Source organism: Pararge aegeria, chromosome 21 (genome assembly GCF_905163445.1).
Source record: "Pararge aegeria chromosome 21, ilParAegt1.1, whole genome shotgun sequence".
Taxonomy (NCBI): domain Eukaryota; kingdom Metazoa; phylum Arthropoda; class Insecta; order Lepidoptera; family Nymphalidae; genus Pararge; species Pararge aegeria.
The window spans coordinates 13694498-14216459 of NC_053200.1; the positions used below are offsets into that span (position 1 = coordinate 13694498).

Sequence of the window (521962 nt, forward strand, 5' to 3'; positions counted from 1 at the left end):
TACCACAACCGTTTCTGACAATAACAAAATATGATAAATGGGATAATTGCATGAGGAAAACCAGGCGCTTACGAAATGGGGTCAAGTTATACATGTATCACTATGCAATAATTTTGTGTATAATGCAGTTTTAATAAGAAATCTAGTGTGATGGTAATAAGGTTATAATTTGATTGCAAATGGAATTTGATATCGAATGCTAATAGTAGGTATTAACTAATAATTTTACTCTAACATATTTTTTAATAAAACTTATTAACACCACTCTCCTACTAGGAAGAGTGATTAAGAGTACGATTGTCAAGCTCCATTAGAGTGAATGAGAACATTGGGTTCGGTTCCCACAACTGGAAAATGTTTGTGTGATGAACATGAATGTTTTTCAGTGTCTGGGTGTTTATATGTATATTATAATTATTTATGTATGTTATTCATAAAAATATTCATCAGTCACCTTAGTTCCCCTTAACACAAGCTACGCTTACATTGGGGCTAGATGGTGATGTGTGTATTGCGTTATATATTTATTTATTATTTATTATTATTATTTATTAGGTATAAGTCTATGTTAATGAAGTCCATTATAAGTTGATGATACCAAGATGATGATAATAGATCGAGCAAACCAAAACAGGCTGGAAATCAAGTAACGACTTGCAGTTACGCATATTCAAGTTATTTGGCCACATCTCAAGGAATGAGGGGTCGATTGAACGATTGGTGGTGCAAGGACAGGTTGAAGGAAAAAGGGCAAGAGGGCGGTCACCTACTCGTTGGATAGATACGGTGAAATCGCTGACCCAGACAACTGTAGTAGAATGTTTTCGACACGCTACCAACCGCCAACAGTGGAGAAGACTCGCGCAAGAAGCCGTGCAATCCAATGATGCCATGAAATTCATCTCAGTAGCCACGACCACTCTGCTAAGAGTGCACGACTAAGAAGAAGATTATAAGTTAGTTAAGTCGAAGTCCCGGGTTCTAAGTATACCAACAAAGACTTGCAGCTACCAACTCATTAGTGGTATAAGTTTAATATAACTGCTACCATCTTAGACTTCAAATTCAAATTTAAAATTCAAATTCATTTATTTCATGTAGGCCTACTTTATAAGCACTTTTGAAACGTCAAGTATGCATGTTTGTGTGACTCTACCACTTCACTTACCACCAGGCATGAGGCAACCATAGCCGTCAAGGCTTCTATTGAAAAAAAAACCTGTAAACCGTCACGGGACGCCTGGCAGATGTGAAACATCGAAATTGTTTTTAAGTTATTGCAGAATATCTACAAAAAACAATTTCGATAATGAAAAGATAATACAAATTTGTTCCACAAAATTTAAAAAAATACGTAAGGCGGGTAATAATGTCATTTTTATTACAAAATTAAAATTCATTTTTATTGTTACATACGAAATACAAAAATTCAATCATATAGCGTGGCGATGCGTCGCCACGGCCTGCGTCGTCATGCCAAATATCAGATTTACCGTCCGCCTATAGATGTTTGAAATCAAAAAAATTAATTACTTTAATTAAGATGAATTTCTTAATGACAAGGTTCCCTGGAAGCAAGCCGCTCCGCTTTCATCTCACACAAGATATAACAATGATTGTTAAATTGTAAAACGATGTTGGAAAAGAGCAACTGCCGAGTTTCTTGCTGGCTTCTTCTCGGTAGAATCTGCATTCCGAACCGGTGGTAGAGAACAGACAGACTTGACGTTTCAAAAGTGCTTATATTATTTGGCCACCTTGAAATAAATAAATTCTGAATTTTGAATTTTTAAATAGTAATCGGATTTGAAATGATAATAATGTATTTCCGGAATTTGAATGGTTTGAGAATTTCGTGCCAAAAAAAGTGTATAAGTAACGGCAAATTTTAGCATGACCTAGGAATCGAACCTCGACCTCGTGATTTTTAGTGGATCATATATATTACAAGACGAACTCCGTAGTCTCATACAATAACAAAATTCCAAACCCCAAAATCAAAATCAACACTTCCCAGCTTAATTTTTAAAGTTATTGATACCAAGCAACGCTTCGATATAACGTAAAACATTGTGTCATTTTCTTCGAAACCAAGATCCCGATTTCTTGACTCATTCGACATCCCATGTTCGCCAAACTTTAAACTACAAACATAACTTTGCACCTTATGCCACCATTTTGAACTTTATTCCTTAGCGGTTACATTAGTTCTCGATGCCACGAACCGCAACGTTGAAAGTAAAGGATTTTACCCCTCTATGTGTGTCAAGGCGAGATTGGCTGGTCATACCATCACACCATGTTAATTATTACCGAGTATTCATAAGTTATGAATAGCGTGCATCATTTAAAAGAAATGCCCTTGCAGTTTTAAGAGGAAAGAAATTGAGATAACCGCAACTTTGTACTAAAACGTCTTAGGGTTTTAAAATTTTTTATAAATTCAAATTCATTTATTTCAAGTAGGCCTACTGTATAAGCACTTTTGAAACATCAAGTATGTATGTTTGTTGTGACTATACCACCGGTTCGGAAAGCAGATTCTACCGAGAAGAGCCGGCAAGAAACTCAGTAGTTGCTCTTTGCCAACATCAACATTTACAATCATTTTTCTATCATGCGGGAGATGAGAGCGAGGCTGGCTGCTTCCAATCTACCTTGTCATTGATCAATCAAATATATAGTAACCTCGCTGTACTAGATGCGATATGCAGATATCAATAATTTATGTCCGTTTCTGATAAGTCGATTGTTAATTTCAGCTTTTTGTTTAAAAAGAGTAATATTTTGTCTCACAAAGACTTTATTATTATAGATATATTGCGAAGCTACTGTAAGAATACCTATTTGTTTAAATTTTTCACGAAGCGATTCGCGTGATCCAAGTTTATGTATTGATCGTACGGCTCTTTTCTGTAGTATAAATATATTTTCAATATCTGCAGCTTTTCCCCACAGCAAGATTCCATAGGACATAATACTGTGAAAGTATGCGAAATAAATTAAAAATACATATGAAAAATTTCGGAACCGACAGGATATGAATCTGCGACTCTCTGGCAACCGTGGTCTGGGCGCTTTGACCACTAAGCTACGGCTCTCCAACTGCCAATGCCAAAATTAGTATGTATGTATTATATCAGATTGATAGGTTCGAAAAATTTCGGTTCCGAATATTTTTTTAAATGAGGGTTCGAAAATTTTGCTGAACATAAATCGAATCGAATCTAAACGAAACATAAGAGTACGGTTATTCATTTTTACGTAACCTTGTGAAAAAGATAGAATTTCTCCAAGATATTTCACATTCAAAATTTGTTTATTCATGTAGGCCAATCACAGGCACTTATTAAGCGTTCATACATATAATATGTTACATAATTGTAAGGGGAAGATGATAACTTCGTTCGCCAACTTAAACCTAAAGCTACGAGGGTTCAAATCACGCCCTGGAAGAAGAGCCCACAAAAACCGGCCGGCTTAGCCGGGTATTTTATTTTTGTTATTACCATCTCACAGTAAATTTATATTAAGCTATGAAGTTAGAGCAATTCACACAATGCTTTTTTATCGTTTAAGTAATCCTTAACAATATAATAGGATTTTTCTGTAAGCTTACGTTTTATATAAATCCAAGGTATCCTCTTTTATAATAATTGACGGACCAATCCCGTGGCAAACCTATTGATAAGCGGAAAAACATTGCCAATGAGCAGAGCAACACTCCGCAGGGCATGTAAGGAATCCGCCCTACAAAACTGCCCTGTGTATAAACCTTATTCGGATTCATGTGCCTGTAATTACACCGGCAACCACGCCGTTCAGACCGGAACACAGCAATGAACAATTTCAACTCTCAACCTACTACGATTCATGAGATACAGCCCGCTGACAAATGGATGGATGTACGGAAAAACGTACAGCAACGTCATAGTAATAGGAAATTTGGAACTCCCTATAAAAGACGTCCTGTTGATATGATGATGACAGTGGCGTGCACTTGGTTTCTTACCAGGGTATGCATACAGCAGTTAATTGCATAAAACGGCAAAAATTCTCCTCCTATACGAGTTATATATAAATTTTAGGGTATTCAGTGATTTCGTGCATGTATGAAGTGCACGCCACTGGATGATGATGATGCTCTTCTCTTAGAAGTTTATATAATGCCAGTTGAAGAGATCTAATAACAAAATAATTATCTTTTATTAAGAGAAAGAAATTGTTTGTCTGTGCTCCGTGACTCGTGCTCACGAGTGTTTATATCCTCTTTGATTGGGTCATCAAATGTTAAAAATATTCCGTCCTATAAACTTGATTGGGGAAAATTTTTACTGAGGGTTTCGTTTTCCCCACTATGATTTATAAAATACGCAACCCAAAAAATAAATACAAAATATATTCTGTAAGTACTCAAGACATAAACATGGATGTAAATCTTTAAGTATTTACCTAATATCGTAATGACATGCTAACCGGCCATAAGTAGGGTAATATCTTTTACGGGCGTGGTAGTTTGTACCCAAACGGAATATGTTATGTTCAATACCCTTTTGGTACTGTCGTGATAAAAAGCGTTTCAAAGGCATTTACTTGTACGCACTATCTGCTACTACTACTGCGATTTCATCCGCAAACTATTTCCGATTAGGAAAGGGTTACCATGGAGTGGATTAAGGAAAAAGCTTTCTTAGCCAGAGCTTATTAGAGATCCGATCTAAATCCTGAACGATTTTTTATAGAAACTGACTTTTCTAGATGTCTCTTAAAATCATAAGACTCTCATACATTTGACGCCCCTTTGTTGTGGATATCGGAATACGAGGTTGCGAAAGCTCTACCTGCGAAAGTTTTATCCAAATCGTCTAGGCATTTCCAAAGATTATCTGGTACAAGTAGATAGACATGAAAAAAATATGTGAGTATATTTTTCGGCACTTCCAATCATGAGGCCACTAACCAGGACTAAGCAGGTCCACGAACATAATATTATCGAGATAAGTGACAGATACGAAGGCCCAATTTCTAAAAAGAGGTGACATCTTGTCGTCCAAAATGTCTGAAGTGAGTTGCCAGTGAGGAATTTTTTTTTTTCCTTTTTTTTAATAAATGCAGGGAGGAAAATTCTTATGGATACAATTAACTGGCATGCCCGACTTCACCACTACATTAATTATGAAGTGGCCTGCGGATTAAGAACCTCATCCAAATGCGTGTTGCCAGAGATTACCTACGGATCTGAAACGTGGTCGCTAACTGAGGGCCTCCGAGTCACTCAGCGGGCGGTGGAGAGAGCTATGTTAGGAGTATCTTTACGTGATCAAATCAGAAATGAGGAAATCTGCAGAAGAAATAGAGTTACCGACATAGCTCAACGAGTCGCGAAGCTGAAGTGGCAATGGACGGGGCTCATAGCTCAGAGAACCGATAGATGTCGGGTCCCAAGGTGTTGGAATAGCGACCCCGCACCGGTAAACGCAGCGTGGTCTATCCCAACGAGGTGCATCAAACGAGTCGCTGGGAGTCGCTGAAAACGGGCGGCAGAGGATCTTGGATTTTGGAACGCCCTAGAAAAGACCTATATCCAGCAGTGGACGTCAATCGCTTGAAGTGACAGATATTTGGAAGTCACAGAGAGACATCTTGTATTTGTATCTATGAATGACTTAATTTTTAAATATTATTTAATAGTTGATAAATATCTTTGGTAGAGCTTAATCGCTCTATCAAAGATATGGTCATATACTGATGCCCTAGATTTATACCGTAAAATTTTGTTTGATTGAAATTATGATGGCAATAAATTTCAATTAAGTCGTATATCCTTTACTTAATGCTTATAGAATAGACCTGTCGAACGATACCACTTAATCTGTAAGTGGGATCGTTCCTAGCGAGGACGTTATGTCTTTACAAATGTGTGTGCCGGATTCCCACATAACCATATCGAGACGTTACCGCGGAGTTAGCTTAGTCGGCAAAACACAAATTTACAGAAGTTTTATTTAATTATTTTAAAAGTGAAATATAATTTCATTTAATATCATGACATTTCACTTCAGCAGCAGCTAATATTGTATCAGCAAAAATATAAAAAAAAATAATAATCCTAGAATTTTTTTAATGTCGGTTACGTTGGGTTTTTTCCGGCGCCTCCTAATTTATTTTATTCGAATTTGACTACTAGCGTAAGCATTTTAAAAATGTTTGCTTTTCACTTCTCCACCGGGGAGTTGGCAGTAACTTGCAGTGGAATGGACAACTTTTTTCTTGTCTCCTAATTCCTAAACCGCGAAAAGAAAGAGCGCCAAGCGAAAAGGAAGCGATATTATAAGAAGATAAATTAGGTTTTGTTTGTAAGTGTACTAAATAACATTCATTGTTTTGTTTTCAACCTAATACATTATATTTTATTTAGACGGCATTCGTTTTACTTTTTTATTACACATTTCTTTTTAACTAGAAGCTTTCTTTAATCTCAAACTGCTTCCTTCGAAGTGAAGTACTTTTCAAACTTTAAAATGCATGTCAATATGATATTTTTATTGCTTTTGTTTTCCTGTAACAAGTTCATAAGATGTGCTAATTTGAATCTCAAGGATTTGGTAACATCGTTTGTTATTTCGGAAAACACTCCGCTGTCACTTTTGACACCAAAATTGTGTTGGCCTGGATGTATGTAAATTATTTACCTATAGTTTAGTATATACCTATATACAGTATAGTATAGAATGTATGTAAGTTACCTATTGTTCTGAAGGTTTTAGCTGACAGGCAGGATAGTATAGTATAGTATATTTAAAGCGCACTGGATGTCAGCTATACTATATGTAACATTAATTATATTAAATAACATAGATATTATGCAGTGGCGTGCACTGGGTTTCTTACCAGGGTATGCATACAGCAGGAAAATTGCATAAAATGGCAAAAATCCTCCTCTTATACGGGCTATTTCAATTTTAGGGTATGCAGTGCTTTTGTGCATGTACAAGTGTCCATATGTGTGACCCATGGACACTTGTAGTCTGAAAGAAATGCAATAATTGTATTGTATTGCATTTATTTCAGACTACTTTAATTAAAAATTAAAAACTTAATATTTATGTTAGTTAATAATTGAATTGAAAATACAAAATACAATAGACTTATTCTATGTTAGTACTATATTTTAGTACTTGAAGGGTGTCATTCCTATTCGTCTGTCCTTCCGTAAATCTGTCTGTCTATCTGTCAGCGGGCTTTATCTCATAAACCGTAACAGCAGACCAGTAGAGATTATGGAATTGAGGTCGTCCAGTACTGCTATCGCCATATCATTGCTGTGTTTAGATTTGAAGGGCGTGGTTTCCAGTGTAATTACGGGCATATGGGGCTTAACACTTACGCCTCAGATTGATTGTCACAGGCACAGTTTGTAGGACGTGTTCTGTAGGGCCATCTGAACGGTCCGTTTATCTCTACATAGTACAAAACAAACTTCCCGCCGTCTGTTTCTATAATATGCTTAGATCTTAAAAACTACGGAACGGATTTTGATGAGTTTTTTTTTAAATAGATAAAGTGATTCAAGCTTTAAGTAAATATGTATCATACATGCATAATGAAGAAGAGAAATAATGATAATTCTAGAGGTTTCGAATGCCGTAAACAAACACATTTTTTTGCTCTTGCAATGAAGAGCAACGCTGCCAGATCCCTACGAGATCGACAAAAATTATGTACGACAGTATTGCACACCTTAAAAAGGTCTACAAAATAGTCCGCGATAATATATGCTTTACTCCAAAGGATAATGCACAGTAACCATTTTCTTTTACATTTCTTTCACATTTACTATTACATTTGTATAACTTTTACATTTTACATAAAAATATGGGTTATTTACAAAACTATTATAAACAATACAGTGTTATTCCTTATCCAATTACATACATACGTTGTGTATAATAAGATAAGAAGCAGATCTAAGTAGGCTACAGCTTAGGTAAAACATCTCAGGTAATAGCTATAAGAAAACTTAAAGCGTTATTATAATTATTTTTCCACAGATGAAAAGAATTCTTTGGCCCGGAATCTATTTGAACAGAATGTATTTTTGGCGCCATCGCTACAGCGGAATAGGTCAGAGTATTTCCTGAACCAGATTGTCATTTTAGCTGATTTGTCATGCCCGGGAGTGGACTCATTTTTGATACAGGTATTATTACTATGCTAAAAAATAAGATATTACACCACTAAATTACTTAATTTAATGGTGTAATATCTTATTTGATGGTGGACTTCCACCGCTGGGCCAGCGGGGTGGATTACGGCCTAAACTCTTCTCACTGTGGGAGGAGACCCGTGCTCTGTAGTGGGCCGGTAATGGGTTGGTATGATGATGATGATAAAAAATGCGATCTCCCACAATGAGGAGGGGTTAAGGCCGTAGTCCACCACACTGACACTGCGCGGTTTGGTGGACTATACTCACCTTTGAGAGCTTTAGGAAGAACTCTCAAGCATGCAGGTTTCCTCACGGTGCTATCCTTCACCGTTGAAGCAAGTGATATTTTAAGTGCCTCAAACGCGCATAACAAAAAAAAAAAGTGTGTGTACTTATGTACACGCAATAGGAGTTATACTACTTTGGCGATAAAAATCCTTTCATTAATTTTATCTTTCGCCTTATGTAAAGTAAAAACTCTAAAAACTTTTGTCTAAAAAGGTATTTAATCCACTGATTGTTTTAGTATAACGCATTATCTAGTTAGGTTAGTAAAGTTTATTTAAATATAACAAAATAAAATCAAAATTTCTACATAATTAATGAAATGGACATAACAAACATAATTCACTTTGGAAAACTTATTTTCACTGAACATTAAAATTTGAGATTTTTGCACAATTGAATTGATTAAATCGTCGGAATAAGCCCACAGAATTTGACAATTAAACTGTCAAACCTTAGCGCTAACTTCAGGGTGTCGGTTTTTCGTGACGCGCGCTTCGTTAAAATTTTACTCTCATCATTTTTCCCTAACGCGCCAAAAGAAGAACAACTCCAAAAGATTGAGGTGCGTGCTGAGATTCGAATTCGGCCTCCCGAAAGTTCATTTATCAGTATGTAAAGATTATCAGATGACGTAACCAATTATGACTGATACCTAGGTACTTATCTACCTTGAGTGTAACTTGGACCATAAGCTATACTTACCTAAGCAAATAGCATAATTAAGTTATGACATTTAAACAAACCGCCTACCTATTATACTATTCATCCTGCATTCATCACGGACCTAGACAATGGATTCGGAACTATATACACCTACTCACTTAATATTTATTGTGATAGGTAACTCGTATGTAATAAAATGGCGAGTGTGTGTCAAAACACGGCAAAGATAGGGTTCCGTAGCAATTCAAATAAATAAAAACAAAGTCATTACACGCTTTATATTAGCTTCACTTGTATGTTTGTTTGTAACCGACTTCTTTGGGCGCGATTTTGACCCACTTTAAACGGTCAGATTTCTTTCAAACTTTGTAGACATATCGAGGACCGATGACAATACACTACTCTGAAAAGATTATTCCAATTTTCACTATAAAAAATAGGATTTTTTACTAATTACTACAGCGCCATCTAGACCCAAATGTAAAAAACCTATGGCGTTCGCGTACCTAACAAATTCCACAGAAAACATTAAGCTACTAGATGGTAGAGGGCGTTAGCTATTACTTTTTAATGGCCTGTTTTAAATAATAATTAGAACTTGCATTTCGAGAGACGGGCACACTATCTCTTTAATGGTGGATGGGTTACCGATTAATTTTGCTCTAATAAAAATAATAGATCAAGAAAAACTAAAAAAAAATCGCTATTATGAATTAACTAAAAGAAAGAAATTAGTTTAGTTTTTTATACCAAGCGTGTTTTTTTAGTTTGTTTGAACTATTTAATTTATTTTTTAGATAATGCTAAAAAGGGTTTTTTTTTCAAAGATTTGCAAGACCGTATAACAATAGATATGAATATATTTCCTTACATGGGGAAAGTAGATAAGATACTATCTCTTTGAGGGTAGGTAGAAGGTTCAAGTAAGAAGAATGGATATATGCCTCTCTCTCTATCTATCATCATCATCATCACATCAACCCATTACCGACCCACTACAGAGCACGGGTAGTCCACCATGCTGGCCTAATGCAGATTGATGGACTCACGCCTTTGAGAACATTATGTAGAACTCTCAGGAATGCAGGTTTGCTCACGATATTTCCTTCACCGTCGAAGCAAGTGATGTTTTAATTACTTGAAACGCGCGTAACTTAGAAAAGTTAGGTGCTGGGATTTGAACTCGGCCCCCCGAAAGTGCATTCGAGCTTCAACCTAAACGCTATCACAACTTCATTAGATCTCCATCATAAATTTCTTTAAATTGATTTTTGATACCTACACGTTAATTCAGTGACTAATATATGGCTCGTTTTGATAGATTGTGTCATTAATAGCCTAAATGAAAAAAAAATTAGATACAAATGTTGTTTTATTGTTAGGGGACAGTTTAAATGTGAAAAAGCATCAGATTATAAGATGCATTGTTTTTAAATAACAAACTAAATGTAAGTTTGTAATGTGTGCCTTTCCTTATTCTGGCACACTAAACTCAAAACAAAATGAACATATTTATAATTGAAATTTATAATCTGACATACCGTCATATCGACGCAATTTTTTATTTTGCCATTAATAAATTCACGTCATCATTTGTATTGACAAGAGACAAATTGTATCTACCTAAAAAGTGTAAGCAGCAGATGGCGTTTTTACTGGCTTATAATTTAAATGATACTGTTACAACTGTTGTAACAAAGTCTATTGACACTTTTACAAATTGTACTTCAAGTACTTCTTTTTCTATTACTGACCCAAGTACTTGCGCCAGTACTATTAAGAATTCTTGTAATGATTTAAACTAGATAGTAAGATGACGGAGGAGCTCTGCCATATGAACATTGTACACCGAAATATACAGAGCTTCACCGGCAAAGAATTAGAAATAGAGCTGTTTGTTGAGAAACTCAATGTACATATTCTGTGTATAACAGAGCACTGGCTCACTGGTACACAAGTAGCAGTAAACATCAATAACTTTATGTTGTCAAGTGCGTTTATCAGAAGGACTGGTTTATTTTTTTACTAGGGGACCCTAAAATATTTCCTAAGGCGTTAATATAGACTCAAAATGGATATATGAAATTTGTTTCCATATGTTAAAAGGCGATAATGAGGAATATATATTCTAAACCGTATAGTATATTATATTAGGCTATTGTATTCAAAATTAATATATTACATTTCGGCGGCGCCGGTAGCCTCAAGCGGCGTCTTTCAGTGAAGTTTTATTATCGAAACACTTACAAAATAATAAATTACTGTTTTATTTTGATAACTCATTTGGCTTTAAAGTCACTTTAAGATACTTTTACAGAGCTGCTTTACTTTTTAGGCTATTAAAGCTCACATTTTGATTTATCTAAGGTACAGATAAAAATTGGATAGATAAAACTGATCCACAATAACTGAAATTTACAAAGCCAGTAATAAAACTTTAAGCATTAATTTCATATAAAAGATGATAATTAGACATTTGGAATATAGTAACTGAATGTCTGTTTGTAACACCAGACAGAAAGGGTGTACCGCTCAGAATTCGCCATACATTATAGGTACATGCATGTCGGTGATTTTCCAGATCCGAGTGAAGTTATAGTACCTATTTGTATATTCCTCTGCTGGATGAAACGAATGTGATTGAATTAATACTGTTGCCGCACCGCACCACTGACATTCGATTTAGGATGTTTCTTATACTCCAAAATCTACTCGTATATATATATATAAGAGAAAGTGTGTGGGTATGTTCCGTATAGGCTACGAAACGGCTGGACCGATTTCAATGAAACTTTCAGGGAATCTCCGGATTGACCTGGCGAGTAATCCTGTAAAGTTTGGTGACGATTTGAGCACTCCTATTTTTGAACTGTCAAATACAGCTTTTATTTACTATGATGATAGTCTATTTTTGGGTGTACATGGGTGTAAATAATGATCTTCACCCGCTCGAGAAGAGAATAGAAGAGAATGAATACGGAGAGAAATAAATGATTTAATATATTATGAGAATTAAATTAAAAATTTAATGATGTAAGTTTATTGTTTAAATGAAATAAAGCAAAATCTAGCCCGGCGAAGCGGGCTGGGTACGCTAGTATTCAATAAATTTTGGTGGTTTCAAGTTGTACGATGTTTCAATCCCAGGTAGGGGCAGTTTGGGAATTAATGGTTTCTACATTTTTTCTCGTCTGGTCTGGGGGCAGGCTTCGGCCGTGGCTTGTTACCTTACCGACAAAGACGTATGATGCCGCTTAGAAACTGATTAGGGTATAAGCTCTAAGAACCGATAGACATTGGTCGGCACCCAACGAGGTCCGACGACATCAATTTTGACGGCAGACTGGCGCAGAGGGCAGCGACCCTGCTTTCTGAGTCCAAAGCCGTGGGTTCCATTCCTACTGCTACACTACAGACTACTACACACTACTGGCAAATAGTTGTGTGATGAACATGAATGTTTTTCAGTCTCTGGGTGTTTATCTGTATATTGTAAATATTTATGTAAGTATTCATAAAAATAATCATCAGTCATCTTAGTACCCATAACGCAAGCTACGCTTACTTGGCTAGAGAGGCTAGATGGCGACATCGGATACATCGCCATCGTCGTAGTATATTTATTTATATTTATATGTATATTTATTAATCAAGTCGCTGGAAGCCTCTCGATACAAGCGGCCCAAGACCGTGGATTTTAGATCTCCCTACAACAAACCTATGTCCTTACAGTATAATAAAAAAAAACATAAATGGTATAATTTTCCCAGGCAAGTGAGCAAGGATACTTCAAGTCTCCATATCGCTGGTTGATCCTGGACGTTGATATAGGCGCATACAAGTTCAACCTGTTCAACAAGCTGGATATGCCGCTCAATAGTAATGTCGTCTTTGCGAAGAGGATTGGGCCCGACCACTTCCATTTTATAGAAGGTATTTATTAATTAAAGAATAAGTAAGCTGAAATGGCAGTGGGGGGGTGAAGTCTGTCGTAGAACCGGTGGAGACCGAAGACCGGTATCTGGACAGGACTCGTTTTTATTTCAAAGTGATAATTGACGGACCAATCAGGTAGTCCACCTGATGGCAAGTGGAAAACGCCTATTAACAGAGCAATACTTCACAGGGCATGCAAGGAGTACGTCCTGCAACATGCCGCCCAGTGTTCATTTCATTTCATTTCATTTTATCAATCTGAGGCGTAGATGTTAAGGCAAGGCGATAGGGTAAGGCGATATATAAACTTGGATCACGCGAATCCCTTCGTACCAAATTTAAAGAAATAGGTATACTTACAGTAGCCTTGCAATATATTTATAATAATATAATCTTTATTTAACAAAACATAAGTAATTATAAACAAAAAGTAGATATAAACAGTCGACTAACTAGAAACGGACATAAATTAGTGATACTCGTATCTGCATATCGTCTGAGAAAAGTACAGAAATCCTTTGTGGGGATGGGTATATGCTTTTATAACATGATACCGAAGGTAATATTAGATCTACCTTTACCTAAGTTCAAACAATATATTAAAACACATATATTAAAACAAATCATGGTTACTACACGATTGATGAATTCCTTAACGACAAGGCTGCTTGGAAGCAGGCCACTCCGCTCTCATCTCTCACAAAACAGAAAAACCCTAAAGATTGTTGTTGATTGTTGTTAAACTTTAAAATTATATTGGAAAAGAGCAATCTGCTGAGTTTCTTGCCGGCTCTTCTCAGTGATATCTGCCTTCCGAACCGGTGGTAGAGTCACTACAAACAGACTGACTTGACGTTTCAAAAGTGCTTATAATTAGGCCTACTTGAAATAAATGAATTTTGAATTTGAATTTAAGCCACATGTGCTTGTAATTACACCGGCAACCACAAAGCATGGCGACAGTACTTCCCCGGACGAGCTCTGTCACAATAAGCTTTACTGTTACTAACTACAATGAGTTATTACGTTTGGCGAAAAAAGAAAAACGTCAGATATCAAACTATAGTTCGAAGAAGCGAAACGTTCTAGGTGCCAAGTGTAAGATTTTCGACATACGTGAAAGTATACTGCTTATTATATAGAATTGAAAGAACGTTATCCAGAGACAATACTGTTTCCCAATATTGGAACCTTGGCGATGTTTTTACCATCAGTTGAGCTAGCGGCTAATTAAACAAAACGTGTGTGTTCTTATGTACACGCGTAAGAAGTTATACTTTAGCGTAACAAGATAAAAATCTTTTCAAAAATTTTACTCATCGCCGTATACTACGTTTGTAGAAAAAACGACACAAACAATAGAAAAAAGATATTTCATACCTTGAAAGTTTATTATTACGCACTGTCTAGTTAAACAAAGTTTGTTTAAATAACACAAAAAAAAAATCTACATAATTAAAGAAATGGACATAATAAACATAATTAAATTCGGAACACTAATGGACTCGTTATCGGACAACCAAGTTTCACTCAACATTAAAATCTTGATATTTTTGTGCAATTGATGTAATTAAATCACCTGAATGAGCCCGCAGACTTTGACAATTCAAAGTGTACACTGTCAAACCTTATAGCTAGCTTCAGTAAAAAATTACCCTTATAATTTTCCCTAACGCGCCAAAAGAAGTATAACTTCAAAAATAATCGAGTTGTGTGGCTATGGCTATGGATTCAATTTGGCCTTCACAAAGACAACTTGACAGATACACAAATCGTGTTCGAATTTAGAAATCAGTATCACTTCGTAATACATTAAAATAGCTGGCCCAGATATAAACCTCAATGCGCATGTTTAGCCGGATGAATGCAATTACTAAAATTGCATATATTCCGTACACGTCTTATTCGACATGTGGTGAAGTGGTCAAACCTGTTCTGATTTACGTAAAATGATTATGATCGAGCGGCACTGCCGTTCGTCAGGCCAAGTTCAGGTACTCCACGCTGGCCCTGTGCGGATTGGTGACCCGCCTTTGAGAACAATAAGGACCTCTCAGGCATGCAGGTTTCCTCACGATGTTTTCCAGCACCGTTTAAGCGAGTGATATTTATTTATTAAAACGCACATAACTTTAAGTAAGAGGTTCGTGCTGGGACTCGAACTCGACCTTTCCATTTCTTTACCTTTGCCTAGTTTATGAAGTTAAAACCCCGTATGCACGCCTCATAAGCGAAGCTTTGAGGTGGGTATTACTGTCAGTTTACGCACACCGAGTGATTCTCAAACTTAAAATGTCACTATTTTTTATTCTTTATTGCTTTTATAAGTGAATATAAATAGACAAATGTTGAGAAAAAACACTATTTTTAACACTCATGATATTTTTAAATCTCTTTTTATTATTTAAACTAATTAAAAAATTGTTCAAAAAAGTTCTGTCTTGGACGTCCGTGTGTCTGTATGTGCGGATCCCGTATCTTGTGGTCACGACTCCACGAGTTCCCTTATCCAGTTTGTTTTTTTTTATAGGCTTCAGTATTTTGAGGAATAGAAGCCTATTACTTTTCACGGTATAATTAGATGTAGTTTAATTATTATATACAAATAATCTCAATTTTATTGTAATGAATGAGATTATGAGGCGTGCACTTTTGGATTTTCCAATATTTGACACTACTGTCAAATTCATAATTGGAACATTGCTTAAAAGTATTTCTGTTTCAGCTTATAAAATAGCTGAAGGCTCAGAAGTTATTTACTCAACAAGAGGCGCTTGGCGGGCAGCCAACGTGGAAACTAAAAAGTTATCTAATTCTAATGGCACTCTCGGAGAAAGAAACGCGAATAATAATCCGAGTGGCACTGAGGATGGCGAAAATAGACGCGTCAAGGTAAACAGTAGAGTGCAATGACCTCAGGGTTTTATTTCTTTTTTCTTTCATTGGTCTAAAGGTAAGCTCTCGACGGTTATCTCATCTAGTAGTAAGTGATGATGTTATCTAAGATGGTAGCGAACTTGTTAAGTATATGGTAAATATGATAAATCTTTACCCCTACTTAATCGTTTGGCAGCCTTACTAACCAAGTATACAGTACTAGGAAAGCAGTGCTAGCCAAGAGTTCGCACCACCTACGCAAACTCCTCTAAGTTTTTTGAGTGTGATATAAAAAAAATAAACAATGAAAATGTCCTAAGTAAAAGTAACCTTAAAAAAAATTGATTGCCTGTAAAGTCGGTATACGGGCGAAAGTTTTACGTGACAACGACTTTGAGTGGTAAAATAATTTTAATGTGAATATTCATTCGTATAGTAGGAAGAAGGATGAAATAATAGTAACAATTTAAAACATTTATTTATACAAAGAATTATATTTAAAACATTAATTTATACAAAGAATCTCGCACTGAATTTCATATTAACAAAATTTTATTTTTACCTTTACACATACATACGTATTTATATACAAATATACATACAATAACTTGCAATACATTTGCGTACAATGAAACAGCGTTTACTACAAAGGGAAGCGTAACGCAGTTTCTTGAAGTGTCACCCGGCAAACCAATTTATAAGACGTTGTCACGTCAAAAATACAATCCTTACGATTTGTGGAGACTTGTGATTTAAAATCAAGTTGAAATCGCATTCGCACGTGTTTTTCGATGGGTGTATGAATAAGAATAATCCATGGGCCGTAATGTACACGTGATGTTTTGTTAGGTTTATAATTTTTTTTGGTTACTTTTATTTTGACGTGACAACGTCTTATAAATTGGTTTGCCGGGTGACACTTCAAGAAACTGCGTTACGCTCCGCTCACGTTATGCGCTCACAATGAGAGCGAGTGAGAGGCACGCGTCCCTTCCACTCGGGCATGGTTAGCCCGCCTAAGAGCGAGAGAGACAGACATAAAAAGTGAAAGGCACGCGTCCCTTTGTAGTAAACGCTGTTTCATTGTACGCAAATGTATTGCAAGTTATTGTATGTATATTTGTATATAAATACGTATGTATGTGTAAAGGTAAAAATAAAATTTTGTTAATATGAAATTCAGTGCGAGATTCTTTGTATAAATTAATGTTTTAAATATAATTCTTTGTATAAATAAATGTTTTAAATTGTTACTATTATTTCATCCTTCTTCCTACTATACGATTCACATTAAAATTATTTTACCACTCAAAGTCGTTGTCACGTAAAACTTTCGCCCGTATACCGACTTTACAGGCAACCAATTTTTTTTACCACTCAAAGTCGTTGTCACGTAAAACTTTCGCCCGTATACCGACTTTACAGGCAACCAATTTTTTTTGATGTAGTTTACTTAAAATTTGTTTAATGCGTGTATAATATTTTTTTTAATGACGGCCGATAGGTGCAGTGGTCAACGACCCTGCTTTCTGAGTCCAAGGCCGTGGGAACAATTCCCACGGAAATGTTTTTGTGATGTACATGAATGTTTTCAGTGACTGGGTGTTTATATATATATATATACCAAATATTTATGTATATTATTTATAAAAATATTTATCAGTCATCTTAGTACCTATCACAAAAGCTACGCTAGATGGCGATGCGTGTAATGTCGTAGTATATGTAGTATATTTATTAATTAGACGGCCGATCGATAAATTATAATTATTTATGTTTTTATACAGTAGCTGATCATTGAAATGTATCTAATTTTAAATTATTTTATAAATGATAATTTAAGTAACCATGCTCTACTTTAATCAGATCTAATCCATAGACTGGTTTGTCAGACGCAGGTTAATTAAATGTACCGTTAATTGTATGCAATCTATTTGAATCACTGCTATTAATGTTTATTCGAATTAAGGTGGCGAGTTTAATCCGTGAAAGCTGTACTGTATATGTAATGTAACTGGTTTAGTGGTAATTATCATTGATTGAAAAAAAAAAATATTATCATCATAAACCTAATCGTCATAATCATCGCATCAACCCCTTACCGGCCCATTACAGAGCACGGGTCTCCTCCCACAATGAGAAGGGGTTAAGGCCGTAGTCCACCACGCTGGCCCAGTGCGGATTGGTGGACATAAACCTAATAATTTGACGGCCGACGGCAGCGACCCTGCTTTCTGAGTCCAACGCCGTGGGTTCGTTTCCCAAAACTGGAAAATGTTTGTGTGATGAACATGAATGTCTTTCAGTGTTGGATGTTTATATGTATATTTTAAGTATTCAAAAAAATATTCATCAGTCATCTTAGTACCCATAACACAAGCTACGCTTACTTTGGGGCTAGATGGCGATGTGTGTATTGTCGTAGTATATTTATTCATTTTATTTATTTTATTACTTTTAATTTTTCTCAAGAAGAACACCTAGTTCTTTGTTAAAAACATATTACATTAACTTACTTTCATAATACTTATTGGGATGACCTACGGATATTTTTTTTTTTTTTTTTGCCGTAAAGCTGCTGGAAAGGAAACTATACCTATTTATTCAATGAGATTTCCAATTCAACTGATACTTTCGATCATAGTTAGTACAGTAGTGTATAGATACAGACATCCTTCGTGGGTTTAATAATTTTGGTCTTTAACCAATGGATAACTTAAAACATTATTATCATCTCTCCTCGTAGCTTTAGTTTTAGATTTACGTCTAAAGTTATCATCAATTAACTAACATCTTCAAATTTTATTGACCAACGCACCAAGAATGCCTTCTATTTGAAAGAAAATAAATTAATAAATTTTAATTATAATTTATGATTCACTTTGACATGTAGCATTTTTCGGTGGTTAAAATTAAATACACAATTTTTTTTTTCAGTCAACTAAATATGGCACTGTCGAGGACTACAGGGCAGTTAAAATAATGTCTCTAAGGAGGATGGACTTGCGGCAACACCCTCTTACTATGGTGATGGTGATAACCGATAGCAACGAGACTAGGTTGCATTTGGATGACAGGCTGTGAGTAAATCGCTTTATATTTTTGAGATCAGAGATCGCTAGTAAGCGATAAGGCCGCCTTTTTTATTCTACTCCAATCATTGTGTTTTTATTCTCCCTTTATTTCCTAACTCTATCGTGGTATAAAAAGAAAGAATATTTTATGGGCCCGTTAAACTGGGTCTTCATCATTAAATCATCGATCAACTGCAGGACACGGGTCTCCGCTCAGACTTTGCAGGGTTTAGGCCGTAGTCCACCACGCTGGCCGACTGCAGATTGGAAGACTTCACACGCCATTACTTTGCAAAATTAAAAACATACAGAACCCTCATTCAGCCGTGCATTGTGTCCAAAATAAAATTGCAATTGTAAATTGAGATATAAACTATCCTACCTCTGAAGTAGTAACAAAACACAAATAAAAAAAAAAAGTATAAATCGGCACAAACATCGTGACACTGAAACTATACAACGTCTAACAGAATTACGCAATACTGTTGAAAGGTTTTTGAAGGAATCAACTTGTCAAAATATAAAATCAAAAGAAGCATATTTATTTTGCTTTACAAAAGAATTCAGAACTTTCGAAGTGTTAACTTATAGCAACCCTATTGAAGATAAAAGACCGACACGTGCATAGTACTTAAGCTAGACGACGCATACCTAATAAAGTGGCAGGCGTGACTAGATTTTAATTAAGCACGTGATGTTAGGGCTGTATCTGATTTCCTTCAGTAAATACTATGGCAGTGATTTACTCAAAAAGTTTTAGCGTTTCGGTTTCACGGATAAATCTCAGAGACAGGAAATAACGTATCTACTAGAAGTATTATTACTGTTTTTATTTTCACGTTGTATATCTTATCTTATCTATATATATAAAAGGAACTTGTGTTAGTTACACCATTTATAATAGCTGGACCAATTTTTATGATATTTAGATTTTTTGGATTATTCTTAGTCCGGAATAGGATATTAATAGTATTCATAAAAAAAATTGTTTGGCGGTACGAAGTTCGCCGGGACAGCTAGTTATATATAAATGAAAATTGTTTATTGATTATTATTTCAATTAATTCATTCCTTTTTGACTTAGAAATCTCAACCAAGACTCCATTTCCAAGATGTCATACATGGTGGTGAAGGTATGTTTCGACATGCTTAATGCCAGCGAGAGACGACTGTTCACCCACACCTGGGGCTACAAAGACAAGAACGGCAATTGGCAGGGCATGATTGACCACCTGATAAAGAAGGAAGGAGATCTTGGTAATTTACATATTTACTTAGTATCTTCAAACAGTACGTGTTGCCAGTTACTTACGGCTCTGAAACGTGGTCATTGTGGGCCTCAAAAGTAGGTTCACTCAGCGGACGCTGGAGAGAGCTATGCTCATGTATCTCTACATGATCAAAGCAGAAATGAGGATATCCGGAAAGAACCAAAGATATCGACATAACTCAGAAGTCGCGAAGTTTAAGTAATAATGGGCACATAGCTCGGATCGCTCGGCAGCATCCCTCGAATCGATAGACTATTGGGTCCCAAGGGGCTGGAATAGAGACCATGCAAAGTAAAACGCAGCTTTGGTCGGCCTCCAACGAGTTGGTCGGACGACATAAGGCAAGTCACCGGGAGCCGATGGAGACAAGAGGCCCAGGTCCGCGGATTTTGGAACTTTCTGCTTTAGTAAACCTATGTTCATTACTGGAAGTGATGATGATGATCTACTATGGTCTATGGGCGAATTTTTTTTTAAACCATCTTTTGCACGCATTCTTTGAACGCGTTTCTTACGGGTTTTTTTACATATGCCGTGGGAACCGTAAGTTTTTCTGGGAAAAGTAGCCTATGTTACTCTACTTAAGTAAGGGCGAGTAGGAAAGACAAACTAACAAACATACTTTTCTATTTCCACTAAACTTCGTCAACAAAGTTCTAAAAAGTTGTTCTAAAAATTATTTTTATTTCACTACAGTTAGCCCTTGTCTGTAATCACATCTAATGTTAAGTGATGATGCAGTCTAAAATGTACCCATAACACAAGCTAACGCTTACTTTGGGGCTAGATGGCGATGTGTAATATTATAATTTATTTATTTATCACCCGTAGGTACCATAGCGATCTTCACCGAGGACCGTATGAAGGCGGTGGACTACATATCCATGATAGGCTCGACTTCCGTGAGGTTCGCGTTCCGGGAACCGCCTCTGGCGTTGATGGAGAACATCTTCGCACTGCCCTTCACCGAAGCAGTGTGGCTCGCCATATTTATCTGCGTGCTGGGCTGTGCTGTGTTCCTCTTCATCACCTCCAAGTGGGAGTCAAGCGTCAGCATGGTGACTTATAAAATATACTGATGTAACATTACAACAAAACGTAATATTGACCCGCTAACACTAGATGGCGTTAGTTGTAGTTGCGTGAAATTTAAGTCGCGCTAAAGAGATTTTTTCCCACTAGTACAACACGGTGCCGCGGCCAACCATTGTCAATCACTGGCGGTAGCTGTTTGCAGTGCTTCAGCAAGTGCTTTCCACTCGGAGACACTTGCCGGACGCTGTAGTTAGGAACCTAACTAGTGAAACCTACATGACGTGCTTCCAGCTATTGCTTCCACTGCGTGGGACGTTAGCCAGGGACACTGTTCTTGACTGTCACGTAATTCTAAGTGAACTCTGATTATTACGTGTTCTTCACACGTGTCCTATAATTCCGTCGCCCCGTCCCTTTTGCTCCGTCACGTAGAATTGATTACACTGAAACATTTAACAGTAGTAAAGCTTTTTGTGACAGAGCATCTGGGGAAGTACTATAGCCATGCTTATTTCTGCCGCTAAGCTGCAATGTTGCCGGTCTGAAGGCTGTGGTTGCCGGTTTAATTACAGGCGCATGAGGCTTAACACCTACTCCTCAAGTTAATGGACACAGTGCGGCATATTGCAGGACTTGCTCCTTGAATGCTGTGTATAACCATTTCACCTCTACTTTTGCACCATTTCATCATCATGATCAGCAACCCATTACCGACCAAACAGAGCACGGGTTCTCCTCAGAATGAAAAGGATTTAGACCGTAGTCCACGACTCTGGCCAAATGCAGATTTGTAGACTTTTCACGCCTAAGAGAACACTAGAGAACTCTCAGGCATGCAGATTTTCTCACTGTGTTTTCCTCCAGCGCTATGAAAGTAATATGTCATTTCTTATAACGCATTGTTATTATAATAAAATCTTTTATAACCTCAAAATGCGTTACCACAATGCATAATTTATAAAGATCATCCATATGAGCAATAAGTAGATATTTTTCCTTTTAAGAAATCACATAGATAAAAATAAAAGAGAGATACTCCTGGATAACGCACATAACTTATGTTTATGTGGTGTACAATAAAAGTGTATTCATTCATTCATTCATTCATAACCCGGAAATGTTAGAGGTGCGAGCCTGAGAACCGAACTCAGGAGATCGGAATGTTAACTAGGCTATCGTCGCTGTATTTACTTTAACCATCCTCAGCCTCAGTTTTAATGCTATAACTTAGTCACGGAACTTTTTCTAATTATATTTTAACAAGTGCCGATGATTTCAGCATCCAATGCAGCTGAACGGCACGTGGGCGGATGTGCTCATCCTGATCATTGGAGCGGTGCTGCAACAAGGATGCACGCTGGAGCCAAGATACGCTGCAGGTGTGCTGCCTTGCTATATGATAGCAAGCATTTGTGATAAACAACAATAGAATATTGTACAACGAGTGCATAAAACCTACTATTACATCCGAGATATTTTCTGATGGACAGCTAGTTAGCTTAGCTCTTGATACAGTTTTTAACATATCTCGTGGAAACCGTTGGTTTTCTGGGGATTAAAAGGGAACTATGTTACTCTACTTCGTTTCTACGAACGCAATGCCAAAAATCAAGTCGTTGGGTTAAGTTAGGGCGTAAAGTAAGGACAAATAAGCATTGCAATGCACAATTTTGCATTTATAATATTAGTATGGATTAGTATGGATAAATCTCGTGAACCACATTATTGTCCACTCGAGCAGTAGTGTTATTGCAGGCAGATGCGTCACATTGTTGCTGTTCGTGGCCCTCACCATCCTGTACGCAGCCTACTCCGCCAACATCGTGGTATTACTGCGAGCGCCCAGCTCCTCTGTGAAGACTCTGCCCGACCTCCTTAACTCGCCCGTCAAGCTTGGCGCGAGTGACTTCGAATACAATCGATATTTCTTCAGCGTGAGTTCTAAAATTAAAACAAGTTACTTCAATGAATTATGGCAGTCTGGCAGTCTTTAAACCTTGAACGCGGTCGTTTTAGCATGCGCTACTTTACCAAAAAGAAGCTATCGAGGCAAATGAGAAGGTTCCGTCCGCTGTACATGGCCTAGCCAGCGCCGGTTTCTTTGCTTTATTAGATCATTGAGACTGGGCATCTCTGCTTTCTTAAGGACTTCTTCACTCATCACTCTGTTCTGCCACGTTATACCTATAATATTTACCAAGCAACACATATCGAAGGTACTTTGCTAATACTCCTGAATTAAGAAATTTATTTTAATTAAGTAGTTAATATGTTTTCAGAAAGTTAACGATCCCATCAGAACTGCGATTTACAACAAGAAAATCGCACCGAAAGGAAAGAAGCCAAACTTTTACAGCATGAAAGAGGGCATCGAGAAAATAAGAAAGGTAAATCACCGATTATATTGCATTTTCTGGAATTCAATGAATTCCAGAAAATTTTCCCATAGTATGTTATTTAAATGTTCCATTATTTCATCAGTCTAGCCATCGCTTATCTTGCCCTTACCGAGAAATCCCCCTCCCTACAGCCACAAGCCTTACACCTACACCGCAATGAACCAATGAGTAAATTACCACGCTGTCAAATCATATTGTTCGTACACGATGACTATGGCTGGTGGATGGTGGTGGCTAATCTTGATAGAAAGATTAATAAGCAAGACATCCTACAAAATCTTATCAAATATGTATACCGTTCCAAAGGGTCTCTTCGCTTTTCACATGGAGCTGAATCCTGGCTACAGGTTGATCCAGGAGACGTTCCTCGAAGAAGAGAAATGTGACCTGGTCGAGATGGATTACTTGAACGAAATAGACCCCTGGCTTCCGGGACAGAAACGCTCTCCGTACAAGGATTTGTTCAAAATTAGGTAACTCAACATTCTTCTGGAATTCCCAGTTTTTTCTTCATAATTTTCACTTGAAAACTGTTAATCGTTATAATGCTAAAATATATCCTTGGTTAGTGATGGACCAATCAAACTTTGTGAACACATTCGGCCATTATTCACTTTGGATATCAGTTTTAAGTTTCAGGTTATCAGGAAACACGTATCACGTACACGCAAAGCTTTCATCCGTCCACCTAGTTGGGGTTCTACCACCGCTACGTTTAGCTGTGGGTTGGTAGGTCGCCATTTCCATTCTTGAGATTCCAACGTCCCCAAAGTCCATCGGTTCTCCAAGCTATGTATGTACCCCACCCATTGCCATTTCATCTTCGCAACTTATTGAGGCCATTCAGAAAGTACCTAAATCTTGTTTTTCTATTGACCGCCTTTCTCAACTCCCCTCTGAGCCTTCTTATTAGACCTATTGAGAAAGCAGACAACCACATTTTGGAGCCATAAGTCAACACTGACATCACGCACTGTTCTGTTAAATTTATTAGTATCCAATAACACAATCAATTTTGTTACAGTTTCACCAAAATCCGCGAGACCGGAGTCCAGGCAAACATCTTCCATCGTCTCCAGGTCAGCAAACCACACTGCTCGGGCAGCATCTCAACCTTCAGCAGCGTTGGCATCACTGATATGTACTCGGCCCTCATGGCGACTCTCTACGGGGTGTTCATCTCCATCGGCGTTCTTATACTTGAGATCATGTATAAGAGACTGTGAGTGGTTTTCCTTCTTTTCTATGCTAACGGCGGACCGGGTCAGTTCCGGACCAGCCCATAAGCAAATTAAGCAATCACATCTTGACTCGCGGTTCAATCAATTCGGTTATTAAAAATAACCGAATTTATATTTCTTTCATCGGCCAAGTTTACGAGTCCCCTAAACTTTAAGATTCGCCGAATAGGTGTTATAATTTAAATGGCGCCTTACGTCGTTAGTTATCACATTAGAGTTCGTGAAACACTTTTCCCCTAGATATCACTTAGATAACGAGGCACCCGATTATGGCGATTCCTAGGTTTAGTGGAAACGGCCATAAGTATTATTAATCCGGTAAAAATACACTATGCACACTACCACGTATGGACTACGTGTACTACATAATATAGCGAGGCGATGCGTCGCCACGACATGTATCGCCACGCCAGAAATCAGGTATACGTCGGTTTCACGTCAAAAAGAAGACGCAAATCGCTTCGAACGAGTTTGTGGAAATTGAGAACATAGAGATAAAGCCCCCCGTTTTTTGGCGGTGCGATGGTTAAATGTTGAAGAGGGAACGAGATCGTATAGTTCCTGAGCACTGAAGCATAAAATCTTATAAAACACTGACAAACTGCCTTACAACAATTCTCAAGACTTCTTAACAGATCGTAAAGAAGCCTTATTTTTTCAGGATGATGCTGAGAGAAAAAAGAAAAACCATGAAAATATATACCTATTAGACAATTTGTTAAAGCTTATTAAACATTAGAATACTTAACGCAGCTAGTAGATGTGTATTTATTTAATAATTCATCAGAATAGTACAAATTGTAGCGTAGGTTTTTGGCAAATAAATGTAGCAGCAACGAAAACTATAATTGTGTTTAATTTGATGGCTAATGTTGACAAAGCTTACCAGGTTAGTAATTATATTAGTCAGTTCGATTCCGAATCTGTAATTACCTAAACACGAATTTCATTCGACTGCTTTATCATTAACTAGCGGTCCCTCGCGACTTCGTCCGCGTATTAGTCAACCTTGTAATCAATCGCACGCGGAATCTCATCTCGGGCACCTATTTTTTGCATGCCACTTTAGATTTTTGTTTTGTTATTTATTACCTACATTAATTATTACTAATTCGAAAATTTTTTGAGATATAATCTAGATTAGTAAAGTGTTTACTAAATTTAAGCATTCGATTCTATCAGGCGTTACTTTGCGGAATCCGCGAAAACAAGTCATAATGCACAATTTCTTCATTCTTTATACAGTACACCAAACAGATCTTCCAAAATGCACTCTCTATTGGGTACGGTTCACTCCGAAACAAGAGCATCCTCAGGAGATTTCATTTTTATATTTAACAGCATCGTATAGTCAACGTCAACAACAAAACCATTCCTAACAACAAAATACTCCTATTAATGACTAAAAACATCGAAGTAATCGTACTAAACGCCGGCTTATTCCAGCCAGACAAACAGACTTGACGTAATAACATTGAAATTAAGTAGGCATATTTAATTATTCAACAGAAAATGAAGAGGTGTTTGCTTAACCAAATTATTTTATGGTTTCAGTTACAGTAAGCATTGTAAGTATCCAGAAATCCGAGGTCTTTATAACGACCAATACATTATTTGATATAAACTATTTCATATAAAAAAAAAAACTAGAAAATGACACCAAAGGTGTTTTGGTTTTTTATTTTGATAAATTTTGATTTTATGGTGTACGCTAAAGACACGGTAACAATTCATTTTATAACAAGTTTCATTGAAAACGAGCAAAAACCTACAAATGTAATACTCAGAAATTTATGCTGGAAGAAAAGTGAGTTAACAAATTTCTTTAGATTGAAAACAAACAGACAGACGTCCCGTTTAAAAAGTGCTTGAGTTAGGTCTATTAGGTCTACTTAAAATAAATGAATTACGAATTTTGTGATTAATAAATAATTTCGGTACGATTTCAGGCGAAACGTTAAAACTGACAAAAGAAATGAGTAATGTATTAAATACAAGAACATCAATAGATGTTGAAGAAAAACATCATTACCAACATCACACAATGTTATTTCTGGTAGATTTAGATTGTACAGAATCAGAGGCTTATTTTCAAGTATGTAATCTCTATCTGCTAATCTTTTACTTTTTAAACGTAATTTTTGAAGTGCCTAGTATAAAACACCTAATTTTAAATTAATTCTTTTAACATTCTCAGGATTCAAAACTTCTACGGTCTCCGTATCGTTGGTTAGTTCTTTGCGATGATCAAAATAAAAATCTTAGCCAGTCTCAAATTCTGCAAATATTAGAACTTCCGTTATTAGCAGACAGTGATTTTGTATTAGCAAAACGGAACGAAGACAGTTTTACTCTAACTGAACGTAAGGCCACAATCTTTATGTACAAACAAACTTTTTCAAGACTTTTTAAATCTAAAAGCTAACATCTATCATCGTTAGCATATTGAATACGAGCAGGAGTTATTTTGCGGAATTCCATGATATATTATGGAAGTTAAACTTAATTTGCTATACTCCGCGAAAAGCAGGAGAATCTGTATGGTTTTTATAATTTCTTCAATCTTAATATTCCATACCAAACATATCTTCGGCAATGTAATCTATGGAGCATCCTCAGGAGATATTGCCACATCTCCTATGATAAAGATTGAAGAACAGATTCACCAGCTTTTTGCTGAATAGATAGCAAATTAAGCTTAATTTTCATATTGTCATCATAAGCCTTTTACAAGGCACGGGATCTCAGAATGATAAGGGTTTAAGCTGTAACAACAACGGTCTAACACACTGGCAAGGTGCGGATTGGTAGACTTCACGCCTGTGGAGAACTCTCAGGTATACAAGTTTCGTCACGATGTTTTCCTCCACAGTTTAAGCAAGTGACATTTTAATTAAAAACGCAATAACTCTGCAAAGTTTTGACGGCCGATTGGCGCATTCATCAGTCATCTTAGCACCCATAACACAAGCTACGCTTACTTTGGGGCTAGATGGTGGTGTGTGGAGAATATATGTAAAAAAAAAGTTAGAGATGTGCCTCCTATGCACGGTTCGCTCCGAAACCGGGGCATCCTAATAAAGATTGCAGAAATTATAAATTGCACTACACAGATTCTCCTGCTTTTCGTGGATTATAGCATAATTTGTAGACTTCACACGCCTGTGGAGATCTCTCAGGTATACAAGTTTCGTCACGATGTTTTCCTTCACAGTTTAAGCGAGTGACATTTTAATTGCTTCAGTTAAAAACGCAATAATCTGCAATGATAGAGGCGTTCCGGGTACCGAACTCGCTTCCCCCGAGAGGTTAGGCCAAAGCTCTAACCAATAGGCTATCTAACATAAAATATTTAAAATGATTGTCTTTTGCAGTACATAAACCATCTACATTTGGGCCTACATATTCCAACTCAAGAGGTTATTATAATGGCAAAGATTCTAAGCTAGTAGATACAAGACCTAATAGAGAGCTGTTCAGGAGACGCAAAGATGTTATGGGGCATCCCCTTACAATGTCCAATGTTATACAGGATAGCAACACCACTCAGTTTCATTTACCTCGAGAGGATAGACTGTAAGTTTTACTTATATTTACATAATTATATACATATGTTGTTCTCTAATTCATCCCAACAGAAAGTATTAGGGCGTCCATAAATTAAGAGAGGTTTTTTATCAATTTCCTGTACCTCCCTAAATCCGTGGTGAGATGTCGTAACCTTTTAATTCAACCCCCTCCCCCAACACCTAATCTCACGTGTGATTTTTCAAAAGAAAAAAAAAATGCTTCGAGCTTTTATTTACGACTAGTTTCAATATTGCTGAGAGTTGAATTATTAGTGTAATAAAAATTTAACAATACAAAATATAACCAAAAATAAAACTATTTAAAACTAAATAAAATCTAAAACGTCCTCGAAACCACCGCAGCGAAGCGCAGTTCCTAAGATGCTGGCAGCATTGCCCCTTTGGATGGAAAAAAGAAAACAGGTAATAATAATATAGAAAATTGCGTAATTATTGCCGAGACCGCCCCTATCTCCAACTTAAGATAAGATGAGATTTGACTCGACCCCCTGCCCCCCTTAAACATCTCACGTATTTTATGAACGCCCTCTCACTCATATTTAAGTATTTATGGTATGCTGAAGTATCATCATCATCATCACCACCCATTACCGGGCCACTCCCACAGGCCCACAGGGCACGGTTCTCCTCTCAGAATGATAAAAAATAAAACATTTATTGAAACAAAAATGTTATACAGAATATCAATACAACAGTAGAAAGAAAAAGAAATACAACACAAAAAGTATTATATAAATATTTATTATATTATTTTTATGTATTTTGTATATATAGTATATTCAAATGTTATTGTATTAGCATGTAGAATTTTGTTATTATTTAGATATATTAAATATACTTAGTAGTTATGAAGGTAAAATATATTTACCTTTATTTGACCTATACCACAATTAAATCATCTTACTCACATCCTGGGGTAGCTGGAAGAGATCATTTATTTTGTACACTTCATGTATCTTATGTTCACAATCACAATTTATGGTACTTAAATAAATAATAATAATAAAACAATTTCCTATAAGTTGGTAAACATATTTGGATATTTGCCTCTTATTATTGATAACCTGTGGACCCCACACTAGGCGACCTGTATCGGGGGGCCCAGTTAATAGATTGCTAAAATTGATTGCCAAAAAAGAGAAGTTGATGAAGGTGACAGTTTTAAATAAAGGTATTAATGAGGTAAAAAACGAATAAATTAAACAAATTAGCCTGTGTATATGAATGAGGAGGGTTTAGGCCGTAGTCCACCACGCTGGCCACGTGCGGTTTAGCTGTCTTCACACGCAGTTGAGAACATTATGGAGAACTCTCAGGCATGCTGGTTTCCTCACGATGTTTTCCTTCACCGTTTAAAGTTTAAAACAAGTGATATTCAAATTGCTTACGCATTAAAACGCACATAACTCCGAAAATTCAGTGGTGCGTGCCGGGGCTCGAACTCGGTATCCACGAAAGAAAAGCCAAGCCTTACCCACTAGGCCGTTACCGCTTGTGCAAAAATATAATATTAGTATATTTATTTTTTATATTCATGGATAGTATTTGTGTAGTCTGGTTTATGTATTAGTATGTAGTTATTCGTATGTATGATTCAAACAGTGTACCCCACCTTCGTTCGTTTTTCTTTTTAGTTTTCCTAATTCTAAGGTTGCCTGGCAGAGATCGCTGCTTAGCGATAAGGCCGCCTTTTGTAGCCTACTACATTCTTTTTTTGTTTTACTGAACTTTATGTTGTGTACAAATAAATTTTACTTTGAGACTTGTGTAATGGCAAGTTATAGGTACATATATAATTATTGAATCTTTATACCAGAGAACTTCAATACGATTACATAGCGAAGATCTCCTGGATGCACGTAAACATCGCGTTTCAAATGCTCAACGCTACGCCACGATACGTTTTCAGCCACAGATGGGGCTACAAAAAAAATGGACAGTGGTCCGGAATGATAAACGATCTTAACACAGGGAGAGCTGATCTAGGTAACATGTCAAATGTATAGCAATTGCAATAAGCTAAGCAATAGCCATTGGTTACGGTAGATGATATTAAAGATATTAACGAGCTCGGTGAATGCTTTGAATTTAAGTAGGAGGTCCCGGGTTCTATTCCTGGCAGGGGCAATTCATCATCATTTGAACCCATTACCGGCCCACTACAGGGCACGGGTCTAACCCCACAGTGAGGTTAAGACCGTAGCCCAGCACGCTGGCCCAGTTCGGATTGGTGGACTCCAAACACCTTTGAGAACATTATGTAGGACTCTCAGGCATGCAGGTTTCCCATGATGTTTTCCTTCACCGTTGAAGCAAGTGATATTTTATTTACTTAAAATGCACATAACTTAGAAAAGTAAGAGGTGCGTGCTGGATTCGAACTCGGATCGCTCAGAGGCGGGATTAGACCCGATTAGTGGGATAAGATGTTGACTTTACAATGAAAAATTGAAAACAATTATGTAAACAATTATACATTGTAAAGTCAAGATCTCCTGAGGATGCTCCGGTTTCGGAGCGTAACGTGCGAAGAGGGTACATTAAATAAATATACTACGACAATACACACATCGCGATCTAGCCTCAAAGTAAGCTTAGCTTGTGTTATGGGTACTAAGATAGCTGATGATTATTTGTTTATATTTTATATGAATATAATACACATAAATACTTATAATATACAGATAAACACCCAGACACTGAAAAACATTCATGTTCATCACACAATCATTTTCCAGTTGTGGGAATCGAACCCACGACCTTGGACTCAGAAAGCAGGGTCGCTGCCCACTGCGCCACTCGGCCGTCACATTGCCTTAGATCTGTTTGGTGTGGATTATAAGGTTTGAAGAAATTATAAATTACAGCAAACAGATTCTACTGCTATTTACATGGATTTCCGCAAAGCACCGCCTGCTTCCATTCAATACTTTCTATTTTTATTTGTGTTATCAATAATGATGTTACTAATAAGGCATCTTTCAGGTACAAATTGCGTTGCCGTATCTGAACGCTTGAGTGTTGCTGTCTTCACAGACTCCATCGCAAAGTTCAAAGTAAAGTTCATCTTCCGGCAACCGCCTCTTGCGTACATCTCAAATATTTTCACTCTTCCTTTCTCCATCGACGTGTGGATTGCGATCATCTGCTCCATTATCATTTCCAGTATTACTATCTGTATTGCTACTAAGTGGGAGACATCTCGTTTGGGCACGGTATGCATTTTCATAAATACATATTTTAAAACCTATTTAGACATCTGTCACCCTTTTACCGCAAAACTTTCGATATTGAAATAACTCATTTTACTCAGTAAAGGAATTTTTAGTGCACAAAAATACTTTACTTTATCAATAAGTTTGCTTCATTTATTTCAAACTTTGGACATTGGTGTAAAAGAGGATATAGACGTACAATTGAAAATGTTAGCAGCTATCCTACTAATACTTATTATAAATGTGAAAGTGTTTGTTACTTAATCACGCACAAACGGCTGAACGGATTTAGATGAAATTAGGCACGCGTGTAGCCTTTGACATGGAAAAGATCATAGGCTACCTTTTATCCCGATTCCTTGAACAGTTCCTGAGGGAACATTTAAAATGGTTTGCGAACTAAGCCGCCGGCAGACAGCTTTGATATTTGGTATGCATGTCACCTATCGTACCGTATCATACCGATCATACTGATCTCTTAAATAGTTCTCTTGGTAAGATTAAAAATTGTTAACGATCGAAGCTTTAGATCCAATGCTGAAGTCCAAGCAGACGAAGTCGCGGGCAGAAGCTACAGTACCTATATATATATTTTTTAAAAAGAATTTGATTGTAATAAAAAATAACTTTGTATTACGTATACCGATAACAGTTTTTCTAACTGAAATATTTATTCTCATCCCTCTGCTACAAATGTGTGTTTCTTGCTATCTGTTAAACCCTTTAGGATCGAACTCAACTTGATGGCAGCATTGGAGACGCGATGCTTTTGTCAATAAGCGCTCTAAGCCAACAAGGCTGTTCCAAAGAACCTAAAAAACTTTCAGGTAAGTTACGATAAAGTCTTATATTCATAGGTTCTGAATTAAGAAAGATTTATTTAATGATTTCAATGTTTTTTTTTTATTTACTTAAATACTAGTCTGTCACCAGTGCCTCTAATGATGCCCCTTGCAAGATCATCCACGCATCCACAGCATTAAACTGATCCATCCCATAAATGGTTGCAGTACTACATTCACGATCGTACAGAGTTAGAAGCTGTTCCATCATAAATTACTGCGTGAACTTGCTTTTGCCAGCAGTTTAAAACTTTTTTTATTCCACTACAAGTTAGCCCTTGACTGCAATCTCACCCGTTAGGATGGTAGCGGGCTAACTTGTTAGTATGGTAGTAATACCCCTAATCGGTTTCTACGCTACATCGCACCGGAACACTAAATCGCTTAGCGGCACGTCTTTGTCAGTATGGTGGTAACTAGCCACGGCTAAAGCCACTGAAAATTCAGAAATTATAAATTCGCTCATTACTATAAATACTCGCGTTAATCCCAGATTAAAATATTTTAAACCATTTTCCCTAAGTGTCTACAAGAACAATACTTCCTTTTACAATCCCATCGTTCGCATGTGCCGCCTTTATAATGATTTAGTATCAAGTAATCATAATATTGACATTTTTAACAAAAGTATAAATATTTTTAAAAATCAAATTATTAAGCACTATTCCACATAATCTTTAGGGAAATAATATATATATTATTATTTAAGTGTTTCTTTTTTGTTTCAACTTTAATTTTATCTTTACTTTCTGTTTAATTTAATTCCAAGTTGTGTACACATACTTTGGGTTGTAGCTTAGAACAAAACTTGTTATTACTTATATTTAGATCTACTTTTAGTTATTACCTGTTTTGTGTACCTAATAACAATAAACAACAACAATAAACAATTCCAAAATTGTCCCTGCCGGGATCGAACCTGGGGCCTTCTTCTTTAAATTCACAGCGCTCACCGATGAACCAGGGAGGTCGTCATAAACTTGGATTCGATCGTACAAAACGTTGTTCCAGACCGGTGCAGATATACATTTCGTAGTCTGAGGGAATAGACTTTGTTTAGTTTTAAGCAAACACGCTTGCTTCTTGGAAGTGTTTAATTACCACGGAACGTTTCGTGTCAGAGTCTGACACGTCAGACGCATCTAACCAGTTTTTTTTAACACCAGGACGTATTATGCTAATAGTAGTGTTTACTGCTCTGATGGCGCTTTACGCAGCATATTCCGCGAACATTGTTGTACTACTGCAGGCTCCTTCTAAGGCTATCAAGAATTTGGAACAGTTGGCTCACTCTAAAATGACTATTGCGGCTCTGGAAGTTGACTACAATCATTTCGTTCTGAAGGTATATATCATTTTAATTTTTTTTTGAAGTGATACTTCTTTAGAATCGTTGTGATTTCAAAGCGGATGCAACGGAAAAAACGACAGGTAAGAGACACAAATACAAAAATGTGTAGGATGAAACCGGCAAAGAATGAGGCAGAAATATACTATTTTATCTGTTTTTTTCCTATTTAAGTTACCAAGGATACCGAGTAATATCCAGATAAAGAAACAAACACATAGAAAACATTATACATTTTTTTACCTATTCTAGTTACCATGGAAACTAAATAATAAACCTTACATTTATCCTAATAGTTCTGATACTCTACATCCACCTCAATCTCTCGTAGGCTACTTTTCAGAAGTTACACTTCCGCCGTGTGTGAATAAATTGCACAGGATTTTTTTTCTTAGAGTAGTTAGGTTAGGTTAGATACATAGGTGAGTTGATGTCCTGAAACTCCACCAAGTTTGTTTGGACATTGCACAATCCTGTATTGTTAAACAAAATTTTAAAACTTAAGCGGGTAGGTGAATAAATACGCCGCCAGCAGGTCGAGATACCGCATCATATAATGCAACTTCCCACGTACCAGCTGACAAGCGGCGCACATACAGATTGTTCCCAGAATAATATACTATATATTTAATACAATATTCTTTAAACTTCTAAAATACATTTTTTTCGATGATCCAATCCCTAAGTTTGTTATATAGGTACAGGGTGAATTTTTTATTACGCATGACCAATTTAGAAACGTTGTTGTTATTTGAAGAAAAAAAATTGAATACGAAAATTTAAAAAAGCTCCTTTAAATGAAAAACGCTCAGAACGCCTAGAAATTTCATTTCATTTTAACAATAAATTTCATTTCATTTCATTTCATGTGTGGAGTCCACCAATCCGCACGGGGGCAACGTGGTGGACTACGGCCCTCACCCCTTCTGATTGTAGGAGGAGACCCGTGCTCTGTAGTGGGCCAGTAATAGGATGATGTGCTGATGATTATGTATCGTTTAAAATCGATGTGTTAATCTTATTTAAAGGGAATTTTTTTGAAACTATAGATGGCCCTTTATTGGGCTGGAATTCGTATACATACATAGAAATCCTAAGATTATGACTAGTGTCTATATTCTCTTTGTAACACAATTTTAACAATACAATATTATTTAATCGTTTTTAATGTATTTATTTAAACAGGGTCAAAAAGATCCTGTCAGACGCCTTATTCACAAAAAAGTGGAACCATCAAAAGGTAAAGCACAGTTTTATACACTGAACGACGGTGTTGCGCTTCTACGACAGGTAACTTGCTCCTACTGCAGTTATTACCACAGATTATATTACGTGCCCCTGTCTTAATGATACCAACATTAATATTTTTACGAACTGTGAGCTTACTACCAACCAACAAGACCAAATGTACCTACCTATTTACGTAATTAATTTATTATGAATATGCGCTGTTATGTTTATCATCATATTATAAATATAAATGTATAATTTAATTTTTAATGAAATAGGTAATATTATTATGTACCCTATTTGGAAATTCCCAAGGGTCACTTTGCGTTTCATGCTGCCCTAGAGTCGGTCTACCATCGCATCGAAAAAACTTTCCTGGAGACGGAGAAATGCGATTTAATGGAGGTGGATTTTATGAATGCGCCAGATCCCTTTGTGCCAGTTTATAAGAACTCACCTTATTTGGAGTTGCTGAGGGTTGCGTGAGTTAAAATTCGGTAATAGCTTCCCACTAGCAGTTAGATATAGTATACCTTCCTACTTCTATAATATGTTAATGCCATCTTTTTGATATAGTTATATCTGACGGGCCATGCCGATTGTAAGGTGAACAGTGCCTATAAATAGAGCAACACTTCGCAGGGCATACAAGGAACATATCCAACAAACAAAGAATTAAGAACATACGGAAACCGTGTACAATACTCATATTGATGCATCAACACTTTAGTAGTGTTTCTCGAACAGGTGGTTAGTTACTTCACTCTATTTAGTAGTTGACAGTAATAGTTTACCTCTAATGTTCCAAAAGTTTAAATCGGGACATTGGGAAAAGTTTGAATGAATGAATGAAAATGAATGAAATACACTTTATTGTACCTACACCAAGTTAAAAAAAAAGCTTTAGGGAAAAAAAAGGAGAAAAGGCCTATTGTAATAGGCGGCCTTATCGCTTAAAAGCGATCTCTACCAGGTAACCTACCAAATCAAATTGAGTACATGAAGTTAAGAAGAAGGGTTAGGGTGTACACAAAGTAATACTTAAATAATAAACATAATTACAAAAATATAAATGCTTCATAAAAAAAAATTATATACAATAATAAAGTTTGTGAAGAGCAACATTAAGGGGGTGTGAAGTGAGGCGTGGGCGGGGCTTTCACTGTTTTTGGACACAATGTAATAATGGCGTAATGAGGCTTCTGTACGTTCTTCATACTGTGAGCCACAGAATACAGATGTCGATGACACAATTTTTTTTTTTGCCGTAGTTTCAAGCGGATCCACGAATCCGGCATCCAAGCAGCACAGCACAGACGCATACAAGTCCCAAAACCTCGCTGCACCCACAAGATATCTGCTTTCAGCAGCGTCGGACTTTTAAACCTTCGACCAGTGCTACTTTTCATGATATACGGAATCGGAGTGTCTGTTATGATACTTTTAGCTGAGATTATAACTCACAAAATGTAAGAGTAGTAAGTAGGTACTTATTAGTTCGATACGGTGAGTGGTGGGCGCCGGCTTTTCTTTTGGACGGACCGAGTTTCTCCGATTTTTTTAAACTATTTACAAAAAAGATGGAGGTTCTCCAATAGGTTTTTTTTTTTTTAATTAATTATCACTTGCTTAGCGGTGAAGGTAAAGATCGTGAGGAAACCATCTGGCCTAAGACTGATCCATACTGAAAAAAATATATATTTGCCACATCACATCTTTATAATTTTTATTACTGTTTTTACATTCACTTGGAGGAATTATCAATGTTATAAATTTAAAATGCAAATAGTTTTTTTTTCCAACATCGTATCTAATCCGAATCGAAAATTTTTCTAATCCTGTCGGTTCCAAAAAATTGTTAGGTATATGCATTTTAAATTCATAAAATTGACATCACATCTCTTTGACTATCTTTTATTTAAAGATTTTAACCTAAGATTTTCGCGGTTAATCAACATTTCGTAAATATAGTTCAACGGGTACCTACATACAACGATAATATTTTTGGATTTGTCAATACTTCGACCCAGTTGCATGGATCGTGGTCACGACGGGACCACGGTTTATGCAACTATATTTAAGAAATATTTTTTTTTTCTACGCATATTTACTACATATAAACTATCCTCTTGATACTCTATCTATTGCTGAAAACTGCACTAAAATCCGTTGCGTAGTTTAAAAGATGTAAGCATACAAACAGAAAGCAATACTATGTTGTATACGATGTAAAGATGTATTTAGATGCATGAGATTGTTAATTTGCAAGTAATTCCAGTATTATTTTATTTTTCAGATGTAATCGCCACGCTACTCAACTCGATTTTATACCGAATGTACGTTCTCTGGAGCGATCCTCGCAGATGCTCTCGCTTGTAACGCGTAAGCGGACTCTCAAGTCTTAAGCCAATAAAAACCCACCGTTTATTTAATCAGAGAACATAGAGAGAAGAGAACCGAGTGCTTAGTGTGGTATTTTGTACATACCTATTCGATTGCGTGATAGTTAACTACAATTTGTATGGAGAGATAAGAGCGCCATCTAGGGGCAATTTTGATTCTATACAAATCGTAGTTAACTATTACGCGTTCGAATAGATAGAAAATCTTTGACTATGACGAGTGCGTCATCCACACTCTCGCTAAGTAATCATCGTCTCGTCGAGAGTGTGAACTACCATATAAACGTCAACGCAAAGTTATATTTTGATTTGTTCTAGGTCTCAACACTTTAATTACTGAAATTATTGATATTAATTCATTTGTATTCGTTCACTTGTCGTGTACTTAAAAACAAAATCTCGTGTATAATGCAATTCATGATTATAAATTATTAAACCTAATGAAATGGTGTATCATTTAAGTTATCCATTATTCGCAGCCGGGTAATGTGCCACTGTTGCGCAGAAGCCTCTTCCCGCATAGGAATGACAGTTTGACGGCCGATTGGCGCAGTTTGCAGCGACCCTGCTTTCTGAGTGAAAATGTTTGTGTGATGAGCATGAATGTTTTTCAGTGTCTGGGTGTTTATATGTATATTATAAGTATTTATGTATTATATTCATAAAAATGTTCAACAGCTATCTTAGTACCCATAACAAGCTATGCTTACTTTGAGGCTAGATGGCAATGTGTGTATTGTCGTAGTATATTTAGTATTTAGTTATAGAACCAACACACGGCTCCAATGCAGGCTGACGAGTTTTTTTACTATCGCTATCGCATTTTTACTTTTTAAACTATACAACCGGGACCGAGTCCTTAGCAGACTTAGCCTCTGAGGCAAGGAACGGTAAGGAAGTGGAGAATATCTATAACAGCAAAACCCATCGATTGCAATCATAGAAGTCGTTGGAAAAACCCAATAGGTAAGTATGTACCTTTTTTTTAGATACAGAGAAAATGCCTGACGCATACCACTCCGTTGGGGGAAACGGAGTAGTTATGTGGGACTTGCACCCACTAAAAACTCTGTGTGTCCCACGATAGACCTATAAGTGAGACGGGGTTCACTTGCGTATTCACCGCACTCTCGCCAAGATTTTGACCCCCCAACATGGCGGGTCCTATCATCAATGGCCTGATCGCTGCCAAATCCTCCAGAGAGGCGTGCTTTATGAACATTTTAAATACGGAAATAAATAAAAAACTATCGGCAATATATTTTCATAATTATTGTAATATTAATTGTGATTCATATATAGAACTCTTAAATTGACTAGGATACTCATAATTTTGTGGTGGGCTCTTAGACTTGTTCGGCGATATTTTCTTGGGTCTTAAAGTAGTCGCCTTACGAGGCGCCTCAGCTTTTCTCTGTCTCATTACACGTTTAGCTGCTGAGCCCATTTTCTTTATATTAAACAGTGATGGTTCCTTTATCGGTTGAAGTCCATACTTCTGACCTTGACAGCTTTTTGTTACCACTTTAGCAGCTGGAATGGACCTTACAGCAGCTTTCCCTTTCGTCTTATGGCGTGCCTCAATGAGGCTATCTATAGTCGTAGTTTTATTCACGACTTTAACATTATCGACTTTTGCTTCGTATCCTATAGTGCCTGAAAGGTTTGCGATCATTGCGCTAAGACCAGTTAAGGTTTGGCCGTGGAAACTCACGTCATATTGGAGTTTATCAAGCTTCTTCTCGAACTGTCTGAACGATGATAGGATGTGGTGTAGAGCGTCTATTGAAGTTTTTTTCTGCATTGTGGCTTGGAACCACAATTAAAAGTATTTTTAAAGGTACTTACTGTTTTTTTAATTTTTCTTACTTGCACATTTCAATTTAGATTCAAATAACAATGATAATGTAGGTGTCTAAAGACATTTTAATTTTCTTTTTATCTATAGTGTATTTGCTCTTAAAAAAATTCCGGCTGTCTTCAAAAAAGGTTCGATGGTTCGAGGTGAAAATGAACGATCTAAACTGATTCGAATTCAATTCAAAATTTTTAATGAATTATGAATGCATTTCATTATAAGCACTTTTGTATCTCTATTTTATTATAATAAATAGAGGTCAGTGATATTATCTAAGTGATAGTAACATATTAAACAAATAAGATAAAGGACCGTATATATTATAGAAAATACGCGTTTATTCATATGTATATGTTATACTATGTACATACCCACCAATCTAACTCGACAAATTGGTGTTATAAAACACCAATTTGTCGCGTTCGTGCGGATAAAAACACCATTTCATACTTAGGTAATTTTATATGCAGATGGTTCCAGCACTAAATCATATTATGTTTACCTGTGGTTTTCTGTCACCTGTGGACTGCAATGACATTAGAATGACAACGTCATTCCAACTGTCAAACGTTAAACCGACAACATGGGTGACACGGCTGTGGAAAAAGTTCAGAATTTAAATCTAAATGAAAAGGCAGGATTTTGTGCACTATATTAAACTTTCATTCATAGTTAGCTGTATCAGTGATGTTTAAATTGTTAAAATTACATAGAATCTGCGTGGTCCGCATCAAAGTGGACTATGCCGCATATGCCACATGGGTTTGTAGGCTTTCCAAGAAATGCGAACTGAATACATGAAAAACTTAATAACTATTCATAATTTTACAAGTATACTATTATAAGTTAAGATCAGCAGGCGTTTACCTCTTTTATTTAATGATTTAAACTCATTTGCAATATTTCGTCATCCAGTCCATTATATCTCCCTACCATGCAAACATTTGAATGCACGCATCAAAAATGTCTCTTATAGGCTTCATGCTTGAAGGCTTAATTACGTTGGCCATTGATTTAGTATGTCAAGCTTACACACACTGACATTGACTATACATAGTATTTCACTATCCTAAACATGAATATATTGTAAAATATGTTTGCAAAGTATATTTTTACCCGCCACTTTGGAACAGAGACAGGGTCTAAAACAGATCTATCGAGCATTTTTATAACTTAATTGTATAAACATCACAGATTTATGTTGGACACATAACTTTGTTTAATTTTAACTGTTCCATAATAATAAAATTAAGTACACTCTAGAGTGTTCAGCCCAAATCTCTATGAAGGAGTCCTGTACTGTAGGAAATACATCAAAAGTCTGTAATAGTATTTACAAAGGTGGTGTAGACTCCTGTTCTGGACTTGTCTGTTTGGTTGGCTGGTACTGTTCGTTGGACATGGTGGTGTAGCCTATTTGGTCATAGTTCAGCAGAAAGGACTGCCAATTTAAGTTATTGACAAGTCATTTAATCTACCTATTACAAAGAAAATACATTCCTAACTCTTAACCAAAACGGTTACCAGTCATAAGAAAGTATGACTTCTTTGTTTATTCTTGGATGTTTTTTATGTAGATTGTTTTTCATACCAGTTGATAGCTCTAAATCAGCTGTAAAATAGTAACTATCCAGAACACATCAGTTTTATTTCGATGACAGTTTTGTGTTCAGTCAACTAAAAATAACTAAGGATTAAATTATTATTATTGTGTTTTTCTATCTAAAAAAAATTAACATCTGAATTCTTTACAGTCCCAAAAGAAAGCGATGAAAGAAAAGAAGAAAAAAGATGAGTCATCAGGTGGTGGGGTGACTGAAATGAATCCTTGGCCAGAATACATTCAGAAACGGCTAGACCTTTGGGACAAGTACAAGGCTCAATATGAAGAACAGTTAGCGTCTAAACCTGATTTAAGTATTGTGGTTACATTACCTGATGGGAAGACTGTGGAGGCCAAAGCCTGGAAGACCACACCTTATGACGTTGCCAAGGGTATTAGGTATGTGTTCTTATTTGTTATGCTTTTATTTAAAGTGCTAAATCTTATATTTATCTCATATCACTTTGCTTATGTGAATCATATGTTAAGCAGCTTAAGCTGTATGTATCAGCTTTCTTTGGTTTTTGATTTGACAGTATTAAGGTGTCAACATAATATACACAATATATAAGTAAATAAAATAGCCTTTTTTGCAGAAAACAGATCATAGAATCACTGGTTTCTGTGTGCATTTTGGCAAATGTCTCCCCTGGTCTGTCAACATAAGACACTATTTGTTGCGACTCTTGTCCATAAAGCTCCCAATGTTTGTTGGATATCATCATCCCATCTTCAGGGCTGCCTTCCTCCCATTTGCTTGGCATCTGTAGGATACCTACAGGATAAAAACATTGTTGTATATACAATACTAACAGGAATTTATAACAACAATATACAAACAAGGATTAAATTTTACAGCCAAAATACAGTTATTATAGGATTTTTATTTCTATAGTTAGCCCTTTTTGCTAGTTTGGTGGGGCTATGTATACTAACAATAATTTTATAAGAAGTCAGTTTTATTTTATTTACTTATAAGTTACGTATAGCGGATCCAATTATTCTTTTTGTAAACTGTAATTTGACATACAACACATGTAGACGCCAAACATTGTATAACCATACAATTGCTATATTATAATGTATCTCCATTTGTTTAGATTAAGATCTGTTTTTGGCAAAAATATCTAATATACAAAATAGCTACAACCTATATTTGACGTGTTTGCTAATTGTTTTTTATATCTTAGTAAATATTTTCATTTAATGAGTTATTATAAATACAAATTCAAATTTTAAATTTCTTGATTCATTTTTGATACACAGACACTTGCAGCATTCTTACATATAAATTTTCATTATTATATTATACACTCAATTTCTTAAAAGCTTTGCTCGGAGAAAAAATATCATAAGCTACATATTGTGCTATTTATAATACATACATAATCTATATAATATATAATCACTGGTTTCTGTGTGCCTTTTGGCAAATGTCTCCCCTGATTTGTCAACATAAGACACTATTTATGTATGTGTTTTATTTAAAAAAGATTTTTTTTATGGTATGACAATTTTTCAATAAATTAGCTGTGTAGTTTCCGAGCCTCATCCTAAATAACTACAATTGCAAGATTGATGTGCTCCGTGTATAGTTAGCACATAAATCTTGTAATTGGATTAATAGCAGACTTGTGATTAGTGCATTCCATCATACAAACAGTCTTTAGCTTTATGAAAATCCTATAAATTCCTATGTACAGCATGCAAAGTGTAGAGTTTAGTTTTATTCAATAAGCCTTTTTTCTATATAATCATACTCTCGATACCATAAAGCGAGTTAACTTAAAGCTACTTGTACACATTTTGCTATGCTTTTATATGTAAAGCTTATAATAGCTCATATTTTACATATATTTTATTTATTAATTGGCAATTTGAATAAATTTCTCACCTTATTTATTTGCTCTCAAGCGAGTTTTGGAGTGAATAGTAAGTTTATTTTTTTTACATAATATTAACGTAGTTTGGAGTAAATTTTAATAAAATGATATTAATAAAATAAATTTTAATAATACTATAAATATGAATTCTAACATAATATAAAAACTGTTTAGCTTTTTAAAATACTTTAAAGGATGCAGGCCCATTTTAATGCATTTTTTTGTATATTAATATTCTGTGTAATAAATTTTCTTGGAAAAAATAGACATACACACTACTTGTTTTTATGGGTGTTGGGATAACCCAAATAATTCTTTGGTGTCCTATGTTGGTAAGTGGGATGGCTTTGGATGTTGAGAGTTAATCCCGGTTGTGTCACAAACTTAACAAGCAAGATTAGAATGAGCGAACAAATGAATTTCTAGAAAAAGTTGCTGCTTGCACCATTACGAATCGCACTGGCCCTTGACAGTCAGCCATCAATAACGAAATTGATTATATCATTATCAAACTGCAAAGAAAATAGTAAATTGGACAAAGAATCCACGGAACCTAACTATTAAATGTTTTATTACTCTTATTTCATCAATATCAACCCATTACCGGCTTACTACAAAGTAAGTTCGGAGTGCCAAGTGTGAGATTTCTGCCTACAGGGCAGGGCATGGCTTCCCAACTGGGGTGTTGTAGAAAGTACAGTGGATTACCTGGAGGCGCTCCTTCAGGTACTTCAAAAAAAATCAAGAAAAGTAATTTTTTGATAGCCTTATGCAGCGGTGTCACAGCTTGTCCCACACTATTGTTGGGATAGTCTTATTTTTCCAATTTTTTATTATAAATTATTTATTACGGTTTTATTGATTTCAAATTCAAATTCAAAAATGTTTTATTCATGTAGATCTTATTACAGGCACTTATGAAGCGTTCATACATTTAACGTTAAATGTTACACTAATCTTAGGGATTAGTGTAACATGTAAAATGTATTAACTGCATTTGTTAATTTAAAACTAAAGCTAGGAGGGTTCCAAACGGTTTGACGGCCGATTGGCGCAGTCGGCAGAGACCCTGCTTTCTGTGTCCAAAACCGTGGGTTCGATTCCCACAACTGGAAAATGTTTGTGTGATAAACAGGAATGTTTCTCAGTGTCTGGGTGTTTATATTTATATTTATGTATGTTATTTATAAAAATATTTGTCAGTCATCTTAGCACTCCTAACACAAGCTTCGCTTACTTTGGGGCTAGATGGCGATGTGTGTATTGTCTAAGTATATTTATTTATTTATTTATAAACGCGCCCTGGTCTTAGAAGAGCCCACAACTAACTCACAGTCTAGTTAATGTTGAGCTATGAACTATTAGCCTATAATTCATACCCAAGCTTTTTTTTCATACATGTTATCCTCAATATTATAATAGGATTTTTTTATAAGCTTACGTTTTCTATAAACTTTGAACTTATTGACAGACATCTCGAGGATTTCATCTGGTAATTTGTTATAAAAAGATATACAATTACCCTTAATTTTATGCAGCCTAGTAAACTGCAGTACAAGTTTAGTTTTAATTCTAATATTAATATTGTTACAGTCCACTTTCTTTTTAAATTTTGTTATATTTTTATGTACAAAATTAAATTTTTAAATACGTTTTTATTATGCACCGTCATAATTTAGCTCCCCTAAATTTATCTCTTAAAGACTCTCTTCATATTGCTTCGCCTCTTTGCCTAAATTACTTGTTGTACCTATTAATTTAAACTATCTACAATGCCGCAACAAATTTCCGCAACTTATTAGTGCGCCGCGGGTATAATAAAGTTGGGAATTCCTAGGTACTATGGTATTTTGAACCGCGGTTTCCTAGTACTGTGACTAGATGGCGCTACTGCGATACCATATAAATCATAATGAACCTTCACGCGATCGAATACTTAAACGTAGCCTATAAATTTCACATTTTCTATTTTCACATTTTTCTCTAAGAACGTTATGGAGAACTGAGAAACATGCAGGTTTCCTCACGATGTTTTTCCTTCAAAGGAACTGATATGAAATTGCTTTTAATACGTACATAAATCCAAGAAGGTCCGTGCCGAGATTGAAGTAAGTAATATTATTGTTTTTGCAAAATTGTTTGCAGCCAAGGCTTAGCGGACTCTACGATCATAGCTCGAGTGAACAGCGTCCTGTGGGACTTGGATCGGCCTCTGGAAGGGGATTGCAAACTGGAACTCCTGCGATGGGACAACACAGACGCGCAGGCCGTGTTCTGGCACTCCTCAGCGCATATGCTCGGGGAGGCGATGGAACGGGTGAGTTTTCTTTGGCTTAGTTAAAATAAATAATTTAAATTTTATTGCATAAAAACGGGTAAAAAGTACAGGTCAAAATAAACATAATTAAAAAGGCAAAAAGCGACCTCATCTCTACCTTTTCGGACGGAGTCAGTGATACACTTAAGAGGCGGGAGATAGCAATAATACAGACATATCATCCCATCAACCCATCAACCCTTTACCGGCCCACTCGAGAGCACAAGTCTCCTCGACCCACACTGAGAAGGGGTTAAGTCCATCAAGCAAGCCCAGTGCGGATTGGTGGACTCCACAAACCTTTGAAATGCTAATGTAGAACTCTCGGGCACGCAGGTTTCCTCACGATGTTTTACGTTGAAATAAGTGATATTTTAATTACTTAAAACGCACATAAATTAGAAAAGTTAGAGCCTTGAGGTGCGTGCTGGGATTTGAACTCAGCTCCCCAAAAGTGAAGTCGAGCAACCCAATGCGCTATCGCCGCTCACAGATATATTATACACATAAATACATACATGATACTACAGTTAATATATAAAATAATTTAATTGGGATTAGTCACATTAAAAAGAACCAATGTTATTTTAAATCAAGTTTGAAAATTTTATTTTTTTTTGTTTGTTTATTTTTTACCGGTAAATGTACTACAGACAATGTCGTAGGTACTACAGCGATGGATACCGCCCACTTATAAAAAAATTTAAAAGTTAAGTGCAACATATAACAAAATTATTGAAAAAAATAAAATCATACATAACATGGTCGAATTAAAATTACGCATTAGTGAAAAATGTCGTTGAGGCTAATATTAATAAGCCATAAATTAATAAAAATTTGTGCATAATATCTCAGCTACAACAGAAATGAACCAATGGACAGTTGTATATTTAGTTTTTGTTATAACAGGTATATGGTGGGTGCTTATGCTACGGTCCACCCATAGAAGAAGGATTCTACTATGACATGTTCCACCCAGAGAAAGGGGTAAGGAATCTCAACTCAGTTCTTTAAAAAAGCGCCACTAAAGGTGAAAAACTCGTGAACGAAGTAAAAATTGGTACAACATTTTTGTCTCCTCAGATTGAAAATTCCGTGTGCAAATTATATTGAATTTTGAAAAAGCACATAACAGAAAATTTTGAGGTGCATTCACAGAATTAAGAATGTACAGAAACCACCGTGTAAACGACGGTAGAGTCAGGGCAAGTGAAAACACAGGTTTTCTATGACTTGGCTGACGGAACGTTTTTAGCGATTGGCGAATTTTAAAACGATGCGGCTGCGGTCTATTGCGGACAACGTCACAAATTTGAACCGCCGCGGAGTTGTCTCAATGACTTTGCCACCCCCTCAACCTACGTTCCGTTTTTGCACATTCTTTATTTTAACAAACCATAGACAACATTTATTTGAGCATAATTATACAATATTAATTATTTTTGTTTAATTATTTGATCATTAATTACACGTCTGATTGTGTCGCTAACAACGTTTAATATTGCAGCATCAAAAACCCCTCCACTTTAGTAATTTGTAAACCGGCGGTTAGAAACTTCATTCCATTTAGCAGTTGACAGTAATTACTTTACCTGTAATGTTCAAAACGTTTACCATAAAATGTGGAAAATGGGAAAAGTTTGTGAGGTAACATCATTTCGCTGGTGTGAAGTCAGATGTGCGTGGGGCGTTTTCACTGTTTTTAGACGCAATGCACTGCATGCAATAATAGCTTAATAAGGGTTCTGTATGTTCTCAATTCTGTGGGTGCATGCTGGGAATCAAATGATTTGGAAACCGAAGCCTTAACTACTAGGATATCCCCGCTATTGATTCAAATATGCTAATTCCTACTAGACTATTTCTAAATTAAAGTTGTATTCTTTTGTAATATGTTATAAAACTATCTGAATTTCCCAGGTATCATCCACAGACTTCCATGTGATAGAAGGCCTTGTAAAGAAAATAGCGAAGGAAAAGCAGAATTTCGAACGCTTAGAACTGACCAAGGAACAATTATTAGAAATGTTCGACTACAACCCGTTCAAAGTGAGGATATTAAAGGAGAAGGTTGACACGCCGACCACCACGGCGTACAGGTGTGGATCTCTCATCGACCTGTGCAGGGGACCGCATGTACGGCATACGGGGAAAGTTAAAGCATTCAAGGTCACTAAGGTATGTCGATTTTCTTTTTTAAGCCCCCAATGTGTGTGTCTGTTTGTCTGTCGAATGAACCGATTTTAGTCGTTATGTTTGATGAAATTCGGTCAAAGATGGTCGCCGCCACAAAACGCCGGTTTTTTTTTTAATACTTTATAGACAACTACTATAAAGTATAAAAAAAAGAAACTATCATGCCTGATGTAAAGCAGGTCTAAGTTGGGGCGCGGTTGCCTAAAAAATGCCAAAATACATATTTTTTCACAAATGCCTGTTTCACAAATTTTTGGCGTTATTCCTGACCAAATAGTTAGTCGCTTTGCGTTATTCAGTAAAATTTTCTGTATATAATAGATCACTAAAGTTACTGATGAAAATTTGAAAAGTAACCTGTATGTTTTTGCTGTTTCTAGAACTCAGCATCGTACTGGGAGGGTAAGGCAGATGCAGAAAGCCTCCAGAGAGTGTACGGTGTTTCATTCCCCGATCCCAAACAGCTGAAGCAATGGGAGGTCATTCAGGAGGAGGCTGCCAAGAGGGACCACAGAAAGATTGGCAAGGTGAGTACTTCCTGTTTATTGTATTAAATAATTTTCTCCTTTGTATTTCTGCAACTCTAGTACAATTTGCACTGTCAGAGGTGGCCTGTAAGAGAATGCTTGCACCAATAAGGTCGCCTTTGCATACCTATAATTTTTGTATTCATTTATTTTGTTTACTAATTTATTTTATGTAAGTATATTATGATGTTTGTGTGCAATAAAGTATTTATTCTTAAAACTAAAGCTACGATTGTTCCAAACGCTCGCAACGCTCGTTCCAACTTAGCCAAGAAATAAACAACACAAAAGTCAAATAAACTTCATTTTATTTATTTTATTCATTTCATTTATTTTGCATTTATTTTTGAGAAGCTCCATCAGTATTTTGAAAATATTAAAATCCCTTTATGGAGCACTGGGTTGGATAACCTCATACACCAAGTGCTCAAGAGGGTACTTAACTTAATTGGGAGATATGTTGGGTAAATTTTAATTAATAAAATAGTTATATATAATAAGACAATTGTTACAAGTTATGGAATTTTATCCGAAATAAACTTTATCGTATTATCGTTTATGTATAACTAAGTTGTGGAAACTTTATTGGTTTATGTGATATAAACGGCATTACTTTTATGTGTTATAGTACTGTTTGTTTCCCTTGAAAAGCTAATAAATAAATTATTATTTTGTTCTAGGAACAAGAGCTGTTCTTCTTCCACGAGCTATCGCCCGGTTCTTGCTTCTTCCAGCCGCGCGGGGCGCATATATACAACGTCCTAGTGAACTTCATTAGAGACGAATACAGGTACGTTAACTTTACAAAACTATTAAAGTGGCTAAGGATTTCGGCCATTATTGGAATAATTTCGGTTAAGGCTAAACTGAGAAACACATTCAAATTAAACGGTTCATTGGTTGCTTAGTTGAGGTGTAAATTAAAACCAACTTTTTAAGTAGGAGGGTTCGATTTTTTTCAGAGGCAATTTTCGAATTTAAATTTCTAAATTTTCCCTGGTCTGATCTTGTTGGATGCTTCGGCCATGACTAGTTACCACCCTGCCGACAAAGACGTGCCGCTAAGAGATTTAGTGTACCAGTGCCATGTGGCGTAGAAACCGAAACCCTAATCGGGATATCCCTAACAGGTTAGCACGCTGCCATCTTAGACTTATCACTAGGTGAGATTGCAGTCAAGGGTTTACTTGTGTTAGTGGAATAAAAAAAAAACCCACTTTAACATATAATTTTAGTATGGATTTTTTTTTATCGAAGGATTATCTCCTCCCATTTCTAGGAGGCGTGGTTTCCAGGAAGTCGTAACGCCCAATATGTACAACGCGAAACTGTGGCAGACCTCGGGCCACTGGGCGCACTACGCTGAGAACATGTTCTCTTTCGAAGTGGAGAAGGAGACCTTCGCTTTGAAGCCCATGAACTGCCCCGGACATTGGTGAGAATTTGTAACTCTTTAATAAGTTTTTTCAAGCGGGGTAAGCTAGAAAGGAGCATTAATAGAGAATTATTAATAAAAAATTGTCCAACATTGGACGCCGCGTCCACCAATCCGCACTGGACCAGCGTAGTGGACAACGGCCTTAACCCCTTCTCACTGTGTGAGGAGACCCGTGCCCTGTAGTAGGCCAGTAATGATGACGATGATGGCCGATTCTGGAAGTTGTGGAAATCAGTTTGAATTAATTAAATATTTGATATAAACAGGCGTTTCTTTGCGATATTCTATGATATATTATAAAAATTAGGCTTAATGTGCTATACTCCGCGGACAGCAGGAGAATCTGTGTGGTGTAATTTATAATTTCTTCAATCCTTATACTCCACACCAGACAGATTTTCGGCAGACCCTCTACGCATGTTTCGCTCCGAAACCGGATCGTCCTCAAGAGATGATAATTGTCGGTACCGGTGGTTGGATTAGTCGTAAATATACTTACTCTTCTATTTCGAGTGCAGATCTCCCAACTATCACTGGTTGCAGCAGAACATGAGCGTTAGACATAATGTTCGTCTTGCTCATGTTCATACGTAGATCCACCTGTTGAGAGACTCTGCTGAGGTTATTGAGCATTGTTCTACGGTCTCCCAGAGTCTCTGCCATTATTACCACATCGTCGGCAAACCGAAATTGGGTAACGAACTCTAATGGTGTCCTCCAACGCAGGAAAGTACTATACTTATGTCAGTCGACGTTCCCAGCCTAATGTTCGACAACCGCACGCGGTCGTGGCGTGAGCTGCCACTGCGTATGGCGGACTTCGGCGTCCTGCATCGCAACGAGCTCAGCGGCGCACTCACCGGGCTCACCCGCGTGAGACGCTTCCAGCAAGACGACGCGCACATATTCTGCGCGCCGCAGCACATTGAACAGGAGATAGTAAGAGATTTTATAGACAAGACTCCCTTTTTTTAACCACAAACCTAAAAAACGGCGAGGTGTTATAAGTTCGACGTGTGCGTGCGTGCGTGCGTGCGTGCGTCCGAGATTGCGTGCGTGCGTGTGTACGTGTGTCTGAAGCATTGTAGCGAAAGGTTGCCGGTGAATAAGTTGCGAGTGTTCTTATCTATGCTTGATGATAATCGGTCCAAGATGGCCGCGGCCACAGAATGGCGGTTTAGATACTTTTTCACAACTCCCACCATATAGGTAAAGAATGAAAGGGCTTGCCTAGTAGAATACACTATGTAAAATTTCAAACCTAAGATGGCCGCCATCACAAAATGTCTAATTACATTTCTTTTTCACAACTGTGAATATGGGTTTCAAATGAAAGGGCTTGACTAAAAGAATAATGTACACGATATTGTAAGGCGGTTTTTAGAATTAATATATTATATTTAATTACAGGTCAGCTGTCTAGAGTTCCTACAGTTTGTTTACCAGACTTTCGGGTTCACATTCCAATTAAAGCTATCTACTCGGCCCGAAAAGTATCTGGGTGATCTCGACAGTTGGAACCAAGCTGAAAAGGTTTGCGCTTATTTTTTTTCATAGGTATCGGCGATTATTAATTTTTATTACACAAACTACTAAAATTAGTATTCTTCGCATCCTGAAACTCACATGAGTTTATTTGGACGCTGCACATTCCTCTAAAATCTAATAAGTTTAAATATATACAATATCATATTTGAACCATTAAAAAGCAATACAGTATACAGCAGGTATACTAATAAATCCAGTGAAGGTAATTCTGTACTGCGAGCCACCGAGTCGCTCAGTAGATACGAGCGACCGGTTTGGCGTGGTCCCGAATGCATACGTTATACAGGTGTTCCAATATTACTATGTTTAAAGGTTTTATGTTAGATTTATTTCATGGTAACATTTTTTTAGAATGCGTTTTACGTTACTCTCCGTTACTGAATTTCTGACCGTCAGATTTAGAATGGAAAAATATATTATAGTTCAGCGCCATCTATTGACTTATTTTGTAAGTGTCGCTAAAGAAACTTTACGATAAAAAAATCAATCGTTTTCACTTATGGTTCGCGCCTAATATTTAAGCAACTATATTACTTATTAGAACCTTCTGACATGGTAGAACTAAACTACCTATTTTTATTATTTTTTTTATTGTTATAATAAGAATAATAAGTAAAATTAAATAGAAATAAACATTATAAATAACTACGGCTTATATTTATAGTAGATATTAATTTTAGTTTGTAATTATTATTACCCTAGAAAAATATATTTTTCCTTGGTTTATTAATAAAGAAACCATTCGATCGACATTAATATAATGTAAGAAAAAAAAAACATTACAATTAAAAAAATATATTTTTGGTAATTTTTATTCTTTTAATTGTTGTGTTTGTGTGTAACTTTAAATTATGTTTTAGTGTACAATAAAATGTATTTAATAAAAATGAAAAATAAATAGACAACCAACACCCAAAGTAGAGTGACAGCGGCCTCTTATAGGAAAATGCACCCGCTTGACGGCCGATTGGCGCAGTGGGCAGCGACCCTGCTTTCTGAGTCCAAAGCTGTGGGTTCGATTCCCACAAGTGGAAATTGTTTGTGTGATGAATATGAATGTATTTCAGTGTCTGGGTGTTTTTATGTGTATTTATGTATATTGTTAATTCAAATATTCATCAGTCATCTTAGTACCCATAACACAAGCTATGCTTACTTTGGGGGCTAGATGGCAATGTGTGTTGTGTTGTAGCATATTTATTTATTTAGTTGCGAGAGTTTATTTTATGCTGACGATCTTAAAATTTTCAAGTCTGTTGATAGTGAAAATGATTCTCTTTGTCTACAAAAAGACTTAAATGCTACCGACTGGTGCACCGAGAACCTCATGAGCCTCAATATACAAAAGTGTTTTGTCGTTACTTTTACTAAAAGAATCTCAAAGAAAATAGAATTTAATTACTCTTTGAATGATCAAGCACTAACTCGAAAAACATTAGCAAATGATCTTGGGGTAATTTTTGATGATAAATTATCTTTTAGAGACCATTACCAGTATATCATTGCTAAATGCAACAAACTAGTGGGATTTATTTTAAGGTCAACGAGAGATTTTACAAAACTATCAAGCTCAATACAACTTTATCAAACTATGGTCCGTAGTATAATGGAGTATAACTCACTAATATGGTCACCGTATTATACCATTCATTGCGATCGTTTAGAAGCTGTTCAAAAAAAATTTTTACGAATATTGTCATATCGACATCACTTCGGCCATAAACGTACAACTTACCATGACAGGCTTGTACACTTTGGGATGCAAAGCTTGCAATTTCGTCGAAAATACTTTCATTTGATCTTCTTATTTAAGCTCATTAACTCCCAAATTGATTCTTCCGTCTTGCTCTCGCTCATTACTATAAATACATTAGGATAAATATTTTTAAAAATCAAATTATTAAGCACTATTCCACATAATCTTTAGGGAAATAATATATATATTATTATTTAAGTGTTTCTTTTTTGTTTCAACTTTAATTTTATCTTTACTTTCTGTTTAATTTAATTCCAAGTTGTGTACACATACTTTGGGTTGTAGCTTAGAACAAAACTTGTTATTACTTATATTTAGATCTACTTTTAGTTATTACCTGTTTTGTGTACCTAATAACAATAAACAATAAACAATAAACAGTTGCTATGTTGGAATTGATTTGATGAATTGCATAATATTGAATGTTTTAGGCTCTAGAAGAGTCCCTCAACAAATTCGGTAAGCCGTGGCAACTGAACCCTGGGGATGGAGCGTTCTACGGACCCAAAATAGACATCACCATACTGGACGCCCTGAGGAGGTCTCACCAGTGCGCCACCATACAGCTGGACTTCCAGCTGCCGGAGAGGTTCAACCTTAGCTATATCAGGTGAGTTTTCTTCGTGTAAGTCAAATCGAAACCAAATCAAGAAATGTGGTTAAGAAAAATATATCTTTTTTTTTCTGTAAAGAAATATTGTACCCGCTGTTTTCTTTCACCGTTGAAGCAAGTGATAATTTAATTTCTTTAAAGGAAAATTTTTCTTGGAAAAGTTAGAGGTGCGTTCTGGGATTCGAACCCGGCCAGAATTCGAGGTTTCTTATTATGGGAGTAGAAAAAGTATTGTATGCAATTGTTGTACATGTGACACTATTATCTATCATACTAATATTAATGTATTTTAAAACTATTAGTTTTGTCTGGTGGGAGGCTTGGGCCGTGGCTAGTTACCACCCTATCGACAAAGACGTGCCGCTAAGCCATTTAGTGTTCCGGTGCGATGTCGCGTAGAAATCGATTACGATTAACCGAGTTTTCGTAAAACGTTTTTGCTCCACGTATTAATATATAGATTATCTATTATTAGTGTATATATTAATATATACTTAGTTTAGGCATCAGTGGTCAAACCTACTTAAACGTGATAATTTTTATGGAGTAATAAAATTATTTTATCTAACATATAATAAAATTGGAGTGTCTGTTTGTAATATTGAAAGTACCGTTTTTTACACCATGTTTAGGGTACCTTCACCAAAATAACATTGTTTTCAATTTTCGTCTGTCTGTTTGTTCCGGCTAATCTCTGAAATGGCTGCACCGATTTTGACGAGACTTTTATTGGCAGGTGGCTGATGTAATAAGGAGTAACTGAGGCTACGTTCATTTCAGAATTAAAAAAAAAATATTATGGTGAAATTAAAAATAATAAGGACACCTGAACAAAACTTAATATGAAAAGTTCTATTTAAAAATAAACCCGATTTTTTTGATTTTATATACAAATTGTGCTTTAAAACAAAAACAAACGCGGACGATGTCGCGGGCAACAGCCAGTTTATTTATAAATACGTACTTGTTTTTCCTCAGCGAAACAGGCGACAAGAAGCGTCCAGTTATAATACACAGAGCGATCCTGGGCTCTGTGGAACGGATGATCGCCATTCTCAGCGAGTCGTACGCCGGGAAGTGGCCATTCTGGCTCAGCCCGAGGCAGGTGTGCGTTGTGCCGGTGGGGCCCGCGTTCGACGACTACGCCGTGCAGGTGAGGCAAATAATAAATAAATTAATATAAATGTACTACGACAATACACACATCGCCATCTAGCCCCAAAGTTAGCGTAGCTTGTGCTGACCAATGAATATGTTTATAAATTATATACATAAATACTTAGAATATACATAGAAACAGTCAGACACTGAAAAACAGTCATGCTTATGACAAACATTTTCCAGTAGTGGGAATCGAACCCACGGCCTTGGGCTCAGAAAGCAGGGTCTCTGCAAACTGCGCCAATCGGCCGTCAATCGTAATTAAAATGAAAAGGTTAAGTATAAAAATACTTGGACCTTGCTCACGAGATTACCGCCATGTGAAGTGTTGAGTCGACAGAAGTTGTTTCAGTCAATGGTCTTCTCGTGAAAGGCTTTGACCAACATCTTAAGAAGTTTCCGCTTGGTTGTTGGATCAGGGTCGTATACAGAAGGCAGTAGTTATGAAACTATGCGTATTGTAACTCCTTGTCCTTAACTTTTTTTTAATTTTAGTGTATTTTTTTTTGTAATTTACACAAAAAAAAATTATATAAATAAATGATAGAAATAATGATAGTAAAAATAATAAATTTAGGCCTGGAAGAATCTCTGTAAATAAGCTTGCGAAAAACTGCCATTTAAAATACATGTATAATAGTAAGAAAGTTCTTGTAGGTTAAAGAATGCATAGTTTTAATTTAATAACACAATATACAAACACACCACATGCTGCATTTAATTGGCTGAGGGCCTTTAATGCAGTTAAGACCAGCCCATAGCTGAGAAAAGAAAATACTATTTCAGGATTTACTCATAAACATTAAACATTGTAGACCAATTAAACAATTTACAAATTAAATCAAAATAAATAAAAAAAGTTTAAAAGATATTAATTATGTCCAAAAAATTAATAAAAAAAAAATTAAATTAAAATACCAATAATATAAAAATACTAATACAAATATCCTTCGACAATACACACATCGCCATCTAGCCCCAAAGTAAGCGTAGCTTGCGGTATGGCTACTAAGATAACTGATGTATATTTTTATGAATATAATACACATAGATACATCATGTTCATCACACAAACATTCTCCAGTTGTGGGAATCGAACCCACGGCCTTGGACTCAGAAAGCAGGGTCACTGACCACTGAGCCTGTAGGCCGTCAAAAAGGAACTAAAAAAACAATACTCTGTTGAATTGCAACGTGGCTATCGCAGCAATGCCGGAGGTAGTGACAGTCCAGTCTAGCCGCGATCTTCTTCAGAACCATGTTGGAGTTGTGGCAAAAGTTTCGCGCTTGATACGCTCGCTATTTTTAGGGTTCCGTATCCGAATATGACGGTGATTTTTGTTTTTCAAAAACCCATAATAAAAAAAACTGACCAATTTTCAAAAATTCTGACGACACATCAGCCGGGTGTCCAGTGAAGGCCAACTTTTTTTTTTCTTATATTTTGTTCATTGTCGTTTCAGGTCAACGAAATACTAAATGCAAATGGATACATGTCTGAAGCGGACACGGATGCTGGAGACACACTCAACAAGAAAGTGAGAAACGCTCAACTCGCGCAGTTCAACTATATCTTAGGTAAGAGTCAACTATAAACTGTTTTGTAACATCATACATTAAGCGATATAAAAACGATACCCTCGGGATTTGTAAAAAAAAACATTATAAACGCGGGCGCAGTAAGAGGGCAACAGCTAGTTCTTCAATCATAACAATTCCTTTTATTTTATAAATTTAATATGTATTTAAAAATTTTCGAATTTGAACCTGCGACTCTCTGGCAATCACGGCCTGAGCGCTTTTTCCAATTAAGCTACAGCTCTCCTACCATCGAAAAAAAAAATTGATAATTCCTCTAAGTGTAGGTAAAACACAAACAAAGCTTATGTTTTTGTTTAAATTTTTTTTGTTAAATATTATTGGCGTGCAAATTAAAATTACAAAGAAATAACATTAAAACCTAAAGGAAACTATATCGATATAAAACAATAGACATGGATATAGGAGAGTGTTCTGAAGAGTTGTTTGCATTGATATCTCCTTCCCGGTTTTCTGACCTTACCTTACGCCGTAGTATAAATTCCATCCTCACCATTGTATTCGTATGTATTCGTCTACTTTTCGAAATACCAGGTCATTTCTACCGCGCACTTGCACATTGTAGAAGAATCTCTCATATGATGTGATTCCTCCAAAATACAATGTAGGGATATTAAAGGGGCGGATAAACAAACTCCTTAAAAGCCGGCAACGCATCGGTGGCTCCTCTGGTGCTGCACTTAACATCACGTGACCTATTTGCTCGTTTGCCCGCTATTAAAAAAAAAAAGTGTCTTCGGTACGAATATTACACTAATTCTACGCACAAATATACTTCGGTTAACTCGTGCGACCATCTGGGGCTCTTTTTACGTTAAAAGATGTCCCGTGGGCACGATCGGCTTTAACCAGCTCTAGGATGTTATTAATTTGACTAAGTATCTTGAATTTAGTCACATTGTTATTAATGTGAGATCCTAGTGTAGAATCCTAGAGCCGATTGGCGCAGTTTGCAGTTTGCTTTCTGAGTCCAAGACCGTTGGTTCGTTTCCCACTACTGGAAAATGTTTGTGTGATGAGCATGAATGTTTTTCAGTATCTGGGTGTTTATATTTATATTGCTTTTTATTTATGTATATTATTCATAGAAATATTCATCAGTCCTCTTTTAGTACCCATTACACAAGCTACGCTTACTTTGGGGCTAGGTGGCGAAGAGTGTATCGTCGTCGTAGTATATTTATTTATTTTATTTAATTTAATGAAATGCTATATAATATATTGGTTTTCAGTGGTTGGTGAGAAGGAGAAAACCTCTCGTACGGTGAACGTCCGCACCCGCGATAACAAAGTGCACGGAGAAATGTCCATCGACGAGCTCATACAGCATCTTAAGAAACTCCAAGTGGAGCGGACCCTATCTGATGACAGTGATTTACTTAAATTTTAGTTTTAAAACGCGTCAGTCAGTTCTGAATCGATTATTTACTAAATTAAACTTTAAATATTGTTTTAGAATTTGTAACTCCATTAAAATACCAATTACGAATATTACGCTTAATTTGCTATGCTCCGTGAAAAGCAGGAGAATCTGTATGGTGTGATTTATAATTTCTTAACCTTTATACTACACATCAAACAGATCTTCGGTGTGGAGAATCTAGCATTTACGCACGTTTCGCTCCGGAGCATCCTCAGGAGATGTTGACATTACAATGAGGCGCGAAACGTTAGAGGAGGGTACATTGCCGGAGATCTGTTTGGTGCGGAGTATAAGGATTGAAGAAATTCAAAAAAATTGGTTGCCTGTAAAGTCGGTATACGGGCGAAAGTTTTACGTGACAACGACTTTGAGTGGTAAAATAATTTTAATGTGAATATTCATTCGTATAGTAGGAAGAAGGATGAAATAATAGTAACAATTTAAAACATTTATTTATACAAAGAATTATATTTAAAACATTAATTTATACAAAGAATCTCGCACTGAATTTCATATTAACAAAATTTTATTTTTACCTTTACACATACATACGTATTTATATACAAATATACATACAATAACTTGCAATACAATACATTTGCGTACAATGAAACAGCGTTTACTACAAAGGGACGCGTGCCTTTCACTTTTTATGTCTGTCTCTCTCGCTCTTAGGCGGGCTAACCATGCCCGAGTGGAAGGGACGCGTGCCTCTCACTCGCTCTCATTGTGAGCGCATAACGTGAGCGGAGCGTAACGCAGTTTCTTGAAGTGTCACCCGGCAAACCAATTTATAAGACGTTGTCACGTCAAAATTCTTCCCTAACGGAGTTACGAATTCTAATAATAATCTGTCCTTACGTTATGTACAAAAATCTAAATTATAATCTGAGTTCTTACAAGCTGGATAACGGAAAAAATAATTTAAAATTTGTTTTTTAATTTCAACCGATGGACGTGTAAATCTTCTGGGCAAACGATTTCTGTTATTAAATAAGTATATAACTTTAATTTATGATCAGAAATTAATAACAAAAACGTCCAATAATTGAGACTGGCTCAATACGAATTTAAGTTTAAAATTGTGTTCTTTTCATTTAATTTATTATCTTTATTGCTTATATTATTGTCTCTGCTAGATGCCACTATTTTCATCAACACGGGCATAGTTTTTGTTATACATTAAATTGCTGTTAATTTTGTGGTTTCTCAAGCATTTATTGACCATTAGATGGGATTCATTTTTTATTTACATAAGTATAAAAGTTACCTGTGTTATGTAATCTTCATTAATATTATAAATGCGTGGGTGTTTCTTTGTTTGTCCTTTCTTTACGCCCTTACTTAGCGACCAATCAACTTAATGTTTGGCATGGGATTATTTGAAAAGGTGGAGAGTTAAATAGACTTTTTACCCCAAGAAAAAATGGATTCGCCCGGGATTTGTAAAAAAACATTATAAACGCGGGCGAAGCAAGAGGGCAACCGAAGAACAACAATAAAAAAAAACTAAAAATCTGTGGCACAAATTTGACAGTCCTTGTTTGTCGAGGTGTCAAATTTGACACAAAATTTGTTTCGCTCGCAGTTCATATGTCAATACATAGATTATGATCGTCACATTTTAGATGTCGCTAAGTTTCGATATTCTGGATCCAGTTTTATTATTTTAAAGAGGTTGAATAAAACAACTGAAATTTGATATATTTGTTTTATTAATTATCCAAACATCTAGGCAGAGAGCTAGTGGGAAATTTTAGGAGGAATTTACCTGGAGGTGCCATACTCATGATCAGATCATGAGTAACATTCTTTACTCGACCATGTTTTGCAATACTAGTCGCAATAAATCTTTTCTTGTCATATTAGAACTTTTAAGTCGGATACTTAACACTTGACCGATGAAATCAACTAAAAAATACTACCATAGTTAGAAGATACACTACAGGTATATAATTATATAATAACAAAACTTTTGCTTTTAACAAGCACCTCCTAAGAATGTCCACTGGCTCTTGAATAAATACTAATCACAAATAGATAAACATCCAACAGGTACAAAATAGGTACACTCCATTTCTTCCAAATTGCCATATTAAGTAGCAAAAATCTTTTCATTACTTTTTAGTTTAAACATTATTTTAAAAATAGAAAAAAAAATAACTATATTAAAAAATATAATACGACAATACACATTTCGCCATCTAGCCCCAAAGCAAGCGTAACTTGTGCTATGAGTACTAAAGATGGCTGAATTTGTTTTATGAATAATATAGTATCGAATCGAACCCACAGCCTTGGAATCCCGCCAGGGTCACTGCCCACTGCGCCTATCGACCGTCTTTATATATAGACATATCCCAATAAATCACCAGCATCAATCCATTAAAGGCTTACGACAGGGCACGGGTCTATTTAGAATGAGAAGGATTTCGGTCGGTGTCTGGCTAAGTGCGGAATGGTGGACTTCACAGGCCCTTGAGAACATTATGGAGAACTCTCAGGCATGCCAGGTTCTTCACGATGTTTTCCTGCACTGTTGCAAGTGATATTTAATTGCTTAAACGCAAATAACTCCGAAAAATTAGAGGTGCGTGCCGGAGATCGAACTCTGGCCCCCGAAATGGAAGCCGAAACCTAACCCACTACGCTATCAGCGCTTGATAATATAAAAAAGAGACTTTGTTTATGTTAATAGGTTTTCACTATCTTTTGAACCTATTAAAAAGTAATGAAATGATTTCTTATATGTGAAACGACAGATAAGCAAAATTGATGATTTACAGCATTATATTAGTTTTAATGAAATGTGGAATGTTAAGAATTCTTATAAAAGTAGAAAACTATGCTAAGGTGTTTAAATCTAAAAAATAAATAGGAAACAATATATTAAATAGTACGATTTTTTACGATGACTAAAATAATGACCATAAACGTTTACATGTCCTAACAGTTATAGAAAAATATTAAGAGTGATGAGAAAAATATTATAATCACTTTGAAATAAAACTTAAGAATGTTAATAAGAAACCGTGGACCGCTTTAAATTCTAAAATTTCCCTTAGTTGTCAACCAAAATACAGAGACGTCATTTCGATGGTTATGGACAGAGAATGAGTGATAGTTATTTGATGACATCTGGCTAGCAGGGACTATCCACCGAGACACATAATATGCCTGCTGGACTGAAGAATCGCCAAGTTAGCATAAAGGTCCATTTAGACGAGGCCTTTTGTATTCAAATATATTGCCCTTGGACAGTTCTACGCAACTGTTGACAGCCATAAAGTTGAATGCGATTAGTCAAATTAAATTGTTGACAGCGAGTGTATTTCGTTTACACCAAGTAGGACATAGTTTGCTTTCAATTTTTGACTTCTTAAACATGAATTTGTACATTTTTGTCCCATTTTAAAACCAGTTTCTTTAGGAACTGTACGAAGCGTCTACGAATTTATCATACAGCTATTGAACTTTCTTATCGGCCGTGTGGTGACGGCAGATCAGAATACAATTGTCACCTCTGCGCGGGTTTCGTACGAGGCGACTTAGTGAATATAACGGAGCACGGGCAGCAGCGTCTTCGGTGCTGCGATCACCAACCCGTCTGACCAGCGTGGTGATTATGAGCAAGCCCTTTTGCTAGGAGAGGCTTTAAGCCAGCAATGGGCTGACATAGGTGATTGTCCAAAATCAAATCAAAAAGTTCAAAATTCATTTATTTCACTACCTACCCATAAGCATTTTTGAAACGTCAAGGTTTGTTTGTATTGACTACCACCGTTTTGGAAGACAGATTCTACCGAAAAGAGGCCGGCGAGAAACTCAGCAGTTGATCTTTTTCATAATCATCGTTTAAACAAAAATGGTGTTGCGGAATTTCTAAAAGTTTATCGTCAGGGTTTAAATTTTAATATTGTAATAATTGGTTGATGAACCGTTTACAAGATAACTTTTGAATGGAAACTCTATAGAGCAAGAATGGTATGTGGTGTTTATTCAACGCAAGTCATTTATTGCTTCAATTATTCTGCATGCAACAAGCAATTAACTGGCATCGTGTAAATGGGCCCTTACGCAGTAAGTTGTGCCAACTTAATTTACAGGTCTAGAAGTCATCTTTTACATTACTTCAGCTGATATAAACACAGAACGAAGCGAGGACTGCAATATTTTAAGACTAGCCCATTTATTTCAGAGTTGTATAAAACGGAATTAGCATTATAAAACTTTATTTTAACGGCTTTGAATGGTACATCCAGTTATCGACTGATCTTAATTCCGCTTGGCGCAGTCGAAAAAAGGCCACACCATCCTTAGTATTATAAGTATATCACAAAAAGACTAGGATTTATAAAAAAATACATAAATAGCCTAAACTTTTAACTACTATTATTACATAATGATTCTTCCAGTTTTTTTTCACAATATTGCCCTGCTGGGGAACGAACCCGGGACTTTCCACCTCACATCACAGCACTCACCGCTGCGCCAAAGGTTACAGTAAAAGACATAGAAAATACTTATATACAAGGTAGGCTACATTATACCGATTGCGTATTACAGAATATTTATGATTTATGATAGTAAAAAACTTATCTATCGCAAATTTTTCCTGTCCAAAAGTTTCAGAGACAACTGTACAAATATAACATTAAAATTACGCGGTGACAACCATCAAAATTCTCTAAATCCAGCATAATGGCTGTCATCCTAGTACCCCGTTTCCAAATGAAGATAATATTTAAAAAAAATACATTATATTAGAGTATAAACTTAGTTGCTTTAAATCGAACTAGTTATTTCAAGATATCACAAAACTGTAGTACTACAAATATCCATTACCGAAGTTGCATTACACTCAACTACGTAAACTTAAATTTTTAGATTTTAATACCTTCTCCTAAAACTGTAATATTATACGTCACGAATTCTGGATAATTAGGATGCATTACAAAAGCAGGGCCCAGCACTTTTTTGTGTTATGGCAAACTTAAAATAACGTCACAAATACAGTTTTGTGACGTAGATTTTAATACCTTCTCATAAAACTGTAATATATTTATACGTCAAGAATTCTGGATAATTTGGATGCATTACAAAATCAGGGTCCAGCACTTTTTTGTTTTATGGCAAACTTAAATTTACGTCACAAATACATTTTTGTGATGTAGATTTTAATACCTTCTCATAAAACTGTAATATGTTTATACGTCACGAATTCTGGATAATTAGGATGCATTACAAAAGCAGGGCCCAGCACTTTTTTGTGTTATGGCAAACTTAAAATTACGTCACAAATACAGTTTTGTGACGTAGATTTTAATACCTTCTCATAAAACTGTAATATATTTATACGTCAAGAATTCTGGATAATTTGGATGCATTACAAAATCAGGGTCCAGCACTTTTTTGTTTTATGGCAAACTTAAATTTACGTCACAAATACATTTTTGTGATGTAGATTTTAATACCTTCTCATAAAACTGTAATATATTTATACGTCACGAATTCTGGATAATTAGGATGCATTACAAAAGCAGGGCCCAGCACTTTTTTGTGTTATGGCAAACTTAAAATTACGTCACAAATACAGTTTTGTGACGTAGATTTTAATACCTTCTCATAAAACTGTAATATATTTATACGTCAAGAATTCTGGATAATTTGGATGCATTACAAAATCAGGGTCCAGCACTTTTTTGTTTTATGGCAAACTTAAATTTACGTCACAAATACATTTTTGTGATGTAGATTTTAATACCTTCTCATAAAACTGTAATATACGTCACGAATTCTGGATAATTAGGATGCATTACAAAAGCAGGAACCAGCCCTTTTTTGTGTTATGGCAAACTTAAAATAACGTCACAAATACAGTTTTGTGACGTAGATTTTAATACCTTCTCATAAAACTGTAATATATTTATACGTCAAGAATTCTGGATAATTTGGATGCATTACAAAATCAGGGTCCAGCACTTTTTTGTTTTATGGCAAACTTAAATTTACGTCACAAATACATTTTTGTGATGTAGATTTTAATACCTTCTCATAAAACTGTAATATGTTTATACGTCACGAATTCTGGATAATTAGGATGCATTACAAAAGCAGGGCCCAGCACTTTTTTGTGTTATGGCAAACTTAAAATTACGTCACAAATACAGTTTTGTGACGTAGATTTTAATACCTTCTCATAAAACTGTAATATATTTATACGTCAAGAATTCTGGATAATTTGGATGCATTACAAAATCAGGGTCCAGCACTTTTTTGTTTTATGGCAAACTTAAATTTACGTCACAAATACATTTTTGTGATGTAGATTTTAATACCTTCTCATAAAACTGTAATATATTTATACGTCACGAATTCTGGATAATTAGGATGCATTACAAAAGCAGGGCCCAGCACTTTTTTGTGTTATGGCAAACTTAAAATTACGTCACAAATACAGTTTTGTGACGTAGATTTTAATACCTTCTCATAAAACTGTAATATATTTATACGTCAAGAATTCTGGATAATTTGGATGCATTACAAAATCAGGGTCCAGCACTTTTTTGTTTTATGGCAAACTTAAATTTACGTCACAAATACATTTTTGTGATGTAGATTTTAATACCTTCTCATAAAACTGTAATATATTTATACGTCACGAATTCTGGATAATTAGGATGCATTACAAAAGCAGGAACCAGCCCTTTTTTGTGTTATGGCTGTTGCGAGAACGGCTAGCATGGGCATGAGACAACTATATCCCCGGGGAGAGGGCAAAAATGTATCTTCTCCCACAGCTTTATCAACTCAGAGCACTGGCGCACAAGTGGAAATAGTATCCATATAATATAAATGTAATATTAAACGGGGGTAAACTTCTCCTATTCCCTTTTCCCGTGATTGAGCAGGATGACACGTGAATTATATCCCTTGTCAGGGGATATAATCGGGGGATATGTCTCCTGCCTGTGCTACCCCTACAGGTACCCCTTTTCCAAATGAAGTTCATATTATTTTGAAAAGTACATTAATTCTTACTACAATATAAACCTACTTCTGTCTTTATATAAAACTAGATACCCTTACCGAATATGCAACCTTAAATTTACGTTACAAATACAAATTTGTGACGTAAATTTTAATACCTTCTCGTGGAACTGATATACATTTTTACGTCACAAATTGGGGTTTAATTAGAATGCAATAGAACACCAGGTGCCATAACGGAAGATTAACTTCGTTAACATTGCTATTGAAAAATCTACTCTAACAGTAGTAAATTTTAAAACCTCGTGGAACTGATGTACATTTTTACGTCACAAATTGGGGTTTAATTACAATGCAATGGAAAACCAGGTGCCATAACGGAAGATTAACTTCGTTAAGACTGCTATTGAAAAATCTACTCAAACAGTACGACGGTAAGTTGAAATTTGCTTGCACACAATGCGTGGCTAACGTTGCATTAAACCTACACTACGATAACTCTAGTCAAATTCAACCTAAACAAAAGTCAAAGCACACTAAAGTTAACCGATTACAGACAAACTGTAAACGTACGAATGGTTATTCGGGCTGCCTCTTGCACTTCTAAATGAACTGTGAATACTATACTCAATGTACAGTCTAAAAAACTTCGTTAGTTAATGATTGCAAGTCAATACTGAATTAAAACCTAACAAATAAATAATTGCAGAAATAGTGCTTCCCATTAATCGTATGACAATAATACCACCTGTCATACAGTCTGAAGTTATGTGCTATTTAGTTTCTATGGGGGTTCCGTTCGTATTCTCTGAGATTACTTCTCTTTGGTTGCCATTGTTGTCGCTCTTTGGTGCGGTGCATTCAAAATTTTTGCACAAGAAGACAATCTGAAAAAAACATTGTTAAGTACACTTTACATTAGATATTAAGTTACAAGGCGTTCCGAAGCGAAACTTCTTTAAGCTCTCGTATGTGGACTGAACTCGTAAAAAGCGAAACGAGCAAGAGCTAGCGCAAGTGGAAGCTTTATAGCCTATGTGGTGCGGCGCAGTTTGTTACCATGGCAACAATGGTCGGCATATCAAAAATCATCATCATCATCATCACATCAACCCATTACCTCCTCCTCCTACAGTGAGAAGGAGTTAAGGCCGTAGTCCACCACGCTGGCCCAGTGCGGATTGGTGGACTCCACACACTTTTGATGTTTTCCTTCAACGTTGAAGCATGTGATATTTTAATAACTTAAAACGCACATAACTTAGAAAAGTGTGACCTGGGATTCGAGCTCTACCCCCCGGAAGTAAAGTCGAGTTCCTACCCAATGCGCTATCACCGCTTCATATATTAAAAATATCTAAATCATATTCAATTTTATATATTTTATACAGTGTTAAATAAAAGATACCAAAAAGCTCTCGGCCTTTAGTTGTTTACATTAAAACTAACAACTTTCCACTACTTATTTTTTTTTTAACTCGATGGAAAATATTCAACATATTGCCGAGATACTCTACTTGTCACTACTCTGTATTGACAATAACTACTCTATAGTGCGTGTTCGCAAGCGGCATCAGGGACATATATTCGGTTACACAGTGTAATGTCACTACAGAAATAACACTTTTTTTTTTTATTATAAATAAATACTGAATATTAAAAAGTCTTCGAACAAAAGTAGTTAGTTCTAATGGTAGGAACATCAACGCCGAGAGCTTTCGGGGATGTTTTATTTAACCCTGTATACTGTCCACCAATCCGCACTAGGCCAGCGTGGTGGACTACGGCTTTAACCCCTTCTCATTGTGGGAGGAGACCCGTGCCCTGTAGTTGTTCGGAAATAGGTTGGTATGATGTTGATAACAATGCCCTCTGCTTTTATCAAGTACTAGCTGTTGTCCACTTTCTTTGTCTGTGTTTATAACGATTTTTTTTTACAAATCCCGTGGGAACCGTTTAAGTAAAATGTAGAAAATTACTAGGTACTGCTTCTTAGGTACCTATAAACTTAGTCATTTTACATTTTACTTGGCACCGACTAGTTGTTACTTTTAGTTGTTGAACAGAGTAGGGTTTATTGTGTTGTGTAATTTTTTTTTAAATATCAAACGAATATAAGGCGCATCTCCAGTTCTAACTTGCAGAGGAATAAAAAAAAAATTGAGACATAGCAATGTATATTATGCTTCTTAAATATTTTGAGACAACAATGACAATGTGAGATGGTGATAGCAAAACACCAGGCTAAGTTAGAACAATCCTATTATAATGTTAAGGATTACTTAAACGATAAAAAAGCTTGGGTGTGAATTGCTCTAACTTCATAGCTTAATATATATTTACTGTGAGATGGTGATAACAAAAAAAAGTACCCGACTAAGTTTGTTGTAAGCTCTTCTTAGACCAGGGCGCGTTTGGAACCCTCGTAGCTTTAGGTTTAAGTTGGCGAACGATGTTATCACCATCCCCTTACAATTATGTAAACATATCTGTATGAACGCTTTATAAGTGCCTGTGATAGGCCTACATGAATAAAGAATTTGATTTTAAAAAATTTGTTGTGGGCTTATTCTTAGACCAGGACACGTTTAGAACCCTCGTAGCTCTGTTTACGAATGTAGTTATTGCAGTCACTTCCCACTCCTACGTACACATTTTGTATGTAACCGACGCATCAAAAGTCTATCCCATCTCTCAGTCTCAGTCAGTCTCCCATCTATGTGCCTCTTTGAATAAAGAAATTTTTGACTTTGACCTTGACTTTAGTTACTCACGGTATAAACTAATATGGGTGCGGTGAGTACTGCGCCCGCCAGCACGTCCCACCAGTGGTGGCGGTGATCCATCATGCGAGAAACGGCGCAGTATATCGCGCTCGTCATACAGAGCACTTGGATCGACAGTATAGAGCGGAAGTTGATCTGACCGGCGCGCTGGTTCAAGTAGTACTGAAAGAAAACTAACTTATAACAGTTATAGTAATGCTACTGATCGATTAGTAATATAATATATATATATATATATATAATAAATAATAAATATATATAATAAATATGCTACGACAATACACACATCGCCTCCTAGCCCCAAAGTAAGCGTATCTTGTGTTTTGGGGACTAAGATGACTGATGAATATTTTTATGAATAATATACATAAATTCTTAGAATATACATATAAACACCCAGACACTGAAAAACATTCATGCTCATCACACAAACATTTTCCAGTTGTGGGAATCGAACCCACGGCCTTGGACTCAGAAAGCAGGGTCGCTGCAAACTGCGTCAATCGGCCGTCATATCAGTGCGAAGTGCAATCATTGTTGAAATAACTTTTCCGCATTACGATAATCTGGTGAAAGCTGAAAAAGAAAGAGTATCAAATTACTTGGACCTTGCTTACGAGATTACCGCCATGTTTAGTGTTGAGTCGACAGAAGTTGTTTCAGTCTACGGTCTTCTCGTGAAAAGATTCGATCAATATCTTAAGAAGCTTTCACTCGGTTGTTGGATTAAGGGTCGTATACAGGAGGCAGTAGTTCTGAAACGGCGCGTATTGTGAGGAGGTTCCTCACTCTGGAGCTCCGAACTCGAAATTCCCGCAAGCGGAGGAGTGTTTTTTTTTATAAATTTTTAAAGTGAAACTTTCATTACAAGGTCTCAGACTTTTTCGACTGTGTGTTGCATGTCGCGTGACGGTCGGCCGCGGAGTAGGAATAAAGTGACAGGCGCTCGTCAGAGCAGCCGAGACCAATATGGCGGCGTCTATAGTTGGCATCAGCTGTAGTGCATAGGCTATCACTCATTTGTGTGTTTCATTATAATATATTGTTTCCAGTTTTTTAATATGTATATGTGTATATGATATAAATAATTGTTAAGTATTATGTATGTCGTGCTCTAAAACACAGAGTTCATTAAAAATATTAGTTCCCATTTTTCAGGTATAAAATTAAGATTGATGAAGCGATTTTTATACCCTTAATGGAATATTTTTACCCGAAATCTTTTAGTTAAATGTCTATAATGTGAGAAAACTTTCACTTTTACCGTAGTTTCATAAAAACATACAATCCTGTTTTTAATAGTGTTTTTTTTATTATACATATTTTAATAACGTTGTTAATTTTTTGTTAAATGTATATAAATATATGATAGAGATAAAAAATAGATTTTATAAATTTTTAATAAATACAAAAATTTCTGCTTATTTAGAGAGCCTTAGACCGCGATTGCCAAAGTTTTAAAAATTAACAATCGCGAGCGAGCAATGAAAATATAATGAACTTTTGGTCTTCTACATTAATAATGTTTACTGAGTCCGGATATTACAAACTGTAAATATTACAGATTCATTTATATCATTACTTAAACAAATAAAATAATAAATAAATGAAATAGTAATACTTAATAACTTACAACAACGAATATGCCCATGTGGAAGGCTAATGACGTGTGGCCCGAAGGAAAGCTCCTGTCCGACTGATTCAGCCAATAAGCTTTCGTACAAGTGTAGCTCGAGATATATTCGGAACTGGAACATATTAAATAAAATTTATGATTACATATAGCATTGTTTTTTTGTTTATTCTCTTATTATGTAAGATTTTCATTACTCTTTAGTGTAAAGTATCTTATAAAAATATTTAAAAACAAAGGCATTCAAAAGGCCTGCCGGCAGAAGTGAACATTCATATTGATGAAATGGTAAAGTTAAATAAGTTGTGTAAAACATTGAAAATTTAAATAGAATACTCCCGACAGTATAGAATTTAGAATTAATATCAGTTATCAGTTTAGAATTTGCTTATATTTAACGTATTATGTTAAGCCTCTAAGATAAATTGTAAATAAATTCAATATTCATACAGATAAAAAACCCCATCAAAATCATCCCATCAACCTATTCTTTTATAAGCTCTGATACCACAGAAACAGATAATAAATAGTAAGTTATGCCTAACATTCGTACAGAAAACCCGTATCGAAATCGATCCATTCTTTTAGGTGCTACGACACCACAAAAAAGATAATAAATAGTAGTTTATGCTAATTATTCAGGTATTAGTTTAGAATTTGCTTATTTAACGCATAAGCCTGATAAGATATATTGTTTATAAATTTAACATTCAAACAGAAAAAACCGCATCAAAATCGATCAATTCCTTTAGGAACTATATATATCACAAACACAGATCCACACATAAAATTTATACTACCCGTCATTTAAAAAAATACTTACGCCTCGCAGGTCTCCGCCTCTTTAGGTCTGCAGGTGTCAAAAAAGTGCGGTCTCGGAGACCCGACAACGGACTTGATGCACTGAATGAGGGTCAAATTAAGCAGGAACCCAAACACGTACTCCTTGTACCAGCTCAGTGCGTGCTTCTTGGCTACCACCATTTTGTCTCGCTGTCTCTCTACCATGAGCATCTGAAAAAATCAAGGAACCCTCCCGTCTTCGCACGGATGCAATGTGTATTAAGTTTGGTAATTTTGGTAAACACCGTCTAGCGGTATTCAACATTTCGGAGTGCTCACGAGCTATTCGATTTCGTTTAAGCATCTCCTTTCTATTGGATAGAAGCAGGCGTTACTTTGCAGAAATCTATAATATACTAGCTCTTACCCGCGACTTCGTCTGCGTTTGATTTTGTTTTTAAAGTATTCAGTATCGCTAAGCCTTAAATGAGTATAGTAGTATATATATAAAACATGTGACTGTAAATTAATTATAGACAAATAATTTGCAATAAAATAAAATTGCGACTATAATTAAAGATCTAAGCTATCCTATCTCTTAAGTTGGACCAGACTGCTCATGGTGTGCCAATTTAATTTAAAATCGGTTAAGTAGTTTAGGAGTCCATCGCGGACAAACATCGTGACAGGAGATTTATATATATTAAGATTATGAAAATTAAGCTTAATTTGCTATATTCCGCGAACAGCAACCCGCGAATAACATTTCTGTTCGCGGAGTATAGCAAATTAAGCTTAATTATTATAATAAATCTCTTTTCTACCATCGAACTGCGAGGCACCGAAATAATCTGCACCGTTACGTTGTTGAAATACTATCAACACGTACGAATCGCTATGCTTCTTCCTTTCTGATACGCACCGCTAGAGGCCTGGAATGCCCTCCCATCTTCCGTCTTCCCCAATACCTATAACTTAACTCAACTTTCAAATTAAATCAAATCATAGACAGTACATAATTTTCCTCTCAAGCCTGTGGGGTATTCATAGGTAAAGGTTTTCATTCACACGTTGTGTTACTGCACGCAAGTCAGTCTCCGTAATGTTCACACTCCGGTCGATGTCTAAGAAAACCATGCGGATAAACTGGGGCGGAAAAACAAGGTCATTGGCGTGATCCCGAGCCTTAAAATTTCAGTCACTCAGGTACTCACCACAACAGGGGGCAAAAGCAACGTGATAGCCATCAGCCATTTCCAGCTCACTGTGTCCCCAGTGTAAGGGTAGGACAGCGCTGGGTCATTACACTGGAAGCCAACTTGTCCACCGGGCAACAGCTTTGACTCCACCAGCAGAAATATTAGGAGAACTGGAATACAATGATTACTATTTAATGAGAAGTTTCGTCGTCATTTGACTGCCGATTGGCGCAGTGGGTAGCGACCCTGCTTTCTGAGTCTAAAGCCGTGTCCTCGATTCCCACAACTAGAAAATGATTGTGTGACGAAAATGAATGTTTTTTAGTGTCTGGGTGTTTATATCTATATTATAAGTATTTATGCGCATTATTCATAAATATATTCATCGGTTATATTAATTCAATTCAAATTCAAACTTCATTTATTTCAAGTAGGCCTAATTAATAAGCACTTTTGAAACGTCAAGTCAGTCTGTTTGTAGTGACTCTACCACGGGTTCGGAAGGCAGATTCCACGAGAAGAGCCGGCAAGAAACTCAGCAGATTGCTCTTTTCCAACATCATTTTTAAGTTTAACAATCTTTAGAATTTATCAATCTTTAGTACCAATAACACAAGCTACTCTTACTTTGGGGCTAGATGGCGATGTGTGTATTGTCGTAGTAAATTTATTTATTTATCATCATCAACAGTCTACTGCCCAAAGGCCTCTCCCAATGGGAGGGTTTGCTCTTAACCGCCACGCTGGGCAGAATGATTGCTGCCCACTCTCTGTTATATTTCCTTAGTCGCCTCGTACAACACCCGTGGGAAGAAAAGGGCTGGCAACAACTATTTACGATTACGATTTAAGTGTTCGAAGTCGAATAGAAACTTATCAGGGATCTGGCTACGATAATCCCTAACAGGTTAGCCCAATACAATCTTAGATTGCATCATCACTTTACTACAATGCGAGATTGCAGTCAAGGACTAACTTGTAGTGGAACAAAAAACAAAATATAAAACTGTATTCTGATCTACGTTCACCACACAGCAAATTTTCTTAACATTCTTTTATAAATATAGCACACAGACAAAACATAGACTGATATGCACGTCAATTACAAGTGAACATAGCATTGACAAAGCGTTGTGTAAACTTAATTTGACAAAAAATTCAACTCACCGATAAGTGTTAGGTGAATTTTTTTCTAACTTTATAAACAAATTCGAGTTTAGCACTGGTAGAATTTGAAACCAGCCAGATAATTAATGATCGAGGTAGCAAGCCAATGAGCAATTTCTTAGTCAAAACAAGTGTGAGTCAAAGACAAAACTTTGTTCACTTAAAAGTACTTAGTTTCTGTCAGGAGTCATGCCATTTATTAAACATCCATAGAATCTTACATTACTCCTGCCATTCTGATATTAAGTATGAATGAATGAATATACTTTTATTGCACACCACAAAAAGTACATAAAAAAAGAAAAGTATAACAAAACAATGTATACAATTTGGCGTAGTACAAGTACGTCTGGGCAATATTTAAAAGATGTTCAGTTTACTACCACTGCACCATTTTGACCCTCAATCTTTTTTTTTATATAGATTTTATATAGCATAATTCATTTTATCAATTTTAAGTATATCACTCATTTTTTTCAAGTAGGCCTAAATATAATTCCAATTAGAAAATACATAATAATAATTACAAAGTAACAACAGAGGAGTATCTTATACAATCTAATTGAGATTGTATAAGATAAAATACAATAATTTATTTACCCTTTTTGGGAATGTGAGGTTGTTGTTTAAATTATGTACCTACCAAACAAATTAGCATTAGCACCTAATTATCAATATATTTTGTAAGTTATAAAAGCAGGATTACAAGATGAATATGAGTTGTCATTAACTTTATGTGCTTGAACTTTGCTATTATATCTATCATTATATTATATCTTATAAGGTATAGAATACATTAAGTAAGTAGGTACTTATTTTTTAAATAAAAGGTTTGTATTTCCTGATTTTGGCTAATACCAAGGTTCCATTGTTTTTTGGCAGTAGTAAGAACATTTTAATATAATGTTTAACCTATCCCTAAGTAAACACAGTGAAATTGTCAGAGAATCGATTGATGGATTCTCTGACAATTTCACTCACTCAATTTCTTTCACTCACTTCACTAAATAAATCTTTTCAAGGAAGGCATGCAATATGACAAAAAAACCAAAATTATAAAACAAGCACCACACAATATTAGTTAAAGTTGAGTTTCCTTTTAGAAGCATTATTAGTTCTAGCACTTCATACATTCACAGTCTATTATGGACATGTTATTTTACATTTTCAAATATTGGCAAGTGCCTACTTGTAAAAAGGTTTTACACCACTGCACTGTATTTGATTAAACAATTTACTTGAATACATTTTATTATTTATAGAGGGGACGCATGCCATTGCCAGATGGGTGATCAGTCCTCTGTAAGGACTATTCCACCGTTACTGGAATACATAAATGACTAAGTAAATATAGCAAATAGATAACTATGATAAGTTCCCCTGTTGGCTATTCAATATCTTACCACAACATACTATGATGACAGTCTTTTTAAAAGCACTATTATGTAATTTTTATAGTTTTTTTTTTATAACAAGTAGTTTATAGTTACAATTGGTAATTCTGGTGTATGTTTAATAATACTGATGGTCTTTTTCCTAATATTGGTTTATAATATCTAACATGCGGAATTTAAATTTTGGCATCTCTATTTATTCTGTTTCCATTGTCATTTGCGGGGAGCCTGAGACATAGGATTTATTCAAAGTCAGGGTCAAGATGGCACTTTTGATGTGTACTGTGTACATCATTACACATACATTATACTAGTGAGATGATGGTGATAACCATATTTGTAAACTAAAGCTACTAGGGTTCCAATCGGTCATGGTCTAAAAAGAAGCCCACAACAAACTTACTTACGTGTTCTTTTTTGCTATCACCATCTCACACTGTCATTTGAAATTATTAGAAGAGTAACCTGGTTAGAGCATTAATTCACACCAATTTAATTTAAATTTATCGATGGCATAGTCCTTTATACTATTGGTTTAGAAGCAGGCATTACTTTGTGGAACTCCATCGTTATACTTTATACTATTTTAAAACTTACTTCAGGATTCCCAACATTATTGTATACTGACAAATATTTTAAAAATTTCATATCTCTTGAAACCTATGTAACTGATCTTAATGATAAGACATTTATTAATTTATTTAAATACTTATTATTTGTACACAACTACAAATTTAAAAAAATTAAGTTAGAATAGAAACACAAATATTGTATGCTGCCTTATCGCTTAGTAGCGATCTCCGCCAGGCAACCTTAGTGAACTAATATCAGTTATTCTAGCTGTCTCAATTACGATAATATAATAAACTTAACTTACCTCTATGCCACCGATTCGTTTTAGACCAAACTAGTTTCACTTTATTCAACATTTTCACCAGATTTTAACACAAAGCACGTCAGAAGAGCGCACACACTGAAATATCAATTTTAAAAGCCACCTGTGACCAGTGTTGTCTATGATAGCACTAACTAGTAACTACCTAATACCTAGTCACTACTATTGATCATACCGGCGATGTTTAACACATACGTACATGTGTGATGTTGATGTAGTCAACCAGGCACCAGAAACAATGATTCAGAATGCAGACATACGTGAGAACGCAGCGTAATTATTTACGTAACAAATTACAATGAATTATGGCCGTTACGTCATATTTATTTCGATAAATTATCTTGTTAGCGTTACTTGTTTACAGATAATATTTAATTAAATAATTATCAGAAGAGGTGGTGGTTTCTCGTTTTATTTTTTAACGAAAAACGTACGAGCGTACAACTCCAGCTGATTTTGACATTTGTCGCCGCCGGCAACTCAGGCAAGTTAGTTGACAGTTTTTCACGGGCTCTGGATTCTAGCCGTTTAGGATGACCTTACCACCAACAAGAGTTTGAATAAAACTCTTTCGACACTGGTACTTCTGGCACAAATTATATAATCGTCTACGGTGTAGTAAACTTTTTTACATAGACCCTCCTTTATATATGATTTGATCCTCCCCTATGGTAAATTTAGATTCATGTGGAATTTTCTACCTCTCTTTAGCCTAAACCTCTGTGTTGACAATTTATTTTTATTACGTAGGTATGTTAACATTATTACGTTCATAATTCATTTATATTTGTTCGAATGTATATTATATTTTCAAATATGTATTGACTCACTACTGTCAATATATAACTTTTTTATAAATTTAAAATGCATTCAAATAATTTCGGAATCGACAGGATTTGAACCTGCGACTCTCTGGCATCGGCCTGAGCGCTTTCTCCAATTAACCTACGGCTCTCCTACCGTCCATGCCGAAATTAGTATATGCATTTCACACATCAGTCTTATAGCGACTGTAGCGTCATCTAGTGACGCTACAGTCGCTTCAAATCCAGTCTGTTCCGAAATTATTATTTAAATAATTTTAAATTTATAAAATTGATAATTCCTCCAAGTGTAGGTAAAAACACTTATAAAAATTATAAAAATATATAACTTCTCTTAAAAAAATCCCCACGTCTGCTCCGAAAATCTCGGCTCGCAGGTGCGGTAAATAATTTTTTTTATAATCCACAAATGACAGTATAGTTTAGGAATTGAAGAAAACAAACCTTTTAGCAATGAAAATTAACGCGGCTTTGAGGCTTTTTAGATTGGCAATGTTAGTTAAATAAGTTTAAGTATTTTTATCATATAGATAGGTAATTATGTAAATACGTTCTTCATATTGTTATATCAAAAACTACAGCAAATAAAAAAATACAGGTTAGATTGATTGACAGAAAAAAAAATATCTAAGATTATCATATGTTACTTAAGATAGTGTTAAAAAATCGGATTTGGCCAAATGTTGTTTAACGACGTTATACTCGTAGATAAAACTAATAATTATTTCCTGGTCTGCCTCCCCGCTTTTTTCTTAGCGGTAAAAATTTTATAGTTTGTATTAAACATAAGGAAATATCCGACAATAGTATAAAGGATCTTAGATAGTTTTAATATAACAAACAGAATACCCGGCTAAGTTTGTTGTGGGCTTCTTCTTAGACCAAAATCCTATTATCCGCAGTAATACACGTTAACTTAAGATCCAACGAGATAATTTCATAACCAAGTTTCACGTTTAAATAATCTATTGTTATTAATATTACCTTAAGAATCTATAGATTGTAGCTGAAGGTAGGTGCGGTTTGCGAAATATTATGTATCTATCTATTTAAATATGTGCCTACGACTTACCTAATGCAGCAATCTGGTAAATTACCACACATTTTGCCCACAACATTAAATTCAAATTCAAAATTCATTTATTTCAAGTAGGCCTAATACAAGCACTTTTGAAACGTCAAGTCTGTCCGTGTGTAGTGACTCTACCACAGGTTCGGAAGGCAGATTCTACCGAGAAGAAGCCGGCAAGAAACTGAGCAGTTGCTCTTTTCCAACAACAAAAATTTACATTTAAACATTCATTTTTCTTTCCTGTGAGAGATGAAAGCGGAGCCGGATGCTTCCAAGCAACCTTGTCATTAAGAAACTCATCAATTGTATAATAACCTCGCTGTAATAAATGTGTTTTAACACATTCTTTAAACTTATGCATTAGTAGGTCCAAGATTACCTCAGGAATCATATTATAAAAACGTATACTCAATCCCACAAATGACTTCTGCACCTTTCGCAGACGATATGCAGATGTCACTAATTTATGACCATTTCTTGTAAGTCGACTGTTTATATCCCAGATCGAAGAATTCCCATCTATATAGTCACTCACCACGAAATCTCGGGAACCATAAGACTTAGAAACGTGAAACTTGGTAGGAATATTACTTTTGCTATGTAGAGGTCAGCTATGAATAGATTTTAAGAAATTCATTCCCCAAAGGGGATTGCGGGGGCGTTAACAATGAACAATTTCACGTTTTTAAACTATAGCTCCTATAGACTTCAAATTTGGTAGGAATCTTCTGTAAGAGGTGTAGAAATAGGCTATGAACGAATTTTACGATAGCTCACCCCACGGGGTTGCGGGGGTGGGTATTAACAATTAATATTTTTAATTTTCCAGCTAAAGCTCCTACAAGCTCCAAATTTTGTAGGAATTTTCTATAAGTGATGTAAAAATTATTTATGAACAAATTTTACGATATCCCACCCCAAAGAAGATTGCGGGGGCGTTAACAATGAAAATTTTCAATTTCCAAGCGATAGCTCCTATAGACTCCAAATTTAGTGAGAGTGTTCTATATGTAATATAAAAATGATCTTCGAGCGGATTTTACAATGAATCACCTCCATAAGGTTCGCGGGGGTGGGTGTTAACAATAAAAAATTTCAATTTCGAAATATAGCTTCTAAAAATTCTAAATATGTTAGGAATCTTTTATTATTCACATAAAGAACATCTCAAAATGGATTTCAATAAAGTCTACTTCCGACAGGAATTGCGGGGGTGGGTGTTAAAATCTAAAATTTTTATTTCTAACCTGTAACTTCTACAGACTCCAAATTTGGTGGGGATCTTCGTGTATGTAGGGATATTCGTGTATTTCCTTACAACAATCGTCTTTTTGGCAGCGGAGAAAAAGTCATTGAGAGGTTTCAAAAACTTAACTTTACATGTAGCTATCCAATCAACGGACTAAGAATTTTACATTCATTTTACTTTTGCAGACTACATAACCGACGAATTCTTTTATTGCGGGATCGCGGAAATGTAACAGATTAAAATGAATGCATTTTCCAAGCACATGAGATGTGGAAAAGAAATTTAGTTACTTATTCCAATAGAATTCATAAAAAACATGCACAATTAATTTTCTATAAAAAATTGATGTCACGGAGAAAATTTTAGTTAACAGAAAATTCGTCGCACTTGAACCTAGACAGATTTCAACTTCACATATGAGACTTGCAATGACTTTAACTTAAACTTTCAATGCTCATTTCAAATTTTTTTCTTCATGTCAATTATTATTAATTTTTGGAAGAAAGGCACGGAAATGTTATAATGATTGCACATTGAAAGTTACAATGAATATTAGTGAGAAAAATCACCTGGATGAAAGATACAGGCTAAATCGATGGAATTTGGAATTTGAGTAAGTCTAAACAATATCGATGCTTACAGTTCTATCCGCGGGGCCTATTTATGTTCATACAAAAATAAAAAAAAGGAGAATAATAAAAATATGAAAAAAATAAATAAAAATTAAACATAAAATGTAATTTATTTCCTTTTTCAATTCGCCCAGCGAAGCGGGCTGGAAACGGCTAGTAATACCATAAAAATAAAATAGTCAAACAATTAATTCAACCAAAAAAAAATGCCAAATTTTCCAGCAGGTGTACTGACACTATGAAATTGAACAGACTATACCGTACAAATGTGTGATGGTCTCATTTATTTAGGACAGAGAACCTACACTTCTACCAGTCACAATAAACGCTAAAACAACATTTAATTAGTTATTTTAATATTGTTGAAACGCGTAATTGGTCACCGTGCAGAATTATAAGTACCTAGTTTACCTACATAATAAAATGCAAGAGTTCCGTGCAAATTGTAATTTGAAACAATGGACGATTGTTCTTTCCGTCTTGCCGTTCAATATATAATACATATACATAATTTGTATTAATACATTAACTATAACCTAAAATAAACTAATTAAAAACTAAATAAAATCTAAAACGTCCTCGAAACCACCGCAGCGAGGCACAGTTCCTAAGCAGTGGCAGCATTGCCCCTTTGGATGGCCAAACTAATTCGTTGGCCAAGGTAACTGCCCGCTCTAGGATCACCGGTAGACTCGATAACCCTTTTCGATAATTCTTTGAAAAGGGCTCTTGCCTCCGGTCCCACGGTATACATATATATATTATTATTTAGCGATCGATTTGCTTATGTTCAATAGCGAAATTATTATAATGTTTAGTTTTTAGGTTTATTTATCACTAGCCCGCGACTTCATCTGCGTAAACTTCAGAATTGAGTCAAAGCTCCGGTGGTTAACAATTTTTATTCTTACCACGGGAACTATTTGAGAGATTCGTATAGAAAGTACATGTTATTTTCCATAGCATAGGTGACATAAAAGCCAAATTTCAAAGCTGTCTGCCCGTGGCTTAGCTGGTAAAAACTTTTAAATTTTGCGTCGAGAACTACTTAAGATATCGGGATAACAGCCTATGTTCTTTTCCATGTCAAAGGCTACATGCATGCAAAATTGCATATAAATCCGTTCAGCCGTTTTTGCGTGATTGTGTAACAAACAACCACACTTTCACATTTGTAATATTAGTAGAAATTAGTAGGAATAGTAGGATAGTATAATTAACCTATAGACGGCCCAATGCTGGGCATATACCTTATATTTCATAGGAGAGAGTTGGGGCATAGACCGGTGTCCGGTGACCGAAGTTACTATGTATATCTTTACAGTTTTCACGACAGAAACGGCGGTGTTCCCGCCAATCGGCTCCGGGCTTGTACATGCAATTAAAAATTAAAATTAAATTTCGGAAGTTTGGGAATCAATCTCAGGACCTACTTATCCACAGTCGAACATGCCAATATATTTTCGTTAGTATAATTTATTAAAGCATACATACAACGTTCCGTCGTACCAGCCACAATACCAGTGTACCATTTATTTGTCAAAATGTCTTTTTTTCTGATAACTACGTACCAATTATGAAAAGATGAGCTAATCTAATGGATACTAAGGCCTTGTATAAAATTAATGGCTTTAAATACCTAATCCTTCTTTTTAACTACACGGCATTAAAACTTTATCTTCCTAGTAAATTATCAGACGGCAAACATGGAGGCATGATCACGCCCGTCACGTGACCACACACGATGTATGTTAAAAGTACATTTTAAAACACTTTGTGACCTGCAGGTTGTCAAAGATTAGTTCTTTTGTGTAGAACGTCTACTTGGTACATAATCTGCAAAGAAAATTAAGGTGTTTTCATAACCAAATTGATTAACAACGCTAATATGTTTAAATGATGAATACATTAGCGGTGAACAAAAACAGTGTGAAGTGAACAGTTTTTGTTACACGAAGGTTTCCGTCTAAATGTGCAATATGAAACACTACACAGTATCAATATTAATAACATCGAGCAATAATTAAGTAGTTCAAACAAACTAAAAAAACACGCTTGGTATAAAAAACTAAACTAATTTCTTTCTTTCAGCTTATTCATAATAGCTTTTTTTTTAGTTTTTCTTAGTTTTTCTAGATAAAATTTTTTTTTTTATTCAGTGTGCCCGTCTCCCGAAATGCAAGTTCTAATTATTATTAAAAACCGGCCATCAAAAAGTAACAGCTAGCGCCCTCTACCATCTAGTAGCTTAATGTTTTCTGTGGAATTTGTTAGGTACGCGAAAGCCCTAGGTTTTTTACATTTGGGTCTAGATGGCGCTGTAGTAATTAGTAAAAAATCTTATTTTTTATAGTGAAAATTGGAATAATCTTTTCAGATTAGTGTTATGTCATCGGTCCTCGATATGTCTACAAAGTTTGAAAGAAATCTGACCGTTTAAAGTGGGTCAAAATCGCGCCCAAAGAAGTCGGTTACAAACATACATACAAGTGAAGCTAATATAAAGCGTGTAAAAAACACTTAAAAACAGGTTTCTTTTCGACATCTATGGCGCAGCGGTGAGCGCTGTGAATTTAAGTAGGAGGACCCGGGTTCGATTCCCAGCAGGGGCAATTCGCGAATTTATAATTTCTGAATTTTGTCTGGGCTGGTGGGAGGCTTTGGACATGGCTGGTTACCACCCTACCGATAGAGAAGTGCCGCTAAGCGATTTAAAGTTCCGGGGCGATGTCGTTAGAAACCTATTACACTGATATAGAAGGAAATTAAAGTGCTGGAAGCATTCCAACCTGATTCCAACTGTGTTGTCATTCGAATGGAGAAAATAAGTTGAACTGAGAAAATTAATGATGACAAGAGCCGGTGAAAAGAGAAATATTATTAAAACTATTGAAATCAGAAGAGGGAAAATAATTGGTCGCCTATATTGGAACACTATGGAGGGTCCAAAGTTCAAGCGAGGAGTGCCCAGCACGGCTAGCATGGAAAGGGTAAAAATGTATCTTCTTCCACAGCTGTATCAACTCTCAGAGCACTGGCGCACAAGTGGAAATAATATCCAAATAATGTGTAATAATAAACAGGGATTAACTTCTCCTTTTCCATGTTGCGTTGATTTAGCAGGTAGGCACGTTAATTATATCTACTCAAATCCAAAATTCAAAATTCATTTATTTCAAGTAGGCCTAATTTATAAGCACTTTTGAAACATCCAGTCAGTCTGTTTGTAGTGACTCTACCACCGGTTTGGAAGGCAGATTCCACTGTGAAGAGCCGGCAAGAAACTTAGCAGATTGCTCTTTTCCAAAATCATTTTATATACTCGAACATAAATAACATACTGTCAGGGGATATTATCGGGGGATATATTTTTTGTCTCCCGCCCATGCTAGCTGTGCAGAAATGAGACGCTAAGAGGTTGCTACGTAACGCTCTTCGCACTATCCTCTCACAAATTAGTGGCATGGCTCGCATCTCACCTTTTGTTTCGCTTAACAACTTTTTTAATGTCACCGATTACTTTTAATCCGACACCACTTAACATAGATCTACAATCGCTGTGCATAGAATAAGGCGAGACTAATAAAACGTACACACAGTTTGTACTATTGGATGGATGGTGGGCTCTTCTCGTCGTAATCTGCCTTCTAAACCGTTGGTAGAGTCACTGAAAACAGACTGATTTGACGTTTCAAAAGTGCTTATAAACTACGTCCACTTAAAAAAAATTAATTATGAGTTTTGAACTTGGAATTTTTAATTCCGAATTTGAAGGTGGAATGTAAATATCATATAAAGTCAAAGTCAAAATCAAATATTTCTTTATTCAAATAGGCACATAGATGGCACTTTTGATGCGTTGATTATATACAAAATGTGTACATAGCAGTGAGTAGTGATGGCGATAACTACAATCGTAAACTTAAAACTAAAGCTTCCAAACGCGCCCTGGTCTAAGAAGCCCACAACAAACTAAGCCGGGTGTTCTTTTTGTTATCACCATCTCACTTTGTCATTAAAATATATTAAAAGTATGTCAACGATATCGCTGACCTAAATATAAATTCTCTCTTTACCTTAAGAGCTTACTAAACTCTGGTCAGTGCAGACCTTACCGTTCTCTTCTCTACCCTCTCTTTCACTACTTTTTAAGTCCCCACCCCTACCACTACAAGGTCGTCGTCTTCCCATGTCTCTCTCTATTTTTCTCTCAAATATAGAGGGGAAGAGGACAACAAAGACTGGATTTTTTTCCTTTATTGATCAACACATATTTTATGGAAGGAAAGCGAGTTCACAAATAGTACGTAAAAACATAATTCTACAAAGATAAAAAAGGGTTTAATTCAACAATTCTTATTTTTTTAAATGGCCACTAGACATAGTTACTTACGTTACGTAATACGTTATAACTACCTTACATTATATAGACCATTTTTATTTATTTTTATTCCACTACAAGTTAGCCCTTGACTGCAATCCTGCTCCTCACCTGGTGGTAAGTTGTGATGCAGTCTAAGTTGGTAGCGGGCTAACCTGTTAGGGAGTATGGTAGTCATACCCCTAATAGGTTTCTACGCGACATCGCACCGGAACACTAAATCGCTTCGCACGTCTTTGTCGGTAAAGTGGTAACTAGCCACGGCTAAAACCTTCCACTAGAACAGAGAAGATTCCAAAATTATAAATTCCCAAATCGACTCTGCCGGGAATAAAACCCGGGGCCTCCTACTTAAACTCACAGCGTTGACCGTTTTTCCAGGGAGGTCCTCGATATACTATATATATATATACTATTAGCTTCAAAAGCTATTATATCTTAATCAATTATTATAGCTTTAATAGTTATCGTAGTAATAATCTATCTATCTATCTCTATCTTCTATATATATAAAAGAGAAAGTGTGTGGGTATGTTCCGTATAGGCTCCGAAACGGCTGGACCGATTTCAATTAAACTTTCTGGGAATCTCCGGATTGACCTGGCGAGTAATCCTGTAAAGTTTGGTGACGATCGGAGCACTCCTGTTTTTGAACTGTCAAACTGTCAAATACAGCTTTTATTTACTATTAGCTGACCCGCGCAACTTCGTCTGCACCAAATTGTTTTAAAATCCTAAAAAAATCTAGAAACTAATTGCAGCGCTACCTACCAGGGTCCAGTTTTATTTCCAGACTATGTTATTCGCGGCCCGTCGTCGCCGTACGTGTTATTTCTTTACGCGTCGCATCTTCTAAGCGATAGGTTCAATTTGAATAATTTAAAAATGAATTTGCAGGTAAATAATCAAACTTAATATTTATATTATTTTATTTCTTTCGCATTTATAATTAATTAGTAGGATGATACGCATGCATTCGATCGCTGTCCCATATGCCTTGCGACTTGCTGTTAACTGTGAAGAGTTATGTTCTTTATCTCTGACAATATTTATCAGATCTTTATTAAAATCGGTTCAAATTTAACGGAGCTATAAAGTAAGATTGATAAAAATTTCCATCCCATTTTCCGGAAGATACTTATTGTTTATCGGGACAAAAAGTATCCTATATGTTGACCCGGAATAGCAACTACCACTATACCAAATTTTATTTAAATCCGTTCAGTAGTTTTCACGTGATGCCCGGACAGACAGACAGACAGCAAAAAATTAAATAAATAAAAATCTGTTTTGGGCTCAGTATCGATTATAAAGCATCCCCCGGTCAAAATTTTTAAAATATATTAAATATACAGAACTCTTCTATTTACAGTTTTATTATAAGTATAGGTGATGATATTCTATTGTTGGGTGTACATGGGTGTAGATAATGATCTTCACCCGCTCGAGAAGAGAATAGAAGAAAATGAATACGGAGAGAAATTAGATTTAATATATTATGAGACTTAAATTAAAAATGTAATGATGTAAGTTTATTGTTTAAATAAAATAAAGCAAAATCTAGCCCGGCGAAGCGGGCTGGGTACGCCAGTAAGAAAATAAAACCAAAGGTTGGAGTAAGGACTGGAAGAGAGGGCCAATTACAGGGAAGGTTGGGAAGGGCTACACCGACAAGCACTTATGAATTACACAATCATGGTTAGATATTTACATACCTAATGTTTAGTTTCTACCATGGGCGAGGGCTTCGTAAACATCAGCTAACTGGTTCAATGGATTATAACTGGTTTTGGAGTTGAATAACGAAATAAAACCCCATGTTTGTTTTTCCGGAGGCTTTATTTGGACGCCTAATTATGATCTATGTTGCAGGCATACTCCATTAATGGAAATTTATGAAATATCTAAATTTATAGGCAGTAGAAACTTAGGTGCTTGGCCTGCATAATATGATATGTACGACATGCTAGGTTCATGGTTCATTATTTCTATAAGATATATACATACATATATATATTATAGAAATAATCTGCACAGTTATGTCAACAAAATACCGTCAACACGTACGAAGCGTTTTGCTTCTTCTTTTCTTATCCGCACCGCAAAGGCCTGGAATGCCCTCCCATCTTCCGTCTTCCCCGAGACCTATAATCTGATTATCTTCAAATCAAGAGTGAATAGGCTTCTTCTACACAAGCGCGCCCCTTCTTAATGTGGAGGACGGCATGGCATTTTTTAAGAGAAGTTCTTTGCATGCCCTGCGAATTTTTGGTTGTAATGTTGGGTAATATGCGTATGTTGTCTATTATACTACCAAATATAAATACTCTCGCATTCATAGTATAGAGATCAAAATAATGATGTTCAAGAATTTCCGGATTTCACATTCTAACTGTAGCGTTTTAAAAACAATCCAAACAAAAGTGTAGATTAGCGGTGAAACTGTTTGTGTGTCCGTCCGCGTACGGCACAAGCGTAGATTGTAAACATTCGGGGCTGCGATAATGTTTGAATCACATTTGCAACACAACACGACACGCTTCCTGAAGAGGTTTGCTTGTAGTTTTAAATTATTCATAGTTGCCAGATGGAAATAAAATCAACCAATAGCCACGGCAATTGGCACGAAGCGTTCATAAGCCGTCATGTATTTTCTTAATTTTCAGATTTGTTTGGTTAGAACTAATCAGTATCTAGTATCAGTAGCCCAGATAGCACGTTAGGACGTCAGCCGTGCCGCCATAATTAAAAAAAAATGGGCTCTCACCGTTTTATAAAACATTTTCCGGTTTAATAATAATTATTGAAAATACGTTTTTGGTATATTATTGTAAATAATAGCGTGTCTAGACGTTCCTTTGGATGACCTTTTTGAATTCAGATCTAGTTGTTTGTCCGAAATAATCAGTGTTTTAATAAACTTTTCTTAGCCCCTGACTGCAATCTCATCTGGTTTAATAATATAATAATTGTTTAATTAAGGTAAAACCCATCTCAATATACACGTTATAAAAGTAACACAAAAGTTATGATGTAGTCTTTGATGGGGCTTGACTAACTATTAGCGGTAGGGCAGTTATGTTAAACCATACCGCTTATCGGTTTCTATGCGACATCGTGCCGGAACACTAAATCGCTGGAGCAGGTCTTTGTCGGTAGGGTGGTGACCAGCCCGGCCAAAGCCTTTCACCAGACCAAAAAGTACCGCATTCGGCGGCATTCTTGGGCATGTCATAGATACGAGTAGTTCAGCATTCTTCAGCACACCTTGGCATGCCTATGAAATCGGTCGAACCACAGCGTGTCGTCTTGTGATTAGGAGTAGGGTCTTAAAATTTATTAACTTGGCGTAATTACTTACAATTTTTTTATTTGCTCACAAGTTAGCGCTTGACTTCGATCTCATGTAACGGTAAGTGCTTACCTTCTGCCCTATTCTGTATCTTTTCTATCCGTTGGTAACCGGTGGCTGGCATCTACATACCTAAAAAATTAAGCGTTTTGTATGAAGACGATCAGATAGCCACATCATGGGATAGGCCAGCTGGATAGAATCTTCTAGAAGAAGTGCCTTATTTTAAAATCCAGCGCCCTCTGGCGGTAAGATTGGTAACTCCATAAATTGATGGGAGAAAGCAATAATGAAGCGGCGATAGCCCAGTGAGTTAGACTTATGTGCACATTCGGAGTTCGAATCCCAGCACGCATTTCTTAGTTTTTTTTTTTAAATACAAATAATTACTACTACATTAAGATATTTTACAAAAATTCCGTCAAACTGTAGAAATGTTTGTTGACGGGATCGGCTCTCTTATAATAACGTAGTAATATGTTTAGATGCTAAAACTTTTGCAATGAAGTGATGTGCGTATTAAGAAATTGAAATGACACAGTGGCCAGCGACCCTGCTTTCTGAGTCCAAGGCCGTGGGTTCGATTCCCACAACCGGAAAATGTCTGTGTGATGAATATGAATGTTTTTAAGTGGCTGGGTGTTTATCTGTATATTATAAGTATTTTTGTGTATTATTCATAAAAATATTCATTAGCTATCTTATTAGCTGTCTTATTCATTAGCTACCATAACACAAGCTGCGCTTACTTTGGGGCTAGATGGCGACGTGTGTATTATCGTAGTATATTTATAAAAAAAAACACTTGCTTCGACGGTGAAGAAAAATATTGCGAGGTAACCTGCACTTCCAAGGGTTCTCCATAATGTTCTCAAAGGTGTGTGGAGTCCACCAATCCGAACTGGGCCAGCGTGCCCTATAGTGGGCCGGTAGAGTTGATAAGATGATGATTAACACAATTCGTGGGCTCAGAACTGCACAGAGATAGGCAGTTATCGTACCATACAAACGCCTACGCACTCCAAGAATATGTTTAGATGCTGTGCTGTAGATAATCAATTTCAGCGATAGCGAAACAAAATTGCCTCGTTAACTTTTACTGCCCGATGTACCTCCAGAGTGCGTTGTACTTTGTAATACCAGCAACGTTTTATTACGGTTAAAGGAATGTATCTAAGGGATATACCCTTAGATACGAACTGTTAGAGCGGAAAGTTCGGTGTTTATAAAAGAAACACCGATTGTTCTTAGCACCACTTTATTATATATATATTTTATAAAATTGTAATGTCCACATTAACCACTTAGCTATTTACTTGGGTTATACGAGTCGCGGAACCTCAATGAAGGGTTTATTCGTGGCGCAGTAACCTTGTCTTTAATCTCCTTGCTGAAAGCCAGGCAGGCCGAAACCAGGACCGTAGTTGGGCAGCAATTTGACTGAAGAATAAGAACTGACTGGATTTGGCAAAATGTATCGATTTTATAGGCCCATATTGCTAATCGACAATTTAATAGTGACATAAATTAGGAAATAGCAAGTCAGCGAAATGCAGCCAGTAGCCTAGGGTTGTCACAGAACGCTTACCTAGTTCCTTGCCTAATTAATACCCACTGATGTACGAGCCGATATTCATCTTCGTAATATTAAAAAAAAAACTGAAATTCTTCTTTTTAAGTCACTTATGATCATTTTTATACGCAACATGTTCTGTAGTTAACGTACCTACGACTTAGTTCTCTGTTAGCATATATTACAAACCTGGGTGGTTTTCTGATGTAAATAAATATATAAATTACTAGCTGTTGCCCGCGACTTCGTCTGCGTTAGATTTTGTTTTTAAAGTATTCAGTATCGCTAAGCCTTAAATGAGTATAGTAGTATATATATATATATATATATAAAATGTGACTGTCAATTAATTATAGACAAATAATTTGCAATAAAATAAAATTGCGACTATAATTAAAGATCTAAGCTATCCTATCTCTTAAGTTGGACCAGACTGCTCATGGTGTGCCAATTTTGAATTTAATTTAAAATCGGTTAAGTAGTTTAGGAGTCCATCGCGGACAAACATCGTGACAGGAGATTTATATATATTAAGATAAAATTAAAAATACATTCTGTTATCCTCGTGTTTTCCTAATCCTAAGGTTTCCTGGCGGAGATCGCTACTAAACGATATACGACACCTTTTGTATTCTGCTTCTGTCTTTGTTTTTTGAAGTTACACTTCTTTAGCGGCGTTAGGAAAAAATCATGAGTGAAATTATACGATGTAAATAACTGCGCGCGCAGTTGCGAAACCGAGTGAGAGAAGAAAACATCGTCCGTCAGCTCACTTTTTAAAATGCGCGCGCACACCGTCACAAGAAACACGACACCCTGAAGTTAGCTATAAGGTTTGTCGGTGTAAACTTTCAATTGTCAAAGTCTGAGGGCTGATTCCGGTGATTTAGTTGATTCAATTTACAACTATCTCTAATTTTAATTTTCATAGAAACTTGGTCCGAAAATGAGATACCTTTTTTCTATTGTTAGTGTCGTTTTCTCTACAAACATAGAAGAAACGTAAGATAAAATTTTTTAAGAGTTTTTTTTTGTTACGCCAAAGAAGTGTAACTTCTAACACGTGTACATAAGTACACAGACGTTTTTTTATTCTTCTTTAGTTTCTTCAACTTGTTGTAGTGTGCAATTAAAGAGTAGATATAGCTAAATAAATAAATCTAAGGTGTCATCCGTTTTGCTAGATCACGTACCTACCTAGTTTAAAGGCGTTCTCGCGTTCATGCAAAACTACTTCTACCATAGATGAATTTAAAATAATTAAGAGAACTCTCGGAGCTACAGGATACAGTCAGCTCCGCTGCTTAGTACCTTCGATTCCGGACGAAAGGTTCCGGTTTCCGGATCACGGTGCAATATAAAAAATAAGTATAGGTACTTTTTTGTATTCACTAAAATGGCAGCGGGCTAACCTGTTTAGATAAGTTTTTAGCAGTTATAATAAACTACTGTATTAAAACCAGACAGATGCCTTAAATGTGCATAATATATAAGCAGTCCTAACCATTCATTTAATATGTTACAACTGATCCTAACTACTTGAAATACATGAGTACTGAATTTCACTTTAGGGAAACAACGAATCACTTTAAAATGAGCGTCAATGTGCAAGCATGCAAAACAAGCATTTTTATGTGCTGCTTGCACCATTTAAAGAACCGCGCTCTCACTTTGTACATGTACATATACCTACTCAAACTATGTAAATAGAAAAAAATGATGGACTAAATATACATTCAGGCATATCATACACATACCTAGTTGCTAATTTCGCCTTACTCCCGTGAATAAGCAATAAAGTGTACGGCAAACAGTACGCGGGAAAGCGCAATTAATACTATTACGGAATTCGCCCATTGATTGCATTCATTCGATTACGAAGTAATATAAACTTAGTGTGTTTTATTAGTTACAAGACGTGAAATGTCTGGATGAATGAATAATAATTTTTATAGGTTAACAAAAACTATGAGTTCTAAGATGACTGATGAATATTTTTATGAATAATAGACATAAATACTTATTATATACATATAAACACCCAGACACTGAAAAACATTCATGCTCATCACTCAACCATATCATCAAATCATAGGACATATGGTATTATGAACATATTGAAAAAGGCCGTGGGTTCGATTCCCTCAACCGGAAAATGTTTGTGTAATGAACATAAATTATATAGCAATATTGTATATATTTATTTATTATTGATATTAATTATATAGGTATATATTAATTATTATCACTATCTATATATTTTATTGTAAGTTTGTTATATGTACATATTATATTTGTATATATAGGTTTATGCATGTTTATTTGCAACACAGTACAGTTAAATGCACCACCTACCTCTCTTCTTGAGCTGTTTTTAACGCCTTTGGTTGCCTGGAAGAGATCGCTATGTAGCGATAAGGCCGCCAAATTGTATACCTTTTGTTAAATTTTTACTGTTAATTTGTTATGTTTATGTGGTGTACAATAAAAGTGTATTCATTCATTCATTCATAAATGTTTTTCAGCGTCTGGGTGTTTATCTGTATATTAAAAGTATTTATGTATATTATTCATAAAAATACTTTGAACTTTGGGTCTAGATGGCGATGTTTACTGTCGTAGTATATTTATTTATTTATTTATTTAATGTGATATCTCAGTGGTTAAGGCTTCGGCCTTGCTTTCGAGTTCGATCCCGGGCACGCAACTCTTTATTTTTCTTTATCACTTCAATAGTTTTCCATTCCTTTTTTTTTTGTTAGCACTAATTTTGCATTTTTTTGCTATGAGAGTATATTTAAATTTTTAATTAAAATTTAGTTACAGTTTAGATTATCTCTTATACTAAGTGTAACTTGTACATTGTATCGCCCTACTGCTCCTTAAGGCGAGGCATTCGAAATTTTGGCAGCAGGGATTTCAATTTATCTCAGTAATTACTGAACATAAGAAAGTGATATTACGTAGCATGATTCTTCATGTTATTGACTTTAATCTGGTAATAGCAATTTAAGATTGGTTAACTTTTATAACAGAGAAAAAAATATTTAAGACACCTCGTTTAAAACAGAGATTTCCATTTTATAGGCAAACGGGACCCATTTAAGCATTCAAATTTACTAAATAAATTTAATAAATACTATATGGGTACTGTTGTGGATTTAATATTAACCCACTCATTTTATTTAGATTTAAGAGCTTTTGTTTTCTGTCCCAAATAAAATAAAATAAAATTTCCCTTGAATGAATAAGCAATTTTATGTTACCTACTAAACTGCACAACTTTCGTTTTACTTGTAATTTTGATATTGACAGTTCATTTTTTTTTTAATATAAATTAAAATCAAAATGTATTTCTCTACTAATGAAGAGCCATTGCACAAAATGACATCATCACTCACTCGTAATATGAAATTGCACTGGCATTCTCACGCAATAATGCACAGCAATAAGCCTAGTACAAGATTTGCTAGCTCGCAATCGAGTAGTCGTTTTCGCGTATGGAAATAATTGAACATCGGAGTAAAATATATCCTATCTCTTTTGACTTAAAGCTCAAATTTGTCTGTAGTTCTTTACATAGGCTTTGACAGAACGTTCGTAAACCAAAACCAGTGGTACAAAATTCGCGACTCTAAAATTTTTCGATTTAGATCCATTTTTGTTTGACGATACAGAGTTTTTTCCCTTTTATAGATCAAAATATAGTTTAATACATAACCGAATACAATGCGCTCTCGCATAGTAACGAAACAGTTTATGTAAGGATAGTGAGTTCACAAATTTAGTTATTAGTAAGTACAAAAACAGTATAAATAAACAAATAAAGTCATTACTGGTTTACCGTCGTCGAGAACGCAGATTTCCCACCGTCTTCAAATAATCATTTAATGGACAGAGCTAACAATAATTGAAATGGTCACGTTCAACTGTAGAAGTGTAAAAAGATCTATAGAACAAGTAAGATCACAGTCGCTACAAGACTGATGTTAAAGTATATTAATTTATAATTCTAATTTATAATTATTACTATATACTAATTTATAATTCCTCTAAGTGTAGGTAAAAACACTAATAGAAATTATAAAAAAATATATTATATTTTGTTCGATTATATTTTTTATATTTGTATTTTTTATCTTTGCCATTGGTTGCCTGGGAGAAATCGCTATGAAGCGATAAGGCCGCCAATTGCATACGTTGTTTTGTTATGCTATTCTTTTTTATGTACTTTTTGTGGTGTGTGTCAATAATAGTATAATCATTCATTAATTCATTCATAATTAAATTTCTGTTACGTTCTTTACGAGTTTGATATGTGAAAACGACTGCTCGATTGCGAGCAAGTAAATCTTGTACTCTAGCTACAGTAATGGCGATAAACATCGAACCCTTTTATAATTCGTAGGCGGGTCCGCTCACGATCTTGGCTTTTATGCTATCCATTCGTTTTCTTTCGTAGGTACTTCGCTAGAATTTTACTTGCATATTACTGGATTGCCAACATTGCGCCTTGGGCTATGGAAATTAATGCCGCGTCTTCACTGTGCAAGTATCGTATATGACGAATGTTAGCAAAGGTGCAAAAATGATTTGAAAGAAAGTATTGATTGTATTTAATGGATTGAATACGAAATGGTGATTGTATCAACAATTATTTCGGTCATTCATGCTGCCGCACCGAACTCGCTCTAGGTGATTCTTATTAGGCGTTCGACACGAACGATATAGAAGCGAAAGTCATTCAAAAACAACCCTAAGTGTTGATTCTTTACATCACAGATTAAAGATTAGTACTTAGGTACTTATATTTTTTATATGTTTATCGTAATTCGTCTTATTTTCACCGATAATTCTATTGAAATATCGAAATTTTTAAGAAATCTATAGAGGTTTATGGGCTTAAATACGGCCAAAATTAACGGTCATTTTGCAAAACTTAGTAGCTACTGGTACCTACAGAAATTGCGGCTTTAAAACGAACTACTTATAGTAATTTAAATTATAATTTATCGTACTTACAACTTAAAGTTACAATACTCAATAACAAACTTTATGATCGCGGACCTGTAAATCTTATATTATCTTGTAACTTTACTACATACAACTTGCTTGCAAGGCATTTGCACAATGGGAACGGGGCTTAAGAATATTATGCAATTCAGCGGGGTTTTCACACTGCGAGATATAATACGGGATTATTAGTTATTTTAAATTAACGCTACGATTTCAATAGAAGATATGCCATAGACAATCTATGTTACTATCATTCGTTATTTACTGAAATGCTGTGCGTCTAAATAATACCTATATCTATGAGTAGATGCACACCAAACATTACGAGAACTTATCTACGATTTAATTTATTATCAAATTTGTATGAAACTCTGTTTTTTTTTTATAATCTTCAACAACTTAGCCCTTGACTGCAATCTCTTCTGGTGATAAGTGATGACGTAGTCTAACATGGTAAAGTAATGATGCTAACCTGTATGGTTATATTAAATGAAACCCATTCCTACATCTAGTTACTTCTTTGTGACATCGTACCGGAACGTTAAATAGCTAAACTCTTAGTCGTTAGGGCAATAACTAGCCAAGACAGAAGCCACCAGACCAGGCCAAAGAAAATTGAGAATTTAAAATTTCTAAATTGGCCCGCCGGGGATTGAACCTGCGACCTGTCACATAAAAGCGCTTCCCACAGCTTCAGTGAGATCGTTGTTTTTAAGTTTGATAACTGTATTGGTAGCATGCTTTGCCCAGCAGTGGAACGTAAATAAATAATTGAAGTTTAAATAAAACAAAAAGCTAAATTAGTTATCTACTTATTTATTGAGAATCAATGTACAGATAAACACGCAATTTTTTAAATATAATATTTACAAACTTATATAAACACACTAAATGCAAAGGAATGTCTTGTTCAGAGAATATTATGATAAAGTGTCTATGAATTTTATAGTTAGCGCATCATAGCAATTTTTTCATTTTATATATAACAATGTTGTGTAATTAGAAATATTCAAAATTTATTTAAAACTGTAAATTCATTTACGAATTACTTGCTAGTAAATATTAATATGATTTTTCGAAAAATTCAAGAAAAAGAATCGAAAGATCAGCAATTACCAAAAGGATGTTGTTTGATTCTTTAATATGTACTATAAACTTTTAATAGTTATTGAGATAATACTATTAAAATAAAATAAATTTTTCGCAAAAAAATTAATAATTATGGATATTTTTAATTTTTTTTTTCTTTCTTAAGAAAATAGCAGCTTTAAAATTGGACAATTTTTTAGGCCATCAAATCACCTAATATGAAAATCATGCTACTAAATAGCATTGTTAATTATTTTTGAAACTTTAACTTTTTATTACAGCCGCAGTAGAGACCAGTCTATGGTTAAAATGATAATACCTCAAAGTTTATAATTTAACCTTATTTTCATTTTTATGATGTGATATTAAAATATTTTATAGTGCGTGTGAGGAAAAGTATCTACATTATATTTATTAGGAAACAAAAAACGCAAACATTGAAAACTGTTTGAGCACTTCGTTCCGATATAAAAAAAACGGTTTATTTAAACGGAAAGCTTCTAAAAATTGCCCAAAATTAATGCCATTTAAGGTGGGTAGAGGTATTTATAACCTATAATTACTAACGTTGTTTTCTAGTAGCAAAATAAAGATACTACCTACTTACGGACTAGACAGGTACTTATACATTAAATACTTTCGTTGGTAAATATTTAATAAATAACCTAATAACTATGTCATAAAAAAATAAAATAGGCAAAAGAAATTAAATTTATTTTCATTACTAAAAAAATAAATAAGTTATCTTTTTTAATGACAAATGAGTAAACATCTTTTATTATTCGTATATTATGTCACACCTGTCTGTATCAATAGACGTCTACAAAAAAAAATATTTTATTTTATTTTTATTTGTTTTATTTTACACTGGACTGTTTTAAATTTAATTATAGAATACATGCTTCACTGGTTAGTATACTACGAGTACGTATTCAGTACACATAGACACATAGAAAATATTGTCAATTCTTAAGTAATATCATAAGTTAAAGTTGTCAACACACGTCATTGGACAAATCCATAAAAATGTTACCAGCTAATCCTTTACTTCAAAATTATATTTTTAAATAGGAGTTCACACATAACTGAAGTATTATTTATAATACTAAATATGTATGAGTGATCTATTTAGATATTTTTAATTACAAATGTACGAATATTAAAATATTAGCCCTACTACCTAGTCAAATACTATTTATTCATAAATAAATAGAGACATAGAAAAAGAGAGTTTATATAATACTAATAAATACGTTATGAGAAGTTGTATTAAGAAAGTATCTAAGCTATTAATACCAAATTTTAATATTATCGATATTTTTTTGAAAACTATTGGTACTTGTATTACGTCACTAGCCGCGCCATCTCCTTTGTAGATTCGTACTATATTTTTCAGTTTCTAAATCTACAAGCTAGATGGCGTTGCTAGTCATGCGGATTTACAAAGCTAGAATATTTGAATCCTACTTTTGCTCTATATAAATTTACAAAGCAAATAACATTAGTAAGAAAACTAATTTATCGCTCAGAAATTCTACATATCAGATTTGTTAAAAAAAACTTACATTACACATCACAATAATTGATACAACCACTACAAATATTAAATAAACAGATTCAGCCAATTCTTTACAATGTAGTAAACTGATAGGCTAGTAAAATAGTGCTACCCCTTTTACAGCATTCCATGCACATGTATAAAGTATAGTACTATTCTCATGTCATTTTAGTTTAGCTCTAACGTTAACAATCGACTCAGCACTATTTTGTCATACTACTTATGCAGTGTCCACAAAATAGGCATCTTCAGTTTTTTCACCATCTTTCCCTTTATTTACATCACCCAGTACCAAAACCATATTTGACAATATTTTATTGTCTTTTCATCGCATCTATAAGAAACCTCTAGTTTTTAATTAATTAATTTATCTTTTCACGAGTTTCTTTGTCATCATCATTTAATATTGTTTTAATATAAAATAATTCTAATTCTGCTTCTAATTTCATGTTTCTTTTTGACACCAAATTTTGATTGATTGATTTTATTTAAAAAAAAAGTCACAACACATCATAACTAGTTTAGAAGTTTACCCATTCTTTTTCTGTTTCATATAATTGTCACATGTTAATCTTTTGATCACCAGACACTTTTTTCAACCTTTATTAAATTAAGAATGTTTTTCACAACACTTTATGTCCACAAGGCATCAGCCTTACACAGGTTGTGGCTACGGGCCGACCACACGGGGTCCGCTGGCCAGTAAACGTCGCACCGACTGATGGTTGTTGCTGTCACTGCTGGATATGTCGCTAGTGCTGACTACGGCTGGCTGAGAGAAGTTCTTGCAGAGAACTAGCACCTAGAAGTAAAGAATGATAAATTAAAGCTGACTATATGCTTGCTTGAAGCGCTGATAGCGTAGAGGGGAGGAGCTCGACTTCTCTTTCGGAGGGTCGACTTCGAATCCCAGCACGCACCTCTAACTTTTCTAAGTTATGTGCGTTTTAAGTAATTAATATCCATTGCTCGACGGTGAAGGAAAACATCGTGACGAAACCTGCATTCCTGAGAGTTCTACATAATGTTCACAAAGGTATGCTGAATCCGCCAATTCGCACGAGGCCCGCGTGGTTGACTACGCCCTCACCCCTCCTCATTGTGGGAGGAGACCCATGCCCTTTAGTGGGCCAGTAATGAGTCGATATGATTATCATGATAATATGCTTGCATTGATTGAGTGATTCGCTAAAGAACTAAAGTAACTGACATCACTGAAGTGGCAGTGGGCTGGCCACGTTCCTCGGAAGACCGAAAAAAATCTTTATTGATAAAAAGATAAGATCTATTTTGCTTGCTTGCTTTTGGTTTTTTATACGTTAGGTGACCTATATATGACAAGGAAGAAGAGAAACAAGATGTAAGTAAAAAAGGCCTTACCGTGTATATAACACTGCAGAGTCCCATCGCAGCTCCGGACAGCACATCCCACCAATGATGGCGATGGTCAGTGATCCTGGTAAGAGGACAGGTCATCGCGTAGATGATGCACAGGACCTGAAGTAGAGGTACAACCAGGACGGAGCGGTTGTGCCAACTGAAGGCCCGTCTTTGGAGATACCACTGAAATGAATGCAAAAATTCAGTGGCTATATGTAGAATTCTGTTAACCATACGGCAATAAAGTACTGGAAGCGAATAATAGGTGATAAACGACTAAGACACCGGGAGGTATCTTTGCATCGTTCGAGTCCATGTAGGACTGGAGTATATCGATAGCGCAGTCGTATTTATATCAAAATACCCACCAACTCCATGTCATATAAATTTACTGTAACATTCGACCATCCTGACTAAAGTTTGCGACCCTGCAAACATACCTAGGCCTAATCGAGAAACTAAAGCTGTGAATCTACTACCGATTGGAAATTATACTGAGAAGAACCGGCAAGAAACTCAATACTTGCTCATTTTACATATAATAAAAAGACATATTTTAGCAGGTAAGTGGAATGGCAAATATGGTGCACCTAATATGACACGGCTCGCAGTTACGCGGTCAGTCCACAGACACGTTATCGTAGATGGTCAACGTGGACTTTCTCGTAAATAGGTCACACAGACACATTGCTGACTCTGTATGATTAATAGCACAAACACCACTCTTGCCAAAAGCTTAGTAGACAATTGTTAAAGATAACCACAGTCTGAAAAACAATAGTCACTAAGAACAATCGTCATTTCAGCTGACAGTCAAATCGAACAAGTTCACCACGTGGGCTAGACTTTCGTATCGTACCACTTCTGACTGATAAACGACTAAGATACCGGAAGGTATCTTTGCATCGTTCGAGTCGATAACGCAGTCGTATTTATATCAAAATACCCACCAATTCCATGTCATGATCATTACATAATTACTTGATCTTTATAAAATTACTGTAACATGGGTTTAGATATTTGTATAACACAAATTTACTCGTTTTATTATATTCTAGTTTTCGCCGGCGAAGAAGAGGACGTCGACTTTTGCCGCTATCCGGCTGTAGGGCGCTACCGCGTTCACTGGAGCGTTTGGACTTAATTCTAGTCCAAAAAGCCACACTTGTCAAAACGGCGACCTAAGCCGAGGTCCCATAGCTCCCCGACGCCGTCGAGCCCACAACTTCTGGCAAGCTGAAGCACTCACTCCCATCTCCCGGTGACGCTGTTACAACCCTCGAGGAGTTTATCAGCTATGATTCTCATTATTATTAAATTCTATATTTCGTCGTACTTAGTAACCTTCATTACACCGCATTCGCATATAACGCAAACACGATTGTGAAAAAAAAAACAATGTTTCGTAAATTTTGCATTTGTATTTCTTGTTTCTTACGTTAATCTAATTTCACGTATTTATGAAGCAATCGAATAGCCACGATTGCAATACATAAGCTCTAAATATTTTCTATCCGAATTATTTTATCAAAAAAATCAAAATTCATTTATTTCAAGTAGGCCATAAGCACACGTGAAACGTCAAGTATGTCCGGCAGATTCTACCGAGAAAAAGCCGGCAAGAAACTCAGCAGATGCTCTTTTCCAACATCGTTTTACAATTTAACAATCTTTGTTCTATCTTGTGTGAGATGAAAGCGGAGCGGCTTGCTTCCAGGCAACCTTGTCACTAATAATTCATCAATAGTATAGTAACCTCGATGTATTAAATGTGTTTTTATACATTCTTTAAACTTATGTAATGGTAAATCTAATATTACTTTCGGTATCATGTTATAAAAGCATATACTCAGCCCCACAAAGGTTTTCTGTACTTTCCTAAGACGATATGCTGATATCACTCGTTTTATATAATCTGTGCTCCTAGGACGTTCTTGTTCCTGTAGTACTTCAGGGTTAATTAGCCAGTCAGTCTGCCAGCGCTTCCGTGTTGGGGTATATATACGAGTATGATTGAACGGTTCAAGTGGGGTTAGCAGTGGCGTAGTGCAAAATATTGAAAATTATATCCTGGCGGAAGAGCCAAGTATTATTTTTGGCAATTTTGCTACTTTTGCCAAATAGTTTAATGAAACTATGATTATGTAGGTGCATATTGATAAACGACGAAAACCGGGAGGTATCTTTGCATCGTTCGAGTCCATGTAGCACTGAATTGTATCGAAAATGCATCCGTATTTATATCAAAATTTTCCCCCAACTCAATGTCATGAACATTGGTTTTTAATCAAATTTGTAAAAATCCTAATCAATTTAATAAAATGTTTGGCAAATATGAATTGATAGTTATCAAAAGTTTAATTAATTACCCACTTTATAAATTTACTGTAACAATATATTATAGAATGTTATCCAATAAATGCGAAAGTGTATATGTTTGTTATCAAAACAATGTTCGGCTCAACTGCTGCACCAATTTTTATGAAATTTGGCGCAAAAGATATAGATTAATATAGATTGCATCTTGGAGTTGAACATAGTAATTCTATCTCGGATAATAACCCGGAAAACAATAACGCGTGATTTAGAAATATAACCTTGGGTACCTTTGCATTTATTTAATTCCGAAGGACGGTTGAAGTCAGATAGTCGGTCGGTCGTAAAAAATGTCGTATGTCTTCCAACTTGAAGAATACATGATGATAAGAGCAAGAAGGAAATACCCTTCGTTACCTATATATAGAGAAAGCTTGTGTCCTGGAGACAGAATTTTTCTTATCCTTGGAACAAAAACAATTTCCGCAGGATTCGATCATAGGAAACTTTCGGAGGGAAAAGTTATTATGCAATCAAATAAAATGTGTGTGATATCTTACCGCTAAAAAGAGTCCACAGTAGATAGAGAGTGAGGTGTGGGCAGACGGGAAACTCCTGCTGGAGTCGATCTGTAGGTATCGCGAGAACCTCGTGGAAGTGCAGGTGTAGCTGTGGACATACTCCGACCTGAGGGATAGAAATACATATAATTTAAATAAATACTAGATTGATACTGTAAATGGAGATTGGGGGCTAACTATCATCGATGAAAACAGTCTTATTATAATACTTGTTGGCGTCCCTGTGTTTGGAATTATAATTCTTCAAGTCGCCAAGGTATGTTATATAAAACTAGAATTTTATGATAACACTGCTTTAAGCAATGGAAATGTTGACCCACACAGGAAGGTGTGTTTAGATTAGATGCATCGGCTATTTATGCAACATTAAATGTACCATAAATAGACATTAAACACAGGTGGAATAGACTGAAACTTCTCCAAGAAGCATATCTAGCAGGGGCAGGCTAAAGATTATAACAAACGATGATGGTTAAAACCTGTTAGGTTTATTGTATGTTATATAATTAATTTAACGTAAATTTATATCAGTGTACCACCTGTAAACAAAATAATACGCGTAAGCGCTGTAAGGGCTAAATATTAATGTATTAATAACCAAAGTGCCACCAAATTGTACTCTCTTGATATGTATTTATATCTCTGTAAATATTATTTTTCATTGGTGTACAATAAAAGTGTATTCATTCATTCAATCAAAGTGGAATAAATTTGACATATTTTCTAACTGTTACACCGTAAAATGAATAAGTCAGTTACAGGCCCCAAAATCACATAACTAGAAGTTATTTTAGCTCTGAAACCGAAGCTGCAGTTTAAATTCTACGCATTGCCCTCAAAGGAATAAATATCGATGAGAGTCTTTGCTATGGTGCATATTTGTACGGTAACGTCTTCCAAAACAATTAAGTGTAAAGACCTGTTAGTAATGCAACAGCGTGAGGCATGTACTGACTTTATTCTTATAACTATGCACCTCATACTATATTTGTTATTTACCCACCCTCACACCATCCACTAATTTAACGTTGATATCTGTAGTGGCTTACTGGAAGTAATCATTATAAGTGGCTATGTTAGTGTATAAGTTTTGTTAGCTGTATTTTTATTATAAATAGCATGCTTACGTTAATTAGCATTTTAAATATAGAAAAGTACTCACCCATTGCAATTTCGCGCTTTATCCGGCTCGCATAAGTCGAAGAAGGTAGGCCTTGGAGACCCAACCACACACTTGAGTATCTCAAGCACGGTTAGGTTGACCACCGCACCGTAGATGTAGTCTCTGTATATGAAACCAGCTGTCTTAGCGCTGCAGAGGAGTTTATTCTTCTTAATAGAATACTCGTCGTCTCGGTGGAGGATTGTCTCAATCGCCCAGATCTGTAACAGGATGATTGTGTAAGATGCTATTATGGTTGTTACACAATCTGATTTTATGTGGGAGGATGAGTAGCGATGGATGTGATCCATCAATAGGATCGCCTTACACAGTTTCTGAGTTTAACTTAGTACATGTGGAAACTATTTTGATGACGTTTTGAGTAAGTTTTTGGGGCAGAACTGTTTCAGGCATGAGGCAATAGAAAATCAAATGCATAATGGCTTGAGCACGTTGTGATATGGTCTGTAATATAATCGAAACATGAAACTAAAATGTGAAGCGATGAAACACGAAAAGTTTCATACCAACCGTACCGTACCGTACTCAGTACTGGCGGTGCCTCGTCCGTGACCCGGATCGGATTTGAGCAAACCAACTGGACACTACCTGAGCTCTGGTTTGTACACCAGAATTAGTACCAGGGACTCATAAATCATAATATTAACGTAATTAAGCCTTCTGAAACATAAAAGTTTCGTTTAATACTGAACGTATCGGTACACCCGCACCGCAAGACGCATCTTTACTGGAAGTGCCTCGGACATGACCAGGAGCGGATCGGAGTAAACCAACTTGATACAATCTAGACTTTGGTTTGTACAACAGAATAGTACCAGGTTCTTATAAATGAAAATACTGCATTAGCAAAATATTATCCTTATTGAGCCCTCCTAACTTTTTTAATACAAGTTAAAACAAAACCTTTATTTAAATCCATGTCCTCTATGGGAAATGATGCATATGCCAAGAGCATTCCGACAGTGATAGGCTGAGGATAGTATGTAAAGTATTATTGTTGTGTTCATATGTTTGTTTAACATTGAACTTTAAAAACCACTTAAAATATTTGCGAATTCTTTGACACCAACGACGGCCATTTCGCATACAAACGATTTATTATGCCAAGTCTTGGATATCTATACTAAGTAGCAAATTAACGTGAAGTGTCAACTTTGTTTTACCAAACAACATAATTTAACCGTGGCTTATAATGCAAATTTTCAATACCTAAACACAGTATACAAATATTTGGTTACCACCGGTTTCCTATTTAGACAAATTCATTCAATAAGTACAAAAAGGAGGAGGTTTAATTTTTTTTATTTCGTTGCTCAGAACTGTCTTCTTTTTTTTTCCTTTTTTCGCTTTTAGATGTGCCAAATCGGCACGTTGTATTTCGCCAATGTCACGTATACTTGGAAGATCCACAAAGGTGATTGTCAAAATTCAGAACTGTCATTTATAAACCGATTTGAAAAAATATTTTTCTATTTAAGACGGTATGCTTCCCATGTGGTCCAATGTTAATCAGGTTAAGATATGTCGAAGGGATGCTGGAGAAATCGGGGAACTCTTTAAATAATTCAGGGACTCCTAAAGCGATTTGAGTATATTTCAAAGTGACTTGAGCATTTTCTATCGAAAACCACCACTTAATCAAGTTGATGATGAAGACCACGGATCGCCACCGGAACTACTCGATCTAATAAAAAGTATTACACTGAAACGGTCATTTGAATATTTTGAAGTGAAATGTTTGGACTTGGGGCGTATTTGAAAATTCACATGATGTATTTTATACTAAACTTACATTTCGAACTTCAATCTTTTACCATGTAACAAGCGATTCCAATTTTGAAGTTACTAAATTACTTTCTAATTATTAATACAGTTATACAAAAGTAATGACTGATTGAAGCGGTGATAGCCCGGTGACTTCGACTTTACTTTCGGGTGGCCGATTCGAATCCCAGCACACACCTCTAGCTTTTTTAAGTTATGCGCGTTTTAAACAATTTAAATATCGCTTGTTTCAATGGTGAAGGAAAACATCGTGCGGAAATCTGCATGCCTAAGAGTTCTTCATTACGTTCTCAAAGGTGTATCGAATCTACCAATCTGCCCTGGCCCTGGGCGGATTCGACTTGGATTGCGTGATGGACTACGGCCATAACCCTTTCTCATTGTCATATGATGGTGATGACGATGATAAATAACAATTATTTATCATATACTCACAATAATATACGGCACGATTACGGTGATAGCCGCGATGAGGGAGATGGACATAGTGTCTCCTGTGTGTGGGAAGGAGAGGTCTGGGTCGTTGCATCGGAAACCGCTGCGTCTGCTGGGTATAGCGCCTACTTCTAGAAGGATGCATACTGCTGCCACTGGGGACAAAGAAAATTAACATAAGAAAGCGGAATACTACTGACTAACACGAAATCTTTGATATGCGAGTAACGCATAGAGCAATACCAATGAGTATGCAAACACTCAGCCATCTATGCCATATTGTAATCTGTGGAGTATACATTTCTTACTCTCTTTTTTTTTCTTCGCGCTCGGCTAACATCCTTTGTTACGCCTCATGAATAAAAAATGTACTTTCTATATCTAAAAGTTATCAAAGTTGTGCTTAAAGATTTGGTTTTTACAAAATTTTGTACCTTCGTGCCATATTAAAGTATATATTCTGTCAGCAAGAATATGATAAGAGATCCTTGATAGCGTATCCCTTTTCGTTTTCTTTTTAGTTTTCCAAATCCTAAGGTTGCTTGGCATCGATTGCTACTTAGAGATAAGACCGCCTTTTGTATCCTTCTTCCTACTTGAAGTTATTTCTTTTTATTTTCTGAACTTTATGTGAAGTACAAATAAAGAGTATAAATATAAAGAAAAAAATATGATCTGATGGTGTAAGTTAGGGAGCCAATTATGCCTAAAATAAAATTACAGAAAAAAAGCATCTAAAATTTATCGAAATAATATTTCAAGAGTGTAAAAAGTCTGTAAATAAATTCTATTATTGTCTATTATTTGTCTTTGAGTCCTTTGAACTTGGCGGTTAAAGGTAAATTTTTGTTAATTTTAGAGGGTCGGATTTTCTTAAATAATAAACTTTTAAAATAAAAGAAATCATACAGACATATCTGCACGAGACTGAGTATTGCTCTAGAGGCTTCATTCAGGCAGAAAATAGGGTTTCTAATACATTTGACGACCGAGTGGCGCAGTGCAGTGCCGAATCGAACCCAGTGGCGTGGGTTCGATTCCCACAACTGGAAAATGTTTGTGTGATGAACATGAATGTTTTTCAGTGTCTGGGTGTTTATCTGTTTATTATAAGTATTTATGTGTATTATATTCATAAAAAAGCTACGCTCACTTTGGGGCTAGATGGCGATGTGTGTATTGACGTAGTATATTTATTTATTTATTTGTATGGAGAATCCCACCTATACTGGCCTCAGGACCTGATAAATACAGGATGTTAAGATAACAAACAGGCAATTGGGTAAATGCAACTGCATATTAAGGTAATGTGAAAATAAGTTTTCAAAAACCAAATTAGTAAGTCCATTGACTCGGATGTCTTAATTTCGTCGTTAAAATTCAATTAGGCAAGTAAAATATTGAGACCGGCATGACGTAGAAAACAGATATTATATCATATATACTTACTTAAATTCCATATTTTAATTGTAGTATTTTCATTTACACACACTTGGAAGAAATATCAGTATAATGTGTTAACTAAAAAACTATTTAAATAACCAAAGTACTCACAGTGTTATTCAATCCCAATATTTAAACAATAACAAAAACTTACCTAGGCCAAATTTTCTTTGTATAATAAAGAAACGTGATATTCAATATTTTATCCAGAAAATTATACTGAACCGCGTGAAGCGGATAAGGTCAAGAATATAACCACGAATGACATATTTTTAACAGAGTTGCCGGCTACTGTTGGGTAGTACCTATTCTTGGCTTGGGTACAAAGATTGTACAATTACTTAAACTGGCTGGTTTGACAATAGATTAAAGAGTAAGCATTCTTTAAAAAAAAAAGTCGGTGCCATAATCACAATCCAACCAATGCGGCCCGCTATAACAAGGTTGATGTAATGTAATGATCATTGATTTGATTACAATGTGAACCTTTGTGGTCGATCTTTCGCCACATAAATGCCGTTGGAATGATCATGTAACCACCAACCTTGGAGTATCCAATACTACAGCCCGGAGTTAGGAAATTTGCAGTGTTAACGTAGAGCACGTAAAGCCGTCTGTCGTCGTATTATAGTTTCGACCCCACACACAGTTCCCACGATACGCAAGAGTAAAAACTGAAATCAACTTTCGATATTTCAAATTAATATCTACCTAATGCGTCTTTAATTGGCAACGTAACGCATTCTTTATCACACGCTGATCGGTAAATAATATCATTAATATTCGATGATGGCACACATTCCTTAAGGGCCTGGCTATAGCTATGACAAAATTCTTTGACCGAATAACTTCTAATGAAATATTTAGAATGCAATAGGTAATAGGTATGTTTATTAGAACGAAATTCCTTAACGCGTCTTGCGGTAGGACTTAGGTTATTGGTAGTAATCGTCACGTAAGGAACAAGCGTTACGTCCTCAATGCAAGTCGTTCGGGTCCGTCTGTATATTATCTTCCTGCGCTGGCTAAACCTCTTGTCGGCACGTCTTTGTCTCCCAGTCTCCCACCAAACCAGAGAAACTACAGAATTTAAAAATTCCTGTATCATATCCGCCGGGACCTCCCACTTAAAACCACAGCGCTGTACACCGCTGCGCCAGGGCGGTCGTCAAACTAAGTGTAGAGTTTAGTATTTTCCGTGAAGCATTGTTTTATAACAATACTAAAGCGTTTAGTTCCGCGCATCATACCGTATAAGCAATAACATATTACTGTGTAATGAAAATGACAACTGATTGACATTTAACTAATACTAAGTATCAGACTTGTTCTGCAAACGGAGCTGCTGAATTTTTATACCGGAAAAGGAAATGCAGTAGAATAGCGAGTGAGATACAAACGTTCCTTTTGAACACGCATAATAGTTATTGCAAAAAAAATTGCAGGTTATTTTAATTACCGATAAAAGCAATAACATACTACTGTGTAATGGAAAAGGCAACTGGTGGGCATTTAACTAAAACTTAGTATCAGACTTGTTCTGCAAACGGAGCTGCTGAATTTTAAAACTGGAAAAGGAAATGCAGTAAGTGCAGTAAAAATTGCAGGTTATTTCTATAGCCTCTAACAGTCTACTTCTGGACTAAAGGCCTCTTAAATCAGCACGCTGGGCAACGGAAAGAAATAGAATACGAGTAAGATACTAAGGTAGAGCTCCTTTTGCAGACGCTTGTAAATAATTGCACGAAAAAAATGCACATCTTTCATAAATAGCTTATTTGTAATAGGCTATTTATGAAATATCTGCATATACTACATCTGCATATAATATTGCTGGACTAAAATTCGGCCACTTCCAACGGGAGGTTTGGCCCATAATCACCACGCTGGGCAGACGGGTTGGTAACCAAAGCATGTAGTAGTAGCATAGAGGACATTGCTGCCCGTTCTTCGTTATATTCCCTTAGTCGTCACGACACCAGCAGTAAGAATAGGGTTCGTAAAAAAATATTATGATCTGTCGTAACACACACGATATGGAAGCGTTAGTAGCCCAGCGTTAGTAGCCGAGTTCTAATCCCAGCACCAACCTCTAAACTTGCTAAGTTATGTGCATTTTAAGTAATTAAATACTCACTTGCTTCAACGGTGAAGGAAAACATCGCTAGGAAACCTGCATGCCTGATAGTTATGCATAATGTTCTCAAAGGTGTGTGGAGTCCAACAATCCGCACTGGGCCAGCGTGGTGGACTACGGCCTTAACCCCTTCTCATTGTGGGAGGATACCCGTGCCCTGTAGTGGGCACGGGTCGGTAATGGGTTGATATTTTAAATAACTTAAAACGCCAATAACTTATAAAAGTTATAGGCGTGCTGGGATACGAACTCAGCCCCCCGAAAGTGAAGTCTAGCTCCCCCCCACTGCGCTATCACCGCTTCCATGTCGATCCTTAATAATTTACAAATGCGAAGAGGAAAACAAAAGGTTCCCACGGCAATTTATTCAATTTAAATTAAAACTTTTAAAATTTATATTATTTCATGTTCTTTCTGTACAATGAATTATTTCACGTGAAGGGAATATAGCTGATGACTATAATACGAGTTTATATTATTTGTTCAGGCATCAGTGGTAAAACTTACTTAAAATGTGGTCATTTTTATGGAGCAATAAAATAATTTTTACTTTATTTTATTTGTAAAAAAATGTTATAAACGCGGACAAAGAACCCGGGCGATAGCTTATTATTACTAAAAAAAAAAAAATAGTAACTATCGAAGGTGTGATTCGTTAATGTCTGAATCGAGTTTGGAACACATGGACCAAAAAATTACAATAATGAACAGTCCGCTAGAACAACAGTGAGCCAATCTACGCCATTGAGTACCTCTGTGCCCAAATTGGTAAGAGAAAGCATTCCTTGGACAAAAAATGGAGTGTAGGCGATTAGAAGAGGTCGTAACGGTGAAGCTAAACTATACTTGAATATAATTTTTGTATTTTATTTTTAATTGAAATGCTTTATCGTCGCTCATGTTTAAAATAAGGTGAGTTTCTGTCTTCAGGTTTAGTAGCTCAAATATAGACATTTGACTGCGGATCCAGTCCGGATAATTCTTCTTTTGTTTGGTAGGTCATAGTTCAGAGGTGACGAATGAATGCTTTTATTGCACACCACAAAAGTACATAAAAAAGAAAAGTATAACAAGACAACACATACAATTTGGCGACCTCATCGCTTTATAGCGATTTCTTCCAGGCAACAGGCAAACGGAACAAATACAGAAAATTTAGGTATTGCCAATATATGGGTATATGACCCATAAAAATATATTTCATTACTTAAATAAATATATATAATATATGTATTAGGTGATCTAAAATATTTTCTAAAATTAATTCAGCCCGTTTTGAAATATTCTACAAAAACATAGCATATAATGATGACGTTTTATTATTGGTATCATAGTAGAATGGATTGCATAGCAATGAAGTCGGTTATAATTTTTTCATAATCCTGCCATTACTTGAATTAACAAAGAAATGTTACTATAGCTTCGTATCTAATATAGAACATCACCGCAACTCCCTATTATACCGACAGCAGGCATAAATTATCACATTTTATTAACATTTAAGATTAACAACCGAGTGGGAGATATCAATTCACAGATAAATTCACTAATTTATGGCGGACCATTTTACGTCACGGGCCCTTTGAGACGCCGTGGGTCCCATTCATGATAGCTATTACATATTTTTGAATGAGAAATTCTTCAGATGCATCGAAGTTTCTGGATTGGAATGGTCGACCGAATAAATGATAAACCAAAGCTGTGATAGCCTAGTGGATAATGTTTTGGCCATCCTTTCGGGGTGTCATAGTTCGATCCCCAGTACTTCTAACTTTTTAGAGTTTCGGGGTGTCATAGTTCGATCCCCAGCATCTCTAGCTTTTCAGAGTTTCAGGGTGTTATAGTTTGATCCCCAGCACCTCTAGGTTTACAGTGTTTCGGGGTATCATAGTTCGATCCACTGCACCTCTAACTGTTCAGAGTTATGGGGGTTTCATAGTTTTATCCCCAGCATCTCTAACTTTTCACAGTTTTGGGATACTATAGTTTGATCCTCAGCACCTCTTACTTTTCAGAGTTTTGGGGTGTCATTTTTCGATCCCCAGCACCTCTAACTTTTCAGAGTTTCGGGGTGTCATAGTTCGATCGTCAACACTTCTAACTTTTCAGGGTTATGAAAATTTAATATATTCTACCGAAAAGAAGCCGGTATGGGAAACCCCAGTTCCACTTTTTTAAAATCAAATTGTACGTTAATTTATTACTCTATTTTAAACAAGCTTAGAAGTGGTGATATCTAAGTTTAGTCAAGTATTCGGCCTTTCATTTGGGGCCGCGAAGATCGATCCATCGTGTTTTAACTTTATAAGCAATGAAATATCCTTGCTTTAATGGTGAAGGAAAACATCATCTACCTCACAGTCCAGCGTGGTGGACTACTGCCTAAACTAGAACTAGGTAGAATAGTAATCCCTCTCAAATTTCATCAAATCGGTCGGCCCTAAAACCAATAAATATGAATGGTGTCTCGCGGTTTGTCCTGCTTTAATTTTGTTTTTACACAGCCTTCATTACCGTTCTAAATGATGGGAATTTCTATCGCGAAATAATATTTAAATCGGATTAAGGTAGCCCGTTCAGACCCAGCTTTGGCTATTTAATGTTGAATATAGATTTAAACGGGATAAATTCAATCATCAAAATCATCATTCAAATTGACCTGCATTTCTACGTTAACTACGTGTATAAATAATACCTTTGTGATGAACCGGAAAAAAACATATATCTATAATTTATTTTTAGAACCTATTGAGGTCGGTTATATGGTTATTAAAAATGCAATAATCATAGTAAATGTCTCGTTATGTCGGTATGTTAATGTATGCTTTTACTCTAAGTAACATCCTCCATAAAAGTTTATGGTTCTAATTGAACCGTATTATGTAAAATACCTTTAACTTTATTATGTTAATGCGGCTAATCAATTTTAATATTAAGGGCTAGGGCTTAGGTATGATGTAATATGCGTTGTTCATTAGTTACCGATGTTATATAACATTATTGGTTGGGTAACCGGATGTTGCAAATATTTATTTCGATTTTTCTTTTTTTTGAATGAACAACTATTTCAATCCGATCAAATGTCTATACTGTACATGTTATACTAGTGACTTCATACACTAAAGCCGCGACCTAACATCGAAAAACAGTGTCCCAAATCGATTACGAATAGTGTCTAGGTTTGCACAGCAAATACGACATATTCTATAATATGCTGTGAAGCAATTAAAGTAGCTGCAACCGGACATTCCAAATCAGTATTCCACATCGATTACGAAAAGTGTCTACAGTTGTACAGCAATGAAGGTACACTCTACAATACATATACCAATCTCAATCTTCTTGAGCTGTGTTTTACGCCATTGGTTGCCTGGAAGAGATCGCTATGTAGCGATAAGGCCGCCAAATTCTATACTTTGCGTTAAATTTTTATTTATAAATTTTCTGTATGTTTATGTGGTGTAAAATAAAAGTGTATTCATTCATTCATGCATCCAATGATGCCAATTAAGTAGTCCCAAACGGACATTGTAATTAAAAAAGTGTACAAATCGATTACGAAGAGTGTCTATATTGGCACAGCACGTAAGACACACTCCATAATATTTTCAGCTAGTATTACATACAGTAAAGCACTAAGAGTAGCCGCAAAAGGATTTTGAAATTGGAATTGGTGTCCTGCGTTAATTACGAAAAGTGTCTAGGAATTTACGATTGAACTAAGACACACTTTACAATATTCTCTACCCTACCTTTGTCATACAATGACGTCACTGCATATTTCCTGTCAGTATTTGATAACGTGTCCAAATCATCCTTCTTCAGGATCTAGGGCAGTAGTGCAATTGTTGTTCACAGTTGCACTTTGGAAACATACAGTCAAGAAATGGCAGCGTGAAACTACTTTTAATTAATTAAAAAAGAAAAACACACGCACTTCAGATAACAAACAATTTTCTTTTACTATTTGTTGCAAATACCTACTATTTTTATTTTTAAATCCTTAAGCTATTCAGTCGACTCATATGTTAAGGGTTATCAAATATTATTTACGATTTCACCACTAGCTTGATAAAATGCTGCTTATTATTAGAAAAGCCGCGTGAACGCTTGAAATTGGTAATCGTATGTTTCCTCGATAGGAAATTGATGGTTATCCAAGTTGCTCGGTCTCCATTGCACAACTGAAATGCTCCCGATTGATTAATGACTGTTCGATTACATGTCATTGTTACAAGGTACGTAATCACCAATAATACCTTATCGGTACAACAATACTCGAGTGCCTACTTGGTACTCTCGATAATTGTCGATGGTTTTCAATTATCGAAACATTGAGGTCAAGAATACCACGATCACTGTTCAGGTATGAATTTTAAAGCAAACCCCTTCTTGACGGAGGTTTCTGTTTTTTAATTTGGTAAAAACAACTTAATGTTGTCCGCGTTCTTAGTACGCACTTTTTATGGGTTTTCTGGGATAAAAAGTACGTCAAATTTAAAGTCGCGCAACGCGCTAAGGAGCGAGCTATATTGGGAGTTTCTTTTCGGGACTAAATTCGCATCGAGGAATTCCGTAAGAGAACCAAGGTCACCGACATAGTTCAAAGGATAAGCAAGTTGCAGAGGCAGTGGGCGGGGATAAGGACTGTTGGGGCAGACGCGTTCTGGAGTGGAGACAATGCCTGGTTAAGCAAGCGTGGGGCTCGTAGCAAATTCTTTATAAGAGCCCTTGATCTGCTATGGGTTCTTAAGTATAAAGTGTCAAAAATACGATAAAATACTCAATTGTGGGTATTTAATTGTGTAGTAAATTACTATAGGCCATGTCCTATTTGCGTGTCTGTCTGGCAGTCAGTCAGTCGGTCAGTCAGGAAGAGATGTGCGGTATTAAATATGCGGGGCCCCCTTTCGCGTGGGGCCCGTAGCTACTCTTGCAACGTGGTTAATCCGGCACTGAGTGGAGAACGCGAATCGGTAAGCGTAGTGTTGGTCGACATCCAGCCCGCTGGATAGATGACCTTAAAAAGGGGTCTGGAAGCGGCTGGCTGGAAAAGGCGGAAGACCGTTTGTGGTGGCGCGCTCTTGGAAAGGCCTATGTTCAGCTGTGAATGCCTAGGTCATGCTGCAAGTCGAAAGCAAGTTTAGGAGCAGTTTTCCACGCACAATGGAATGGCAATTTTTTGTTCAGGGGTTTTATTGCAAAATATGCTAGAGACATATAAACTACTTATCCAAGAATAAAGCAATAGTAAAGTATATTTATAAGATTGCAAAATTTTCTATAATGTGCCAACGTACAGTTCAATTATCTGTACTGTGCCGATAGTGTAACATTATATTGCCAAAGAGACGCTAAGCCCTTTCCCATTGCTTGCTACTTTTTGACACGTTGTTTGCTAACAAACTTGAACAAAACCGTTTATGACACCAAAAATGTATATACCTTAGAACGCTTATGTAAATTACTGTACAAGTTTCTAGTTACCACACCTCTGTAATATGTTACGGTACAACATTTACATGTATCATCTTCTTTATAAGGTATATTTATGGCTGCGACTTCATCTACATCCATAAAAATTTAATAAGTAGTTAATTAGCGAATTATAGGCGACAAATCGTTAACACAGGCGAAACTACATAGTCTCCAGCATCGACGCAATGTTGCCTGTTTATCGGCTTTTTACCGGATATACTTTGGTGAGTGTGCTCAGCAACTTCACAATCTTGTTCCTCCATCTCCGTTCTACCACAGAACAGCGAGACACCGTGAGCGGTGGCATCCTTATGTGGCTGATATTCCATCAACACGCACGGAACGTTTTTTATCCACGTTTCTGATACGTGCCGCTAAGATGTGGAACGCCCTCCCGGCAACTGTTTCCTGCCACGTATAATTTGAGTACCTTCAAGGCTAGAGTGAATAGGCTTTTTCTAGTCAAGCGTGCTCCAACCTAGACCTCATCATTGCTTTGATGGCATGGCATAACAGGCATGACTGTCGTCAAGCGCTGGCCTATCGTAAATAAATTAAAAAAAAACTAAGCTTATACCTAAGCTAAGCTAAAACTAAGCTTATTATTACCTGATGGTAAGTTGAAAGCCGTCTATAAACAGGGCAACACTAAGCAGGGCTTGCAAGGAAGACGTCCTGTAACGTCCGCCAACCTGATGCGTACGTTTTGAGCTTCATGTGCCTAAAATAACACCGTACACAAGGCACGTCTATTGGTTTTCCACCAACGAATGGCACATACTCTGATCAAACATCATGTGGAAATAGATACAGATGTTTGTTTTTTGTTTCACCACTTATTGTAGGTTTGTAGTAAAGTACATTATTATCTGACGCGAGTTAAGGAGTAGTTAACTAATATTTGTTAATGGACGGTGGAGTCCTGAGGTGTGTTGCGACCTCACACATGATAGCGCACCTCATGGACGGTCTACCAACAGGTAGACCGTCCATGAGGTGGACATACAATATAAAATGAGTCGTAGAAATTGCTGGATACAAGAGGCACAAAACAAGTTCTTCTTCTTTCTTTTTTGTCGTTACACTCTTGACAGAGTGGTCGTGGTCATCATGAAGCGTCTTTGAGGGCAGATGTCACACGCCCCACGAGCATCCAATAGTTCTCTCGGCTGGCCGAAAGACTGGTGCACTCGTGCAAAGGACCGCCCACAGCAGACTTAATCTGATCGGTCCATCGCATGGGTGACCTTCCTCCTATAGTAAACTACCTCTAGTAGTCTACGCTTTCACAACATGATTCCTAAGGAAATTCTTGACCTACCAATGCATACATTTAAAAAATGTGTAAAAACGCATCTAGTACAGCGAGGTTACTATACATTTGATGAATTCCTCAATGACAAGGTAGATTGGAAGCAGCCAGCCTCGCTCTCATCTCCCGCAAGATAGCAAAATGATTGTAAATGTTGATGTTGGAAAAGAGCAACCACTGAGTTTCTTGCCGGCTCTTCTCGGTAGAATCTGCTATCCGAACCGGTGGTAGAGTCACTACAAACATACATACTTGACGTTTCAAAAGTGCTTATAAAGTAGGCCTACTTGAAATAAATGAATTTGAATTTGAATTTGAATTAAGTGCCCTCCACCTTGCCCTGCACGACAAGACGCTCTATGGAGTCACTCTCACGCCAGGAGACGTGCCCGAAGAATTTTAAGATGCGACTCTGTACTAACGCCGAAAGACGTTTTTTAATGCCGATTTCTTGGAGTATAGAGATGTTGGTACGGAATTCGGTCCATGACACTCCCAGCATTCGTCCCAGCACCACATCTCCAGAGAATCAATTTACAAAACAAGTGAGTCAATACAAAAAACTTATGTCCAGCAGTGGAAATCCTTTGGTATTTTATTCATTTTGGTATTTATGTATATCTATCAACACTCTTGGCACTATCCCGTTCTCTTGCTGTAAGTCCTATCTACAAAGGTTGCCTGTAAGAGATTGCTTGCAGCAATAAGGCCGCCTTTGCATGTCTACATTGTGTACTGTATACTCCTTACTGTTCCTTTTCCTGTATGTTATACGTGCAATAAAGTGTTTCTTCTTCTTCTTCTTCTTGCTTTGGTAAATGATGATGATTTATAATTATATTATTTTTAACATACCTCAAACCTTTAATAATAATTTGTAGTTAACAATATTAGTAAGCCTAGAAATCTGACAATTAGGGTGTGATTATTTATTATAACATGACTATTGTTTTTTATGAAATACTTATAAGTTGAAATATTCATAAACTACTAGGTGTCAAAATCACAAAAAAAAAATACCAGGAAATTAAAAAAAAAAAGAAATTTGTACGTCAATACACTATAGCATTCTAATGATATGAGATAAGGTATGTCTAAATTGATTGATTGTTGCATGTATTTTTTCCACTTCCCATACATATTTCATGAAAAAAAAAACATTTTAATATACATACAGACATTTCCTCCCATTTGATTATGTGTAGAACATAAATCTGTACAAAAATATGTATATTGACTATTGACACCCGATTTTAACATAAACTATAAACATTTATTCTCATATCCACATACATGTGTAATATCTTATATCCCGAACAACAGGTTTTTATTAAATTAGCGTATTGCATCCACCGACCCAAATGACCCCATTCTACCCGACATTTTACATTTTCACACAAAATCTAGTTACTTGAACTTTATGTCGGAGACGCTAAAGACGTAAATATATATGGTTATCTGTTACAAATAAGTTGGTTGGTTATGCATTCCTATCTAATAATTAGCAAATAAGAAATATGGTCATTGGTTATGAATAGGGCATTGCTATGTTTATGGTTGATTTAGAACAGATGGAGTTTGGATATTATGTTATTTAACGAACCACGACTCATGATCCTAAGTTTAATGGTAAGGGGCAAAAACACTCGTGTAGTCACGTGACGTCTCTCCTTCTGCATATCACTGAAATGTCAATATGATGAAAAATTAAAAGTGTTTTTATTGTGGTAACGTCATACATTAAACAATACACAAACAAAAGCTATGATAGCGCAGTAGGTATGAGCTCGACTTCACTTTCGGGGGGCCGACTTCGAATCCCAGCACGCACCTCTAACTTTTCTTAGTTATGTGCGTTTTAAGTAATTAAAAATATCACTTGCTTCGACGGTGAAGGAAAACATCACGAGGAAACCCGCATGCCTGAGAGTTCTACATAATGTTCTCTTAGATATGTGGAGTCAACCAATCCGCACAGGGCCAGCGTGGTGGACCACTGCCTTAACCCTATCTCATTGTGAACATTATGTAGAACTCTCAGGCATGCAGGTTTCCTCACGACGTTTTCCTTCACTGTTGAAGCAAGTTTTATTTTAATTACTTAAAACGCACATAACTTAGAAAAGTTAAAGGTATAGCTGGGATTCGAACTCGGCTCCCCGAAACTGAAGTCGAGTTCCAACCACCGCTTCGGTACTATTCTAGAACTTAAGTAAAAAATCTTTACAAAAGCGAATTAAAATTCTTTACACATGTGTTTTATCCACACACCGAATGTATATAAATGCGAGTAAATAACTTCCGTTCGCCAAAAAGATTAACACTTCGGTGCTTTAGGAATCACTTCCTGTTATTGCAAATTGCAGGGGTGTAGGTCATCAACATCAGCCAGGGTTTCAGGGCATACCCATCACGCTGCTCCAATGCGGGATGGTGTGCTTTAACGATTTAGGCTTAGAGTAATCGCTGAAAACTGGGGGTTGACTGCGACAATTTCCGAACTCCGAGCTAGTCCTCAGTTGATGGACAGAAAAACCCTATATCTGACAATTCTTGGCCCAACCCACTTTTTCAGTGCCCAGACACTGAAAAAGTGGGTTGGGCCAAGAATTGTTTATCTGTATTTTATAAGTATTTTTGTATATGTATTATTAAAAAAAAATATTCATCAGTTATTTTAGTACCCAACACAAGCTACGCTTACTTTGTGGCTAGATGGCGATGTGTGTATTGTCGTTGTAGAATTATTTATTTTATTTATTATATTTTAATAAACATTTTATTATAACATCAGACATCCTCACACGCCTTGGTGAACATTATGGAGAACTCTCAGACATGCAGGGTGTTTTCCCTTCACCGTTAAGCAAGCGATAATTTAAGTAAATAACTTAGAAGAGTTATAGGTGCGAGTTGGGATTTGTTCTTGTCGAAGTCCTAACCAGTAGGCTGTTACCGCTTCTACAATAAGTGCAATAACCTTTCCATAAATAAAATTATGATGATATCGATAAGTAAGTATACAATTAACCCACAGCCTGGGATATTAAAGCCTTGTAAGAAATCTTAATCGCGCTAGATTTGTAAAAGCTGTCTCATTGTAGAACTGATTATGCTGATTTCGGATCTGTGAGGCCCGAAATCGATTATAATTATTGCACTGTTGCACGGCAGATATTTTAGGGTAAGAAATGAGAATAAACATCTCATTACTGTATAAGAATATTAACTTGAGTTTGCCCGTCCATCTGTCCGGCCTGTGTGTAAACAAACGGGTATCAGATTACTGTAACATGGTGAATTCACAATGACACTGTTTTGGACAATTGACGGTTGTTTATTCGGAAAGTGTGAAATTTCCCATAAACACGGTTTAACGGTGAGTGCAGTACATTTTAGCTTTAAGTCATTATCATCATTAAAGTACCATCTTACTTATCTTTTTAATAATCTTTTTTATATTTAACCCCTAAATGGTTTCTACGCGACATAGTACCGGAACGATAAATCGCTTGCACGTGTTTGTCGATAGGTTGGTAACTAGCCACGGTCAAAGCCCCCACAGAGATAATTCAGAAATAATAAATTCCTAAATGTCGGGAATCGAACCCGGGAATTCCCACTTAAATTCACAGCGCTCACCGTTGCGCCAGGGAGGGTTGTAGAAGTGTCTGTGGGCGGGCACAGCTACTAAGCTCGTGCGAACTAAATTAATAATTGCTCTTCTATTTAGTATGGCAGATCTATAAAAACTCTGTGTTGAAATAATCTATAACAGATTATGCTACAATCTATACTAATACTAATACTAAGATATATATAAATCTATAGAGTTTTTTACGGTTGTTCCGTTAAAACTATTAAACTATACATCCGATTGAATTGAAATTTTGCATCCATGTAGAGGATACATTGACTTAATGGATAGGCTAACTTTTTTATAAGTGTTAAATCTCCGAAGTGTATAGCGGGGGCGTTAATGATTAGAAAAAATCATAACAAACTAAATTTTGAATTTTAACTCTTCTAGACATGAAATTTGAACAGAATTTTGTTGGGCTATGAACAAGAATGTATTAAAAAAAATATATATATTATACTAAAATTCCCACAGACTTAAAATTTAATAAAAGTTTCATGTTTGTTAAATTTAGGTAACTTACTATCAGATTTCCAAAAATTTTAGCCCTGGAGGAGATTGTGGGGGCGTTAAAATTATTTATATAATTATAATTGTTGATAACATCCTAAAGGTTTTTAGTAATAAATAATGGACCAAGCTGTGGTAACCTAATGGTTACTAAAAAAACATAATTTGTTACATAAACAGAGGAACACTTTGAATGCCATGCAAGGAACACATCCTATGAAATTACACCCTTCGGACTGGAACGCAGCTTAGCAGCTTAAATAGGCATGGGGGTAGTAGGGACTTCCCTGGACAAGCTTGGCCACAAAATGCTTTAATAGGTTTATCTGTATATTATAAGTATTTATGTGTATTATATTCATAAAAATATCTTACAGCTATCTTAGTACCCATAACACAAGCTTCGCTTACTTTGGGGCTAGATTGCGATGTGTGCATTGTCGTAGTATATTTATTTATTATTATTTATTTATTTATAGGTGCTATTAAAACTTTAAGTGCGGAAGAGTCTATGTAAGATTTGCAGTCAATGATTGCAACTATCTATAATTTCCAAATAATACTGGTGACCTCTGGAAGTAGGAGGGACATCTTTAGTGCTAAAGCACATATATATAAAAAAATGTTATGTTGGTTTGTGTACGCTTCAAAAACTCAAAAATTTCTGCAATTATCGGGCTGAAATTTTAGCATGATATATAATACGCATCAAGGATTGTTTTTATCTATTTTTCTCAACCATTCAATCACAATGTGCCACAGCGAAGCGTGGCAGGCTACCACTAGTTATTTTATAATAATGTAGAGCTATTCTACCATTTCATATATTATTATAAATCGCATGCTAAACAGTAAGCTAAGTTTTGGCTTTTTATATACAAATATCGTAAACAGTAGGTACATTTATCCACAGTTGTAAAACACATATATTAAAGAGAGTTATTATTCCTATACAATTATGAATTTCTTTTGGAAGCCGGATGGTTCCGTTTTTTATTGTAATGTTGGAAAAGACCAACTGTTTAGTATCTTCTGGTTATAACCTGAATTCCAAAGCCGATGGTACTACAAATTGTCAGACATGACTTGACGCTTCGAAGTGCTCATACTGGCCTCGTGAAAAAAATAAATTATGTTGTTTTTTTGAGTCGCTTTAGTTTTAGCCGAATTTAGAAAATATTAAATTAGTAGGTACTCCGAATTTCGTTTAGTGATCATGAAAAATAAGGTAATTTTTATTTTATTTTTCGTGCCTCCTCGGTGTATCTTTTACGTCGAAAATTAAAGATATACTATACTCTTGTTAATAAGCGATGATTTTCTTCCCTCGGTTAATTTACTATTCTCACCTTATGGTGCCAGGTGTTGACTGATATAAATAACTAAATAGCTACTAATATGGTAGGTGTAAATGACGAGTGATGACAATCGATTCTAATAACAAAGAATCAGTTTTGTTTTATAAACTAAGCCTTGTGCGTCTACTATAACATTTGGGCACAAACAATGACAAAAAATGTGACCGGTTAACGCTGCAGTTTACTGATTCCGTTGCTCATATTTTTCATGTCGATGTGTTATTTTCTGTAAAATAAAAATATGTTTTTACTTAAAACTATGTAGTAACGCATAATTATTATGTGATCATCGATAGTACAAGTTATAAGTAGGTATAGTATAATTTATTTGAATAAGCTTGCCATCGGAAGCAGCACTTTTATATAAAGTAAAAAAAAAAAGAAGTTTTACGTTTATTTTTGCGTTGGTGAGGTGAGGTTAAGTTTTAGTTATTGTATTTTTATTTACTCATTGTATATTATTACAAAGGTGTGTTAGCGTGAAAAACAAATAATATTACCGTTACTACGTTAGCAATGAGCACTAATTATATATATTGTCTTACAATTGTTACATTTTATTGACTAAATAATAAAATTATTAAACAGAAAAAGACAATGATAAGCTCGCTTGGAAGCTTTGCTTTCACCTCACACTAAATATATAAACTAAAAAATTTAAAACCCCCTCGGACTTTAAATATAGGTCACATTATTCTGCTGATCAAAGCCTTTAATTTGATTCCCATATAGAGATTAAATCCGATTCAGCTCCATCAATAAAGATCAAAGTCAAAGTCAAAGTCAAAAATATCTTTATTCAAGTAGGCCCACAGGTGGCACTTTTGATGCGTACATAAGAATTACACGGTAGTGAGATGATGGCGATAACCACATTCGTAAACTTAAAACTAAAGCTACGAGGGTTCCAAACGCGTCCCGGTCTAAGAAGAAGCCCACAACAAACTTAGCCGGGTGTTTTTTTTTTTTTTTGTTATCGCCATCTCACAATGTCATTTTAAATTATTAGAAGAGCAACCTGGTTAGAGCAATAATTTGATCATATTGCAAAGAATGTTAATTGTTATGGAGTTTCGACATCGCAAATGTAAACATCGGATTCAGTGTCCCGTGAATAACAGCATATCTTATAAAGTCAAACCTGGATAAGCGAGAGTTCAAGGGAGCACAATCTCATTCTCGTTTGTAGAGGTTTCTCACTAACCCGAGTTTCTCGCTAATGCAGGTACATGGGAAGCGTTTCTCTCTTATAGATGTACGCAGCAATAACAAGACATATTCATGCACTATGTAATTTTATTTTATTTAGAACTTATTTCCATTAAAAAAAATCCGTGAATTTTGTTTGGATTTTTGTTTTTGTATTTTGAATGTCTTTCTCTAACTCATAAATTTTGTCGAATATTGCTTGTTCGACTGTCGCTTATAGAGGTATAGATAAGTAGCAGTCTCACTTACGGAGGTCCGTGAGGGAAAAACGACTCTCTCTTACAAAGGTTTCTGTTTCTCGCTAATAGAGGTTTTGGGAGCTTAAAATCACGGGTCCTGGCTATTACTCTCACTTATAGAGTTTTCTCACTTATCCAGTTCTCACTTACCCAGGTTTGACTGTATATAGTAATAAAAATATCTGCATGGCTAGTACAGGCAGGAGATAAAAATTATATTCCCAGATTATATCCCCTGACAAGGGATATAATCCCCGTTTCCAACTACCACAGCACGGGTACATGGAATAGGAGAAGCTTACCCCCGTTTATTATTACACATATAATATTTGGAGACTATTTCCACTTGTGCGCCAGTGCTCTGAGAGTCAGGAAAATTATTTACATGACATATGGTTTTTTGGTATCCATACTTAAATTACTAACTTGCTTTTGCTTACAACTTCATCCAAATTAAGTTCGTATTACAATGGTAACTTGAAGTTTTATACAAATTTCGAACCCCTTTTTGCCCGTTTTGGGGATGAATTTTCAAAATAATCTTCAACTTCAAAATAAGTTTCAACCGATTCCCTTCAGCGGATACAGATGTGTGTTGAAGAATCAGTTTATTATTTAACTGTAACATTGTTTTTTTTTTTTAACATAAATACTATTATTACTTGTAAACACCTCTTACTTGTCTTGAATCTGAATTTAAATATATTTTATGCCTATAAGTACGCTCCGGAAGTTTGTTATAGTCGTTGATTTAAATTTATCGTTAGTTTTTCCGCCAAAAGTGTCTATTTTTGGTGAAAAGGCGTTTCGTTTCAACTTTAACACGTGCCAACGCGTCGCTAATAAGGAAATCGGTGGCAGTATTGCTGACGTAAACAAAATTAATTTAGTATCATTTAATACGGTGCTTATGATATAAATGTTTGCTTGCAGGGGCATAAACAGATAATTTAAAGTCGTGAAATTGCTTTTATAGCTAGCGTTTATAGCTTTATAAGCTTGTTCGTCGTAAATATAGGAAATATGTTGTAGTTTCTAATACTAGTTAACTATAAAGTAGATTTAGGGAGATTAAACTATTACCTTGAAGCGGCGATAGCGCATTCGGTAGGAGCTCGACTTCATTTCGGGGGGCCGAGTTCGAATCCCAGCACGCACCTCTAACTTTTCTTTAATTAAAATAACATGTGCTTCATCGGTGAAAGAACATATCGTGAGGAAGCCTGCATGCCCGAGAGTTCTCTATAATGTTCTCAAAGGCGTGTACAGTCCGCCAGTCCGAACTGGGCCGGTGTGGTGGAATACGGCCAAGTTCTCGTTGTTGAAGACTTGTGCCCCGTAGTGGGCCGGTAATGGGTTAATACGATGATGCTGATGAATTGCTTTAATGTAGTTGGGCTTAAAATTGGATTTATCAGTAAAGAAATGCTCAGTACCAGCCTTGAGTTAAGATATTGGCATTTCCCACCCCCATACCTCGAAGCGACCATACCGCTACAGCCTTCACCTAAACAGCGTCTTTCGAATCCTGCGAGCCAGCAATCACAAGATTGGTGAATGCTTTTTAAGTTTAGCCCCACGTTGAACGAAATCTGAACTCACGTTCAAGGCCACGGTTTGGCATTCCAAGTAGAAACTTAGGCGAGTAGGGGCTTAGATAGTTAAGGTGGGGGTAAGAAAGATATAAAAGGCGACAAATTTGGCGAATTTTTCATTTTACAACTATAAATTGTAAAGTCAACATCTCCTGCGGATGCTCTGGTTTCGGAGCGAAACGTGTGTAGAGGGTACATTGCCGAATATCTGTTTGGTGTGGAGTATAAGGATTGTAAGATACACCATACAGAATCTCCTGTTTTTCGCGGAGTATAGCAAATTAATTTTCATAATATATCATGGATTTCCGCAAAGTAACGCCTGCTTCTATTCAATTTCCAATAAGTAATCCAGCGACCCGAGTCAGTTAATGATTTATGCCATTCCCTTTGTAACTTCAACCTCCTACTAGCTCCTACTACTACTAGCCAGAAATCAAATCCAGAACCTCCAATTGTTAGACGTATAACAAAGCACCAGCAAGGTCGACCTTCTTCAGAGGTCACGGCAGGTCACGAATACTACGGAATCGGTTCGTCGTCTTCCCCTATCACAATAAATGGCCGCTCATCAATCACCTCTGTTTACCATTCGAACTGGCTGTCTGTGAGTATAACAGCGATATCAATTTGACATTTTGACATTGATCTTGCGGAGGGATCTGTCAGCCATTACGTCTGTAGATTAGTTACAGATAAAAACGTAAAACGTTTGAACTGGTGTAACCTCGTGAACGTAAATGTTACAGATAATAGTTTATATCATTATTTTCTTGTGATTATTTACTGTTTTTAGTGCAGATTTTTTAACATTATTAGGGAACTTGGTCAATAAATTTGATAGATTTTCTATACAATAGAAAACGTCAAATTATGGAAGAATCGGCTTCTAATCAACTCTGCCAGGTAAGCCTGCTTCTTTTTGACTGCACTGGTAACTATTAGTAGAAATAACACACACACTTCTTTCTTTAACCTCTCTTGACACTTTAATTGGTCTATATAATTAAGTCACTTTTATACACAACAGTACCTCCTACAGGGTAATTTTAGAAGGTGTCAGAAATGTCAACAACACTGATAGGTAGCGTGCAAGGTTTGGAGTTCACAAGTGTTCAGCATTGGGAAACCAGCAGCTGACGGCATGAACACAGATTCAACACGAGGCGGTGTGGATTAGCTGTCAAAATAACGTCCATGAACCAACTTGACATAAAACTTGACTTATTAATTTTTTTGACATATTTGACAATCAAGTTAATACATCGGTACGTATGCCTGTTTTATACATCCATTAATCAGACGACTGGGAATTAAACTGGCTTCCTGTAGGACTGGACTTCCTCAGTAGTTACAGATCTTCCTTGGAGATTTATTTGTGGATTTCCGTAACGCATTTAACAAAGTTATACTATGTAACATGTAAATAAAAACCGAAATATTACTTCATAGGCTTTAGAGATACATTATTTACTGTCTCTGGAACCGAAACGCTTTTGAGTAAACCACTGTCATACTTTGTCACACCCTAACATCACACGCAAAATTAAAATCAAATGAATCCTGTACCTTTATTAGGTACGTGTCGCGTAGCGTAGGTACTATGCACGTGTCTGTCTTTTATCTTCAATAGGGTTGTCATAAGTAAACACAAATAATGTTTAGAATTAGTCTGCATGGAAAAATAAATATGTTTCTTTTGATTTAATATTTTTACTGGGGTATTCCTTATGATTTATACTTCTGCACCCTTCAACAGTTTTTCGTAATTCGGTTACACGTTGTAGACTTTATAGAGCTTTGTCTAGTTATAGAGCTTACCCCTGGTTTGTCTAGTGGTTAATATATTAGATTGCAGGTCCTCGGTTCGGTTCCTTGGTCGGGTCGATGCGTATTGCGTTTTTCCATCAAGAAGTTCTTAGTACCAGCCCGGTTTTGGAAATTGGGGTCGATTCATCCCAGCGCCTCCGAGCTGCGTTAAACTTTCGGTCCTACACTTGATCTCTGTACGGTTGAGTCGGAGCTGCCGTCCCATCTGACTATGAGAGTAAGGGAACAGAGAGTGCAACTGTGTTTGCGCACACGCATAATATTACCCCCGCGTAGTTAGAAAATCTCTCTGGACATTGGCCAATGGCCACCATGGCCGAAGTACGCAAGCAGGGAGCTAATTGTAACAATTTTTGTTCATTGGCTCAGAAAGATTACTTATTTGGTATTTATAAAAACTAGCAGTACTATTCCAATTAACAACTCTTCAACTATCGATTACAAATACATTTTTGTTCAAAGCTGTAACGATATTGTGTAGAAACATCTTTAGAAATCAGCTTTGGAAAAAAACTGACGCGTGTACAATTTTCCCCATGATTGGGGCAAGTTGTAACAGGCTTGGGGCAAATTGTAACTTTAGGAATTGAACACCAGTTTCAAATTGTATAAAGATTTATTTGTTACATTTAGCATAATCCATGCTTTGGCAGAGAATCCGGAACGGTTCGCTAGTATACTATAAAAACTTTGGAATAAACAACATTAATAAAAATATGAATTTGGCATAGTGTATAGTATTCTACAAGTCAAGCCCTTTTATTTGACAAATCTATCTGAAATCGTCATTTTGTAGCGCCGGCCATCTTGTACCGATTGTCATCAAACATAGCTAAGAATAATCCGGATTTATTCACCTTTCAAACAAAAAAAAACCAAATTAAAATCTAATAATCTATTCGAGAGCTACGGTGCCACAGACACACACAAACACGCACACGTCACACTCAAACTTCAAACTTATACTTACTTACTTAACACCCCGTCGTTTTTGCGTCGGGGGTTAAAAAAGAAACCTACTAAAGCTAAGAACTTGCGATAAGACATAGTAATACGATAGCTTTAATACGGTCACGGTCTATCTTCTGCTTGGGTGGCCAGATTAGCCACTATGTGCTGACACCTGACACTGCCTGACAACGTCGTGATGACATTACACCGCAAATATGTGTTGAGGGTTAGTTTAGTTTTTTGAAGATAGGGAAAATTTATAGCTTCTTTTGGCGCGTTAGGGAAAAATGGTGAGAGTAAATTTTTACGATGCGCGCGCACATTGTCACTAAAAACCGACACTATGAAATTGGCCGCTGACGGCCGCCGCTTGGCGCAGTGGGGAGCGACCCTGCTTTCTGAGTGAAAGGCCGTGAGTTCGATTCCCACAACTGGAAAATTTTCGGGTGATTAACATGAACGTTTTTCAGTGTCTTGGTGTTTATGTATATTATAAGTACTTTCAATAATTCATAGTGTCGTTTTTTCTACAAACTTAGAATAAGGCGAAAGATAATATTTTTGAAAAGATATTAATCTTGTTACGCTAAATATGTATACCTTCTAACGCGTGTACATAAATAAGTACACACACTTTTTTTTTCTATACAAGTTAGACTGCAACCTAATTAATAAAATGCATTTTATGGTATTAGGTGCAAAATTCCACCGAACTAAAATCATACGTATTGTTGGGTTACACTTTTCATTCAAAAATTGGGTATTCAAAAACAGGAACAAAATAATGGGGAGTTTGCTTATAGTCTGTGGTATGCCGTCAATATAATACTCTGTGGCTTTGCTCGGACTTGAACTAGTGTCGAATTATATTACAAAAGAAAAAAGAAAAGTAATGTGTAGCGATAGTGATTTAACTGTAATGTCTGTGTATTTTCTTTCACACCCCATGGAACCACTGGTAATGACGTCAATAAAATTCAAAATTCAAAATTCATTTATTTCAAGTATGTGACTCAGGATATCGTTATGCTTACCGCAAGTAGGTATGCGTTTATGATGGATTGGTGGCATCTAAAAAATATATAGTGAAGCTAATTCTATTGTACACAAATAACTAAAGCAAAATAAATTGACATGCTAAAAAATAGCATTAATCCAATTTGTAGGTTTATAATAATGAATGAATGAAAACACTTTTATTGTACACCACATAAACATATAGAAACATTGTAAATACAAATTTAACAATAAGTATACAATATGGCGGCCTTATCGTTACGTAGCGATCTCTTCCAGGCAACCAATGGCGTAAAACACAGCTCAAGAAGAGATGTATATATATTTGCATATATACCTATATATACATATATAATATATATATAATTATACACAACCTGTTTGTTCGCGCACTTGTTGTCCTAATCCTTAGGTTACCTGGCAGAGATTGCTTCTAAGCGATAAGGCCGCCTTTTATATTCTACTCCAGCCTTTGTGTTTTTGTGTATTCGTCCCTTATTTTCCTATCTGTGTAGTTGTACAAATAAAAAGTTTAAATAAATAAATAAATGTTTACCGATGGGATTCGAACCCAGGATATCGTGATCCGTGGTTAAACGTACTAACCATTAGACCAACGAGGTGGTGTTATCACGTAGTGGTAAATGAGCCAGCTTCATTAAACTTTCCTTGTTTGGTATTCGGTAATGTGATCTACTGTTGACACAGCATTTCGTCTATGCTCCAGTTTGTTTAAACCAACTGTGAAGTTTACGTGCTCCTAAAGCAAATAGCCTTCGACCACGAAAAAAATAATTGTTTTTGGTCCTTCCTTGTATCATGGCACCTACACCGCGTTCATTCGCGACAATCAGCGCGCTCTTTGTAACATCAATGCTCAATGGTATCCATTCCATGATGGGTGGACAGCATTGTTCCGTGAATTGTTGAGGTACTCTAAGTAGGTATATTGAATGACCTTTATTTCAATATTCGCAGAGAACCACTACATTGCAGTATAAATATCATAGCATGTATAATGTTTAATGTCGTATATCATTAATTTGCGTTAAAGTTATCCAAAAATAATGTAGTACCATCTAGTTCGTGTAAGTTGCCCTGCCGGCCGTACTAATAAGATATTAAAAATAATAGGTTGAGGAAAAAGTCTTTTCGCATTATAGCATGTTTGAACTTGTTATAAAATCTCTTTGGCTATACTATTTGTATCTGGCTGGTTTTGGTATCATTAAAAGTTTAAATTTGAAAGAAGATAATTCCAAATTCAAATTAGGAAAATGTGTGATTTATATCTGTTATAACGGCGCTTGCGTTTGAGACTCTGGGCCCATGGTCTTCGGACACGAAGAATTTTATTAACATCGTGTCCCAAAAATTGGTCTTGGCGTCTAGCAATTCTGAGGGGCAATAGCGCCAGCATTTTGGGAATCATGCCCCTAAGTGAACAGTTAGACGGCTTTTATTTTTTGAAAAAATTAATGTTAGTTTTTAATTATTAATATTTACAAAAAACATAAGCTGTCTAACTGTGGGTATGGGCATGGTGTCCAAAATGCTAGCGTTGGCTATTTTTCCCTTTGGATTTGGGCTAAGTAAGCACCACCTCTTAGGTCACCAGACGTCAAGCCCAATTTTTATTACGTGTTTGCTATTATAACAATTTCAGAACTTGAACCTTTCGAAAGTCATTATATTAATTCCGTTATCGGCGGAAGAGACGTAGTAGAACAAAAGCGCTCTGGCCACGATTGCTAGGGAGTCGCAGGTTCAAATCCTGTCGGTTCAAAAAAATAATATGTTCAATGGATATGAACTTATATACCTAAAGTTCGATGTATCCGTTACTGTATTGTACCTAATCGATGTTGAAAGCAACTCATTATATTTGGCAACTAATCATAATACAAGCAACAAATACCAATAGACACAGAAACAGTTCAGTGATAAATCGCTACAATGTATCAATCCGAACATAACCCGATGTTATTCGTATGTTGTTTACTGTTATTACAATTTACAACCATTTTATTGTGCAACTGTTGTTATGGATGCCGCGATGTGGGCTCAGCGTGTTGCAATCAAATCGGGATCGTGTAGATCTGCGCTGCAGGTCGAAATGCTTTATCAGCGTTTCGTGAAAGATTTACAGCTTCAAAGGTGAAATTCAAAATTCATTTATTTCAAGTAGGCCTAATACAAGCACTTTTGAAACGTCAAGTCTGTCCGTGTGTAGTGACTCTACCACCGGTTCGGAAGGCAGATTCTACCGAGAAGAAGCCGGCAAGAAACTCAGCAGTTGCTCTTTTCCAACATCAAAAATTTACATTTGAACATTCATTTTTCTATCTTGTGGGAGATGAAAGCGGAGCCGGATGCTTCCAAGCAACCTTGTCATTAAGAAACTCATCAATTGTATAATAACCTCGCTGTAATAAATGTGTTTTAACACATTGTTTAAACTTATGCATTGTTAGGAATTCCGATTGAATTTCGACTTCCCTACTCTACTAACCCTCTGGCGAATTTGTAATTTCTGAATTTCGCCATGTCTGGTCTGCATTGGCGTGCATAGAGGGTATGCAAGGCACAGGGTATGCAAATGGTATAAAATGAAGAAAGTCTCCAGTACGAGTTACACAAAACTTAAGGATAGGCACTGTAAGAGTTATAAAAATCACGGCGATAGTACGCAAAGTGGCCTAAACTCATACACAGTATTTCTTCTAAGAGTACTCACCCAACAGTAGGATGGGGAGGTCGATGAGCAGATGCCAAAGGAGGCCGTGGCGGGCCTGCATCTCAGCTGCTGCAGGCACTTGCTGTTCTGATGCCGTCTGGAATAAAATAAGGGCAACATTGTATTATAAAGAACGATGTCTTGCATTATTCTTGAACATACAAAGAGGATACTGGTGCAAGTTTCCATGAGAATACAAAGTATAAAATAAAATATTTCCTCATATCTCCTAAAATATTGACATTGACGGCCGACTGGCGCAGTGGGCAGCGACCCTGCTTTCTGAGTCCTAGGCCGTGGGTTCGATTCCCACAACTGGAAAATGTTTGTGCGATGAACATGATTGTTTTTCAGTGTCTGGGTGTTTATCTGTATATAAGTATTTATGTGTATTATATTCATAAAAATATTCAACAGCTATCTTAGTACCCATAACACAAGCTATGCTTACTTTGGGGCTAGATGGCGATGTGTTTATTGTCGTAGTATATTTATATATTTATTTATTTATATTAATACCTTCCTCCCTATCATGATATATATACTAAATGCATATAAAAATTTCGGAACATGAACCTGTGGAAAAGACATAATTCCGGCATCGGCGGAAGAATCGAAGCTTTGTGAAAAAGAGCTCTGGCCACGATTGCTAGAGAGTCGCAGGTTCCAATCCATTCGGTTCCAAAAATGTTATATATACCTATCCATTGAACTTATATACCCAAAGTTCGATGTATCCGTTACTGCATTGTACCTATTTCGACGTTAAAAGCAACTCATTATATTTGGAATCTAATCAAAGTCACAGTCAAAGTCAAATATTTCTTTATTCAAATAGGCACATAGATGGCACTTTTGATGCGTACATTACATGTAAAATATGAAATAAGAGTGTGTTGATGGCGATAAATAAATTCGTCAACTTAAAACTAAAGCTACGAGGGTTCCAAAGAAGCCCACAACAAACTTAGCCGTTTGTTATTTTTTTTCGTTATCACCATCTCACCATGTGATTTATAAACTATTAAAGAAGCAACCTGGTTAGAGCAATAATTTACACCCAAGTATTTTTATCGTTAACGTAGTCCTTAATACTATAATAGGACTTTTCTATAAGCTTACGTTTAATACAAACTTTGAACTTTTTCAGAGACATCTCCAAGATATCAACTGGTAATTTATTGTAAAATAGTATACAATTTCCTTTAAATGAATTACTTATTTTATGTAGTCTAGTATACTGCACTGCAAGTTTATTTTTGCTTCTTATGTTCAAACTATTGAAGTCACATTTTCTCTTAAATTTGGAAATATTTTTGTGAACATACATTAAATTTTCAAATATGTATTGGCTAAAAACTGTCATTATCTTTAAATTTATCTCTCAATGACAACATAGTACAAGCAACAAATAGCAATACCTATTAGTATTTATTTAATTATACGTAGTGTTTTGTATCTAGTCATATATCTATTTAAATAACATGTAACAGTACTCTTTTTATATTCTTGTTTTTATTATTTGCATAAGTCCTGATTTTTAATATTTATGATCTTATTCTCCATCTCTCTCCAATTCTCTTACTGTCTAGGGTCACTGGTACATATCTTTTAAAGAGAGAGATAAGTGTTTCCTTGTCCACGTCTTTTGATATTTATGACACTAGTTTTTATTATTTTAATTGACTCTTATTCTCTTTTTTTTTTTTTTATTGACATTTACTATGTTCTACTTTTGTCTTATTGCTACTATACATTTATTGTTGGAGGTGGGCGTTAATTGTTGCGACACAGTTTATACTACTGCAACAGTTATCGTGGCACCACGTTTATTGTGTCAACTCTGTACCCTTACCAATATTCTGAATAAATAAATAAATAAAATAAAAAAATAAAAATTTTTGTACTAAATAAATAAATAAAATTACTTAGAAGCGAAAATACATCGTAAAAAGGGAAGGTTTATACAAATTGACTTATTTATTTTATGTTAAAGAACTTACTGTTATAAATTCACAATGTGTGCTGTTGATTAAAAATATGACTTATTTTTAAACAGTGTTAGCGTAAATTAAAGCTCGACATTTGACTTGGCTAGTTTTTAACAACAAATATTTTTTTTAAAGTGTAATATAATATGTTCAGTTTATTTCTAGTAGGCGTTGATATAATTCCAATTAAATATATGTTCACCTTACAATAAAAAATCGTAAAAAACGGCAGTGTTTGGCCAAAAAATTTGGCCAAACGGTGATAACGCAATGGGAATGACTTCGATTTAAATTTCGGGGGCCAGAGTTCGAATCCCAGAACGCGCTTCTAGCCTTTGTAAGTTATGTAGGTTTTAAGCAAATATAATATCACTTGCTTCAACGGTGAAGGAAAACATCGTGTGGAAACCTGCATGCCTGAGAGTTCTCCATAATGTTCTCAAAGGTTTGTAGAGCGCTCCTATTCGCTCTGGGCCAGCGTGGTGGACTATGACGTTACCCGTTCGGTTGATATGATGATGATTAAAACATGAAGAAGGTAAGTTGATTAGCCAAATATATAAGATAACTTGAATGTGGCTCTATACATACAACCACTCACCGCTGCCACGCAACACAAGAAAGATTTCTTTACGCACATTTCACTCCCACACCAGATCATCCTAATATATCCACAGATGTTGTATCCACAACACACAATTGAAAAATGAGTGAATTACCTACTTTCTTTAGTCGCAAACAGAGTTTAGTGAAATGCGCAACAATGTACTGAGTGTGTCATCTATAACGTGACCATACGTCCCGCTTTTGGCGGACATTCCCGCTTTCAGGCTTTCTATCCCGCTTTCCGTTGCGAGATCATTAAAAAGGACCCGCCGGACCACACAATAAAGTTTAGATCATTGTTTTTTTTTTTTCGTTGTGGCTGCAGACAGGTGGTTTTTTTACTTATAATAATAATTAGTCCACAAAATTTAAGAGTCGCAGCATTGAAAATCACTTTGATAAGCAAGACTTTACACTAAGAACGTTAGAATCATAGAATGACCTACTTGAACAATAAGTAGCTGTAATATTTTCTAATTGATTTGTTCCGCCAATAAATTGAAAACAATTGCTTAGATCTTTGATGTCACTAAGGCTATTTATTTATTCCTTTTTTTACGAATTTGGGTCAGGATATCACACACGTTCAGCCGATCGCTGTGTCTCCTTTGCGGAGAATACTAAGACCCCCTAGACCCCAGACCCCAGGGGTAATATACAGGGGTAATACTAATCAAGAAATAACATTAACGCCATGCGATTTTTATTGCAGGTATTAAGACAATGTTTATGGTATATCAACGAACTCTGCACGAGTTTGCAAGACTTACGCGAGTTTACTTGCAGGCGGAACACGCACTAGAGTGTACGCAATCTCCGAAATCGCATTCGATTTAGGTATAATGGGCATACACGTGCAATGCGTCGATAGCCATTTAGCTCGCGACAGATTTCAAGGAGACGGATATCCTAGTGTATGGAGACCCGAATACAAACTTCTTATAGGAGTAACTAAGTAGTACAGCTTTATGTGACTGAGCTCGTCTGGGTATAAACTGCTGCCATACTTATTTCTGCCGCCAAGCAGCATTACTGTGTTCTAGTGTAAAGGGGTGGTTGTCGGTACAATTACAGGCATCTAAGGCTTAATGCGTCCACCAATTCACATTGGGACAGCATGGTGGGCTACGGCCTAAACCAATAATATCACTTGCTTCAACGGTGAAGGAAAACATCGTGTGGAAATCTGCATGCCTGAGAGTTCTCCATAATGTTCTCCAAGGTTTGTAGAGCCCACCTATTCGCTCTGGGCCAGCGTGGTGGACTATGACGTTACCCCTTCTCATTGTGGGCGGAGACCCTTGCCCTGTAGAGGGCCGGTAATAGCTAATAAAACGACAAATCAATGGAAACAGAGCGGCACTTTGTAGGACATGTTTCTTGCGTGCCCTGCGAAGAATTTCTCTATTTATAGGCGATGGTTTTGGTTGGATGGATGGTTGGACAGTGGTCCGTCAATTATCATTAAAAAAACCAGTTTTATTCGTTTTTTCATAGAAAATAGTAAAAAGGTACCAAAAACGCAAACGTCCCGTTAAATAACAAAAATAAATGGTCACGTTAGTTATATTCTACTATTAGGTTATTCAGTAGTAATGCTCACTGAACGTTGTAGGTAAGTATATATTAAAACGTGTCCTTAGCTACAATTAGAGGCAGTTGTATGGATTCGTAAGCTTTTTAATGAAGCCGTTAAACGTTAAGTGTTGCTGTTATAGGAAGGGCATAGGCACTGTCTTAATATACTTACGCCGGCTGATTTATATTTCGAGGGCCGATTGGCGCAGTGGGCAGCGAACCTGCTTTCAGAGTCCAAGGCTGTGGGTTCGATTCCCACAACTGGAAAATGTTTGTGTGATGAACATGAATGGTTTTCAGTGTGTGTGGTGTTTTTATATTATATTATAAGTATTTATGTACATTATTTATAAAAAATATTCACCAGTCATCTTAGTACCTATACCACAAGATACGCTTACTTTGGGGCTAGGCGGCAGTGTGTTTGTTGTAGTATGTTTATTTATTTATTTATATACTTGTAAACGTGAATTTGGACTAGACACGAAGATATCTTTTTTCTTTAACCAAACTCAAATTTTCTAAGAGTAGTTTATATAACGAGTAACGACAATTTTACGAGGTATGTATTATTCGAAAGCAGTTGTTCAATTTAAGTATTTCAGAAGAGTTTACTTATACATACAACTAACTAGAAGTTAATTTTGACGTTAGTGCAACAAGGAATGCTACAGTTTATTTGAGGGACGGCTGAACTGTGAATAATAAGGTTAGTAACAGCCAGTAACGACGCCGGTCGGTTCCTAGTTAACACGGTTAAAGTTAATCGTTAAACTACCGATGTACCGGCCTACCGGTTACAGTTAAGCAAGCGTACAGTTCGGCAACAAACTAGTCGAATTACGGAAAACTTAGTCCATGAGTCAAGATAAAATCGTTGGATATTGGATAGAAGTCGTTACTAGCGGAATGTCAAACTGTTTGTAAATTGTAGTAGAGTATAGGTATTGTGGAGTATATAAGAAATTATAAATTAAACCATAACTATTCTCCTGATTTTCGCGGAGTATAGCAAATAAGATTAATTTTCATAGTAAATTCTATGTTATACACAGAGTTTGTGAGTTATGTATGTATACAGCAATACATACATAACTCACAAACAAACTACAAGTTCAATTTATTGCCGGTGTATGTAATTACAGGCAATAAGGCATAGCACATAATTTGCATTATAGCTTAAATCCTAACCTGACCAAATTGGAGATAAATGAGGATTATTCGCAATCATCCTCACCCTTATACCGACCACTGTTCTACTGCTGGGAACTGGTTTTCTCTCTCATCGGAGTGAGGGATAGTTTTGCCGAGGTTCTGTGATTAGTAGTCTGATTAGTAGTCAAGAGCCAACACAAAATACAAACTGAGTATTTGTGGAAGTGCATTGGAAATGAAAACTTCCGCAGACATTGTTAAAAAAATTTAAACATACTCGTAATTCTGTGAAAGCTACCACTCTTTTAAGTTTCAGTTTAGATAAGTTTCGTGTGTCAATATCATATTAGAGAACAAGTTAACTTTTGACGGCCACCCGCCTCATGTCAAGAGACCATGCTCTTTTAGATTTGAACACAGGTTGGTAAATCATCGTAGCTTGAAGTAAAATAGACTTGAGTTAAAATAAGAAATAACGTTTACGAACCGAGAATCGATCTTTAAGTGAGAGGTGCATCTTAATTGTAAAAGCTGCGGTAAAAAAAGAAGCAGCAAATCACAATAATAGTAGAAGCACTAACTAATACATTATTGATACTTTGCGGAAATCAATAATATATTATGAAAATTAAGCTTAATTTGCTATACTCCGCGATCAGCAGAATCTGTATGGTGTAATTTATAATTTCTTCAATCCATATACTCCACACAGAACAGTTCCTCGGCAATATACTCTCTACGCAAGTTTTTACAATTAATAATTGTTACTTAACAATTAATGAATGAAGAAATTATAAATTATAATTTATAATTTCTTCATTAATTAATTGTCATACAGATTCTCCTGCTGTTCACGGAGTATAGCAAATAAAGCTTAATTTTCATAATACCGCAAATCACAGTTTCCACAGAAAGTCGCTAATTTGCCAAGGGTATGCTCGGTATTATTCGCCCAATAAAACCCCCCTGCTGTATGGTAGCTAACCTGTGGCGCCGGTGTACAGTGTTGTAATAGCTCACTGTTTTCGGACCGGAATGTTTGTGTTTAGGAAAATGCAGTTGGAATTGGGCAATTCAGTAGATAATTATAAATCTTTTAATGTACCCATTTACAGACGATCCGTGGCATCGATCGATAATATTCAAATCGCAGAAAAAACTGTTGGCGACACACAAGCAATTTTTTTATTAGCTTCACCTGTATGTTTGTATGTTTGTAACCGACTTCTTTGGGCGCGATTTTGACCCACTTTGAACGATAAGATTTGATTCAAACTTTGTAGACATATCGAGGATCGATGACAATACACTAATCTGAGAAGATTATTCCAATTTTCAATATAAAAAATAAGATTTTTTATTTTTTCCGAACTATTAATTACAATTACTACAGCGCCATCTAGACCCAAATGTAAAAAACCTATGACGTTTCCAACAGATGGCGTTCGCGTACCTAACAAATACCACAGAAAACATTAAGCTACTAGATGGTAGAGGGCGTCAGCTGTTACTTTTTAATGGGCTGTTTTAAATGAGTTATCACGGAATTGATAGTAGATTAGATCAAATAACAGTTTAAAATAAACCAAACTAAAAAGTAGAACATAACTAATAGTTTAAAAAAACTAAAAAACACGCTTTTTATAGAAAACCGAACTAAAAAATAGAAAATAAATTTTAATAAATTTAAATTAAGAATAGTGTTAAAAATTTCAATAGATATAAATTAATAATAGTGTGAATAAAAAATATATTTTATTTAAAAAAAAGCGTGGGGTGCTTGATAAGATATTATCAAAATAATAATCACTCTACTCATATCTGTCAATAAAGTATTTATAACTATTGACACCATGCACCCCACGCTTCTTTTACAATAAAATATATTTTTTATTCCCACTATTATTAATTTATATTTATTGAAATTTTTAACACTATTCTTAATTTAAATTTATTAAAATTTATTTTCTATTTTTTAGTTCGGTTTTCTATAAAAAGCGTGTTTTTTTAGTTTTTTTTAAACTATTATTTATTTTTAATTTTAAGAAATTCATCAATCGCATAGTATAATATTCGGCGTTTCAACTGTCATGGCGGCTCGCTACATTTTGCAGTTTCATTTATTGAGAGTAAAAACCTATCTCCCTTAGAATTTAAATATCAGTGGATTTTTTAAAATATATCATGTATTTAATATTTTAGCGATTCTTTGTTGCTGTCATCATGCCTATTGTTAGTCTTAAATTCACTGTTTGTGAAGCATAGAGGCAGCATTAATCAGCTATAAATTACATCGTTAAAGTGCGTTTACGGCCAACTGTATAATTCAGAATAACTTGGCAGAATAAAGGCGATAGAGATGCCAGACGCAAAGCGAGAATGGCATTCCCCCATTCATTTAAGTACATAGAAAACAGGGGCTACATTTTTAGGGTTTCGTATCTAAATCGTAAAAAGTAAACAGTGTTTACAATTTTGTAATGTAAATAAACAAACGTGAAATGTGAATAGAACCAGGGACCTCGTGATGTCTCGAACGTGCTAACCAATACCGATCTGACGGCCGAAGTTTGCAGCGATCCTGCTCTCTGAGCCCAATGCGTTCCGTGGGTTCGTTTCCCACCACTGGAAAATGTCTGTGTGATGAGCATGAATGTTTTTCAGTGTCTGGGACAGGTGTTTATCTTATCTCAGGTGTTTATATTATATGTATTTTTAAGTATTTATGTATGCTATTCATAAAAATATTCATCAGTTATCTTAGTACCCATAACACAAGCTACGCTTACTTTGGGGCTAGATGGCGATGTGTGTACTGTCGTAGTATATTTATTTATATTTAAGGCATAAGTTCAGTTCAGTTTTTTTGAAGTAGATACGGTCAAACGAGGGCCGATTGGCGCAGTGGACAGCGACCCTGCTTTCTGAGTCCAAGGCCGTGGGTTCGATTTGCACAACTGGAAAATGTTTGTGTGATGAACATTAATGTTTTTCAGTGTCTGGGTTTATCTGTATATTATGTATATTATTCTTAAAACCAGCTACGAACACTTTGGGGCTAGATGGCAATGTGTATATTGTCGTAGAATATTTAGTTATTTATGGGTAATTCACTTCTTGTTCTACAATCTGTAATAACATCCCTATCCCTACTAATATTATAAAACTTTTTTTTTGTTATTGACATATGTCAGTGTTGACATATGTCAACTAATTTTATATGTCAATGTAAGTTACGCTTTCACGCAAAAACTACTTAACCGATCCTCATGAAACTTTAAAACAAATATTCTTGGATGTATTAGAAGTAATAAAGGATACTTTTTATCCCGACATTAAGCTCGGTTCCTTTGGGAGAGGGGATGAAAGTGTTAGACGATTTCACACCATAACTCCGACAGATTATAACCGATTTAAATAATTATTTTTGTACTGTAGATGTTGTAATATGTGTTTAATTATGCCCAAACTGTGGTTGGCGATAGAGGACAGAACTCCTCAGCGGACAGCTGCAAAGCCCTCATTTAAGGCTTAGCGATACAGAATACTTTAAGTTTTTTTTAGAACTACAACCTAATTTAAAGCCAAATCAAAAAACAAAATCAAAGGCAGACGAAGTCGCGGGCAACAGTTAGTATTAAATAAAAGCTTTAAGTACTGTTCCTGTCATTATCATTATAATCATCCCATCATCGGTCATCTACAGGGCCTAGGCCCTAAATGGGTATATGCTGTATGTAGTCCACACCACGCTGGCCAAATGATGATTAGGTAGGCTTCACAATTTTTTTGAGAATAATAATTTAAAGAACTCGTTACGCACCACAAATTCTAGAAAAACTAATTCTATCATTACATCTGGATGCCTGGTTTTCTTGTGCTTCAATACCAGATCATTTGTACCAGCCCGTTTGCCCACTGTTTATATTTTAAAATAAAAGACAAAAAAACTGAGGCGTGCAAGATTCTTTTACCGTTAAAACAAGGTATAACTAATTGCATTAAACGCTCACTTCTTCGAAGAATTAGAGTATGCCTGGGAACCAGGGAGCTGGAGGACTTTTTTTTTTTTTTTTCAAGGGTAAATCCTCATGGATACCACCGCACCACGGGAAGCAGGTGTGAGTCGTTATGTCGGACTAAAACTCTATGATGTTCCACCCTGTACCAGTCGCCTGGTGGCTTTGACACGGGAACGCTTTCGCACACAACCGCCACCAAGGGAAGCTGAAGCCCTAATCTAACCATTACACTATATACTTACCTTAAATACTGCACAGGTAAACGCAGCGTTGGTGGACAGACAACTTTAAACGAGTCGCTGAAAACAGGCGACCCAGGACCGTGGGATTTGGAACTCCCTACAAAAGACCTCTTCAAAATTCAAAATTCATTTATTTCAAGTAGGCCTAATACAAGCACTTTTGAAACGTCAAGTCTGTCCGTGTGTAGTGACTCTACCACCGGTTCGGAAGGCAGATTCTAGCGAGAAGAAGCCGGCAAGAAACTCAGCAGTTGCTCTATTCCAACATCAAAAATTTACATTTTAACATTCATTTTTCTATCTTGTGAGAGATGAAAGCGGAGCCGGATGCTTCCAAGCAACCTTGTCTTCAATTCTTCAATCGGTTGAAGTAATGATAATGACCTTAAGTAAACGATGTACTAACCTAATCACGCTTCTGTCGATGTCGATGTCAATTGGGTTTAAACACCATTAGTTATATTAGATTTCAAACAATACCTCGCGAATGACAAAGGCCCATCGCGTCCGCAAACATCTAGGCCATTAGTAAGACGCCCGTGCACTAACTAGCACCTACAGTTACTTTCGATGCCGCATAGTAATAGGGAAATGCATCGGGCCCTTGATATATATTGGAGCCAATGTTTGGCTAATAACGCATGTTCTACAAGGTTTTTTGCATTCAATCCACTACAAGTTAGCCTTTGACTGCAATCTCATCCCTGCTCGGGATTGAACCCGGGTCCTACGGTTGTAAAACTACAGAGCACACTGCTCATTCTTACTTATTATTCATATTATAATTATTCTTATTATTCATTGTAAACTCAACATCTCCTGAGGATGCTCCGGTTTCGCTCCGAAAATCCTGAGAGGGCATCCTGCCGAAGATCAGTTTGATGAGGATTGAAGAAATTACAAATTACAAGAAATTATACATGAATTAGACATGATATATTATGATAATTAAGCTTAATTTGCTATACTCCGCGAACAGCAGGAGAATCGGTAGCCAACCATGGATATCCGCAAAATTCTATCCAATACTTAATTTCTCAATAAATACTTCCACTACAAGATTACTCAATACATACTAGCCACACTATTAAATAGTACAAAGCAAAAATAAATAATTAAGTTATTATCAGGTTATTTTTTGCTTTGGTAAGTGTTCTTAAAAATGTCAATTTCAATAACGTGAAAGCTTTATTTCGCTCTTCGCGTGCTTTTTCGCACTCCAGCACTTTTTTGAACTAGTGTGGAACATCGTCAACGCATTTGATATAACATATTAGATCCAATGCTGGCGCAAACGTTGGCCATTGGAACAGCTTTCGCATTCTGCCGTATCAATATAACTGGCAGCTGTCGGCTTTGTCCAGCCGACGCCAATCCAACACATAGCACATAGATTATACTAATCGTATTCGATACGGCGCTTCGTTTCTCTAATTTGCTTATCTCTTTTAATGTGATAAAGATATACAAAGAATCCTGTTAACCAAGCAGCAGAGCTGGTTGTGAAAATATTCTTATCTCGAAAAGAAACTTATGACATAAACAAAACTAGTAAGTTATCAAACTGACTTTCGGATCTTCGGAACACTTTTGTCTTCATTCCACTACAAGTTGAATAAATAATAATATACTAAATAAATAAATATACTACAACAATACACACATCGCCATCTAGCCCCAAAGTAAGCGTAGCTTGTGTTATGGGTACTAAGATGAGTGATGAATATTTTATGAATAATATACATAAATACTAATAATATACAGATAAACACCCAGACACTGAAAAACACTTATGTTCATCACACATTTTCAGTTGTGGGAATCGGCCTTGGACACAGAAAGCAGGGTCGCTGCCCAGTGTGCTAGTCGGCCGTCAATGAAATTTCACGTGCACGGTTACTACGGGTAGGGGGTTTTTTTCCGGCTAGCATGGACAGGAGACAACTATCTCCACGGGGAAAAGATACAAATTTATCTTCTACAGCTTTATCAACTCTCAGAGCACTGACGCACAAGTGTAAATAATATCCAAGTAACATATGTGTAATAATAAACGGGTGTAAACTTCTCCTATTCCGTGTTCCCGTGCTTTAGCAGGTGGACACGTTAATTAGGTATATCCCCTGTCAGGGGATATAATCGGGGGACATAATTTTTGTCTCCTGCCCGTGCTAGCCCTGGGAAAGAATAAGATGTTTATTACGAAAATTAAGCATAATTTGTTATATACCGCGAAAAGCAGGAGAATCTGTATGGTGTAATTTATAATGTCTTCAATCCTTATACTCCACACCAATTAGTTAAGAATTAACTAATTATAATTAATTCTATAATTCTAATTCATTGTTAAGTCAATATCTCCCGAGGATGCGAAACGTGCGTAGAGGGTATATTGCCGAAGATCAGTTTGGTGTGGCGTATAAGGATTGAAGAAATTATAAATACAGACCATACAGATTCTCCTGCTTTTCGCTGAATATTGCGAATTAAGCTTAATTTTCATAATATATCATCGATTTCCGTAAAGTAGCAGGCGCTACTTTACGGCTTCTATCCATTAGAATAAGATGTTTATCTTCTCCTACAGTTTTATCCACTCTCCGAGCATGGGCGCACAGAAATAATATCCAAATAATATGCATGAAATGACGGTAGATCAGAATACTGTTGTCACCAGCCCTTCTCTTCCCGCGGGTTTTGTATGTGGCGACTAAAGGGCTATAATGAAGAACGGGCAGCCACGTCCTTACTCCATATACTCTCCTAAAAGTAATGCTTTTTAAAAATTATATGTTTCCCACAATACAGCTGTACAGCTTATCTGGGCTGCTTTTAGTAAAAAAGCTGTACATTTTGTGCACAGCTCTAAAAACGCACAAAACCCTGCCATACTCAATTGAAAGTATTCGTAAACGGCGTAAAGATATTGTAGCCAAAACACATCCTGCCAGGACTAAATTTGCCCGTAATCAATTCCAACGGCAATCTAGTTATTTGTATAATTTGATTAATAAGAGGCTCAATATAAATTCCTTAAACGTAGCAAAAGCCTGCAAAAAAAATCTTGTTGAGTACCTCTCATCTCTTAGTTACGAAGATGTGGAAAACCTTTTTAAGCGTATTATATAATTACTTGATGCACATCTATTATTCGTATTATACAATCAGACTGTCACTTATAACACACACACACACATTTACCTAAATTTATTTTAAAATGCAACTTACTTCTTTTACGCATATAACGCATATTGTTATGGAAGAGCGGAGTCTTCTAATACAGGTGTAGCACTACTACAGCTAACTTTTACTGTAAAAACAGCATCAATGTGAAAACCGAAAATCTACTCACGTTAAACAAGTAGGATTCTTAAAACTGGGCAAAAGCGAGTTTCTAATACTTGGTAAAATTGAAGCTAAAGCAACATTGTATAATGGCGAGGCTTTATCTGAAGCGAAACCAGTCGGACTCACCAGTTAACACGCCGATTCATGATTATTATTCACGCGATGGTTTTCAAAGGCATCTTTTGAATGGCCGCTGTACCTATTTTGATCGGGGTTAGCTTAGGAATTCAATACTGACTAGTTAACTAGAAAACGTTTCGATACAGGTACCTACTTATCAACATGACATAAAACTTATTTACGAGTAGTAAACTGATACTGCCATACTACTGGCAAAGCCGCAATGCCAAGGATTTTTTCAAGCGAAATAAATATTGCTATTTTTTTAATTTTTTTCAAATTTTTATCTAATTTTTATTGGGTTAACTTAAGAATTTAGGACTGACTGATTACTGGTCTCGTTTTGTCATAGTCCTATTCATATATTAATGCTATCTCCCTAGAAATGTCGCGTTGCCAAGGCTGTTTTTAATGAAATAAATATAATTGGGATACCTTAGGAAAACAATACTGAGTGGTTACCAGAAAAGTCGATACAGGTAACCTACACGACTTTAAATTTATACGAGTAATACGATTCCTCTTTGGCGCAATAAATAAATGATATCTCACTGATCAAGCTCTCTCACTGATTATTTTTAATACACAAGTGAGCTTATAAAACTCACATATTAAATCAATGCATGATATTTTCAATATATAAAAATAATCTATAAACACCCCGACATAACGAATATTTTTGGAAAAAAAACTATAATTTATGATTTCCGCTTCATGGGTTTTGATGAGTGAAAAGGACATCGCCATTCGTAGAAGCGAGATAGCAATATTAGAATTCTTCTTCTGATACGGGATGTTTCACTAATTATCACATTGCAATCTATACGGGTAATGATTACAGCCTATGTATGTCTTGTGGATGTATTGACGCACAAGTTTTGTAATAAATCATTGTCACACGAGTGGTGTAAAACCCCTTTAAATTTTTTTATATGCTCACACTCTTCAAACATTACACTATTGCAAAATATAAGAGAGTAGCTGTTGCCCGCTTTTGTCCTTGTTTATTACGGGTTTTTACAAATCTCATGGGAAAAGTTTGTTTTCCGGGGAGAACAAGTATCCTAGGTTACTCTCTGTCCTTTAAAGTAACAATGCCAAGAATAAGTCAATTGGTTGCTTAGTAAGGGCGTGAAAGAAGGACAAACAAACAAAATCACTTTCGCATTTATAATATTAGTAAGAATTTTATCATGATGATTGCTGGCTGTTTTTGATGAATATCTGGTTTACATCCGCAGCTTAATAACTTACCACTTCTGGGCACATAGGAGATACGGTTTTAGAGCATAGATGCACCATGCTCCAATGCAAAAGATTAGTGGTCTTTATCGGTAATTATAACAAATTTATAATGTCACAGCATTACCTTAACTGTTGCTGACAATACTCCGTAATTCGTCATGTAGAATAACAAGAAACCAATGTGTCGTTAAACAATAGGTACTAATAACTGATATCAGATTATTATTTGCACAAGTAAAACCATAGACAACTTTTAATTATAATTTATTAATCTGCAATCCTAATGGCCGTGAGTTGAATTTCGAACAGCAGTGCTGACGCTTTAATTATTAGCGGGTGCCGGGGCGGACGCGCCATTTTAGGTTACTTGTCAAACTGTCATTGACTTGAAACGCTGGACGGAAGATAGGTACTAATTGCGCGCTAAATTCAGGATCTATTTAATTTTACTTAGGTACTATAATTTTTGTAGCTCGCCTTACTTCAATTTCTAGTGTGTTTGGCTCTGTTTCGATGTCTTTCAGTTCTTTTGTAAGCTCGGTAGTGGTGGAGCTTCTCGATGTAATATTTTATTAATGTTTATTTGTTTGTTAGTCCTTCCTTCACGCCCTAACCTAGCAACTGAATTTGAATTTTGGAATTTGGAGGAATTGCACCTTAACTAGGATTTGGGATAAGTAAATACAAACATTACCTAGTTACAAAGCTTTATTTATTTACATTTAAAACCTAAAGTAAATTATTCCTAATTAATAATTCAATCAATTGCGTAATATTTTAACACTTGTGACAAGACATTACATCTATTTATTCAAATTATACAATTAATATGCGCTAAGGCGCGTTCACATGTACCTATGGCTTTACTACTAATCATTTTAAATGACGTTAAGTAACCATGGTTGTTTTCAAAACCCATATGATGTGATTTTGTATAGTGGATTTTGGTAATTTGGGTGGGGTAGAATTTTGGTAAACAATTTTAGGTATTCGGGTTTCCTGCAAAGATATTCTTAGAATTCATCGTTAAAGTTATCGAACTGCTCGACACAGGCCTTTTTTTCACACTCGTGGTTTATACAAAGTTCTCCACACTGCATTAAAGGGTTTTGCGAGCTTAAATAGCCTATGATATTACAAATATACAAATATACCACGACAATAAACACATCGCCATCTAGCCCCAAAGTAAGCGTAGCTTGTGTTATGGGTACTAAGATAGCTGTTGAATATTTGTGTATAATATAATACACATAAATACTTATATACAGATATACACCCAGACTCTGAAAAACAATCATGTTCATCACACAAACATTTTCCAGCTGTGGGAATCGAACCCACGGCCTAGGACTCAGAAAGCAGGGTCGCTGCCCACTGCACCAGTCGGCCGGATAATAATTGTGTTTTCTCCAAGTCACGAAGTTGGTGATGGAGAGAGCTAACTATATTTACGTGATCAAATCATGAATTAGGCGATCCATAGCAGAACCAGTTACAAAGCTTAATGACTCGCGAAGCTAAAGTAGAAATGGGCGGGCACAAAGCTTTAGTTGGTGTCCCAAGTAACATGTAAGTATCAAGGCAATGGGCGGGGCACCCATCTCGGAGAACTAATGGACGTCGGGGTCCTAAGTTGCTAGAATGGTAAGCTATACCTCACGCCAGCTTTGGTAGATTTAGACTACGTTGATAGACCTCGACTACGTTATCCTCTGACATGGTGTCAGAGGATAACTGGAGACTCGTGATATGGTTATGCTACATTGCTTTTTTTTTTACTGCCTTTTAACTTTCCTTCTACTTTCTACTTATGCGTGAGTGGCGCTGTCTTCAGTAGCCATGAGTGCTTTGTCAAATGTTATATTGATATGTTTATAATGTAAAATGATTAATTAAGTTCACCTCGACTACGTTGACAGGCGACATCAAACGAGTCGCATGAAGCTGTTGGACGCAAGCGGCACAAGACTGTCGAATTAGCAATTTTTCATTTGGTTTTAATGCAATTTAGGCCTTGACAGCAATCTCATAAGGTGGAAAGTCGTAAGGGATGAGTGCAGTCTAAGACGGTAGCGGGTATGCCTGTTAGATAAACCTATATGAGTCGTTTAAGCAACCATATAGCTTGGCTATGGTTCAGAAAGCAGATTCGACCGAGAAGAGCCGGCCAGAAACTCAACAGGTACTCTTTTCCAACATAAACATTCACAATCACTTTTCGGGAGACGAGAGCGAAGCTGGATTTAAACATATAAGTTTACCCAAGTTTTGGGTACCTATAAACGGGAATCTTTTTTCACACGCCTTAAACGCGCCTTTACATTGTGTCTAATGAGTGGGCATTATCATAAACACGACACAAAGTATCAGCAGGTTATGCCACTGTGAGCGAAACAGCGTGACAGTTTCACTTTAATATGTAGAGATTAATGGAGATCTTATTTAACACGATCAGACGGCGTTTGATTTGTAGACGTGGACGAGCTTGATTTTAAAATTCCGACGCAAAAACTAAGGTTTTATAAGTTGGACGTCAGTGTGTGTTTCTGTCTGTGGCATCGTAGCTCCCGAACGGGTGAATAGATTTTGATTTTATATTTTTTGTTTAAAAAAATAAAGTATGAAAAGTGTTCTTAGCTATGTTTGATGAAAATAGTTCCAAGATGGCCGCCGCCACTCAATGTAGGAATTAAATGAAAGGGCTTGATTAGTAGAATAATGAAAATTTAATATTGAAAAGGAATGAGGAATGAGGAATATTTGAGGCAGGATTTTTTTTTCTTATTATATGGATTTTTTTCTTATTCCATACTAATGGAACTCTATTTTATTGTTTGACATTTCACAACTGCAGGATGTATTATTTCTTATAACGTTAATTGTTCCATAACATTTGCTATGGGAAAATCTGAATGTTCAACAAAATTTATTTATTTTTATTTATTTTATTTAAACTCTTTATTTGTACACCACTACACAGTTAGGAAAATAAAGGACGAATAGAGAGAATACTGGAGTAGAATACAAAAGGCGGCCTTATCGCTAAAAAGCGATCTCTGCCAGGCAACCTTAAGATTAGGAGACAACAAGAGCGAGAACAAATAGGTGGTGTAAAATTATTATAAACCTACATACCAATAACTACATACGAATACATAAACAAAATATACACAAATAAAAACATAAAATAAAATATTTATACTAATGCCACATCAAAAAACAAAATCAAACGCAGACGAAGTCGCGGGCATCAGCTAGTATAGAATAAAGGAACCGTACCTGAATGAGACCCTCAGAAATTTTGAAAGCCTTATATTCGACCTGCCCACATAATTTTCATTTCCTTCATCTAACAAAGATTTGCCCGATAATGACAACGCTGGGCAGGCGGGTAATCGCAGGGCTAGACTGATCGCACCGGCGTCGCTGCTGCACGACACCGGTCTGTGCCATTTATTCAGTCTAGCCAATTTGAAGTGGTGATAACGCCACTTGTCGGTCGCCAGAGCCTCGTCAGTTAGACGGCCGGGTGCACCACGTGCAGGTGAGGTTGGCATTTTGGGACTGACTGGTACTAGCCTCCCACTTACACCACCTCACCGGTAAGCGCAGCATCGGTCAGCCCCCAAGGAGATGGACAGATGACATCAGGCGAGTCGCTGGGAGCCGCTGGAGGCAAGCGGCCCAGGACCGTGTATTGTGGAACTCCCTACAAAAGACCTATATCCAGCTGTGGACGTCAATTGGTTGACATGATTATGATGATGACATAATTTTCCTCATAAGTTTCTACTTGTGGTAACACTTTCACTGAATGGAAATAGTAAATAAGACTTATAGAAATTGATTGATTGAGACAAGTTTAGGTACTTATCGGCTTTGCTAACCGGCATATTAGTAGTTCTAGTCAATCGGCTTTTAACCGTGATAGGTCTGTTTAACTGTGCACTTAAAGCGATCATACCTACATCTGCGGAACCCGACGTCGGTGCTAATTAGTGAAGTGTCAATTATTGTTTCTGTTAATAGTGGCGCGTGTATTAAAGTTTCGTAACAGTTTGTTTTATTATTCCTGTCTTAGATGTTTGTTATGGACTTGAACAACTAATAAATAATTGTGTTAAATGGTGAACGGCCAGCGCATTGTGTTAAATGGTGTCAGCAGCGTCTAACCGCGTCTAGCCCTAGACGTACGTGGTCAGTATTTCTGTCCTGGTGGGAGGCTTCGGCCGTGGCAGGCGTGGCGTGGCTACCGACAACAACCAATGCCAAGCTATTTAGCATTCCGGTACGATGCTGCATATAAGTCTATCAGGGTTCTAAAAACTTGCAATACCGCTGACAGTTTAGCCCGTTTTCTTTAGACAGCATCATCACTTATTACCAAATGATATTGAAGTCACTTCCCAGCTGGTGTGATTACAGCCAAACGTCAGTATATATATTTGTAGAAAAATCCTTAGTATTCAGCTAGTAATGCATTATGCAGCTTTCGCAGCAATAACTAGGTTAGATTTGTTTTGCACTATCGTTGCCTAGGTCATATTAACGTTAAGCACTCGTTGCGGCTGCAAACAAATATCAACTTAAAGACGCACGATTAGAGTAGGAATCACAATAACAGTGCTAATGAAGTGTACCTTCTGTGATGTTGAATACTGTTGCTTATTCTGTGATCGTTTCACAATAATCATTTTCTGTCCACTTTAAAGAGGCTTATACTAAACGACAAACTTATCAGCAAGAAAATCGACAATCTATAATTTAATGGTGCAACCAGAGAGTATTATTTCGAGTCAAATGCGATTAAAGGAATTACCTCAACGGTCAAGTGGTTAGCATGTTCCACTACGGATCAACATGTCCGGGGTCCAATTCCAGACTTAATGTGGTAATAATAGTAAAAGTCTGGCAACCCGCATTGAAGGAGCGTGGAGGGTCAAAGCTTTCAATACTCGCTCTCATAGAAGAGCCCATGTCCAGGCGATGCCATATAATTATAATAGATGATGATATATGATGATCATCACATCATCACCATCACATCAACCCATTACCGGCCCACTACAGAGCACGGGTCTCATCACGGATTGGTGGACTCCACACACCTTTGAGAACATTATGGTGAACTCTCAGGCATGCAGGTTTCCTCACGATTGAAGCAAGTGATGTTTTAATTACTTAAAACGCACGTAACTTTGAAAAGCTAGAGGTGCGTACTGGGATTCGAACTCGGCCCCCCGAAAGTGAAGCTCCTACACACTGGGCTACCACCGCTTCGCTTAAAATTTAGAAAAGTTGTACTTTGGCTTGAACTATGAGTACGCTTATGTTAAGCATAGTTGTTCTTTGCGGAGTTAAAACTAAATTCAAATTCAAATCGTTTGTTTGCAGATTGGTTTTAGGGGCCATCCATAAAGTACATCACACGTTAATGGGGAGGGAGGGTACCACCGAAGTGTGACATCGTGTGACAAGGGGCATGGGGGGTCAATACTTTTGTGACGTCACATGTTAAAATTTAAAATACTAAAACGCAAAGTTTGGATGTGAATTAAAAATTTTGATTTTATTAGATTATTATTTAATAAAAATAAGTAAAAAATGAAAATAGCTGTTTTCTCTCGATTATTTTTAAATACATACATAAATTTAAAAAATGTGTGACGTCACATCAGGAGGGGGGGTTATAAAAATGTGACAACCTGTGACAAGGACGGGGGGAGGGGTTCAAAAGTCCTAAAATTCGTGTGACGTACTTTATGGATGGCCCCTTACATTGTTGGTACACAAAATATAGGGACAAACAATCAACCTTAGATGGCATGCAAAATTTATATATGTTCGTACACTAATTCCTACTTACTATAATAATACTATCCTAAGTCAATCCACATTATTAAAATAAGAATAAAATTTAAGACTAATATTGATACAAAATTACAAATATCTAATCAATTATTATTCATGTCAAATTATAATCACTGTAAATGTCAAATCTTATAATACTGTGTCTGTTAAATATTCTTGGATGGTATAATAACATTTCCCAATAAGTAATTTTTTTTATCTTATCTTTAAAATCTACAAGATTTGTGTTTCTGTTGGCTAACGCTAAGCTAACGCTAAGCTAACGCTAAGCAATGACTATTTATCTGAGCCTTAGTATAAATAGCACAAAAACGGAAGTTATTTTTGTGAAAAAGATGTTTCTAAGCCTATCACGGCGTTAGGTATTCATTAGCCCTTAAATTATCTTACGCAATACCTTTCTCTTTATTAACGAAAGTAAAGATCGTATTGAGTTACGTGGGTACCTAGCGGCGAGCAAATTTCATACTTATTATTATACAACCAATAAACAACATTGTAGTCCGCAGGTACTTGGAGCAGGGATGGCAAACCTTTGGCACGCGTGCAAGAATGGTACAGGAGAAAAACGTGAAGTGCCCTACTGAAACTAACTGTCATATTTTATCATAGAAAAAAAGAATGAAAGAAAAATCGTCTTTATTTTCACACAGTATAATTGTAGCATTTGTATAAGTTTTAAATTACATTAAATTGTGTGACAAAGGAGCTGGTTTAGTGTAACTCACACTAAAATTAGCATTGCGGGTTATCAGCTTGATAGAAGGTGTTATTTTTTTTAAATTCCAAGATTTACTGGGTTCATTAATCTTAATATTTCTGAGTGAAACATCTGTATATATGAGGTGTATATTTATATATATTTTATACGCAACATCAAAAATATTCTAGAAAAATACGTTATTTACAAACGTTTTGCTCCGTTTCCGTCGTTGCTCTCAAGCATTCCTAGGAGATGTAATAAATAAATCATAAATAAACAAACTACAATAACCACTTAGCCCCAAAGTGAGCGAAACTGTTGAATATTTTTATTACATATGATGAGGAAAGACATAAATACTTATAATATACAGAGACACCCAGACACTGAAAACATAATAGTAATGCCCATCACACAAACATTTTCCAGTTCTGAGAATCGACCCCCAGGCTTGGACTTAAAAAGCAGGGTAGCTGTCAACTGCAACATCGGTTGTCAATTTATAAAGCAACTATACAGAAACTATTAAGAACATAAAACGACTTTGTTTTTTCAAATAGCTATTAGATTACAGTGACTAAACTGGCTTTAAAAAAATGGCACATACTTGGAAAAAGGTTCACCATTTCTGACCAAGACATGATCGATCATAATTTTGTTTTTATTTAGCGTATGACTGAATAATTATCCCGTTGGTCAGTGGTAAGCATGTTTGTAAACGGATCATTCAGCCCTGAGTTCGATTCCGGGGCTGGGTCGGAAAATTGTTAATTATTGGGATTTCCGTCAAGAAATTCTGCACAAACTCGGAGTAAGAAAGCCCCTTATGGGTTCCAGATATTATCAAAAATATAAGCACATCTTACAGTAATATTTAGATATTTAATACTTACATAAATAATAATTTAATTTATTATGACAGCCGATTGGCGCAGTGGGCAGCTATCCTGCTTTCTGAGTCCAAGGCTGTGGGTTCGTTTACCACAACTGGCAAATGTTTGTGTGATGGAAATGATGGTTTTTCATTTTCTTGGTGTTTATCAGTATATTATAAGTAAATAAATATATAAATAAAATTCATCACTCATATTAGTACGCATAACACAGTTTGGGGCTAGGTGGCGATGTGTGTATTAATTTAACTTAAGAGCCTTAACCGAATGTAATAAAACAATGAAATGTAGAGTAAGAGAATCTCAAAATCTATGTGCTTAAATCTAAAAATGCATTTTGAAGCTAGTGTGCACTAACATTATTCATAAGACGTGTAGATCGGTATATAAAATAATCCATACTAATATTCTTCTTCTTAGTCGTTTCAGTCTTGACAGACTGGTCGTGGTCGTCATCTGGGTTTCGTGGCTCGCTTGACAATACTTCGCCACTCTTCTCTAACGGTTGCCTTTCTTGCGCATTCATGTAGAGGAGCCTCGATTGTGGCCTTCACTTGGTCCGTCCATCTCATCGGTGATCTTCCGCGTGCTCTGGTACCTTCTACTTTACCTTGAACCACAAGTCGCTCAATGGACATGTCATTACGCCTGGACACGTGACCGAAGAAACTAAGAATTCGCACTTGAACTGCAGAAGAAAGGCGCTGTTTGATTCTCAGTTCGTCAAGAATTGATTCGTTTGTACGAAAAATGTTCCAGGTTCCATACTAATATAATAAATGCGAAAGACTCTTATCTTTCGAACCCGGGACCTCCGTAAGTACAACGCTTACCACTACGCCTCGCCGGGAGGTTATCAAGCATAGGCAACATGTATCATGTACGGCTAAAATGCGTGCTACGAGTTAATCATGGGATCAAGCATATAAGCAGTGATATGTTGGTGCGCATGCTAGATCTATTGTGGACGAATAAAATATACTTTAGTGCGTGAAAATCTACGGTTGCCGTGGGTAGTTTCTTAAACGGTGTTATTTTCCTACAATACTTGAAACTTATGCTAACTATAACACAATTCTCGGCATAGATCTCTTTTGTAATGCACCGCAATGCTTTATGTAACATAATTGGACAATAATGTGCAATAACGATCATAATATAACGCTGCAGATGGACTTCAAAGGGCGTTTATCTGGGCCCGAACGTAAATAACATTAGGGTCGGCGAGGTGAACGATTCTTCTTAAGCGTGGTGTACACTGGGATTATTAATAGTATGCAATAATACGATTACATATGAATGAATTTATTGTACATCGAAGAAAAAGAGCAACCAAATTCGTAAAGGGATAAAAACATATAAAAGAGTTAAGTGGTGCTATAAATAAGATATAAATATGATGTGTATGTTACAGTTGACAGACCAATCAGATGGCTCAACAACCACCAACATTTCGCAAGGCACGCAAGGAACCTGTCCTACAAAGTATCACCCTATGTCCATTAACCTGAGGCATGGGTGTTAACCGTTGGTGTATTTGATTAAACCGGCAACTAAGCCCTTGTGATCGGAACACAGACAGATGCTTGGCGACTGAAATAAGTATGGCGGTATTACTTCCCCGGACGACCTCGGTCCCAAAGAGTTCACTATCAAGACAAACTCAACTCAAAATTCATTTATCTCCAGTAGGTCTATTTTATAAAAACTTTTAGAATGTCGGTCTGTTTGTAGAGATCCTACCAGACTTTCCGAACCATTGCAAAAAGGTGAATTATACCGAGAAGATATAGCAGTGGCACTTATCCAGCATCAGCATTTTAAAATCAAATAATCATCATTCCGTCTTATTAGATCTAAGCAGATCTGATGCAAGCAAGCTTAGAAATGTATACTTCAAAGCATTTATTTATTAAATGTGTTTAAAGATATTTTTAAAAACTAAATATTACGCTAAGTAGTTATTGGATGGTATGTTATTGAACCAATAACTGCATGTAAATGAAAGTAAGTATTGAACTCCCCTCCATCACAAAATCTCGCTGAAACTGTTAAAAAGTTTCCATTCCCAGAGTGCAAGCTATCTTTGTGCTTAAATTCACCAACTCGTATGGAGGCAACGGGTGGGTTTAAACTCTTAAGAAACTGGTACCACTAAGTACAACAACTGAGTGGGACTTTATCAGATTGATGATGACTTGCATACAAGACGTGCTGAGTAAGGTAAGAAATATCCTCATTAATTTGCTTCACATACATCACTGTGGATAAAGTAATCTACATTTGTGTATCATCCAAAAACTAAACACCTTTCCTTCTTAAGTAATCCGTTCGATTAAGTTTTTTAATATTTCCGCCAGTGTACCCTCACCCTAAGAGAGAGCATGTGGCTGTAACTTGTTAGTTCATTATACTAACAAGCGACCTTGTAAAAAGATTTTTGCCCCTACTTGCCCCCTCTCCCCCTTTCAAACATGCCCTTGTCGATCCCTTGTCTAAAACTCTTGCTCTTCTTATACTTGTTTAAACATAATATCGTCTGGCTCGTGGTAAAATACATATTTATTGTTCGGCTCTCCGAGGTACCATCATCAATCCATTACCGGCGCTACAGAGCACGGGTCTCCTCACACAAGAAGCGTTCAGTATGTACACAACTTTGAGAACATTATGGAGAACTCTGGGAGTGCAGGTGTCCTCGTGATGTTTTCCACCGTTGAAGCAAGTGGAATTTCAATTGATTAAAACGCACATAACTTAGAAAAATTACAAGCTTGTGCTGGGATTCAAACTCGGCTCCCCGAACGGTAAGTCGAGCTCCTACGCTCTGAGCTATCACCGTTTCTAGCATGTAAGTAAACGATTAAAAATTAGATTATATTAGATATAAATTTAAGATGCATATAAAAAGCAGATTGCAGAGGCCGCGATTGCCGGAGAGTCGCAGGTTCAAATCCTGTTGGTTCCGAACATTTTTATATGCATTTTAAATAAAAAAAAGTAATAAATCATCTGTTAACCATTGGTGGAACCTATACCGTGACAGTAAATACTGTAAGACTGGAGATGTGTATATGATACACGTCACTTAGGACTTGTTAAAAAGCTTGCCGCAAATAAGCTAGGTTTGCTGTATGAGTTTCCATGACATACTTTCCCGTAATGCTTTCATTTCTCATTAGGTTTCACGAGTCCCTTGATGAAATAACCTCATAGAATGGGGCAAGTTTAATGAGATGGAGGTAAAGGGGGCAAAAGTTATGTAAGAATTTGGATACCGCAGTCCTTTATTCAGGTTACTGTTACGTTTCTTGTAGCTAAATAATTAAGACTAATTACAACTAGTTTAGGTATTCGAAGTTTTAGTCTCGAAGGCATCATCATCGTCTCTTTTCTTGTAGGGAGTTCCAAAATCCACGGGCCTGGGCCGCTTGATTCTAGCGGCATCCAGCGAATCGTTTGATCTCGTCTGTCCACCTCGTTGGCGGCCGACCAACGCTGCATTTACCTGTGCGGGGTCGCAATTCCAGCAACTTGGAACCCCAACGTCCATCGGTACTCCTAGCTATGTGCCCCGCTCATTTCCACTTCAGCTTTGCGACTCGGTGAGCTTTGTCCGTAACTCTAGTTCTTCGGATCTCCTCATTTGATCAAGAAGAAATACTCCCAACATAGCTCTCTTGACTCTTCATCGCCCGTTGATACTATAAGCTGCTTATGAGACACAGAGCATTTAATAGACAAGCGATATAAGCGTGGATACAACTCTCTATTGTTATTTTCGACTTGTTTCAAACTAAATAGCGCTCGTCCATTTGTGTCATAAACCAGCCAATAACAACCGTCAACTGCTTTCCCCGTGCCCTAAACCTGTCACAGCTTTATGCAGGGCATTTGTCAGTTCCGCGATGGGAACAGTCGGAGCGTTCCACTTCATTTCATTATTTTCAACACGACATCGCACGCGATGTCGCCTGAGAGATGTGTTTCCATTCATGAGCAAATTGCCGTGACATGCTCGACTGCGTGAAAGTGCTGCCATCATTATCCTAACGTTTTATTCTACGAGAAGGTAGTAATATTAACCCGAAGATTTGCGCGTTTTACAACGCAAGTTAAGTTAACCCTTTTTGAGCATGCGGGTACTGCCAATGTTTTAAAGGCGGACATAAACGAACCGACGCGGTTAGTTAAGTTAAACTTGTCACTGCCTGAATTTTGCAAGTGCAGTCTGTGGACAAATTCTAAGTATAACGCAGTGAGCTGACACCGTTCTGTGTGTTCAATAACACAATATTAATAATAATAATAATAATAAATAATTAATAATAATAATATTCTTTTTATAAATTTTTAATAGTGTTTTTTAATTTATTCTTAAGCATTGTTAATAATTTAGAAAAAAAAAGAAAAATAATAAATGATAGAAACGAATAATAATAATAATCATTTATTTCAGGCTTTACCCATACAATTTAAGATCAGATATTAAGAGGCTTCTGATACGGAAACCTTGGCACTGCAATGCGTTATTGCTGCAAGCAGGGTATTTGTCATCTACGATAAGATTATTTTCAACGACTTCATTCATGAGCAAATTGCCGTGACATGCTCGACTGCGTGAAAGTGCTACTATCATTATTCTAACGTTTTATTCCGCGTACGCCATTTTTATTGATCCGAAGATTTGCACGGTTTACAACGCAAGTTAAGCTAAGCTTAGGTACCTACTGTAAATGCTTTAAACGTGCTTATAAACTATGAATTATGATTATAAACTATGAAATGGATTATGAATTTTTTTAAGTAAAACTTCTTTAGGCGCGACTAGGGAGTAACTCAGATTTTTTTTTCTGGCGGAAGGAACGCTTACGTCAGACGTCTGTGTATTAAAAAATAATAATTTGGACTTTACACCAGCTAGTGGCAAATATCATAATCAATTAGGGTTATTTATTTCCAATATTTTCAAACGGAACAATTGTGAACAGCAAAGTGATATTTATTAATTTTAAATAGAATATAAAATGAAATAGTGAATAATCAATGAAATGGCAGAGTTACTTCTTCATCTTTCATCAATAAATAATAATAAAAGTTTTACTTAAATCGCGCGTAAAGATTAAACGCACACACTTTTATTTTTAATTTTGCAGTTTTTGGACGAATCAAATGTCCCCTGCCGGGAATCGAACCCTCCCACTTAACTCACCGCTGCGCCAGTGAGACCGAAAGCTATATAAAAAGTGCGTGAGTTCCACTTTTTATACAGCTTACGGTATTCAAAAAAAAAGGTCACAAAATATCGTAAACATGCTTTATCAGATAGCCCTCATACATAATATAAATTGATTTGCATAAGGCACGCGCCGTTGTGTAATAGGGATGCCCTTCATTTTGCCTTTAGCTAGGCTTGCCTATTGAGAAAATCGGTTGATATTTGTTATTAAAATAAATCGGGACAAATTATTGGAAAAATTTCTTTAGGGTTGCCGACTGAAAAATCGATTAAATGCTCTGGAAGAATATTTAAAAGCTGTATTTACAATGCAGTACGTCTTATACACTAAACATTAAACAAAAATTAGAAAGATAATTATATCATATAAACACATATTAGCCCACAGTTTTATGTAACTACCGCGGATTATAAGCAAATTAAGCTTAACTCAATGTCAGTTATGTGTTATCAATTAAAAAAAAATCGGGACAAAATTTGTTTAACTAGGTAGTTTATGTTTCACTATATCAATTGATATAAAACCTCAAAAATAGTTTCCCGAAATTCTATATCAAATAAAATATCTTTTATAAGCAATTGATGTATTTATGATAAGAACCGATTTCGTTGATTTTCTATTATTACGATTCAATATGAGTTTCGGACAAGATGGCAAGATAATAGTCAAAATGATTTAATGTTAAAATAATGGTAACAAGACAAACTTCAAGCCCGACTGCTGCAGTTTTAAATTATTACTTAGTGACACCCACGAGGTTGAGATATATTGCTGGAAGTATCATTAAAATTGGCCCACGCGTTACGTATCTAGAGCGCCATAGAGGTACGTTTTATTATTCCACTACAAGTTAGCCATTGCCTGCAATCTCACCTGGTTACTGATTATGCAGTATATGGTGGTAGTGGGCCATGGAGGTTATATTAAACCCGTAACCATACCTAACATCGCTAAAATCACTTCTCACTTCGCTTAAGAACGTCTTTGTCGGTGTTATATTATAGACATTCATATAACACACACGCATATCCTCACACACACACATGAACACACTCATACACATACACTAACACTCACCCATATACACTAAATAAGTTTCTGCATGTTTTTTTGTTTTGCATTTCTTTTTTTTTGTATCTGAAACTTAATCATTATTTTTATTTATCTTGGTTTAATTTACTTACTTCGCTCTAATTTTTTTGAAGGCATTTATTGTTGGAGATGAGCGTTTATTGTTGCGACAGAGCTTATATTACTGCAACAGTTATCGCGGCACCATGTTTATTACGTCAATTCTGTACCCTTACCAATATTCTAAATAAATAAATATATAAAGTAACTATTCTATTTGGAGCAGATATTTGGCTAAATAAAACACATTAACCTTCTTTGTGTCGCGCAGTCGAGTTGCAAAATAAAATTCTTCTAAAGTAAGCCAATTTCAATTCGATAACATTTTTTTTTTTCTCTACCATAAAGCATTAGTGAGATGCTTTAGTGCCTATTACAATCTAACCTATTTACTTAACTAAGATGTAAATTGATTTTAACTTAAATGTCTACTTATAATACAACTAAGATGTAGTCTACTAGTCACTAGTTTTGTTGACTACACTGATCGACACTACACTAATCGTCGCTGCACTTCATTAGCTCAAAGGGTTTTTTAACATGAAGCACCAAAAATTACAGTAGGTGCTTAGTGTTAATAGTCATCAAATATATTCCAAAAGGTTTATACTCTGTTATGTGATCATTACTAAGATAACCAGAGAGAGTTACGGGATGTCAATAAAATCGGGATTATCCACAAAAATCGGGACAGTAGACAACCCTACTCTTGACCAATGTCTCGGTCGCATATCTTTGCGTAGGGCGTAGCGCTTGCGACACCTAGCTAAACAAAGTAATGTAAATTTTAATTTAATATCTAGGTGAAGGAAGTACAAGTAATAATCAAACACGATGTAAAGGGCTTCGTAGGACCGATTTTTTTATCACTAGATTACACAACTAAAGTATAAAGACAGGTTGCTAATACAAATATCTACTATGTACATATTATATATGAACTTTACGCATTAAACGTGCCTAGTCTACGTACTTATTTGACTAAAGAAATATTTGGTTTTGACTTTGACAACTACCTGTTACTGGTACTGTTTAGACGTCAAATTGATGACAACTATGTACTGTTTCAATTTGATCCATAGACAAATTTGTTTTCCTAACGTCAAAGGTTGTCTGGAAGAGATCGCTTTAGTGATAAGACCGCCTTTGCACGCTCTATTTTATTTTTATTTTTTTAAGTTTCTTCTGTTTTTGTGTTTAATTTATATAAAATGTGTGAGTGCAATAAAGACTTAAAACAAACAAACATACAAATATAATTTGTAGAATGGAAAAATTAGCCCTTAGTCAGGTTATCAAGTCATAATTTTTTGTATATTTCTGGGTATTCACGTAAAACTTGAGTATTTCACGTTACTCCTAGCGAAAATATAAAATTATAATTTAAAAAAAAACCTATAGTTCAACTGAACTGAAGCTATACTATGTACTCGTATCATCAGCATGTGGACTACCTACTCCTATATATCTCTATAAAGAGGCTAACGCGTCAGTATGTAATCAGAGAAGGTTTGTTTTGTGGACATATTTTTGTATAAATATAAAATTTAAATTAGCTTTCTTCTGTACAACCCGGTAATAATATGTCTATAAAGAGTCTCGAATGAATCTCTAATATGGCATTCCTTGCCCTTTCAGGCTCCCGCATCACTAGGTAAAAACAGACAATGGACCTACTGTGTAAATATAATAACATTCGTTGTTGGCAACCCTATAAATGGTGGCAGTCATTGCATGTCTCTATATAGAGACACGATTGAATCTCTAATTTGACATTTTTTGGTCTTTGCAGCTGCAAAACAGCTTATTAATAAAATTATTAAGTTTATTAGATGGGGTTGCTTCTAGCAGAAATGCAATCTATATATATAAAAGAAAGTCGTGTTAGTTACACTACTTATAACTCAAGAACGGCTGTACCGATATGGCTGAAAATTGGTAGGTGGGTGGCTTAGAGCCAGGGGGCGGACATAGGATACTGTTTATCCCGTTCGACAGCATTCCCGTCTGAGTTGACATAAAAAGTGAGTTACACCATTTATAACTCAAGAACGGCTGGACGAATTTTTATGATATTTGATTTTTTGGATTCCTCTTAGACCGGAATAGGATAATAAGTATTAAAATAATAACATTCATCAAAAAAAATATGATGCGCGGTACGAAGTTCGCCGGGACAGCTAGTATTTTAATAAACTTCTTTGTTGACAACCGTATAATGCAACGGTTGCGAGCATCACATATATCATATAAATAGTCACAATTGAATCTCTAATATATCCTGGCGTCTCTTAATACAATTAAGTATGTTATTGCATAAGTTCTAGTAGAATTAATACAATATATTAAACAACTTTCTTCATCGACAACCCTATAATAAAACAGTGGCAGCCATCACATGTCTCTATAAAGAGTCACGATTGAATCTCTAATATGGCATTTCCTGGCCCTTGCAGGCGCCAGCAACGGTCTATTAATACAATTAGGTTTGATATTGCGCTATTTATAGCCAGTTTATTTTAGCCCATGGTAACCACAGTTCAACGATTTTAACGGACTTTGATAAGAAATTTCCGTCAACAATCATTTGTATGGTGAAATAATACTGTAGCCTGTTTTAAATTTCATCAGTGATACTTTTTATTGCTTTATTCTAAATTTTCAAGTGGTTCGCCCCGAACTGAGACCTCTCGCTGAAAGACAAATATATTTCAACTTCAAAGTCGGTATGTACATATTTAATGCTGCCTTGTAAATTCTTACAATAGGAATAATATTTACATTATACAAGAAATGCACGTAAGTATATATACTTCTATAAAACGCTTTGCCCGCGGCTTTTTCTTTAATCATTGGGACAACCAAACAGTGGGACTTTTTTTTGGATAAATGGTACCTTGTCCCTTCTAAAATATGTTCATATGAACATATTTTTTTTTTCGACTCTAAACCACCGTATTATATAACAAAGCACTTTGTGCTAATTTGCAGCTACTGCATTCCTATGGAAGTAATGTGTATAGGTCAAAACAGTTTTTTTTTTAGTTTCACACAGAAAAAAAAATAAGTATCTTTAAGATTTTGGGTCGCTAGAAATGATCGTGTAAAATATTTTAAGCAGTAGAATCATGTCGGATTTTTTTTTTTCGAAAACCTCTTGCCTCGGACAAGAACATAGAATAGGTACTAATGACCTCATAAAAACGCCCTGCGACTCTTAAATTTGAACATACACCACTGAATACGCTATAAAAGTTACCCAAGAGGAGTATCGAGCGTATTCCCGTGGGATAAAAATAATCCAAACATTTCAACATAAACGTGCTACGAGATTTTGACTACTTGTTTAAACTTAGTCTATGGCTCATGTAATCAACCTGTCAATGATTAAATTGGGTCAAAGATGGGTTAGGGACGCTGTACACGCTCCAACCTAACTAACATAAATGTAAGACATATCAAACCAACCTTAATACAACGTTCTTTTTAAATGTCAGCAGCATGTACAGTGTAATTTTACATGCCTTATAAAAAAACTGAGGAATTAATGGATGTATTTAGATGCTTTTAAGCACAAATTTCTGTTACCATATTAGGTAATCTTGTTTAATAGTCTTTTAAGATGGTGATAATAAATAAATTATACCCAACTAAGTTGACTGACGGGCTTCAGGTGAGCTTATAAGCCTTATTAACTATTGTCACCGTCACGCGCCATCTTGCGCATGCTCGGCACACAAACACAAGCGATAACTACGTGAATGGGATAGAAGATACAATTATACCAAAAATTAATAAAAAAAATTGATTTTTACCATCCGTGTCAAAATAATCTGTAAGGTGTAATTTGTGTTCTATATAAGCACAGACATTTTGTAAAATACGCTCTCTACTCTATTCACCTTTGCTTCTATACCGGAATATTTTAAGGAGATATTTTCCTATAAGTTGATATTGTTGCAATTAAGTAAAATTCATAGATACAAATGCGATCCGACCGCAGTCGGTAGAGCCTCCACTTTCATGGATTGGAACGTGTACAGGGCCCCTAAAACAAATATTAAATAAACATCTCATGGCATGTTAAAGTTCCATGTAAATTCTATGGAATAAATCTTAAGACATGACATATCCAAATATTAAAAACCCGGTTAAACCCGTTAATGTGCCTACCTAATGTTTTTACTAACTTCTTAACTTTTACTTGTAAATCCAAACACTACTCAGGTATTTCAAAATCAATTTTACAATCAAACATGTGCGAATCCTTAGAACTAGATCGAAGCTATTTGTTTATTTGCGTCAGGCAACTAAACCAACTAGTAAAAAAATTATAATTCGAGTATTTTTTCTTGATTACCAGTTAGACCTTAGCTGCAATCTCACCTGCTGGCATGTAATGATACAGTTATTATCGTAACGGGCTAATTTGTTAAGGGTATGGCATTTATATAAACTCATGTACCTCATCGGTTTTTACGCGACATCTTTTATTTTTAAACGTGTGTTTTAGCTCGGCAAGCATAGCCGTAGCCTCACACCAGATCAGATCAGAGAAAATACTGAAATTATAAATAAACAAATTGCACCTTCGGACGCGGCGAATCGGTCTCCTATTCTAAACAATCAATGCAATGTTGCCTGTTTATTGGTTTTTGACCGGTTATACTTCGGTGAGTGTGCTCAGGAACTTCACAATCTTGTACCTCCTTCCCCGTTCTACCACAGAACAGCGAGACACCGTGAGCGGTGGCATCCTTATGTGGTTGATATTCCATCAACACGTACGAAACGTTTTTTTATCCACGTTTCTGATACGTGCCGCTAAGATGTGGAACGCCCTCCCGGCAACTGTGTTTCCTGCCACGTATGATTTGAGTACCTTCAAGACTAGAGTGAATAGGCTTCTTCTAGGCAAGCGTGCTCCAACCTAGACCTCATCATTGCTTTCTAACGGGCATGATTGTCGTCAAACGCTGGCCTATTGTTGATAAAAAAAAAAACTGCGCTCATCGTTGCGCCAGTCGCGAGTCGAGTATCAAAAAATAAGAAATCATCATTCTAATAATCCGGTACCGCCGGTAACGGATGCAGGGCACGACTCTCCTTCCAACTGCCAAGAGCAGATTGGTGAAATTTCAGACGCCTTTAACAAAATTTTGGGGAACTCTCAGGCATGCAGGTTTCCTCGTGGAGTTTTCTATAATCATTGTATGTATGCTCTTTTTATCCTATATTCTTAAAACGCACATAATTTAGAAAAGTTAGGTGCGTGCCGGGGTTCCAACTCGACCCCCTTAAAGTGAAGCTGAAATTCTAATAAAAACAAAAATAATATACTTAAACTTTATATTATGTTTGAAGAATTTAAAGCCGGCAACGCATCGGTGGCTACTCTTGTGCTGCAGTTGTTTATGGGCGGCGGTGATCACTTATCATCATGTGACCCACTTGCTCGTTTGCCCACTATTAATATAAAAAAAAAAATACCTCCCTGGCACAACGGTGTGCGCTGTGGTTTTAAGCTGGAGGTCTTGGCTTCGATTCACGGCAGGGCAATTTGGTATTATAATTACTGGATTTTCTCTGGTCTGGTCTGCTAGGAGACTTCGGCAGTGGCTAGATACCACTATACCGGCAAAGACGTGCCGCTAAGCGATTCAGCGTTTTTGTACAAAGTAGCCTAAAAACCGATTAGGGTTATAACTGGCATACTCCCAAAGAGGTTAGCCCATTACCATCTTCATTTCCATCGTCATTTCCATCTCGTGAGATTGCAGCTAACTTGTACTTAGTAGAATAAAAAACAAAAAAAAATGTTTTACCAATAGGTATCATGTATTTATTGCATTTCGATCGAAACTTTATTTATAAAAATCTCTACTTATATGAAAGCCCTTAAATAATTCATGAAGTAACAGTACCTACTGTTGAATCTCATGTTTTTTTGCGTGAATTTCGAGTTATTTCTTGAACGGTTACAAAATTAAGGGTTGATTCAGACTTGTCTGGTTCAAAGCTTTACGCGATTCAGACCTACAAAATTATGATATCGTGCTGTTTAGAGTGTTTACACATAACGGGAAATCGGCATTACTTTAAAGGCATTATTAAAATTTCTCCATAGGGAAAGGACCAAATTTTATGTCATTCCACAGTTTTCTCAATTCTCCGAGCAAGTGATGATGATAAATAAATAAATATACTACGACAATACACACATCGCCATCTAGCCCCAAAGTAAGCTTAGCTTGAGTTATGGGTACTGAGATAGCTGATGAATATTTTTATGAATATAATACACATACGTACTTATAATATACCGATAAACACCCACTGAAATACTGTTGTATGTTCATCACATAACATTTTTCAGTTGTGGGTATCGAACCCACGGCCACCGAAACCACGGACTCGACAGGGTCTATAATAATGTTCCAATTAGACATCTCTCTCTCTGAAGCCAAAATCACTTTGGCATAGTTAAATACCGGAACAACTTCCACACAAAAGAAGCTTTTTAACTGCTCAAAAATTATTGCCACTTTATCTTTATTTATTTGTATACTTGAAACGTATACTCGTGAGTTATGATTGTCGAACCATTCAAAGCTATAATAAAATTTAAAACTAACATCTTAAACTTTTCGAAGTTGCCATAGATTTTGGGTGCTCCTTAAGCTGTCAACCTTTAAAGTTTGCTGCGATACATTTAAATTAAGTCTTCTTTTAAAAACATAATAAAGACAGGATATAAATACTGTTAATTTAAGAAACTGTCAAAACAGGATTCAGAAAATGTGAATGAAATTAACAACTAATGAACTATTAAAAATATTACCATTTAAGAACGGTTGTCTGTCAACTTTCAGATATATATAAGAGAACGGAGGGACTCTATTCTTTGCATTTTTCATGTCACTATTTTCAGCTTATTAATATTCTAATAAAAGCTGTGATAGCCCAGTGGTTAGAACTTCGACTTCACTTTCGGGGGGTCGAGTACGAAACCCAGCTCTACCTTTTAAGTTATGTGCAATTTAAGCAGTTAAAATGTCATTTGCTTCACAGGTGAAGAAAAACATCGTGAGGAAAACTGCATGCCTGAGAGTTCTCGATAATGTTTTCAAAGGCGTGTGGAGTCCACCAAGCCGCACTTGGCCAACGTTCTGGACTACAGCGTAAGAAAGGGCTAATCTCATTGTTGGAGGAGACCCACGCCCACGCCCACACACCCACGCTGAAGTGGCCCGTTAATGGGTTGACATTATGATGATGATGAAAAATATCTCAAAAGCGGTGATAGCTTAATGGTTAGGACTTCAGCCTCTCTTTCAGGTCGAGCGAGTTTGATCGTGGACATATACCACATATGGGGTATACATGTAAATCGGTTGGGGGAGAAGTCCGGGAAGTATACAACGGGTTACCCTGGTCTACCAAAGCTAACAACCATCCCAGGTGGTGGTTTTTAATTTAGATATGGGCCCCATCAGATGGGGGTAGTCCCACATAACCTACGTCCTGCCCAAGGGTCGGAGGTAGCCATAAAGCTATTCGACCACGTCAAAAAAAATAAATTCTAGATGGAGAATACAATATCTAACTAAAAATGTTTGCCTGGTCCGAGTCTTTCGCCACGTTGGTACTAAATGTAAAAAACCCCTGTCGTTTTTTCGAGTCAGTAATAAATATCTTCATTCCAACATAGAAATGCTGACATAAATCCGCCACCGAAACAATGCAGTTTCTTACGAAATAGAAAATAAACATTTCATCGCCCTGCCTATTAGGGGAGTCCGGGAAAATAAACAAGGGACGAAGAGGAACCGAGGGTAAAAATATCCACATCCGGTGCATTTTGTTGACACATAAAATATTATGGCGTCTTCTCCATAAAACGAATTACGTGACGAAAATTTCATTTCCTTAAACAACACTCTTACGGTGTGTTCTCACTGGGCTCTTAATCCCACTCCCAATGAGAAATGAGGTCTTTGCACAGAAGTGGGATAATAATAGGCTGGGAATCATTAAGCACTAGCTTGCCCTGCGGTGCTACCCACGCTGAATAACTCTACCTAGATCGTAATATCTTACAATCCTACCATTCTTCTTCTGTTTTTTTAACTTGTAGTGTGCAAATAAAGAGTACGAATAAACAAATAAATCTCCTGAGGTATATCGAAGTGGTTTAGTATAGCAAATTAAGCTTAATTTTCATAATATATCATGGAATTCCGCAGAGTAAAACCTGTTTATATCCAATGTTTCAAAATAGTCACTGTACCTTCGGATGATGATTCTTCATACATCAGTCTGTTCTGGCATTTAATAGTTAAAGCGGGATAAATAAAATCACATACCTTCATAAAACTATGAAACACATAGGCGACTAAACGATATGGACGCCAAATTGTATACGTTGTTTTCTTATACTTTTCTTTTTTATGTTCTTTTTGTAGTTTGCAATAAAAACACTTTCTTTCATTCATTTATTCACTCAGTGGCGTGCATAGAGGGTATGCACAGGGTATGCAGATGATATAAAATGAAGAAAATCTCCAATACGAGTAATAAAAAACTTAAGGATAGGCTTTGTAAGAGTTATAAAAAGCCTACCCATAAGTATTTATAACTTGTACTGGAGATTTTCTTAATTTTATATCATCTGCATACCCTGTGCATACCTACTCTCTATGCACGCCACTGCATTCACTCAATCATTCATTCATTCATTTATTCATTAAAAACTGGGAAAAAAGACACTCGGCAGTTGTTGAACAGTCCAGAAAAAGTATTTTCCTAACCAATACTATCAGCAAATATCAAATGGAAATCTTAGTTTATCTCTCTAAGCTCTAAGTGCGTCTGGATGCCGTATCTTTGATCCTATCGTCAAGGAAGTAACCGTAAATGAAACTAGGTTTGTCCGAGTCGGTCAAATCAGGCTTTAGAGTTAAGATAAGTTCAAAACTATGGCTGGATAATTTCAAGTAATACTGTTGCACACAAATTTCTCAACTACTACAACAACTAAATTGACCTGACTACGTGCTGTTTTTTGCATATTGTATACAATAGAAATATTATGATTTATTGCCGTTGCATACACGAAATGAGATATTACAATTTGGTATTTTTTGTATAGTTTTGATTGCAACGATAAAAATATATTCAATATAAAAGGATAACTTACAATTTATCATTAATAAGAAATACAAAACATTACAACCATAATTTTTAGACAAAAGAAAAATTTGCACTACAAGTTTGCCCTTGACTGCCATCTCACCTGATGGTAAGTGATGATGCAGTCTCAGATGGTAGCCATCTAACCTCTTAGGGTGCATAGCCATACCTCAAATCGGTTTTAACGCGACATCGCACCGGAACACTAAATCGCTTAGCGCCACTTCATTGTCTGTACGGTGGTAACTAGCCACGCCCGAAGCCAGACCAGAGAAAATTAAAAAATGAAAATGAAAAAGTTTATTTGAACGACATTACAACTTATTTGTTACGTACATTGGGTAAAGTATTGCTATTAGTCACAACAGAACCAATCGCTAGCGAGCACACTATAGCTTAGTGTGCTCGCTAGCGATTGGTTCTGCTTGAAAAAAATTCAGATATAAAAATTCCCGTATTGCCCCTGGCTGACCTCCTACTAAAATTCACAGCGTCTGCCGTTGCGCCAGCGAGGTCAGGCGCCCTATTCCCGCAGGTGTCATACGAGCTACAGGTGTCGTAGGTACCTACCACCCATATACTGCGATTGCTAACCTGTCTGGCAAACTCTCCCATTGTTAGTCCAACCGTTGACTGTCATATGCTATTGCAGAGTTAGTATTCAAATGCTATTTAAGCTTTATTATGCATAATAGCTATATATCGCGCATTGAGTACGTTCTAAAGCCATTTTATGTCGGTTTCTTATCAGTTCTGGTTGAATTCTAGAGTAGGTGTTGATACCTTTTGTTCTAAGGACGAGAATTGGAACTGTTTTAGACGTAAGTTAATGGACTTTACTATTCTGTATGCGTTTTAGCGGATAATATTTTAAGACCACAGAATTAAGAAAGCCATTTTATGTCGGTTTATTATCAGTTCTGGTTGAAGTCTAGTCATAGAGTAGGTGTTGAGCCTAGATACCTTTTATTCTAAGCCTACAATTGTTAACGTCTTAGCCTACGCTTTCAACGACCCACATTGTAGAAATAATAGCTTTATGGCTTATAGACTAGCTAGCTTTTGCCCACGACTTCGTCTGCGTTTGTATTGTTATTTTCATAACCCGCAGAAAACTTCGTTTTTACGGACTAAAAAGTATGATGAAAAGTAATGTAAAATTATAGTATTAATTATTATATTATAGTTCACCAATCTGCACGGGGGGGGGGTGGACTTCGGCCTAAAACCTTCTCATTGTAGGAGACCTGTGAGTGCGGTGAATACGCAAGTGAATCCCGTGCTCTCAGTCTCACTTATAGGTCTATCGAGGGACACACAGAGTTTTTAGTGGGTGCAAGTCCCACTTAACTACTCCGTTTCCCCCAACGGAGTGGTATGCGTCGGGCATTTTCTCTGCTTAAAAAAAAAAAGGAGGAGACCTGTGCCTTGTAGTAGGACGGTAGTGGGTTGATATGATGATAGTGATGCATTAAAATTATATTAGATTTATATAAAATTATATAAGAATTATAAAAGAACGCCAAACCATGCACCGTATAGCATAAGCGGGTGATGCAACGCGGTGAGTCGTAGTATAACGAATGAAAGTAGGTATGGCAGCCAGGAAAACCACTATATGTACTTATTATGTAAATTAGGATATACCTATTTTTTCCCACATTGTTTTTACTCTTAGGTATTTTGTGTATATTTATATCATTTCACGATTTCCTGTTTGTTGACGGGATTTACAGATTTGCTTTATAAACAGTCGAAGTTATTGCATATGTATTATGATACATTACGTAGGCACCACCAACCGATACATTAATTTCGACTAATTATCTAAATAATACCTTAAAAATAAACGTGGCATACGCTGGAAAAGTTTTTAGATAGTGCTTTAGAATGTAGCTTTTAGAATGGGATACGTGGGAATGTGTAACGGGATATAATATAAGAGCTTATTAATTTTTCGATACGAACTATTTCAAAACATTCTAAGTGTTTACTCGAGGAGAGAAAACGTTTTCATGGGAAATAATTTTTTTTGAATATAATTTGCAACTTATATCATTAAATAGATAATAGATAAATATACTACGACAATACACACATCGCCATCTAGCCCCGAAGTAAGCGTAGCTTGTGTAATGGGTACTAAGATAAGTGATGAATATTTTTCTGAATAATATAGATAAATACTTATAATATACAGATAAACACCGAGACACTGAAAAACATTCATGTTCATCACACAAACATTTTCCAGTTGTGGGAATCGAACCCACGGCCTTGGACTCAGAAAGCAGGGTCGCTGCCCACTGCGCCAGTCGGCCGTCAAATTATATTATTAAATACAAAGATGATATTATAAGTTACTTCTCGTAAATACTTTCGATGTCTTATGTAGGTCATAAGGGCTTGCAGATCAAGGAAACGCGAGTCGAAGCGTCAGTAGGTACAAGTTATTACTAAACTCCATTTGCCTAACTCGTTTAGATAGTAAGTATTTAGGTTGTTTATACAGAATTTATAATGCAAGGACAGGTGCAGATACGGAACGAGGATTGGAATTGATTTAGACGTTAGTTTACGGGTAACTGCACAAATTCTAAGCATAGACTATATTTAAGTTTGATCTGACTTTATAGAAAAATGAATGTTAAAATGTAAAATGTATATTGATGATGTTGAAAAAGAGCAACTGCTGAGTTTCTTGCCGGCTTCTTCTCGGTAGAACCTGCCTTTCGAACCGGCGGTAGAGTCACTACAAACAGAAAGACTTGACGTTCCAATATTGCTTATATTAGGCCCGTTTGATTACAAAGCGGTTTAACTATGAAACATTAATCTACTAGAATAACCTGCTCTGTTTTGATCGGTTGATATTCAAGCAAGACAGGAGATAATTATAGATCAATAAAAAGGGTTAAAAGAAAAAAAAGGTCAACGCACATGTGCAGAAGAACTAAAATGGTCGCTCATAATATTACGTCGTCGGCGACTGGTGACGCAAGCACGTAGTTAGCGTAATAATTTCTTCTTAATTATCAAATGCGGTAAGAGACTCTTAGGTCGTGGCTAGTTACTGTCAAAACAGGCTCAGTATGTTCCTACCTATACTGAGCTATAATTATTATGGAACGTCAACAAAAGGTTTTTATATTTATCACTGTCGGTCTACCCTCATTGGATAGAAGCAGGCGTTACTTTGCGGAAATCCATGTTATATTATGAAAATTAAGCTTAATTTGCTATACTCCGCGAAAGGCAGGAGAATCTGTGTGATGTAATTTATAATTTCTTCAATCCTTATACTCCACACCAAACCGATCTTCGGCAATGTACCCTCTACGCAGTTTCACTCCAAAACCGGAGCATCCTCAGGAGATGTTGTTTGGTGTGGAGTATAAGAATTAAAGAAATTATAAATTACACCACACAGATTCTCCTTCTTTTCGCAGAGTAAAGCAATTCAAAAACGCGGTGAACCGTGAAAGCATATTATCTTGCTCAATAATGAAGACTTTTAGTACCTACCTTGTTTATGTTTATTTTTATTATCTATATGTTCTTAAGTATGTATATGTGATTGAGTATATATTAGTTTATTATTTTATATTTATTTATTATATTTCTCTTATTTGTGCAATTTTGTTTATGTATTTGTATTTAGCTATTTGAATGTAGGTTTATAATAATTTTACACCACCTGTCCGCTCTCGCTCATCTTGTCCTAATCCAAAGGTTGCCTGGCAGAGATCGCATTTTCCTAACTTCATAGTGGTGTACAAATAAAGAGTTAAATAAATAAATTAAGCTTAATTTTCGTAATATAAGGCCTACTCTCATTCTAAGTATTAATGTGAATTAATTGTGAATGTTAAAACACTTATCTATAAGACTAAGCAAGAAAAAACTTGTCAAGGGCCGGGCGTACGGAAAAATTATTTTGAGTTTATGCTTTCACCTTTAAATGAAGACCTAGGTCCTAGATAGATATTATGTGTGATGAGTGAATAAATAAATAAAAATAGAATAAGGTTAGCCCGCTACCATCTCAGACTGCATCATCTATCTCTATATATATATATATAAAAGAGAAAGTGTGTGGGTATGTTCCGTATAGGCTCCGAAACGGCTGGACCGATTTCAATGCAACTTTTAGGGAATCTCCGACTAGCGAGTAATCCAGTAAAGTTTGGTGACGATCGGAGCACTCCTATTTTTGAACTGTCAAACTGTCAAATACAGTTTTTATTCACTATGATGGTAATCTATTGTTGGGTGTACATGGGTGTAGATAATGATCTTCACCCGCTCGAGAAGGGAATAGAAGAGAATGAATACGGAGAGAAATAAATGATTTAATATATTATGAGACTTAAATTAAAATTTTTATTTTATTGTTTAAATAAAATAAAGCAAAATCTAGCCCGGCGAAGCGGGCTGGGTACGCTAGTCATTTATATTAGAGATTGCAGCCAAGGGCTAATTTGCAGTTGAACAAAGAAATTACAAATTATCAATCGAAAAAATAGTACCGGGTTTCTTCAAATGATTAGAGGGATAGGTCGTAGTCCAGCCCGCTGGCCAAGTGCGTAAACTTTTATCTTCAATGGGGTTGTTATAACTCAACACTGTTTTGAATTAGTTTGTATGGAAAAATAAAAATGCTTCTTTTGATTTAATATTTTTACAGGGTGATTCCTTATGCAATATACTTATGCACCATTCAACAGTATTTCGTAATTCGGTTTCGTGTTTCATATTTGTTTTATGAATATAACGTAAAATAAACTATGAAAACTAAATAAAATCTAAAACGTCTTCGAAACTAACGCACGATAACGAACGATAACCATTTTCGATAATTCTTTAAAAAGAGCTCGTGCCGCGTGTTATAACGAAAATTCTAAACAATGTAACAAAATATCTGACAAACGTATAGATTGCTACAATGCTTTGGGGTAACTACAATGCATATCTATCTAAGTTAGGCACAAATAAAAAACGTTATCATCGGAGCGAACCAACACAAAGAACTTAATTATAGAGCTATTAAAAAGTAAAAAAAAAGGTCAGCGCACATGTGTGAAGCTGTAACAGAATATTAAAACGGTGCACAGATGCATTAGCGCGAACGAGGGCGTGGCGATTATAATAATTAAGACGCCCTGCATGCCACGGATGCGCACGCGCATTGCGCATACCTGAGACTCTAGAAATGTGACTTAATGACTCATCATTATCGTCGCTATCAACCCATTAACGGCCCGCTAGAAGGAGAGAGTTTCCTCTCAGAATGAGAAGAGTTTGCGCTATAGTCCACCACGGTAGACTTCACACGTCTTTGAGGACATTGTAGACATCTTCCAGACCGTTGAAGCAAGTGATACCTATAGATATTTTAATTACTTAAAACACACATAGCTTAGAAAAGTTAGAGGTGCTTGCTGGGATTCGAACTCGGCCCCCCGAAAGTGAGGCTAGGCCCACTAGGCTATCACCGCTTCTTTCCTTTTTTGGTATTTTATATAATAAAAGGAACATTCTCGACTTATTTATGAGAATCACGACACTTTGAATCCAAAAGTGCCGGTTTTTGTAAAGACAAAAATATTACCCAGGAAATCTGATCTGACCGGTCGATCTGAGAAGTGTGCCACCAAAACAACAAGCCTGCCATTAATCCGCAAAAAAAAAATTCTTAACAAACATTCATTGTAAAGTCAACATCTCCTGAGAATGCCTGGTTTCGGAGCGAAACGTGCGTAGAGGGTACATTGCCGAAGATCTGTTTGGTGTGGAGTAAAAGAATTGAAGAAATTATAAATTACAACATATAGATTCTCCTGCTTTTCGCGGAGTATAGAAAATTAAGCTTAATATTCATAATATGTTTACCACGCTGCCGGCTGGGGCAAATAGGAAATTTATTATTTCTAAATCTTCTCTGTCCTGCTCTCGGAGGGTCATAAAGGCACGCCATGATTAAGCGTCTAGTACGATGCAGCGTAGAAATGTGGTACGGGTTTAATATAATTGCCATATATGTCATAAAAAATAGGCTGATACCATTTGACAATGGATCACCAGCTGGCATTGCATTCGAGGGGGTAATTAAAAGAAAATTTCAATAATAATCAGTAAACATAAAGTTTCAAATTAAGTTACCGTTGATCGTATCAAACCCAAGCGTTCATTACCGCGTCACAAAGGTAGTCAAAATGTTTCTCACCTTAAAGATTAATGGTAACGTAGGTACAAGGAATATATAATGCAGTGCATTCTCCTTGAACCGTAGAACAGGTCGTAGCTAGCAGGTCTATTCAAAGCTCATTACGTGTAGCCTGTTGGTTACATTGGCATGCGAACCAAGGTGGTGATTTGTACGTTAAATGGTACTTAACGAAGCGAATGCCAAACCCGCGTTCGCAGCTGCGTTAAGCTTGGCGTTATACTTGCGACCAATCACAAGACATGCTTAAATGGGCGCATTTTGTGATTGGTCGCACACAGGACGCAAACTTCAACGCCACTGTTGTATTACACTTATGTTAAAAAATATATTTTAGTTTGGCATATGTTTTGCTTCTTTGCTATGAGCGTCTGTAGTAAAATGGTGCTGTATTTTCATCATATACCTATCATTACTTGAATTTTCTGGCTCAACTGCAATCTGCTTATTTCGCGAAACTTAAACGTAGAGTATAATGTCTATATAACTTTCATGTTACGATTGATATATATATACATAAGGGATACCTATTTGAAAGTCGTGGTTATTCAAAGCTCTTTATGGCGTAGGCAGTTCAATTGACATGCGAGCCGAGGTGATTTGTATCATTACACAAATGTATTAAAGATTATAGTTTAGTCTGTTATATATTTTGCTTCTTTCCTTTTAGAGTGGCTATGGAGAAATTGTAAATTTTTTGACTCAACTGCAATCTGTAGAATTCACTAACATAAACGCACAGTATTAGGTTAATGTTACTTTAATATTACGATTGACAAATACACAAGGGTACCCACTTAAAGGTCTTGGCTATTGAAATCTCATTATGTGTAGGCAGTTCCAATGGTATGCGCACCGAGGTGGTGACTTGTACGTCGAAGTTATACCTATTTACTGTTTACCTATCTACTAATATATTATGTACTAGCTGTTGCCCGCGATTTCTGTCCTCTATCTCCAACCACATTCAGATCTACACAAAGTTTGGTCAAAATTTAACACATATTATAACCGCTCTAGTACAAAAATAATTATTTAAATCGGTTATAATTTGTCGGAGTCATGGTGTTAAATCGTCAAACACTTTCATCCCCCTCTCCCTAAGAAACCGAGCTTAATGTCGGGATAAACAGTATCCTATATTACTTTTAACACTTCCAAGAATATGTGTACAAAGTTTTATGAGGATCGGTTAAGTAGTTTATGCGTGAAAGCGTAACAAACAAACTTACATTGACATTTATAATATTAGTAGGGATGTTATATATTTATATATATACTAGCTGACCCCAGCGCCATCTGTCGGGCTGATTTGTGAATCTAGACCCTCCAGGGTGCCACCTAAACGCATACCGAAAAATTCATTCAAATCGGTCCAGCCATCTAGGAGGAGTTCAGTGACATACACACGAACACAAGAATATATAGAAAGATTTTCTATTTATATATTACGTATATTTATTCAATTTATCTATGTATTTGTATATATATATTTTGGTATTTATCTTAATATATATAAATCTCCTGTCACGATGTTTGTCCGCGATAGACTCCTAAACTACTTAACAGATTTTGAATTAAATTGGCACACCGTGAGCAGTCTGGTCCAACTTAAGAGATAGGATAGCTTAAATCTTTAATTATAGTCGCAATTTTATTTTATTGCAAATATATTATATATATATATACTAGCTGTTGCCCGCGACTTCGTCTGCGTCTGATTTTGTTTTTATCGTATTCAGTATCGCTAAGCCTTAAATGAGTACATGTGACTGTCAATTAATTATAGACAAATAATTTGCAATAAAATAAAATTGCGACTATAATTAAAGATCTAAGCTATCCTATCTCTTAAGTTGGACCAGACTGCTCACGGTGTGCCAATTTAATTTAAAATCGGTTAAGTAGTTTAGGAGTCCATTGCGGACAAACATCGTGACAGGAGATTTATATATATTAAGATATATATATATATATATATATATATATATATATATATATATACTACTATACTCATTTAAGGCTTAGCGATACTGAATACTTTAAAAACAAAATCAAACGCAGACGAAGTCGCGGGCAACAGCTAGTGTATTATATATTACAACACTCTTGGCACTATCCCGTTCTCTTGCTGTGAGTTTTACAATGGTTGCCTGTAAGCTTTATCAACTCTCCGAGAAATAATATCCAAATAATTTACGTTTAATAATAAAATGTTTCATTGTAAACTTCTCCTAATACACACGGCAACGTACATTTTATCCCTTGTCAGAGGATATAATCGGTGGATAGAAGATAAATTATATCCCTCGATATAGCTAGCCGAGCTGGGAAGATTCCAGTCAAGGACTAACTTGTACTGAAATGTAAAAACTTATTAAATATTTCGCCAATAATCGTTTAAACCCAACGACCCGTATTAAATAAACGTGGTGGGTCTGCGCTCTAAAATCCCGCTAATGATAATGATTTCGAAACAAAACGTATCTCACATATTTTTACGTGCCAGCACTAAATCGCCAGTGGGTTAGTAATTTATAGCAACAATTAAAAAAACAAACATGCAATGGGCCCTCGACCATAAACTCTGTTGCCATAGCAACGCGTAGTAAACTTTATTGCCCGGTCGTTACAGCGGGTAATGCATGTTGGGCAATATAGTTGCTGCAATTGAGACGTGCAGCTTTATGTCTTATTTTAAATACATAAGAGTTTTATGAACTGCATAAAATAAATCTTTAAGTTATGCATGTGGTACAAATTTTAAAATGCATCTATTTTGAAGGATATTGTACTTTAAGCCATTAGTAGTAGGGAAGGTTCTTATCGAATAGATTCGTTTGTAAATGCAGTAAGACGCCGCATGGCGCCACCTAAGTTTACTGCACTGCGTTTTGAAAGTGTGTTATGTATCCGATTACTGCAAGTTAAGCGGTTTTCAGCTGATATTCAGCTATATCGAGTAATTACCGCTAACTTAGCTTAACTTTTCCATGTGGCGATAACTGCGAGGCTAACATGGGCAGGTGACTAAATTATATCCCCCGATCTTATCCCTGGGGCTGGGCTCAGGCAGGAGACAGTTTTTTTTCAATATTTTTATAATTTCAATTTTATAATTTAACATCTTTTATAATAATAATAATTATATAATAATACCTATAAATGCGAAAGTTTCGATGGCTGGATGTTTGTTTCAATTAATCATAATTTTTTTATTTATATTATTTAACTATTAATATAAATCAGAAACAAACGGGTTTTTTTTAATGCCGGCATTAAAACATTCTTATTCCGGCGAAATCAAAGAATTCCTACAGGATTTACATATCGTATTTTTTCATATGGTATTAGCAGAAATAAATGTTTGATTTGCTTATATTAGTATAGTATAGACAGCAACGTCCCCCTAGGTCATAAATAGCCGTAAAATGACATCTTCGATTCCGAAAAATAAAAGTATTTCCGTAAAAAAAATGGGATTTTTTTAAAAACCTACCATAAAATATTTTTTCTTTTTTTTCCTTATTCCTTAATCCCATGAAATCAAATGATTCGTATAGGTTCTTAAAAAACAATCAATATTATTTTTTCTTTCGGTTATAATATATTTTGTTATTACGCACTTCATTCAATGGAATTCTATAACAGCCCTTCTAAAGATCAAAGGTTTTATAAACTTCCAATAGCCTGTGGAGAGGACTTTATACCACAGACTCTTTAAAACAAATGCAAAGCAAATGGTGTTCAAAGATACGACATTTAAACTTTGAGTTCTTGATTGCACTTTTGAGGCCTCTTCAGAGAAGATTAGCTGCAATTTTTAGTGCTTGAAAAGAGCGGCTTCTTTGATGTTTCCTCCCCTACCCTCGAGATGAGGGTGAAGTCAGACTATCGACTTACCCGCGCATTTAATGGGGACATACTAAAGTAGGGTAAAAAAAATTGGTTGTCTGTAAAGTTACTGACGATAGTTGAACGTGACAACGTCGTAAGAAAATACTGATGGAATGGTTGCATTTTTCAAAAGAAAATTTTAATTTTATTTCTTTGATAGATATTATCGTTGCTATAAACAATTGACACCACATTCACTTTTCACTGCACTTCATCCTTGCCGAAAACATGTAAAAGTATTATTGTATAGAAGCTGTCCACGCGGACGCAGCGCTCACTCAAGTAGGAGAGACAGATGTCGAACGCGGAGGCCGACTGTGCCTCTTTGTCGTTCGATCCGCGCTCTCGCTTGCACTTCAAGCATTGAATGGAACGCCTCAGAGCGAGGTAACGCCGCATACGTCATGTTTTTTCGTGCGTGCAGCCGGCTCAATCGAATTATAAGACGTTGTCACGTCAAAAAAGAAAAAATCAAAGAAAACCAACCGACTTTAGTTGTGAAAAAGACTACTGACTATACAAAAGACTGGTACTGCGAAAATGATGTTAGTCTTCGAACCTAGGACCTTATGATTTGTAGTCGAACATGCTACATACATATCATACATACTATCTAGGAGGTGAACCTTTAAATGGATACCAAAAGTAGTAAGAAAATATAGTTCATACGGTCAAATAGCTGCCGCGCTTTGAAAGCGACCGCTTCAGCGACTCATGCCAAGTGTCAAGCGTCGGCTACTTCAAAGACTCGACACCCTTAATATCTCTATTTATATTAAAGCTTCCCACTTTCGCAATCTAAATCAACCACTACGGTATCATTTTTCATTTCATTTCAAACTTTACTATTAACAATTAATTGATAGATATAATAATACAATTTTAAGTCCTAGCCGTATTTAAAATATCTTGTATGCGAAAACTAGTGAAGTCAAATATGGAGCTTGAATTTATCCTAAATAATCTGCTTTTAGTAAATAATTTCTCTGTTAAAATTTAAGAATTTATATTCATAAATAGCAAAAAATTTTGTAGCAGAACAGAATAGTGTGTTTTAAACTAAAATATTTAGATGTTCTTATAAATAAATTTCAGAATTACCTACAAAACTAGCAACCATTTAGATCTCAATTGTTATTTCAGTAAAGCCGACAACCACTCTTTATATGGCTCCCTCAGCTCGCTATTATAGCTACAGCTATAATAGCGAGTATCAGGACTTGTTAGGCAATGTATTTATTTGCGAACGTAAACATTTCAGTTTGTTTATATTATAGTTCGAAGCTAATTGAGACGGGAAATTGAGTTATAAACTACTGGGAATTACTACTGAACGCTGCTTTCACTTCATTTACTTGTTTTTATGTCTTATTATAAAGTATTTATTACATGAGTGCCCAAAAATGCAATGTAATGATTTTGGTTGATGAATTTCTTTCAAACATAATTTCTAAATAACTGAACATGGTGTATTTCAAATTCAAATTCAAATTTCTTTATTCATGTAGGCCTATCACAGGCACTTATGAAGCGTACATACATATATGTTTACACAATCGTAAGGGGATAGTGATAACTTTGTTCGCCAACTTAAAGCTACGAGGGTTCCAAACGCGCCCTGGTCTAAGAAGAGCCCACAACAAACTTAGCCGGGTAATTCTTTTTTGTTAGCACAGTTAGTCAAGTGCTAACTTGTAGTGTAGTAAAATAAAAAAAGGCTCAAATTAAGTCTGTCGATATCCAACGTTTGACGGCCTGAAAATTGAATTTTGAAATTTGACGGCCGATTGGCGCAGTGGGCAGCGACCCTGCTTTCTGAGTCCAAGGCCGTGGGTTCGATTCCCACAACTGGACAATATTTGTGTGATGATCGTGAATGTTTTCAGTGTCTGGGTGTTTATATATACATTATAAGTATTTATGTATATTATTCTTAAGATTATTCATCAGTTATCTTAGTACCCATAACACAAGCTACGCTTACTTTGGGATTAGGTGGCGATGTGTGTATTGTCGTAGTATATTTATTTATTTATTTATAAAAAATTAAAAATAAATAAAACGTTAAATATTTCGAAATAAAATCTACAGAAACCAAAACTTGCACGTCCAGTACAACAATCCTAACTTATATTATAAATGCCCTAACTTTGCAACAAATCTAATTGATTTTATGGCATATAGTTAGTATTATTAGTATCTATATAGACACAATCTACTTATAATCCCAGATAAAAAAACAGTTCCCGCCGGATTTGTAAATTAACGCAGACGAAGAATGTGAACATCAGCTAGTGTTTTAATAGAAATGGTAATTCTTTACTAATGAAAGACGACTGAACAAAAGATGCGATGTCAAACTGGAACCAGTAATCGAATGCACCTTAGCCACTTGTAGGCAACAGCTGCACAAACTATCAGACCATTTACATAACTATGCGTGACGGCTCAGTAACGGAGCCAGTGCATTAAAAAAAAGTTTTTTCAAACAAATTCTACATCACCAACTTAAAAGTCTAGTTTTTCTAACCTGTTTTATAATGTCAACAATCTTATTGTAACTTTATATTGTGAAGTATTTTCAAATAAAAACACACTTTCATTTAGAAAATATCTGTTTAATTTGTATGTGTTTTAATAAATAAGTTTTATCCGTAAACAAAATAACCTAAAATAACCTGTGTACCAGAAGTAAAATCTAAAACGTATTCGAAACTGCTGGTTTACCCTTTATGGCAATTCTTTAAAATGAGCTCGAATCACCCACGGGCCCAATATATAAAACCTATATTTCAAAACTTACCAAAAATTATGTTTTTATTTATTTTATCATACTTATATTTTATATTTAAAAAAAAAAAACTTTTCTATAATAAGTAATGCAACGATTACGTTTATAATAAATACACTGCATACCCTTTATACCAAACCGATAAAACTGCTACAAAACAAAATATTTTAGGTACATGAATCGTATGCAAAGTCTTTTAAAAGTCAATAAGTTCACGTGCCATAGGATTGAGGTGCTACAAAAAGTATTCTAACTTTCTATTGAGAATTTCTTACTTGAAACTTTTGTATTGTATTGTATTTTTTCCATCGGCTTTTCACACAATTTGAAAAACTGTCGGGCTCATGGCACCCATTTTGTACTTATGGTGAAAGCGTCATAAATTCATCTTCTCATTGTGTTGTTTTATTAAAATTATTTTGAACTTAACTGTATTTTTTAAAGTTTAAAAAACCTGTAAATAGAGAATATTAGTAGAAATTATGTTAACTGTAACCACAACTACGTCATTTAGTATAAATAAATTATCCGCGTATTATTTATTATAGTTATATTTATATAATATGTAAATCAAATGAAATAAATGGTTATCCCTGTATATTTTTGTCCTTAGGTACTTTAATTACGTTAACATCGAAGTGCCTGTTTGTGAATTCCCGATATTTTTTGACTATATGATATCTCATATTTTGATTATAATTTATTTTTTATAACTAGCTACGCACGCTATGTAATGAATTTTAAAGGGCAAAGTTTTGCTCTTTTGGGTTGCATTATTGCAATTTTATTAAGGATTTCCAATATATTTGAAAATAAATTTCAGCCTATGTTAAGCTTTCTTTTGGTGAAGAAATGGTTGAAATCGGTAATTACAGTACTTTCGGAGCCTATCGAGTAAAAAGAAACGAAATAAAAATCTTTCTTCTTTATAATATTATTATAGATGTAAGTATATAATTGTATAGGCGATGGTTTCAGTCGGACAATTATTACCAAAAAAAATGGTATAGATGATATAATTGGTATGGTACCGTATTGATAGAAATGGTCTGTAATCCGGCCCTGTCATTCAAATTCCCGGTTCAATGGTGAGTGGGGGAGGCGGAATTAACACTCGGTTTTGAAGTGCGCTCGTAAACCAATTATGGCTACTTGAGGGATGCCCACATGATTTGTGTTCTTTGTAGCGACTTGTGGCGGAGAGATGTTTCTTTTGTGTTATAAAAACGTCGAAATTCATCAGGTGTTCGAGAACGGCTATAAAACAGTATTTACTAACTTAAATTATTTTTTTCTTATCATAAAGCGCTGTAGTTTATAAGTGGAAGGTCTCGGGTTTAATCCATGGTGGGCGCTGGAAAGTTTCGGCCGTGGCTAGATACCAAACACGTGACGCTAAGCGATTTTGCATTACAACACGATGCCACGTAGAAACCTATTATAGGGGTTTAATATAACTATCTTACCGCTCACAGTTTAGCCGCTACCATCTCAGACTGTCAAAGTGGCATTATACAACGTGTAACGGAATTACGAAATAATATTGAATTATGCAAAATTATATTTGATAAGGAATAACCTGTAAAAATATTAAATCAAAAGCAGCATATTCAAAAATTCAAATTCAAATTCATTTATTTCAAGTAGGCCTACTTTATAAGCACTTTTGAAACGTCAAGTATGCATGTTTGTGTGACTCTACCACCGGTTCGGAAAGCAGATTCTACCGAGAAGAGCCGGCAAGAAACTCAGTAGTTGCTCTTTTCCAACATCAACATTTACAATCATTTTGCTATCTTGCGGGAGATGAGAGCGAGGCTGGCTGCTTCCATTCTACCTTGTCATTGAGGAATTCATCAAATGTATAGTAACCTCGCTGTACTAGATGCGTTTTTACACATTTTTTAAATGTATGCATTGGTAGGTCAAGAATTTCCTTAGGAATCATGTTGTAAAAGCGTATACTCAACCCAAGAAAGGAGTTCTGCACCTTTCGCAGACGATATGCAGATATCACCAATTTATGACCGTTTCTGGTAAGTCGATTGTTAATTTCAGCTTTTGATTTATAAAGAGTAATATTTTGCCTCACAAAGACTATATTACTATAAATGTATTGCGAAGCTACTGTAAGAATACCTATTTGTTTAAATTTTTCACGAAGCGATTCGCGTGATCCAAGTTTATATATTGATCGTACGGCTCTTTTCTGTAGTATAAATATACTTTCAATATCTGCAGCTTTTCCCCACAGCAAGATCCCATAGGACATAATACTGTGAAAGTATGCGAAATAAACAAGCCTAGCTGTTTCAACATCGGTAAGCTGTCTAATTTTCCTGATTGCATATGCAGCTGAGCTGAGTTTACTCGCTAGGCTTTCTATATGGGTACCCCACTGTAGCTTACAATCTAAGGTCACTCCTAGAAAAACAGTGGAGTTTTCTATTTCAAGTGTTTCTCCATTTATTATGATGTTTTTATCAATTTTTTTTACGTTAGGCAAAACAAATTCCAAACACTTAGTTTTTTTTGCATTTAAAAGTAAGTTATTAACAGTAAACCAGTCTGACACATGTGACAAAGCACGGTTTACATCGTCAAAATTATCTTTGTTTCTATCAGTCTTAAAAATGAGAGATGTATCATCTGCGAACAGTACAATCTCACAAGTGCCCCTGACATGGTGTGGCAGATCATTTATATACACCGGAAACAATAAGGGACCCAAAATTGAGCCTTGTGGGACACCCATTAAGGCAGATGATCCCTTAGACTTTATGTCTTTTACGCATACCCTTTGAACTCTATCACTTAGATAAGAGGCAATTAAATTGAGTGCAACGTTTTTGATGCCATAGTGGCTTAGTTTTAATAACAACGTTTTGTGTTCAACGCAATCGAATGCTTTGGACAGATCACAGAAAACACCAATGGCATTCTGCGAACGTTCCCAGGCATCGTAAATATGCTTTATGAGTCTTGCGCCTGCATCCGTTGTACTACGACCTTTAGTGAAGCCGTACTGCTCCGGATGAAGTAAGTTATTTACATTAAAATGATTTAAAAGTTGATAAAGTATAATTTTTTCAAAGACCTTACTAAGAGTTGGCAAGATTGAAATAGGCCTGTAATTGTTAAGGTCATTTTTCTGACCGGATTTAAAAAGGGGTATTAATTTACTACATTTCATTAGGTTCGGAAAAATACCCATATCAACACATTCATTAAAAATTACAGCTAGATAAGGGGCAATAACGTCAATAATGTTAGAAATGACCATCACCGACATACCCCACAGATCACCGGTTTTTTGCAACTTTAATAACCTGAAATTCTTTACAATATCTATTGCAGATATATGTTTAAAATTAAATAAAACATTGCACTCTTTAACATTATCTCTCAATATACGCTGAGCTGCTATTGGTGAAGAGCTTAGAGAATCTGTTAACAAAATGGGAACATTCTGAAAGAAGTTTTCGAAAGTATTAGCAACCTCCCTGTCAGACGTCACTTTATTGTTATCAACAATAAGTTCAAAATCCACATCACGAGATTTAGTTTTTCCTGACTCGTAATTAACTATTTTCCAGGTTGTTTGTATTTTGTTATCAGATTTCATTATACTATATTTAATGTGTAGCGATTTCGCATTAGTGCAAACATTCTTAAATATTTTAGAGTATTTTTTTACGTGTTCTACGAAAGTTGGAGTATGATTAAATTGTTTTTCATCATACAGCTCATACAACTTCTCCCTACTTTTATATATACCTACAGTAGCCCAGTCACTAAATTTTAATTTATTACTGACATTGATGTGCTTAAAGTTGAATACTCTATTAAATTCGTTGTTTATAGTATTAAATAGTGCACTATAAAGACTGTCCGGATGAAAATGTTCGCACGCAATACCAGGGATTTTCGCAGTAATTTCACGTTTGAATCGCATTAATTTAGTCTTAGTTATTGGCCTACACTTTATAATTTGTCTGCTTTTATTGATAGTATTTAAAACAGTAATAAGTTGACCACAATGATCTGACCTTAAATTATTAATTATTCTTTTATCTAAAATGTCACAATTGAAAAAAAATATTATCTAAGCAGGATGCTGAAGTTGCAGTTACTCTAGTAGGTTCACTAAAAGTGTGACACAAATTAAAACATTTAAATAAGTTAAGCAATCTAGCAGTTGTTGCATTTTCTAGTAAAATGTCGACATTGAAATCGCCACATACAATTACTTTTTTAGTAGAATATTATTCCATACATACATATTTATTATTCCATACAAACAAATTCAACACATTCTAAAAGATAACTGATGACAACCCTATTGAAGACAAAAGACTGACACGTGTATAGTACCTAAGTATATAGTAGTGAGATGACAGCAATAACTTAGCCGGGTGTTTCTAGTCATATCAACAAATCTTCTTAAATATAGTTCACATCATCATCATCATTATATCAACCGATAGACGTCCTCTGCTGGACATATGTATTTTGTAGGGAGTTCCAAATTCCACGGTTTTGTGCCGCTTGAATCCAGCGGCTATCTGCGACGCGCCTAATGTCGCCCGTCCACTTCGTCAGGGGTCGACCAACGCTGCGCTTACCAGTGCGCGGCTGCCATTCCAGCACCTTGGGAACCCAACGTCCATCCCTCCTCCGAACTATGTGCCCCGCCCATTGCTTCTTGGACTTCAGCTTGTTGAGCTATGTCGGTAACTCTGGTTCTTCTACGGATCTCCACATTTCTGATTTGATCACGTAGAGATACGTTATACTCCGTGCATAACTCTCTCCATCACCCGCTGAGTCTTCTTATGAGGCCCATAGTTAGCGACCATGTTTCGGAGCCATAGGTCATCACTGGCAACACGCACTGTTCGAAAACTTTGGTCTTCAGGCACTAAGGGATTGTTCAGGAACCGAGGGATAGTTCACATACTACGATAATATTTTGGGATTTGTCGATATTTCGTCCCAGTTGCACGGGTCGTGGTCACAAACGGAATGCGGAGGTACGAGATGTCAAGTTGGACGACACGGGCAGAATCTGACTACCCCCGCTTTCGTGTTCTTTTCGTTGGTAATTTCACGAACTGTTCGACACACTACACTGACAACGTCATTTTTAAATTAAGAAGCTGTACGATGCTTTTTTGATTTGCATGATTATTAGTTTAAAATCATAACAACAGAATAAAGGTTTTTATGAAAGAGTGATAAATTTGACGACTCGAAAAAAGAGACCATCCTGTCTGCATTTAAATCATTTCTTACCTAATTTAAGATCACGATTCACGATTTCATTCCCAAAGTAGGAATAGGGTCTCTCATAAAAAGTGACTTAATAATGGTTGTGCTCGTGATGATCTTAAGAACTCAAATAAAGGTTTTTCCAGACATGTCACGATTCACGTGATTCAAGCTAAGATTAAGATTCAACTGAAAGCAAATCCTAATAGTACCACAATTACACCGGTCCGCAGAGCCCTGACCGTGGCATGTCTGAATCGACCCTAAACCTCGAATGGAAAGGAAACGGTTTTTATTGCGACAACTTTTTTATCAACTTACGCAAGCCTCGACAATTGCATCTGAGACCATTTCCCGTGAAGTACCTACACAGCACGTAGGTGGGTACGCAGGTCGTTAAGCGCTGAGAAATCTGACGGATCTCCTATAAAATTATATGGTTTTAATAGTCGAGATATAGCAGTGTTCGTTTATAGAATTGGAAGATGTTTTAAAAAAGGAGCCGATGTTAGAATCGGTGATAGCCCAGGTAGGACTTCGACTTTACTTTCGGGGGGGGGAGGTTGAATGCCAGCACGCACCTCTAGCTTTTAAAGTGAAACTTTTTTTACAACGTCTCAAACTTTTTCGGCTGTCTGTTGTATGTCGCGTGACGGTCGGCCGCGGAGTAGTGATAAAGTGACAGGCGCTCGTCAGTGCAGCCGAGACCAATATGGCGGCGCCGCATCAGCTGACCGTGTAGTGTATAGAGTATAAACTATCACTCATTTACGATGAAGATGGAATTGATAATAGAATGATTGAAAATCATTGAAAGATGGATGTCTTGAAGATTTTAAAATATTGGTTTTAAATTTTTGATATGAGTATAATCTCAAGCTAAATAATTGTTAAGTAAGTATTATGTATATCGTACTCTAAGACACAGGGTTCAATAAAAATATTAGTTGGAGAGCTAGTCTACTTTTATCATTTCCCATTATAATTACCATTGTTCAAGTATAAAATTAATTAACGAAAATTTTTAGTTAAATGTCTATAATGTAAAAAAATGTTTCACTTTTACCCTGGTTTTTTAGATGCAAGCTTTCTTAATCTGACCGAGGATCAGCTTAATAAACTTGAGCGTCTTCAAAATCTGGCTATTCGGTTCATATTTGGCCTTCGCAAATATGACCATGTTTCCGTATTTCGACAAAAACTCAAGTGGCTTCCTATTCGTCGTCGCCGGGATATGCATGTACTTTCTCTTCTGTACTGTGTGTTATTTCATCTAAATACTCCCTCGTATTTAAAAGAGAAGTTCACTTTTCTTGGTGAGCAATCTGGTGTAAGATCGTGCCGTGCGCTGACGCTGTGTATGCCTTATCATAAGACAAAATTTTATAAGCGTTCGTTTAGCGTACGAGCTGTGGAATTGTGGAATGCGCTTCCATTGAGCATACGACGATCCAAATCACTGGCGATATTTAAAAGAGCAGTTAAGGCCCATTATATTGTTAACGACTTTTAATAGTATGTATATATGTACTTACTCATTTATTGTATGTTAAAGTATTTAATTATGTTAGTGTTGTTATTATATATATTAGTTTATTTTTATATTTATTTATTATATTATTTACTTTTTATCTATTTGTGCACACTAGTTTATGTATTGGCATGTAGTTATTTGCATGTATGTATTTTAATATTTGTACCACCAGCAGTCTATTCTCCTCTTCTTTTTTTTTTTCCTAATTCTAAGGTTGCCTGGCAGAGATCGCTATTAAGCGATAAGGCCGCCTTTTGTATTACTACTTCTTTCGATGTTTCTGTTTTTGTTATATTTTAAATGTTGTGGTATACAAATAAAGAGTTTAATAATAATAATTTTTTAAACCACACAATAATTTTTTCTAAGTTATGTGCGTTGTTCCATCAATAAAAATAATTGCTTAAATGGTGAAGGAAAACATCGTGAGGGAAACTATGTGCCTGACAGTTCTACATATTAGAACAGGGTGGAGGGTCTCAACATTAAATCCCTCTTTCCTATGAGAAAGGATTAATGCTGAGAGTGGTTACGTTTTTTATCTCTGAGTCACAGATAAAACCTTGAACGCATCACTATCTCAAGACTAATTAGATTATCGCATGTCTGCATAAGATTCGTCGCCTACCGTTAAAATAGCACTCGACACTCGAGTGTGGTGTCTGACACCATAACCAGTTAATTGGCACTAATTGGGTCATTTCAGATTGGGTTACAACTTGCAGACATACTGCATGTGGGAAAAAATACATGTCTGCTTAATGTTGCTGCCAAAATACTTAGTAGGTATATATTTATCTTATAATAATATCTTATCAAAAGCTTAAATTATGGTTTTTGTTCGTTAGTTTGAAGGCTCTAATCTCTGGAAATACAAATTGAATGCCCAATTTTTGAGATTAAATAAATTAATTAATAAAATAAATAAATATACTACGACAATACACACATCGGCATCTAGCCCGTAAGCGTTGCATGTGTTATGGTTACTAAAATGACTGATGAATATTTTTTATCAATAATATACAGATAAACACTCAGACACTGAAAAACATTCCTGTTCATCACACAAACATTTTCCAGCTGTGTGTATTAAATAGAAATGAATGAAAATTTGCGTTTGAAATAACTTTAAGATTTGAGATTGTTTTTTTAACCTTTTCAATCATATCAGTTAATTATTCCTCATGTTTTAAACCTTATTACGGATTTGGGTTTTTTTAAATTTACCACGCAATACTTCTGATTTATATTACCTTCCTAACAAAGAACAATACACGTTTTTGTAACACATAATTTCCTTTGCGAGTTTTATATCCTATAAGTTTTATAGCACGGCGCGTACGAAATGTATAACTTTATTACCACTTCCGCCCACGTGATACGCTTGCAGGCTATGTGTCGTTATAGTCTTAATGTTTAGAAATTTCCAACTCTTAACATAGCTGAAAGACTTAGACATGGCTTAGCTGAACACAGTCTTCATCCGAGTTAATTTTGGGGTAATTGTTAACCTGCAGGGGTAGTTTTTGACCCAGAGCTCAACCACCGTACCATAGGGAGGCACGGTGGTTATGTCAGACTCGTACCGGCTAAAACCCCACGGTGTTCCAACCAATCGACTGGTGGCTAGCGGCGCCCGCCGTGGCAGACCCTCCTCTGCAGTGTCGTGCACAAGGTTTCAGACTAGAGTAGGCATGATTCAGAAACTTGGCAGAAAATGGAAAAGTCCTCGCACTTTACGAGTGATATCATTTAATGGGGTAGGCAGTGCTTCTACGCATGTATGAAGTGCACGCCACTGCTCCTCTGAGACCCTAAAATTACTACAAATCGCCGAAGGCGCACGGGGAACACAGGGTGCACCTTCCAACCCGAGGACCTATCTCCAACGGGTGATGGATTCCCCGCATCCATCGCCTTGGAATCCCAATCAAGGGGGCAGGTGGCGCTCATAAGGAAAACGCCTGCAAGGCTAAAATACCTAAGGTATGTCGAGGGTGCGACAAAGGTCAAGGGTCACTATAGGATGAATGTCCATTAGGCCGTGCAAAAAAGCAATATTTAAAATTGCCATGGAAAAGGTTTCGCTAATTTACCAAAATAAAAGGCATCCTTTTTTTATTGCACTATAACTTGGCATTTGACTGCAATAATGGGAAATCGCATTGTCACTAGTAAAGCGGTGATAGCGCATTGGGTAGGAACTCGACTTCAATTACGGGGGGTCGAGTTCGAATCCCAGCACCTATAAATCTTAGTTAAGTTTTTTTAACCTAAGTTATGTGCGTTTTAAATCATTAAAATATCACTTGCTTCAACGGTGAAGGAAAACGTGAGGAAACTTGTCTGATGTCTGAAAGTTCTACATAATGTTCTCAAAGTTGTGTGGTGTCCACCAAACCGCACTGGGCCAGCTTGGTGGACTACGGCCTTAACCCCTTCTCATTGTGGGCGGAGACCCGTGCTCTGTAGTGGTCCGGCAATGGGTTGATGTGATGATGATGATGCTGATTGTCACTAGATGGCGCTCTTTAGATTCCATACAAATCATAGCTAACCTGTACGGAATCTCACACTAGGCAAGCAGGTATAGTTAGAAGAAAGAAGAAGTTACACCTAATAGTACTTTTAAATATTTTTTCCTTTATTTCCCATTAATGACACTCACATTACATTTAATTTTAGATTTTAGATTTTTAGTTTTTTTTTTAGTTTTCATGTTTATTAATTTCATAATTTTTGATTTTGTTTACCTCTTTGATGAATTCGTATTTCTCGATGTAAATAAGTTTGTGTTTATGTAAAAAATATCTTTTGTTTGTTTATATATTATATTCTATGTTATTGTCCTTTTTTATGATTATTTTGTTATTGTTTAGTCGCGAGGATTCAGTGACGACAAAGATAATGGGGCTGGCTGAAAACCAGTGCTGCGCGTTTTAGTATGCAGCTATACTGAGCCAGCTCCTTTGTCACACATTTTTTTTTATTTTTATACTTTAACAATTTTATTACACAAATGTAACATTTTACACAAATGAGTGACAGTAAATATGATTTTCTTTCTTTTCTTTCTTTCTTTCAAATAGATGTTTACAGTGTTGAAGTAGCATTGCGTGTTAATGATAAGGATCCTAAGAACTGAAAATTACAATGCATACTGTATAATAATATTATTTAATTCTTTATTTGTATCTTCTACTTCTTTAGATGACTATCCAACTAGTGAAGGCCGTCAGTTTTTGGTACTTCGGCATTTCTCGATGCTAAACTGCTGGGCGACACTCGCGACAATCTCTAAGGTTTACTTTACCGTTGAAGCAAGTGATATTTTAATTAGGTACTTGAAACGCACATAACTTAAGTTAGAGATACGAACTGGGATTCGATTTATTATTTCCGAATTTTCCGCTGGTCTGGTCTCGTGGGAGGCCTTGGCCGTGGCTAGTTACCACCCTGCCGACAAATTAAGTTCCGGTGCGATGTCGTGTAGAAACCGACTAGGGGGTATGACTACCATACTCCCAAACAGGTAAGCCCGCTACCATGATGTGGGGATTTGGCTGTATTAATTTTTGTAAAGGGAACGATGGGGCTGATATCTCGAATTTATGGTGTCGAATAAAAAAGAAAAATTTAAAAAAAAAATCTTAGACTGCATCATCACTTATCACCAGGTAAGATTGTAATCAAGGACTAACCTGTAGTAGAATTAAAAAAAAACCTTTCTTGTGTTTAATAATTCGGAATGTATAAATAACATAAATTATATTAATAACCACATAAAATGTTTAGTTATCAAAAGAGCAATCTGTGCTACAGGTTATTAAGTTATCGCTAGATTGCACGCGATTCTAATATTACCAGTAGCCTTACGAGATTTGCTCGCTCGCAATCGTTTTCGCATATCAAACTATTTATCGTCAAAGTAAAATGGACTTTATAACACTCGCTTTAGAATAGCGAATCCTGTACTTCTGATTTTTGTTTTACAAACGTTCTATCAAAAGCGCGAGCTAAAGTTTTGTAGACAAATTTGAGCTTTAATACACAACGTATAAGATTCCTATCACTCTGATAATTAAGTTACTCCATAATCGAAAACGACTCCTAGATTGCCAGCCTGCAAATCTTGTACTAAGGTAGGCTACAGCAGATATGTGGTACGATAAACGTGACGATCCATCGCTTCAAAAATTCTGTTCGTTCCGAATCAAACTTTATGACTTCTCAAACATCGTGCGTTTCGATGTGCAGAATTCATATTCGGTATCAGCCAATCAGCGTGGCAGTACAGTTGATTATCTGCGCAAAGCTACTCTCTCTACGCTGGGACACTCCAGCCAGCCGAGCTCACTCCAGAAGCCTAGCAGGCCGCCCAGGTCGCCACCTTCGAGAATATTATGGAGTACTCTCATGCTGGTTTCCTCACGACGTTTTCCTTCACAGTTGAAGCAAATGATATTTTAATCGCATAAAACGAACATAACTTGATTCGAACTCGGCCCCTTCAAAAGCGAAGTCGGATTCCTACCCACTGGGTTATCACCGCTTTTTATGTATGCTGGGATATAAAGAATTTCAATGATTCACTTCAAAAAGGATGTTTCATAAAAATCAACCTTGGGGTTTATTTTTTTGGTCACATTTTTATTAGCCCTTTCAGCGGGATGTAGGTCTTTGGAAGAGAAAGTTATTGGTTAATTAATGACACATAGTGGAAATATGCACGTAAGTTGTTGATGTTTTTATGGAGGTTGCTGATTCGATTCTTGCGTATGCCATCACTCCGCTCTCATCTCTCACAAGATAAAAAATTCTAAAGATTTAGTTTCTTGCCGGCTCTTCTCGGTCGAATCTGCCTTCCGAACCGGTAGAGTCACTACAAACAAACTGACTTGACGTTTCAAAAGTATAATATATATCATAAAGTAGGCCTTCTTGATATAAATGAATTTTTAATTTTAAGTTTTATGGTATTTAACATAATTGAATCACGACACAAAATTTGTTTGGTGTATGCAACACCAAACAATGTGTTCTCAAAACTTTATATCATTCTTTTTTTTAATTTCTTTTTTTCCCTTTTTTTTTTGGAAAGCCTCCAGTTTGAACTACCGCAGGATAAAGGGCTTCACACTAATTAAATGTATACTTTTTCTGATTAAATAAAGTTATTATTATTATTATATTTCAGCAAAAATCAAGAGTTAGTAAGTAGATTGCCTTTTTTGATCGATTTTATAGTTGAAATACTTGGAAACAGTATTGTCGATAGATGGCACTCTTTCTATTCCATAAAAATCGTAGTTTACATTCACTCGATCGAATAAGTAACCGTAGATAGAAAACCTCACACTAGGCAGTATTTGACATGTTAGTCAAATATGTAAATCAGCGTCATCCAACCACTGTATAACTACTTTATACTGCGGAGGGTGCGGTAAAGCGGTGAAGCGATGACAGACAGTGGTCAGAACTTCGGGGAAACCGAGTTCAATCCCCGGCTAGTACCTCTAACTTTCCAGAGTTTTTAATTCATAAGTACAATTTGACGGCCGTTCGCCGCTTTCCGAGACCAAAGCCGTGGGTTCGATTCCCACAACTGGAAAATATTTGTATGATGAACATAAATGTCTGGGTGTTTATATGTATATTATAAGTATTTATGTATATTATTTATAGTAATATCCCCCAGTCATCTTAGCACCCATAACACGTGCTACGCTTACTTTGGGTATAGATGGCGATGTGTGTATTGTCGTAATATATTTAGGTATTTATTTTATTTATTATATTTATATTTTGAGGAAGCTGAATGAACCATCCAAGAGAAACCTTTCAATCCTATAGCCACTACCTAAGTTCATATAAATGAAAGAGATAGATAACTGGACTTGTAGTTCTTGAGATAAGGGCTTTCAAACATACATACAGGCAATCTCGTTAGATTAACCGAATACTTTTCCGGGATAAAGGAGAACATTTTAATATTTCTGTGTCACATATTTCATCAAGATGAAATTGCTTGAGCTGGAAATACCTAGGTAAACAAGAAACAAACAAACGCACTTACATTTCTAATATTGATATTTTTATATATAGATGCCTAGTTTATAAAGTTTTTAAACCACGTCCAATATGCTTATACGTTAAATAAACCTAGGCATCGCATAAATCGAATGCCTATGTGTTAAGCGATGTCGATAGAGAAAAAACGTTTCACCAACTCTTAGGTGATAACTAGGTAATTGTGAACGGTTTATGTATGTCTAAGAATCTCGAGATTAGGCGTTTATTTATTAAGGCATTGCATTGCTAGTCGTGAATGAACACGGGCATTAAGTAACATTTTAAAGCAATGCCCAAGTTATCAATACCTATACAAAGCCGGGAGTTCATATTTAAAAATAAAGTACATTCGAAAAAAAAATTATTCGGAATTTATAAAAAATAACGAAAGCTACAAACGTTCAAACGCGCCTTGGTCTAAGGTGAAAACAATAATAAACTTAGCAGTGTATTATTTTTGTAATCACTATCTTATAGTGACGCTATTTTAAAGCAACTCATACCACGCACTTACCCTTTTTCATCGCTAAGGTAGGTTTTCCTTTATTTTATAGAGGGATTTTTTGTATTGTATTTATAAAAACAACTTTTTGAAATACGTATACCTACCTATTCTCAAAATATTTTTAATTGGTACTTGGTTGGTTATTAAAAAATAGGTACATAAAGTTTAATAAGTAAATTACTTATTTTATGGAACCTAGTCTAGATTTTTCAATCAATTTTTTTTCATTATTATTATTAAAATACTTATTCTATTACATTTATAATTTATATTTATAACATTATTAAACTTTATATTTCTGGATAGATATTAATTTTAAAATATTAAATTAATTAAATAAAAATAAACACTCACCAAAACTTTAGGAGCAGTTAAGGAAGTCGTTTATTTAGAAAACATTTTCTTCGAAGACCAGCGAAATTACCAAAATTGGAACACTGCACACACTTAACCAAAGAGTCGCAAATTAAAAATAAAATGTCAAAAGAGTTTAGTCGAGCTTCGAAAGTTCGAAATAAAATTAGTAAACACTCTTTTCGGCTTTTATTCCAACAGAATTTATAAGAAAAAAACGTTCTAATTCGTCCAGAAATTAAATAGTCGCGTTCGAAATTCAAAATTTATCACACCTTTTCTTATTTAAAAATAGAACACAATTTTTAAGAAACGTTCAAAAATTAAAAGTCGTATTCGAAATTAAAAGACCGTTTATCGTGTTTTCGCGCGCTCACGTCGTCGTGTCGGCGCGTATACAGCGTGCTCCTCGCTACACCACTGATGACTGACTTGTATAATACAGTGTACCTACTGGCAATGCGTTTGGCGTTCCAATTGGTATACCGCTATGCATATGTACGGATGTCGGTCGGAATACAATAGGTTTAAGAGTTAAGTTACGTTTTAGCAATTTCTGCTGACAAAACTGCTGCGGTAAGAAAATTTAATAGTCAGGTAAATTATTGTTTTTGTGGCACCTACTTGGAATGACACCTGATACTTTTGAAAACTTTATCAGATTTTACGCATTAAAACTCACGTTTAAAGGATGTTTCCAGAGCTTCCCATTAGCTGTTTAAGGGGTTTTAGTTTGATGAAAACCCATTGAGTCTCTAAGTTGATTTCTCACTCTCGTAAGTAATATCAGTATCATTAACTCTACATAAGAAAATCAAAGTCAAAATTCTAAGTCTTTTTTAACAGTAGGCCTTGCTGAGGGAAGGTCTCTGCTTCAGTTCCCGGCTGGACAAATATTTATAAGATATCTTAAATTTGCCGCTGGCTGCCACTTAGCGTCAAATAACATTATACCAGTCAAGTCTTAATAATTGTCAGCAAATATAGATCATGTCAAAAAAATTACGGATTCGTGTCAACATCAAAATTTACGGAATCTAATAAAGATAAGTCCTACACATTCAATATGCAACTAGGCATTTTTTTAGATAAATAAATCGTTTAGCTTAAATAATAAGTTATTAGTTAACAATTTATTCATATAAAGAACTCTCAAAGTAACGCATTTAGTTAACGGTACACCTCGGCTTATTCTTAAAACCGTAGATAAAAGCCGTTAAGTGTATTTTTAGATTAGTCCAAACAGACAGACTGCTTGACACGTTTTATATTTATACAGTGATAACGAAAACAAACCAATCACTTGAGGAAAGAACTTAACGAAACATAAAAGAATACTTATACCGGTTTTCACTTTACCATGGCATAGCCTAAATCGAATGCCTAATGATTTAGGTTTTGACTGTAGGAAAAAACGTTTCACCAACCCTTCCGTGATAACTATTGGTGCACGGTTGAGGTAGGCTTAGAAATCTCCTTAGTTATTTTGGCATTGCCACACAAGGCTGAAACAAAAACACGGGTACAGGACTAGACCCTGATCCCTTAAAAGGCACAAATCTAAATTAATTTTATTGCAATTCGTGACGTCAATCTTAAGTGGTACACAGGACATTCTTAAGCAGAACATTAACCGGTACATAAAAAAGCTATAATCTGCTCTAATAGCATTATGTTAATATTAAGGAACTTTTCGGCCAGTTCCGGAATGAAGTCTCAAGATAGAAAGAAAGAAAGAAAAATCGTCTTCATTGTAAACATATTTGTGTTAAATGTTACATTTGTGTCATAAATTTGTTAAAGAATTAAAAAAAAAATGTGTGACAAAGGAGTTGGCTCAGTAGTCAGAAGCATCCGGCTCCGCTTTCTTCTCTCACAAGATAGAAAAATGAACTTTAAAATGTAAAATGTAAATTGTTAATGTTGGAAAAGAGCAACTGCTGAGTTTCTTGCCGGCTTCTTCTCGGTAGAATCTGCCTTCCGAACCGGTGGTAGAGTCACTACACACAGACAGACTTGACGTTTCAAAAGTGCTTATATTAGGCCTACTTGAAATAAATGAATTTTGAATTTTTGAATTTTTTGAATCATAAAAAAGGACAACAACGTAGAATATATTATATAAACAAACGAAAATATTTTACATTAACACAAGCTTATTAACCCCTGAAGGACATCATGAAATACAAAATCATCAAAGAGGTAAATAATAAACAAACTTGAAAAATTATGAAACGATAGAATATCGGTAGAATCTGCCTTCTTGACTTGACGTTTCAAAAGTGCTTATAAACTAGGACAACTTGAATAATTGAATTTTGTTTTTTTCTAAATTATAACAGGCAAAGAATTGACGAATAACTTTAAGATTATTAAACCACTGACTTTAACAGACTAACAAAATGGAGGGTATTCCTAATTAAATGCTTTATTTTACATCTATCTTTATATATATAATTCTACTTTGCGTGTGTATGTCACTGAACTCCTCCAAAACGACTGGACCGATTTGAATGTTTTTTTTTGTATGCGGTGGCACCCTGGATGGTTTAGATTCACAAATCAGCCCGAAAGATTGCGCTTCAGTCGGTATCTAGGTTATGTATCTATACTGCAACTAAACGGTTGATTCAGGTACGAGTCTGATTTAAAAAAAAAAACCGTGTTTAATAGTCCATGTATCGAAGAAGGCTTTAAAGTATATACCATCAGGCTAACACTAATAGGAGCATAGCATCAAAGAAGAATGTATCAAAATCGGGGTTTTTTTCTTTGAAAAAGTTTCTCCCCTTTATAAGTTCTAAAGAAAGCCTGGGACAGCATATGTCTATCTTTTAAGGTATTCATTTACGCGGACGACGTCGCGAGGGACCTCTAGTTTATATATATAGTTACTAAGCCTATTTGCGTGCTTTTTTTTTCAGTCAATAGGGTAAGACAAACACATTCGAATTGGACCCGTTTTAATTATGTTACTTTGTTGAAGTAATGGACCCTAAAACTAAAAGAAAATTCAAAATTCACAACAGAGTAAAAAACATGTATTTAAAGTTATTTTATCACTTTCGGTAAGGTCATTGCAAAATAGCGAAAGTCGTTAGAGTCTATTTAAAGGCAGTAAGTAGGTACATACCAAATCTGAGTAAATAATTAAATAAATCGAAACTTTCCTTCTAATTCCGTAAAGACATAATTAAAGATTGCATAATTCTGATTTTTCTCAAATCCCGATTCCAACAAAATCATTCGTAATAAAATCCGGATTATCTGGACTTTTACAATTTTGATAGTACATTTTCAATCTTTTAATATTTTAAAGTTTAAATACATCATACACGTAGTTACGTGGGCAACAGATAGTTTAATGAATATATTAAACAACGAACTTTATTTTTTCAAAAACTATTATTCGTAATTCTGTACAAATATCGGTGCGGTCTGGTAGGTACGTAGTTCGATCTTCTTTGTAAATACACTCAAAATAACTATGAAATTTTTTGGTGTTTAGGTGAATTGAATAGTGTTGACGACTAAGTTAAATATAAAAAATATATAGTCACCTTCTATGAATGCATATATATTTATATATATAGACTATTAATGAGACAACCCCCTCTTAATCTCTTTATAATTATACTTACGTAGAATTCTCTGAAACGTACATATCATAATATAGACAGATAGGTAAGTCAAGGTCAGTTCTGTTTACCACTCGTAACCGCGGTTACATAATTTTTCTTCAGATAAGTACCTACAGATATCTTATTCATTATTGAAAAATTATCAAATGAACTAACCAGTTCGAATTTAATGGAAATAGTAATTAATTTTTTTGTTTAGTCTCAATTAGGCGAAAATGACAAAATCAAATCGTTAGCGTATTTTTAATAAAACAATAAGAATAAACTCTTTAGAAGGCTTACTAATGCCTATATTTATATCATCATATATTTTCAAAATTGCTTATATAGATATGTATCTACCTATCTAGATAATATAGTTACCATAATTATAATAGCAATGACCACGTTTTAAGACATTTTTTAATAATTATAAAAATAGTTAAATAGTTGATAGTTAAACGCCTATGATAATTTAGTGGCACGTAAGATAATAAATTCATAAAATAAGTTCTATTTTTAGATTAACCGATTTCTCACGCTGCTACTTTTCTCAGAGCGAAGTTAATTGAATCTTATATAAGTTGGTAGATAGGAGTTACGTTTTTTAATCACTCGTATCATTGGAACTAATCTTCATTTGAAACTTTCAAAATAAATAGAGAATATTTCAATACAAATAGATAAAAATAAACATCCTGTACTTGCAAGTGGGGTTTAGATTATTATGTTGCCTACCCTAACGTTTAGAAATTAGTGGCAAAGGAAAATAGCAGCATTACGTACGTACCTAAGTATTGGTAAATTTTGTGTTAAATAAAATAGTAATTTATCGTTGTAACTTTATAACTACTCTGAAATGTTTACATACTTTGCTACTATTCGATAACAGATGGCGCGTAAAGTACTAGTAAATCTATTCAGCGCAAGATGACGCTGTTATACAACTTCGTAGTGTCACACTAACGATTTTCCTTCCAGGAAATAATGTAGTAAGAACATAACATAAACAACAATAATTAACAGATAATTAAATTATGTTCAATATATTAATTTATTGTTTTGACTCATTATTTATGTGATTGCAATCTTAAATATGTATAATTAATGTATAATAACCCTAGGTAAGTAGGCCTAAGTATAATAAATCGATGTATTTATATAAATGCGTTCAATACTCGAGGCTATTCAAAGGCCTTGTAAAGGCTTGGCTACTGTAGGCAGGTAAAGTCAAAATGGCAGGTTCGAGAAGGTGGTGTGCCGTGTTCTGACGACTGCTGGCTACGACGTGTTCTGACGACTGCTGGCTACGATGAGACCTGCCATACATTGGTGGGTCAATACCTGACGGAAATATTGTGTATATTACGAGTACATCGCGTACGCACCAAATAGTTTCATTTAAACGGGCAGACACTTATGACTTACCTACCTACTCACCTATGAACATAATTTATGTTCATAGGTGAGGCAACCAGGTATTAATAGCCTGAGATTCTCAGAAAGGATTACAGAGTAACCTTTGAAGATTGAATACAGATAAAAAACAACAATGACATAGATAAAAAAACAATATTGTCAGGAGGTTTAACATTTAGAACGATTTTCGGGTTCCCATGGTCAGCTTGGTTGATTTATGTTTTTTAATGTTTTTGACGTTGGAGTTTCCTGCTTAAGTTTAAAATAAAAGTTGAAAGACTTGTCTAATATTACTTAAATATTAAGTTGTGTTATATAATAATATTAAGATATTATTTTCACCAAAGTTTACAACTTTAATGAATTATAAAGCTTCATTAGCACGAAATACTATAAACAGTTAGCTTCATTTGCTGTGTTGGAAAGGACGACTTCTATATTTTTTTTTCGTTCGCTGTCCCTAACACAGTTTTCTTGTAACCGCTACTATATGTACTCGTATTTTACCATTGATTTAATATGTTACTGACCAGTGGCGTGCACTTCATACATGCACAAGAGCATTGCCTGCCCTAAAATTGATATATAACTCGTGTAGGATCAGGATTTTTGCCGTTTTATGCTATTTTCTTGCTGTATGCATACCCTGGTAAGAAGAACAGCGCACACCACTGTTACAAAGTCTGTATTTTTGTACTTGGTAGGTAAGAAAGGTAAGTTTACGATTGCTATTAAAATCAATAATATTCTCGAGTGCAGAGCTCAAGTCACGCGAAACATCGCGTGTCGACTTTCTATATACCTGCCTACATAAGTATAAACATTATTAGGGTTCCGTACCCGAACGGTGATGACGGGATTCCATTACTTAGCATGCTTTTTTACAAAACCCGTTGAAACCGTTTGTTTTCCTGAAATAAAAATCATAAGTCATTCTTCCTCTTTTTCAACTTACTCCTAACCAAAGTCAAGTTCATTGGTTTCTTAGTTAGGGCGTTAATGAAAGACACACAAACAAATTTTCGAATCTTTAATATAAGTAAGGATTGCAAGTGCATAGATAAAAAATAACACATAATGTTGCTATTACACACTACCTAATTGTTTAATTCCTACATTAATTAGCAGCCCGTCTGCCCGTCTTTTTTTTCTTGACTACAATCAGTCGGCCGACTAAATAAATAAATAAGCAAAGTCAATACACACATCGCCATCTAGCCCCAAAGTAAGCGTTGCTTGTGTAACTAATATGAATGATGAATATTTTTATGAATAATATACATAAATACTTATGATATACAGATAACCACCACGCCAATCGGCCGTGAAAACTATATCTCATGCACAGTAGTTCTATAGGAAGAGAGTTGAAATTATCATAAATATTGAAGTTCTATTGCCGAATGAGATATAATGAGATTCAATTCAATTCAATTCTTGTTTATGGCTTTTGTCTGTGCCAAATGGGCACATGGTACTTCACCAATGTCTTGTAGATGGAGAAGGCACGAAGGAGATTGATCGGAGAAACTAATGAAAAGTTAATTTTGAATATGTACCAAGAAATTGTTGGGATTAGCTAGTTAGTTCTTAACCTAAGGCAGCACATAGCACATATTTTTTATACATTGTACTTTAATTTTATTACTTACTATACTATTTTAGGACTGAAAACAAACATTAACAAACATTTAACACTCAAAGAACGGAGGACTTTGGGAGGAAGAACGTCATAGCGGGGATAGGTAAGTTTGGGAATATAAAATGAAAAAGTTGAAAATTATCATAAGCCTTGTTTAAGAATTCATGGGAATTGCAGCAGTAGCGGTGGATTTCCGGCGGCTAAATGATAACGATGGTACAAGAAACGATTTTTTTCTTCATCATATCGACACATTAACGGCCCGGGCACTGGTCTCCTCCCACAATGAGAAGGGGCTAAGGCCGTAGTCCACCACGCTTGCCCAGTGCGGATTGGTGGACTCAACACACCTTTGAGAACATTATGTAGAACTCTCCGGCATGCAGGTGTAATCACGATGTTTGCCTTCACCGTTGAAGCAAATGATATTTTAATTACTTAAAACGCACATAACTTAAAAAGTTAGAGTGGCGTGGTGGGATTCGAAATCGTTCCCGCGAAAGAAAAGTCGAGTTCCTACCAACTGCGCTATCACCGCTTCTCGATCTTAATAACATGTTGTGTTTAATACTGCACCATAGTACGGAACCTTTTGTGTGCAAATCCAACTCGCGCTTAGCCGGTTTTTTATTACAACTTCCACTGTTGTAAGTAAATCATTGAAACACTTGTGGGGTAAGTGGGTATTGTGGAAAGTGCAATGTTGGGAGACCCACTAAACTAAGTGAAAAGTAGGGAGTCACTGGACTAAGGAACTGACATGATCGTTTGATAACCCCTCTGGCGCAGTTGTGAGTTTTATGGTCCCATAAGTGGGAGGTCTCGGGTTCGCTTGCCGGCATTTCTGAAATTTCTCTGGTCTGGTCTGAGGCTGTGGCCACAGAATATAGAACCCTTATTAAGCCATTATTGTATGCACTTCACACTTGCGGAATTTTGCTAGCTCACAAACTTATTCCCATTTTATTGTAAACGTTTAGAACGTTCCAATCTTAAAATAATTACTGTCAACTGCCAAATGGTATAAAGTGAGGCTGTTCGACAAACACTACTAAAGTGGAGTGGTTTATGGAATGCTTGCATTTTAGTCGTGTACACGGTTTCTGAATGTTCTTAATTCTGTGGCTATGGCGAACAAAAATGTGGCGCCACCACACCACATACCACTAGAAGAAAGTATAGCCGAGGGCTAACATGTAGTGAAAAAAAAACTTACTGTACCGTTGATGAGCTTCTTCGTTACAAACTTGCTTGAAAGCACACCAACTTCCATCTCTCAAAAAACAGAATATTGATTGTAACATTTTTAAATGATGTTTAAAAAAGAACTGCTGAGTTTCTGGACATTCAGGGACGTCTATTGGTGGAAATGTTGAAGCAGATTATTTATACTAGCGGTCGCCTGTTGGTCGAAATTCCGGTTTAAGTTATAAGTTTGAACTTTATAGTTCATTGTTCTAAGTTTGAAAACTTTTAAGGTTCTTTTTTCAAAGATTATAGCTAGATATACTAGCAACACCCACGGCTTCGTACGCGGTTTTTTTGTCTTCGATGAATCCTGCGGTAACCGTACATTTTCCCGGAATAAAAAGCAGCCTACGTGGTAATCAAGAATACAATCTATCTCCATTCCAAAAATCAGACAAATTGGATCATTAGTGTTTGCGTGAAAGAGTTACAAACATCCATCTATCCATCCAACCATACAAACTCTCGCGTTGATAATATTAGTAGGTAGGATAATCACATATTTCTCAAAGGCTATTGTTAACTTGTCTTATGTCACTACACTATGTGAAATAGAGTACTTATATATACCTATGTGTGTCAAATACATGGTAGTGTGTGTAATGAAATTTTTTATTGATTTAATCACCGGATTTAATTTTGTATTTTTAATTGCATTGCATTGCAATTGCATAATTAAAAAAAATGCATCCGATATATAATTCAATTATTATAATTATATCGATATGCATAGAGGAGTGCATCCTCTGTATAAATAGTATAAATTACAAGTGTGGGAAGTATACTACTCCGTCGGACCAATTTTTGTAGAAAAAGGTACTAAATATTTGTTACACGTATTAATATATAGATTATTATTGATCATCAATTAGCATTATTTTATTTATTTTATTTATTAGGTTTACTTACAAACACTTACACTAATACAACCGTTATTAAAATTTAACTATTCTATTTAAGTGTAATGTTTTCTTAAAAGTAAACACAGCATATGAAAATATACAATAACACCATAACATGAAAACAAAAGGTATCGTGAATGAGAATATAATAACAACATATCTCTCACACTAAAAAATAAAACAAGGTACAGTAAATAAGGGTCAATTGGTCCATGATAAAAATATCTTATCTCTGAACTTATACAACGAGTCAGAGTAAATATCAACTTCAGTGCTAATGTGGTTTAGGGTCTTACATAATCTTGGAACAGGGGAATTGGCACCAAGAACAGTTCTACGCAACAATCGCAAACAATTCTGTTCTTAATTGTAATTAATAAAGTTTCATAATTACGTAAAGTCACAATCATATTTGCAGCCAACTATTGTTACTTAGTGAATACTTACGTAATTACAAAATTAATTGTGCACAATGGAAATATTCCATAAACTATTGCTGGCTTATTAGAACAATTGCGCTGATGATGATGACAATGATAAATCATCAATTATTATTTATAATATGATTCCTAAGGTAATTTTGGACCTACCAATGCATAAGTTTAAAGAACATGTTAACACACATTTATTACAGCGAGTTTACTATACAATTGATGAATTTCTAATGACAAGGTTGCTTGGAAGCATCCGGCTCCGCTTTCATCTCTCACAAGATAGAAAAATGAATGTTAAAATGTAAATTGTTGATGTTGGAAAAGAGCAACTGCTGAGTTTCTTGCCGGCTTCTTCTCGGTAGAATCTGCCTTCCGAACCGGTGGTAGAGTCACTACAAACAGACAGACTTGACGTCAAAAGTGCTTATATTAGGCCTTCTTGAAATAAATGAATTTTGTTTTTTTTTTGAATTTATTGATGTGTCGCAATAACAGCCTTATATCATCATTTTCGGCATGTTGCAGGACGTGCACCTTGAATTGTTGCTCTGTTTATAGTCGATGGTTTTCCACTTACATGTCCACCTGCTAAAGGACGGGAACATGGAATAGTGCTTTAGAAAGTGGACATTAAGGTAAGGGGATGTAACCGGGGGATATAATTTTTGTCTCCTGCCCGTGCTAGCCCTGCTGACAGGGGATATGATTAACGTGTCCACCTGCTAAAGCACGGGAACATGGAATAGAATAAGTTTAACCCTGTTTATTATTACACATATATATATTACTAGCTGTTGCCCGCGACTTCGTCTGCGTTTCGTTTTGTTTTAAGAAAGACATGTGGCATTCAATTTAGGTGTAGTTCTACTGAAATTTTTAAGTTGTGTATTCTTATATAAGAAGAGTAAGGAAGTAATTATTTAAATCGGTTATCATTTGACGGCGTTATGTCGCCCGCTCTCCCAAAAGAACTGAGCTTAATTTTCGGTATTTATAAGCATCCTATATTACTTCTAATACCTTCAGGAATCGTAGTGCTTTAGAAAGTGGACATTTTAATTATATCCCCTGTATGGGGATATAACCGGGGGATATAATTTTTGCCTCCTGCCCGTTCTAGGCCTGCTAAAAACGCTAATAGTTGTTGAGTATACCACTGCCATAGTTTTTACTGAAAGAAATCAGATGCAGCCCTAACATCACATGCAAAATTTAAATTATGGGACTCCTGTAACTTTATTAGGTACGCGTCGCGTAGCCTAGGTGATATGCACGTGTCGGTCTTTTAACTTCAATAGGGTTGTCAAAAGTAAACACTTGAATTAATTTGTATGAAAAAATAAATATACTTCTTTTGATTTAATATTTTTACAAGGTGGTTCCTTAAGAAATACACTTATGCACTCTTCAACAGTATTTCCGAAATTCCGTTACACGTTATATAAGTCAAAGTCAAAGTCAAATATTTTTTTATTCAAATAGGCACAAAGATGGCACTTTTGATGCGTACATTACATGTAAAATATGAGATAGGAGTGAGTTGATGGCGATAACTAAAACTGAAGCTACGAGGGTTCCAAACGCGCCCCGGTCTAAGAGGAAGCCCACAACAAACTTAGCCGGTAATTATTTTTTTGTTATCACCATCTCACATTGTCTTTCAAAACTATTAAAGAAGCAACCTGGTTAGAGCAATAATTTACACCCAAGCATTTTCATCGTTGACGTAGTCCTTAATACTATAATAGGAAAACAAGTTATAACGTAACTTGTCTATGGTTCTTGCCACAACGTGGTATTTTGAGTTTGTATTATCATATGTTTTATATTTCGCCTCTTGCGTCTAGAAAAGTGCCCAGTAAGCTAACACAAATAGTAACATATCAAATCTATGTTCGAGAGTCTCACCAGATTTTCCCCCTTAACCAAAAATAAAATTTATAAGTTGACAGGCATCGAAACGAATCTAGTAAACGGCAACAAAGCGCATCCTGTCATAATATTACAGTCACAATACTGCCGTCACGCTTCAGCACACATCTATAGCGACCACAGTCCGTATACAAACTCTGTGATATCATGTGTAAATTAATATTAGGGTCTGTGGTAAAGTACTTTAAACTTGAGAGCACAGAATTATGATCATACAGAAACCGTGTACGACTAATATTGAAGCATCAAAACCACTCCACTTTAGAACGGTTTCTCGAACAAACGGTTAGTGCATACCATTTAGCAGATGACAGTAATTATTTTACCTCTAATGTTCTAAGTGTTCACCATAAAATGTTCCTAATTCAATGTCAGTCAGCTTTATTAAATTGATTCGCAATTTTAGGAATTTGATAATCATTCGTTGTTAACTAGCTTCTGCCCGCGACTTTCTATGCGTGGACTTCAGAATCGGGTCTAAAGCTTCGCAAGTTAACAATTTTTAATCTTACCTCGGGAACTATTTGAGAGATCGGTAGAAAGTACATGGCCTTTTCCATAGCATAGGTGACATGCATACCAAAACAAAAGCTGACTGCCTGCGGATTAGCTCGTAAACAAATGACGGCCGAGTGGCGCAGTGGGCATCGACCCTGCTTTCTGAGTCCAAGGCCGTGGGTTCGATTCCCACAACTGGAAAATGTTTGTGTGATGAACATGAATGTTTTTCAGTGTATGGGTGTTTATCTGTATATTATAAGTATTTATGTGTATTATATTGATAAAAAAATTATTCATCAGCTAACTTGGTACCCATAACACAAGCTACGCTTAATTTGGGGCTAGATGGCGATGTGTGTATTGTCGTAGTAGTATATATTATTATTAATTTTAAATTTTCCCTCGGGAAGTACTGAAGAGTCGGGATAAAAGGTAGCCTATGTTCTTTTCTATGTCAAAAGCTGCATGCATGCCAAATTTCATCCAAATCTGTTCAGCGGTTTTTGCGTGATTGAGTAACAAACATCCACACTTTTACATTTAAAATAAGTATAAAGTAGGAAGTAGGATAGTAGGATGATAAACCATATATTTGGATATGGGTTTAATCATCATCGTCATCACATTCACCATTTATTCACCACTACAGAGCACGGGTCTCAATGAGAAGGGGTTAAGGCTGTAGTCCACCACGCTGGCCCAGAGCGGATTGGTGGACTCCACACAACTTTGAGAACATTATGTAGAACTCTCAGGCATGTAGGTTTCCTCATCATGATTCCCTTCACCGTTGAAGCAAGTGATATTTTTATAACTTAAAACGCACATAACTTAGAAAAGTTAGAGATGAGTGAAGTCGAGTTCCTATCCAAGTCGCTATAACCGCTCATGGGTTTAATATTACTCCTTAACCCCAAACAGATTGGCCCGCTATCACCTTAAACTGCATCATCATTACTTCAAAATGCTAACCTTTAGAGTAATAAAAAAGCACATGAAGGCCATTACAAGTTATAAAAAAACGTTTCACCAAGTCTTAGGTGATAACTTTTGGTGAACCGTAGTTATATGCCTAGGAATCTCCTTAGGTTGGGCGTTACTTATTAAAGCATTGTCCGGTTCTTCGTTAATGAAAACGGGTATAATAATGAAATAATTAAGGATACTAAATTATAAAAATACATAACATAAAAACGGAAGCGTGTAAAGAAACCTTAAGAACTCAATAGGTTAAGGTTTTATAACCACATTTTTCTTTTTAATTCAACCAATAGTATCTCATATAACTTTACAGTATAAGGTATATTTTACAATAACTATAAGTTCATAGTACCTCCAATGTAATAAATACAATATGATATGCATATCAAAAGTATCTTATTCTCTTGTAATAAGATCTAGTTTTCAGTAATTCGTACGCAAAGTTTGAAGGCTTTGTAGGAAATAACTTGGATGGTTATGCTGGGAATTCCTTTGTGACTAAATATAATAGAGTTACCAGCTACTCATATTGAAATGTTAAAGCTTTCAAGGAACTGAGTTATTTTAGGAATCTAGAACCAGCGTACCTCTACCTCTCTATGGAATTTTGTAAAGCGGTTGATGACCTTAATCCTTTGTTATAGAGGCTTTCTAAATAGTTCACTGACTCTTCAAGATGCTGCATTCCTAGTACCTAAAATAAGTTGTAATATATTTAAAAACCAAAAACCGTGGCAACGAAGGTATTTTTCTTACTCTATCCATCAACATTATCATTTTAGGAGAGGGAATATACAGCTTAGTCCCGACACGCTGTTTAAATACGGGTTGGCGGGTTTACGTTAGATCGATGGCTTAACATGCTGTCCAAGATATGGTGTACATAATACCAATTACTTACGGAACTCCAAAGTATTGATTATTACTTGACAGTAAAATTGTTGGCCAGAAGGCACAGGTATCGACAGCGCTCAGCCATATTGGATGACTGACCTAACTCTTAAGGACAAAAAGTTACAGCCTTTTTTTTTGCATTGCCGTTGGTCTCTCTACTAGGTAACATATATTGCTGAGACCATTGGTAAGAAACAATATCCAAAACTAGGAAGTAAAGATAATAAATGAGTGCTAGTAGGTAAAAAATAAAAAAGACTGTGCGAGTATGATTTGGATTTTTGAAGTTTTGAAAAACGAGACGTACCGTAAAATCTGGACAATTGCATGTGTCATTAGTTATTGGATGGAAATATTGCTGTGGTAGAGTGATAAATTAAAATAATTGTAAGCAAATAGATTTCCGACCTTCCTGACTCATTTGTAGTGTTATTTATTGTATATTCTGCATTTAATACTATATTAGGGCAATAAAGTATGAAATCTAGAAGAGGTATTTTAACGTCACAATATGTAAACATCTTTGATTTAATATATTTATTTATTTAAAAAAAAATCCTACGCTTGGTGAAAATATATTTACTTTAGTATATATAAAGGAATTCTGAGCTAACAAACATGAAAAAAAAAACAACAAATGAATTAAGAACCTTCTCCTTTTTTGGAAATTGGTTTTATAAAAAGTCGCTCCCGCTGTTTATATGTTAAACTGCTAGTTTAACATATAAATTCTAAAGTCATACAAAAACGGAACCTGTAGTATTTGAACCAAAATCTCAACTTTGTGGCTTAATTGGCCCTTAAAACCCTTTGGCAATTAAGCCACACAATTGACTTTGCCAGATTTTTAAGAATGAGATATGTTTAGGCTGTATTCCATCACGCTGGCCAAGTGTGGATTATTACAATTCCCAAATCTTTTAGAACATCGAAGGAAACTTTCAGGCATGCAGCTTTTCTCATAATTTTTTCTTTACCGTTAGAGCAAGTAATACTTAGTTGCGTAGGATTACATAGCTTCGAGAAGTGCGTCTCGATATCGATCTTAGTCCTGCCGTAAGAGAAGCCTGCCTAATCACTAGACTTACACCCTCTTATATACCCATGCATACCTACTGTTATAACTTATAACAGATAACGTAACATTGTACGCGTTTATATTAATAAAATACATTATTTAATGGGCAATTACTCGCACTCTTGGTGACAAAACATTAATAACTTCGTATCGTTTAAATTTAGCTTCCAGTGAACAAATGATTTTATTATTAGAAGCAACAATATATAACAAGAATTGAGTTTCTACATTACAGTAAGTCTTAGTAAAGGATTTTCTCAATCGCAACCGAGGAGTCGTTTTCGAGTATCGAAATACTTGAACATCGAGGTAAAATGGAACTAATTCACATCCAAAATTCAAAATGTATTATATCAAGTAGGCCTAATATAAGCACTTTTGAAACGTCAAGTCTGTCTGTTTCTAGTGACTCTACTATTGGTCGTTAAGGCCGATTCTAACGAGAAGAAGCCGACAAGAAACTCAGCAATTGCTCTTTTTGAACATCAACTAATGTAAAATGTATTTTACATTTTAACATTAATTTTTCTATCTTATGAGTAGAGAAAGTAGAGCCGGATTCTTCCAAGCAGTTCTGTCATTAATTGAAAGCTCAAATTTGCCTACAAATCTTCAGCTCGAGCTTTTGACAAAACGTCGTTTGTTAAATAAAAATCAGAAGTAATGAATTTGTAACACAAAAAAAGTTAAGTTTGGTCCATTTGACTTTGCGAAACAGAGTTTGATGTGCGGAATCGACTCCTCGATTGCGAGCAAGCAAATCTTGTGCTGAGGCTACAATTGAACTTGGCCGGACAGAAATAAGTTACGAGTGGCCCAATCGTTTTTAGGAATACAATGGTAACTGCGCATTTACTAAGAGTCCATTTCTTCAAGACTGCCGTCCACATTCAAGCAATCGGTGACAGCGACGTGGCATGGCATACCACGGCATATGGGGGCCTGAGCTATTGGTTACCAGTTACTCTATATCATGTAGCAGGGCTAGCACAGGTAGAAGATAAAATTACATCCCCAGATTATATCCCCTTAATTAACGTTTTTACCTGCACGGGAATATGGAATAGTTGAAGCTTACCCCATTTATTATTACACATATACCTATTATTTGCATATAATTTCCACTTGTGCGCCAGTGCTCTGAGAGTCAATAAATCGGTGGGAGAAGATCATTTTTTATTTTTTTCGCCGGGGAGATAATTGTCTCCTCCCCATGCTAGCCGCGCAGTAGGGCTTGCACAGACAGGAGATAAAAATTATGTCTCCCGATTATATCCCCTGACAGGGGATATAATCGGTCCACGGTCCAAAAATTACCGTGTCCACCTGCTAAAGCACGGGAACATGGAATAGGAGAAGTTTACCTCAGTTTATTGTTACACATATATTATTTGGATACTATTTTCACTTGTACGCCAGTGCTCTGAGAGTTGTTATTGCTGTGGGAGAAGATCAATTTGCATCCTTTCCCCGGGAAGATAATTGTCTGCTGCCCATGCAAGTGTACTTTATAATCTGCAATATAAATAGAGCTACAGTATTCTTACACAATGTTCACAAAATATGCTGATTACTAATTCGAGTGTTTTCAGTACCAGATGCATCACACATCCAGGCCATCTCGTCAATGGTGGGTGCGGCTGCTACCAGTGCCGAGCAGGCCAAGAGGCGTGAATATGAAAACTTGATAGCAGTTTAATTTTTGTGCCTTTTGAAGCAGAGACTTTGGCACCGTGGGGTCCGGTGGCACGAGCTCTTTTTAAAGAATTATCGAATAGGGTTATCGAGTCTACCGGTGATCCTAGAGCGGGCAGTTACCTTGGTCAACGATTGAGTTTGGCCATCAAAAGGGGCAATGCTGCCAGCATCTTAGGAACTGTGCCTCGCTGCGGTGGTTTCGAAGACGTTTTAGATTTTATTTAGTTTTACATATTTTTATTTTGGTTAGGTTTATTTAATCAAAGGATGAAATAAACCCCCGTTGTGATTAGATGAGATTTATGTTGAGTTTTATACGTACTCCACGGCCATATGTTGCTTCACAGTGAATGGATGTCCCCTATCTTTAGCAGAGGCCATGTTTTTTAAATGCTTATAAGATTTAGTGTGCAGGTAGCTACTTACCTAATCGTGTAAACACATTTCTTAACCTTGAATACGCACTCGTTTTCTCAAAGCCAACAAAACCACGAAAACCGTAACAACTTATAAGCTATGCCATTTTCAAATCTCTTGCCGACATCATAAAGTCCATTTTACGTCTGTAAGGTGTTTAAACCAAATAGATTTAATCGGAAATTTAAAATTACTGGGTTTAAATATAAATATAATAATTGATAAAAGTTAGGCTTTTGTGACTCGCTCTGTGGCGACCTACCTACCTACATACCGCGCACTCCATTTTAGAAACATACACACAATATGATCTCTATAGTGTGTGACCACTCTACAGTTTGATTTTTTAAACGGGAATATCGAATAGGTACAATAAGCAAAAGAGAAAATCAACCTAAAGTGTCTAGGAGAACATGTTAAAGGTGTTCTTATATTAACTTTTATTTTACATACGTCAGACATCATCCAGAGCATAGGTATTAACCCCAAGCTGCGAGCAAAATCATCCTCTCTTATAGGGAGAGAGAGGATTAGGGACTTAGACAATACTTAGACTTAGATTAGGGAGTTAATATTTTTAAAAGGACAATGTGAGATGGTGATAACAAAAAAAATAACTACAGGCTAAGTTTGTTGTACCTTCTTCTTAGACCAGGGCGCGTTTGGAACCCTCGTAGCTTTAGTTCTAATTTGACGAATTTATTTATCGCCATCAACTCACATCCTATGTCATATTTTACATGTAATGAACGCATCAAAAGTGCCATATTTCTTAAAGAAATATTTGACTTTGAGACCCCAGCATATTGATAACCTCATTCTGAGAACATCTTCTCCCATATGAACTAAGACCCGAGCGTATTGATATCCTCATTCTGAGAACAAACATCCTCTCTATAGGGAGAGAGATGGTTAAGACCTAAGATCCGACAATATTAATGGACCCATGCTGAGCACGGGCATCCGCTCTCATAGGGAGAGTAGGGTTAAGAACTTAGACACGAGGTCATGAGCATATTTATAAATCCAAGCTGAGCAAACCCACAGTCAATATTACTGACAATCCAATCCAAAGCGTAAACAGGGCGGGCAGCTTTTGCGATATAAAGATCTCATATGGACCCATCACTGTGAGTTAAACAAAAAAGTATCGGAGTTTGAAGTTAAAAGGCGCGCAGAGCAAGATGCTATTCGTAATGAGATAAAGGCCAGACCAAAGTCGTGGTCGGATACGGCCAGGAGTAAAAAAAAAATATATAAATATGAAAGGTATTTTTTCCCAGTACTTCAACTCAATATACCCAGCACAGGGTAAATATTTTTGTCAATATAACACGCAATTCCTTTGATTTTCCCATGATGAGCATTAAATAGGGTAACGAAACCCGGGTCCTTACCTAAAAGACCACAGTCGTCCCCTCTGTGTCAGAGAGACGGGCGAGCATAATGATTATGTGCTATCATTATAAAACTTCAAATATCAGGAACTCGTGCAATAGTACAGCCAAATGAAGTCCTTATTGTTTACTACGTAGTAGTTAAAATCGGTCAATATGAAAAATATATCGAGAACTAAAATATTATAACGCATAGCGTTATAGTCCACTATATCAAAATATAATAATAGTACAGTAGTGCCAATATTATAATTATAATCGCTTTCTGCCAACTGCCAAGATAACATACGAATACAGTCCTTAAATTCCAGTACTCAAGATTGAAAATCAAAACACATATGAGAAGCGAAGAGCCAGATTTTATCTAACAGGTTTAGATATTTATATGATACATCATACACTTACAGCTATATCAAGCGTAGAAGTTGAAGACATGTCGATTGTGAACACCCCCTCCCCGCTAGGGGCGGGAACCACTTTCGATCTCTTCGGCATCTTGAAACAGCTGACAACCCTATACGTACGCACCATTTCACCAAAACACTTTTTCACAAAAGTGCACTACACTTGAACGTAAATACACTTTTAACAGATTTCCAGGTTTAAAAACAACGTAAATAGACGGCAATTTTCATATAGTTTATACCTAGTTATAGTTTGACTACCTATCGTATAAAATGACTCTAATATGCATTTACTAATGTATATCTACTCAGTTCACAACACTTCTTAATTCTTCTTCTTCATTAAAACACTCGTAATTTTGGCTATCGATTGATATAATGGATTCCAGGTAAGTATAGGTACCAACACAATTAAATAGAGACTATTCCACTAAAACACTTTGGTATCGACACTTCTAATGGAATTCCACATTAAAAACCACTTATGAAAAGATTAACAAGCACTTTTCATTCAAGTTATTGCTTTAATATGTATCGCACGTTTTTATCATAACCGATAAGTGTATTCCGACAAAAAGAGTGAAACAAACTTTCATATTTACACTTCAAATGAATCTCAACATATGCAATTTAGTAAAAACATTATAAAAACACTTTTAATTGATGATATTGCGTCAAATACCGCACGTTCAAATGATTATGGTATTGTAACAAAGCAAGCGTGCGCACGCGCATACCATCGTCGCGGAATGACAGGCTGACAGGTTTGGGTCATTATGCCACGGTTAGTGCGAAACGTGGTTTCGCGGAGGGTGACTCACCTCAGGTAGACCGTACAGCCTCCTAGATAGAGATAGCTGTAGGGCGATTGTGTATGGTTGGTAATGAATCGTTTATCTATACTGTACAAGGCTTGCTCGAAAAGTACTACTACTGCTTTAATGGTTACAGCGACCATACACTTCCTATAAAGAGTACCAATTATTCTCTACATGTATGAATTATTATAATGTCAAATACATTTCAATAGATATTAATTTAAGAGTAACCTAAAATAGCGGAGCTAGCGCAGTGGGGAGGAACTCTCCTTTACTTTCGGTGGGGCCTAGTTTGAATCCCAGCACGCACTTACTTTGCTAAGTTATGTGTGTCTTAAGTTATTAAAATATCACTAGCTTCAACAGTGAAACCCCAAAGCAAACTTGTGTTATGGGTACTAAGATGGCCGGTGAATATTTTTTTGAATATTATACATAAATAATTATAGCATACAGACAATCACCCAGACACTATGCTCATAACACAAACATTTTCCAGTTGTGGGAAACAACCAATGGCTACCTAATTTTACTCACTTGACCTTTGACTTTTAGAATCGGACATGTCACTGCCATACACTAGTCACAATATTTCCCTAAGTTACTGAACTAATTCCAAACCCACCGCCTTGGACTCAGAAAGCAGGGTAACCGAACCACTGCGCCATTCAGCCGAAATGATTCATAATCATCACTTCAATCGATTAATTAAGTACTATTTCGTATGGAATTCTCAAATCCACGGTCCTGGGCCGCTTGTTTCAGGAGCAGACGTAGGTGGTGGGGCGTAAGGGCCAGTACTCAGCCTCCCCAATCGTCAACCTCCCCTCCCAGTGGTGCACCCCACCGACATACAAACGAGGGTCTAACGACCGAACCATGGCGGTATAACCATTCAAAATCAGCTATTCCAAAATCCATTGGCCGGTAACGGGCAGCAGCTTTATCGGTGCGATAGGACCAGCACTGCGATCACCGACCCGCATCCCAAGCGTGGTGATTATTGGAAAAACTTTATGGGAACAACAAATGATTTCAGAACACAGTCATTGGGTGATAAATTTAAAGATGTTAAGATAATGACAGTTTTCAGCCAATACATATTTGAAAATGTAATGTATGTTCACAAAAATATATCTAAATTTAAGAGAAAATGTGACTGCAATAATTTGAACATTAGAAGCAAAAGTAAACTTGCAGTGCAAAATACTAGACTTAATAAGTAATTCATTTAAAGGAAATTGTATACAATTTTACAATAAACTACCAGTTGATATCTTGGAGAGGTCTCTGAAAAAGTTCAGTTTGTATTAAACGTAAGCATATAGAAAAGTCATATTATATTTATTTATTTTATTTATTAAACTCTTTATTTGTATACCACAACATTTAAAATGTAACAAAAACAGAAACATCGAAAGAAGTAGTAATACAAAAGGCGGCCTTATCGCTTAATAGCGATCTCTGCCAGGCAACCTTAGAATTAGGAAAAAAAAAAGAAGAGGAGAATAGACTGCTGGTGGTACAAATATTAAAATACATACATGCAAATAACTACATGCCAATACATAAACTAGTGTGCACAAATAGATAAAAAGTAAATAATATAATAAATAAATAAATATAAAAATAAACTAATATATATAATAACAACACTTACATAATTAAATACTTTAACATACAATAAATGAGTAAGTACATATATACATACTATTAAAAGTCGTTAACAATATAATGGGCCTTAACTGCTCTTTTAAATATCGCCAGTGATTTGGATCGTCGTATGCTCAATGGAAGCGCATTCCACAATTCCACAGCTCGTACGCTAAACGAACGCTTATAAAATTTTGTCTTATGATAAGGCATACACAGCGTCAGCGCACGGCACGATCTTACACCAGATTGCTCACCAAGAAAAGTGAACTTCTCTTTTAAATACGAGGGAGTATTTAGATGAAATAACACACAGTACAGAAGAGAAAGTACATGCATATCCCGGCGACGACGAATAGGAAGCCACTTGAGTTTTTGTCGAAATACGGAAACATGGTCATATTTGCGAAGGCCAAATATGAACCGAATAGCCAGATTTTGAAGACGCTCAAGTTTATTAAGCTGATCCTCGGTCAGATTAAGAAAGCTTGCATCCGCATAATCGAGAATAGATAGAAAAAGAGAATGTGCTAGCATAACTTTGGTCGGAATTGGAAGAAATGATTGCAGCCTTCGCAACGAGCTCATCGCCACAAACACTTTCTGACTCAGCTCTTTGACATGCACTGTCCATGACAATTCCCGGTCGAGGTATACACCAAGATCTTTCACAGAGTCACAAAAAGGAATAGCGATGCCATTATAAATAACAGAAGGAATGCTCAGCCAATCAACCCTCGCGATCATTCCTGAGCTACCAATAACGATAGCTTTTGATTTTGCAGGATTGACCTTTAGCCCATATTGCCTGCTCCACTCAGAAATTGCAGCCATATCATTATTTATAGCTGCAATAGCAGAACCAAGATTTTGAAGGGTAGATGAGCGATATATTTGGATATCATCTGCATACATGTGATAGAGAGAAGAGATGTTTTGAGTAATAGAGTTAATGAAAATAGAAAAAAGTAAAGGAGATAACACGCCACCCTGAGGTACCCCAGCCGCTACATCACACCAAGACGAAAAGGACTCGTCAATCTGAATGCGCTGTCGACGGCCATTGAGGTAACTCCGAAACCAGTCTATTACTGATGGAGATATGTTAATAGAGCGTAAAAGACTAAGCAAGATGTCAAAGTCAACTGTATTAAAGGCATTGCTAAAGTCAAGCAGAATAAGAATTGTTAGCTGCTTGTTATCCATCGCCCATCGAATATCATCAGTTACTTTAGCAAGAGCAGTAGCCGTACTATGACCAGGACGAAAGCCAGATTGCAAAGAACTGAGAAGGTTATTCTTATTAAGAAAGAGACTAAGTTGTTGAGATACGAGTTTTTCAAGAACTTTTGAGAGAAATGGTAATATAGAAATGGGGCGAAAATCAGAAAACGATGAAGGGTTGTTTTTTTTAGGTAGAGGAATAATCTGAGCAAACTTCCATTCTTCAGGGAATTTGCTACAGAGAATGGAAGAGTTTAAGATATGGGTTAGAATAGGGGAAACAACGTCAAGAATTGGAATGATCATATTACGGGTAATGCTATCTACACCAACAGCATTCGATGCAATGGATATTATGCTCTTCTTAACATCACATTCAGTAAAAGACTCGAAGGTAAATGGTAAAAAGTTAGGAGTTGAGTGGGAAGAAAGAATACTAAGAGTACGTTCTTTATCGGAACTATTAATTGTATCAGAAGTAGAAAAATGTTTATTTAGGAGTTCGATATCAACGTTAATAGAAGATCTATGAGATGATTTACCAACTCCAAGAGACTCAAGAAACTTCCAGGTTTTAGCAGTGTCACCACTTTCAACAGACTTATGAATATGGCGTCGTTGAGCATCCCTACACAATGTATTACAGCGATTCCGTGCTTTATGATATTTTTCCCGGTTAGCGTCAGTATTATTTGTTTTGTATTTATATTTCGCCGCAATCTTTTTGTCCATTAAAATTTTTATCTCTTCTGATAACCAAGGCGCCGGTAGATGTTTCAGCTTGATTGGTCTTAACGGAGCATGCGTATCGTAGAGTTGCGTTATCAGGGAATTAAATATCTCAATTTTGCGGTCAACTGAGTCAACAGCAGCGATAGCCGCCCAGTCCAGATGACTAGCATCATCACACAAGCGACGGCTGTCAATTCCTCCAAAGTTACGCCGCAGAAGTACCCTCGATTTTGCTTCAAGTGGACGTATTTTATATGAAAGATAAATCAAATCATGATAAGAAAATGCATCGGCAGGACACTGGCCATGCTTAAAGACGAAATCCGGAGAAGATACCATAATAAGGTCAAGAAGAGAATAGTATTAAGGACTACGTCAACGATAAAAATGCTTGGGTGTAAATTATTGCTCTAAGCAGGTTGCTTCTTTAATAGTTTTAAAAGACAATTTGAGATGGTGATAACAAAAAAAAATAACAACTGGCTAAGTTTGTTGTGGGCTTCTTTAGGGCGCGTTTGAAACCTTCGTAGCTTTAGTTTTAAGCTGACGTATTTAGTTATCGCCATCAACTCACTCCTATGTCATATTTTATATACGCATCCAAAGTGCCATCTATGTGCCTATTTGAATAAAGAAATATTTGACTTTGACTTTGACTTTGATTATCGCACCCTTATTAACTAACACTCAAACTAATCGATGACAATGCGGGTGTTATATTGACTAACTAACCAATTAATATGTCTTAGTAGTTCAAGGAGGGCCGGAAATTCGATTGATCCCCTATTAATGAAAGGTTTATTAGAGACAAGTGGTTGATTAAAGTTGTACTTTTATTTATGCAATCTTATATACATATTATTATTATTTGCATAATTAAATAGGCTTTATTGACGTCGCATTGTCATCTGATGATATTCTATATGGGGCCAAGCATTGAATTAAAAACATACAGAATGCTCATTAAGTTATTGTATGCAGTGCATTGTGTCAAAATACATTAAACGCCGCGCACAGGTCTCACTTTACACCCATGGAATGTTGCTGGCTCCCAAACTTTTTCACATTTTATGATGAACGCTTAGAACATAAGACGTAAAATAAACCTGCTAAATGGTAAAAGTGTCTAACCGTCTGTTCGAGAAACCATTCCAAAGTGGAGTGGGTTTGGATGCTTCAATAAAAGTCGTGTACCGTTTTCGGTGTCTTAATTTTGTGGCTCTATGTAGTAATACAGTATGCGATTGAAAATTCATTAAACAAACCGATGACAATGCGGGTGTTTTTATAGATTATCTAACAAGTTGATATGCCTTATTAATTCCAGAGTGGAATTAAATCCGTTTAACTCAATTTTGATACAGTTTGAATGGCACTAATAAATGGTTGTTCGGCGCGGTGTTATGAAATTGGCAGTTGTCTAGCCCCGTGCCTCTGAGAGCATGCTATAACCACAGAGCAAAAACGGAACCGAGGCAAAGCTTCGTACAAGAGCGCTACGATAGGTACACTACCACAAGCTTGAGGCGCGTGTGTACGTGAGCACAGGCGCTACGTCGCGTACGGAGAGAAATCGGTTTATACCGGCTCGGCCTGTGCTCAAGCTCAGGGGCTGCAGTACACGTCGCGCGTCGTGTTTTCATTTAATTTAATGATAATAATTAAATAATTTAAATAGTGTTTAAATGTAATTTCATAATACCTAGTGTTTTGATATAAAAGTATAAATATGGTTTACTATACAGTGTGTATGAACAATAATAGAAATAAAAAAAACACGTCATTTTTTAGCTATCCCAAATGTAAAAATACCTTAATGTTTCAATAAATATTTCTTTTACATCTTGTATTTTCTCGTTATTGAAGTGAAAAGTTGTATGTATCACGCGATGGCAAAGTTTTTTGTTTCTTGTGGCTTGGAATGCCTCACTAGACTCAGGATTCTAATTTACCTAATTTACCTTTGCTCGAATCCTTCACTAACTCGGGATTAAAACAAACTATGCCATCTTGTTGAACAAATAACTATTGTTTATTAAATTGTATCCTCCTGTGCCAACCCTACCAAATAGGTATACATTTTTCTCGCTTCTTAGAAGCTTTGACTCCGTTCCGTTTCTCCTTTGTGCTATAACTCTCAAAAGTTCACTGTAGGTATAACTGTTTCCAAGTATAGTTGGTAAACATTATTAGAAACACATCGATGAAACAGCAGTGGTTGTAGAGACAAATCATGTTTGCGTAAGACTAGACTACTTTCACTTTCATACACGTTTGCAATAGTAATGCATCCAAAGTCCGTACTAATACATATTATTATTATAATGCGAAAGTATATTGGAATGGAAGCAGGCGTCATTTTACGGAAGATAGGCTTGATTTAGCTTGATTAATTTTTCATGTGACCACTCTATTAGGTACGCGTCGCGTAGCGTAGGTACTATGCGCGTGTCGGTCTTTTATCTTCAATAGGGATGTCATAAGTAAATATTTAATATTTTTTGAAATCGTTTGTGTGGAAAAATAAATATGCTAGGTTTGATTTAATATTTGTACAGGGTGATTTCTTATGAAATATACTTATGCATCGTTCAACCTCATTTCTTAGTTCGGTTATACGTTGCATAATTTTTTAACCTGTAAACTCCACACACACAAAAACACTGCTATTCATGAACAGCCTACAGATAATTTAGATCGAATATATTATTGTATAATCTAATATATATATAAAAAGCTTGGGTATAAATTCCTCTAACTTCATAGCTAAATATTAACTAGACTGTCAGATGGTGATAACAAAAAAAACTGGCTAAGTTTGTTGTAAGCTCTTTTTAGAACAGGGCGCGTTTGGAACCCTCCTAGCTTTAGTTTTAAGTTAACGAATGCAGTTATCACCATCACTAACATTTAGTGTAAAATGTTAAACGTATGAACGCTTCATAATGCCTCTGATAAGGTCTTCATGAAGGTCACCAAGAAATAGGAGATTGTCAGTGTGAAAAAAAATTGAAACGCTATTTTGTGGTGGCGGCCATCTTGAAATTTGTCATATTGACTACCTAGTATTCTACCAGTCAAGATCTTCTAATAGATAATGTAATTGAAGATGAAGGTTTATATGCAGTATATATAATATGACTAGCTGTTGCCCGCGACTTCGTCAGCGTTTGATTTTGTTTTTAAAGTATTCAGTATCGCTAAGCCTTAAATGTGTATAGTAGTATATATATATAACATGTGACTGTCAATTAATTTTAGACAAAAAATTTGCAACAAAATAAAATTGCGACTATAATTAAAGATCTAAACTACCCTATCTCTTAAGTTGGACCAGACTGCTCACGGAGTGCCAATTTAATTTAAAATCGGTTAAGTAGTTTAAGAGTCCATCGCGGACAAACATCGTGACAGGAGATTTATATATATTAAGATAGGAGGTAAAATCCAAGAAATTCTAAGCGTTGTAATTTTATGTGACAAATGTAAATAAAAAACCTGAACCCTAAGACACCTGAACCTGAACCTAAAAAAAAAAAAAAAACCTGAACCATATTGAGGGGATTGTGAATAAAGAAATTAAAACGCCATTTTGTGGTGGCAGCCATCTTGGATTTGAAATTGGTCTTAGTGACTAGTATCTACTAGTTAAGCTATTTCATTTGATATCCATATTGAGGAAGTTTTAAAAAATAACATAAACCGCCTTTTTGTGGTTGCGGCCATCTTGGACTTGGTCATAGTGGCAGCACCCTTATAGTGTAGATTTTCGATAATATCAAAGTTATTACCAATTAAAAATAATTTACAGGCGCATCCCAACCAAACATTCTTCCAGTAAAACCACCGTCGCTTGGTAAATAAAAATCTTGTGATGATAGCGACGTATAATTAATTTCAAGGATTCTACTAAACTAATTTAAATAAATGATTATCGGCATCCGTATATTTAGTTCTGAGAATTCGTTGAGTGATTCATTTTAAAATAACTCTAGAATTCATTTCGTATCTACCTAGCTGTATATAGTGACTTCGCACGGGTTAGTTTCTTGTTTTTTTAAATAACTCGGAATGCCATAGCCAAAGCCACTAACCAGACAAACTGGCATTTAACAAATTTTTGAGATAGACTGTATTTACGCACAATATGGTATATTTATCAATTAGTCAATACAGGTGTACAGGGTGTAGAGGGTACATTGCCCAAGATCTGTTTGGTGTGGAGTATAAGGATTGAAGAAATTATAAATTACATCATACAGATTCACCCGCTTTTCGCGGAGTATAGCAAATTAAGCTTAATTTTCATAAGGACACATGGTTCTTTTGTAGGATTTGTTCCTTGCATGCCCTGGGAGGTCTTGCTCTGTCTATGTGGTTTCCACTAACTATCAGTTGGATCCATCTGGTTGGTCCATCAATTATCACTATACAAAAAAAAACTGAAAAAACTTTTACAACAATACCTAAGCCTAAGGCTAATAGCTTAGGTAACAAAGGACTTCAATTCAGAGACCAAATGAAAACCGTGGCAGTCGCATTCCTCCTGTATCTGTTGACTGGGTTGATTGACTGCTCCTGTTCAACATTACACTAAGCAACGCAGCGGGTAGCGAGCAGGGCAGGGAGCTAATCTAACGCCATTCAGTGTGCAAGTACAATAAACGGGTTAGAGAGCCGTTTGATTCTAATTTATAATAGAATCCCAGAAAACATTTAAATGATACAACTTATTAAACTGGGAAATAAATTTTTAAAATAGTTAAATTTTTATTATTAAACGGTCTGCCTCTCTACTACCCCAATTGCTGCGCCCTAACAGGGTTTTCATAACAACGGCTCTTGATAATTGTGATTATAAACAATGTATGAGTAATTTAATGTGAAATGCAAATAGATTGAAATTGAAATCGAAATTGATAATATATCGTGTCAAAGCAATTAGCTCGGACCTGGTTGGATCAAAATTTTAAACAAAATCGTGTATTCCTTTGCCCGGTTTCCCGGTATATGGTATATACAGTGAGGGTACATCTTCGCATTGAAATCTTCACTACATAAAACTAACCAGCAAACTGTTTCAATGTCTGTCGTTCCCCAAGTGCCTCTCTTGCCTTGTTCAACACAGACACAACTGCATCCACCGCTTGATCCTCATATGACTATATTTCAGGAATGGCTTCCATAACGTTAATTATTTTTTTATGGTTTTCTATTTATTTGCTTTGTTTATTTTACGTCGGATTTGACAAAGTTACTGTCAAAGTTTGAGGACTGAGCAATTGAGTAATTACCCTATCGACTTTTGCGCAATCTGGCGTATATTGAGATTACACGCAGACGCAGGTAAGTTTGACCGTGGCTATAAAAATATATTTACTATAATAGATGCCAATTAAAATGAATTCACATAACAATACAACAACAATGATCATCATACAAATAAATTATAGTCAAAACATGTAAATCCCCTCGATTCGTCTAAAGAGTTTAATTTTCATCTGTATGACAGCGAGGATCCAGTCGGGTACCAACATCACGAAGCGCACATCGTGGTCAACGCGATGGCCTTCGATCCTGAACGTCATCTGAAAAATAAGCGTAGCATGTAGCTTTAACCGAAGTTTTGCGCGCACGCAATCGAGAGTCCTTTCCACATCTGAATCATCATAGTAAAATCCTTTGTTTGAACTGATTTAAATTTCAAAAACGTTCTGCCAAAAGCTCTTGCAGAAGAATTGTAGGTAAATTTGAGCTTTAATTCCATAAAAATAAGATCCATTTCACTTTAATGTTTAAGTAGTTTTGTTACTAGTAAACGACTTTTCGATTGCGAGCAAGCAAACCTTGTACCAAGCGTACAAGTTAATAGCCTGACTTGAGTAGATTAAATTTCAGAACTTTATAGTTTTATTATTTTTAATATTTGGATAACAACAAAATATGAATGTAACTCATTATATTATTAAGATCTTCATCTGAACTATATAAAAATATGATTTATTGATTTATGCAAACTAAAACGCGGCCTAGAATGCTATCATACCGTGAGGGCTCTACGCACGGACAGCGACAAATTTAACAATAAATTTAAAATCAATACAGTTTTCTTTTTGTGTATAACTTACCGATTAAATTTTTTTTTATTCCAATAAAGTTAGCCCTCGACTGCAATCTCACCTGGTGGTCAGTGATGATTCATTCCAAGAAGGTAGCAGACTAACCTGTTAGGAAGTATTGTAGGCATACTCGGTGCACTCGCACCACTAGCAGGCCGCCAAGGTAGCAACCTTGGCGGCCTGCTAAGCTTCTGGACTGTGCTAGTCTGACTGGAGTGATCCAGCGGGGAGCCGCATTAGCAGCTACGCGTTCAACGGACGGTTAAGGCCAACCAAGTACGGAGACAAGTCTAACTAACTAAACTAGCCACAATATTCATAGTTATGGTATCACCATGTTTATATACCATTATGTGCCACCACACAAGTGGTGGTAACATATATATTGCTCAATTATAACTGTACCTAAATTTATGTGGCTAAAATTCATTGAATCATTCACAACCTACCGTCGGCACTCCTCTGAACTCCGGTGGATCTATTTGCCTGTCTTCTACTCTGAAGAATACCGATGCCGTAGCCTGAGGTATTGGATATTCGGGCGTCGGCTGGCTGAAGACAGCCTAGAAATTAAAGAAAAAAGGGGCGGCGTGGTGGACTATGTTAGAGGAAACCCGTGCCCTGTAGTGGGTCGGTAATGGGTTGATATGATGATAAAAAAAAATCTAAACACTATGCCCATTGCTATTTTCCACGTTATTGTAGTGCATCTGAAATGTTCGCGAGGGCTCATATTTTGCCATCAGAAAAAAGCGAATACCATTCTTGATGAAAAGAACGTCGGTAAGCAGTAGCAGCATTCTGAAGGCATTAACAAATAGATACGACTCTCCAATTTACAAGCTATTACCTCCATGTAGGGCTGCGTGGAGGCAGAAATTCTAATTTGTAATTAAGTATTTTCTATATTTAATTTATATACATATATATATTTTGTATAAACGATAGGCCAGCGCTTGACGACAATCATGCCCGTTAGAAAATGATGAGGTCTAGGTTGGAACACGCTTGTCTAGAAGAAGCCTATTCACTCTAGCCTTGAAGATAACCAAATTATACTTGGCAGGAAACACAGTTGCCGGGAGGGCGTTCCACATCTTAGCGGTGCGTATCAGAAACGTGGATGAAAAACGTTTCGTGCGTGTTGATGGAATATCAACCACATAAGGATGCCACTGCTCACGGTGTCTCGCTGTAACGGGGAAGGAGGAACAAGATTGTGAAGTTACTAGCACACTAACCGAAGTATGTAGGTAAAAAACCGATAAACAGGCAACATTGCGCCAGTCTCCAGGACTATGTAGTTTCGCCTTTGTTACCGATTTGTCACCTATAATTCTCCTGGCGCGACGATCCACCGAATCTAAAGCTTCAAGCTGGTACTTGGCAGATATCTCATGTAAGTTATTTGATTTAGTTTTTGATTATTACTGGTTTTAATTATTCTGTTATATAACAGTGCAGATGGGTCAGAGTTACCAAATAAAAATTATTATTACCTCGAAATAATAGTACTGAGAGCATTCGTCTTTAGAACTGCCAATGTACTTTAGAAAGTACATTAAATCGTCCGTGAGATTCCATTTCTTCTCGATAGCGTTTCTTATCAGTTCTTCACTTGTGATCACTAAAGGGCATTTGAGGGTTGTTAGGGCCACCTTCGCTTTTGGAGAGAAGCCGTCGCGACTTGCTGAAAGGCAAATGTCATCATGTCATTTAATGAAAAGGTCGCTTAGAAGCACGCCACTTCATCACTTCATCTCTCGAAAAACAGAATAATGATTTAGTCAGGAGGATTTTACCAGGATTTACCAGGTTGCCTATCAAAATTTGGCCGCTAGTATTTTTGATTAAATAATTTTTAATTTGTTTTTTGGTAAAAATTTCGTTTACTTGTTAACGGTTGCCGTTGCGCACCTGGCCGTACCTCTTCGCAGTCAGGTGTAAACAGATTTCGATACACTTATACGTTCATAACGTTTATTTATTAATCATATACCAAAGCTGTTTTAATTCTATTTATTATCATATATAGTAGCTTATTAAATCCGCCCACAAATAAGGGTTGCTGGTTGTTAAAAATAGGAGTTACGGATATATAAGATACATTTTTAAATTTTCTATTTGCTTGAATGTTTAGTTAACATGTAACAGACGATTAAATACTTGAACAAAATGTAATAAAATTTTCAAACAGTAATTTTACATTAAATTTTATTTTTTAAGTCAAGCATCTGCTGAGTTTCTTACCGGCCTGTTCTCTTTAGAATCAGACTTCCGACCCGGTGGTAGATTCAAAACAAACAGATAGACTCGATGCTTCAAAAGGCCTAGTTAAAATAAGTGATTTTTTATATGATTTGATTTATTAATGTTCCACTGCGACCACCTTTTATCACAAGAGAGAGAAAGGGGTGCTCAGTATTACCACAATTAAATAAAAGTTTAACATGAAAGGGAGATCCCATACAATAAACGTGGTTTTTTCGTGTTTGTTCCACCTCCATAATGTTAAAACTATATCTTATATCTTTAAACGAGCAATTCTTGTATAGATATAATTGGAATCTCGGAATCTGCTCCGAAGATTTTCATGACATTTAGTATACAGGGGGTTTCGGGGGCGATAAATCGATCTAGCTAGGATTCATTTATAGAAAATGACATTTTATTTGTGTTTTCCGGTAATAACCGATTTGGTGCAACGAAATTGCACGGGTCAGCTAGTAGTTTTATACATTGCATCTTGTTGCCTAACCTTTCGTGAACACATCTAAAATCGCATTCTGCTAATTATTTACAAATTTTTAAATTTCTCAAATTCAAATTCAAATTCAAAAATGTTTTATTCATGTAGATCTTATCACAGTCAATTATATCAGAAGCGTTCATACATATAACATGTTACCACTAATGTAAGGTGATGGCTGCATTTGTTAACTTAAAACTAAAGCTAGAAGCGTTCAAAACGCACCCTGGGCTAACGAAGAGCCCACAACAAACGTCTATATCATATATGGCGGTCTTACAAAAATGGATGACCAATTTTTATTTTGTACGAACCCATGAAATCAATAAAATAACTAAGAGATATATAAATAAAAAACGTGAGGACTTTTTTTAAAGCAACAATAAAAACGGCAGGGTTGTATGTAACCCAAAACAACATTCTTTCACTCAGTCTAAGTATAAAAAAAAAAAAAGTGTAACCGGATCTTTCTATTGCTTTCTTTGTAGACGTTAACAAAAGTTTCATTTTTATTATATAAGTAAAACAATGAACCCCTACTTTTGTATCACTTTCAAACTGCTCTTAAAGTATTATTAAGTACGTATTTTTTTGCAAGAAATGGTGTAGCAAAATAAAATGTCGATGCAGTCTATAATCAATTCTAGAATACAGTTCTTATAACGTTCTTGAATAATGTCTACTGTATTCCCTCTAAACTGAAATTTGGTGTTATTCAAGAGTCCGATAAACAGATTCTATAAAAGCCGGGAAGGTAAATATTGATGTCTGCTCTGTCCATGAAAAAAAGAAGTTTGATTATCAAGCAATCATCAGCCAAAATAATGTCACTCTGCTTGGACTTACATTGCAAACATTATTACATTATTGTAGCGCCCCTTGTTGCCAATTGTCATTAAACATCTATATATATATATATATAGGCATTAAATAGGGGATAGAAATTTATATGAAAGTTTCTGATTTTTGAAGTAATTTACGTCCATATTTTTCTATTAGCAGCAAGACATTTTTTTTAAATCTTTGTAGTTAAAATTTACTAAATCAAAAATTGAACTTAACTTGAGCGAAGCAGCGGGCAAAAGCTAGTAAGAAATAAGAACATACCTACCCAGAAGTACCTAACCTTAGAAATAATGTAAATAAGAAAGCTTGAATGTAAGCCTGGACTTATCTGGTCTTACAACTTATCTGGACTGCCTTACTGGACATATATCGCTGTTAAGGTAGTCAAATATCGCTGTTTAAGGCATACTGCCATAACCTATACGCGGGAGGACTGTGGGAACTACACAAAGAAGGCAATGGACACTCTGACGCAGTACAAAAGCAGGGTAAGGATACGATTGGATTTGCCGCCGTTTTGTTCAGCGTCAGGTATGCTTGCTCATGAGCAAACTGACGATTTTTACGAAAAAGATGGGAGACGTTATCGGGAAAAAAATCCTTGACAATACCGCGTTCGGGTTCTAACAGTATCCTAAAACATGTTAGAGGGTAAAGAGAATTTATTGGTCAATGCAGATTTTAGTGTGGCGAAACGTGTAATTTAATTTTCTATTATTTTAGCTACTACCAGTAAATAAGTTGTATACCTACTAACCTTTGAAAACTAGTTGCTAAATTAAAAAAAAATAGAATGATTATGAAATAAACCCTACTTTTATTGTCGAAGTATGATTGGAAACATTGATTGATAATTGGTGGGAATATGATATTTCTGTGTTGGTTAAAGAAACTATCGTTAGGAAACTTCCATGTTTAAGAGTTCTTTATAATGTCCTCAAAGGTGTGTGAAGTCTAACAATTCGCTCTTGGCACCCTTATAATTTGGAGACAGGATACCCGTGCCTTGTACTAGGCCAGTCATGGTTTTATGATGAAAATAATATGTACTGCAAACCAGCAAACTGTTTCAGCGTCTGCCGCTCCCCGAGAGTCTCCCTTGCTCTATTGAGCACGGACACCACAGCGTCGACCGCCTGATCCTCGTACGACATAATGTATGGTATATTCATTATAAATTTCCAGTGAAAGTATTCGGTTTTTCTATTTTAACGGGTTTGTTATTTTATATTCAGTACCTACACAGATTTAATAGACACTGTCATGTCATTGTTAATGCCGAAGGAGGTTTTCCCCTTTTCCTAACAGTAAGTGCAAAAAGTTTCCATAAATTGGCCACTGGCCAACTAATGCTAGAAATGTTGGAAGTATTTGAACATACTCGTACTAAACACTACAGCTGAACACAGATTTTATAAATCAATCTATCTACCTACTACCTTTAAACGAGCAATTCTTGTATATAAATGAATAATAAATAAATATATTACGACAATACACACACCGCCATCTAGTCCCAAAGAAGGCGTAGCTTGTGTTATGGGTACTAAGATAGCTGATGAATATTTTTATAAATATAATACACATAAATACTTACAATACACATATAAACACCCAGACACTGAAAAACATTCATGTTCATCACACAAACATTTTCCAGTTGTGGGAATCGAAGACACGGCCTTGGACTCTGAAAGCAGGGTCGCTGCCCACTGCGCCAATCGGTCGTCAAATATATATGCATATATATATATATATATATATATATGTTGTATATATATATATATATATATATATGTTGTATATATATATATATATATATATACAACGTAAATGGAAATCGAAATAAAACTTGAGAGGCTTTAGAGCTGCATTATTTACTGTCTCTGAGACTTATCTGTGAAACGCATTAGCGTTTTTGAGCAAACCATCGCCGTAGTTTTACCGAAAAAAATCAGATACACCCCTAACCCCACATGCAAAAGTAAAATCAAGTGACCCTCCTGACCCTTTATTAGGTAAGTGTCGGTTTTTTATCTTCAATAGGTTTGTTATAAGTAAACACTTAAAATGTTTTAAATTAGCGTGTGTAGAAAAATAAATACGCTTTTTTTTTTTTTTTCATTTTTTAGTAAAGAGATCAATGAACTAACTATGAGACTCAAAAGTGTATAGAAAGCAATGGTCATACTTTGATTAAAAAATAGATTATATTAAAATAAAAAAAAGTCTTATGGTTCCTCTTCACAAAACGCCAATTTCGTATGTAAGGACCTAATATAAAGAGGCCATTCTTTTACAAATGAATTATCTTATCTTAGGTTGTACGTCTAGAGTTCGGAAGAGATTCTGTATCTATTGAGATAAATAATACTAGTTTTTATCAGTTTTAACAACTGATAAATTTACTTAGATTCTTAGTACCGACCTGGAGAGAGATTCTTTATCACAGTGACCTCAGCCATGAGTCATGGTGCTAAGAGTAAACAGTATCGCAACATTATAGTAACTATTTCATATGAATCACAATAAAGAATTTCCCTAAAGCGTGAATGAATGGTAAACATTTTTCATCAGTCGTTTTGTAAATGAATGGTGCCGAGTTCGAGATTTGAAGAAACATGGCTATCTCTAAAATAAATATGCTAGGAAGTGTGATTCAAATAAGGCCAATGATAACATTTGGTCCTATCACCAAATTAGCCGAGCAGGTAAGCTTGCTACAGGAAAGCTCGCTGCAGGTATGCTCGCTACAGGTAAGCCCGCTAGCTACCATCTCAGACTGGATAATCACTTGGCTTCGGTGACATCCCAGTCAAGGGCGAATTTGTAATTGATTAAAAAAAAAATTGTGTATTGTATATACACAATTTTCAATTTTTTAACCTTTCTTAAAAGTACACGGGCAACAATATTGAGTAGAAAAAAGAGTTATTATTTGCATAAATTACTTTGTTTGTGATTACCTACTTATAAATGAGATGATGATAAGACCGTGATAAGAAATTATCAGTGTTTGGTAAGTAATTGTGGCGTTTAGATCACTTAGTTTATTTTAACGATATAAATATTTTGTTTGCAAGAAAAACAAATTAATGAATTTTAATTCAATCCCGTGACAATGGTGCCTGGTTACTTTTCCGGGATACAAATTATCCTATATCCGTTTCCAAGATTAAAGTGAACATAGATTTTTTTTTAATTTAATAAATAAAAATACTACGAAAATAAACTCATCGCCATCTAGCACCAAAGTAAGCATATCTTGTGATATGTGTACAAAAATAACAGATGAATATTTTTATGAATGTAATATACATAAATACTTATAATATGCAGATAAACACCCAGACACCGAAAAACATTCATGTTAATAACACAAACATTTTCCAGTTGTGGGAATGGGCGTGTTTAAAATTTGTTCGGATTTTCATTCAATACTTAATATTTTCGAGTTTATTCGAATATAAATACAAAACGCCATATTCCAAACTGTACTATATAATTACACCATACAAATACTCGAGAGAAGCTCAGAGAAATCTTTATTACAGGCAGTGCGTTTCATACATGCACAAAATCACTGCCTACTTTTTTTATACCTATCATTCGGAGAGAAAGAGGATTTTTCATTTAATGCATCTTCGTTAAAGCCCACCAACCCAGCAGCGTTGTGGGTCTATACTCTTAAACCGTCTTGATGAGTGATAAGGCCTGAGGCCAGCAATGGGACGTTTATATAATTAAATCATCATATTAAAAATTAAATCATCGTATCAACCCATTACCGGCCCACTACAGGGTACGGGGCTCCTCCAACAATGAGAAGGGGTTAAGGCCGTAGTCCACCACGCTGGCTTAGTGCGGATCGGTGGACTCCACGCACATTTGTGAACATTACGGAGAACTCTCAAGCATGCAGGTTTCCTCACGATGTTTTCCTTCAACCTTGAAGCAAGGTACATTTTAACTGCTAAAACGCACATAACTTAGAAAAGTTACAGGTGAATGGCGGGATTCGAACTCACCGCCTCGAAAGTGAAGTCGAAGTCCTACCCACTGGGCTATCACCACGAAAAAAAAAAACAAATTCTATAAATATTAGCAGCAAATCCGCATTCATCTCTTGCTACTGTAAGATGATAATATAAAATACTCTCCTCACAAAAGGTTGTGTGACCTACAGCGTCACATACCGACACACAGAGTTGTTACGTTACCGTCACCAGGCTCACGTGCGTGACTCATAATAACGAAAGGCGAACGTCTGTGTACAAAGATTGAAATCCGCAGATATCACGCTGGCGTAATGTGTCTAACTTAAATTGAGTGAGCCCGATCTCTTGTGTAGTGAGACGAAGTATTATAAGTAGTGAGTTAGTACGCATTAGGAACGTGGTCCTATTTATTTATTTATTTTTACTCTTTATTTGTACACTACATGTTAAAAAAAACAGAAGACACAGATAGAAGCAGTATACAAAAGGTGGCCATATCGCTTAGTAGCCAGGTAAACCTAGGATGAGGAAAGCAAGAGGATAAAAGACTGTAGGTTGTGCATACTAAAAAAAAAATACGAATAACTACATACTAATTAATACTTGAACTAGATTACAGAAATAAAACATAATAAAAAGAAATATAATAATAATAATAACAATAATAAACTAATATATATTTTAACAAATCATAAATACATAAATAATAGTAAATATATAATATTACAAGTTGTCTGGTATAAACTATATAAAACTAAATAAAATCCTCGAAACCACCGCAGCGAGGCACAGTTCCTAAGATGCTGGCAGCATTGCCCCTTTGGATGGCCAAACTAATTCGTTGACCAAGGTAACTGCCCGCTCTAGGATCACCGGTAGACTCGATAACCCTTTTCCATAATTCTTTGAAAAGGGCTCGTGCCTCCGGACCCCACGGTCCAAAAGTCTCTACTCCAAAAGGCACAAAAATGAAGCTGCTATCCAGGTTTTCATATTTACGCCTCTTGACCTGCTCGGCACTGGAAGCAGGAATATTTAGTTGTCTTGTTCTGTTACATTATTATGAGAAGTATTGATTTTTGTGACACAACTCGTTCGGAGAAGTTCTACCGGAATGAGTATACTGCCGCCAAGCATTATTACTGTACTGCGGCCTGCGGTCAAAAGGGCATGCTTGCCGGTGTAACTGACTAACTCCTCAATTGCCATGGGCTCCTGGTCGGTCCGTAAATTATTAATAAATAAAAAAAGCGATTGATAATTTAGTGGTTAGGACTTCCTCCTCATTTTCGGGGTGACCGAGTTTGAGCCCCGTCTCGCAACTCTAAGTTTTGGAAGTTATGTGCGTTTTTAATTTAAGCAATGAAATACCAATCCGCACTTGCCAGCCAGCGTGGTGGACTGCGGCCTTCACCTCTCTCATTCTGAGAGGAAACCCGTCACTTTTTTTGGGCCGGTAACGGGTTTAGTGAAGATAATTGTAGTGGCAGTTCAAAAAAAAAATCTGCGCGTACTGTATGAGAGCACGAAAAGTTTGGCTCGGTAAAACCAGTTGCACCGCGATACTCAATATATGAGCTCTGAATATGCCACATCCAGTTGTTGCGTCGCACTCAGCGGCCTGCGCGCACGCATGTCTAAACTGTCAAGTCAGTCGATCTACAATATCACAAGTAGTAGCACTTAGATCTTAAATGTTACCACAATAGACCGGTTTTTGACTAAAATATCTCACAGTAATATTTGTATTCGCGTAATTCTTATGTTAATCACTTAAAAATCTTCATTGTTCGACAAAAAAATCGCAAATTTTCTCACCTAAAATCGGAAAATATTTACTTCTTAAACTAAAATTGTGTTATTTGAGTGAAAATTGATTGTTTGTGTTTGTGTTTTAAGTGCAATGGGTGCTTTGGACTGTGTTAGTAAAAGTAAAATAGCTCCGACGGTCAGTACAGAAGTTTTTACGGTTAATATGAGTTCGCAGTCGTCGTTAAATGAACCGGTATGTATGAATTAATTAATTTTATTATAAAGCGACTTCGTCCGTGCGTTATGGATTATCAAAAATCCCGAGAATTCTTTATTTTACCGGGATAAATGTATTCTATGGCTGTGTAGTCGTCTCCAGGATGCAAAATATATCTATGTAAAATTTCAAAAAGAAATGGTAGCAATATAAGGTAGTGGTGGTCATGCATAGATAACATTTATGTGTTAATACCGCGTGGAACTCTTCCCGGCATCTCTTCCGGGACAAATATTAACCTAGGTCCTTCTGCAGGATACAAGCTACATGTGTGCGAAATTTCGTCAAGATCGGTGTTACCGTTGAGCTGAATATAGCACACAAACATTCAGACACACTTTCAAATTTATATTGTTAGTATGGATTAGTTAATAGAATAGAATAGAATAAAATAGAAAAACTTTATTGCAACACAACACAATGGGAAAACACATGGGAAACCGTAGAAGTACATAGTGCAAAGCCGGCCTTATCACTAAAAGCGTTCTTTTAAAGGAAACCTGAGCGTGCGTATCCGATAAAAAGATGGAAAGTGGATGGTGCATAAACTATGTAACAAATAAGTAATAAAATAATAAAATAAACTTTCATGAACATGCATCCTATATTTACATAATAACTACAAAAAAACCGATATAAATATAAATATACTTGAATAGATTGATTAATGTATGAAACCTTTTTGTAAGGCATGCTTGGGAGACAAGGCGAGTTCTTGTCTTTAAGGAAAACCATTTAGAATGCATACAACGTAGGTTGACTTATTTTGACCGAACAATCATTGTTTTCAACAGTGAGTGATAAGAATCTACTTTTAAAGTTAGGGCGATGGAGACTGCTATGGTGGGAGTGTATCTACGCGATCTAGTCAAAAATAAATGAATGATCCCTAGAAGAATTAGAGTTATCGACATAGCCCAGCGAGTCGCGAAGCTGAAGTGGCAATAGGCGGGAGCTCGAAGCACCGATGAGCGTTGGGGGTCTTAAGGTGCTGGAATGGCGACCCCGAACCGGTAAAGGTCGCCCCCAACGAGGTGGACAGAAACATCAGGAGCTGGAAGTGGCTGGAAACAACCGGCCCGGGAGCTGGAATTTGGAACCCCTTACAAAAGTACTATGTCCAGCAATGATGTCAATCGGTGGAATTGATGATGATGATGACTGGGGCAACCTACTCTTATGGATAAGCTGTTATCCGTTCCGCTGTTCCAAAGAAAAGCCTTGCCTAACAGCCCGCAAGGCAGACGTTAGCATGAGCTTAATAACATTCTACAACTATGATTATTTCTGCATTGCTGCTTAGCGGCAGAAATAACTGAAGGCGTTTTTGGCTGTGTTATTACAAGCATATGAGGCTTAAACCCTACTCCTCAGGGTGATGGACACAGGGTGGCCCTTCGAAGTGTTACTTTTTTGTAGACGATGGTTTTCTACTCAGCATCATTGTGGCCATTTGCTTGGTTCGTCCCTTATTACCATAAAAAAAACAGAAGGGCAAGGCTTTGAACTGGTTTCGTATCTTTGACTAAAACTAATATAAGACTTCATTCTTGAACGTGTATGCAGGGTGAAAAAATAATCGGAAAGACCGCGCGCCACCCACTTTCCGCCGTGGACTGAGCATGAGCAGTCAATGAACCCAGTCAACGCTCATACAAGACTTTTTTTATTTGTAGATTTCGTCTTCTTAAATTACCCCTTACGAGTACGAGTGTAGTAAACAAATAAATAAAAAAAAGCAAGCGTAGCTTATGTTAAGGGTACTAAGATACCTGATGAATGTTAACGAATAATATGCATAAATACTTTTAATATACAGCTAAACACCCAAACACTGAAAACATCCATTTTCGTTACACAAACATTTTCCAGTTTTTTGGAATCGGTCCTTGGGCTCAGAAAGGGTGGTCACTGCCAACATGCGTTGTTCTCTAAATCGGTCTTCTAAAGTAAAGAAATAAAGTAAGGAAAGTAAAGTTAGTAGTAGTATAACTTCTTGTGACAGCTCGTCCGGAGAAATAAAATGCATATTTCTGCGCCAAGCAGCATTGTTGCAATGCTGTGTTGCTACAGACGCGACATGTACGCGTTGGTCTGGCGTTGCCTTTACAACGGTTCCTAACCTGTTTGACTTTCACAACACAAGAACACGATTCTTTTTAAAATAAACGTTATGCGTCATTACTTGTTTAAATATAACATGCGGGCTGATTAAACACAATAATCATTCACATTCCTAGGGTGCCTATCTACTACTATTAAATACTACTTTTTTTTAATATATCACTACAAGTTGGCCCTTGACTGCAATCTCACTCGATGCAGTCTAAGATGGTAGCAAGCTAATCTGGTACCGCCATACTCCCTATGGTAGTCATAACCCTAATAGGGCTCCACGCGACATCACACCGGAACGCTAAATCGCTTAGCGGCACGTCTTTGTTGGTAAGGTGGTAACTAGCCACGGCCAAAGCCTCCCACCAGGCCAGACCAGAGAAAATTCAGAAATTATAAATTCACAAATTGCCTCGCTGGGAATAGAACCCGGGGCCCCCTACTACGGGGAACTTTTTTTAAAACTCAAGACAAATTAGACCTCGGTTGATTGTAACCATACAGTTTTCCCTGACCTTTCTCAGAGAAATTTTCAGCCTACGTTTACTTACACGATTAAGTGAAAGTTAATTACGATTTATCTCGAATTGGAACAGCTCCATCATCTTCATTATCTTTGACAGCCGATTGGCGCAGTGGGCAGCGACCCTGCTTTTCGATCCAAGATTGATCCAAGATTTCCACAACTGGAAAATGGGATGTACGTAAATGTTTTTCAGAGTCTGGGTGTTTGTCTGTATATTATAAGTATTTATGTATATTATTCATAAATGTTCATAAGTCATCTTAGTACCCATATCACAAACTACGCTACTTTGGGGCTAGATGTCGTTGTGTGTATTGTTCAAGTATATTTATTTATTGATTTAATGTAGTGACATTACTGTTTCTCTCAATTGGAACTAGATGACGCTATTTCGACCATACAAATCGTGGTTAACTTTCACGTGATCGAATAAGTAAACGTAGGTAGAAAATCTCGCACTAGGCACCCAGAGAGAATTTCCAACTACGCGGGAAATGTTATAGCTCACAAGCATGTGCCCAAACAGTCACAATTGCACTCTCCATTCCCGCACACTCATAGTACGATGGGACGGAAGATCCCAAACGACCGCAAACCATAAACTGTATATCAGAAATTTGTCTCATCTGGTATTTATTTTATTTTTTCTTTAATTGGAAAACAGCAGTTGTTACTAAATACTTAGTTCATAAATTGGTTCACTAAAGCTAATAACAGGTTTACACTGATAAGTTCTATATAAAAAAGGGTACCGGGTAGAACCCAGCAAAAATGCAGCAAACTATACCTAAAGATTAAGTTTACTGTTTACCTAGTATGCAACAGTTCAAGCATCTATTTCTATGTTATAGTAAACAGCGCAAATTAAACCAAGTAATCTTTTATTACAATGGTCTCTAAAAAATCTTCTAGTAATCTTTTAATAATATTACTTTGACTTTTGAATGTATTTATTCCTTGGTTTTTAGTTGTAAAACTTTTTTTTTGATTTCTTTTTGCTTTTCTATTTTAAAGTAAATACATTTTTGTGATTATAATTCAGTGTTTCATAATACAAAAAGCATAGTTGCAAGTACAGAAACAAAATGTTAACGTTTTCCCTCAAAAATGGAAAACCCAAAAACCAGATTTATAGATAGTTGAGTGAATCACGATGAAAACAGCAATTTCAAAACCACTACTGTATTTAAATTAACCGCATGACGGTCTATCCGTCTGCGTTTAATATTTTACATATATTTACGTATTTTAATCACGTCAGGAGTTATAACTCCTTAGTTGTAACTACTACGTAGAAAAAAACCAACTGAAATCGTGACTCCAGTGTACTGGAGTCACGATTTCAGTTGGTTTTTTTCTGCTTGTCATTTTGAGTATTTTTTCCTTTTACTCAAAAATAATGGAAAAAAGAATTACCCGGCTAAATTTTTTATTGGCTCTTCTAGATCAGGGCGCATATGGAAACCTCGTAGCTTTAAATTTATGTTGGCGAACGAAGTTATCACCATCCCTTTACAATTATGTAAATATATATGTATAAACTCTTCATAAGTGCCTGTGATAGGCCTACATGAATAAAGAAATTTTGAAATGTCGTTTTTATAGCTCACTAGCGGTTGCCCGTAATTTCTTTCGCGTTTTTTTCTGTTCTTTGCACATCCCTTTAAAACATGGTCGAGACGTCCGCGAGTAAAGACGGAATCTCGGTAAGCGGAATTGCGGGCGCCTCCCACTTAGGCGAAGCGCCGTCCTCTGAAAAGTGGCATCGAAGAGAGTAAGGTCGAAAATCCATACTAACATTATAAATGCGAAAGTGTGTTTGTTTGTACATCAATAGCGCAGCAACAGAACATGGATTGATGTGAATATTTGCATATACATAGTTTATGGGCCGGATAGTGACATAGGCTACTTTAACTACTTTTTATCCAGGAAAAAAGCAAAGTTCCTTCGGGAAGATACGCTTACGCACACGCTCGTCTGCGGTAAAATAAATATCCATGCTCGCCATTTGGATGCCAATTCCACCGTGCACTTGCAAATTGTGCAACAAACTCCCATCTGATGTGTTCCGTCCAAACAACAATCTTGGGTTATTCAAGGGACGGATAAACAAGTTCCTTAAAAGCCGGCAACGCATCGGTGGATCCTCAACACGGCTAGTATAAGCAGGAGACAATTATCTCCGGGGAAAGGATACAAATTTATCTTCCCTCACAGCTCAGCTTATCAGCTCTCAGAGCACCGGCGAACAAGTGGAAATAAAATCCAAATAGTAAATGTGTATTCCTTAAATATATTTCAACGGGTACATACCACGATAATATTCTGGATTTGTCGCTATTTCGACCCAGTTGCATGGATCACCATTGCATGAGTCACGACGGGAATGCGTAGGCACGAGATGTCAAGTTGGATGTCACGGGCAGAATCTGACTACCCGCTTTCTGGTATATTTATCTGGTGTTATCGTGGCATGTACCCGTTGAACTACGAGTATATTTAAGAAATGTTGATTAACCACAAAAATCTTAGTTTAAAATCTTTAATACATGTGTAATAATAAACGGTGCAGAACTCATTTGTGGGACTGAGTATACGCTTTTATGATATGATTCCTAAGGTAATTTTGGACCTACCAATGCATAAGTTTAAAGAATGTGTTAAAACACATTTATTACAGCGAGGTTATTATACAATTGATGAATTTCTTAATGACAAGGTTGCTTGGAAGCATCCGGCTCCGCTTTCATCTCTCACAAGATAGAAAAATGAATTTTGAAATGTAAAATGTAAATTGTTAATGTTGGAAAAGAGCAACTGCTGAGTTTCTTGCCGGCTTCTTCTCGGTAGAATCTGCCTTTCGAATCGGTGGTAGAGTCACTACACACAGAAGTGCTTATTTTAGGCCTACTTGAAATAAATGAATTTTTAATTTTTAATTTTGAATTTTGAATTTTGGAGTAAACTTTTCCAATTCCATGTTCCCGTGCTTCCCGTGATCACTTAACATCAGGTTAAGTGATCAACGCCGCCCTTTGACCGCTAAGTATTAATATAAAAAAAAACTGGTAACTAGCCACGGCCAAAGCCTCCCACCAGGCAGACGAATGCGCACATCACTGTACATTAGCTATTATGGGCGCTGTGATTAGTTTCATGACATCAAATTATAGTCTTCCTCATCGTCGTATCCCTCTTTACAGAAGGCCGGAGTCGCTGTCTGTAATAATAATGACTTCATTTTAATAACATCCTCCAATCACAGAATTAAAAACCTACAGAAACCGTGTACACGACTCATATTAAAGCAACATAAACCACTCAACTTTAGAGTGTTTCTCGAGTGACTTTCTTCTTCTTCTTTTGATTTATGGCTTTTCGTAGTGCCAAAACAGCACAATGTACTTTGCCAGTGTCAAGTAGCTACGAAAAGGCACGAACTAGACTGTTCAGTAAACAAAAAAAAATGTCTATTTAATAACTTCGTCCTGCAATAGTAGTTGTTAGTGAAATGAACTAAGTACGCATGAATTTAACAAACATTTGAAGATGAAAAAAAATTAAATATTTAAATCCAAAATATAAAAATCACAGTTTTAATTTGTTAAGTTTAATAAATTTACATAGATATTTAACATACAAACTATACACCTGCCCGGGATTCCAATATAAATGTATCCCAGCTAGATCGATTTATCGCCCCCGACCCCCTGTATACTAAATTTCATGAAAATCGTTGTAGCCGATTCTGAGATTCCAATTATAATAAATAATTAATAAATAAAATATATATAATAATAAAATAAATAATTATAATAATAAAATATTTAATTTCTTATAAAAAAATATAAAATATAAGAAATAAAATATTTTAATTGCTTTAAACGCACATAACTAAGAAAAGTTATTTTTTAAACTCACATTGCCATTTAGCCCCAAAGTAAGCGTCACTTGCATTATGAGTAGGTACTAAGAGAAATGATAAATAATAGACATAAATACTTATAATATACAGATAAACACCCAGACACTGAAAAACATTCATATTCATCACACAAACAATGTTCGTATTAAACGTAAGCTTATAGAAAAGTCCTATTATAGTATAAAGGACTACGTAAACGATAAAAAAGCTTGGGTGTAAATTATTGCTCTAACCAGGTTGCTCTTCTAATAATTTAAAATGATATTGTGAGATGGTGATAACAAAAAAAAAAAACACCCGGCTAAGTTTGTTGTGGGCTTCTTCTTAGACCAGGACGCGTTAGGAACCCTCGTAGCTTTAGTTTTAAGTTTACGAATGTGGTTATCGCCATCATCTCACTACCGTGTGGTTCTTATGTACGCATCAAAAGTGCAACCTGTGGGGCCTACTTGAATAAAGATATTTTTGACTTTGATTTTGACTTTGAAACATTTTCCAGTTGTGGGAATCGAACCCACGGCCTTTGACTCAGAAAACAGGGTCACTGCCCACTGCGCCAATCAACCGTAAGAGGTGCGTGCTGGGATTCGAACTCGGCCACCCAAAAATGAAGTCTAAGTCATACCCGCTGGGCTCAGTGGCGTGTATGCAGGTGATATAAAATGAAGAAAATCTCCAGTACAAGTTTACAAGTACAAGGCATTATATGAGTTATAAAAAGCCTGCCCTTAAGTATTTATAACTCGTACTGGAGATTTTCTTCATTTTATATCATCTGCATTCTGCATACCCTGTGCCTGCCCTCTATGCACGCCACTGACTGGGCTATCACCGCTTCGATAAGTAAGTTACGCGATAGAAATCACAGTTCTGTCAGCCTTATGTCTCAAATCAAACGCAGCGTTGGTAGACCACCGAAGAGGTGGACAGATGACATCAAACCAACGGTACAAGACCGTGGTATTTGGAACTCCCTACAAAAACCTATGTCCAGCAGTGGACACCCACTGGTTGACTTGATGATGATGATGATGAAGAGTTCAAGGGAGAATAAAGAATTTTAGAATTTTTTAAATTCAGTTTTTTGACTAATTTACTTTTGCGATAGAAATCCGTTATGTACGTCACGAATCAATTCACGAACGTGTAGAACGTGTCAAGAAAGGAAACATAATATTTTCTTATCAACCTATTGTGGCAGGTTTATTGGAGGCGGGAGTTATTAATAAACACCAGTAGTATCACAGAGGTTGCGGTTAACGCGTTTGCGTCAAGGTTAACTGATCTATTTGGTATACCAGCCCTTACTGATATAGCCAATAGCCGATAAGTGTACTGCTGTACTAAAGGCACAGAGGAGAAACGGAACAGAGTCAAAGATTCTAAGAAGCGAGAAAAATTTATACCTATTTTGGTAGGGTTGGAACAGGAGGATAAAATTTTATAAACAAGTAGTTACTTGTTCAACAAGATGGCAATGTTTGTTTTTGTTTTGATTGCCTAGTTTAAAACCTAGTGAAGGATTCGAGCTAGAAGAATTAGGTTAATTAGAATCCCGAGTCTAGTGAGGCATTCCAAGGCACAAGAAACAAAAAACTTTGCTATCGCGTGATACATACAATTTTTCACTTCAATAGCGGGAAAATACAAGATGTAAAAGAAATATTTATTGAAACATTAAGTTATTTATACATACTACGTACATTTACGTACATTGTACGTACTTACTCATTTAATATTACCTATTAATTAAAATTTGGAGTTTTTTTATGCGTACATACAATACCATATTTACACTTTTACATTAAAACACTGAAGCAGATGGAAAAGGATGGAGGAGGCCTATGCTCAAAAATGGGCATTCCAATTGACGTAGAATACATAACATTAACATACAACGATTTTATAAATGACAAAGTAAAATAACAAAAATAATTATGATTAAATTTAAGATAGCAAATGATTGTAAAATTTTGACTAATATTACAATGAATAAAATTATGAAATAACTAAAAATTGTTATTGTTTTACAGTTGGAAATAAAGGCTTTTTTATTATTATTAAAACACTAGGTATTATAAAATTACATTCAAACACGGTGTGTGCGGCTGCTACCAGTGCCGAGCAGTCTAAGAGGCGTAAATATGAAAACCTGGATAGCAGCTTCATTTTTGTGCCTTTTGAAGTAGAGACTCTGGGACCGTGGGGTCCGGAGGCATAAGCTCTTTTCAAAGAATTATCGAAAAGGGTTATCGAGTCTACCGGTGATCCTAGAGCGGGCAGTTACCTTGGCCAACGATTTAGTTTCGCCATCCAAAGGGGTAATGCTGCCAGCGTCTTAGGAACTGTGCCTCGCTGCGGTGGTTTCGAAGACGTTTTAGATTTTATTTAGTTTTAAATAGTTTATTGTAGGTTATATTTATAAAACATTTATAATATTATCATTATCATTAAATTAATGAAAACACGACGCGCGACGTGTACTGAAGCCCCTGAGTTTTAGCACAGGCCGAGCCGGTATAAACCGATCTCTCTCCGTACGCGACGTAGAGCCTGTGCTCAAGCACACACGCGCCTCAAGCTTGTAGTATTAAATAAATAAATATACTACGACAATACACACATCGCCATCTAGCCCCAAAGTAAGCATACCTTGTGTTATGGGTACTTAAATAGCTGATAGATATCTTTATGAATATAATACACGTAAATACTTATAATATACTAACACCCAGACACTGAAAAACACTCATGTTCATCACACAAACATTTTCCAGTTGTGGGAATAGAACGGCCTTGGACTTAGTAAGCAGGGTCTCTGCCCACGGCCAGTAGTGTACCTATCGTAGCGCGCATGTATGAAGCTTTGCCTCTGTTGTGTTTCTCCTCTGTGCTAAACGCCTCTGCAAACGAAAGGTTTTGCCCTTAATCACCACGCTGGGACGAGTTAGTGATCGTAGTAGATGGTAATTGTAGCACAGTACCTTGTACGACAATGTGGGAAGAGGAGAGTTGGTGACAATATTCTCACCACATGGCACTAACTAATATCAATCTTTTCGATGACCTCACTGGTGCAGTGGTGAGCGCTGCTGTATTTAAAGTGTCAGAGTTTGATTCTCGGTGAGGAATGTTTGGGAATTATTAATTTCTGAATTTTCTCTTTACTAAACTTGCATAAACGTCACTTGCTTTCTGTATACTAGACGTACTGAACTGTAGTACTTCTCTTATACTTCTGTATAAGAGAAGTACTAAACTTGCATAAACGACACTTGCTTAAGTATACTAGAAGTACTAAACTTACCTAAAAGACACTTGCGACCTGTATACGAGACGTACTAAACTTGCATAAAATACACGTGCTTCCTGTATAAGAGAAGTACTAAACTTGCATAAACGACACTTGCTTACAGTATACTAGAAGTACTAAACTTGCATAAACGACACTTGCTTTCAGTATACTAGAAGTACTAAACTTGCATAAAATACACTTGCTTCCTGTTTACGAGGCGTATTAAACTTGCATAAACGACACTTGCTTCCTGTATACTAGACTTACTAAATTTGCATAAACGACACTCGCTTCCTGTATAAGAGACGTACCAAACTTGCATTAACGTCACTTCCTTCCAGTATACGGGACGTACTAAACATGCATAAAAGACACTTGCTTCCTGTATACGAGACGTACTAAACTTGCATAAACGACACTTGCTTCCTGTATACGAGACGTACTAAACTTGTAAAAAAGACACTTGCTTCCTATATACGAGACGTACTAAACTTGCATAAAATACACGTGCTTCCTGTATAAGAGAAGTACTAAACTTGCATAAACGACACTTGCTTACAGTATACTAGAAGTACTAAACTTGCATAAAATACACTTGATTCCTGTTTACGAGGTGTATTAAACTTGCATAAACGACACTTGCTTCCTGTATACTAGACTTACTAAATTTGCATAAACGACACTCGCTTCCTGTATAAGAGACGTACCAAACTTGCATTAACGTCACTTCCTTCCAGTATACGGGACGTACTAAACATGCATAAAAGACACTTGCTTCCTGTATACGAGACGTACTAAACTTGCATAAACGACACTTGCTTCCTGTATACGAGACGTACTAAACTTGTAAAAAAGACACTTGCTTCCTATATACGAGACGTACTAAACTTGCATAAAATACACGTGCTTCCTGTATAAGAGAAGTACTAAACTTGCATAAACGACACTTGCTTACAGTATACTAGAAGTACTAAACTTGCCTAAAAGACACTTGCGACCTGTATACGAGACGTACTGAACTTGTAAAAAAGACACTTGCTTCCTATATACGAGACGTACTAAACTTGCTTAAAATACACGTGCTTCCTGTATAAGAGAAGTACTAAACTTGCATAAACGACACTTGCTTACAGTATACTAGAAGTACTAAACTTGCATAAACGACACTTGCTTACAGTATACTAGAAGTACTAAACTTGCATAAAATACACTTGCTTCCTGTTTACGAGGCGTATTAAACTTGCATAAACGACACTTGCTTCCTGTATACTAGACTTACTAAATTTGCATAAACGACACTCGCTTCCTGTATAAGAGACGTACCAAACTTGCATTAACGTCACTTCCTTCCAGTATACGGGACGTACTAAACATGCATAAAAGACACTTGCTTCCTGTATACGAGACGTACTAAACTTGTAAAAAAGACACTTGCTTCCTATATACGAGACGTACTAAACTTGCATAAAATACACGTGCTTCCTGTATAAGAGAAGTACTAAACTTGCATAAACGACACTTGCTTACAGTATACTAGAAGTACTAAACTTGCCTAAAAGACACTTGCGACCTGTATACGAGACGAACTAAACTTGCATAAAATACACGTGCTTCCTGTATGAGAGAAGTACTAAACTTGCATAAACGACACTTGCTTACAGTATACTAGAAGTACTAAACTTGCCTAAAAGACACTTGCGACCTGTATACGAGAAGTACTAAACTTGCATTAACGACACTTGCTTACAATATACTAGAAGTGCTAAACTTGCCTAAAAGACACTTGCAACCTGTATACGAGACGTACTGAACTTGTAAAAAAGACACTTGCTTCCTATATACGAGATGTATTAAACTTGCATAAAATACACGTGCTTCCTGTATAAGAGAAGTACTAAACTTTCATAAACGACACTTGCTTACAGTATACTAGAAGTACTAAACTTGCCTAAAAGACACTTGCGACCTGTATACGAGACGTACTGAACTTGTAAAAAAGACACTTGCTTCCTATATACGAGACGTACTAAACTTGCATAAAATACACGTGCTTCCTGTATAAGAGAAGTACTAAACTTGCATAAACGACACTTGCTTACAGTATACTAGAAGTACTAAACTTGCATAAACGACACTTGCTTACAGTATACTAGAAGTACTAAACTTGCATAAAATACACTTGCTTCCTGTTTACGAGGCGTATTAAACTTGCATAAACGACACTTGCTTCCTGTATACTAGACTTACTAAATTTGCATAAACGACACTCGCTTCCTGTATAAGAGACGTACCAAACTTGCATTAACGTCACTTCCTTCCAGTATACGGGACGTACTAAACATGCATAAAAGACACTTGCTTCCTGTTTACGAGACGTACTAAACTTGCATAAACGACACTTGCTTCCTGTATACGAGACGTACTAAACTTGTAAAAAAGACACTTGCTTCCTATATACGAGACGTACTAAACTTGCATAAAATACACGTGCTTCCTGTATAAGAGAAGTACTAAACTTGCATAAACGACACTTGCTTACAGTATACTAGAAGTACTAAAATTGCCTAAAAGACACTTGCGACCTGTATACGAGACGTACTAAACTTGCATAAAATACACGTGCTTCCTGTATGAGAGAAGTACTAAACTTGCATAAACGACACTTGCTTACAGTATACTAGAAGTACTAAACTTGCCTAAAAGACACTTGCGACCTGTATACGAGAAGTACTAAACTTGCATTAACGACACTTGCTTACAATATACTAGAAGTACTAAACTTGCCTAAAAGACACTTGCAACCTGTATACGAGACGTACTGAACTTGTATAAAAGACACTTGCTTCCTATATACGAGACGTACTAAACTTGCATAAAATACACGTGCTTCCTGTATAAGAGAAGTACTAAACTTGCATAAACGACACTTGCTTACAGTATACTAGAAGTACTAAACTTGCCTAAAAGACACTTCCGACCTGTATACGAGACGTACTGAACTTGTAAAAAAGACACTTGCTTCCTATATACGAGACGTACTAAACTTGCATAAAATACACGTGCTTCCTGTATAAGAGAAGTACTAAACTTGCATAAACGACACTTGCTTACAGTATACTAGAAGTATTAAACTTGCATAAACGACACTTGCTTACAGTATACTAGAAGTACTAAACTTGCATAAAATACACTTGCTTCCTGTTTACGAGACGTATTAAACTTGCATAAACGACACTTGCTTCCTGTATACTAGACTTACTAAATTTGCATGAACGACACTCGCTTCTGTATAAGAGACGTACCAAACTTGCATTAACGTCACTTCCTTCCAGTATACGGGACGTACATAACCCTAACAGGTTAACATGTTAAATGTACAAACGTTTCATAGATGCCTGTGATAAGGTCTACATGAATAAAACATTTTTTTAATTTGAATCTGTAAAAAATCGTTAGGAAATATTTTATTCGCAAAGTCCGCACGCGAATATAAATGGCGATATATTTTTCGCAGTGCGAGTAACCTGTACTTGCAATTATACGCCAGTTTCGCCGTAGATATGACTCACGCGCCATGGGGTCGCCGTAGCAGATAAAACTACTACTATAAGTAAAACGTACTTGATTATTGATGCGTCATGTTAGCAAGATGACGCTGAGAATTCAAAATGAGGTTCAAAAAACATATACTTTGACTAGCTGTTGCCCGCGACTTCGTTCGCGTTTGTTTCGGTATTTTTTTAATCCATGGTGAATAACGTGTGATAACGTGTACCGTGAGTGACGGAAGATGAGAATATCTATCAAGAGGTTCTTTGTTCCTCCTCCGTGCCTCAGAGAACACTCTAAAGAGTATGTCCTGCGCCTGATCTCTTTCCTCGTGTCGGAGCTGTCGTCCCGTCCAATTATGGGAATAAGGGAATAAAGAGTGCACCTGAAGCAGTGATAGCCCAGTGGGTAAGGCTTCGGATTTTCTTTGTGGAGACCGAGTTCGAGCCCCGGCACGCACCACTGACCTTTCAGAGCTATGTGCGTTTTTAATTTATGCGATTCTTAATAAGAAACTATTTCCGACAAAACAGATACATGTCCTCTGTATCTACCCTACACGATAAACTAAAATTTTGCTTCAGAAAAAATGGGTACCTTCGTCAGTTATTAAATTTGTTAAATTCTGGGATCCCATAAAAAACCTGTGCAGGCTTCTAATGGAGCAGCCACTTAGCATTTTAGGCCGCGTTTTAGTTTCATTTAGTCATGCTAAAGACCTACGTGCTGTGTGACGTGTTGCCCGGAAATACGCTTAGTAACCACAGAAGTAAGTGACCTATTAATATTATATAACTCTTTATAAGTATACCACATCATTACTATATATAAAACAAAATACATAAATATGAAGACGTAGAACACAAAAGGCGGCCCTTTCGCTTAAAAGTGATCTCAGCGGGTCAACCTTAGAATTACGAAAAAAGGAGGAGAATATACTGCAGGTTACCTAGGAAAACAAGTAGTTAAATCACAGGACATTTGCTGTCATAAACTTTCAGATTCCACTAATCACGTTGAATCCGTCTTAGACAGATGCATAGATTAAACATAAATCATCTTCACAGATAAACAATTATGGAACAGTACCTACTAATTTTAGATCTAGTAGAATATAACCTCTATACATTCTCGCTGCACAGTATTTATATCAATGTCCACAGTCTAGATAATATCGACATTTAGCACGAGAAAAGTTCGAAGAACAAAATAAATGTTATTTTAATTTTAATGTTTTAGAGATCACTACTACTCCACTTACCTATCGAAGTAAAGAGATTGTAAATGGATAGGTACCTACCTAATTACTGTGAATTATTATAAAGACAAACAGAGATTGTTGCGGAGGTATGAATTTCTAGTCCAAACATAAATACTCGAGTTTCTAATTAATTACAACAGATACAACACTGACGGACAGTTTGATTTACAGCTTTATAATTAAATTGATATTTTAAACGCGACGATAACAATGTTACTAACACCTTTGACAGTGGCGCCGCTACTCGACGCTAGATGGTGCTTTCATAAACTTTTTACATGTGACACGAATTTAATTTTTTTTCTGTATTTATATGCCTAGTTCGTATAGCAAAAACAAATTTTAAATACTGATTGTCTATTGAAAAGTTTCTTCCATTTTTAAACATCACTACAATAAGTATCAAGTTATTGTCTTTGAATAATAATTTTAATATATAGACGCGAAGCGACGCGAGGCGAGTAGGTAGGTATCTATCATTTTCATTACTTTTGTAGTGTAAAATAATATAGTATAATATTTTAAAACACGATAAAATAATTAAAAATTTAAATATAAAGTGCGGTACAATATACAACGCGTAAAAGTAAGCCGAAATAATACTACACAGGCTATATATAGGTACATTATTTCATGTCTCTGAGACTTATCTATGAAACCGTAACGCTAATAGTTTCTGAGTAAAGCAAGGCAATAGTATCCACTGAAAGAAATCATATACAGCCCTAACATTACATACAATATGTAAAATCAAGTTATTCCTGCCACTTTATTAGGTACTTACTTGTCGCGTATCGTAGGTATTATGCGCGTGTCGTTCTTTTATCTTCAAAAAAGTTGTTATAAGAAAACACGAAGAATGTTTTGGGTTCGTTTGTATGGAAAAATAAAAATGCATTGCAGGGTGATTCCCTATGAAATAACCTTACGCTTCCTTCAACAGTATTTCGTAATTCGTTTACAGATTTATTTATTTATTTATAAAATTTTGCTTGAACATGTTACAAAAAATAAATTAGTACCTAGATTGTAAATAGAAATATGATATGTTAGGTACCTTCCATCTAAAAACTTTTTCCTGTCTATTATATAACAGTAGGTACCTAGTAGGACTGACTATCTTGTTAGTACGGCAGGGCCACTAACTAAATAGAACTACATAATTTATGGATAACTACAACTATAACTCATACTTTATATGTTAATTGCTATTTGTTGTTTTTTTTCCTAAATAAAAGATTTTATTATATTATTATTACAAGACAAATGAATGAAAGATGACATTAAACATTATACAAGACGATATTAATATAGTAGAGTGATACTCTGCGAATATTGAAGTAAAGGTCATTAAATATTCTCAGAGTATCTCAACAATTCACGGAACAACGCTGTCCACCCGTCGTGGAATAGATCGCATTGAACATTGCTGTCCAAGAACGCATTGAATGGCAACAATGAACGCGGTATAGGTGCCATGCTCCGTGCAACAGTGTTACAGGAAGGGACCATGAATAATTTGTTTTTTCGTGGACGAAGGGTCTTTCGGTTATGAAGATATGGAGCATCGACATCTCCTCGTAAGATTTACACCATTATATATACACATAATTAAATTTTACCTACCTAGCAAGAGACAACGAATAATTTGTTTTCTCGTGGACGAAGGTTATTTCTTTTGGGGCACGTATACAACACAGTCGGTTACGCAGATCTAGACCATCGAAATATCCTCGTAATATTTGCACAATTATATTTATACATAATTGAATGGTACCTAGGAAAAATTGCGTGTACGTCTCGGCCGAGTAAAGTCGTGCGATCTTTACGTAATATATTCCAGGACGTTGCCAAGTTAAATTTAAAGCGATATCTGATTATAAGATAATGAATAACTCTTCACGATTATCCAATACGTAGATCTTGAGTTATGCTTCCAAGTTGAAGATGGATAGCTTTATGCGATACGGATAGTTTGTCCGCCTATGGTTAAGTAAAAGTAAGTAGGTATTTGTGTGAAAGCTGTGTAAAAAAAAAACTACAAATTTTGGAACATCGTCGCAAGGTCGCCTGCCTTTCGGTATTCTATAAGATATATTTCGGAGATTGTGCTCAAGATTGTGTGCTCAAGATTGTGAGAAGATGTCACGAAGTTTCCCGAACGCTGCCTATCCGAATTAGATTCGGCGGTTTACCTCTTTCTCGAAATTGGACCTACCTAACTGGAAAGTGTGACCTAGGTATATGTACCTACTCGTCAACAATTTCGAGTGCAACAACAATTATTGGGTGGAGCGCAACATGAGTGTTAGACATAATTTTCGTCTTGCCCATGTTCATACGAAGTATTATAGTTTACACGTTGTATATATTTCACATGTATAAAGTCGCCACATATAGAAAGTTTCAGTCTCATTGCGTAAAAATAATTTAACAACGAGTTCATGACTAAAGGCACGTTTAAATAAACCGCAGAATTCCCGCCTAGGATTATGTAAGTGCAAAACAGGCAAAACTCCACGTTGACAAATGTATGAACCCAACAATTGCTTACAAATAAGTGTGCAACTTATGAATGTGTATGAAAATTGACTTACGTAGTATTCAGACGGCCTGCACGGCGCAGTGGTGAGTGCTGGGTAGAGGTCCTGGGTTCCATTACCAGTGGGTTATTTATAATTACAGAATGGTCTCAGAAGAGGTTTTGACCGTGGCTAGATGCAACCCTACCGACGAAGACGTGTTGTGTTCCAGTACAATATCGCATAGAAACTGATTAGGGATATGGGTTTAATTTAACTGACATACCCGCTAACAGGTTAGCCCGTTACCATCTTAGACTGCATCATCACTTAGCACCACGTGAGATTGCAGTCAAGGGCTTACTTGTAGTGGAATAAAAGAAATAAACGCGTTAAAAGTTACACTTCTTCGGCGTAACAAGAAAAAAATCTTTTCAAAAATTTTATGTTTCGCCTTATAACAAAGAAAAAAGTAATTTAATACATTGAAAGTTTTATTATAACGCATTATCTAGTTAAATAAAGTTTATTTAAACAACAAAAAAAATACATAATTAAAGAAATGGACATTTTTATTTTAGCATGCAACTTATACATATTGATATTAAGTTATTTTGAAAAACTGAAATGTTGACTATAGCTAACTTCAGTATCGTAAAAATTTACTCTCGTCATTCCTCCCCAACGCGCCAAAAGAAGTATAACTTCAAAAATCTTAATTGCTATAGACTGCAACACCAAAATACGAGTAGTTATGCTGAGTTTTGTCACTTTTAAAAGACATACATACTGCATATTCTGGAATTAGGACAGAGCGCGAAAAAATCCATTTTTCCAAGACTTTGTCGTTTATTTAGACAAAGTCCAGCTTGTCATTTATTGAGAAATGTTAATATCTCTTTATTGGATAAAGCGGTCCTGTTGTAGATTATTGATAACCTTTCGCCTTCCCGGCTGGCGAGCGACGTAAGCGATTATTTATGGCTTTCTAGTTTCTATTCCTTTTGAATTTATCTCAACAATAACTGGGAATAAGTAATTTTGTATAGGCGCCATTTGTCGTTGCGCATGTTGGGAATTATTTTAGGGTTGCTAACTAAAATAATTGTATATTTGATTTATATTTCTTTTATGTCACCACTGACATAAGAGAAATGTTCCGAAAACGTAAAGATGTACCCGAACATTTAAATAAAAGCTTAATATTTATTATAATGTAAAAGAATGCAAAGGCATGTTACAAACTTAGCCGGGTTTATTTTAACCACCAATATCTTTTGTTTAACCACCAACTACAACTAAATAAGTAAACAAACGTGGCGGATAGTTTAACAGGCACTTAATAGCTACCCATTCCATAGGTTCATTTAGTTTTCCTCTTTCTTACTCATCATATTGTGGTTAAAGACTTCAGTAGACCTCCTTATAATGTTCAGTTATTGTTTAATTTTACATCGAACAACCGTTTAGGTAGTATTGTAGTGCAACTCAAACGTTCAATATTTTTTCCATTTAATTTTAATAATTAACTACGATAATATTGTATTTAATTGATTGAGTTAACTAGTGAACTTCAAAAACTTAAATCCAAAGTGATAATATAATAGTGAGAACTGAAGTACTTTTACGTTGTTTTCCAAATATAGTTATAACTTGGAAAAATTGGATTTGAATTTTCATTTTAATTGAAGTTGGAGTTAAGTTTTACAAGTTACTACTTTCTTAATAATACAGTGTACAGTAACATACAGTGTTTGTATTATATAATGGTTACCTCAAATTCAATACGACGCAGTTTAGAGGGAATAAAGAAAATGGCCACATTAACAAGGAACAGTATTCAGGTATTTTGCATAGATCCTATTTAATTTCGATCAATAATATAGATACGCTGTAATAGCGCAGTGGGTAGGGCTAGGAGCTCGACTTCACTTTCGGGGGGCCGAGTTCGAATCCCAGCACGCACCACTAACTTAGTTATGTGCGTTTTAAGTAATTGAAAATATAACTTGCTTCGATGGTGAAGGAAAACATCGAAACCTGCATGCCAGAGAGTTCTATATAATGTTCTCAAAGGTATGTGTGTAGTGTGTAACCTACACATTTTATCACGCTCTTAAATTTGACACATGCTATCAGTATGGCATGTGGCAGTTGCGAGACTACATAACTATTCCGCCATTATGACAAGTTTATTTGTAAGGCTTTGCCGGCGCTCGGTAGATTAGCAACTTATACTAGGCGCGACCGAAGCCACCCAGTATAAGGAAGTAAGTATTCAATAAACAGTTTGATAAGATTGAAAGTGCGAGATTGTATAATAAAGTAGTAGGTAAACTTATTTATCGTTCATCGATTGGCGTGAATATAATCGGTCGCAAAGTAGTACAAGTGAATATCTTGAGAATGAGTTAGCAAATTATTGTATGATTAATCTGTTATTTACTGTAAATAATTAAATAGTTCAAACAAACTAAAAAAACACGCTTGGTATAAAAAACTAAACTAATTTCTTTCTTTTAGTTTATTCATAATAGCGATTTTTTTTAGTTTTTCTTGATCTATTATTTTATTAGAGCAAAATTAATCGGTATCCCATCCACCATTAAAGAGATAAAATATTTTTTTTATTCAGTGCGCCCGTCTCTCGAAATGCAAGTTATAATTATTATTTAAAACAAACATTAAAAAGTAATAGCTAACGCCCTCTACCATCCATACCATACCATAGCTTAATGTTTTCTGTGGAATTTGTTAAGTACGCGAACTCCATAGGTTTTTTACATTTGGGTCTAGATGGCGCTGTAGTAATTAGTAAAAAATCTTATTTTTTATAGTGAAAATTGGAATAATCTTTTCAGATTAGTGTATTGTCATCGTTCCTCGATATGTCTACAAAGTTTGAAAGAAATCTGACCGTTTAAAGTGGGTCAAAATCGCGCCGAAAGAAGTCGGTTACAAACAAACATACAAGTGAAGCTAATATAAAGCGTGTAAAAAAGGTTTACATGTCCGCGAAATTGCTTTATAGATAATAATTAAAAACCACGATTACCATTTCCTTATTATGAATGAATGTGTGGAAGATGCGTTGATAGCGCATTGGTTAGGAGCTCGACTTCACTTTCGGGGGGCCGAGCTCGAATCCCAACTCGCACCTTAAACTTTTCTAAGTTATATGCGTTTTAAATAATTAAAAATATCACTTGCTTCGATGGTGAAGAAAATATCGTGAGGAAACCTGCACGCCTGCGAGTTCTACATTATGTACTCAAAGGTGTGTGGCGTCCACCAATCCGCACTGGGCGAGCGTGGTGGACTACGCCTTTACCCCTTCTCATCATTAGAGGAGACCCGTGCTCTGTAGTAGGCCGGTAAGGGGTTGATGTGATGTCGATGATGAATTAATGTTAGCTAAGAATACCTATAAAATAGGTATTGACTCGAGTACGCCGAGTTTGGCGTAGTATTCATAACTGTATTTTACAAGATCGGAGCATAGATATAGATAGATTTGACGGCCGATTGGCGCAGTTTGCAGCGACCCTGCTTTCTGAGCCCATGGCCGTGGGTTCGATTCCCACTACTGGAATATGTTTGTGTGATGAGCATGAATGTTTTTCAGTGTCTGGGTGTTTATACGTATATTCTAAGTATTTATGTATATTATTCATAAAACTATTCATCAGTCATCTTAGTACCCATAAAACAAGCTACGCTTACTTTGGGGCTAGAAGGCGATGTGTGTATTGTCGTAGTATATTTATTATTTATTTATTTATAGATGGCTGCCCGCACACAGTAAATATTATAGATCATATATATATTGACAATAGTTTTTACCAACACTCCAGCTCGTTAATATGCCCCGCTCACGAGCAATATTACCAACTAGCGGACCCCCACGACTTCGTCCGCGTGTAAGTCAATCGTGAAGCTAGAATATATTTGATGCTAACATCATAATCATCGTGGGTAGCGATATAATAGTACCTATTATTATTTTACGTGGTATTTTAGTTGATGCAAACATATTACATACATACATACATACATCCATCCATACATCCATCCGTACATCCATCCTCACAAACTTTCACATTTATAATATTAGTAGGGTGGTATGCATGCATTCGATCGTTGTCCCATATGCCTTGCGACTAACAGTTATTTGTGAAGAGTTATGTTCTTTATCTCCGACAATATTTATCAGATCCTTATTAAAATAAGACCTGCTTGATAGTATACACATTCAAATAAAAAAAGAACTATTAAAATCGGTCAAATTTAACGGAGCCCTGTAGTCAAATTGATAAAAAAAATTATCCCATTTCCCGGAGGAAACTTATTGTTTATCGGGTTAAAAAGTAGCCTATATATAAGACCCGGAATATCAACTACCACTATACCAAAATTTTATTTGAATCCGTTCAATAGTTTTCTCGTGATGCCCGGACAGACAGACAGACGGACAGCCAAAAATTAAATAAAAATCTGTTTTGGACTCAGTATCGATTATAAAGCATCCCCCGGTCAAAGTTTTCAAAATATATTAAATGTACAGAAATCTTCCAGTTACAGTTTTATTATAAGTATAGATTGTCAATAATATTGACGTTTGTGTGGGCAGCCTTAGCGTCAAAATACCCACTCGGTGATTCCAGCACAGTACGTCAATATGATAAGATATCGATATTAATCTAATTTATTAGCCATTATCATTGAATCAGTCTGTGCAATTTGTTTATAATAAATCACTTACGAAAGTGAACGGTGATTTTGTTAATTTTCCTTATGTGTAATTTTTTATTCTAAATCCCTTTTTTTTAAAAGAAACGTGCGGAGTTTTTTTAAATATTTTCTTTATATTTTTTTTGACTATTAATCTGCTTTAAGAAAGCAAAAAGTTTAAAGTGTAATTTTTTGATACAAAAAAAGTTTTTACCTTAATATGCAGTCTTACGTGTCTTACGGATCTGTGCCGGTAAATACCCTATAACATGCATGCATTAATTTTTATTTCTTTAGAAATTATGATTAATAAATAATAACCAATTACCTGCGTAACAGTGTAACTGACCTAATTATTACGAAGTAAGAGTGATACGTAATTTGTGGTAATTACCGTAGAACTTTTTGTTGTGACGTATTTTCTATCATATTTACACCTTAAAGTGAGTCAGTTATACCTTGACCCTGATTCTCTATTACATTGTAATTTTACGCATTTTTACTACAAATTGTGACGTAAATTGTCAAGCCTTGTATAAAGATGTGTCATAATACACGTCACAAAATGCACGTGGTGCACAATTAAGATCTCAATGCAATATAGAATCAGGGACTGGTTGTCGTAAAATGTATATTAGACCAATAAAATTATTCTGAAGTGCTTTATGCCATCTTTAGGATCTCACAGCAAGTTTGACTTTTCACTACAAATCATAACGTATAGTTTGACAGAAAAGCATGGCGTGGTGTAATATTTTACGTCACAAATCGCACACAACTAGGATTTAAGTGCAATAGATGCAGTATGGCAGTTATATTAAACCAATAGGTGCCCCTAATCGGCTTAGCGGCACAAAAATGGGCTTAAATAAAATCCCAAGATAATTGTCTCTCTCTTAATGTTAGTAACATTAATAAAAAATTATCTAAAAAAAATTAACCTTGCCTCTACAAAAAGGGTCGTAATACAAAATGTCTGCCATCAAGCCCTTTAAGCGTTTAAGGTCAATGTTCCTAGGAAAGAGCGCGCAAGGACACGTGGCGAGCCAAGGTTAGCCTGACCTTACCCACGGTCGATATTTATGTAACCAACGTTTACGTTTAGGTACCTAGTACCTTTAACACCTGACGCAAAAAGGATGGGTTGTTATAAGTTTGACGTGTCTGTGTGTGTGTGTGTGTTTATTTTTTAACATCCCTTTCAATATTGATATCAAATGAATGGGCTTGATTAGTACACTATATTGAAAAGAAATGATATTGTGTCGGGGGTTTTTTTATTAATGTTATTAAGTTATACACAAGATTGATGTTATTTCTTGGATTTAAAAGTATTCCTAATCTGTATTTCCTATTTACTCTATTCCCAGTATGCAATCTATTTCGTAACTAAATTACGTTAAGATTGGTTCAGCGATTGAGCCAAATGTTATAATATTCCATGAATCCCGTAGGGACCTCTTGTTTTTACAGGATATAAAGTATCCTACGTCTATCTACAGAGTACGAGCTATCTCTATGCTAAATTTCATCAAGATCGGTACAGCAGTTAAGCGAAGCGTAGGCAACAAACATACAAACACAATTTTGCATCCTACTAATATTTAAAAGTTTGTAAGGATGTATGGATGGATGTTTATTACCCTTTCACGGAAAAATTACTGAACCAATTTGACTGTTATTTTAAATGGATAAAGATTAAACCCTGGATTAACATATAAGCTTTTTATCTCGGAAAAATGTACGCTTCCCGTGGAATTCTTGAAAAGACAAAAAAAACGCGGAAGAAGCCGCGGGCAAAAGCTCGTTTATATTAGCATGGGTGATTAGATGACACTATAATGACTCATGATAAATATGTTTGTTCTAGAGAAAAGACGTGGAGTCACAACTTATAACAGAACAGAAAGGTCAAACGACGAAAAGACTGTGGTGGTTTCTGGGAGTAGACATACCCCTTCTTGTTACTGGTAAGATTTTTATGTTTTTTCTACTACAACTCTTGAGTGTAATCTCACCTTACATTGACGGCCGAGTGGCGCAGTGGGCAGCGACCCTGCTTTCTGAGTCCAAGGCCGTGGGTTCGATTCCCACAGCTGGAAAATGTTTGTGTAATGAGCACGACTGTTTTTCAGTGTCTGGGTTTTTATATGTATTTTATAAGTATTTATGTATATTGTTCATAAATATATTCATCAGTCACCTTCTCATAACACAAGCTACGCTTACTTTGGGGCTAGAGGGCGATGTGTGCATTGTTGGAGTATATTTATTTATTTATTATTTAGTCAGTTATAACTCAACCCTGTTTCTCTATTACATTGTAATTTTACAAATTGTGACGTAAACATTGTCAAGCCTTGTATGAAGATGTGTCATAATTTACGTTACTAAATTGCCGGAGAATCAGGTCCCGCATGTAATTTATCATTTAATGAGTAGGTACTTCTGGTAAAGAAAGAGTTTTTTTATTGCTTTAAGCAATAAAAAGAAGAGTTTGTTTATTGCTTTATAAGTTTATCCTTCTCAGCAATCTCACGTGGTGTGAGTGATGATATAACGATGGCAGTTATATTAAAGCAATACCCTAATTTGTTTCTACGCAGTATCGTACCGGAACGCTGAATCGATTGGTAGTACGTGTTTGTCGTAAGGTAGTAATGACACTAGAGAAAAATCTGAAATTATAAATTCCCAAATTATCCTTCCCTTCCAAGACCATATCGTTTACTATAAGCGCCAGAAAAACGTTCATGTTCATCACAAAAACATTTCCAGTTGTGAGAAACGAACTTGGACTCAAAAAGCAGGATCACTACCCACTGCGCCAACCGGCTGTCTAAATAAAATCATTTTCAATAAATATAGCGTCCTTAAAACAAAAAAGCCAAATCTGGATCTTTTATTTTAAGTGTATAGGTACTCGTAATATCCTTCCTCCTAATATTATAAATGTGAATGTGAGTTTGTTTGTTACGCTTTCGCGCGAAAATTACTTAACCGATCATCATGAAACTTTGTACACGTATTCTTAGAAGTATCAGAAGTAATATAGGATACTTATTAATAAAATTTTATTTTAATTAAAAATTTTTTTTCGTAAGTAAAAAAATGATTGTCGAAAATCTCATGTATGAATATAGGTGTAGAGTATGTACGCTGCGTCCCGAAATTTATGCGGGCGAAGCCGGACGGCATATCTAGTTAAAATATAAAAATAGAATATTTATACCCTTCAAAGATGGTAACTATGATATTAAGAAAAAACGTTTAAAAAAGGAGTTACACGCACGTGTGCGCTCTAGGTGACATATGCTCACATGTGCAGTGCGCACATTAAAAAACTTAAACTGTAAACAAAAACTTTTACGAATATTAACATTAAAACTACTTTTGTATGCATTGACATAAGCACGTAAGAATTAAGAAGTTATACATACTTACTTCTTGGGCGTTAATAACAATATATCTCTTGTTGTAAGTATTACTTATAAAAGAAACCTCATATTCATATCTTACAACGCTTAATCGTTTTAGTATCTCTAATTACAACTTAGCACATTATAAACACAATCATCAATCTATCTGAAACAAAGAGTTAACTTCTTCAATATTCTCTTGACACTTCTGTCTCTACACCTCTGTGCCTCTATTTTTCCCGCCATTTTATATGACCCGTCTTTTTGATCTGGGTTCCTGTCATTTTGAATTCCTACTCCCACATATACCGACCACAGATTATACATAATTTCGACCAGTCTGAACAAAGATACCTTTTAATTGTTAACCAAATGTACATACAAAGGCAGATTTGCTAACACTTATGATATTTTATTTTATTCTCTTGCTATCTTACTTTAATCTCTTATTTCACTGGTATTATTATTTCTACATCATAATCAACATATACACCAGCCCATTACAGAGCACGGTCTCCTCTCAGATTGTGAAGGTTTTGTGCCGAGTGCTGATTCGTAGACTTCACATGCCTTTGAGAACATTATACGAGATAGACTGGCGCTTGACAAATGCCAGTTGTAAAGTAATGATGCGATCCAAGTTGGGGCGCGCTTGCCTAGAAAATGCCTATTCGCTCTTGCAGTGGCGTGCATAGAGGGTATGCACAGGGTATGCAGATGATATAAAATGAAGAAAATATCCAGTACGAGTTATAAAAAACTTAAGGAATGACATTGCCTACCCTTAAGTATTTAGAACTCTTACTGGATATTTTCTCCATTTTGACGGCCGATTGGCGCAGTTTGTAACGACCCTGCATTCTGAGCCCAAGGCCGTGAGTTCGATTCCCACTACTGGAAAATGTTTGTGTGATGAGCATGAATGTTTTTCAGTGTCTGTGTGTTTATATGTATATTCTAAGTATTTATGTATATCATTCATAAAAATATTCACCAGGCATCTTAGTACTCATAACACAAGCTACGCTTACTTTGGGGCTAGATGGCGATGGCTAATTGTCGTAGTATATTTATTTATTTATTATTTATTTTATATCATTTGCATACCCTGTGCATACCCTCTATGCACGCCACTGCACTCTGGCCTTGAAGGCATTCAAGTTGTATGAATCAGGAAACACCGTAGGCGGAAGAGCGTTCCAAACTTAAGCGGACGGATATAACCAGGTCCCCCTTAAAAATTAGCCTATAAATACTTTCAAAAAAATTGTATAAACTTATTAAGTTAATATAAAAAACCTAACGGTTATCATTAATTAAGTAACACCTAAATAACCGACCACAGATACCCATTCTTCATATAATTACCATTACCATTACCGATCTACGAGCATCGATTAAAATATCGATTAAACACAATTTTTCGCCTCGAGCACCGTTTAGTAAGTAAGTCTAAACATAAACCATGTCGATACGCTTGTGGAAACTATATTAAAGATCAATAACCAAGTTAATAATTAGTAGTTATAAAATATAGTGGGGCACTTTAATTAAAATATAATAATCGTTAATCATTTTGATCTACGGACTTATAATGGGTACTTAAGGCAATGTTATGGCCGGTAATGTTTTAATGATACTACTCGCGCCATCTGTTGTTGAGTAGGAAAACTAGTTACGACGACGAAATTAAATCCGTTTCTAGGTAACCAGTAATATCTAGTTGGATACTATAAGTTAGCTTTTGAATAAAATCTCATTATCCTGACTATGAATGTCCTACTGAGAAACGGTTTTTAGAGCGTACACCACGCTGCTCTAATGCGGGCTGGTGGGACTAAAATCTTTCTTGGTGGTAAATGATACAGCAGCCTGAGATTGTAGCGGTCTCAGTTAGTTGTGTGACAGTTATGTATAACTGTGATAAGACTGTCTAGGAAGGTCTTATATACATATAAGACCAGCATTCGCAGCGGTGAGCGTTGTGGTTATAAATGGGGGTAATAATGGCTGATTGAGAGTTCTGTATGTTCTTAAATCTGTGGGTACGATGGCGCATAGAAACCGATTACGGGTGTAGGTTTAACTTTAATATGTACTAGCTTTTGCCCGCGGCTTCGCTCACGTTAAGTTCAATTTTTGATTTGGTAAATTTTACCTACAACGGTTTAAAAAAAAGTTTTGCTGCTCATAGAAAAATATGAACGTAACTTACTTAATAAATCAGAAACTTTCATTTGATTACATCCGACGATTTGACGGCCGATTGGCGCAATTTGCAGCGACCCTGCTTTCTGACTCTCAGGTCGTGGGTTCGATTCCCATTACAGGAGCATGAATGTTTTTCAGTGTCTGGGTGTTTATATGTATATTCTAAGTATATTATTCATAAAAATATTCATCAGTCATCTTAGTACCCATAACACAAGATACGCTTACTTTGGGGCTAGATGGCGATGTGTTTATTGTCGTATATTTATTTATTTATCCCTTATGCCTTTGGAGTTGGAATTTTTAAAATTTGTGAAACATGTTTAATCCTTTATTTTTAATCGAAAACATAATATCAAAGTTCCATGGATGTAAATTGAAAAATAAATTGTTAAATGAAGGATTTTATACAAACTTTCACCCCCCATTTAACCCTCTTAGGGTTGGATTTTATAAAATCCTTTCTTAGCGGATCCCTACGTTGTGATAACTATCTGTATGCAAAATTTCAGCCTGATCCGTCAAGTTGTTAGAGCTATGCGTTGATAGATCAGTCAGTCAACCTTTGCCTTTTATATATATAGATTACCTACTGCCATAGACTAGCCCTAAAAGGCTCAACTACCATCTTAGACTGCATCTTCACATACCAACACCTTTATTTACTAACAGATTTTACTTTTATTTTTATTATTACCAACAGATTGCAGCTAAGGGGTAACTTATCCTATCCTACTAATGTTAGCAAATCTGCCTTTTTATGTTATTTTGTTAAAAAAAAGGTATCCTCGTTCAGACTGGTCAAAATTACGCATAATCTGTGGTCGGTATAAGTTGGATTAGGAATTCAAAATGACAGGAAGTCAGATCAAAGAGGAAGGTAATAAAAAATGGCGGGAACAATAGAGGTACAGAAGAGTAGAGACAGAAGTTTCAAGGAAAGATAGAAGAAGTTATCTCTTTGTAGTTAATTAACAGTGGGATATAAGTTCAGATAGTTTGAGTTTATAATGTGCCAAGTTGTCATTAGATACTGAAACGATTAAACATTGTAAGAAATGAATATGGGGTTTCTTTTACTAATACTTATTATAAATGTGAAAGTGTGGATGTTTGTAACTCAAACACGCAAGAACGGCTGAACGGATTTGAATGAAATTTGGCATGCATGTAGCCTTAGACATGGAAAACAACATAGACTTTTATCCCGATTCCTTAAGTAGTTCCCGAGGGAAAATTGTTTTAGAGCTAAGCCGCGGGCAGACAGCTTTGAAATTTCATATGCATGTCGCCTATGCTATGAAAAGGGCATGTACTTTCTATACCGATCTCTCAAATAGTTCCCGTGGTAAGTGGCTTTAGACGCAGACAGAAGCTAGAATTTTATAAAGGCGAAAGTATTTATGTTTGTTACTCAATCACGTCGCTACGATTGAACCGATTTAGTTGAAATTTTGTACAGAGATGTATTGTAGCCTGGAATAGCACATAGGCTACTTTTTATTCCGGGAAATAAGAGAATTCCTGTGGGAATAAATAACCTTAATACACGCGAACTTTGTCGCGTTTATCAGCTAGTAGTGGAATGAAACAAATCTTCCTTTAACAATGATAAACAGATTCTGAGTGAATAATTTAACTCGTGCACCATCTCATAACCTCAAGAAAGGATGCACCTGTGCAATCATCCAAACACGCCTATACACATTGGAAACAACGTGTAGGTACAGTGAACAATACTCCAGAACTTTATTTTATAAAAATAGCCTTTATTACGATACACATAGAAGCGATGAGTCGATCAATTTAAAAATGCGCCTAGTGTGTGCAACAGCGGACAGATGTTACCAGATATAAAGGGCCACATTCACAATCTTAGCGATCGATTGCACGCAGAACACAGCGATTTGCAGTCCAAGACGTTCGCTCACAATCGAGTAGTCGTTTCGAGTATTAAACTCTGTATCGTCAAAGTAAAATGGACCTTATAATATTCCATTTAAAGTTGTAAATTCTGCATTTCTGTTTTTTATTTCACAAACGTTCTGACAAAAGCCCGTGCTAATTTGAGCCGCCCGAATTTGAGTTTTAACAATGCAAATAATATTCATCCATACATAAAATATTTTCTACAACATTTTTAGGTCGGTGCCAAGTAAAATGACTGTTTTCAGTGTCTTAGTGTTAATCTGTATATTATAAGTATTTATGTATATTATCCGTACCAATATTCATCAGTCATCTTAGTACCTAGAAAAAAGCTAAGCTTACTTTGGGGCTAGGTGGCGATGTGTGTATTGTCGTTGTATATTTTTTTAGTATATGGTTCCTTTTTATTTATTTAGCAACTAAACCTAACCTAGCAATTTTCTACATTTTAGTCGGTTTTTTTTGTAAAAATAAAAAATTTCACGCTTTTGTTGGTGGGTTTACAATTATCTAAGGTAAAATAGTAATTACCTTTTACAAAATATTGCTTTTCGTTTTTCTCGAGGCCAGGGCGTTAATGGTTTAGTTCTCCCGGCACTTCACCATCAGCTCCTTTATTGTATATACCATAAAGCGCAACCAGCATTGGAGATGTCTCTTAAAAAGTTAAAAGTTTGTATTAAACGTAAGCTTATAGAAAAGTCCTATTATAGTATAAAGGACTACGTAAACGATAAAAAAGCTTGGGTGTAAATTATTGCTCTAACCAGGTTGCTCTTCTAATAATTTAAAATGACATTGTGAGATGGTGATAACAAAAAAAGAAACACTCGGCTAAGTTTGTTGTGGGCTACTTCTTAGACCGGGACGCGTTTGGAACCCTCGTAGCTTTAGTTTTAAGTTTACGAATGTGGTTATCGCCATCATCTCACTACCGTGTAATTCTTATGTACGCATCAAAATTGTCACCTATGTGCCTACTTGAATAAAGATATTTTTGACTTTGACTTTGACTTTCACATTATTTCCGGCCTCATCGTGAACTTTAAATAAAAGGAGGTCGTAAAAGTGTAATATGGGCATGCACCTTTAAACCGTCGCTTACGAGGCTTGCGACGGATGCCCTGTGTATAGAGACATTAAACTTAAAGTAATTGCAGGAGGTCGTTCTTTCAAGTCTTTCCACATTGGAATCCACGTGCCCCCTAACTCACGTGGGATTCAATGTGGCTAGACTTAACACCACAAAAGTCATTAAATTAATGATAATAGTCTTTAATACCAAGGACATAAGGGCGATCAGTAAATCGATCAATGCAATGATGCACCTAGGGGCATGGGTTATCAAAAATGAACTTTATTTAACTACAATAGGACTTAAAGTTCTTTAAATCTTGATGCGCTGTTACGGGCCAAATTGCATAACCCAATTTGAATTGTTGCAACAGATAAAAGGCGCATCATGTTCAGGTGGTTCTCCACGTGTTTTTATCTGCATAGTGTGCACACATAAAAACAGATCAAATTAGTTATACATATGTTATCAAAGAAAATTGTATTATTAATACAGTGCTAAGAAACATAAAGCTATTAAGATATTTGGTGAACTTAAAATATTATGCCTTGATTATACATCGGAAAGATTAACGAAAAATAATGGTGTTAATAAAATTAAAGTAATAAATTAATGTAATCTAAATAATAAATATGAATCTAATCTATCCAAAATCTCGAAATGACAAATTGGATTTGGTAGCGCTGTCTTTATATACAGCGAAAAAACCATCTGAAGATTTTGTATTAGATTGACCATCAATTTTTAACATTCGAGCTTGACTGTCATGTAAGACCTTTAGGAATTTAAAGCTAAGGAACTTTCTTCTCCGAAGTGAACAAACACCGAGGATAATAAATATACTTAAAAATCAATAAATAGGATTTATTAACAATGTCTAGCCCCATTTTATGCTCATCTTCGGGGAGCTTTTAAAAAAAGTTAGAACTCAATTCTCTACTCTAGAGCTTAATAACGATAGGTATATCGAATTCAACCAGCTAAAGAAAGAGTATTATACTCACCAACTCTTGAGAGCCAAACCTCCGCGACCAACTTGCGTCGTTAGCTGCGACCAATAACAACGCTTTTGCTTGAACGCGCACTCTTTGTGATTGGTTGGATTCCCTTCAGCGTCTTTTTTCACGCGAGTTTGGTCATCATAAAGAGCGTTTTCTTAAAGGAAGTCTCATGTGTGTTTTTCTGATAGCACTATGCTTTCCCTCATGTTCCGGGCTGCTTTCCATTTTAATTGACCGCCCAAATAGACGGTCCACCTGATGATAAGTGGGAAACCATCTCCTATAATCACAGCAATACTTTCCAGATCATGATAGGATCACGTCCTGCAACGTGTCGCTCAGTGTCCATTAATCTTTGGCAGAGGGTTAAAGGCTCATGTGCCTGTAACACGTCACTAAACAACCGGCATCCACGCCCTTAAGATCGTCCCTGTTTTACCACAGAACAGCGAGACGCCGTGAGCGGTGGCATGCTTATGTGGTTGATATTCACCAATGAAGAATGTTTCAAACTCAGGGTTTTTTTCCCTTTTGAGAGCTTCCGCTGCGCTGCCTAATCTGTTAAAGTTTCGAAAACATCATGTATTACAACGTTGTTCCCCTTTAAGAAAATAAAGGTCCACCAGAGCATATGTCTATCGTTTAAGGTTGACTTTAAGCGGACGAATTCGCGAGGGGCCGCTAGTGAGATATAATGCTGGATTTCCTTTACACGCGCGTCACAGCTTACAATTCAATAAGATAATAACGAAGGAGTCAAAAGAACAACGTTCCTGTTCGCAAATTTTGACCTCCTCAATTACGCAATTGTAGCATCCTGGCAATGTGACATTGACTTTGAACTGAAAATGACGGAAGCGGGGGTTTGGGCGAATCAATTGGCCAACGATGCCAACGTCCATATCAACGCCACATGACAGATGTCCACTTGAATGAAGAAAATTTTCTAGAAGATTCTACACATTCAAAAGTTTTTCATTCATGTAGGCCTATCTCAGAAAGTTATGAATCGTTCATACTTCATACCTATATATTTACATTAATGAGAAGATGATGATAGCCACATCCGTTAACTTAAAACTATTTTTGATTTGGATTTTTTCCACCAGGTGCATTTCTACTAATAAACATCTAAGTAGCCACTGAAGTATGGTCATCTTTTTAGAATGTTTTGCATCCGCCCCTTGATTAGCACCAAGTTCTAGTTGTAGTAAAATATCGTAGATGGAAGATAGCTGGATTAACTATTATCACTTCACTCACCTTAAAATTCAGAAATTTTGGCCTAATAACATTAACCATGAGAAGTTTCAAGCTATAGAAAACCACGTATCCATAGTAAAGTTTGCGAAAACCCCTAACAACAATTTCGTCTTTTTTAAGTTTGAAGTAGCAATGCAATAATGTAGGGCAAGAAGAGTCTTTATTACCTTCAGTTTTAAAGAAAAACTGTAGCGATATAGAAGTTTATTTTGAAACAAAAACGAGGTTGTTTATCTTATATTTAAATATTCATAGTTCTACGGCTACATTTTGATCTTAGTTTGAACTTGCATTACAACGCTCCAAATTATGCAGATTTTTTTCATGCCCGACTCACATCTGCATGTTGGTTTAATATCGTGTGACCAAATAAAACAATAAATAAAATTTCTTTGCTGAGAACTTTGTCGTGTTGATCTTATCTTATTTTTGTTCGAGAGTGTCATTTGCTTTAAGTAAATACTGCATTCACAATGCATCATTAATCTTTTAAGTAAAATTTTATTACTGCAGAGATTTTATCTCTTTAATTATCTGAAAGAATGCAATTTCGCTCCGAAACTGGAGCATCCTCAGGAGATGTTTAATTTAAAATTGTTAAGTACAATAACGTAGAGGGTAAATTGTCGAAGATCTGTTTCGTGTGGAGTATAAGGATTTATGAAATTATAAATTACACCATGCAGATTCTCCTACTTGTCGCGGAGTATAGCAAAGTAAGCTAAATTTTCATAATATATCATGGAATTCCGCAAAGTAACGCCTGTTTCTATCCAATATATAAGGAGTGTAGTTTTATAATTTTCAAAGATTATCAAGTCTAAAAGTATAGTGGTAACTCTAGATGCATTTTAATCTTATTTAAACGAGAATAGCTTAGGGATACTTAGCGCCAGGTGATTTACATCCAAGCTCGCAGTATTGCAATTTGCAATACCACTAATCAGATTTATTTTCGTACATTGAATACACTTTTGTTAGATAATAGATGACTTACTCACTGTACACTATCTCCTTCATCATTTTCATTCATATCCTTCTTTTATTTATTTTATTTATTATGGAAAACAGACAGTCATGCATAATAATTACCGATTTACAGCACTGAGCTGTAAATCGTTGAGGAATTCCTTCGAATGCCTATGGTCTCCATCATCAGATCTACTTGGCTTCATTATAACCCATATGGGTACTTTTGAAAAACTTACAACCTCACTAGTCACCTCTAAGTCAAAGTCATAGTCAAATATTTATTTATTCAAATAGGCACATAGATGGCACTTTTGATGCGTACATTACATGTAAAATATGACATAGGAGTGTGTTGATGGCGATAAATAAATTCGTCAACTTAAAACTAAAGCTACGAGGGTTCCAAACGCGCCCTGGTCTAAGAAGAAGCCCACAAAAAACTTAGCCAGTTGTTATTTTTTTTTGTTATCACCATCTCACATTGTCCTTTAAAAACTATTAAAGAAGCACCTGGTTAGAGCAATAATTTACACCCAAGCATTTTTATCGTTGACGTAGTCCTTAATACAATAATAGGACTTTTCTATAAGCTTACGTTTAATACAAACTTTGAACTTTTTCAGAGCCATCTCCAATATATCAACTGGTAATTTATTGTAAAATTGTATACAATTTCCTTTAAATGAATTATTTGTTTTATGTAGTATATTGCACTGCATGTTTATTTTTGCTTCTAATGTTCAAATTATTGCAGTCACATTTTCTCTTAAATTTAGATATTTTTGTGAACATACATTAAATTTTCAAATATGTATTGGCTAAAAACTGTCATTATCTTAACATCTTTAAATTTATCTTTCAATGACTCTCTCGGACCCATTTTATAGATCGCACGAACAGCTCTCTTCTGCAGCACGAAAATAGTGCTAATATCAGCAGCATTACCCCATAGTAAAATTCCATATGACAGAATGCTGTGAAAGTAGCTAAAATAGACTAGCCTAGCAGTTTCTATGTCCGTTATGTGGCGTATCTTCTTCACTGCATAGGTGGCAGAACTAAGCCTGTTCGATACATTATTAACCTGAGGGCCCCATTGAAGTTTAGCATCTAACGTTATTCCTAGGTTCCTAAAATCACTCATAGGTTATTCATAGGATCACCGTTGAAATTTCTTCTTCAAAAAAACAAAAAATAATCATAAACGACGAACAAGCATAAAAAAGCATATATACGATCGAATTGAGAACCTCCCCCTTTTTTGTAGTCGTTTGAAAAAAAATAACAGTATAGAACTAACTTAAAAATAAAATTTAGCAAGCATTAGAGCCATATTATTGTCTGCAAATTACTACTACAAGTACCTATACAAAATTCGAAAAAAAAAGTTTAGTATTAATAAATACAAATAAATAATTGTTAACTAAGACATCAGATTGATAACAATGTGTTTTTTACAGTATTGCTTCTCATCGGTCTCTTCGAATACGGAGTGATCCCTCATTACAAGAATGGCTTCTTCTGCAATGATCCTGCTCTTTCGTTCCCGTTCAAAGGAGACACAGTTTCTATGGAAGTTATTGTATCGACGATATTACTTCTTCCTTTTGCACTTGTAAGTATATCAGATTTATTTTGCCATTCCAAAGCCATTTTTTTGTATTAACTCACCACTAAGATCAATATTTTTTTAAATGTTAGTATAACTAGTAGATTTTGCGATATGTTATGAAGCAACGGTTTATTCAGTTGTTGACGAACCATATCTTTTATTCTCTTAAGATCTGCTTATTCTTAGTCTTAACTCTCAACCTTTATTTGTCCATCTTTTTATCTTTTCATCATTTGCTTTGTACTTGTTTTAATCTACTATACTGTCTGTTTTTCCCCCATTTATTAATTTATTATGATAATAAAAACGCTATATTTGTATATAGCGTTTTTATTATCATAATAAATTATTAATCTCTTTAATATCTTATCACCTCTGTATACAATAAAACTTTTTTTTAAATCTTATCACCTCTATACACAATGTAACTATTTGTTTTTTTTTCTTTCAGATTTTTATCACCGAAATAATCCTTTTCGATTCTACATACACGATGCGCACGAAACTCAACTACGTTTCTCGAAAAACAGCCATACTGTATAGAAACTATATTTATGGATTGTTCTTCAATTTAATGACTGTCGAAGTCATGAAAGGCATTACGGGTAACCCGAGGCCTACGTTTTTCGATATATGCGAACCAGACACTTTAAAAACTTGCAATGGGTAAGTAAGACGTTCGTCAACATAAGCATTAAAACACACTATATTATTTAATTGCTAAGAAAGCATGTATGTCACAAAACTGAGATTTGCGTATTGGGGATCCAACTGATTGCCATTGAACGGGAGGCTGGACTCTTACTCACAATCACCGCTTCCAAACAAAAGCGGGTAAAGGGGAACCATTTTGTTACACCCTTGCATTCTTTAGACTTCACATGCTTTAGAGGAACATTATGAACTGTCTCTGATACTTATATGAGAAAACCTTATAGTTTTTGAGTATACCACCGCCATAGATTTTACTGAAAGAAATCAGAGGCAGCCCTAACATCACATGCAAAATTAAAGTCATGTGACTCCTGTCACTTTATCAGGAACGTGTCTCGTAGCGTGCTATACTCATGTCGGTCTTTTATCTTCAATAGGGTTGTCATCAGCAAACACTTAGAATGTTTTGAATTAGTTTAAGTTAAATATGCTTCTTTCGATTTAATATTTTGGATTCCTTATGAAATATACTTATGCACCCTTCAACACACGTTGTATATATATATATATATATATATTAGTATTATAAAGTCTACTTGAATAAGCACTAATAAGAAAATGAGAGCCATGAAAGTGTTCTAAAAATGTATTATTTGAAAAGTGTTCTTCTAGTTCATGAAAGAATAGCCACTATATTATTGTCTTAATTAATTGTCCTCAGATCTGAATACGTCAGCACATTTCAATGTACCTCAACGAGATTTGCGAAATGGTACCAAACAGACTCGTACCACAGCTTCCCTTCAGGACATACCTCTCTATCGGTGTACTGCGGATTATTTATGGCTGTAAGTATCAATCTTTGAACCTGTAAATTAAACGAGTAACTATCAACAAACTTATCGGCTGAACGTGAATTTTTGTCGGAGATTGCCCGACTAGTTCCATGCCCATTTGGGACTCTTCGTCTTGAGCTTGTTGCGTGACAAGGCACGATAATATCATCCTAGATCTATCGACACTAGTAGGGCGATGAAAATTCACTTGATATCTCAATTGACGGCTCAAATCATACACACCTAAAATCATATGAATGTCATCTTACAAACGCCTGTCAACTTCTTACAAAATACTTAAATATTATCTAATGTTCTGTAAAGCTGTATTTTATAATGGAATTCTTAATTCCAGTGGTACCTCCAACAACGTGCATTCAACTGGCGTCACCGGACCGTCTTCCTGGTCCCTTTGGCTCAGCTCCTCTGCATCACCTACACAGCAGTCTGCTCGTTGACGAGAATAACCGATCACAGACATCACTGGTGGGACGTCCTCGTCGGTGCTGGCATTGGCGTCATCACTTTATTGTTTACGGTGGGTTTATACATAATTTTCCTGTGACTGTCTCATCTATCTATCCATATTTGTTCATTTATATAGTTTTGCCACGTAGACCACTATCCATAATTTTGAGTAGAACCATATAATAAATTTAATCGATTCCAGATGTGTTCTTGACAGCGCTTATCACTTTGAGATATCCCATTTATGTGAAACTAAATTTAAATTAATTACCAACTGAAATTAGATCCACTATTGCTGACACCATAAAATAATGAACATAGAAAACGTGTTCATCACTGAAAGGAAAGAAAGCTAAAATCAACCTAATAAAAATGTAATGTAATTATGATATGCTTTGCTATCTTAAAGCATGAAAAACCACTCCACTTTAGTAAAGTTTAAACAGACAGGCGGCTAATCACTACATTCCATTTAGCAGACAGAAATTATTTTTCCTCTAATGTTCTAAACGTTTACCATAAAATGGGGAAAATTTGGAAAATGGAAAAGAAATTGTGAGCGATTACATTCGGCGAGTGTGAAGTGAGACACAATGCACTGCATACAATAATGGCTGAATAAGGGTTCTGCATCTTCTTAATTCTTTGGTTTTGGGGTTTATGTTGCACTAGATCATATTATATTATAGAATTATAGGCGACAATTCGTTAACACAGTCGAAACTGCATAGTCTCCAGCACCGACGCAATGTTGCCTGTTTATCGGTTTTTTACCGGATATACTTCGGTGAGTGTGCTCAGGAACTTCACAATCTTGTTCCTCCTTCCCCGTTCTACCACAGAACAGCGAGACACCGTGAGCGGTGGCATCCTTATGTGGTTGATATCCCATCAACACGCACGAAACGTTTTTTATCCACGTTTCAGATACGTGCCGCTAAGATGTGGAACGCCCTCCCGGCAACTGTTTCCTGCCACGTATAATTTGAGTACCTTCAAGGCTAGAGTGAATAGGCTTTTTCTAGGCAAGCGTGCTAAAAAAAAAAAATAATTACAGACACTTACTAATATACCAGGGACGTATTTAGATAGTACGTAACACGTTTTACAACATGCTGTCCTGTGCCTATCAGCCTGAGGGGTACATGATATTTATGATGAGGACTCATGTGCCTATAATAATTATTACCGAAAAACAGCAATGCTTTGCTGCGGAATAAGCATTGCTGTTTTTCGGTAGCATGGCACGCACAAACAAAGCTCTTTAATTATAAAAATAATCCACCTACACCGATAAAATCTCAAAATACACAGATCTAGCCATAGAAATAAAAACACAGTGGAAAATCAATAGCTCCAAAACTATCCCTATAATTATTTAATCCACAGGAGTAATGCCTCACACTCTCCACGTAGGGCTTAAAACGCTAAATATACATAAGTCTGCATATAGACTCCTACCAAAAGCCGTTATAAACACATGTCGCCTGGTTCGAAAGTTTTTGACATGATTCCCCTGATTTTGCACTTGGCTCCGGCCCGTGCTCTGTTAATTATACCTTCGTAAAGAAGACTTAAGAGTTTGGAACATCGTCGCAAGGTTGCCTGCCTTTCGGTATTCTATAGGATATATTTCGGAGAGTGTGCTCAAGAACTATTTGATCTAGTTCCCCCCTCGCCTTTTTACCATCGAACCACGAGGCACCGGAAGGATCTGCATCCCTACGTGGTCGATATACCGCGCACGCGTACGAAGCGCATCGCATCTTCGTTTTTAATTCGCACCGCTAGGATCTGGAATGCTCTTCCAGCTTCCATTTTCCCCAGTTCTTACAACAGGGTACTAAACCTTCAAATCAAGAGTGAATAGGCACCTTCTAGGCAAGCGCGCTCCACCTTAGGCTGCATCATCGCTTACCATCAGGTGTGATTGCAGTCAAGCGCTCGTCTATAAATATAAAAAAAAAAAAAAGAAGAGATTTGAATTTAATCCAAAAAATATAATAATAATAATAATAAAATCTTTTATTTGGGAATAAAACAACACATAGCAATTAACATATAAAGTACACGTTACACAAAAACTTATCATCTTTCTTTCTTCTACTACTGATTAGAAGAAGCCATTGTCCTCATAATATGATCAAACTACCCGCCTCTCTCACTTCAATACGAGTATAAACCCTTCCTAAGTTGTCCGCTAAGTTAAACACTTGTTTACTTAGTTAGCTTACAAACAAGAAGACGTAATTAAATCCCGCATTGTGATGCGGTCGAATTAGTTTACAGGCGTGTGGACTGAATAAGTAATATAGGATACGTTCGCTAAGGTCAGTGGCCTCTCACACATCAGTTACTTAATGTAAATCCATATTTCTTTGTTGAAGAAAAAATATTCCCATCATGGCGGACATCTTGATTGTTGTTGTTACGTATCTGACGCGTTCATCAAAGTATCAAATTGTTCATTTGACCTTCCATGCCGCCACTTTAACTGACCGCTTGGCTTCTCTGCTAATAATAGATATAATTGTAATATATAAAAAAGTGCCTCCAGACGTGGGTGGGGTTTCTATTTGGCTGTGGACGAGGAGGTTTTACATACTTTTAAAATTCTATCATTTATTCTTTTTCATTTTTTTTTAATTCTTAACAATGCTTAAAAATAAAATAAAAACACTATTAACAATTTATAAAAAAAAACATCCACCCTCCGCTTGCGGGGCTTTTGAATGCCCAAGCAACCGGCGATCAGGGCTCCAGAGTGAGGAACCTCCTCACAATACGCGCCGTTTCAAGGACATACTTATTATAAATACTTAATACTTTAATTTCACTATAGGATAAGAGTGGATTGTAGATTAAAAAGCAGAGATACTCAAATGGTTAGAACCTCGGACTCACTCTTTAAAGTCAAAATGTTAAGAGTTATGTGCGTATAAAGGAAAACGTAGCGAGGAAACATGTATGTTAACAAGTGCGTCTGAAGTCTATTAAACCGCACTTGGCCAGCATAGGGGTTACTACCATATTTTCATTCCCGTGCCTTGAAATGCGCCGGTAATGCACGTCTCATAAGCGAAGGGTTGAGGTGGGTATTACTGTCAGTTTACGCACAACGAATGATTCTACAACTTAAAATGTCACTTTTTTATTTTTTATTGCTTTTTTAAGTGAATATAAATAGACAAATGTTGAGAAAAAACACTATTTTTAACACTCATGATATTTTTTAATCTCTTTTTATTATTTAAACTAATTAAAAAATTGTTTGAAAAAGTTCTTTCCTGGACGTCCGTGTGTCTGTATGTGCGGATCCCGTATCGTGTGGTCACGATAACGAGCGAAATACTTCACTAATCGAGTTTGTTTTTTTCATAGGCTTCAATATTTTGAGGAATAGAAGCCTATTAGGTACTTTTCACGGTATAAATAGATGTAGTTTAATTATTTATATATATAAAAGAAAGTTGTGTTAGTTACACCATTTATAACTCAAGAACGGCTGGACCAATTTTTATGTTATTTGATTTTTTGGATTCCTCTTAGACCGGAATAGGATAATAAGTATTAAAATAAAACATATACCAAAAAAATAAATAATATCCGCGGTACGAAGTTCGCCGGGACAGCTAGTTATTTAATAAATACTTTTTCAAATTTAGAAATAATCTCAATTTTATTGTAATGAATGAGATTATGAAGCGTGCACTTTTGGATTTTCCAACTATTGGATTTATGATGTTGATAAAATACAAGTATGCTATAACGTGATTTTTTCTCTTTGTTTCAGGTGCTAGTCATTTGTGATAACTTTAAGAGAAGACCGCAAATCCTGAAAGGCAACCCAATGACAGACAGTCAGCATACTGTACGGACTTTAGTTTTTGACGGACCGCAGCAATCCTCTGACCACAGTCAACCGTCCTAGAGCTTCTTCTTAGTGTTCCCAATAGTGGATAGACAATCTAATGGTTCTCTACGTAGAGATGTTTTCACCTACGGACACAACGACAGGGTGATTACGTATCTCGCGACAGGCGTAAATCTTGCAATCACTGCTGTCAAACGTCACTTTTGTTTATTGTATGGAAATGTGACGTTTGACAGCAGTGATTGCAAGATTTACGCCTGTCGCAAGCCTGTCGCGAGATACGTAATCACTCTGCGGGTGAAGAGTCACTATGAACAGAAAGACTTGACGTTTCAAACGTGTTTACAAAGTAGGCCTATTTGAAATTAATTTATTATGATTTTTTTTAATATTCGCAATTAGTTAAAATGGTGGTGCCATATATTTGGAAACTATTGTTTCCCATTTTAAAAGGGTGGCATAAAAAGCAATTGGAGGGTCCAGATGCACCGTGGCTTAATCAAATGAAATTGAGATGTAAATTTGGACAAGTCTTTTTAATTACTACTGTTATTTTCTACCAACTGCAAAGATACGACAATACAAGTGTGGACCCCCTGAAATGACATGATGAAAATAAAGGATAACTTTCTATACTTCGCGAAAAGCAAAAGAATCTGTTAAAACGCACATTACTTAGAGGTTAGGAGGACGCACATAATTTGAAAAAGTTTGAGGTGCGTGGTGGGGTTTGAACTTGTCCTCCCGAAAGTGAAGTCGAAGTAAAACACTGGGCTAAACAGGCGTTACTTTGTGTAAATCCATGATATATTATGAAAATTAAGCTGAATTAACCATACTCCGCAAAAAGCAGGAGTATAGCCTAATTTATAATTTCTTCAATCTTCATACTCCTACCAAGCAGATTCTCGACACTGGAGCTTCCTTAGCAGATGTTGACTTTACAATATTCATTTTTCATTGTAAAGTCAACATCCCCTGCTTCTATCCAATACCCTTTTACAATTTGCTAGTGATGCCATACTCGAAAATACCACAGAGAGAAGAGAGAACTATTAAATTGTCGCGTTAGAAATTATGGTTAAGTTTTATTGTTTTGATGTTAAGATTATAATTGACATGAATTTTCAGTTTGTAAGTCTCAAGTTGTGGTAACAAAAGGGAATTACGATTAAAATGTTACAGTGAGATGGGTCTTTGTTAGTCAATTAAATTAAGAATTTTGTGCGATTTACTTTCTTGACAGTGACTGGTCAATAAAATTGACATATCATTATTGTTACAACAATAACCATTATAAGTCGTTATTTATTTATGAAGGCATTATTAGTTTTAGACTTTATAGTAACGGAAAACAAGGCAATGCCTAAATAAGTCAACCGTTAACCAATAGTTATCACTTAAGAGTTGTTAAAACGTTTTATTTCTTGAGACACCGTCTAAATCGTTTGGCATACGATTTAGGCGATAGGTTTAGGGAAAACGGGCATTAGCAACCTTCATTCCGTTTTAGCATATCCTTAACTTAATACACTAAGTACGTTATAGTCAAAGTCACTTACTAACCGTTTCCCGGGATCTTGTGTAAATTAATAAATAAATAATAAATATACTACAATAGCCACATCGCCATCTAGCCCCAAAGTAAGCATAGCTTGTTTTATGGTCATTAAGATAGCTGATGGATATCTTTATGAATATAATACACGTAGATACTTATAATATACTGGTAAACACTGAAAAACATTAATGTTCATCACACAAACATTTTCCAGTTGTGGGAATCGAACCCACGGCCTTGGACTCAGAAAGCAGGGTCGCTGCCCACTACGCCAGTCGGCTGTCAAGGTAGTGTAGTTACAACTTAGGATTATAAAATCACATATGTTCATCTGCTATAGTACGACCCACCGCGTCGCATCACCCGTCCGTTCTGTTCGGTTTCGCTGGGCGTTCTTTTTGACTTTTTGTTTCTTTTTATTGCTCAGCAGGGGTCCTTAGGTAATTCTTGTATAATACAGTAATTTAAAATTGTCTGTGATTTATTAGTGTAGTTTCTAACAATAACGTATATAAAAAATATGCACAACTTTAATATTATAATTTAAATTACTGTATGCTTAGGTTAAATTGAGTAAGTTTTATTTAAATAAGCGTTGTTTTTAAGTGCTCTACAATTTTTTGTAAACACTTAGATTAAGTTATATTATACTCATTTAATTAAAATATTGACGAATCGATTGTTTTTTTATACAATACCTAAATAAGCTTATCTTCAATCACTTTTTCTTTGTTGAAAATGCTCACTACTAGAACAAGCTGGCAGTCATAGCAGAGAGCAGAAATATTTGAAACAATATTCAATACATTGTTCTTGTATTTTTTTTCACAAAAACATCCAGCTACATTTAGTTCTCACTAAATAATATAATGTACTGAACATTTTTTTATATAAATAAATAAATATGCTACGACACAACACACATCGCCATCTAGCCCCAAAGTAAGCATAGCTTGTGTTATGGTACTAAGATGACTGATGAATTAGATATACATAAATACTTATAATATACTGATAAACACCCAGATTATGATAAACATCCTCACACACACATCAATCATCACCCAAACATTTTCCAGTAGTGGGAATCGAACCCACGGCCCTGGACTCAGTAAGCAGGGTCGCTGCCCACTGCGCCAATCGGTCGTCAATACATTGATTTTACAAGTAATGTATTGTCAAAATAAGTATCGAAAACACAATTAAAACAATGCACAGTATATAAGGAATAAACTTTCCCTGAAGTTGGCCACATAACTTCACTTAGGTACCACCTATGGCAGGAAACGATGACGCGAAATCACAGAACTCGAGTATACACTATGTAGCAGGGTTTATATACGTATGAGTGTTTATATGCGAGTACACATACGCTGCTAAACTGCTTTACTACTAGTACTAGTACTGTACTAAGCTGCTTTATTACTAGTACTAGTACTGTACTAAGCTGCTTTATTACTAGTCGCTTGGTGTAACAGCCAATGCGTCACGAGCATGTTGAGGTCATCGGTGATGCGAACTCAAAAGTTTTGGCCCAATCAAAAAACTCCACGCAATGCGGCTAAAGCAGCATCATGCATCCTTATAAATCAAAGTCAAATATTTCTTTATTCAAATATATTCATAGATGGCAAATTTATTTATAGATGGCACTTTTGTTGCGTACATTACATGTAAAACATGACATAGAAGTGAGTTGATGGCGATAACTTAAAATTCGTCAACTTAAAACTAAAGCTACGAGGTTTCCATACGCGCCCTGGTCTAAGAAGAAGCCAACAATTATTTGTTATTTTTTTGTTATCACATTGTCATTTAAAACTATTAAAGAAGCAACCTAAAATATAAAATAAAATCAATAAATCTTGGAGATGTCTCTTAAAAAGTTCAAAGTTGATATTAAACATAAGCTTATAGAAAAGTCCTATTATAGTATAAAGGACTACGTAAACGATAAAAAAGCTTGGGTGTAAATTATTGCTCTAACCAGGTTGCTCTTCTAATAATTTAAAATGACATTGTGAGATGGTGATAACAAAAAAAAAAAACACCCGGCTAAGTTTGTTGTGGGCTTCTTCTTAGACCGGGACGCGTTTGGAACCCTCGTAGCTTTAGTTTTAAGTTTACGAATGTGGTTAACGCCATCATCTCACTACCGTGTAATTCTTATGTACGCATCAAAAGTGCCCCCTGTGGGCCTACTTGAATAAAGATATTTTTGACTTTGACTTTGACTTTGAACCTGGTTAGAGCAATAATTTACACCCAAGCATTTTTATCTTGAATCTCGAACAGGTCTAAAGGGCAAAGGACAACAATTGAGTATAATAGCCTCACGATTGCCTCACTGTCGTTATGTCGTTGCGTAAATGAGGATGCCGGGCCCCGGGATCGATTCCCGCGTGATGCAAGACGGACGATAGTGATGATGTACGTTCAATTTAGGATAATGGTGAGCGGCGGACTGGCTTGACGTACAAATGAATAAATTGTGATGTTAAGACGATTTTGATTGAAGCACGAGGACAATGACATGGCATTTGATTTAAGGAAATGTTCTCTGAGAATATTATACAAAAATTCTTCGTTCTTTGACTACTTACATTCTGTACATAATAACGAGAGAACGCTGTCAGTGAGAGCAAACATGCTAACTCGCAGGTATGCACGCTGTTCAAACAGCTAAAAAGCTTCAAAACTGGTGCCGAATAATTTCTTTGTTCAGCACGGTTAGAAGACATTTTCTCTTCGGGGAAAGGAAAAAACTTTATTTCTTCCCGCAGCTTTATCAATTTTTTTATAGAAATAGAAATATGAAATCTTTATTAATATCATATTATATACATAACGTATTTTAGAGGCCTTGCCAAACATCGATCAGGTAAATCATTGAAATAAATTACTTAACAAAGAACCTTGTACCTAAAATTATGTGTTAAGTTATGTGAGAATATCATGCTGACTAAAACGCGTGTGTGTGCTTGTGTGTGTGTGCATGTGTGTGCATGTGTGTGTGTGCATGTGTGTGTGCATGTGTGTGTGTGCATGTGTGTGTGCATGTGTGTGTGTGTGTGTGTGTGTGTGTGTGTGTTTATGTAGCTGTGAGTCTGACTGTGCGAGTGTGTTGTGTGCGTCTGTGTGTACGTGCACAAACGAATGTTCCGATTAAGTATTATCTATATGATGTTGGGGAATAAATATGTTTTAATATTTTTTTCCGTTTCCTCTTAGTTATATGTCATGAGCGGTTTTTTTTAAACAATTTCAAAGTGTGAAACGGGAAATTATAATTATGTTAATCCAAGCATCTGTACAGAAACAGTCCTGAGTAGTTGAACTGTCTTCTAGGACAGACAGTATTTGTTCTCGTTAAGGCAATATAAGTTTTAAGTATATCATGGTGGCACAAAACAAAGTTTTATAATAGGTATGTAAATACCGCGCCGCGTCCGTTTGTCTGTCTGGATGCGAAAAATTGAAACGGATTTTCATAAAGCCTTCACTAATAAACAAAGTGACTCATGCGGAAGGTTTTAGTGTAATTTTGTTATGGTTTTTTTGTAAATTGGCTGAAGTATAAAAATGTTTGTTGAAGGTGTCACGCCGGCTGTACACACTCGCCGAGACACACCAAGACAGGCCGAGAACGAGTATGTACACGGTGCATTCGTCTTGTCTCGCTCTCTCGTGTCTCGCCTCGGTTGTTCTCGGTCACTGGTCGGTTTTTTGCGCCCGAGTCAAAGGGTCTCGTTGAGTCTCGCGAGGAAAACGAGAGCGAGCATGTACACACTTGTTCAGTTAGTTTATCGCCGACTGTGTTCGCGTTAAGACGGGCTTCGCCATGTGGTCTAATGAACGTGAATTACAATTTCTGGAGTACTATTAAATGGAACCAAACCGACTTGTACCTTTACTAGCGTACGCCGCGGAAATGATTGATGATTCATAAAAATAATGTACAACATGTTTAAAGTAATCATTCGTATATACAAAGTCCGCGATGCTATATGTCTAGCTGTTATGGGTTAAGTCACAATAGCCGTTTTTTATAAGGTATAATCAGTGGCGTTCCTAGGGTTTTGAATTTGAGCAAGCCCAGTTACCTAAAGGACAAATTTAACTCGTCATGATCTCTAAGTCACCATTCTTGTTGTGCTAAATGACAAACCATATCAACAAATCTTTGAAAAACACTACGGTTAAGGTCAGCACGCGAATTATGCAACGCGCGTTCCAACCATTCTTTTCATTAGAAAAAAAATATGCAAAAATGTACCTGTTGATCGCCAATTATTTTTTTGATTTCGCCACAGAAACAATTTGCACACAAATTGAGCTCATATTTAACAATATTTACTATAATTTTTAAGAAAACAAACCAGTAAAGTACACTATTCAACTCAAAAAAACAATAATAAACTCCTAACTAAGTAGTTACTAATCAATAATAATGAATCTGTCAAGTGTCAACTAGTTGTAACGCAAACAATAACACGCGTGAAGTTGTTTCAATTCGCTCGCTGGTCATCTTCACTAACTTCAACTCGCAATCTGGCATTTGATCTCCATACTAAATTATTAAATAATCTAGATTGTCTCTGCTAAATACATTGAAATTTCTATGAGAGAGAGCAGTAAAATAAAAGCCCCATATAAGCAAATGAGTGTGAGCGAGACAAAGCGGGGCCTCTGATCGCGTACGAAGACACGCGAAGAGCGCGATAGTGATAGTTCGGCGCGGCGCCGCGCCGTTCGGCTGGTTGCTACCACAGAGACTACCTGCCAGAGTAACGTATTGCTTGCAGTAAAGTAGACAAAGAGTATATACATCATTAAGCAAAAGAGCCCGGCTTTTAGGCTTGTATGGTAATACCGCCACTGGGTATAATTTGTCAATAAAAACACGGTTACAATTGAAGAATGGTGAAATTCCTATCATTATATTAATCCTTATCAAAATAAATAGTTTCATAAATAAGATTGATTATGTACCTGCAAATTCCTTTTTAAATTACTCAAATTTGACCTATCGATTAGAAGTTACGATGGGTATAGAAATGCTAAAAGGAAGAAAAATCAAACGGGACCCGATAGGTGGCGCTGCAATAGGGTTCTGGGTTTTTTTTAGATTTTAAAACCGGTAATTACCGATTTGTGGGTCAGCTAGTACCTTATAAACGGGGTAAACTTCATGCATCCAAAGTCAAAATCATACGTTTCTTTATTCAACACATACATACATACATATACAGGGCACAGGTCTCCTCCCACAGTGAGAAGGGTGCAGACCGTAGTCCACCACGCTGGCCCAGTGAGGATTGGTAGACATCACACGCTTTTGAGAACATTATGGAAAACTCTCAGGAATGGAGGTTTCCCTTCTCCGTTGGAGCAAGTGATATTTCAATTACTCAAAATTAGAAATGCGTTCTGGGAATCCAACTCGGCCCCCCGAAAATAAAGGCGAAGTCCTAGCTACTGGGCTGTCACTGATTCATGCGATGCACCGACATTGCACGCAGTGGCGTGCACAGGGTTTTTAACCAGGGTATGCATAAAGAAGGAAAATGGCATGAAATCCTGCCCCTTTATGAGTTATACAAAAATTTTGGGTATGCACTGCTTTTGTGCATGTATGAAGTGCACGCCACTGATTGCACGTCTTTGTCGGTCGGGTGTTAACACACACACACACTCGATCCCATAGGAATTATAAATTCCCAAACTGTCCCTACCGAAAATCGAACCATTTAAAACCACAGCTCTTACCGCTTTTCTGTGGGGGTAGTCAAACAAAAGTTTGTTACTTGTTAAGTCAAACAACAATTATTCATTGTAAAGTCAACATCTCCTGAGGATGCTCGGAGCAAAACTTGCGTAGAGGGTACATTGCAGAAGATCTGTTTGTTGTGGAGTATAAGGATTGAAGAAATTATAAATTACATCATACAGATTCTCCTGCTTTTCGCGGAGTAAAGCAAATTAAGTTACAACAAAATTGGTACCATTATCTGCCCTCGTTCCTGGGAGAAGTTTTATTCGTTGTAGTACATAAGTATTAGAATACTAATAACGTCATAACACGAGGGTTATCTACATCTTTGATGTGCCGTCACTCACTTGTTCTCTAAGCGTGTCAGTGGAACGTATCGAAAATAGCATTATAATAATAATTGTGATCAATAAATTTAATTGCATTACAAAAGCATTACCATATTAGTATTGTTTAAGCCTAAAATTATCATCTATGGGCCTCATAAGAAGGCTCAGTCCCTCAGCGGGCTATGAAATGAGCTATGCTAGAAAGGAGGAGAAGAAATGAGACCTATGTCCAGCAGTGGACGTCGATTGGTTGAGGTGATGATGGTCATCATCATATCAACCGGTCCACTACAGGGTACGGGTCTTCTCCTACAATGAGAAGAGGTTTAGGCCGTAGTCCACCACGCTGGCTCAATGTGGACTGGAGGACTCCATACACATTTGAGCACATTCTGGAGAACTCTCAGGCATGCAGGTTTCGTCACGATGTTTTCCTTCACCGTTGAAGCAAGTGAAGTTAGAGGTGCGTGCTGTGATTCGAACTCGGCCCCCCGGGAGTGAAGTCGAAGTTCTACCCGCTGGGCTATCCCCGTTTATTCCCCGCTTTATCCCGCTATCAAATATATCGTTATCAGAAAATTGTAAAATATTCGCAAGAAATAAGGGGACTTTTATTATTTTTTTAGATAGATATTCTATGTTTAACCATCATTGATTCTTTTGTAATTCTGGTACGAGAGCGTTTTAATTGTGAACATCATATTGTAATAATTTGAGTAATACATTAATTTATTGATAGACAGACGAACAAACAACCAGTATGCCGTGTGTTGACGGCAGATCAGCATACAGGCGAGGCGACTAAGGTAATATAAAGGAGAACGGGCAGAAGCGTCCTCTGTTCTAGTAGTACCATCTATTGCGATCAGCAACCCGTCTGCCTAGCGTGGTGATAATGGGCCATCCCTTCCATTGGGAGAGGCCTTTAGTGGACTGTTACAGGCTATTGATGATAAGGCAACCATTTTTACCATTTTTGTACGGGAACAAGTTTGTTGTGAACGTCAATTGAGCAACACCGTGTAATCTCCGGTGGGGCGACGACGCTAAATGAGCTTCGTATTATTATGATTTATGAGCGTTCTTACGTTCCCCTCTAGGCCCGAAATAGCTGTCCTGAACAGGTGCATAGCGCGGTGTTTTGTAGCCATAGTGAAGATAATTTTATAACCGAATTACTTGATTACCCCATTTCTATAGCGACAGAAATATTACCACACAAGAGAGGTCTTGTGGGAGGAACAAGTACGATCCCGGCATACAGGTCAAACTTTTAGGAGTTATGCTCGCCACGAGTTGAGCTCCAGATCAAAATCAAAGTCAAATATTTCTTTATTCAAATAGGTCCAAAGTGTATGACATAATATGACACAGTAGTGCTATGGCCTCAGGTAGTGACATGATAACATACACATTTATATAAGTAAACTTAAAACCAAATTTACGAGAGTTTTAAACGCGCCCATAATTTTTGGGATTAACACTTGCCGATAACCACCTGTGGGGTTTGTTGGGAGTAGGGCGAGCGCGAGAGCTCGTCATGAGAAGAGCCCCAGGGCTCGACGACATCTTGGGAGGGGCCAAGCGCGTCCTGGTCTAAGAATTAGCCCACAACAAACGAGGTGTTCTTTTTGTTAACACCATCTCACTGTGTCATCCAAAACTATTTAAAAAGCAACCTTCACAATGTATAGAAAATAATAATTCATACACTAGCGTTTTTATCATTTACGTAATCCTTCATACTATAATGAGACTTTTCTATAAACTTACGTATAATACAAACTTTGAACAAAAAGTCTTCAAAATTTTAAACGGTAGCCGGTGTCATTACAGGCCCATGAGTCTTAAACTTACGCCTCAAGTTACTGGAACACAGAATGGCAATTCTAGGATGTGTTCCTTGCATGCCCTGAGGACTGTTGCTCACATAGCTCTATGTGTCCAGTTTCCTACCCAGGTTTACCCGATCGCGTCAAAGTTTACTTCGATTTGTATGGAATAAAATAGAGCCATCTATTTATAACACTTGGAAACAGGAGAAAACTCACATGCTACTGTAATTTCTTAAAATGGTTAAATTACTAAACTTTTTATAAATATAACTATATATGTGCCTGATATTTTATTAAATTTATAAACATTTTGACAAATGTGTTAATCATTCTTATTGAATTAATTTTAATAGTTTTCAAGAAATAATTCAAACTATATTTGATTGACAACTGGTTCATATATATTATCTTGATATTTATATATTGCGGGTGGTGAAGCGGTGATAGCCCAGTCAGTGGGTAGAAGCTTGACTTCACTTTCGGGGGGGCCGAGTTCGAATCCCAGCACGCATCACTAACTTTTCTATGTGCATTTTAAGTAATTAAAATATCACTTGCTTCAATGGTGGAGGAAAACATCGTGAGCAAACCTGCATGCCTGAGAGTTCTCGATAATGTTCTCAAAGGTGTGGTGAGGTGGCTAGTTACCACCCTACTGACAAAGACGTGCCGCTAAGCGATTTAGTGTTCCGGTTCGATGTTGCGTAGAAACCTATTAGATAACTACCATACAGGGAGTAACAGCTTAGCCCGCTACCATCTTAAACTGCATCATCACTTAACATCAGGTGAGATTGCAGTCAACGGCTAACTTGTAGAAAAAAAAAAAGCATAGAAAGTCTTGCGGCCCAGCGGTGGGCTATAAATAGGCTGTGGATAACGATGATGGTGTGCAGATACACTATAATTAAACTACACACATTACTCGAGTGGCGTCCGGCGAGGGAAACCCTATGAGTAAACGTCTGCCTATGCACCAAAACATGGAGTCACGTGAATGAGTCATTTAGGTACTGTCAACAAAAACGATCCACTTGCATAGATATTATTTTATTAATGGAATATTTTTTATACATAACATATGTACCCATATGTACCTTTATATGCACCACCTACCTATTTTCTGTATTTATTTTATTAGCCGTTCGTTGCCTGAAAGAAATCCCTATGCAGCGATAAGGCTGCCAAATTATATACGTTGTTTTGTTATTAAGTGTTTTTCAGTGTCTGGGTGTTTATATGTATTTTGTAAGTATTTATGTATATATAATTCATAAAAATATTCATCAGTCATCTTAGTACCCATAACACAAGCTACGCTTACTTTGGGGCTAGATGGCGATGTGTGTATTGTCGTAGTATATTTATTTATTTATATTATTTATTTATTATTTACTTTTTTTTAATGTACTTTTCGTGGTGTGCAATAAAACTACATATATTCATTTATAAATTCATTCATATATATTATCTTGCTTTAGTTTTATCTTGCATCCGTTTCTGAACATTGTGTGACAAATGCTTTACGTTAGCCAACAAAAATATATAATTTACTAGAAAATTCCTTTTTTCTTCTTTGCGTCCACTGCTGGATATAACCGTTTTACACATAAAATAGCTTTGTGTACAGTCCACAATTCAAAGCAATCAAATAATCTATTAGTATAGACTTTTTTTTACATTATTTCTTGCATCCACTGCTGAACATAATTGTCCAGCAGCTTTGAAACCTTCGAGACCAATAACAAGACTGATGCTAATGCACAGGCTCGTGTCATTAATACAACCTAAATAGTTTGATAGCTTTTATTTTTTTTTATGTATTCACTTTATTGCACAACCAAAAAAAACGGTTAACAAAAGGTGGATCTTAAGTACGTAAAACCTTAGTTTTGTTATATATACACATGTAAAATATATAAATATAATATATGTATGATAAATATATTTTTATATACTACTAGTTGTACCCTGCCATGATCTGCTGTGGCACATTTTTATGGAATGGTTAAGAAATGAGAAACAAAACAAAGAATACATTACATATGTCAGCGAGTGTTTTTCTCGCTTTCGGCAGATGGCGCGGTCACTGGTACATCGATCGTAAAAAAAAAACTGTAGTTGCGCGGTCGCGGATATGTGACTGATGGAAAAAAATAGATAGAAACAGTCCTTGATGCGGATTATAAATCCTGCTAAAATTTCAGCTCGATCGGTGCAGAACTTTTTGAGTTTTTGAAGCGTGCACAAACCTACATAACATTTTTATATATATAGATTTATAGACATACCAAAAAAAAAGCGTGTAGAGAAGAAAACATGGAGACATGCTTACATCGCGGAGAAGGGTTTTAAGAGGTACCCCTTGACCAGTCTCTTAAACGACGGTCTAGAAGGGGTTTTTTTTTTATCGATTATGGCAACTTTGTAGCCTTTAACTTAAATTTGCTCTTAAGGTATATAGGTGTGAGAGGATAATTCAGAACCGCGAACAAGGTATATAAAGTCCTTTTTTGCCTGCGGCCCCATATCGGGAGCCATTTGTGCTGAGATGTACCGTGTACACATGTTCAGCAGACGCTCAAGTTTCAAGCTTATGACACTTTTTCAAATAACAATTTGAAAAAAGTTGTTGTTAAAAAAATTAAAAATGGACTTATATCAATTAGCTATTTAATATCCGTTCTACTATTTAAATAGGGTGATAAGAGTGAATCAATATTTTGATTTTTGTTTTTCCTGACGGTACGTTGTACACGTGACGGATAATAATCGATTGTTTTTGCAGTGTAATTATAGTATAATACAGTTTATGTAATCGATGTTTCATGCAGTATTGCGTTTATTAAAAGTTGTTCCTTGTTCCTTTTTTAACCCCCGTGTGCGGTGTGGAGTGTGCGTGTGTGTGTGTGTGTGCATAAGTGTGTCTGTGGCATCGTATTTCCTCAACGGATCAACAGATTTTGATTTTGTTTTTATTGTTTAAAAGATCCATCAGTCAGGAGTGTTTTTAGCTATGTTTGATGAAAATCGGTCATCAGTGGCGTGCACTTCATATATGCGCAAAAGCTCTGCCTATCCAAATATTTTTGTATAACTTATAAATGCGAAAGATTTATCCATTTTATGGCATTTTCTTTTCCATGCATACCCTGGTCAAAACTCTGTGCACGCCACTGTCAAAGTCAAAGTCAAAGTCAAAAATATCTTTATTCAAGTAGGCCCACAGGTGGCACTTTTGATGCGTACATAAGAATTCCACGGTAGTGAGATGATAGCGATAACCACATTCGTAAACTTAAAACTAAAGCTACGAGGGTTCCAAACTCGTCCCGGTCTAAGAAGAAGCCCACAACAAACTTAGCCGGGTGTTTTTTTTTTTTTTTGTTATCGCTATCTCACAATGTCATTTTAAATTATTAGATGTCGGTCATGTAGGGTTTGGAACTCATATATTGTACTTAATAACTTCTCGTTTCTATGTAAGAGACGTGAGTCTTTAAATACTACAACAATACACACATCGCCATCTAGCCACAAAGTAAGCGTAACTTTTGTTTTGTTTTGGGTGGGTAGGTATGGCTGATGAATATTTTAACGAATTAAAGATATAAATATATAGAAGAAGAAGAAGAATATATAAGAAGAAGCCCACAACAAACTTAGCGGGTGTTTTTTTTTGTTATCACCATCTCACATTATCAGTTAAAATTATTAGAAGAGCAACCTGGTTAGAGCAATAATTCACCGCCAAGCTTTTTTAACGCTTACGTAGTCCTTAATACTATTATAGGGATAAATATATAGTCAGGTTGTCTGTGCTAGCCCTGCAGGTTTCTACGACACATCGTACCGGAACACTAAATCGCTTAGCGACACGTCTTTCTCGGTAGGGTGGTAACTAGCCACGGCCCCACCCGATCAGACCGGAGAAAATTCAGAAATTATAAATTCCCGATTGCCCGTGACGGGAATCGAACCAGGGAACTCCTACTTAAATTCACAGCATTCCACGTTGCGCCAGGGAAGTCATTAACATGTTAATATATAATGAACGCCCAGATGTTCACAGTAAGTTTGATGACCCCGCGACCCGGGTCACTGTTGCTAAAACAATCATCGCGAATTTGCGCTAATTAGCAATGTAGGGCACTTTCATTTGCGCCGACGCGGGTTCATTATTCTACGAGAATGACGTCAAATGCATGTGCGTATTTCGACCGCTCTCTGATGCAGCTGGCATGTTGTTACAAGGTTCGCTAACTTATAAAAAATATACCAAAAATAAACACAAACCCCCTTATTGGTAAACGTGGTGTAATGTCAGAATAAATTAAGTGAAATCAGTCCAAGTGCGTATGTTATTATAGTAGGTAGATGATATTTATTGGCTAGAAGCAGGCGTTAAACATCATCATATCAACCCAATGAGAAAAGGTTAAGGCCGTAGTCCACCACGCTGGCCCTGTGCGGATTGGCGGACTTCACACACCTTTGATATGGAAAACGCTCAGGTATGCAGGTTTACTCACGATCTTTTCCTTAACCGTTGAAGCAAGTAATATTTTAATTGCTTAAAACGCAAATAAATTAGAACAGTTAGAGGTGCGTGCTGGGATTCGAACTCGGCCCCCCGAATGTGAAGTCCTGCTGTCACTGGGCTATCACCGCTTCTATATCTTGAGAAGTGGTGAATTCTTCATGCGATGCGAAATCTTATCATCATCATGAAATTAAGCGATTGCGTCCACTGCTGGACATAGGTCTTTTGTAGGGCATTCCGAACTCCACGATTCTGCGCCGCTTGTATCCAGTGGCTCCCCAATACTCGTTTGATATCGTCTGACCACCTGGTTGGGGGTCGACCAACGCTGCGTTTACCGGGGCGGGGATGCCACTCCAACACCTTGGAACCCCAACGTCCATCGGTAGCTAATCTTATACTATGGCTTATATTTATAGACTGTGGTTTTTCTATTTACTCATGCCACCACATCAAACTGGAATTCTGCTACTTGGTGACAGCAATGGGCAAGGGGGCAAAAGGGGCAATTTGGTAATTTATCCCAAGTTGCCCCTGCGGGGACCGAACCCGGGGCATGCTACTTTTAAGATCACAGCGGTTACTACGCTCGATTGGTGGATAAAAGATTGTATTCAAATGAAATGGTACATCTAAACTGAGCAACCATTTAATCACGCAAATACAAATTATTATTTTTAACACTTCAAAAACTAGAAAGTAATAATTTGTCAAAGAGAATCATCTGAATTCATACCTTATCAGCTACCCGACACAATAACATTTCCATCAAGTTTATAGCTATTTAGCGTTCGAAATGATGTCGCGTAGAAACCGATTAGGATATGGGTAAAATACTTATAACTGCCATACTCCCTAAAGGTTAGCCCGCTACCATCTTAGATTGTATCATCCCCGGGGAAAGCAAAAAAATATCTTCTCCCACCCCACAGCTTTAGTACTCACACACTGGCGCACAAGTGGAAATAATATCCAAATAATATGTGTTGTAAAAACGGGGGTAACATTCTCCTATTTCATAGTTTCCGTACTTTAGCAGTAAAAAAAAAAATAAAAATAAAAGTTGCCAAACGTTTGTCTTTTCACAATGACTATTACTTATATCATACTAGCTGTTGCCCGCGACTTTGTCTGCGTTTGATTTTGTATTTAAAGTATTCAGTATCGCTAAGCCTTAAATGAGTATAGTAGTATATATATATATATATATATATATATATATATATAAATATATATATAACATGTGACTGTCAATTAATTATAGACAAATAATTTGCAATAAAATAAAATTTCGACTATAATTAAAGATCTACGCTATCCTATCTCTTAAGTTGGACCAGACTGCTCACGGTGTGCCAATTTAATTTAAAATCGGTTAAATAGTTTAGGAGACCATCGCGGACAAACATCGTGACAGGAGATTTATATATATTAAGATTATTAAATTAAACAAGTGGTGATAGTCTAGTGGTTAGCTTTGGTCGTTTTCATGGAGACCAAGTTCGATATATATTCCAAGGCAAACGCCTCGAACTTTTATGTGCGTTTTTATTATATAAAATTAGAATTCATCATCTTATCAACCCATTTCCGGCACACTGCAGGGGACGGGTCTCCTTCCATATTGAAAAGGGGTTAAGGCCGTAGTCCACCACGCCGGCGCAGTTCGGCTTGGTGGACTCCACTTTGAGAACATTATGGAGAACGCTCAGGCATGCAGGTTTCCTCACGATGCTTTCCTTCACCGTTGAAGCAAGTGATATTTAATTGGTTAAAACACACATAACTGAGATAAGTTGTGTACGTGAGTTTCACGCTTTTTGTTTACCAAAAAATTACACATTTATACGCAATATACATATATAAAATGCAAAGGTGACTGTCTGACTAACTGACTGACTGACTGATCTATCAACGCACAGCTCCAACCACTTGACGGATCGGGCTGAAATTTTGCACACAGATAGTTATAACAATGTAGGCATCCGCTAAGGGAGGATTTTAGAAAATTCCAACCCTAAGAGGATTAAATGGGAAATGAAAGTTTGTATAAAATCCTATATTTTTACTTTTTTTTTATTAAGAGTACATCCATGAAACTTTAGGTTTTCGATTAAAAATAAAGAAATAAGTTAAAAATTCCATCTTCAAATAGGGGATGAGAATTTATATGAAAGTTTTTGATTTTCTAAGTAATTTACGTTCATATTTTCTATTTGCAGAAAGACAATTTTTTTAAGCTTTTGTAGTTAAAATTTACCTAATCAAAAATTGAACTTGACGTGAGCGAAGCCGCTGGCAAAAGCTAGTACTCATATAGCTCATGGAAAGCGTTCGGTGACGATGACGCGAGTTTCACGATTTTTGTCACGCAAAAGTTTTAATTTCAAAAAACCGTTTAGCAACTGAGAGAAGAGTTATTGAGGTAAAGGCTTATTTCACGGGTGTTAACTGTACAAGCACTATGACGTAAGTGATGCAGAGGCTGACGAAACTGAGTGGCAGACTGACGCCCAATGGCATCATGCGGCACACCTGGTACTGGCATGGACGGAGGTTGATGTGCTGAAGAGCGCGTTGGATTTCCAGGTGAAGCGTTTCATCTGGGAACATAAATTATATTAAATTCTTTTTTTATATATTATGTATGCTATATATTATTAATGGTTTTTTTTTTCTTAATTTTATATAGCTTATTTTTATGTTATACTAGCTGTTGCCCGCAATTTCGTCTACGTTTGATTTTGTTATTAATGTGGCATTAAATTTAGTTGTAGATCTAAAAAAAATTAAAGTATTCAGTATCGCTAAGTTAAATGAGGGGTTTCCTGCTGTCCGCTGAGGAGTTCTGCCCTCTATCTCCAACCACAGTTTGGGCAAAATTAAACACATATTATAACCTCTATAGTACAAAAATAATTATTTAAATCGGTTATAATTTGTCGGAGTTATCGTGTAAAATCGTCAAACACTCATCCCATTGGAACCGAGCTTAATGTCGGGATAAAAAGTATCCTATATTACTTCTAACACTACCAAGAATATGTTTACAAAGTTTCATGGCGATTGGTTAAGTAGTTTTTGCTTGAAAGCGTATCAAACAAACTTACATTGACATTTATAATATTAGTAGGGATTTAAAATTTCTTTTTCCAATTATTACTTGTTGTTTAATTCTTCGTGAGACGAATTTGGCAACTGTAATTTCTTCACGGGGTGCATTGCTGAATAAATTTATATTATGCATATTATATATTACGTATATTTATTTAAATAATCTATGTATTTGTATCCATACATTTTGGTATTTATGTATACATAACAACTCTCTTGGCACTATCCCGCTCTCTTGCTGTAAGTCCTTCCTACAAAGGTTGCCTGTAAGAGATTGCTTGCAGCAATAAGGCTGCCTTTGCATGACTACATTGTTTACTGTATACTCCTTACTGCTTCTTTTCCTGTATGAAACTTCCACGTGCAATGAATGGTTTCTTCTTCTTCTTATATCGATAAACTATCGGTGACTGCCTCGTTGGTCTAGGCGTAAGTATGCAGGAATTACGGATCACGATGGTTTGGATCCTAGGTCGGGCCAAAAATTGTGAGTTTTTACTGTAAAAGAATCCCAGTACCAGCCAGGAGTTAGAAAATTGGCGCTGTCAACCCCCGTGACTCACAAAGCACGCCAAGCCATCGATCCTTTAATTATCACTTGTTACAACAGTCGTTAAAACCGACCAACCCTCTTTGAAGCAGTCTGGTGGGTCTACGCTCTAAAATCGTATCTCGTGCTGGGGGATCGAGGTCCGACCCAGTGGCGGTACTACCATACAAGCCGAAAAGCCGGCTACTTACAATAAATATTTCTTTTAAATTTTTCTCGACGAATTAAATTTGTCCTTTAGGTAACTGGGCTTGCTCAAACTCAAAACCCTAGGCACGCCACTGGTTCATCATTTTTGAAAGTTGTAAATATGGATTTGCGACCGCAATGACATCATCGCGTTCAAGTAAACAAACAAACAAACTCTTCAGCTAGCCGCTTATGTAATAAATAGTATTACTATTATAAACAAAAAGTGGATATAAACAGTCGACTTGCAAGAAATTTGCAAGTCGATTTGCATATCGTCTGCGAAAGGTGCAGAAGTCATTTGTGGGATTGAGTATACGCTTTTATAATATGATTCCTAAGGTAATTTTGGACCTACCAATGCATAAGTTTAAAGAATGTGTTAAAACACATTTATTACAGCGAGGTTATTATACAATTGATGAATTTCTTAATGACAAGGTTGCTTGGATGCATCCGGCTCCGCTTTCATCTCTCACAAGATAGAAAAATGAACTTTAAAATGTAAAATGTAAATTGTTAATGTTGGAAAAGAGCAACTGCTGAGTTTCTTGCCGGCTTCTTCTCGGTAGAATCTGCCTTCCGAACCGGTGGTAGAGTCACTACACACGGACAGACTTGACGTTTCAAAAGTGCTTGTATTACATAGGCCTACTTGAAATAAATGAATTTTGAATTTTGAAATTTGAATAGACGGCAAAAAATCGTCCAACCTTAGACTAAATCTTCAGGCGAAGCTGATGATTCCAAATCTTACCTGTGTCCAAAAGAGATTGCTTGAATAAAATGTCTTTTATGATATCCACCTCGTTCTTGGTCAGCTCGAACAAAACCATTGGCCAAGTTCCCAGACAAATAGTGTAGAGCAGTGTCAGTACAGTCCACAGAGTTTTGAAACTAAACAGTTCCTGTTATTAAACCAAAAGTTAAAGTTTTCTTTTAAACGTTATGTGAAAGTAAGCTTTTATTATAGTAATTTTGTAAAGTAGGTAAATATAATTAAACTTGTTTTATCTAGTTATAGTTATCAATATGACTGGATATTTGCGAGATTATTTTTTAATTGGTTAGTCGTTTACGAAGATTGTGGTTATGGTTTTTATGGTTGTCAAAAAATAATTATATTTTATTTATAGCCATCGTTCATGACTATGAACAATTTAATATAAATACTGGTGTAGTTTTACATTAAATACGTTTAAAAAAAATCTTAGTCAAAATACGTTCTGGAGCTACGAACCCACAGACGGACGCACACACAGACAAGTCAAACTTATAACACCCCGTCATTTTTGCGTCTTGGTGTTAAAAATAAGTATTAAATAAAAAACGTTCTCACCTTATTTAAAATAAGCATCATAGCGTTGCGCATGAAAAGTACTGCCTTCGGAAAATACAGCAGAACAGTGCCGAATAACTGAAAAATACAAAAAGTTGAGTGAGTAGTGGAGTGAAAAGAATTTTAATCCGGAAGTACTTCTGTTTTAATAGAAAGAACACAGTCATATAAAACAACAAAACCAGTTTCGATAACCGGTTTTGACAATGGTGGTCAATCTCCAGAGAGATTTTCGAACTACGCGGCAGATATTATAATGCAAAAGTGTGTGCAAACGTGTGTGTTAAACACAGTCGCACTATCTTTTACGTAACTCTCATAGTCCGATGGGACGCCAGCTCCAAAACGACGGGAAAGAAATCATTAATGTTATGATGAATACACTATTATTGTTCACCACAGAAAAAAGTAATATCAGAGTTATAAACATACAACATACAACCAAAGGCGTGAAAGGAAGATATAAACATTACACAGATATATAAATATAATATATATATAGTATATACAACTTGTGACAGAATTACGAAATAATATTAAGGATGCATGAGTATATTTCCCTGCAAAAATATTAATTGTAAAGAAGCATATTTATTTTTCCATACAAACAAATTCAAAACATTACTTATGATAACCGTATTGAAGATAAAAGACCGTCACGCGCATAGTACCTAAAACAGTGACAGAAGTCGCATGATTTGATTTTTATATATAATTCACCTCCTGTGAAGTATTATATATATATAGATATACAAAATGTAAATGAAAACCGAAACGAAGCCGGCAAGAAACTCAGTAGTTGCTCTTTTCCAACATCAACATCTACAATCATTTTGCTATCTTGCGGGAGATGAGAGCGAGGCTGGCTGCTTCCATTCTACCTTGTCATTGAGGAATTCATCAAATGTATAGTAACCTCGCTGTACTAGATGCGTTTTTACACATTTTTTAAATGTATGCATTGGTAGGTCAAGAATTTCCTTAGGAATCATGTTGTAAAAGCGTATACTCAACCCCACAAAGGAGTTCTGCACCTTTCGCAGACGATATGCAGATATCACTAATTTATGACCGTTTCTGGTAAGTCGATTGTTAATTTCAGCTTTTGATTTATAAAGAGTAATATTTTGCCTCACAAAGACTATATTATTATAAATGTATTGCGAAGCTACTGTAAGAATACCTATTTGTTTAAATTTTTCACGAAGCGATTCGCGTGATCCAAGTTTATATATTGTTCGTACGGCTCTTTTCTGTAGTATAAATATACTTTCAATATCTCACAAACTGTACTGTCCAAATAATAGATAGATGGCCATCATTCTCTTAATATGGATTATAAAAGCTGAAGACAACATGACGGTATACTGACAATATGCTTTGAATGAAAAAAACAGGCAATCTATTGAACAATCAATATAAGGGAGAGCTTTTATGATGAAATTTTACTCCATTAGTTACCCATGTCGTAGAAAATTTATGAACGTGTTTTAAGTAAATTGAAAGATTTATTGAAATTCATATATCTACTACTATTGATTGAAATGAAGATTATAGAGGGTGAAAAAGAAAAGAAGGATGAGGAAACATGCGTGCCTGAGAGTTCTCAATAACGTTCTGAATGGCTTGTGAAGTCTACTAATCCGCACTCAGCCAGCGTGGTGGACAGCGTAAATCCTTCTCATTCTAATATAAGACCCGTGTCCTGTAGTGGGCCGTGAAACGGTTGACAATGAAGATACCATGGTCATGACGTCCGGTAGCGTTGAATACGTAATGGGAGATAAAAATTAAAAATTGTGTACCCAAATTTCCAGCTCAAGATCCATATTTTCAACTTGTTGCAGCAGATAGTCATAGACAGATAAGCATGTCTTGATATTTTCGATTCTGTGCTTAATCCTCTCTTTGCCAATAACATTAACTCCGAGGTATTTGTTTTTGAAAGCCTTTCTAAGGAGCCTCATACGATGAAAAAGAACGTCAAAGAACAAGATCTTGGACAAGTAGTTCAAAAATAGGGAGAACAATAACACGAAGCAAAGAAAATAGGCCATAATGGATTTATTCAGACTAAAATAAACGTACACGGATATACGTATAAACATCAAAATAAGTAACAATCCAAACATCTTATAAGAGACTGTGATGCTTTTAGCATTTAAAGTATCTTCAGTTAAAGAAACCATTGATATGATCCCATCCATATGGTCGCCTTGAAATAACAATGAAATTATACCATTAAACAATAACTCTGTATTGTAATACAGTAAAAACGTTTCTAATTTAATGTCCATGTATATTAAAAATACAATATACCAAAATGTTACAAAAAGTAAACAATAAATCTGTAATAACAATTTGAGGGTTTTGGATTTGCCCGTGTAATAGTAATATCCGAATAATAAACGGATGAAGGTAAACCATTTAAATAAAGTTTTAAAATTTGATGATAACATTTTACAGTCACTAGTTATTTTCCAAAAAAAATATGAGACTCTTGGAAGTGTTTGACACACAGGCAATGTCGTTCTATGCTTATCAAAGAACGTAATAAATGATAGTATTTCATAACTCGTCCAATTCAATTTCATTATTTGTTTTCTACTTATGAATTATTAATAAGATATTTTTTAAAGTGCTCATATAGCCTGAATCCATTTATTATATTGTTGTTTAATGTACCTGAGTACATGTTAGAATAAGGTTATAATATTCACCATATACCTTCATCCATGCTTATTACTGCCCGTAAGCAACATTGTTGTAATGCTGCTTACAATGTTGCTTACTGTAAATGGCACATCGATTTTCGGATGGACACTTCCCGATAGTCAACGGGGGTAGTTCGCCATGTCGACGACAACGAGGGGGGGGGGGGGGGGGGCGACAGGCACATGACCAACATCTGTACATAATCCTGTCTGCTTTTTATAAATAATTCTTCTGTTAAAATATTCATAAACAAATAAATAACATCACCCAATTTTACTAGCAAACTTAATTCACTACAAAATAATTTGCATTTGAACACTTGCAAAGTAAAATATGGAGCTTCAGTTTATCTCAAATAAACTGCTTTTTATAAATAGTTCTTCTGTTCAAATTAATAACTTACATTTTGGGTACCATGCCCATAAGTGAACGGCTTATATTTATTAATAATTATTATATAATAAGTCTGATTTTGAATATATATTTATTGTTATTTAGCAGAAAAAATAAAATATTTCAATTTTTAGAAGGTGTTATGTTCTTATAAATAAATTTCAGGATTACGTACATAACTTGGCACCCGTTTATCTCAATTCTTTTCTCGGTGAAGTAGTTTTTACACAAATTATGTTTTTAATCGGATTATAACATTACGTTACGTACAACCATTGTATAATTAATTATCGATAAGCTTTTTTTTTTTTTTTATTAACGATAGGCCAGCGTTTGACGACAATCATGCCCGTTAGAAAGCAATGATGAGGTCTAGGTTGGAGCACGCTTGCCTAGAAAAAGCCTATTCACTCTAGCCTTGAAGGTACTTAATTAATCCGCAGAAGATTGGCCATCATTCATACATAATACTTACCTTAGTTATTTTGAGTTAGTGAAATATTATGTTTTCTACGTAATAAATTACTCACAAGTGTGCAAGAGCAGTGTTTATTATTTCTTCCCGCCTATGTTTAGACTGATGTTGGTATTCGGGTGATAAAGCATAGTGCAGTGTGTGTCAGGGTGTCAGTTTGTTTGTGTATGCTTTCTAGTTCAAGAGTATTTTCAACATATATATAGTATTTGTAAGACAACATATTAGTCTTTATAAACAAAAAGTGGATATAATCAGTCGACTTACAAGAAATGGTCATAAAAATAGTGACATCTGCATATCGTCTGCGAAAGGTGCAGAAGTCATTTGTGGGACTGAGTATACGCTTTCATAATATGATTCCTAAGGTAATTTTGGACCTACCAATGCATAAGTTTAAAGAATGTGTTAAAACACATTTATTACAGCGAGGTTATTATACAATTGATGAATTTCTTAATGACAAGGTTGCTTGGATGCATCCGGCTCCACTTTCATCTCTCACAAGATAGAAAAATGAACTTTAAAATTTAAAATGTAAATTGTTAATGTTGGAAAAGAGCAACTGCTGAGTTTCTTGCCGGCTTCTTCTCGATAGAATCTGCCTTTCGAACCGGTGGTAGAGTCACTACACACAGACAGACTTGACGTTTCAAAAGTGCTTATATTAGGCCTACTTGAAATAAATGCATTTTGAATTTTGAACAGAAAAGGATAGAGTAGCATATTGTTAAATTCTTAAAATATTCATTATCTTTTAATTACGTCGGAATCAAACATCATTTATTCGTGATTATAATATTGTAGCTAGTTTCGAGAGTTTCGTTTTTTGGGTGATCTTTAAGGTTCTTGATAATATTCTTATTCTTAAACTAATCGAGAAATAAAGTGAACAAAAAAAACAAATGTATATAAATTAGTTAAAACGTTTTAGCCATTTTATTTCGGAAACAAAATGGGTTTTTTCATTGAATTTAATACTTGAAATAAAATTAAGAAGTTACTTCAAAGACAATCTAAATCTAACTAAGAAAGTGACGAGCGAGTTCATAAAAATTTGTTAGAACGAAGCGCCTCGACAGATTTTATAATCAGAACCAAACACTGTTTGCTAAGTAAGGCAGGGTGATCTTAACGTCTGACATTTAACAACAGGATTTCGTCACGATACGCCAGCGCTCGATTCGTAAGTACCTATACAGTTTTATATATTGTGTTTTGGGCACTGAGATGACTGATACATATTTTTATTAACAATAACATACATAAATACTTATAATGCATATAAACAACCAGAGACAGGAATACATTCATGTTCACCACACAAACATTTTTCTGTTGTGAGAAGCGAACCCACAGACTTGGACTCGGAAAACAGGGTCGCTGGGCGTGGCCGCTTTTCCATTTTAAGCCATCTTCCTGATTTATGTGTTCCGGCTCTCATACCATGTGCACACCTATGGTACCTACTGATATTTTATATGGGAGCCCCCTTATTTTATTCTGTTTTTCAGTATTTATTATACCGGCAACAGAATTTCATCATCTATGAAAAATTCAAATTTCTAACTATCACTGTTTATGTGATGCAGCTTGGTGACGGACAGACGGACTGACAGCGGAGACTTAGTATCGTTTTACCCTTTAAGCCATCATCATCATATCAACCCATTACTGGCCCACTACACGGCATGTTACTTCTCTCAAAATGAGAAGGGGTTACAGCCGTTACCAAACATTCGGTCATCGGTGCGGATTTGTGGACTTCACACACCTTTGACAAAAACATTATGGAGAACTCTCAGGTACGCAGGTTTCTTCACATTTTCCTTCAATGTTGAAGCAAGTGATATTTTGATTGTTTAAAACGCACATAACTTGGAGGGATTCGAACTCGGCCCCCGAAAGTGAAGTTGTGGTCCCTTTGGGTACGGACGGAGTGCCTGATTAAGCAAGCGTGGGGCCCGTAGCAAATTCTTTAAAAGAGCCCTTGAGCTGCTATGGTTTCTTAAGTATTCAGTGGTTGAAAAACAATTAAATACTCAATACGTATTTGTTATCTATCGGTTACAATTTTGGGGGTAATTAATAGTGTAGTAAATTACTATAGGCGATGTGTGCGTGTGCTTGTCTGTCAGTTAGTCAGTCAGGCAGACATAAGCGGTATTAAATATGCGGGGCACTTGCTACGTGGATAATCCGGCACTGGGTACGGAACCCCTAAAACGAGTAGCTAGTTATACATACATCGCTTTATATCACCCCATGATATTTAATTGTCACACTTCCGAAGGTACGGTCTGTATAACAAATTAGTTTATTTTTGTCCCCCTGGGGAACACAAATCACTCCACACAAGCTCGACCGTCTATCTTTCACCTTTCAGCCAGTAGGTGAGACAACGTGCCGACGACGTGTTAGTTTTTTGACACTTCAATTTATCTATTTTAAGTTGAGAGCAATTTGAAAGACTTTCTTAGTAATTATTAAGGATCTAGGAGTAGGTGTTGACAGATGAGAGTAGAAAGTGTTCAACAGGGTAGCTTAAAGTTTAAGGCTAAAAATAATAACCCTATGATATGACGAAATGACAAGACGTACCTGTCAGCAATTTATCCGGTCGCAGTGCAGTCGCGGTACGGTATCGCGTGGAACCAATTAGGGGTTTGACTTTTAACTGCCTCTAACAGGTTAGCCCGCTTTTAGGCCCGCCACGTTAGCCTGCATCAGGACAAAAAAAGTGTTAACCGTTTCAAACTGTGATATTATTGAGTAAGATGTCAGTAATTTCAATAATTATAGTTTTGATAACTCTAGCTTGATATGTCCCAGATATTTTATTAAATTGATTAGCATTTTAAGAAATGTGTTGGTAATTCTTATTTAATTATTTAATACTTTTCGTGAAATAACTATACTTATATTTGATTCACATATCTCAGCCAATCTTTATGACATTTTGTCGGTGAGTATTTTGGGAAAAATACGAGTGCGTTTTCGATGCGCAAAGATTCATCCGGATAGGGCTAAGGCTAATGGCATGTAGTAAGACTACGAGATGCCCTTAGCAATAAGCGCCTTTGGTGCCCCTATGTTTTTTGAAATACAAAAACAGGTCAGGACAAGTAAAACAATGCTGTAATGTTGTAGAGCAACGTTGGGAGAATCTCTACGTAACTAAATGAGGAGATCCTTAGAAGAACCAGAGTCACCGAAATAGCCCAGTCGCAAAGCTGAAGTGGCCGGGGCACATGGCTCGGAGAACCGATGGACGTTGTGGTTCCAAGGTGCTGGAATGGCAACCCAGCGCAGGTAAAAGCAGCGTTGGTTGGCTCCCATCGAGGTGGACAGACGACCTGAAACAAGTCACTGGGAGCCGCTGGAAACAAGCGGCCCAGGACCAGGGATTTTGGAACTTCCTATAAAAGACCGATGTCCAAAAAACACGAAAAATACAAAAATACAAAAAACACTTACAAAAAATAGCAGAATTAAACCTGGGGCCTTCCACTTATATGACAACAACGCTTATCACTGTGCCAGGGAGTCAACAATTACTTACTTGTAATTATTATTTCGGTCAGGTATCCAAACAAAACAATGGGTATGAGATAAAACACACAAATACCTACCAGGCTTTCATAAGGCACGAAGAACTTGTAGCTCTTTCTACTTGACAAAGAGTGCGTTTATACAAAAGTGTTTGCTGTTTATCAACAATTTAGTAAACTATTATAGACTCTCTATCTGTCGTATAAGAGTTACGAAGTTGTTGGTGAGCGGTTGTTAGAAGTTGGTTTATTGTAAAGGCATAGACTGGCGTGCTCTATTGTTTTTCTAGCGACGTCCCTTTGCTGTCGAGGATGCTTTGCGTCGCCTACTTCAACTTCGTATTGGATGGAAATCACATGTCCATTATACCGTCTATTATTATACGAAGTTTATAAGAATAACGAAATAATATTGAAGGGTGCAAATGTACATTTCATAAGGAATCACCCTGTAAAAATATTAAATCAAAAGAAGCATATTTAATTTTCCATAAAAACGAACTCAAAACATTCTAAGTGTTTACTTATGACAGCCCCATTGAAGATAAAAGACCGACACGCGCATAGTTCCTGCGTTACGTTATGTTAGGGCTGTATCTGATTTCTTTCAGTAAAAACTATGGCAGTGGTTTACTCAAAAACTATTCGGTTTTTTAGTTTCAAAGATAAGACTCAGAGACAGTACATAATGTACTCTAAAGCCTGGAAGTATTATATCGGTTTACATTTACATATTTTATAAAGGTAACCGTAACTAGCGTGGTTTTTGAGGATTTATGCCTTAACAACCCTGTCTTATATGTGAGCGCCTGAGAGGAGACCTGCGACACATTTAGCACATTAGATAAACTGAATCGAATGAATATAGAAACGCAAATTGTTGATGTTGTAAAAGAGCAACTGCTGAGTTTCGGTAGTCTGCCCGAACCCGAACCGGTGGTAGAGTCACAACAAACAGACAGACTATTTGTTTCAAAAGTGCTTATAGAGAAAGCCTGAGTTTTGAATTTAAATATTAATTTGTCCGGAGCTAAAAAGCTACATATAGATAACAATCTCTGGGTCTTGTCTCTTACTACGACAATAACTCGTCCGATATTACAATGGAACTACAGTGGCCATAGAAAGCGTGGTCAGCGTTGACGGAAGCATTTTCAATAGCCGTCGACGCCCACAGTAACTACAAGTAGGTACAATTGACGACTTCTTTGTGACATGGTATTAGGTAGGTACTTCTAGGAAGTAAGAAGAAAGAGGTCAGTTATATTCGCTGTTGACCTTATGAAAATGTATGTCAGACCGGGGTCGCATAAATAGGTAGGTATCTATCAAATAGTACTTGACATTAGGATCAGAGGGTACTTTGGATACTAGCGAAACAGGGCACATCGTGCTCCTGGGTGGGTCTGCTTCGGCGGACATACTCTAGCGGGGTCATGGTCATGAGCGTAAGCGTTCCCGTTGCTCCGTATTCAAGCTGGGAGTAGAAACACCGTGGGGTGACAGCCAGTAAAAGGCCAGTAAAATTCTGACATAAACTTTTCTGGTACATAAATTCTGCGCCTCTCCGAGGAGGTTATATAACGATTTCCGCACGAAAAAAAAAGGGTATAGGTAAAAAATTTGTAAAATTAGGATAGTTCTGTTACATTTTACTGTTGGCGCGCTTAAAGGCAAGACCAAACTGCGGCGTTTATCCTGCGTCAAGATTGCCCTCAGCGAACGACCAATTACAAGAAGGTGTTCAAACAAGAGCCTTGTGATTGGTCCAATGACTTTATAGATATATATCGATAGATTGGTCACACGTTCTCACGCCGGGTGCAATCTTGAGCCGCTAAGGAAGCAGGGACGAAGCAATTTTGGCCTCGCTTTAAGTTGAAGCTACACAACTTTAAGTGAACCTTGCTTGTACGAAAACATTATTGTAATTGCACGCTATACGCAAATTTGCTGCAGCAAAGGGGCTGAAGCTTTAAAAACGAGATGGACGCACTAAGGTGGCAAATTAAACGCACTGCGCTAAACCGCAGTAAAAACCTTCAGGCAATGTGATTATCGGTACTTAAGTACTTACAAGAAGAAATTCAAGTACAATAGGCGCTCTTATTACTAAAACCGAACTCTACCAGTCAACTTTAAGGCCAGGCCAAACCGTGGCCAAGTTTGCGCCCCTCGTGCGACCATTGACCAATCACAAGACGTTTTAGCTTGAGAAAGAGTCCTATGAACTGTCGCAGTTCGCTCGAAAACGACATTACGATAATGCTAATTCTGCAAAACTCAAAAGGCGCAAAAGAGTCCCAAACGTACAAGATCACGACCTTGAACTGGGAGCCCGTTCAAGTGCGAGGGTAAATTATATGCCGAAACGAGGAGGGGCCCCTGAATTGGATAATGTGTCAATTATGTTGGTCACTCTTCCTTTGTATCCCTGTCGCAATTGATTTACTACACTCATTAACTGACGCGTCAGAACTCCAAGCTTTCCAATTTCATTCATTAATTTAACTAACAAACACCAATTAGTTATGAATGCATTTTATACGAAGATACAGAAGAATCATAATTTTCATTTAATTCAATTGAAATAATAAGTTTATATCCAATACTAAGAAATCAGGATGTTTCTTCCCTTTTCTTTCCCTTGGATAGCAAACTTAGTAGCGACATCTAGGATGTAATTTGCGAACTAGTTTTTGTAAACTAAAAAGTTTAGTGAAAAGTATTACAATGAAAAATCAAGACCGCTTACAGTGAGTGTATTATAAATTGTAAGCAAGCATTTAGTTTTAAAACTAAACTTTGAATAACTTTGCTGTTAATCCGAACGAACGATCCGAATATTGAACGAATCCATGCGAAGTCAATGTCGTGTGTCACTTTGACTTTTGCTGTATCTCTGTTTTGTTTTGTTTTGACTATGTTTTGACGTTTGATAGGTATTTTGAAATTTTGAGTAACGGTAGTCGGAAAGAAGTTCGAAGAACTCGTCATTATTTACTTGTGAGGATACAATGAATGATTTAAGTACAATAAGTGATGAGGAATTCGTTCCATTCCTCAAAAGTCTAGGTGTGGAAACTTATAATAAGTCGTTTGGATGGCTGTTAAGTGATCCAGATTACGAGGGTGTTCTAGGATGGATTTACAATAATTTAGATCAAAACAATGCATTAACTGCTCGGGAAGAATACAGGTAACATTGTATAACCAGTTTATACTGCCTAAGTTCATAGTTTTTGACTGATGGATTATGATTTTATTATCAGGTACTTACACGCATATAGCAATATTTAGTTTTACCACTTGAAAAGTTTTACAAGCTTTATACTTTTTATCTGGTGGAGTAATATAGGGAACATGCAAATAATACTTCTTGAACTAGTATATCATATTACACAAACGCAGACACGCATAAACTTACAATTTTAGTTTTACCACTTGAAAAATTATACGAGTTTTATAGTTTTTATCTGGTGGAGTAAATAAAAAATAATACTTCCAGAACTCATATAAGGTTATATTTATATACTTACAGATACTCAGAGCTTGAGAAGCAAGGCAAAGTACTGTCACCAGAAGATTTAGAAACACAGTTGCATCATTTGCAAGACGAGTTCAAAGGACTCTGTTTACCAGGAGACCAGGATGGATTGGAAGATGTTACACTTGATATTAGAATGCAGAAGGAGAAACTGGCAATGCTGAATAAACAGGAGGAGATACTTAAAGAATTGATACAGCAGAATGAGTTAGTTTTACATTAATTACAGTTATACAATTTCACCTCCTTGCATTCATTATTTAAGGAGATTAAGGTAAAGATTAAGTTAGTACACATATAAAAGTGTGTTAAGCAGAGGTTAGATAATATGCGAACAGTTAATCTAGTACATATTTAATCCTATTTGCTAATTTAGAGACATTGCCAATTTCAACAGCTGTATTCTGAGTATAGCTGTTATTTTTAACTAAAATAGTGTTTCTCAAATTAATTCAGTAGTTATTTTGAGCAAAACAGCCTATTTATTTAAAACATAAATAACAAGAAATATATACAGAACATATATATAGTGAACAGTTAGACAGCTTATATTTATTGTAAATATTAATTTTAGTTTGTAATAATTATAATCCTAAAAGAATATAGTTTTTGCTGAGTTATTATATACAGAACATTTCATCAATTTGTCGCTACTGGGTTATGTTATCCAATTATTTGAAAGTCTACATATTTCTACACATTTATAATACGAGCCTGACTTTATCACAATTCAGGGCTACTAATCAAGAACTCACCATGGAGTTAACAAAGCTCAACGCTGCTCAAAAACTAGCTGCTGATGATGAGAGGTCAATGGGGGAAGAGTGTGTGAAGCTGGCAAAGCAGGTGGAGGCTGTAACAGATGACATCATTGATACAATATCAGATGCTCTGAATGTATATGGGAACTGTGCTGTTGATAAGGTATGAACACAACATATAAGGGACTATTATCCCTATCCCTACTAATATTTTAAATGTCAATGTAAGTTTGTTTGTTTCGCTTTTGACGCAAAAACTACTCAAGCAATCCTCTTGAAACTTTGTACACATATTCTTGGAAGTGTTAGAAGTAATATAGGATACTTTTTATCCCTACATTAAGCTCGGTTTCATTGGGAGAGGGGATGAGTTTTTGACGATTTTACACTGACAAATTATAACCAATTTAAATAATTATTTTTGTACTATAGAGGTTATAATATGTGTTATTAGTATTAGTAGGCTTAGCGATACTGAATACTTTGTTTTTTGTTAGATCTTCAACTAAATTTAATGCCACATCAAAAACAAAATCAAATGCAGACAAAGTCGCGGGCAACAAACAGCTAGTTAGAAATATTATTTTAGGAGAAAGACTCCTTTTACACTTTTTAGTTGTAGCAGAGCTATTTTTGATAGACAACGCAGAACTGGAGGTCCAGACTGGAGGGTGTGGTTGCCGTTGTAATTTCAGGGACATGAGGCTTAACACCTATGCCTCAGATTGATGACCATAGGGCTGCACTATTTAGGATGCGCCCCTTGAAAAATCTGTGTTGTTCTATTTATAAATTACATCGAGGTTACTATAAAATTGATGAATTTCTTAATGACAAGGTTTTTTGGAAGCATCCTGCTCCGCTTTCAGCTCTCACAAGATAGAAAAATGAATGTTAAAATGTAAAATGTAAATTGTTGATGTTGGAAAAGAGCAAATGCTGAGTTTCTTGCCGGCTTCTTCTCGGTAGAATCTGCCGTCCGAACCGGTGGTAGAGTCACTACAAACGGACAGACTAGACGTTTCAAAAGTGCTTATATTGGGCCTACTTGAAATAAATGAATTTTGAATTTTGAATTTGAATATAGGCTATGAGTTATATATGTTGAAGGTCACTTAACATTGTGGCCCATCTGCTTGGTCCTTTAATTTTTACCATTAAAAAGAACATTTCATAGTCATGTTTGTTTGAAGAAATTGGAGTTTTCCATAATGCTCGCAAAAACTCATTTGAAGTTTACCAATCCACACTTGGCTAATGGAGTGGACTTCATCCTAAACCCTTCTCATCCTGAGAGGAGACCCGTGCCATGTAGTGGGCCCGTAATGAGTTGTTAATGATCATGATGTCTATATTTATCCTGTAAATCAGATCATCATGAGATCAACAGTCAAAGACAATCTGGTCTTTGACTATTGATCTAGTACGGGAGCTATGGTGATGCGCTCGACCGTAACAATAGAAAGATCTTCCTCCGAGCGGGTGATCGTGCTTGGGCACCGAGGGCCGAACATAAATTTTTGGAAGTTGGCATCATCATCACATCAACCGATAGACGATCGATAAGCTGAAGAAGTTCATACTTTTTGGTGTTCCGCATCAGGTCTTTTGTAGGGAGTTCTAAGTTCCACGGTTCTGAGCCGCTTGGCTCCAGCGGCTACCTGCGACGCGCTTAATGTTGTCTGTCCACCTCGTTGGGGGCCGACCAACACTGCGCTTACCAGTAGTTGAGAAACTGGAAGTTGTATATAAGGTCAATTTGTCTGAACACTTCGTTAGCGTGATGCAGGATTTTCGTGTCGCCATCTAGTTTGGTAATGTGGAGACCGCAACAATCTTATGATGATCTATAGTCGTAAAAATGTAATAGGCCCGTTTTGACATTTGTCATCGCGACGTAACTAGTTATGGAACCATAAGACTCTGTACTCGATACTCACGATAAATCAATTCAAGTTTGTATCAGTACTTGATTGATATTATTATGTATTGTAAAGTGTTCGTTCGTTCAAAGTATTCCTTTAACTTCACAACCAATACGCGTGACTGGCTGTTGATTATACGTCCACTTTTCAACATGTTGAAACAGAGTTAGTACTATATAACAACAAACACAAAAATCGAGTCAAATCACTATGTTTAAATTAATGTCCAAAATAGAAGAGCCATAGTTAACAATATATATCAAACTTAAACGAGCGCACAGTCAACTTTACAAGATGAGGAACGAAAAACTACGCAGTGCGCGCGGGGACGCTTCAGTCATGTACCGCTTGGTCAGATACATCATCTCAGACTCATTATTTAGAACCCATTTTGAGAACCAAGCTCATTCTTTGCAGTAAAGATAACTACACAATATTTAATTTCGATATTCAGTAAAAAAATGGTTACAGCTCTAGTATAAAAAAAAAAAGACTGAGAACGTAACTGTTTTCGGAACGTTTCGCAACAATTATAAATTGCATGCTACTATGAAGTAAGCGCATAAAGAATACTCGCGATATATTATTTCATATTATTTAACGTCCCAAAAAAATTTACGTATTTTTTAAAACACTGTATGTAATTGATTTTTATTTTTTTTTTCTTTCAGTTTCGTTCCAAGTTACATTCTATGGTCTTGCACAAATGTCAAAACGGGCCTATTACATTTTTCCGACTATAGTTGGATTACCATAAAAGCTAGAATTTTCACCAATTTTTATGTTAAATTGTATACCTATGTAATATCTTGGAAACCTGATGCCTACTTATTTTATTTTCAGGGCTTAGCAAAAAGGTTCTTTACATACGGCCCCTTCGAGTCATACAAGCAGACGCAAGAGCTGTTTAAGTCGCACTTCGATCTGTTCACATCCCTGAAGTTTGATGCTAAACACAATGACACTGCCAGTGATGAAGTGAGGATTGCGGTCAGAGAAGCGAGGGATATGGAGGAAAGGTACTTTACCACGTTCATCATTGTCATACCCTTTGATTGTTCAGAAAGAAGAGTTAAATGCTGTCGAGTATGCTGTGTGGTGTCGGCAGATTAGAATACAGTAGTCACCATCCCTCCTCTATCTCAAGGCGACTAAGGGAATATAACGGAGAAAGGGTAACAGCATCCTCTGTTGTACTACAACCAACTACTGCGGCAAATCCCAAAACCAATAAAAACCCTTCAACCCCTTCTTCTAGTAGAGGCCTTTCGTCCAGCTGAAGACTGTTATAAGTTATTGATGATGATACTGAAGAAATCCAGTAGTTCGAAGCCTTTGATCTTGTATTAAACGCCGACATTATTGCCACGCCATATTTGGCGTGTCACTTGCTTCAAAAGTGAAGCAATAACATCGTATAATATAATAAAGTCTGCGTACAGTGGCACGCAGACTTTCTTACGGTGTTGGATGTTGCGTGCACTGGGTTTTCGACCAGGGTGTGCATAAAGGAGGAAGGTGCGATCAAATGGAAAAATCCTTCGCATTTATGAGTCATACAAAAAGTTCAAGGTATGCAATGGTTTTGTGCATGTATGGAGTGCACGCCACTGTCTGCGTGCCTCACAATAATTTTCTTCAATGCGCGTGTAGTCTACTACTCCGCACTTAACAGGGTAACCGCCGCACTTCGTAAGGACTACGGCGTCAACCCTACGCATTTTGGGAGGCGATTTGTGCCCTGTAGTTGTAATGAGTTGGTAATGATGATGATGAAGATGATGATGACGATGATGATGATGATTGTTTATATCCAGGTTATCAGAACTCTTCGCATTCTAGGAGGAGGCTTGTGCCTTGTAGTTGTGATAAGTTGCTGATGATGATCATGTCTAATGATGATGATTTATATCCAGGTTATCAGATGCAGTTTCCGCGTTTATAGAATCAAAGGCAGAACTTTCCGGAGAGCAAGCAAAGCTGGTCCTAATTTCCAACTACGACAGTGGTCGACAGTCTAGGTAAGTTTAAAAAAAATTCAATATTGCAGAAAAAAGGCCGACACGCGCATAGTACCTACCCTACACGACGCGTACCTAGGTTTTCAGTTTCACAAATAAGTTTGGACTTATCTGTGAAACTCAGAGACAGTATGTAATGAGGTACATTACAACATAAGGCCTGTGAAGTATTAATTCGGTTTTTAATTACACGTTGTATATTAGTATAAGATTAAATACGGGCTAAGCTTGAAAAAATAAATATTAACCCAATTATCTTTACTCTTTCTAGTGTCACATCACAAGAAGCTCACAAAAGCGCAATTCAATTATTGGAGCAAGAGGAATCGATACTCGAGCAGCAGATACAAAACGCGATAAAGCGTTTTGTTGACAGACGAACCAGTTTAGCTGTGGAGAACATCGCCAGATCCGCATTAGCTGATAGAGAGTAAGTTCCTTGTAGTATCGCCCATTTTACCATTATGCCCAAGGGAACAAACGGAATCCCTTTACGATGTTTCCTCTCGTTAAAAGTCTGCAGTCCCATAAGCGTTTTGTTCACAGATGAAAGGATTTAACTGTGTAGAATATGGATGATCCGCGTTAACTAATAAATAATAATAATATAATTTATTTACCAGAATGTCGGTACATAATAATATTTGATTGTTCCTTATATCAAATATGTATCCAGGTGCCACATTAATAAATAATAATAAAGCTTTATTTGAAACAGTTACTTTGGCACTTAAAGTTTTGGTTTGGTTAAGTCTATTTTGTGTGTGTGTGTGTGTGTGTGTGTGTGTGTGTGTGTGTGTGTGTGTGTGTTGTGTGTGTGTTCGTGTATGTGTGTGTATATATATTATAGATACGTATGGATGTCATATGTTTTAGCTAGGTATTTAGTCATAGGATAGATATAGAATAGAATAGAAAAACTTTATTGCAACACAACAAAAAAAGGAAAATACAAGGAAAACAGTAATAGGACTTAGTGCTAGGGTGCAAAGGCGGCCTTATCACTAAAAGTGATCTTTTAAAGGCAACCTGAGCGTACGAAGCCGATAAAAGAGTGGAAAATGGATGGTGCATAAAGTTACAAAAAAAACAAAAAAAAAAAAGAAATGTAATATAAACTTACATGGACATACATACTACATTTACATATTAACTACACAAATACCAACATAAATTTATATATACTATGTAGATATATAGATATTTAATTTTTTATTATATAAAGAGTGAGTTTATCGTGGCCCAAAGGGTGTTAAACGTTATCCTATTACGAAGTCACCACTCTATATCGGTCTGTCACTGAGGTCTATAGTGTCAAAGCGTTTTGTTTGAGAACCAGTTTAGCTCTTAGAGAGTAAGGTGCTTGTAGTTTTCGACTTGAGTTGTTTCAGTTTCACGCCGAAATGGTGTCTAACGGAACCCTCATACAAAATCTCTTTTCTATGTCGACCTGTCACACTCTCCTATCTATCTCGGTCTGGCACAATTTCAAACGCGTTTTGTTGAGAGACTAGTTTAACAGGACATTATCAGGTCCACGTCAGGCGCTAGAGAGCAAGTTTCTCGTAGTTTATTAAGCGGAATACTTTTACTATGTCTCCGTTGTTTGTCACTGTCAACAAAACGCTTTTAATACTGTTATCTACTGTATTAAAAGCGTTTTGTTGACAGTGACGACAAATACTAATTTATTGTGGAGAACATCGTCAGGTCTGCGTCAAGCGATAGAGAGTAATTTTCTCGTAGTTTTTGACCGCGTTTTTGACTGCCATTAAACGGAACCCTTTTACTATGTCTCCGTTGCCTATAGATCTACAGTTTAAAAAGCGTTTTGTTGTCAGTGACGACGGAAACTGATTTATCAGAGAGAAAACATCGTCAGGTCCCCGTTACGAGTATGTTTATTGTAGTTTTTGACCGCGTTTTAGAACTTCGGTGATATTCGTCGCAGATTATGGCAAATTAAACTTAACTTTCATTGTCATTATAATGGTAATAATAACATTTGCTTAAACAAACCACGAACAAATTACGGTAAGAAAAACATTATCTTTGGAAGAGCATTAATATATAATAAATTACATAACATTTTAAAGTTTTTTTTAAGAAAAAACTTAAAACCTTTGTAATTGAGTCCGGGTCCTGGCTATGTATGAAGTTTTATAAGTTTACCCTCAAGTTGGCGGGAAACTTCGTACATGGCGGATGCGTTTCCCTAACTTTTATTAAACATATATACACCTGACATTGGCTAATATGTGTAAAGCCAGAAGAAAAAAAACACTCAAGTTTTTTTAATTTTTTTTAGCTTTATTTTCTGATTGTTGTGTACTTGCCGTTGTTTGTAGTTTTAATTTTACCTACATAAAAATAAGTTTTAATATATCATGTAGTAAAATTTAATTTCATTTGAGATAAAATAAACGTCTTTAACCACAATTATGAATTCACAGGATAATCTACAAAGATCTAACGTTCCTACAAGATGTGACCAATCACGCGGTGGCTTTGGACACGTTGCTGTATTGGGCCCTCCGGCGGGAACTGCATTCAGCCGAGGAGCTGTTATACTTCGCCTCTCACCTCAGGGTGTATCTAATACAGGAAACCGAGTTTATTTCTGATAGAATTGTAAGTATAATCACAATTATCATTACCGGCCCATTACAGAACACGAATGTCCTTACAACAATTTTGGCTGATGTCCACCACGCTTGGCCAAGCGCGGATTGCTCATATGCGTTTGAAAACATTATGGAGAGTCCTAAGGCAGGTTTCTTCACGATGTTTTTCCTTCATATTATATTTAATTTAAATCTATCCTAATATTATAAAAAGGAAAGATTTTTTGTTTATTAGTAACCAATAGACTCGGGAAAGTACTGGACCGATTTTAAAAATTTCTTCGCATAAATGAAGTTTTATTGTCACAAAGTAACAGTACAGTAAGATTTTTTTTAAATTGGAACAATAGTTTAAACATTATATTACTTACAGTGATGTACAAACTTAACTTAATCGCACAAGTGTGGTAATGTAAAAAAAACTCATGTTTTATATCTTGTATTATGAGCCTTATGCCTATGTAATAAGATTCAAGTTAAGAGTGTGATAAAAAAAAATGTTTTCAGAAATCAATGAACGATACATGCACGGAACAAGACTTAGCCGAGGTTAACCTGGAAAGTTCAGATGTACTTCTAAATAGTCTTTTCTCGATACTGGACGGGGAGCCCTGTGGCGATCCCAAACTACCTATCAAACTTTACAATGATATGCGGAGGAAGATACGAGAGACGAAAGATGAGATACAATATGGATACGAGATGAAGGAAGCAGCATTGGATGAAATGTAAGTTGATTGAAAGATTTTAGAGTGACCCTAGCTGGCCACATCTTCATAGACGACTAGTTGTTCACTGCGGTTTCACTCGTTTTATTGGACATGCGGATACCTTAGTCATAGTCACTTTTCATAGTCACATCTTGTAATATTAATTTTTCACTATATCATAAACTATACTTTCATATAACATACCCTAATTGGGAAGGTTATCTGCATAAGGACTTGATAAAAAACTAACTCTCGTTTGAAAGAATGCAGAGTGACCATTTAAAATTCGACTTTTAAAATGCGTTTATTGGCACGGAACAAAGAACATACAGAACCCTCATTCAGTCTTTATTGCATTGTCCTTGTCCAAAAACAGAGAAAACGCCCCGCGCACGTCTCACTTCACATATAGAAGTATATAGATTGGAGGAATTATATAGAAAACTCCTATTATAGTAATTATGATATGACAACGATAAAAATGCGTGAGTGTAAATTATTGCTGTAACCAGGCTTCTTTAATAGTTTTAAATGACTATGTGAGATGGTGATAACAAAAAAATCAACCGCCTAAGTTTATTGTGGACTTCTTCTTAGACCAGGGCGCGTTTGTAACCCTCGCAGCTTAAGTTTTAAGTTGACCAATTTAGTAATCGCCATCAACTTACTTCTAAGTTATATTTTACATGTAATCTACGCACCAAAAAGCCTATATATTTGACTTTGAATTTTGACTTTATAAATTACATAATGCAGATTCTCCTGCTTAACGCGGAGCATAGCACATTAAGCTTAATTTTCATAATATTTACGTTGTAGTGTTTTATTTTCATATTTTATGTGTTCGTAGTAAAAAGCGCGCGAAACCTCTGCACAAATTGATCTGGGACGGTTGCACCAAACAGCCGAACTGTTACAACAGGACCGTGTCATCATTAAACCACGCTTTGACACACAAAATGGCGACTATCGATACCAAGGTGCACGAGATTAGTGAAACCTTCAATAATGTTAAGGTACTTATCATTTCACGTTATATTTCTTACTTGCCTTTTTCCCGGGAACATAAGTTTTCGACGACCTCCCAGGCGTTACGATGGACGCTGTGGTTAAAGTGGGGCAGTTTATAATTTCTTAACCTGTTAGGCTTTAATATAACTGCTGTACCCCTAGCACGTTAGCCCGTTTCCATCTTTGATAGCATCATCGCAGCTGGCAGCTGGCAGCAGGTGAGATTGCAGTAAAGGGCTAAATTGTAGTCTAATAAAAAAAAAAGATATGAATTGCAAGTGACTTCCATAAAGAGATTTTTATACTTTTGACGTTCATTTTATTTTTTAGAATATACAGCACAAAATACGTGATATAGACAAACAAGAGAAACTAAAAACAACAAAAGACAGGTAGAAAATGCCGAACTTAATTGACGAATTAAGTTCCGCGAATATTTACTTACATATTACACAACGCAACACAATATTTAAAAACAAGCAACCAAACATACGTCATGCCATTTTCCGTGACGGCAAACGAGTTGGTTTTTTTTGCAAGAGTCCATGGTGTTTTCCAGGTTGGCGATGTACATAACGTGAGGAAACTATGGCAGTGGTTCATTGCGGATCCTACCAGGCTCGCAGCGGCCATGAGATATGCATCTCGTGACAAACACACGTGACATACCTTTCGTGGTGACAAGTGATATATATTATCATATTTTAGGTTAGTTATATTTTATAGTCGTTATTTTTACATATAAACTGGTATTTAATCATTGAAATAGTTTTTATTTTACCACACTCTAGACCGATAGACCAAGACTAAGTTGTTTCCAATGTAACGATACGTCATATTTCTACGGGCATTTAAAAAACTTAGTCATTATGTCATGTCATATTTCTACGGGCATTTAAAAAACTTAGTCATTATGTCATTATGACATGATATAATGACTAAGTTAGTTTCGTTAGTCGTCGTAAGTTGGCAATAGCGAACAATTCAAAACATACATAAATACCCGGCAAATTACGAGCCATGTACTGAACTTACTTCTGTCCTCTAGAAGAAAAAGTACAATAACCTTAGATAATTTAAAAAATACCTTCTTAAGGAACCGCAAGATAGATATCAGCAGATAACTAAAAAACAAACCAACTGTACTGAATTAGTTAGATGCCCTTAAAAGTTACATACATTCCTTTTAGATTTAATAAAACAAAGGATAATGTGTAAAATTTATTTCATAATAATAATAATAAAATATAGGAAAATAAAAAAAACCCTAACAAAATAAATACTAAAACGATCACATTATAACCGTACAGTCAGCTCAGAAGCGTATTATTGACTATACATTAACTATTTACATACACAACCTTTATATTCGGAGCACCATTTATATGAGGCAGTTTGAATTATAAATTCGTAAATATTAGGTGATCTTCACACACTGTCCACACGAAGCGTAAAACTTGCTAAAGAAATGTGGACCTAATTCACTTTGTTTTAGAGTCGCTAACTCTGTATTTCTCATTTTTAATATAAATCTCAAACATTCTGTTAGGAACGTTAGTTGTAGAAATTTGAACCGATTTGAGCTTTAAAACAACTAACTACCTAACTTCCGCGACGACATAAAGTTTGCATCCAACTGTAACAGAGTTCTATTTTTCGTTACTCAGCTTTCAAATCTTCTATATCTTAAAATACATTGCGTTTCCAAAAACTTTTGCGGGATAGACAATATATTTCTCTACGAATTAATTTACTTTTTTTCACTGAGATTTCCTTTCAGGTGGTAGTAATGTCAAGGATTTAAAGGCTTGGTAGTATATTGACAATATATTGCTTTAGCGATTCTCAATTCATTTGACCTTGAGTCAAAGTGTTTTCCTTTCATTTGGTAGTAATGTCAAGGATTTATGGTCTTTATATTGACAATATATTGCTCTAGCGATTCTCCTTTCCTTTGAGCTTGAGTCGAAGAGTTTTCCTTTCATTTGGTAGTAAAAGGATTTATAGGCTTAGGATATATTGACAATATATTGCTTTAGTGATTCTCCTTTCATTTGACCTTGAGTTGTAGTGTTTTCCTTCTATTTTGTAGTAATGCCAAGGGACTATTATTTTACGGGATCGGTAGTATATTGACAATATATTCCTCCAGAGATTCCCCTTTCATTTGACCTTAAGTTGAAGAGTTTTCCTTTCATTTGGGAGTAATGTCAAGGGACTATTATTTTATAGCATTGGTAATATATTGAATAAATATTGCTCTAGCGATTCTCCTTTCATTAAACCTCGATTCGAAGAGTTTTCCTTTCATTTGGGAGTAATGTCAAGGGTCTGTTACTTTATATGATCGGAAATATATTGACACATTTTGCTCTAGCGACACTCCTTTCATTTGACCTTGAGTGGAAGAGTTTTCCTTTAATTTGGGAGGATATCAAGGGACTATTGTTTAATATATGGACAAAATATTGCCCTAGCGATTCACCTCTCATTTGGGAGTAATGTCAAGGGACTTTTACTTTATATGATCGGTAGTATATTGACAAATTACTCCTCTAGCGATTCCCCTTTCATTTGACATTGAGTCGAGGTCTTTCCTTTAATTTTGGAAAGTAAGTAAGAATAAGGTCAAAATTACACCATCTTGAAGCATCGGTCATATTTATTTCATGACTAGATACTGTAATTTATTTCACTAGTCTTCTTGGTCGTATTCCTTGTTTCTATGGTATTTAATCCCATGTAGGTCTAGGTATCTTCCTGTATATTGTGTCTTCTGGTGATATATGAATGGGGTTCGTGAAGTCCACTTCTACGTTTTCTGGTATACCTTGGAAGTATGTTATGTGACCATTTGTGTTATCTGTGAAGACAAAACAAACCTGCATTAAATAAATTTCTTCGCTTTAACTTCCTATAATGCATCCCTACTGATAAAAATGTAATGAAGAATGAAAAAAATGTTTATTCTGATTACATTTATTAAATACCTAAAACAAAAAGTATGGACAGTATCTGCTGCCTAATTTAGGTAACCCTGTGCTAAAGGCATCTGCGACCTAACCTCCTTGATATTGATTAAGTATTAAAATAACAAAATCAGTGCATTTATTTGTGTGTGTATAGAAACATAATTTTGCAGTTTCAATATTACTTAAATCGTTAACTACCTGTAAAATTTAGCCTTGCAATGATTTCATCCAAATGTTGTCTGTCTAATGTGGCTTTGACAGTTATCCTGTCTCTATACAAACTTCTTCGGTGACGTGAAGAACGCCGGTTGTCTTCACTAGTGCTGTTGCGGTTCAGTAAGGGCAGCGTAAACACCATTTCCGACAATGGGGTTTGGTCGGGACCGAATTCCTGTGAAAGGATAAAACGACATTTAGAAAAACCATAGATATGTTGGATACATATGGTCTTGCGAACAAACATTTTTCACTAACTACCTATAAAAAAACACAATCAAACTATCACGGACGTCACTACGAAGAGTTTAACGAAACAAAAGTTAGGTTTCTAATATAAGTATTTCGTTTTAAAGTTTCCCTGACCGGGAATTCAAAATCCACGGTCTTGTGTCCAGCCAAACTTACCATTTTATGTAAAAACATGAATAGGACAGAGGCTCATAATTGTGGTTAACGCAATAGGAGTTATTGGCTCTGGTATTTTGTATATAAGGTGAAGAATAAATAATAAAGAGAAATTATGGTACATTATGGCTACTAACTAAACCTTTTACGCTAACGAAATAAGAACTATTGGTTCGTGTCTTTTGTAGTGAGCTCCTAGTTCCATGGTCTTGTGTCCAACCAAACTTAACATGTTATGTGATAAATATTTAACAAAGAGGCTATGAATTATGGTTACTAACTAAACACTACACGCTTACACAGTAAGAGTTATCTTCTCGGGCCTTTGATGGGAGATCCAAATTCCCTCGGTTGTATCCAACCACACTTAACATATTATGTGAAAAATAAATAATACAGAGGCTAACAATTACGGTACATTATGTCCACCAACTAACACTTGACGCTAACGCAGTAAGAGCTCGGCTCAGTTCTTTTGTGATGTCCAAATTCCACGGTGCTGTGTCCGGAAAACTTAACATGTTATTTGTAAAAAAAATATCGTAATTAGGCTCAGAATAATTGTGGTGCGTTATGGTTAGGTACTGACCAATAACTTCCCGCTAACACGCTTAAAAATAAGAGTTTTTGGCTCGATTATTTTGTATGGAGTTTCCAAACCAAAATTCCATGTTGTTGTGTCCATCCAAACTTAACATAATATTATGTGGCTAAGAATTGAGGTAAAAAATGGCTACTAACCAAACACTTCCCGCTAACGCAGTAAGAGTTATTAGCTCGACCACACGAGGTGCCCAAGGGAAACCAGCCATCGTGCCCGTTGACGAGGTAGAACCGATGCGCCACGCGTTCGTCTTGACACGCAATGCGGCACGGACGGTCCGGATCCTCTGGAAAATCAAGGAGAATTCTGTTATTATCATCATCATCATCATATTAACCGATAGTCGTCCACTGCTGGACATAGGTATTTTGTAGGGAGTTCCAAATTCCAGTCAGCCTCTCAATTGCCTACCTCACCTGCGTGATGCACCCTACCGTCTTACCGACGAGGCTCTGGCGAGTGACAAGTGGCGGTATAACCACTTCGAATTGGCTAGACTGAATAAATGGCACAGAGCGGTGTCGGGCAACAGCGACGCCGGTGCGATCAGTCTAGCCCTGCGATTACCCGCCTGCCCAGCGTTGTCATAATCGGGCATATCTTTATTGGGAAGGAGAATTCTGTTATACAACTATTTTTTTTTTAATCTTTTTTTATCCAACTTTTGTCCAACACGGATATGCCAGCCCCATCATCCCTTAAGTAACTAGGTAGCAAAAAACTTTATTATTATTTAATACCTACTATAAGAGAAATGTAACAGATACGATCTGTTATTGCTGCCTACGCAAAAATACCTCAACAACAGACCTGAAAACTTCTGTGGTCGGTTGAGAGAGAAGGCTCGTTAGAGCACCCACGTCAAATCTGTAGATTTTGTTCCTCCGCATAACATCTAGTCGCTCCAAATTGTATCTGCTACATTCCACCAGTACATGCTGGACATGATCCATCGGACCGCAAATATCGCAGTTGGCAGAACTAGCTTTCTTCATTAGAAATGCGAACTTATTAGATGGATAATGTCCAGAACGAAACCTAAGAGCTAAAACTATATATTTTCTACTTAATCTAATATTAGCAAACCGTTATACACCTATCTATTTACAAACTATATTGAAAGATCTAAAATTTATGCTATCCTTTTCACATTGTGCCCTGCAGAAGAGGACAGCATAATTTTGAATCATTTTAGTGTACGACAGAATTTTACAGGCACCTTAATTTACAACGATGAATATGAAAAAAACACGTATTTACACGTACGTACATGCGTATGAAGTTATGTATATACTTTTACGCATTAATATAAATTTGAATTGTGAATTATGAAAACATTAAAAAGTTTAAGAATCAACATATCTTAAATATAGTTCAACGGGTACATACCACGATAATATTGTTGGATTTGTCGATATTTCGTAATAGTTGAAGTTTATTTCAGAAATGTTGATTAACCACGAAAATCTTAATTTAAAATCTTTAAGAATCAACTTTTTAAAGTTATTTTGATATATCAATACAATTATCTAAAAAAAACTGTTTAAACCAATTCCAAAGTGTTTGTTTAAGGACTCGTTTACTTAAGATGCTAAGATATGCGATGTCATAACACAAAATGTAGGATCCTTGAAGATGATTCAAATTAATTGGTTACTCATAAGAGGACATTGGACTTTTAGAAGTTATAAAAATATAATTTGCTTCAACGGTGAAGGAGTGCTCCATCATGTTTTAAAAGGTGTGTGGAGTCCACCTATCCGCACTGGGCCAGCGTGGTGGACTACGGCCTTAACCTCTTCTCATTGTGGGAGAAGATCTGTGTCCTGTATTGGGCCGGTAATGGGTTGATATGATGATGGTGATTAAAGAATCAGCAGCAGGAGTCGACTGGATTTAATGCACCGTTTTCGCATTACCATCCATCCACTTAACCCAGAAAGTAAATTTTATTTACCTAATGCCGGTGATATCTGCATGCCCAATCCCGACAGTCTTCTGACTCTCTCCTTGTACTTAGAACAGACCATTGTAGCGTATTGGTACGGTGACATCAATTGACTGCAACCCTGAAAAGAGCAAAAACGTGAATACAAAGAAGATAAATAATAAACATATAAATATCACTAGCTTCAATGGTGAAGGAGAACATCGTGAGGAAACCTGCTTGCCTGAGAGTTCTCCATAATGTTCTCTGTTCTCGCGTGTGGAGTCCAACAATCCGCACTGGGCCAGCGTGGTGGACTACGGCCTTAACCCCTTCTCATTGTGCTGTTGTCTAAAACTGGAATCTCGTATTAGAAACAATGCAAAATGCAGTTGTCTAAAACTGGGCCGCTATTCAGGTGGTAGGGAAAAAAGTTCTAAGTTAAAAAAAAAAAACATACTTTTTATGTCCCCAAAAACATACACTCAAAGAACTTGACCATTTATTTTACCGTTTCTCCGCGTACATCATCTGCTAAGTATTTATTTCCTATACAAACGTTATGAGAATGTACCGCGACCAACCGCGTTGCGTTGCCCGACAGTACCTACTATCAATCGGCATTTGAAGATGGCGTAGCGTGGTGTTATAAGAATTCAGCTATCTACTACAAACTTATTTTTCTAATCCGACTTTAGTTCTAGAAATGAACTCGCTCAAAAACTTTTCAGCCATATCGAGGTTGTAATGATGCTTACCGAATGCATTCGCTCTCTATCGGGTTGGCATAACTGAATGGTTCGCCGTGAGGTCGAGCTCACAAGCCGTAGGCCGGTACCACCCAGGATGCAACGATAGTGACAACCGCTGCTTGGACGCCATTGAGCCCCCACGGCCCTACGCCATGTGCCAGATGTTTTCGTTCTGAAATTTAAAAATTAACCGTTGAACTTCGTACCACCTAAAGAACGCCATCTATTGAAAGTAATCCGAAGCTGCAATTCCCATGCATACTTTTTTTCCATTTCCTTCGGACTGCTTCTTTGAGTTCATCCAGATTCTCTACCACAATATTTAGGCTAACATAACTTAAAGAATTGGTTCTTGTAAGATAGACGCCAGACAAATCATTTTATACAACGTGTAAATGAAAACCGAAAAAATACTTTACAAGCTTTAGAAATACATGTACTGTCTCTGAGACTTGTCTGTGAAACTGAAAACCTAATAGTTTTTGAGTAAACCACTGCCATAGTTTTAACTGAAAGAAATCAGATACAGCTCTAACATCAGCAGAATTTATTATGACCAATACTTATAATTTTTTGTTAAATTTTGTTACTCGATTAGTTGATTACTTTGTCGGTATCATAAGTTGTTATACCGGGTAATGTTTTGATAGTAACTATAATCTTTAATGCGGTAACTATGATCTAATATCAGTTTTGTCCTTTCCATTTCCTTTCCTAGATTGTAGTGACGTTCTTTAAATTGTGTATCGTATTGATACTTTTTATAATTCTATTTAGAATTTTTTCAAAAGTTGATATGTCCAGTTGATTTAGACCTTTGTTATCATCTATTATACTGGACGTTATATAATCCTTAAAATTAAATAAATAATAAATAAATTTACTGCGACAGTGCACACATCGCCATCTAGCCCCAAAGTAAGCGTAGCTTATGTTATGGGTACGATGACTGATGAATATTTTCATGAATAATAAATTATACAGATAAACACTTGAGTGACTGCTCAAAAACCATTCGTGTTCATCACACAAACATTTTCCAGTTGTGGGAATAGATCCCACGGCCTTGGACTCAGATAGCAGGGTCGCTGCCCACTGCGCCAATCGGCCTACCAATATTACCAATACTTACGAAGTAGTGTGCTGCGTAACACTCTGAACTTGCATAGCTTCCCATTCGCATTCTCCCGGTGTGAGAGAAAACTCCGTATCTGCGTTGACTGTGCAACTAAATTTCTGAGAAAAAAAAAAATTAAAGTTCTTTTTTATTATTTAATTTTGTTGTATAATTTTCGCTTGGAACTTAATCCCTGTGGTTAATGTTATCGTTTATGTATAACTAAGTTGTGGAAACCTCATTGGTAAACTAATGTTTTATATCACATTTATGTGATATAAAAATATGGCATAACCACAAGGGTAAGTGTGGTGTAATAAATAGTACAGTTTGTTTCCCTTGAAAAGCTAATAAATAAATAAATAAAAACCAATACACAAATAACTCATATTGTTCTCGTAAACGCGCAATAATTCGTAATTGCGAACGTAAAGACTCGCCCTTTCCCAAAAAATAACAGAACGAGTTAATTTTTTATTTATTTATATTAGCCTACTCCTCAATGTACCTTTTAGTAGTTAACTTACCATAATATTAATATGTACATTTGTTTTTACTAAATATATAGAGTATTTCTCTTTTTCTTGTTTTTGATAATTGTTATTCGTTTTTTTTAACGAAATAATAGGTACTAATGATTAAATAAACAATTGTAATGTGGATTATCCACATTACAATTGGTACAAAAAGGTGTATTTAGCTATAATCGAAAGAAACAATAATGGATTATCAGAAACTATACATCTAAAAAATTACACGTGCTTAGAACTGAGAATTATATCTTTTTGCAGAAAAGGCTGCTAAAAGTTCTGCAAAGGTAATTCGCTAACTTATTGCGTCAAGTTTTTGCTCGCTTGCGGTCCTCACAGTTGCAAATTAATAAAAAAACAGTATATTTAATACGTACCCGACAAATACCAGCGATACAAAATTTTGAAGACAGTGACGAACAAGCAGTTCCGTCAGGTAGAGTCCACCCACGTGATTTATATCCACCGCCGCGCGTGTCGCACCATACCGCACATGCGCTGCTTGCATCTGTAATGTCCGAAAGTTTGAACTGGAAATTTCTAGAAACAATTTCTATAGCTGAAAGAAAGCGGAAGCAACACCATTGGAATCAAAGACGCAATTAAAGTCAGATAACATGGTAGAGGCTTGCGAAGACAGCCAAATTACTGCTACCAATCGCTTAAAGGCAATCTTACTTAAGAGATATTGCCACGCACATATAGCTGCAAATAAATGAGCAGATTTCACACTAGAGAATGAATTAAGTTATAAAAAAAAGTGTGTGAGCCGTCACGGGACGCTTGGCAGATGTGAAACATTGAAATTGTTTTATACAAGTTATATGCATAAAGGAACAGACAAGTATCAGATATAGCGTACTGAAACGATAAAACATTACAAATTTGTTCCATAAATAATAATAAATATACTACGACAATACACACATCGCCATCTAGTCCCAAAGTAAGCGTAGTTTGTGTTATGGGTACTTTGATAACTGATGATGAATAATTTTAAAAATAATATACATAAATACTTATAATATATAGATAAACACACAGACACTGAAAAACATTCGTGTTCATCACACAAACATTGTCCAGTTGTGTGAATCGAACCCACGGCCTTAGACTCAGAAAGCAGCCCACTGCTCCAGTCGGCCGTCAACATAAAATAAAATAATAATAATAACATAAAATAATGACTGTTTATTACATTTTTAAAACAAAATAATTTCAAATTTAAAAATGTATGGCAAATCACGACAATTTAATAAATAAATATACTACCTCGGTTTACCCTCGCCTATAGATGTTTCACATCTATAACCAAGTTATTAAGAAAAATACTAATGTAAAGGTAAAGGACAGAGAACTTTGCAACTGACCGGCTGGCAATACCGACCAGCAAATATATATAGCATCCTGCATAGTGACTACAACTCTGAGCCATTCTAGACAGAGGCAGCATTAGACGGATATTTGCCATAGTACTAGAATTCTTGGTCCATCACCTATCTAGTATTTTAGTCGGCGTTCATCAATACTTTTTTATGCAGGGTTATTTTGTATGTAGGTTAAATATTTACTTTGTATATTGAGACGGGGAATTCTGATTCTAAATTTCCATATAAGACGAATATTTGCCATAGTACTAGAATTCTTGGTCCATCACCTATCTAGTATTTTAGTCGGCGTTCATCAATACTTTTTTATGCAGGGTTATTTTGTATGTAGGTTAAATACTTACTTTGTATATTGAGACGGGGAATTCTGATTCTAAATTTCCATATTAGACGAATATTTGCCATAGTACTAGAATTCTTGGTCCATCACCTATCTAGTATTTTAGTCGGCGTTCATCAATACTTTTTTTAGCAGGGTTATTTTGTATGTAGGTTAAATACTTACTTTGTATATTGAGACGGGGAATTCTGATTCTAAATTTCCATATTAGACGAATATTTGCCATAGTACTAGAATTCTTGGTCCATCACCTATCTAGTATTTTAGGTGGAATTCATTCATACTTTTTTATGCAGGGTTACTTTGTATGTAGGTTGAATACTTTGTGAATTGAGTTAAAGGGAATTCTGATTTTAAATTCCAATGTGCAGTATGCATACCATCAACGTCCATCCTCTGCAGACCAGTTCCAATTAAATCCGGATCCACATCGCGAGCTCTCACGCAGATCTGATCGGCGAATTCCCTCACCGTCATTCTTGGCACATTCTTACACTACAATCAAATAAATATAACTAAGTTATACATACAGAGTAATATCTATAACTTATTATGTTGCCCAAATACACATTATATTTTTACATGCCTTTTATTAGCTGTATGTTTGTTTGTATGTTTGGCACCGACTCATTTGGCCTTGTATTGACCCTCTTCAAACGGTATGATTTATTTTAAACTTTGAAGATACATCGAGGACCGATGACTATACACTAATTTGATGGTATTATTCTATTTTTTGATTTGCAAAATAAGATTATTTTTAATTTATATATTTTTTTGGGTTAAATTATGTTACATTTGGTGGTGACAAATGGGTTACCAATTAATTTTGCTCTAAAAAGATCATAATTTAATTAAAGCAAAAAAAAAACACGCTTTTATAAATAAACTAAATTAAAAGGTAGAATTTTTTTCGATTTTTTAGCATGCAGGTTTTTTTGAACTACTACTTCTTATTTTACTACTTAATTTATTTTAATTTCATTTTTGATTTGCTTACCGTAACATGACACGACTGGTACTTTTTATCGTGACCTTGGCAGTAATTCTTCCCATTATCATGCCTGCAAAAAGGGAACGGTTTGTATCGGTACTTTTATATCTTAGACGATTATTAGGTACGCTTCGCATAGCATAGGTACTATGCACGCGTCGGTCCTTTATCTTCAATAGTAAACGGTAAATCGGTTATCATAAGTAAACACTTAAAATGTTTTGAATTAGTTTGTATTGAAAAATAATTTAATATTAGTCTTTTGATAATAATATTTTTACAGGTGATTCCTTATGAAATATACTGAGGCATCCTTCAACAGTATTTCGTAATTCGGATGTTGTATAGTAGATACTTCCGAACATCAGAAAGCAGTTTTTCAAGATTAGTCATCATGCCTAGTCTATTAGATTACACATAATCAAGAAAATACAGAAACAATGTACACGACTTATATTGAAGATCAAAAACCACTCCATTTAGAATGGTTTCTCGAACAAACGGTTAATCACTTAATACCATTTAGCATTTGACATTAAGTATTTTACCTCTAATGTACTAAGCGTTCACCATAAAAAGGGAAAATGGTAAAAAAATGTGGGCTAGCAACATTCCGCGGATGTAAAGTTAGACGTGCGCGCGAGGATCAGCCATTACAGTATGCGCACTGTAATAGCTGATCCTCATTCAGCCATCTGTATGAACTTAATTCAATGAAATTAGTTACAGTCTTGTAAACCATTTATTTTAGCTTGATTTGAGTTTAATAGAATGAGTAAGTCTAACCTTGGTCTAGTACATCTCCTGTTTGCTATCGAGACCCCGGCAGCGGCGGGGGCGTGTTCGTCGTCCAGTAGGCAAGAGGACGCGCATTCAGACCATCTAGACCAGCGTCCCCAACTCGCGCTGCCAACCACGCCTATACCCCTCGCACCTCCCCGCTCCACACATTCCCCACCCCTGCAGTACTGTAACAGATTTGCAACATAAGTAATTCTAGAGCTTTTTGAGACAGATCTCGTCCGGGGAAGTACTGCCGGTATATTATTAGAGAAACCCTATCCAGAAAAAACCCTACCTAAATCCTTTTTCTGGAAAACTGATTTTAATAAGACACTGATCGTAAACGTATTATTGAATCTAGAGTCGAGTACTTAAATAAAAGGCTAGGTCCACGATATGAGTCTTACTAGTCCCTGGACATTTTTGTAGGGAATATTTTGTAGAAGACCATATCTTCTACAAAAAACTCTTCTATCTAAATCTTTAATCTCTGATTCTGGCATTAACTAAGGCTAACATAATATAAATTTACATACCATATCTTCACCGCATCTAGTCCCTTCTAGAGCAGGGTGCGATGTCCAAGTATACCTTTCTCTTTGGCAATGTAAATCTCTGCAAACATCTTCCAAATTCTGCGCACCAGAATGTCTGCTTCCGCGACCATATTTGAGCATACCTTAAACGATCAATAAAATATAAAAATCTCCATTGAACATTAATTGTTTTTACTCTCTTTTATCTACACTTCCAACTCGTACTAAAATTCATTCATCATCACTACAACCGATTGTCGTCTACTGCTGGTTTATCCAGTCTTTTCTCGGGAGTTCCAAAATCCACGGTTATGGGCAGCTTGTTTCCAGCGGCTCTCAGCAACTCCTTTGATGTCGTCTGTCCACCTCAGTGAGGGCCAACCAACGCTGCATTTCCGTTACGGGGGTCGTCATTCCACCGCCTTGGAGCCCCAACGTACATCGGTTCTCCGAGCTATCTCAAAACTTATACGAAATCAATAGATCATGCAGACATTTTATCCAGGAAACATGGGAATCTTACATTGTTGATCTGCGTCAAATCTTTCACCCGGAAGAATCCCTTCTGCGCTGTGATCCAATTGTCCTGCTGAGTTACCATGATCTAATAAGCATCTAGCTTGTGATGTGCTGCAAATAAAAAAAATTAAAGTCAATATTGCTTGAGGGGTAAATGTTCGGGTGTAATTATTCCATTTTCCCTCCACATACTTGTCACACACACTTGGTCTAATAACCATGTTACATTTAATAATCTTTCTACAATTACGATGAATATAATTAGCTACGCTATAATACAATATTATTTGTCTAACATTATTGTCAGTATTTTTTTATTTGTTCTTACTTCGATCAATGGTTTAAATTGTTATGAATTCAAGTAAATATACTACTACGGTTTCCGTGACCGATTTCTTATAGGAGATATAATAGTGCAAAGGTGTGTGCGCAAACACAGATGCACTCATTCCCTCACTCTCATTGTCCGATGAGACAGCAGTTCCGAAACGAAACGTCAAGTAAATATATTAAAGAATCTAGATAATTATAATAACAAGCATTCTGTTATAGAACTTACTCAAGAAACTTTTGTAAATAGTTTCTGCTGCATTGGGACCAAGTTATTTTTCCACTTCCGAGGGTAGGACTCATAATGTAAGCGGTGGGATCGCAACCATTATCTGCTAGTGGACCATCGTGACGCATGCCTAAACTGAAAGAAGAACATTTATTCATTTTACTGCCAATTTTTTCATTCAATCCTTTATTTCAAAATTTAAAATTCATTTATTTTAAGTAGGCCTAATAACGTCAAGTCTGTCTGTTTGTAGTGACTCTACCACTGGTTCGGAAGGCAGATTCTACCGAGAATAAGCCGGCAAGAAACTCAGCAGTTGCTCTGTTCCAACATCAACAATTTACATTTTACATTTGAACATTCATTTTTCTATCTTGTGAGAGATGAAAGCGGAGCCGGATGCTTCTAAGCAACCTTGTCATTTAGAAATTCATCAATTGTATAGTAACCTCGCTGTAATAAATATGTTTTAACATATTCATTAAACTTATTCATTCGTAGGTCCAAAATCACCTTAGGAATCATATTATATAAGCGTATACTCAATCCTACAAATGACTTCTGTACCTTTCGCAGACGATATGCTGGTGACACTAATTTATAACCATTTCTTGTAAGTCGTCTGTTTATGTCCACTTTTTGTTTATAAAGACTAATTTGTTGTCTTACAAATACTATATTATTATAAATATACTGTGAAGCTACAGTAAGTATGCCTATTTCTTTAAACTTCTCACGTAGGGATTCGCGTGATTTAAGTTTAAATTTTCACCTTGTAGTATGCTTCCGCGACCGTATTTGAGCAATCCTTAGACGATCGATGAAATTTAAACATCTTTATTGAATGTTGAATGTGAAATTGTTATGAATTCACTCTCTTTTATCTACACTTCAAACTCGTAAACTTCATCATCACCATCGCCATCACTTGACGTCCACCGCACATTTTTTCCACACACATGACCACTTTTTTTCATCGAATGTGATCCTTAATTCTAGATGTGGCAAATAAATGTGGCAAAGCAGATGTGGCAAATAAATCATCTAAATAATTATGAGTATTTTTGTTTTTTCACTATATAATTATATATGTATTTATATTATATTTATTTATATTTATATATGTATTTATATATATTTATTTTATATGTATGTCTATTTATTTTCGAATATTATTGCACTATCCCGCTCTCTTGCAGCTTTTCCTTCTGCCAGAGGTTGCCTGTAAGAGATTTCTTGCAGCAATAAGGCCGCCTTTGCATGCCTACAATTCTTGTTCTGTTGCTTATTCTATATTTTATGTATATTTTGATGTTTGTGTGCAATAAAGTATTTCTTCTTCTTCTTCTAAATAGGTGAGGAGATCATTGTGGGTAAGCGCAACACTGCCCCAAAGCTTATTGGTGTTAGCTGGGCTGACGGGTTGGTGATCGCAGTTGATGGTAGTAGTAACACTGAGCACGCTGCTGCCCGTTCTCCGTTATATTCCCTTAGTCGCCTCGTACGACATCCGCGACTAGAGGAGGGGTGGTGACAACTGTATACTGATCTGCCTTCGCCACACGGCTAGTACTCATTGCACATCGGTGTTACATATTTTCTTGTAATGACAACTCCATGTTAAAAGCATTCTTCTTCTACTCACAGTAGAAGTAGAAGAAACACTTTATTGCACGTACAACATACAGGAAAAGAAACAGTAAGGAGTATACAGTACACAATGTAGACATGCACAGGCGGCCATATTGCTGCAAGCAATCTCTTACAGGCAACCTTTGTAGATAGGACTTACAGCAAGAGAACGGTCACATTAGTAAGAAAACTGAGAAATCTCGATCAAAATCGGATTATATTGAATTTCTAAAAATTCTAGAAATCCTCTAACAAAGAACAAAACGCGTGAAACTCTGATAAGTATTCTTTTATTGGTCATTGCATCTTGTAATAAAAGAATCAATCACCGTTTCCCTCTTAATTCCCTTCCCTTGCCTATTATTTAAGAAATTAATCTTAAATTTTTTTTTATGTATAGAACTAAAATGCAAGAAATAAACATTTTCTACAACATTTTTAAGTCTGTGCCAAGTGAAATGTATGTATGTAAATACTTTTAAATTGTATACAAAAGCCGAATGTCAACTGCTCACAACCTTCTATAAAATTTTGCTTATGCCGAAGCCGGGGCGTTAATGCTTGAGGAGTTCTCCCGGCACTTCACCATCAGCTCTTTCATTGTGACGAGCATAAATTGCTTACCTAATATATACAATAATCGAAACGCAACAAATTATTGGGTAGTTCCGGTGGCCGTGGTGAAGAATCACCAGTTTTGCTCAAGTTACTTTAAAATATACTCAAATCGCTATAGGTGTCTCAATAATATTTGAAGAGTTCCCTCAATTTCAGTTCTCTCAATTTCTCCACAATCCCTTTAGTCGTTTAATAAGGGTTCGTCATGTCTAATTCGAAATATATCTGCGTTCAAGAACGATAAAACTAGATTATTTTTAATTATGCGGATACGTTGTCTCTCTTATTTCCAACTTACTTGTGACCAATTTCGTGGGCGACGACATACACGCTTTCGAAATGCCTTCCTTCATTTACAGTGCAACTACTAGTCACAGTACACATACCAGCTACCGGAGCTAATCCTAGAAAACAAGATAATGGATATAAACAAAGGCTTTCCCAGAGAGGTGGAATATTGACCGCATACCCAATATAGGCATTTCTTTTCATCATTTCAGTAAGAAATACAAAATAATTAAGATAGTGTTCCGTAAAAACCGTCAGAGATTTCACATCACCTTGAACAGAAGATTATAAATATAAAAATTATACCATGAACAGCAATCATAAAATAATGTACACCTAATCTTTTATGAAGGTATCGTTGACCACACACGTTGTTTTTCAATTCAATACAAAAAATAATCCACTTTAACAATTCAGTGGCTATTTATGGGGCAACTATCATTATTTTCAACTCATCTAAAGATTGAACGCAATAATAATGAGAGCGTGTCCAATAAGATTTGAAACCAACGTAGAGTGGGTTTTATAAAACTTATTTGACTTTGTTAATTTTTATTGTATTTTTGTTAAAATACAACAATAGTGGATATGATAATGAATACAATGAATGATAATGATGAAAAAGTAAAAATAAATAATAAATAAATAAATAAATATACTACGACAATACACACATCGCCACCTAGCCCCAAAGTAAGCGTAGCTTGTGTTATGGGTACTAAGATGACTGATGAATATTTTTATGAATTATATAAATAAATACTTAGAAAATGCATATAAACACCCAGACACTGAAAAACACTTATGCTCACCACACAAACATTTTCCAGTTGTGGGAATCGAACCCAAGGCCTTGGACTCAGAAAGCAGGGTCGCTGCCCATTGCGCCAGTCGGCTGTCAATGACTAAGCAGATGGAACACCTGATAGTAAATGGAAACTTATCGGCTATAAACAAATAAAATAAATGTACTACGACAAGATGACTAATGAATATTTTTATGAATAATATAAATAAATACTTATAATCCCTACTAATATTATAAACGTCAATGTAAGTTTGTTTGTTACGCTTTGACGCATAAACTACTTAACCGATCCTCATGAAACTTTGTACACATATACTTGGAAGTGTTAGAAGTAATATAGGATACTTTTTATCCCGATACTAAGCTCGGTTCCTTTGGGAGAGGGGATGAAAGTGTTTGACGATTTTACACCATAACTCCTACAAATTATAACCGATTTAAATAATTATTTTTGTACTATAGAGGTTATATAATATGTATATAATTTTGCTCAAACTTTGTGTAGATCTAATGAATGTTGTTGGAGATAGAGGACAGAACTCAGCGGACAGCAGCAAACCCCTCATTTAAGGCTTAGCGATACTGGATACTTTAAATTTTTTTAAGAACTACAATTAAATTGAATGCCACATCAAAAAACAAAATCAAACGCAGACGAAGTCGCGGGCAACAGCTAGTATACACATAAACACCCAGACACTGAAAAATATTAATGTTCATCACACCTTGGACTCAAACCGACCAATACGGCATTCATGGGACACGTCTTGCAAAGTGCCGTCCCGTGTCCATCAACCTGAGGAAAAGTTAAGCCCCATGTGCCTGTAGTTACACCATAAATCACGCCTAATTAGGGCCACACCAATGCTGCTTGGCGACAGAAAAAACATAGTGGCAAGCAATCTCTACCACTACTGTAATTTTTTTTGTTTTTAGGATTTGTTAAGTTGTACCACGCAGAATACTATAATACTTCATAAGTTCAGTGCTTTATAATAAAATTAATAAAAAAATAACCATTTACTCATTAACATCACGAAAATGTAATATTGAATTAACGAATTGGCTTCTTAACGTAACTTATGATGAGACTGAAAACCTTATTAAATAACAATACAATAACACCCCCACCCACACTCAAATACACATACACATAAACCTACGCGCACGCACACACTCATATTAATTTTTTTAAGTACAATTAATTATATTTAAAAAAAAATCTTAAGGATGTACTTATGTAAATGTAGAAAAAGAAAAAAAAAATTGAGTTTATCAATGCTTTCAATTGAATTTAATTCAAAAGGTTTTTAGGTTTCTATTTTTATTCATCTCACTAGATTTAATTTAAGTGTATGGTTCTCGCTCCAGAGATGGGCGATAATAAATGCGACTCAGTCTTGCACTATAGCAGTATTATCGAATTTGGGTTTCATGATACACATTACCTTATGTTTGCCTTATTTTGTACTATTTTTAATTTACTGTGTAACTGTTAATTGAAATAAACTTATTATTATTATTATTTTATAAATATTACTTACCTACAACTTGACTGCTAACTTTTCCATTTTTATTGACGACATACAGATCTAGTCCGGTCAAAATCAACGCATGGTCCCAATGTAAGGGATCGTTATCTCCTGGTGGATTCTCTAATCGCTGCCATGTACAAAAATTACTCAAGAACCTATCTATATCATGTGGTCTCTTTAAATTCACTGGGTCTTCGTGGAGGATTTCTAATCTCTTCAAAATAAAGTTCACTGGTCTTCCCAAACTTGGATCGTGGTAGAGCAACTGTACTGCATTAATCATAGCTAGTACAAATCTGACTAACTCCCTCTCGGTGTCCTTTGGAAAGTTGATTGTCATGTGTTTGTATAAATCTCTATCTACGAATACAGCTGTTTCCACAAAAATTGCTGGTAAAACAGCTCTTTTCTGTCTATTTTCTCCTATTACTAATTTACCCACAAAATCCTGGATAGTTTTATTTCTGTGAGCTAAATTTAATTTAAATTGACCTAAGCTACTTTCATTTATATTTGTATCTGCTACTATTTCCCGTTTTCTTCTATGTTTATTCCAAGTCTTGACTTGTTCGGGACTTTCAAAAAATGTGAGATTACGTTTCTCATTACAAATATTTTCCTCCTTTATGCTATTTGTATTATTATTAAGGTCAAAAATAGTTTTTTTGACTATGATATGCGGTTTTAAATCTTCGTTGTGGAATCTCTCCGGCAGTGGATGTATAAAATAGTAACTATCGTTTGACTTGACAACTCCTCTCTGAAATGATATAACATCGTAGTGCAAGTTTACGTGATCATTGAACCGAAAGATTGAAGAATCGACATTACAAGTGATTAGATAGAAAAAAGGTTCAGATTGTTATTTTTTCTTTATTTTTTATTTATAGTTCCAAATGTGTTCAACACCTTGGGAGTGAATTCATCTAAGAAAATGACTGCAGATGATTACGATTATGATTACGAACTGAAACAGTATACTTTGAAAATGAATTAATAATCTTAACTAAATATCTGCAGTATTGAAGACCTAAATTAATTTACCTCAGTAATTGTACGTTTTTTTGAAATTTCATCAAAATATCTACGGTCTATTTGTAAAAGTTCGTCAAAAAACTAACCGATTATGAGTCTTTGTGTCGGTTAAAATAGCTAGACTTTGCTTGCTAATATGCATGTCTGCCTGCATGTCAGTCTAGTCAAAATATTTCCATTTTTTTAAAAAAACGTGTGTGTTAACCCTATTTTGAAAAACGAAAATGTCGATGTCGGTTTTTTGTGTGACAGTTTGTGCGCACATCGTAAGAAGTGAGCTGGCGCACAATGTATTTCCCTCTCACTCGGTTTCGCAACTACCTTCATCCTATTAAAATCGTGTAACCATGAGCGCGCGCATTTCTTTACATCGTATAAGTAATTTCACTCCCATGATTTTTTCATAACGCCACTAAATATGTCGGTATAACTTCTAAAAACTATGTTTAGTTTATTGACATAGTCAGGGAAAACTTACCACATCCTCACACACATACAAAGCAGCGTGGTCACTCCTAAAATAACATAAGTCTAACTCTTTATGGGCATGCTGATCTAATACAGCTTCCGTGCCGTTTGACCATCGCTTCAGCAAAAGAAACTGTGGATCTAGAAAACTATTTTTGGGACTTAGTTTGATGTTGAGATGCTTTTTTAAATGAACTAGGTCCTCGTTTTCATGCAGCAGTGATCTTTTGCGACGTTTTGGTCTTCTTATATGTGCTATCTCGAATTCTGCATCTGAAATGGCGATTAATTAATAAGATGTAATAAAATATGATTAATTTTGTTGTCTGAGCTGGTGCAGTGGTGAGCGCTGTGATTATAAAGTGGTCCTGGGTTACGGATCCTCAGCCAGGGAAATTTGGGAATTTTGATTTAAGAATATCCTCTGGTCTGGTCTGTGGCCCAAACTACCCACAAAAGCGTGCCGCCGATGCGATTTAGCGTTTAGTGTACATTATTGTAATAGTCAAACCCTTTCATTTGACACCCAATTTTGTTGTGGCGGCCATCTTGGTTTGAAAATTAGTCATAGTGTATTTTACTAGGCTAGTCCTTTTCATTTTATACTCATATCGAAGGAGCTGTAAAAGAATATTACGCAAGAATATTATGTAAGCAGCCATTTTGTGGCGGCAGCCATCATGGACCGTATTCATGAAACGTAGCTAAGAACACTCCCGACTAGTTAACCTTTCAAACAAAACAAAATCAAAATTGGTTCATCCGTTCGGGAAATACGGTGGCATAGACAGACACGTCAAACTTATAACACTCCGTCGTTTTTGTGTGGGGGGTTAAAAATGAGCGTTTCACACTACTCGCTATAAAATGCCTTATTACAAAACTTATTCAAAGGTACGTCAATAATACATCCTATAGGCTTCGCGAGTAAGTAATGTACTGGAGTATCTAGGGCCTTTAATGATTTGAATAAAAAAAGCTTTGACGGCGAATCCGACTAAAATCTGTTAATCCTTATATTGCTATCTCGCTCTAACGTATGATGGCGTCCCTTTCACCACCAGAGCCTGTGAAGCGCTACTTGAGATTGTAAAAAGAATTGAGATTGTAAAAAGAATCCAAATCCTCAAAAACTTCATTTTGTTGCCTCGCGAGGTGTGCATAGTAGATTATTCAATTCAGGGTCAAAGCTGATCTCGTCTTGGGCGCCCCTTAAACCCTTGCTACACTCACGATTCAAGATGCAACACAATTACTCCGCTCGGGAGTTACTCTAAAATCCCTTGTCTGCTTTGGATTTATCCCGGTGCCCGTAACTTAAAACATTGTTTTACCCCCCTTGTTGAACAATCTACTATTACTAACGATAATTCTAACATACTTACTGATATGATTAGCACCAAGTAGAAACACCTTTTCCGTATCTGTCAGATGCTGAAGCAGCTGTATTTTGTGCTCCTGTAACAATGGATTGTTTAACTTTAATAATCATTTGAATGCTAATGTCTTGCGATAATTATGATGTTTGCTCTTATCTGTTCATCTATACGTAACAAGGAAGCAACATTCCATATGACATTGACGTATCCAAAACTACTGTCAAGTTTAAGTTATATTAATAATAAGTTTTTTTGACCCCAATTCTTGCAGCTAATTAAATTTATAAATATATACTACGACAATACACGCATCGCCATCTAGCCCCAAAGTAAGCTTAGCTTGTGTGATGGGTACCTACTAAGATGACTGATGAATATATTTATGAATAATATACATAAATACATATAATTACTATTTATGTATTATTAAGTGTACGAATAATACTCGTTTTCACTTATTACATCTCAATTATAATCGAGCAGAACATCCTCTGAAGAATTTATACGTTACAAATGGATTTTCGAAAATCTGCTTTACTTCGATTGCTTCTACTTTTTTAAGACTTAAATACCGTTTAAAATGTTGACAACAAAACGAACCAATTATAATATTTTACGATATTAGTTAAAGGTAAGTTATTTCACAAAATATATAGGTACTTAGTTAGTATTCTATTACGAAAAACATTAAATATTTAGATAACAAATTATTACGAACTAGCTGACCCGCGCAACTTCGTCTGTATCAAATCAGTTATTATCTGTTTTAATATCTTAAAAAAACTAAGAACCTAATTGCAGCGGCACCTATTGGGTCCAGTTTTATTTCAAAACTATATTATACGCGGCCAGGTGTCCCTCTGCATTTTTCTTGCTTTTAGCATTTCTATATCCGTCGTAACTTCTAAACATAGGTCAAATTTAAATTATTTAAAGAGGAATCTGCAGGATATATATGGATCTGTTTATTTGGATAAGGATTAATATCATGATAGGAATGTCACCATCTTTAGATTGTACCCATGTTTTGATTGACAAATTATAACAAAAATCTGTTATTGGGACTTAACAGTTAGACATACAGCCTCTCGGACTTTTTTGTAGGTAATAATGATTACTTTAAATATGTAGTACATTTTGTAATGAAAAACATTAAATATTTAGATAAGAATTATTACGAATTATAAAAATCAAATAAGTACTATTATAGCAATTCTATATTAATGAATCTTCTAGTGACCACCACATGTTTATGGCGTAGCATACGTATCAGCCAGGTGGGCAACCGATAATAAACATCTATTTTTTTCTTGCCCTTATCCCACGGTCAAAATTATTGAATTATTATACATAATGAAATGATCGTTTTTGGCATTGTGTCCAGTTAAATTTTCAGTTATTTTATTTTTATTTATGTAACTCTTTTTTGTATGCCACAACATTAACAAAAATATAATGAAAACAGAAACATAAAGAAGGAAGTAGAATGGAAGAGGCGGCCTTATCGCTGAAAACCGATCTCTGCCAGGCAATTTTTCCATAAATAAGAGGGGGATAGACTGCTGGTGATACAAATTTTAAAAAACATACATACGAATAACTACATACTTATACATAAACTAGTGTACACAAATAGATCAGAGTACATGATATCTTATATCTTTAAACGAGCAATTCTTGTATTTATATAATTGTAATCTCGGAATTGGCTCCAACGATTTTCATGAAATTTAGTATACAGAGGGTTTCGGGGGCGATAAATCGATCTAGCTAGGATTAATTTTTAGAAAATGTCATTTTATTCGTGTTTTTCGGTAATAACCGATTTGGTGCAGACGAAGTTGCACGGGTCAGCTAGTAATTAATAAATATTAAAAAGTAATTAGTTGCCTGTAAAGTCGGTATACGGGCGAAAGTTTTACGTGACAACGACTTTGAGTGGTAAAATAATTTTAATGTGAATATTCATTCGTATAGTAGGAAGAAGGATGAAATAATAGTAACAATTTAAAACATTTATTTATACAAAGAATTATATTTAAAACATTAATTTATACAAAGAATCTCGCACTGAATTTCATATTAACAAAATTTTATTTTTACCTTTACACATACATACGTATTTATATACAAATATACATACAATAACTTGCAATACATTTGCGTACAATGAAACAGCGTTTACTACAAAGGGACGCGTGCCTTTCACTTTTTATGTCTGTCTCTCTCGCTCTTAGGCGGGCGCGTGCCTCTCACTCGCTCTCATTGTGAGCGCATAACGTGAGCGGAGCGTAACGCAGTTTCTTGAAGTGTCACCCGGCAAACCAATTTATAAGACGTTGTCACGTCAAAAAGTATATATAATAACAACACATACATATTTAAATACTAAGTATAACATACAATAAATATGCAACTTTCGGCCCAAGGAAGTAGCAAACTTAGTGTAAACTTGGATATAGAACCTAAAGCATCAACCTCGCCGACCGATTCGAATTGCAGGCAATGAACGATTGTTCTACCCGTTATTATCGCCCAGCGAGAAAATAGCCTCGACACTTTTTGACAATGAGCATTTTTCACACGGATACATGTTCCTAATCGAATCTGATGGTCGGCCCAAGTTATAATAGAATCGCGAGAATGCCGCGCTCGTAATAATAACGCGCTACGTACCTACATGCTTAATATGGGTACGATAAAGTTATGTCTATAATTTTCTCAGCCTAATTCTTTAGACCCATATAGAATGTCAGTATTCCCAGGCCCTACTGGACCAAATATTTGGGAAAACTGGAAGTATTTGAAAAGTGAATCACGAAGATATTGAAAATATATAAATATTACCGTAATTTATTTAATTTTTTATTAAATGGAAAAATTAATCCTTATATTTATAAACATAAATAAGTCTAGCATCACGTACTTATCTAATATATAAATTAACCATTATTAATTTTGCCCTTGAAATAATAACTTCATGGTATGCAATTCTCCCTTGTGTATGATTCGAGACCCAGCAGGGGCCTCGTTCAAGTAGACAGTTAACGAATGTAGTTATATCATGAAAATTAAGCTTAATTAGCTATACTCCGCAAAAAGCAGGAGAATCGATGTAATTTATAATTTCTTAAATCCTTATACTCCACACCAAACAGACCTTCGGCAATGTACCCTCTACGCACATTTCGCTCCAGAACCGGAGCATCCTCATGCTTCTATCCAAGTTAGTATGTAGTTATCGCCATCAAATCACTTCTATGTGCCTACATATTTTCCATGTAATGAACCTACACATCAAAAGTACCCTCTATTTGAATAAAGAACTCTTTGACTACGACTATAGAGTTTGGTTTTCAGTTAGGGTCAATTTAAGAATTCATTATTTTCCAATTGGCCTGTTTTGCTGCACGTAGGTAAAATTTTGGTGCGAGGAACAATAGCAACTGATTAAGGGGATTGTTTTTTTAGTGCCGTACGCCTTCCAGGTTATCGTGATATAATTATTTTTGACTAGGTACTTCATTTACTATCTCAGCAAACTCGGTGCAAATGTAGTGACATTAGAATCTAGAGAAAACGGCAACAAAATACCTGTTTAATTATTATTTGGCTTTGATAAACTTAGATGTCAAACGAGAAGCTAGCTAGAGCTAGCTAGCGACTGAAAAAGTAATTATTTCATAATTTCATATAATGTAATGTATGTCAGATTGCATAAGACTAAGAAAAGTTGGTGTTAAATAAACGCTTTAAACTTATGCTTTGCACAGTTCAGTGTTACACAGACATCAAAATGTTTATGCTATAAACGTCTTGTTCCGTATTTGTTATACCTAAGGAAGATAAGTTATCTTGGGAACTTCCTTTTTCCTGTGTAATCAAAATTTTTTTTTTGACTGTTGCACAAAAGATTCTCGCGTCAACATAAAATTTTTGTTGTGATAATTGAACGAGAATACTTAGCGGTTTTTATGACGTGATTCCAATGACAATTATATTGGTCGTTATAAATATTAGTAGCAGGCTAACCTGTCAGGGGTCTACACGGCTACGTACCGGAACGCTAAATCGCTTGGCAGCACGACTTTGTCGGTAGGGTAGTAAACATAATTTTTTTATAGAAATTGGAACTTAATAAACTTAAGCCAGGCCTAACTCATGCTGCGATTGCCAGAGAGTCGCAGGTTCAAATCCTGTCGGTTCCGAAAAAAAATTGTTTGCATTTTAAGTTTATAAAATTGATAATTCCTCCAAGTGTAGGTAAAGACACTAATAAAAATTATAAAATTAGAAATGGAATTTCCCAAATTCCCCCCGCGGGGGTTCGTACCCGAGACCTCCACTTGTAAGGGGTCTACACGGCTACGTACCGGAACGCTAAATCGCTTGGCAGCACGACTTTGTCGGTAGGGTAGTAAAAATATTTTTTTTATAGAAAATGGAACTTAATAAACTTAAGCCAGGCCTAACTCATGCTGCGATTGCCAGAGAGTCGCAGGTTCAAATCCTGTCGGTTCCGAAAAAAAATTGTTTGCATTTTAAGTTTATAAAATTGATAATTCCTCCAAGTGTAGGTAAAGACACTAATAAAAATTATAAAATTAGAAATGGAATTTCCCAAATTCCCCCCGCGGGGGTTCGTACCCGAGACCTCCACTTGTAAACCACTGCACTCACCGCTACGTCATGGAGGTCATTGAACGTGATATTTGGAACTCCCTTAAAATACTTTTGTCCAGCAGTGGACGTCTATTTGTTGACGAGATGATGATGAAAAAGTAGTCTATAATATAACTCTAAAGTCAATAAACTCGGTATGTGCTTAAAAAAGAACCGGCTAATGCCTAGAGTTAAAAACATCGGCTTAATTTTCGAGGGGCCGAGTTCGAATCCCAGCACGCACCTCTAACTTTATAAGTTATGTGCGTTTTAAGTAATACAAATATCACTTGCTTAAACGGTGAAGAAAAACATCGCGAGGAAACCTGGATGCCTGTGAGATCTCCATAAAGTTCTCTAAGGCGTGTGGAGTTCACCAATACGTATTGGGTCAGCGTGTTGGACTACGACCTAAACTCTTCTTATTGTGTAGCCTTGCTTTGAATTGCGCCGGTAGTTGGTTGATATGACGATGAGTCAATAAACTGTCGCTTTACAAAAATAAACTCCGCAGCCCTGCTCTGCTGATGCGTAAAAGAAAGATAAACCAACGAAACAAAAACCCATTTTCGCAAAGAAATCCTTAGGGATTGCATTCGGCGTTACGCAAGTTTACAAATGAGCCAAGAGATCGCAGCTTCTGTAAAACAATGAAAGTGTTTTGATACGCGCGGTTTGGTTTTACGTAACGATAACGTAAACGAATCGTTTGGCGGATAATTTACTCTTCTCGCCGGATTATTACTGAATTGCGTTCGGTTGATTTATGTTCTCGGTACGGTTGCAAGACGAAATGGTTGAAAGATATCTGGAACTAATCATGGTGATTTCTTATTTGGTTAATAGCATTTATAAGAAACATAAGCTATGATAGCCTAGCTGCCTTCGGCCTGACTGTCGGTATTTTTTTATGAGGTGTCGTAGGAATTCAACTTGTTTTAGCTGCCTGAAATGTGGTTCGAATTGATAACAATAAAAATAAATTCCACAAAATGCGTAGACAATATCACGTAAATAATGTGCAAAATTGTATTTACATATTCAATGCAAATGTAACTCTGAATAAATATGCATTCCTGGTGGGGGAACAAGAGAACGCCGATTCCTGACCATCTCCATCACTGTATCGAGTATCGGATTTCTATACAACGTGTAAATGAAAACCGAAATAACACTTCTCAGGCGAGAGGTAAATTATGTACTGTCTCTGAGACTGATCTGTGAAACAGAACCTATTGTTTTTTAGTAAACCACTTCCATAGTTTTTACTGAAAGAAATCAGATACAGCGCATACATCACATGCAAAATTAAAATCATGTGACTCCTGTCACTTTATCAAGTACGCGTCGTGTAGCGTTGGTACTATGCACGCATCGGTATTTTATCTTTATTAGCGTTGTCATTAATAAACGCTTGGAATGGTTTCAATTCTTTTGTATGGAAAAATAAAAATACTTCTTTTGATTTAATATTTTTACAGGGTGATTCCTTATGAAATATACTTATACCGTACTCCGCTAATATACAACTGTTACACGTTGTATATTAGCGGAGTACGGTTCAGCGCGACTGTGATAGTTCTTGCAACTACCTATTTATCAAAGTCATAGCTACAGTACCGTCTTAAATACAACTGAAATGTACTTCTTATTTACATCCCTAAAATACCGCCCACTCGAAGCAAATCCCGGCTCCGCCCGTACCAACAAAGGTAGGTATTAAGAGCGTGAATTCCGTGCACAATGGCGATTATAATGTCAGTTGAAATTGGTTACCTTGGCAATTCAAGTGAAGGAACGTTGTGACACCTATTCATAATCCGTCACGCTCTGCGCAGATGGTATCGCGGATTGACAACGCCATTTGAATATCGATATGTTCGCACTACAACCTTTATCAATCTTTTTTTTTATACAGGCTTAAATAAAAAATACCACAAATCTCTCAGTCTGTTGTTGTTTACATTAAAACTAACAACTTTTGTTCTACGACTTTTTTTTTTAACCTAATAGTTTGTGAAATATTAAATTTTCAAAATTTTACATAGAGTACTACTTGTAAGTACTCTGCAATATACTCGTAACAACCCGCCCCGCCCTGTATGCATTTCCTCTAACTTGTGTTTGTTTATGTGGCTTTATTTGTCTCATTAGCACCGCATATTTCCCAACTGCTCGCAGCGTTTTGGCAACAGAGACCGAGGAGTATGGTTACTGTTTCGCTGATCACATGTACTTGGATTCACAGTGTAATGTCACTATACATTAGTGTGGGTAGGATTTCGACTTCGCTTTCGGGTGGCCAAGTTCGAACCCCAGCACGCACCATCAAATTTTCTAATTTTTGTGCTTATGAATATCACTTTGTTCAACGGTAAAGGAAAACATTGTGTGGAAACATGCATGCCTGCGAGTTCTCGATAGTGTTCTCAAAGTTGAGTCCACCAATCCGCACTGGGCCAGCGTGGAGGCCTTAACCCCCTTCTCATTGTGGGACGAGACCCGTGCCCTGCCGTGGGCCTGTAGTGGTAGGTTCGCATCATAAGTGACATCTATGGGTCTCTTTGAATAGAGACATTTTTGACTTCGACTTTGAATTAAAAAAAAAACTCAAGTGCATTATAATGCTGCTCGAAAACAAAGGAGCGGCCTCAGAAGTAAATTAAGGTCATATTTTCTGTAACTTAATAATACTGATGATGCGCTGATAAGTTAAAGACAAGGCCGCTTGCGTACGCGGTGGTCCAAGGGTACCGCCCAATTTTGTGCCCAACGGGTTACGGAAGAAAGAAACGCTAACCAAAATATAATAAAAGAAACTTCTATTTACAAACAAAAATGCTTCTTTTTTTATATAGTTAATAGCTCACCTGAAGGTGAGTGCAAAACCATCGTTTAATAACATAGCAACATTTCGCAGGGCATGCAAACTTATCCTGCAAAGTGTTGCCCATCAACCTGAGGCGTTGATGTGAAGCCTCATATGCACGTAAGCACACCGGCAACCACGCTCCGGCAGGGTGATTACGTATCTCGCAATAGCAATGCGACAGGCGTAAATCTTTTTTTTTTTTTTAAAGGCTTGCGTTTGTACCAATTGGGTACGATTTACTTCGCCAATGTCACGTGGTGTGGAGGAGACGCCCTTTAGAATGATAGGTGAAATATGAGGAAGACCAAATATTAATCTTGACACATTTAAATAAGTAGCAGATTTTTTTGCTTCTCCTTTATGAGTTAATTTCCAACCCAAAACGGCACAGAAAAATAGATAATTAGAATGTTAGTCGGTTGGTGATAGGAAGGAGATAAGCTTTCCTTTGTACACTTCATGTATCTTATGTTCACAGTCACAATTTATGGTACATAAATAATAAATAAATAAATAAATAAATAATAAGGTTTTCACATATATATTTACAACTTAATATTATTACACTTAACATATTTACATAAGAATCTACAGAATGGGCTAAACACAGACATTAACAGACACTCAACATTTAGAGGACGAGGAACTTGGGCTGGGAGAACATCATAGAGGGGATGAAGGAGTTTAGGGCAAGAGAAGAGGACAGTGCCTTCGTCCAAGCCACACTCAAATAGACGTAAATCTTGCAATCACTGCTGTCAAACGTCACTTTTGTTTATTTATTGTATGGAAAAGTGACGCTTGACAGCAGTGATTGCAAGATTTACGCCTGTCGCATTGCTGTCGCGAGATATGTAATCACCCTGCGGAACTCCTTAAGTCAGGAACACAGAAAGAAAGAAACATAGAAAGTAATTTTAATATTTCCCCACAGAATTGCTTACTTAGGTAAGTATACAAAAACATAACTAGCAAAAATACACAGCATTGTAACAAAGCTGCTTAGTGGCCGCCCCGTCACAAAAAGCTGTACCACTCCTAAAATCTTTGCTGGATTTTTGCCCTAACAATACCTACTCGAGCATCCGGTGGTGTTTGGTTATGCGGCTTTATCCGTTTCATTAGCACCGCATATTTCCCAACTGCTCGCAGCGTTTTGGCAACAGAGACAGAGGACTATGGTTACTGTTTCGCTGATCACATTGACTTGGATTCACAGTGTAATATCACTTTACAGTAGTGTTGGTAGGACTTCACTTTCGGGGTCCCCCTAACTTTTCTAAGTTATGAGCGTTTTTAGCTAATAAATATCACGTGCTTCAAAGGTGAAGGAAAACATCGTGAGGAAATTTGGTGTATGAGACCCATAGATGGCACTTATGATGCTTACCTACATCATCATATCAACCCATTACCGGCCCACTACAGGGCACGGGTCTCCTCCCACAATTAGAAGGGGGTTAAGGCCACCACGCTGGCCGAGTGCGGATTTGTGGACTCCACTCAACTTTGAGAACACGATGTCGTGTTGGATGGCATGACAATAATGAGTAAAAAACAACTAAGTCACACAAATAATGTGTCTCTCAAAAGTTAAAAAAAAAACGGTAAATAAACAAAGATGTTAATATGCATGTCCATTAAACGGTAAGAGTCATTAAACTTAAACATTAATATTTCCTCCTAATAACTCGTGGAAACAAAGCAATTTTGCATTCATATTATCTGAAAAATTACACATCCCAACGCCTTTATGCCTGATTGTATCTGCATAATTAAATTGTAATTAAACGGCAACAAAGGACCGAGGTGGGATGCTGTGACAGATAACACAGCAATGTGAGATAACCCGATAGTAATTTGATGTATGATCAAAATTAGTTGGTACTTTTTTAGCAAAGTTGTTATTAAAATTCCGTGAACAATGCGGTTATATTGAAGCGGTGATACCTTATTACATAGCTCGGAGAACCGATGGACGTTGGGGTTCCAAGGTTCTGGAATAGTGACCCCGAAAAGTTAAACGCAGCGTCAACATTAAACGTGTCGCTGGAACCCGTTGGGAACTATTAGACTTAACTAGAACAAGGCCGGGGGGGGGGGGGGGGGGTATTTTGCACCCCTATGTTATTCAAAAACTCGCACGAAGAGATTTGCATCTTCTTTTCTTATACGCACACTTCATAGTTCTGTGTTTCCTAATTCTTACAACCTGGATATTTATTAAAAAAAGACTGAATAAGCATCTTCTAGGCAAGCGCGTCCCATCGTAGGCAGGGCAAGTCAAACGCTAGACTATCATTGTTAATAAAAATAAAAAAAACAAGCGGCCGAGGACCGTGGATTTTGGAACTCCCTACAAAAGACCTATGTCCACTACTGGACTTCAATCGGTTGAAATGATGATGACGATAGAGCTTCGGCCTCCATTTCGGGGGGACCGAGTTCGAATCCCGCCGCGCACTATTTTCAAAGTTATGAGCGTTCTAAGTAAATAAAATATCACTTGCGTCATGATATTCTGTCATTTATAATCTGCGTAACGATAAAAGCAATCGTATTTGATTGGTCAGAAATCTCTATGGTGTAATAATTTCTTCAATCCTTATACTCCACACCAAACAGATCTTCGGCATTGTACCCTCTACGCACGTTTCGCTCTGAAACCGGAGCATCCTCAGGAGATGTTGACTTTACAATGAAAAATTGTTAACCATACTGATTCTCCTGCCTTTCGCGGAGTATACCAAGTTAAGTATAATATTCATAAAACTGGATTTAATATATCGAACTTGCTTCAACGGTGAAGGAAAAGATCGTGAGGAAACCGGCTGCCTGAGAGTTCTCCGTAAAGTTATTTAAGTGAAGTCTACCAACTGACATACATTTTATGTTGTATACTATGTTGTTACTTTATTATTATAAGATGTACTGTTTGTAAAACTTAACATGAATAATTCTTTCTTTCTTTCTTTCGTCTACTCATTATGAGGTGAGGTTAAGTACGTAGCGTGTACTACCCGTGCTCTGTAGTGGGTCGGTAATGGATTGTTAATGAGCAATGCAGGTGGCGTATGGTGGCGGCAGATCCGACTATATTTGTCACCAACCCTCCTCTTTCCGAGGGTCTCACACGACTAAGATAATCCGATCTGTAAAGAGATCTCAAATTAATTATTCAGACGCATCAACGCAATTTCGAATTTCGAATTTTGAATTTAAATTCGACTAATAATGATATCAGGGATCCATCCTTCAGTTATGCGCTTTGTTATTAAAGTTAAAGATCTTACATGGATTATAATGTTTTTCTACATAACATGTTGGCATGCCACATAACGTTAGTCTAATGATTGTCATTAAGATGCTCTTTTACCATGAAATTACAAGCCCGCAATATTTTTTGCCATGCGTGCAGAGCACAGGGTCAAAATAATGAAAATGGCGAACATGAATGAGTGCGAGATGTAATTGTGGCATAATCTTGATGTTAGGACGTATGCAGTATGTAATGACATTTAATTAAGGTTGATCTTTTTAAAATCCAAATTTGCACACTATTAATTTAGTAGATTATTATGCTCTCTAAAATAACTATATAGTTTACCAACATCTTTATATTGTACAAACGTTCTTGCAAATAAATGATTAAAAAAAAAAAAATTATATGTTCAACATGTGTTGTACCTATTTTTAAATATAGAAAATGCCTGACCAATACCACTCCGTTGTGGGAAACGGATTTGTTATGTGAGACTTGCATCCACTTAAAACTCTGTTTCCACCCATCAAATGGCGATTGGTGGTCTTTACACGTCTTGGAGAACTCATAAGCATGGAGGTTTCCTTAGGATGTTTTTCCTACATCGTTAAAGCAAGTGATGTTTGCTTAAATTTAAAACGCACATAACTCCGAAAAAATAGAGCTACGTTCCCGGAATCGAATTCGGCCTCCAGGGAGCCCGAAGTTCTAACCCCTTGGCTATCACCGCTTCAAAATTAGTGTGTATTCATAAACTAGTTCCAAAGTAGTGTCTCAAAAATGTTGATATTGGACATTTTTTAGACATTTTTTAGAAATTACTTAATTCAAAGGTGAAGAAAACTCGTTAATAGTGTTCGCAAATGCTCGTGTCCACCAATCCGCACTGGGCCAGCGTGGAGGACTGCGGCTTTAACCCATCTCATTGTGGGAGGAGACCGTGCCCTTTAGTGGGCCGATAATGGGTTGATATGATAATGACAATGGCAGGACGTGTTCCTTGTGTTACCTTGCTGCAATGTGCAGTGGCGGGCACTTCATAAAGGCACAAAAGCACTGCCTACCCTAAAATTTATATATAACTCGTATAAGAAGAGGATTTTTGCTGTATTATGCAATTTTACTGCTTTATGCATACCCTGGTAGGAAATCCAGTGCACGCCACTGCCAATGTCCCGCCATGTGTACATCAACCTTAGTTGTAGACAATGTTTAAGCCCACCGATAGCCCCTACAACGAAACAGAAAACCTTGTAAAATCAATTACAAATCAATTATATACACAAACTTTGAGCACGCACACACAAACACACACACGGACACACACACACAAACATACGCAGAAACACGCATACTTATTTTGTATATTATAGTTTGTAATTTTTTATTATCATCTAAATTTCTTTATAACATGTATGTCCTGTTGTATATTATTGTATCTCTTGTTTTGTTTGTTTACCTACCTTCATTTTAATGTATTTTGTTAAGTTTATTTTAATTGACACAGATAACATGTCAACATATACTCTCAGTCATACACACACAAACACACACACACACTCCGCCTAGATTAAGTGATAATATAATGTAACACTACTTATCATCATTATAAATTTTAGATTTTTTCAGTAAAAAGTACTGATTTGTCAGTACTTTTTAACTTTACGAGACTTAGTAGCGCGCACAATAACTTTTTTGAGGAGGCTCTGAGCCAGATTACTACCCTGCAGCGGGAGCTAAGTGATGCCCACCACCAGATCACCGAACTGGAAGATGCAGCCCATAACACAACAGCAATACACACTCAAAGCCTATATGAAGAATTAGTTGATAGGGCCCCGCAGTTGGTTACTGCTGCTGCTGACATGTCTACTGCTAATACCAACTTCTCTAATTTATTGATAGTCAAATCAGATACAGTAGTCAATCCCTGCAGCAGTAGGAAACTAAAAAAGTATATCAAAGTTAACCGATATATTAAAAAAACACAGAAACTGTTAAAAGTACATAAAAATTCTGTTAAATCTCTGAAACCAAAGAAAGAACGTTTAGAATTATTGAATGAAATTAAAATGTATAGTTCACAGTTAGAAAGTAATAGATTAAGTTATGAATCTGACACACAAATCGTACGTAAATACGTACACTGGCAGTAAAGTTTGATATGTATCAAAGGCAAATGATATCTGAGTACACACAGACTTCAGATGAATGGCATAAGACAGAACAACCCAGTGGTAAATTAACTTCACTATCTACCCATAGTTTTGATAGTATAGGCAGTCATCCCCAGTTTGTGTCATCAGTGTCATCACCCTCTAATGTGAGAAAGGTGTGTGTCAGGTTAAGTAACTCAAAATCACAAAACATAAATATGAATAATAATTCCTTTATTGAAGCAAATGCTCATAGTAGCAGTTCAATAAAAACAATTATGTACAGCGATGAAATTGGATGTAACATGGGCTTATATCTTAACTCTCAGTTGAATGGACACAAAGTTTTGAACTACTGTTTACCCAACTCAAATTTAAAAGCTATTGTAGCTGCAATTTGTAGAAATAGGAATATGTTTGACTGTAAAACTAATTTAATTATCATAATGGGAAATAGAGGGAATGTTAACAAACCTGAGCTGATTAAACTTATTGATTCTTTAAATACATTAAATGTAAATAGTATTGTATTATACACATTTCCTTATTTTCATAACTTGCCACACCAAGAAAATACTATTAGGTATAATTTAAATATGACTTTGTACAATTTATGTACATATAATAAGAAATTTCATGTTATAGACTTTAGCAAATGCTAATCCTACTTATAGTTTGTACCGAGATAGATATTACCTATCACACTATTTTAAACAACAGATAGCTGTTTCGCTATCGTATTTTTTTACCATAACAGCCAAGAACTTGGCTAAACCAGCTGCTTTTATTGAGCAGTGTAATAGTTTTGACATGAAAACCTTGGAAATTATTCCAAGTCATTTTAGTTTAAACTAGTTAAGGAGACAACAGAGGCTTTCTCTTGCTTAGAAAAGCAGACAACTGAGTCTCCCTCAGGCATATATGAAAAAAATTATAGTAAGGGGTCGCACAATGTACTATTAAACCAAAAATATAATAAAAAATCTAATTCTAATTATATCAACTTGGTTCACCAAAATATTCAATGTATTAGAGGAAAAGACTTAGAGATTGAATTATTTTTAAATGATTTTAACATTAGCATTTTATGTATAACTGAGCACTGGTTGAAAACCCATGAATATTTGTTTAATTTTGGTAACCACCAGGTTGGTAGTTCGTTCACCAGGGTTACAGCGATTCATGGAGGCTCTTTAATTTTATTAAATAAAAATTTAAAATTTAAAAACAGAAACGATATTGTTAGCCTTTCTGTTGAACGGACAATAGAGCTAGCCTCGGTTGAACTAGAGCAATTTATAATTGTTACTGTTTATAGGCCACCCTTGTCAAACTTTGAACTTTTTGAAAAGGTAATGGATGAAGTGTTATTTAAAATATCAAAGTGTAATAAAAAGTTAATAATATGCGGAGATTTTAATGTAAACATTTTAGAAAATAACTCTTTAAGTATCAAGTTATTGAATTTATTTAAAACTTACAATCTATCAAATATGTTCATGGAGCCCACAAGAATAACTGCTACTAGCGCCACCTGTTTGGATAACATCTTTACAAATATAATTCCTATAAGCAAAAATATTATTAGTAAATTAGACTCAGATCATTGTGGTCAAATTATTCAATTTGAAAATGTGAAGAAAAATGTTTCTAAACGTAAAATAACATTTGTTCCTGTAACATCCGACCGCATAGAGAAAATGAGATATAGCCTAGTAAATGACCTCCCATTCCTACCCTCAGGGGCGACTCCAAATGCAATGTACAGCTCCTTTTTCAATACCTTTAATAGACTATTTCATTCTATATTTACTAGTAAGTCGGTTGTGATTACTGATACATTAAATTTTAGTGAGTGGGCGACAGTTGAACTTCATAAAAATAGGCAGAAGCTGTACGAATTGTATGCTGAACGTCAATTTAACACTGGTGATAAGTTTGGGGATTATGTTAAATTGTTTTCCAAGAATTTTAAACGCGCTTGCCACTTAGAAAAGACGCGATACATCAAAAATAAAATTAAAAATAGCAGCAATGCAATCAAAACTACTTGGAACATAATTAATGAGGAGACGGGAAGAGTAACACCACGAAATATTAACTTTAAACTTAATGTAGATAATAAAGCCTTAACAACAGATTTCGAGGTGGCTACTGCTTTTGAAACCTTCTTTACCAACATTCCCGTCTCCACAACAGAATCATTAAACTCTTCACCAGATATGGCTCTCTCTCTATTAAAGGAAAATGTGCCTGAGTGTAACCATTCTTTTAAATTCACGCATGTTAGTGGCTCTGACGTTATTAAAGCCTTTAAATTATTAATTAATAAAAAAACAAATGATCTGTGGGGCATTTCCGTAAACGTTGTCAAATCATTAATTTATATTGTTGCACCCGATTTAGCCTTAATATTTAATAATTGTATAGATTGTGGTGTGTTTCCTGACTTAATGAAACTTAGTAAAATAGTTCCATTGTTTAAATCGGGTAGTACTTCTGACCCCACTAACTTTAGACCAGTATCCGTACTACCCACTTTCAGTAAAATCTTTGAAAAACTCATTTTAAATCAATTACTTTACCATTTTCATAAGTATAATTTACTTCATATTAAGCAATTTGGTTTCACACGGGGTCGCTCAACAATCGACGCAGGTGTTGAGCTAATACAAAACATATTTGAAGCCTGGGAGGAGTCACGTGATGCACTTGGTGTGTTCTGTGACTTATCTAAGGCGTTTGATTGTGTTCAACACGAAACGTTAATTAGGAAACTACACCACTATGGAATTCAGGGTGTAGCTCTAGACTTAATGAGTAACTATCTACGCGATAGAATTCAGAAAGTCGACGTGAATGGAAAACGGTCTAATGGATCAGTTATGAAAATAGGTGTCCCACAGGGGTCTATATTAGGACCATTTCTGTTCCTTATTTACATTAATGACCTTCCTTACCTTGCCAAGGATAAACACGGGATAGTTCTGTTTGCCGATGATACATCACTGACTTTTAAAATAAATCGACGTGAACTAGCTTTTGACGACGTAAACAACTCTCTCGCTAAAGTGGTACAGTGGTTTGAAGCTAATAATTTGGTTCTTAACGGAAAAAAAACCAAGTGTATAAAATTCACTTTACCTAATGTTAAACACGTGAAAACCACTGTACTACTTAATAATGAGGAACTGAAACTGGAGGATACGACAGTTTTTCTAGGAATAACGTTAGATTCTAAACTTCAATGGGGCCCTCATGTAAATAATTTATCGAACAGGCTTAGTTCTGCTGCCTATGCGGTAAAGAAGATACGCCATATGACCGACGTAGAAACTGCTAGACTGGTATATTTTAGTTACTTTCACTATGTCATATGGAATTTTACTTTGGGGTAATGCTGCTGATATTAGCACTATTTTCGTGCTGCAGAAGAGGGCTGTTCGTTCTATCTACAAAATGGGTCCGAGAGAGTCATTGAGAGATAAATTTAAAGATTTTAAAATAATGACAGTGTATAGTCAGTACATATTTGAAAATTTAATGTACGTCCATAAAAACATTTCTAAATTTAAGAAAAAATGTGACTGCAATAATTTAAACATTAGAAGTAAGAATAAACTTACAGTGCAATATACTAGGTTGCATAAAATTCATAATTCGTTTAAAGGAAATTGCATACAATTCTACAATAAACTACCAATTGACATCTTGGAGATGTCTCTTAAAAAGTTCAAAGTTTGTATTAAACGTAAGCTTATAGAAAAGTCCTACTATAGTATAAAGGACTACGTAAACGATAAAAAAGCTTGGGTGTAAATTATTGCTCTAACCAGGTTGCTCTTCTAATAATTTAAAATGACATTGTGAGATGGCGATAACAAAAAAAAAAAAAAAAAGCACCCGGCTAAGTTTGTTGTGGGCTTCTTCTTAGACCGGGACGCGTTTGGAACCCTCGTAGCTTTAGTTTTAAGTTTACGAATGTGGTTATCTCCATCATCTCACTACCGTGTAATTCTTATGTACGCATCAAAAGTGCCACCTGTGGGCCTACTTGAATAAAGATATTTTTGACTTTGACTTTGACTTTGAACTAGAACTATGAAAATATTAGATATGATTTGTTGTGACTTATAACAATATTTTTACCTAATGCATGTAACAAATAAGTTGTAATGTTGATGTTGAAATAAACTTTTTCATTTTCATTTTCTCATTTTCACTCTTCAGACCTTCAAACTTTAAGAAGTAGTAAAGTTTCTTGTAGGGTCCACAATGGATCCAAATAGCTCAGGATAGGGAAAGATGGCAAGTCTCGGAGGAGGCCTTCACCTAAGAGGGTTCCTGATACATAAAAATTATACATAAAGTAATAATAGTTGAATAATAATAATAATAATAATATTAATAAGTTTATTTCCACAGAAAATTAAAAATAGTACAAATTAAGGCAAACATAAGTAATGTGTATCATGAAACCCAAATTAGTTATTTTAAACTGCTAGTTTCGTAACGCAGTTAAGTGTTTACCTTCTATGAAGTAAAATTCGTTCACCTGTAACAAAACTATAAATATCCAACAATCACGCAAACTTGTATGTCAACACTCGACACCTGTATTTCTATAACAGAGAAACCTAGGAAGTATCTAAGCAATTTTACTGCAGCTTTTTGTCCCTGTATTATTTTATTTATCTCCAATACATTGTATTAATCGTCGAGTTAGCTGTCGAAACATGGAGAGGTAGTTTAGTTTTAACCTTAATTCGCCGCTGCGTTAACGTTGAAATCCAAATTCAAACTTCAAAATTCATTTATTTCAAGTAGGCCTAATATAAGCACTTTGAACACAATGTATTATGAAAATTAAGCTTAATTTGCTATAGTCCGCGAAAAGCAGGAGAATCTGTATGGTGTAATTTATAATTTCTTCAATCCTTATACGCCACACCAAACAAATCTTAGCAATGTACCCTCTACGCACGTTTCGCTGTTAAACCGGCGCATCCTCAGGAGATGATGATTTTACGATGAATATTATTGTAAAGAATTATTTATTATTGTAAAGTCAACATGCTTCTATCCAATATTTTAAACGCAATATAGTTATAAAATAGCTTAACTGAACAAAAGTGTTCTTTTTAAAAACTACATCCGATTATTTATTACAAGAATAGATACAGAATTGAAAATAGGCTTTAAAAACAAACTAAATGCGAACGAAGTCGCGGGCAACAGCAATGTTAAATAAAGCCATTAGAAGCTATGTAAAATAAAGGTTAGGTTGGTATTAGCATACTAGAAAATTATGAAGTAACACAATTGGTGCTAAAACTAGAACTCACTAATATGACTTAAGAATGAATACAAAAAGAAAGTAGATCACACGTATGTAATTTCAATAGCAATATGGTGTCACATTCATTTTGCATTATCTAATTCCCAGATATTAAAAAACTTGCAAACAATGATCTTTATCAATCGACCTAAGACGCTGTCTCAAACCGATGCATGGTCTTGTGTGACTGGTTAGTTGATAAACGCTATTACTCGGTAAGACAGTTCTTGGATAATAAAATATAATTAATTTAGGTACTAATTTAATTTATATCTTATATCTTTAAACGAGCAATTCTTGTATATATACTTAATTGGAATCTCGGAATCGGCTCCAGTCTTAGTATACAGGGGGTTTCGGGGGCGATAAACCGATCTAGCTATGATTCATTTATATTGGAATCTCGGGCAAAAACTGCAAAAATATCCTTTTTGAGAGATTCTGATGAGTGTGATGCGTGAACGGTAAACGTTATGCCAAATGGCGAAAGTGTGTAGTAAGTATATCGGAATTGTCGGAATTGCTTTTTCTTTTAAGTTCTATAAAACAGTCCGCGATAACATACGAATATTTATTTAGTCTGCTAATTCGCGGACGAAGTCGCGCGGGTCCGCTAGTGTTATTTTTTAATTGACATTCCATGATTATAAATTTATTATTCCATACAGTAAAATTAATGACATTTTTATTATATTCAGCCGACATATTTTGATTATTTTGATTTTGATGTTTTTTTATCTTCTTAATATATATAAATCTCCTATCACGATGTTTGTCCGCGATGGACTTCTAAACTACTCAACCGATTTTAAATTAAATTGGCATACCGTGAGCAATCTGGTCCAACTTAAGAGATAGGATAGATCTTTAATTATAGTCGCAATTTTATTTTATTGCAAATTATTTGTCTATAATTAATTGTCAGTCACATGTGATATATATATATACTACTATACTCATTTAAGGCTTAGCGATACTGAATACTTTAAAAACAAAATCAAACGCAGACGAAGTCGCGGGCAACAGCTTGTATTTATTATATAAATGAATGTGTTTAAATTAAGATTTGCATGTCATATATTATGACTTAACATGTATACCTACAATGTTGTATGCAAATAGAAGAATTTGAATTTGAAAAAAAAAAATTAAGCGGTGATAGCCTAGTGAGTAAGGCTTCGGCTTTGCGGGTAGACCGACCGAATTCGATCCTCGGCACGAACCATTCAACTCTCTTCACCTTTTTAACCTCTTTCGAAGTTATGTGCAGTTTTAAATTTAAGCTTCGTTAATGCCATGCATTCCTGAGAGTTCCCAATAATGTTAAGGCGTGTGTAGTCCACCAATCCGCACTGGGCCAGCGTGGTGGACTACGGTCTAAACCCGTGCCCTGTAGTGGACCGGTAGTGAGTTAATATGATGATATTGTGATCTGAAACAGATAACAGTTTGAATCACTTTCGCCGCCGTTATAACTAACTCATGAATATTAACAATGCCGTCTGTACGTCCGCGGCGTCCCGTTACGGATTTCATCATTTCCATCGTCATAACAATAAAACTTTTTTTTCGTTGAACGCAGACTATTGCGGTGCTTGTTACAGTGTGCAACTAGCTTTATAGTCATAACTTATGAACAGCTTTGTCCTGAACACTTACCGACAAGCTACAGTCCTAATGACTGAACGTAGATATTTGAAATTAAAAAAAAAATACTCTCGAATTCCACAAAAAGCAATAGTAATCTGCCATTAGGTAAGATTTTTAATCTTTGACTTTTGAACTCCGTAGCGCCGTGGTGAAAACTGTGGTTTAATAGTGTGTAATAAGTGGGAGGTCTCAAGATCCTCTAACTCTCTTTACCTCCTCTGTTTCGAAGTTATGTGCAGTTTTAAATTAAAGCAATTAAGTATCACTTTTTAACGATGAACGAAAACATCGTGAGAAAACCTGCATGCCTGAGAGTTTCCAATAATGTTCTCAAAGGCGTGTCTTAAAGTCTACCAATCCGCACTTAGCCAGCGTGGTGGAATACGGCCTCAACCCTTCTCTAAGCACGGTTGATTCTACCTTCCTATCTACCTACCTAAACCAGTTCACATGCTCAGTTTTACTAGGAGTGGATTCACTCAGTGTCCTAGGGATTAAAACCTACATTCAATGGCCTTCCTTCCGAGAAACGCAAAACACATTACTTCAGCAAGTGGCTGGATAATCAGGCTACGTTCTGCTTTTGTCCCTTCCTTTCTCGTCCTTCACTCGCCTTCCCATATTGGAGTATACTCGCACCACTAATATCCCACTTTACGCCTCAGCATCTGAGATATTTCACCAGATATTTCTGTTTGAGGCTCTTCATTTTCGCCAGCTTTATTCCCCGCCGCTTCCGACTCTATGCACTGAAATATCGCATTCCAAGCAGCCATTTCATTATGAAATTTGTCGATCGTAGAGTAACTGCCATATGCTGAGGTATGGACCTCTAACAGGTTAGCCCGCTAAAGTAAAAAGCCTTTATTCTACTACCAATTATTATATTTTTCTTTTATATATATATATATATATATATTTACTAATCATTTTTACTAATTTGAATTTATTTGATAAAAAATATATAAAGATAATTTTGTGATGTACTTTATTGTCTTATTCTTAGGTCTTAATTTAAGGTAGAAGTCGCCTCACCGACGTAGGCCTCCAAAAGTTTTTCCAAAGATCCCGTTCACTTCACTTAGTCATGTCTAATCTAAGCCCGCTACTATGTGTGTATCAATCTAGTAGTAGAAGCACCTTTTGGGGCAGAACTCGTCCGGGGCATAACTACAGCCATGCTTGTTTGTGCCGCTAAGCAGCATTTTGTAATACAGTTTTCTGGTCTGAAGGACGTGGTTGCCGGTGTTATTAGAGAACACGAGGATTTATATGACGATAGTTATAATGCAGTATCAGATACCTTCATCACATACCACCATGGCTAATTGTGGTATAACAAATCTGTCAGTACAACTTTTCCTGGTTCAGATATCTGTTGTTTTGATAATAATCTGTTATCTCAGTTACATAAGGAACCTAATTACCTTTTTGTTTGTCTAATTACTGTTGCACCGACCGACTCCGCGTTGTGATTGTCGTAATTGCTACGCCCTAATTGTTATCACGACACTGTCTTTTCCGTAGTCTCCGCACTGTGACTAAACACAAACCTTATTAATGAACGCGCCATAACCAGGACTGTTTCGACGAAATCCACACTGTACTTTGTATTTTTAATATTACCTACATAAAAATAAACAACGTCTTTAACCACAACTATTATTATACTCATTTAGTTAATCAGTACTTTATATAGATTCAACTCCCGTTTCCTTTGGTTGTTCTGCTAAACCTTTACCTGACACGATTGTCAAAGTACGCTTTCCTATCGAAACCGGTTCATTTTCCCTCCATATCCGAGCCGTATCTAAAGCGTATTGGATGCATTGAGTACCGAGCGTTACAGTTTTTTTGTGACCATGTAGGTATCCTATTATACAAAAGGGGCATTCAATTCTCGTATGGCATTGCAAAACTTTGCCGCTAGCAGATCGTTGTATATTTTTTGGTCCCATTGATATAAATATTCTTTGTTGTTTTTATTTATAGTATAAGCTAGCTAGCTATTACCCCCGGCTTCGCTTACGTGGTAATTTGAAAAATGTTGCAAAAATGAAGTCCAATGCTCGAAATAAAAATTTCTTAGCAGTAAATTGAAAGACACACAACATTGTTTATACAAGCGTCAAATAGTGCACTGTTATGTATTTGCACAGCCGGTTGGCGTAGTGGACAGCGACCCTACTTTCTGTGTCCACTAAGGCCGTGGGTTCGATTCCCACAACTGGACAATGTTTGTGTGATGAACATGAATGTTTTTCAGTGTCTGGGTGTTTATCTGTATATTATAAGTATTTATGTGTAAAAAAATATTCATCAGTTATCTTAGTACTCGTAACACAAGCTACGCTTACTTTGGGGCTAGATTGCGAATGTGTTCAAATTGTCGTAGTATATTTATTTATTACTAAAGAAGAGATTCTTTGTAGGTTTTTAAAGTTATACTTCATAATCTTCTACTTTGATGCTAGATGGCGATGTGTGTATTGTAGTAGTATATTTATTTATTTATTTATTTATTTATATCAACCCATTATCTGCCCACTACAGAGCATGGGTCTCCTTTCACAATGAGAAGGGGTTAAGGCCGTAGTCCACCACCCTGGCCCAGTGCGGATTGGTGGACACACCTTTAAGAACATTATGGTGAACTTGCAGGTATGTAGGTTTCCTCACGATGTTTTCCTTCACCGTTGAAGCAAGTGATAAAACGCACATAACTAAGGAAAGTTAGAGGTGCGTGCCGGGATTCAAACTCAGTCCTCCGCAAGTGAAGTCGAAGTCCCACCCACTTGGCTATCACCGGTTTTATAATATAAGTAAGGTTTAATTGCTACAATACGTTCAGTATTAGTTTTTGTCATGTCCTTAAACGGGACAAATGTTATACAATAAATATTAATGCACTCAAAATTTGTAATGCAAGGTTCTTGAAGGAGTGGCTCGAATGCCGGTTTCTTGCGTCGCGCTGTCAAAATTAGTTTGCGATATATTTATAACTGACGCTGAAAATTTAGAGTGAATTGAAGTTAGGTGCAGCATGTCAGAGCTTTCAAGTATTTGTATTTCAATTCAATAATTATTATTTGTCCTATATCTATGTATTAGTTCAAGCTAGCCCTTCGGCCGCCAAAGATGGCGGCCGAACACTAATGTGAAGTTATATTACACTCATAGGCGTGTAGTCCATAAAAGCCTTTGAGAACATTATGCAGAACTCTCAGGCATGCCGGTTTCCTCGCGATGTTTTCCTTCACTGTTGAAGCAAGTTATTTTTTATCTTCATAAAACGCACATACGAGTAACTTAGAATAGTTAGAGGTGCGTGCTGGGAATTAAACTCGGCCCCCCGAAAGTGAAGCCGAAGTCCTATCCACTGCGCTATCACCGGTTCACCGAGAGACCATAACCAAGCTCTTATTTGCACAATATTTTTTATATTTTAGTACCTAGTAGGTAAACTACTACTAAAATATAAAAAAAAATTGTTCTTTTTTCAGAGTGCCATCTGCAATATACTTGCTGGTAAGATTAAGTGTGAGATGGTAACGGGCTAAACTGTACGGGTTATGGCAGTTAAACCCAAACCCTCATCAATTGTTACGCGACATCGTATCGGAAAGCCAAATCGCTTAGCGGCACGTCATTGTCGGTTGGGTGGTAACTATCCACAGCTGAAGCCACCAGACCAAAGCATACATATATGTTTACATAATTGTAAGGGGATGGTGATAACTTCGTTCGCCAACTTAACCCTAAAATTACGAACTCTCGTAAAAATAGCTGTAGCGCGCTTGGAGGGCTCCAAGTAACCAATATACTTGTTCGGGTATTTTTTTTGTTATTACCATCTCACAGTTAATAATATTAAGCTATGCACTTAGCAATTCATACTCAAGTTATTTCATCGTTTAAGTAATCCTTAACACTAATAGTAATTTATGTATGCTTATTTTTAATATAAACCATTGATGCAACACGTAACACGTTAAGCCCGCATCACTTAACGTGAGATTGCAATCAGGGGCTAAAGAAAAAAAAGCCCTTAGTAAGGCCAAATGAGCCAAAACCCATTAGTTAACATGTTTGTGCTAATTAATAATTCCGAGAAATAGAACCACTATTTAACCGGCCTTGACTGGTCAAGGTAGTAGGGACAATGATTGATGCTCACGTTTGTGGTAAAACATGTCCAAACATACTCCAACACAGCTTAATAATAAATAATAGGTGACAAGGTCAGCAATTCAATATTTGGAGGCATTTTTTTTATATCTATGGGAACAAAAATGTAAATATGATACAATATGATACCAAAATAAATGGTGATAGTACATTATCGTATAAGTGTGTTATGTTGGTTATTTTATTATACTAGATTGAATTATGCCAGCGAACCGCAGGTGAGCTTGATAAGGTAGCCGAGAATGTACATGAGTGTTGATCATTATCAACACTCTTGGGAGCAAAAAAGAAGACTGGTATGTATTAACACTAACTTCAAATGATTGTAACAATATGTTAAAGTTGATACCTAAAATTTCCAAAAGAACATTTTATTTTATTGTTAATTTCACTGTTATGGTTTCCCATGATAAAACTGTATTATCCGGATAAATCAAGAAAGATTTGGGTCTGAAATGGGACATTTATTATAAAACACGTGTGATAATCCATACTAATATAATAAATGTGGAAGTGTCTATTTGTTTATCTGTCCGATGACAGAGACACTTCGCGTCATGAATCTGGTATAGGATATATATTTCCATTCATAGGATATCCAATGAAATCGTTCGAGAACTTTTTTGCCGGATGCTAAAATAATTTTACCTGTGGTAGAGCATAACAAAAAGTCCGATGTTGACAAAATAGCTTTTCAATCACAGTCAAGCTTACGTCCTGTAGGGCTAGCATGCGCGCCACGAGAGAGTTATGTCAATCTCGTAAACCTCTATAGAAAAACCGAGTACACAGGTAGAGATAATTGTCTCGTGGTGAGCGTAATACTGGAAACTTATATATTTTTTTAAGCTCGGACAAATGAACGCGTGCCTTATATCGTGGATTATAAACTTTAAAGCGATGTAATAAGAACCAAATTACGGGTAAATGTGATGAAAAATATGTTATCTAATAGTACCTAACAATACACGTGGATGAGACGTAATCCTGCGTACAGCGTACTGGTAATGTAATACTCTGAAGGTTTGAAGTATTTTTTATGTGTGTGAGTATTATATGATTGTGATAACCGGGTGTTACTATAATTATAGTATACTACTAGTAGTACTATAAGAATAATATCTGCTAGCTGTTGCCAGTGACTTCGTCCGCGATTATTTTTACTTAGATACGCGTTTTCCTCCGGACTTCGTCCGAATATATCAAGAGTTGTATTTCATAAAAGTTTGTATCATAGATTTTTTATTACAACTCAATTCAAGATATTATATCATAGTATTTGTAAACAAAAAATGGATATAAACAACCGACTTATTTTATCGAAGTGAACATAAATTAGTGACGTCTGTATATCGTCTGCCAATGGTCACTTGTGGGATAGAGTATATTTTGATTTTATTGCATGAAGCCCAAAATCCTAAGGTAAGGTTTTGGATTTACCAATGCATAAGATTAAACAATACAAGACAGGTTGGAACATAGCTCTCATCTACCGCAAGATAAAAAATGATTGCAATTGTTGATGTTGGAAAAGAGCAATAGGAGGGATTCTCGTCGGCTTCTTCTTCTTCTCGTCTTCTCTTTAGAATCTGTTTTCCGAACCAGTAGGTCAAGAGTCACTAAAAACATACTTGATGTTTCAAAAGTGCTTATATGCGTGCCCACTTGAAATAAATTAATTTTGAATTTGAATTCCTCCTGTTAAAAATATCTTAAACATATTAAGATATTTTTAACAGGATCAACTTTGAAAGTAAACTTGTTATGTTTTATTATAAGATCAAATTTGTCAACCTGCAATCACGCAAATAAAGATTTGAATTTGAATTTGAAAAGTTTCAAAAATTCAATTCATTATTTGCGTTATTGCAGGTTATTGGATAGAAGTAGGCGTTACTTTGCGGAAATCCATGATATATTATCAAAATATATCATGGATTATATATTTTGATAATATATCATGGATATATTATCAAATATATCCATGATATATTTATGCAATCATATTATCAAAATTAAACTTAATTTGCTTTCCTCAGGAGATGTTGACTTAACAATGATTTAACAATTATTCATTGTAAAGTCAACATCTCCTGAGGATGCTCCGGTTTCGGAGCGAAACGTGCGTAGAGAGTATATTGCCGAAGATCTGTTTGGTGTGGAGTATAAGGATTGAAGAAATTATAAATTGCACCACACAGATTCTCCTGCTTTTCGCGGAGTATAGCAAATTAAGCTTAATTTTGATAATATCATTGCAGGTTGACAAATTTGATCTTATAATAAAACAAAACAAGTTCCGTGCTACAATCTGCCATTTTATTGCATGCAAATTATACTAACACCTTAATTATAAAACTATTTTTCCATTTTATACAGAAAAATAATTTATTATGTTAAGTCAGAAAAATAAGTTATAAAAACTGTGAAATTAAATATTAAATTTAATATAAATTTCAAAATAAAATAATATAAAGAAAACCAAACATTAAATCTTGAAAGATAATATTTTAAACCTTAAATTTTAGATATTCGTACTGAATAAAACTGATGAAGCATAAGGCATTCAGTAATTTTTATCTTAAATTTAGGCAGAAGTATGTCAATTAAAGTTTTTGGTAATGTATTATAAATAGTATTGAAGTTTTAACTTAATGGTCCATATGAACCTAACATTTTTCAATGTTCATTGCAAAATGCATAAATGTTACGAAACGTTTTTAGGAATTAATTTTCTAGATCGATGGAATGTAGAGTTTGTTATCAAGGCGAACACTTCACTTGTTTACGAAGCTAACAAATAACTGGACCAGGTTAAACAGAATTAGTTTCGCGTGAATATTTTAGCGTATAATAAACGAAAATTTGCTTTAATTAAGTTTTCAAGTTGAACGCAACAAATGCTAGCTGAATACTAAGGGCATTTGAGGACGTTGCCGCTCTTGTAGACCAACCAATTCATTATTCAAAATCAGTCTGTTTGTCGTGACTCTGCCACCGGTTCGGAAGGCAGATTCCACTGAGAAGAGCCGGCAAGAAACTCAGCAGATTGCTCTTTTCCAACATTATTTTATAGTTTAACAATCTTTACAATTTTTCTGTTAATTTCGTTTTCTGTTAGTTAAAGTGTCTAAATTGTTTCGTCTGGTAATTAAGCGTTCGGGTGCGATGCCATGTTTAGAGAAACCGAAAATGGGTAGGTACTGGTCATAACCTAACGTCTCAACCGCATCATGAGTTATCACCAGGTGAGATTGCATCACCTGCTGTGTTGCTCTGTTTATGGGCGATGGCGACTATAGAAAACACACCCTTCAATACATTACTCCCTGGTCCTTCCTTTATAAACCTCTCCCCTGTCAATGAGAGCACTACCGTGCCCTGTCTCCTCCCACAATGATAAGGGGTCAACGCCCTAGTCCACCACGCTGGCCCAGTACTGATTGGTAGACAAATAAAGAAAATTAATATTCTTTTCTGTTAATTTACCGCGTAAACTTGCAACTGAGCACTGGTAGCCGAGTCTGCAACTTTATTAGGTTTAGTAAAAATCTTGCCCTAAATCCAGTTCACAAAAGTACTAGATTCTATAATAAGTAGGTACCTACCTACTGGCGGCGCAGGTGCATTAAAACACTTGAATGCTAATTCTTACTGCCTATGTTCGCGGTTATAAAAATGCTCTATCTCCTCAACCGATGTTAATACATACCTAGGAAAAAACCTAACCCGATTTAGATCATTCTTTCTTTAATTGAAAAGTTTATGCTGTCACGTTAGTCACTTTTGGGAAGGCTGTGATATCGAGTCAATCAATCAAGTCATATATTATTACTATTACTCTTCCTACTTGGATAGCCCATTTATCCTAAGTAGGCCTAATTTATAAGCACTTTTGAAACGTCAAGTCAGTCTGTTTGTAGTGACTCTACCACGGGTTCGGAAGGCAGATTCCACTGAGAAGAGCCGGCTAGAAACTCAGCAGATTGCTCTTTTCAATCATAATTTTATAGTTCAACAATCTTTAGAAGTTACTGTTTTGTGAGAGACGAGAGCGGAGTGGCCTGCTTCCAAGCAGCCTTGTCGTTAAGGAATTCATCAATCGTGCAGTATCCACGATTTGTATTTTAACATATTGTTTAAACTTAGACCAATAAGTAGGAGCATATCACCAATAATGCATGTTTCAAAATCGGGATTTATTTCCTTTGCGTGCGCTGCGTGCACGATTAAAGTTTCGATAAAATCATTTATGACAAATTTGTTTCCCTTTAAAAGTTCTAAAAAAATAGTCCAGGACACAATATAGTACACATGCTTAATAAGAGGCAGTTACTTCGAAATCACAGACAGACTATACAAAATCTTACACTCTTATACTTATAAAGCTGAAGAGTTTGTTTACTTACTTGAACGCGATGAACTCAGGAATTACTGGTCGGATTTGAAAAAAATACACTTATAGATAGCATAGATCCTTATTAACTTATGTATTTGGCAAGAATTCGATATTGATAGAAGTCGAGACATTAATAGACCGAATCGAATTCAAATTGTAGCCCAAATAGCTATTACACTTGATTGAAACTTCGGATCATTACGATATACTTATGTTTCGTCAATCGCACAGAATTGTATTTCAATTTCCCAATTTATACTTATTGATAAATTCAAATTAAATTTCAAAATTTCTTCATTCGTGTAGGCCTTTATACAACACTAGCGTACCCAGCCCGCTTCACCGGGCTAGATTTTGCTTTAATTTATTTAAACAAACTTACATCATTCAATTTTTAATTTAAGTCTCATAGTATATTAAATCATTTATTTATCTCCGTATTCATTCTCTTCTATTCTCTCTTTTCGAGCGGGTGAAGATCATTATCTACACCCATGTACACCCAACAATAGAATATCATCATAGTAAATAAAAGCTGTATTTGACAGTTTGACAGTTCAAAAATAGGAGTGCTCCGATCATCACCAAACTTAACAGGATTAGTCAAAGTCAAAGTTAAATGTTTCTTTATTCAAATAGGCACGGCACATAGATGGTACTTTTGATGTGTTATTATATACAAAATGTGTACATAGCAGTGAGTAGTGATAACTACAATCGTAAACTTAAAACTAAAGCTACGAGGGTTCCAATCGCGCCCTGGTCTAAGAAGAATTACTCGCCAGGTCAATCCGGAGATTCCCTGAAAGTTTCATTGAAATCGGTCCAGCTCCACCCACACACTTTCTCTTTTATACTCGTATATACAACATATACAACGTGTAACCGAATTACGAAATTCAGTATTTCGTAATTCGGTTTATATATTATACATATATTTCATAAGGAATCACGCTGAAAAATATCAAATCAAAAGAAGCATAGTTAGCATATTTTCCATACAAAGTAATTCAAAACGACCGACGGCCGATTGGCGCAGTGGGCAGTGACGCTGCTATCTGAGTCTTAGGCCGTGGGTTCCATTTCCACAACTGGAAACATTCTTTATGCAATAAATATGAATGCTTTTCAGTTTCTAGTTTATATATATATATTATAAAGATTTATGTATAATGTTCATAAAAATATTCATCAGTCATCTCCGTACCCATACCACAAGCTACGCTTACTTTGGGGCTAGGTGGCGATGTGTGTATTGTTGTAGTATATTTATTTATAAAAAAAAATATATATACATAAATAAATAAAATAAGTAAAATCAGAGTTAATTAGATCAGAAATAATGAGGTTTGTAGAAGAACTATAGTTCAGAGTCATCGGCTTCTCATCGTTTGGATAAGCTGAATTCGCAATGCTCAAAGGACTGATGGGGGTCCCATGGTGTTGGAGCGAACACCCTACACCGCCAAACGCTTCACAGCTATCTGATCTGAAGGTAAGTCTAAGATGTTAGCGCAATAACATGTCAGGGGTATGGCAGTTATGTTAGACCCTAATCAATTTCTACATGTCTTCGTACCGCAAAGCTAAATTGCTTGGCGTGTTTGTCGGTAGGTTGGTAACTAGTCACGGGCAAACCTTCCAAAACTCCACCACAACCAGAAGCGTTATAGATGAATCTTCATCTAATCTTAGCTACTACTAGCTGATAGAGCTAGTAGAGCCTACGCTCTACCTAGATATAGACCAATGCGTCCGTGTGTTTCTGTGAGGACGTTGGATATACCCACTTATAATAATACTTTTTCGCAAAGTCATTCGGGGCGTGTGTTCAAGTCAAGGCTGAAGCAGCATTGTCTGGCTTTATGATAAGAAGAAGAAGAAGAAGAAACACTTTATTGCACGTATAACATACAGGAAAAGAAACAGTAAGGAGTATACAGTACACAATGTAGACATGCAAAGGCGGCTTTATTGCAAGCAATCTCTTACAGGCAACCTTTGTAGATAGGACTTACAGCAAGAGAACGGATATCTGTCTTTCTGTATTCCAAACATTATTGTACGTATTTATACATTATAGTTTATATTTGGTATTTATACTATATCTGTGAATGTATCTCTGTATTTTATTCATATCAGTTATTTCTATACTTCTATCTACTCAGCTCTATTGCTCAATTTTTCCTACATTCGAGGGCTTCTGAAAGTAGTCCTTTTTATGTTAATTTTTAATTTTTAGTACTAAATAAATGAATTATAGACAACTTATAGAAAATAATCTTTCCGTTCCTTTTTGACCGTCTGTCTGTCCAAATTAGACTACATTCCAGCCCATTGCAGACCTGTTAGCAATTAAAAACAAATTGCTAGTTTGAAGATGCAAGCTGGCCAAGGTTAGCTGATAACAATCGAATATGGATATTTGGTCATATGTGGTAACGGACGGACATTACTCAAGCCAACTAACTACAAGTCGACGCGAATAAATTTAATCTTATCTAAATTACTTATAACACTGTTTAATTCGGACCTGTTAAACGTTAGTTTGGATTTTACACCAAAATTTATTGGAAGGTTTATAAATTGTTAATACCTTGAACTTTTGACATTATACAAGTTTTTTGAAAAGTTGACGGTAGGCGGTGCTTTTGTGAATGTATGAAGTGCACGCGGCCAATGAAGTGTAAAGCGGTGATAGACTCGCGGGCCTCGTGTCTCACTCTCTCCCAAGCCTCTTACTTTCTAAGTTATGTGCGTTTTAATCAATTAAAATATCAATTGTCGTGATAGCCCAGTGGCTAGGACTTCGGCTTATCTTTTGAGAGGATGTTCAAATCGCAGCACGCACCTCTAATTTTTCTAACTTATGTGCGTATTAAGTAATTAAAATATCTTCAACGGTGAAGGAATAGTTCGTGAGGAAACGTGCACGAGAGTTCTCCATAATGTTCTGAAAGGCGGGTGGAGTCCATTAATCTGCTCAAAGCCAGCGCCGTGGACTGCAGCCTAAACCCTTCCCATTGTGGGAGGAGACCCGTACCCCGAAGTGAGCCTAGCCGGGCGTCCTGGCTTTTGATGCGATATGACACAATGTAATTATCAAGCCCGTGACCACTGGTCAACAATAGCTTTACGAAACTTGCTCCAATACAACAAACACATTCAAATGCTGTTAATGTAAAAAACCCGTCGACCGCAAGTCTTACTTTTTTGGCTTTGGTTCCGTACTTTTTTATTTTTCCGCTACAAGTTAGCCTAAGGGCTAACTTATTAACTGTGACCGCCGATTGGACCAGTGGGCAGCGCCCCTGCTTTCTGAGTCCAAGGCCGTGGCTTCGATTCCCACGACTGGAAAAAGTTTGTGTGATGAACATGAATGTTTTTCAGTATCTGGGTGTTTATATGTTTATTATAATTATTTATGCATATTATACATAAAAATATTCGTCAGTCATCTTGGTACTCATAACACAAGCTACGCTTACCTTGGGGCTAGATGGCGATGTGTGTATTGTCTTAGTATAAAAAAAAAACGAACTTAATTATGTATCTCACCTGCGGCTAAGCGGTGATGCAGTCTAGATGGTAACGGGCTAATCTGACAGTTATAATATAAAACGTATGATAATATTATATCAAATTTATTCATAAGGCAGGGAACCCTAGAAAACGGCTGCCAGTATTGTAACAGATGGATAGATGCTATACGTTTCCCAACCAGTTCTGGTTCGGCGGATATAATGTAATAGAACAGACGAAAATATATTATGTTGTACACCCATGAAACCGGTGGTATAAATCGTGATAGATGTACTGTAAATTTAACACAATTTTTTTTTATACAAAACAAGATTGCGCTTCGCGTTCTCATTCAATTTTATAAATATATAGGTTCGACGGCCGATTGGCGCAGTGGGAAGCGACCCTGCTTTCTGAGTCCAAGGCCGTGGGTTCGATTCCCACAACTGGAAAATGATTGTGTGATGAACATGAATGTGTTTCAGTGTCTGGGTGTTTATTATGTAAGTATATTATATATGTAAGTATCTATATTATAAGTATTTATGTATATTATTCATAAAATTATTCATCAGTTATCTTGGTGATAACTTCGGCCCTGGTCTAAGAAGAGGACACAACAAACAGCCGGATATTTTTTTTTGTAAATTAATATTAATCTATGAAGTTAGAGCGATTCACACCCAAGCTTTTTTTATCGTTGAAACCGCATCGCACTAGTTACTCTTACTATATAACGCGAAACCGTCATCCACAACAAAAAAGGCATCACGGCTGAATAATTATGTAACTGACTATAATAAGTAGGTATTAGAGCCGGCCGCAGACAGGTTTCCTTATGCAGTTAATCAGCGGTCAATGACACCTGCACAGTTGCAGATGTGCAGCGTAAAGTTGTGGCACACTCAGTTCTTTTCTAGTGCGAATATATTTAGTATAGTATGCGGTGATAGCCTAGTAAGGCGTCGGATTTCATTTTGTGGAGACCGAGGACGATCCACACACCACTGACTTTTCAGAGTTATGTACGTTTTTAATTCAAGCAATTTAAATAACACTTGCTTTAAATGGTGCAGGAAAATATAGTGAGGAAACCTGCATTGCTGAGAGTTCTCTACAATGTTCTCAACGGCGTGTGAAGTCTACTATCTATCTACTACTATCCGCACGTGGCCATCGTGGTAGACTACGACCTAAATTCTTCTCAATCTGAGATGAGACCCATACTCTGTAGTGGGTCGGTTAACGGGTTAATGATTATTCTGATACGGTGATAGCTATCGCTATGATGTTATCCGAGTTTTCATTGCTGGGTGCTGACGTTTGCGTCACAAAGTCATGCCTTCAAGCGATTTAGCGTTCCGGTAAGATATCGCGTAGAAACCTTCAAAGTCAAAGTCAAATATTTCTTTATTCAAATATGCACATAGATGGCACTTTTGATGCGTTGATTATTTAAAAATGTGTATAGTAGTGAGAAGTCAAGGCGATATCTACATTCTTAAATATAATACTAAAGCTACGAGGGTTCCAAACGCGCCCTGGTCTGAGAAGAAGCCCACAACAAACTTAGCCGGGTGTTCATTTTGTTATCACCATCTCACATTGCCTTCGAAAATATTTAAGAAGCAACCTGGTTAGAGCAAATGTTGTCTAGGGGTATAGGTTTGATATACCTAACTATACCATTACCCCTAACAGGTTAACCCATTAACATCTCAGACTCATTTATCAACATATGAGTAAGGAGTGTGTTTTGCGAATGAATCGCGCACAAATAAAATCATCATCATCATCATTTCAATCAATTGACGTCCACTGCTGGAGATAGGTCTTTTGTAAGGAGTTCCACAATACACGGTCCTGGGCCTCAAGCGGCTCCCAGCGACTCGCCTGATATCATCTGTCCACCTCGTTGGAGGCCGACTTACGCTTCGTTTACCGATTTGGGGTCGCCATTCCAGCCCTTAAGACCCCAAAAAAATAACACATATATATGACATATATATAGCTGAGCGGGGCGAATCGACTTCATTTTTTAAATTTACAGAGAAACAGTCAGAAGAGAAAGTGTGTGCAAATTAAAATTTCGGCGACGTAATGTTTAAAATATTCAAAAATTAGGAATTTATATTCTAATATTATCTCGTATTTAATATTATTAATAAATTAATATATGTTAGATTGCAGTTAAGAGGTCATATGGCAAAGAGGTCCTATGAATAAAATAAATACCTAGCTAATGTCTCATGCCATTTTATGCATTCATGTTTAACGTTTAATTGAAAGCCAAGTAATATTTCAGATAGACCTAGGGCTATGTAGTTATGTAGTGTATGGCTTGTAGTTGAGTTTCGAGCGTTCAACTCTTCAGCTTTGAAATATTAGTAGACTATAATATTTTTTACTGAAAAAAGAGAGTTTAAATAACAAGCAATGTAACTAAAACATCACCAATTGAAAAAAAAATAATATATTCTCAGAAAGATCCGGAATAGACTACTGACGATGCGACGTAGATGCTCAGGCGACTTCAACTTTGAACCGAAATGTAGCGGTAAACATAAATAAAAACTGGTCACTGACGTGTTAATAATAAAAAGTAACTTTGAAGTAAAGTTATTATATCAAATTTGTATGATAATGTCACATTTTACTTTTTATATAGAGGATATTTCTAAGAACAACGAATAATATATTTCTTGGTTATAGAATTAGTTAATTGTCAGATAGACGTGCATCTGACGTTAGTTTATAAGAAAATTTGAAGAAATGTGAAATTGTAGGTACCTACTAGGACATAACCAGCTCACTACATGGCACGGGTCTCCTCGCGAATGAGAAGGGGTTAAGACTAGTCCACAACGCTGGCCCAGTGCGCATTGGTGGGCTTCACACACCTTTGAGAACATTATGGAGAACTCTCAGGGATACAGGTTATGTCTCACGTATGTTTTTCTTCACCGTTGAAGCAAGTGATATTTGAATTACTTCAAACGCACATAACTTAGAAAAGTTAGAGGTGCGTGCTGGGATTCGAACTTGGCCCCTCGAAAGTGACGTCGGAACTTACCCATTGCGCAAACATCGCTTTCCTACTAGTAAATCACCACATTTATGACGATTGCTCGGTGCACAGCCAGCTTAAACCGCTAATAGGAATGCGACGTTTCCTCGCTCTTCCGAACGCGATCACACGGCTCGTGGACACGCACCGTCGTTATCGTATATCCATTTTTTCTTTGACAGATTTAGCGCTTGAATACGATCTCATTTTTAACCGACTGCGATAAATGAGTATCTATATGTTCATCATCCTCAAAGGTGTGTGGAGTCCACCAATCCGCACTTGGCCAGCGTGGTGGACTACGGCCTTAACCCCTTCTCATTGAGAAGACCCGCGCTGGTAGTTTGATGATGAAGATGATGATACTAAACGGTTCCAAAATCGATGCATCAGCTCAAAGCCGTAAAAAAGCAATAAAAGTACTTAGGCATTTAGAATGTGATGGGATGTTTAACTTAGTGTTTAGTGAGATAATAAACTTTTTTTGTGATCTTCTTTTTTTGTTACTTCTATTATTTTAACTATCAAATACCAAATATTCTTTATTTCGAAGTAGGTACCTTATTACTGACCAAGTGTGATTTTCTTCGTGACATTACTATCGGTCCGAAATGCAAAGAAGACAGTAAAATACTTGGAAACTGTACTTATTTCCATAAAATAACTAACAAAAGTTCAAAATAATTTATACGTCCAACAAACCGTGTCTGTTCACAGCCATGCAGTTTCGACAGCAATTACCCGAAATTATTTAAATAGGCTTCTGTGACATGGCATAATGGCCGACTGCCAAAACGCTCTACTTATCTCAAGGTGTCTTTGAACCCGAGAAAACTTCCAGATCTTTGATGAAATACTGTATTTTATAGGGGTCCATAATCATTATTTTCATAACTAGAAAATGTTTGTGTGACGAACATGATTGTTTTTCAGTGTCTGGGCTTTTATCTGTATATTATAAGTATTTATGTGTATTATATTCATAAAAATATTCATCAGCTATCTCAGTATCCATAACACAAGCTACGCTTACTTTGGGGCTAGATACTTAGAATGTAAAGTACCAGCCCGGAGTTGAGAAATAAGCGGTATCAACCCTCGGAGAGCACGGTAAGCCGTCAATCCAGGTTATTAATAAAGCCCACGCGTGGTGGGTCTATGCTCTAAATAACCGCCTTTTCTATTGGAAAGATGGCCTGTGCCCGGCAGTGTGACTTAAATAGGATAATCATGTCAGTTGAACTGTCAGATTAAACACTTAAAATATTCCGGCGTTTTACCACGTTTATTTGTAAGACCCTTTTAACAAATTATAAAAAATTAAAAAAATATACTGTCAAACTTTTTCACCGTTGCTATTAGCGTAATGCTCTGCTTGCCAAGTTATTGAGTAAAATTGGTTATTCACACGCTTCCGCGGTCATCAAATGTCGCCCACTGCACAGAATGTGAAATGATCACTATTCCTTTATTACCGAAAATCCTCGGCATTATTTTTTTATCACGTAGAGATACTCCAGGTGAAGAGGAATTCGTCAGTCGGTTGTTCTGGACAATCTGTCTGATGACACGCTCATTGGTAATGCTTTTGTTGGTGAATAACCGCCTTTCAGTTCGAAGGCGTTAGGTTTCCTTTTTCCTCTTATACATTACACTTTTAAACAGGGTTGATCACTGTTTTACAAGTGTAATGTAGAAATCCCCTTTTAACCGATAAGTCAGTCAGTATCCTGAGCCGCAATCAAGGTAAAAAAGTGTTTAGGTAATCGCTCTGGAATGAAATAACAAAACAGTATCTCTCGTATGTGTTTTATTAGCTCGCAATCGTAGCGTAGAATCGAATTAATGTAAAGACAATGTAAAATGGAATTCATCTACATTATTTTAAAGCTGATATTCGTGCACTCTTCGCGACTCTAATGCGAGTAAAATAAGTTCACTTTTGATTAACGTTATTGCATTTCGATACTCGCAAACGACCACGCGATTGCGAACGTGAAAACATATACTAAGGGTAATGGAAATTAGATCACCTCGTGAGTTTCGAATTTCCTCCTAACAAAGACTAAGATGACTTTTAACCCACATTGTGCGTCTTCCTTTCACAGTCTTATCTCTTTAAGGTCTATGAGAACTGTGTGGAGACACATTGCAGATAACTTTCAGTGTTACACAATCTAAGTACAAAAGAGACTTACTGCATCAGTCGGACCAGTTTCCGAGTAAGATTGTATTGATAAAATAGGAGCGTACTGTTTTGTTCTCAAACTTATATAAGTAAGTACCTTGTTAAATAATGAGGATATATTTAGCTTGGATAAAATAAATTATTTAATCATAGATCACAGAGACACAATTTAACACAATTAGATTGCACTAGAAAAAAAATAAGTAGAATATTTACACGTACTTTCAGATAAGCACGTATTAATGTGCACACTTAATTTAGGAACAATTATGATGCAGATCGTAAAAAAATGTTGGATTAGAATAAAATACAATCTAAACTGTAAATTTCTTTCCACCAAAAAAGCCATTTCATTCAAAGTGAATCATTCGACACGCTTTTAAGTGAAATTGTTTTGATAGCTGCATCTTTAACCGTTATTTACTTATCGCAGTGAATGAGTTGATGTTTTTATAATGTCAATTGAACTATGACGGCGAAATGATACGTCGATTACCCCTTTTGTGACTGGGTAAATCTACCGAACCCTGATATCTCTGCAGAAGGTATTCTGCTGAGAGATCAGATAATGTTCTATTCACGAACTCCATTCTGAAGCCTTATAACATATTGGGGGGCTAAAAAACGGTCAAAACCTTTTCTTGCACGTGGAACCAACTGTACGAAATTAAAGTTTGATTACCATTTACAATTTTAATTTGTTAAAAATTTTAAACTTATCTATAGGTATGTTTTTTGCTGTTTATAGTAAAGAGTTTAAACTATTTTTTACCTAGTACGTCATTATTATCATTATAATATGACCCCATTACGAGTTAGTTAAGGACTTATGCAGTGTACAGATAAACTATTTTATGCGAAATTTTGCATATAGATAGTTTGCATCCTGGAGATGAAATAGGGTTTATCATGGGATAGGTTCGGTTACGGTAACGGTTAAATAACGCGGATGAAGTCACGTGCTAAATCTAGTTATTTATATTTCCTTATTTTAAAGATAGGTATTACGTTTTGTAAGCTAAAGCGGCTACGGAGGTACAATTTAACATTTGCGTAGAATTATGTATTATTAAAAGTAAGAAGCTTTATCAGAACTTTTCTCAGCTAGTATGGGTTCATATCGCCAAATTGTATACATTCTGTTGACTTCTCTGTATTATATTCAGTATTCTTATGAGGAGTAAATTAAAAATATAATATTAATAATTCATTCACTATATTTTTTTTTTTTTTTTAATTTATAGACGAGCGCTTGACTGCAATCACACCTGATGGTATGTGATGATGCAGCCTAAGGTGGAGCGCGCTTGCTTAGAAGATGCCTATTCACTCTTGATTTGAAGTTACTAGTGTTGTAAGAACTGGGGAAAATGGAAGCTGGAAGAGCATTCCAGATCGTAGCGGTGCGGATCAGAAACGAAGATGCGAAGCGCTTCGTACGCGTCCGCGGTGCATCGACCACGTAGGTATTCTCGTTCATATTGGCACACCAAACCCAATATATTTCCTAATGAAAGGTAAATTACTCAGGAGGGTTCCTCGGGGTTCCCCGATAAATCGGGAGCTATGTTTGAAGAAAATCGGTCCAAGATAGCCGGCCACAAAATGAAAGAAGTAGAATAATGTAGAACGTATTGAAAGTCGTAGACTTTTACGATTTTTAATTTATGTAGATTTTATGGTCTACCTAATACGTCAACCCGAAAGAAGCAATTTTGAACTTTGTACAGTCCATATAATAATAAAGTCGTTCTTACTAATAAACGTTGCATAGCTGGTGATTAATTATTCAATGATTTCTCTCTTTCTGTCATCAGTTATTTGTGATTCTAAAGAAAAAGACAAACCATTGCGTAACTATACAAATGTTTAAGAACATAATTCAACATGTTCGTAATACTCAATGAAATTACAATATTATTCATTACCTGATGATAAATGTTTAAAATTATTACATCATCAACATTTTATTATGATTTTTTATGATGTTTTATTTATTATTTGGCAATAAATATTACTTTAAATATTCACAAAGAGAAATTTATGAATGGAAAGTGGCAGTGTTTTACAGAGATTTTAAATAATTTTATCGTTATTTTAATGTTTATTTTATCGACTAACGCTTGCCTGCAAAACTACACTCGAAGTCATGTCTATTTGACTATTGCTTTAAATGTCTGCTGCCTCGTTGGTCTTATGGTAAACATGTTTGACTGCAGAACGCAAGGTCCGAGAGGTAGTTTCGGGTTTTCATTCCTTAGTAGATACCAGCCCGAAGTTTGGAAATTGGCACCCCCATGCCACGTTGAGCACGTAAAGCTGAGGGTCCTAAGCCTGATGTGATTCCAATCGGTCAGTAATGCCGTCCTATCGGACTAAGTGTTTTCGAACACTCTTGTGCACTATAATTCTTGAAGAGTTTGTTCTTTTTTTTTGTTTTTCTGAGTGGCGTACAAATGAAGAGTATAAATAACAAATAAATATATCCCGTGTACTTGGAGAACTTTGTAAAACCTCTTTGTAGATTGACTACCGTGACTGAATTTTTAGGTGTTATGAATGGTCATAACAATTTAAATAACTACGTAGACAGTGACGTGCATAGAGGGTATGCACAGGTTATGCAGATGCTATAAAATGAAGAAAATCTCCAGTGCAAGTTATAAACACTTTATTGTAGGCTGTTTATACCTCTTGCAATGCCTATCCTTATGTATTTATAACCCGTACTGTAGATTTTTTAAATTTTATGTTATCTGCCCTTTTTAGCATACCCTGTGCACACCCTGTATGCACGCCACTGACTCTGTAGTTATTTAATTTGTTATAACCATCCATAGACTTAAAAATGCAATTTTTTCTTTTTCAATTAGGTACTTAGTTTTATGCAGTAATGAAACGTAAACTCAGTCTGTTTGTGGTGCTCTACCAGCGGTGTGGAAGAAAGATTCCACCCAGAAGAAACAGACAAGAAACTCAGGAGATTGTCCTTTTTCAACGTCCTTTTACAGTTTATAATCTTCAGGATTTTTTTTTTATTTTTCTGGTGATGAGAAGCGACAGGTTTCCAAGCAATCTCGTTTTAAAAAAAATCACCAATCGTATAATAACTACGATTTATTTAATGTGTAACACATTGTTTAAATTCATGCATTCATTAAAAATAAAATATGTTAATTTCGTATGCATTAGTAAAGTAAGTATGTATAACGGCAAGCATGGGGACAGACCGCACTTTTAATTCCTATTTGTCCCCCTGAGGGGCAAATCAGGGGGACAGATATGAATAATCCGTAAGTGATTTAGAATTAAAAAAAAACTGAAGTTTGTTTTTACAAAGACAATATCATTTTCGATACACCTTTCTAGTTGTTGCGATGAACGAGGAAACAAATGTAAATTATCTCGTCATCTCATCTCAGAACAATCGTTGCGTATCGTGGAAAGTGGTCGTAGCAATTTCTAATTTTAGCCTCTCGTATGGTGTTCTTTATTAATGAGTCATATTGTTCTTTATTGAAACCTTGCTCTATATTTTATTTATTTATGAAATCATTTGATAAAAACAACTGAAAGTTTTGAAATCACAAAAAATGTGATGAAAAATGCACGCAAAAACAGCCTTTCTATTGTAACTATCTCTCTTTTTAATGATATCTCTCTTAAATTATGCTTCTTCCCAATATTTCCTTCACCGTGACTTGTTCAGCAAGTGATGTTTAATTGCTTAAAACGCACATAACTTAGAAAAAATAGGAATGCAATTTGGGACTTGAACACGGCCCCCCAAAAACGAAGCCGAAGTCCTAACCGCTGTGTTATCACCGCTGGCCATCAAATTATAACGTTGTTTGGTAAATCCATCAATGCTAAAATGTTACAAAATACTATGGAATTCAACGATTGTTATCAAATAATTTACGAAACTAGAATAACTGGACTAGAACAACGTGGTTTAGTTTTGGATGAATACCAGCTGTTCGAGCCATACAACGTGTAACAGAATTACGAAATAATATTGAAGGATACATAAGTATATTTCAAAAGGATTCACCGTGTACGAATGTTAAATCAATAGAAGCATATCTGGTTTTCCATACTAATAATTTTAAAACATTTGAAGTGTTCACTTATGACAACCCTATTGGAGATAAAAGACCGACGCGGGCATAGTACCTACGCGTATCCACGAAACCTTATTAAAATTTTAAACTTAATTTAATTTTTTTTTAATGTAAAATCATTTTATGAATAAGAGAATTCTGTGTTATGAATTAAAAGTAATCTCAATTGATATTTTAAGACTACATTAATAAATTGTGAATTGTAATATCAGTAATGATGTATTTCATTACGTATAATCATCATCATCATCACATCAACCCAATACCGGCCCACTACAGAGCACGGGTCTCCTCCTACAGTGAGAAGAGGTTAAGGCCGTAGTCCACCACGCTGGCCCAGTGCGGATTGGTGGACTCCACACAACTTTGAGAACATTGTGTAGAACTCTCAGGCATGCATACACTCATGATGTTTTCCTTCATTGTAGAAGCAAGTGTTATTTTAGTTAGATACTTAAAAAACGCACATAACTTATGAATGTTAGAGATGCGAGCTGGAATTCGGCCCCCGAAAGTGAAGTCGAGCTCTTACTAATTCGCTATCACAGCTTCCCGTAATGCCTTTGACATCATTTAAAAATTCATTTATTTCAAGTAGGTTTGCTATAAGCACTTTTGAAACGCTAAGTCTGTTTGTTTGTAGTGACTCTACAAAACAAGCCAGCAATAAACTCAGCAGATGCTCTTTTCAAACATCAACAATTAACATATTATTATTTAATGTGACATTTGAGAAATTAATGACTTATCAAAAAAAATAACAGTAACCAGTTAAACAAGGTGTAACTAGATTTTCGCAGTAATAATACGTTTTGAAATGGTGGAAAATGGCCTAAAAAATAAAATGCCAAGGTTATGTATGTCGAAAACTGGAACTACTTTGTTGGCCGTTGGTCTAGTGATAGGCATTCCGGTCTTACGGCGACGCATAGACAGGAGATAAATTTTCTATCCCCGATCCCCGATCGAAACCACTGATAAGGGATATAATTTGCTTGTCCACCTGACAAAGCAAAGCGATGGGGATAAGGAGAAGTTTGATATTACACACATATTATTAGTAGTAAAGCTTTGTTTTTTGTGACAGAGCTCGACCGGTGCAGCACTATCGCCATGCTTATTTCTGCCGCTAAGCAGCATTTTTACAATGCGGTTTTTCGATCTGAAGGGCGTGATTGCCGGTGTAATTGTGTGTTTGAACTCTACGTCAACTCGCACCAATTCGGCACGCTTTCGACATTGTAAAAGAAAAATAATACATTTAATCTGTATAACCAGTTTATCAAAGTAAGGTTTTTATTTCTATAACTTGGGTATTATATTTTAACACCGTGTTAAGCAATGTTATAAATAACTCGAAGAATGCGAAAGGGACGTCGTCAGAATGCAGACAGCACGCCTAAACGCTAAACCCTGAGCCGAGCATGACTTGATTGCGCAAGCCACGAGCGAGCTTTGTTTTCATATTATGCCACCAATAAATTAGCCATTTGTATCTAACTGAGCCGAGAAGACGTGGCTAATTTTGCTGATGTGCTTGAAAACTATGATAGCCTAGAGGCAAAGACTCCTTCTTCTCTTTCGAGGGTACTGAGCTTGATCCCCAGCATGCACCTTTAACTTTTCAAAGTTATGTGCGTTTCATGCAAATAAATATATTTAAAAAAAATAAGTCGTTTTAAGTAGTAAGTAAGTTTGCATTATAAGTGATGAATTATTTATTATTTTTGTAATAACGTTAATCTTTTTTTAAATTTTTGTGTTGCCCTATTTTTTAATATAAGTTTAGTAATTCGTGGATAATGATGTGGGTCTTGCGCTAATGCTATTTTATTTTAAGATGTCCTTTTTTTAATTTTTGCATGACTGTCCGTTCTCCCTAATAAATAAATAAATAAATAAATGTCTCTCGCAACAACAACCTCACTGCATACCTAACAAAGAGATCAATCTACTTGCTTTTTGGCAAAGAGTTAGTTCAAAGTATGGAGAGTAAGAAAAGCTTTTTATCCCAGAAAAACGAACGGTTCCTACGGTATTTATAAAAAACCCGTAATAAACGCAAACGAAGAACGACACCAGAATGTACTTAACCTGGGTCACTGATCAAACAAAATGGCACCGACTTATAGGTACTGTAATATTATAAGAGCAAAAACAGACCTAAACAGACCTTGAGAAAAGAAGAAGCTTTATCAAGAATTGGGCAATAAAATACAAAAAATTTAGCGCGTTCTAATTAATAAACTAATAAACGTCATTTTTAAAACCCTAAAACATGTATTTTAACTTTTAACCAATTTTCATCGATATAACTGGAATAAATAACATACTTTCATACTAAATATTTTTAATATTTAACTCATCGAGAGAATATATTTGAAATAGTCACATAGCCTTTCTCAAATAAATAATAGTTTTATTTGAGAAAGCTTTAGCTTTTTATAGAAAACCGAACTAAAAAATAGAAAATAAATTTTAATAAATTTAAATTAAGAATAGTGTTAAAAATTTGAATAAATATAAATTAATAATAGTGTGAATAAAAAATATATTTTATTGAAAAAAAGCGTGGGGTGCATGGTGTCAATAGTTATAAATATTTTATTGACAGATATGAGTAGAGTGATTATTATTTTGATAATATCTTAAAAAGCACCCCACGCTTTTTTTATAATAAAATATATTTTTTATTCACACTATTATTATTAACACTATTCTTGTTGTAATCTTACACACTATTCTTATCACTATTCTTGCTGTCATCGATCCTCGATATGTCTACAAAGTTTGAATCAAATCTGATCGTTCCAGTGGGTCAAAATCGCGCCCAAAGAAGTCGGTTACAAACAAGCATACAAACATACAGGTGAAGTTAATAAAAAGCGTGTAAAATTCCAGAGATCAGTGAAAATCCAAAAAACATATTTAAGTCAGGAAAAATAACCATCTTTAACACATATATCAAGCACTTCCTCAAAATTCTCCACTGGCTCTCGAAACATAGGTTGGATAGAGTATGTGGTTACAATCCGTTCGGAGTTAACTTGCAAAGGTTAGCCTGAGTTCGAATTACTAGAAATAGGTAAGTTTACACTAGAAATCCGTGTATTTTTTGCGACGAATAGCTTACTTGTTACTGAGAAATGTACCTACGTAATACAAGGGTCATACCCCGGTGGATTCTGACTTCACTTTCGGGGTGACAAGTTCGAATCGTAGCACACACCTCTAATTTTTCTTAGTTATGCGCGTTTTATGCAATTAAAATATCACATGCTTGGTGAAGCAAAACATCGTTAGGAAACCTGCCTGCCTTTGAATACCAGAGAGCTATTTTAAAGTAATCTTAGTTTATAATTTTTAGCAGTAAAACTCTACTAAACAACTTTTCTTACATGTCTTCTTACGTAAACAATCTTTAATTTTCTAATTAGAATAAATATCGTTAAGAAAAAATTATAAACGCTTTAATAAAGAAGATCTCGTTTTATTTTATTTATTTATTTCAACACATTTGTTATCTTCTATTTTGAAAACGTACTTTACACTAACAAGTGATGAAAATATTGATTACATATCTCATTGCTGAGTAAAAGCCTGAGTAATTAATTAATGAAAAAAATCAGTATCCGCTCGGAGGAAAGTGACTTGTTCCGCCCACGTGCGTTGAAGGTTATTATCACTAAAAAGCCCGCCAACCGGCATTGTAGCAATATGGTGGGTCTATTAAAACCCTCAAGTTAGAGGCCTGTTCTCAGTATTAATAAAAAGAGGGTGATGATTGTAGTGACGCTTCTTTTGCAATGATTTTAATAAACAAGCGACTTGTTAGGGTTCTCAGTGTCATACACTATACGACGATACGACCAATCCAATATGACAAAAATAACAGATTAAACTACGCATTGGAAAAACGAGTTTTTTATATAAGATAGCAATGGTTATCTCATGTAATATTCTTTATTTTTATAAACCCTAACGTGATATTGTGAAATATGTGTATGTATGTGTGAGGGCAAAGTTATAAATGAAATCTAATCTAAAATATAAAAGTATTTTCCACGACTGGTAAGATTTTTGCATTTAAAGCGTCCATTAAGAAGTCACGACCCCATCTTATATTGTTGTATCACGAAAAACTTTAAGGTTTTAAGATTGAATAAATATATCTTATGGCCTGGCAAGTGTGTAGATATTATGTAGGCGGTAACTAATGTTTTTTATTCTACAGAGCACGGGTCTCCTTCCATGCTATGTTCCGGTCTGAAGGATTTTAAGAAGGATTTCGGCCGTAAGATACTGGCCCAGTGCACATTAGTCGGCTTCACACGCCTTTAGAATTGTACATTTTTTTTTAATCACTGAATTTTACCATTCAAAGTTAATTCAACCATTTTCTTTTATTTACTACGACAATACACACCGCCATCTAGCCCCAAAGTAAGCGTAGCTTGTGTTATGGGTACGAGGATAGCTGATGAATGTTTTTTTTAAATAATACACATAAATTTGCACATTCTTTCTATTCTCTACTGTGTGTTGTTTTTTCCTTCTTCTCCACCTTATTTAAAGGAAAAATTTGAATTCGTTGGTCGCCCTGGTGAAGTTCTCCGTACTGCAAGGAAATTGATCTTAAGGGTGCCTTCACATAATTCATCTTTCTTCCACCGATCTTTCACTGTTCAGGCTGTTAAGCTTTGGAATGCCTTGCCCCTTGAAATCCGAGAGGCACAGTCTATTACCATTTTTAAAAAACTTGTCAAAGATCATTTTTTGTCTGCATCTGCGGATCTTTAACTTGCCTATTCCCTTCTGTTTTATTTGTGGTTTGTCAATATTGTATATATTTATTTATTATTGATATTAATTATATAGGTATATATTAATTATTATCACTATCTATATATTTTATTGTAAGTTTGTTATATGTACATATTATATTTGTATATATAGGTTTATGCATGTTTATTTGCAACACAGTACAGTTAAATGCACCACCTACCTCTCTTCTTGAGCTGTTTTTAACGCCTTTAGTTGCCTGGAAGAGATCGCTATGTAGCGATAAGGCCGCCAAATTGTATACCTTTTGTTAAATTTTTACTTTTAATTTGTTATGTTTATGTGGTGTACAATAAAAGTGTATTCATTCATTCATAAATACTTATAATATACAGATAAACACCCAGACACAGAAAAACATTCATGTTGATCACACAAACATTTTCCAGTTGTAGGACTCGAACCCACGACCTTAGACTCAGAAAGCACAAATCGTTGTCGTGTTTTAGGCCGAAAGGCGGGTACACGGTCAACGAGGTGACAGGGGGGGTTTTAGCCGGTAAAAGTCTAGCTGAGGATTTCCCCTACTGTAAGCAGTGGCGTGCATAGAGGGCATGTACAGGGTATGCAGATAATATAAAATGAAGAAAATCTCCAGTACGAGTTATAAAAACTGAAGGGTAGGCTTTTCATAACTCTTACATTGCCAATCCTCCAGTTTTTTATAACTAGTACTGGAGATTTATTTCATTTTATATTATCTGCCCGCTTAGTGCAAGCCCTGTGCATACCCTGTATGCACGCCACTGCCTGTAACGAAAAAAAAATAAAGACGCAGGGTCGCTGCCCACTACTTCACTCGCCCGTTATAATTTACATTGTTATTAACGTCTATCTATTTTTTATCTTAAGTAGCTGAACCAATATTGTTAATGTTTTCACCAACAGATAGTTTCTCTTGGAGAAGTAGGCCGCCCGTGTGAAACTGAGAGCTAATTATGTGCATTTTTAATTTCAAACATGTCTACATACATATTCATTTTATTAAATAGGAAATATTTTTTCTATGAATCATTGTTTATACCAGTTTTTTATAAAAAAATAATAATTTTTGCTCTAAATTTAATCTAAGGAAATGAATAGATGCTAACAATACCTAAAATGTCAAGGTTTGAAAAAATATGATGATTGGTATTTTACAAATAATATGTACTAAATAGCACGACTTTTATGTAGCATATTTATACTACACATCTTAAACATACTAAGTTAGTTTTATAATGCCAAAAGTTTGTTAGTTAAGGTGTCTATACACGTGCAATCAGTCGCAACGTGTATGTCCATATTTCTTCACCGTTGGCGTTTTGGAGGTTTCCACCTGCAGGGCTAGCACAGGCAGAGTCAAGTTTAAAGCTGCGTTCCAGCCGCCACGCCCACCTCCGAAACTAAAGCTATGATTATATTATGTTCCAAACCAAGTTGTTGTATGAATAAAGTATACAGTTCAGCATGCAAGAAACATAATAATTGTTGTGTGCGTATGTTTGCGTGTGTGTGCATGTGTATATGTGTGTGTGAGTGTGTATGTTTGTTGTGAGTTGGAGTGATAATGCGAGCGTGTGCATGTGCATGAGGCGTACCAAAAGAGTTTATGAAAATATAACATTATTTAACTACTTATAGCAGTTTTTCAGTCTGTTCGTAAGAGAGTGACTGAAGCCGTTTGGAAACTTTTGCTTTACAAACGTGAGTTGTGAGGGGGTGTATTTTTAATAATTTGTTAGCTCTATTGTACAGTAGGCAACTGAAGAAAGGATAATGCCGCTTGGGAATTGCAGTACTAACAGAACACTTAAGTAATATTTCAGCCATCCTCTTAATATTATGCCAGTGAGTCGATTATGCCGATCTAGCAATCGATATTTTAATTTGCATATTATAACATAATCTATTATGCTGTAAGAATGCATAACAGATAACTAATACATTGTTTTCTCTGACCTTTATACCATAAAAGCAATTTGTTCTATTTAATATTAAGGTCAGTATAAACCAGTATAAGTTTAAAAGTTCCTTGACACAATATGTTTACTATCGGCGCAATTAATACAACACAGGGTCTGTATTTCTTAATGGATGCGTAGTTTTGTTTGGTTACTTACTTCCTATACTAAGAAGGATAACAAATAAATACATAAAAAAACAGGCATCTTTTTCTGCGTATTTTTACTGGACGCTTGGAATGGAGAATTGACATATAAATGATGGACTTCCAAAGTAAATAACAAAAATAAATCCGGTTAAAACTGGTTAGGAATCCAAGATGAAGGGGTTTTATTTATAACAATGACCTGATGGGTTACTGGGAAACCGTCGACTTTAAACAGAACAACTTCGCAGACCATCCACAGAACACGCCCTACCAATTGGCCTTGTGCCCATCAACCTTAGGGTTAGACGATAAGCTGCATGTGCCCGTAATTACATCAGCAACCGCACCATTTGGACCGGAACATAGCAATGCTGCTTGGCCGCAGAAATAAGTATGCATAAGTTCTTCTCCGGAAGAGCTCTGTCACCAAAATAGAAGTACTATTGAAATGTAATATATAATATAATATTTTTTTCATGCAACAGCCCGTAGATACCACCACGTGAGATTGCAGGCAAGGGATAACTTGGAGTGGAATAAACAAAAAAAAATTATAAGCGTCCGTTTAGCTTTCATACCGAAGCACCTGTGAGTTCATTTTGTGAGGTTTTACACCATCCAAAGAAAGCGCCATCTCGTGACAGTATACTGTTTGACGGTTTTGTCACTAGATGCCGTTCTTTCGATTCAATACAAATCGTAGTTAAATTTTACGCGATCGAATAGGTAGACGTAATTAAAAAACCACAGTCGCTCACTCTGGAACCTAGGCAATGTGTTTGACGTGGATTATATTAAATTTTGTACAGACAACACAAATAACAATCCATTCGTATACAAATATAATTCTACGCGATTTCTGTAGGTTTCTTCTTAATGAATACTGCCTTGAGTAAGAATCCTAGATCAGCAACACTTGACTTGTTTTATTGCTATTTTATGCTAACTTGCCGCATAATTGTACAGTTTATAATTACGACTTTAACAATTTAATCATTATTTTCGAATTGAGATGTTCTGTTCACCATTTTTGTAGTAACATCTTGAGAAAAATGCCTGTACGATACTTAAAAAAAATATTACGAGTTGATAATATCTGTTGGTTCTTATGTTTGGCGGGTTTAAATGATTAATACAACATATAAGTGATAAGTCGCCTTACTATGGGCCTCATAAGAAGGCTCAAAGTCACTCAGCGGGCGATGGAGAGAGCAATGCTAAGAGTATCTCTACGTGATCAAATCAAAAATGTTGAGATCCGTAGTAGAACTACAGCTACCGACATTGCTAAGCGAGTCGCGAAGCTGAATCGGCAATGGGCGGGGCACATAGCTCGGAGAACCGATGGACGTTGAGGACTTAAGGTGCTGGAATGGCGACCCGCACCGATGAGCGCAGGGAAGGTCGGCAGCCAACGAGCTCCCCACGACATTAGGCGAGTCGCTGGGAGCTGCTGGAGGCAAGCGGCCCAGGACCGTGGATTCTGGAACTCCCTACAACAGACCTTTGTCCAGGAGTAGACGTCAATTGGTTGAATTTATGAAGATGAAGACGATAAGTGATAATAAGCACAACGGGCGGCATGGGGGGCAGTGCCAATTTTGTAATTCCAGGATGGTACTTCTTTAAGTCTCCAATCTGGAAGTTTTTCGACGCATCAACCAAACACTCGAATTTTAACACACCTTTAAGAAAAGTTGAATATCTGGGGCACGTGCTAGGGCACGGCATATGAGCTCCTACAACTTATCATGACCGTTGCTATATTCCCAATAGGGGAGTTGGTCGCAGAAAAAAGTCCTGGCTACGCAACTTCCGAGGTGAACTAGAATTGTGAGTAGGTATAGCTGAGTTACCGCGCGAAGAAAAGACAGGAGTATACAAAGCTGACTGCGAACCTTCGCTAGACGGAAAGACATCCCAAGAAGAAGAAGAAGAAATAATTATAAAAGTCATAGTCCGTAAAGGGTAGGGTCCAAGTCCAAATGTAGATAATTTAGATGTCAATTTTTTTTTATTAAAAACCAGACCAGAAAACCAGAAAGTTATGACTTTTTGTGTAATGGAAACGAAAGATATTTTTCAACATTACAGGAATTGTTTAAAAAGTGTCTTAAAAACATTAATTTTAATACAATTTTTTTGTATCGACAAATCACAGCTATGGAATATAATATATACAGGATTACAGTATATTGGTTAAGTAAGTAGGTTACATAATAAATAGAGCATTAAAATCATTCATTAAAAATTAACTATCTCACTAAGTCTTCGTATCTTTAAATCGAGATTCCATATTTCACAAATATAAAATAGTATTGTGACGCAATGAATAAATGACCACACTCCACGTCGTTTTAGGACAGAACACCTTCATTTCCAAGAAACGTATGCAATATTTTTTGTCGATACTGTAAATTTTCAGACAACTCCGTAGGTATCCAAAACTTTAAGTTTGAATAGTAAGAAATCCGGATTTTTACGTTTGTCTAAATGCTCTGTGTACAAGAACTTTTCACCTACCTACTATCTATTTTGTGATGTCAAATGGGTGATTACACTTCAACTGTATTTGCTTTCATTAATATTTCTCTGAAACGAATGCCAAGCTATTAATACAAAAATAGTACAAAAATTATAACCAATGGCTGCTTGAGTTTCTGCCAGCTTTTAAACTAGTGATTTATTGCGAGGTCTAAAAGTACTTAAAGAATTTAGTTAGACGTATCCTTTTCACAAGATTAAATCTGTTAACTAAGTTAAATGAAGGGTTTTTATAGTTTTTGTAACATTTCCAATAAATTCGCCCATTTTCTATTACTAGCTACTAATTTTTTATTAACTAGCACATGTCGCCCTAATTTTTTTTAATCAATGGTAGCGTCTCTAATGCAGATAAACTGACTTTTCAAACAAACTTTTAAACAAGTAACCATATTTACTTGAAATTAATCTCTTTTTTGTATTAGTTGAAAGCTTCAAGACCTGCCTTAGACTAACTGCTTGCCAAATAACTTGGCCTGATTTTCTAAATAAATAAATGGTAACTCTACGGCTGTGAATAAGTTTCCCATTGCGCTTATGTCGAAAATTTCTTGTGAAAATCCGAACTGAATTTGATTGTAATCTTCATTACACACATATAGTTCAGTCGGTTTCGTGCGGATGTGAGTTTATTATTTTGTAAGAGTTAGTAAAGTGGTGATAGCATATTCAGTATTCCTTTGGAATATTTAACATCATGCTGCGACCGTATGGGTAGGAAGGCGATGCGACGCTGAGGGTCGTGGTTTTTTTTTTAGCGGACAAACGACCAAGTGGGTCACCTAATGTTAAATGGTCACCGCCGCCCAAAAATCTGCAGCACTAGAGGAGCCACCGATGCGTTGCCGGCTTTTGAGGAGTTGTTTTTTAAATTAATGTATTTTGTGCGTTATAGCGGAAAGTTTGTATCGTAAAAATGTGCTCATCAGAGTACGCGGACGAAGCCTGCGGAATGGAATATACTACGAAACCCAAAAATCTACACGCAACATAAATCACACACTATTTTTTCAAATTTTTCTTATAATACAAACAATCTTTTCATTACTTTTTAGTTAAAAAATATGTTTTAAAAATATAAAAATACAAGTGTATTAAAACGACATTTTCTTTATGTACTTGGTTTTTTGTTATTTACTTAACAATTTAAAATAAAATTTCACTCATTACATTAAAAAGTAACGAAAAGAGTGTTTACATTTTAAGACAGGTTAGGAAAAATAGATTACAAATTCTGGGGCACTAAATATTACTTAGAGCGACATTTGGTCACAGAATTAAGAAAATACAGAATCCTCATTCAACCATTATTGTATGCAGTGCATTGTGTCCAAAAACATTGAAAATGCCCCGCGCACGTCTTACTTTACACTTTAAACCCGCGACCACCTAACTCACAAACTTTTCTTTCTATTGCAATTTAGAGAATAACTTTATTATTTTTTTTATTTATGATCAGCCTGCCTATATCCAATGTGCCTAATAGTTCAAATGTTATGTTTCAAATAAGATTTTAATCTAATAATTAATGTGACAATTTATTAATCTAAGTGTTATTATTATATTCTTTTGACATCAATTAGTTGGGCGGTTGTATCTATTTTGTAACATTGCATGCCAAATTATTGGCAATAATACACTGTACCTTAAACCAACATGTAAAACCTTATTGACGTGTATTTTGCAATAAATGATTATGATTATGATTATGATAATCGCATTTTATAACAAACACTACTGAAGCGGAGTGGTTTGAAGCCTCAATATAAGTAGTGTTCACGGGTTCTGTATATTCATAATTCTGTGCATTTGTACGGTTCAAGGTTTAATGACTGTTACCGAATCAATTGAATATGACCTAACAGCGGATTCCTTATTGTTAAAACCAGCCTTGAACTCCGCTGGCGGAAACTAGAATAAAAGTAACCCACGCATTACTTTACTAAGAAATTCCAATGCTCATATATCTGTTTTACTATGATCATAATGTCGCTTAGTAACTAATCAAGGAATTACTGTAGGACGGTCAAACTTACTGAAACATTTGTCTGTTATGAGGCTACCTACTAAAAGATAATGCCGCCTTTTGTATTCTGCTTGTATTTTTATATTTCTGTTTTCTTTAACTTCATGTGGTGTACAAATAAAGAGTAATAATAATAAATACTATATACATTGGATATAAACAATCTTTTACAAGAAATGGTCACAAATTAGTGTCATCTGCATATCGTCTGCGAAAGGTACAGAAGTCATGTAGGATTGAGTTTACGCTGTTATAACATTCAGTTTCACCTCCTCTTCTATTAAAATTCTACGGTGATGATATTCACAGTAAAATTTCTGTGCATCACCGTAGAAGAATAAATGATAGAAAGAAAGTATTTACTGTCGGAACACAGATAGTTCCGAAGTTATTCCAGAGTTTTCAATGTTCGCTTCTGTCGGCAGCCCTTATGACTGCTTCTGTTTTATTTTTTTGGTATACTTAGTAAAGTTTTGACGGCTGAGTGGCGCAGTGGGCAGTGACCCTGCTTTCTGAGTTTATCAGTGTCTGGGTGTTTATCTGTATATTATAAGTATTTATGTGTATTCTATTCATAAAAAAATATTCATCAGCTATCTCAGTACCCATAACACAAGCTACGCTTACTTTGGGGCTAGATGGCGATGTGTGTATTGTCGTAGTTTATTTATTTATTTAAGTTAAAGAAGATTTATTGTCTGGTAGAAGCTTCAGCCGTGGCTAGTTACCACCCTATCAACAAAGACGTGCCACTCCAGTCATGTAGAAACCATTAAGGGGCATGGGCTTAATATAACTGCTATACCCCTAACCGCCGCTAACTATGGGCCTCATAAGAAGGCTCAGAGTCACTCAGCGGCCGATAGAGAGAGCTATGCTACGAGTATGTCTACGTGATCAAATCAGAAATGAGGAGATCCGTAGAAGAACTAGAGTTACCAACATAGATCAGCGAATCGCAAAGCTAAAGTGGCAATGGGCAGGGCACATAGCTCGGAGAACCGATGGACGTTGGGGTCTTAAGGTGCTGGAATGGCGACCCCGCACCGGTAAACGGTAGGTCGGCCCCTAACGAGGTGGACAGATGACATCAGGCGAGTCGCTGGGAGCCGCTGGAGGCAAGCGGCCCAGGACCGTGTATTGTGGAACTCCCTACAAAAGACCTATGTCCAGCTATGTCCACCAACGTCGATTGGTTGACATGATGACCCCTAACAGGTAAGCCCGTTATCATCCGAGACTATATCATCATCTTACCAGAAGGTAAGATGAGTGCTATCTTTAAGAAAAATAAAATTAAAAGTTTTATCTATACTTATAATAAATCTGTAAATGGAAGATTTCTGTACATTCAATATATTTTGAAAATTTTTACCGGGGGATGCTTTATAATCGATCCTGCATCTCTATTTATCCGCATTTGTCTTTCAAAATCCGCGCAATGGAGTTTAAGATTGACGTGTTTTTTTAGACGTGTACTTATAGTTGAAATACTATCAAGACTCAGAAAATGCTGTTTCGATTACGTTTTTTTTTTGACTGGTAGTTTCAATTAAGGCTATGTAACATCCAATAACTGCCATCATTAATGAGAAATGTTGCAAAAACTGCAAAAAATATCCTTTTTTAGAAATTCCGATGCGTGCGATGCGTGAGTAAGTATATCGGAATTGTTTCTTCAAAGTTCTATAAAACAGTCCGCGACAACATACGACTACTTTTTGAAGTTGATTTATTCGCGGACGAAGTCGCGCGGGTCGGCTAGTTTTATATAAAGCTGAAGAGTTTGTTTCTTTGTTGGTTTACTTGAACGTGATGATCTCAGGAATTATTGGTCCGATTTAAAAAATTCTTTCAGTGTTGGATAGCCCATTTACCGAGAAAGGCTATTGGCTATCATCACGTTAAGACCAATACGAGCATAGCACAAATGAATAATGTTCCAAAATTAGGGCATTTTTTCCTTTTGAGAGCTTGCGCTGCGTATACGGTAAAAGTATCGATAAAATCATGTAAGAAAAAGTTGTTCCAATGTAAAATTTAAAAAAAGTCCGCGACAGCATATGTCTATCTTTTAAAATTGACTTATACGCGGACGAAATCGCAAGGACCGAGACCGCTTGTTTATTTATACATATTCCAAAATTAAAGTCGAAAATTGAAATAAAAAGTTTTTTACAATTGTGATACCAGTGATACAAAATAAAACCAAAAATAATGCGCTGATAAAAAAAAACTAGGTAGGTAGATACTTAGTGGGCCTTGAAAGAGGTCTTGGGATTTTAATAAATTAGATAAACCTTTCTTGATAAGTGTATTGACATCGACCTTGTCGTCCTGTTTAGAACCTCCGGCGACGGCCTACTGGCGCAGTGGGCAGCGACCCTGCTTTCGAGTCCAAGGCCGTGGGTTCGATTCCCACAACTTGAAAATGTTTGTGTTATGAACATATGTGTTTTCCAGTGTCTGGGTGTTTATCTGTATATTATAAGTATTTATGTATTATTCATAAAAATATTCATCAGACATCTTAGTACCCATAACACAAGCTACGCTTACTTTGGGGCTAGATGCTGATGATGGGCGCGATGTGTGCATTGTCGTAGTATATTTATTTATTTATTTATAACCTCCTCAAATTAAATTCTGTTTTTCCTCTCTAAACAAAAATTACTGTCTCTGTTTTTCTCTCTAAAAAAAATTCTGCCGCTAAGCATTGTTGCAATGCTGTGTTCCGGTCTGAAGGGCTTGGTTGCCGGTGTAATTATAGGCACATGAGTCTTAGCAAATAAGCTTCAAGTTGATAGACACTGGGCGGCACTTTGCAAGACGTGTTGTTTCCTTCCCTGCGAGGTGTTGCTCTGTTTATAGGCGATGGTTTTCCACTTACCATCAGGTGGACAATGTGCTTGGTATGCCAATTATAATTATAAAAAAAAAAACTGTGTGTAGAAAAAAATACAACTGACCTTTACTACTTTACAGAATGTAAACAAACTATTATTCAATTAAAAATAGGGCTAAAAAATGAAACAGGTTTGGATGTTCTTTCACGTGTCGAATAACTAGAAACCAGTTTTCAATTTCATAGCAACACATTGTTTTTTTTTCTCAATGCAAATAATTTCCTAATAATAGAATTCATAGTTTTTTGATGTATATAATATTAATACCTAAGTATACATAATTATGAATGACATAAGTACATAAATAGATAAACTTTTTTTATTAAAAAAAATGTTGCTTATGCTCGGGTCAAACACTACACCAATTATTACGAAATTTGGTTTAGACATAGCTCGCATTTTGGATACAGTTATATATTGAGAAAAACAATATTTGTATGTAAAGCTTGAAATCAAAACCCATCTTGACATTTTTTTAAAAAGGTAGTCCTAGGATACTTTTGGCGTGGAAAAGTAAACAGTTCCCGTGAAAAAAGAGGGACAAAGTAGCTGGCAACATCTAGTAAAATTTGTTACTTATTTACTTATTTTTTTATGAAATGTTGCATTTATATACTAATATACAAATACAATACAATACAATATATATACAAATGTTTGTCTCTACAGCTTATCTAGCTATAAGTTACCAGGGGAATCGGAACTTATAGTGATCTGAGTACTTTTTGTTCCTATATTGTGTGTATCTTTTAAAGTTGCATGCTAATCTAACCTAACGAAGTTCATAATGTCAAGAAGCAACAATAAGCATAACATAAAAAAAGGCTGCATAGATCTTGACCTTGGCCTTAAAAAATAAGGTTTTTATATCTTTATGATTGAAAAAATTCAGTATGTTGCCGGCTTTAGCGGCATCCTCTCTGCTACGATTGAAAGCCGGTTGACTAATATTTATGGGTAATCCCCTTAAGAATAAATAAAAAACCACTGTGTAAAAAATAAGATTCCACAACATTTATTTATTTCCAACTTACGACTAGTTTACAGGAATTTCCTAATGCACTAGCGTAGATACTGATGCCTACCTACACACTACAACATAAAAAGAAGAGTGCTGGTTAAAAATATTACAATCTAAAGAACATCCATCCATTATTTTTTATTCCCTTGTATGCTAAGAAGACATCTTTAAAAATCATAAAATACTATTAATGCTAAGGATATGTTTAAAAAAAAAATCTCACTCAATAAATTAGGTAATAGAAGTAGTTTCACTTACATCATCGTGGATCAGATGTTCACTGTTTACTTCAACAAACAATGAAAAAACTGCGACCAAAAGCACTCGTTCCCATATCATCATGAAAATTCATTTATGAAGACAAGAGTTAAAAAAAAAACATCGCAAAGTAGGCTGTATGACTTTAAACCTTTGCTCCAAAGGAACTTAATAATATATCCTTAAAACTGGCTCACATTTTCTACTACAACTTTTACTGTTTACATTAATTATTTAAAATTGCAATTAATGTAAATGTTTTTGTTTCTAATCTCAATTTAACTTCTGCACTGATCATAATAATATTTCACACATCGTGTCTTTCCCGCGCAAATTTAATATATTTTTTTTAATTTCTCAAACCAAGGCAAAGGCAAAGATTATTCTTTATACAAGTGCCATAAACAGAAATATTTTTTAATGTTACGTTATTATTTTGTTTTTGTTGTGAATACAAATAAGAATGGCTGCCTAACGGCAGTTCGCGACGTTTCGCGGTCTGCGACTGCGTTTAGTTAGCGCTGGCGATTTAGATCGCGTTTTAGAAGGGAGGGTTGGGATCGATGAAACGATCACTCGCGAATTCGAAATAATTGCAAATCACATTGTTGTAATGGAGTTTATGGTAAAGGTAAATAACTTGACGAAGTAAATAATAAAATATAGCGAAATTTACGATCTTTATAGTTTAAAAAATATATATCGCGGTATTTATTTATAAAGCTTTTTATGTCATTAGTTATATTGATTTAAAAATTTTAGAGGCATCCTTAAGTTCTGTATATAGGTAAAGGTGAAAATAAACTAACGCTATTCTAGTTCATTATTGAAGATTGCACACAACTGCTGTTTTTATGAACATACTTTATTATTATTAAAATTATGGGGAAATAATGGTTATTATGAATTAACTAATAGGGTTTCGCTGTAAGCTTGGTAAAATATATTTTGGCCACTAAAATAGTCATAAATAATATTGATGATATGATTAAACGAAACTAGCGCCGCCCTTCAGACTACTCGCAAATCTGCTCCAGTGTGACGCCGCGTTACACGTGTTACGATGCGTCCTCGAAAGGGCGTTGGACTTGAAGGCGAGATCTTTCTCTGAACCTCAAGTACATAAGGTATGTAAACTTTATTCATAAATATTTAAATGTATGTGAACTTTTAGCCACATATATAATTATATATTAAGGATTATTAATCTTTATTCTTTGGTATTATTACTTTAATTAAATAAAGCCTATATTTTTTTTATTTATGATCAGCCTGCCTATATCCAATGTGTTAATAGTTCAAATGAAGTATATCAAAATAAGATTTTAATCGCTATTAATTAATGTGACAATTTATTAATCTACGTGTTATTATTTTATTCTTTTGACATCAATTAGTTGGGCGGTTATAACTATTTTGTTACATTGCATGCCAAATTACTGGCAACAAACTGTACCCTAAACTAACATGTAAAACCTTATTGACGTGTATTTTGCAATAAATGATTATTATTATATATTTGTATATTATGATACTTCTGGATAAAGTAGCTTACTATTTATTTACTACTTTATTGATGAAATAATTAATTAAATCGGCAGAGTTCTTTCAAAGTTTATCGTATCAAAATGAATAATATAAAAACAAAACTCTTAATAACATTAGTATACAAGTGTAGGTGTAATGAGGTTTTTTAATTATATTTTTTTGTATACAAAAAGTATACAAAACTGTATCGTCAGTGTTAATTACGGTTTGTTTCACTGGGATAAAAAGTAGCCTATGTTACTTTACGAAAAAATCAAGAAGATTGGCCGCTTCGTTAGGGAGTGAAGAATGGACAAATAAACAAATACATTTTCGCATTTATAATATAAGAATATTTATTGTATTTTTCATTATGGAACAAGGGACGTAAATAGCCGTTCAACTGTGATATGTCCATTTCTCTCATGTAACATATCTATTACGTAATAGATCCATATTTAATTTGAAATTGGAATACAATAGTAATTACCTTCCTTTGAAAATGAGAGAAACAGTGAAAATGTTTCTGCATCAAGAGTTCCGTCTTACATACAGTGGCGTTAGAATATAAACGGGAGGTATGGAGTCGCTTGTATTTTTTTCTCATTATTACTCTACTTATAACATAATGTACAGTAAAACCGATTGTGGTTTGTGTGGCACTTGTGTAACACATTATTTAAGTATTTATTTTATTACAAATAAAAAATAAAAAAATATTAACGTGCAAGTTTGTCTGTTTGTTTGTTAGTTTATTTGTTACCTATATTTGGCTTGGATAGGTAAAATGGTAATAGTGTAGGTTAGGGCTTCGGCTTCTCTTTCGAGGGAACTGATTTCGATCCAAGGCACTCACGTCTAACTTTACGGATTGTGCGTATTCATTTTACCAATTTTAATAGCACTTGCTTTAACGGCGATGGAAAATATCGTAAAGAAACCTGCATGCTTGAGAATTCTCCAGAACATTCTCAAAGGCGTGTGAAGTTGACAAATCCGCATTTAGCTACCGCCACTGTAGTGAACTTCGGCTTAAACCCTCCTAAAAGGAGACCTGTGCCCCCCTGTGGTGGGCTGGTAATTTGTTGATAATGATGATGATATGTTCTTTTTTATTCCACTACAAGTTAGCCCTTGACTGCAATCTCACCTAGTGCCACAGGCAGTGATGATGACCGTAGCGGGCTAACCAGTTAGGGAGTATAGTAGTCATACCCCTAATTGGTTCCTACGCGACATCGCCCCGGCACACTTAATCTCTTAGCGGGTCGTCTTTGTTGGTAAGGTGGTAACTAGCCACGACCAAAGCCACCCACCACACGAGACCAGAGAAAAATCAAAAATAATAAATTCCCGAATTGCCGCTGCCGGGAAACGAACCCAGGACATCCTACTTAAATTCATAGCGCTTACCGTTGCGCCACGGAGGTCGTTAAAATAGTTACAATAAGGAATAAAATTATCTTTAAAGCAGCATGCGTCTCTATGGATGTTTCTGTTCCGTTGAAACGCAGAGATCTATTCGATATGTCACATATCGTGGTGTACCAAGCATTGTTAATGAGACCTTTCTCCCAATAGCAGATATTTAGCTCGTCTGTTGATACGTACAGTACAATGTACGTATTGGAGCGTATCTTGAAGGAGAAAGGAACGTGACACTCTTTTGTCGCAATTTGGACATTTAAATGATGACTTTGAAGATTCAATGATGAGTATATTACATTGACGTCTAGTGGCGTATATTAAGATTCAGCGCCGGGACCTTTAATTATTTATTGACAAACAAGAGATAAAACTGTTTACATTGTTCTTGAGGAGAAAGCGGGAATAGGAGGGGATCAGATTACAGCTGTCACCACCCCTCAAGTATTATAACGGAAAACGGAAAGCAGCCTTCTCTGTTCCTATACCCATTGGTGTTGTACGAGGTGACTAAGCTATATAACGTAGAAGGGGTTGCAGGTCCCCTGTGCTTCTACTACCACATGGTATCACCAACCAGTCTCCCAGCGCAGCGTGGTGTATATACGCAAACCCTCTGGGTGAGGCCTTTGAATTTTAGAATTCAAAATTTAAATTCATAATTCATTTATTGACGTTACAAAAGAGCTTATAATCTTGGTCTAGGTCTTGTTTATAAGCACTTTTATAACGTCTAGTCAGTTCGTTTGTAGTGAGTCTACCACCGGTTCTTTACTCCAGCAATGGACTGACATAGGTTATTGACTGAAGAATATGATTTCTCTCCTCCTCATTCGATCACGGAGAGCTAAACGCAACACAGCCCTTCATCGCACGATAAGTAACTCTGCTAAACGCAACATAGCCCTTTAACGCACGATAAGTAACTCTGAACTTTCTCATCAGGCCCATACTTAGCGACGATTTTTCTTAACAAGCTGTAATTATCCTTGCAGTTGGTAAAAGGTTAGTTCTGTTAACTGCAACATGTAAGTGCTCATGCGTGCAGGTACTTTCTCCGGAGCGTGAACGTGGTACCGTTTCTTTTGTCTTTTGTGACGGTCGGAATTAGTGTAAACACCTTTATGGTGGTACAATGGATGCGTTGAAGCTGATGCCTTTGTTCTCGTCTGGGTCACTGGGACGTGTTAACCAGATAACCAGTGGCGGTTAACCTTTGTAAACTTTAGTTTTTTTTTTTATATTATAAATATGCGATGCGACTATTAGTAGCATGTACATACTTACATATTAATTGTACGTTAAAGTATTTAAATATGTATGTGTTGTTATTATATTAGTTTATTATTTTCATTATGAACTTTTGATCTAAAGTCAAAGTCAAAAATGTCTTTATTCAAGTAGGTCGCACTTTTGATACATAAGAATTACATGGTAGTGAGATGATGGCGATAACCACATTCGTAAACTTAAAACTAAAGCTACGAGGGTTCCAATCGCGTCCTGGTTTAAGAAAGAAGCCCACAACAAACTTAGCCGGGTGTTTTTTTGTTGTTATCACCATCTCACAATGTCACAATGTCATTCAAAATTATTATAAGAGCAACCCGGTTAGAGCAATAATTCACAACCGAGCTTTTTTATCGATTTCGTAGTCCTTTATACTATAATAGGACTTTTCTATAAGCTTACGTTTAATACAAACTTTGAACTTTTTAAGAGACATCTCCAAGATGTCAATTGTAGAATTGTATGCATCTATGTGTGTATGTTTGTTTTGATGTATTAGTATGTATTTATTCGCATGTATGTTATATATATATAATAATTTTAAAAATTTGTACCACCAGCAGGATGGTACAAATTTTTAAAATTATATCAATTTTTAAAATTACAATATGTACTTTTATGTATGTTTATATGATGGATAAAATTTATAATTGAATATAAAAATTATATCCACCGACAATGGATATAATTAACGCGTTCACCTGCTAAAGTTTGGGAACATGGAATAGTAGAAGTTTACCCCCGTTTATTATTACACATAATATTTGGATATTATTTCTACTTGTGCGCAAGGCTCTAAGAGTTGATAAAGCTGTAGGAGGAGATACATTTTTTATCATTTCCCCGGGGATATAATTGCCTTCTGCTCATGCTAGCCATGCAGACATGCTTTTTTTTAAATATATAGACAAGTGCTTGACTGCCTAAGATGAAGCGCGCTTGCCTAGAAGATGCCTATTCACTCTTGATTTGAAGGTACCCAGATTATAGGTATCGGGGAAGACGGAAGATGGGAGGGCATTCCAGGCCTTTGCGGTGCGGATCAGAAAGGAAGAAGCAAAACGCTTCGTACGTGTTGATGGTATTTCAACCACGTAACGGTGCAGATTCTTTCGGTACCTCGCAGTTCAATGGTAGAAAATGCAGTTTTCCTTACCTATGTTTTCCTTCATAAGTGATATTTTTTTTGTACAATATATATTACAGTAATTAAATTAATAAATATACTACGACAATACACACATCGCCATCTAGCCCCAAAGTAAGCGTAGCTTGTGTTATGGGTACTAAGATAGCTGATGAATATTTTTATAAATATAATACACATAAATACTTATAGTATACAGATAAACACCCAGACACTGAAAACATTTATGTTCATCACACAAACATTTTTTTCCAGTTGTGGGAATCGAACCCACGGCCTTGGACGCAGAAAGCAGGGTCGCTGTCCACTGCACCAACCGGCTGTCAATTAAATCTATTATTGCAGCTAAATAAAGACATGCGAATTATAAGTTTTAATCAACAATTTAAATCATTCAACCACTGAAGTACCTAACATGAAACCTTTTTTGGCAGATTTTGTGAGTTTCAAGTTAAAACTTTAAACACCATTCCCCCAATTAGGTGTACCCAGTAGTGATATATAACATAAAGTATTATGTTGATGATAAATCATCATAAAAGATGAATCAGCTTTCCCGTTTGTAATGAATACAATAAACTATAGAGTAACATAACTTTTACTTGCATTAAATGTAACTTTCGCGTAATGGTTAAACAGACTTTCGGTTTTGTATATCGCCCGAATACTAATATAGAGTTTTTATATTGACTAGCTATTGTATGCGGCTTCGCGTAGAATTCATTGTTATTTCATGGTTTTCGACAAAGAAATGTGGAAGTAGATAGATAGATAATATATAATAACTTTATTGCAGCAATACACAAAGAAACAATAGAAATTAAAACAAAGACAAAAGTTCATATAGTGTTAAGGTGCAAAGGCGGCCTTATCACTCAAAGTATTCTTTTCAACCTATAGTTAGCTATAGGTTGAGGAGAAGCTATTAGTAAAACGGACAGTGGATGGTTTGTTAAGTAAAGATATAAAAATACTAACATAAATAAATATACATATTAAACTAATATAAAAATACACAAATATTTAATACCTATGAATATTAAAATACAAAGTAGGTAATATTTAAAGTTTTTATTCGCTGGCAAAATCGTTATGTTTGCTTTCTATTGTGGATTTTTTCATTCACCTTATGAGATAAACAATTCCGTAGTGCATCATTTTAATATATCTCTTATAACGTTAAGCCAACATTTGCAATGTAAGCGCACTAAAATAGGTTTGTAGCGACTATTAAAAATATTGTATGGAAGCAGGAACTTTGCGGAAATCCATGATATACCATGAAAATCAATCTTACAATGACTTGTAAAGTCAACATCTACTGAGGATGCTCCGGTTTCGGAGCGAAACGTGCGTAAAGGGTACATTGCCGAAGATCTGTTTGGTGTGGAGTATAAGGATTGAAGAAATTATAAATTACACTTTACAGATTCTCCTGCTTTTCGCGTAGTATAGAAAATTAAGATGGATTTTCATGGTGGACTATCCAAATCTTTCATTTTCTTGACTTTTCTCTGCTATTTTATGCATGTTAAGTACATGTAAACCTATATACTTATTGCTGAAAATTGCATGAAAATCAGTTGGATAGTTTAAAAGTTACGCGTACCAGCAAAGAGAGACTGCATAATACCTACTACGAAAATTAATGGTTGCCTTCAGAAGATCGCTTGAAGCGATAAGACCGCCTTTGCCCATTTCTTGTTATAGTTTCATATTTTATATTAAACTAGCTGACCCCAGCGCCATCTGTTGGGCTGATTTGTGAATCTAAACCATCCAGGGGCCACCCAAACGCATAACGAAAAATTCATTCAGATCGGTCCAGCCGTCTAGGAGGAGTTCAGTTTCATACACACGCACACAAGAAATATATATATAAAGATTTTGTCTTTTAATTGAGTGCAATGAATACTTCGTTCTATGTATGTGTTTGCATAAAATAAGGCTCAGCGATGTTGTATTTACCTTATATTGTATTATTATTTGAAAATTAAGCTTAATTGGAGCCGAGTCCTAGCACGCACCTCTAACTTTTGTGCGTTTAATTCATTAAAATATCAACGGTGAAGGAAAACATCGTGAGGAAACCTGCACACCTGAGAGTTCTCCATAATGTTCCCAAAGGTGTGTGGAGTCCACCAATCCGAACTGGGCCAGTGTGGTCTACGATCTTAACACCTTTGCATTGTGGGTGGAGACCCTATAGTGGGCTGGTAATGGGATGAAATTATGATGATGGTGAACGTATAAATAAATCAACATTTGACTTTGACTTTGCTATTTTTAGTCATAGAAAAATAATTCAAGTAATTCACCGCGGGGCACAGAGCAGCTTGTAAATATTAAACACACAAACAGACATTTATTTAATGTTACTACAATAAATGTTGTGTTAGTGTATTATGTAGATACAGATGAACGCACGCGACCTGAATAAGTGTAATTTTTGTTGGCACTGCTTACAGACATACAGGGAAAGTTTTTTTATGTTAATATTCCTCTCTAGTGACGCAATGTAAAAACTTTATATGGAACTATCCCTGATATGGAATATCCCTTTTTAGTGGTCTTATAAGTGCGAGATCCCGTGTTCTGCGGCTGGGGCAATTTGGGAATTTATAATTTTGGATTTTTTCTGGTCTGGTCGACCATTGCTAGTTACTATTCTACCGATTGGGTCACCATAGATTTAGGGTTTCGGTACGATGCCGCGTGAAAACCGTAACGGGGTATGCTAGAGGTTATTACGCCTACCTGTTATTTCAAAGCAAATATCACTACATAAATACAATTTACTATGTTAATCAGATTTTTTCTTCTTCTGCTAATTAGCCCTTGACTGCAATCTCACCTGTTGGTAAGTGATGATGCAGTCTAAGATAGTAACGGGCTAACCTGTTATGGTTATGTTAGATATATCAAACTCATACCTCTAATCGGTGTCTACGCAACATCGCTTAGCGGCACGTCTTTGTCGGTAGCGTGGTAACTAGCCACAGCCAAAGCCTCCCACCAGACCAGACCAGAGAAAATTCAGAAATGATGAATTCCCAAATTTCGGGGTTTGAATCCGGGACATCCCGCGTAAATCCACAGCGCTAACCGCTACGCCAGGAAGGCCGTCAAAAAGTCGCTGTAAATTGGAATCCTCATCAGCCTGTTAACATCCCACATTATGTGCGCCAAAATTCGAATGCCTACTTTTATTTCGACAGCCGATTGGCACAGTGGCCAGCGACCCTGCTTTCTGAGTCCTAGACCGTGGGTCAGATTCCCACGACTGGAAAATGTTTGTGAACATGAATTTTTTTTAGTGTCTAGGTGTTTATCTGAATATTTTAAGTATTTATGTATATTATTAATAAAAATATTCATCAGTCATCTTATAGTACCCGCAACACAAGCTATGCTCACTTTGGGGCTAGATGGCGATGTGTGTATTTTCGTAGAGTATTAAAAAAATAAAATAAAAAGAAAATGGCTGAATTAGGGTTCTGTATGTTCTTAATTCAGTGTTTTATAGATAACTATATTTTTGACGACCCCCGTGACGCAGCGGTGAGTTTACATACGTAGGTTCCTGGTTCTCCCACCGACAGATATAACTGCCGTATCATCACTCAGTACCAGGTGAGATTGCAGTCAAATGCTAATCTTAACTAATAAAAGTTCCAAACATGCAATTATTAATGTTATTGAGAAGGCAAAAGATGCTAGTGACTTATTGCTATTCGATTACGGCAGGCGTTCTTATATAAGAAATGTTACAGTATTTGTATTGGGAAACAGACAATTTTCGTGTTTTTAAACTTGATTTGTTATCAAAATTCATTTATTTCAAGTATGCCTATTATAAGAACTTTTGAAACGTCAACACAGCTGAAGATATATCTATCCAAACACAATTATCCTCCTTTTCTGTCCAAGTACGTACAGCTCCCGCATAGCGCTTACCGTATCTAAAACTCTTCTGCCCGAGCGTTTATAGTTGCTTCTATAGACACGACGCATCATCTGCCAATTCAATTAGTTTTTCACTACAAGTTAGCCCTTGTCTGCAATCTCACTTGGTAAGTGATGTTGCAGTCTAACATGGTAGCGGGCTAATCCGTTAGGGAGTATGGTAGTCATACCCCTCATCAGTTTCCACGCGACGTTTCTTCTTCTTTGTTTGCACTTGCTTTGAGCTCCGATGATCTACTTCAGTCTCTTTGGTTCTCCTATGATTTTTCTTTTGCGTATAGTCCTAAGAGAGATTCTCAATGAATCTCTTTTCGTAAAGCATTGCGCGTTGACATAGATTAACCCCAGTTATAATCAGGCGTTTAGTTTACGAAAAATCAGGTATTTGTACGCAGGTAGGTACAGTTTTAATCGGCTTTCAGGCTCGGGTTGCTTTTATAATATTACTTTTACTTTTAGTGATAAGGCTACCTTTGCAACCTAGTACACTGAATATTCGTTTTCCCTTGTATTGTTTCTTTGATGGAATAATTTGTGTTTTTTTTTCTATTCTATCCTATAGGTACTAGGCGTCGTTGCATATAGTAGGTATACCACAGATGGGTAGTTTATTCACTGTATATACTTGAAAGTAACCCCGCGCTCGTTTTCGTTCTTCAGACACCATGATAGGTGATTCCTGAAAAAGAAAGTTTAAGAATAAGATATTATTAGGTACACTTACACCATCTGAATTATAATGATGACTATATTATAAGCCAGAAGTGCCCGGGAGTGTTTTTAAGAATCCCGCCAGAAACTTTAACTTTTCTGGAAAAAAAATTCATGTCTCTACGACACATGAATTATCACACAAGCCATCTCTGTGTGGTAATTCATCGAGATCGGTTAAGTTGCTACGTGCAAAGGTAAAGTTTTGTTTTAAACCCATCAAAGATTATCCGCATATAGTATGTCACACCAGAATGTTAGCTATCAATGTGCTAAATTTTTTTCAAGATCAGGGCAGTATTCGAGCCGAGCATGCAGTAGTGTAACTTTTGCCTCTTTGTGACAGAGCTCGTCCAGGGAAGTACTATCGCGATGCTCATTTCTGCCGCTAAGCAGCATTGTTCCAATGCTGTTGATCACTTGCAAAACAATCGCCTATAAAAAGAGCAACACTCCGCAAGGCAGGCAAGGTAAACGACCTACAGTGTCCCCCTAAGTCCATCAATCTGAGGCGTAGGTTTTTTTTAGTAACGATATGCGCTTGACGACTTCCCGTTAGAAAGCAATGATGAAGTCTAGGTTAGAGCACGCTTGCCTAGAAGAAACATATTCACTCTCGCCTTGAAGGTACTCAAATTATACGTGGCAAGAAACACAGTTGCCGGGAGGGCGTTCCACATCTTAGCGGTACGTAAGAACCGTGGATAAAAAACGTTTCGTTCGTGTTGATGGAATATCAACCACATAAGGATGCCACCGCTCACGGTGTCTCGCTGTTCTGTGGTAGAAATTACACCCTTCAGACCTGAACACAGAAATACTGCATAGCGGCTGTTCTTTCTAGTAACCACATTTTAAAAGCCGACTTGAAAAAGAAGATTATAAGATTATGTAATGGAATCAAGGAAGTTTAATAAATAGTTGTAAAAACGTATAAATACTTACATGTTCAAAAACTGCTTCAGCGTATTTAAGCTGCAAGATGACCAGGTCTTCGGGTGATGCAGGGGGTCATATCTTGTCGCCATGATGTGGTTTTCCTCTCTGCATCGGTTATGGGGTGGACCGTCGTGTCTCATACCTAGGCTGGGAAAAAATATTCAAATGGACTTTAGATTTATTTGATCAATACTTCCTCACCTATACATAAGCCAAATTCAATATGGAATGCGTTTACCAACAAAGCGTTGATTGGCTACCAATGACATGCAGGTGTTATGAACCTTTTGAAAAATTTGGACAATATTATTAAGAATACGTGAAATAAATAAATGAGACTGTTAGAAATGTTTATATAATATTTTAACTATCATTATCTATATTTTTAAAATTACAGCTTATTTATGTTAATTTAAACAGTTTTAAATCAAATTATTCGCAGATATCTGGTCGCTCTTTTCCTTTGCCAAGAAAATTTCACTACGCACCCAAGCAATCTCGAGCCGGGTAACTCAGGGTTAATCATCGTAACCAAGATCTTTAATTTGACGGTCGATTGACGCAGTTGGCAGCGACCCTGCTTTCTTAGACCACGACCGTGGGTTCGAATCCCACAACTGGAAAATCTTTGTGTGATGAACATGAATGTTTTACAGAGTCTGGGTGTTTATATGCATATTACAAGTATTTATGTATATTTTGGTTAAACAAAAAAAATATTCATCAGTCATCTTAGGACCCATATCACAAGCTACGCTTACTTTGGGGCTAAATGGCGATGTGTGTATTGTCGTAGTATATTTATTTATCATTTCATACCATCTGTAGTTACTTTATACTTTTTATACAAGTGATCTAATACAAGTAACATAAATTGAAGACTTTTTTGCACTAACTTATAAACAATACAAAAAACACACAAGAAAAAGAAGAATATATATATACAGTTGTGTGCAAAGGCGGTCTTATTGCAAAAACAATCTCTTATAGTCTTATACGACCCTTGGTGAAAGTAATTGAAAACATGAAAGTGGAACAGTGCAAACAATAAAACATTACCACGAGAAAAAAAAAAAAGGAAAACTTCAGTAGAAATTAGATTTACCTGTGACCAATTTCGTGAGCAATTAAAAATCCAACAAGCTTCGGATCCCATTCTATTAGCGCGCAGCTTTTCTTAACTTGGCAAGCACCTCGGGTGTAGCTTCGACCTGAAATGTTAAAAAGTGAGTTCTGGGCAAATGGCAAATAAAAATTCGATTTTTAAAGTTATAATTCTTTTGGCGCGTTAGGGAAAAATTATATGAGTAAATACTTACGCTCCGCGCGCCTACAGTCACAGAAAACCGACATCTTGAAGTTAGCTATAGTCAAAATTTTAGTTTTCAAAAAAGTTAATATCAATATGCATAAGTTGCATGCTAAAATTAAAAATGCCCATTTCTTTAGTTCATGTTATAGTATTGTATCGTAGTAAATTTCTTTAGTGGTTAATGTTATCGTTTATGTATAACTAAGTTGTGGAAACCTCATTGGTTTATGTGATATAAAAATACGTCATTACTCTTAGGTGTAATAGTACTGTTTCCCTTGAAAAGCTAATAAATACCTACCAACCAATAAAGGTAAGGTATAGATCGTTTTTATAAATATTTATTGGGAAATTAAAATTGATAAAATACTTAACAAAATCTCTGTTTGCTCACCTGTACTGGTCCTTAAAACTTTTCCATTTTTGATATGAAACAAATCCATTCCGGTCAACAAAACCGAATAGTAGAGCATTTTAGCTGCAACCTTCTTCTTAGTCTGCCAATCACAGTAGTTCTTAAGATACAACCTGGCGTCTTCATTACTTATCTTATTTCTGACGTCTTTGAGGAACCTTGTGTTTAGCAACACGAAATTGACAGTCTGGTTCAAACTTGGATGCTTAAAGTAATTCTTTGCCTCCGTCAAAACTCGGTGCGTGATCATTTTGAGCTTCTCTCTGGTTTTAATTTTGTATTCCTTCACCAACCTCCTCCTTAGGGCCTTGTCGATATGCACCATTATCTTTATGGTTATATTATTGTTGTTGTTGTTATTTTGTGTTAAATATTTGATTGTCGATGTCGATTTCATCTGAAATTCAATTAAAATAACAGTTTATTATACAATTTTAAACATAACAGTCTGATTCCGCGATTTCCTCTAAGTATTTTATGATTTGCACATTATTGTATATTAGGTCCATCTCCAAGATGCCAGCTATCTCCATATATGTAATGTATTTGAAGAGCAACTATTGAAATGGCAACGAATGGGTACGCTACGAAGGAGTGCGGATTCCCCCTCTGCCTACAGCTCCTACGGCAAGTCGGATTTGCTTGCGCGCCAGTACTCTCTATGAGTATACCACAAATTTTCGTAAGAGATAGCATTGACTGACTGTAGGTATACTCATTACTCATGTTAATGTGTAATGAGTATACCTACAGTCAGTCAATGCTATCTCTTCAGAAAATTTCGTTATTCGTTCGTTACATGTTTTTATAAAATGTATAAATACGATAGCATAACGGAATATAACGGCATAGAAACGGTTCTTGAGCGCTTTTCTAGTACAAAAACTATCATATAATGTGTATTTCCAGAATGTAAGCTATGTTTGTGATAAACTTTATCAAAATTGCTATATTTGAGTTTAACATAGGTAACAAAAAAGTTGTAGTAGAGCTTTTTATGAAAAAACTTGTCCAGGAAAGTTCTAGCACCATGCTTATATTTTAGAATTTGAAGGATGCATTAGTATATTTCATAAGTTTATTTTAATTTAATTTGACATTTAATTATGGTTGATCTTTTTAAATTTTTAATATCCATGAACCAAATTTGCACACTATTAATTTAGTACAATGTCATGCTCGCTTAAAGGTTGTAAGTGGAAGGTGTCACGACCCTCAGCAATGAGCAACACGACGTGGAGAGAGAGAGAGAGAGATGCTCTCTTAAATAACTACATTGTTTACCAACATCTTGATATTGTACAAACGTTCTAGCAAATAAATGCTTATTATTATTATAAGGAATCACCATGTAAAAATATTAAATTAAAAGAATATTTATTTCTCCATACAAACGAATTCATAACATTCTAAGTGTTTACTTATGACAACCCTTTTGAAAATAAAATCCCGACGCGTGCATAGTACCTACCTACGCTACGCGACGCGTACTTGATAAAGTGACAGGAGTCACATGATTTTAATTTTAGATGTGATGTTAGGGCTGTATCTGTTTTTTCAGTAAAAACTATGGCAGTAGTTTAGTCAAAAACTATTAGGTTTTCGGTTTCACAGATAAGTCTCAGAGACAGTACATAATGTACATCTAAAGCCGGTGAAGTATTATTTCGGTTTTCATTAACATTTAATTTTTTTTTAAATAATTTATTTATTAATAATTTAATTTTTTTAATAGAAATAGTTTTATAAACAAGTTTAAGTATTATTCAAGTTTGATATACATATTTTCATGCTTCAGTTTCGTAGCCAGCGAAGTGTGGGCACTTAACTTCTCTCAAACTATTTGGAGCGTTGACCCTCCGCGTTGTTTCAATGCGGGTAGGTGTGTTATTTTCATAAGGTTCCATAACATGTACAAAAATATAGGTCGGTTAGTTATTTTATAATCTTCCCGAAATAACTTTACGACTTTAAAAGTGCATCTTTCTTTAAAGAGCGCGCCATGTGGTTAGTTTTAGATACACCAAAGGGGCTCCCCCTTTGGTGTATCTAAAACTAACCTATATTGAATATGTTTGAAGCTTTTTTGATCGAGTTTGTTTTATTTAGAGATTTGTTTATGTTTTTTTAAAGTACCTAATTTTTATTGCATATGTGCACATGTGTTTGTTTGTTTGTCCATCTAACACGTCCTAACTAAGCGACCAATCAACTTTTTTGTGGGAGGCTTAGGCCGTGGCTAGTTACCTCCCTACCGACAAAGATATGCCGCTAAGCGATTGTGTTCCTGTGCTTTATCGCGTAGAAACCTATTAGGGGTATAAGTACCATAGTCCCTAAAAGGGTACCATCTTAGACTGCATTATCACTTAACACCAGGCGAGATTGCAGTCAAGGGCTAACTTGTAGCAGAATAAAAAAAAAATATATAGAGTTACTTCATCTGATAATTTAGCTGATATAGCCCCCCAACCGCTGGGAAGCAGTCAGCTTCTCAGTTCGTTTCCTGCGAGATAGAAAAATCATTGTATTGATGAAAGAGCAACTGCTGAGTTTCTTGACGGTTTCTTCTCGGTAAAATGAGCCGTCCGAACCGTTGGTAGAGTCACTACAAACAGATAGTAAACTACAAGCTAGTAGTTTCAAAAGTGCTTTAGTAGGCCTACTTTAAATTTTAAAAAAATGTGAGCCGTCACGTGACGCCTGGCAGATGTGAAACATCGAAAATGTTTTGTATAAGTTATATGAACGTAATGAAAAGATAAAGCATTACAAATTGCTTCCACAAATATACAAACAATACAACCGAATTGATAACCTCTCCTTTTTGTAAGTCGGTTAATAATGGCTGTTTATTACAACATTAATATTCAATTTTATTATTAAATACGAAACACAAATATATAGTATCATATAGCGGGGCAAAGCGTCGCCACGGCCTATATAGCCTCGCCAACAATCAGATTTACCTTCGCCTGTTCATCTCCATACTTAAATAATAAATATACTACGACACTACACATATCACCCTTTAGCCCCAAAAAAGTATAGCTTGTAATATGGGTACTAAGATAGCTAATGAATTTTTAAATGAATATAATATACATAAAAACTTATAAACACCCAGACTCTGAACAGCATTCATGTTCAAGTAGTGGTAATCGAACCCACGGCCTTGGACTCAGAAGGCAGGTCGCTGACCACTGCGCCATTTGGCTGTCTATTATTGCATGGTCTACAAACCGTTCATCAAATATTTGACAAAGCGTTCTAAGATTATAGGGGTTTATTTTAATACATTTCAGTGGGGGATATCAGAAAAGTATTCTTGATCTCCCCTCGCTTCTCAGAATTAGTGGGGGCCGTAACAGATATTAATAATATATTCATTTGTTATCTATATTAATAACAAGTGGATACTTATTTAACATAATCATTCCAAAATAATGATAAATGGCAGTATTCTGTCACTCTTATACTGTGTGGTAATAATAGGAAACACAATTTTAATATGGCAATCAAAATATGTGCCGAAACAAAACGCTTCTATTAAAAATTACTTAATGGATACTATCTTTTTCCCTCTCATTAAAACTCTTAACTTTGTTTCCTTCCTACCCGCACTTTGGGGTTCGAAAATTTGTGAACAAAAACCCGACCTCCGTCTATCGTCGCGCAAACACGTACCTACTATTCGTGAGAACAAAAAAACATGGCCGTATAAGTTACAAATTTATATAAGTTTAATATCGTTTCGCATAACGCCTTATTGAGTATTGTGATGGTGAATTTTATTGTGTGTAAGTGAAATAAGTGACACGCTGGATTCTAGAAGGGGTACCGTGAGTTAATTCCTTTTCCAGATTAATTGGCCTTCACGTGTTTTTCCTAATCTTTAAGCATCTTTCTTTTTCGCCTATCAATACAGTCCACTTTCTTTTAAATATTACTGCTCGCAAAAAGCTTTATTGCCACCACTGTGTTCTGTTCAATCCATCTACTCCTCTACATCTGAAAGAACGGTTGGAGTTTCTCACTGATTCTCACTGTCGCTCTCTCCGGTCTGAAGATAACCTCATCCTGAAAATTCCTGCCCATACTTCTTGCCTTTCTAAAACTTATTGTTTATGGCGATGAAAAGTATTCTTTATGTTGACCCGGAATTTCAGCTGGCACTATACCAAATTTTATTTGAATCCGTTCTGTAGTTTTCACGTGATGCCCGGACAGACAGGTAGACAGACAGACAAAAATTAAATAAAAATCTGTTTTGGACCCAGTTTCCCTATCCCTATCCCTACTAATATTATAAATGTCAATGTAAGTTTGTTTGTGTCGCTTTCACGCAAAAACTACTTAACCGATCCTCATGTAACTTTGTACACATATTATTATTGGAAGTGTTAGAAGTAATATAGGATAATTTTTATAACGACATTAAGCTCGGTTTCTTTGGGAGATGGGATGAAAGTGTTTAACGATTTTACAGCATAACTCCGACAAATTATAACCGATTTAAATAATTATTTTTGTACTATAGAGGTTATAATATGTGTTTAATTTTCCCCAAACTCCTCAGCGGACAGCAGCAAGCCCCTCATTTAAGGCTTAGCGATACTGGATACTTTAATTTTTTTAGAACTACAACTAAATTGATTACCTACTGCATCAAAAAACAAAATCAAACGCAGACGAAGTCGCGGGCAACAGCTAGTCGATTATAAAGCATCCCCCGGTCTATATTTTCAAAATATATTAAATGTAAAGAAATCTTCAAGTTACAGTTTTATTATAAGTATAGATTAGCGCATGCTTCAGTCATTCAGGTTATTAGGACTTAAGATAGTACATAGCGCTATGTCAATGTACTTGCAAGGACGACATACTAATATCCGGGTCGATGATTTGAAAATACCATACTATAACTATAGATAAGTTTTCCAACAGTGCATGTTGTCAGTAATCCATACTAATATTTAAAATGCGACAATGTGTTTGCTTACTCTACGCCCTAACTTAGCATTTAGAAACCAATCGCCTTGATTTTGAATTTGGAATTTTAAGTGTTTTAGCAAATCTGCTTTTGTATACCTACATTTGGTTAAAGATAAGAAGGAATCTTCGTTCAGATTTGTCAAAATTATGCATAATCTATCGGTCGGTATAAGTTAACAATAATAATAATAAATAAATTTATTAATCTAAATTCACAAGTAGACTGAAAACTATTATGGTGTTATCATAAATTGTTCCGAATTTTACCGTACACCACTGTGCCGTCGACAAAAGGTCACCTCTAAGAAAATTCAATATAATTAGGTCGGTTAAAGTTTAGAAATGGTAGTGGGTAGGCAGGTACTTTAAATATATTTTAATATTAACTAACAATCTTATTTAACCTATATCCTATAACTTTATTAATAACATAGCTATTGCTATTTACAAAAAAAACCTTAAGTGGATAACTAAAGTTGGCGTAGGAATTCAAAATGACAGGAACCCAGATCAAAAAGGAAGGTCATATAAAATGGCGGGAAAAATAGAGGTACAGAGGAGTACAGACAGAAGTGTCAAGGGAAGATAGAAGAAGTTATCTCTTTGCAGCTAATTAACAGTGGGATATAAGTTCAGATAGTTTGATTTTATAATGTGCTATGATAATTAGAGATACTAAAACGATTAAACATTATAAGATATAAACCCCATAGGGTTTCTTTTAAGTGCGTTAGTTGACAGGCCGGAGAGTAACATAGGCTACTGCATATCGTTTGCGAAAGGTGCAGAAGTCATTTGTGGGATTGAGTATGAACTTTTATAATCTGTTTCCCAAGGTAATTTTAAACCTGCCAATGCATAGGTTTAAAAATGTGTTTGAGCACATTTAATAAATCGTGGTTACTATACGATTGATGAATTTCTTAACGACATGGCTGCTTGGAAGCAGGCTCCGCTCTCATCTCTCACAAGATAGAAAATTAATTATATACTAGCTGTTGCCCGCGACTTCGTCTGCGTTTGATTTGTTTTTTGATGTGGTATTAAATTTAGTTGTAGAACTAAAAAAAATTAAAGTATCCAGTATCGTTAAGCCAAAAATGAGGGGTTTGCTGCTGTCTGCTGAGGAGTTCTGCCCTCTATCTCCAACCACAGTTTGGGCAAAATTAAACACATAGGTATTATAACCTCTATAGTACCTTGAAACCGATCCTCATGAAACTTTGTACACATATTCTTGGAAGTGTTAGAAGTAATATAGGATACTTTTTATCCCGACATTAAGCTCGGTTCTTTTGGGAGAGGGGATGAGTATTTGACGATTTTACACCGTAACTCCGACAAATTATAACCTCTATAGTACAAAATTATTATTTAAATCGGTTATAATTTGTCGGAGTTACGGTGTAAAATCGTCAAATACTCATCCCCTCTCCCAAAAGAACCGAGCTTAATGTCGGGATAAAAAGTATCCTATATTACTTCTAACACTTCCAAGAATATGTGTACAAAGTTTCATGAGGATCGGTTTCAAGGTACTATAGAGGTTATAATACCTATGTGTTTAATTTTGCCCAAACTGTGGTTGGAGATAGAGGGCAGAACTCCTCAGCAGACAGCAGCAAACCCCTCATTTTTGGCTTAACGATACTGGATACTTTAAATTTTTTTAGTTCTACAACTAAATTTAATACCACATCAAAAAACAAATCAAACGCAGACGAAGTCGCGGGCAACAGCTAGTATATAATTAATTTTCTATCTTGTGAGAGATGAGAGCGGAGCCTGCTTCCAAGCAGCCATGTCGTTAAGAAATTCATCAATCGTATAGTAACCACGATTTATTAAATGTGCTCAAACACATTTTTAAACCTATGCATTGGCAGGTTTAAAATTACCTTGGGAAACAGATTATAAAAGTTCATACTCAATCCCACAAATGACTTCTGCACCTTTCGCAAACGATATGCAGTAGCCTATGTTACTCTCCGGCCTGTCAACTAACGCACTTAAAAGAAACCCTATGGGGTTTATATCTTATAATGTTTAATCGTTTTAGTATCTCTAATTATCATAGCACATTATAAAATCAAACTATCTGAACTTATATCCCACTGTTAATTAGCTGCAAAGAGATAACTTCTTCTATCTTCCCTTGACACTTCTGTCTGTACTCCTCTGTACCTCTATTTTTCCCGCCATTTTATATGACCTTCCTTTTTGATCTGGGTTCCTGTCATTTTGAATTCCTACGCCAACTTTAGTTATCCACTTAAGGTTTTTTTTGTAAATAGCAATAGCTATGTTATTAATAAAGTTATAGGATATAGGTTAAATAAGATTGTTAGTTAATATTAAAATATATTTAAAGTACCTGCCTACCCACTACCATTTCTAAACTTTAACCGACCTAATTATATTGAATTTTCTTAGAGGTGACCTTTTGTCGACGGCACAGTGGTGTACGGTAAAATTCGGAACAATTTATGATAACACCATAATAGTTTTCAGTCTACTTGTGAATTTAGATTAATAAATTTATTTATTATTATTATTGTTAACTTATACCGACCGATAGATTATGCATAATTTTGACAAATCTGAACGAAGATTCCTTCTTATCTTTAACCAAATGTAGGTATACAAAAGCAGATTTGCTAAAACACTTAAAATTCCAAATTCAAAATCAAGGCGATTGGTTTCTAAATGCTAAGTTAGGGCGTAGAGTAAGCAAACACATTGTCGCATTTTAAATATTAGTATGGATTACTGACAACATGCACTGTTGGAAAACTTATCTATAGTTATAGTATGGTATTTTCAAATCATCGACCCGGATATTAGTATGTCGTCCTTGCAAGTACATTGACATAGCGCTATGTACTATCTTAAGTCCTAATAACCTGAATGACTGAAGCATGCGCTAATCTATACTTATAATAAAACTGTAACTTGAAGATTTCTTTACATTTAATATATTTTGAAAATATAGACCGGGGGATGCTTTATAATCGACTAGCTGTTGCCCGCGACTTCGTCTGCGTTTGATTTGTTTTTTGATGTGGTATTAAATTTAGTTGTAGAACTAAAAAAATTTAAAGTATCCAGTATCGTTAAGCCAAAAATGAGGGGTTTGCTGCTGTCTGCTGAGGAGTTCTGCCCTCTATCTCCAACCACAGTTTGGGCAAAATTAAACACATAGGTATTATAACCTCTATAGTACCTTGAAACCGATCCTCATGAAACTTTGTACACATATTCTTGGAAGTGTTAGAAGTAATATAGGATACTTTTTATCCCGACATTAAGCTCGGTTCTTTTGGGAGAGGGGATGAGTATTTGACGATTTTACACCGTAACTCCGACAAATTATAACCTCTATAGTACAAAATTATTATTTAAATCGGTTATAATTTGTCGGAGTTACGGTGTAAAATCGTCAAATACTCATCCCCTCTCCCAAAAGAACCGAGCTTAATGTCGGGATAAAAAGTATCCTATATTACTTCTAACACTTCCAAGAATATGTGTACAAAGTTTCATGGGGATCGGTTTAGTCGTTTTTTCGTGAAAGCGTAACAAACAAACTTACATTGACATTTATAATATTAGTAGGGATAGGGATTTATTGACGGCCCACTGGCGCTGTGGGCAGCGACCCTGCTTTCTGAGCCCAAGGCCGTGGGTTCGATTCCCACAACTGGAAAATGTTTGTGTGATGAACTTGATTGTTTTTCAGTGTCTGGGTGTTTATCTGTATATTATAAATATTTATGTGTAATAGGTATATTCATAAAAATATTCAACAACTATCTTAGTATCCATAACACAAGCTACGCTTACTTTGGGGCGATGTGTGTATTGTCGTAGTATATTTATTCATTTCTTCATTGTAAACTGTAAAATGATGTTGGAAAGGTCTTCTGAGTTTCTTGCCGGCTCTTGGTGGAATCGGCCTTCCAAACCGGTGGTAGAGTCACTACAAACAGACTGACTTGTCGTTTCAAAAGTGCTTATAAACTGGGCCTACTTGAAAAAAATGAATTTTGACTTTACTATTTATCAATGGAAAACAAATGGTTCCCACGGGATTTGTAAAAATCGTAACAAACTCGGACGATAAACTCAGACAATATCTAGTATTGATATAAATATATTGTGTAACTACTAAAAGATCTAAAATGATCCAAACATATCAATCACCAGGCTTCTTCACTAAGTCCGAAATCCTCACAAAACTTCTAAGCCCAACTTTGGTCGTCCATTAGTTCAAAATGATAATGAGTTTCATCATCATCATATCAAACCCATTACGGTCCCACTACAGGGCACGGGTCTCCTCGTAAACTGAGAAGGGGTTAAGGCTGTAGTCCACCACGCTGGCCCAGTTCGGATTGGTGGACTCCACACGCCTTTAAGAACATTATAGAACTCAGGCGTGCAGGTTTCTTCACTATGTTTTTCTTCACCGAAAAAACAAGTGATATTTTAGTAATTAAAACGCACATAACTTAGAAAAGTTAGAGGAGGGATTCAAACTACCCACTGGGCTATTATCGCCTCCTGATGATTTGCTAAAGTACATCTATTACAAATGTACAAGAAGAAGAAGAAACACTTAGCACGAATAACATACAGGAAAAGAAACAGTACAGAGTACAAGACGATCGGAATGTGAAATCTCACGATTAGATGGTGAATTGATTGGACCCTTTGATTCCACCCCAAGGGACCTTACGGAACAAAAAACATTTAATAATATAACTTTTTGCTGGTTCTTCTCGGTGGGTGCAACATTCCAAAGCCAACGGATCGTTCATCGTACTAATATTATAAATGAGAATTTGTGTTTGTTTGTTGGTATGCACTTCCTTTACGCCCTAGTTTCGCAGCCAATCAAATAGTCTGTAGTACTGCACACCCACAGGTAAACTAAACTAAATTTTGGAAACTTCGACAATGAACATATAATTAAATCAATAAATATCTTTAACATTAATTACAATAACTATTGGTATTGTAATTAATGTTAAAGATATACAGTATTGGTCAACTGAATCCTTTGTATACCAACACACAAATATAGGCACAAATACAGGTGCAGGTGAAAGTATGTGCCGAGTCTTTGTAGTAGCCGCCGCCCGCTTTTTAGCATGCGCCGGCAGCCGCTTACAGCTAATAACTATATTATAACGAACTATATTATATTCTACAGTTCGCCCCTAGTAAGGAAACATTTATACGAATACAGTTTCGACTATCTCCCTAGCGCAGTTGGGAACGTTGTGGTTTTAAGTAGGAGGTCCCGGATTCGTTCGACGGCAGAGGATTTGAGAGTTTCATTAAGTTCATCATTTTCTCTGTTCTGGTCTGGTCGGCTTTGGTCGTGGCTAGTTACCAGCCTACCGACAATTACGTGCCGCTAAGCGATTTAGCATTGTAAGTAGTCCTATACTAAATCACAAGAATATGTTTTATGTAAACACTTTTAAAAATGACGTCATTTTGTTGTTAAAATGTCAATGTTATGTATTTTGAGAGGTACACATTCTTGATGCACTCTTTAAACATTTTCGCGATAAAACAAAATTTATTTCTGATTGTTTGTTTTGTTATGATTACACACTTTTACGTTACCTACGTACGTTAGTTTGATTGAGTCAAACATGCAATTGAATTTCAAAACAGTTTATCCTCAATCGATTAGGCTGAAATTTTGCGTACATGTTTAGTGTTTTCCTTGTGGTGACGGCAGATCAGAATACAGCTGTCACTATCCCTGCTCTTCTCGCGGGCGTCGTACGAGGCGACTAAGGGAAAATAATGCAGAACGGGCAGCATCGACCTCTGTGCTACTTTTTTTTTAAATAAATAATTGACGGATCATGCAGGGCTGGACACGGGAAGGAGAAAATAATATTTCCCCCGATGGCGATGTGTGTGTTGTCGTCATATATTTATTTATTTATTATTATTTATTATTATCATATCAATGACTACCTAAATGGAAAATAACTATAATTGTAGACATTCATGAATTCATTTTATTTATTAAGTATTAATTTTTTATTTACCCAATCTGATATTTTCATTTCCTTTTTTTTTGTGTTTTTACTTTTAATTAATTATTTAAATGTGACTTGTAATTTATTGTAGAAAATTTATAAATTAATGAATAATTTTTGCACGTCAATCTTGGCAGGATATGTGATACATATATGTACCATATTCAAGCAAAATAAAAAAAATATTGAACAACTCCCTTCAGACCAGAACACAATTAGAATAATTAAGATTTGCAACAATGCTGCTTAGCGGCAGAAATAGAGCTCGAATAGAGCTAGAAGCTCGGTCACAAAGCTTTACTACTACTTATTACTATGATCATCAACCCGTCTTCCCAGCATGGTATTTATGTGAACCTAGAAAACTTGCTTTTTTTTTTTTTATACAGAGAAAATGCCTGACGCATACCACTCCGTTGGGGAAACGGAGTAGTTAAGTGGGACTTGCACCCACTAAAAACTCTGTGTGTCCCTCGATAGACCTATAAGTGAGAGCACGGGGTTCACTTGCGTATTCACCGCACTCTCGCCAAGGTTTTGACCCCCCAGTGCGTGGCGGGTCCTATCATCACTGGCCTGATCGCTGCCAAATCCTCCAGAGAGGCGTACACTACACGGCACGCCACCTTCTTAGGCCTGTCAGACAAAGTCGTAACTACATGCCAATATAAATGTAAGCAAGTGCTTTGTATTTCACTTGTTTTTAAGGGTAACGATATTAAACCATTAACTAAGAAGAATAGTAAATTTATATGAATATTAATTTATATAGGTACTACGACAACGCATACATCGCCATCTAGCCCCAAAGTAAGCGTAGCTTGTGTTTTGGATACTGAGATGATCGATGAATATTTTTATGAATTATATACACAAATACTTATAATATACATATAAACACCCAGACACTGAAAAACATTAATGCATATCACACAAACATTTTCCAGTTGTGGGAATCGAACCCACGGCCTTGGTCTCAGAAAGCAGGGTCGCTGCAAACTGCGCCAATCGGCCGTCCAAATCCAAACGGCATAAAACCGTGGAATTTGGAACTCCCTCCAAAAGACCTATGTCCAGCAGTGGACGTCTGTCGGTTGATGTGATGATAATGAAGAATAATAAATTCCGAACGCAGTCTAAACTAAAAGAAGCGTAGTAGGTAGTGAGTAAAACTTTTGCTTAATACCACGTTTAGTAAAACGTTAACTTAAGTATCAATTAATATTAACGAGTAATTAAATACTATTATGTTTTACCCAAATAAACGACGGTGTTGAAGTAAAAAAGCTTAATTTTAAAACGCTTTTTTTCAATAAATACCTAATGGGATATTAACGGCCATGAGTGCGACAGTATAATTTTAAGAGCTGTGTTATTTTAATTTTAAATTTATAATTATCGTTATATTAAAATTCGTATTAAGTACTCTTATTTTATATTGAATCTGTATTACCTAATAAATTCTATGGAATATTGCCTGAATTTAAGATATTATTAGGCATATTTTTTTCTTATTAATTTGACACTTAAAATTATAAAATATACTTAATAAAGAATTAAGTTAATGTCATTATACATACCTGGCCACACCTACCGGCACCGAGACACATGAACAAAACTACGAGCAGACATACTCTCATGGTCACACACACATTCGCACAATCACAAAGCTAAGAACAAACTAAGCATAATGAAGCATGAACTTGCGGCGGTCGTACTGTGATACTAATTTCGTTTAAAGCTCCGTTTACATCGAGCCGACACGATTACTCTGGGTGCCCAGTGTGAGATAATAAACTTGGCCGCCGCACCGACATATTTTCTGTCGTGAGCAGCATCGGCTTCAACCGAGTACTGCGAGTCCATATAAAAGCATGAAAAGAACACAAAATATGCCGGTGGCGTTTTGTGGTTGTGGCTCGTGGCCCGAGTGCGGGGACGCTTATATCGTAAGTATATTTTTATGAAATCAAAAGAACGCCATATCCATACAAATTGTAGTTAATAGACAAGAAATATCAATAAGGAGACAAAGGAAGAAAATGCCCAACTAGAATAGAAATTGTATTTGTTTCGCAAATTAATTTAGAAGAAATGTATTTGGTTACAATATTTTGTTGTGGTTAATTATTGTTTTGAGAGTTACTAAATCTGAGAAGGTCATCAAAATTACATAAGTACCTATGCAACCTATTGTTTGTTTTTAGCATGCAAACAGGCAGTATGAGTTATGTTTGTTTCAGTGTGAAATGTAAGTTCCGTTACCTGTTCTTTTTCATGCAAGGAAGTTGCTATTTGCACTAAATAAGTATCAATGCATTCTTTATTTCAACTAGTAATTTTATGGCTTATGATCTGTTATTTCAAATCTTTAAGATATTAGTATAGTTCATGCAGTTTACAATTTACAGATATACAATTGAATCTTAACTAAAATATTTAGCCTGTTAGAAGTATGATTACCAAACAGCTACCTTCTTAGACTGCATCAGCACTTACCGCCAGGTGGGATTGCAGTGGTATAAAAAAGTAAAAAATAAATAATTAACACAGCTTTTTTAAATCTTTGCGGCAATGTGTAAATGTGCTTCGTTTGACCAATAACAATTCAGTGTAATAGCTACCTATGAAGCATCACTGTAACGGTTCGTAACTTTCAATTTCAATTTAGTCTCGTATAATGGCGGTAAATGGAATCTGCGGTCTAGATTCTTTGGAATACCCATGCCATACTTAATAGAGGTTAAGTTTTTTTTGAAGTAAATGTTCTTTAGGTGCGACTAGGGAGTAACTCAGATTTTTAGACGTAAGCGTCACTTCCGTCAGACGTCTCTGTAGTTTCCGCTATTTAAAAATAATAGTTTGGATCGGTCGTAAGTATATGTAATATACTTCACGCTTCTTGACTTATACGCCAGCTAGTGGCAAATATAATAATCAATTAGGATTATTTATTTACAATATTATCAAATGGATCCATTGAAATAGGAAAGTGAATAAAAAATCAATAATTTAAGAAAAATATTTTAAATTGCAAAGTTTTTTGAAAATCTCTTAATCCACTACTTGAAAATCTCTAATTATTAATAAAGTCTAGAGTATATGACATATACTTAAGACCAATCCAAATTATTATTTTTAAATAGACGGAAACTACACAGACGTCTGACGTAACCGGTACTTACGTTCCGTTAAAAAAATCTGAGTTACTCCGTAGTCGCGCCTAAAGAAGTTTTACTTCAAAAAACCAAGAGTGGATATAAAAAAGCTGTCGGCTTGCATATTCGTCCGTAAACAGCCTCAATCCAAAAACTTAATAAATCGTAAATTTAATTTACTCCTACAAAAATCGAACATAATTTGCATAGTTCTGGTCGAAATCCAATCCTAAATTCGAATTTATTATAGAAACTATATATAAATATTGATATTTATTTTAATAGAAACCCAGAAAAAGAGAATTATAACGTGTCTGTATGCTGCCAGCATATTAGGAACTGTGCCTCGCTGCGGTGGTTATAAGGACGTTTTAGATTTTATTTAGTTTTAAATAGTTTATTTTAGGTTATATTTATAAAACAATTATTTTAAAGAATAAATATATAGTTTATTTTTTATATTTATTATTAATATTATTTTATGTGTGTAATCTGGATAAATATTATTTTAATTATAACGTGTCTATATAAACCCTTTAAAAATATTTTAATAATAAAACTTATTACACTGTAAACGATTTTTATAATCATAATATTTAATAATTAAGTATTATGATTTTTATTATTAAATGGTCTACCTCTCTACGATCCCAATTGCTGCACAGGGTTTTTATTACAATTGCTTTTGATTATTGTGATATTATTCTTGGTTTTTCTTGAGGGCCGATTGGCGCAGTTTGCAGCGACCCTGCGTTTTGAGCCCAAGGCCGTGGGTTCGATTCCCACTACTGGAAAATGTTTGTGTGATGAGCATGAATCTTTTTTAGTGTCTGGGTGTTTATTCTAAGTATTTATGTATATCATTCACTAAAATATTCATCAATCATCTCAGTACCCATAACACAAGCTACGCTTACTTTGGGGCTAGATGGCGATGTGTGTATTGTTGTAGTATATTTATTTATTATTATGATAAATGTATGAGTAATGTTATGTGAAATGCAAATAAATTGAAATTGAAATATAACCAGGTCACCTTTATCAACCATTTTGATAAACAGACTTAACAAAAAAATAATACGACTAGGTACCTATTTTAATCAGAAAAAAAACGTTCTCAATTTTGATCGGACGACCTTGCGAACTTTACACCTATATTAAGCTGATATGACTACAAAAAAACTTACATATATACCTATTTCTGGAGTCGTTCATCCGATAACGGTTTGTGGGATGCATACGGTATAATACCATTCCCACAAAAAAAATTGCTTCTACGGATTTACAACGTTATATAGCGTGATTCTGGTTGATAAGATACAGAGTAGCGTGGCGGTGATAGCGAATGGGTACAGGCTCGACTTCACTTTCGGGGGGTCGAGTTCGAACCCCAGCACGCACTTCTAACTTTTCTAAGTTGTGTGCGTTTTTAGTAATTATAAAATCACTTGCTCTAACGGTGAACGAAAACATCGCGAGGAAAACTGCAAGCCTGAGAGTTCTACATAATGTTCTCGTAGAGGTGTGGAGTCCACCAATCCGCACGGGGCCAGCGTGGGAGACTACGGCCTTAAACCCTTTGTGGAAGGACACCCGTGCTCTGTAGTGGGTCAGTAACTGGTTGATATTATGATGATCATGATGACATAGACAATAAGCGCAGTCCTAACCGCGAAGCGGTTATAGCCTAGTGGTTATGACTTCGGCTACACTTTCGTGGGAGCCGAGTTCGGATCCCGGCGACTGGCAAGCCCTCGGAAGTTTCTAAGTTATGTGCGTTTTTTATTTAAAAAATTTAGAAATATATCTTGCTTTAACGGTGAAGGGAAACATCGTGAGGTAACCTGCATGCCTGAGAGTCCTCCATAATGTTCTCAAGGGCGTGTGAAGACCACCAATCCGCATTTGGTCAGCGTGGTGGACTATGGCCTAAATCTTTTTCGTAGCGAAAGGAGAACCGTGCCCTTTTTAGTGGACTGGCAATGAATGTTGAGACGAAAAATGTTATCTCTATTAATGTTACTCGGAGCACACAATTAAGAACCACTTGATCTTATATCTTATGCAGGAAGATGTAGACATGTGGTGTAGTTTAGGTTAATATATATTCCTGGAAACGGAAAAACAGAATATGATTTTCCTCATACAATTCATTCACAGTTTACAATTTGTGATTTTTGGTTTGCGTCAAAGTAGTGACCCAAGTGACGCACTTAGTTTAATATAAGAATGCCTATTTATGGTTTTGCTCTGTTTATCCCCGTAGTTATTGGTGCCTACGTTTCTAGTTACGTTATAATCGTATAATACGTTAATTATGAATTATTAATAATAGCGCGTAAATCCTAATTCTATAAATATTGTAAATCGGAAGTATTCTTGTTTTAAGTTGACAAATTCTGATATTTTATTTGTTTAGTTTTAAGTTGTCATTTTTTAATATTTAAATCAATTGCAATAATAATAATAATAATTTAATTTGGATATAATAATTTATATTCAGTGAAGGAATAAAAATAATTTCGAAATTTTTTAATGCAATGCCCCGGCGGGGCTTCATGACTCTTATGTATAAATAAATAAAAACATATACTACACACATCACCATTTAGCCCCATAAAGCCCCCTAAGCGTATTTTTTTATGAATATAATTACTTATTATATACAGATAAACACCCAGACACTGAAAAACAATTATGTTCATCACAAACATTTTTCAGTTGTGAGAATAAAACCCACGACTTTCGACTGAGAAAGCAGGGTTGCTGCCCACTGTGCCACTCGGTCGTCTAGAAGCCTCTAGTGTACATGAAACAATTAATAAACAATCCCTATCCCTATCCCTACTAATATTATAAATGTCAATGTAAGTTTGTTTGTTACGCTTTCACGCAAAAACTACTGAACCGATCCTCATGAAACTTTGGAAACATATTCTTGGAGGTAATAGAAGTAATATAGGATATTTTTTATCCCGAAATTAAGCTCAGTTCCTTTGGGAGAGGTGATGAAAAAGTTTGACGATTTTACACAAGGACTATATAAAAAATGTTAGAAATGTTCTTCGAACGATTACTATAACCTATAACGATTACTATAACCTATAACGATTACTATTTTTTTTAAGTGATAGGAGGAGCTGAGACTGGTCAGACTGCCTATTCTTTTCAGATATTGTTTATGCGAATAGTTTTTTTTTTGTTTATAAGAATACTCAACTTAAAAATTTCAGTACAACTACACCTAAATTTATTGTCCATGTGTCTCAAAAAACAAAAACAAACGCAGATGAAGTCGCGGCAACAGCTAGTAAACAATAATCCAGGAATGTACCGATAATTATTGATGAGAGAGAGAGAGAGAGGTATTTAGAGCATATACACTACTCAGTGGCGAGCATACAGGGTATGCACTAAGCCGGCAGATTATATATAATTAAAAAAAAAATCCAGTACGGGTTGATTTCCGACTCGCGCATCCGTCCCGTACGGATGTCTGTCTCGCAACCGATTGCTCGAGGTGAAAGTGTCAGTGGAAATCAGTGTCCGTTTCTGCGTTGTGGTAGTGCAGTGTAGTTCTAGGGTCTAGGATTCCTGTAAGTACACGTGTTATTATTAGCGTAGTTTAACACCCTCGTCACCTAAAGGCGAGGCCCCATAGGGCCACACCCTTTTTTTAGGCACACACCTCCCTGCATGGCAGGGAGGTCAACCGCTACCCCGGGGGCCGCCATGGCCCTCGCCGACTCCGACCTTAATCTGGAGGCCCTCTTAAAGGACCTCCAGGAGAATAACGCGGGTTACCTAAACCGCTTTAGGACTGTTAGGCCTAGAGTGTTCACGGACAGCCCGCAATCCCCGGCTCCCGCAGAGCCGATAACCGAAAACCCGGTCGCTATCCCTGCGATAGCGATCGAAGAATCTACCTCCCCGGCATCATCCGAGACCGACGACGGCTTCACCGTCGTCGGTGCTAAAAAGCGGAAGCTTAAGGCTTCCAAATCCAAGGCGAACCCGCCAAAGAAAGTGGTAACGGACCGCCCAACTAAGACCCAGTCCCAAGCGCCCCGCGCAGCGCCTCGCGCAGCGTCCCAGGCTTCCCCTGCGGACGAAGACGAGCCCGAAGACTCCCCTATGGAGGAGCAACCCCAACCCAGGGATAGAATCCCACCTCTCTTCATCCGCGACAAGCTCGCATGGATGAAAATCATCCCGCTTCTTGAAGCGAACGGCATCGGCTTCACCGGTGCCCGATCCACCGCTATAGGCATTAGAGTACAGTGCCTATCCTCCGACGACCACCGTCGGCTAACTTCAATGCTCAGAGAGCATAATATAGGTTTTCATACCTACGCCCTAAGAGACGAACGCATTCTCCGCGTCGTCATTAAAGGATTACCGAAGGAGATTAGCTCCGAGGTAATAAAAGCCGACCTTTTGTCGCAAAATCTACCTGTCCTGGAGGTACATAGGATGTACAATACCAGGACGAAATATGTCTACGAGATGGTTCTCGTTTTATTAGAACTTTCCCCCGAAGGTAAAGAGATTTACAATCTCGAAAAAGTGTGCCACCTTTCAGGACTCACTATCGAGAAGCCCCATAACAGAGGCAAGGTCGGCCAGTGCCACCGATGCCAACTGTACGGCCATTCCGCAAGGAATTGTTTCGCCCGCCCTAGGTGCGTCAAGTGCCTGGGCGATCACGGCACCGCCGATTGCTCCCGACGGGACCCGACCGTCGACGAACCACCGAGCTGTGTACTCTGCTACACCCAAGGGCACCCCGCGAATTATCGCGGATGCCCTAAGGCGCCGCAGTTTACACGGCGCAGGGGTCCGCCGCCGGCTCGGAGACCCGCAGCACAGCCCGCCCAACGCTTCGTCCCAGCGCCGGTACCCGCTACCAGCGCATGGGCCAAGCCCCTTAACGGAGCGCCTAGCGCCTCCGCCCCCGCCCCCGCACCGGTGCCGGTAGCCCCTCAGGCCACCGCACCGGCAGCGGCCCACCCGGCCTCAGCGCCCTCGCCCATGCACCTATCTCCGGATATGGACCCCCTGGACTTCATCCAGTACCTCGTGTCTGCGGTTGACATGAACGAGGTAAAAGTATTCTTTGCAAAGGCAAAGGTCTCCCTCAACCAGGCTATGCGTGAGCACTCTAGCCTCCTAACAACCATCGGGACTATCCAAAAAGCAATCCGTTAATGGGTAGTACATATAAAGGTAGGGTAAAACCACACTCCCTGGCAGTCAGCTTCTTTAATGCAAACGGCATTATCGATCAAATGCATCAAATCCGTGAATTTATATGTGCACAACAAATCGATATCTTCCTAGTGCAAGAGACCTTCTTAAAACCTAGTAGAAGCGATCCCAAAGTTGGAAATTATAACTTAATTAGAAATGATCGGACCACCAACCGGTTGGGTGGTACCGCGATCTATTACAGAAGGGCTCTTCACTGCACTCCTCTCGATCCTCCACAGCTTACCAACATGGAAGCCTCCGTATGTCAGGTGGGTATGACCGGCCATCCGTCGATCATACTAGCATCCGTTTATCTCTCACCGAACAAAACCTTTTTAGAGAGTGACTTACTCGCTCTCCTCTCCTTAGGTGACTCTGTCATTTTGGCTGGCGACTTCAACGCTAAGCACACCGACTGGTCCCGCTCCACTAACGCGCACGGACGACAACTTAACATACTTGTCAGACGACCCGACCTCAACTTTATCGTAGTTGCCCCAGACTCGCCGACTCGCTTCCCGATGTCGGATAGTTCGATCGACCGACCGGACATACTCGACATAGCGCTCCTCAAGAATATCACCCTTCAGGTGAACTCTGTGGAAGTGCTATCCGAGCTATATTCGGATCACAGACCTGTCAAACTACAGCTAGGCCCCGTAGGCCCCGCGATCCTCCCGACCCGTAAAGTCATCGACTTCAAGAAGCTCTCCGGGCTACTCGAAGCGAAGGACTCTGTGCACCTCTCTAAAATTCCTGACGTCGTAGAGACATTAGAGCAAGCCCAGGCAGCCTCACTGCACCTGACCAACCACGTTTGTGACGCTACGAGCGAATGCTCCCGCGAGATGCCGTGCGGATTTTACCGCATGGTACTCACGGAGGACGCGCGAGAGCTAATCACAAACAAGAATAGGGCCCATAGGGAGCATGACAAATATCCGACACGACAGAATCGGTTAGAACTCTGGAGAGCCCAGAGGAAGGTAGTGTCTATCATTACCGCACTCCGACACGGACAATGGGACAGGTTCTTGGGGGAGCTCTCGCCATCGCGTAGTGCGTTCTACAAACTGGCGAAGGCTCTCAAAATGACCCGCGCTCCCGCCCTCCCCCCGTTAGCACGGCCCGACCTTCCGCCCGCCTTTGAAGATATCGATAAGGCTGAATGCATGGCTGACTGCCTCGAATCCCAATGCTCTCCGAGCACCGTATCCATTGATAGGCCCCACGTCTTGCGAGTCGAAAGCGAACTCGCAACAATCCTCTCTACCCCTCCCGATGGTGAACCTCTCGCCCCGACGACCTGCAATGAAGTTCATACTATTATCAAGGGTTTCCACTCTAAGAAAGCCCCAGGCCCCGACGGCATTACCAATAAAACCCTAAAGTTACTCCCAGGACAAATTATCAACCTACTTGTGGTAATTTTTAATGTATTCTTGGCAAACTGCTACTTCCCCAACCAGTGGAAGGAAGCAACAGTCATAGGTATCCACAAGTCGGGCAAACCCCGCGACCTTCCCTCCAGTTATCGCCCTATAAGCCTCCTCAACACCTTAGCAAAGGTGTATGAGAGGGTAATATTACACAGACTGAAGGCAGTCGTAGAGGAGAAAAACCTCCTTAACGACGAGCAATTCGGCTTTCGAGCCAAGCACTCTTGCGTCCACCAAGCGCACCGCCTCACGGAGCACATACTGGCAGGATTCAATCGATACAGACACATGAGCCCCACTGGGGCCGTGTTCTTAGACATTGCCAAGGCCTTCGACAGGGTCTGGCACGCCGGCTTGTTGTACAAGCTGCACCATCTGGGCGTGCCAGCTAGTCTCGTTCGTTTGCTGCGAGCGTATCTCACCGATCGCACATTTCGCTATCGTCTAGACGGTACGCTCTCTTCCCCTAGACCCATACGAGCGGGAGTCCCTCAGGGCTCCGCGCTCTCCCCACTTCTATACGCGCTCTTCACGAGCGACATTCCCCGCGACCTACCGGCGACGGTCAAACTGGCCCAATTCGCCGACGATACCGCTCTCTTTGCGACCGATCCCAAAAAGAGCAACATTGCAAGTCGACTCCAAAAGGCGCTCCACCTGCTGGGCAAGTGGTTCCGCCTCTGGAGGATCGAGGTTAACCCCGAGAAGAGCGCAGCGGTGCTCTTCACGGGCAAACCGAGAGGCCGCTTCACGGTAAACCCCGCAGAGGTCACCCTCTACGGGCGTCCCATACCCTGGCAAGACAAGGCCAAATACCTGGGAGTAACGTTCGATCATAGAATGAGCTTCACCGCACACATTCGCAAGGCCCGCAACAAGGCTGCGTATGTGATGGGTCGCCTCTATCCGATGATTTGCCGCAAAAGCAAATTATCCCTCCGTCACAAGGTAACCTTGTATAAAACGTGCATACGTCCCATTATGACATACGCCAGCGTCGTATTCGCCCATCGCCCTCACAGCTCCTACAGGAGCTTTCAAGTCCTGCAGAACAAATTTATGCGTATGACCACGGACAGTCCGTGGTACATGCGCAACGTAGATCTCCACCGAGACCTCGATCTTCCCACCATAGCCCAGTACATGAAAACATTATCAAAGACCTACTTTGAAAATGCAGTCCGACACCCCAACCCCCTAGTGGTCGAGGCGTCCACTTATACCCCCGTCCCCGACGTCGAACCAAAGCGGCGACGTCCGAAGCATGTCCTTGACGACCCTGACGACAAAATAACTACCGACAACGTGTCCCAACCACACACACACACGCAACATTCACAGCGTCTTCGCCGGCGAAGACGAGGGCCCCGATTTCTGACGTCATCCGGACGTGGATCCTTACCACGGTCACGGGGGCGTTCGGACTAAACAATGATTAGTCCAAAAGTCCACCAACAGTCAGATTAACGTCGAACCGAGCCGAGGTCCGAGTCCTCGCAGGAGGCACCCTCGGGTCGACGTCTCCCATACTCCCCCCGATGTCGTCGAGCCCTGGGGCTCTTCTCATGGCGAGCTTTCGCGCTCGCCCCACTCCCCCGGTGACGCCGTAGCAACCCCTTAGGAGGTTATCGGCAAGTGTCCTTCCGAAAAAGCAAAAAGCAGTACGGGTTATAAAAAACATAAGGATAGGCATTGTAAGAGTTATAAAAAGCCTACCCTAACGTTATATATGATAACTCGTTTTGGAGATTTTCTTCATTTTATATCATCTGCATACCCAGTGCATACCCTATATACGACACTGTGTACTCGATTGCGGATTAGCCAGTTGTAATATTCACATTTAGCAATAATAATTGTGGTGATAATAACCTTACGACCGTTTTCGCTAAACCTCGGAAACGTTTAAATCGGATGCCTAAGTTTGGGTGATGCGTCGAGCAAAAAAATCGTTTTACCAACTCCTAGATGATGACTAACGAGGGCTCCGCTAAGATGCGTAATGTTTAACGTGTAACGGCGTAGCAAGCTGTATCAAGAATCTTCAGATGAGATTCCGCTGCCAACTTGGACGTTGGAGTCCATAGGTACTGGAAAGATTGAAGCCTTGGTGTGTGGACGGATGACATCAAACGTATCCCAGCCGTCGGACACAACGTTGTCGTAGTATATTTATTTATTTATTTATTATTAATTACATCAATTAAAAAAAAAACAACAAAAAGGAAAAAAAATTAATCAATATTAAAAAGAAAAACTAAAACCGGAATTTATTATTATTCTTATTATTATTTAAATTAGAACGACCAGAAGCCAATTGCGTACACTAATAAACAAAAACAAAAAAAGGGGCACAAAAAAAAAAAGAAACGCGAAACAATTAATTTAAAAATAAAAACAAAACCAAGAATTATTTGTCTACATTCACATGATGATGGTAATACCTAAACGGGGCCGACGGCTAAAGTGTTCTGGAAAGTACAGTTTCAAGTGGATAGAAAAAAAATCAAAATGGCGGGGAATCGTAGAAAATATAAAGATGATCGAAACCATAGTTTTTTTTCTTACGCGTTTTTGTTTGCGCGATTGTATTATCTTACATGATATACGAAAATAAAGTTGTGGTTTATGAAAAAAGGATTAAATTTTTCAAACTTGCTTCAACGGTGAAGGAAAACATCGTGAGGAAACCTGCATGCCATAGAGTGCTCCATAATGTTCTCAAAGGTGCGTGGAGTCCACCAATCCGGCCACCATACTGTGCCAGCGTGGACTACGGCCTTAACCCCTTCTCATTGTGAGAGGAGACCCGTGGCAGTACCTTTTATTGTTTTTTTACAGGGATCCTATAATTTTTATCTGCCTCTGGAAATCGTAATCCATATTCGAGCATGCTTACTTCTTAATCTTGACTTACTTCAGTTAGAAATCATTAATTTTCCAAATTTAACTAGCCGGGAATCGAAATCGGGACGTCTCACTTTCTAGTGCCGCTAGAACGGTCATTACACTTACCTACTTGATAAATGATAATAATTTCGCCGAAGCGATAACATTTTCCACTAAAAATGTTTGCTGTAGACTGATACAAGTTATTTGGCCCGAATAGTTTAAAAGCACAAAATGTGACTTATAATTCTGCTTTTGAATTGAATGCCGATTGGCGCAGTGGACACAGACCCTGCTTTCTGATTCCAAAGCTGTGGGTTCGATTCCCACAACTGGAAACATGTTTGTGTGATAAACATGAATGTTTTTCAGTGTTTGCGTGGTTATCTTTATATTAATACTAGCTATTTCCCGCGACTTCGTCTGCGTTTGATTTTATTTTTTGATGTGGCATTAAATTTAGTTGTAGATCTAAAAAAAAATAAAGGATGTAGTATCGCTATGCCTTAAATGAGTTCTGTCCTGTATCTCCATTCACAGTTTGGGCAAAATTAAACACATGTTATTAGTACAAAAATAATTATTTAAATCGGTTATAATTCGTCGGAGTTATGGTGTAAATTTGTAAAACACTCATCCCCTCTCCCAAAGGAACCGATCTTAATGTCGGGATAAAAAGTATCCTATATTACTTCTAATACTTCCAAGAATATGTGTTACAAAGTTTCATAAGTACCGGTTAAGTAGTTTTTGCGTGAAAGCGTAACAAACAAACTTACATTCACATTTATAATATTAGTAGGGATAGGGATAGGGATATTTGGTGGAGTACTGACGTGCTGTCAATGTGATCGCACGTTTAAAACAAAGAGTGGTTATGCCAGTCATTTGAGAGCACATCAAGTACGATCATAATATCTAGAAGGAGTCGCTGTGGTCGGATACGGCCCGGAGGATTTATGTATTAAAAGTTTCATAGATAGCTTTTACTTGAAAAATTACTGACTTTCATAAAAACACGGCATATATCTTTTATGGGCTCAATAATTCTTAGCACTATGACTTATGACCTTATTCAGGGTAATCAAATGCATTCTAACATTATTTGCAAAGGAGTCTATATAAGCATAATTATTTATTTATTTATTTATTTATTTATTCCCATCTTACATTTTTGTCATTACAGGAAAAAGTTATCCTAATACGACAATGCAGCATGTTATTACTAAACTTTAATAATATATATAACCATAGTGTATATGATAAAATCCAAATCGCTATATTTGTGAGTTCACTCAGAGTGCAACAAAATAAATCCGTCTTCTCTATGGAGGGTAGAGGTAAGGAGAGTCATCTGTGTATATGAAAAAGTGTCGTCAAAATGTATTAAATTAGGATGGCGCCACATTTGCATCAGGGTAACTCTTAAAAGAAGCGCCAAATATAAATATTGTTAGAGTAGGCTTGAAAAATAAACAAGGAAGTATGGAGATACAAGGAAGTAAGGTTATATTTACCACAATATTTTGTACAACGTAAGTTGTTGAAATTCTCAATAATTAACTACTTTAGTCGATAATGACATTCAATTTTTTAACTCGGCATACTTCAATTCATCTACGATTGCTACATTCATACCATACCCTGTGCATCAACCAGCGCCATTGTGGAGGATTTTTGAACTGTTATTTAGCGCAACAACTGGACACTTTTTCAACTTTTCTCCCAAATAAGATGACTCTCCTTACCTCTACCCTCCATAGTCTTCTCGGCTATCACATTGAGGGTACGGAGTGCGCGCGTCAGTGGCGCCTCCTTCAGTAGCTTGGTGCGCCCGTTCGGCACCATAATATTAATCATTATCTATGTATTAATAAGTGAAGCAAAAACTTTGTGCCCCTTTTGACGAATATTATGCGGACGGAGGAGTATACAATTTTAATTTATACAGCGTGTAAATAAAAACCGAAATAATATTTCAAAGGTTTTGAGGTTTATTATTTACTGTCTCTGAGACTTATCGAAACGCTAATAGTTATCGAGTAAACTATTATCCATAGTTTAAGTCAGATACAGCCTTTTGACTCCTGTCACTTTATTAAGTCGCTTTCTTCTTCTTCTTCGTCTTTTGATATTATATTTTAACAGGGTAATCACCCTTATGAAATATACTTATGCACCCTTTATAAGTATTTCGTAATTCCTTTACGTTTACGTTGTATATGCTCCTTTTTTTTGAATGATGTATTTGACACAGACACGCATATATACCCTTTTTAATTTAATTTAATTTTTCGATTATAATTTGTTTGAATAAAATAGGCAAATTGATTTTTAAAATTAGTTTTTGACAGCAGAATCCTAATAATTTTGAAATATGTGATTTAAAATAATTATGGTCTTATATCGACCAATAGGCGACCACTAGTAGATTAATTTGGTGGTGCGAAAAGTAATAACAATATACACACGTATTCATTATTTCATAAAAACAATACTATAAAATAAACCATAATACATCTGCCGTGTAGATTTGTATTTTTCTTGCGAATTATAGCAAGTGTAGATAGATACCTACGATTAAAACGCACATTTGTTTTAAATATTTGTTGACTTTAGAGATTAATGTCAAGCGATTCAAGGCTAATGTTGTTCAATATTGACTTTAGGCATATAAAAGTATTTTTTGTGACTGTGATATAATAGTCTGTGTGCACTTAACCTCGATGATGGAATCAATGAAATCATCGTACGTCTCGCTTCTGCATCCATTAGATATAGGTAAATGTTTGAAAAATATTTATAAACTAGTTGTTGCCGGCATTCATTTGGGCTTTTTACAAATCCCGTGATACTCTTTGTTTTCTTGGGATAAAAAGTTACTATGTTATCACAATAAAATCGCAAATTATTTGTGATCCTGCTGAGGGTAACAGCTGTACAGGCCACTTATTTATGTGAAACGTCTTAAGGCGAGGGTAAACCTGATTTTTGGCGTGGCGACACAGGCCGTGGCGCATCGCCACGCCGCTGTACGATTGAATTATTTTATTTCGTATGTAACAATTAAAGTGAATATTAATTTTGTATTTTTTTTGTTATCTGTGGAACAAATTTGTAATGCTTTATCTTTTCATTATGCAATATCTGCAATAACTTACAGAAAACAATTTCGATGTTTCACATCTGCCGGGCGTCCCGTGACGGCTCACACGTTTTTATTTGTATTAAATAGTCATTATTTTATAGAACTTTGTAACGCTTAATCTTTTCATTATGCCATATCTGACTCCTGTCGTAATCTGTTCTTTTCTGCATATAAATTTCGATGTTTAACATCTATCAGGCTTCTCGTGTCGGTAGGCTTACACATTTTTATATCTTTAAACAAACTCACGCGGACGAAGTCGTGGTTCAAAGCTAGTGTTCTACAAATACTATTTTCGTTGATTACCTTTGTTTTGATTACACTTTAGCGTCGTAACGAATCGTTAACGACAAGGCAATAGATGTAATTTATAGGTGCAAGGCCGCTGGTGGTAAAATGATCATTTAATGATGTAAGTCTAAACAATTTACATTTGAATAGATTAAACGCTTGTAAAGGGCGTATATTGGCGCACTGGTTTCCCCTTAAAAGCATCCAATCGTTATCCTACAATTAATATAAATATAGGTAAATCCCACTAACATGTGAAAGTGTGGATGTTTGGATGTTTGTTACTCAATCACGCAAAACGGCTGAACTGATTTGGATGAAATATGGCATGTATGTAGCGTTTGACATGGCAAAGAACATATGCTACCTTTAATCCTGATTCCTTTGGACAATCAAAAATTGGGCAGAACGCTTTGAAATTTTGTATGTATGTCACCTATGCTATGGAAAAGGACATGTAATTCTTTTTTTGTAAATAGTTTCCATGGTAATATTAAAAATTGTGGACGATCGAAGCTTCAGACCCAATTTTGAAGTCCACGCATACAAAGACGCGAGCGATAGCAAGTAAATAAATAAATAAACTACATCAATACACACATCGCCATCTAGCGTTAAAGTAAGCATAACTTGTGTTATGGGTACTAAGGTAACTGATGAATATTTTTTTATGAATAATATACATAAATACTTATAATAAATAGGTAAACACCCAGACACCGAAAAAACACTAATGTTCATCACACAAACATTTTCCAGTTGTGGTAATGGAACCCACAACTGGAAAATGTTTGTGATGATGATGTTTTATTGCTCTAACCAGGTTGCTTCTTTAATAAGTTTTTAAAGGACAATGTGAGATGGTGATAACAAAAAATAAAAAAAAACAACCGGCTAAATTTGTTGTGAGTTTCTTCTTAGACCAGGGCGGGTTTGGAACCCTCGTAGCTTTAGTTTTAAGTTGACGAATTTATTCATCGCGATCAACTCACTCCTATGTCATATTTTACATGTAATGTACGTATCAAAAGTGCCATCTATGTGACTTTGACTTTGACAGCCTTGCTGTTTGCAAGACAATTGTTTTAGAGACAATAACTGTGTATAATGCAGTGGCGTGCATAGAGGGTATGCACAGGGTATGCAGATGATATAAAATGAAGTAAATCTCCAGTAAGAGTTATTAATAACTTAAGGATATACATTGTTAGAGTTAAAAAAATCCTACCCTTAAGTATTTATAACTCGTACTGGGGATTTTCTTCATTTTATATCGTCTGCATACCTTGTGCATACACTCTATGCACGCTACTGGTATTATGTATAATATTTGAGATTTATATCTACAGGGAAATTAAAGAGAACATGATCCGAACTCGGTGGGGGAGGGGAGTTCAGGTTCAAATGCTAACTACACTTAAAGCTTTTATTAAATTAGTTCATTTATGAACAAATGTCCTTATAATTAAACACAATTTAAAGAAAGGTAATCAAAGATTATGTATTATTACATATTATGCCAATCGCATTACTTTTATTCGAAGCAAACTTTGCTTTCTTTGTTTAAGCTTTTAAATATCTTAAGGCGCTAAATTAAAAAGCATAAATTCTAAAGTGTGTTTGTGTATTTATTTATTTGTCTGTTTGTTAGCATTGTTCAGTCCAACTAATGCGTCGATCTTAATTAAATTTGATACATGTGACGATAGAGTAAAATTAAAAGTAACTTAGTTTTGTATAGAATCTTAAAGGCACCATCTAGTTATACCACTGTATTGTATTCACGCAGTCTGTCAATAATGTCACTACATGACGCAGGCAACAGCTGGTTTAAAGTAAAATAAAGACAAACAAATATTTACAACTTTATTAAAAAAAAAATATTAGTTAAATTAGCTATATTATAAATAACTGGCCTCTGTCTCATTAAATATACAAACTAATATTTTCTGTACGAATACAATCTATGGCATATTTATATACTATGTACAATAAAAGTTATTTGGATGCAATGTGCATTGACCCCACATTTAATATTATATCATTTATAGGCGTTATTTGAGCAGCGATATCGAGGGGAACGAGGTCGATGCCCGGCACGCGTCTCACGTAACGTAACGTACTTGACCATGCCAGACTATGTTCTATATATCATTTTCATTTTGGGAGGGGATCCGTGCTTTGTAGTGGGCCAGTAGTGGGTGGACAACTATAGCGTGTAATTTTGTATGCCTTTATCTACAGAGCTTTTTATCAGGATGCCAACTGCAATATACAGTTTAAACACAGTTATTTTCCCACTTAATCGTTGTAGTTCAAGTTACAAGCGTTGTAGTTCTATCAACTGCAAAATATATGCTTCTGCTGCAATTTGCAGCTTATTTACTGTTTTTAAGGCTCATCTGTATATTTTATATTCTTAATGTCTTGCACAGGTTTTCCATCCAGAGTAGGTATTAAGCAAATCATGCTTCAATGCGCGTGTCTAGTAATCATACAAAAGCAAAAACCAAAAAACCTTCTTATATACTAAAAATATTTTCGATAGGCAGTGCTTTATTGCTAAAATGCACGCCATTACATACCGTAGAGAAGATACGGTGCGCTATTGAGTACACTTTTCAATAAAATGCCAGCCAGACGTCTTCATCGATTATTTCATACGAAACACATAATTTGACAAGTTCTTGTTGAGCAATTGGCACTAAGGTAACAGGTAGAAATTGCCACCAAAGTTACGGAATAGAGGGGAGGATCTATGGTAAATGTGTGCTATGATGCTATTAGAAAAAACTTTGCGACGGTATTCCACTTTGAAGGAAATGTGTATTGCGTGGTTTGGGTTGGTGGGCTCTCGAAGAAAGTTGGTAAGGAATAAAGACCTCGTGGCTGGTTCCTAAGATTCCTCGTGACTTATGGGGGTCCTCGTAGCTGGTTTCGTAGTTAGTAGCCCGCATCGGCATCATAGCTGCTTCTCTGGCTGTCGTAATGCCCTGAAACTGTACAAAAACAAGCCATTTTTCAATATCATACTTAACGTATACGTACGTTTACATCCCGTAAGAGATTTACTCGTTCGCAATCGAGCAGTCGTTTTTGAGTGTGAAAATACTTGTAAATCGGTATTAAAATGGATTTTATTTTCATCAAGTTACAGCTCTAATTGCCCTACAATTCTTCGGCTCAGTCTTTCGGCAGAAGGTATGTAAAACAAAAATCAAAAGTACAGGACTTGCGTCTCGGTAACGAGTGGCATTAGGTCTATTTTACTTTGACGTTACAGTTTTTATTACTTGAAAACGAATCCTCGATTGCGAGTGAGCAAATCCCGTACTAAGGCTACTGGTTTTATATCGGTTAAAGCGGAAACGGAAGCGGTGATAGCCCAGTGGTTAGGACTTCGGCTTTATTTTCGGGAGGGCCGATTTCGAATCGCACGTATCTCTGACTTTTTAAATTAATGTTCGTTTCAAGTAATTAAAATATCACTCGCTTCAATAGTAAAGGAAAACATCGTGAGGGAACCTGCAAACCTGAAAGTTATCCATAATGTTCTCAAAGGCGTGTGAAATCCACCAATCCGCACTGGGCCAGCGCGGTGGATTACGGCCGTTCTCATTGTGGGAGGAGACCCGTGCCCTGTAGTGGGACGGTAACTGATTCATATGATGATATCGTCTCTATCCTCTAAGCGTACACTGAGAAGATGGTAAAATAAAAAATTTACCCCTTCTTATACGGAGTCGTCTTTTTGGAGTCGTTTGCGAGCCTCCGATAATGAAATCCTAAGCACGTTGGCAGAGGGTCTGGACTGCTCGATTTTCAAGCACTGGCTTTCGGTGCACCGTGAGGCAAATAGATAATAAACTGTAGTGATTTTTGTAAAGGTTAGGTATAAGATAACCCATAAACTATGACGAACTATGTAATTAATAATTATTATTATGACGGACGTGAGTTTGCAATATTTTTATATTGCAATACTGTTACTTATTATTATTATTTTGTTATTTAATTTATCTTTTTATATTCTAATAACTGGGTTTATACCTTTCAATAGAGATTATTATTATTATTATTATTATACGGTTTTACGATTTTATTAATCAGAAAAGCGCGATGTAATCCTCATTTTTTTCAAATTTTGCAGACAAATTAAATTTTGGATAGGTTTTTAGACATGTTTTAGAGTGATAACCGACACAGAAATTTCTGGTAAAAACGATTAACTTACCATCATTGCCACCTGCAGTCAACTGCAAGCTCTTAAGGATCTCCTCAGGTATAGGTGGTGGGGTGGGCAGATGGTCACCACTTGGATGGAAGCCGTTCTCATCAGCGGTATAGGTGACGGTATAGGTCTGACCATCGTCGCCGATGTAGGAGTATGAGCCTGTCACTGCTAGAGATCCTTCTTCGGGTTGGAGACCAGGCAGAATGCGGCCTGGAAAGTAAGAGAGACTTGGAAGTAAGGCAAACTTTCATTCCGTTTGCAGTGAAACGGAATGACGCTCGCTTATGCCGTAGGAAATCAAATAGAAAAACCAATGACTAAATAACGTGCATATAAGTCCATGTTTTTGAGTGTTTTAAAAACTTGTAATACGCATGTTGTTATGCACTTTTCCATTTTTTATGAACTTTTTGTGGTGTGCAATAAAAGTATATTCATTCATTCATTCATTCATTCGTTCGTTGTTAGTGCTCTTAATAAATAAATAAACTAGTAAGTATTTATGTGAATGAACGAAACTATCTTAAAATAAGGAGGAAGTTCTCAATTCAACTTATAATTAAAATATCGCTTGCTTCATCGGTGAAGGAATACATTGCGAAGAAACCTGCGTGCTTGAGAGAGTTCTCTGCAATGTTCTCAAAGGCGTGTGAACCACCAATCCGCACTGGGCTTGCGTGGTGTGGACTGACTGGTAATTGATTGATATGATGATGATGAGGCCTACCACATACTCCGCAGGTTGAACTTTGTATTTAGGATTATTTCTTGATGGGTTTTAAAGTGACCACTTTAACTGCTCCCAGTGGCGTGCATAGAGGGTATGCTAAGGGAATGTAGATGATATGAAATGGAGAAAATCTCCATTACGAGTTAAAAAAAAATAAGGATAGGATTTGTAAGAGTCATAAAAAGCCTACCCTAAAGTATTTATAACTAGAACTGGAAATTTTCTTCATTTTATATGATCTGCATACCCTCTATACACGCCACTAACTGCTCCGTCTGTCAATTTTAACTAAGAAACTACGGGTGAACAGGCCAGTGAAAATCTTATAATATAGGACTTCACAATTCTAGGTCTACATAATAAAAGATTTTATTATCATAAAGCGATCATAAATATAACATGTTAGGTGAATTTGATAACATTCGTTAAGTTAAAACTAAAGCTAGGAGGTTTTCAAACGCGCCCTGGTCTAAGGCCCACACCAGACAGCCAGGTTTTTTTTGCTATCACCTTGTCATAGTCACATTAATATTTACCTATAAAGTTAGAGCATTTCATGAGCTTTTTTATTACACATACACAAATAAGGCAACTTGTTGATCGTGCAAAATGCATACGAGGGTCGTAGTTAAATCTAGTCGAAAGGACCCAGTTTAAATGATTTATTCGTTCATGATAGAGTAACGATGTAAACTTTGGCTAAATGCCAAGAAGCGGTTAAATATCGAGGTGAATAGTTAAGGGCGGGTAAATGGTATTGTGGCATTTTTCACTAATTGAATTTAGTTAGAACTAATTGAATGCTAAGGAATCTTACTTAATTGTTATGTTTACACTAATTATTTAGATTTAAATTATTGAATCGAAAAAAAAATTAAAAGACATTACACTTGTTTTAGTAATCTGGAGACAGAAGGGCTTGCTAATTTTGGCACAAATGATCAGCCTGGCTGCAGTGGCGTGCACTTCATACATGCACGATAGCACTGCCTACCCTTAATTTTGGATATCCCTATCCCTATACGATTTGACGGCCGATTGGCGTAGTTTGCAGCGACCCTGCGTTCTGAGTCCAAGGCCGTGGGTTCGATTCCCACAACTGGAAAATGTTTGTGTGATGAGCATGAATGTTTTTCAGTGTCTGGGTGTTTATATGTATATTTTCATAATAATATTCATCAGTCATCTTTGTACCCATAACACAAGCTACGCTTACTTTGGGGCTAGATGGCTATGTGTGTATTGTCGTAGTATATTTATTATTATTATTATTATTATTATTATTATTATCCCTAACCCTATCCCTATCCCTACTAATATTATAAATGTGAATGTAAGTTTGTTTGTTACGCTTTCACGCGAAAGCTACTTAACCGATCTTCATGAAACTTTTTATACATATTCTTGGAGGTAATAGAAATAATATAGTATACTTTTGCTTTCATTGAAAAAAAATTACGTAAGATAAAAAAATGTTTGTGAAAAAATCACAAAATCTCAGGTACATGTGTAGTTGTAGACTATGTAGCAGTATGCTGCCTCACAAAATTACGCGGGCGGAGCCTGGGCAATGCCAGTACCTCATAAATGCGAACGATTTTCATCATTTTCATCATTCGCATCAATGCTAATATAAACGCGAAAGTCTGTCTGTTTGTTTATCATTAAATTTGTATTGTAACATAATTGACTTAGTAATTATCATTTGTGCTCTAAATATTGGCTTAAACGATGAAGAAAAACATCGTGAGGTAACCTGCATGCCTGAGATATCATACTGTTCTTAAAGGTGTGCGGAGTCCTCACCAGTGCGTTCATATGATGATTCATCGGCCCACTATGGGCGCTCCTCCCAAAATTAGGAGGGGTTAAGGCCTTAGTCCACAACACTAGCCTAGTGCGGATTGGTGGACTCCATACAACGCCAGAGATGATAATGATTCCAAAATGGAAAACGAATAGGGTGAAAGTAGAAAAGTTATTGTGAATTACATTTTATACACATATTCAACAAATAAATAGTATTTCTATTTCTATTTCTACATATTTCGAATAACCGATTTGACCGATCTCATATTTTTTATGCACAAAGAAAGCTTGCTTTCTGAACACTCTCATTATATAAGCTGTCCGATAAAATAAATTTAAAAATTTGGTCGTAATATTTTATTGTAAAATAGTCTTTCCAACACCAAGAGACAATAACTGTATGTCTGTAATAATTTTATGGCAGTGCTTAAATCTGATGATATGAAAATGTATTGTCATATTGACGATTTCTTCACGTTGCTATAATTACTTTGATCTTTTTTTTTTTACTGCCTTTTAAATTCTCCTTCTGTACTTACTACTTTATGAGTGAGTGGCGCTGTCTTCTGTTGCCCCGAGTGCTCCAAATGTTATATTTATATATTTTAATAATGTAAAATGATTAATTAAATTCAAATAAGTATGAATTATAAATTTACAAAAAATTAAAGAATTACATTTCATTCAAATTAAAGTGCAATATAATTAGTTTTTTTATTTTTTCTAAGTGCTTTGTTGTTGGTGGGTTTTATGGTTCGTAGTTCCCAGATTCACTTCCCAGCTCAGGTCAATTAAATATTGGGCCAGCTAAAACTGGCCTAATACGACTATTGGACCAAAACTTGCCGAATAGTTTAAACCCTTTTGGCACGGTTTATACCACTGTAAAAACAAGGTTTAACACAAATCCCATTTTTCAGGGTAAGCGGTTAACGTCTGTTGCAGTATTTTTTTTTTATGTAGTAAAAACAAAATTTTGTATTTTTATTCAAGTGTTTTTACCTACACTTCGAGAGGAAGTACCAGTATTCGTCATATCAACCCATTTCCGGCCCAACTACAGGGCACGGGACTCCTCCCACAATGAGAAGGGGTTAAAAATCCCTATCCCTATCCCTACTAATATTTTAAATGTCAATGTAAGTTTGTTTGTTACGCTTTCAAGCAAAAACTATTTAACCGATCCTTATGAAACTTTGTACACATATTCTTGGAAGTGTTAGAAGTAATATACGATAGCTTGGTTCCTTTGGGAGAGGGGATGAAAGTTTTTGACGATTTAACACCATAACTCCGACAAATTATAACCGATTCAAATTATTATTTTTGTACTATAGAGGTTATGATATGTGTTTAAATTTGCCCGAACTTTGTGTAGATCTGATGAATGTGTTTGGATATAGAGGACAGAGGGGATTGCAGCGGACAGCAGCAAACCCCTCATTTAAGGCCTAACGATACTGAATGCTTAAATTTTTTTAAACCTACAACTAAATTGAATGCCACATCAAAAAACAAAATCAAACGCAGACGAAGTCGCGGGCAACAGCTAGTGTCTACATATAACTACATCATTGTTTAAATTGTTAAGAGATTTAAACCAATTAAATATCACTTCTTTGGAGGAAAACATCGCAACCTGGTAAGCAAGAGTTCTCCATATTTATCTGAAAGGCGTGTGAAGTCTACCAATCCGTACTTGGCTACTATGTTTAACTATATATATATATATATATATTTGCCGTTAATATAAATAATAAACATACTACGACAATACACACATCGTCACCTAGCCCCAAAGTAGGCTTAGCTTGTGTTATGGGTACTAAGATGACTGTTAAATATTTTAATGAATAATATAAATAAATAATTATAATACACCCCGAAACTGAAAAACATTCATGTTCATGACAAAAACATTGTTCCAGTTGTGGGAATCGAAACCACGACCTTAGACCCAGAAAGCAGGGTCGCTGCCCACTACGCCAATCGACCGTCAATAATAAATATATAATTTGGCCGTTAATAATGAAGTTAGGTGTCCTATGTACAACCCGGAAATGCGTTTCAGAATTATGCCTAGCTTCAGATACGTTGTCATCCGAGGTTTCCATAGCATTTCACTCGCAGATATTGCGTTAGGAAAGCTCTCAAACATCATTAAATTATGTAACAAAATCAAATGTACCCAGCTGGCGATGTAAGAGTGTGATTTGTAATGGAATACTTGAGAGTAAACCTTTGACATAAAGATTGCATCAGGGATTAACCTGATTTTATGCATTATTGAATTAAAGTACTTACTTTAAACTACTTACTTCGGCGTTTTTTTTTATATACCTTAGCATGTGTATTGTGTGTGGTTTTCGCCATTTGACTTTTGCTTGTTTTTGCCGGCGGTTTCCAAACATCGGTAAGTAAATAAAGAATAGTTATAATCATCATTATATACAACCCATCACCGGGCCACTACAGGGCACTGGTCTCCTCCACAATGAGAAGGGCTTAAGGCCGTGGTCCACCACGCTGGCCCAGTGCGGATTGGTGGACTCCACACACCTTTAATAACAGCATGGAGAGCTCTAAGGCATGCAGGTTTCCTCATGATGTTTTCCGAAAACGCACATAACTTAGTAAAGTTTGAGGTGCGTGCTGGGATTCGGCTATCACCGCTTTATTAAGGAATGCATTTAAACAAATAATTATTTACAGCACACATGATAATTACTAATTATGTAATTCTAAAAGTAAGTAGTGACTGAACCCCATTCAAATAATCCTCAATAATAATAGGCCTCAATCAGATGAGATTCGTAAAGAATTTATCCTTTCAAAGCTCAGATAAAAGATATTGAAGTAAAAATGTCTTTCGATACAGTTTTTAATTTAGGTTCCATACTAAAAGGAGCTAACCCAAAGTCTTAAGTCAAAACTTTCTTTATTTAAATTAAAATATAAAATAAACTTTTAATGCTTAATGATTTTATTTTTATTGTTCAAATTAAATTGTAATAAACATTTTGCTATATCATATATGCTCTTAGATAATACTCTTAGAAACTTTGCGTTTATAGAAAGAGAAATGGCGAGTTCGCAATATACTCGTATAATAATGTAATAAATATATATTGGTATAATTTAATTCAAGGATTCCAAACCCTGACTCCTGTCTGAGAAGCCACCCGCCCGTTATGATATTTTCGTAATCATTCCATGGTGTCGCATCAAACGAATAATAATAAAATAACTAAAAAGTGTGAAGTTAGTGCAAAAAATACTTAAGAATTCATAATATTTCCTTTTCCTAAAATTTTTGACTTTACGTGCAAATAATAAAATTTATTTACGAGTATGTATATTATTCAAAAAACTATTCATCACTTATCTTAGTACCCATAACACAAGCTACGCTTACTTTGGGACTAGATGGCAATGTGTTTATTGTCGTAGTATATTCACTATTATTATTATTATGACTATTTCCATGACAAAGAACTATAGTAGATACTGTATACCAGTCGGAGATAAAAAATTGGGGTACGAGATTCAAAGAAAACTTACCATCTTGTTCAACCTTAGTGCCATCGCTAGTTTCATAAGCATAATGCCATCCTTTGTCATCGATCTCATTCTCATATCTCAAAATCTGAGCTTGGTTTTCGTAGTCCTGGGACTGATTAGCCTGACTATCGAAGCTACGGTCTTGGCTTGCGTAGCTCTGGGACTTACTACCAAAGTTCAGGCCTTGACTTGCGTAGTTCTTGGAGTGACCGCCGTAGTTTCGGGACTGAGTGACGTAAGGGCCGGAGTCTGAATCAGATTCTAAGGGCGTTTGAAGACCAGTGTTTATAGTGCTAGCTCCGTTTTTAGGTGGTAAATAGGTGTCCAGACGCGCTGCTGTGGCTAGTGAGGCAAATGTGAGAGTGATTAGCTGAAAAATAAAACATACTGTTAAATTAATGTGCACTAGACGCTGTGATAACCAAGTGGGTAGGACTTCGACTTCACTTTCGGGGGGCAGAGTTCATTTCTCAGCCTATAACTTTACTTATTTATGTACGTTTTGAGCAATTAAAATATCACTCGCTTCAATGGTGCAGGAAAACATCGTGAGAAAACCTGCATGCCTGAGAGTTCTCCATAATAATCTCAAAGGAGGCCACCAATCCGCATTGGTCCAGCGTGGTGGACTACGGTTTTAACCCCTTCGCATTGTAGGAAGAGACACATGCTCTGTGAAGATGATGATTAGTCTACTGATGTCTTATATGATACGTGCTTTCATATGATGCGATATTGTATAATAAATAAATAAATAAATAAATATACTAAGACAATACACACATCGCCATCAAGCCCCAACGTTAGCGTAGCTTGTGTTATGGGTACTAAGATAGCTGTTGAATATTTTTATGAATATAATACATATTAATACTTATAATATACAGATAAACACCCAGACACTGAAAAACAATCATGTTCATCGCACAAACATTTTCCAGTTGTGGGAATCGAACCCACGGCCTAGGACTCAGAAAGCAGGGTCGCTGCCCACTGCGCCAGTCGGCCGCCAAATAATAGAGGGATTAAAAGCTTAGTCCCACCAAGTTGCTCTAATGCGGGTTCGCGGGCTTTAACTTTTAGCAACTTTACGCAGTGCACGCAAGAAACACTTCCTAAAAAGTGCCGCCCTGTGTGGTGTGTACACCAGACTGAGGAGTAGGTGTCAAGCCTCATGTGACTGGCATTGCACCAGTATCCAAGCCTTCCAGACCGAAACACAGCCTTATTGCTTGGCGGCTACGATAAGCGAGGTGCTAATAACTTCGCAGCTCACGTACAACGGACGGTTCAGGCCAACCAAGTACGGAGACATGCCCAGAAAAGAAAAGAAACTTCGATAATGCACCAGCCTTTTTTCTCGAATAAAAAATCCATCTTAGCCAGTGGTAGGCACTGCCAGTTGGAGATCCCGCCTCGTTTCACATATTTTGAATATTAAACTTTTCACACACAAAAAGAACTCACTAATTAGTCAAGTAATGCACACATTTTATATATACTAAAACCAAAGTAATAATTTTAATACAGGATTAATAAATAAAACACTTTTGAAACATCTTCGCTAGCACTAAAAATCCTATGAGTTTGTCATTAGAGCTTGTATCATTGCTGTAGAGCTAAATGCAGCTCTAATAGCTATAATTTTAAAAGTTCTTTAGTTAACCCTTAAACCCGTATTAAAGCAGCATCGTGTATACAAGCTCCATATCTTTTTCTCTTGAAAGGACACCTGTGTACAGCAGTTGCATATAATTTAGGCAGATGAGAAAAGTGCAGATTTTTAGATAGACTTTTCGTGCTTAATCAACATTTCTTGTAATTTAAAAATTTACTTACATACCACGGAGGTAAGAAGTATTAAATTAACATGATCCTGAGCCTATTTTTGTCTCATTGCAAAATATAGGCTCACTTATAGGAGAGAAAGAGATAAAGATATTCAAAGCTTTTACCCCCACGCTGCTATTATACGGTTTAACGGGCTTTTTACTTATACAATATACTTAGGAACTTAGTAACTAATAAAAAGTAAAGTAAAATAGAGTACTAACTAATTTCATGGCTGCTTGTGTTGGTGCGAATGTTATGGAAGTTGATAGTGAAATGATGACTTGGAGAGAATCCACCGCGGTTTTATGCTAAGATTGTTAACAGCATCCGTATCTGAGATCCCTTCACGTCTTAACTGAGCAATAGAGACGTTTTTCGAACTTGGTTTGTTGTTACTCATAAGTAGTTCAAGAGATGGTGGCTTATTTTTGCTTGGCAATAGGTACATTATTTTTATTTGGTTGGTCAAAAATTGCTTAGTTATTAAGAAAAAACAAGTAGGATCTCTTTGGTACATAACCTACTAACTAAATATCTAAAAAATAATGGTCAATTTTTTTTTTAAGTAGCTACACAGTAAGTTTACCGTATTTAAAGATACTTCATATTAATATAAATATGAATGTATGAATGAAATATGATTATTTAATACATGCATAAGGAGCAAATAACTTATGCCCATGCTTGGAAAATAGATTAAACCTGTGAAGATAAAATATTGTCTTTTTATCATGGGGAAAATGTCTCCAGCTCATGCCAGCCGTGCAGAGTGGTGAATATGCGAATTGTTGCTTTTTACAATGTAAATATAATTTTTTTTATGCTGTCGTGGATTAAAACAAGAATTACTTAAATATTTTAAGTAAAAAAAAACACTTTATAGCACACAAAGTATAACATCTACTTATAATATATAATTCATTATGAAAATTAAGCTTAATTTGCTATACTCCGCGAACAGCAGGAGAATCTGTATGGTGTTATTTATAATTTCTTCAATCCTCATACTCCACACCAAACCGATCTTCGGCAATGTACCCTCTACGCACGTTATGTTCCGAAACCGGAGCATCCTCAGGAGATGTTGACTTTACAATGAATAATTGTTAAGTACAATCTTAACAATTATATTTCCATGAATAAAATAAAACCGTTCATGATATACAATGAACAATAAAATGAAATTAACCTTAATATTCATCGAATAATATGTTGCTACCGTCTCTTGGACTATAATGATCTGGCTCCGAAGTTATTTGTAAATGGCTGCAATGATATTAATTGGCGTATTTAGACCGGCGTGCCAGGTGCGACATTGGGTGAAGATGCCTCGAACGATTCCTAACGTGAATAATTGTGCAATTATATTTTTATAATTCAAGCCGACTACTGATTGGCGTGCCTTTTGATCGATGATTCGCTGCACTTGGAGTAAACATAGTATAAATGCTATGTTTGGAATTATACAAATGGCGCAAGGACAACTTCTGAAACGCTAAATCCCTTGACGGCGCGGCTTCGTCCCGAAATTATATATTTACCAAAAAGTCAAATATTTAAAAAATCCACGTAATTTATATATATCATGTATGTTCATTTATTGTTTCAACTTTAATTGAATTTTTACCTTTTGTTTAATTTAATTGCAAGTTGTGTACACATACTTTGGGTTCTTATTTAGAACAGAACTTGTTATTATTTATATTTAGATCTACCTTTAGTTTTACCTGGTGTGTGTACCTAATAACAAGAAAAGAAATACAAATTACACCTGCCGGGAATCGAACCCGGGTCCTTCCAAGGTCCACTTATAAGACCACAGGGTACACCACTGCGCTGGGGAGTTCATAAAACAGTTTCTTACTATAGTTTCCAACGTAGTTTATTTTCCACCCAGATACAAAATAGGACTGAAGGTATAGAAGCCAGGACTCCGTCACTCGTATTTGTATATTCTAACCACTAATAGGGCAAAAAAGTTTGCTCGATTGCAAAATTTTCTTAGCAACCCGCGCACAAGGTCGTCCTGATATCTATCTACTTTGAACTCGTTAGGGACACGTAGTGAAAAAATTTGGTATTATTTTGGAAAAAGTATCCAATTTATTTAATTAGACTGCCCTTGATTTCAGAACATGATTAAAGCATAGAATTAATTAAAAAAAAAAAAAATCTTTACGGCGACCCGAGTCCAATGCCGTGGGTTCGATTCCCACGACTGGAAAATGTTTGTGTGATGAACATGAATGCTTTTCAGTGTCTGGGTGTTTATCTGTATTTTATAAATATTTATGTAAATCTATACTTATAATAAAACTTATAATGTAACTGTGGAAGATTTCTGTACATTTAATATATTTTGAAAATTTTGACCGGGGGATGCTTTATAATCGGTACTGAGTCCAAAACAAATTTTTATGTAACTTTTGTCTGTCTGTCTGTCTGTCCGGGCATCACTTGAAAACTACTGCACGGATTCAAATAAAACTTGGTATAGTGGTAGTTTATATTCCGGGTCAACATATAGGCTACTTTTTATCCCGATAAACAATGAGTTTCTTCCGGGAAATGGCATGAATTTTTTTATCAATATTACTTCATAGATGCGTTAAATTTGAACCGATTTTAATAGTTTTTTTTTTTTATTTGAATAAATAGTATACACTATCAAGCATGTATGGTCTTATTTTAATGAGGATCTGATTAATATTGTCGCAGATAAAGAACATAACTCTTCACAAATAACTGTTAGTCGCAAGGCATATGGGACAACGATCGAATGCATGCGTACCACCCTACTAATATTATAAATGTGAAAGTTTGTGAGGATAGATGTATGTATGTATGTTTGCATCAACTAAAATACCACGTAAAATAATAATAGGTACTATTAAATCGCTACCCACGATGATTATGATGTTTGCATCAGATATATTCTAGCTTCTCGATTCGATTGACTAGATTGACTTATACGCGGACGAAGTCGCGGGGGTCCGCTACTTATTAATAAAAATATTCGTCAGCCATCTTTGCACCCATAAGACAAGCTACGCTTACTTTGGGGCTAGATCGCGATGCGTGTATTGACGTAGTATATCTATTTATCTATTTAATAAAAAAAAACTTAAACTTAGCCTAACGAAATAGCTTATATAAAACCATTCTGGCATGCCCGATTGGAAAGCACGTGCCATACAGCAATGGCACAGGTACTGACAACCAATCCTGCCAGCGAGTGCCATCAGAAGGCCGCTGGAAGTAGCCCGTACCCTTTGCACCAAGGATGTACACCGTTTTCGCATGATCGAGTAGAAACAATCTTTATGCGTTCCTTCAAACTTACCTGATGCGCTGCAAGACCGAGGCAGTCCCATCAGCATCCTGAAAGCATTAAGAACATTCATAATCCTCATTATAGCATGCAGCGCGTTGTGTCCAAAAACAGACCGGTTGTGAAGTGAGACGTCTCACTTCACACCCCCGGAATGAGTTGAGTTTCTCGCCGGCTCTTCTCGGTGGATCCGCCTTCCGAACCGGTGGTAGAGTACACTACTACTACTACTACAAACAGACTGACTTGACGTTTCAAAAGTGCCTATAAACTGGGCCTACTTGAATAAATAATAATATATTTATTATTATTTAAGTGTTTCTTTTTTGTTTCAACTTTAAATTAATCTTTACTTTCTGTTTAATTTAATTCCAAGTTGTGTACACATACTTTGGGTTGTAGCTTAGAACAAAACTTGTTATTACTTATATTTAGATCTACTTTTAGTGTATTACCTGTTTTGTGTACCTAATAACAATTAACAATAAATTATTTTGAATTTCTTTAATTTACACACATTTCCAATTTTATTTTTTTATCGTGAACGTTTAAAACATTAGAGGTAAAAAAATTACTGTCAACTGCTTAAAGAATCCGGGGAAAGGATAAAAATTTATCCCGCAGCTTTATCTACTCTCAGAGCAGTGGCCCACCAGTGGAAATAATATCCAAATAATATGTGTATCCAAATAATATAGCTGACCCGCGCAACTTCGTCTGCACCTTGACAAAAACCTAGAAACTAATTGCAGCGTTACCTACCAGGTGGACCTGTTTTATTTCCAAACTATGCTATTCTTGGCCGTACGTGTTATTCTATACCCGTCGCAACTAAACGATAGGTTCAATTTAATATTTATATTACTTTACTTCTTTCGCATTTAAAATATTAGTATTAAGTAGGATGACATGCATTCGATAGTTGCTGCTGCTACTTGCTGTTATCTGTGAAGAGTTATTTCCTTTATCTCCGACAATATTTATCAGATCTTCATTAAAATTAGACAGAACATGCTTGATAGTATACACTTTCAAATAAAAAAAGAACTGTAAAAATTGGTCGAAATTTAACGGAGCTATAAAGTAAAATTGATAAAATATTTCATCCCATTTCCCGGAGGAAAACTATTGTTCATCGGAATAAAAAGTATCCTATATGTTGACCCGGTATATCAGCAACCACTATACCAATTTTTATTTAAATTCGTTCAGTAGTTTTCACGTGATGCCCGGACAGACAGACAGACAGACAAAAATTAAATAAAAATCTGTTTTGGTCTCAGTGTCGATTATAAAGCATCCCCCGGTCAAAATGTTCAAAATATATTAAATGTACAGAAATCTTCCAGTTACAGTTTTATTATAAGTATAGATAACAAACGGGGGTAAACTTCTACTATTCCATGTACCACCTGTGCTGTGGTGGATAGGTGGTCACGTTAATTATATCCCTTGGGGATCATCCCCATATAATCGGGGGATATAAATTTTGTCTCCTGCCTGAGCTAGCACTGCTGGTGAGATTGCAGTCTAGGGCTTACTTGTAGTGGAAAAAAAAAATATAAAAGTTTTTTGTAGTTTTTTTTAAGTGATTTAATTTGATCATAGTCTGCATCATACATGCAGTGGATATCAACAAACCAATGTTATGAAATTTGAATATTCGTGCTTATAACAAATGGCCGATGCAGCATTTTTATGACGTGAAAAGAATTGTACAGACATTTTAGAAAGTGAATTAATCACTATTACATACGATTAACAGACATGTTATTAATATCGTTTTGTATTATATCTTAGCTTCGGGCGAAAATAATAATCTCACCTTAGTTAGCGAGAAGTTTAAAGCTATTGTTTGGGCGAAATAAACATCACCTCAAGCGTTCAGTATAAAAGCTCTGGTTGGGAAAGATGACGACCTCACTGGCGTAACGGAAGGACTGTGACCTTAACTGTCTCTTTGGTAAAGTGTTTAGCATGTTTAACTACGGATCTAAAGGTCATGGGTTCGAAACCCGGGTCAAAAAAAAATTCAGAATTTACTTTAGGCCTATTTTATAAGCACTTTTTAAACGTCAATTAAGTCTGTTTGTAGTGACTCTATCAGCGGTTTGAAGGCAGATTCCATCTTGAAGAGCCGGCAGGAAACTCAGCAGATTGCTGTTTTCTAACATTATTTTATAGTTTAACAATCTTTAGAATTTTTCTATCTTGTAAGAGATGAGAGCGGAGTTGCTTGTTTCCAAGCAGCCTTGTCGTTAAGAAATTCAGCAATAGTGTAGAAACCACGATTGATTAAATGTGTTTTAATATATTAGTCAAACTCACGAGCTCTGACATCGTCACTTCTAAGAGACAGACGGCTTGAACCCAACTGTCGTACGTTAATGTTTGTAAAACAAAACAATAATCTATATAAAAAAGTGGATAAAAACAATCGACTTACTAGAAACGGTCATAAATTAGTGATATCAGCATATCGTCTTAGGATAGTACAGAAAACCTTTGTGGGGCTGAGTATATGCTTTTATAACATGCTACCGAAAGTAATATTAGATTTACCATTACATAAGTTTAAAGAATGTATTAAAACACATTTAATACATCGAGGTTACTATACTATTGATGAATTTCTTAATGACAAGGTTGCCTGGAAAGAAGACGCTCCGCTTTCATCTCACACAAGATAGAACAAAGATTGTTAAAATGTAAACCGATGTTGAAAAAGAGCAACTGCTTAGTTTCTTGGCGGCTTCTTTTTGGTAGAATCTGCTTTCCGAACCGGTGGTAGAGTCACTATAAACAGACATACCTGCCGTTTCAAAAGTGCTTATATTAGGACTACTCGTAATATTTTTTGATAACAAAAAAAAAAAAAACACCCGGCTAAGTTTGTTGTGGGCTTCTTCTTAGACCAGGACGCGTTTGGAACCCTCGTAGCTTTAGTTTTAAGTTTACGAATGTGGTTATCGCCATCATCTCACTACCGTGTGGTTCTTATGTACGCATCAAAAGTGCCACCTGTGGGCCTACTTGAATAAAGATATTTTTGACTTTGACTTTGACTTTGACTTAAATGAATTTTGAATGAATAACGATATTGTTATCATGTAACTTAAATGTTACGACGCGTTATTCTTCTTTATACATCTCTTAAAGGAATAAATTATGTAAATAATAAAAAACATACAAATAAAATGTTATTTAATAGTTAGTAAATAAATAAATAAATAAATAAATATACTACGACAATACACACATCACCATCTAGCCCCAAAGTAAGCGTAGCTTGTGTTATGGGTACTAAGATAGCTGTTGAATATCTTTATGAATATAATACATATAAATACTTATAATATACAGATAAATACCCAGACACTGAAAAACAATCATGCTCATCACACAAACATTCGCCAATCGGCCGTCAAAATCTAAAGTAATCTTTAGCTAAAGTAATCTTTAGCTTTCTATCTTCCATTTATAAAATTTCATACTTTTCGACTTGGATTGATTTTTACAAATTGTTAAAAAAAAGGGTCGGAGAAGACAAAGCTTTTCCGATACGCCAAAAAAGACTGACTGTATGCACGTTGCTGTGACAATAAACGCAGTGCATACGTCCATTGAAATGGCTATAAGCGGCGCAAGTATGCTTTTATGATGGGGAATGGAACTTGATAATTTCAACATTTCCACCCTCAACTATTCAAAGTTCAAATTCAAAATTTTTTTGTTTAAATGTAGGCCTATCACAGGCACTTATGAAGCGTTCATACATATATGTTTACATAATTGTAAGGGGATGGTGATAACTTCGTTCGCCAACTTAAACCTAAAGCTACGAGGGTTCCAAACGCGTCCTGGAAGAAGAGTCCACAACAAACTTAGCCGGGTAATTTATAAACTACCCGGTAAATTATGAACCTACTACTAGTCAAATAAAAAAGCTTTTTGTGACAGAGCTCAAGCTTTTTGTGACAGAGCTCGTCTGGTTAAGTACTGACATCCTTATTTTACTGCCGACAAGCAGGATTTCTTTGTAACAGTCTGAAATGCGTGGTAGCCGGATAGGTTGATGGACACAGGACGTTCTTTGTAGGACGTATTTCTTAAATGCACTTCGAAGTTTTGCTCTGTTTGTACACGATGGTTTTCGGCTTATCACGGCCAGGTGGGAAATCAGTTTGGTCCTTCAATTATTGTTATTGAATGATTGAATGAATTAATGAATATATTTTTAATGCACACCACAAAAAAAACATAGAAAAAAAAAGTATAACTAAAGAACGTATACAATTTGGCGGCCATATCGCTTCATAGCGAACATATACCCATAAAATAAATATTTCATTACTTAAATATATGCATGTAACTAGATGTACCCTACCACGCTTTGCGGTGGCACATTGTGATTGAATGGTTGAAATGAGAAACAAAATAAAGAATACATTTCATATATAGTTTAATTTTGCTATACTTGTGGATATATATTTTTTTTTATTTTTCCACTGTCCGCTATGTGACTGATGCAAAAAAAAAAACAATCATTGATGCGTATTATATATCATGCTAAAATTTCAGCTCGATCGGTGCAGAACTTTTTGAGTTTTTGAAGCATAGACAAACCAAAATAACATTTTTATATCTTAATATATATATATCTCCTGTCACGATGTTTGTCCGCGATGGACTCCTAAACTACTTAACCGATTTTTAATTAAATTGGCACACCGTGAGCAGTCTGGTCCAACTTAAGAGATAGGATAGCATAGATCTTTAATTATAATCGCAATTTTATTTTATTGCAAATTATTTGTCTATAATTAATTTACAGTCACATGTTTTATATATATACTACTATACTCATTTAAGGCTTAGCGATACTGTATACTTTAAAAACAATATCAAACGCAGACGAAGTTGCGGGTAAGAGCTAGTAGATATATAAAAAACTATATTTGTAACTAAAGAACACAGTTATAAAAAAACAGTATAAAAAACAGAAGCCGTAGGACTTCGACTTCACTTTCGGGGGGCCGAGTTCGAATCCCAGCACGCACCTCTAACTTTTCTATGTTATGTGCGTTTTAAGCAATACAAATATCACTTGCTTCAACGGTGAAGGAAAACATCGTGAGGAAACCTGCATACCTGAGAGTTCTCAATAATGTTCTCAAAAGTGTGCGAAGTCCACCAATCCGTACTGGGCCAGCGTGGTGGACTACAGCTTTTACCCCTTGTCAATGTTTGAGGAGAGCCGTGCCCTGTACTGGGCCGGTAATAGGTTGATATGATGATGATGATAAAAAAAGCGATGTAGATCTAACGCCCTCTACGGCGAGCTTACAAAATACGAATTAGTTCAATCGAAGATGTTTTCTTAACTTCCTGATATTGAGAATTTCTCGATTCCATTCTTAGATCTTGCTGTCGAATGAAAAATAACGTAAACGGAAGTTAGCAAAAACCTCCAAACTCACCTAAAATTGACATTGAATAATAATAGTAACAGTAGCAAATTTATAATTGGTATGTGGCGAATTATTAAGCGGTTTCCAATAAACTTTTGACTAAGAAGGCCTTCACAAAGATTAGTACGAACATATTCAGAGCAAGAATTAATAATAGTTTAGATTTATGAGTCATTAATGTGATGCACACACAAACAAACCAGTATTGATGACTTCATTTGTTCTAGACTTGCTTCCGGTAACTTTGCTCGCAGTGGCGTGTATAGAGTGTTCTTTTGCTATAACCAGGTTGCTTCTTTAATAGTTTTAAATTGCAATGTGAGATGGTGATAGCAAAAAAAAACCGTCTATCATTAACCGGTGATTAGTCCGCATCCCTCAAGGCCATAGTGAGGCCTGTGGGCCCACGTTCAGATGACGTCAGAAGTCGGGGACCTTTCAGCCAACTTTGCGTAACGTGCTCTAAGAGGAACGGGGTTAAAACCGCCAAAGTCCAGGCTAGTACCGAAAATCCTTTAACAAAAAGCTGATAACGTTTATATATGCAAAGATATATGCACAGATACGATGGTATATACAAAATGGTAATTCCATACCTAGGCTTTAACTTTTAATTATAGGTTAAAAGCCTGCATTTAAAGAGGTACCTAATAATACTCGATCTGAATTCCATCACGAACTTCAATTTGGAAAACGTCATTGTAAACTTTAATACCTTTTGGCGACGAAAAGGTTTCGATTTAGATAAATGTCCCTTTATTAGTAAACAAACAATTATTAACTTTATATCTTAGGACAGAAAGTTTAATTTAACGTGGGAGACTTTTGTAATTGTTCCGTATATGAGAATTAGACTCTAATTTCTTTGATATAGAGTAGGGTTTTGTGTAAGAGTTTAAGATGAACTTAATGTATATGGATACCTATCAGATAAACATAGTGCAGTTACGAGTAGGTATGACCTAACGGCTAACGGATGAGAAAACCGAAATTGGCTCGGATATGTCAAAGATATCAAAGTGTTATCGCCAAAAAAACTTATGTCACGTCATACTGTTAAGCCGCTAATAAAACAGTTCGAAATAAAAAAAATTACAGTAAGTCCAGTTGTGAAAGTAGTAGAATAGTTATTAGCCAACAGTAGATCACAACTACATTGTAATTATTATGACCTACGCCAATAAACGTGTAAAACACATAAAATTTTAATGGCTCAAATGTTAACATGCATTCCATAGATTGCAAGACCAGTTCTGTAACGTGACAATATATTTAAGGGGAAAGGAAGATTATAAGCACTGTAGCAAACTTAAAATAAAAATTAACAATAACCGTTAAACCTAATATGCTACAATAATTCTGCTGGACAAATGAAAAAAAAAAACTATTAAACTGTGAATATAAAATGAAACCGACCACAGCGACTCCTTCTAGCTATTATGAGCGTACCTGATGTGCTCTCAAATGACTCGCATAACCACCCTTTGTTTTAAATGTGCGATCACATTGACAGCACGTCAGTACTCAATTATATTGTAATATATGGCCGGCGATGGTCTGGCCTTTATCTCATTATGCCTAGCATCTTGCTCTGCGCGCCTTTTAACTTCGAACTCCGATACTTTTTTTTTTACGGAGTGTCTCCATCGCGGCCGATCTTCTGCTTTAAATACCCACAGTGATGGCTCCATATCACATCTCTTCATGTGCCGCTTTAGCACATCTTTATATCGCAAGAGTTGCCCGCCCTGTTTACGCTTACCAACCTGCAATATGCGCTTAGCCATACCATCTTAGACTGCGTCATCGCACATCCCCAGGTGAGATTGGGATTAAGGGCTAACGTGTAGTGGAATAAATAAAAATACCAGGAAGTGGTGATAGTGTTTAAGTGAGTGAGTTTGATTCCCGTTGAACCTCTAAGAAAGAAAAATCGTCTTCATCATAACACATTTGTGTTTAATGTTACATTTGTATCATTAACTTTGTATTAAAATAAAATAAAAACGTGTGACAAAGGAGCTGGCTCAGTATAGCTGCATACTAAAAAGAGCAGCACTGGTTTGCAGCCAGCCCCGTATTAAGCAATTAAATATGCTTTAAAGGTGAAGTAAAACATCGTGAGGAAATTTGCATGCTTTCTCGTCATTGTGGGAGGAGCCCTGTTCTGTAGTGGGCCGGAAATTGGTGATATGATGATGACGATGAATGATGATAAACTATTCAAGTGATAACAACGGCAAGTGTTGTTCAAGAGTATTTGCTATTTTATTAGAAAAGGCGTCCTTTCTTTCCGCTGAAGTTAACGCTTTGCATTATATTATTAACTAGCGTACCCAGCCCGCTTCGCCGGGCTAGATTTTGCTTTTTTTCATTTAAACAATAAACTTACATCATTAAATTTTTAATTTAAGTCTCACAATATATTATTACATTTATTTCTCTCTGTTTTCATTCCCTTCTATTCTCTTCTCGAGCGGGTGAAGATCATTATCTACACCCATGTACACCCAACAATAGAATATCATCATAGTAAATAAAAGCTGTATTTGACAGTTTGACAGTTCAAAAATAGGAGTACTCCGATCGTCACCAAACTTTGCAGGATTACTCGCCAGGTCAATCAGGAGATTCCCTAAAAGTTTCATTGAAATCGGTCCAGCCGTTTCGGAGCCTATACGGAACATACCCAAACACTTTCTCTTTTATATATATATATATATAGATGTAGGCCTATCACAGGCACTTATGAAGCGTTCATACATATATGTTTACATAATTGTAAGGGGATGGTGATATCTTCGTACGCCAACTTAAACCTAAAGCTACGGGGGTTCCAAACGTGCCCTGGTTTAAGAAGAGCCCATAACAAACTTAGCCGGGAAAAGCCCTATTTCTAAGATACAGGGTATCGGGCATTTTTAATTTACTTAACGTCAGTAATTTTATAGAACATAGTATTTCGGTATACAATAGAAATTATACACAAAAAGTTAGTGCTGGAACGGATATGGTTTAAAAAGAAAATCTAGATGCTATTTTTTTTCTACAGAAAGGTAAACTTTCAATTTAGATTTAAATGCTTCGGCGGAGTGGATCAATTAGTGGCGGCAAAAAATCGTTGATCATATATATGTTTGTTTTTTTAAAGCCCTACTTCTTTAACAAGGTTCTAAAAATATCCCATATTATGCTTTTTAAATAGAATTTTTCGAAAGTTGATTAATTAATGTGAGTAGATACATCAAATTTAACCTTCTCTAAAACAAAGTCGGGCATACCGTGCTAATCTTTTGATTGCGCTTAAAAAAAGATAAAAAGCGAGTCATTAGTAAGTTGTGAAGTTATAAATTAACTGTGAACCTTGACTTTACAAACGTTTTGAAGTTAGGTTTGATTGGTCCAAGGTGTAAGCTTACGAGGGACTAGTTTTTATTGCTTGTTGCACTACAAGTTAGCCTTTGACTTTAATCACACCTGCTGGTATGTGATGATGCAGTCTGAGATTGTAACGGGCTAAACTGTAAGGGGTATAGCGGTGCTAGCTAGTAGAAACTGATAAGGGGTATGGGTTTAACCCATACCCCTTATCAGTTTCTACTTGACATCTCACCGGAATGCTAAATCGCTTAGCGGCACGTCTTTGTCGGTAGGCACGTCCTAGCAACGGCCATAGCCTCTAATAATCAGACCAGACCAGCGAAGATTAAGAAATTATAAATTCCCAAATTGCCCCGGAGGAGGTCCCAGACCTCCCACTTAAAACCACAAACATCTTTAGTTTTTAAAACGATGTAAACCGTGATATGTCGTATGTAACTCACAAGTTGACTATCAATTCTTAGGGATCGATAACAAGGTATGGCCAAAGAAAAGTGTAGCGGTCTACGCATTACAGAACTAGAGGCGCTATAAAGATCCTGCATGTGTTTACGAAGAATGCCTATATATACAACTTCCAAAAATGAATGTTCGGACCTCGGTCCCCGAGCACGATCACCCGCTCGGAGGAAGATCTTCCTATTGTTACGGTCGAGCGTATCACCATAGCTCCCGTACAATAATATTGAAACCGTTTTTTTAAGCTCGGAGTAACAAAGGCTTGCTCCTGTGACTTATACCACAACACACTCAGAAGCTTATGATTGCTTTTATATGATGCACTCGAGTTAGTTAAGTTATTGCAATGGTTTGTTTAATTGATGCCACTTGGTTAATTTGGACTCGCCTTTTACTTCGATATGTAGGTCAGAACAAATATTTAATGAAGTGAACTTCGTGCTACGTCAAGCGCCATCTAGTGGTAATATAGTTTTCCAATATTGTAAGTAGATTGGGAGATTTGAAGATGCGGCAACATTCGGCATCTCCTTAGCTATTATATAAGTGATAAGACTTAAGTATGGATAGATATATTTAGCGTTCCGATGTGAAATTGAATGAGGCATCATCATAATAAGAAATAAATAATTGTAATCATAAAAAACTCTAAGTTCATAAATTGGTTGACTTAAAACTAAAAACAGGTTTGCGCAGCACACAGCATATAGTTTAAATTTGGTTACCTAATTCGATGGTTACGTTTTCAATATTCAAGAATCACATAACAAATTTGCTATTGCTGTGTGTAGGTGTAAAATATTTTTTTTACGACAATACACACATCGCCATCTAGCCCCAAAGTAAGCATAGCTTGTGTTATGGGTACTGACATGACTGATGAATAATTATATGAATAATATACATAAATACTTATAATATATAGATAAACACCCAGACACTGAGAAACATTCATGTTCATCACACAAAGATTGTCCAGTTGTGGGAATCAAACCCACGGCCTTAGCTCAGAAATAAGGGTCACGGCCCACTGCGCCAATCGGCCGTCAAAAAATAGACAAATAACTAACATAAATTTCTTTCATAAAATTTTTTTACCATCCAATATTTATTAATTAAGTTACAACTGTATGGCAAGGCGCTTCATACTTTCTGTTTTTTTTCTCTAGGTAGGTTGCGTTCAAAGGAGCTTGCGGGGCGCGGGTCCTTTCTCTCGATACCATATATGTCGTTGTAAACTTTCAAGTGATCGAGAAAGTAAATGTTACACTTGGCACCCAGATCAAATCCTATTGGGGACTGGAATATCAAAACATATATGCGCATCATGCCTACTACTACGAGTACATATAAATTGTTGTAGCGCTGATCGCGCTAAAATTCCCAAACAAAAATCGATGAATGGATGTAACGCGGAAAGTTTCATTCAAACTTAGCCCCCTACCCTAACTTTAACGCCTCCGGAGGTGCAATTTCAATAAAATACTTTCTAAAATAGTCATAAAAGGAATCTACTGTAAAAAAAAATTAGTTTCTAACTTGAGTGGTTTTGCTTTAGGATCTGTGAAAGATCAGTCATTCTCGACAAGTCCTTTATTTTACAAACTTGACGTTTCAAAAATGCTTATAAAGTAGACTTGAAATAAATGAATTTTAAATTTTGAATATTTAAGAGACTTTATGCCACCTATGTTCGGCTCCAAATTAAAGATATAGCTTGGCAGCCCGGAGACAGACATCGGATAAATTTTATCCCGGAAAACTAACGGTTCTCGGGGGATTCAAAAACCAAAAATATTTCGTACGAAGCTGCCGGATTCGTACGCAGTCTACGAGTGTATTATTAGGAAGTTATTATTGTAGAACCCAGTAACATCTTATTGTCAGTAGTTAAAGAGATACCTCGATTATTATTTTCGACTGGAATCTTACCTGGTGATAAAATAATATGCAGTCTAAGTAGTCGTACCGTAGCAGGCTAACTTGTTTGGAACCCAAATCGATCTATACACGACATCGTACCAGAACGCTGTATCTTGGCGGTAGGATAGTAACTAGCCAAGACCAGACTACAGAAAATTCGGATATTATAATCTTTCCCAATTGCCTCCCACTTATAAGGCCAGCTCTGACCTCTGCGCTAGGTCATCAATTTATCCAGAATTGTGTCGCGAAAAAAAATCCCTACTAATATTACAAATGTTAATGTAAGTTTGTTTGTTACGCTTTCACGCAAAAACTACGTAACCGATCCTCATGAAACTTTGTACACATATTCTTGGAAGTGTTAGAAGTAATATAGAATACTTTTTATCCCAACATTAAGCTCGGTTCCTTTAGGAGAGGGGATTAAAGTGTTTGACGATTTTACACCATAACTCCGACAAATTATAACCGATTTAAATAATTATTTTTGTACTATAGAAGTTAAAATATGCATTTAATTTTGCCTAAACTTTCGTAGATCTGATAAGTGTGGTTGGAGATAGAGGACAGAACCTCTCAGCGGACAGCAGCAAACCCCTCATTTAAGGCTTAGCGATACTGATAGGTACTGTAATTTTTTTTATAACAAAAACAAAATCAAAAGCAGACGAAGTCGCGGGCAACAGCTAGTTATATGATAAACCCGTTACCCCGCATTGGCGCAGCGTGGTGAATATAAGTTCTAAAAAGCCTCTCTCCTATGAGAGAAGGTCTCCTCTCCCAGTTGTGGGACTTTAATAGGCTGATGATCTGTCTTTGTTCATGTTATGCGTAAGAGTAAATAACTTAGTAACCGAAGATCTCTTATAATGTATCACAGCTCAATTCTAGACGCATAAGTAACAATGTTATTCGACTCTTTCATCTATAATTCAAAGTGAAAGGAACTTTTATAGCACACGATTCAACTTTATTTACCCACAACGAATCAGGGACAGTTATTTGTTATTTTTTATTTGTATTCAAATCGTTTAATATCTGGAGCATAACATTATATGCGTGCGAGGTAGCATGGAGGGACATAGAACTGGAAGCAATCATAACGTGGTGATGGCTCCGAATGGAGAGAATAAGTTGGACTGAGTAAATTGGATAAAGGAAGTGTTAACAAGAGTCGGTGATTTAAAAAAACTGTAGAAATCAGAAGTGGGAAAAATGCTATGTCACCTACTAAGCATGCTTAAAACTTTACAAGTTGCGTGGGGGAAAGAAGAGGGAATGAGGGGAAGGCAGGTCCTAGCCCGTATTATGTTGGACAAATAAAATAAAAGATTGGGTTGGGGACCTATAAAAAGGTGAAAGAGATGGCCATGGTTAGAGATGGAGAGAGACACCAAGAAAAGATAAGGTCTTAGTTCAATAAAAAATTAAATAGTATCCCATTTACTGAAAATTGCTTACTAAAATACTAAGTGAGCGAATGTTTTGTGAACGCTACAAATCTTGAATGCTGCCACTATTATCTGCTTTATCTTATTTCTTTATGTTTCGGTTCTTGTTGAAGCCCTTTGGTTTACAAATAACGAGTATAAATGAACTAAATAATGAAATGTTAAAAATGAAAGTCAAAATAAAACATTAAAGAAACATTAATGTCGTTTATTGTTATTTGAGGCATAAATAAAATCAAATATTTATCAAATAAAATGCAGTATCAAACATTAATTTTAGCATATTATATTCTATTTGATTTGGGCCGTTTCCTTAGGAGTAGAATTAAAAAAATATATACTTCTTAGTACACATGTAATCTGCTTGACAAAACCGCTTAAGACCGTCGCAGAATCGATGCACTAGAAATGTGGGGCTGGCGGCGAATGTTGTTTTACCTTAGACAACTTTTCGGATTCACGCGTCGATCCTGGAGGAACTAAAAGTCAAAAAGAGGTAACTTTCGACTGTGCAGATACGAAAGTAAAGAACTAAAGGTCTTTGGATATATAACTAGGAATAAACACTCCATGAAACGACTCGATGTCCAGAGGAAAGTGAACAGCAAACGTTCACGCAGTCGATCACCCACGCGTTGGACAGACATAATAAAAGCTGCAACACAAACCTCCGTAGTCCAATGTTCTCGGACTAAATAATTTACCGTACGATCGAAATAACTGTTTATCTCTGGCAGTATAAAGAGACTTTTAGAGAGAGACGGATATAGTTTCACAGTACAATACACCTAGCAGTAGGTTTGTAGGTCGGGTAGTGATGTAATCCACATTCTATCATTGAATGTGGGATTACGAGAGCGTAAAAGATGTACTTATATGGACAATGAACTTTCCTTTTTTATGACCTTTGTAAACACTGCTTTATGCCAAGTTCAAAAAGTAGAAGGTTTTAATTCTTTTGTTTTTATTATGGCCGATGGGCCGTTGGAGATGTTTTTTTTATTCCACTACAAGTTGGCCTTTGACTGCAATGTCATTTGGTGGTAAGTGATGATGCAGTCTAAGATGGTAGCGGGTTAACCTGTTAGGGATGATGGCATTATTTAACCCGTACTCCTAATCGCTTTCTACGCGATATCGTACCGTAACGCTAAATCGCTTAGCGGCACGTCTTTATCGGTAGCGTGGTGATAAGCCATAGCTGAAGACTTCCACTAGACCGGAACAGAGAAAATTCTAAGTTATAAATTCCCAAATTGCCTCTGCAAGGAATCGATTCCGGGACCTCCATCTTAAAACCGCAGTGCTCACCGCTGTGAGCAACCAGGGATGACGTCAATTATATAAACCACTATATTTCTATCTTAATCTTAATATATATAAATCTCCTGTCACGATGTTTGTCCGCGATGGACTCCTAAACTACTGAACCGATTTAAAATTAAATTGGCACACCGTGAGCAGTCTGGTCCAACTTAAGAGATAGGATAGCTTAGATCTTTAAGTAAAGTCACAATTTTATTTTATTGCAAATTATTTGTCTATAATTAATTAACAGTCACGTGTTATATGTATATACAACTATACTCATTTAAGGCTTAGCGATACTGAATACTTTAAAAACAAAATCAAACGCAGACGAAGTCGCGGGCAACAGCTAGTGATATTATATGTCTATGATGTTAGCGAGATAACCCGTTAGGGAGTATGGCAGTTATATTTAACCCATACCAATATTCGGTTTCTACACGGCTTCGTACCGGATCTCTGAAAAGCATTGCGGCACGTCTTGGTCGGTAGGGTGGTAACTAGCCACGGCCGAATTGGGTCAGCGGATGATTGATCTCCATCTCCGGACCATCCACACATAACCAGGCCCGCTTATGGGTGGAAGGTGAAAGATTATCTATACTTATAATAAAACTGTAACTGGAAGATTTCTGTACATTTAATGTATTTTGAAAATTTTGGTCGGGGGATGCTTTATAATCGATACTGAGTATAAACAGATTTTTATTTAATTTTTGTCTGTCTGTTTATCCGTCCGAGAATTCGTTTCTAGGTTTTTTAAGATATTAAAACCTTTAATGACCGTTTCGGTGCAGACGACGTTGCGTGGGTCAGCACTTTTGTGATAATTTCATAATATCGTGATTATTCATGAACTAGATATTGCCATTTCGTTTTTACATATACCGTGAAGACCGTTGGTTATCCTGGGATAAAAATAAGCATATGTAACTCTCCATCCCTTCATGCAACTCCGTGCTAAAAGTCTAGTTAAATGGTTGCTTATTAAGGGTGTGAAGGAAGGACAAACAAACAAACACAGTTTCGCATTTGTAATAAATAATAATAATAAATATACTACGACAATACACACATCGCCATCCAGCCCCAAAGTAAGCGTAGCTTGTGTTATGGGTACTAAGTTAGCTGATGTATATTTTTTTTATGAATGTAATACACATCAATACTTATAATATACAGATAAACACCCAGACACTGAAAAACATTCATGTTCATCACACAAACATTTTCCAGTTGTGGGAATCTAACCCACGACCTTGGACTCAGAATGCAGGGTCGCTGCCCACTTCGCCACTCGGCCGTAATATTAACACTGATCACAAAACTCTGAAATTTCTCACTCGCTCTGTTGAGCATTTTCAGTCTATGATGTGGATCACTGATTCAAGTAGAATTATAGTTATCTTTTATAACTCATCTTCAATTTTTTTTTTTCTTTTTAAAGTAATTAACAATGAGTTCAGAGGGATTTTATAGCTCTTTGTAAAGCTTAACGATTTCCTTAGTTACAAGTAGATTTATTTTTTATTTATTCATTTAACTCTTTATTTGTACACCACAATGAAGTTAGGAAAAAAAAACAATAGAAATACAAAGACAGAAGTAGAATACAAAAGTCGGCCTTATCGCTTAGTAGCGATCTCTGCCAGGCAACCTTTGGATTAGGACAAGATGAGCGAGAGCTGACAGGTGGTGTAAAATTATTGTAAACCTACATTCAAATAGCTAAATACAAATACATAAACAAAATTGCACAAATAAGAAAAAATATAATAAATAAATATAAAATAATAAACTAATATATACTCAATCATACATAAATACTTATGATCATATAGATAATAAAAATAAACATAATCAAGGTATGATAAATGTCGTCATTATTGTGCAAGATAATATGCTTTCATTGCGTAGATTTATTTGTTATCTGACACATTCTCCGATGGTTTCAAAATACAAAAACAGAGCAGACCTTCGCAGTGCATGAATACAAAGTGTCGCCTTCTTTCCATCAACCTCAGGAGTAGGTGTTGGATAGAAGCAGACGTTACTTCGCGGAATTCCATGACACATTTCGAAAACCAAGCTTAAAAATTCAAAATTCAAAATTCATTTATTTCGAGTACTTAGGCTTATTTATAAGCACTTTTGAAACGTCAAGTCACTCTGTTTGTAGTGACTCTACCACCGGTTCGGAAGGCAGATTCCACTGAGAACAGACGGCAAGGAACTCAGCAGATTGCTCGTTTCCAACATCATTTTATAGTTTAAGTTTTTTTAACAATCTTTAGAATTTTTCTGTTTTGTGAAAGATGAGAGCGGAGTGTCGTTAAGGAATTCATCAATCGTGTAGTAACCACGATTTGTTAAATTTGTTTTAATATATTGTTTAAACTTAGGTAAAGGTAGATCTAATATTACCTTCGGTATCATGTTAAAAAAGCATATACCTTAATTTGCGATACCCATCTTTATACTCCATACCAAACGTATCTAAAAGTTCGTAGAGGGTATATTGCCGAATATCTGTTTGGTGTGGAGTATAAGGCTTGAAGAAATTATAAATCACACCATACAGATTCTCCTGCTTCTCGCGGAGTATAGCAAATTCTTCATAATATATCATGGAATTCCGCAAAGTTACGCCTGCTTCTATTCAATACTCTTTGGCTCCCTGAGTTTGCTACCAGGTTAGGGATCTATAAGTCATCAATCATCAATTTAAATAATTAAAAGGTAAGAACCAGTCAACTAGGATCTACCACAGATTATTCAATTAAATTAACATCAGGTTTTAGCTGACTGACAATGTTTCACTAACATTACATGTATGTTGGTACTACGGAATACTAAGTAAAAGAACGGCGTGCTATGATGTGCGTAAATAGGCTCTTTATTTATCCATCTCACTCTCTCTCTTTCTTATATGTTAAATATGTCCTTGCACTCACTTGGTGCTAATTAAAGCCCGTCAAAGCATGCCGGTATACTTATTATTTACTAACGTAATCGACTCGTTAATGCATTCCAAACATTCCTTTGTTATGACATGATTTATCGTTTTTTTGTACGTTTTCATAGATAGACACGTTAATTCATAAAATCTTATTTTATGTAAAACGGAAATGCCTTCATTACTTATAAACATGTAGCGGTCTCCACATAACTAAAACTATATGGCGCCACATGGCGTTCACGAAGTATTCACAAATATTGACCATATATACAACTTCCAAAAATGAATGGTCAATCTCGGTCCCCAAGCACGATCACCAGCTCGGAGGAAGATCTTTCTAATATTACGGTTGAGGACATCACCATAGCTTCCGTATAAACACTTTAAAAACATGTCACACATACCTACGTGCCACAGCTGAACCGATTTTGATAAAATATTTTTTGGGAGTGATTGGCCATCCAAACACTCGTTTCTGGAGGCTTTGATTCTTAACTAGCCTAGGTAGGTAGCGCTGCAAACAGACTAAATTTTTGAAGTTATACTTCTTTTGCCGAGTTAGGGAAAATGATGAGAGTAAATTTTTACAATGCGCGCGCACAACGTCACGAAAAACCGACACCCTGAAGTTAGCAACGCTAGTGAACATTTTAGTTTTGCAAAAAAAGGTTTGACACTGTACACTTTAAATTGTCAAAGTTTGCGGGCTAATTCCGGTGAGTTCATTTAAAAAGACGAAAGATAAAACTTTTTGAAAAGATTTTTATCTTGTTACGCCAATAAAGTATAACTTCTAATGCGTGTACATAAGTACACACACGTTTTTTTTTCAGGGTAGGACAAAGATACCGGACTCGCTAGTTTGTTAATATTTTTATTTTCATTATAAGTTTAAAAACAAAGCATTCAAGGCTAAGTATTGTTTAAAGATAAACCTTTATCCATAAGGCATTATAGGTTGTTGCATATTTATTAGAAATTGTATACCTGTAAGACAATTGACCTGTCATGATGCAACAGATTAAAAAAAACGGAGGGATCTCTGACCAAGGTTCTGATCTTTTGGCTTTATATGGTAATGAAGAGCAGAAAACAGTGGTTAGTGTAATCTGTACTAAGAATCTATTCATGGTAATTTAAAATTCCAATGTGACGATAATAAAAGATTAAAAAGTAAAAGGATTTTCATCACCATCGTTAGGTACTTCAACTTATTGACATCCACTGTTGGATATATAATATAGGTATTTTACAGGGCGTTCCAAACTGCACTATTCTGGGCCGCTTGTTTCCAGCGGCTCCCCGCGACTCGTTTGATGTCGTCTGTCCACCTGGCTGTAGGCCAACCAGCGCTGCGTTTAAAGGTGCCATTTCAACACCTTGGGACCCCAACGTCCATCGGTTTTACAAGCTATGTGTCCCGCCCATTTCCACTTCAGCTTCGCTACTCGTTGAGCTATGTAGGTAACTCTAGTTCTTCTACTGATTTCCTCGTTTCTGATTTGGGCACGTAGAGATACTCCTAACATTGCTCTTTTCATGGCTGAGTGGCATTGAGCCTTCTTATGAGGCGATATAATAGTTAGCGTCCACGTTTCAGACGCTCAAGTTGTCAATATCTTTTTTTTATTTTTTTTATTACACTACAAGTTAGCTCTTGATAGCATTCTAACCTAGTGATGATGCAGTCTAAGATGGTAGCGGGCTCCCGTTGGGAGAGGTCTTTGGTCCAGCAGTGGACTGTTATAGGCTATTGATGATAAATGATAATAGCCAGGAAAGTATTCCTCAAGGCATGCGGGTAGACAACACATATTTCTAAACGCAACGTCAGTCTGGATGGCACTAGTCTTTTTCTCAGAAAAACCCAATACCTTTTAGTTCACTCCGATCCATGGATCGATCCCCGTACTCCATGATCTGGTAGTGACGTACCTGGACATGCTATTACAAGACCAACTTAACAGCTAATATAGATTATTATAATGTCCTAAAAGGATTGTTATTATTTATTAATGCTATTATTTTAGACGATAAAGTTTAAAAGTCATGACGTCCACTGAGATCTAATGTAGGCTCACCTTGACATCTGTATCTTTAGTTATTAATTTAATGTCACATATTGGATCCATTGTTTTAGACTCGAGGAATTTAAAATTCTAGTGTGTGACTCTGGTGCCATATCTGTTGTACAAAAATTTCTAAATTGACCTTAATTGAATATAGTGCCATCTTGCTCTTTGTGGAAAAGGATAGCTTTAGATTAAGATCTGTCAATTTAGTTTGTCTACGAACTGTGCGTGTTGCCAGTGATGACCGAACATGGTCGCTAACTATGGGTCTCGGAGAGATGGAGAGAGCTCGGAGTGATCAAATCAGAAATGAGGAGATGCGAAGAAGAACCAGAGTTACCGACTTAACTCAACGAGTCGCGAAGCTGAAGTGGCAATGGGCGAGGCACATAGCTTGGAGAAAGTATGTTGGATTTGGTGCTTGAATGGCAGCCCCGCACTGGTAAGCACAGCGTTGGTCGACCCTGTGGTCGAGGTCTGTAACGAGTTGGACGGATGACAGCGGACAAACTGTGGAATTTGGAACTCCCTACAAACGAACTATGTCCAGCAGTGGACGTCTATCGGTTCATATGATGTTGATGATGATTTGTGTACAACAATTGAACAACTAAAGAACTGACATAATAGTTGTATGTTATTTTTTTTTTTTATTTGAGCAATTAAAATATCCCTAGCTTTAACGGTGAAGGAAGTATCCAAGTGTATTTAATTCGAGTTGGCCTACTTCATAAGCATTTTTGAAATGTCATTTAGGTATGTCTGGTTGTAGTTACTCTACCACTGGTTTCGAAGGTAAAATCGAGAAGAAGCCGAAAACCTGCATGCCTGAAAGTTCTCCGTCACTCTCGTCACTTGGCAACATGGTGAACCACGCCTGAACCCATGCCCTGTTGTGGGCCGATAATTTCGATTATCATCATCATTATAATTCCGTAGTTCTAAACTTTTAAAATAATGACTTCTATAAATTAATATGGCGAAAAAACAGCACAAAATTTTTGTATCAACAAAAATTATGTATGTTATGGCTCACCATACAATTTGTTTGTTTAGTTCAGAGAATGAGATAAAACACCTTGATATCTCTAGTAAGATTAAGGATTATAATTCCGAAAAACTTTAACAACATTAAAATAATGCTAACTTAAGTGATGCTAGTAAGCCTCTGATCTTAATAATTCGAGCATATCCGAATTTGGAACAGATAACAAATAAAAAAAGTTTGATTTATAGTTTCAATTAGAGGCCATATATAATTGCATAATTATCAATATCGGATATAATGTACTAGCAAAGTACGACATTACATCAATAGCTATACTTTGAAATGAAGTAATAACAAATGACAACCATGATTCCAAATTTAAAAATCATATATTAGTAGGCCTGGTTAGGTCTACTGTACAAACACTGTTGAAACGACCAATGTGTTTGTAGTGATGAAAGGCAGTTTCTATATTTACGAAATCTTTTGCATTTCTATCTAATAAATATAAATTGCTATTACACCCTATTACATTTTATCCCAATATCCCACGGAATCAAAAATTACGCGGGTGAAATCGCGTGGTTGCTGTTAGTTATTAATATAAAATCAAAATATGGCGGCAGAAGGACACCATTTTTAAAGCTAAGAATGTGTGCGCGTATGTGTCTGTGTGTGTGTAAGTTGTATTAGCGTGTGTGAGTGTGTGTGTGTGTGTGTGTGTGTGTGTGTGAATACTTGCATACGTGCGTACGTGGGGTGTGTATGTGGATATGTAGAATAATGAACAGGATATTAAAAAAGGGGGCATTTTAAATTTACATATTGTAATATCGAACCTTTTATATCGTCTTGTAGCATATCCGTTACATGTCACGTGGGAATTGTCTTAGCGAGCGATGTGACGTATAACTTACATCGTGCCCATCGTTAGTAGAGTTTCATTTGATACTGGAAAATAGATTATAACAATGCTCGGAAACTATAATAAACCCATAATAAATAAATAAATTATGTAATGAAATAAAATCATTTTATTTCAGGTTGGGGACCCATATACAAAATTGAGATATTAAATAAATATAAAAACACTCAGATTTAAAAAAGTAAAAAAAAACAAAAATATCTTGTTAAGATTTCTAGCGTAGAAATGTTGTCAGATTAGCATACTGAATATGTAAGCGATAGAAATCTCAATGGCACTGGATAACATACTTAACCAAAAGTTCCGCGTTCATGCCTATCAAATCGACGATCCTTTTTGAATGTAGTTGACCTTTTTTATTCAAATCGCTACAGATGAGACGGTAATTGTGAAATAATTATGGGCGATCGTAACTTTAAACCAAATAAACTACTCTTTGTGAGCCATGACTGGGGCTTCATAACAGTCAATTACAAAGGTAGAAGGCAGATGTGTAATTTAATGTTTATTTTACATAAATACGTATTTTGCGTAGCAGGTACTTGGTAATTATTTGTTAATATTGTTATTTTTGGATTCGCTTATGAGGTTTTTAGGGATCCGCTGTGATTTTATGTATGCCTGGTACATAAAATATTAATTGTACTATAAACTACGTGCTGTAAGAGAAATTGTCCTATTCATGTTATGGCTCACCATACATTTTGTATGGTGTTAAAATGTCCATTGAATCTTAATATTCTAACTACTTTATGTTTTTTTATTACACTAAAAGTTAGCCCTTGACTGCAATCTCACCTGGTGGTAAGTGATGATGCAGTCTAAGATGGTAGCGGGCTAACCTGTTAGGGAGTATGGCAGTTATATTTAAATAGAAGTAATGCAGTCAAAAACCTTCTCAACAGAACCCTTAGATAAAAATCAGCTCTCACATAATAATTTATGGTTAAATACGTAATTTGTTCTTGTTTTGTTCATCAGGATTTTATTACCCGTTATTACTTATAGGAATCTGCAGATTAAGGAAGAATACAGCAGCTATTTTCGAAATTAATGTTGAAGTTCATTTTAATAAATGTAAAAATAGTTTATACTTTTAATTTTTTTCGATGACCTCCCTGACGCTGTAGTTGTTGACGTGGGAGGTTCGACCCCGAGCAGGGGAAATGGTGGGGGGAAGATTCGGCCGTAGATAGTTACAAACCCTTTCGACAAAGTTGTATTAGTGACGGACGAAATGGCGGCACGCCAAGAGATGCCCTGGCTCAACGGTAAGCGCTGTGACTTTAAGTAGGAGGGTTCGATTCCTGGCAGGGACAATTTGGAAATTTATAATTTCTGAATTTTCTCTGGTCTGGTCTGGTTGGAGGCATTGGCCGTGGCTAGTTACCACCCTACCGACAAAGACGTGCCGCTAAGCGTCTTAGTGTTAGAGTGCGATGTCGCGTAGAAAACGATTATGACTACCATACTCCCTAACAGGTTAGCCCGCTACCTTCCTAGATTGCATCATAACTTACCACCAGCTGAGATTGCAGTCAAGGGCTTATTTGTAGCGAATAAATACACATAGGATAAATACAAAGAAACTTATTAGGTTATCTGCCTTACAGGTTGGCTCGTTTACATCCTACCAGATCAGACTAGCGACTAAATATAAATTCACATATTTTCCCCGGCATCAAACCCGTGACCTCCGACTTATTAGACAACAGCGCTCATCACTGGATCAGGGAGGTCTTCAAATTGGTAGTTTGTATCCTGGGAACTGATATAGGATACTTTTTATCCCGGGAAAACGAAAAGTTCCCGCCTGATTTTTTGTGCTCGTTGTCTGTGCTCAGACTAAAACAAATTATAACTAGATCAGCTCGGCCCATCTCCTATTAAATGTTACAACCTTGTATACAAATCCATTTTAAGTAGCAACTACTGTAACCATCGACCGTCGTATATTTAACCGACTATATCGATTTCCCGCGACTTCTACTATTTTTTCAAAAGTGTTTCGACCATCAAATATCTTGAAATGCATCACAGTGTTAGTCGTCAAAAATCAAGTAAAACTTTAAACAATATTTAATTAATTCTTAAAAATCTATTCATTTGTATAAGTTTATAATATGGAGCTTACAGTCAGTGTCGTACACTTCATACGTGCACAAAAGCTCTGCCTATATTACACCTTCAACATTTTCATTGATTTCGTATAGATTATAGAAGGATTATTTTTCCGTTTTATTGTATATATATAATTGGAATCTAGGAATCGGCTCCAACGATTTCCATGAAATTTAGTATACGGGGGCGATAAATGGATCTAGCTAGGATTCATTTTTTAAAAAATTACATTTAATTTGTGTTTTCCCTATAATAACCGATTGGGTGCAACTAAGTTGCACGGTTCAGCTAGTTTTTACTTAACTAGGTATATGACTCAATATCGATTATATAAATCAATACAAAATTGGATAGTATAGGACAAAATCGCATAGGCTTTTCAGATAATAAATATAATTTTGAAATAAAACGTACGAAATGGTTTAGAAATATTATTTTATGGTCATGCAACTCTCAAGTTTACGTAGTAACGGATTATTTTAAAACTAGATGTTATAATTGAACAAATTCCATTCTCGTTATGCGGATACGTTTATTATTTGCATTTAACTACAATAGTCCTAAATGTCACAGATGGACATCGGTTTATTGGCTTTTTAAGCTTTCAATGGAGTTATGTAAATCAGTTGTACCTATTTAACTGATTGAATCACTTAGCGTTTAGCAAATGGTTATACATTTTATGGTAATTTGAAGTATAATATTAAGTTTGTTATTTACTAACAGAATGGAGTTGATATCGACGACCTCCGTAGTCGCGGGTTTATTTATTTGTACACCACTCAGAAAAACGAGACAAAAAAAAGAACAAACACATGAAGAAAGAAGCAGGATACAAAAGGCGGCCTTATCGCTTAGCAGCGATCTCTGCCTGGAAAACTAAAAAGAAAAACGAATTACCTCAGCAGGGACCACATCGGGAAACTTATAGTTTTCTTATTCAGAATTTTCTCTGGTATGGTCTGAAGGCTTTGGCCGTGGCTAGTAATCACCTTGCCGACAAAGACGAGGCACCAAGCGATTAAGCAATCAGGTAGGATACCGTATAGAAACTAACAAAGACTGTTAGGCCTCAAACAGTCCACTAAAGGCCTAACGGGAGGGTTGGTCATAATCACCACGCTGGGCAGACAAGTTGGTGATCGCAGTAGCACAGAGAACGCTGCTGCCGATCTTTGTTATGTTCCCGTAGTCGCCTCGTACGAATCCCGCTGGCTTAGGAGTAGGAGTAGCGTAGTGAGAACGGCAGGTCAGAACTACTCTAACAAGAATAGGAGCAGTTCTGATCTGCCGTCACCGGCACCAAAAATCTAATTATATGAATAACTAGCGTACCCAGCCCGCTTCGCCGGGTTAGATTTTGCTTTATTTTATTTAAACAATAAACTTACATCATTAAATTTTTAATTTAAGTCTCATAATAAATTAAATCATTTATTTCTCTTCTATTCTCTTCTCGAGCGGGTGAAGATCATTATCTACACCCATGTACACCCAACAATAGAATATCATCATAAATAAAAACTGTATTTGACAGTTTAACTGTTCAAAAATAGGAGTGCTCCGATTGTTACCAAACTTTACAGGATTACTCGCCAGGTCAATCCGGAGATTCCTTGAAAGTTTCGTTGAAATCGGTCCAGCCGTTTCGGAGCCTATACGGAACATACCCACACACTTTCTCTTTTATATATATAGATAAATGGGTTATACCACTACTTAGGGGTATCATTACTTTGACTGAAAATTAAGAAATTATAAATATTCAAACTGCCACCGCACACTTCTATTTTGGTCACGACAAGAAGACCAAAGTCTTACAAAAGTGCATGTTGCCAGTAATGACCTATGACTCTGGAACGTGGTCGCTAACTATGGACCTCAAAAGAAGGCTTAGGGTCACTCAGCCGGCGAGCTATGCTTGGAGAGAGATCCACCGACATAGCTCAAAGAGTTGTAAGATAAAAAGACAATGTACGGGGCACGTTGAGGTTCCAAGGTGTTGGAGTGGCGACCTTGCACCGGTATACGCAGCGTTTGTAGACCCCTGATGAGGTGGACGGATTACATTTAGTCGCTGAGGCCTGAAAGCCGCTGGATTCAAGTGTCACAATACCTTGGTATTTGGAACTTCCTAAAATATGTATATTTATTTAATATATAGACTAGAGCTTCACTGCAATCACACCTGAATCGAATTAGGCTCAATAGAAATGTTGCAGCCTAAGATAGGGCGCGCTTGCCTAGAATATGCCTCTTCACTCTTCATTTGAAGGTACCCAGATTATAGGTATCGGGGAAGACGAAATATGGGAGGAAGAAGCCCTCTGCTTTCCGAACCGGTGGTAGAATCACTACAAACAGACAGACTTGACGTTTCAAAAGTGCTTATATTAGGCCTACTTGATATAAATGAATTTTGAATTTTGAATTTTGAAGCAAAACGCTTCGTACGTGTTGATGGTTTCGGTTGATGCTTTCGGTGCTTCGCAGTTATATGGTAGAAATTAGATGGTTCAAACAAATCGCATAGTTCCTGAGCACATTCTCCTAAAAAATAGCTGTGTCCTGCGGTGGACTGCCATTGGTTGACATGATGATGATGATGACTTTAAAATTAAAGATAAAAGCTTAAATTTTATTTATTTGTATTCAGATTCTGCAGTGTTACGGTTAACTAAAGATGGATTTTGAACTTACTGGGAATAGAACCTAAGACTTCGGACTATGGTTATAGACCCGAACATGCCAACTAGTAGACCTACAATAATGTTAGCAGAATTAGGGTTAGATCTACGCAATAATATTGGCTTAAAAGATTTAATTTTGTTGAAGACCCAGATAGATAAATGCAGAGAACTCTTGGTCACGAATTAATAAATTTCACTCAGAATACCTATTCGTAGTTGAGTGCTAAAGATCTAATATTAGATTACATGCAAAAGGCGTTATAATTATAATTATATAGTAGTAGGTATAATAAAGTACAGGCGACTTGATTTTGCTTGCAATAATCGTGGGGTAGGATAAAAACTATATTTTAGCATAACAGTATATAACTAAATACTTACAAATTCAAACCATTTTCTTTAATACAAATAAAATAACAATCATTTATGATATATGTATATACCTATAGTATTATGTTTTTTCGTTTGCTCTCAGAATAATAAAAAAAAAGCCGATTTTGAAACATTATTCATTGGTGCTATGCTCCTATTGGTATTAGCGTGATGAGATAAATGAGCTATCCAACACTTAAATCATTTTACAAATAAGACTATATAGCGTTTAAGTAAACAAACAAGAAACAAACTCTTCAGCTTTATATACTCGTATACGAATTTAAACCTGAAAAAAAAATCCTTGGTTACTTGCATTAGGCGACGCATCGCCACGCTTTTAGATGAAAAAATGAAATACACAGTCAGTGGTGGTGTATTGAAGAAATTTGTAATGCTTTATTTTTTTAGTACGCTATACCTGATTCCTGTCGTAATAAAATTTATTATTATTATTATTATTAAATTGTTATTTTATGCATATGACTTTTATAAAACAGTTTCAATGTTCCACATATGCCAGGCGTCCCTTGACGGCTCACGCATTTTCTTATTTTTTTATGAAGCCGATGTTACTTTAGGTCAATTTAAATTAGTCACCTCATAAATAACAGCGCGATGGCAGCTTACTCGCAATATTATGTTAAAATTACGTCGCGTTGGGCAACTCTGAGCTCACGAGCCAACGCGCTTCATGTAGGTAGCCCATCTTAATATTTCCTACTTATTTGAATAGACGTTCATCCTAATTTTGCCCAACTGTCGAACTGGGAAATAATCTAGAACCAAGTTCGACACAATTATATAGAAGGACTTCGATTTTGGTGCAGTAAAGGTGCGGTGGTAGAATCACTATATAATAAATAACAGACAGACTTGACTTTTCAAAAGTGCTTATATTAGGCCTACTTGAAATAAATGAATTTTTAATTTTTAAAAGTAGGTAGCGGGCTTACCTATTAGAAGTAAAGCAGTTATAAGACTTATTTCTTATCGGATTCAACGCGACGTCGTACCGGAACGCTAAGCCGCTTAGAGGCACGACTTTGACGTTAGACTGGTAATTAGCCACGGCCTAAAAGCCCCCCAGACCAGACCAGAGAAAATGTTGAAAATGTGTGTAAGGCCGCCAAATTGTATACTTTTCGTAAAATTTTTATTTTAATTTTTTCTGTATGTTTATGTGGTGTACCTACAAGAAATGTATATTAATGTTTGCCCAGCCGGGGATTGAACCCGGGACATTCAACTGTATAAGACCGAAGCGGTCACCACTCCGGTAGGTGGGAGGCTAGTTACCAACACAGTTCTGGCGACAAGCGATTTAACATTCCGGTACAATGCCGCGTAGAGTAAGAAGGATTAAGGCCGGATTCTACTAAGCTCGCTTAGTGCAAATTGGTAGACTTCACACGCCAAAACATTGGGGAGTTCTAGGATAATAAAATATAATTTATTTAGGTACTAATGTAATTTATGTTATTTTTTAATTGACATTCCATGTTAACAAATTATAATAATTTATTCCATACAGTAAAATTAATGAAATTTTCATTATATTCGACTGAATATAATGAAAATATCAAAATAATCAAAATAGTCGACTGACTATTTTGATTATTTTGATTTTGTTTATTTTGATGTATTTTTTAGTTATTACATAAATGAATTTGTTTAAATTAAGATTTGCATGTAATATATTATGACTAAACATGTATACCTACAATGTTTTACGCAAATAAATGAATTTGAATTTGAATTTACTCTCAGGCAGGTTACTACGGTTTTTAACTCCAGATTCATCATATTAACCCGTTACCGTTTCACTACAAGGCACGCGTCTTCTCCCACAGTGAGAAGGGCTTAAGGTCGTAGTCCACCACGCTGGCCCAGTGCGGTTTGGTGGACTCCACACACCTTTTAACAGCATGTAGAACTCTCAGGCATGCAGGTTTCCTCACGATGTTATCCGTCAAGTGATATTTTAACTCCTGATTGGTATTTACTTATTCTCGATCAAGAAACATTTTCACCGACCCCATATTTGGTTCAACTCGTGACCTCGTTTTTCGCAGTGAACGCTAACTGCTCAATAAGCGAGCACATAGAATTTTATAACCCCACGATGCAGATTGAAGAGTTTAAGAATAAAAAATAACTATCTTTAATTAATCTGAATTCTAACTTTTAAAAACTTTGCAATTCTTAATATTTATTATACTAGCTGATACTCGTTCGCGTGGATTACGGATTTTGAAGTTATACTTCTTTTGGCGCCTTAGGGATAAATGATGACCGTCACAATAAAACAACCCCCTGAAGTTAGTCAACATTTTAATTTAAAAAAAAAGGTTTGACAGTGTACACTTAAAATTTTCAAAAATCGGTGATTTAATTGATTCGGTTGTACAAAAATCTCAAATTTTAATGCTAAGTGGAATTTGGTTGTCCGATTATGAGACAACCAGATAATGCGTTATAATAATACTTTCTAAGCATTAAATACCTTTTTTTATAATTTTTAAAAGATTAAAAAATAAATAAGAAAAATTTGAAAAGATTTTTATCTTGTTACGCCAAAGAAGTATAACTTCTAACGCGTGTACATAAGTTAACGCACGTTTCTTTTTATTTCCGCGGGAACTAGCTCTTATTTTCCGGGATAAAAGGCAGCCTAGGTTCTTTTCCATGCATGTCAAAGGCTACGTTGTTTTGTAATACTTTTCCTTTTTTATGTAGTTTTTGTGATGTACAATAAAAGTATATTCATTCATTCTTTTGATCCTAACCAAATCTAATAGTGCTAGTAAAATTAAATTAATATTTAAAAAATTTGAAAAATAATATTTCAAATTACGAGGAAATTTCCGGCAATAAATTTAATTAATTATTGTTTTTTTTAATCTGAGTGTCTTTATTTTTATTTTATGTTAATCTCCCATTTTTCTATACGCGTCCCCGGCCTGAAATAAAATGATTTTATTTATTTATTTTATTGAAAAAGTTATGTTATTTTTAAATGTAAAAATCGACATAAATATTATAATAATTCTAATCCTTTCGAATCATATATTTAGCATATATTGCATAATATAATAATGTTAGTATTAATGCATTTTACTGCATATATAGCTGTTTTAGACTACTTTAAAATGCGTTTTTGATTTAACATCTCGTGAAGATACTCACAAAAACAATAAAACAGTAAAGTTAAACTAACCCAAACTTGCGTAGTAGTAAGTATAAATTTTAAAGGCCTACGCCTACTCTACGCATTATTGAAGAATAACGTAATTGCAATGACGCGTCGCTTATTAACTTCATAGGTCTTAGATTAATCAAAGGTGTACACTTTAAAGTAATTAACCTATCCTAACTAAACTAGCCTTAATGAGTTACGAGGCATGTAGAAGCTTTTGAAAGTGCTGAAAATGTCCAAAATTTTCCGTAATATTTTAAACATTCGTTAGGCTGAGAATATGAAGCTAAAACTATATCCATGAACCACAGTTGGCAGTTGTCAGTAATTATTTTAGCTCTAATGTTCTATACATGTTCTGTTCATACAGAACATCAGGTGGTCCGATCGCGTTAGAAGCACCGACGTATTATAAAATAAATAAATAAATATACTACGACAATACACACATCGCCATCTAGCCCCGCTGCGTAGCTTGTGTTATGGGTACTAAGATAGCTGATGAATATTTTTTTTATGAATAAAATACACATAAATATTTATAATATACGGATAAACATCCAGACACTGAAAAATATTCATGTTCTTTACACAAACATTTTCCAGTTGTGGGAATCTAACCCACGACCTTCGACTCAGAAAGCAGGGTCTGTCCACTGCGCCACTCGGCCGTATTACGACGGGCAAGAGTCAGTTGCATCGAGACGTATTTAATGTGACGACAATTGCGCTGGTGCGGTCATAAGTAGTAATGAGAATGTCCAACGAGAGGCTAGCTAAGCGTATCTTCTACTCTGAGCTCTAAAACGGGAAGCACAAACGAGGCAGCCAGTTTTTGAGATATATAAAGATGTGAAAAAGCGGGAAAGTCTAGCTGTAAATCCAGCGCAATGGAGGCATTTAGTCCAACAGTGTACCAGCAATGTCTAAGACAAAAGGAGGGAACGAATTGGATGCTTATCGTGGCCATCTTAAAGCAGGGCCACCCGCCAATATTGCCTACAATTACGTTCACGGTACCATCACAAGAATTCACTGTGCACGCATATTTAGTGCTAAAAAAGGGTATACAAGTCAAGCCCTTACAGGCTTCACTCATGATTAATTTATTAAAAAAAACCAGAACTAGTCGCTGTTGCCGCGGCAGTGTAACAATTAATGAATGAGTATAATGTTCTAAAAGTTCACCATAAAATGGGAAAATGGGAAAAAATTTTGAGCTAGTAACATTCCGCGGGTGTAAAGTGAGACGTGCGGGGTGTTTTCACTGTTTTTGGACACAATACACTGCATACAAAGTCAAAGTCAAATATTTCTTCATTCAAATAGGCACATAGATGGCAGTTTTGATGCGTTGATTTTATACAAAATGTTTACATCGCAGTGAGTAGTGATGGCGATAACTACAATCGTAAACTTGAAACTAAAGCTACGAGGGTTCCAAACGCGCCCTGGTCTAAGAAGAAGCCCACAACAAACTTAGCCGGGTGTTCTTTTCGTTATCACCATCTCATATTGTCATTAGAAAATATTTAAGAAGCAACCTGGTTAGAGCAATTGTTCACACCCAAACTTTTTTATCGTTTACGTAATCTTTTCTACTATAATAGGACTTTTCTATAAGCTTTAGCTTAATACAAACTTTAAACTTTTTTAGTGACATCCCTAAGATATCAACCGGTAATTTATTGTAAAATTGTATATTCGTATACAAAAATGATTGAATGGGGATTCCGCATATTCTTGATTCAATGGTTATTTGCCCGGGTTACGCCAGACATTAAAAACAAAGATGTATAGAAACAAAACGATATAAATTTTTTTTTATTTACTACAAGTTAGCCCTTGACTTCAATGTCACCTGGCGGTAAGAGATAATGCAGTCGAAGATGGTAGCGGGCTAACCTGTTAGGGAGTATTGTAGTCATACCCCTAATCGGTTTCTACGCGACATCGCACCGGAACACTAAATCGCTTATCGGCACATTATTGTCGGTAGGGTGGTAACTAGCCACGGCCAAAGCCTCCCTCCAGACCAGGCCAGAGAAAATTGAGAAATTATAAATTCACAAACTGCTCCTGCCGGAAACCGAACCCGGGACCTCCTGCTAAAATTCACGGCGCTCACCGTTGCGCCAGGGAGGTCATCAAAACGCCGACCTATATGAAATAACAATATAATATATTCCAATTTCAATAATATTCACACAAAGACGGTACAGCAATTTTGGCGTGTTGTTTTGTAAGATCCCATTATGTTTGATGCGAAAAACGGTCTAAGTCGGTTATTAACTGCGAGTTATATTCACAGAAGTGGTGTTGGTTCTGATGTTTTTAAGCAGATTAGGATTGCTGTGCGACCTACATTAAGGCAAGAGTATTTGAGCTTTCCAATTGGCTTAAAATACCTAATATTGACATAAGCATAAAATCAACGATTTTATAAATGACAAACTAAAATAACAGAACAAATTAAGATAGTAAATTTTTGACATACACACTTACTGAAATTATAACAAATTATAACTGTACAGATAAACACCCAGCCACTGAAGAATATTCAAATTATTAGAATAATTAGGAGAATACTAAGTAGCTGGTAGTAAGTAAATGTTAAAATACATACATTCGAATAGCTACATACTAATACATAAACTAGTTTAAATACATCAAAAGTATATAATATAATTTATAAATATAAAACAAACTAATATAATATATAATAACATCACAAATGCATTTGAATACTTTGATATAAGTACAAAGAATATTTACGTGAGTGTGAATACATGCTTTTAATGGGTATTAGCATTTTAGGGACTAAAATCCGGGTAAGTAAGTACGACAGCCAAAGTTATTGTCAAAAAATTTACAGTAAGGTTTCTTAGTTATTAATTAAAATTTTGGGACGGCATATAAATACTATTTAATATATTATGTTAAGTATCTTAGATTTTATCTAGTTTTATTTTGGGTTAGTACATACGAGTACATTAATTTTGTTTCTAAATATTTCAATGGCTATAATAAAACTATTAAATAAGAGATGACATATATATTTGTTAAATAAAGTTACTAGGTACTTCATTGAAATATTTTATCTTTTACAAATAAATATGCTGTGTTAAATTTTATTTAAGCAACAAAAATTGCAACAAAAAGTGGAAATTGCAAAGTTCACAGAGCGGCCACGAAGAAGTTTAGGTTGCGTTTCAGTTTGCATAGTTCGAAGAAGAAAATAAGTAAGACTTTTTTATAACATAATTAACAATCTAGATACCTACATAGATTAACATTAAGACCTATGCACCTAGTAATTACCTCGACGATTTAAATAGATAAATGTAATCAAATCATAAGAATGAGCTTCATTAAACTGCACAATGGCGGATTTGATGTAAATTATGGCGCGTCAATCATTATAGAGTAACGTTTTGTGGCCGATCAAGATGTATCTCCATATTAATCAAGGTTATCTTGGACTATCTCCTAAGTCAGATGTTACAGTAATGCTAAAGTCTGCACTATTTATATTCGATGCTTAAAACTTCGTAAGTGCAAAGGGAAAAACTAAAAAAAGCGTGAAATTTTGTGACGATGTTTGGATGTTGTTGTTTGTAACTCTTTCACGAAAAAACTTCTAAACTGTTTTGGCTGAACTTTGGATAAGAGTCCGTCATCATTTTCATCACAACAGCCCACTACCGGCCCAATACAGTGCACGGGTCACCACGCTGGCCCACTGCGGATTGGTGGACTCCACACACCTTTGAGAACATTATGGAGAACACTCACGAATGCAGGTTTCCTCACGATGTTTTCCTTCACCGTTGAAGCAAGTGATATTTTATTAACTTAGAAAAGTTAGAGGTGCGAGCTGGGATTCGGATAACCGGTTAATCAGTTAACCGGTTAACTAGTTAACTAATTTAACCGGTAAACTAGTTAATTAATTTAACCGGTTAGTTTAAGTTAATTAGTTGGCTGAACTAATTAACCTGGTTAAATTTTATGGCCGGTTTAAACGGCCAAATTGTACAGCACTAATAGTTATTGTCTTTGACGTCCACTGCTGAACTAAGGTCACTTGTAGGGAGTTCCAAAATCCACGGTCCTGGGCCGCTTGTTTCCAGCGGCTCCCAGCGACTCGTTTGATGTCGTCTTTCCACCTCGTTGGGGGCCGACAAACACTGAGTTTAAAATATCACCTTAAATAAAAGTAAATATGAAAACTACGACAATACACACCTGATTGTAAGAGAGGATGTAGTCTAAGATGGTAGCAAGCTAAACTGGTGGCAGTTGTATTAAATCCCTAAGGTTTCTGGGCGGCGTCGTACCGAATGCTTTATCGCTTGGCGACAACTCTTTGTCGGTAGATTGGTATTTAGCCGGCCAAAGCCTCCTTAACCGGGAACTTCCACATATAAGACTACAACGCTTACCAATGAGCCTGGGAAGTCGTTTCAAACGTTTTTTATTTAGTTCCCATATTAATACTTATTCTTGCTTTTTATTTCTGCCAATGAGGATTCAAACACTAAGATTTCTGTTTTCAATGTCTAAAAAATTGTGTTTGCTTCCTCATTGGGGTCATAAAGGAGGAGAGATTGAAAACGTCATAATGTAGAGGTTTTCTTTAAATAATAGCAATTTCCGGTAAACACCATTACATCACAATACATTCTTTAATACCTACCATCAATACTAGTCATTAATTATTCATAAGCATTAAACGTGAAGCTCATACGATTTGTCTGTCTGTCTGTCCAATGGGTTCACCTACGCAACTATTATCTGTATTATTAGCTATTATAATTAGTCACGATGTGTTTATTGTATAAGATTGTTTATACATGCCTTTAAAAACCGAGTTAATATCAACTAAGTTTTTATGATATTTCTCACTAGTACTCACGGCAAAGGAAAACATCGTGAAAAACTTAAAGTCACGTGATTTCCACCAATCGAAACTTGGTCCCTCGAAACCCTCCTCATTTTGAAACGAGATTAAATGCCCACTACCCTGTAGTGAGAATTTAATGGATTGATGTGATGGTGATGATGTAGATGAGCCGGGCATCGAACCTGGGACGGGTAAAATGCCACAGTGCCAGAGAGCAAATAACTCAATCATGTGTCAGGTGTTAGAGTCCTACCATTGTGATCCCACGCGTATGTCAAGGATACTGTGAATCATTAGGAAGTAGGTATGTTTGGCTCTGGGCGTATTGTCTATGCTTTTGATACACGTAATAAACAATAGATGTTTGGCTCCTCTGTGTGAAGTATGAACACCGTAACAGAATCTGATATTGAACGGCATATTAACAGACATAGAATTCCATCAGCTACTCATACAAAACGCCCATAAATCAGCGATTAAATCCCAAACAACATCATACCCTTTTTGCTATTACATCGTTTTAAAATTAAATTAAAGAAATTAAAAAGGACTCAAGTAAAATGAAAAAACTTAAAGAATTGTGACATATAATTTTCGGAAAAGAAGAAAAAAAATGTTTCCAAACCAAATTTTGCCTTATTGCTTGTCAACTCTAAAGTAAACGAGGTACTTTTTCTTTTAAATATAAATTTTAATGCGGTTTTTTTTCTTTAAAGTTAATAATTGATGGACTAAGCAGAAACTATGTCCCATGATTATATCCCCTGACTATATGGATATAATTAACGTGTAAGATAATTTTTATCCTTTACCCGGGGAGAAAACTGTCTCCTGCCCATGCTAGCCCTGCTTTATGTACTTTTATTGCGTAGGTTTTAAACATGGCGGCAGAAATGAACATGGCGGTAACACTTCCCCGGACAGACAGAAGTCTCTGAGACACTACATAATTCACCTCTTTACACGTTATTTTTGAGTTTTTTTAAGTTATAAGTAAATCTCAAACATAGAGGGTATGCACAGGGTATGCAGATAATATAAAATGAAGAAAATCCCCAGTACGAGTTATAAATAACTTAAGGACATGTGTTGTAAGAGTTTTAAAAAGCCTACCCTCAAGTATTTATAACCCATACTGAAGATATTCTTCAAAATTGTCTTACACGTTGTATATTTGTGAGTTTTTTTAACTAATAAATAAATCTCAAACGCTGGAGAGACGGGTGCGACTATCAATGGCGTACATAGAGGGTATGCACAGGGTATGCAGATGATATAAAATGAAGAAAATCCCCAGTACGAGTTATAAATAACTTAAGGACATGTGTTATAAGAGTTTTAAAAAGCCTACCCTTAAGTATTTATAGCTCATACTGAAGATTTTCTTCACTTTATATCATCTGCATACCCTGTGCATACCCTCTATGCACGCCACTGGTGACCATCAAGGTTCTGTTCCGCTTCGAACAATTATATCTTATTCTAAGGAAGGTAAATGGAAACTTATAACAGAGTGACACTTCGCAGGGCATGCAACGAACACGTTCTAAAAAGTATCGCGCTGCAGGGCCAGCAACGGCAAGTGACAAAAAAATTCAAAAAATTCAAAATTCAAAATTCATTTATTTCAAGTAGGCCTAATATAAGCACTTTTGAAACGTCAAGTCTGTCTGTTTGTAGTGACTCTACCACCGGTTCGGAAGGCAGATTCTACCGAGAAGAAGCCGGCAAGAAACTCAGCAGTTGCTCTTTTCCAACATCAAAAATTTAAATTTTACATTTTTACATTCATTTTTCTATCTTGTGAGAGATGAAAGCGGAGCCGGATGCTTCCAAGCAACCTTGTCATTAAGAAACTCATCAAAGGTATAGTAACCTCGCTGTAATAAATGTGTTTTAACACATTCTTTAAATTTATGCATTGGTAGGTCCAAAATTACCTTAGGAATCATATTATAAAAGCTTATACTCAATCCCACAAATGACTTCTGCACCTTTTGCAGACGATATGTAGATATCACTAATTTATGACCATTTCTTGTAAGTCGACTGTTCATATCCACTTTTTGTTTCTAAAGACTAATATGTTGAAAATATATTAGTTGTAGTTGTAAAATTATTAGATTATATCCCTCTGATTATATTCGCTCTGTCACAAAAAGCGACTACGACTAAATTATATATTTTCCAAAAAAAAAACGAAAGCTTGTCAATACCACAGTAGAAGAGATACAGTAGATGGAAGCTTTTGATATCGTGTTTAAATTTCGATATCAAAACTATAACTGGTTTACATAAGCTTGTTACATTTATTTATGGATTTTTGGATCCTGTACATAATGTAATAACCATACCGGATCTATATTTTTCAAAGTATTGTTTCATTTAACATCGTTCTTCGAGTTAAAATTCACAATGATAATTGATAGTTTCTTATAATATTATTAAACAGCCTAAGGCAATGAGATTTTACAGAGATTTATTAAATTATATCTTAGGCCACATTTTCGGTCCGGGATATTTTGGTCAAGCGTTTATGGAGTCTTAGACGGCCGAGTAGCGCAGCGGGCAGACTGCTTTCTTTATCCAAGGCTTTGGGTTCGATTCCTACAACTGGAAAAATGTTTATGTGTTGAACATGAATGTTTATATCCGCTAGGATCTTAAATGGGTATTCTAGCTTCCATTTTCCCCAGTACCTACAAAATTAGTACCTACAAATCTAGGTAAGCGCGCTTCACCTTCGGCTGCATCATCGCTTACCATCAGGTATGATTGCAGTCAAGCGCTTGTATATATATATATATGTATAAATAAACATAAAAATAATCATCAGTTATCCTAGTACCCAAAACACAAGATACGCTGACTTTGGGACTAGATGGCGATGTGTGTATTGGCGAACATATTTTACCCACAATTTACCAAAAAAAAAAATCCTCTTTAGCCAGATATTAGGGCTGTATCTGATTTCTTTCAGTAAAAATTATAAACCTAGGTTTACTCAGAAACTGAAGCTGTGATAGCGCAGTGGGTAGGAGTTCGACTTTGCTTTCGGGGGCCGAGTTCGAATCACACCTCTAACTTTTCTAAGTTATGTTCGTTTTAAGAAATTAATAATATCACTTGCTTTGTGTATTGTCGTAATATATTTATTTATGTTATTTACCCACATTTTACCCAAACAAAAAATATCCTCTGGCACTCCGACCACAATACTTTTCTAACCTTTCATAACTTTTGAAACTTTAAAATTTTAGGTCCAGCAAAATTAAGGCGAAGTTCTTACAGTTAATAAAACAGCTGCCCCTTAAGTGTTAAGGATGTCTTCAGAGTAAAGTGTAACAAGTAACGAGTTCGTATAAGACGCGTTGAAAAGGTTAATATGTCAAATGTTTTCGTGTGATATTAATTAATTATTTTTGACCTCGACTTTTAATACCAATTTTTTTTATAACTACTGTCATGACATTGTGTTATACATTATTGAGTTCGAGTTCAGTTTCGATTACCCAACTAGTGAACTTTTTCTTATAGCAATATAATAATTGATGGACCATGTCCAACAGTCCCGTAAGTTCGGGGGAAAATCGGGGCATCAGCTCCTGGCGGCTGCCCCGGGCCGGTTGCCCCGTTTTTAAATTAAAAAACTTGTTCACATAATTGTAATATAGGTAAAAGATAATAAACATAACTTCATTAAAGCGTTCCTCCATAATGCAAACTATGACAACCCTATTGAAGATCAAAGATCGACACTCGCATAGTACCTACGCTACGCAACGCATATCTAATGAAGTGACAGGAGTCACATGATTTTAATTTTGCATGTGATTTTAGGGCTGTACCTGATTCCTTTCAGTAAAAACTATGGCAGTGGTTTACTCACAAACTCAGAAACAATACATAATTGTCCTCTAAAGCCTGAGTGTTATTTCGGTTTTCATTTACACGTTGTATATTTGTGAGTTCTTTTAAGTAATTTATCTCAAACGCTGGAGAGGGGGGCGCGACCATGAAATTTCTGCCCACTTCGTACAAATTTTATACCTTAGTCTAAGGAACGTAAATGGAAAAACTTTATAACAGAGTAACACTTCGCAGGGATGGAAGGAACATGTCCTAAAAGGGCTAGCATAGGCAGGAGACAAAAATTATATCCCCCGATTGTATCCCCTGACAGGGGATATATATACTTAACGTGTCCACCTGTTAAAACACGGAAACATGGAATAGGAGAGGTTTATCCCCGTTTATTATTACACATACTTATATATTATTAGTATATTATTTCCACTTGTGCGCAAGTGCTCTTAGAGTTGATAAAGCTGTGCGAGAAGATATATTTTTATCATATCCCCGGGGATATAATTGTCTCCTGCCCATGCTAGCCATGGTGTATCCATAGGTTGCTACCGGTGCGATATCGCGTATTAGGTGTATGGTTTCCATATAACTGTCATACCCCTAGTTATCCCGTTACCATCTTAGACTGCATCCATCACTTGCATTTGAGATTGCAGTCAAGAGCCAGCTTATAGAAGAATAAAAAAACACCATCATCTGGTGAACTAACAGTCAAGCATTAACTTGTGTAGGGGTGATAGCTACCAGGTTCGCTTCCCGACTGACAAAATTCAGGAAATAATCTCAGTTTAGTAGGCATAGATATAATACTGGTGGGAAATCTTGCCTTACAACCCACATCTGTTTAACCGTAAACGAAGTCATGGGAACTTCCTAGTATTCAAAAAACAATTGATGCACTAAACTTTAATGCTTATGATATTTCATACTCGTACTAATAATATACTTAATTGCGAAAATGTATGAGCTATTTTGTCCTACTTTCACGTAGCAACGGAGCAATGATTGACTGCGTTTTAACCCCAGACGCAAACACGACGGGGTGTGATAAGTTTGACATGTCCGAGTGTGTGCGCCTATCTCTGGCATATTTCCCGAACGGATAAACCAATTTTGATTTTGTTTTTTTTGTTTGATAGGTGAACAAGTCTTAGCCATGTTAGATCAAAATCCAAAATGGCCACCGCTACAAAATGGCAGATTACATCTGTTTAAACGAGTGTAGAGAGAGTATTTTGGAGGGAGGGACCTACCAATGCATAAGTTTAAACAATGAGTTTAAAACAAACTGTAAGGTTACTATACTTGTGATTTCTTAATTGCAAAGCTCTGTTTTCATCTCCCGGTAGAGAAATGATTGTAAAATGTTGGATGAGTTTCTTGCAGGCTCTTTTCAGTGAAATATGTATTCCGAACCGGTAAAGTCACTACAAACAGAAATACTTGATGTTTCAAAAGTGGTTATAAAATAGGCTTACTTGAAATAAATTAATTAAGATTTTTTATTGATGCTAAATTGCTAAATGCTAAATTAAAAAATATATATATATATCAACCTCATTATCTACTTGTATTAATTAAAGTTTTTTAAGTACAAAAATAACAAATACTTACCAAGCCGAAGCTTCAGGTAAGGTTTGCGCTGTACTAAGCGCGATGATATTTGGAAGTGTACGATCGTATGGCCTGGCTGCAGTTGCGTGTCAATCATACCTACATAAATACACTGCCTACTCTAAAGATTTTTCATAGCTGGTGTTGGGTGATTATTGAAGAGATATTTATGGCAACAATCATTTTATTTTGCAGAAGGCAGAACTATTTCGTTGTTTAAAGACGGTAGGTCTTATCGTATGGGTTGGTAAAGTGATCTACAACTATTTAATTAAAATGTTTGGTATTTTTTTCGTGATAGTATAATAACTGATTGAATACGGTCATAGTAACTTAACATAACCTTACTTTCCATATAAGTAAAGTTAAAAGTTTTTTAAGAACCTCTCAGAATCCGCTGACCCAAGTGTTTCAGAAAAAATGTGCGTTAAAATACATTATTTATTTATAATAATAATACTTTTTCATTAATAAATACTCAAAATCTAGTTGAAAACACAGTGGATTATAATAAATACCTAAGTTGAGGACATTTACAGTTTCAAAACTAGTTCTGAATCGAAGGAATAAAAAAAAAAAACAATTCCACATTCGTAACATGAGTTAGGATATTACACTTTCTCTGCACGTACGTTTACACGCACCGCAAGTAAAGAGCTAAAAGCTCTAGCCGCGTAATATGGCCTCGATGTGCCCCAGCCCTAACACCCATCTCGCAGAGATCCTACATCTCAACCTTGACATTGGTAGTGTTGATGGCAGCGGTATATAAGCCGACCTGGATACAAGATGCATCATTCCACAACCAGTACTTGAAGAAGCAACATGAAACTGGTACGTGTAAACGACCCAATTTTAATAATTTCGAAAGGGTTCATCTCGAAGTGTTTTGTAATTATAGTGGGTATATTACAAGTTATTTGAATATTTATCTGCCTCGTTGGCTATGTGGTTATAAGATTCAATTGTAAATCCTGGTCGGGTTTCAGGTCGGGCTGAAAATCTAATAACTCTTATTAACAGCTTGAAGTTTGGAAATTGGGTGGTCTGTCTCTCTCCGGTTGAGTCGGAGCTTCTGTACGATAGGACTATGAGAGTAAGGGCGTACAGAGTGCACCTGTGTTTGTGCACACACATGTGCACTATAAAATCTCCCGTGTAGTAGAAAAATCTCTCGGGAGTATCACCACCGCGGACGTCTTGTACAAGTACCTTGTTATCCCCTTTTAAGGATTCCGTTATCACTTCTTTCTGCCTTATCCCAAGTTTTTGTGGAATCTGTACATGTCTTCTTCAAACTTGAAGATTGCTTTTGTTTTTCGCTTTGGCATACTTTTTAAAACCGACCGCCCGTCACTTGTTTGAAATTTTTTACTGCCTCGGCGTAACTTTGCCTGTCTATTCTAACATCATATTGAACATGTCGACAAATGTGACATTGTTTTAGATGATTAACTTTAAAAACTACTGATAAAAAAATACATAATATTTATTTTCATTGTAAAACGGGCAAGTTGGGGCATTGAAGTTCTAGAATTAGCTCCATCAAGAGTAATAAAATAAGGAGACCATTGCTTTGCAATTTCTAAAGCACAAAACTTATGTAGATGTCAATAGTCAACACATTAACTTACTCGAGGAGTAAGTTCAGGCTGCAACTTGGCTTGAATACACGTATCGTGGGTCTTAATAACCCAGACGCTCCAATTTTTTTTGTTTCTATTTTACTATAATTTTAAATTGACTGCAATCTCACGTATTGGAATTTAGATGCATTCAAACCAAAGATCATGCAGTCTAACATAGCGTCTACGCGACATCGTCCGACGCTAAATCTCTTAGCAACAGGATTTGTGGGGTGATTATTAGACACGACCGAAGCTTCCCAGAAGACGAGACCAAAGAAAATTAAGTGAATTATCTCTGAATTTATTAAAATTTGATAACTGTTCTTCGCCGGTATCGATCTGGACCTGGATGTACCACTTGTAAAGCCACATCGCTAACTCCTGCGCCATAGAGGCCGAAAAAACTAGTTAATTTTAGAGATACATATAACTTACCCCAAACAATCCCTTCCCATATTTAAGTGTCGTCTGAGAGACTACTATTCTGTCTATGAATGAAGTAGTTTGAACAAATATCTTTATTAATGTATGTTATTTGTATATTTTTTTACATGTTCTTATATTTTTGAATCTTTAAAATATATTTATATAGTATGTATATATATTTTTTCTTATTAAAATTAATATTCATGTTTATGTATGTCTATATATTTTCGAATATATATGTATATATAATTACACTATCCCGCTCTCTTGCAGCTGCCCCTTCTGCCAGAGAATGCCCGTAAGAGATTGCCTGCCGCAATAAGGCCGCCTTTGCATGCATACAATTTTTGTATTCTTTTATATTGTTTATTCTTTATTTTATGTATATTTCGATGTCTGTGTGAAGTAAAGTATTCCTTTTTCTTCTTCTTCTACTTTTAGTTTCGTGATTTTAATTTCAATTAACTAAGCTTTACGTATATTTCTAGATCATTCTAGCAGCCCTCGTGAGCGTGAGTGCCGCGGCAGTCTTGCCCGGGTACGTACCCCCCGTGGTGACTCCTCAATACGCCAGGACCTACTACCCGGAGCGGGCTCGCGCGGCCTTGGACAGGAACGCCGCTGTCTTGAGATCAGTTGCAGATCAAAATGAACTGGGATACCACTGGTCTTATGATACTGAAAATGGTGAGTTTCGAAGCCTTTTCTACACGACTGTGCATAAGAATGAATGTATAATCTTTTATTGCACACAACAAAAAGTATATAAATGTAAAAAGAGATCACAACATAGAGTATGCGATTTAGCGGCTTTATGGTTACATAGTGATCTCTTCCAGAATCAATGATGTAAAAAACATAACAACAGAAAATAGGTAGGAGATATTAGTAACGAGTGTATCAGCATATGTAGGCATGTTTCTTTGTGGCATTCTAGAGACGAAAAGCGTGGGTCGATTTTAATGGTTCTTACATCAATCGATTTGTCTTAATCTTGCGAGCGACACTAAATGCATGGAGGGTATCAAAATACAATATGGCGACATCAATAATTTCAGGCACAAATGTATTATTTCAAGTTTTACCTTAGGTTTTTAAAACAACCCCAATTGAGAAAGATGCGATAGTGATAATACCTCTTTAAGTATATTTTTCTTCTCCATAACCACTGCCTAGTAATTATTCTATCCGTCTACTAAGCTTATACCTTAAAAGAAGTTGTTTGTTTGTAGTGATTCTACTACTGGTTGAAAAATGTTTAGGTTCTCCGCAGAAAAACTACAAATAAACTTATTTTTCTAATGTTAATACTAGAATGTAATATTTTAATTATAGCCGACAAATTTGTAAAGACAGTGGCTGGATAAACAAGTGCACAATTTTTTCGAACTTTATGAAACGTCAAATTATAATCGAGATGAAAAACTAAATTAAAATTTCCAGGAATCCAAGCCGAAGAAACTGGCCGTGAAGCCAACGGAATCCAAGCAGCTGGAGGTTACTCCTACACGGGAGACGATGGCCAGGTCTACAGCGTGAGGTACACAGCCGATGTCAACGGTTTCCAGGCCCAGGGTGCTCATCTTCCTACTCCACCTCCAATTCCCGAGGCCATTGCTAAGGCTCTGCAAGAGAATGCACGAGATGAAGCTGCTGGTATCTTCGATGATGGTATGTTCCTATTTTATAAAAGTTACTTTAAACTAGCTGAAAACTACAAAATTTACATCCACATTTAGTTAGTACAGTTTTTCGTATCCTCGGAAGTAGTTCGAGTAGTACAGAGTAATACCTGGGAAATATGAGAGAATAAAACTTAGGTAATAAAGAGTAAGGAAGATTTTAATTCTGACGAAGTAAATTTTCTTTATTTCGATGAACAAGGAACTCTTAAGTAGGTTTAAACTCAAATCTGCGAAATGGGCCTAATACTATTTTAACACCAAAACACAAAAGTCCTAGCCGAATCCAACCATAGTATCATACCCAATGGATCTTAAAGTTACTGGATTACGGATAAACTACAATTTATAAATCTTTATTTGCACACAACTAAAATGAAAAATGTATAGAAAATACAGACAGACAGGCAGAATACAAAAGGCGACCTTATCGCTTATCCTATAATCTTAGGATTCCTAGAGCCAAAACAACGTCATAATAAAACATATTGCAGTCGTTATATGTTTTATTACGACGATCGTATCAAATAATGGGTACCTAATTCCGTCACCAAAATTACAGGGCGACCTTGTATAGTCTTATTTGGTGATATTAGATTACAGAGTACAGCTTCTGTATTCTGTATTAGGAGGGAAGATTGCAAAGGCAAATTGTTGGCATAAATTTCCACTTAGTGATAATCACCTACGACGATCTCTCTAGGTCATCATCTAGAAACTCTTATTTAATTTAGTTTTATATACGGGTATATTGTATGTTTATTGCACTGATATATTTTATATTTTTTTATCTATATAGTAAAATACATTTGTTATAGGCTCATTTTAGCTATTTTTAATGAAATCAAATTAGTTCGGAATTCAATTTAAAAACATATAGTTTCGATTTGATTTTGCATCAAAATTGCAAAGATGAAGAGTTTATATTGATCAGTAAGTCAGGAGAAGTGATCTATTATTCTTAAATCTACTTGAAATACCTGATCAACTCAATTAAAAAAAAAAATGGGTTAAGATCTCATAGTTTTATAACTTGTTGAAATAAAATAGTTTAAATGCCTTGAAAATTATCTTCGTAATGAAATTAGTCAAATCATATCATCATAAAAGTCAAGTAAAGTCATCGCAGCGATAAGTTTAGAAGATTAATGGTGATTTAATGTTGAAGCGATGATAACAGGCTTAATAGCAATATTGCCAATTAAGACGGCGTTTCTATAGATAATGTTAAACAAGGTGCTACAAATATAGACGATGTTGCTACAAATATAGACGATGTTGCTACAAATTTGTCGATTACACACGCTTTTGCTTCGGTGGTCCTATATTTAGGTGGTCGAATTAAGGTTGTCACTGATGAGGTTGAGAAAGCTGTTTTAGGAAATCTCTTTATTCAAACCAGCGTTTACTTGTAGTTTTTACTATTCTTACAATTTATATAATTCATATTATTTATCTAGATTAAAAAATGTCAAGTTCATTCTACAATATAAGACCGGTAAGGTTTTGGTATAGCGTTCCGCAAATCAACGTCTATGGGATTCTGAATAATTATTGTTGATATGAAAAAATCTAGATGGCGTTACAAACCTTCCTCTATTAGAATTACATTGCTAAGTGCGGTTTAAAAAAAAAGGATAAGTTAATGGATCATGCAGGTTTTTATCATAAAGGAATTATTAGATAAAATAAATAATCATTAGGTTGTGTTCATATGTACTGTAGTTATACTTATATAACTACACTAGAAACTAGATTTTAACATGCAAAACGCTATTATATTTTCATGTCTAATTTTCCAAGACGTCCGTACAAAATCAACATACTTATATCTCCTCTCCAGTAAAATTTCAGAAATGATTTTTCCTGGTTTCCTATAATCCATATTTCGATCCTCTTCGCCAGCCTAGCTTAATGTAAATACTACAGCTGAGCAATTAACTCATGTCTTATAAGTAACAGGGATGAGAACTTTGACCCGCCGAAGTAACTACACCTGCGTGTAAGCGGGCTTAGTTAAGTCGTGATCTGAGTGTTAATATTATGAAGCCTTAAGATATAACTAGTAGCAGATAAATGCCCATTTCATATTGCTGGTGAATCTTGACGTTTTGATAGGCCGTGTCATCCTCAAGTCACGAACCGACCACTCGGCAGTCGTGACGATTTTGAGGAACTTCGAAATATCATATCACTTACTGGTATTCGCCTAGGGCGGTTTCGAGTGATGCTCTTTTGTGATTCCAGAAAGTAGCTTATCTTAAGTTACTGATGTATTTTTGAAGTAAAAACTTTTTTAGTGGAGGAGTGGAGTAACTCAGATTTTTTTCTGACGGAAGTAACGCTTACGTCAAACGTCTGTGTAGTATCCGCTATTTAAAAATAATAATTTGGATTGGTCGTAAGTATATGGTCATACACGCTTCTTGACTTATGCGTCAGCTAGTGGCAATCAATTAGGAGTTTATATTTCCAATATTTTCACACTGATCAATAATTGTGAATAGCAAGTGAATGAAAATTAAACAGATTAATAAAAATATTTTAAATTGCAAAGTTTTTTGAAAATCTCTAAATATTCTTGTTTATTTATTACTTTTGTAATAAATATATTAGTAATAAATTGTGTTACAATGCTTTGTTTTCTTAAGTCAAGTAAATGAAACTTTCAACTGTGCGAAATGAAGAGTTTATCTTTTTTTATATATAAAATAAGCTTCTATATAAAGCTAGCATATAACAAGTGAAGTCAATTTTCGGCGAACTCCCTGACGCAAACGCGAGCGCTATGAATTTAAGTAGGAGGTTACGGGTTCGATTCCCAGCAGGGGCATTTTGGGAATTTATAATTTTCAGATTGTTCTCTGGTCTGGTCTGGTGGGAGGCTTTGGCCGTGGCTAGTTACCAGCCAATCGACAAAGACGTGCCGCTAAGCGATGAAGTGTCCCGGTGCGATGTCGCGTAGAAATCAATGAGGGGTGTATGGATATAATAGTGGAGAAAAAATAACAATCTATCTACCTAAAAAAAATGCGGTTTTTTTTGCAATGCAATTTTTGAAACATTAACAGTGTTGAAAGTTTTGTTTTGAAACGTTATCTTATTCACACTCTCGTTCCCAGATAATCACTTGTCTTTTTCCTATTGCAGGTAGCTACAACGACGGTAAATACGACTCCGGAGTATTCGCCGCCCGTACATACACTACCCCGCGGCAGTACCTCACCCCGGGCTTCAGACAGCCCTACGCTTTCTAGACGAAAACTACTGCTTGTGCCATCGAATTAGTTCTAAGTCTTGTACAGTGCAATGTTTACGCAATAAAATGATTATCACTTTTTATTTCTTTCTCATTATTTTTTGGTGATGTCGCACACTGCTCGGCAGAGCAAGACTCTGTCTTAGAAGAACGGGTGTACAACTTAGAAGAAGAAGAAGAAGAAGAAACACTTTATTGCACGTATACCATACAGGAAAAGAAACAGTAAGGAGTATACAGTACACAATGTAGACATGCAAAGGCGGCCTTATTGCTGCAAGCAATCTCTCACAGGCAACCTTTGTAGATAGGACTTACAGCAAGAGAACGGGATAGTGCTAAGAGTGTTGATAGATATACATAAATACAAAAATGTAAAGATACAAATACATATAGAATTTAAATAAATATACGTAATATATAAATATAAAATAAACATAGGATATACATATAAAATAATTAATAATTAGCAAAAGCTCCAACTCTGATCCTGCTGTACATGTATAATTCTTAACGGTCCACTACAGAGTACGCGTCTCCTCAGAACGAGGAGTATTTCTGCCGCGAAGCAGCATTGTTGCAATGCTGTGTTCTGGTCTGAAGGGCGTGGTTGCCAGTGTGGGGTATGTCAGATATAATAAACCTATGCCCCTTATCGGTTTCTACGCGACATTGCACCGCAACACAGAATCGCTTAGCGGCACGTCTATGTCGGTAGCGTGATAACTAGCCACGGCCGAAGCCTCAAACCAGACCAGACTAAAATTAATTTATTTGTACACCACATCAAGTTCAGAAAAACAAAAAAAAACCGACACTTGAAATACTTAGTAGGATTCAAAAGGCCTTATCGCTAAGTAGCGATCTCTGGCTGTAGTTAAAAATTTCCAAATTGCCGCTGCTGGTAATCGAACCCGGAACCTCCTAATTAAATTCACAGCGCTCACTGTTGCGCCAGGGAGTTCGTCAAAACTATTCGACAGACCGTGCGACTATAAACTATTGTACAAAAATTAAAACTAAAGGTACACCATCACAATATGATGTATAATTTCTCGACATGGTGTATATATAATTAGCGATATCAATCGTTCCATTCAATTTACAAACGGGCTACAAATGACTGCGCCATGTCGTAGTTCTTTACAGCTCATTGTTCTTTTCGAGTATTTTATAGGGCTAATTAGTTTATGCTAAGTTTAGGTTATGCAAGTAAGGTACCCTGTTTTACTGCCCACAATTTACATAAAACGCGTGTGTACTTATTTACACGCGTCAGAAGTTATACTTCTTTGGCGTATAAAGATAAAAATCTTTTCAAAAACTTTATCGTTTATTCTACGTTTGTAGAAAAAACGACACTAACAATTGGAAATAGGTATTTAATACATTGAAAGTTTGACGCATTATCTAGTTATCATGGGACAACCAAGTTTCACTCAATATTAAAATTTGAGATTTTTGTACAATTGAATCAATTAAATAACCGGAATGAGTCCGTCGACTTTACAATTGAAAGTGTACGCTTTCAAATACTCTTTGAAAAACTAAAATGTTGACTATACCTAACTTCAGGGTGTCGGTTTTTTGTGACGATGATTGCGTGCATCGTAATTTACTGTCAATATTATTCCCTAACGCGCCAAAGGAAGTGTAACTTCAAAAAGAAAGAGAGAATGTGGAGAAGGAAATAGGAAGTGAAATAAAGACAGAAAACCTAACCTCCATAATGCTAGAGGCATCAAGAAATGTATAAAAAAAAAAGGTAAAAGGACAACGACATTAGTGGTAGGCCAAAAGCAGTGGCGTGCAAAGAAGGTATGCACGGGGTATGCAGATGATATAAAATGAGGAAAATCTCCAGTACGGGTTATAAATAAGGGTCTACTTAAGGGTAGGCTTTTTATAACTCTAACAATGCCTATTATCCTTACGTTTTTTATAACTCGTACTGGAAATTTTCTTCATTTTATGTCATCTGCATTCCCTGTGCATACCCTGTATGCACGCCACTGGCCAAAAGGCAAGTACACTAACGTGTAGAAGGCAGGAGGGGTTTTAAGTCGGTAGAAGTCCGACACCATCCATAGGGAAGTCCATGAGGATTTTCCCCTCCTAATTACGAAAAAAAAAGTAAGGTATTGGTTTTTTTACTTAAGACTCAATACTTATCGAGTTGGCAGTTGGCAATGAATTACAATCCAAAAGTGAAGTCCGAATTGCTTGTGAAAGCAGAAATAATAGCACATTAAATATCATTTAGCCTTTGACAAAATAGATCAATTTTTATTTGCGCCTTTGAGAATATTATGGAGAACTCTCAGGCATGCAGGTTTCATCACGAAGTATTCCTCCACAATTGAAGCAATTGATATTTTAATTGCTCAAAAAGCACATAACTTAGAAAAGTTAGAGATGCTGGGATTGGGAAGGGTCCTAAAGGCAGTATAGCCGAAGTCCTGACGGCTGGGCTATCACCGCTCCACCTATAAAATTCCTTGAAATCAAGAGTGAATATCTTCTAGGCAAGTCAGCTGCAGTCAAGCGTTAGTCTTTATGAATATAGTCAATAGAAAAAAGGTTTTATAAACGAGCATTGAATTTTAGTTCCAAAGTAATATTTGCTGATTTAATTCTACTGCGAATTACGGATGAGGCTTCATATTAATGAACACTAAATTGATTAAAAGATTTCATCGCTAGGCATTGCATTTCCACTGAAACTACTATTGCCAATCAAATGTTAATCGTTTTCTGAGTTAAAACCTTAGTCTAAGGGCATTGGCTATATTAGAAAGAAAGAAAAATCGTCTTTATTGTCACACATTTGTGTAAAATGTTACATTTGTGTCATAAATTGTTAAAGAATAAAAATAAAAAAAATGTGTGACAACGGAGCTGGCTCAGTATACTGGGTACTGGTTTTCAGCCAGTCCCATTATCTTAGTCGTCACTGAATCCTCGCGACTAAACAATAACAAAATAATCATAAAAAAGGACAATAACATAGAATATCTTTATATATGTATTTCTTGTGTGCGTGTGTATGTCACTGAACTCCTCCTAAACGGCCGGACCGATTTGAATGAATTTTTCGGTATGCGTTTGGTTGGCACCCTGGATGGTTTAGATTCACAAATCAGCCCGACAGATGGTGCTGGGGTCCGCTAGTAATATATAAACAAACAAAATATATTCTTTACTTCAACACAAGCTTATACCTCTGAAGGAAATCGAGAAATACAAAATCATTACATATTACCTAATATTTAAACGCACTAATAGCAAAAAAGTGAGTTGACACAATTCACATAAGTTAAACAGACATAATTTATCATATAGTATAATATAGGATTTTAATCTTTAGTTCGATTAACATCAGTCAGTCAGGCCGCCAAATTGTACGTTCTACCTTATTGTGCTGTTGTATTTGTATGTCTGTAAATTTTCTCTTTGGTGTACAATAAAAGTGTATTCATTCATTCATTCATTCATCAGTTTATTGAAGTAAGAAGCGCCTCTCTGATAAATCGGAGCAAATTGTTTGATACATTTATTAACTTCAATACAAAACAATGCTACTTTATTATTTTGGTTAGAGTAGGTACATTGTTGGAATACATTTTTAGTTAAAAGCTATTGTCATTGTTCTATATTTAGTTAGCATGTAGGTTTGTATTTATACGGTTCACGAGTTCCTGAATGCAATTCACGGGACGGCAAAAATAACTACATGCTAAGATTAATATATATATATATATATATAAATATATATATGTATATTTGTTTTAAAGTAAATTTTATATTTATATTTATGTATGTCTATATATTTGCGAATATAATATATACTCTAATTGCATTATCCGCTCTCTTGCAGCTGTTCCTTCTGCCAGAAGTTGCCTGTAAGAGATTGCTTGCTTTAATAAGACCGCCTTTGCATGCCAACAATTTTTGTTCTTTTATTTTGTTTATTCTTTATTTTATGTATATTATGATATTTGTGTGCTTCTATGAAGTATATCTTCTTCTGCTTCTTCTAATTTTTGAAGTACTTGACTAATACTAATTTACGAACTACACTACTACAACTACAGATTTTTAATTCCGTACAATTCTGACAATTTTTATTATATCGCATTATTTTCACCGATCAATCACCTTCGTGCCTTCTCGTTGGAGAAGATGCAAGATATTGGCGAGACGCCTTGCGCCCGGTTGGCGCAGATAAAAGCAATAAACAAGAATTGAATTGAACATTCCGCCGACCGCGCGTTTCAACAATTTTGTACATCAGCAAGCAAACTATGCGTGACCTCTCGCTATTGTGCCCAACCAGATGAGATGAAGGCATTGTGTGGTTGTTTCGGAACACAATAGATCAATGCAGGCATTTTTAATGTTTGCCGCGTTTACTGTACCAATTTGTCGTGCACGATTTTGTATGTAATCTTGATCGGTTAATAATGGTTTATGTAACCATAAGTCAATCGCAGACTACTGCATGCCAAAATGATGTTTTTTTTTATTCCACTACAAGTTAGCCCTTGACCCGACTAAGTTTGTTTGTTGGCTTCTTCTTAGACCAGGACGCGTTTCGAACCCTCGTAGCTTTAGTTTTAAGTTTACGAATATGGCTATTGCCATTATCTCACTACCGTGTAATACTCATGTAATGTACGCTTCATAAGTGCCACCTATGGGCCTACTTGAATGAAGATATTTTTGACTTTGACTGCAATCACACCTGGTAATTGGAATTGGGTCTTTCTCAGCCGTTTTCCGCACGTAAGCACATCAGATGCTTCGCGCTTCCTCCTCCAGCCATTCGAGCTCATTCCAAGAAGTCAAGCAGGCAATGTCATGGCATATTTAATATGAAAGAAACAAAGAAAGAAAAATCGTCTTTATTATCACACATTTGTGTAAAATGGTATATTTGTGTCATAAATTTGTGAAAATGTGTGACAAAGAAGCTGGCTCAGTATAGCTGCATACTAAAAAGCGCAGCACTCGTTTCCTGCCATCCCCCTTATCTTTGACTAAACAATAACCAAATAATCATAAAAAAGGACAATAACATAGAATATAATATATAAACAAACGAAAGATATTTTTTACATTAACACAAGCTTATTAACCCCTGAAACGACATCATAAAATACAAAATCATCAAAATCAAAGTAGTAGTAGGTAAATAATAAAAAATGAAACCACAATCAAAAGAATAAAAAAGAAAACAAAAATGCTTAAACAAAATCAAAAATTATGAAACTAATAAACATGAAAAACTAAAATCTAAAATCACTATATATAACTGCTTTAAGCCGAATAGGTTAGCCCGCTACTATCTTAGACTATACTATTAAACACCACGAGGTTAGTTTATATGGGCTATCGTGCAGTGGAAAAAGAAAAATGTCTGCATGTCACACAGTTTGGAATGCTTCTTTACTGTTCGTCCATGTTTTGTCTGGTTCGGCTTCGGTCGTGGCTAGTTATCACCCTACCGACAAAGACGGGCCGCTAAGCGATTAAGTGTTCCGGTGCGATGTCGCGTTAGAACCGATTAGGTATAGCACTCCCTAACAGGTTAGCCGGCTACCATCTAAGACTGCATCATCACATAACACCAGGTTTGATCCAGTCAAGAGCAAATCTCTGTATCTTGTAGAGAAATACAAAAATAATCGTACTACATGCCATATAGATAATTATAGATAACTTTGAATTTATAACCTGAAACTTTTTTTAAGTCGGTTGAATAGTTCAAAGAAGCCGCTAGATCCATTAGCTGTGATCTCATTATAATGTATCTACGATATATTGAGCGTATTACGAAATCGCAAGTGAGAATTCACCTAGAGCTCTGTAAAACTAGACAGTGTTATTAAATTAATTTAAAACACTTAGCTTTTTTTTTTGCAATAAAAATATGGATTAATAACGTATTTCATCTTAATAAATAAGTGGTAAGTATAGAGCTTTGACTCTTGTAGAATTGGAAATGCGGGAAAATAAGTAACGAATAAAATGAATAAATAATGATAATAAATCAATATACTACGACAATACACACATCGCCATCTAGCCCCAAAGTAAGCGTAGTTTGTGTTATGGGTACTAAGATGACTGATGAATATTTTTATGAATAATACCTATACAGATAAACACACAGACACTGATAAACATTCATGTTCATCACACAAACATTTTCCAGTTGTGGGAATCGAACCCACGGCCACGGACTCAGAAAGCAGGGTCGCTGCCCTCTGCGCCAGTCGGCCGACAAAATAATATAAACAAACAACAAATTTCTTTATTCACTGAAATTATAAATGTGTATATAAGCGGCTATAGCCCAGTGGGTAGGACTACGACTCCACTTTCAGGGGGGCGAATTCGAATCCCAGCACGCACCTCTAACTTTTCTAAGTTATGTGCGTTTTAAGCAATACAAATATCACTTGCTTCAACGGTGAAGGAAAACATCGTTAAACCAGCATACCTGGGAGTTCTCCATAATGTTTTCAAAGCTGTGTGGAGTCCACCAATCCGCATTGGGCCAGCGTGGTGGACTACAGCCGTATCCTGTAGTGGGCCGGTAAAGGGTTGATATGGTGATATAAATCATAGCTTAATACTATGTTTGGTTAAGACACTGACACTTAAACTAATTAAACACTAAAAAAGTAAGTACAAACGAGTTGTAGCACCTATATGTAAAAACGGACAGTTTTAACCATTACTTTTATCGCATGTGAGTGATAATAACCGGGTTTGACGGCTTTACGTTCTCTACGAAGCACGTTGCAAGCTTACTTAACAGCGAGCTAAAATAACACGATATGGAGCATCTTATACTAAGTAAACTCAGGGCTTCATGGAAGATATACCTTATTACTTTGTACCTTACATGTCTTTTTGCTAAAGGAAACTGCTAACGCGACATAACCTTTCTTCCCCTTAAAAAAGAATTACGCTCATATATTCTAGCCATTCGAGGCTGTATCATCATTCATCACTTACTTATCACTTATTACGCTTGGTGACTAATGTGGGAGGTCGGCAGTGGCGTGCACTTCGTACATGGACAAAAGCACTGCCCTAAAATTTATATATAACTCGTATAAGAGGAGGATTTTTGCCGTTTTAAGAAATTTTCCTGCTGTATGGATACCGAGATGATGGCGATAACCATATTCCTAAACTCAAAAGTATTGCTACAAGGGTTTCAAACCCTTCCTGGTCTACGAACTTATTCTTAGACCCACAACAAACTAAGTCGGGTGTTCTTTTTTGCTAGCACCATCTCCCATTGCCATTTAAAATTATCAGGAGAGCAACTTGGTTAGAGCAATAGTTCACACCCAAGCTTTTTTATCAATTACGTAGCCTTTTATATGCCGCAGATGAGCCGCAGCAATTATGCGTTATGGTAAAAATAATATAAATAAAAAAAAAAAAAACATTGCCGTACCCCTGTTGCAGGGGGGGGGGGGGGGGGGTCCCACCGTTTGATAGACTGTTCAGCACCAGCAAGTTACCAGCAGTTCCCCGGACAGGGGATATAATCCGTTTCAACCTGCACGGGAACATGGAATAGGAGAAGTTTACCCCCGTTTATTCATCATCATCATGTCAACCAACCGACGTCCACTGCTGGACTGCTCCCAGCGACTCGCCTGATGTCATCTGTCCACCACGTTGGGGGCCGACCTACGCTGCGTTTACCGGTGCGGGGTCGCCATTCATCACCTTAAGATCCCAACGTCCATCGGTTCTCCGTCGGTAACTCTACTTCATCTACGGATCTCCTCATTTCTGATTTGATCACGTAGAGTTTATTATTACATATTTATTATTTGGATATTATTTCCACTTGTGCGCCAATGCCCTGAGGAGATAATTGTCGCCGTAGAAGTGAGATTGCAATAAAGGCTTTTAATTAAATTAAAACAAAGATAAAGATTTGCTCTCGAAAAGCCGGTGAAAGGAATTTACGTCACGAAATGCATTGGTCAAGGTGTCAATGCCATAATAACTGGGCCCAGATAAAGAAGCACTTTACTATCTAGTAGTTACTAAGCTCTGTCCGAAATCTGCTCCACATGTTCATTCAGCGGGTGCATCTCGTTACTTGGGTTACTTAACCAGCTTCTTGCAGTGCGACCGCAGCCAATGCGGACTTGTACCCGTTTTTGTTAGTATTTTATTCATTTAGCCCGCGTTTTTTGACGAATCCCGCGGAAACCGTCGGTTTTTGACGCTTATTTAGGTAGTTATAGGAGAAGTAGGAATAATAATTATGTAGTGCGTAATTTTTATGTATTATCAATTGTTTTCTCAGCGCACGCCTAATAATGAATTTTATCGGCAAAATTACACTACTTAAGGTTACTTTATTGCAATCTTCTTAAGGATATCTATTTAAAAAAAACTCTCACTAAATGTTACTTTCTATAAATAAGCTTGATAAAGCTCTATTTACTCTACCTCATTTAAGCTTAAGTTTGAGTCGAGTCAGTGTTGGAGTGTTGGACATCTGCAAAGAGAAGAAAGAGTTTTACTAGAATATGCATGGGATTCCAAAGGGTTTCGTAGAGTTACGGTATGAAAGTCATTTGCAGTTAGATAAATTATAACCTCTAAATATTATAAAGAAGCATTAAGAACAGGTGACAGTTTGTATAGGAACATTTAACTTAAGATTAATTGTACGTGAATAAAGTAAGCAGGCAGGTATGAGAAGTTAAAGAGCTAAATATTATTCCCTAGTCATCATAGTTCCGCCATGTCCGTCTGTCCGTCCACGGCACGGTTTGAAAATTTAAGAATTTCCGAGAGTAAAAAGGCTGTTATTTGGTTAGGGTATGATATTTATCGCGAGGACAAAGTGAAAAAAAATTCAGGTATCCACGTGAACGACGGATTTTTTTTCACATCGATTCGGTTCATGGTGATGCAGCGTATATATCTAAATTTATAAAAATATTACCTACGACAATATGGGTAGGTACTAGGGTACCTACTGAATAATTTATATGAATAATATACATAAATACTTCTGGGTGTTATGTATATTATATAAAGATAGACACCCAGACACTGAAAAACATTCATGTTCATCATTCTTCCAGTTGTGGGAATCGAACCCACAGCCTTGGACTCAGAAAGCAGGGTCGCTGCCCACTGCGCCAATTGGCTCAACGTTATTGAGGTTTAAAGGAAAACTGTAACAAATTTTGACAGTTAAATGCAGATGACGGTTAAAAAACATACAACTCGCGCGTACTCTCCTTTCTTCTTTAAATTACTGTTACTTTACGATGCCGAATACACGGCAATATCTTCTTCCAAGTAATGTTCCGAAGCACACAGTTTTAGTGGCGTAACCGCAAATAAGTGTGACTTAATAAGAACGTGCGTATATAGAAACTTTTTAGTATAAAAACCGACGGAGAAATTTTGAATACGCATTCGTGTCTCATCCATTTAGTGATATAATAGTCAAATATACTTAAAAGATGAAACTGGTACGTTTCTTTGCAAAAAGAGTAACATAACATAATATAATAATATATACCAATTTTTTTTGGAACTGTGTAATTATTTTATTGTTTAATTATTTGTGTAATTACGGACTTTCTGTCTGGGTGTTCCTGTGTGTGTTATGTGTTCCATCTTTAGTTAATTTTATATCTGTGTGCAGGAGCCTGATATGATCGGATAGGCCTTTTTTATAATACTAGTTAGCCCTTGATTGCAATCTCATCTGGTGTTTAGTAATGATGGTAGCGGGCTAACCTTTTAGAGGTATGGTTATGTTAAACCCATACCTCTACGGTAACGCTGCATCGCTTAGTGTCGCGTCTTTGTCGGAAGGATGGTAACTAGCCACGGCCGCCCATTAGACCACTCGAGAGCAAATTCAGAAAATGAAAACTCCCAAATTGTTCTGCCGGGGATCCAAACCCGAGGCCTCCAATTTATAAGCTGACCACTGCGCCAGTGAGATACTCATCGATCATCATCAGTAGCTAAAAGCGTTCATTGTTGGTCAAAGGCTATTACACGATACTCCTATTCATTTGTTTGTTTCACTAATCTTTCGACGAAGCTTAAATGTATTCTGAATAGGTCATTACGGGTGTATTTTACTGTCTTTTCCTGTTTTTTTTTTTTATTATACTTACTACATTAAAATTACTAATTAATTATATTAAATTAAAATAACTTTAGCGGTGATAGCGCATTGCTAGGAGCTCGACTTCACATTCGGGGGGCAGAGTTCGAATCCCAGTACGCACCTCTAAATTTTCTAATTAAAATATCACTTGCTTCAACGGTGAAGGAAAACATCGTGAGGAAACCTGCATGCCTCAGAGTTCTATTTATTATTCTCGAAGGTGTGTGGAGTCCACCAATCCGCACTGGGCCAGCGTGGTGGACTACGGCCTTGGAGGAGACCCGTGTGCTTTAGTGGGCCGTTAATGTGTTTATATGATGATGTTGATGAAAATTACTTTATAACATTATTTGTAGCATGGGGTTCTCGTTCTATAGCCTATCGGTTACTTGTCTCAATAAACTTCCGGGTATCGCAATAACAAGAAATAGGAGTTTCCGAAAGTAGTGTGTTTAAAAATACGAATTATATAATTCAAAGCTTTACGTTAATATTAGTTTTTCCCGTGGTTTCACCCGTGTTGACTGAAGGTCCGCGCGGACATCTTATTTAATTATTATTTTCTCCCAAACTGTGCGACCAAATAAAACGATGTAGAAAAAGAGGGCAAGGTTGTTTACATATTTTAGGCTTGACCATAAACTATTTTTCATACTACAATACACACAACGCCATTTAGCCCTAAAGTAAGCGTAGCATGTGTTATGGGTGGATGACTTAAATATTTTAATGAACAATATTCTAAAATACTTATAATACACAGAAAATTGTCATGAGACAGGATTTATTTCATGTCATATTGCTGTTTTTTTTAAGAATTGTGTTCTATAACCCTTGTTTTATCAGAGACAAAGCCTGCAAAGCAGTGTAATAAAAATTAAGCTCATGGTGGTATACTATTTAGTTTCAGATAACTTCCTTCACCGCCATCATAGCCGCAGCGTCAGCCGGCCACATATTCAGCCAACCACAGGCCGAGCACTACGCCAATGCAGCGGACGCCTACCAATCAGCGGTAGAATACCATCAGCCGAATGCCTACGCTGGCCAATCACAAGAGATCTCTGGCCATGGTGGTGCAGCGTACCAGGAGAGACATTCCGCTGAAGCGCACGCGCAAATCCTGGCATACCATTCTGAAAGTGATGGACACAACTATCATTATGGCTATGAAACTGAAAACGGTAAGTTTTACTACTTTTTTGTCCCATTATCTATACTTATAATAAAACTGTAACTGGAAGATTTCTGTACATTTAATATATTTAGAATTTTTTTATCGGGGGATGCTTTATAATCGATACTGAGTCCAAAACAGATTTTTATATAATTTTTGTCTGTCTGTCTGTCTGTCCGGGCATCACGTGAAAACTACTGACCGGATTTAAATAAAATTCAGCTGATATTCCGGGTCAACATATTGAATACTTTTTATCCCGATAAACAATAAGTTTCCTCCAAGAAATGGGATAATTTTTTTATCAATTTACTTCATAGCTCCGTTAAATTTAAACCGATTTTTATAATTCTTTTTTTTTGGAAAGTGTATACTATTAAGCATGTATTGTCTTATTTTAATAAGGATCTGGTAAATATTGACGGAGATAAAGGACATAACTCTTCACAAATAACAGCAAGTCGCAAGACATATGGGACAACGATCGAATGCATGCGTACCGTCCTACTAATATTATAAATGAAAGAAAGTTTGTGAGGATGGATGTATGTATCAACTAAAATAATGACAACTTAGTAACTCAGTATTCCAATTCAAATTAAACTTATCTGGGTACCAGGCCATGTAGGAATACAGGGCAATGAGCTGGCTGATGAGCTAGCTCGCAAGGGATCCGAACGAAGATTTATCGGTCCTGAACCATGTATAGCGCTTGCACCATGTGTGGTGAACATGTTGCTATCAACATATGCCAAGAAAAAATCTGCGGAAGAATGGGACAAAAGGTCTAAGGCACTCCAAGAAATTCTTGGGCGCAACTGGAGCTTGTTTTCTAAACAAGATTAACCGACTGAGTAGGAGACAGCTCAAAATGGGCATAATTGATGACCCTACGTGTAGGGCCTGCAACGAGGACGTCGAGTCCATGGAGCATTTACTTTGTGAATGCGACGGATTGGCTAGAAAGCGGTTGGACCTCTTGGGAGTGGCCTATCCACAGATATATAGATAGATAGATAGAGCTGATGATGACGGTTAATTATATGCTAAATTTCCAGGTATCAAAGCCCAAGAAGCAGGTACAGTTAACAAAGGCACTCAAGCCGAAGGAGCTTACTCTTACAAGGGTGACGACGGGCACGTCTACACAGTGTCTTACATCGCTGATGAGCATGGCTTCAGAGCGTCCGGTGCCCACTTACCCACACCTCCTCCCATCCCTGAAGCGATACTGAAGGCTTTGGAGCAAAATGCTCATGACGAGGCTGCTGGGATCAACGATGACGGTAAGGGCTTAAGCGATTGTGATATTTACTCTTCATGTTCTTTAAGGGTCAAACGAGCGTAATTTTGTGAGTTGTCAGTCGCGTAATTTCGGTCGCAGAAATTCAGTTAGGCTGCATTTTATTCAGTTGCTTTCCGACTCCTGAAAAGAGTTGAAATCGCCTCCGATGCGGATAGCAGCATTTGGATGTGAATGCTATAATTTCAGTAGTAGTAAAGCTTATTTTGACCAGTGCTGGTCCGGGGCAGCACCATGCTTATTTCTGCAGCAGCAAAGCAGCATTTTTGCAATGCTGTTTTTCAGTCTAAACGACATGGTTGCCGATATAGTTAACGGCCCATAACACCTACGCCTCAAATTGATGGACACAGGGCGGCATATTGCAGGACGTGCTCCTTGCATGCCCTGTGAAGTGCTGTTTATAAACGATGGTATTTCACTTACCATCAGGTGAGACATAGACCAAGGATATGTCCTTGGTCTATACCAATAAATTAATTGGACTTAATAAACTCTAAATACTTGGTTAACCAATAGACCAAGGATATGTCCTTGGTCTATTGGTTAAATTAATTGGACTTAATAAACGCGATGTTCGTTTTTTTGTCCTTCCTTCATGCCCTAGCTTGGCAACCAATTAACTTGATTAAAGTAAGTAAAAAGGCTACTTTTTATCCCAAGAATACCAACGGTTTCCATCGGATTTGTAAAAAACCGTAATAAACGCAAACAAAGAACGCGGGAACAGCTAATGAAAAATAAAAAACAAAACATTTTTTTTTAATTTATAGGTACCGCGTTGTTATTTTCTAACTAGCTGATCCCCACGACTTCATCCGCTCTTATTTGGTTGTTTAAAAATAGTTTGGGATGCCAAATCTTAAGAAATTGTGTCCAAAAAATGAAATATAAATGCTAGGGGTGGACAGCCCTTATCCCTTAAGGGTATGAATTATAGATAGTAGCCCATTCTCATACCTGCTGAATATGTATATAAAATTTCATAAAAATCGGTCAAGCGATTTCGGAGGAGTATGGTAACTAACATTGTGATACGAGAATTTTATACTACATGTAAATGAAAACCGAAATAATACTTCTCAGGCTTTAGAGGTACATTATGTACTGTCTCTGACTTATCTGTGAAAACGAAAACTTAATAGTTTTTGCGTAAACCACTGCCATAGTTTTTTCTGAAATAAATCAGATACACAGATGCAAATTAAAATCACGTGAATCCCGTAACTCTACAGGTACGCGTCGCGTAGCGTAGGTACTATGCGCGTGTCGGTCTTTTATCTTCGATAGGGTTGTCAAAAGTAAACACTTAAAATGTTTTGGATATTTATTTTTCCATACAGACGACTGTATTGAAAAATAAATATCCTTATGAAATATACTTATGCATCGTACAAAATTATTTCGTAATTCTGTTACACGCTGTATATTAGATTTCAACTAATGAATTATTTTAAATCTCTTAAATATTAAGATCATATAACAATTTATTTGCGTGTATACTAAAAATATTGTATCCTTGTGTCACAGGTTCCTACCACGAGCAACACCAGGAAGGTCAGCACTACCAGTCGGAGGGCTATCAACAAGAAGCCTACCATGGGGCACCGATCCAAGTAGCCTCAGGAGATTCGGGCTACCACCATTAACAGTACCATCTGTTGAAGCTTGTTAGACTGTTGCTTTGAGTTTTTGTGTTTATACGAACAATTTAATTTACCTTTCGTTATTCTAAGGACCAATTTAACAACCTATGGTGATAGCCCAGTGGGTAGGTCTTCATTTTCTCTTCACTTCGGAGGTGCCTTCTCATTGTGTTAGGTGTCCTCTTGCCCTGTAGACCAAACATCGTTAAATCTTCTTTCAAATAAAATAAATTCCAAAGGTTTTCTAAAAACTACCATCAAATGAATAAAGAAAGAAGTAATTGTGTTTAAAACACAAAGTGTCCTCTGATAAACAAAAAAAAATGCAAAATATTATTAGACTGATTAAAAAACAAAAATTAAATGTTCGTAAAAACACCTTGTTATTTAACTCAAGTTTATTTCTATTAGTTACCTATTTGTATTAATTATTGTTGTTAATGTTTTTTGTCTTATTTCATACTACTATATGACTTACTTTTTTATCATTAAAATTAAGTTTTTGATAATATATGTGTAAAAAGCTAGTCTCCCTAGAAATGTTAAGGCTTAAACCAAAATATTATCTTAATGATATAATTTCCTCTTGTTATTGATAAATCTATTTCCTCAACATTGTTTTAATTTAATCATATTCAATCTACTCTCTACCTTTTAATTTTGTTTTAATTTTATCTTAGTAACTGTTATTATAATAATTATAACTTCCAAGTATATTAAACGGAATATCGCTTTAAAAGAATTTGCATATTGTGCAAATATTCATATTTACATACAAAATAAATGAAACAATTTAATCTTTTACTTTTATATAATATAATATGAAAATATATGATCTAGGTACTCTTGAGTAAAATAAGATCGGTTTTCTTTATTTGATTTCTTAAAATCAAATAAAGCAAACGATCACAATATCGATACAAGTTAGCCCTTGACTGCAATCTCACCTGGTGGTAAATCTATCTATCTTGTAATAAGGCCTGCTTCAGCGGATGCACTTCGACCCTCCAGGACCTTTTGTCACCTGGTGGTAAGTGATAATGCAGTCTACGATAGCAGGGGCTAACCTGTTAGGTAGTATGGCAGTCACACCCCTAATCGGTTTCAACGCCACATCGCACCGGACTCCTAAATCGCTTAGCGGCACGTCTTTGTCGGTAGGGTAGTAACTAGCCACGGTCAAGGCCTCCCACCAGAGCAGATCAGAGGAAATTCAAAAATTATGATCTCCCAAATTGCACCTGTCGGGAATCGAACTATTTTGACGACCTCCCCGGCGCAACGCTGAGCGTAGTCAAAATCAAATCAAGCTGATTGAAACAAACACAGGTTCGCATTCATAATGTTACGAAGGATTCCATGAAGACAGGATCGCAAGTAAAATCTACTCATAGCCCAAAACAGGAAAACCAAACTGACATTTTTAACATACCTAAAATGCAAATAAAAAGGTGCCTGCACAAATCACTACCGCGAAGATTCACCTACGTTGTAAACAGTATAATCCTACGCACTACATCCATTGTGATTTGTAATCACGACATTCCTTGTATCTTAAATGGTGTGATTCACTTTGATTTGAGTGCCATGAATAAGATTTTCCATCTACATGTACATACGTGAAAAATTTTACAAAACATTTACCCGTGTGACTTTCATTTAATCCTACTAATATTATAAATGTGAAAGTGTGGATGTTTGTTACTCAATCACGCAAAAACGGCTGAACGGATTTGGATGAAATTTGGCATGCATGTAGACTTTGACATGGAAAAGAACATAGGCTACCTTTTATCCCGGGAAATAAGAGTGTTCTGCGGGAATCAAAAACCTTAATCCACGCGAACGAAGCCGCGTTTATCAGCTAGTTAAGTAATATACCACACATAGGTACACATGTAGGTTAGACTTCGCACGCCTTTGAGAACATTTTGGAGATACTAAGGCATGCGGGTTTCCTCAGGACGTTTTCCTTCGTTGTTAAAGTAAGAGATATTCAATTGCTTGTGCAAGTAAAACAGTTAAACCATTTTTGATAGATGTTTGCAATTTAAAAGAAAAAGTGAAACCGACACACATTCTTTGGAAACAGTTAGTGCAAAAATGACAATAGTTTTGATTTTGTTGAAGGAAAAAAAATGTGAATTACTTGTTTCTAGACCATTTTATAGTGAGGAAAATCCCTACCCTACTAATATTATAAATGTGAATGTACACATATTTTTGGAAGTGTTAGAAGTAATATAGGCTAATTTTTATCCCAACATTATGCTCGGTGCCTTTGGGAGACGGGATGAAAGTGTTTGACGATTTTACACCATAACTCCGACAAATTATATCCGATTTAAATAATTATTTTTGTACTATAGAGGTTTTAATATGTGTTTAACTTTGTCTAAACTGTGGTTGGAGATAGAGGACAGAACTCCTCAGCGGACAGCAGCAAACCCCTCATTCAAGGCATAGCGATACTGAATACTTTAAATTTTCTTAGAACTACAACCGAATTTAATGCCACATCAAAAAACAAAATCAAACGCAGACGAAGTCGCGGGCAACAGCTAGTGTTAATTAAAACTAAGTACAGATACACCTGTATACGGCAGTATAAGAAATGTAAGGTACATTTGTCTTAGGTAAATTTTTTAATCTGTTAAAAATAGGTGCAAACCACAGAGTACGAAGTGAACAATACCAGAGACAATCACGCCGCACCACCGCAAGGTCTCCAGCTAAATTCGGCAAGAACTTTATCCCATAATCGAGGATTGAAACCCAAGAGTATTCAGGATTAGTCACGTCATTGTTATTAAGTATTGATGCTTTCAGATCTTTTTTGACTTTGACCTAGATTTTTTAGCACGCAGTTATCTGGGAGTTAAAATATTTTAGCAACTTTTACTTTCACGTACAGCCGGTCGATTGGCGCGGTGGGCAGGACCCTGCTTACTTAGTAAAAGAATACTGAGTTCGATTCCCACCACGGAAAATGTTTGTGTGATGAACTTGAATGTTTTTCTGGTATGGGTTTTTATCGGTTTATTATAAATATTTATGTATATTATCTATATATATAAAAGAAAGTTGTGTTAGTTACAACATTTATAACTCAAGAAAGGCTGAACCAATTTTTAGGATATTCGATTTTTGGAATTCCTCTTAGACCTATAATATATGATAGGATAATAAGCATTAAAATACAAAATTCATAAAAAAAAATTGGTTGTCTGTAAAGTCGGCTTACTGACGATAGTTGAACGTGACAACGTCGTAAGAAAATACTGATGGAATGGTTGCATTTTTCTCAAGAAAATTTTAATTTTATTTGTTTGATAGATATTATCGTTGCACTTCATCCTTGCCGAAAACATGTAAATGTATTATTGTACAGAAGCTGTCCACGTGGACGCATCGCTCACTCAAGTAGGAGAGAGACTGATGTCGAACGCGGAGGCCGACTGTGCCTCTTTGTCGCTCGTTCCGCGCTCTCGCTTGCACTTCAAGCCTTGAATGGAACGCCTCAGAGCGAGGTAACGCCGCATACGTCATGTTTTTTCCGGCTCCATCGAATTATAAGACTTAAGCTAATAATATAACACAAGTTAATAATATAACACAAGCGACGCTAACTTAGAGGCTAGATGGTGCTCTGAGTATTGTCGTAGTATATTTATTATATAATTAAATATAGTGTACAAATGACAATTTTCAATAGGTATCTTCAAACAAAAACTATTTCAATAATGCAGCATCTGTCCCAACAGAGCCCTGCGGTGAGAAATTAATAACAAATTACATAAAAGTCAAGTATGCAGAATATAAAGTTCAAATCCAATACCGTCCATCTAAATATCATCGTCTACATGTTTAGGGTTCCATGTTAATGGATAATAAATTAATTACTCAACTTCAACATCATCATATCAACCCATTACCGGCCCAATAGAGGGCGCGGGTCTCCTCCCACAATGAGATGGGGTTAAATCAGGCTGAAATACATATTTATTACAGTGTGGTTATTAATTTTTTTATTTTTTTATCTATAGTCTTTATTTGTACACCACTCAGAAAAACGAGACCAAAAAAGAGCAAACACACGAAGAATGGAGCAGGATACGAAAGGCGGCCTTATCGCTAAGTAGCGATCTCTGCCAGGCAACCTTAGGATTAGGAAAACTAAAAAGAAAAACGAATAGGTGGGATACACTATTTAATACATACATACAAATATCTACATACTAATACATAAACCATACCATACAAATACAATAATACTATTGATAAATATAAAAAACAAATATACTAATACATATTTTAACATACCATAAATACTTAACAACTATACAATTGATGAATTTCTTAATGACAAGGTTTCTTGCCGGCTACTTCTCGGTGGAATCTGCCTTCCAAACTGGTGGTAGGGTCATTACAAACAGACTTGACGTTTCAAAAGTGCTTATATTAGGCCTACTTCTTTAAGGAATGAATTTTAGATAGGTTGACTCCACACACCTTTGAGAGCATTATGTAGAACTCTCAGGCATTCAGGTTTCCTCACGATGTTTTCCTTGTCCGCTGTAGCAAGTGACCCTTTTCATTGTGGGAGGTGACCCTTTTCACTGTGGGAGGTGACCCGTGCCCTGTAGTGGGCAGGTATTGGGTTGATATTATGATGATGATGTTGATGAATGAACACATCGCCATTCAGTCCCAAAGTTTGCGCAGCTTGTGTTATGGATACTAAGATGGCTGACGAATATTTACATAAAAAAGATAAATATATTATAATTACATATATAAGTGAAAACAGTAACTTTGTTTTTAAAATGTTTTTTTTTTCAATACATAATATTAGCACGACAAACCGCTAACTACATAACTAACCTCACAGTTTAAACCAAATAAATGTTGAAATAATCACCAATAATAACTATTAAACTAATAAACACAATTATAAGGTATGAATTGTATATACTACTTGTATATACTAAGAAACAGTCAGCTGTGTTTAGCTGACTGTTTCTTTCGGCGTTACACTCGGCGTACCCGAGTTCACCCGATCGAGCACATCACCTCAGCATGGCTAGCATGGGCAGGAGAAAATTATCTCCCCGGGGAAAGGATAAAACTGTATCTTCTCCCACAGCTTTATCAACTCTCAGAGCAATGACGCACAAGTGGAAATAATATCCAAATAAAATATGTGTAATAATAAACGGGAGTGAACTTCTCCTATTCCATGTTCCCGTGCATTAGCAGATGGACACGTTAATTATATCCCCTGTCCGGGGATATAATCGGGGGATATAATTTTCATCCCCTGCCTGTGCTAGCCCGCAGAGCTTGACTTTCACACAGAGGAGGACGGAGGTTCAGCCTAACTTTTACCTACGGAAAAATTTTATAGTTAATATACGGAACACAAAATTCAGGCGCGTTCACATCTTCCCAGTCAAGCTTGTCGTTTTATATCAACGCGTTACAAATACAATGTTGCCACATCCTCGTAAGTTTGCGCCCAAATAAATGGAGATAATCATATGCAATCATCATTAATCATGCGGCGCGCAAGGACGGTATGGGCTCTCATTTAGATGTTTTGTAAATCTTATTCTCTAATGCCCGTTTTCACTGACGACGAACAAAACAATTCCTATGTAAGTCACGCCTAATCAAAGAAGATACCTAGGCATTTACCTTTCACCAATCGATTTCCATTTGTCAACTACCAAATTAGTCTATGTTTCTTGCCTCAAGGGGTGGTGGTTTGTGTTTGTATTGTCATATTTTTCATTTTTAAAAACCGAATTCATATTTTTTTCATGTGTCAAGTGTCAATTTAAGACATGGCGCACCGTAACTTTAGATGACGTTTAGCGTCATCTAAAGTTACGGTGTGTGTAAGTGTACGGTGACAAAGTTTTTAGTCGGTGTAACGTTTTTTTTCTCTACGCATAACCCAAATCATTAGGTATGAGCAGGTTTAATACTAAGCAACGCTATTTTAAATTTTCGTCATCATGACAGAAACACTGATAATTTTAGAGGTTTCTAATTTTATGTCGTAAGGAAACAGATTTTTTTGCGCTTACATTGCGAATGCTGGCTGCCTCCTTCGAGATGGAAAAAATGGTGTACCTACTGCAGCATTGTACACCTTGAAAAGATCTAATTCCAAGTCCGCGATGGTATATGTTTATCTCCAAAAGATAATCCATAGTAAAAAAAACAAAAGAATTTTCTACCAGCCAACCTTCGGACGTGCGAGAAAAACGAGTGAAGGTGTGGCCAAAAACTTTAGGAAGTAAAAAAATAATATATACATGTACACATGTAAAATTCATATATTAATATTTAATTATTTACAATTAACTTATCAGTGATTTAATTTGCTGGAGCAGTGGCGGTCGTGACATTCAAACTCCCGAAAAACAAATTCAAATTACATACACACTTACATATACTGTCGCTAGTGACGAAGTAAATGTTAATTTAACTGCAAACAATAAATAACAAAACAATTTAAAATAAAACTTTTCGGGTCGTTTTTCAATGTCCCCTGACACCCGACAATTCACCGAACAATGATAATCAGTTTCGGATCAACATTCTACACTAAATATCCAAATGTCAGGTCTATAACTCATTCTAACAACGAGTTAGAGATCCGTGACATACAGACAGACAGACGGTGGAGTGACACTAATTAGGGCTCTGTTTTGCTTTTTGCATATGTTGTGCTGAAATTGGCAACTCATCAGGAAAAGTCGATAAACGACTTCCGTTCTGTTGAAATAATCTGCGGAAATAATTTGATATTACACAGACTTCTACCATAGACAATGTTGACATATCACTATCATTTTCTTCAACTCCGTGGCGCACTGGTGAGCGGTGTGGTTTTATAATTTCAGGTTTTTGAAGTTATACTTCTTTTTGCGCGATGGAGAAAAATTATGAGAGTGAATTTTTAAGATGCGCGCGCACACCGACACCTGAATTCTACATCTCATAGTTAGTTCTAGGTGGCATGAAAATCGATAACTATGTTCAAGTTGTATATTCTAGTATTTTTATATTTAGAAAACGTGTTTCATAACAGTATAAATAATGTGAATAAATAAATATTATTACGTAAATAAATCCTTTTTTATTTAAATATTTAAATTTATTTAAATCCTTTTTGATTAATTGTAATATTTATCGTTAATCACTACTGCATTTTAGTTTTTATTTCTTCATACGCCAAAGAAGTAAGTACGCGTGTACGTAAGTACACACACTCTTTTTTTTTATTGTCTGGTCTGTTGGAAGGCGTTGGCAGTGGCTGTTGATCACCCTACCGACAGAGAAAAGTAATTAAGAATAACATGTAAACCTACATTTAATCGGTTTCTACGCGGCATGCACCTAAACACTTAATCGTTTGGCATGTTTACGTAATAAGAAATTTGGTTGCATATTTCTGTCACCATGTTGGTACGAATCCTCGGCGGAAACCAGACAATCGTGGCGAGACAGGGGGTTGAACAGCATCCATTTTATCCTTGGGCATTTTTTCTAGATTATGTAGTAGGTTTAACTTTCTGTGGCGTTGATAAGGTAGGCTTAAAAGATTAGAACCCAGAGCAGTAAACCATTTAAAAAAGCCTAATATAAGCACTTTTGAATCGTCAAGTCTGTAGGTTTGTAGTGACTCTACAACCGGTTCGGAAGGCAGATTCTACCAAGAAGAGGCCGGCAAGAAACTCAGCAGTTGCTCTATTCTCTTTGCTCTATATTTGACATCATCGTCATCATTAACGACCCTATATCGACCCACTATAGGGCAGGTGTCCTAAGAATAAGGAGGTGTTAGGAAGTAGTCCACCACGCTGGCCAAGTGCGGTTCGGTAGACTTCACACGCCGATGAAAACATCACAGAGAACTCCCAGGCATGCAGTTTTCCTCACGATGTTTTCTTACACCATAAAGCTAATGATATTTAAATTAATAATAATATACTACGACAATACACACATCGCCATCTAGCCCCAAGGTAAGCGTAGCTTGTGTTAAGGGTACTAAGATGACTGATAAATATTTAATATTTGATGACTGATTTTATGAATAATATATACATACATAAATTCTTATAATATACAGATAAACACCCAGACACTGAAAAACATTAATTTTCATCACACAAACATTCTCCAGTTGTGGGAATCGAACCCACGGCCTTAGACTCGGAAAGCAGGATCGCTGCCCACTGCGCCACTCGACCGTCCTATTGCTTAAATTTAAATACTACAAAAAGTGGTGCGTGCCGGGTCTCGAACTCGGTCTCCATGAGAGGAAAGCCGTAGCCTTAACCTATCACCGCTTCTGTCTGAGTATTATTTAATTGCTCAAAATGCACATAACTAAAAAGTTAGAGGTGCGTGACGGGAATTGAACTCAGCCATAAACACTTGGCTATCACACCTTGACGTACAACATGTTAATTAATTACACGTAAAATTTTCAATAGCTTGTTAAACTCAATGAGTATGACCAAATTTTTGATAATAGATCTAACACCATAGGTTTAATTACAGAAATTTATTAGGTAGGCTTTGCGTAACTGTTTTTGAGATTTCATCATACAGGGCACGGGTCTCCTCCTACAATGAGAAGGGGTTAAAGGCCGTAGTCCACCACGCTTGTTCAGTGCGGATTGGTGGACTCCACATCCCTTCAGACTTGAGAACATTATGTAGAACTCTCAGGCATGCAGGTTTACTCACGATGTTTTCCTTCGCCGTCGAAGCAAGTGATATTTTTAATTACTTAAAACACACAAAACTTTTAGTTTTAAGTTAGCGTGCTGGGATTCAAACACGGCTCCACGAAAGTGAAGTCGAGCTCCTTCCCACTGCGCTATCACAGCTTCTTTAAGATTTGCAAGTTTGCAATCATGGAGTTGGAAACACCATGGTGTCATAGTAAATGGATCTTATGTCCGACTACTATAACCGACTTCTCTCTTCTTCTCAGGAGATTCTCAATTCGATTTTACTTTTTTTATGATTTTTCAGGACTCTGTCATTTATTAACCTACCTTTTTTTTGACATGGTTTACTTTTCATCTGGTTCCGTTTTCATCAGGTCTGTTGAAGAGATCATGGAGAAATTCCAGGAACTCTTCACATATCATAGGGACACCTGTAGTGATTTGAGCATTTGCTTTCGAAAATGACCATTTCGTCAAGTGAAATTTTCTACATTTTACTTGGCACTGAATTAAAAATGTCATAGAAAATATTTATTTCTTGCTTTTTAGTTGTTTAACTAAGTCAGTTTTTTTTTTGTCAAAAAATATTTTTATTTGACAAAAGTACTGTCAAGAGAGCTGTCTCTTCTTCTACTTCCGTCCGTCATATAAAAATCAGTTGTGCAGGCCTGTCCGTAAAGGTGTAATAACTTTGTTTCAGGATGCAAGCTATCTTAATGGAAAATAACACCACTATCGATTTATTTAGATGCAAATATTTTTTAAGCCCCGCTTGATCGTTTTTCAGGTGTTTTTTTATATATAGCCATCTTGGATATGTAAATTATTTAATTCTATCATAATGAGTTCTCTCGCTTATAGGTTTATCGAGTGACAGACAGAATTTTAAGTAGGTGCAAGTTCCACATTACAACTCCGCTTCCCGGAGTAGTACCACCGTCGGAGCAAGGGATATTTGAATTGCTTAAAGCGCACATAAGTGGGATAAAGGCATGAATAAAACGAAAACTGTTAAAGTTTGAAGCTAAAATCATCATCATCATTCAACCATCGTTGATGTCCAATGATACGTACAAGTATTTGGTAGGGAGTGCCAAATTCCTAGGCTTTTTCCAGCGGCTTCCAGCGACTCGCTTTATTTCATCCGTTCACCTCGTTGGACTGTGACCAACGCTTCGTTTAACGATGCGCTGTCGCCATTTCAGCACTTTGAGACCCCAACGTCCAGCGGTTAAATAAGAAATATTTAACCGCTGCACCGCAGTATCGATATTAAAACTGTCTTAATGTGACATAACTCGTCAGACTATATCAATTTATTGCAAAGTAAACACTTAAGCTTAATATAGATTTAATAGTTTCAACCTTGGCTTACAAAACAGTTAACATCATGTGTTGTAACTGAACAGCTGATAGAAGAACAGCAATTAAAACCGACCATCATTAACATAAATCATATATTTTTTTATTCAATAAAGCCGTGACAGGTTAGATACATATTATATACAAGCAGGCGTTACTTTGCGGAATTCTTCGATTAGTACTTCCCTGGACGAGCTCTGTCACAAAAAGTTCAACAACTAATAAACTTAATTGTTAAATCCTAGCTTCAATAATACTCTTTTTTTATTTGTTACAATTTTTCTGTATCCAAGCAGAGTTTCGCTCTCCCAACTCTTGTTATAACAAGGACCCCTTGACAATCCAATCCTCAATCAAATCCAAAAATTAAAAAAAAATTCTGAGCGACCTTTTAAATTTTTTTTTTCAGCTGTCCTTTGGAGACAGTTCATAAAACGTCGAAAACCGATATCTTTTCACGTGAGACTAAAAAAAAAACAATAGTCGGTTTTTTTGCGCCACCCTACTGTATATCTATATATTAAAATAGAGGTACATCAAATAAGCATTCTTCTTTATACCACCACCAATAGGTGGAAGTCGGCACTCGTAACACGCGTTTTCTTTCTTTCTTTCGAACGTACACACTGCAATCATATTAGTTAAGCAAGTATGGATTAAAAATAAGTGAAAATTCAGCACCTTTGCCGTGAAATCATAAGGTCGTTTATAATTGACTTCATTTTGTACAGTTTAAAGTTGCATTTAACGCGTAATTCGCACACATAAGGTCATAACAATAAAACTATTATTTTTATTTGGCTTTTTTAATGCTATTATTTTGTTTCAACACAAACCACTGCATGTTTGCTCGAGACCTAGTAAGCCTATTTTAGTACCCATCGCTTGGCACTTAGAGTTAGAGATATTAGGAGAGATCTTTAGTTCAGCATTGGGCTGGTACAGACTTTCGATGAAACTTAAAAGATCATTATATCAACCAATTACTGGCCCACTACGGGGCAAGGATCTCCTCCCACAATGAGAAGGTTTTAAGGCGGTAGCCCACCGCGCTGTCCTAGTGCGGATTGGTGGACTTCACACACCTTTGAGAACATTATGGAGAACTTTCAGGTATGCAGGTATACCTTCACCGCTCAAGCAAGTGACATTTTAATTGCTTTAAAAATATATAACTTAGAAAAGATAGAGGTGCGTGCTGGGATTCAAACTGGCCCCCCCGAAAGTGAAGTCGAAGTCCTACCCACTGGGCTATCACCACTTCCAAACTAATTAAACTAATATAAACTTAAATTAAAAAGGAACAAAGGAAATTCTTAGTTAAAACCTAAAACTGTTAATTTGCAGTTAATGTTAGACAATCGTGCTGAACGAATAAAACAATATAAGTCATACTATGACCGAGGAACTAAAAGTTTGATACCATTGTCTGAAAACGATCCGGTTCAAATGAAACAAAATAATATATGGGTCAAGTCTCGTATTTTGCGTCCAGCGCGAGAAAAACGATCGTATTGGATACAAACTGAAAACGGTGGCGTTTATAGACGTAATAGGCAACATTTGATCAAAATACCAAGTCGAGGAAACGATGCAGATCGAATTATCAATTCCCCTAGCTTTGATTGGGATAGTTTTAACTTCGCGCCAACGGGTAATACCACTCCAGCCACAGAGCCGAAAATGGCGCGTTCACCGCGACCACCGCCTGCCCATCGGGTAACAAGCAGTGGTCGAGTTGTACGATCGCCCATTCGTTTTTCCATCGAATATATATATTAGGTATATCTTGGAACACGTTTTAATGATATATACTACAATTCCAATGTAATCTAATTAGTGTTAATTTATTTCGATGATCTAAAATATTATTTTAAATAATAAATCTAGCTTGCTTTGTCTTAAAATTAAGCTAAGATTAGATAATATTACCTAATACAATAATAATAATAAAAATAATTGGTTGTAGATAAGATATTTTCATAACCTACTATAAATGTATGACAAAATATATAATTATATAAAAAAGGAAGAAGATGTAATAACGATAATAATGTTACTTACCTATTTAAATATTTTTATCTTAAGGTGATATTTAATTAAATATTTTAGACTTATTGTAAGGGGGGAAATGTTGTGGGTATTATTACAAAAATATACTTATGAGGGTAGGCCTTAAGGTTATTCAATAAATGATCCAGTCAACTTCCAATAATGGTTTGATTTAGACCTCTTACTATAACTAATCATGGTATATTATGGAACTCAGCAATGTTACGCTTGCTTTTATGCAAATACATTGATCCAACAATCGCGTACAATTAGATTTGTAAATAAATTAATATATTACGATAAGACACACATCGCCATCTAGCCCAAAAGTAAGCGTAGCTTGTGTTATGGGTACTGAGATGACTGATGAATATTTTATTGAATAATATACATAAAAACCTATAATATACAGATTAACAACCTGACACTGAAAAACTTTCACGTTCATAACACAAACATTTTTCTAGTTGTATTTTTCCAGATTTAGAAATAAAAAACAGTTATTGGCTCGGCAACAGAATCGCAACCAGGATATAATAATCCGTAGCTGAACATGTTTACCAACAGACAGTAAAGCAGTTATATCTATTTGTAAAGCATAATTTATTTCACCCGGACGTACAAAGTAGATGTTCCATATAGACTGGCCATCACGACCTTGACAAGAGCCCTTTAAGCCTTACCTACTGTTTATAAATCAAGATTAATAGCCGCAAATACCATTTAGTATCCTACATACAGTATTACATAAATATTATTATCAGTTAGAATGTCGAATGTTTTGCATAACATAATGTTGTTGCACAGCGAGATATAATGTGCCAAAAATTGCGATCATGGTACGACTTTTTTTGACAGTTTGAGAGTTCACGATCAGTTCGTGTTAGGTTAGTTTAGGTTTGTGTCCTAAAAATCCTAGTTGTAGTTATAACGTAATAGTAGTTTATGATACTAGTGTTCTAGAATGGGCACTCGAGGCTCTTGAAAGCGCGCGAGCCGCAGGCGAGAGTCTAATGATCAATGCACTCGTGTTTCTTAAGACGTTTTTTTAAATTTTCAGGCCTAGGCTATTCCGATTTTAATGGCAACAGGCTCGGCAAAACATCACTCGCTTTTCATCCCTGAGTGTTTGGCAAAAAAGTGGTCAAAAATAAGCACTTTGACACATCTAGTCTGTCTGTTTGTAGTGACTCTACCATCGTTTCAGCCGGTAAGAACGTAGCGTTTCATTTTTAATATCAAAATTTAACAATCATTTTCGAACTTGCAACTCAAGGTGACACACTGAATTAATACCAGGAGACAAGAAATGGAAAAAGGTTGGCAAAAGAAAAGATATTTAATCCACGACACTCAGTGGCGTGCACTGGGTTTCTTACCAGGGTATGCATACAGCAGGAAAATTGCATAAAATGGAAAAATCCTCCTCTTATACGGGCTATATTTCAATTTTAGGGTATGCAGTGCTTTTGTGCATGTATGAAGTGCACGCCACTGACGACACTATCCACATAATATTGTAGCGATCAGTAGGTAGTAGGTAGGATAAGCGACGACAACTTGTGTAGGTAATAAGGCAAGCAATTCCAATCAACATGCTTGTTGCAAACGAAGAGGCAAACATTCGGAACATGTGTCTAAATGTCTGATTAATAATTTATAACTCGTGTTAATCTCGCACTACAATATTATACAAACTGAATTGTGCTTATTAATTGTGATTTAACAGCTTATCTTGGGCTAAATAATTAGCAAAACATTAGCTGATACGCCTTCATATTTGTTTGTGCATTTCCATTCGGTCTCGTGTACTCTTTTTGCATTCTTCACTTATGTTTTACGGGCATTTGTTGGTCACATATCCCTCCTAAGACCCGTCGCCATTTCAACCATCCGCATTCATTCTATTGCTCACGTGTCGGTCAAGAGTGACGTCACTTTTGAAGAGCGATCCGAAAATCGGAGCTGACAGGTAGGAATGCACCATTCAGGGCAATATTGGTGAAACTTTATGAGCCACCGAAGTCACAGAACACTTCAGTTATCTATACTTATAATAAAACTGTAACTGGAAGATTTCTGTATATTTAATATATAGTTTAAAAATATTGACCAGGGGAGGCTTTGTAATCGATACTGAGTCCAAAACAATTTTTTATTTAATTTTTGTCTGTCTGTCTGTCTGTATGACTGAGCATCACGTGAAAACTACTGAACGGATTTAAATACAATTTGGTATACTGGTAGCTGATATTCCGGGTCAACATATAGGCTACTTTTTATCTCGATAAACAATAAGCTACTCCCAGGAAATGAGAGAATTTTTTTTTATCAATTTTATTTCCTAGCTCCGTTAAATTTGAACGGATTTTAATTTTATTTCAAAGTGTATACTTTCAAGCATTTGAATGATGTAATTAATAAATATCTGATAAATATTGCCGGAAATAAAGGACATTACTCTTCACAGATAACAGCGAGTCGCAAGGCATATGGGACAACGATAGAATGCATGCGTACCATCCTACTAATATAATAAATGCGAAAGTTTGAACGGATATATGGATGGATGGATGGATATTTGTTACGCTTTAACACCACAACAAATGAACCGATTTGGCAGAGACATACATTAGTCTGGAATAGCTCATAAGCTTCTTTTTATCCCGGAAAAGCATACAGCTAATATATTTCTATTTTTTCCGCATTTGTCTTTCAAAATCCGCGGAACGGAGTTTTACATGTACGTAGTTTTTTTCATAGGCATAGTTGAGGATTTTAAAAGTGAATTTATCCTACCTTATCCAAATAAATTGTTGTATAATTAAAATTGATTATTTACCTGCAAATTCCTCTTTAAATTATTCAAATTCGGCCTATTGTTTAGAAGTTACGACAGTTGCTTAGAAATGTTAAAAGTAAGAAAAATGCCGAGGGCCGCTAGCCCGCGTATTATATAGTTTGGAGAAAACTGTACCCCGTAGGTTGTGCTGCAATTAGGCTCTTGGTTTTTTTTAAGATATTTAAACCGATACTAACCGATTTGATGCAGAAGAAATTGCGCGGGTCAGCTAGTTTACTAAATAAACCGCAATAAAAATTAAAGTAATTTGAATAAAGAATTCCTTGTTAGCCCACAAGACATTTAATTCAACAATAATTCGATACGGTCACAATTTAACATTGTTTTAACAAAGCAACGGCTACAAAATACTTATTTGATGAACAAAAAACATGAATATAATAAGGTACCTTCATCGTAATGATCGCGATAATGACGCATGGAATTATGAAGTCAAGGAAATTCGGTTATTTAAAATTAATGATATTGTTAAATGGGAGGACCTAGTATGTAGTTGCCACTCTGTCGGCAAATTCATAACCAAAGAGTGTACTATTTACCCATTCTGAATCTAGAATTCGACTAAGAGTATCGAAACACAAAGTTCATAAACTAATTTATATAGCTTAGCTATAACTTGTGGTGGTAATAAAAAACTAAATAGATCACTGTTTACTTTTTTAAACTAAATAAATTAGTTACTATAAATTTATTATTTCATTAAGTACTAAATTAATA

At 36.0% G+C, this 521962-nt stretch overlaps 13 protein-coding genes across 19 annotated transcripts; 5 read left to right on the plus strand and 8 right to left on the minus strand.

Moving 5' to 3' along the window:
* Positions 1 to 7603: 7603 nt before the first annotated feature.
* On the plus strand, positions 7604 to 38015 carry LOC120633461. The gene is given in 25 exon segments (XM_039903670.1): positions 7604 to 7646; positions 8052 to 8200; positions 12931 to 13093; positions 15822 to 15988; positions 18911 to 19053; positions 20132 to 20304; positions 21150 to 21376; positions 21564 to 21566; positions 22618 to 22732; positions 23109 to 23287; positions 23633 to 23740; positions 24059 to 24225; positions 24777 to 24974; positions 26548 to 26561; positions 26943 to 27088; positions 27191 to 27356; positions 28368 to 28569; positions 30400 to 30569; positions 31569 to 31798; positions 32526 to 32625; positions 33807 to 33985; positions 35174 to 35278; positions 35534 to 35700; positions 36490 to 36687; positions 37515 to 38015. Coding segments are annotated over 25 exon segments (3621 nt in total). The 3' UTR covers positions 37624 to 38015.
* Positions 38016 to 38877: 862 nt separating this feature from the next.
* Positions 38878 to 39545, minus strand: LOC120633341. The gene has a single exon (XM_039903532.1). The coding sequence runs from the start codon at positions 39422 to 39424 to the stop codon at positions 38891 to 38893; it is 534 nt and encodes a 177-aa protein (XP_039759466.1). The 5' UTR covers positions 39425 to 39545; the 3' UTR covers positions 38878 to 38890.
* A 478-nt stretch (positions 39546 to 40023) lies between these two features.
* LOC120633202 (threonine--tRNA ligase 1, cytoplasmic) lies at positions 40024 to 57642 on the plus strand. Of its 2 annotated transcripts, none has more exons than XM_039903348.1 (14): positions 40024 to 40112; positions 41233 to 41480; positions 45110 to 45281; positions 46191 to 46268; positions 47202 to 47459; positions 47858 to 48004; positions 48685 to 48794; positions 49284 to 49439; positions 50204 to 50381; positions 50853 to 50975; positions 53178 to 53356; positions 54338 to 54512; positions 55984 to 56098; positions 57352 to 57642. In XM_039903348.1, the coding sequence occupies exons 1-14, from the start codon at positions 40062 to 40064 to the stop codon at positions 57507 to 57509; spliced, it is 2148 nt and encodes a 715-aa protein (XP_039759282.1). In that variant the 5' UTR covers positions 40024 to 40061; the 3' UTR covers positions 57510 to 57642. The 2 variants fall into 2 exon arrangements, with proteins under 2 accessions (XP_039759282.1, XP_039759281.1); XM_039903347.1 differs by lacking the exon at positions 40024 to 40112 and adding an exon at positions 40119 to 40240.
* A 5754-nt stretch (positions 57643 to 63396) lies between these two features.
* On the minus strand, positions 63397 to 74814 carry LOC120633001 (phospholipid phosphatase homolog 1.2 homolog). 3 transcript variants are annotated; one of them, XM_039903018.1, is made up of 7 exons: positions 74589 to 74814; positions 74372 to 74467; positions 70949 to 71103; positions 69775 to 69965; positions 68952 to 69066; positions 67307 to 67480; positions 63397 to 65419 (listed from the first exon to the last, which is right to left on the minus strand). In XM_039903018.1, the coding sequence occupies exons 2-7, from the start codon at positions 74421 to 74423 to the stop codon at positions 65306 to 65308; spliced, it is 801 nt and encodes a 266-aa protein (XP_039758952.1). In that variant the 5' UTR covers positions 74424 to 74467; positions 74589 to 74814; the 3' UTR covers positions 63397 to 65305. The 3 variants fall into 3 exon arrangements, with proteins under 3 accessions (XP_039758952.1, XP_039758954.1, XP_039758951.1); XM_039903020.1 differs by having other exon boundaries at positions 74565 to 74814; XM_039903017.1 differs by having other exon boundaries at positions 74372 to 74813.
* Positions 74815 to 94528: 19714 nt separating this feature from the next.
* LOC120633273 (phospholipid phosphatase 2-like) lies at positions 94529 to 211567 on the minus strand. 2 transcript variants are annotated; one of them, XM_039903451.1, is made up of 7 exons: positions 210833 to 211567; positions 128272 to 128368; positions 102816 to 102970; positions 100575 to 100795; positions 99392 to 99518; positions 96516 to 96698; positions 94529 to 95937 (listed from the first exon to the last, which is right to left on the minus strand). In XM_039903451.1, exons 1-7 carry the CDS (start codon positions 210956 to 210958, stop codon positions 95806 to 95808), a joined length of 1041 nt encoding a protein of 346 aa, XP_039759385.1. In that variant the 5' UTR covers positions 210959 to 211567; the 3' UTR covers positions 94529 to 95805. The 2 variants fall into 2 exon arrangements, with proteins under 2 accessions (XP_039759385.1, XP_039759386.1); XM_039903452.1 differs by lacking the exon at positions 210833 to 211567 and adding an exon at positions 192265 to 192501.
* Positions 211568 to 220561: 8994 nt separating this feature from the next.
* Positions 220562 to 226207, minus strand: LOC120633342. Its single transcript, XM_039903534.1, has 4 exons — positions 226030 to 226207; positions 222877 to 223067; positions 221827 to 221940; positions 220562 to 220846 (listed from the first exon to the last, which is right to left on the minus strand). Exons 1-4 carry the CDS (start codon positions 226142 to 226144, stop codon positions 220712 to 220714), a joined length of 555 nt encoding a protein of 184 aa, XP_039759468.1. The 5' UTR covers positions 226145 to 226207; the 3' UTR covers positions 220562 to 220711.
* Positions 226208 to 230584: 4377 nt separating this feature from the next.
* On the plus strand, positions 230585 to 273005 carry LOC120633369 (phospholipid phosphatase 2-like). 3 transcript variants are annotated; one of them, XM_039903570.1, is made up of 7 exons: positions 230585 to 230975; positions 254797 to 254896; positions 266257 to 266411; positions 266860 to 267074; positions 267784 to 267910; positions 268254 to 268436; positions 272160 to 273005. In XM_039903570.1, the coding sequence occupies exons 1-7, from the start codon at positions 230874 to 230876 to the stop codon at positions 272295 to 272297; spliced, it is 1020 nt and encodes a 339-aa protein (XP_039759504.1). In that variant the 5' UTR covers positions 230585 to 230873; the 3' UTR covers positions 272298 to 273005. The 3 variants fall into 3 exon arrangements, with proteins under 3 accessions (XP_039759504.1, XP_039759505.1, XP_039759506.1); XM_039903571.1 differs by lacking the exon at positions 230585 to 230975 and adding an exon at positions 249886 to 250039; XM_039903572.1 differs by lacking the exon at positions 230585 to 230975 and adding an exon at positions 253142 to 253179.
* A 15652-nt stretch (positions 273006 to 288657) lies between these two features.
* On the minus strand, positions 288658 to 293779 carry LOC120633516 (the record flags this gene model as incomplete). The annotated part of the gene is made up of 4 exons (XM_039903739.1): positions 288658 to 288884; positions 290892 to 291042; positions 291474 to 291551; positions 293279 to 293779. Coding segments are annotated over 4 exons (900 nt in total), but the record flags the coding sequence as incomplete, so codon positions are not given.
* Positions 293780 to 301572: 7793 nt separating this feature from the next.
* Positions 301573 to 311941, plus strand: LOC120633498 (HAUS augmin-like complex subunit 3). The gene is made up of 10 exons (XM_039903714.1): positions 301573 to 301806; positions 302149 to 302361; positions 302889 to 303078; positions 305684 to 305859; positions 306757 to 306861; positions 307133 to 307291; positions 309315 to 309492; positions 309993 to 310213; positions 311046 to 311211; positions 311766 to 311941. Exons 1-10 carry the CDS (start codon positions 301625 to 301627, stop codon positions 311868 to 311870), a joined length of 1695 nt encoding a protein of 564 aa, XP_039759648.1. The 5' UTR covers positions 301573 to 301624; the 3' UTR covers positions 311871 to 311941.
* A 1997-nt stretch (positions 311942 to 313938) lies between these two features.
* Positions 313939 to 389812, minus strand: LOC120633305 (A disintegrin and metalloproteinase with thrombospondin motifs adt-1-like). Its single transcript, XM_039903494.1, has 18 exons — positions 389732 to 389812; positions 332621 to 332693; positions 331246 to 331508; positions 329742 to 330492; positions 327400 to 327505; positions 324852 to 324986; positions 324297 to 324403; positions 323774 to 323916; positions 323241 to 323422; positions 322461 to 322524; positions 321841 to 321955; positions 320110 to 320240; positions 319218 to 319321; positions 318092 to 318257; positions 317364 to 317475; positions 315544 to 315692; positions 314377 to 314569; positions 313939 to 314069 (listed from the first exon to the last, which is right to left on the minus strand). The coding sequence occupies exons 1-18, from the start codon at positions 389810 to 389812 to the stop codon at positions 313939 to 313941; spliced, it is 3006 nt and encodes a 1001-aa protein (XP_039759428.1).
* A 9210-nt stretch (positions 389813 to 399022) lies between these two features.
* Positions 399023 to 415205, minus strand: LOC120633485 (A disintegrin and metalloproteinase with thrombospondin motifs 17-like). Its single transcript, XM_039903695.1, has 5 exons — positions 415104 to 415205; positions 402443 to 402860; positions 401842 to 401947; positions 400743 to 400883; positions 399023 to 399765 (listed from the first exon to the last, which is right to left on the minus strand). The coding sequence occupies exons 1-5, from the start codon at positions 415161 to 415163 to the stop codon at positions 399699 to 399701; spliced, it is 792 nt and encodes a 263-aa protein (XP_039759629.1). The 5' UTR covers positions 415164 to 415205; the 3' UTR covers positions 399023 to 399698.
* A 17358-nt stretch (positions 415206 to 432563) lies between these two features.
* Positions 432564 to 442118, minus strand: LOC120633486 (endocuticle structural glycoprotein SgAbd-2-like). Its single transcript, XM_039903697.1, has 4 exons — positions 442087 to 442118; positions 440033 to 440402; positions 433933 to 434142; positions 432564 to 432697 (listed from the first exon to the last, which is right to left on the minus strand). Exons 1-4 carry the CDS (start codon positions 442093 to 442095, stop codon positions 432642 to 432644), a joined length of 645 nt encoding a protein of 214 aa, XP_039759631.1. The 5' UTR covers positions 442096 to 442118; the 3' UTR covers positions 432564 to 432641.
* Positions 442119 to 485709: 43591 nt separating this feature from the next.
* LOC120633462 lies at positions 485710 to 506215 on the plus strand. The gene is made up of 8 exons (XM_039903671.1): positions 485710 to 485739; positions 487448 to 487646; positions 488403 to 488630; positions 491792 to 491852; positions 495572 to 495575; positions 502991 to 503270; positions 504322 to 504549; positions 506097 to 506215. The coding sequence occupies exons 1-8, from the start codon at positions 485731 to 485733 to the stop codon at positions 506213 to 506215; spliced, it is 1128 nt and encodes a 375-aa protein (XP_039759605.1). The 5' UTR covers positions 485710 to 485730.
* The last annotated feature ends 15747 nt before the right edge of the window (positions 506216 to 521962 follow it).

Bases quoted from the DNA above. Each gene is read 5' to 3' on its own strand.
- LOC120633341 (XM_039903532.1), bottom strand. From the start codon at position 39,424: ATGCAGAAAAAAACTTCAATAGACGCTCTACACCACATCCTATCATCG.
- LOC120633202 (XM_039903347.1), top strand. From the start codon at position 40,166: ATGTTTAAATTGTTAAAATTACATAGAATCTGCGTGGTCCGCATCAAA. The intron at 50,382-50,852 runs GTAAGAGATTTT...ATTTAATTACAG, and splicing joins AGCACATTGAACAGGAGATA to GTCAGCTGTCTAGAGTTCCT. The intron at 54,513-55,983 runs GTGAGGCAAATA...TTGTCGTTTCAG, and splicing joins TCGACGACTACGCCGTGCAG to GTCAACGAAATACTAAATGC.
- LOC120633001 (XM_039903018.1), bottom strand. From the start codon at position 74,423: ATGTTGAATAAAGTGAAACTAGTTTGGTCTAAAACGAATCGGTGGCAT. The intron at 69,966-70,948 runs GTGAGTACCTGA...TGATTTTTTCAG, and splicing joins TGCTTTTGCCCCCTGTTGTG to ATGCTCATGGTAGAGAGACA. The intron at 69,067-69,774 runs GTAAGTATTTTT...AATATGTTCCAG, and splicing joins GAGGCGGAGACCTGCGAGGC to TTCCGAATATATCTCGAGCT.
- LOC120633273 (XM_039903451.1), bottom strand. From the start codon at position 210,958: ATGGTGCGTACGTATAGGGTTGTCAGCTGTTTCAAGATGCCGAAGAGA. The intron at 96,699-99,391 runs GTAAGATATCAC...CATTCATTTCAG, and splicing joins ACTGTGGACTCTTTTTAGCG to TGGTATCTCCAAAGACGGGC. The intron at 95,938-96,515 runs GTAAGGCCTTTT...CTTTACTTCTAG, and splicing joins TCTGCAGTGTTATATACACG to GTGCTAGTTCTCTGCAAGAA.
- LOC120633342 (XM_039903534.1), bottom strand. From the start codon at position 226,144: ATGAATATACCATACATTATGTCGTACGAGGATCAGGCGGTCGACGCT. The intron at 223,068-226,029 runs GTTTGCAGTACA...TTTGCCTTTCAG, and splicing joins GACGCTGAAACAGTTTGCTG to CAAGTCGCGACGGCTTCTCT. The intron at 221,941-222,876 runs GTAATAATAATT...TTTAATTTCTAG, and splicing joins CTCAGTACTATTATTTCGAG to GCTGTCTTCAGCCAGCCGAC.
- LOC120633369 (XM_039903570.1), top strand. From the start codon at position 230,874: ATGGGTGCTTTGGACTGTGTTAGTAAAAGTAAAATAGCTCCGACGGTC. The intron at 230,976-254,796 runs GTATGTATGAAT...TGTTTGTTCTAG, and splicing joins AGTCGTCGTTAAATGAACCG to AGAAAAGACGTGGAGTCACA. The intron at 266,412-266,859 runs GTAAGTATATCA...TTTTTCTTTCAG, and splicing joins TACTTCTTCCTTTTGCACTT to ATTTTTATCACCGAAATAAT.
- LOC120633498 (XM_039903714.1), top strand. From the start codon at position 301,625: ATGAATGATTTAAGTACAATAAGTGATGAGGAATTCGTTCCATTCCTC. The intron at 306,862-307,132 runs GTAAGTTTAAAA...TACTCTTTCTAG, and splicing joins GACAGTGGTCGACAGTCTAG to TGTCACATCACAAGAAGCTC. The intron at 309,493-309,992 runs GTAAGTATAATC...AAATGTTTTCAG, and splicing joins AGTTTATTTCTGATAGAATT to AAATCAATGAACGATACATG.
- LOC120633305 (XM_039903494.1), bottom strand. From the start codon at position 389,812: ATGATATGGGAACGAGTGCTTTTGGTCGCAGTTTTTTCATTGTTTGTT. The intron at 324,404-324,851 runs GTAAGTTCTATA...TTTTATTTGCAG, and splicing joins TATTTACAAAAGTTTCTTGA to CACATCACAAGCTAGATGCT. The intron at 314,070-314,376 runs GTAGTTAACGAT...TTGTCTTCACAG, and splicing joins TGCAAGGCTAAATTTTACAG to ATAACACAAATGGTCACATA.
- LOC120633485 (XM_039903695.1), bottom strand. From the start codon at position 415,163: ATGAGAGTATGTCTGCTCGTAGTTTTGTTCATGTGTCTCGGTGCCGGT. The intron at 400,884-401,841 runs GTAAATCTAATT...ATTTTTTCCCAG, and splicing joins GCTCACGAAATTGGTCACAG to CCTAGGTATGAGACACGACG. The intron at 399,766-400,742 runs GTAAGTATTTAT...TTTCTTTTTCAG, and splicing joins CTGAAGCAGTTTTTGAACAT to GAATCACCTATCATGGTGTC.
- LOC120633486 (XM_039903697.1), bottom strand. The intron at 434,143-440,032 runs GTAAGTTTTCTT...CTTACTTTCCAG, and splicing joins CACTAAGGTTGAACAAGATG to GCCGCATTCTGCCTGGTCTC. The intron at 432,698-433,932 runs GTAAGTTAATCG...GTTTTTGTACAG, and splicing joins GACTGCAGGTGGCAATGATG to TTTCAGGGCATTACGACAGC.
- LOC120633462 (XM_039903671.1), top strand. The intron at 487,647-488,402 runs GTGAGTTTCGAA...TAAAATTTCCAG, and splicing joins GTCTTATGATACTGAAAATG to GAATCCAAGCCGAAGAAACT. The intron at 504,550-506,096 runs GTAAGGGCTTAA...CTTGTGTCACAG, and splicing joins TGCTGGGATCAACGATGACG to GTTCCTACCACGAGCAACAC.